This window comes from Eurosta solidaginis, chromosome 2 (assembly GCF_040869045.1).
Source record: "Eurosta solidaginis isolate ZX-2024a chromosome 2, ASM4086904v1, whole genome shotgun sequence".
NCBI lineage: Eukaryota > Metazoa > Arthropoda > Insecta > Diptera > Tephritidae > Eurosta > Eurosta solidaginis.
Genome location: NC_090320.1, coordinates 12,685,497 through 13,173,083, shown reverse-complemented (window position 1 = coordinate 13,173,083; position 487,587 = coordinate 12,685,497). Strand labels below are relative to the sequence as shown.

The following is a 487,587-nucleotide window of genomic DNA, read 5'->3' as shown; positions in this document are numbered from 1 at the left end:
AAAAAAACGTATGCGATTTCCCTTCAACCACCCCCTCCCCCCTATTATTAGTGTTCGACCACGCAATCAAAAAATCAATCAGAAAATATTACAAAGAGTTCAGAGACCATACCATGATATTCCCGAAATTATCCAGAACAGCCATGAGAGAGCACGAAATAGTAATAAGAAAGTACTGAAATGGTCCATAGATAGTCTCAATTCCACGCCGAACAGAAAATAATTCTGAAACGATTCTTTAAATATCCCCAAAATTTCCTACTTTTCTGAAATCGGAATTATGTATATATTAATAATGTGGTTTGGATGCTTGGATGTCGGGTTCCTTTATTTACGAAATATTACCGAAATGGTCTTGAAAAATTTTCAAAACCCATCTCACGTAATCAGTCGTTAGATCGAAAATATTCCAGAAGCAATCCTGAACATATTTTAAAAACAATGCAAAAATTTTTATATTGCTTTTGCACAGCCTGGAAATGGATCCGATAACAATCCCATAGCGATCCGAATTAGTCCAGATATAATCTCGAAAACAATTCCAAAATTTTGAAATGTGCATGAAATAGTCTGGAAGTGATTGAGATATTGTTCTGAAACAGTCGAGAAAAACTCCTAAATGATTACAAAATAGTCGTAAAGAAATCTTCAAATAGCACAAAAAAGATCTTAGAAGCATTCTGAAGTAACCATGAACTGGAGGTGAAAGTCATGAAATAGTACCTAAAAAGTCCTGAAATGAACTGGAATATTCCTGGTCGGTCTCGAAACTGCCCCAAGTATTCTTGAAGTTATCATGAAAATCATCTCGAAATTATCCCGGAACTGCTGATTCTAAAAACAAGCCGCAACGATTCAGAAGTGCGCCCGAAAAAATCCCGAGAAAGGCGTGAAATCATCCGCAGATAATTTCTAAACTATTCCAAAAAAGATTAGAGGAAAGAGGGAGGTTTGTGACACTGCTTTTCCACTATTTATCAAGCCTAAATCTAAGTGACCTGGATAACAAATATTGTTGACCCAACCAAGTCAAAGAGTTATAGCAATTTAAAAAAGATTGAGAAAATAAAATAAAACACAGCCAGAAAAGCTCCTAGATTATGGGCTATGTGGAGCGAAATGTAATCTGAATCCGTGCAGCCGCTATGGGTTGATTGAGTCAAACGTCTGTACATCCTGAAATCCGAACTATCACAATTATAATATTAATAAGATAAGATTGGGAATAATCCAATTTCGTACTTCGGAAGTCAATATCTATATTTTCGACGTTAACTTCAAAAAACTGGGATATTTCTTTTTTAGATTCCCTATGTATGAATCAATCAATACAAATATATTCATTTTGTAGCATAGTGTAATATGTACTCACCAAATTAATGACATCATTAAAAACAAACACAAAAATTATTAAAATTAAAAAAAAAGTAAAATAAAACATTTTTTTAAAAAATATTGCATATTTTATTCATATTTAAAATATAATAAAAATAAAAATTGATTTAACGAAAAAAATACTTCGCTATTTAATATTTTTTTTTTAATTTTTTTTCGCAATACTTTTACACATTAAATGCGTTCTAACACATGCATGCATATGGAAAAACTTGTTTCTTATATAAAAACTTAATGCTAAATAAAAATGAATCTCTTCAAAATTCATTTTGAAAAAAAAATATTTATTTTAAAAATTTATATATAGGTGTTTATTGTAAATAAACGTAGGTAAATGTATAGTAAAAAAATCATTATTATTTTTATTTATTTCTCTCAACGCTCATTCTTCCGCTCTGTTGCTCATACAAACTGCACGCATTTTTTTTTTTAAGTAAATAATACAAATTTTTACATGTTTATAATTTAAAAGAAATCTTTTTTTTTTAATTTTTGAAATATTTGTAAATACAAAAATATTTTAAATAATAAAATATTTTTTTTTTAATATTTTTAATAAATTAAATATTTCTAATAAATAAGATATTAAAAAAAACTAAATCTTATTAAACTTTTTTAGTTTTAAATACTTGACTTAAAACTTATTAGAAATGTATGTAATTAAAAAATATTTTTAATTTTCTATGCAAATGTATTATGCAAAAATACATTTATATACATGTATGTAAAATATATGTACATAAATTATTATTTAAAAATATTTTATTTTTTCAGAAAAAACTTACAAAAACAAGACAACTTTTAAAAAATTGCAAACTTAAGGCAAACGATATTGAAAAACTTGCACATATTTTGCTAATTTGATTTTCTCAGCTTGAACCTTATTTGAGCTTACTTTTCTCTTCAGTTCGAAACTTAATTTAAGTAATATTTTTTATTTTTATACATTTTTTTATTAAAAAATATATTTATATAAAAAAAATTTTTAAAAAGCCATTTATGTTACCTTTTTTTTGTGAAATTCATTAACATGCAACTGAAAATAATTTCTAAATTATTTTTCTTTTTTTTTATTTTTGTTTAAAATAAATTTTTTTTTTTTTTTTGTTAAAACTTCTTTGTAATGAATTTTTTAAAGAATTTTTTCGTTACTTTTTTGTGAAACTTCTTTTGTAGATCTTTTTTCGCATGAATTATTTTAACCAAAATCATTAAATGAACAATTGTTTTTGTTTTTATCGGCCTATATCATTAAATTTTATGAGGAAAATTCACAAAAAAATTACTTAAAAAAATCTTTTGTGTTCAACGTTTTTTAAATTAGAATGTGCAAAAAAATGTTCTATAAAAACTAAGTAGGCCAAAATTAACAAAACAAACATTTTTTATTATAAAAAATAAAAATTTGAAACCATAAAAAAGCTTATAAAAATGTGAAAAATTTACTTTTTTAACTTCATAAATTGCAGCAGATATGCAAATATTCTTTGAGAAAAAGCCGTTAAAAAATTATAAAACACACAAAAACATTGGTATTAAAATTACTTGTAAAAAACCGATTTAATAATTAGTATTACTTTTTGAACGAATAACTTTTTTAAATTGGAAGATAGAAGGAATATTTTTTTGAAAATAAAGTAAAAAACATAAACAATAAGAATAAAAAATTTAAACAACAAACTTTATTTGTGTGGATTTGAGAAAATTTTTAAATTTTTTCAAACACCGACTATAAAAACACTATAAATTACAAAAAAAAATATATTGATTTTTAAATATTTTCAAAAAATAGCTGCATTTGGAATTTGTTTTTGAAGTTATTCTAACTTTTCGAAAAAAAAAGAAATAGAATTTTTGAGTATGAAAATTCCAAATTTTCCAATTTAAGGAATAGGTGGGATAAATTACTGTTAACAATTTATGCAATTTATGTAAGCTTCAACACGTAAAAAAATTATTTTAAATCCTGTTGCAGGATTATTTCCAAATATTTTTTTCTTTAATTTTAGATACAATTTTTCAAATTCAGAAAAATTAAAAAATAACAATAATTATCTTTAGAAAAAAATTATTGTTCTGGCCTTAAGCTCGAATCGAACCTTGAATTAATTTTAGATATTTAACTTAAATTGTAAAAGGCAAATTTTTAACACAATTCCAATTATAATCAAAAATTAATAGTTTTTTATTGTATTTTTACGAAAAGAGATTTGAAAAATATTTAAGGCATCAGCATACAAATTTAAGAGCAAATAAAAAATTCAAATGTAAACTAAATATCTAACTTTGCTAGCATCGAGGGCTCAAAGGTCTATAAAATTTTTTTTTTTTTTTTTGATTAAACTTTTCGCGGTATGATAAATCAGTTTTGACAATTCTTTTTTAAAAAAAAATGTATGTGTATAAAATTTTGTTTTTTTTTCGTAATTTCTTTTTTTAAATATTAGGTTTTTTTGATAATAGTTTAACATACAAAAAATTTAAAAATATAACAGAAAACTGGATTGAATTTTTTTTTCTTTTTTCAATGAAATTAGAAATTATAATTATTATTTTTATTTACAAAAAGGCAAAACTTTAACTTTCTAAACGGCTTGATAAAAATAAAAATGAAATTTAAAAATTTTTTATTTAACATTAGAGTTCAACTAATATCTTAATTGCCCACCAAACCACATAAAGTGGAATTTTTACAACATAACTGCGTTTAGGGTACCCTTACTTGGGAGAAGAGACTTGTTAAAGAGCCGGAAGCTTGAAAACAAAATAGCTTCCATTGACATAAATGCAAAAGCGTCCTTCCAACCAATGACAATACACTGCCTGTATGAAATGAGGTCAAGCTGACAGATTTCTTTGCGTTATTAGTCGAGTGGACTTGGTATTGCAAACGCTATAGAAACAGTTTAATAAAGCACGAAGGACAACTCTGGTTAGAGCTCTTCCTCACACATAATTTAGGCAGATTATTGATGCAACGCTAAACATGCAAGCAGCTGATGGTATAGCTCGAGCTATGATTACCTGCAGACTAATCAGCGTTCTTAATCTATTAAAGCTAAGGAATTTATATTCGTGTCTTCAATCACCTCAAATGGTTATAGGGTAAAAAACGACTGTGTTCCGGTACTAAACTATACATCTGGTAACTGCAAACGTATCGCATGCTCCTTTTATTTTCGGTCTAAAAGCCTTTAAGGACTTATTACCTAGCTGTCTAGTTTTAGCAAGAATACGACAGAAGGACCACTGATTAGGTGGCACCGTCGCTCATCTAACGCAAATCGATATTCGTGTCAGTCAAAGACTCGCTGAGTATGTAATTGGTAGCTGGTGTTAAATAATGTGAAAGAAAGACCCTACCCATATTTTGTACAGATACCTTAACGATTTCGACGGCTGAGTAAAATATCAACAATTATCGCATACAGGTAAGAGAACGTGTTCTTCCACAGTATTTTTCAACAGCGCGCCACCTCAGCGTTAGTTTCAAAAACGCGCAACCACCGATTTTATTCAGTTTATCTTATAACGTACGTTTTATTGTGAACAGATGTATTTTAAAACTTAAATTTGTTGGGAAACGCCAAGCTTTTTTTTTCATACAGCTTGATTACAAAAATGTTATCCAAATATCACAAAATGTGGTCGCCTTTTTCCATTCTATGTACATATGTGAACATGGAGAAGGTAGCATACATTCTTGAAATTTGAAAAATTTTACTTACATCTGTTTGATATAAAACTTGGAGTATGTACAAAGATTGGTAGAAGTGACATTTGTGGATTGAGATACATTTAGGTCCTGTTTCTGCGGTAAACGCTTACAACCACTTTATGACAGAATCTGTTCGATGACCTGTCAAATAAAAGGCCAGCATTATGATTCAATTACTTCAGGTTTGTTCTACAATGATGACAAAGCTTCGAAACTCCCAAATTGTAGTAGAAAAGTACCTTTAGTAGTGATAATAAATTTGTAAATGCCACAGGTATTGGGGGAAATAATTCGTCTTCTACTAACTATTTCGTGAATTGATAAAGAGTTATGTTGGTTTGGTCATTCTTTCAGAATTTGTTTGAAGAATACCGTACGTTAGAATTTTATTCAAAAATACACTATCTTAAAATTTGGTTCATAAACTCCAAGCATAAGTTAATCCATTTTGACATTAGAGGGAGTTAGTGCAAAACATTCTAAGATGAGGCGTTCTTCAATCTAATTCTAATATAGGACGTTCTTGTGACAGATCCTGAAATGGGAAATTTTTGAAAATATTGTGAGATAGGACGATTTTGAACAGGCAGCCGACAGGGGGTGATACTCTACTCAGCAGCCGCCATGAACTGACACAAAAAAAATAAAGAAAAACGGCTTATTGTCTTAGAACTTTATATTGCGACCTTGATTTTGACAGAAGAGATACAGCTTTTGTGCGCTCCTGCTACACAGGGAGTATTCACCTTTTTATTCTGAAATTAGCTTTATCCGTTAAGTATCCGGATAAACCGTTAATTTAGAATATTCGGAACACGTTCGTTTGATACTACTTCACGAGGTCCGAATATATCAAATAAGTATATACACAATATTCCAAATATAAACCGATTCCCCAAATGCTTAAATGGAGACGAATGTTAATGACGGAATGAATAAGTTAACGTGCTCAATGAGTACATTTCGTTATGGCATCTCCATTATTTACTAATTTTGACGTTGAACGATGAATTTTGAATTGGTTTAAGTTTCGTATGTTCATATGTTTACGAAAGAGCACGATTCCTTGGTGTCCGTACTTTTCATAGAATCTATATTCAACCACACTAAGCATGACATAGTTAATCAGCCCTATTCTGCACTTCGAACTGAACTGAAATTTTCTCAGTTTGATAACTTTGCTATCATGCGTTCCGTTTTCATTCAGTCGAACTTCGAAAGTCTCGATTGGACGTATCCTACACTTCGAGCGGAGTTCCGTTTTTCTCAGTTGCAAATTAGTTGATGGAGATTGTTTCGATTTTTATTTTCGCGGGCTTTAAAGCGCAATTTTTTTTTTAAATATGTAAGTAAAATATACATTAATGTTTATAAAAATTATTTTAAAACAAACTTTATTTTTTTGTGGTTTTGGAGAGCAAAAAGTACACCAGAGCAATATGAAAAATTGTTGGAAATGTTGTCAACAAAAAGAGACATTGCACAAGGTTTCTCAAAAAGGCCTAAAGAAGAAGTGCAGGCGTTTTGGAAAGAGGTTGCATCGGCATTGAATGTACTTGGTCCCCCATCGAAAGAAGCGAATTTATGAAGAAAGATAAGGACGCGTCGCTCCAGAAAATAGGATAGTGAATTGGAAACGGTTGACTGACCCATCGCCACATTGTAATCTGTACCAACTTTATGGTGGTAGCTGCCTTCAGCAAAAAACTTCAAAACAGCCATTACGCGTTTAATTGCTGTTGAGGAAGTCAAAGTATTTCTCGTAACTTCTGCATCAAATATATCCAAGACATACTTAAATGCGTCTTTATTTAACCTAAAGTTTTTTTTAATCTAAAAATATTTAACATGTATGAAGGTTTAGCACTTTCGCTCATCCTGAATGGATCACTGATGTCCCTCAATCTCCATCTTTCCACTCTCACGTCTACATTGGGGGACACATTGTCCTCCTTTTCAACTAAAATAGCAACGGCCAATGTTTCCATAATTTATTTATGTTAAATAAATGTTAAATAACGAAATGTTCACTAATTTATAAATTTTTCACAAATATTTCTTTAAATTGTTGTGTTCTAATTTCATCAATTTCTCACAAACAGCTGATTTCGAAAATTCGTTCATTCTTCCTCTTCTTCTTTCAATTCAAGCGGAACTCAGATTACCTGCTATCAGTTCAAGCGGAGCGGAGAACTGAAATGGACTTGTAATGCAGAATAGGGGTGAATAAATTCATCATAAAATTTAAAAAATTGTTCTAAGGAATTATGCAGTTCACTACTTATTAAAGAAACAACATAGTTAGCGGATGTCAATTCGATTTGGGAGCAAAATGGCTGCAAATTTCAAAAAAATTTGTCAGCCAAGCAAACCTCTTGTGATGGAATCATGGGCCAGCATATTATATTGAATACTGTACACAAGTTTTCATAAATTTGGCAAATGGTTTTTACATGTATATCTGTAGATTTTTTATTTAAGGTATAAATATTAAAAAAAACATTTGGCGCTAGTTAATGAGTGTATTTACTTATTGATTCTGAAACTGAGGAGCGCTCGTTTAAAAGATTACCTCGGACGATTGCCTGTCTTAGATTGTCATACCTAAAGTACCAATGGAATTTCAATGCTCTCGTAAGTAAACTAAAATATTTCATATTTTGCTATATTTTTAACATTTGCATAAACAAAAAACAGACTGTTTCAGATAAACTTTCGATTATTCTACTATTTATATTCTATATAAAGAAAAGGGTCTGCATTCCTTAACACTTAAATATTTTGGGCCCCCATGATCTAGAATGAATACTTAAATATACTCTATATCAATTAGCAACGCTGCACACGGAACGTATCGTTTTAGACGACACATACGAAAGTCGTACGCTGTACGACACGAAGGTTTGAGCCTCATGCATAAAAAGTAAAAGCTGGCTTGAATGTTTTTGCTAGAGAAGAATGTCGTATTTAACTTGCTAAATCGAGTATCTGCAATTGCCAGATTTTTATGCGTTAATCCCTCTTTTGTTGCCTAGTGTACAGTATACTAAGATCCTGTTCACCGGCTAAATCAATATTTTGGGCAATTTTAAGCCGTTGAGCAAGCGCTGATTTAGTGTTTTTGATACCTGCCCATACGCTAGGCTTTCTTGCCGACCTAAATAGTTTAGTGGACTGTTGCTCGTGAATGCCATGTCAGTCAGCCTTAAAAAATGCAATTCCTTATGCTTTACTAGGCAATCGTTTCACAATTATAACTTCACTATAGACAATCTTCACTGATTTAAGTGTTACGATGAATCCTAAACTTGACTACAAGTAAGTTACATTTTGACGTTGAAAAGAGATTTAAGCATTCATTAGGCTAAGCAGTAATGATTTATATGACTTCTTCGCGAATAAAACGCCTTTTTCATCGTTAGTAACACCGAAAACAAGTGCTTACGATAGTAGACGCAAAAAGGTGTTTCAATGTTTAATTTCCGAATTAGTTGCTGATGTGGACAAAGACTGAAACTAAGAACTGAAGGGCCGTTGTTTAGTGGTAGATCGGTAGAGCATTAGGCAATACAAGGAAAAAGGACGGAAACAGAGGTGTCCAATTTTTGGAATAGAAAAACTACGCGAAGATTCTAGAAAACACAAGATCGTTGGCTTAGAAGTCGTGCAGCTTGGCAGGACAAAGGTATTTGGTTCTACTGTCAGGATATTCAACCTTCACCAGTTATAACCTCTGTAAATAGCAAAAAAGCTGATGTACTGCGCCACACCCGAGGTATATTCATCTGAAATAGCAGGTTACAGCGTTAAAATTTCTACCAACCGCATCTAGGAAGATGAAAACAATCAATGCCAAACCAGCGTGGATGTAGTCTAACATTAATCTGAAAACAATCTTTGATGTGTTCGGAAATACTACCGAAGTAGGCCTGAAACGAAACGAACTCTACCGAAATGTTTTTAAAGGTAATTTCGTAATGGACTGAAAATTGTCGCGCAATTATCCTCAGTATGCTCCGAAATGATTTTGAAATCAATACCGAAATAGTTCTGCGCTGAAAAATAAATACTGCATAAATTACCTTAAAACCAATCCCGAGAATAAACCGGAAGCGATCCGTAATGAATTCAAAACAGTCAATACGTGACCACACAATTGTCTCGAAAATAGTTTCTGTGTAGTCCAAAATCTACAGCACTAAAATCTCTACAAGCGGCCCGTTATGATGAAAAGAATTAATGCCAAATCCGTCTATAGATAGTAGACTGGGTCGATTTATTAACCGATATGGCGCCATCGATTTTTCGATAGAATTTGGGCTCGGAAAAAAAAGTTCCACGACGCATACCCAAAAAAAATAATTTTCGAGCCTGCGAAAAAAATGGCGAAATGGTAAATTTTCCCACCAAAACACTCCCCAAAACCCAAAAAATATTTTTTTTTTTCAAAAAACTGTTATCGCCAACGCTTTTACAACAGTTTAAAAAAAAAAAAGAATGTTTTGGGTTTTGGGGAGTGTTTTGATCGAAAAATTTACCCTTTCGCCATTTTTTTTTCGCAAGCTCGAATATTATTCTTTTGGGTATGCGTAGTGGAACTTTTTTTCCTGAGCCCAAATCCTATCGAAAAATCGATGGCACGATATCGGTTAACTTTCGTCCATACAAATCGACCTAGGTTATTAGATAGTCTGAAATTAAGCTTAAAGCAATATCTAGTCACGAGGTAGCCAAAGCACGATACGATACTATACCGAACTGATCTTAAAAGCAATTCCGCGGGGTATATATTGGTAACACAAAGAAGTTTTGTCAAAATTATTTACCTCCATATTCAAAAAAAATATAAAAGGTATAAAAAGCATGACATTTTGAATTTTAAGAGCTTTATAAACCTATTTTGTTTGTTTATGGATATTTAACAAATATTTTGCTTTTTTGTAACGTAGGCTCAAAGTCATTACGTATGCAGATCTTAAGGCCTATAGAAATCGTTGCTACATTAAATATCTCATACGCGTCTATAACGTACGCTTCGTGTGCAGTTTGCCTTAGTAATTTTTTGTGGTTAGTTCTCTTTCCCCACTTTTTACAGTTCACTTTGCTCGTTCTACAAGCACTATCTATTTAAATATCTAATACTACAATTTTGCACACCTATAAGTATTTTCGCTTAGTTTTTTTTTTTTTAATTTTTTTCCACATAGTTACAAAGTTAGAAAAAAAGATCGTCTATATTCCATTTTTTTATGTTGCATTTTACTATCAGTTTCTTTAACGTTTACATATTTAGGCACATTTTTTTCATATTCCAGTTTCATTTCTGCTTATGCACTTTTGTACATACTTACATACATAATTTTATAAAAGACTTATTATTTAATGCAGTTTGTTTAGAAATACTGCATACATACTTAAAATCAAATATGTCTTGTATGGGTATAGTAAAAAATACTAAAATTGTAGATACTTCTTTTTTCATGAATGGTATGCTATGCTAATATTACACTACACTTACAAAATTATGCTTCTTAAATTGTAGCTGCCACATGCCAGCATTTCTTTTTTAATTAAAATTTCTAACATTCACTAGTATAATATTTTTTTTTTATTTAATAAAATTTAAAAACAAAATAAAATGAAAATCTGTAAGCTGTCCTTATTCAAAATTTGATTTGTAGTTTTTTTTTTACCAACTATGTAAATATTTTTCCTACATCAATCTTGATTTGGAAGCATTGTAACTTATCATTTTATATTACACCTTTAGCTCTCCTTCTACTCTTTTCCATTGCTAGTGCACAATTTATTGCCTTGCCTATGGCAAACTCCATTGCACATCGCCAATTGTGCAGCTGGCTATAATTTTGTAATGCCTTTGCTGCTTGCTCTTGTTCCATACTGTTCTCACCATATTCGAAAAGCAACATTTGTCAATGTTCTCCACGCAGTAATTCCATAAGTAAATTGAAATCACCACCATCACGTGATTTAATTGTGAGCATCTCCTTGCCGAGCTGTTGTGCAGAGTAAGTTTAAATTAATTTTAGAGCTTTGCGACCATTTTTTTATAATATGTATGTATCTTACTTGACATGTCTTTTGTAAATCTGGTATGCGTAGCAATAGTTCCCCAAATTTGGACGGCGTATCTGGATAGTGCGCAAGCGTATATGCTTGCAGTGCCTGTAATGCCTTCTCTTGACATTCGCGCACCTTCACTGGCTCTTGCAGCTCGCTGGTGTCTAAAGGTAAAAAAAAAATGCATAAATAGTTTCGAAAAATATACTGAATGTAAATAAGAATTATATTTTTAAACATAGTATCGCATAAAATAGCATTACATAAAAATTAACATAACTCAACATAACATATAAATGTGAAATAGCATAGCATACAACATAACATAAAATAAAATAACATAACATAGCATAACACAAATTAGTATAAGATAACATAATGTTAAGTCGCATAGAAAGCAGTTATCTAATATTTTATGTTCGAGAAAAATATGCGAATTTCCCGAGTGGCCAATGTTCAGCCCATACTTTACTGGTCCGATGTCCGTCAGCGAGGGAAAACGCAGCACAAAATAAAGAACAGTAAGGGTACTTATGTAGAACAAAATTTTTTATAGATTATCATCTTTGCTAGTTTCTCGGAAATAATTCCTGTGTCTTGACGTTTGTCGGTTCTTTATTGATTTCAAAATATGAAACTCGAGGGATTCAAGGGATGTATGTAGAGCAACCCTTTCAAGGGGTTGCCAGCGCAATCTGTAGCTTTTCCAATCCAATTTTTTTGTTTAGCAGAAGAATTACGGCGACAACAAGTTCCTTGCAGAAGGAGGATGTTGGATGACCTAGAAAGTTCAGCATGGTCAAAAAGTTTCAAAGATGGTCGGGCTAGCACCTCATTGTTGCTATATACCGGATCAAAATCTGGAAAAAGGAGCATCAACACGATAAAACTTCCCAAAGCCTTTGAGCAAGCTCCATTTCGCTACAAGAAGAGGAAAAAGATTGGAATTTAAAGACAATCAACCAGCCGATTTTCTACGTTAAATACATATAAAGGAGCATAATATGACCCTTAGCCTTATAAACATAGAGTCGTTGTTATGCTTTGCAAAGTCAAATACCTAATTCATGCAGAAGAGGAAAACAGACTTTCTTACGCCCTATGAGAGCAAACCCTACTGCTACTATTCTAACCATTTCACAGGCATAGTAATTTTTATTTAGGAGGCCACATGCATAGTATTAGGAAGCTATATAGGACGAGGAGAAAACTTCCCTTTAAGCAATGGGCCGACGGTATGCTCTACAGACAGACCTTAAAAAATATCCACCCGGAAGCATTGGCAACAACATCTTATATTCTGTCATCTGAAATCGAGGTACCAGGTTCGTCATTTCCCTAGCTATCTAAAAATCTAGGGTAATGATAGCCGAACTTGAAACACTATATTTTTTTTAGAAGAATTTTCGGGCGTTTTTCCTATCCTTCAGTATGTGCTTCTTCGTAAGGACTCCGTTCGTCTAACTCTTTTTCTTTTAAGTAGGCATTTATATTCCCTCTCCGCGCTACGCAAACGCACGTATACACCTCGAGTTGCTGCACCCGTACGCAGCCGACCTTATAAGCAAAGCTTTTTCATAGGAAGACAACACGAAATTACTCATTGTACCAGTGGTCTGCCCGAGCTCGCCGGCAGATCGAAATTGCTCTCAGACAGAGGCATGTGCGCATTTCGGACGATAGCCATGTTCGCTCAGTAGACAGTCAAATAGCTTGGTGTAGCTTTTCGTGCTGAAATTTTGGAACAATTTTTAGAGCCGTGGCGAAGATAATCAGCCCCAATGCCTTTTAAGAAGTTATCTCATGGAGGCTGTACTCTCCGACTGAAGGACTTTTCTTGCACACCAAGGCGCTGTGGGCACCAAGCATGATTTTTATGTCATGGCAGGGGTATTCATTTCATGCCCCATATATTTTCTAATTTTAAAAAGCCCTTATCCAGATCGGCCGCATCAAATAAATACTATATTCAAATTCGACGTGGCTCCGCCTTGCTCCAGAAACCTTGCCCGCTTTTGTAGATGTCGCAAAGCCGTTCGTTCGTAGGACATACTTCGCATTTTCCCTTTGGCGGATATGCCAGTACTTCCCTTCAGGAAGACATTAACCAACCGGACATCGGTACCTCGCTCTGAAACGGTACGGATGATACAGTTAGATGTCCTAAAACTGTAATCCATACAACGTTTTTTGCTGTTCTGATCATATCATCAGAAGGTTATTCCTACGTTTTGTAGATATTTTATGTGATGGTTCCCGAATATGCGCGGAACCGCGGGTATATTCCTTGCACCTTAACTCCCTGGGCTCCCATTTCGCGCAGTATAAAGGCTTTCGGCGGGTAATTGCACCGCCGGTTACACAACACTTGAAGAAAACTACCACATGATTCGGGCATTCGACGCTGAGTGGAAGTTATTAAGGCGTAAGGTCATCCGATCTGTATTACTTTCCTAGCGGCGGTTTAAAAAATCAAAAGCTTGTTACATAATATTTCCCTGATGAAGGTACAATAATGCATCGAAACGCGTCGGGAAAAATGTATGTTTTAATTTTGCTGCTAGGTCGTAATTTTCCCTGGCAAGTTAATAACCAAATGAATAAAGGTCGATAGACATTTTGAATTAGATTGCAAAATAGGTGATAGTCCTTCCTGTTCTCGCAAGGTTCAGTCGGTTCTTGAAAAGCGGTACAAATGGAGATGTTAGGACTTAGGATTTTAGTCTCAAATATACACGCTCCAAAATTGGTGGTTCTTCTGAAAAATCAAGGAAACGAGAGGACAAAAAATGGAAACTGCAAAACCTTCTATATCATTCGAAATATATTTAGATGGTAAAGAGATCGCGGAATTGCAGAAAGCATTCGATTCTCCCTACTTAGATGAGTTATTATAAACCTACTTAATAATAAAAGAATACGAAAAAGTCGGCTCTACTAACAATAATTACCTGACTGCAGCAGCACGATAACTTTCATGGCAACATATTCATAGCGATCAACGCGCAATCGTCTCAAGTTCTCTGTCATATTGAGCATGCGTTCTATGCAAGCCTAAAAAAGATAGCAAAAAGTACACATTAAAGCTAAGCATCATCTGCAATTCTTGATCTATGCAGCTTACCTGCAGACCACTTGATTTCGCCTGCGCCAAACTAATCTTCTTGCCTTGTGACATCTTTATCTCACCGGGCGTATCGATCGAGCGATAACAACAGGAGAAAAGCAAAAGTTCACACCACGAGTTTATCAGCAAGCAAATTTGATCATCAATCTGTTGAGGCGAAATAGTTTTTATTTTAAGTATAAAACTATTTGAGTACAAAATTAAAAACTACCAACCGAAATATGCTTGAAGAGCGGTAAGCTTTTGCACCACTTCACAATCTTGTAAAGACGATGATCGGCCACGTTGCACAGATGCGCTATCAGATCAGGATTAGTATTTTCGCCATTGCCGAAACCAGCACTCGCCAGCAAGGGGTTCGTCATTTGGGGATTGGCTGTCGCGCCACTCGCGGACGATGATGAAGACGCGGAACCATTAGAGGAGGAAGAACACGATGTGGAGATCGGTTGATTGAGACGCGCCAATTCGGCTTCATTATACTGCCACAGATGCTCGACATCCATGATTTCCTAAGCGAGAAAAAGTTTTAGTTTTAGACTTGTGTTAAATTGAGTTTCAATACAATTTAGACTGACTAACCTGCAACAGCAATGGAATGTTTTTAGCTCGCGCTGACGCACCACCCTCATCGCAGTGTTCTGACTTGATTATGGCTTGTCCACTGCCTGGCAGTCCGTTTAAGGCATGCTGCTGTTGCGCTGTTGCTGCATACGTCATTTGGCCGCCGCCGCCGCCACCCAAACGTCCCTGTTGATGTTGTTGCTGGTTGGCGACTGCAGCTGCCATCGCCGCCGCCGCCGCCGCTGCTGCACCCTGTTGCTCTGGACTCATCAACGGACTTAACATTGAGTTAGGCAAGGTATAGGAGCACTGGTATGTTGAACGTCCGCCACGTGTGCGATCCTCACGTATTGCTTCGAGTTTCATTCCCTTCTGTAGGCATTTTTCGAAACGGCAAGCAGGACATTTCTTACGCGTCGAAATGCTCACCGGACACGGGCCACCGCGCACGCAAACATAGTTCTTACGATTCTGGACGGTACGTTTGAAGAAGCCTTTGCACGATTCACATGAGAAAATACCATAATGAAAGCCGGAAATTTTATCACCACAAATGGGGCAGGGTGAGTTGATGAGCTGTTGACGCGAAATCCCCGCCGGCGAGGCAGGCAAACCTTCCAATCCAATATTGAGCGGTGATACTTTTGTATCCATACTAAGGTTTTGCGCCTCTGCTGCGCCATTGTTTGCGCTAGGGTTGCCAGTAGCACCACCGGCGCCACCATTATCCATCGAAATCGGACGATAGAGCACCGAATGATGCAACGAACCATTGAAGCTGCCGTAAAGTGCCGAAGCTGGTGGCGCATGTCTACCTTGTATGGGTGAGTGTGTGGGACTAAACTCCGAGCTGTAGGAATAGCAAGAGCTGTGTGATGCATCGCTATTGTTGCGACTCAGCGATGGCGTATACGGCGCATGACGAGACGTTAATGGCGATTGGGATGGCGAACTGTGTGTATAGACGGAATGTATGGCAGAATCGGGACTGGGATTGGCAGGTAGTGGCAGCGTTGCAGATTTGTTACGCGTCAAAAGCGGCGAATTCACATTAGCACCACTTGAAATGTGCGCGCCAGCGGCAGAAGCATCCGGTTCATATTTCAAATTGATGGGATCGCTTTGTGTGGGTGCAAGTTTTGTATGTGGTGCAGGATAGAGACTGCTAGCGCTGCTGCTGTTACCTAAACCAATGCGCGCTACGCTGCCATAATTCGGCGCTGCAGTGCCGCCACCTTGCACTTCAAGAGAGATTCGTTCCATTTGTTCAGGTTTTATGGCATGTGTTGGTGTGGGCGCCAGCGTATGCAGTCCGGACGTTGTCGTGGTCGCCTCACTCTTGATCACCGCTACGCCTATACTACCTATGCTTGTTTGCATTGGGTGCGTCGCTGCTGGTGTCGGTGGCATGCCACTATTACTCAATGAATTTTCCGTCTCCATAAACTCTGTTTCAGTCGTCTCCGTTTCGGAGAGTTCCCCCTCCCAAGACATGGGCCGCGGTCCATTTTTATTGTGGTTCGCATTGTGCGCGCTTCCTCCAGCAGCGCTGATTACACTAGCTCCAGCCGTTGTGCTGCTATCCCCATTATTGTGCACTCGACGCGTTACCTTTAAATTCTCAATATTTGTTAGTTCTGTCTCAGAATCTGAATCTTCCGCCTTCGTGACTGGTATGCGTATACCCACACCGCCACTCCCACTGCTTGTACCGTTATAGAAGCTTGCAGTGCCTGTCGTCGCTATAACTGGCACTAAATTGCCATTGGGCAGTAGCGTTGCTGCAATATTTTCATCCATTTCACATTTGATATTCGTGACGGATATGTTGTTGCGCGTTGTTGTTGTTGATGTAGTTGTACTTGGGCCATTCGCTGTAATTTGTGCATGACTGTGCATATTAACGGGCAACTGAAATGCGCTTCCCGTTAAAGTTGAGGCAAATGCGACAGCTGTGGGCGTGGGACCCACAGCGCTCTCTGCCTTTGTGGAGGACATTGTGTCTTTATATACAGTTTTTCTAAATTGTGCGTGTTTTTATAAGAACTGCGCCTTTGTGCGCTCCTATAAAGGTATTTCTTTGCTTATGTTAAGTTGGTGCAATTTGTAAAAGTTCGATAGATGCCGCTGGTGTATTCCCATTTTCAGTGATTTTTGATCTGAAAGAGACAAAATTTGTTGCTATTTTTAAATTTTTATTTTAACTTTCTACTAAAATATAATATATGCATATCCAGAACAAAAAACGCCGGGGAGGATATATCCCCGAGTACATTAAAGCAGTGCTACCCTTCAAATTTGTTGCATGCTTCTTTTATTATCCATTAAAAATTGGCCAAATGCTTCGGAAGGCATTAAAACCTTAATACAGTTCGGTCCGATGGATTCTTGTATGGGTATGGTCTGGCTTCTTTGCGATTTCTCAACGGCCTTAGAACTTCCAGTTATCAGCGATTCATTGTAGCCAGAAATAATAAGCATCTCTCAGACTGCCCCCTCGGCCATTTGGGCGATATAATTGGTAGTTGGACAATGAGAAACGAGTTGTTTTCAAAGCTTCGTTGGAGAAACATTTTGCTGATGTCCAGGTTGTCCTAGTTGAAGTGAGAATCAATGGAGCTCTGGTTGAATTCATTAACCAATTTCAATGCAACAGAATTATCGCAGAGGAGAAGTGGGACCACAATCATGAGAAGGGTGAGTGAGTAATAAACGAGCTTCTGGTTTCTGGTAGTGCACGATCTTGTGGAGAAATAAGAAGCCAGTAGATGCGCGAATGGTTGCCTATGAGGATAGCCGGCCAATTCTGGTCACGCGTAAATTTCTGGAAATTCCACGCAATGTTTCTGGAAGCGTTGGCTAGGTGAGGGTAGGGACTCATACCGTACACTAGACCACTTAAATAGTCTGCGGATGCGTCGATCGGATGGTAAGTCGCAAGTTTAAGCTGTCGATCGCTGTAGTATATTTCGATGTTGCGGATGTTGCCAAATAAGGAATTTAATAATAACTCACATAGCTAGGTGTCTAACCTCGCTTGCGCTTGCTTTTAAGGCCATGATCATATGGGCGCCGCGTTATGGCAGAATCATTGGTAAACTTTTAGGCAGCATAAGCACAAGTGAACTGAACGTAGAGGGTTGTAAGGAATTTGGGGTTTCGCTGGCCATCTGCGATCTGCTCCTATACAGATGGATCGCGAATAAGCTACTGAACGTTTAAATATTTCGCAGTCTGCTTCACACTTTGCTAAAAGTAAGCGAAAGTATTTCGATCTCGGCTCACTTGGAACTCCCGAGTATTTAACTAGGTCGAGCTTGGTTATATATGAAACTTTATTGTTGCTACTCAATGATTGTCTGCCTTTGTGGCGCCTACCATATTCTTAGCTTCTTTAGCGGATTTAATGAATGAAAAATTGCGCCTATGAAGTAACTGTAAACTTTTATATTCAGATCCAAGCCCAGATTGCGAATTCGGTGGTACGCTTCAAAGCTTGTGGGAAATACTTTCTTGGCAGAGAGTCTTCATCCATTCGCATAACATGACCTATCGAAGCTTTTGACCTTTTATTAGCTGAACTATCTTCATATCAGTAAAAGTCATACAGCTCATCATAATAGCTCCTTCGATACTTTCAACGGACAGGGTCATAAATCTGTCGGAGAACTTTCTTCTCGTCCACTCCATGAGCGGTATCATCCCCTCTCGACACCGTATGTGATGATGAGTCAGGTCAGGTATGATGAGCGACTTGTAAATCGTGATTTTTGTTCGTCGAGAGAGCAATTTACTTTTATGTTGCCTACCCAGTCCAAAGTAGCACTTCGTGGCCAGAGTTATTAGGGCACGGTTTCCTATCAATAAAAACTGCCAAATTAACCTTTACCGACTCGGTATTCGAAGGTGTAATTTTAATTCAGAACGACAGAAAAGCGGGATATGTTAAGTAAACGAAAATTTCTCCACTTCAATGGACTTTTCACGAAATCTCTCCAAACGCTTAAGCATGTGGCTAACTAAAGAAGCAGAACAACAACAAAAATACCATATGTGACCCGGTCTATGAAAAGGTGGCTTATGACTCAAAAAAGAAATTGCTCGAAACAGCTGTTAACACCTGTTTTTTTTTTTACGAGAAACAGCTGTTTTTTTTTTTTAGTCATAAGCCACCTTTTCATAGACCGGGTCACATATTGTGTTATGAATAAATAATTTATTTGTTGAACCCAATTTTAAAACTTTTTTTTTAGTTTCCCCTTTGCTTTTTTGTTGAACCCGTTGCCATCAGACCAGCGTCATCAGCAGACGTTTGAATGCGAAGCGACGAGACGCATGGCTAAAACATTTTGTGGTATATGAACTGCTCCGACCTTTTGTTGGTCACAATCAGAGCAAATACAAAGGTTGTAAATAGCAACAATGTAACGAATATTATTAACATAATCAAATAAAGAGGTAATGGTACTACAACAACAACAATAAAACAGCAGCAGCAACAATAAAATCTATTGCAATTGGAGCGTTGTTTCTAGACAACAAAAAACAACAATGACAAGAAAAATGTCAATGACCCAAAAGCAATATTTATAACTAGAAATAGAAGAAGAAGATCAACACAAACCGACTGGGTGCTAAGCGCAGATATTTGTGTCTATATAAAACCACGAGCAAACACGCGAGTGACAAAAAATTTAGACGCGTTACAACAAAACGTTAAAAAAAAAACAACCAATAGTAAAGTACAACCAGAAAAATATTTTGCATAAAATAAATTTACGGTACATTAACCTTCACCGAACAAAAGAGGGCCAGCGAACGCATAAAGAAGACAAATAAAAGTTTGACGTAAACTGAACGTAGCGGCAAGGTGAATGAGCAACAGCTGGAAAAACATTTCACTGTTAAAACAATTCCAAGTCGCTGCAGGAGATGCAGGTCTTGATTGTAAAGTGGTATCCAGAAGTTGTGCGGTTTCGTTTCGACGCCAACTCTTAACACTTTCTGCGGAGAGTAGACTACAATGATGCTAAATCGAACATAACAACTAAAGGGTTAGGTTAGTTTGAACTGGCCGGCAGTAAAGATCTCACATAGACTGAATGTGTTCATAGTGTTACCAGAATTTCTTTGACGACCAAACGTAAGAACCCTAACCATGTGTCAGGATTTATGTTATAGAATAACTCCGTTCTCTTGGCAAATACTAGAAGTTTGTAGGATCCAGCTTAAATGCTGCCTCGAGATCTGGCAACTCTACTGCCCCTAAAAGCTGGAGCCTTGACCTTGCGAGCACAGGACACGAACAAAGAACGTGCTCAACTGTTTCTTTCTGTAGCTCGCACTTTCTACACTTCCACTTACGAGGCATAACTTATAAGCATGTGACATCAGAAGGCAGTGTCCAGTAAGTCTGCCCATAGTGTGCCTTAAGTCTTCTCACTTCCAAGATATGAACGATTTTGTGAGTCTGTACAAAGCCTACGATATGACCTTAGAAATTTTGCAGGCCCACGCTTCTGTCCACGCCATTCCTGCTTGATGGATCATATGCAACGCCTGTACCCTTTTGATTTCTCCAAAAAGGGATTGGGACGTCTACCGTCGATTCAGTGAGTGTTGTACCCTCCTTTGCTAAGTCGTCGCGCTTTTCGTTACCTTCTATCCCTTTATGACCGGGAACCCAGTATAGATGTATGGTACGGCCTGTGCGAAGTTTCTCCAATGCTTCTTTGCATTCCACAACAATTCCTGATGATGCACTGTGTGAGATTATTACCTTAATCACCGCTCGACTATCAATATACATATATATTGACGCGACTTCAGCTTAAGCATGCTTCCTCCAGAATTGCTGCTGCTTTCTTTACGGCTATAATTTTCAACTTAAAGACGCTGCAGTAATCTGGCAGCCGATTTGCTGGTCGCTGCAATTGTACTCTTCTGAAGCAATCTAGATGCTCATCTGGTATAGGCCTTTGATTGGAGGACGTTATACATTCTAAAACTTCCAAGTATATGCTTCATAGTCAGCAATCATTCGTCATCACAAAATCACAGCTTTGAAAGATATATTATGGATTTTATTGGCTACGGTAACCGATTAAGCGTTTTCGTAGATAACTAGTTAGCTCTGCTAACTATTATGTGCAAGTCATGGGTCGCCGACGCAAGAGAGCCTATTGCACCAAATTAAATACGAAAGGACGGATTACATGACCTAGAAGGTTTGTGATGGTAATAACAATCGTTTCCCCTAGATAGTCGACCTAGTAAGGAACATCTGTAATCGACAAAGCACCAATACCCAGTATCAAAATTCCAACAACAACAACCGACTATTGTGCTTTTGCTGTTCATGAAGAGTCGACTTTCTCATTATTTATCTACCGACTTAAAAGTAGGAAATGCGTTCTTAATTGAGACGCTACTTACAGGGGAGTACAGTCTTTGTTCCTATGATAGGCTAAAGTACTCTATTTTATGCAGCAAGTTCAATATTTGAGGTCACAATAGAAAAAAGACCGTGTGATTTCAAAGGTCTCCACAAAATTCCGAAATTCCTCATTTTTTATTTAGAAATTTTTCTGTGCTGAAGAAAGTCAGATCTAAAGGAAGTCAAATCGGGAAGACAATTTAACGGGCTGGAGCTGGTGGAAGTTGTATTTTAAAAATACGTCAATAAAGCCACTAAAGACTTACTTACCTCACCGAACAAGCTACGAACGTTACTTAGCAACAATCAAAAACCGGCATAGTTTTCGAAATGATAGGGTACCAAACAACAACAAAAAATTTGCAGAAAAACTAAATCGAAATAAAGCAAATAAATTTAATGACCAAATTGCAAATTGGTGTCAAAAGCACCATTAAACAACAATACTAGACAGCAATAGTTTGCACAGATCATTACGACCACAAAAACCAACATCAGATCTAAAAGTATTATAGCTAATTCCACACGCGAAATTACATAAACACACAAAGACAAAGTGGAATACTAACTCAAGCTTAGTACAGCGCACGCTCGATAACGTGAACTAATTCAAACCAAGGCAGTTCACGTTAACAAAACTGTTCACGTTTTGGAATGCCCAAAAAGGCTAAGTAAATATATTTTTCACATTTAAATTCACATTTTATACTTGTTTTTGTTACATATTAATTGAAAATTAAGTCATGGTTTTACTTAAAAAAATTCAGTCATCTTTTTTTGTATCTTCTGTTTTTCCAGGTCCACAATAAGTGTTGTTTACGCATTTTAAAATCACTTGCTTTTTCGCTTTAATGTTACAAATTGTTGATTTAGCAACATTATATTGCTTTGCTAAAATCACGACAAATGAGCCTTTTTTTAAAAAGCCGAGAATTTCAGCCTTTTGTTTTAATATCAAGCACACGGGTTTTTGAGAACTCATTTTCACCAGAAAACATAAGACGAAACACTCTTTGCAAACCAAAACCTCGACTGAAATATTTTACTCCTTACATGCAATTACGAATAAAATTCCCATTTTATAATTAGGGGATTCCCCAATTTCAGAATTACTTGAGATCAATGTAAACTACATTCAAATAATTGTAACGTTTATTGTTCATGTTATAGAGGTTTTTGGGCTTGTTCACGTTTTAGAGTAGTCAATGCACAAAAATGCCTGTTCACGTTTTGGGGTGTTCACGCTTTGGAGCGTTCACGTTATCGAGCGTGCGCTGTATTTCATATAAAAATCTGTCACTTTAATGGTAACAAATAACTCGTGGTTTATTGGGCGCTCAATGGATAATTTGATAATTTGGCAGGTGCACATTTATTTATTGAAAGAGAAAGAAACGCTCAGGTGGTAGTGGTTTGATGAATAAGAATGTTTTCAAACTAGTCCGAAATACAATAATTTGAGATAATACTAGTTTCAAATTCTATTTAGGGTCTTATTAGCTCCCTTCACTTTTATTTTTAACACGCTTACTTTAGCTTCATTTGTATGTATGCTTGTTTGTAACTCTCTAGGCTAGCCGCGCGCAAATGTCAGTTAGACCCATCTAGCGGCAATTATTGAAGACTCGCGGCAGTGGTTAAATAACTCGCTACAAAACGAGTTGTGCTTAATAGCGGAGACACGAACCTCTGTGCTACGGCGTGCTTTTTAGTTTTTTTAAACTATAGCTATTTTATGTAATACAAAATGTCTTCGGCATTTTAAAATCGATCAAACCTCTGCAGTTGTAGACTGCATTAGTTTTTTTGATGACTGTTCTGCCCGAATGGAGACACCACGCCCAATTAACGTGCGAGGTAACATTTCGAAGCATTTTCATCTGTACAATGGTGCCAATATAGAGAAAAAATGCCACACCAAGTATTTATTTAGTTTCTTTGAACCCAGTTTCGTGTTTCTGTTGTGAATAACTGGGAAATATCGTACGAAACCAGTATAGGCCTTGTCGAAAATATAGCTTTGAAAAATCAACCAAGAAGAGAGAGTGGTTTTCTTTCTCTCTCTCCAAGATAATATGCGAATGTCCACCTCACGGATATGACGGACCTTAGGTGTACCAAACTTCCGCTAGCCAATTGCTAGAATTTTTGTTGGCAAGTGGAATTCAAGTCAGCTGAGCAACCCATTTTCAAGGCAGTGGTAGTTTTTGTTTTAAGCGGTCAATGTCCAACGACCAAGTTCCTTTTGGCTGATTTTATCTGGAAATATATCGACTCGCTAAGTAATTGGAGCTGCTTTTTTTGTTTTTGATATTAACTTATCATATAAAAATTAAAAACGAGCACGACGCAAACCGGAAGAAAAGCTTGCCCTAAATCTCCCCGGAAGTAAATCAAAATTCGAAATATTACTTCGAAGTTTTTCGAGCTAACGCGCTATTTATTTATTTACTAGCAGACCCGGCAGACCTAGCTTTGGTTTATCTGCATAACTTCTAAGCAGTTTTACCTCTTACTCTCCCGCTTTTCCTTATCTTTTCAGTCATTCTTCCCTCTGCCTTTCTCTTTTTCGCCGCCTCTTTCTCCCTCTCAGTCTTTTCCCTCACTTCGTTTCCGCTGCATCTAACAATATCTCTCTATCTTCGGTTATCTCTATATCTTTCTCCTTCCATCTTTTCTCTCTCTCTAGTTCTTCTTGTTCTTAGCCATTCCGTTTTCCCAGTCCCAGTGGCAGTCGCGGTCTCAGCCCTAGTCCAAGTCCAAGTAACAGGGCCAGTCGGTCCCTTTTCTATTTTCCGAAAAACTGTCATAAATACTAATCTAGACAATGGGCTACCTATATACCAAATTTCAGACAAATCGAACCGTGAATAAAATTTGTTCGAATAGATCGATCACTGGTCCACTTTCCGGTAAGAAACTTCACAGGAACATGATCCTATCTTTCAAGTTGGATCAAACTGGACACGATGTGCAAATTTAATTGAAATCGGTTAATTAGCTTAGGAGTTCATCGCGGACAAGCAACGTGACACGAAATTTATATATTAAGTTTTAGATCGATCTAACAATAGTACCCTCTGCTATTCTGTGAGGTACTTCGAAACTAAAGCATTGTGTAATGTGTAACTTATCCTATAATTAAATTAATTGATGTGGCGGTAAGTAGTTATACATGGATAGCGTGGCCTTGATCTAGAGAAGGTGGTTTAATATGTCTACCGGAATCGTGATCAACATATCAACTCAAGACTATAGGCTTTGGACTTTGATTTAACGTTATGGTCCTTTAATGTTTCTAATTATGTTTGGGGCACATGAGCCGGATGCGTGACCTTGAACTTGGTACTAGAAGTCGTTGTACCTCCAACCGACAAAACTGCTAAAAGAAATATTCACACAACTCTTTCAAAACTTACGCCTTTGTCTTGAAGTTACTTAAAACTACAACATGAACGACCTGGAACCACTGTTCCATGTCCCTTACACATTTCTTTCAGAATGACCTTAGAATCTTCGTTTAAATGTTCTTATATATAATAAAATAAAAACTTACGTATGGTGGACAGTTTTCTTCACAAGCGAACGTCTTTGATTATCATCACAAATAAAAAATTAAACGATGAATAAGACCAAAAACGAAACCACACTACCTGCCTAGCTCAGCGCAATGGTGCGGTGCAACAACCTTGGACTACAAAATGCAAAAGAACACACAAACCGAAAAAATAATAAAAATTGCAAAAAGACAATGTAGCAATTACACAGAGAACGCGATGGTTAAAAAACAATGAAAATATTTGATGGGCAAAAGCGCCATTAAAATTGTTGCTATGAGGCCAAGAACAACAGAACAGCTCAGCGAAAAAAAACCCGAATGTAGTAAGAGATGATAGCATGGTTGGTCGACGGTCGATCGGCCGATAAACAACGCACCAAATGCAATTGAACAATGCAAGTGAACAATTGTAAGGAACTGATGTATAATAACAACATAACAACAGCAACAACAACAATGAAAACAAGAGCAATGCGAATAGAGCTTTGATCGCTGTATAATTACACTCAGCTGAGCAGAGCTCACAGAGTATATTAATTTTGTTCGCATAACGGGTCCCCATAACGACATAAACTAATCGAGATAGATATAGACTTCTATATATCAAAATGATCTGGGCGAAAAAAGAAAATCATTTAGCCATGTCCGTCCGTCCATCTGTCTGTCTGTCCGTGAACACGATAACTTGAGTAAATTTTGAGGTATCTTAATGAAATTTGGTATGTAAGTTCATGGGCACTCATCTCAGATTGCTATTTAAAATGAACGAAATCGGACTACAACCTCGGACTACAACCACCATTATGACGCAAAATAGAAAATTAAAAGAAGGTAGTTTAAAAGTTTTGCAAACTGTAATTTGGCAGTCGTTGAAGATTACCCCTATTACTATATATGTGCTAAATAAAAATTAGCAAAATCGGCTGACGAACACACCCACTTTAAAAAAAAAAAAAAATTTAAGTCAAATTTTAACAAAAAATTTAATATCTTTACAGTATATAAATAAATTATATCAACATTCAACTCCAGTAATGATATGGTGCAACAAAATAGAAAAATAAAAGAAAATTTAAAAATGGGCGTGGCTCCGCCCTTTTTCATTTAATTTGTCTAGCATACTTGTAATGCCATAAGCCGAACAAAAATGTACCAATCCTTGGGAAATTTGGTAAGGGCATTGCTTCTATGATGATAACTGTTTTCTGTGAAAATGGGCGAAATCGGTTGAAGCCACGCCCAGTTTTTATACACAGCCGACCGGTTGTCCTTCTGCTCGGCCGTTAACACGATAACTTGAGCAAAAATCGATATATCTTTACTAAACTTAGTTCAAGTACTTATCTGAACTCACTTTATCTTGGTATTAAAAACGGGCGAAATCCGACTATGACCACTCCCACTTTTTCGATATCGAAAATTTCGAAAAATGAAAAAATGCCATAATTCTATACCAAATACGAAAAACGGGATGTAACATGGTGATTGGATTGGTTTTTTGACGCAAAATATAACTTTTGAAAAAATTTGTAAAATGGGTGTGACACCTACCATATTAATTAGAAGAAAATGAAAAAGTTGTGCAGGGCGAAATCAAAATCCCTTGGAATCATGACAGGAATACTGTTCGTGGTATTACATATATAAATAAATTAGCGGTACCCGACAGATAATGATCTGGGTCACCCTACTCCACATTTTGGTCGATATCTCGTAAACGCCTTCACATATACAACTCAGGGCCAATGCCTTTAAAAACCCTCATTAATACCTTTCATTTGATACCCAGATCGTACAAACAAATTCTAGAGTCACCCCTGGTCCACCTTTAAGGCGATATCTCGAAAAGGCGTCCACCTATAGAACTATGGCCCACTCCCTTTTAAAATACTCTTTAATAGCTTCCATTTGATACCCATGTCATACAAACACAGCCCAGGGTTACCCTAGGTTCATTTTCCTACATGGTGATTGTCCCTTATTTTGTCTCTAAAGCGTTCAGCTGAGTATGTAATGTTCGGTTGCACCCGAACTTAACCTTCCTTACTTGTTTTAATTTACTACGAATGGTGCCATTGTACGAAAAATTAAGACCACTTGACAAATGGAAAGATTTACTTTTAGTTTCTCCTACAAACTTGTGAGATACACATGTTTTATGGCGGCCTTAACATCAAAAACATGATTCTATAGGAACCCATGGTATATGGTCCAACATCAACGCAAGGATTATGTTTCATAGCGCCGAGTCTGAAACTCACTCTATAAGCTTTAAATGCGATCCAATTTTCTTACCAAATAGAGAGCTCACTACGCGCAGTCTAATAGCAAGCGATGTTTTGATATAACTTCTTTTTATGGGTTCATGCGTATGCTTGAATTTAATAACCGGTCAGCAGCTGCAGCGGGTTGAGATGTGCCTGTTTCCAAAGAGGTCAGTGGATTTAGGCAAAGCTAGGTGATATCTTACGCAAACGTATGAAATACCTACTATTGTCATGTTTTTTCCGCTCATAGAGGGTAATAAGAGCTTCTATGCATGGCCAACAACATAAATGTCCGAGATATTAAGGCACAATCCCGTGAGGGAGCTGGGGAGGAATTCAAGGGGTTTTTGAGAGCGCACAGATTCTCCAAACCTATCGTCGAACTCGCCTAAAAGAGGCAAATACTGTTAAAACCACGTACACATATTTGGCAGATGGGGGATGAGCTAGAAATACCGACATGAACTCGTGCGCGAGATAGACGTGCTACATTTTAGAGCATTTTCTTCTTCTTCTTCAAGGAATTCTCCGCCTCATTGAATAGGTGCGATCATTCATGAAACTAGCAGTTTCAAGCTGACTAGACTATAAAGATATTGGTTATTACAATTGAGAATGGTAGGGCTCACATAGAGCATATTACATGCAAGACATACATTGCATATGTACGTCGGGGTCGATTCTGGATAAATGAAATTTTAACCTTTTATAATATGCAAATGGAAAATGTGCAGAGTGACCCGTGCTACCGTGGGGAGATTGCTTTGCTCTACTGCAAGTTAATTAAACGGGGTTTACCGAACATAGCTCGGCATAAGAATTTACCGAAAATGTGTGGATGAGGCAGAGGGCCTTCTCATACTCTTCTAGATTACACGACTGTATTCTTGTAAGTCGAACCTCTTCTTAGTGCTCCTCTTATTTATTCGTAGGCAAGAATTTAAAATAATTGTATGATCGAATGCCCAGGTTTCTAGTAATTTAACAGCTGCTGCTTGTTCAGTATTTCAGTACTCTCCTTCATGTAGAGCACTTTCTGATCCATTGCGAGTTGAATCAAAAATTCTCACTGTAACATCACGGGCATGTTATTGACGAATAAAGCCTAATTTTAGTTTTGCGGGCACTAGGTATATAAAGCTGATGTGACTTCAATAAAGCTTCGGAAAAGGAACAGAAATATGTTTCAATCTGACTCCAAAATGATTGCATAACGCTACAAGTGGAGTCTAAAAATACTCCATTAATGGTTCAGGAAGAGACCAAAAAAAGTTTTCAATGTGACTTCAAAAAGGGACCAAGATACTCCTAAAAGTCTTAAAACTTTTCAAAATCAATTTCTGAATAATTTCGGGTTCTTTTTATGACATTTTTCCCCCATCAGGCAACACTGTTACATTTCTGCGACGCCGACTACGGCACGGCCGGTAAAAAAATGCAGCTTTATCTTTATTATCAACAACAACAAATATAATGATGCTGGAGTAGATACAAAAAACCAACAAAGCAAAAACAATAGCAAAGTCAATCGGCATATCAAAAAATTACAGTCAATAGCCGATGCCCCAGCGGCAGTCATGCAAAAGCAAAGCAACAGGAGCCAAAGCAGCGCAGTCGGTAGCAAAGCAGAGCAGCAAAGGGAAATCGACCTTAAAATTAATAGAGAAGATGAGAAACCGAAAAAACATGAAATCTTTGTGAGCGTTGTTGTTGTGTAGATTGTGCCGAATAATAAAACGAAGTAAAACAACAAAAACGTAAAGGATGAGCACTAGCAGCTCTGTAATCGTCGACTTAAGCAGCGCAGCAACTGCGCTGAAAACAACCGAGCAGCAGTCACTTAACCGGGTACACACTCTCATAAAAGAAGCACACACACGCACTCAAACACCAATACAGCGTGCACACAAAAGGACGACCTTCAAGTAATACTGAATTTTGTACGCAAACGACCTTGCACACACGAAAGCAACAGCAATAACAACGTCAATAATGATAATCGGCAAGCGTCATCGTACAGCTGCTACACTCGTACAACACATACATACATGCATACGAGAGAGATGAATAATGAGGAACAACAACAACAACAACCTTATCAAAAATGTACATACAACCCTAAAGAAGAAATGGAAAGAAAAACTACGCGAATGGAGCTGCATTGTAGTAAGGGAAGATGAAGAGGAGAAATAAGAAAATAATGAAAGAATATTACAGCGAAAACGAGAGAGACAACAGATAGTAAATAAATAAAGAACAAAAACGTATACAAATAAAGGGTATGTACCACACAGTGTGAAGCGAACAATACATATGTACAATTGTTATGTATGGGGGAAATTGGGAAGATTAGTTCGAGGAATGAGTGGAGAATTAAACAACGACGCCAATGCCGTTGTGTAAATGCGTTCGTGGAAATAATAAAAAAGGTACATAGGTGCGCTTACAGGTTATAAAGTGGGGTATCTAGTGCACGCTTCATACCTTTCCTTTAGCTGCAACTCCCGTCAATTACAAAGAGTCCTTCTTCACTTGCCAACAAATAGCCCACAGGGTTTTATCAATGATGCCATTGTAGTGAACAAGTATCCCCACGGTTCCATATATGTATTTATCGATTAAGTTGTATCTGAAGTTCTATTTTCTCTGATATTATCATCGTTCAAGATCGTGCGCCGCATACTGAAATTGGTGATAAGAAACTTACACGCCGATTGTAGTTCGCCGTATTATCTTTGATCACCCTGTTCTACTCATCATCAAGATATCTCACTATAAGAAATCACCTTTTTCGGCCATGGACCACGAATAACTCTGAGAAGTGAAAAAAGTTACACATAGTGCAGGTAGCGTTTTTTGTGCTGAAGAGCGCTGCTTTGAAATCGACAAAATTATGGGGGATATCTGATTGAGTATTAAAGGTCTGAAGTTACTATGATGGGTGAGCTTGATTATAGTGCAAAAAGTGAAAAAACTACCCTGGAAGTGTAGGCTGGTATATACAAAAAAACAACGGAAACTTTAACTAGCTTAGATTAGCTTACAGCCACGCCATTTGACTGCGGTACTGCTTCCCGCTCAATATCAAATCAGTTCTTTCGAATTTTCCTTTTCTCGGCGATCTTATTACTTCGCTTCGCGTTCGTAACCAGTTCTACATAGACCAGTTTTAGTACACTATTTTTTTATGTCAGTTCCTAAGCGATTCAAATGGCAGCTGCTGTGTCTATTGCAACCTGTACAGATTTTTTAATTTAAAGCAGGGAGGATACAGAGGGACACACTCAGGGTGTTATACCTTTTCTTCTTATATTGGTTGCTATGATCAGATCTCTTAGTGCTAAAATCATTGAGCTGCGGCGCTCTTCAAGCATATCAACCGGCTGTCAATCCAAGAAAGAAATATTGGGAGAAGATAAAATTTAGAAATAGTTGGCCTATATTGATTATACTATGTTCAAACAGAAAAATAAATTGGGGCAATTTCGATTTAAATTGAGTGGTGTTCATACAACTCAATTTAGCTTACACAATAATAATTTGTTAGCTGGTTGGCTTATAGTTTGCTTATCTCTACAGCAACAACATAACTTTGTTCAGACTGTCAAAATGTGCGTGTTGGTATTAGGCGAATGGAATGAAAACATTAAACTTTGAAATTTTTGTGGTTGTTTAAGAAAATGTGTTCAATGTTTTGTTTTAATTTTGAGTTTTCCATCCTCTTTTGACAATCCCTACTCCAGTGAAATGAAAAAAATAATATCAGCTGATAAGATGAGCCAAGCATATAGTTGAGCCATGCGAAACTGACGTTTAAATCTACTCAATAAACACACTTTACTAGGTTGCATTTGCAGTTTGACACAATTTATTACGCAATTCCTTTTTAATTGACAATTTATTATATGATAAATTGCGTAATAAATTGCCCAAATGGTATAAATTGCAAATTTGGTGTGTGTTTGTACATCTTATTAGGGCGTTCGCCTGCGAATTGTGCTTCACGGCTTGGCTTGATATGTTTCGCGTCATGATCTGATATAAGTAAACTTTTTAGAAATGATGTTGTTGTTGTAGCAGTTGTAACCACATTTAATTTGTTGATGAAATGATCACTCTCTATTGTACTTGCAACGACAAAAACTGAAAAATCTGAACACAATACCCGATTATTGCCGATTAACATCGAAGAAAACATAATTGGAGGCCCGTTAGCAAGACGAGAAGGCAGGGGTCAACTTTAAGTTTAGGTATCGATTGAATCTGCGAGGCCATTTACACCATACTCAAAACCTGGCTCTAGACGCAATGCTCAATGTCGAGCCGACAAGCAAAACTATTAAAGTTTAGGCTTCGATTGAACCAAAGCTCTAATAATACACGACGGCACGACCCTGTATACACAGCATATCCATACGTACATAAGTTTATATAAAAATATATTGAGGGAAATTTGAATGAGTACGAAAAGTAAAGCGTAAAGGTTGCTGCGCCTTTTTGGTAGAATGTTTGAAAGAAAGAGGCAAATAGTGTAAATAAAAATAAATACCAATTTTGTGTATGTACTACTGCCGATCAAATGGGGAGCACAAACCCGAAAAAGTATGCAGACAGCAGCGTGAAAGCAGATAAGAATATAATGGTATACAAAAAAAGTGGTTAGGGATATAATGAAACAGAGCGCCATACTTGGGACTGTATGTAATATGTATGTATGCACGTACATATGTACATGTGTCACGCAAGCTGTACCAGACATTAGAAGTCAAGGTGAATGGGAGAAACAAAACCCGTTACAAAATAAGTTACATAAAAAAAGTGCTTAGCACAAATTTATGTATTAGTGAAAAGTGTGAAGAAAGAAGAAGAATGCAAGTTATAAAAATAAGCAGAAGAAGACATATTCCGTTATTTTTCCTAGTATTTGCTTTTGCATGAACAATTTCCATGTTTTGCTTGAAACGAAGGAAACGAAGTGTTATTTGAAAAATTCAGTGCATAAATTACTTTAGTCACAAGAAAAGGAAAAATTTGGGCGATAAAGGGCATACTAGAAAAAACTATGTACATATTAAGCACAGCTTTTTGGAGCAAGTAATCGATATACATACATATATAGTACTAATTTGATTTGAAAAGAAAGACACGGCCTTCCATTACCAAATTTTCCAAGGATATCCGAATTTTTCAGTGCTTTAATATTTCATTGAAAAAGGTAACATAATCAGCACTTACCAAAAAATAAAATTAAATACAGTTTTACAGTTATTCTACTTTTCTTTACTTCCAGAGTTTAATACATTGAAACATAGCCAATTTTTGGAATGACACTTAACACGAAAATGCCTCTTAAGGTCGAGTTAACGGCGAGCGGAAACACAGTAAACGTGTTTCGCTAAACTCAGAAGTGGAATATGTATTTCGCCATATTAAGACGATTCAATCTAACTTGAGCAAAGTTATGGTTCTAAATTAACAGACCGGGACTGCTGTTTACTTGGTCGATTCAGAAATAAGTAGATTCCGCAGGCTGGAAGATAGCTGTAGTGCCTTTTAGGAAGAAATCGTAGCCGGAAGCAGCATTAATTCTGGAGGTTAGGCTAGGTTAGGTTGAACTGGCCGGTCCATGAGGACCTCACATAGACTGATTGAGTCCGTAGTGTTACCAGAAGTGTGTTTGACGAAACTGAAAAACCCTATCAAAAACCAGGAACTATGTTATAAAATAACTCCGTCCTCTTGGCAAATACTAGAAGCTTCCTAGAACTTAAGCCAATTGCTGCTTCTAGATCTGACAGCTGTATCACTCCTAATAGCTGGAGTCTTAGCCTGGGAAGTGCAGGGCACGAGCACAGAACGTGCTTGATCGTTTCCTCCTCCAACCCGCACTTCCTAAATATGCTATCACTGACAAAGCCTAATTTAAAGGCATGTGACGGCAGAAGGCAGTGTCCAGTCAGAATACCCGTCATAAGTCTACAGTCCTCTCTTTTTAATGATAGAAGCAACATTGTTAATCTAAGGTTGTAAGACCTACACATAATCTTCGAGAATAATAATTCTGGAAGAAGCCTGCTTAAGATGCAGTTGTGTCACTATATACATATGTATACGGATAGTCAGTTGGCTCAAGGCATAATCTCACACAGTTTGAGATGGCACTTAATGCTCACTATGTGTAGACTAATTGGACATACTAACTGACAGTATGACTAAAACATGAGTATAAATTATTCTTCAACAGTAACAGTATATCGTCGCTGCGCTAACGAAAACAGTTATGTGTTTTTTTTTTTTTATTTTTTTATTCCATATTTCATTATCACTATATAGAGCCCACATTTCTGCAGATACCGTTTTTTTATATCTCTTTTGGTTTAGAAGTAATCGAAAACAGCTATATGCTCGCAGTACTAGAAGTACTCTGAAAAACTGTTATGTACTTACTTGCTTATAATTTTTTTTAATCGCTAGCGAAAATTCTTTGATTTCAATGTAAAAATAATTACAAACCATTTTCGCTTGCCAAGGCAGCGGGTTCTATAAACCGGAGCGACTCGAGATTTTTCCCGACCAAGGGCTGTCATTTCAGAGTAACCCCATTTAATTTGTTGCGTCCCTCTCACAAATTTTCATCCTCCCAGCAGATTCTTGCAACAGGACTGCGCCATATTCTCCTGCTCCGGGAGGGTATCGAACTCAATCCGGGACCTGTACCTGACCCCGGTCCAGAGAAATGGTTTTGCTGCGTTTGCCGGAAAATAATCTTTTTAGGACGGTCACACTCTTGTCAGTGTGTCACGTGCAAGGGATGGTTGCGTCGGACAGGATGTTCTGGGCTAGACCCCAAAACCCGACGTCCTCGTATAATTTATAAATCTTTTGTGGCTCCTTGCTGTTCACGCCCAAAGGCGTCCCGTAGTCTTCGCCTTAGCGCCCCCACTACCTTCTCGCAGCCACACTCCTCAGCAAGCCGTAACAAGTGCCCCCGCTTTCTTCTCACCCTCTGCCCGACGCTAGCATTTGAGTAGGTCAGGAAAACAGACTCTTAGTCCCTACCACCATTTGCCAGCACAGAATATATATGTTTACTATATCTGGCCAATGCGGCTCCAGCCTTGGACGGTGCCACTTTCCTAGATGTTCTGGTCTCAGCGACAGCAACCCCCGAAGGGTTTCATTGCGCCATGCTGCCAGGCCGCAAACCCAACTACACCGGGTACCCAAATGCTTACCCAGGGACGTCCAATGCCAGGGCCACAACAGCAATTGCGTCCTGGCCTCCCTCAACTCAGACGTAGTCACCTATCACTTACCCGCAGAGTGACGACGTCTCCCCCGTTGCACTTCAGAATTCTGCAGTTAAACTGTAATGGGTAAACTGGAAAGATCACAGAGATAGTTGATTTTATGAAGCGGCATGAGATCCGCATTGCAGCGATCCAAGAGACCAAACACATAGCAAGATCTGCTCTACAGACCTGCTCTGGACATAACGTCCACGGAATAGATCGCGAGAGCGGAAATGCCGACTGCCTTGCACCCTAAAATCTTGGGTGTGACGTTCGATCAGGATCTACATTTTGGAGAGCATGCAACCGCAGAAGAACCGAAAATCCAGAGCCGTAATAAAATCTTCAAATCTCTTTCCGGCAGCACTTGGGGTAAAACCAAAGAAGAAACGCTCATTACTACTTACAAAGCAATTGGCCGGCCGATTGCATGCTACGCGTCCCCGATATGGTCGCCAAGCCTAAAGATTAATCACTGGAAGAAAATACAGGCCTGCCAAAATACTGCCCTCAGAACCGCTACAGGCGGGCTGTCTTCTTATGTCCCCAGAATACCACGTACACAGTGAGGCGAGAGTACTCAGGGAGTAGGAGAGAAATGAAATGCTAAACAAACAGTTTCTGTTGAATACCCAGAAACCTGGGCATCCCAACAGACATCTGATTGATGAAGCTGCACCTCCCACGGGCTTCAGGGGTAATCTCCGTAAGCATTATGAGAAATATCGGCAAAAATGTCATGCATTTCCCTACCGCCAAAAGCAAATTTGAATCATGTGTGGAAGCAGTTATGTGCTATAAAACGGCGCAAATATTTATCACGTCGTAATGGGTTGGAAAACATGAATTTTTCCTTCACATATCAATAACATACTTTCCATAATATATTCAAAAAATACGACATTTGCAAAATTTTGCAAATGGAGACCAGAAATAAGTTTTTTTGATCTCCTGAAAAGTTACTGAAAAACACATAACTGTTTTTGTGAGCACAGCGACGATATGTCGAAAGTGCGGCCTGCAGGAAGAAACGGCTGACGTTCTGAGCTCGTGTCCTGCGCTCGCCAGGTCGGTACAGGCACCAGCTATCAGAAGCCAGAGATCTAGGCAGCAGTTAATCAGGTCCTGTACGAAGTTATTTTATAACATAATTGGCGCTTTCCTCTCTGGTCGCCAAACAATGATCACATTAAATATATTGACCACCGACCCAACCTAACCGGAAGGTTTTCGGTAGGGCTCGCAACACCATCTGGCTATTTGTACCAAGAAATTAATTTAATCGTGCGAGAACTCGAATGCATTGAGTATATCTGCACTTTACTTTGATAAGTCGGACTTTACTCGATCCAGCAACAAAGGTCTATGAAGGCCAACAGAAATTAATTGTTAAGCGTATCGATGTGTTATTTAATGAAGTTAAATAGAAGGTGATGTGGCATTATAAGAGAGTTAGTTGTATAATGGACATGCACAAACCTCGTCTTGGTTTTATTAAGTTCTGAGGACCATCTGCACCATCTTCTTTCGACTTGGACCCTTAATCTAGCTAAAAAGTTGACGGGAGCGACATTTGAGATTACAGGTTTAACCTTCCGAAAAAATTTCAAAGCCCCTTTTACCTTTAAAAAAATTATACTCAAGATAGCAAAGCGCCAAAACAGGTTTGTGTTCAAGTCAACATATTTTCATATTATTATTTTCCTGTGGGTGTCACCAACATAGATTTTCCCAGAGGCTGAAAATTATTCGACTGAGATAATCACGGTTGCCAATAGCTACCACACGTTGCTTCTGGGTCCAGCATTCTTGTAAGCATGACATATGACTCGGATGCTTTTTAAGTCTATTGTTTCATCCCTGTCGCCTGAAGTTGAGTCTAAAGTCAATTACCATATGTAAATGGGGATATTTGTTAATATATATGTATATAGACATATCCCATTATCCCACCATCATCTTTCAGCATTACCAACTCCTGCTACCCACACGATTTATCTCCGTAACATACAAAAAGCGTGGGCCACAACCATCAGCCCAGATAAATACATATGTACAACCCTAAACTTGGGGTTGTTTCCATGTGTATCATTAGTATTTTGTTGTAGTGTTCTATTTTAAATTTGTTCTTCAAAGGTGTTGTTGTTGTGTCTTTCCATAGTAGTACAATTAAGATGTCAATGTCATGCATGTTTTTGGCATCGATTCCCTATAGACACTCATTCATTCGTTTACACGCTCGCTCCCTGACTTATGTAGTTACATGGAGACGTGTGTTGAAGTATATACAACAAAAAAAAACGCCGTTATCTCTTGTAGTGTAGTTGCAAAATAATAACTTTTCCATAAATACACCTCCAAGTACACAAACTCAGCAAGACTGCTGGGATGAACCGGTTACCTTTAAGGAGACTCGTTAGCTACTACCTTCTATAACTCAAAAGTGGACTAAAAACCACCCCTTTTGGAACCATCGCTCACCCCAGGACCGCTATCGCATTACTTGCATATTTCTCGTTTTTTAAGTCTTCTGTTGTTCCTGCGTTCAGGTAACTTCTAGAGTTATATGCTTTTATATTAGGAGTATCTACTCTGGCAGCCGCCGTGGTGTGGTGGTAGCGTGTCACACCGAAAGCACGACGCAAAGTGGAAGAGAAGCTCGGCCTCTTTCAGAAGTTATCGCGCCTTATATTTATATTTATTTATGAACTCTATTTTTTCTGCTTTCAACTCGAGTCCGTGCGAGTCTAAGCACTTTCTCTTGCGTATCATGATCTGATTGAGCTTTATAGTTGTTTCTTTTGTGTTTCGTCGGCCATTTAAAAACGGAACGTCTCGCACTCTTGGAAGTGTTTCTTACGTGTAAAGTTGCAAGGAGGATAACTCGCTAGGATTTGATAGTACCTTGATGTGATTTTACGCTAGTAAGGACATCTTCGCTTACGCTTAAAATGCATTTTCCAGGCCTAAAGCTATGTTTCCCATGCAATACGCCGAATTTGTCGAGCATGTATAACGGTTGGTATGCGGATGGTAAAATCGGATTCTCTTTGCCCTTCCCAACTAACACTAGCTGCTGCTTATTCCATGCTTCCAGGAACAATCAGTCCCTTAGGCATATGTTATACATTGACCGCTGTACGACTTTTGTTAATTGTTTTTTAAACTACTTGCTGCAAGTTGTACCTCTTCCGTGGTGAATGGCGGTGGCTCTTCAAGCATGTTGTTCTGGCCTTCACTACTTTTCCTCATTTACTATATTTTCCAATACGGCTATATCCAATTCCGGTGCCGGCGTCCTATCCCAAACCTTTTTTAGTACTATTTTGTAAGCCAGGCCCCAAGCGCCCCTGTCGGCATCTACTGGAAGCTCTTGTCATGTCCGCTGCATTTTAGCGGCTTCAAGTCTTTTTTACTCAATTTTGATAACTCTGCCTAGACGATGGTTTGTGCAAAACGTCTGCCCTTGTATATACCCGAAGATATGGTAGATCTCTTCGTGCTTATCAATCACACTTTTGAAGCGAAATAAAATTCCCCGAAAACTCTCTTTCTCCAGAGCCCTTCACAGCTCAAGCATATACATATGTCTCATGCCTGCTGAGTTTCTTCGATATCGAAATGTTTTTAGGACAAACAGTTTTCCAGATGCTGCTTATTTCCTTGGTATACTTAATCAGCGATAGTATTAAAGACGACTTATTTACTCAAGTTGATATTCTGCCTACAATGTATTTTTTGCAACTCGTTTACAAAAGATTCCGACAAATATGTGCGCAGTTGAATTATCAGCCGGCGTCTAAATATTTCTATACACTTGATGACAAGCGTACACAAAAGAGCTCCCCGCTGTTACACGCGTGTGTAAGTGGGCGAATACACCGGTTGCTTATTGCGAGGGTGGTGAGTTGACGCGTACACCCACTTCAATTGAGGCGTGAGATTTTACTACAGCGAGACATCATGAAAGCTACCCACAAGCGTATGCATTGTGTTAAATTCAGCTTGTTGTTGTTGCTTTTTGATTTATTCTATTGTATTTGAAAGTGAAATAATTTGTTAAAGCGCGCAAGCTCGCTCGCACTTTTTTTAAATAGCACCCTCTCTGATATGTATTCACGTTTCTATGAATTAAACGCTGAACGCCCCCCCCCCTATCATCCCCAAAGCTTTTCCATTTGCTTTGTTGAACTACGAACGTCAAAATTTATATGTATAAATAAAATTTTATTTTCTTTGTTTTTTTTTTGCAATTTTTTCTGTTAATTTATTTCTTGCTGCTTTAGTCTTTGCAGTTGACGGAATGCGAAGGTTAACCCCTTTTCTATGCAGTGCTTTGATGTTTGGAGCTAGCATAATTTATTCAATTTTATCGTCAAGTTAGAGGGTGAGTTTCTAAGTAAAATCGATAAATATGTGAATCTTTAATGAAACGTACAAACAAACCAAAATTAATATGTAGTTCGATGAGCTCCAAAGAAATGTAAAAAGTATGCAAAATTTTGAGAGGGTGAATGAAATTGAAACAAAGACTGATAGAAATTTAGAAAAAATTACGAGCAAAAAATTAATAGATATCATAACATGGCATAACATAGCAGATATGACATTTCGTAATATAACACAACTTTACGCATTATAACGTAACACAACATAGCAGAATAGCTTAAAACAGCAAAACTTTATAATCAATGAAAATAACACGACATTACATTAAATATGGTGGCATGACACAGCATAACACAAAGTAGCATGACATGGCACAATACAGCATAGCATTGCATTTCACATCAAATATCATGCATGACAGAACCTAACATAACACAACGTAACGCATTATAACGTAACCCAACATAGCAAGACAGCATAAAAATACCATACTGTAGAACAAATTTGTCCGCTAGAGTTTGTTGATATGGGGACAGATACCTTTTCCGAAAGATAAGAAGAGGGACGAATACATAAGTGTACAAAGACTGGGTTTCAACATCAATTATGCACCCAACCGGGAAATCAAAAAAACAAAACGAATGCAGTGGATCCACAACAGAGCTTCGAGCCTCACACAAGCAGAGGCGAGAGCTTTTACATCTATAATTGCTCTCATGCAGTGAGTATCGACAGAACGAGTGTAAGCTTCGGTTATGTTAAATTAGGTGAGGAAGCAGCTGTATAGTTTCTGTTGGTCCTTTGTGTTTGTACATATCTAACGGTCATTTAGCGAACTGCAGTTAGGGCTGTCTAATATATTAAGGCGTCCTGCATAGATCCACAAGGATTTAGGGGGTGAGAGGGCGGTATGGCTTTGAAGGTTTCATGTAATCATACTAAATCGTTCCCGAGATGGTGGGGCTGGCGCCTTAATGTTGCTTGTTACCGGAATGTACCGGATCTGCATTCGGCAAAGGACCATCAACATCGATAACACTACCCAAGGTCTTCGGGGAGTGTCCTTATCGCTACAACAACAACAACATCAAGCTAATAAATGCTAATAATATCCTTATGCCTTATTATACTATTTGTTCAGTGGTAATGAAAATTGCTTCCACTACCACTAAATATTTTAGTTACAGTGGACAATTTTTAGTACCCGACTTTGGCTCTCCACCAGGTCAGAACGTCATAGAATAGAATCGGCTCCAGCACCATATGTGCAGCCCACTTTCTACCCTTAAAGTGAGCTCCAGCGTTTGACAATTGCCCCTCGACGCAGTACAGGGCAACCGATACCATCCTATATTTGTCCTTCTTATTAATCTTCCATGACATCTTGCTGCCAAGAATAATCCTAAGGTACTTAATCCTGTCAGACAACACCAGCGATGCTCCCGAAATGCCGGGTGGCCTAAATTCAGGAACCTTGTACATACGCGTAAACAGAACGAGCTCCGTAAGGTTGCAAGGTAGTCCGCGACACCCAAGTCACACTGTAAAACGTGTCTTAGTGTATTCAAAATTTGTCCCTGGCCAGAATTGTCAGGTCATCGCCATAACCCACCGGTTGGCAGCCCCTACCAACAATATACTGAGGCAGGTTGTTCATTACCACGACACTACTTAGATAATATATAAGGGCATAGTTATGCTATGCTATGGCATAGCATAATATAGCGTAACATAACATAACACAACGTATTGTAACCCAACACATATCTCTTAACAGAACGTAGCATAAAATAACATAACATAATCTTACTTAGCATAGCATAACCTGAAAAAGCAGGGGCAGAAACTGTTATTCCTTTTATATTATAATTCCTTTCAAAACTATTAATTTTGGACTTTTAATATATTTGGATCAAGATAAAAATTATTTTCGGATTTTTATTACCTGAGTCTAGTTAAACTCGCACTTTTAAAAATAAAAGTCCGGAAATAAAAGTTAAAATTTGTTTAATTCGGATAAGGCGTTTCTTTTTTATCAAGCCGGACATTTATTTTGGCCTTAAAAAATAGAAGTCCGGATTTAACTTTTATTTCCGGACTTTTATTTTTAAAAGTCGGAGTTTAACCAGTTCTATCGGACTCAAAAAATAAAAATAAAGATTTTACTTTTATATGTGGACTTTTATGGAAAAAGTTCGAAAAATAAAAAGGATCATGCATCCTTATCGACATGTTATTGCTATGGGGATACCTGGGAACTGAAAATTTTTCACCTAGGACAATTTTTTGACCAGGACTTTTTCGACTCCGAAAAAAAAAATTATTATTTTCCTTCCCTGTGAAAAAGTTTAATACTTACATATTAACCAGGTTGGATTTGTACGGACGAAAGTTTACCGCTATCGCGCCATCGATTTTTCGATGGGATTTGGGTTCAGGAAAAAAGTTCCACTACGCATACCCAAAAAAATAATTTTCGAGCCTGCGAAAAAAAAGGGCGAAAGGGTAAATTTTTCGACCAAAGCACTTCCCAAAACCTAAAAATATATATGGGGTATCCATCCCATTTCGACCAATTTTGAACCCGACCCCTTTAGAATTGGCTGAAAGTTTTTCTTCTTTTTCTAGCTTACGAAAGACGTTTTTGAGAATTTTTTCAAATTTTTTCATCCAACTCAAAAAAAGTTATGATTTAAAAAAAAAACACCGTTTTTGTTTTCAGAATTCTATAACTTTTTAAAAAATTGACCGTCTGGGATCTTTTTTTTTTAATTTGTTTTTAAATGCACTTTTCGGAAAAAATACAAAAAAATTTTTAAAGTTTTTTTTTAATTTTTCAGTTTTTCGAGATTTTTCGAATTTCGCCATTTTTTTTTTTTTCTCATAAAAAACTTCAATCAATTCTGCAATCATCCCCACTAATCCCGGAGTGGGCCGATTTTTTTTTATATATTTTTTTATTTAATTGAAAAAAAATTTTCAAAAATAAACATTTTTTTTATCAATTTTATTTATATAACAAAAAAATGTAAGAAAATGATTTTTAGGTATTCTTTTCTTTATATATTATGGTAATCTACGATTAAAATAACCAGGATTAATGACTGACACAGTAAACATGTCATTTTAATTAAATAAAAAAAATATAAAAAAAATCGGCCCACTCCGGGATTAGTGGGGATGATTGCAGAATTGATTGAAGTTTTTTATGAAAAAAAAAAAATGGCGAAATTCAAAAAATCTCGAAAAACTGAAAAATTAAAAAAAAAACTTTTAAAATTTTTTTGTATTTTTTCCGAAAAGTACATTTAAAAACAAATTTAAAAAAAAAGATTCAAAACGGTCAATTTATAGCATTTTGAAAACAAAAAATTCATAACTTTTTTTGAGTTGGATGAAAAAATTTTAAACATTCTGAAAAACGTCTTTCGTAACCTAGAAAAAGAAGAAAAACTTTCAGCCAATTTCAAAATTAGTCGAAATGGGATGGAATACCCCATATATATATATTTTTTTTTTCTTTTTTTTTTCAAAAAACTGTTGTAAAAACTTTGGCGATACCAGTTTTTTGAAAAAAAATATATATATATTTTTGGGTTGTGGGAAGTGTTTTGGTCGAAAAATTTACCCTTTCGCCATTTTTTTACGCAGGCTCGAAAATTATTTTTTTGGGTATGCTTAATGGAATTTTTTCCTGAGCCCAAATCCTATCGAAAAATCGATGACGCGATAGCGGTTAATAAATCGACCCAGTCTATTACATATAATTTACTATTGTAAAAATTATAATATTTTTTATAACATTTATTATCGCTGCAATCTACCTAGCACTAACTACCCCGCACAAAAAAAATGTCCTTGCAATATATTTTACTTTTATTATTATTTTTTTTTTTTATATAAAAATTTATATTTTATTATGTCTTCGCCAAAATTGACGGGCAAATGAGTAATGCTTGAAATTCTTTAACCACGAATTACAACATCCAGACATTCTGCTCGACATACATGCTCAGTATGTAAATTATCCCGACGGCTATTAAATTTTATGTGAATTATATGTACCACACCTTTGCAAGTGCATATTTTGTTATGTCAAAAAGGGGCTTGCTTGCATCGCAATGCAACTAGAACAAATCAAAAAATGAGTCGTACATCATAATGTCCTCCAATTTAATCAACCAACAAAATATGTACCAGTTGAAATATGAGGTAAAAGAGCAAAAAGATCATAATAATATTTATGAACTTAAACGCAATGTAATAATAACAACAATAACAATGCAATCAACAAAAACCCAGCAGCCTTCAAATGAAACCCACGCACCACAATAACAAACAGCAAATGGCATCGGTCGTGCCGCATAAATTGAAGGATAGCAACATATGACATATTTATGCACTTACATGCATGCAAACATACATACATGCATACATATAACATTTACATAGTGGAGGTGTATGTAATGAGTGCGAGTAGCAGTTGTGGTGTTGCACCGCAACATGTTGCGCATGCGCAAATGTGCAAGTTGAATAATAATAAACTACTGAATTAGCGTGCTTAAGTTGAAATGTTGGCGGTTACATATTGACAGCTCTGCAATAACTAATTATGTATGTAGAACCACAGATCCGTGGTTGGTTTTGGTTTTGCAAATTTTTTTTTACATAAATTTTTTTTGTTGTATTATTACTTAGCCTCAATTTTTTTAATGTTGCGTTGAAACCTGAAACGGTCTTTACTTCAGCACTTGGTAAACGCAATTAAAATTTTGTATTCAATAACTCTTTAGTGCTTATCGAAATGCTTAAATGGCTTTCTTGTGGCGAGACATTGAAGTGCGCGTTAAATTTGACACAGGCATATTAATTTTCAAGATAATGAATATTTATGAAGTCAACGCATTTTAGCAATGCTAAAAATAAAATAAATAAAATTAATTAAAATATAATTCGTTTAAATGAAGTGATGTAATAAATATGTATGTACTTAAGTATACAATAGGGTGGAACTAACAACACATTCAAGAAAATAGCATAACATTACACAGCATAACACAACATTAGCTAACATAATATAACATAAAATATTATTACAGAACATGACCTAACATAATAAAACATAACATAACTTAACCTAACATAACATTAGATAACATACCATAACCTAACACGACATAACATTACGTAAAATAACAAAATGATACCTAAGATAACATAACATAACATAACATATAACAAAGCCGCAAACTAAACACGACATAACATAACATAAACAAATTTTACTTAAGACGCCATAACATACATATTTTATCATACCATAGCAAAATATAATATAACATAACATGACATAGCATAACATAACATAACAAAGAACAACGTAGCATGATTTATCTTGGGATAGCGTAAAAGGTCTAACATATGCAAGCCCTACATATATCCGATAAAAACAAAACATTATATTACCTAGCACAACATAAAAGAGATGATAACTTAATACAAAAAAACCAACATACAGAATGGTCTTACATTATGTTACATAACATAATGAAAGGTATCATACGGATCAATACTTAGACAAACAGATTAACAAGAATTCGCAATCTACTATCTGGATAAAATGAAGCTTCAAATTGCGCAGATAAGTTTGACGACTCCTGCACCGCCTCTAGCCCGGTAACTTTGTAGGTATTGGTGATGGTATACTTTCCGAGATGAGCCGAATATGAATATGTCAAACAAGTAAGGAAGGCTAAGTTCGGATGTAGCCGAACATTACATACTCAGCTGCCAAATTACAGCATACAAAACTTTTAAATTACCTTCTTTCAAAAGTGGGTGGTGCCACGCCCATTGTCCAAAGTTTTACTAATTTTCTATTCTGCGTCATAAGGCCAACCCACCTATCAAGTTTCATCGCTTTATCCGTCTTTGGTAATGAATTATCGCACTTTTTCGGTTTTTCGAAATTTTCGATATGGAAAAAGTGGGCGTGGTTATAGTCCGATTTCATTCATTTTAAATAGCGATCTGATTTGAGTGCCCAGGAAATTGAAAGGGTTGCGCTTCACAACCCATTGTATCAATTTGATAGTTTAGTTGCCTCTTACGAAAGGCATGCCCACCGCCAGATAAAATACTATGGATGAATTCAAGCCAGTGAAGCTGCAGACAAAAGCATCTCACCCCAACTTCTAATCTTCTATTCGTGATACTAACGGAATGGTTACGTACTCTAAGCACTAAAAAATGGTCGGTTCGCTCCCTCCCAGGTCTGCTATATTACACAGAAGCCAAAGATTGCCGGCCAATAAGACACTCTTCCTTTATCCTAAAAATACTGAAGTGTATTTTGGCCTGCGTATAAGGGAAGAGACAATAATATCCGCCGAATGAACACATCACACCATACATACTAGAAAGGCAAATGGATTGCAAGCATCGAAAAATGTCTTAACTGAAAGAAGGAGCGAATCCGGTTTCTTTAGCAGCCAACGCTCTGGCGACCCCAAATTCCTCATGGAACTAGGTGGTGGGGCCAAGAAGGTTCAATGTGGTCATATTATTGGTGCTTGTTATCGGGACGTACCGGATCTATATCCGGCAAAGTACCATCAACATCGATAACACACCTACCCAAAAAACTTCGGGAAGTATCTTATCGCTACAAAAACAGCAACAAAGAGACTGGGAATGAATCTCAATCAAAATAAGCTTACCGAAGCTGTAATTTACAAGCATAATATTTCACCCGTGGTATGTACAAATCAGTAATTGCAGCCGTTTAATCCAGGCAAGCATAACGACGCCCGAAGCCTAATAAACACAGACTAGATAAACACCTTTGCTAGGTCGCGCCCTGTGAATCCCATTTTCAGTATACACCAACTAAGAAGAAGAAAACAGACTACTTCGTTCTGGATACTGTAACAGGTTATAAACTCTTAGTTGTACATAATCAACCCCGACATCGTCATGTATGTCCTGCATGCAATGTTTCCCCACAACCAACCATCTTTTCAATTGTAATGTGGAACCTACGACTCTAACAGCAACTTCATTATGGTTCACCTCTGTTGAAACTGCTAGTTTCCTTTGACTCCCGTTACAGGACTTTGATGGTAATTTGTAAGTGGGCGCACCTAATGAAGGGGGCGAAGCACTGTTAACATAACACAACAACAACCCGTACAAACCATATCCAACAACGGACTGTTAACATCGGTAAACCCTCAGTGAGTTTTTTTGTTGTTGTTAACATAACAAAAAGTAAGTAAAAGTAAAAAAACTTGACGGTTAAAAATTAAGTCGTACCTAAATTTGACTCATCATCAAAATCATCATGGCACAGCTGCTTAAGTATTTAATGACCTTAAAAGCTAAATTAAGTCAACACGTACTAAGTTAGCGAAAAAAGAAGACGACCTTGAGTGTCCTTGCGCATTTAGCGTTGTTACTTTCAGTGTTGCCAGGTGATGCAAAAAAAGAAGCTAGATTCGCCAAAAAAAAGGTTAGAAAAGGCTAAATTTAGAAAAAAAGAAGCTAAAAAAAGGCCAGCAATTTTTTGGTTAATTGATTAAATTTTTTTTATAAAAAAACTTATAAACATAACTTAAGCATAATTTCCTGTTTCAAAACATATCAGGCACATTTTCTTTGACTAGCACATGGAATTACTTTAAATGATTGCATATGTGTATATACATAAAAAAATATTACAAACTAATTATTTATATAAAATATTCCCCGTCTGAAGAATCAGAAGAGCTTATGTCTGGGTATAAAGTTTGGCTATTTACCATAGATATGAGATCATAGGTAATTTCAAAGTCATTACAACATTTAGATAAGCGTTTTAACGAGCATAAGCAGCGCATTAAGCATTTTAATTTTTAGTTTGTTCCTTAATTTAGTTTTCAGAATTTTCATGCCACTAAAAACTATTTCAACCTCCGCGTTACTGAGTGGTAATACTAAAAAACTAAATATGAATTCGACAAGTTCTAAAAAAGGAGGTTCGTTTAATGCATTTTTATGTTCTCGGACTTCCGACCAAAATTCCATGGTGGAGTGTACATTTTTCCATTGTATAGTTATAAGTTTTCGCCACGGCAGCTCTATCAATGCTATTTGACTTGAAGAAAAACTATAATTCTCTTTTTCAAAGTAAGAAAATACATTTGGCTTTGAAATTTTCAACGAATTTTCAGCAGAAAAAGAATTAATCTTTTGTAGAGAACTCATATTATTAGGCATTAGGTGTTCACAGGAACTATTGAAAATATTATATTTTAGAAATTTTTAAAAATATATTCGGAGTAAAAAAGGCTAGAAAAAAGTCACGAAGCTAAACACAAAAGTTCCAGACTAAAGGCAAAAAAAAAGGCTAAATCTAGCCTCGAAAAGGCTAACCTGGCAACACTGGTTACTTTAGGTAGCACGCGGTGAGAGCGAGTGGAGTAGTGAACGACTTGTCTTAAATTAAATCGATTTAGAGTAGAGACGCAAAAAATTAATATAAACATCACATAAACGGCAATGATACATACAAATAATTTGTATACATATTTAAACTACTCTTTCAAGTTTACTTAATGATATCATTTGTTTATTTGTTTTTTTTTTTTTTTTCGTTTTTCTTATGTTGACACCGTGTTATTTTATTCCCGCATACGGAGGAAAGCTATTAAAGACAACAAAAGTAAATATCAAGTCATAAACAAGTATGACGAAAGAAACGGTTCTCGACGTTAGTACTAAATAAGTACCTCGCAGTGAAGCACGATGTTAATTAGCAAAAATACTAGTTTGCAAGCAGAAGCTTCTGACTCGTATCAAACTAGTTCGAACAGCATTAAGTTTGTATCGGCTTGGATGAGGTGCTGGGGAATGGGCATAAAAGCTAAATAACCATACTGTTCTACCTTAAGTTAAATAGATAATCTTTGGATTTATTTCGACATAGTATGCGACCTTTTCTTTTTCATCTGAAATCTGACAGCAGGCATCTCAGAGTATACCAAAGTTAAAGTTACCAATGGGTTATTACATAAAGAAACATGAGTTGCTGACTATCCGGTTGGTCTTGAAATTCAAACTAGCTGCGTTGTAATCAGCGACTAGTTTATTTGACTGCTGGCCAACATTGCTTAAGCTATAATTAAATATTAAATTGTAGATTGAGTTCAAGAAAAGAATGTCAAAACGAAAACTGTTGTCAAATATATTATACCCGTTTAGCAAGTACTTAATGACTTATTTGCCTTTTGAGTTTTGACTTAAAAAACCACTTATTGCATAATCAAGAATTTGAGTAAAAAAGTAGAATGTAAAATGAATTGAATATAAACAATTTAAAAAAGCAATAAAAAAATCGTTCAATATAAAAGGTGTTTCGATATGGATGCACTCGTTTACATCTGACGCTGTGGAGTAAAGAAACTGGATACTTTACAAGTTTCTGTAAGGTAGCTAAACCCAAATCTGAGGGAATCTGGTTTAACGAAATAATATCTTCCTAGAGATCAAATTGTAACTGTACAAATATTTGTAATGGTTGTTCTAGTTAAGTGCCCTTGGGATCACTTATGGTTTCACTCGGAATGAGGAATAACCGGATAAAAAAAAAAAAAAACAATTAAAAAAGAACTCTTAAAATTTCCGAAGGAATAAATTTCCAAGCTCCCATGAAGCTTGATGTGTAAACAGGTTTTCTTGTTTTGGCCGTAACGTATTTTACTGTAACCATAATTGTAACTGTGGCGGCCGCCGTGGTGTGATGGTAGCGTGCTCCGCCTACCGCACCGAGGATCCTGGGTTCACGCCCCGGGCAAAGCAACATCAAAATTTTAGAAAGAAGATTTTTCAATTAGAAGAAAATTTTTCTAAGCAGGGTCGCCCCTCGGCAGTGTTTGGCAAACACTCCGAGTGTATTTCTGCCATGAAAAGCTCTCAGTGAAAACTCATCTGCCTTCGGTGTCGCCATAAAACAATAGGATAAATTAAAAGGAGCACGACGCAAATTGGAAGAGCAGCTCGGATCAAAATCTCTTCGGAGGTTATCGCGCCTTAAATTTTTTTTATAACTGTAAATGTAACCGTCACCATAACTGTAAGTGCAACCGTAACCGTAACATTAACTGTAACCATAACCAAATTGTAACCGTAACCATAACTGTAACTGCAGTCATTTCCGCCGCTTTAGCTGTAACCGCATCCATAATTCTAACTGTAACCATAACTTTATCTGTAACCGTAACCATAACTGCAACAGTAACGGTAACCATTACCATAACCCTAACCCTAACCCTAACCATTAACGTAACCGTAAACATAACTAGTAGCAAAACTGTGAACGTAACCAAAAACACAACCGTAACGGCAACAGAAAGCATAGCCGTCACCACGATCGTTATAGATGGGATTCAAGGGGTTGATAACCGCAATTCACATCTTCCGCAACCCAATTGTCAACCTCATCTACGCTAGACGTATCCTGTTACAAATATGAATGTATCACATACGGATTTAGCAGGCGAGGCTCTGGCGACCCCATGGAAGGGGAGGGGGCCGGGATGGCCTTGAAGGATTAATGTGGTTACATTAAATCGTTCACGAAATGGTCGAGCTAGTACCTTAATGGTGCTTGTAATCCATCAACATCTATAGCACAGCAACAATAACCGTAATCTAGATCCTAACCATAACCATAACCGTCAACATTACAGCGGTGGACCTGTAGGCATCTCATTATCTCCCTTTTCTGGGTACGTGTGTACAGAAATATTGAAGGGAATGAATATTCAGATGCGATTGCCAGGATATGTTACGAAATGGACATTTGCAAGGTGGACAGCTCCTTTCAATTTAATTTCTCTTTCAATCTCCCTTCCTTTTTACTCTTTATCCAATTTTTATGTTGTGATTTGGTGTATGTCTACTCACTAGTCTTCATATTCAAGAACTTGCTAATGCCGAGTTCGATACCTTCTTATCTGTCTTTCCAATTATCTTTGGATATTTAAAAAGAAAAATTTTTTATAGGCTCTTTTAGCCTTTTGTAATACCCGAAGGTACCACCTCCTTGTCATCTGCAGGAGCATTCGTCGAAAGACCTAGCAAAAAGGAAGACCCGTTAAGGCTGCGTAAGATACACACTTTTACTGGTATTTTCTATACAGCCACTGATATTACTGAATGAATACTTTAATATACAGGTCCTAAAGCTCAATACCAAGCTCGTACTTATACTTCCCAGAAACTCTGTTAATGGTTCAGCTTGGGATTTTACTCGTAAGAGCCAGATATCCTCCTCACTCAAAGGCGCAAGAAGCCTGTTTGTTCGTCTACCTTTTACATTTTTACTGATCTCCTATCTCTTTCTACCACGTTTTTTCACTTGTTCTACATATGCCTCAATCTATCTTTATCTTCAGCAGTGTCTAGTATAAAAAATCAAGCGGAGAACGATTTCAGATCCTCTGCGACAAGAAGAAACTGTTAATGTCTACCGTAAAGCAGTTGGTGTTTGAACTTTAATGTGGACGATAAGGCTGAGAAAGCTAATTGATTGCCTACTTCTGCGCCTGAAGGCTTAATAGATGCTTTATCGATATTACAGACAAAGCTGACTCATTTCGAGCCGCCAGTAATATCGAAGTATCTATTTTATCTGTCCATATTGAAGTACCCTTTGCTTGTTCTTCATTTATTTACTTAATATACATATATGTTTTTGATAAAGTTAATAACAGAACGTTTTAACGACCTTGAGGCTTACTGTCAACAATATACCTACGTACAATCTAAGTGCTCCCCAATGCCATCTTATCACAAATATTTATCGCCATTCGCTACCCCACTTCACTTGCGTACTAAACAAAATGGATGGGTTGCCTTTGTTTCATCGTTTCTTATCAGCACAATATAGTAAACAACCATAACTTAAATGTTTTTCGCTTTCATTTTGTTATTGTTATCGATGCAGAGATAACAAGGAATAATTGAGGCTTTTTAGCTGAGAAAAACCTTGAAAGCGCGTTTCTTTTTTGAAATGCCGAAAGCTGTTTAAATACCAAATCGACGCAGTATAACCTTAAGCCAACAACGTGTTATACTCAGTCCGAAGTTCTAATACTCAACTGGCAATGAGCTGTGTCTCTTTATCGCCTTTCAAGACTGGAGGATGATGTGACGGCTGAAAAAAGCAGATTCCTCAGGGAGATGATACCAAACTGGTTGAAGTATTACACCATTGCAGAGTCTGTTGGTGCCCACACTATGCATAAGGCGCTATAATCCAATATTTCAAGTTGTAGCTCCAATGCTCCGCTTTGGAGGAACGCCTAGTGTGGTGTTTCTCAATATTCAGTCTCCAAAATAGAACGCAATTTCTTTAAAATTCTTTTACGAACTTCCGTCTCTTTGAACTCAAGGACAGTAATAAGAGGTACTTATTAAGATTAGAATTAGGTTAACAGACCTTTGAAGAGAGCGTTATAATTGCTTTAAAAAGAGCCGTCGGAAGCACACAACCATGCTGCATCACCTCTTATGAGAGAGACAAACTGCTTGAGCTAACTACGTTATGTACAAGGGAGTTGGTCAGCGTCGCTGGGCAGTAAGGGGGTCCTCGCGGCAACTGCGGACCATCTAGTCATGAATTTACAAATACATCAGCATTGACGCTAAACGTAGAATATTTTTTGCTTGCAAGCAGAGATTCGAGCTAAATCTAACTGAAGTCAACGCAAGTTTCATAAGGGCAAAGTAAGGTTGACAAAGCAGTTCTGGCATAGCACTTGTACAAACAAGTCAGCCAAAAAAATATGTTGATCTGATAACGTGTCACAATGAGATAGGTTAGGATGCATGAGACAGAGTGTCCAACATGAACGTGAAGCACCTTCGGCGGATCAAAAAATTATAGGTCGGTATTTTGCCGCAAATTATGCGCTAATTAGTTGCAAAGAGATAATAACTGTCGCGATTCTCTAAGTGATTTTTTAGGGTACCTTGTTTGCGGCACGTGAACTTAACTCGTAAAAACTGCACTTAAACTACACTGCTCGAAATGCGACTTAGCTGATATTTTGGCGCTTATTAGTCTCTAATTAGTTGCGGAAAGAAAAATTGTGTCACTCTTTTTGTTTTTTTTTTGGTGCTTTCTCAAGCTCAAGTAGAGTTGGCGAAGCACTCTCGTGAGAATTGACTTACATTTCCCTAACTGAAGAGGGTCAATTTTTACGAGAGTGCTTCGATAAATTCACGAAAACATAGTGAAGCACCCCAAAAAAAGCGCTTAGTTAGCGCGTAATTTGCAACAAAATACCGAACTATTCATTTTTTGATACGAATAAGGTGGCTTCGAAAATTTCACGTTCATTTGCCTAACATTTCATTTATAACTGTCGCTTTTAAGGTAGATAAAGACAGCGCTTTTTAAATGTATGTTGATCCGACTGCTTAGCTTAGCAGACCTTAGTGTGACAGAAATCTTTAACATACAAGGCTATGTCAAATAAAGAGGAAGATACACTTTCATGGACATTTGAGAAAAGATAAAAGGGCAAAACTTTGTTTTCTCATAGACTAGCCAGTATCCGCTATGTAAACAGAAGAACCTCTTTTTTGAACAGGCTACTTCCAGCCTACTTAATACTACTGAAAACTCACAATTATCTGTTCGAAAAAGTACATAAAATTTTTCAAAACTTTACTGTTAGTGTAGGTCATTACGTACAACATTCCAATTATACCACATCCGTACAATCATTTCCACTCCAAGCAGGTGTATAAAAACAACATACCATATAAAGGCAGCGCCCACGTCTGTGACCTCAACTGACCAAATAGCCAACCAGCTAATAGACCACGATTATTGCACTTCTAATTTCAGAACGTTTGAAAACTGCTAATAAGAATTCTAACTGCATAACTAAGTAAATATCTATAATTATATGAAAGTTCAGCTGACCCTACATTGTTGAATAAGTTTTTGTGTGTGTATGTGTGTGCTGTGGAAAAGAACGCCCAAAGAATTCCATTCAAATAATTTAATAACTAAGAACTGCTTAAATATGCAACAAGTGCGACCAACAACAGACTTGAACGAATGAACATAAAAGTAGTACAAAAGTGCAAGAAAGAAAAAAAAATGAACGGTGAGAGTGGGTGCGGCTAATAGCTATAGATACCACAACATACCACCCTATATGTGCTATACACACACATAAGATGTTTGAAAGGAGGTGGTAGGTGGGCGGGCGTGTTTTCAGCCAAGCGACTGTGACAGACAGATACGAGGCCAACCGAGGCCAATCTGCAGCAGCAGAACAGATTGTCAAAACGCGCTAACAAACAAACATTTCCTGTTGAATTAACATAATAAGAACAACAAGAACTAGAGGCACAAGAACAGCAGTGTATGTACATATGTAGAACTAACAAACTATAACCAACCGGAGTTGCAGCGATGCGAAATGGTATTAAAACTTTGTGCTACAATTGTCAATAGAGGGTGATGCATTGAGATGACTTCGATAAAGAATTTTGGATATTTGAAGATTTTTCAAGAGTTCGGGTCCAAGAGTCCCCTAAAACCAGAAGGTGTGCGATCTTTCCTGTTGGTGATGGTGAGTACCGAGGAAGACTTAATGATGAGCTGTTATCCGAATGAACGCGTGTGCTCGGGCGCCACCAGATAAACCTATTCACCCTATTCTGTTGAACGAAAGGCGGATAAAGATTTTGATTTCATTAGTGCTTCCAATTGACGTCAGTTACTGAAACGGAAAAGCGTTAAATAATGCAAAATGTAAAGTGGCCGTGCTGCTTTTAATTTTTCCTACAAATTGGCATTACGGGACATACATGTTTTATGCCGTTTCCCAACGGCATCTGCAAGGCAGATGTATTTAGACTGACAAACTTTTCAACACTCAACCTCGGAGTGTTTACCAAATCACTGCCGGGGGCGACCTTGTTTAGAAAAACCTTTTTCTAATTTAAAAAATGTTTCCTGTTTCGGCCGCTAATACTCTGATTTAATGGTCAAGACAGTGAAAGTACTACCTTGAGAGCGAGAGATAAATGTTCTAGCTCGGCGGAAGTCTGCTTCGTACTTTGTCATGTATTCGATAGATATGTAGATGCCTGGTGAATATTATAGCCAAAGCTGCCTCATTCTGGGTAGTGAATAGACTGCAAACACATTCTACAGACTTACTATGTAGGTTCGATTTATTCATTTGCTACTTTTAGCACTAACAAACATTCGGAAAAGTAGGGTTAAAAGTTGATTTAGAATAGTGAACTCTTTTTTTTTTCTTAAACCTGGGAGTTTGAGGTGAATTTTGTAAAGATGTTACGGTCAGTCAAAATTTCCATGCCTAAAAAATATTTTAAGCCACTGGGAGTTCAGTATAACCTCTTTCGCTGTTGTAAAATGATGCATTACATTCTCGACCCTGCGGCATATTAGGCCTGGAACTCTATATTAGAACTATTCTACCTTAGTAAGCAACGCATGCTATGCAGATCAATCTGCACCACCGCCCAATGGGCTATGGCATTTAAAATATCCTCGAGCGAGGCACGTCTGTCGTAAGACACAAATTTTTTTTAGCAAGTAGAGATATTGCTAGTCCTGGAGGATACCAGCTTCACATTTGGCACATGATTGTCCATATCCGTAACACTTGCTGCACTTTCGGGAATTATTTTTTGTGTTGAAATAACAATCGATATGCGGTCTTGCGTAGCAAAACTGTGACGGTGTGCATAAGAGATACACAATTCCATCTTCTTGGGTTTGTGCGTGTAACCTCGTTGCAATCTTTGGATGTCGTACTTAGCCGCTGAACCAGTTTTTAACTACGATATTGTGGCTTAGCTGCTGTTGGCTTAGAGTTGGCCGACATTTACAGCGTTCGTTTTCCGTTCCTCCACTCTGGTTCAGGTCTACATGCGCAACGTGCTATCCTTGAGGCGAATAAGACATCTGGTCAACACATTTCACTAGACCTTAATATCCCTTGAGGAAACTAAACTGAAGTCCGAGAAATTTCGCAGTATATGTGGTATCTGACTGCGAAGACGAAAGGGCCTAGCTGACTGTTCTACAAGACGCCAGCTCTCTTTGCCAAAGAACGAAAGATATTGTAAGAGGTATTTCAGCATTGAACGACTTTGGTCTCTTGGCTGGTCATTAGTTCGCGATTTTGATTAGTTAAAGAGACGAGATCGAGCGGTTTCTGTTATGTGCGTTAGTTAAGCCTGAAATTCGGTTTCTATTAATATTTAACTTGGAATAAGTCACCCTATACAAAACCCCCTTAGGAAACATCAGCAATTTAAGTTTATACGTAATCGAATAAACGAAGTAAGCCATCCCACCAAGAAAACATGTACAGTTAGCTCCACAGCCTACACGCACTTCGCCAGACAAAACGAGTGAAGCATTAACAAACGCAGCACTGACAAATGCAATAAACGCACACAAAGAGTAGGCGCTCGTATGTGATTCGGCTGTTTAGAGGATCTAACCAACACCTGTTTGACTGCACCACCATTGCACCATACGACGGCACAACAACTGCAACTCCAACTCTGGTGCAATGAAAAATAAGGAAATGTAACTTTTTGAACATTTTAGAATGTAATCGTTAGTTACTTGCGTTACTTTGCTGCTATATGTGTACATACATAATTTTTTTTTATATACTGTGAAGAGCGAAGAGTTGAAGGGAAATATGTTCAGTACTCACACGAGTATTAGCAGTCCGGAAAATCCAGTTGTTTGCCACAAAGTGTCAATAATCTGATGTTGTGATAAAAATGTATTAACTGAATACTGTTGTTGAACATTGGTCGAGTTGTTGTTATTATTTATCTTGTTCGTAAGTGACATGGCCAAGAAAGTGGACATAGAAAAGCACTAAATTGAAGATATTAAATGTCTGCAATTTATAATTGCCACACGCAAATTGCGAAATAAAAACCAGTTAACAATTAGTGTTAATTGAAAAAATGGTAATAAGTTCTTACACGAGTTCATGTTGTTGTTGTGAGCTTTTCTCGTACATTGGTAACTTCTTCGCCGGTATCATCTAAGAGAAGGAAATGACCTGCGTGGTTAGAGTCGGACCAATCCAAGAGTGCAATTAAGTTGATCAGGTGATGTCAGGCGGCAATATACAAGAACGGAATGAGGCGACTTAGAGGGTCCTTGAAGTTACACTGCTTATTTGCAGCCTTTTACTGGAGAGGTGCAACGCGTTTCAAGATAGCAAGCGATACGTTGACATCTCTTCTTTCAAAGTGTCTTGGTCCTACCGGCTAAGTTTAGACCTCAAGCGCTTTGTCAAACACTGTGGCTTCACTGAGGCTCTAAGTGTCTTAACATATCTCTTCTGATATACACTCATAATACACAGTGAATAATAATGCTTACTTACAGCTTTATGAAGATTGACAAAGTGAAATGATCCAGTTACTTTATGTTAATTACAGACTTAGTAGGACAAGGTAACATACCGCAGGCTGGAAAATTTCCTTCAGTGCTGTGATCAATAGATCACTATTCAAAGAAAGCATCGCCCAAGTCATTGTTGTCTTGACGGAGTGGGGAGGCAATGCACTTTCCAGTTGTCGATTTTAAGGTGCTGTCACCTACTCATTGTACCCGAGTGTCGTTACACAATCCGTGGGCGCGATTTGCAGCTTACCTTACGGTTCCCTTGCTTGCTGAGATAACCTAAAAGATTCGAGGTGACCCAATCAAAAAAGTGAGCCCAGAGTCGGTGTCAGATTACTTAAGTGAGCGAGAGTTTGGTTTTTTATTTTACAAAGAAGTGTAGCACTAACAGTTTTCCTCACTCTCAATGTAAAGGACTTACAAATTACTCTCCCATACCTCTTTCACCCTGCTCCTCGTTCACCCAGCTCTTCCTTATTTCGGCCATTCTTAGAGTCTCTCTTTATCTTCCGCTTTCATTTCAATTGGTATCATCTCCTTCCCTTTTCTCTGTCTTTCGTTATCTATCTTATCTACTTGTTTCTTGTTCCTCCCTATCTACCTCTACTACGCCCCATCTCCCTCCTTCCTTCTAATCTCACATGCCTATTCCTTTCTTCTCCCACATTTCTTCTCTTTATATTTTCTCTTCCCTGGCATACATAAAAAATAACGAAAGCCGATCATTTGAGTGAAATTTCTAGGAGCGCCAGTGACCTAAAATGCATGCCACTTCTGAAGTACAAAAAGTCGCTAAGAGGGGTTTTGATCACAGGGTGTTGCTATTTTTGGTAGAACAAGATGCCGTACTTTAAGAAAGTACTTTTATGACAATTTCACAGTTAATATTATATCTGGTCATGACTTTGCCAAAAGCTCTCATTTATTTAGTGGCAGTATGGACAACAGGGTGTTTTTCAATCCCGATTTATATGAATAGTGACTGTGTATTGTTTTTTTTTTTTGCATATAATAAGGCTCATGACTCTGCTAAGCCGAGTAAACTATAATTTTATTTTCTGCTACTCTGCGACTTCACCACTCGAATGTTTTGCCGTCACAGGGTGTTCTGTCTACTCAATTTTACCCTAAAATAGTACCGACTTTGGTAAAAAAAAATTTCAGAATATATAACTGCTCGAGTTTAAAGGTCTTGGCAAAGAAAACTTAAGGGCTATTATAAAATGTTATTGCACAACTAAGTTGCGCTGCCGTAACGGGGTGTTTGGTATTCTCATATGTGTAACTATTAGTCAAGAGAGAATACTAACGTCGTAAAGAGCTATTCTAAGGGCCGATTTCACCAACCAGTTAAGTGATATTTTTTAAGTCGAATTAAATGGCAGTATTGATACTTCTTTCATTTAGCAACCCCGCTATTGTATGTATTCACTGGGTGGCGGTAATTAAAACGTAGCTAAAAATACTAATATGCATAAAACAGCTGATAGGGTTTTTGTATGTCAAATGGGTTTAGTAGCTAAGTTGGTGAAACCGAAAAAAAACTTTGCCTCAAATCTGGGCTAACTTGAGTTGCAACTAAGTTTTAGCCTAAGTCGAGTTGGTGAAATCGGCCCTAAGCCATTTAGTTATGCACTTTGTTTTCCCCTTGTTGTTTTTAGCAATTTAGACGTGAACGCTGTGAATCATGGCGGGACGATACAAGGTGGCAGCATGGGACGGCTGATTATAACCTTTTTTTATTTGATTTGATACATCAACTTCCGGCGCAGTACGATTTTGACATTTGTCCATCGAATTTACAAAAACAAAATACATGGAATTTTTATTTATGTTTGTAGGTATGTCACCATGCTGCCACCTTGTATCGTTCCGTCATGGCTGTGAATAAAAAGATAACAGGGTGGCCAATGTGAAATAAAGTCTACCTAACCAATTAGATACTAGAAATGGATTGTGGATTATAAAACTCTCACTTCAGGTTTTTTCACTAGTAGATCTCTAAATGTGGCTTCTCCTAGTTTACGGCAATTTAATGGATTTTTATATGACAGGGTTCTTCGTACTCAATATTTTTTTAAATATTTTTACTTATAAAAAAGAATGTAAAAATATTTTAATTTTAAAATGGTCTGACTTAAATTGGTGGCTGTTATCACGCGACTTACAAAAATTATTGTTTAGGAATATTTATATTGGCTAAGTCCCTAAATCACTTCAGTTATCACAGGGTGTTTATCTGACAGAATTCGCCGTGTTTTAAGGTCTTAAACTTGTTGATGTTAGCTTTAAGTTTTTTCTAGTTGATATTGGGAGCTCGAAATAATGCTTAAGAAGTTGTAGAAAAACAAAATCAATTTGGGTACATTTACAGGGTGGCACCAAAAAACAAATTTCTTATTTTTTTTAAGACTTCTTAAGTGTCTTCTATGCTATGCTCACAACATTTTCAACGTTTTTTCTCCACCACAACACATTTTGGTTTATGTGCCATTAATTGATATGCTGCGCATGCGTGAACTGCCACCCTCCACCATTGAGAATAAACCGACGTAGGAGCTTTACAAAGTTAAAGGTGTATGTATGTGCATGTGTGTGTGTGTGTGTGTGTGTGTGTGAATGAAGGAAGTGTTGTGCCAATGTTGCCACAAACATGCTAAGCCAATTTCATTTGCGTCATTATTGCTTTTGTTGTTGCTGTCAAAAGCGCTTATTTCACTGCTGGCAACCGACATATGGAGCCAATACAAGTTGGTGGAGTGCTTCTGGCTCACTTGCTTGCTCTGTTATTTGCCCCCTACTGTATATTGCCACCAATATCTTAAGTATGGCTTATGTTGCCAAATCGATATGCAATGCCAAACCAGTTGCAATAGAATTTATAAATTTTGTTTAGGCTATTGCTGTTGCTTTTTGTATTGTGTATGTATTCGTGTGTGTGTAAATGTTACTACTTGACGTTACGTTGTGCGCCTGTCACTGCCATTTCATTTATGGTACTGCATTTTTCTTGCTGCTGGCATTTTATCGTATTTTCACCAATGCACTCACTCCTCTGCAGTAGGGGTAGGATAGTGGCGCAATTTTTTATGCGGAATTGTTTCGTTTTGCCAAAACCTAGCTCAGCGCATCAGTCGTTGATGTATTTGCTTCATTTGCATGCGTGACTTTGTCGGAGCTGGGGATCAGCAAGAAAGCGCACAATTTAAGCTCTTTTTGAGCGCTACAATTACGACAAACGTGGTATTCCCATGTGCTGAAGCTACGCCGTCATCAGGTCATCAGTGCCGCATTAAAACTTGATTAGGAAACGGCGATTAACATTAATTAGGATGGTGCTTCTTTCTTTTTCCAGAACCAATCATTTGGCATTGGCCGTCTACGTGAAGTCAGCATAAACCAGTCCTTGCACGTATCAAGATGAAGCATAATCTTCTTGACGAGATCACCTTGGTCCGATCAGAGGTATTCAGCAGCGCAGTTTTCAGCTATCTAACTGCTTTACAACTTGACTGCAGTTTACCATATCGTTATCTCGGAAGTTGGTTGAGCAGAATTTTCAATTTGTGGATGTAGAGTGCCTCTGCCTCTGCCTATCAAGATTGTCGCTGACCATTGCTCATCATACAAACTTTCTTGGAGTACTTTTCTACCATACTGTAGAGTCATGGAATAAGATGGATCCTACCACCACGGTATATAGCCCCCTGCTTCACCTCAAATGCAGCATTACCCAGTCCTAATCTACAACTCAGTCCTATCAGCTTATTGCCGATTCTAATTTTGTGCTGGCTATATTGCATGCAACACTAAATTTGTGGTGTTGGCTGTTGCTCAACAGGTGCGTGCAGCTGCAATGTAATAAGGGCAACAACAACGACTGCATACGTATTTACAACAATAATAAATGCGCCAACTGGTACTTTTCTTGTTATAATACACACATTCGTAGCCAGTAGTATTTGGACTTCGTTGAATCAGGAGAGAAGCAGTTTACGTTTAGCTGAAACTATATTGTTTTTATACCCAGTATCAGTGAGCTCAGCGGAGGCCACCTTGTTGAGGGTGAAAATGTAAAGTTTTATAAAGTCATATTAGCTCATCTATACAAGAAGGGAATTCGACAAGCTCATATTTTTGATGCAGAAGTATATGAGGCAAGGTCTTAATGTCTTGTAACTTTGGTGCACGATTTTCGAATCCATTTAGGTGTAATATTTATACAATTAAAATAATTAGGACTCACAGTTCACAACAGACTTTTCATTTGCAGGTGAGGTTTAAATCGTTTCTCTTTCAAAAAAAAAAAAAATGTTCCCGAATGTCGCTTTTGGATTGACTGCATGCTAGCCTATTCATTGACAATGGGTACCTCGAAATGGCGCCCGAGCAAGTACACTGATATGCGATTTGAAAATAATCGATATCACGGTTTCGATAAGAAAGCTGCTGAACCACAAAGCGCTATTCGCGCCCACTTTTTAACTTTTTATGTTGATGTTCGGTTACCAACTATCTCTGGTGTGTGAGGCAGCATTCCGACCAGCATTTTTCCTCGTTTCCAACTCCACGCAGCTAGTACGTTGCTACTCGTACCCGTATGACTTACGGGGCAAGATCACCGCATACTTCTAACATTGTCATGGTTTCTCTGTTTTGGATAGCGCTCTATTTAAGTACATCACTTACCACTTCCAGTTATCCCAGAAAGCGCGATACAGTATTCGTGTATTAGTGGTGATATCGATCGGTGTATTACAGGTACGAGGGACTTGAATGAAAGATGTCACATATTTTCAATTACCAAGAACCTTGTCCGACAAAGACCAGCAGCTGTGTATATTATGTTTATTTAGGGCGAATTTTAGAGCCTTGCTTTCCGTTTACCAAGCAACTAACCAACAATGCTTCTGGCGCGCAGGTTACTTCCACTAAAAATCCATTTCACCAATTTTACTTTACCTCTTCGAAAATCTCTCCTCCTTATCTACCCGCACACAAGTCGCGTACGTCTATCCTTATCTTTGCTTGCAATCACATTGCACAGTTGTCACCTTTCTTTTGTAGCCGCCTCTTAACCTCCATTGAATTGTTTGAAAAGGTAATGTTCTTTTCCTCTTTATTCGCGCTTTAGATTTTTCCTTCAACTCATTACCATTGAGGTTGTTGTTATTGTTAATATTGTGCTGTAATTATTATTGCTTCTGGATTGGCATTGCAGCCACCGTGACTTCACTCAGAAGTCAGCTCAAACTCCTCATTTTTTTATGTTTCATTTTTTATTGCCGTTCAATTTCTGATTGCTTCTGGCTTTATATTTCTGGTTTCTGCTCTATATGCATTTGACTTGTTTCCTTGTTGTTAATTTTTAACTCTTTTTGTATGACAATCTTTTACCAAGCAAATGTTTTCTCGGCATTGAATTGTTCAACAATCAGTTTACATATCTTTTTGACGCCAAGACTTTTTCAATTGTCAGAATTGCTTTTACAACTTCTAGCATAGATTATACGCAAATTTTGCGACTGGATTGTCACGCTTTTAATCTGTATTGTCATATACCAATGTATGTACATATGTATATCGAGAATGTGTTAAAGAACAGGGTGCTTTTATAGGAAACCTGCATTACGCAACTTTATGAAACAGCTGGTCTAGAACTATTTTTGAATCCATGCTGTTCACGCATCACGTTAGCGCACCACGTCAAGTCTTTCTCTACCTGCTTTCCTTAGCTCAGTGGAATTCATCCCTTTCATCTCTGCGTGAAGCTCATACACCCCATTATTTTAATTCCCTTTGGCACACACCGTTGGCATCAAAGGAATAACTGTAAGTCTTCCGGAGAGCTTTTCTCTAGTATGCAGCATCGGCCATACCATCTTTTCTCGGCACCGTCAACGATTTCGGAGCATACTGCAGGAAATGTATATTCATAGATTTATAGAGTGTGATCTTTGTTTGTCTATGACGAAAAAAGGTCATAAAACCTTCTTTCGCTGGAGGACTTGGCTTGCGAATTGCCTACCAATATCAAAGTAACAGTTTTTAACAACAGGGATTGTGATAGGTGATAGGATATGTGGGTAGTGCGAGCTTCAGGAAGAAACGGTTGAGCACGTTCTGTGTTCGTATTTTGCGCTCGCCAGGTAAAGGCTCCAGCTATTAAGGGCGGCAGAGTTGCCAGATCTCGAGGTAGCAATTAAGCTAGGTCCTAAAAAGCTTCTGGTATTTTTCATGAGAACTGTGTTATTCTATAACATAAGTCCTGGCACCTGATCTGTGTTCTTCGTTTGATCGTCCAACAAATTCTGGTAACACTATAGACATATTCAGTCTATGTGAGATCTTTATTGGCCGGCCAGTTCAACCTAACCTAACCCCCTGTATTTTCTGCTCTCTCCTTCTATCTATATCTCTCCATCTCTTTATCTTTCCCTCTTTCTATCTATTTCTCTCTCTATCTCTTCCTCTCTCCATCTGCCCCTCTCTCTACCTCTCCCAATTTCTATCTCTTTATCGCTATCCTTATCTTTACATCTCCCTAGCTTCCGCTCTCTGCCTCCCTTCGCCGTTTTTTCTCCCTCATCTTTCTATCCCTCATTTTCCTCTCTATCTTTCTTAAAGGTCTTTTGTTTATTTCTCCTTCTTTTCTATAACCTCCTTCGCCTCGCTTTCTTTATCCCCATATCCTTCCATTACTCCCTCGCTCACTTTTCTTCATCTCCCATTGCATTCTCCTCTTCTTCATACTGTTCTTATTCTTGTCCCATGTTCTTCATCTTGTAACAGTGCTTCGCCCCATACAACGGCTGCGTTCTTAAGCACCGGATTTTTTCATACTGCTTTCGGTTGTAATTGTTGTTGTTGTTGTTGTTGTAGCGATAAGGACACTCCCCGAAGGCCTTGGGGAATGCTACCGAGTTGATGGTCCTTTGCCGGATGCAGATCCGGTACGTTCCGGGCCCGACCATCTCGGGAACGATTTGTTATGACCACATGCGACCTTCTAGACCATACTGCCCTCCCACCCCTAGTCCATGAGGAGTTCGGGGTCGCCAGAGCCTCGGCTGTTAATGAAACAGGATTCGCCACGGATAGGTGAGGTTGACAATTGGGTTTGGAGAAGCTATGTATTGCACTGGCAGCCTGAAAGGGCTGCGTTAAACAAACCCCTTGAATCCGGTATTTTATTCGCCTCTTATGACAGGCATACTGCTGCAGTGATATCTCCTTATGCCACCGGGAGGTGGGACATCTTCGCTTTCTTTTCTCATCCGCCGTTTTCTTCCCGTGCGTTCCCTCGTCTCCTTCTTCCTTTTACAGACTGTACGTGCACTAAGTACCATGCAGACATGGTTTTGCCGGAAAACTGACATGATATTTTAAAACTTTTCAATACCGATTCCCTCGCTTACTCTCTCTTTTCCATCGTCCCCTCAACATCTACATTTTTCTTTCGTTCTTTTTCATTCATCGTGCTTTCTTCCTTTTGTTTTTATTTTTTAAATTTTCACTTGAATATACCTCTTCTGTTCCTCTTCCTGTATATCCACAACAAATTGTTGCAAAAATATAAGGAATTTTAACTTTTATTTAGCCATGATACCATAAGCTATCTTCAATCAAAGCATAATATTCCCGGGCTTTATCTCCTTCTTTCCTTCATTCTTTGAAATTACCCCCATCGTCCCACTAAAGTTTTATGGTTTTAAAGGACACATTGTTATACCATTTTAGAGACCTACCTTCAAAACCCAAGTGCACTGTTAAGATATACATAAATAATTCTCGACTTATATATATGTGCAAAAATTTAAACTACTTATTAACATATTTTTTTCGTTTCTTTCATACGCATTCACACGCGTTTGTAATTCTCAACCAGCCTATGAAATATTCTAAGGAAATACGTAGCTAAGGTTTATTGCTTCTAATAAGTGCTTTTTATAGCAAAATGAGTTGACTCACTAGCAATGAATCGCCAAACGCACTCGGACAACATCTTTATCGTTATTTGAGCTTTCAAGAACTATAGCTTTGCAAAATGATTCATAATTTGGACCCCTTTGAAGATTGTTGTAATTATTTTTCGGTCTCTTTTTTGCATATAGAATTAAATGACTTCGCGCTTACCTCATAAATACTTTTGTTCTTGACAAATTGCAATTACCTGAAAGCAAAAAGAAAATAATTCTATTATAAAAAAAATACCAGAAAAGCTTAAATAAAAAAACATTGCAGTAGAAATATAAACAGAGTATATATATCAATTGCGCTCCACCTTTATATTTTTACTTCTAATAAATATTTATAAATTATACAAAAAAATTTTAAAATCTAAGTTTAGTAAAAATATGTCTTTATATAAGGAGACATTTTTCGGTGATTTTGTCCATTTATATAAAGAAAGTGCTTAAAATCTTTTAATTTTATTTTTATTTTCGCCTTTTTCTACATTTTCTCGGTGTCCTAACCTATTTGTTAAGTTCTACGCTTGTAGCTCAATGAGAACTTACATAAAAATCAATCCCAAAATTCCCTCCGTTCCGTTTGAATTTTCTAAATATCTCAGTCCGTGCGCCCACTTAGCGAAACCCTTTGTATTGTGTCATCGGCTGTCATCGACCTCTGAATTAAGCTCTAAATTTTTAGCCCCTAGCTCATCGAAAAGTTACTTAGAACCCGGTTTCAAATTTCCAAATTATTATCTAATTTTTTCGATCCGTGCGCCACCTAACGGAATATTTTTCTCCTTTTGTTCCCTTGTCACGGTGTCTTAAGCTGTCTCTGAGGTTTCATGTTTGTAGCTCAATGAGAAGTTACTTTAAAATCGATCTCAAAACACCAAATTTCCAAATTATTATCTAAATATTTCGATCCGTGCGCCACCTAACGAAATTTGTTTCTCCTTTTCTCAAACTTTCTCGGCGTCTTATCCTATATGTGAAGTTTAACAGTTGTAGCTCATTGATAACTTACATAAAAATCAATACCAAAATTTACTCCGTTTCGTACAATTTTTCTAAATATCTCATCCCGTGCGCCCCCTAGCGAATCTTTTTGTATCGTGTCATCAGCTGTCATCGACCTCTGAATTAAGTTTGAAATTTCAAGTCTCTGTCTCATCGAAAAGTTACTTAAAAGCTGGTTTAAAAATTCTCAAATTCTTATCTAATTATTTCGATCCGTGCGCCACCTAACGGATTGTTTTTTTCCTTTTGTTGCATTGTCACGGTGTTCGAACCTATGTGTAAAGTTTCACGTTTGTAGCTCAATGGGAAGTTACTTAAAAATCGATCAAAATTTGTATGAAAAGCGGATAAACATTCAACGGACCTAATATAACGGAAGTAAAAACACCTGTTATTTTGAAACAGTGCTAATCAGAATTTTTTATATTGAAGTACAAATCACAATAAAATTATATATACATACATTGAACATTTTTTTTGTATTTAAAAAATAAAAATAAAATTTTTTAAATGTTCAAAAGACTCCAAGGTTTTAATATATCGATTCCTTAAAAAATTTCGTAAATCGCTATATCATCATCAAGAACAATTAAACTTAATTCTCAAAATCCACCACAACTACTTCACTCAGTCATTAATATGGCATTCAGATCATCCCCACAAATCTTATGATGCATGAATTATTACCGGAGTTACAGCTTCGGGATTGTGGTGTAAAACTGACTTAAAAAAGGGTAGAGCCACGCTCATTTCCTAAAAATTTTAATTGAATGTTAGTCCTTATACAATTTTGAACGAGTTCATTTCATTAATATCTAATCTAGGCCGATTCAAAGTTTCAGCAACTGCTCGAGCCTTAACTCAAAAATGGTTGAGACCACGAAAAAGTACTTCAGGCTGGACCTGTAGAGAATTTCACGATGTTCAACTTCGAACTGAGCGCAAAACTTAAGCAAGACATAGGAAGCGAGATATTTGGGAAGTAATAAATTTTGCAATGCCGGGTCTCAAACACCTCAAGACGTGCACATGCGACTTATAATGATTTTTAATACAATTAACATAATGTCGAAATAAAGGCGCGAGTTTCCAAGTCTTATCTCAAATTCCGAAGTCAAACCCTTAAGTGCCTGTGTAATTTTAATTATCTTAAAAAATAAATTTTGAATACAAATTTTTTCCAGTGCCATAATATTTTTATACTCAGTTGAGCAGAGCTCACAGAGTATATTAAGTTTGATTGGATAACGGTTGGTTGTACATATATAAAGGAATCGAGATAGATATAGACTTCCATATATCAAAATAATCAGGATCGAAAAAAAATTCGATTGAGCCATGTCCGTCCGTCCGTCCGTCCGTTAACACGATAACTTGAGTAAATTTTGAGGTATCTTGATGAAATTTGGTATGTAGGTTCCTGAGCACTCATCTCAGATCGCTATTTAAAATGAACGATATCGGACTATAACCACGCCCACTTTTTCGATATCGAAAATTTCGAAAAACCGAAAAAGTGCGATAATTCATTACAAAAGACCGATAAAGCGACGAAACTTGGTAGATGAGTTGAACTTATGACGCAAAATAGAAAATTAGTAAAATTTTGGACAATGGGCGTGGCACCGCCCACTTTTAAAAGAAGGTAATTTAAAACTTTTGCAAGCTGTAAATTGGCAGTCGTTGAAGATATCATGATGAAATTTGGCAGGAACGTTATTCTTATTACTATATGTACGCCTAATAAAAATTAGCAAAATCGGAGAAGGACCACGCCCACTTTAAAAAAAAAAATTTTTTTTAAGTAAAATTTTAACAAAAAATTTAATATCTTTACAGTATATAAGTAAATTATGTCAAGATTCAACTCCAGTAATGATATGGTGCAACAAAATACAAAAATAAAAGAAAATTTAAAAATGGGCGTGGCTCCGCCCTTTTTCATTTAATTTGTCTAGGATACTTTTAACGCCATAAGTCGAACAAAAATTAACCAATCCTTTTGAAATTTGGTAGGGGCATAGATTTTATGGCGTTAACTGTTTTCTGTGAAACTGGTCGAAATCGGTTTATGTCACGCCCAGTTTTTTTACACAGTCGTCCGTCTGTCCTTCCGCATGGCCGTTAACACGATAACTTGAGCAAAAATCGATATATCTTTACTAAACTCAGTTCACGTACTTATCTGAACTCACTTTATCTTGGTATGAAAAATGAACGAAATCCGACTATGACCACGCCTACTTTTTCGATATCGAAAATTACGAAAAATGAAAAAAATGCCATAATTCTATACCAAATACGAAAAAAGGGATGAAATATGGTAAGGTAATTGGATTGTTTTATTGACGCGAAATATAACTGTAGAAAAAACTTTATAAAATGGTTGTGACACCTACCATATTAAGTAGAAGAAAATGAAAAAGTTCTGCAGGGCGAAATAAAAAACCCTTAAAATCTTGGCAGGTATTACATATATAAATAAATTAGCGGTATCCAACAGATGATGTTCTGGGTCACCCTGGTCCACATTTTGGTCGATATCTGGAAAACGCCTTCACATATACAACTACCACCACTCCCTTTTAAAACTCTCATTAATACCTTTAATTTGATACCCATATCGTACAAACTCATTCTAGAGTCACCCCTGGTCCACCTTTATGGCGATATTTCGAAAAGGCGAACACCTATAGAACGAAGGCCCACTCCCTTTTAAAAATACTCATTAACACCTTTCATTTGATACCCATATCGTACAAACAAAGTCAAGAGTCACCCCTGGTCCAGAAAGGCCCACTTCCTCTTAAAATACTCATTAACTCCTTTCGTTTGATACCCATATTGCACAAACGAATTCTAGAGTCACCCCTGGCCCACCTTTATGGCGATATCCCGAAACGGCGTCCACCTATGGAACTAAGGATTACTCCCTTTTAAAATACTCATTAACACCTTTCATTTGATACCCATATCGTACAAACGCATTCTAGAGTCACACCTGGTCCATCTTTATGGCGATATCTCTAAAAGACGTCCACCTATAGAACTAAGGCCCACTCCCTCTTAAAATACTCATTAACTCCTTTCGTTTGATACCCATATTGCACAAACGAATTCTAGAGTCACCCCTGGCCCACCTTTATGGCGATATCTCGAAACGGCGTCCACCTATAGAACTAAGGCCCACTCCCTTTTAAAATACTCATTAACACCTTTCGTTTGATGCCCATATTGTGCAAACAAATTCTAGAGTCACCCCTGGTCCATCTTTACGGCGATATCTCGAAAAGGCGTCCATCTATAGAACTTAGGTCCACGCCCTTTTAAAATACTCATTAATACCTTTCATTTGATACCCATATCGTACAAACGCATTCTAGAGTCAACCCTGATCCACCTTTATGGCTATATCCCTAAATGGCGTCCACCTATAGAACTATGGCCCACTCCCTCATAAAATACTCTTTAATGCCTTTCATTTGATACACATGTCATTCAAACACATTCCAGGGTTTCTCTCGGTTCATTTTCCTACATGGTTATTTTCCCTTATGTTGTCACCATAGCTCTCAACTGAGTATGTAATGTTCGGTTACACCCGAACTTAACCTTCCTTACTTGTTGAATAATTTTTTTGTTGTCAATTTGTTAGTGTAAATTTGTTTTTTATACCGAAGTGATCGTTTATCATATGAAAGTGTTTTTACTTTGCACTGGCATATGAAAATCAAAAATTTCCATATGAATTTTATTTAAATGTGAGGGCATACGGGAGTGCTTTGAATTTTTTTTTGTTATATTCGAAGTGTAAATTTTTATCTGTGCCTATGATTCAGGGCGAAACAAATGCAAAAGTTGAGCAGCTGTGTTTTCAACCTTCGTAAAAAACATTAGAGGCTGACTCCTCGTGAAATAATTTCAATTAAATACTTTAAATGAGTATTCGAAATTCCACCGAAAATGTTTAGCCGTAAAGCCTAATTGTATATTAAAATGCACGTATTTCATTATAAAAATATCTAAAATTGCATAAAAACTTTCAATTGCTGTGCTAAGGTCATTCACTTAAGTACATATGTTCACAAAAATATTATAATTTTATTAGCAAGAAACAATAAAAAGTGCAATGAATTTGCTTAATAATAAAAAACCTTCATAATATTTTCCCTCCCATTGACCTCGTCAGAATGCAAACAAAACGGCGCCTTTTTGCAATTTGATGTGTTGGCACAAAAGTAATTGCATATGAAGATATGCTTGCATGGAGGCATGAATATGTAAGGTATGTATGCATGTATTTGTATGAGAAAGAAAAAAATAACACCGATTTTCTGTTTGTTTTCCTGTATTCAATATTTACATGCGAGCCAGTGCTGGACAATTGTAATTGTAGTTTATGTTTACATGTAGTAATCGTTATTTTTGTTGTTGGTTCAACTATATTAACATAAAAACAAATGCATCAATGTGCAGTCACAGTTGGACGCCCACTAAGCCGTAAAGGCGTTTGTGCTATGGTTAAGTTTTGTAGAAATGATGGATGTATGGAAATATACAGTTGTGTGCCTAAAGTTGCGATGACTATAAAATTCGAAATTATGAAAAGTTTACACACATAAGTTCTCCGCTATCCCTAAGCTTTTCGAAGCAATCGTTACTAATCACCTTACATTTTCGATTTCTACATTGATAGATAGTTCTCAGCAAATCATTCGACAAAGTACGCCACTCATTACTTGTTTATAATCTCGAATTGCTTGGTTTTCAACCTGGCCTAACTCGCTGGATCTCCTCCTATCTTTGCGGTAGAACTCAAAGAGTCATTTTTAAAAACATTTGTTCGAATGTCATCGATGTTTCCTCCGGTGTGCCTCAGGGCAGCCATCTCGGTCATATTCTGTTTTTGATCTTTATAAACGATGTTTCCACAACTATAAAATATTCTAAAATTTTACTGTATGCCGACGACGTAAAACTTTTTAAGTCATACGCGTCGGTTGATGAACGTTCTGTACTCCAGGCGGATTTAAATCGTTTAGTTACTTGGTGTAATGCGAATTTTATGCCTCTCAACATAGAAAAATGTAAATCCATGTGCTTTTCACGTGGGAACATACAGCCAGCTTCCTACACAATTAATGGCCAAACTCTGGAAAGCGTTGATGTTTTTGTCGACTTGGGAGTTACAATGAATTGCAAACTTAGTTTCAACCCTCATATTAATGCCACAGTCAATAAAGCGAGAGGAGTTTTAGCATTTGTGAAAAGATGGGCAAACGATTTTAGTGATCCTTACGTTACAAAAACCCTTTTTACATCATTGGTGAGGCCGATATTAGAATATGGATCGATAATTTGGAATCCGCGTTATCAAGTTCATGTGGATTGACTAGAATCAATTCAAAAACAGTTTTTACTTTTCGCCTTGAGAAATCTTCAATGGGACTCTCCGTATAATCTTCCTTCTTACACTAATCGATTAAAACTAATAAATCTTCCTACCCTTGCAAGTCGTAGAGAAATGCTAGGTGTACTATTTATGGCTATACTTTTAAATGGATCGATTTCAAGCCCATTTCCTTTGAACGAAGTAAACTTGAATGTTCCATGCCGAGTTTCAAGGCATTATAAAACTATAATTCTTAAACAATGCAGAAGCAATTTCCAACTACACGAACCTTTTCTATGTTTGTGTGAAGATTATAACTCTCACTCGAGAATAATTGATGTTTCGGACTCGCCATAAAAAAGACGGTTCTATCTTTTCTTAATAATTAAAAAATTATATTTATACTTTTAATCTATTGTATTTTGTGAATCTATATTTCTCAGCTGATGAGTTTCTCTGTAGCTGAGCGGTTTTAGATCTCGGCACTGCCTCTCAAAGACTCGGTAACAAAAAAAATTATAAATAACACATAAATAAGATTAGGATACAAAAAAAAAGTATGTATTAATTAAAGAAAAAACAAAACAGGATTAGCCTGGTTTCATCGGGCCACTTGAGGGCAGTGCGCTGCCACAACGTCCGAGAAAAAAAAATAAAATAAAAAATAAATAACGGTTGGGAATAGAAAATATAGTATTAAGATAACAGTTTTACAGTATAACAGTTTAATTATAACAGTAATTATATCAGTTTAAGTATAACAGCTTGTGTATACCAGTTTATGGATGCCCGTTTTATTTCAAAAGAAAAGAAATGATGGATGTATGGAAATATACAGTTGTGTGTATAATGTTGTGATGACTATAAAATTCGAAACACACACATAACAGTTTGGAATACAAAATATAATATTAAGATAACAGTTTTACAGTATAACAGTCTAATTATATCAGTTAAATTATATAAATTTAACTATAACATTTTAATTATAACAGTTTACGTATAACAGTTTAAGTATAAATGTTTAAGTATACCCGTTTTATTTCAAAATTTCAACAATTTTACTATAACAGTTTTATGGCCGTACCTTTTTGCAGTAAAACAGCTTAAAAAAATAGGTATGTTTGAATAAGACACAGTTAAGAGATGCAACTGTTTAACAGCTAATTAGTATAACGGAATGCCAGGATTGACATATAACAGTATACTAACTGAACATACGAAGAATTCACGTCTTTATATAACAGTCTAACTGCATATACATATTATATTAAACATGTGTGTAGTATAACAGTATAACGTTATGCAAGCATTAGAGCAAAACAATAAAAAATTGTTATAAATATACTACAGCTTAGCAGTAGAACATCACAGAGTATTACAGTACAAATATATCACATCATATTTGAAGAAAAATACAGCAGGGAACAGCATAACTATATAATAGTTTGGTACAAGAACTGTATAACGATTAAATATAACAGTATAATTATTTAACAGTATAACGCTCTACAAAAGGCAGATTTCACAGCACCAATCTTACAGAAAAGTGTCGGAGCGGATAGTCAACCGAGTCATATATCCGTCTCATTTTAAATACTGGAGAAAGCCTCCAGTTCGTCTATCTTCTCACAGCACCTACCGTTATGTATTGAAGAAGTATTCCGGGAGCTTTGAAGATCACTTTAAAGCAACCATATCGACGCTGTTACTCTACACTTTAAGTTAAGAAAGCAGACAAATTTTAAAATAGACTACATTAGTAATTGTTTTCCAGCCTTTTAGATCTATACGGTGTAAAGTCCTATCCAACTGGCAGTATTTTTTGTCTTTACAGCCCTGAGAGCAATGAGACTACTGAGTCTTTTCTAATTTTTTCGCTAGAATCAGGCTTTAGGCTTTGAGTCAGAAGTGTGAGTAATCGCTTTAGCGCCTTTCCTTAAAGCAGGATAATGAGACGATAAGCCAAAAAGTATGAGGCTTTGAGTCAGAAACTTAATTTCCAGCATTATTTCTCTTCCTGCCTTTGAAGGATGAAATGGTGGAATATATTCAATAGTACTGCCCCCTTCCCTGGAATCAAGATTAGGGTTATGGGTTAGAGGAGAAACTCAGCAACAGTACAACGAAAAGTATTTTGTCTGTCTTATCTTACCAGGCATTGCATCCTGCCCGGCCGACACGCTAATCCAACAATTGTGATCGAGATAAGCAAATGGTGGTCCTCGGAAACGTACAGTTTTGGCTTGGGTGGGTAGAGATATTAGTTGAGTTTGCAGCATGTGAATGTGGCAATGAAAGAGGGTTTTCACATCTTGCGGGTCTTATCACAAACGGAGTATACATTGAGTAAGTCAAAAATCAGTGGGACCTAGACCGTGACCTACATTCTCCATCGTCTATAGCAGTGGTGCACTCGAGAGCTTCGGAAAACTACTCGGCGTTCACTTACATGTCGGGTGAGCGCAGCGACAGAAATTCAGCAAAGCAAGCAGTCAATCAGTTTTTGCTTGTACTTCAAGCAGTAAACATCTCAAAAACCCTCCATGTAAACACACACTACTACAAAAAAATTTACGTTTGTACTCGAAGCTCTGCCGACGTTGTGTACCAGTGATCTATAGGTAAAGTTTGAGCTCCGATGACGTCATTTCCCCTACTGTTCCGTTTTTCGCCAGTGTGCATCACATAGTGTCCTGCTAGACTGTGCCGTAAGATGACTATCCAACTTAACAAAAGTAGCGTTGCAAAACACGTTCTATGAAGAGCGTTAATATCAAGGTGGTAGTGGGCTATATCGCTTACAAGACTACAGGAACTCAAAAAATCGCTCTCGTATTGTTAAATTACTATAATTTTAAGCCCGACAGTGTATTCGCAGTATAGTGGAAAAATCATTTAACAATACTACGACCACCAACTCTTGTTTTGCGTGAACGCAACGCCCAAGCAACAAGTTGCCACTTACTGCATCGTTGTGGTAACCAACAAAAGCCAAGCAGCGGCATAAACACATAACCCATGTACTCAGGTATAAGCGCATGCGCAAATGCAAAGCAGGTTGATCGGTGCAGGCACTAGCGACAAAAGCAAAAAATAAAAAGATACCTTGCCTTGACTACGCCAAATCGCAGTTCGCACTGCACATCGGACGTCAAACACAAAGGAATGCGATTAAAATTGACCGACAGTACAAAATAGAAAAATTTTAAATACAGAAAATTACTTTGTAACAATTTTACATATTTATATTCTGCAGATTTATGTAAATAAAAAAATTTAAAAATATGGAAAAAAACCTTTCAGCTGCAAGAAGTCCAAGAACATTAAACATAACTGCAAAAGTTGACGCATAGATTTCACCAAATACTTTTAAAGGGTGTTTGTTTAGCTAAAGTAGGATTTGGGTACTGGAGGTAGCCTTAAACGGTTATCGTCATCATAACAATCACTGTAGACGTAGGTGGAAACTGCAACCTAACCGAAACCAAAGCCAAAGCTTTAACCGTAGGCGTAAACATACCCGGACTGGCCATCTTAACCATTGGCGTAACCGTAACCGCAGCCATAACCGTATGCATACCGTATTCATAGCCGTAACCGCAAGCGAAACAGTAACTATAAACCTGTTTGTGTAAATTTCATCCCACGCTCCAACCTCCATCTCCCACAAATCCATTAAAATAAGGGTTTCATTCGATTGTTTCTAAAGAACTTCCAAGAACAAAGGCTCAACTCCGTCGCAGAAGGTTATGATGCAAAATAAAAGCCAATAACTCAAATACATCAAGATCAGCTTTCCGATTGTTTTCTCAAAAACTGTACTAGGTGCCTCTAATGCAACCGACGTCGAGCGAGGTCATCAATTCGTTTAGCTGCTAGTCATCGACGAGTCGCATCTGAGTAAGTAGACCACGAAACTGATGAGATCGTGTTCCCTACCTCAGCATAACTCAAGCCTTGCACGAACTAATGCTGGACCAGATCATGCTTTCAAGTGTTTCGCCATGTTGTCTTTTATATATCGCCCGTACTTGAGAGCGCTGAATGAAGTTAGATTATATCAAATAGTATACCAAAACGAATGCCACTGAATACCTACTGCGCTCTGACAGCTTTGGTGTACTACAAAACAGAGCAGCTTACATGAGGCACCACACGCTATTTTACTTAAGCAGCAAGGGGTAAGACGTTTGACACAGCCCTCAATTGCAGTTTAAGTGCGAGAAGTCGAGCACACATGCCAAAAAAGGTCTCGATTGGGGCCTCTAGAACGCACAAGATCCGCTATAGTCGACCCTTATCTCGAACTTTTTCCTCATTAGAGTCAGTGATTAGTCGTATATGAAGGGACTAAACCAGATACTAAATCCATGGCCTTATAGCGCTACATTTAAAAACGTTTCCACACTTTTGTTATCTATGTGACTCAAAGAAATCCAGATCTGATATATCCGCAGGACAGAAAATGCTCAAATGATCCGTAGGTTCGTTCAATTGTGGCCTTATTATGAATCAAACTATCTAGCAACTCCTAGATGCGAAGTAGTGTGTAGTCTTTCGTTAAAGCTAAGCCAGTTTCTTGGTAAAAGGCTGGGGATTGTCTTCCCATACAGTGCCAGTCACTCACTCTCGTAGAACTTATCACAAATTAAGGGTGGTTAGTTTAGAACCTTGATCTTTCCATGTTATTCTTCACATCTGCCTAATTTGTATGTGACGGGAAAACAATACTCTAAAAGAACACCCTTTTCTTAAAAACCTTCATATCTGGCTGGTACTAGATAAATAGAAATAGTGTTCTGAGGTTATACCGGTATGCATGGTTAATTGGACGGTTTGTTGGCTGTTTGATTGGTAAGTTACCTTAGTTGGCCATTAGCAATATTGCATATTACTGCTGCCATATACCAGAAACTGCAAAAACATGCATGTGTGTATGTGTGAGTATGATCTCGTTTTGTTTGACGGTATTTTTGTATATGGGGTATTCCATCCCATTTCGACCAATTTTAAACCCGACCCCTTTAGATTTGGCTGAAAGTTTTTCTTTTTTTTCTAGCTTACGAAAGACGTTTTTCAGAAGTTTTTCAAATTTTTTCATCCAACTCAAAAAAAGTTATGAATTTAAAAAAAAACACTGTTTTTGTTTTCAAAATGCTATAACTTTTTCAAAAATTGACCGTTTGGGATCTTTTTTTTTTTTTTTAAATTGTTTTTAAATGTACTTTTCGGAAAAAATTCAAAAAAATTTTTAAAGTTTTTTTTTTGTAATTTTTCAGTTTTTCGAGATTTTTCGAATTTCGGCCTTTTTTTTTCTCATAAAAAACTTCAATCAATTCTGCAATCATCCCCACTAATCCCAGAGTGGGCCGAGACTTTTTTTTTTTTTTTTTTAGGGGGGCACAATCTAAAATTTACCTTCCTTTTTACTGTGGCATGTAGCTGTTGTGGCTGCGGCTGCTGCGTTGATGATGGTGGTTGGTGTTGGCGGTATGCTTACGGTGACACAAGACCGTCTCTTTGTGGAACTTGGTATCGGTTTGTGGCGTGAGGTTGAGTGGTTCCAGCAATGTGGGGTTGCTGAAGCAACACTTTGCACAAGCTTAAGACGGAGAGCACTGCTCAAGCGCACAAAAACACACTTTTAAATTTATAAAGAACACTTCTTTTCTTTAATTTGTGAGGGTTTCATACAGTTTACAAATGGGGGTTTTATAACTTGAAGGTTACAGAATTTTGTTATAATTTTATAAATTTTGGTGTCACACACGAATGGAGAAAAATGTCGAGTGTATAAAAAATGATGAAATGTCAAAAACAATAATAAATATATGTATGTGTGTACATAGTCACATCTGTCAACCCATTGTTGGGGTTGCCAAAGAGGTGAAATACGCTTGCGTGTTAGCGTACAATACAAACATTTCAAATCTTAAATTTAATAAAGAATATGTACGTAATATAGGATATTACGTATTTGTACGTGCAAATAATTCAGGATGCGTACTTATACGTAAAAGGTACATATGTATATAAATTCAAAATTCAATATTTAAGTTTTCTAAGACTAATTTCTATTAAATAGAGGCTGTTGGCGACTAAGACAGTCGCTCAAACATTTTTATTTAATTGAAAAAAAAAACTTTAAATTTTTTTGTGTATTTTTTCCGAAAAGTAGTTTTAAATATTTTGAAAAAAAACGTTGTTTTTTTTCAAAATGCTATAACTTTTTCAAAAATTGACCGTTTGGGATCATTTTTTTTTTAAATATGTTTTTAAATGTACTTTTCGAAAAAAATACAAAAAAAATTTAAAGTTTTTTTTTTCAATTAACTAAATAAAAAAAAAAAAATTTTCGGCCCACTCCGGGAAAAAAGGGCGAAATTCGAAAAATCTCGAAAAACTGAAAAATTACAAAAAAAAACTTTAAAAATTTTTTTGAATTTTTTCCGAAAAGTACATTTAAAAACAAATTAAAAAAAAAAAGATCCCAAACGGTCAATTTTTGAAAAGGTTATAGCATTTTGAAAACAAAAACAGTGTTTTTTTAAAAATTCATAACTTTTTTTGAGTTGGATGAAAAAATTTGAAAAACTGCTGAAAAACGTCTTTCGTAAGCTAGAAAAAGAAGAAAAACTTTCAGCCAATTTTAAAGGGGTCGGGTTCAAAATTGGTCGAAATGGGATGGAATACCCCATATATTTCTTTATGATCCCACCATTCGCCTCGCGCCAATAATTCGCTATTGTATGGTTGCAGTTATTTTATTACAATCAAACTGGTTACATGACATGTATGTGGCCATTATGGCATATAAACAACAATAACAGTAACACCGAAATTACATATTAAGAATTACGAGCATATGCTATTTTATATAAGCTCATATATGTACAAAGAGATATAAGGGGGATTACTCTGGCCAGCTTTATAGTAAAATCTCAAGAAAATACTTCCTAAATTTTTTGAAGCACGAATTCTCGAAGGATGAACGCGGTGCTTAGACCTCATTGCTCAGGAAATGATTTCAATACCCGTCTTCATACATCATACTTATCTTGTTGTAATAGTACATCAACCCAAGCATAGGCACGGCTTCTCGAGAAATTTATCATCGGTGAAAGTTTGGCTCTAATAATTTATTTTCGATGAGAATGCTGTTCTTTGCATGGTGGCTGGCTACCGGGCTAATAATGACTAGGTTTCAACTGTAGCCACAATATCATTTTGGGAGATAGTACATACAGCCCCCTATGTCTAGATTAATACTGCGATCAAGTATCACAATGGTCAGGAAAGGCAAACATCTGAGTAACTTCTCCATACGCGCCAATGAAAATTTTAGTTTTTATCAACCCCTCGTTGGGTGAGTATGTATATATTTAAACGCGTATACTGATCGGTGGGGATTGCATTAGAGAATCCTTGAGTATGCTTACCTTCAAAATTTAAGATTTTTCCCTTTTTAGCTCCCTATTGTTCTTTGAGTGGGCACGCATAGCTTGTTGCATGACATCGAATATTGTTTGCACATCCCTGCAATGCTGATTACTAAGGCATCTGCATGCCTTTCCATGTCAGGGTCGGTTCTGCGGTCCAAAATGATAAGCGCTTCACTGATAGGTAGAGAGGTCACAGTATATTAATAGAGCGGGACTCCACAGTGCGGTGTTCTGCCACCACTTGTGTTATAGACATTATACTCTCTGAACTCAGCACTGGGATCTACGTCCCGACGTTATCAGCAGAAACATGTAGGGATAACTGAGCGGGCTGGGCAGTTTGGCGGAGATGGCAGAGCATAGCGGTAACTCCACAAAGACAGAATTAGTGGTATTTACCATGGAAAGGTCCTTTTTTAGTGGTCGAGAGCTTACGGTGCTTATGTTTGCAAGCTCACGGCAAGGATGTATAAGGCGGTTAGAGGACCGGTAATAACATAAGGAGCACTAGTCTGCACTGCGTGTTGCGCGATCACAGACCCGAATAAATTATGCCCTTCATAGGCTTTAAACGAGATAAGCCATGCACAACAAATTAATTGTTTTTAATCAAGGAAGTGGCATTACAAGTTGGACTTAGACTTCGTGATTTGGGCCTCTGGAATGAGCGTACAAACGAGCGCGGGCTTATATCCTGCCCTCTGTTAATGATTCCTGTAACACAACAAAAATTAATTTCATGTGCCCTATGGCAGTCTTCGATACGAACTATGGAATCATGTTTCCTTCAACGAAGGTTTGGAAAGATACGGAGCTTACTTGGAAATTTGACATCTAAGTTTTCATGGACAAACTTAAAACGGCTTTTGAACACTGCCCGCCATGTTCACCCTTACGCGTCGTCCGGATTGAGCTAGTGGTTTTCAACCTGAGATTATTTCTATCCAGAAGGCATGCGAAGCATTACTGGATGTAAATAGTAGTGGTAAAAGGATAACTATCCTCTTCGATAGTCAGACTAACCTTCGCACTATCGCTTCAGCGACTATCAAGTCTGGTTTGTTAGTTTACCGAGTGGAACATGAATCTATCGAATAGAAATAAAATTCCCGATTTGGGCCCCGGCACCGTAAAATAAATGGCAACGAGATGGCCGATCAGTAAGTACAAAAGGGAATCCTTAATGTGTCAGGAGGTTTCTTCATATTGTAACGATAAAGACACTCCCCGAAGGTTTCGAGGAGTTTTATCTATGTTGATGGTCTTTTGTTGAGAACGATTCAATATGACCACGTTGAGCCGTCTAGGCCGTTATCCTTTAGTTCCATAAGGAACCTCGCTTGCATAATATGTGTATGATAAATTCGTATTTGTCTTGGCTAGGTGAGGTTGGCAATTGGGTTGGGGAAGTTGTGTAGTTATTAAGCTTTGTATTGAGCTTAACGGCTCCTTGAAGTTATCAAAAAGAGGTGGCAACAATTGCAGTCCTGTAGAGCTTTAAGCCGCATGTGTCAATCAACTAACATTAAAAAGGTCAAGGTATTCTTAAGATGAACAAATTACTTGCGGTGCTTAACAGTTGATATTCGTGCGGCACGGATCTGATTAGATCGCATTACCTCACATCGCAATCCTCCAGGGGCGGGGAAATGGTGAGGCACTCGCTGTACGACTGACTATCATCAGATGGTAACCGTTAACCCTTTCCCAAGGAGCTCTTACATCTTTATCTTCACCATTTTCATCAACTTCACTAGTATTAGCATAACAGGTAGAGACATAGATTGTTGTGAGGTAATGCACTGCGACCTATAGGTATTTTGTGCCTCCATTATCTACACGTCATCTCATCCAAGCCAAGCTCCCTGAGGAAATCGAGGATGGTAATCGGTTTTAGAGAGTGTATATTAAGCTGGGTTGATTTGCATGGACGAAAGTTAACCCATATCGCGCCATCGATATTTCGATAGGTTTTGGGCTCAGGAAAAAAAGTTCCACTAAGCATGCCCAAAAAAATAATTTTCGAACCTGCAAAATTTGAGTTTTTTAACTTTTTTTCCTTTGATTTTTAAGGTTTTTTTCATAACCTCCTTAAAAAATTTTCATTTGATTTTAAAATTGTCATGTATACCCCTGTCCGACTCAAAATTATCCGCTAAAAACTTTGGCGATAACAGTTTTTTGAAAAAAAAAATAAATATTTTTTGGGTTTTGAGGAGTGTTTTGGTGAAAAAAATTTTTTTTTCGCCATTTTTCTTCAGAAACCTGCAAGTGTTGCCGATGAAAACGAATTTGTCTCATAGTTCCTATCCCACTGAAAATTATGCGATAAAAACGTTGGCATTAACATTTAAAAAAAAAAAAATTTGTTTTGGTTTTTGGGACTTTTTTTGGTCGAAATCGATTTTTTTCATTTTCAAGGCTCCAAATATTTTTTATGTATATGTTTCCGTTAGACCCACCAATAAGTATACCGAAATGATCAGGGGACGAGCTGAGTTGATTTAGCCATGTCCGTCTCTCCGTCCGTCTGTCAAGAAATTCGTTTTCATCGGCAACACTTTTGCACGTTTCTGAAGAAACCCTTAAAAAAATGGCGAAAAAATAAATTTGTTCACCAAAACACTCCTCAAAACCCAAAAAATATTTTTTTTTTTTTTCAAAAAACTGTTATCGCCAAAATTTTTAGCGGACAATTTTGAGTCGGACAGGGTATACATGAAAATTTTAAATTCAAATGAAAATTTTTTAAGTAGGTCATGAAAAAACCTTAGAAATCAAAGAAAAAAGTCAAAAAACTCATATTTTGCAGGCTCGAAAATTATTTTTTTTGGAACTTTTTTTCCTGAGCCCAAAACTTATCGAAAAATCAATGGCGCGATATAGGTAAATAAATCGTGTAAATAAATTAGTGTATATGCTTATACGTCGTCACATTCGAGACGTACATGCTTTGCCGTCTCTTTCTCGCTTTCGTAAAACCAACAGAGATTATTAGACCTCAAGCCAAGTTTATACATGTGGCTATTTAGTTTGCAGTGACCTATGAGTATGCCTATCAAAATTCTAAGGCGGCTTTTTGGGAGGTTAATCATGGCATTATATCGTCTTGTCTTATATCTACCTATCAGTGCCTTTACATGCCGGAGTCCTGCAATTTCACGCCCGTATGGTTCTTTGAGGCTTGCTTCCTTCTGTCTGAATTCGTGCCTTATTGGGTGCGACCCTATCGCCATGATGGGCTCAGGCTCTATAGGTTTTTCGGCCGCTGCCTTCCTGGCCAGACCATCCGCTTCCTCGTTTCAGCCAGCCGTCTGTGGCCCGGCACTCAAACTAAACTAATGGCCTTATTAAGTCCTAAAAAATTCATCCTCTACACTGTATAAGTAGGATTTATTACTTGTTGGGCATGTGCGCATGGCTCTCGCATGTCAACACACGCCAGGCGTTGGAGCTTGGTCAGTTATTTTTGTGCAATTTGCATAGCAACTGCACCACTCATTAAGTGTCTATAAAGCCTTTAGGCATTATTGTTAATTAAAACACAATTTGTAAATGCTTAAGTGATAGAGATATATCTTAAAATGGTCAAACGACCAGAGTGACGGGCAATGCACAAAAAAAGCAACAAAGAAAATAAAATAAAACTAATGTCTGAGTGCAATAAACCTCATTACAATAATACAAAGAATCAGTTCGTAAAACAACAAAGATTTGCGCGTCATGGAACTTATCAGTATACTCAGTACACATGCACACGATGTATAAATATGCTTGTGCATTAAAATAGCAATAGCAACAACAACAAAATCACATTAGCAGAATAATGTCAATGCCATTCATTAACCAGCACAGAATTACAGCGCGCCCAATCACATAGACGAACAAAAAACGCAACAACAACAAAAATTAGTAATGTACCGACATGCATTATATATAAAGCGACGAGGTGCATGTATGTATGTATGTATGTGCGCCCGTGTAAGCAGCTGACAACAGCAACTGTTGCCAGTCATTGCTGGCTCGAACGAAACTTACAATCACAAACCTGCAACAAATAAGAGTAGCAGAATATTTTTATGTATATAAAACACATTGGCTAATCTTTAAATTACCAAAATGTAACTCTTCAAAAAAAAAAAGTTTGTATGTTTCTTTAGTACATACGTGCACGAATACTGTAGCTAAGTCTAAATAAAAACTGTGCTCGTGTATGTATTGCCACTAAAGTATACAATTTTACGTTATTTTTCGGGCAAGGTCATCTACAAGGCAGAGTCATTGTCCGCATGTAACCTCTTCTTTGGTTTACACATCACCTAATGATGGTTTATTGTGGTTTTCTTTATGCTTCTTCATTTTCTTTACTTTGTTTTGTCCCATTCGTCATATTCTACTGCCAAGCGCTTTTTTTATACTCAGCGAACGAGTTTTATTAAACTTCCTACTCTTTTATGGATCAGCTCAATTTCTTGTAGCCCTGTTATAAAATGAAGAGGCGAGTATAAAGAAAAGATGATGACTCTTTATCACGATATACATTTTCAGCCTATCTTCTTACATTTCTTCTGTTATATACCCAGTTTTTTGTATCTCTTTTTTCATGAAAGTTATTAAAATAAAATGGTATATTAAATCTGTCACAATTCTTAAAATTGTAAGTCTTTAAGGATGAAGTGCCGCATACCAACTTTAACAAGGGATACGAGATATTAATCCCTGAGAGGAAACAGTGGGTGAATGACCCAGATTGACCCACTGACAGCACTCAGATCTACACAGATGGATCTAACTGGATAACAGGGTCGGAGGGGGTGTCTATTCGGAACAAGTGGACATACAAAGATCGTTTCGCCTTCCGGATCACTGTGGCGTATTTCAGGCCGAGCTTGCGGCCATACTATACGCTGTGGACTGCCTTAGGCAGAAGACAGTCTCTCAGAAGCACATCTCAGACAGTCAAGCAGAACTGAAAGCCCTTGACTCTGTCACAACTAATTCTCAAACTGTAGTAGGCTGTCGCAGATCACTTAACGTGATGGCTGAACAGTTTACTCTGCAGCTGGTATGGGTTTCGGGACATAGGGGCAAACCAGGTAATGAGATGGCGGATGAGCTTGCAAGAAAGGTTACCTCCCTTCCACTTTCGTCATCCTGGAAGAGGTTGGGCATGCCGCTCTCCACCTGTAAGCTTAAGATAAAGGAGGTTTTACTGATGGAAACCGGAGTGGAAGCATCATAATAGAGGCCACACGGCAAAACTCACATGGCCGGAATGGAATGAGAAGAGATCGCTAGAGCTTCTCACCCTCCGTAAGAGGGATCTTTCCTTAGTTGTAGGTCTTCTCACTGGTCACGTTTTTATTGGACCGCATGCGGAAAGGATTGGTGCTCCATTTAATGATTATTTTAGAAGCTGCGGCAACGAAGAAGGGCCTGAAACGATTAGGCATCTACTTTGCGAATGTCCAGCGCTCGGTAGAAAAAGGCAACCTTTCATGGGCAACATGTTTCTTGTAGTTCTGACTGATATAGCTGAGGTCAACACACGACGCTTAGTTAGCTTCACAAACTCAACGAAGTGGTTTGATTAGGAGAGTAGGAACAAATCCGTGTGGTTTCACAATGGGCATATAAAGGCCTAAGTGTGCCGCTCCGCTGTGGACGGCAGCCACTTGAACCTAACCTAACCTAACCTAAAGGTGAAGTGATAGACCGACCAATAAGTATACCGAAATGATCAGAATAACTAGCTGAGTTGATTGAGCTATGTCAGTTTGTCCGTCGGTTTGTTTGAACGCAAATCAGTCCTCCAATTTTTGAGAAAGCTTGATACAAGTTTTTAAGCGGGTGTATTTTGGCCCGCGATTAGACATTTGTAGGACCCGACTGGATCGAATCACTATGGCATTTATCACCCATGCAAACAACTTTTCAGAAAAGAGATTGCTTTTTATCAGATAAAAGCTTTCGTATATGGCGCATATTGGTGTCTGGAAGAATCTAGAGATCGGTCGTATATGGAGCATATATGCCAAACAACTGATTATTTAGACGACAAGCTTTTCATAATTGCTGTCCCATTTTAACAGCAAAAGCTTCACATATATACGGCATATACTGTTGTCTTGATAACTAATAGAGATCGGTCGTACTTGCATATAGTACATATCCCATACAACCTATTACTCAGATAAGAGATCAATTGTCATAGCTACATATGTATCTCATGTTGACAACAAGAAACGTGTAACTTTGTGCCAGGACTACCAATTTATTAGTTATTTGATATTTAGCGAAAAATTCGCTTAAGTATGTATGTACTTCAACTTGCTTGAGACTATCTTCGACCCAACTCAGCTACACATAGCGATAGAGCAGTCAGCCAAGCGAACCCTCCTGAATATCGTCAAGGACACCTCGGGCAAAGGTAAAGTCATCTCCTCCCGGAACATCGAGGAACTAAGAGAGAAGATCCCAATCTCTCAACTCCCGAGATATGATATCCTCACCCAGATAGTTTTTGAGAAAAGATATAAAGTAGAATTGGGAGACAAGAGTACATGGAAGGAAAGTGGACTGGAGAGCATTCAATGGCTACACAAGATAGTATGGCACACTGATGGCTCGAAGACGCCAGAGGGGATTGGAGCCGGAGTCTTCGGACGCAGAGCCAACATATCAATACGTCCGGGAGCATACCCGAGCATTTTCAAGCGGAAGTACTCGCCATAAGCCAGGGTGCTGACCTGAAGCTCTAGCGCGGACACTACAATGAAAGAATCGCTATACTCAGTGATAGTAAGGCCGCACACAAGGCAATCTTAGCATTTGAAATAAAGTCAGCACTGGTCCTTGAGTGCGTAGGAAAGCTGAACCAACTAGGAGCACACAACATAGTAGTGTTGGCCTGGGAGCAGGCGGACAGCCTGGCGAGAGAGGCAGCAACGGCACGACCCATCGGTCCCTAGCCGTTCCTGCCAGTTGGCCCACAGAAAATTAGGGGGCATTTATAAGTAGAAGAGAGGAAAAGAGAGAAGAACACTGGCGAAATATAGCTGGTTTAGACAATCTAAGTTGCTGATAGGAGGTTATAGCACAACTCGATATAAGGCAATAATAGGTCTCCTGAAAGAAAACTAAGAATCGTAACAGCTATTCTTACAGGACATTTTAGACTGAACAGCCACATGCAGAAACTGGGCATACTATCGAATAACACATGCTGATTTTGTGATCGATCAGCGGAGACGGGGGACCATATCCTCCTTGAATTTGACACAATCTCAAGACGCAGGGCTAATTTTATGGGTGCGCCATTACCAGGGAATGCCCACGTTAAATCCCTCAAGCCAAGCGAAATGCTAGGGTTCATCAAGGAAGTCGGCTTGAATGAGGTGCTGTGAAGGTGACATATGTACATCCGTTTTTTTTTTATATAATATGCATGACACAGCCGAAGACAGTTGTCAACTTCTTGCTAATTATTCCTTTCATGAACATGAAATGGTATATTAACTTTGGTCCGATGTTTGTAACGTTGAGAAATATAGAATATAGACTCACCATTAAGTATACCGAATTGATCAGGGCGACGAACTGAGTTGATATAGCCATGTCCGTCTGCCCGTCCGTCTGTCGTCCGAACGCAAACTAGTCCCTGAAATTTTGAGATATCTCAATGAAATTTGGCACAAGGATGTATTTTTGTATTATATTAGACATTTTTCGGATCCGGTAGGATCGGACCACTATAACATATATCTCCCATACAACCGATCGTTCAGATAAGACGATTTTGGTCATTCCTGCCGCAATTTAGAAAGTATAAACGTGAAACTCGGTGATATATATTTTAATATATCATAGAAGATTTTCTGAAAAAATCACTTTGATCGGAGCTATATATAGTATATATCCCATATAACCGATAGTTCAGATAAGGAGGTTTTTTGCCATTTTTCATTTTATATTTATCTTAGAAATAGTTTAGGTATATACATCTGTTCACTATATATTTCTTATCTTATACATCCGATTATTTGGAGATTACGAACGGGATAAGATTATTGTTCAGCCCCATTCATGAAAGGTATGAAGGGTTCGGCACAGCCGAAGACAGTCCCGTCCTTACTTGTTTTTATTTCGTTTTATTTTACTTACTTAACTGGCGCTTAACCGTTTAAACGGTTATGGCCGCCCAACAAGAGAATTTAAATTGTTTTCTACCCAGTCCTTCCAGCGCAGTGGGGGCCGCCCCCTTCCTCTGCTACCATAGGCGGGTTAACATTACTTTCTTAGCCGAAACATCACCCTTCATTCGCATAACATGGCCTAGTCAGCGTAGCCGCTCTGTTTTAATTCACTGGACTAGGTTGATGCCTACGTTAAGCTCGTACAGCTCATCGTCAACTATTGTTCGGTACTCGCCGTCGCCAACGCGTAAAGGTCCATAAAGCTTTCGTAGAACTTTTCTCTCGAACACTCCCAAAGTCGCCTCGTCTGATTTTGTTGTGGTACATGCTTCCGCACTATAAAGCTGGACCAGTATTATAAGTGACTTGTAGAGACTGATTTCTTTCGCCGGGAGAAGACTTTACTTTGCAATTGCCTACTCAGTCCAAAGTAGCATTTATTGACAAAAGGTGTTTCTTCGCTCGTTGTATTTTACCATCTTCTTTTTTCTTTTTATATTCTCTTGTTTCGCCAGCGTTTTTTCTTTCCAATTTCCTTTTTTAAACAACTTTTTCCTTTGTATTTGCTTTTATTTCCCTGTTTTTTTTTTTATATCGCTTTATTTATTATATATTGAGCCGCTTCCATGTTTACCTCGCGACGCCGTGTTGTCCACAACATTCTCTCTATTTCTTTTTTCGCTCATGCACCTGAAATACAAAATAATGCGTTTCTATATGCTGATCGTCAATTCTGCTTGTATGTAGCTAACAACCCATTTTATTCATACTTCAATTACTTATTTTCTTGTTTTAACATTTTCGTTCTACGCTTAATTAGTGCTCGAGTAGCGCTTCACTTCTTTCATACCGGTTTTTTCTTGAACTGCTTTAAACTGTTTACGTTTTCATCTTTCAGCGATGCTTTCTTTCTGGTTTAATTTTCACTATGTGGAGATTCTCTACAACGTTGCCATGTTTCTTACTTTATCTTTCTTATTGTGTAAACGAAGTTTTAAATTCTTACTCACATGGTTTTTTTTCTTTTCGCAATCGCTGCTTATACTTTCTTTTCATACGGTTTCAATGAGTACGCCCCCGATTAGTGGATATACATACCTACCTTCCCTATTCCTATAGAGAAAGAGGCAACACTCGCTGCACTAAGATTTCAATATATTTCTGACCTAAAGATCGAAAACATGACAGGTCATATAAAGGTCATAAAAAAGTCATATAAAATTCAATATTGCAACGACGTGATACAATGGCCCATGCGTTCAGAAACTGACGTAACATTGAGGTGTCCATTGTGGACAGAACTCTTTGGAAAACAGGAAATCTATACACGGGAACCGATCTTTAGAAAATAGATAACAATGGGATGCCATCCACCATTTTTCAGGCAGGAATACATGCAACCGTGGTGTGATGGTAGCGTGCTCCGCCTATCACACCGTATGCCCTGGGTTCAACTCCCGGGCAAAGTAACATCAAAATTTTAGAAATAAGATTTTTCAATTAGAAGAAAATTTTTCTAAGCGGGGTCGCGCCTCGGCAGTGTTTGGCAAGCACTCCGGGTGTATTTCTGCCATGAAAAGCTCTCAGTGAAAACTCATCTGCTTTGCCGATGCCGTTCGGAGTCGGCATAAAACATGTAGGTCCCGTCCGGCCAATTTGTAGGGAAAATCAAGAGGAGCACGACGCAAATTGGAAGAGAAGCTCGGCCTTAGATCTCTTCGGAGGTTATCGCGCCTTACATTTATTTATTTTTAATACATGCAAAGAAGTTTGCGGTAGAAAATGTATATGAAGAAGCTCATCTTTCTCATTATGTTAGACAGCCAGGCAGCTAAGCTGAGGTATGAATGCATTGAAGATCTAAATGGTCTTGTAAGGATGCATTGCTGGGCATCTGTAACGCGAATAATGAGGCAGGCTGACTACCTAGCTAAGCAGGATCCCGTATCAGCATTATATAGCCCAGAGCACTTGTATAAACTAACAAAGGCACACACTAGGCTAACCATAAGTAACTGGCAAACAAAGCAGCTAATACAACACTGAATAGAATACCCAGAGTAAAGACAGGCCAAATTCTTTATACGCTCAGCTATGAGAGTACCAAGCAAAGTCATTAATATAAGCAGAGAGAACCTATGAACTCTCACTGGGTACTAAACGGGACAATGCAGTTTACGATAACACCTAAGTAAGTTAAATCTATCCGATATACATATCTGTCGCTTTTGTGAGCTGGAGGATGAAACACCGGTTCACATTCTCTGCGAATGTGCCACACTGTCAAGGCAGGGACCCTCCCATCTAAGTGGCGTGGCTCTGAGTCCCTTTGTGATATGAAGTACAAAGCCTGAAGAGGTACTCAAATACATTAAAAGCCTCGACATCCGTTAATGCGACGAAAGGTCAAAAGGTTTCCCCAGCGGGTGAGGGGGTCAGAATATACCCGCGGTAGGTATGCCGTTCGTAAGAGGCGACTAAAATACCAGATTCAAGGGGCGGTGTAGCGCAACCCTTCAGGTTGCCAGCGCAATATATAGCTTCTCCAAACCCAATTGTCAACCTCACCTATCCGCGGCGAATCCTGTTTCACTAACTGACGAGGCTCTGGCGACCCCAAGCTCCTCATCGAACTTGGGGTGGGAAGGGGGGATGGCCTGAAGGTTTAATGTGACCACATAAATCGTTCCCGAGATGGTCGGGGGATAGCATCTTAATGGTGCTGTGTTACCGGAGCATGCCGGATCTCCAAAGCTTTCGGGGAGCAACCTTATCGCTACAACAACAACAACAAGAAAGGTCAATCACGATAGATCTAAAACAAGGTCGCAATGCTTTCACGCCTATCAATAATAAAAATAATATCCCTTAATAATATCGATATATTCCAATTACCTTTGAATTATTATTTAATGATAGTCTCTCCCTCAATAATTTCAATAGACTCACTAAAGTCCCAAAAAAAGGATCACTTATCCTAAAAGTTATCAAATATTTACTCCTTGCGTAACAGAACCGTCGATATCGATGTCGACGTTCCAATGACAACTTTTTCAAATAACAGATCTTTCTTCCTACTGTAGGGTTTAAGTATCGGAACGGCCAGCTTTCATATGCATAGCTCCACCTAATAGTCTGCCATCAGTACTTTACTTCATTTAAGATTCATGTCCAAAACGACGGAACTAGAACTATCAAATTTCTACTCTCTGCGTAACAGAGCCTAACTGTCTAAAACCAGAACTTTAGTACAGGGTTTCATTTTAAATGCATGTACAAGAATAAACACTACCCCACGTGGTGGTCTGTCTTTTCTCGCGTGTCATGTTCGGGTGGTAATGAAAAACTTTTTCATTCGGAGTATCTTGATTCATTCGCTTAACATACCCAGTGTATCCCTATGGCCTTCAACCGCTGCACTATGTTCAACTCGTAGAGCTCACTAAATTTATTTAATAAACTCTACTGACATCACTGAAAGCACCTTAAATGTTCCCAAGAACCTTTCTTTTGAAAACTCGCAGCACATCCCATCTTTTTTCGACACCATCCATGATTTCTAGCCATACATAACTACAGTTATGATATTAGACTTTTGGAGCGTATTTTTTTTGTTCTACGAGAGTTCACTGTACTTCCCAATTGCCTACTTAGTGCAAAGTATGACTTGTTGGGTTTCTAGGCTGATATAGTTTACGCTAGTTCTCGAATAGACAGACAAAGACATTCACAGTTTGGAATTAATATCTGTCATCAATATGAGCAGTCAGAACGCGTATGACCTGATTCTCTCTTGACGAATATTCAACTTGTCTTCGTTCACTGCAAGACCTAGATAGGAAGTCCTTCAGAGGAGATCATAGCAAGGTGAAGAACAAAGCTTTCTTAGTGATCTCTAAATTGGTAATGGTACTTATTAATCAATTTTTGCGTATGGTCCTTTCCTGATCCGCAGTTTAATCTGGCGGTTTTAGCTACATATACTGCGCTAAACTTAATCAAGCGCAGGCCTCTTAATGTACAGTTTTCTTCCACAAATGATGGGTATTTTCAATTAGTAAGTCAATGACATGTCATATAAGCCATCGATTTTATCAATTTGAAAAGTTGTTCCGTATTTTCCTAAAAAAAAATCATTCTAATTATGGACGTACGCGAAAGTAAATTATTATATTCCTACATAAATGAAGCCATTAAAATTTCATTCAGAATCACTTGGGAAGCTCGCTTTTTATTAAATTCACAATACAGCATTTGAAGCAAACCACTCACACACACACAACAACAACAAAACCAGCACAAGCTTGGAAACAAAGGAGGCATGTCCTTGAAAGCAAGCAATCGAAATAAAAGAGGTCATATGCAAGGTCAAGCACATATTTAAGTAACTTAGTAAGAATGATGTATATTAAAGTATAACCATACAAATTGAATTAAGCGCGAAAAAGGAGTAACAAAAGTATGTGGACGGTAGCATAGAGATTCATAAAAGTGAATACCTACCAACGTGTCTCTAACTCAACCTTAATTTGAAATGATGAAGAGATAAAAGATATAAGAGACAGACAGTGAAATATAATAACATATATTAAAGATTACCCAGTGGGTAAAGGAGCTGAGAGTATACCCGCGGCAGGTATGCCTATTGTAAGAGGCGACTAAAATGTTTCAAGGGGTTGTCAGCGCAATTTATAGCTTCTCCAACCCAATGCTCGTCAACCTCACCTACACGTGGCGAATCCTGTATCTTTAGCAGGTGGCAACCAGTTCGTCATGGTACTAGGCGATGGGTGGCGGTATGAATTAGAGGGTTTAATGTGTCTCATATTGGATCGTTCCCGAGATGATCGATTGTACCTTAATGGTGCTTGTTACCGGAACGTGCTGGCAAAGGACTTTAGCATTGATAACACTCCCCAAAAACTTTGTATTCGGCGTAGTATCCAAAGGTCTGGGACCATATAACTATTTGGAACCGGTCAAAAAATTTGTGTATTTTATGTGTGAGTTTAACAAAAAGGATCTTAACAACAAACGTTTTAGGCAGACAAGATTCTAGCATAATGGGAGGTTGCTACGCCTTCATAAAAAATGTTTTCAGCTATATTGATAGCTCTTAGCTAAATTGAAATTTGAGGTATGCGTTTGGTTCCAGAATTGAAAAATGGATGCTTGTAACAAAAACTGCTCCTTAAAGGGCTTATATGTGGAGCCTATAACCAGATTATCGGAAAGTTGTCGAAATATCTGTTTTCTTAGACAGGAAGGGTAGGTCTCCCATATTTGGATTATTAGTAGGATACTGAAGGCGTTACACTGAACAGAACCCTCAACAATGCACACCTAGATGCTAAAGCAACAAGAGCATTCTTCACCTGTTTTCGACTTTATGGCAAAACATGGGGGATAACTTCCAAAATGGTATATGCAACCAATAGTCACCGTTGCTTCTTTAGCTTAGTGGCCGAAGACCATTAGGTAAACTGGATCGACTGGTTTGTATTGGCATAACGGATGCAATGAGTTCATTCACTGTTGATGCCCTTAGTACCTTAGTCGGAATACCTTCCTTTCCTATGCTAATAAAGAAAAGAGGCAGCACTTGCTGCACTAAGACAGCAAAATATTGTAACGAATTTACTGCAAATCCTCTTATTTGCAAACTTCTGCTAAGTCCGAATCACTAAACTGTTGAATAAATAACTCCACTCTTCAATAATGCAAAATGGCCTTTATTAAAGTACTTCACAATAACACTTATACTTCGCTTACTGACTTGCTTAGCTAAAACTGATTTTCGCGCCTCTACTGTTGCTGCTTTTATACTGTGTGATTTCCTCGTTGCATCTTCTAGGCGCTTCCAGAATTTACTTAGTTACTGGTATATAATTATAACTACAGATGCACGTGTGCAGCTCTCATATGCGCGTGTATTTGTGAGCGACACTTCCACAGTTACAATTGCATACTTTTGGGAGCATCTCAGATAAGATATATGCATGTGTTTGTGCGTTGCTTCTCCGCTGTGTGTACGTACATATGTGTAGACATAATGATTGATTCGTTTATGTAGATACATAATGATTGATTTATGGATGTGCATATAAGTCACTCTTAGCATCGGCTTAGAGATGACAGTACCCCTTAGTGTTGCTAATATTCGTAACAATATTACTGAGGTAAAGATCGGAAACATAATAATAGAGCATATTAAGATAAAAAGATAATCGCAGAAATATCCATATTGCAACTACGTGATGCAATGGCCCCTACGATCGGAATCTTACGGAGCTTTGAGGCATCCATTGTGGACAGAACTCTTTTGGAAACAGGAAATCCATATACATACTGAGCAAGGTTTTGTTAGGATGGGTTTCCCATGCATCAGGGATATGAAGGTTATGAACAGGCAGACTACCGAGACAGGGTATAAGATCAGTAATTGTTCTAATTCTAGATCAGGCGCTTTTGAAAACGACTGCACGCATTAGACCTGATTACATTTAACGTGGCGACTACAGATCACAACCACAATAAGGCAAAGCTTGGCGGCAACCGTACTTGCATTGTCATTGGCTACTCTGAGCGCGCAAGCTACAAATGTTAACAAAATCAAACAGCCATTGTGGATAAAACAAGTGTGATATTTTATTCGTCAACTGTCTGACGCAGGATTTTCAATATGGCTACTTTTAAGCGGTTTGACAGGGTGTTCAATATGGCGGCGCATAGGGCCGGCTATCCTCAGCGGTTGATAGAAAGAGATACAGAATGAGACAGCGATAGTCAATAACAAATCAGGTGATCCATTCTATTTGTAATTTTGACATCTATGCAGAAATTATCACACTTGTCTTATCCACAATGCAAACAGCGGATAAAAAATTCAGAAAAAAAAATTAATTATGGTATAAAAAACGTTCAAAATAATGATTTTAACTTTAATTTTTTGTTATTTACTGCTATTTTAGTTTTTATTGATGAAATAAAGAGGACGCCATCTTTCATAGCTTCCCAAAAATAGAATTAGGTTTAATCTGGCGACAACCGCATGCGTGATTGATAGTCGTGCTGCTCTGTCGTGCCGAAAATAACACACCTCATAAGCACATGTGGAAAAATAATTAGACAGATGCCGCTTTGAAGCCACCATCGTGAATGTAATCAGGCCTATACTTTGCTTCGATTCAAAAAATAAATGTGCTATTAATATTTGGAAAGTTTACCTTATATGTAACAAAACACAATCTTACAACCAACCCATGGCGGAAACAGCAACAGGTGACTGCTGGGAATCAGCTGATTGGCACTTTTTTAGTATGATTTGACACTTCAATTTTCGGCGCAGTACGATTTTGACATTTGTCCAGCGATTTGCAAAAACAAAGTACATACATGGAATTTGTATTTAAATATGTGTGTATGTCAGCGTGCTGTCACCATATATAGGACCGCCATGAAAGAACCTGAGCTACCAAATGTTTGTCGTAACATTTTAGCAAAAAGAAATTAAAATCAAAACTTTTAAAACTTAATGAAACCAGCTGCTCTGCTTTTGTGTGCGCCAAAACAATGTAAACAAAATGTGACCTCTGACGCTAATTTCGCCGGTGCGCTACACATGTATGCATGTACTTATGTATGTATGTATATGGGTTTCGTATTTTAATTTAACCGAACGAAACGACCTTGATTGTGGGCGTTGCTAGATGGCACTGTTAAGTACAGTCAACAATTAGAGATTATGCCATTTCGACACTTTCGAGGGACAACTGCATAAAGCAGCTAAGCCTGATGATTCATTAGAACAAATTATACTAATATAAATAGAAATACAAAAAAAAAATAGGTTGAACATAGACTAATAAAATATAATAAATAACCTCATTTGTGACTGATAAGTGCCATATTTGAATGCGTCGTAATTCACACGGTATTTGTGAGGACTGACAGAACCTCGATTTTTGATAGATATGTATGAAGATTTTACTGGAATTTACATTTATAGAGATGATGAATATCGTAAAGTTTTTCCTTATATCTGGGATTGCCAATAATATTACTTGAAGTGGCAAAGAACAAAAAAACACAGCCCTCACTCTGCCAACGAAAGTCAAGTATCTGGGCGGGGAGATAGACAAATATTGACGATAGACAAATATAGACGATAGACAAATATCGAACGTAGGATCGAAAATGCTTACATAGCCTTCTATTCTTGTAAAAGAATCGTCGGCAGTGGCTATGTCGTGATGTGGCTGTATACAGCCGTCTTCAGACCCACACTAACATATGGAGCTATAGCATGGTTGCCGGCCATGGACAGGCAATACAGCATTAAAGAGATGAAAGGAGCACAGCGGACAGCCCACGAAGGTGTAACAAATGCGCATTAAATGTGCTCCTGAACCAGCTGCCTGCAATCTGTACGATAGTAAGACTTCGTGAGTCTAGCTAATGTTACTCGAGGCATAATGACTAAAGTAGTACCCTCAGAAGGCTTACCAGTGTGGCTCCGTCATCAGATTATCACACACCCCCTCAATAAGTTTTGGCAGGTGTCAAGAGGGGGCTGGGTGGGCGACGGAGTGCGTTAAAGCCGTCAGCAGCTGCAAGAGGTCTCATTCAGCCGCAGCTTGTATTGCAAAAATAACCCTTATAAGGTAACCTGGCCACAGGAACATCGAGGACAATCAAAAGAAACATAAGTACATATAAGATTCAATGAGTTAGCATAGTCGAACTTGTACTCTTCGGACAACTGCAATATAACCAAGCAAATCTGCCGAATTACTATATTAGTAGAACTGAGAACCTACTAAATAGGCCAAGCAAAGAAATCCTTTAGAATCGCCACAATAACGGGACACTGACCGCTTGGCCTGCATGCTGAGAGAATGGAGATCCTACATTTGCAGAAGCTGCGGCGAGGACGGTAGCAAAGAAGCAGTCACGCACTACTTGTGTGAGTACCCCGCTCGAGCACTCATTAGGTTTCTAATAGGCCCGGAACTTAAGGAAGTAAATAAATACTCTGTTTGAGATATCGGCAGGCTCATTTTCCGCAATAAATTGTTCGAACGGAGTACCAACTAGCCATACTAAAACATCAGAAATTGATTCCAGGGGAAATGTGCATCCAAATGGCGCACCGTGCCCTACTTGGGCTAGGAAGACACCTGTAAGTAGCCTGGCCATAGATTTTTTGGATGTTGCTTTGTCCGGGATTTGGAATTCAGTACCTTTTGTGTGGTAAGTAGAGCACGCTGCCATCACACCCCCGTGGACGTTAACAGCGCCCTGTTCTTACATTACCCAGTTGTATCTCTCGCTTTGGTTACTTTTCTTGCCTTTTTTAGCGTCATGCACTAGATCTAAAGCCCCTTACATTAATATCAATACGCTTCCTGTGTTGCATATACCATAGCTGTTAGCTGATAGGGTCACATGCAAAAGTCCTTCTTTGCTTTTCGCTGTCAGCGCCATTTTATCAGTTTTATACCATCCTTTCCAGCTTATGAATAGAATCATGCGAAGATAATATGGCTTTGGGTGAGCGATTATGAAATTCTGGACCTCTCTTGTGATCCTTCATTTGAGGAATCACGACACGTTTAAAAAACTAAAAAATGTCTAGGGTTGAGCAACCCGCACGGCGTGCACCTCATGGATTCCGATTCCAATATTCTGCCTCAAAACCACTCAATCAAAAACAGTTTAGGTAAAAAGGCAAACTTATGTACAATGACTCATGTGGTTTAATTTATTTCATATTTGGCAGCTGGTTTATTTATCTTTTGCTCAATTCGTCATCGTCTGGTAGATGGTCTATTGAAGGTCAAAAGCTCATGAGCACGTGCTGTATATTGCTTATACAAAAAGGTTTGTATATTTACATAAAGTAAAAAACGAGTAGCTTAACCTATGAAAGCATACGTATATGGTTAGTAACAGGAATCAAATAATAAATGATTGTAAACAGGAGTAGGTAGATAGGCTAAAGAAATTTTTGGCAGCCCCTTGTCAAATTAGGTTTGGAACAAAAAAGCAATGCGTTCAATAAAAAGCAAATGATACATGATTCATATTCCAAAAACTGAAGACTTAACTTCGTTTCCGCAGTACCAAAGCGTAGCGGATTCAATCCGACAAAAGACTGTACATTTTCTTAACACTCTCTTAACCTTGGGGCATTGCTCCTTCAGTTAAACCGACAAAATCAACTTAACTGTCATGTGCTCTAGGGAAAACACCTTAACTAGCTGGCTGGCTTTAAACTCGTATTTCATTTTATGTATTTAAAGTACATTACTGTTCAACCGCTTTATGCGAGCTAGCCCCAGCGGGTTAGGGGGTCAGAATATACCCGTGGTAGGTATGCCTGTCGTAACAGTTGACTAAAATACCAGATTCAAGGGGCTGTGTAGCGCAACCCTTTCAGGTTGCCAGCGCAATATATAGCTTCTCCAAACCCAATTGTCAACCTCACCTATCCGTGGCGAATCCTGTTTCACTAACAGACGAGGCTCTGGCGACCCCAAGCTCCTTATGGAACTTGGGCTGGGGAAGGAGGGATGGCCTAAAGGTTTAATGTGGCCATATAAATCGTTCCCGAGATGGTCGGGCTAGCACCTTAATGGTGCTGTGTTACCGGAGCGTACGGGATCTGTATCCGGCAAAGGACCATCACATCGATAACACTCCCCGAAGCCTTCGGGGAGTAACCTTATCGCTACAACAACAACAACAGCTATCATGTTTGTGACAGGATATGTAAGACAAACGCGGAGATCGGCGTGTCCCCTGTCACAGGTCCTCTTTTTAGCGATCCACAATGCTAAGCTAAACCCAGTTTAACGCATCTTTAAACCGACAAGATCCATATACAAGCCATCAACATACTTAAAGAAGTTGTTACCTGTTTGTAGGTAATGACACTATGAGTCACAATGGCTACCTATCTTCCGCAGGGAATGACGCATTTTCGGATACGTCTTCAACAAAATTTTAGCACAGAGAAAACATAAAACAAACTCATTAAGTTAAGCACAACTACTTTGACCACACTGAGTCATTCGGAATCGCTAAAAACTGTTTATATTTTGAGTTTTTTTCAGAATAGGAAATAAATAAGTTTCAGAAACAATTTAGAATTCGAATATTTCTTCAACACAACTCTAATGCCTTCCAGTGAGTTCCTGTCAAGTACAAATTTCTTACCAAGAATGAATATGCTCTAATAATTCATTGCTAGCAAAGAAAAAACGAGCACAAATATACAACTTGTTGATGGTATGGCCAACTGTGGCAACTAAAATGAGCAACAACGACGAGTGTGGCTTTTTGAATTGCCAACAACAGCAGCTTCTAGCGACAGCAAATCAATGGGACGGATTTCTTACTTTGCAGGACCGTCGTATACATGTGTTACATAGTTGCTTAGGTGTTTGGTGCAGATAGGGAATTACATTATGGTTGGTAAGTAATAAAATACTACCCAGGCGCCAATTATTGTCGATCATCTTATTTGAGAATTTGAGGTACACTAAGCGAGAATGACGCAATAATCATTGAACATATGGGAATCATCTTCGATAGGACGTCTTTGTCAAGCTTGCAGCTGCTTATTTCTTATTGCGCCCGGTATTTCAACATCCTAAGTTTCTTTTTTGAGCATGCCAAAATGTTTTAGAGTCAATATTCGCCAGCCCTCACCTTCTAGGTTGTGTCCTATTGCAGATGTTCCGCTTTAGACCACAGAAGGTAGAAATCACAGCGCGTTTATTATTCCAGTAAAAGCAATACAATCTGCATAGGCCACCAATAGTAGGCTTTTATAATGGATTGTACGATTTCGGTTTAAATCGTCTGCAAGAGAATTATCTACTCCAGCATCAGATTAAAGGAATCGCACGCTAGGAAGTAGCCTTGTCTGGAGAGGCATCCGTGGGCAGCTTGCGTTGCCCAACTTCACTTGTCGAAGCTGTATAATATTTGCATCAAACTCAAATTAAGACGAACATAAGCTTAAAAAAGCATAAAAACAACTTGTTTCTTCGATCTCAACGGCTGTTTTGAAGTCGTCAAAGAAATAGTGTGGTTGCCATTCTTCGCTTACGTGTTTGTACAGCTCGACGGCCCGTCGTTTCCCAGCACTTTGTTTTTTTTTCCTGTCAGCAAGTAGCTTGACGTCTTCGCATTCACGCAATTCGGCCTTACGTTTCTTTTCTCAAAGTAGGCGCCTCTTTCCTCGAGCGTTCGTATGTAGCGTTGCTCTTTATGGCGACAGTTGCTTTTCCAAAGTCGCTGTAAACATATGATTTTCACGGCGGCATTACGTATTGAATGAGAAATGTGCTCCCACTGCCCAGTTACGTCATCAGGTTGAAGATTGCTATCAGGAGGCAGTTGTGATAGCCGAGTGGAGTGATTATCAGTTATCTGCAATACTTTCCAGGTGTCACTTTCTTCACTGCCACAAAATAATGGTCCAAGTCGATGTTTGGACCTCATAGAATATGCACTGGAGCTATGCCTTCCCGTGATCAGCTTGGTTTTGTGGTCTTTGATCAGCATACCGGCAAACAGCTTGCTGCATATTTTAATGCTGAAACCTGATATTACATCATGTAGGATATATTTTGCAACTGTGGGGTCAAAGACGTTTTCATTGTCCACCGAGACGTTGAAGTCGCCAAGCATGATTATGATGTCTAGTTGGGGAAAGCGGGTATCATCAGTCCACCTATCAGAAAACCATACTGGTCTAGACTAAAAGTATGTTCTGCGCAGGTAGACCATTTAAAGGACCAACATGGATATCACAAACTACTTTTTGCTCACTGGGTATTTGAAAGTCTATATATCTGTAGTATGTATATAACTGGGAACTGCTTGTTACGATTGTGTTGCAGCAGCACGTTCCTGACTCTATGCTGCTACATTGTGACGCAGCATGTTTGCAAGTAATTTTTACGACACGACAAACCAGAGCAACGCGAAGCAATAACTTGGAAAATAGTATAAAGAAAAAAATGAATACTGCTTAAATCGTAAAAGTTTGCCAGAGAGCAATGACTAAAATAGAGCGAAATCGATGCTTAGCACAAAAGAAGGATAGGGAAAGAAAAACAAGTTCAACAAAGTAAACACGTTTATGCAAGCCACCAGAAAAAGCAGGCCGCTAAGGTGACTAACAAACAAAGTCCGTAACAAACTAAACAAGCAACCGAAACAAGAAACACGCGGCTCGATCACGCCGACTGATAGACACCAGTATCCACGCATACCGAATGGAGGAGAGAAAAAGGTAAAACAAACCAAGTGTGTTGGAATACAAAGCCTGCTCAGGGTCTTAAATGCAGGCAAACAAAAGTAGGTGCGCAAGCGGGTGTCAGATAGATGTGTGTGCACCGAATTATGGACAAAGAGCGACAATGTGTGACGGCAACAGTCAAGACGGCAACCTAGTCAACGGCAACGACACCAAAAGGTATAGAGCAACAACAACAAAACAGTTAAATCAGAACAGCAATCAAGTATCACAACAAAGAAAAAAGAAATATAAAACTGATGATACGATGTTGGCAGCAACAATTCAAGCGCAATAACTGGAGGCAATTTTCAAGTGATTAGTCATCAACGCCGCGCAACTTTCTACGAGACATATAAAGGAGAATAAAAAAAAAGCAAAAAACCAGTCGCATACAGATACAGATGAACCTTGCCTTAGAGGCAACGCGAATTTATCCAAAGCAGAAAAAAATGCGCGGATGCAACGGCGGCGGCGATCCGTAAATGCCTTAAGAATACTACAGACGAAACCAAGCAAGGCAAAAGCAGAACGCGCCTAAATAAAAAGTTGTAGTTTTGGTTTAAGAAAACCAGCTTGAATAGTCTGGATAGGCAAGCGAGTGAGCCAAAGACATGTGTACATTTCTATCTACAAGTGTTCATGTAGCCATATACACACTTGAAGCTAGATTAGGCCGGACCTGAGATTTGTTCGCGGCTATAATACGGCCTCGAACGACATGTCTTAGCCTCATCAATAACTAAGCACTAAAATATCGAACTAGTAAACAAATATAGAAACGGCATGTGTAGAAAACGCATATGTATATATATATTGTTGTAGGTATAGCGAAGTGAAACTTTTAAATAAATAGAGATACAAGAACTAACGAATATGGTTCCGTGAGAGTACAAATATTGTTTAATACCATCCATAGGTGGTCTAGAAGCTTCAAATTGTTGTTGCGCAGTAGAAACTCTGGTATTATTAGCAGTTTTTACGATGATCAAACTGAAAGACTCCGTCAAGACCCAAGATCCTATATTATAAAAGACCTTAATCTGAAGTTTTTTAGAGACTACCCACGCTTGCTGCTTTTAGATCGGAAAGTTATGATACTCCTACTGACTGAAGAAATAATCTGACATGCGCAGGATATAAAAACAATATATTCTCAACCGCTTCGTCCTGCAGGCAACTGAGTGCTCTGACGACCCCCAATCATGAACCTGCCGACCATTACTTTCAGTGAAAGGTTTAAGCTTATTAGTCGAATATTATAAGAACTGCGCATGATCTTTCGCACTTGGCTGCTCCCCGCTTGGTTCAACGCCTGTGTGGTTGATCATGTGCGATTCTGGCTTCCTTTTTAAACCAACACTCATTGGATTCACACCCCGGGCAAAGCAACATTAAAATGTTAGAAATAAGGTTTTTCAATTAGGAGAAAATTTTTCTAAGCGAGGTCGCCTCTCGGCAGTGTTTGGCAAGTGCTCCGGGTGTATTTCTGCCATGAAAAGCTGTCAGTGAAAACTCATCTGCCTTGCAGATGCCGTTCGGAGTCCGCATGAAACATGTAGGTCCCGTCCGGCCAATTTTAGGGAAAATAAAGAGGAGCACGACGCAAATTGGAAGAGGAGGTCGGCCTTAGATCTCTTCGAGGTTATCGCGTCTTACATTTATTTTTTTTAGTCTCATTGGGTTATCTACCGTATATGCTTCGAAGATGTCGCGATTCTTTGCCAGAACATCCGCCTTTTCGTAACCATATGACCAGAAACCCAATAAGCTTATGCGTATTCCAATTCTTTCTAGTGCTTCGTTGCACTCTAAGCCAATTCAAGATGCTGTTTAATGCGAGATTATCGCCTTAATTACTGCTTGAATCGGCTGCAATTTACGCACTTTTTCTCCAGTATCTCTACCACATTCGCCTTTATTGGTTTGTCAGTTTGTACAACGTGCTTAATATCGCCAGTCAAGATAATAACATAATGTCTGATGTTTGGACAAATACTGAGTCTTTTTAGACCTGCTAATCATGGTGTATACCCAAATCAAGTCCTTGCTCACCTTTTTCTACCAGCTCAGCTAAGGTATCTGTATTCCTCTGCGGCCGAAATTGGGTACTTCTTTTAGGACTGGGGCTTTTATTCATTGCTTTACGGCTTTAGTTTACATTTAAGTTGTAGTACCGCAGCTTCTTCTGCTTTACAATCTATTTCATGTAGATTTCACCTTTCTTTAACCGGTCATCTTCGGCTCAGTCTCGTTTTAAATGTTTTAGTGCCAATTAGAAACGTCTACTCCATTGAAAAACGACAATAATTTTGAGCATTACATCGAATTATCTCTTAATATTATTCTTTTAGCCATACTCTTCCACATTAGTTCCTCAATACCATGTGGTTATAATGGTATCGCCTTGGAAGACTAAGATTGACGTTTACGCATGTACTCTTTTCAATTAAACCATCTGAATTCACTCTGCGTTTTATATTTGTTATTAGTTGGTTTTCAAAGCTTTACTACAAAATGCTTGATTTCTCCTCATAAATTTTCTGCATAGTTTTTCCTATCTTCAGGTAAATGTTTATTGTTACAGCTATAGCTGCAGAAATGGACATTCTGTACGTCATTTTTTTTTCAACAAACTCATTTATTGGTGTTGTGTTATAATTATTCGATTTTACACATTGATTTTAGTTCCCACGCGGTAATTTCCTTCTCTTCTTTTTGTATGGGTGTTACCAACAGCTATGTTTGCAGAAGCGCTTCTTCAAGGGCTCGATTATTCGCTTTTAGTCTAAGTTAATCGAAAAACTTGATTTGCGAAAGTAAGAGCACAAAGAGCGAACTATAATGTTTTTACTTGCCCTCTTACCGCCTTCAAACTGGGTTTTTGAAAAGAGGTAATTAATTTCACCTTCATAGACAATCCCGCTAGTTTAATTTGCAGTCGACGACGTGAATTCTTATCTTCGAAATAGTTTTATGAATAGATGGCTCGATTTAGCTTTATGAAGCTTAACTGCATAGTTAGCTTTTCTGCAACAGCATTTTTTTTTGTTTAATTTTAACGTTAACAAAGGGAAGTAAGCACAATATAACTGTGTCTTAAGCATATACAAGTTTTTTTTTGTTCAGGTTAAAAAAGATGTGCTGCGTTTGCTGATAATAAAATTTTATTTGGATTTGGCATGACTCAACCACAATTATTGTGGTGAACAGTTACCGGAAATCACTGCACAAACAGTACAAAATATAAACAAGAAATGTGCAAAAAGCCAGCTGAATGCACTAAGAGGTCGATGTAGTTTTCAATGTAAAAACAGGTACTGGTCAGTGCTTTCTTTCTGCTCATTTATATGTACATATATTGTTGTTGAAGAAAAAATGGTGACCCAAATTTGCAGAGCAAAGCGTCCAGTGGGTAACACCATAACACTGAAGTGTGACTGTTTAGTTTTTCTCGTTCACTTCACCGCTCTCCATTCCCCTATATTTATATAAATATTTTGTTTAATTTAACTTTGTTTTGTTTTGCTATTAACTTTTACCATGGAAGCTTTGCGAATATGTATGTACATCGGTTTTTTTATTTTTTAAATTTATTTTGCGGTAGCGACTTTTATGCGCTTACCTGTTTTCTTATTTTATCGAATTTTAAATTTTTTCTTTTTATTTCATTTTATTTTCAAGTCTGACACCCTTCGTTTAACGCTGAACCTTTGCGAATTGAGGTTTATGAGCTTTGGCTGTCCGCCTAGTGTTATTGCCTGTTTTCATTATGTTGTTGTATTGGTAACAGTCGTTGAAGGTTAAAGTGCGGCATATAGTTACAAGATAAAACCAATCACCGTTAAATACGACAAAAACCCGCTGGAAAATATTTAGAGTTCGCTAAAAAAAAACACAGTTTACAAAATAGATACATATGTAGGTCGTAGCTTCAAAATGAAGTTGTATTTTGCTGTGCTTAACAATTTCGTCTTCGTGTTTTTTGATAATATGGCTCTATCACTATAATTAACTTGATACCAATAAGGCTAACTCATGGAAGACTTTGAGGCTTAATATAAAAAGGTAGCATATGCGTCATTCCGACAGAAAAGACGCCACGTATAAAAAACTGGAATTAAAAGATTGTCTTTTAATACATGCAGTTGTGCAAATCCACTAGGATCCTTTTTAATAAAGTTTTATAGATTTCACAAACATAAAATTAATATTTAAAGTAGAGCAGTTATCTTAATTGATTCATTTGAAATGTGCTTCCAATGCAACTTGTCCCACCCGTCGCAAGTTTTTTCTTTGTAAAATATAAAACTCAGGTTAAAGTACAAATTGCATATTGGTTTCTCGCTAAAACATATGGAAAAGGCTGTTATGGTTTGTCTGAAATTGAAAAGTGAAACCATCCGTTACATAGGCGGATGATTTCGGAGTCCCACCCGTCGCTCTTAGAAAATTGTAATTTGTTTATGTAAACTACAGTTGAGTAAGTAAGGCTTGAGTGTTTGCGTCTTTATTTCGAAACATACTAAACCCTTAAACGTCCATATGAAGTTGTAAACTTTTTTTAAGCTAAATATCCCAATCAGAGGCCGTAATAGGTACAATTTAGCCTTGACGAAGCCAAGGAAAGCGTTTAATGCCTGTAGTACTAGAGCGCAATTTTTTATTTGAAACACAATAAAATAGCCATAATCCAACCGTATAAAAAATTCTCCATATAACACAACTGTGTCACATTTTTGGCAAATCTTGTTGTTGTTGATGTATCGATAAGGTTTTGGCGAGTGTTATAGATGTTGATGGTGCTTTTCCGGATATAGATCCGGTACGTTCCGGTAACAAACAATATAAAAATAATAGTGCTAGGTAAATCTCGGGAACGATTTAGTATGTTCTCATTTAACCTTCTAGGCTAAACCGCCCCCACCCCCTAGTTCCATGAATAACTTGGAATCGCCAGAGCCTCGCCTGCTAAATCTGTGTATGATATATTTATATTTGTAACAGTATTACAGAAACTATAAAGCTTTGGATTGTGCTTATCAATCCCTTGAATACCTTTGCCACCTCCACATTGCTTTATGAAATAATGGAAAATTGTACGGACAAAAAATGTTAATAGTCTTACAATACTGCAACAAATACTTAATAGCCATATTTTAATATTTCAAAAATCCTCATATTATGATATGATGTTTTTTATTTGAAACACAATAAACTTTCAAACAGCCAAATGGTGATTACGATTGGCCATCCGATTGATCTAAAGCAGCCTTCTAGTGCACGACAATTTATAATGCGTCCTCACTCAACAATGTCTTGATTACAGTTAACCTAAAATGAATAATTTCCAATTTAATTGTAAATAATATAACAACTTCACAAAACCTGGAATAAATATTGGGTGTTTTGAATATTGCCTTGCAACAGGATTTGTGAAGCGCATACACTCTCTTCGCTGCAGTCACCTGTACAGCATAAATATTTATGTACAATGCTATGTTGCGACACTCCGTTGCACATTTAATGCTTTTGTTGTCATATATTTAACGATTATATGTATGTTACGTCTATATGCTGGGATTGCATGTGTAGGTATGTATGATGCACATATCTACATATGTGTATAATTTGGTTGTTTTTGTAGCTGTGTTGCTTACCTTTGTAGAGTTTATTGACATTTGCAATATTTCGCTTTACATGTTTTTTCAACGTTGTTCGTCGCTATTGTTGTTATTGCTACTGCTACTGCTGCTAACCGTTACTCATACATATATATATATATATATATATATATACCTCAGCTACCACGATAGGTTGGATCTCTCTCTCTCTCTGCTCTGTTCTCCTTTATTAATGCTTCATTTAGCTTTTCGTTCGATAGAAATATAGTTTCTCTCACTTGCACTTGCGCACTTCTAAGTTGTTGCAGCTACCGCCGAACATGTCCACTTTTGTTTGTACACACGTCAATGCGTTTTTATTTTTAATTTTGTTTGAATTTTGTACCCTTTGGTGTTTTTCATTATTTCGCACTGCACTTTTAGTGTATATCTTCTTTAATTTGCAAACTATTTCAGAACTTTCATTATGTAAAAAGCTTTTCTACGATTTAAAATGCTTTAAAAATTCACCCACTTTGATTAAATTCTTATTGGAAGCGCTGTAAATTTTAAACACTCACTCTTCACCGCACACTATCACACTGGCTCGCTTCGTGACTTTTCACTTTTTTATGAAAGCCTCACTATATCTGTCTCACTTGAAGTTACGACGTACGAATGAGTATGTGTAGTAATTTGCTTGACGTACTTTACTTTTTGTTTTGCTGTCATACAAAACTCTTGGCGCTTGCCGCAGATGACACTTGATTTTTTGTTTACACTGCACTGAATGAGCACAGTAGAAAAATGGTCAAGATATAGCAACAACAAGTCCAAAGAGTTGCTATATACATGAATATGCGAAGATTTTACGTCGTCTCGTCTGTCGCCAGTGCACAGACCTTTAAAAAGAGAATGTTTGTAGACGAAAAATTAAAATAGTGGTAGAAGTTGTTTGATTTTTTCCCAAGAAAACAATACCTACACTTTATATTTGTACAAAAGAATTCATATTTTAATGTAAAACAAATAAAGCACATTTCACGGAAATAACACTTAAAAAAAACTTATAAACAAAACAAAATAATGCATGTAAATTGCTTTTTTCCTGTATTTTGAGCTTGAAATACTGGACAAACTTTGCCGATACGTCTAATTACAACAACAATTTTCCAATGTACCAGTATTTTTCTGCCATACTGACATATTATCGTTTACTTAAAACCTTTTATTTTCGTTCAAAATAATTCATAAAAAATCTGATGAAAATAGCACAGGAAAATATTTGCCAGTAGATGGTAGTAGTCATTCTTTCATAAACAAATTTATTTCTTGTATTGAATTTGTGCACAAATTTTTCAAAATAAAAACCAAATTTTCAACAACAAAACATTTTCTCAAAAAACAAAAGAAAAATCTAGTGCCACATAGGTGTTATTAATTACAAGGAACAAAACCACCTTCTACAAATTAAAATTTTTTATAAAATCTTATTAATTCAATTGGAGGCTGAAATAAAGTCCGTCCGATACAATACTCTTGTATTAATATTTGATTGGAAATGCTTGAAATTTTTAATCCATTACGCTTGGCGGTTTTTATGTCGTTCATTATAGAGAACGACCTTTCTGCGACTGCACTACTGTGAGGTAATATTGCTAAGGAGCACATTTATTCACTCAAATTTTCAAACAAATTTTCTTCTAGAAGACTCTTTTCAGATCCAAATTTTGTCCATCCTTTAAAATATCGTCGGAAAATATTTTTTCTATTTTTTCCTTATCATATAACATCAACGATCGCCATTCGTTGTTAAGAATTTCCTTGGATGTCTTGTGAAATGGAAAAGCTTTAAGTAAGGGAACAATCGTTGTCATTTGACTAGATTGAATATATTTTGCATCAAAATATTCCAAAAGGTGTAATTTTTCGTCTTCGAAATTGAATCGCTTCTTAATTTCCTTCCAAAGCAAATGTAGGTATATTTTTGGGCTTTGGTGGTAGAAGTGGCAGAAAATGAAAATGGGCTTAAAAATTGGTAGATCTACTAATAAAGTGGTAAAGTCCGTGCACTGGTTGCTATATACCTGAATATACGACGATTTCACGTCGTCTCGTCTGTCTCTCTGATTCAACTCATATTATTATGTATGTTCTTCTGCTTTCTTATGCTGCTTGCTTCGTCTTTGTTTGATTTATTCACGCTTGCACAACCAAGTACATACGGGAAGGGACGAATATAGTAGTATAAGCAAAAAAAAATTTAAATAACCTTCAACTACTTTTTTATTTTCGCCTTTCCGTCGACTGTTGGCGTACTTCTTCATTCCCTTTTTTCACTATATCCGAGCGGCGTAGATTTCACCATCACCACACTACGAGCACCATACACTAATTTCAGTGTGTTATTGTTGTTAATGTTTTTGACTGGTCTTTGTGCTCTTGTTTTTTTTTTTCTTATTGCTATGTAGGCAAATTTTGTTTATAATTCGCATTTTTATATTTCATAAACGTTTAACTTCGCAATAATTTTTTAAGATCTGTGCGTATTTGCAAAATACATGAACGCCTTTTATTATACAGTTTTCGCCAAATCTAATTTTATTAAATTACAGCTCACTCACCTGAAGTTGTTTGCGTAAATCCTTTTGCGTTCGATTTTGAAACTTTCGATTGAAATTTTTCAGTATACCAGCGCTGGAATCAATGCTATAACTACATCACTTCCTTGTTGCCCACGACTCGTCCACTGACTGCGCCAACCGCCAACTTCGCCACAATATCTTTTGTATCGAAATATTTTACTTTATTTGCCTACCTTTTCACTGAGTTTAATATGCATAAAATTTCACAAAATTCGCGCACATTTGTTTAGAATTATTCACTTGCATAATTTCTACTTAAATTTATTATGTATGTATATCATTTAATGCTGCTAATTCATACAAAAATGCATTTCATTTAATATTACTAACAGTATATTCGGTAACATAAAGAAGCATATTTCACTAATATGAGTAGTGTAATTTATTACAGCAGTTAATCCACTATCAATTCTTTAAATATATATGTAAAGAAAATATTCACTTGCAAAATACACCGTCAGCACACGAATAACCGTATAGACGTAACCAACAACTGCTCACAGCTGTCACAAAAACAACACTGAACGCACTAAACGAATATGGATTTCTATGCACAGTGTTGCATGCCGGCAGGTGAGTTTACCAAACAAGCGTGGATTGTATTTAATGGCCACAGGTGGTGGAAATACGAATATCTATTAAATTACGTCTCTGCTTCTATTTGGAATTAGGGGTACATACTTGGGCAATGGAAAATAAAAAATATAACCCTATTCATAGGAAAGTATTATTTAAAATTGAATGAATTATAAAAACTCAAATATCGAACGTTCAGCAAAGCTCTCAACTTTCTATGGCTCTGTGTCAGTGCACGGACTTTACCATTTTATTGATAGATCTACCAACTTTTTAGCCGATTTTCCTTTTCTACCACTTCTACCACCAAAGCCAAAAAATTTACCAACATTTGCATTTGTAAGGAAATTAAGAAACGATCCAATTTCGAAGAAGAAAAATTACACCTTTTGGAATATTTTGAAGCAAAAAATATGCAATTTAGTCTAATGACAACGATTGTTCCCTTACTTAAAGCTTTTCCATTTCACAAGACATCCAAGGAATGTTATATGATAAGGAAAAAATAGAAAAAATATTTTCCGACAAAATTTTAAAAGATGGATAAAATTGGGAACTGAAAAGAGTGTTCTAGAAGAAAATTTGTTTGAAAATTTGAGTGAATAAATGTGCTCCTTAGCAATATGACCTCAAAATTATGCAGCCGCAGAAAGGTCGTTCTCTATATTGAACGACATAAAAACCGCCAAGCGTAATGGATTAAAAATTTCAAGCATTTCCAATCAAATATTAATAAGTAAAAGAGTGCATTGTGAATGATGACAAAGTGTGATCTCTTATCTCTCAACTGCCTGACAGGCTGTTCAATATGGCTACTTTTCAGCGTTTTGACAGGCTGTTCAATATGGCGGCGCCTATCTTCAGCGGGTGATAGAAAGAGATACAGAATGAGACAGCGATAGTTAAATACGAATCAGGTGATCCAATCACTTTGGAATTTTGACGTCTATGCAGAAGAGATCACACTTTGTCATCATTCACAATGGAGTATTGTGTCGGACGGACTTTATTTCAGCCTCCAATTGAATTAATAAGATTTTATAAAAAAATTTAATTTGCAGAAGGTGATTTTGTTCCTTGTATTTAATAACACCCATATGGCACGGATTTTTCTTTTGTTTTTTTCTGACAATTTTTTTTTTTGTCGAAAATTTGGTTTTTATTTTGAAAAATTTGTGCACAAATTCAATACAATAAATAAATTTTATTATGAAAGAAAGTATTAGTCTTCTACTCGCAGATATTTTCCTGCGCTATTTTCATCAGTTATTAATGAATAGTTTTGAACGAAAAGTTTTAAGTAAACGATAACATGCCAGTGTGACAGAAAAATACTGGTACATTGGAATTTGTTGTTGTAATGAGACGTATCGGTAAATTTTCCTCTGTATTTCAAACTCAAAATACAGAAAAAAGCAAGTATCGTATAGGCATAAGCTATATATATACAAATTAACATTAAGTTTTTTGTTTTGTTTACTTGTTTTTTAAAGTGTTATCTCCGTGAAATGTGCTTTATTTGTTTTACAATAAAATATGAATGGTTTTGTACAAATATAAAGTGTAGCTATGGTTTTCTTAAAAAAAAAAACCAAATATACCAACTTCTACCACTATTTTAATTTTTCGTCTACCAACATGCTCTTTTTAAAAGTCCGTGCACTGCTCTGTATAGTGTGTAGCTCTGTGACGAGTTCTGCTCATAATACAGGTCTACAACAGAAACGATATAATATAGAGACATTGCATAGACGAAAAATTGTGTGAGCTTCACAAAATTCTAGTAGGTCACATTCACCACTTACCACAGCAGAATTTGTTAAACTACCACTGTCTGTATTTGTTATTTAACAATTATTTGTACACTTTTTATTCAGCTAATGTGTTCAGAATTTTAACTTTTACTCACTAAAACTCCAATCAGTGTATTTCTGTGCTTAAATTATGTTAAAAATTGTGTTAAAGTTTTTGGTGTGGTGAAAGTGACCTACTAGAATTTTGTTACGCTCCGCTGCTTTCCACTGAAGTTCGCGCATGCAATATCTTTATATTCAAAAATTTTTGCAGCACGCACATACACAGCCACGCTCACCTGATAAAATGCTTCTTCTTGGACGTTTTTTTTTTTTTTGTGGATGCTATTGGGCACTGTTGTACTTCTTAAAGCCGGAGTCATTGGTGCCGTATGTCGTATCGCTGTATCCGTATCCCTAACGTAATCAGCTGTTTATCGTTACGACGGAAACCAAAACCCAATTGGTTGGCTACAATACGGTTACAACCTTAGCGGCACCAATAATTGATTGCATTGATTCTCATAAGGTTGGTCGAAACAGCTGTTAAAAGGTTACCGATACGGTTACCGATAAAGCACCAATGTCTCCAGCTTAAAGCTTATGAGAATCAATGCAATCACTTATTGGTGCCGCTAAGGTTGTAACCGTATCGTAGCCAACCAATTGGGTTTTGGTTTCCGTCGTAACGATAAACAGCTGATTACGTTAGTGATACAACTACAGCGATACTCCCGCTTAAATCGAAGTATCTGCTGTTATCAAGCAAATATTTACCGCATCCACTTCACTTCATTGTGAATGATAACTAAGTGTGATATCTTCTGCATAGATGTCAAAATTCCAAAGTGATTGGATCACCTGATATGTATTTGACTATCGCTGTCTCTGTCTGTATCTCTTTCTGTCACCCGCTGAAGAAAGGCACCGCCATATTGAACACCCTGTCAAAACACTAAAAAGTAGCCATATTGAACATCCTGTCAGGCATTTGACAGATAAGATACCACACTTACCCTGCAAAAATTGTTGGATTACGTGTTCCATTTTCTTCATGTTGGAGTACTCTAACAATACTCCTTTGCAATGCGTTTGCGGACCACCACCAGCCGATCATTGCTCGTTTTTTAACGACAGTGATCACGACACGATGACGATCGAACAGAGTTGCCAAAAGTAAAATATTGCATGCAAATAACTGATAATAAAATTTTACTATGGCAACTCTGATAAAATGCAACAGCGCACTGGTTTTATGTATACATACTAAAGTATGTATAGAGAAATATTAGTTTCTTTATTCACGCAAATGCTAAATAACATAAGAATATTCGTAGTATAAAATATAAAATTTGTATTGCCCCTCGTCATTTACTTTCATTTTAAATTAAATTGACTTCGATAATTCTTTCCGACACAATTCTTCTTTAGTACTTTGGCATATGATCCTCTGTGGGTGCTCCATGGAGTACTACAGTGAAAGTACTTTGGAAAGTGCTCTCACGTATGTACTCTATGGAATACTCACAAACAAAGCGAGAGTGGGATCACCTACTCCTCTCCTAGGACATCGCAATGTTATACGCCAATTACACGGCTCAAGTATCCTTGTGCCAATTACCAATTTGCACGAGTATTTTTCCGGTTTGTGCACTGGTTGCGCTATTTGCGCAGAGAACTGCGCTAAAATCAAAACAATTTTGATATTTACGCATGTCTGCAAATATTGCACATGCTTTTTTCTTCGTGTGTGGTGAATCTTACACAGCTTACCTGTGGTTCCTGATAATATAACATCAGAAATTATTACTTAAAAATGTTAATACATAATAAAAAATTCAATAATACATAATAATTTTTTATGGAATTAGAACACATGTTTCATTTGTTGCGCTAGTTGAAAAATGAACATTGCGCAGTGCTGCAATGAGTTGCGTTGGTCCTGCAATTAAAATACATATATATTTTATAAATACAATGGAAAATAAACGCTTCTAGTGCGAGTTTTTCGACTTATACCGTGAATTACCAGCACTGTGGAAAGTAAATAGTGATTTTTTTTTATACAATTAGTGCCTTTTTTATACAATTAAAACACATGTTTCATTTGTTGTGTTACTTTAAATATGCATATTGCGCAGTGTTTTTGAGCCGTGTATGTCAAAAATTATCATTTACACAAATTCCGTCGTTTTATATTTGCGCATGACTTTTGTGTCATGTATGGGCCGTCTTAATTGGAGCACATTTTTTGTATGAATACAGATTAGATTTGGAGCAGTCATATACTCCCAAAGGAGTATTCCTTCCATTATTTATTGAGTACCGGCGTTTTTTGAAGGGTAGTTTCATTCACAATGCTTCACTTTTGGCAGCCATAATGGGTTGGATTTTATATAAGGTGCCACGATTTTCAAACTTTTGTTGATTTGTGGGGGTAGAGGGGGTCCTAAATATTACCAAAATGGAATCCGCAGCTCTAGGAAACTTTTAGTTTATGAAATATAAGCTTTTAAGTTTCCACATTTAGTAACATTGCAACTTAAGTCCTGCACCTAAAATTCGGGTCGCACATGTCGATAGCGGTATCAAAAGACGCGTATTTTCGTCAAGATTCAGAACCCGAAAGCAGAAACTATATTTTTTTATCTCGTTTAAAAGTTATTCGCGGAAACCCCGTCGGTACTATTGTCGCTTTTTTCGTTGTTGCGGCTCTTGAGGGCCAAAGGGAGTAAAATATTTCCACTTGCCTGTCGTAAGAGATTCGAGAGCTAAAAATTTGTTCCCCAGTCAGTCGGTTTAGTACCAGAAAGTTTTGGGAGTGTTTTTGCGGTTACAAAAACAACAGCATGTGAAGTTTATGTTCTGCAAGGAAAGTGTTTAATGTGGTTTCGGATTTATATACAGCAAAGAACCAGCACCATTGATAACACGAACCAAAGCCTTCGAGGAGTTTCTTTATAGATTTAAACAAGGGGTGCCACAGGATGGTGTCCTATTCCCACTTTTGTTTAACTTCTACATATCAAAACTACCTTCGCCAACAGAAGGAGTTACTATCGTTTCTTACGCCGATGACTGCACAATAATAGCCACAGGCCCGGGCCCACAGATCGATGAGCTTTGTAATAGTATAAACGGCTACCTCCCTGGTATCTCCAGTTTTTTCGCGTCGGCTTTATCACCGACTAATTCTCCGCGACCTTATTTACAACATGGACGTCCCAAATGTCGACCATTTTGAACATCCACGTCGATGGCACTGCGCTATCGACTGTCCTACACCCCAAAATCTTGGGTGTGACGTTTGATCCGGATCTACATTTTGGTGAGCATGCAGCCGCAATTGTACCGAAAATCCATAGCCGCAATAAAATCCTCAAATCCTTTGCTCGCAGTACTTGGGGAAAAGATAAAGGAACGCTCATTACTATTTACAAAGCTATTGGCCAGCCGATTGCATGCTACGCGTCCCCTATATGGTCGCCAAGCCTAAAATCTACTCACTGAAAGAAGCTACAGGCCTGCCAAAATACTGCTCTCATAATTGCCACGGGCTGCCTCCTTATGTCCCCAGAACACCATCTATATAATGAGGAGATAATACTCCACATCAGGGAGAGAAATGAGGTACTAACCGAACAACTGTTGAATACCCAGAAACCTGGGCATCCCATCAGGCATCTGATTGATGAGCCAAACCCGCCCAGGGGCTTAAAGAGTCATCTCCGTAAGCATTATGAGGAAATACGGCACCTGAGAACTCAGCCGTATGAAGCAAAAAAACACAAGCAGGTCCTCAGTGAACTCCACAAACAGGTGTCGGACCTTTGTGACAGGAATTGCCCGGTGAATCCAGTGCTCAAAGAACAGTACCCAAAACTTGCGGAAGAGGAACGCATATTCCCCAGGGAAACGCGAGTCACTCTAGCTCAACTTCGTTCTGCATACTGTAACAGGTTAAACCCTTACCTATCCAGAATCAACCCCGACGTACAACATGTATGCCCCACATGACACCAACCATCTCTTTAATTGTAATGTGGAACCAACGCCTCTAACACCCCTTTTATTATGGTCCACCCCTGTTCAAACAGCAAGTTTCCTTGGACTCCCGTTAGAGGATATTGATGACAATTTGTGATCAGTCGCACCTATTAGGTGGGGCGAAGCACTGCTACAACAACAACAAAAACAGGAGTTTCTTTATCACTACAACAACAAATAACAGGCGATGATCTTCCGACCGCAAGCTCGCTATCGCAGAGGGGCTACTACAACAACAGTACTTTCTAAAATTACCTGAACTAAATACTGACTGAATATAAACTATTTGGCTTTGGGTACTGCTGGGTATAGTATGGCTTAAAAGTTTCTGTTGAGTATTCAGTATTTCGCGATTAATTTCTTCTATTTATCAACAGTGTAACCCTGTGGAAAGTGCACAGCTGTTGAATTCTCCAATTAGACAAAAACTCTACACCAAAATCCGAAATTGACCACAATTTGGAGACTGTCTGCCATTTAGAATTCACCACCTGTGTTGTTTGCTCGTACTTTTTGATGTGGCGGTGGTTATTAGCAAGTAAATTATTTTGGTTAATATAAAACTGTAATATGCTTAAACTAAACAGCTGAAAAGTGTAAATAAAATAAAGAAGCACCATAAAGGCGCATGTGATATACACATTAAAGTAAATGCAATGTTTCGTGCGTGTTAAGATTTTAAAGCGACCAGCTGTAATACCAATACCAACAAATTAGCACTAGTGTTCGAAACAATTTTTTGCGTGTTTTTTTTTTGTGTGAAAAGAATTACAGAATTATTGAAAACATTTAAATTTAAGTAGTAATATCCAGTGCATTCTATTAAATTGTTATAAAATCCTCAACAATAAATAAACCAACAAAATGACGAATATGCGACCACCAAACAAAACTATACTCCTCAAAGTTGTTATTTTGGGAGATGGCGGCGTTGGAAAATCTTGCCTAATGAATCGCTTTGTTCAAAATCGTTATGATGAAAATAATTTTCATACAATTGGCGTTGAATTTATGAATAAAAATATTGATGTGGATGGCGAGAAATATACATTACAGGTAAGTCAAAGAGAAAGCTCAATAATTATTATAATAAGAGGTTTATCTGATTAGCCTCGACGTGAAGGACTTGTTATTCGATAATTTAAAAATAACATATCTATAATCACATATTAGATGGTCACGAAAGCGTTGAACAGGAAACTTCAATGGCATTGAACGCAAACCGATAGTCAAAACCCAAACTATGTATGCCTTCATGCTATTGACTAAAATACCAACGTATGACTGTATTTGCATTTCAATGTACCTCATATTAGCTTGATTTGATCAGGTGTGAGACTGAGGGATGTCTTTACTGTACCTTGTTTTAACGTAGGTGTACAATGCATATCTATGTTAAAGTTTTTATTTGTATGGATGTATGTATATGTATATTTACCTTAACGGTGATACAGTCATAAGTTATTCAGCGAGTCAAAAAATCTAACAACAACAGGGGGTTAACTTTGTTTATTCATCTCACATTTATGATTTGTATAAATACAATCTAGCAAAGTAGGAAGCAGCAGTTTAATAATAAAGATGAATATCTAAATTTCTGCGAAACTAGAGTATGTATTGGAATACTTTCTGAGCCGGAGTGTCTTTACGGGAAACCGATAAAATATTCAGTTTCAACAGGCGACCTCAAGTTCCTCATGACATTAGGCGGTGGGGGGCGGAATGGCCTAGAAGGTTAAATGTGGTCATATTAAATCGGTCCTGAAAGAATTTTTGTTGTTGTAGCACTGCTTCGCCCCATCCAATAGGCGCGACCGATCACAATTGTCATCAATATCCTCTAACGGAAGTCCAAGGAAGCTTGCAGCTTCTACAGGGGTGGACCATTTTAACCCCATTCAAAATCTGCCGAGAGGGTCGGACTAGTACGTATTAACGGAACGTACCGGATCTATATCCACCATCAGGCCATCAACATCGATAACACTGTCCAAAGCAAAACCAAACACTTCCTTAAACCTGGAATCAAACCTGCGTCGCACGCATGGTAGTTTCAGTCGCCAGCCTCCGTGCTGCCCCCAGCGGGTTAGAGGGCTTAGAATATACACGATGCAGGTATGACTTTCGTATGAGGCGACTAAGATACCTAAATGATTCTAGAGGCTGTGTAGCGCAACTCTTTCAAAGAGCTGCCAACACAATTTATAGCTTGTTGATGTTGTTGTTGTAGAAGTGCTTCGCCCTATCCAATAGGTGCGACCGATCATAAATTGACATCAATGTCCTATAACGAGAGTCTAAGGAAACTTGCATTTTCAACGGGTGGACCATAGTGAGGGAATTTATAGCTTCTCCAACCCTATTGTCAATCTCACCTACCCGTGGCGAAAACCTGTTTCTTAACAGCCAAGGCTCTGGCGACCTCAAGTGACTCATGGAACTAGGGAGTGGGGAGATGTTCCGGCTTGTACCTTAATGGTGCTTGTGACCGGATCTATATCCGCAAAGGACCATCAACATCGATAGCACTCCTCAAAACCTTGCAGTATGTTCCTGAAACAACAACTATTAAGGTACTAGCACCAAAATCTCGGGAACGATTTAATATAACCACATTAAACCTTCTAGGCCATAGCATAGCCTACTAAACATGACCTCTCTGAAGTTGGCAAGACAACTTTTACGGGGAAAAAAATTACCTATTGGGAAAATTGCCGTGAATTTGCCGTAATTTATCCGTGAAAGAAAAAAATTTGCCGTGGCCATATTTTAGAAAATACAGGGTGGTACGCCAACTTCACGTGAAGTTAGCGTGCCACCCTCAGAAAACCACCTTAGAGACCAGCTAGGAAAATAATTCTTGCACACGAATTTGCCGTAAATTTGCCGTAGATAAGTGGCATATTTTATAAATTCGAAAAAAAAAAAATTCAAATTTTTTTTATGGTGCACCGCCAACTTCACGTGAAGTTAGCGTGCCACTTTTCGAAAACCACCTTAGACACCAGTTAGGAAAATAATTCTTGCCGTTGAATTTGCCGTAAATTTGCCGTGAATTATACGTGAAACAAAAAAATTTGCCGCGGCCATGTTTTAGAAAATACTGGGTGGCACGCCAACTTCACGTGAAGTTAGCGTGCCACCCTCAGAAAACCACCTTAGAGGCCAGCTAGGAAAACAATTCTTGCACACGAATTTGCCGTAAATTTGCCGTAGATAAGTGGCATATTTTATAAATTCGAAAAAAAAAATTTCAAATTTTTTTTATGGTGCACCGCCAACTTCACGTGAAGTTAGCGTGCCACCCTCAGAAAACCACCTCAGAGGCCAGCTAGGAAAATAATTCTTGCACACGAATTTGCCGTAAATTTGCCGTAGATAAGTGGCATATTTTATAAATTGGAAAAAAAAATTTTCATATTTTTTTATGGTGCACCGCCAACTTCACGTGAAGTTAGCGTGCCACCCTCAGAAAACCACCTTAGAGGCCAGCTAGGAAAATAATTCTTGCACACGAATTTGCCGTAAATTTGCCGTAGGTAAGTGGCATATTTTATAAATTCGAAAAAAAAATGTTCATATTTTTTTTATGGTGCACCGCCAACTTCACGTGAAGTTAGCGTGCCACCCTCAGAAAACCACCTTAGAGGCCAGCTAGGAAAATAATTCTTGCACACGAATTTGCCGTAAATTTGCCGTAGATAAGTGGCATATTTTATAAATTCGAAAAAAAATTTCAAATTTTTTTTATGGTGCACCGCCAACTTCACGTGAAGTTAGCGTGCCACCCTCAGAAAACCACCTTAGAGGCCTGCTAAGAAAATAATTCTTGCACACGAATTTGCCGTAAATTTGCCGTAGATAAGTGGCGTATTTTATAAATTCGAAAAAAAAAAATTGAAATTTTATTTATAAAATATGCCACTTATCTACGGCAAATTCGTGTGCAAGAATTATTTTCTTAGCAGGCCTCTAAGGTGGTTTTCTGAGGGTGGCACGCTAACTTCACGTGAAGTTGGCGGTGCACCATAAAAAAAATTTGAAATTTTTTTTTCGAATTTATAAAATATGCCACTTATCTACGGCAAATTTACGGCAAATTCGTGTGCAAGAATTATTTTCCTAGCTGGCCTCTAAGGTGGTTTTCTGAGGGTGGCACGCTAACTTCACGTGAAGTTGGCGGTGCACCATAAAAAAAATTGAAAATTTATTTTTTCGAATTTATAAAATATGACACTTATCTACGGCAAATTTAAGGCAAATTCGTGTGCAAGAATTATTTTCCTAGCTGGCCTCTAAGGTGGTTTTCTGAGGGTGGCACGCTAACTTCACGTGAAGTTGGCGGTGCACCATAAAAAAAATTTGAAATTTTTTTTTCGAATTTATAAAATATGCCACTTATCTACGGCAAATTCGTGTGCAAGAATTATTTTCTTAGCAGGCCTCTAAGGTGGTTTTCTGAGGGTGGCACGCTAACTTCACGTGAAGTTGGCGGTGCACCATAAAAAAAATTTGAAATTTTTTTTTTCGAATTTATAAAATATGCCACTTATCTACGGCAAATTCGTGTGCAAGAATTATTTTCCTAGCTGGCCTCTAAGGTGGTTTTCTGAAGGTGGCACGCTAACTTAACGTGAAGTTGGCGGTGCACCATAAAAAAAATTGAAAATTTATTTTTTCATAAAATATGACACTTATCTACGGCAAATTTAAGGCAAATTCGTGTGCAAGAATTGTTTTCCTACCTGGTCTCTAAGGTGGTTTTCTGAGGGTGGCTCGCTAACTTCACGTGAAGTTGGCGTGCCACCCTGTATTTTCTAAAACATGGCCGCGGCAAATTTTTTTGTTTCACGTATAATTCACGGCAAATTTACGGCAAATTCAACGGCAAGAATTATTTTCCTAACTGGTGTCTAAGGTGGTTTTCGAAAAGTGGCACGCTAACTTCACGTGAAGTTGGCGGTGCACCATAAAAAAAAAGTTAAATTTTATATTTTCGAAATTATATAATATGCCACTTATCTACGGCAAATTTACGGCAAATTCGTGTGCAAGAATTATTTTCCTAGCTGGTCTCTAAGGTGGTTTTCTGAGGGTGGCACGCTAACTTCACGTGAAGTTGGCGTGCCACCCTGTATTTTCTAAAATATGGCCACGGCAAATTTTTTTCTTTCACGGATAAATTACGGCAAATTCACGGCAATTTTCCCAATAGGTAATTTTTTTCCACGTAAAAGTTGTCTTGCCAACTTCAGAGAGGTCTAAACATGTGTGTGATACATTCATATTTGTAACAGAATTCAGTTCTAGTAGGTGAGGTTGACAACTGCTGTAATTCCGATCATAAACCCCTTGAACTCCCATTCGATGTACATAGCCAGTTGCAAGCCCAGCTCAAGACTGGATAGGCCGTGAGGAGTTCGGGGTTTTGCGCTACACAACCCCTTGGTATTGTAGTCACCTCTTACGACAGGCATACCTACCGCGGGTATATTCTAACCCCCTAACCCGTTGGGGGTTTAATTTCATGCCTCGTGGCTGACCTACAGAACTAGTGGAAACCCTTATATGAGTTTGCCGGGGATTGCCCGTATCGATTTAAATGTATGAAAACATTTATTTCAAGCAATTTTTAATTTTATAATTTATTTAATAATTTGGGAAAAATTTAAACAACGTGACATCAGGACGGACAAGGAGACAGCTGTTTCGATTATACCTTGTAAATCTCTTCAAAGCCTTTTCTCCCGGGAGTGGGAGTCGAACCCGCACTCCTACGATAGTTGAAATGGTTATAAACGCATTCAGCTACATCATGCCTTGGTTGTTGTAAAGTTTTTCCCAATTGCCTTCTTACGCATATATTATCTTTTCACACATCACATAATTCGTATGTAGTTATGTGTTAAAGTTATGCATGTTTGTAAGGCGGTTTTCAGAGAAACTTGGTATTTTTTGTTGTTGTTTTTGTTCTATTTATAGAACTCCAACGAATTAACCAAATGTTGCCTACTGTTATTAGAATTTCATATCGCAGAACCTTGGGTTTAGACGTTGACCCTCCTGGAAGACACGCGTAAGCCCCCAACCATTATGACAGCCTTATTGATTTTAGTTTTTTCAATTGCAATTGAAATAGCACACATATTTTGTAATAAATATATTTCCAACAACAAAAAAGTTGCATTATTTCGTCATCGGTCGGCTACCTTTTATGTTGTCAATTACTTGAACATTTGTGATATCCTATCAGCTCACATTGATCTAGCTCGATATATCGGCTGGACATTACACAATAACATAAAAGCATTTTGGTGTTTCTTTTGAGCCGGTAATAGCATGGTCTATTAGTATATAATTGCTGTTGCACGTCTGTAATTTCAATTACGACTGTAGTTATTGATATATGTACGTTTTGTTTTCTCTCTTAATAGTATATTGACAAAGATATCTTATTTGTTTATTTCAGTATGTAAGTATGTATCTAAACATGTAAGTTGTTGTTGTTGTTGTTGTTGTTGTAGCAATGCTCGCCCCACCTAATAGCCGCGACCGATCACAAATTGTCATCAATATCCTCTAACGGGAGTCCAAGGAAACTTGCCGTTTCAACAGGGGTGGACCATAAGGAAAGGGGTGTTAGAGGCGTTGGTTCCACATTACAATTAAAGAGATGGTTGGTGTCATGTGGGGACACATTGCAAGCAGGGCATACATTTTGTATGTCGGGGTTGATTCTGGATAGGTAAGAGTTTAACCTGTTGCAGTATCCAGAACGAAGTTGAGCAAGAGTGACACGCGTTTCCCTGGGGAGTATGCGTCCCTCTTCTGCGAGTTCTGGATATTTTTCTTCAAGTACTGGATTCACCGGGCAATTCCCGACATAAAGGTCCGACGCCTGTCTATGGAGTTCACCAAGGACCTGCTTGTGTTTTTCCGCTTCATACGGCTGGGTTCTCAGGTGCCGTATTTCCTCAAAATGCTTACGGAGATGACTCCTTAGGCCCCTAGGCGGTGCTGGTTCGTCAATCAGATGTCTGTTGGGATGCCCAGGTTTCTGGGTATTCAACAGAAACTGTTTGGTCAGCATCTCATTTCTCTCCCTGATGGGGAGTATTCTCGCCTCATTATGCAGATGGTGTTCTGGGGACATAAGAAGACAGCCCGTGGCGATTCTGAGAGCAGTATTTTGGCAGGCCTGTAGTTTCTTCCAGTGGGTGGTTTTTAGGCTTGGCGACCATATGGGTGACGCGTAGCACGTAATCGGCTGACTAATTGCTTTGTATGTGGTCAAGAGCGTTTCTTTATCTTTTCCCCAGGTACTGCCAGCAAGGGATTTGAGGATTTTATTACGGCTCTGAATTCTTGGAACAATTGCGGTTGCGTGCGCACCAAAATGTAGATCCTGATCAAACGTCACACCCAAGATTTTGGGGTGTAGGACAGTCGGTAGCGTAGTGCCATCGACGTGGATGTTCAATATGGTCGACATTTGGGGCGTCCATGTTGTAAATAAGGTCGCGGAAGATTTAGTCGGTGACAATGCCAGGTTTCGCGAGGCGAAAAAACTGGAGAGATCAGGGAGATAGCCCTTTATTTTATTGCATAGCTCATCGATCTTTGGGCCTGGGCCTGTGGCCATTATTGTGCAGTCATCGGCGTAGGAAACGATTGTGACTCCTTCCGGTGGTGAAGGTAGCTTAGATATGTAGAAATTAAACAAAAGCGGGGATAGGACACCACCCTGTGGCACCCCTTGTTTAATTCTCCTTTGTTTTGATGTTTCGTTTCTGAATTGCACCGATGCCTGCCGACCACCCAGATTAATTTAAGACATGGGGGAAGGGTGGACCCTTCCAGGTCTTGCAGTAACGAGCCATGGTTGACCGTATCAAAAGCTTTTGATAGGTCTAACGCTACGAGTACTGTTCTATGGTGGGGATATTGATTCAAACCGCAATTTATCTGGGTGCTAATGACATTTAGCGCGGAGGTAGTGCTATGGAGTTTTCTGAAGCCATGCTGATGAGGGGCTAGCTGCAAATGTGCTTGGAAATAAGGGAGCAAAATGGCTTCAAGCGTCTTTGCCACTGGCGATAGGAGAGATATCGGTCGATATGACTCACCTACGTTAGCTGGTTTCCCAGGCTTTAGTAGCGGGACCACCTTGGCCATTTTCCATTTCTCGGGTATGACAAAGGTCTCGGGTAAGTCCTGAGTAAAGGTAGATTTCACCATTTGGGTGATCCCGTAGTACTCCCTTGCTAGTTCGAAACCATTCCATATACCTCTTGATTTGATTTTGGACTCTGCAGGTGCTCGAATTTTTGATGTGTGTGCATTACTGCTGATGGTATGGGAAAACTCAGAATGTAAGCGTAACAAAAAAGGTAGGGAGAGGAAAAGAAGGGAAACGTTCAAAACCCGCAATCAAAACTGGAATCGATACCTCAACCAAATCCACGACTTAGAAAAAAGTTGGACCGAAATCACAACCGAGATTACACCCCGAGTCGAACCCAGTTCAAACCCAAGATCGTGTAAGGATCAAAACAAGAGCTGGAGCCATAATCGAAGCCAGTTAATAAGACACAACCATAACTGAAATCGAAACGAAAGCAGAATCTGAAAATACAATTAATTCAAACGGAACTAATATAAAAATTTAAGCCTAGGCCAACTAACAGAAATCAAAGTGTAAATGAGAATCAACTAGACAGAAACAAGTTATTAATTGAAAGATACATAGACGTTCCGTTCTACGCTTGTAAGAAAGGAAATATTTGCATCCGACCAGATTTCTATTTTATGCTGAAAATTGCTACCCGTTACCTTAGCCTAAGGTATAGGACTGCATTTTACCATCCTTTCGACGTTATCATGCTTAACTGACCTAAAAAAATGATTTAGATGAAACTCTCCACTAAAAAACAGTATTAAGGGCAGTTCCAGAGAAGACGTTATTGAAGCAATCATTATGAAGAAAACAACAATCAGCTGTAGTCATCTCTTCCTCCAAGTTACTTTCTTGGTCTCAACCTACGTTTCTTCTATTTCACTTTGAAAAAAGCGACGGATGCGTCGCTATGTTGAGTGACCTGTCAAAATGCTATCAGAGGCCACTTTAAACATCCTATCAAATAGTAGAGAAGGTTGAGTCCCCTACTGGAGTACCGTGTAGTGCAATTTTTGAAAATTTACAAAGTTTCAAATTTCTTTGAACCCTATATTTTCAAAGACAAGATTATTTATTCCAGAATTGACAAAAAAAAAAAAAACATGTTTGAAAAATCTCTACAAAATTTCGGAAACGAACTATTTTCTAAATTTCTATATAGGAATAGTTGGTACAAATTGTTTTGTAGGTACTTTTTCCAGCTAAGGGGTCCTTCTGAACAAATTGTGAAATTGAAACTATTGGTGAAACATAAATAAGCATCTAAGCATATTCTGAATAATACAACAAATAAAAAAATATCTGTGAATTAATATAACGAGCCTGATCCGTGCGCATCTTGCGCGACCAATATAAAAGGTCTCTTATCAAATATCAACAGAAATCAGCTGTTCTATTACTTACAACTTGCGCTGCCATATAGCGTATAATAGCACTGGCATCCAGCGTACATTAGCAACTGTCGGTAATGCAGTGCAAACAATCACAATATTGTCATAGTACAAATAGATTTCTTTGTGTGCTCAGAATCGTTTATTTTTAACAAATTATTTTAATAAAATATAGCTAAACAAAAGCACTACGACCAAAATTGCCCAAAGCTCGCTAATAGCCCGAATCTCCCTCTTTACAACCAAAACTTTATTTACAGATCTGGATTCCAAATAAGAGCGAAGAAGTAGCCCGTACATAAAAACAGCAATTAGAAATAATATATATGATGATTAATTGCACACGTTCTATTTTCAACTCAGAAAATAAATTCGCAGTTAATTTGATTGTACATTTCTTGTGAATTTTTAACACAGAGTTGTATTGAACATATTCGCATAATTAATGTTAATTCAGAAATATTAGATTGGATAGTACATTAGTGTGATCCTTAAAAAATCTAAAAAAAATGGTCTTCAATCTGTTGTTTTAAAAGCAATTGTCAAATGTTTATGGGAGTAGTGGGGGGTAATGGGGATAGTTAAAGTCCTTCAGCTGATGTGAATCCGGTCGCTCCAGTGCTAGAATATTCTGGTTTGATGGACGTGTCGCGTAGCGGTCTAAGTGCAATAATTTTAACTTTTTAAGTCGCTTTTTTTTTAAGTCGCCATAGAGTTATTTGAGATTTGACTCCAGTGCGACACCAACTTAACTGGCCCCAGTGGGTTAGGGGATCAGAATACACCCGCGGTAGATATGCCTGTCGTAAGAGGCGACTAAAATACCAGATTCAAGGGATTGTGTAACGCAACCCTTTAGGTTGCCAGCGCAATATATAGCTTCTCCGAACCCAATTGTCAACCTCACCTATCCGCGGCGAATCCTGTTTCACTAACAGACGAGGCTCTGGCGACCACAAGCTCCTCATGGAACTTGGGGGTGGAGAGGGGGGAATGGCCTGAAGGTTTAATGTGGCCACATAAATCGTTCCCGAGATGGTCGGGCTAGCACTTTAATGGTGCTGTGGTACCGGAGCGTACCGGATCTTTATCCGGCAAAGGACCATCACATCGATAACACTCCCCAAAGCCTTCGGGGAGCAACCTTATCGCTACAACAACAACAACAACAACCAACTTAACTGTGTAAACTTAGTGTAAGCGGTATCTTCTGAATGATCACCCTAATGTGCATAAGTATTTTTGTACCTACATATGACTATATTCAATATTAATTAATTTAAGCGAATTAGTAATAACTCAATCCACAATATCCGCAAAAAAAATAAAAAAATAATAATTGGTTTAATTTATTTAAAAACCTAACAGAATTTACTAATCTTTAATTGGTATAAATACGCTTTTAGATTTGGGATACAGCTGGCCAGGAGCGTTTTCGCGCTCTACGTACACCTTTCTATAGGGGTTCTGATGTTTGCATGTTATGTTATAGTGTCGATGATCGTGAGAGTTTTCGTGGACTCAAACAATGGCGTAGAGAGTTTCTAAACTATGCAGATGTGAAACCTGAAAAATTTCCATTCATCGTAGTTGGTAACAAGGTGAGTATTTAAGAAACAATTTTAATACATAATTTTTCTCAATTTATATGTTCCAACCTTCCACAAACAGCTTGATATGGCTACCAAATATCGTCAAGTCAACTATGAGGAAGTAGAGCAATGGTGCAAAGATAATGGTATGACTTGTCTCATTGAGACATCATCTAAAGCTGCTAGCAATGTAACAGATGCATTTGTAATGGCTGTGCGCCAATGGAAGCATATGGAACGTATAGCTGAAAATGAGTTACGTCAAAATAGCGATACAATCGATTTAACGCGTAGCATACGTTTAGCACAAAATCGTTTTTGCTGCACAGGAGGAGGTGGTGGTAGTGGTAGCACAACATCAGTCGATGCTGAAGAAGAGGATGAATCTATGCGTAGTAACAATAATGGCAGCCGCCCATCACCATTGAGATTTATGAAAAGGAACAATGCGGCTGGCAGACAAATGCCACCGACAAATTTTCAACTATAAAGAATTCCATTACCAGATAAATGTAGCGTGCTTTTATTAGTTCCAAAACTTCATGAAGCTTAGCACTACGAAGAAATACAAACAAGAAAATGTTATGCCGAATAACAATGGATCTGATAGTTTATACCAAAGGAAAGCTATTTAATAGTATTAAGCGCTAACAGTGAATGCAACAAAGAACATTATATAAATTTAAAAAATGTAAATAAGTATTAAGTCTGTATGTAATGAAGAAAAATGTAATACTTGTACTAAGTAAAAGTTCTCATAAAAAGTTGGAAAGTAAACAATTTTTAATTCATAAATATTTACACTATTTACAACATATAAACCAATACACAAACGTAAACTACAAAGGAATTATTTAGCTGTTTTAAGTACTGTAACGAAATGAAATTCCATACAACTAAATTGTATAATTATAGTTTTAAGTGAATTATTTTGCATTGCAGCAACCGCATTGAGTATTATCATTGAATTTTTTATATTTAATTATAAGTTACAATATTAAGGCAATTAATACAGTGTTTTATGTTAATTTAAAATAAGGACCAAACGAAAGTTAAATCATATACAGATGTAACACAAGATTTAAATTTTGGAGATATGGAATACTTTTTCTTCCTGTAGAGCGATAAAGAGAATCCGCGAAGGTTTTGGGGAGTTTTACGAAGTTGATAGGCCTTTGCTGGATCTTCATCCCGTACGTTCCAAAGAGGTTGTGTAACGCAACTCTCAATGGCTTACCAGCGCAACTCATAGCTTCTCCAACCCAATTGTTAACCTCACCTAGCCGTGTTGAATTATATTTATTTAGCAGGACCCCAGTTCCTCACGGAAGGAGGGGACTGGATGACCTTAAAGTTTCATTGAGGTCATATCAAATCGGTTCCCAGATAGTGGGTTTCGTTACCTTATTTTTATTTATTTATTTATTTGTTAGTCTACAAATTTTACAATTAATCAGACTAAATATGAATGAATGAATGAATATAAATGCGGATTACGGTGTAAAATTAACAAGCATACATAGTGAGCAAAATTATATTATAATATAAGTATATACATATATTATTGAATCAGTTGTCGGGATGGACTGTGATGCCGAGCAACGGAATTGATTATCAGTGCTGTCGGAATGGACGTGATTTCGAGCAGCTGATGTATATTTAACACACAATAGTAGGGCTGTGATGTGTGGGAGGTTGGAAAGGACGTGATTCCAAGCCATTTTTCTGATATGTTAGAAATTAATATATTTCAATCAACACGAAATAAATATTTACATTTAGTTTCTGTTGTTCTGCCCTTTTCCAATAGTACGTAAGAAATATTAATCAATTGTACTTCATAAACCGAATAACTTGATATTGACACCTTTTTATATTCAGCTGAGCAGAGCTCACAGAGTATATTAATTTTGTTCGCATAACGGTACCCCGTAACGGCATAAACTAATCGTGATAGATATAGACTTCTATATATCAAAATGATTCGGGCGAAAAAATAAATTTATTTAGCCATGTCCGTCCGTCCGTCTGTCCGGTATCTTAATGAAATTTGGTATTTAAGTTCCTGGGCACTCATCTCAGATCGCTATTTAAAATAAACGAAATCGGACTATAACCACGCACACTTTCGATATCGACAATATCGGAAAAGAGAAAAAGTGCGATAATTCATTACCAAAGACGGATAAAGCGATGAAACATGGTATATGGGTTGACCTTAGGACGCAAAATAGAAAATTAGTAAAATTTTGGACAATGGGCGTGGCACCATTAGGTAATTAAAAGTTTTGCAAGCTGTAATTTGGTTGCTGAGTATGTAAAGTTCGGTTACACCCGTACTTAGCCTTCCTTACTTGTTTGTTTTAAGTCCAGAAGGTTACTATTGAAGTTCAGAAAATTTGGAAATATAGCTCAGTAACTAAGTAACTTACCATTGAGCTTTTCTGAACCTTAATTGTAATTATCTGAACTTCAGTTGCAATTCTTTTAACTAAAACTAAAAACAGGCTTGTGTTACATCTGTATATCCGCATCTAAGTGGAGATGTAATTATCTCGGCTGCAGATTCCAAAACACCCTATCTCATTCGAGAACACCCTCAACTTCAGTAGATAATATTGAAATCTTATATAGAAGCAGTATTTATTTTCTATAAAAACAGTTGGCCATGGCAATTTTCGAAAGCTCTACAAAGTCTCCAACTCTTTCAAACCCTCTATTTTCGAAGAAAATGCGTTCAATATTTCTAAACTACAACATTTCTGAAAAGTCTCCAAAATTGTGATATAGAAAATTCTGAGATAAAGCCTTCTTAAAAAGTATACTGGGATAGCCTGTTTTCGAGCTGGCGATAGAGATAGATTTATACTTCACTCAGCCGTCAATATGATAAAAGGTGTGACATGCGGAATTTTTTTTGAGATTGGAGACTCAACTCATTTATTATAACTACTATTTTTCTAACTAAGCTTGAGGCTTGACTCAAGTTTGAGGTAAAAAAAAGAGAAGAGAAAGTGGAAAGAGAAAATATGTTTGTAACTCATAATTAAAATTTCGAAAATTCAACCAATATTAACGAGATATTTTCATGATGGTAAAAAGTCATTGTATGCATATGTCCGAAATAGTACGATGAGTATTTCATCTATGCATGCCTTTATACATTTTCTCCCGGTGAAATTATACCAAATATTAGCTTGTAAGATTAGCACAAATTTAACCAATGCCTTATAATATCTTTAAGTAACTAGATCATTTTAATAAATAGCTCTAATTTAACTAGTGCTTTCAAAAACTAAGAAAAACCTTATAAATTAACATTTAAGTCCGGTCTTTCAGTGGTAGTTTAAGTTAACCACAGATTAAACCAGTCACTTTGAGGCGTGAACTGAGAGGACGTATGACGTTTAATGTTAATGGTCAAAAAAGCAAAGTTAATTTAAAAAATTGTATGCATTTAACCTCTCAGTAGAAGCCAACCCTGAGTTAAAAAGATATCTTGCCATTCTGCAAGTGTCCCTAAGCGTAAACAAATTGCATGAATAAAATTAAGACAGGTTTAACCAGAGCTTAAACTCAATTTAAAAAATTGGGACTTAATCCTGTCTAACGAATTTAGGGAAATTCCGCATATTCCAAACCTTCTGTTAACGTTCAAATCGCTAAACTGTTGAATAAATCACTCCAATATTCAGTATTGCAATATGGTATTTATTTAGTCTACTTGGGAGTAGTACAATTATACTTCAGTATCACGTACTTCACAACAGCGTGTTTAAATCAAACTGATTAGTTATTACTCAGCTGCTGCTTTTATACTCTCTGTTGTCTCGGCCGCGTATTTCTCCAAAAGTCTAGACGTTTCACCTTCTAGAACTCTTGTAGCTCATGCTTGGTTATCAGCTAAATACGTGTATATTTGTAGTTTATAGCCATATGCGTGTGTATGTGTGAGTAACTACTTCGGCTGATGACTACATATGTGTGTGTGAGAGATATCTCTTCGTCGCTTCTACATAAGTGTTGCTAGCTCTAATGTGAACACTCTTATATGGCTGCTTCATATTTTTGTTGTTGCGTATTTCGTACCGCACATGAATATATGTACAGCCTAACGAAATAATAATAAGACCAAAAGCTTACATGTCAGTCATCTCACAAAGTAAGTCATTCTCGAAAATTACGAAGACGTATGCAAGCCAAACCTTAATTGAGACAAAGCAAAGTCAACGCGTTTTTGAATGGGCTAGATTCTAGTTAGGATTTCAAACTATAGCGGCATTTTCTAAATTTAACCTAACAAAAACATAAAGCAAGTTCTGTCTATAAGGGTCCTTAAGTTAAGAGCTTTTGCCTTGGAAATAGATGTTCTGTAAAAGTGAAACTCGAATCGAATACATTACTCTAGACAAACGGATGTATGTGCTTTAGTCTTCTCTGAAGTATGACGTATAGTCAGGCCCTGTGGCTACGTTCTGGAAAATGCCGTAAGTGGTCGTAATGACTTAAAAATTTGCGTATAGTATAGTAGAAGGGAATGTAAAAGCCACGATCGACAAAGAGTAAACACCCCAGCGGGTTAGGGGGTCAGAATATTCCCGCGGTAGGTATGCCTGTCGTAAGAGGCGACTAAAATACCAGATTCAAGGGGCTGTGTAGCGCAACCCTTCAGGTTGCCAGCGCAATATATAGCTTCTCCAAACCCAATTGTCAAACTCGCCTATCCGCGGCGAATCCTGTATCACTAACAGACGAGGCTCTGGCGACCCCAAGCTCCTCATGGAACTTGGGGGTGTGGAGGGAGGGGATGGCCTGGAGGTTTAATGTGGCCACATAAATCGTTCCCGAGATGGTCGGGCTAGCACCTTAATGGTGCTGTGGTACCGGAGCGTACCGGATCTGTATCCGGCAAAGGACAATTACATCGATAACACTCCCCAAAGCCTTCGGGGAGCAACCTTATCGCTACAACAAAAACAACAACAAAGAGTAAATTCAGTTGCCGATAGACTTTCGTCCCCTCATTTCATTTCAATGACGGGTAAAGAAGTTGTGGCCAATAGGACAACAATCAAAGAAGCGGTCAGCCACTTCCTCTGCGACTGTCTAGTCATAGGTAACATCAAGTACCAAAGTTGAGGCCGTTTTGTGTAGCCTGATTTGGGGGCGCCACAAAATGTTCCATAAACGACAGCAGCAGGTATTTTGAGTAATTAAACGTAAAGGGTATAACATTCCGCCCAGGCAGCACAGTTACCAATTCTTATTACATATAATGTTTTGATGTCATCATTATTTCGCGGAGTGTATACAAGGCCTCATGCCTTTAGCTACACAGATTTGAAAATTTTGAAAACAAATCTCATACCAATTTTAATATTTGCTTTCTAAAAGCGTTAGCGATATTTCAACGCGTTCCCTATATTATAAGATATCTCAATAAATAAATACTTTTCACTTTGTCAAGTTAGTTTCATAATTCTTAACACTCATTATGAGCACTTATCAGCTATATTCCATCGACAAAATCAAATTCAAATCAAAAATTATATAACCGATTGTGCCTTGCTGCAATTCAAGTTTTAAACTTAATTACTGAATAATGAAAGATAAAGAATTTTTAACGAAAAACACAAAGTTTTTATATTGATTTATAATGTTACTGCTTAAGTTTATACTGGTTAGTAATATTTTGTACTAAACGTAAGATAAACGAATTTAAGCATAACTCGAATAAGGTTGTAAGGGGCGACTAAATTAAAACTCAACTGGTTCTCTGAATTGATTATTATTTGCAACTTTGAACAATGCTGTGCTCGGGGTTCTCTTAAAAATCAAAGTTCCTTTCTTCTCTAACAAAATAATACCTACCAAATAAACGTTATTCGGGCTAATACTTCAGTTCAAAACACTACACTACTGGAATATTTGTATACATAACACTTATTATGATGACTTTCAAAAGCTTGCTAAATATACATAAGTAAATGTCCTATGTGAATTGTAAAAAACAAGAAATACTGCTCAATAAAATTTAAATGCGAGTGTAAAAAACATAACATTGTTTAATTTTTGAAAATATTATTATAAACTGACATAACACGTTAAAGCGCAAAGAAGAGTTTCACGACACTGCGACAAGATAGGTATACAACCGGGACACCACGTAACAGCACACACATCAATTGGCGCTTGAACGATTAGGCTATAAATAAAACACATCAATAATCCTGTCTCTACGATAACTTACGCTAGTGAGGCATAATAAAGGCCAACAATTTCATTTCTTTGGAAAGATGTCATTAAAATTTAGCAAGCTGGTTGAAAGACATTAAAGCACATTCGCAGGCAGTTCTCTTTACAACCCTGTTTTCGTTAAATTCAGAAGTGGAATATTCATGTAAATATCAGCAGAAAAATAATAGCGGATTAATAAGCTTGATGTACATTTTTTAAACTTTTTCTGAGCGGAGTTAAAGTTGTTTGTGTCTACCAATGTAATAAAGGGCCAGTACCTGTAACGAATTCAGTAACAATGCAGTTGGATCGAAATGCCCTGGATTAGCATACCAAGAGACTAATATTCCATTAAAAGCCGCAGTACAAAGTACTTATTTCTGAAAATTTATTGAGCTGGATTAAGGACGAACTATTAGAACTCTTTTTCAAGTCGCCATTAAAGTTTTTCCAATACTTACGAGTTATGTCAAATAGTCTCTGTAAGATTACCCCCAAAAACGTAAAAATATTCCTTAAATTTTCAAGTGTTGAATCAGAATTAGGCAGAGCTTCGTTTCCAACTTGCGTCGTGCGCCTTTTTTATTTTTCCTACAAATTGGCGGAAAGGATCTACATCTTTTATACCGACTCCCAACGGCACCTGCAAGGCAGATGAATTTTCACTGATTATCTTTTCTTTGTAGAAATACACTCGGAGTATTAGTGAAACCACAGCGGACAGACGACCTCACTTGAAAACCTTTTTCTAATTTTTTGATTTCGCTTTGCCCGCGACTTGAACCCACGACCTTCGGTGTGAAAGGCCTAGCTTGCTACCACCACACCAAGCTATTTCAGCAATATTCTATATTTTTAGTGTTAGTCTACAATTTTTTCACTACAGCTAAACCGTGTGTCCGAAGTCTAAAAAACATTCCTCTTTTTGGAATCGCCGCTTTATTATCGAATGACCTCCATACGTTCTGCAGCCGTCTGCTTTTTTTGCTTGCCATAACCTTTTTCTTTCTAGGTTGATGGGGATTGACCCTGTGATCAATTGTACGGCGGTCCAGATAGAATGCGATAAGCGGAGGATATTCTCAGAACTGTATGTAGATTACAGCGATAGTTCTTGCTCGTCCACAATTTGGATGGTTATGACATTTGAATAACAATGTCTTATCACTTAAAAAGAGGGGACTGTAAGCTCATTCTCATAGAGCCTTTTTGCGCAAAAAATGGGCGAAAATGTAGAAGCATCAAGTGGTTCATAGTTCGAAATGAGCTCAAGGCCAGAACAATGATTTTTTGTAATGATTATTGTTTTTTTAATTTTTCTATAATTGAAAAATTGTATTTTGTTTTTGGAATAGTAAGTAGAAAAATTTTCAGACAGCCTGCCATAGCTGCGCAGATAGATCCATTTCGTAAGGTGCTAAGCCTTCATCATCAGTACGCTTTAGGCACGCTGCGCTAACCATTTAGCTACACAGCGGTGTTTGGTTTGACTGATATATTGCTACTTCTGTTCCTCTTTACCAACTATATTTGATCAGCGTTGCGCCATCTGTTGCAAGACACTGATAATGTTGGATTTGTTTATTGTCAATTACTTTGTTTGACATTTCCCAAGTGCTCTTGGTTTATTAACAATTGTTTTTGTTTTATCGCCCTATTGATAAAGGATTCAAGGTTCGAAACAAGCTCAAGGCCAGAACAATATTTTTTTGTAATGATTATTGTTTTTTTAATTTTTCTATAATTGAAAAATTGTATTTTGTTTTAGAATAGTAAGTAGAAAATTTTTCAGACAACCTGCCAGTATTCAAGGTTCCTTTATCAATAGGCCAATAAAACAAAAACAATCATCAAGTGTTTTTTAGATAACATTTGTTGTTCAGTTTGGCCAAACTTCTGAGTAATGTCCAATTCAACCTGCCCTAAAAGCGCAGCGTGAATACAAATCAATGGGAATACATACATTTTGTATATTTAATTTTTTTCTGTTGGTTTATTATTTTTTTATACAATTTTTTCTTTAATTAAATTAAAGTTTCTTATAGGATAAAATTGTAGTTCTTAATCCCTGTTAACCCTAATGTTTATAATTTGTAACATTGTTTTTTAATTATGTATTAAACAAATTTTTCTTCATATAAATATACTCTTCATAAAATTTTTTGCTTAAAATTTATACCCAAAACTAACTTCATAATAAAAATACTAGTAACTAATACAATAATTATATTCAGTAAAACAGCCTAATTATATACAATGCATACATATATATTCATATAGAATTTTTTTTCAGAATTATATCACTTTAGTAACTGTTTTTAATTTTTTAGTTTTCAACTTATACAACAATTATTTTCCTTAACACATAATTGGCAACAAAAGCGCATTTCCCGAAAATTTTTTGCATAAACTATATACTTATTCAAATCTATTACAATTGAATCGGCAAAAGTTCTATTACTATTTTTTAGCGCATTACACTCAGAAAAAAATTTCTCCCGATTGAAGAAAAATGGGATTGAAATGGCACTTAAGAAATTTTTTCCTCATTCGCATGGCCAAATTTCTTCAAAATGCGGAAAAATTCTTCAAATTGAGGAAGTTTTCCTCATTTTAAAGAAATTTTGGCCATGCGAAGAGGAAAAAATGTTTTAAGTGCCATATTATTCAAGTTTTTTCTGAGTGTACACTTTACCGCAATCCAGCTCAAATATTTGCGCTCATACCATCTTACATACCGTGCCTGCTGCACATTCATCCTTACTCGACTTATTTCTTCTTATAGCCATACGAATTTATCGCTACATACTCCTTATCACACAACAACAATAGCTCATACCATTGATTACCATCAACACGTTTCAATTCTAAATCACCACCATATGTGGGTGGCAAGCATTTGGGTGAAATATGTTTATGTAGAGATTCGCGATCTGTTGAATGGAAATATATACGTGAACGTAATTTCTCACGCAAGAATGGTTTGAAAAGCGCAAAAACGACATTGAATATTTTCGGTTGATTGACGATGTGTATAGCCTTAACACGTAGCGGCACTGAATCTTGTAGCCAATCGACAATACGTTTGGCGAAGGGTGGTGTAAATTGCCATGTTTGTTGTAGGCTCAAACCATCCATATCGAAGATGACAATAGCGCCACAAATTTGTGTTTCCGGTTCCAACATAGCTGCCTCAAGGAAGAGTACAGCACCTTTGAATACTTCATCCAGTGTGACTTCCTTGTGCTTCCAGCGTTCTGTGCGGAAGACGAAAGAGAGCAAGCATGAAGGTATTAAGCAAACAAATTATTAATATGAAGTTAGAAAGCACATTGCTAACTTACTGCCAAGCTCAAGTAACAAGATGCGCCGTCCGCATTGATCACGATTTGGAAAGACTGTTAGTATATTGTGCTTGAAAATATTGGCCTCTTTACTGGGTGTAAGTCCATCGTAGACATTGGCATGCTTCTGTTTGAAGGAGTAGTAGCGCTTGATCTGCAAAAAGAAATATTTAAGTAAAATTACTGACATCTTTTAATATAAATTAACCTCGAACTTGGATAAAACCTTCGGAGGTCTTATCAAAACCAAGCCAACGTACTTTTGTCTAGTTCGAGAGAAATGTGGGCAGTTAAGAATGAAGTGACTATGTTTCCACCTTTCGTCCTCCATTCACCTACGACTAGTAGGGTTCTTAAGTGCAGATGCAACATATGGACTGCATAAGATAGTATCCTGTCACAACACCAATCATCAGACGGAAGAACTTCGAAATTCGTACATACAGTTTACAACTGTCCATTCGGACCACGAGATGCAAGTGACAGTTGCCTGGGATATCGCTTTGCCACACGAACTAGATGATACTTTTACTAAAACAGTAACCAGAGTACCTCGAACGTATTATTCAATTCCCTAACCATAGAAGCAATCGATAGCATCGCATCCACAGTATCCCTAATCGGTGAATTCCGCTAGGAAGACACTGCAGTGATCAGATAGCTTAATTTTGCGGCCTGCATCTTCTGAGAGAATACCACCTCACCAACCTTCCCTCCCAACTTGGCTCCATCTACGAATAACAACAGTATATTCCACCATATCTCGCACGGGATATGCTTTTTGGAGCAGGGTCATATTTATATCCGCAAAAATATCAAGTTCATTGTCACTAAGGCTGACAGTCAGTCCGTATAACACTACCAACCTAGTCATCTTGTCCAGATAACCTTACAAAACCAGCGAGTCGTACTCTCTATCTTTTGCATCAATGTCTTTAAGCTTAATGTTTACTTTGAAAAGTTACCTTGCAGAGAGGGAGATGATAGTCGCCGCTGTGTTTCCCGAATGCCTCTGATATCCTCCCGACTCCTTCCTCAATAATCTGCTACTGGGACAGTTTTATTTTTCAATAAGCTTGAGCTTTTTTAATATATATCTAAGAATGCCAGTGTGATTGTAAGTTTTGCAATTCATTGTAAACAGAACAAAGTCACGCTTACTTGGGTTTCTATTAAGCCTATAGTTCTTCCAGCATCCCAGAAAACCTTTAACCAAAGCTTAAGTAATGGAAAAGAACATTTTAGAGTTAAAGGAAGAGGAAACTCCTTAACAATTTCTAGCTCAAACTATATTTAAACTAAGTAAGTCACATAAAGTAGTCATCCAGTTGTTGTTTAGGTTGAGTGGCTGTGTTTGAATATCTCTTATACATAAATATTTCCGAGCCTAGTTGAGGTCTTATACATAATCAAGAAATTAGGAGTTTAAATGGTTTATTACTTACCAAATCACGCGCACTCTCGGGGTAAAATTTGCAGGGCCGTAAGAAGCGTACACACCATTCTTCATTGTCCTTTGGAACGCGTAAGTCAGTCTCGGCTGCAATAGAAGAGAAAAATAATATATGAGGCTTTAGGCGAATTTTTTAAGGCATCTCAGCATTAAAAGAACTATCAACCTAGAACAATCTTGTTTACGACCAGGATTTTCGAAATCATCTTTATGTAATTCACCTATTCTAACGATTTTTTGATCTGGTGTGCATTGGGGAACCCAATAATTTTATGGCGGTTCCTAGAAGTTTTTTATAAGTCGTTTTTTTCCACCTTTAGAGATTGGCGCACTGATAGCGAGGGGTGAGGGCGTGATAGTGAGAGGTAAGCTTCACTAACCTTTTGGGCACTTTCCTTTAGGCAGCGGGCTTATCATCTCCTCCTTCGGTAAACATATCAACGATTCAAAAGAGTTCCCCTTAAATATGACACACAAGCCCCAAAATCCGGTTGCCAGTACAGCATTTTTGTGATTGCAGAAAACATTCTTGAATCACTTGTCCTGCACTAATTTTAAAATTTAAGTAAACTAGTCCTGTGCCATTTAAATAAGTCTTTATCTTAAGTTCATCCACTCTATAACATAGTAATACAAATACATAGTAATACAATACGACTATTCCAAAATTTCTATAGCATAACTAAGAAATTTATGAGTTAAGCAGTAAAAAATTTCACGTATGAAAGCTTGTGAATACATAGTAAAACCAATAACAAAAAGTAAATAAATAATAAAAAACGTAAAAAAATATCATAAAAAATGGAAGGCTAAGTTCGGGTGTAACCGAACATTACATACTCAGCTGAGAGCTTTGAAGACAAAATAAGGGAAAATCACCATTTAGGAAAATGAACCTAGGGTAACCCTGGAATGTGTTTGTATGACATGGGTTTCAAATGGAAGGTATTAAAGAGTATTTTAAAAGAGCGTGGACCATAGTTCTATAGGTGGACGCTATTTCGGGATATCGCCATAAAGGCGGACCAGGGGTGACTCTAGAATGTGTTTGTACGATATGGGTATCCAATGAAAGGTATTAATGAGGGCTTTAAAAGGGAGTGGCCCTTAGTTGTATATGCGAAGGCGTTTTCGAGATATCGACCAAAATGTGGACCAGAGTGGCCCAGAACATCATCTGTCGGGTACCGCTAATTTATTTATATATGTAATACCACGAACAAGATTCCAAGGGCTCTTGATTTCACCCTGCAGAACTTTTTCATTTTCTTCTACTTATTATGGTAGGTGTCACACAAAGTTATTTCTAAAGTTATATTTTGCGTCAATAAACCAATCCAATTACCATGTTTCATCTCTTTATTCATATTTGGTATTGAATTAGGGAATTTTTTTCATTTTTCGTAATTTTCGATATCGAAAAAGTGGGCGTGGTCATAGTCGGATTTCGGCCATTTTTTATACCAAAATAAAGTGAGTTCAGAGAAGTACGTGAACTAAGTTTAGTAAAGATATATCGATTTTTGCTCAAGTTATCATGTTAACGGCCGAGCGGAAGAACAGACGGTCGACTGTGTATAACAACTGGGCGTGGCTTCAACCGATTTCGCCCATTTTCACAGAAAACAGTTATCGTCCTAGAATCTAAGCCCCTACCAAATATCACAAGGATTGGTAAATTTTTGTTCGACTTATGACATTAAAAGTATTCTAGACGAATGAAATGAAAAAGGGCGGAGCCACGCCCATTTTGAAATTTTCTTTTATTTTTGTATTTTGTTGCACCATATAATTACTGGTGTTGAATGTTGACATAATTTACTTATATACTGTAAACATATTAAATTTTTTGTTAAAAAAAAATTTTTTTGAATTTTTTTACTTAGCTCACATATAGTAATAGGAGTAACGTTCCTGCCAAATTTCATCATGATATCTTCAACGACTGCCAAATTACAGCTTGCAAAACTTTTAAATTACCTTCTTTTAAAAGTGGGCGGTGCCACGCCCATTGTCCAAAATTTTACTAATTTTCTATTCTGCGTTATAAGTTCAACTCACCTACCAAGTTTCATCGCTTTATCCGTCTTTGGTAATGAATTATCGCACTTTTCCGGTTTTTCGATATCGAAAAAGTGGGCGTGGTTGTGATTCGATTTCGTTCATTTTAAATATCGATCTAAGATGAGCGCCCAGGAACCTAAATACGGAATTTCATCAAGATACCTCAAAATTTAATCAAGTTATCGTGTTTACGGACGGACATGGTTAAATGAATTTCTTTTTTCGCCCAGATCATTTTGACATATAGAAGTCTATATCTATCTCGATTAGTTTATGCCGTTACGGATTAGCGTTATGCGAACAAAGTTAATATACTCTGTGAGCTCTGCTCAGCTGAGTATAAAAATATGTGTGAATAAACAACGATAAAATAGCTCATGAATCAAATTTTAGTATGAATCAGCAAAACAAATAAATAAATCTTTAAAAATCAATATCTAGTAAACGCCCTTCAATGAGGCATTTGTCAAATCAACTTTGTTGTTGTTGGTATAGCGGTGCTTCGTCTCATCCAATAGGTGTCATCACTCATAAATTGTCATCAATATCCTCTAATGGGAGTCCGAGGAAATTTGCTGTTTTAACAGGGCTGGACCGAAGAGATAAGGGTACTTGAGACGTTGGTTCCACGTTACGAGCAGGAAATGCATTGGGTTTGTCAGTGTTGATTGTGGATAAGTAAGAGTTTAACCTATAACAGTGACCAGATCGAAGTTGAGCTAAAGTGTCGCGCGTTTTCCTAGGAAGGTTGCTTTCCTAAACTGCGAATTCAGGGTACTTGCCTTTGAGAACGGGGATCACCGGACAATTGTTGGTATAGTAGTCCCACGACTTTTTGTGGATGTCTCTGACGGCTTTTTTGTGTTCCTTATCTTCATACGGCTGCTTCTTAAGGACCAAATTTCTTTAAAGTGGCTACGGAGATGACTTCTTAAGTTTTTGGAAGGCCGGTCTTTCCAAGTAGTAGTACTTTGTAGTAGTGTTAGGCATATTTTTGTATTCAAATATATGCGGCTTTGAACAAAAGTAAAATAATCGAACACCCTAATTATTTGCAAAGTTATAAACAGAGCTGCTGAACCCCTATACAATATAACATTTTTATTTTTGTTTTGCCCTGAAGAATAGGCACAGATACAACTTTACACTTTGAATAAAACAAAAACTTTAATAGCATCCCATATGCCCTCACATATAAATTCGATTCATACGAAAGTGCAAAGAAAAAACACTTCCATATGAAGCGAAAGCCTTTCGGTATGATATTCAAATGTACACTAACAAATTTTCAAAAATTGTTAAAAAATATTGTAGCACTGAGAAAAATTTTAATTCAAAATTTATTAATTAAGGGCCTCATCTATGTTAAACGATGTTGACATATCATTTGACAATTGCTTTTGGCCTTCCTGTCTGACATAGAGTTAGAAAGGTAAAGGAGGAACGAAATTTATAGAGAATACCATTGCTAGACGTAATCGTTTGGAGGCGAATCGTTCGTCTGAGTTATCGTTCGCAATACAGAATGATGCCCTAAGTGGACCTATCAAAATTCTTCAAACATTTAAAATAAATGTTATTTATTTTATTTATTTATTTTTATTTTTTTCAATTTAAAAAAGTGTCAGTGTACTTATAATTGTATTGCGATTTGCACTTCAATATACAAATTTTTGAACAGCCCTGGTTATAAAGCATTGAGCTGAGGTTGGGCATGACATTGATATAAAAAAAAAATCCGAAAAAGTTAAAGTGAAATACCCAAAACAATGGTGACCATGATGATTATTATGCTGACATTAATGACATTTTTTTTTAAATGATTCAGCTTTGGGTTATATTCACACTACATTCCAGTATATTTGCTAAGAAGAAATCAGCTTTTCAGAAGAAAATGAATAAAAGAAACAATTTGCCTTGGCGGATGCCGCTTGAAAGAGGCATTGAACTTTATTTCAATGTGAACGTAAAATCTTGACTAAAAGTCGGATGCAAGACTTGTCACAGACAAGCAGCTCTCTCACAGAATTTTTATGTGGTATACATTTCAAAACTCACTCTTACAGAATCCAGAGCCTGTAGAAACCTACTATAGACCTGAATGTTTTGATAAACTAAATGCTAGAGAGGACGCTTTTTATGACAGCGCGAAAGAAACATGACATTGACGACGGAACAACACCAAAACTGGTTTGTATCCAAACAAAATTTGGTAAGGAATGACGGAAAATCGTTCCAATATAATTCAATTATCTACCATCCCCGAAAATCAACACAACAAAATGAAAACGGAAACAATGTCGCACTGGAAATCCAACTGAGAGTCACTTTTGTCCTCCTTCGACGAACAAAAATCACATAGGGGAATAACGGGATGGATTTTGCCGTATTCGTGATAGACGTTCTGTAGATTGATGACACTTACCGCTGTACCAACGGTAGGAACAACAGCCAACGGCATACAGTTATTTTAAAAAATAACATACATATTTTGTGTGTGTTTGTGGAATCGCTCCTCAAGTCTCTGTTGTATGCAAGGTATTATTAAAACCAACAACTGGTTATAGGTATAATCTTCACCTTCACCTGTAATAAGGCTTCTCTGTGCTTGCTTGTTTCAGTAATTGTCAATAATAGCCCTTTCGCTTCGTCTGCCTATGTGACCTTCACCTCGTACAGAATTTCAGCGCTCAGCAGAGCAAATTAAATGACAGGCAAAACTTATACAAATATACATATATACACATACTTTTTTATATAAATACAACTGTTCATCTTTTAGATTTTCGATAAACGTGCTGTAAATGAGCAGCTAAATTTAATAAAATTTTGCGGTGTTGTATTTCAGGTTTATGGGGGTACTTAAGTATGTACATACAATCACAATCACCTTGAATCCCAACATTGAAACGTAATAAAAATAATTTTAGGCAAATATTTCATTTCTTGTTTCTAATAAAATAATATTTATTCAAACACATGTTATTCCAGTTTTTAGTTATTTTAACAATATTTAAAAACAGCAATAATTGCTGTTTTGCTTTTAAATTTAAATTCAAAGCTTAGCTTGAGATTATCTTCAGTTTTTTATTTGGAGCAAGAAGCTAAAATGAAGCAAAAAATCTAAATAGGTTGAGAATTTCAAGGCAAGAATTTCAGTAAGTTGCGTGCATGTCGCTCAAAATAGCTTCTAATTTTGTAATTTTATTGTACACTTTCTCAAAAACAAAAAAAAAACTGTTGACAATATAATAACCAGGGCTGTTCAAATTTTTTTTTATTTGAAGTGCAAATCACAATACATATACAAAATTATATGTACACTGAAACTTTTTTAAATTAAAAAAAAAAAATAATAATTTTAAATGCTTAAAGCATTTTTATGGCCCCCTTAATGAATGAGTTTTGAGTTAAAATTTTTCTGTGTCACAATATTTTTGAAAAATTGTTTGTTGCCAATTTGAATATCATACCGAAGTGCCTTGGCTTCATATGGAAGTGCTTTTTCCTTTGTTATGAAAATATTTTTAATATTCAAAATGTGAATTTGTATCTGTGCCTATTCTTCAGGGCAAAACAAAAACAAAAGTGCGAATAGTATATAGGGGTAGAGCAGCTCTGATAATAACAATGAAAAGTTATTCTAACATTAATTGTTTTATGCAAGTAATTATTGTGTGAAAAAATATATTAAGCGCTAATTTGAGCTTTGGTAAAAGAAAAGAAAACAATATTATCAAGTTATTTAAATGTATAATTATTATTTGCATGATAGTATTACTAGGTTCTGACGTGATCATCATAAGTTGACAAATATTTTCTTGGAAACTTACAATTTTTTAATTGAAAACTAGAATTTATTTATATTAAAACACTGCATAATTGACAACTTGCAAATGCTACATAACTGCTGTAAAATGTTTTTTAATGACTTTCAGTGACATAAGAAAATATTTTACTGAGTATTTTTTTTTTTAAAACACATGGGAATAATAAATCCACGTCACTTAGTGTTAAACCTTGGACTTTAATTTCGAATTCTGTAAACTTCTTGAAATTTCAAATAAATTAAATTGCATTTACTAAGATAACGAAGGACAAGGGTCAAAAATCTCTACAATGTTATGAAACACTCTATATATAAATAAGCAAGTTGAAAAGTTCGTTCCCCTTTTACGGCCAAACTTTAATTCAAAACTATAGACAATGATATGAATCGTTAGGTATTTTCAAGAAGAAATGCAGGCCATTAAGAAAATTTCAAAAAAATTTAATATAGTGCTGAAATATTAATTTAAAAAAAGGACCACAACAAATGCCAAACACGTATTTAAACTATAAGAATGTCTACACTCACACTACGAACGCAACATGTCCATGCAAAAAATGTGATTAGTCTAGGATGAATCCGGGATTATTCGCAAAGAAGTATGCGACCAATGCCAGTTTTGATCTCTTTGTATGTGTTGAACTGTTCCCTTTTGTTTGAGCATGTCCTATGAAGAGACTAATGTATCCATTTATACCCGAAAGGGATCGACATGATAAATCCCCTTTGTACCCATATGGGAACATATGAAGACTGGTTCCTTTTCGGTTCAATAAGGACTCAATTACGGTCCAGTCGCATTTTTCATTGCAGAAAAATAATCAAAGGGTTTGCCAAGCCACCAAATCTATTTTATGTAAGTTGTTCGCCCTCTACACTGTTTTCAAACTGACTGCTCGCAACTGTACCCGAAAGGGACTAAAAAGGATCAATTATGCCCAAAGTGATCAATCGTAGCCCAATCTCTTTATGGATTAATTTCACTATTTTTTGCAGGGGTGTTTGATATTGTTGTGTTGAGAAAACCAGCAGGCCTCATGCAAACGATTTTTTTTGGAAGTAGCGAAGCGACAGTCAGCAAACAAGAGTAAATTTGTAATTTTCTCTGCTGACCTTCACAATGTTTACAAAAATAAACGAGAATATTCAAGTTGAAGTATATCTTGGTTTTTTTGCTTGCAATACAAAGCTTTATAGCTTCAGAGCTATCGCAACCCAATTGTCAACCCCACCTACGGGAAGGGAATCCTGTTGCAAATATGAGGCGAAGGACGAACAGGCGAAGCTCTGGCGACCCCAATGTTTAATAATAATAATAATAAACCCAACGGATAAATATGGTCATATTAATCGTTTCCGAGATGGTACCGGATCTACATCCGTCAAACGACCATTAACATCTATACCGCTTCCCAAAACCTTCGGAAAGTGTCGCTGTCTCTCTCTCTCATTAATACAACAACAACAACAAATGTATAGTGCCGTCTATAGTGGTTGAGTTGCAACCACTGGGCGAACCTTGGTCTCATGAAGTAGATCAAGTATCTATAAAACAATCAAATTTTGAGAGCATTGGGGGAAGTCGAAGTTATAATGGAAATATCGCAAACAAAACAAGTAAGGAAGGCTGAGTTCGGTTGTAACCGAACATTACATACTCAGCTAAGAGCTTTGGAGACAAAATAAGGGAAAATCACCATGTAGGAAAATTAACCTCTAGGGTAACCCTGGAATGTGTTTGTATGACATGGATATCAAATGGAAGGTATTACTGAGTATTTAAAAAGGGAGTGGGCCTTTAGAGATATCACCATAAAGGTGGATCAGGGGTGACTCTAGAATGTGTTTGTACGATATGGGTATCAAATTTAAGGTAATAATGAGGGTTTTAAAAGGGAGTGGCCCTTAGTTGTATATGTGAAGGCGTTTTCGAGATATCGACCAAAATGTGGACCAGGGTGACCCAGAATAATTAATTTATTTATATATGTAATACCGCGAACAGTATTCCTGCGATGATTCCAAGGGCTTTTGATTTCGCCCTGCAGAACTTTTTAATTTTCTTCTACTTAATATGGTACCCATTTTACAAGGTTTTTTCTAAAGTTATATTTTGCGTCAAAAAACCAATTCAATGGCAATGTTTCATCCCTTTTTTCGTATTTGCTATAAAATTATGGCATTTTTTTCATTTTTCGAAATTTTCGATATCGAAAAAGTGGGCGTGGGCATAGTCGGATTTCGCCCATTTTTAATACCAAGATAAAGTGAGTTCAGATAAGTACGTGAACTAAGTTTAGTAAAGATATATCGATCTTTGCTGAAGTTATCGTGTTAACGGCCGAGCGGAAGGACAGACGGTCGACTGCGTATATAAACTGGGCTTGGCTTCAACCGATTTCACCCATTTTCACAGAAAACAGTTATAGTCATTGAAGCTATGCTCTTACCAAATTTCACAAGGATTGGTAAATTTTTGTTCGACTTATGGCCTTAAAAGTATTCTAGACAAATTAAATGAAAAAGGCTGAGCCACGCCCATTTTGATATTTTCTTTTATTTTTGTATTTTGTTGCACCATATCATTACTGGAGTTGAATGTTGACATAATTTACTTATATACTGTAAAGATATTAAATTTTTTGTTAAAATTTTACTTAAAAAATTTTTTTTTTTAAAGTGGGCGTGGTCCTTCTCCGATTTTGCTAATTTTTATTAAGCGCACATATAGTAATAGGAGTAACGTTCCTGCCAAATTTCATCCTGATATCCTCAACGAATGCCAAATTACAGCTTTCAAAAGTTTCAAATTACCTTCTTTTAAAAGTGGGCGGTGCCACGCCCATTGTCAAAAATTTTACCAATTTTCTATTCTGCATCATAAGGTCAACACACCTGCCACGTTTCATTGCTTTATCCGTCTTTGGTAATGAATTATCACATTTTTTCAGTTTTTCGAAATTTTCGTTATCGAAAAAGTGGGCATGGTTATAGTCCGATTTCGTTCATTTTAAATAGCGATCTGAGATAAGTGCCCAGGAACTTACATACCAAATTTCATTAAGATACCTCAAAATTTACTCTACTTATCGTGTTCACGGACAGACAGACGGACGGACGGACGGACATGGCTAAATGAATTTCTTTTTTCGCTCAGATCATTTTGATATATAGAAGTCTATATATATCTCGATTAGTTTATGCCGTTACGGGGTACCGTTATGCGAACAAAATTAATATACTCTGTGAGCTCTGCTCAGCTGAGTATAATTAGAATAGATTTCTCTTTAAAAAAAAACACATAAGCTTACAACTTGTTGGACTAGGACATAAATTAAAAAATGATATGCTACTAAATCGATACTCTTGAAATTGGAGAAAAAACGAGAGCTCCGATAAGGCACTAACTGAAGATAATGCGAAGGGCCGTGAATCTCATCCACTTATTATGCACTTTGTCTCTATCCACTCTCTCTTTCCATCTGCTGTTTTATTCAACTTTATGCATAGGCGACAAGCAGTTAGCAAAGTGGTGGACTTTATAAATAAACCGTTTCTCCAACCCTACCTTTCCTTCTCTACCGGACTACTCAATGACCCGCATGATCCGCAGATTGCTTGAGAAGAGTTATTACATTTCAATCTTACCTTCCAATAACTGTTTTAACTTTTCTACTGCTTCCTTTTTTACGTCGGGTGTTTCACGCAATTCATTTAAAGCCACTTCCTTCGCCCGTTCCGTCGGTTCTCCCAATTCAAACTGAAGCGTGTAATCGCCCAATTGTACCGAGGGCAGCTCGGTCACATCGGAAAGCATTGTGGGGATCTCTGAAATCAAAAAAAGAAGAAGTATTTTAGGAATCTATAGTAGTATATTAAATAAATGCCTAACTAATAGTTGAAGAAGTAAAAATAATTGGTTTGGTAACATAATAAATTGACTGATATAATTGCCAACATAATTAAGAAAAAAATTGCCGGACTTAAAAACTTTCAAACTCTAACTTAGTAGGTATACATGATGATATAAAATCCCTGTAGTTCTGCAGTTCTACCACTAGGTATAATAATTCTTATACACTTTGTACCATATACACATTATATGCCCTTTTAATATTGGCATGTCATTGGAGGTGACATCCTGCCACACTTAGCAAACTAAATGCCTTGAGAAATATTCACGGAAGATCTTGCTAATGGGCGTAGTAATAGGGCCATGAAAAAGTGTTTGTCGAATTGGGTACCTTGTCACTTCTAGAAAAACTAGAACAACAGGGATTTTTCGTCGACAGAAGAAATTATTCTTGATCTCCGCAACTGTGGATGGCTATCTACTTAATGAATATAGTTGAAGCTCTACAATGGGTGTTGAGACTTGCGGCAGCTACACATTCATATCTTCTGCCTACATCTGCCAGACCAGAGGCAATTGAATTGGGAAGGAACGAAATTTTGGTAGAATTCGTCTGATTTTCAGGCGTTCTGACTATAACTTGAATTCCATAATGATTCTTAGAAGCTTATATAGGAGAAGACAATAAAGAGTACCCGAGTTATTCGTAAGGCATTTTCTAGCAAATATTCAAAATATTTTAGTAAGCTTCGCGGCATGAAATTGTCTACCGTGTAGACGGAAAAAGTTCAGTGCTATTAAGATCTTTGGCCCTAGTAACTCAAAGTACTTTGCGGAAGGAAACATTTTCCCTGAAATTCCTAGTACCCCATAATAGCAGATTCATATCCATAAAAGTCCCGTCCGCTTATTTCAATTAATCTCCACAAATATTTCAATTAATCTCCACGACATAGAACATGAGGTTATCCTTCCCTTCAGGCAGTAACTTGGAATTCATGTTAAAGATGTTAACGCGATTGAAGTATTCGGCGACTGTAAACTAGCTCCCAGCTTCTTTGGCTCTTATTGCCTTTGCGTGTTACAAAAAGCAAAATATCTACTTTATATGATCTTAGATCTCACTAAACATCAAAACTTCATTTTAAATTTTATTCGAAGTTAACTTCATTGACCTCTTAATCTTGTACTTGCATCTCACACACTGGACAAGCTTTTTAAAATAGTTGTTAGCCTTTGTGGAACTAATTAATATTACAATACGGCAGCCCTGCACGTATGTAGTAAATGTTTAAACTTTAGCCCATCTAGCGACCTAAATATGTTAATTGAGCGAATATTAATTAGGGTCACCGAAGGGCTTTTATGTTGAGCATAAGTATGGAAGCATGTATGTGATGTAACGAGTACGGCGTATGACGATAAATAAATAAAATTAGTTACGAACAAATTATCCAAACTGGTAACACATGCGCCGACTTGGACGACTCAGATATAACTCCATGTCTAACAAGTTGGCGATTGAAAGAGACATTTACAGGGGTTTAAAACTTAACTTCGTTGGAGGTTTAGCAAGATCCTATTTGCAAACTCTATTATCATTTGTCAATTGCTCTGTTATCCTACGCCTGTAATCTTAAAATAAATAGTATTAAGAAATCAATAATGAATGCTCGCAAAGCTGGTGATAACAATGTGATCTTGCCTTCAAAGGCCGGAGCGCGATAAGTACCAGCTGAAAATGATGTTCTGAAGGTTATCAACTTGCGTTCTTAATTAAGCAGACAACAATATCGAGAAAGTCATTGTCCTCATTTCAAAAGCATAGCGTTGAGGGCGTATTTATAAATACCTCGTTGCACCAGTAGCGAAAACAGCAAAGCAGACTATCCCTTATCACGATCACTGTCTAGAGAGACAGAAGAGCTAGCCAATGAAAATAACCAAATGAGTAAAATCATAATGATAATAATAATTTAGTTTTGACTGGTTTTAGAACGGGATTCCTTTATTTTTGCTGTTGTTTTAACTTGTTCCAGAAATTCCCTACAGCAGGACTCGAGCTCAGGACTTTCACATACGGGGCGTGCAGTACCCGCTTTGCTATATTGCTTTTGGGCCTATATTACTGGAACAGGGAGAAGGTTTGTCTACCCAAGATGAATTATTAACTTTCTGATCTACATTTCGAGAAATATTTTCGTGAATAACGTAACTTACGTAGCAACATACAAACCCTCAAGCCAAGGGAATAACTATACGTCGTTAAAGAAGTCAGATTGTATGGAGATGAGAGCACAATAAAGTGATGGTCGCAGTGCAACCCCCACTCTTATCTATCTATCTACGTAGCAAATAAACAGGGTATCCTTGAACGCTTTTTTTCAAGTTTCTGTATGGTTTGGAATGAGTCCTTCCTGTTTTCCCAAATGTGGCACTAATCACAAAGCACGAAACTTGTATAGTCCAAAAAAAAAAATACTATTGCTAATGGAATGGAAATTGTATCTTTCATTGAAACGGCAAATCTGGGGAAAAACTCATACAATCAAAAGGCTAAAGATTTGGGAATAAGACGGCAACGGCGAGTACTTGATGGCATAATGTAAAAGACAACTAAATCAGCTGGTAGCTATGACCTCAGCGGTACTAAATTGCTGTTAGGTTATGGTGGTGCTACTTTTTTCTCAAGGAAAAATCAAAATGACTGTAATGGAATTCAGCGATATCTTTGAAATTCATTTTATCATGGTGCAAAGCGGGCCAAAGAGAATCGTCATGTCCCACTATTTTGTCGTTTTCCAAAGCAAAAGAGCCCAAAAAGAGTATTCGATGGTTCAAATTTCGATTTACCACCAAACTTTAACGGCCATGCCGAACAAGCGGAACTACTTCGCTCTTTCCATAAGAATTTGGAAGTACGTTTCAGCGCCATTGGGGACCAAATTTTATTGAAACTATGAGTGTTAAGGTATGATTTCTTAAATGTTATGGTAGAAGAGATAATAGTTATCAGCAGTGAAACTTAACTGTACAGAAACCATTTTTCACAGCCTATGAGCACGACTAAGACAAGAACAAAGAAAATTAGATTACCGGTACACATCAACGTCGAGGCACTAAAAATTTCACCAAAACATAGAATTGCAACAAAATTATAAAATCATTAGAATACCCGGCGGACTTTGTTCTGCTCAAAAATTGGTTTGCCTACATTTAAAAAGTGGGCCACACTTCTCTTCATTATCTATCCTATTCACTTCTAATCCGACCCAGTCTCCCACTCCCACTCCCAACCCTTATCCTAATCCCACTTCCTCTCGGACCCCTATTCCTACTCCCATTCATTTTCCCACTTCCACTCCTAGACCCACTACTGCTCTCTCTCACACTCGCAGTTACATTACTGCTCCCTCTTTCACTCTCACTGCCTCTAATTCTCTCACTTCAATTCCTCATATATTGAGTCTCAGTTCCAAATGTTTAATACTTGTTTCACCCGTCCGACCGACTTCAATGTCTTTCATTTTATAAACGTCTACAAAACTTTATGAAATAACGCAAGTACAATTTTTTTGCGAGAGTAGATACTACTCTCCCAGTAAACAGATTATTTGTCATATTGAGGCTTCTGCAAAAATAATTGTTGTTTTCTTGCCTCTCATTCAGATGAACTAGCTAAAAAGACTGCATCCCTTGAAGCTTGCTCCATAGACGTCCCAATTAGATTGGTCGAGATTACGAGAAGGCGAGAGGTGTACATGATCGACCTAGCGGGAAAGGCGTGGGTTCAAACGCGGGGCTGTAAAGTGTCGAAGATTATGTATAGGTCTTACAACCTTAGACTAACAAAGTTGCTTCTATCATTAAAAAGAGAGGACTGTAAACTCATGACTGCTATTCTGACTGGACACTGCCTTCTAGCGTCAGATGCCTATAAATTAGGCTTGTTCAGTGATAGCAGATGTAGGTAGGGCGGGTTGGAAGAGGAAACGATCGAGCACGTTTTGTGCTCGTGTCTTGCGCTTGCCAGGCTAAGACTCCAGCTATTAGGAGTGATACAGCTGTCAGATCTAGAAGCAGCAAGTGGTTTAAGTCCTAGAAAGCTTCTAGTATTTGTCAAGAGGACGGAGTTATTTTATAACAAAGGTCCTGGTTTTTTATAGGGTTTTTCAGTTGGGTCGTTAAAACAAACTTCTGGTAATACTACGGACTCATTCAGTCTATGTGAGGTCCTCATGGACCGGCCTGTTCAACCAAAGCTAACCTAACCTCTTCTAAATGTTTGATTCTTCTTCTCTCCTCCGTATCTTTTCCCGTACGCTTTCTCAATTTTTTTACTTCTATACCCACTTTTTTTCCTCTCCCTAAACCTCTCTTTATTTTTCTTCATCTCCGTCAATTCTCTGACTTCTCCTTCATATCATTCCCTTGCATTTTCTCCATTTCGTACGCCTGATTTCTTTCCTCTCTCACCCTCTGTGTTTCGAAGACAGGAATCGAAAGCGCAGGAATTTATATACGTTATTGTAACTGAACAGATATAAAAGAGCTATATGATCTATATCACTGTTCATAAACATGTTTACCAATAATCGCAATCATCAATAAACCAAATCACAGCTCTTTTTAGGCCAACACAACTAGCTGCGACAATAAGAATTAATTAATAAATGAGTTGCGCTGCTAACTACTGCCAGATGTCGCAGTAATTCTACTAGTCGCAGCACAAGGCTAGGTTGAACTGGCCGTTCAAAATAAAGACCTCACATAGACTGAAAGTGTCCATAGTGTAACCAGAACTTGTTGGAAGACCAAACGGAAGAACCCCAATCAGGTATCAGAACTTATGTTATAGAATAACTCCATCCTATTAGCAAATACTAGAAATTTTGTAGGACCAAGCTGCCATTGCTGCCTCGAGATCTGGCATCTCCACCACCCCTAATAACTGGAGCCTTGCCCTGGCGAGCGTTTCTTCCTGCAGCTCGCACTTCCTACACCTGCTGTTACTGACGAAGCCTAACTTATAACCATGTGACGCCAGAAATCAGTGTCCAGTTAATATGCTTATAGTGAGACTTAAGTCTTCTCTCTTCAGAGTTATGAGTCACTTTTTTCTAATAGCGTAGGCTTTGCACTTCATCTTAGAAATTTTGTAGCCCCGCGCTTTTGCCTACGCCTTTCCTGCTTGCTGGATCGTATGCAACTCCTGTCTCCTTTTAATTTCTCCCAAACGGATTGGGACGTCTATCGTCGTTTCAGCGAGTGTTGCACCCTCCTTTCCAACTCATCGGCCTTTTCGTTACCTTTCATCCCTTTATGACCGGGAACCCAGTATAGATGTATGGTCCAGTCTGATCGAAGTTTTTCTAATATTTCTTTGCATACCAGCACACATCTTGATGAAGTACTGTGTGAGATTATTGCCTTAATCGCCGACTAACTATCAATATATATATTGACGCGACTACAGCTTAATCACGCTTCCTCCAGAATTCCTCCTGCTTTCTTCCGCCTGAAAGATGCTGCAGTAATCTGGCAGCCTGTATGATCGACTCATTCTGGATAGACACAGTAAACAGCAGACTCGACCCCTTCCGTTAATTTGCAACCATCCGTATATATGTGTACAGTATGTTCTGCCATTTCTTGCCCCGTACAGCAACCTTCCGGCTCAATTGTAGCACCAGACACGGGACCATATATTCCGCTTGTCCGAAATTAGATGGCGCTATAGTGCTATGGCCATATGGCCTGCTCTCAAGCTGTGCCAAGGCCTCAAGCCCTGTTGCAGTTGCTAACGCGATGCTAGTCCCAGCACAAAACACCAGCTAATTATTGCCATGACGAGAGTTTTGATTGTCATGGTCTCTCAACCACGGTGAGTTCTTCAAAGCTGTCGCTGTGATTTATGATATTTCAGTCACTGTGACAAATCAAGTTACTATGTGCATTTCTGCAATTTTTTATTTTCTTAGAAACTATTATTACAATTCATTTACATTTAATTGTATTTACGCATGAAAGGTTGACAAATTGTTTAACAATTAAACAGTTAATTGCACAATTACTTACTCATTTTATTGTAGGTTAATTTGAAATATTTTCTGCTTCTGCTACCACCGTTGCCAAGCTTAAATCAGTTCTAAACGTTAAGATATTTCCGTAATTTTTTTTTAAATATTTTATTGATTTTGTATTATGACTGCAATTATTTATGACTATATTTAATTAGTTATATGGGTATTAGGGTGGGTCGATTTGTATGGACGAAAGTTAACCGATATCGCGCCATCGATTATTCGATAGGATTTGGGCTCAGCAAAAAAAAAGTTCCACTACGAATACCAAAAAAAATAATTTTCAAGCCTGCGAAATTTCATTTTTGTTGACTTTTTTTCGGCTTTGATTTTTAAGGTTTTTTCCATGACCTACTAAAAAAAAATTAATATTTTTTTTTTCAAAAAACTGTTATCGCCAACGTTTTTAGCGGACATTTTTAGGTCGGACAGGGTATACATCAAAATTTTACAATCAAATGAAATTTTTTTAGTAGGTCATGAAAAAGACCTTATAAATTAAAGTCGAAAAAAAGTCAAACAAATTAAATTTCGCGGGCTTGAAAATTATTTTTTTGGGTATGCGTAGTCGGCGGCCACTGTGGTGTGATGGTAGCGTGCTCCGCCTACCACACCGTATGCCCTGGGTTCAAACCCCGGCAAGTAACATCAAAATTTTAGAAATAAGGTTTTTCAATTAGAAGAAAATTTTTCTAAGCGGGGTCGCCCCTCGGCAGTGTCTGGCAAGCGCTCCGAGTGTATTTCTGCCATGAAAAGCTCTCAGTGAAAACTCATCTGCCTTGCAGATGCCGTTCGGAGTTGGCATAAAACATGTAGGTCCCGTCCGGCCAATTTGTAGGGAAAATCAGGAGGAGCACGACGCAAATTGGAGGAGAAGTTCGGCCTTAGATCTCTTCGGAAGTTATCGCGCCTTACATTTATTTTTTATTTATGCGTAGTGGAACTTTTTTTCCTGAGCCCAAGTCCTATCGAAAAATCGATGGCGCGATATCGGTTAATAAATCGACCCAGTCTAATGGGTATATACATATACCAAGTGAGCTCTTATTTATTTATGTATTTATGATAATCGCTTTCAAATTATTTGTCTTTTATTTTCGGTTATGTATAAGCAGTACTTCTTTTGAGTATTGAATATTTAAGTGAATAAAACAAAGTAAACGAGTTTTATAGGAGATTGGGTAGTGGTTTTTTGTAGAAATTGCAAGATTGGTAAAATATAATGACAGAGACGTAGCGGGAATTTGATCAGTGATAGGATGGAGTTCATATCAAGAAAAACCTATTTATTTAAATTTTTAGCAGGTTGAGTCGGGATGTGACTCTCTCTACATCCTCCACAACGCTAGCGCAAAAAGAATTGCTTGGTCTGGAGTACTTCTTTCGAGAGATTATAAACTCCTGGTAAACTTGTGGTCGGCAGTGTTCCCCTCTCGTTTCTCGCGCGATATTAAAAATATTGCTAGCTCTGCATCCACAATCGTCCCCTCCATTTTCTGATTAAAAACGTTTTTCGAGAAGTTGTGCTTTTTTCTTGGTGCTGGCCACTATTGTTTGGTTCACTTGTTTGTTTGGCAATAAATCGTGAACTCATATCGCTTCTTTCTTGGATTGACAGGGTTAGGGAGCTTAGAATATACCCGCGGCAGGTATTCCTGTCGTATGAGGCTACTAAAATACCAAACTGATTCAAGGGGTTGTGTAATGCAACCGTTTCAAGGGGTTTCCAGCGCAATTTATAGCTTCACCCAGCTGTCACCTCACCTACCCGTGGCGAATTCTGTTTCTTTAACAGCCGAGGCTCTGGAAACCCCATATTCCTCATGGTCTAGTGGGTGGGAGGGTGGTATGGCCAAGAAGGTTCCCATGTGGCCATACTAAATCGTTCCCGAGAGGGGCGGGCTAGTTCCGTAATTGTGCTTGTGACCGGAACGTACCGAATCTATATCCGGAAAAGGACTATCAACATCGATAACACTCTTAAAACCTTCGGGGAGTGTCCTTATCGCTACAACAACAACAAGATTGCCAAACAATCCGCTTGCTGATGTATTCAGAGTGGTTAATGACTCCACTCATCGCCCCTTCTGCCGACGCCATAGTAATTCCGTCTACATTTGCTTTGATATCCAAATAAAATGAAATGAAAACCAGTTTTTTAAAGGTATTAAAAAAAAAGATCTTGTTCACAGATACAAGCTATTTGATCACTGTGCTACGGTATACAAAGTTTCAATGGTTTGATTTTGGGAACTTTGTTGCGGGTTTTCCCGAACAGAAATAACTGAAAAACTGACAAATAAAAATGTTGAACTATCCTTAGAATGCGCAATTTCCGAAATCGAGCTTTTTTGGCATGAATTCTTAAAACATAGTTCGCGTTGTGATCGGCGCTCTCAAAGCTACGTGACACATAAATCTCTCTTATTTTTCATAGCTTGCACAACCACGAACGCTAGAGCTGAGAAGTTCGTTGCTTCCCTGTGATAAATAAAAGCTTGACCTAGACATTTATTGCCTCGGGGGCTTTCCTCATTATCTGCCTGCACGGGCAAATGTCACTGTTAATAACTTTCTGGCCAGAGCATCCTCCTTAATTAGTATAACATGGCTTAGTCAGCGTAGCTGCTATGTATTAATTTACTGGACTATGTACTGTAGTCCCAGAACCCCAGCACCATGTAGCGGAACGAGAACGAAAAGTGCTTTGTTGAGTCAGATTTGCATTTGCGAAGACAAGACTTTGTTGGCATTTCCTGCCAAGTGTAATTCTCCGCTCTATTCTAATATTCATCTCGTTTAGTTTCAAACGACAATTCGGACTAAGCTAGTGATGCTGTTCAGTGTCATTTTCTGCAGCCGTTTTGCGTGAAAGCCAAGTTAAGACTTAGCGGCTTATTTGCAGCATATATTCTCGCTATAGAGCACGGCTTCAAACGGACGCCCGTGGTGGTGTGTGGTCTTTTCAGGCCAGAATGTTCCGACCGTAATCTAAGCACTCTCTAGATATGAATTACCAGGTCACCGTTTTCTATGGGATTTCACCCTAGGATTGAAACCTTCCTTATTTCGCCGAATTTATTGGCGAAATTAGCCGTTATTTTTCTGGCTAATAGCTCAAGCTCTTCGTACTCACGTCTTTTTCCGCCTACGTTCCTCACCCTCCCAGATGCCCTATTTCCAATTGTTTTCGGGGCGTTGGGTCGAAGTGCTCTCAGAGAGCCTGCTGCGAATCAGAGCTCAGACTCGAGGTAGGGATCTCAAATCGCGCAAACACCTAAAATCTGTAGGCATGGCGTCTACCTATCAAACCATGGACGAACTGGTTGTGTTTTTCGATAGGGTGATAGCCATGTAGTTTGATGGATGTTTTTCTATTTATACCTGGAGCTGGTTATAAACCTCCACAAGGCACCGGCGAAGTCGATCAGATAAATCTATTAGTAAAGGTGTGGAGTTAAAGTTTTTATTTGTTTGAAGAAGAAAAACATTTTTGTTTTGGTATTGATATTATTGTTTTGGTTTGGTTGTTATAAAAATTTTGAGTTTATGCAAAAAAACCGGATTTCGGCCATTGCGCATTGCCTGATTTATAAAACCTAGGCTAATCTCGAGACGTTAAGAATAGTAGAAGTTTCTGAAGTCACAAATGTTAAGCAATAGTGCCTTAATGAGCTTCGGTCAGGTTTGAAGCACCCGCTGGTTGTATGCCAGCTTATATGAGAAAATATACGGTCCAATGGTTTCTTAGCAGTACAAATCTTGCTGACAAGCTTTTATTATTCTTGAAACTCGAAATTCCACAAACCTCCTACTCAACCTGATGGTTTCGCTCGCTGTCACTCTGATTCGAAAATTCCTTGCCACATTGACAAATCGTTAACTATGGACTTTCAATAGCAGAAACAAAAGAAAATTTCTATAGTGAAGTCCCTTTGAATATACATGGATCTCGTAAATTAAAACCGCTTAAGTACCTATAGCCTCATAAAAGCGAGAAATCGCCAAATCGATTACATGTTAAATTATATAACCATTTACATTGGTTCGTGACTAAGTCTTTGACAGTCAGCTGTTCAATAAAAATAAACAAATGTCAGTCAGTTACGACGTAATTTGATTATTATTACTTTGAACTGATCCAAGTGCTTGTGGGTGTTTATTTATTAAAATTTAAAAGTATTTTGTTTAGTGTTTACAAAAAAAAAAAATAATTGTTGTGGGTTACAATTCGTTTTTGTTTTGGAATGATTTGCAAATCTGTTTGATAGTGACCTTGGCATTGACTATGATACATACATACATAGGTGATGACTCCCACAATATTTCGCAGTCTCATTTTGGAAATGAATTAACCGTTAGATGAGATCACACATGTGTAAGCAGTTTCCATATATTATTTTTGGCTGAAACCAAGTTCAGCCTTTTAAGGAGTTCTACTAATTTTTTCTATATCAGCTAACTAAGAAGTTACTTAGCCTTAGAAGAGACCATACATATTCAGATCTACAAAGTTTACAACCGGCTTTGCAGGCATGTTCAGAAATGTACCCTCTACGGTAGGAGTATTTAATAGTTGGCATTTCCCTTCTCCTTTATTCATTTCAGCTGATGAAAGAAAATAATTATGGAAATTAGATCTTTGATACACAACAAAATATCAAAATAATGCCATTGAACTGGAAAAGAATGAAGTTAGGAGAATTCATCATCCAGCAGCTGCGTCTGTTTCTAATGTCAGGCGTTCTTAATTGAAATCAAATCTTCTACAGTCATCGTAGTAACATAAACATCATGTCGGTTGTTCAATATATGTACATATCAGCGATTCCAGCAAGGGTGAACAAGTCATAAGATGAATCTATGAAACATAGTGTTAGTCCCAAGGTGGGCAATTCTGATACAAAAATTTAGCAACTCGAACTGAAGCCACTGAATCAGGAAAATTGCGTGATTAATGGAGCCTTTTTCGTCGCACTGCACAACTATCATTGTCAAGCCTACTTCACTTGACCTGGGATGCTAGGTTAGGTGGTAGTTGCCCTGATAAGGAAAGCGCACTTGGACAACACGAAGGTCCGTTGTGATACCACATACAAGAAAAATAACTGTGACGTAGAGAATCATTGGGTAGCAACGATAAAGTTCCGAATGATACCTTGGATAAATTCTCGGAAGATTCAAGTGAGTCGCGACCGAAGTACTTTCACCTAGTTCCGGCAAAAGCTGGGTAATCAAGCATAAAGTGATTTGGTGATTCCGCCTCATCATCCTCCATACAGTTACAGCAGGTTGGAGTTTCTAGTATATTGAGACGTACCGCATGGATACCAATGGGACAGTGCCCTGTAAAAACCCCAATGGCCATTGATAGGTGAGCCTTAGTGAACCCAATTATTTCGGCAGACCTTCTGCCATCCACTTTCGGCCAGAAAGTTTTTGCTACCCTGCAAGAGGTGGTGTCCGCCCAACGTTTGCTGAGCTGATTCGAGGCCCAGCTATGGTGGAGCAAACCACAGGCGGCCAGCGGAATCCCGAAATCCCCTACAGCCATATTCATCCGGTTCTGTTGTACCGCTGCGGGCGAAGAGATCAGCTTGACAGTTACCCGGAATATCACTATGGCCCGGGACTCAGATAATCTTAATTATAAAATAGTTCGATGCAATCGCAAGCGAGGTCAGGCAATCCCAGCCCTCCCTCGATCGCACTGTAGTTGAACTCAAGGCCTTGATAGACGTTGGCTATCAGAGTAGATGTTAAATTCCCTAACCGTAGTAGCACTGGATGGCATTTCATCCACCGCATCCTTAATCGCAGCAACTTCCGCTTAGAATACACTGCAGTAATCAGCCAACTTAAACTTGCGGCTTACATTTAGCTCTTGTACCGTTAATCAATTCCTAACGGAAGCATTTTAATTAACAATAATCGATTTGAAAACATTCTATGCAACTGCTTTAAGTACTGCTTACCAATTTAATTATAAAGCTTGCCTACCATTGACTTTGTCATTATGGGTGATTAAACTGTCCGTAGAGTGATCATTAGACTTTCTTAACTTGACAGTGAAATCTTTTCCAAATGCGCGTATTGATTGCAATTAAGAGAATGTGCAATGAGACGAAAAATTGTAAAGTAATACGTGCAGTTAAGAGAATAGCTCGACACATGCAATATTTACATATTTGAGTGATTGGTTGAGAAAAAGTCAATAAACTCATTAGCAAATAAATAATGACAATAGAGAGAGCGTAAATAAATTTAAGTTTCATTTGCATTGGATAACGTTTTGCAACTCGTAAATTTTATTATATTTTTTTTTATTGAATACTGTTTGTATTAATCAAGGTATTGACTTACGGTCGATAAAATTTAAGTTTAGATATCGCATTAGAAGAGATAATATCCGCTCTGAGCAATACTTTTAAAAATTTTCATGTTTTTATCAGCTGGGAAATGTCATCAAACCGTTTGCTTGACGGTAATTAAGCCACGACAGAATGAGACGGGGCCTTAAGAGAAGCCACTCCTACTCATTGACTGTAACAGCGTTGATCCTTTGTACTCGGAATGTGCGGAGCCACAATAGGAAAGGTATTGCTCCCCGCCTGCTTAAACGCGATAGCTAAACCCACCGCACTTCCTGAAACAAGGAAATATGCTTTCCTCGGCTGCAACAATGGTGAAAGAGGTCTTTTAGAGTTGTTCGATGCGCAAAACATGGTTATTCCTTATTTAAAAAAAAGTGCAACACCATATTTAGCACGCCGTGATGGAAAGAAGGATGCCTTTAGTCACCTGGGTCACCTTCTCGAAGTCGCTATATCGACTCGAAGTCGCTTCGTCGCTGTGCAACGCACAATGTCGCAAGAAATATGCGCCATAAAGAAGCGGCTGACAAGTGGATGCTACATCTACTGCGGCATAGTTCCCTGTAAAGTCGCAGTATTTATGAACTTATACCACATCAGCATACGCCTGCATTCATTGACTACTCTAGGGAATTTGTCTTACTATTTAAAGCTTTGATAGCAACATTGTGATGGAGCATACGTTTTGTTCGAGCAACCATTCGGCGGCTTATTTTATGGCGATACTCCGGCCTAAAAAGTTTGCATAGGCAAGATTACCTGGTCGCGGTAAAAAGTAGCTCTACGGAGAAGATTGCAGACTGAGAGGTAAAATATTTACCTTGTGGTGGTAGCATTTCGCAAACTTAATGTAGTGCTCTTTTTTTCTAGAAGGAGCTTCACAAATTCCACAAAGTTCTAGCTTGACACTTATAAGCTGGACAGGGGCTGTTTTTCGTTAATTAAGGGCTTCATCTATGTCAGGGAAGATACAATGGATGATTGCCTTGAAGAGAAAGCTCTTTTCAATATTATTTCTGCTGACGTGAAAAGCCGTGTCCACAGACTTTCCTTTGTGGTAAGATTGTTTGTAGTTACTGATAAGTTCCGGATAAATATTGCATTTTATGTTGTCATACATAAGTTATGCTTGTTAGGATGAACTGGGCGGCACGTGAGAGCCTCACATAGACTGAATGGGTCCATAGTTTTACCAGAAGTGTTTTTAATAATCAAACTGTTAAATCCTGTCAAGAACCAGACATAACTCCGTCCTCCTGACAATACTAGAAGCTTTTTAGCTGTATTACTCCTAATAGCCGGAGTCTTATCCTGGCAAGCGCAGAGCATGAGCACAAAACGTTTTTGATCGTTTCCTGCTTCAACCCGCCCTTCATACATCTGCTATCACTGACCAATCCTAATTTAAAAGCACGTGACGCCAGAAAGCAATCATAATACCCGTCAAAGTCTACAGTCCTCTCTTTTTAATGATAAGAGTAACTTTATTAGTCTAAGGTTGTAAAACCTACACACGATCTTTGACACTTTACAGCCCCGCTCTTGGGTACAATCCTTTACTGCTTGATCGATCATGTGCAACTATCGCCTTCTCTTAATCTCGCTCAATCTTATTGAGTCGTCTAAAGTACAAGCTTCTAGGAATGCGCTCTTTTTAGCTGGCTCATATGTCCTCGGACCCGATCGAAATGTATGCTTCGCCCTATCTCGATTCTTTCCAAGGATTGTGTAGTCACCCATTAGCCTTTCTACAATTATTTCCAACCATTGGTTAGAATACCACTTTAGCCTCCGTACAACCTTTGTATAGCAAAATTAGTAGATCATAGTAAGCAGTGAACTCGAGGGTGTCGCATGATTTTTCAGTTCAGTTTAGCAGAACAAATGGTATCTTGTCGCGGATATTTGAAAGGACTTCTTTACGACTACCACTTTTACTTACATTCTCCTTCTTTGTACCTCGTTTTCTTTAGGTAAAGAAGACTAACGCTTTTTCTCAAATCTTCCCCTATTTTTGTCTAATCCACTGGTTTTTGGATCCGGTGGCTAGAGCATGTTGTGCGAATGGTACTTGGGCTTAAAAATTACTCCCACTGACAAAAAATAGTTAGTTTTGAAAGCGATTATAATACATAAACATTTTTAAGTCTCAAAGTTTTGCAAATTTTAATATTTTTATATTTTTTTTAATAATTTCTCCCGCACTCAACATTAATCTGGTTTTCACGAATAAAAAACCGCGTCACTTATGCTCAAATTGTCCAAGCAACTGTAGACGTCGTAGTTCGAAATCAAACTGTTTAAGCCCTAAGTAGGCAAGTGATATTTTATATTAAGACATATTCTCTGTGCAGAATCCAAAATCATTAACATCACAAAGTTTGTACAAAAAAATTTACAACAAATCAACACAACAAACCAGACTTTTTGCTCAGCTTACTCAAGCTTTGCTACAACTTTGCTGACTTTCTGAAACGATCTCAGGGCCTAAATTGAGTCGATGTGTTTTTGTGTGTGTGAGTCGATGAGTTTGCTGTATCGAGTAGCTGTGTGCGTGTTCGACTTCGCAGAGTAATAAAAAAAAAAACACAAAGCCGCTCATGAAGTAAACAATAGCTGCTCTTTATTTACATTACTTACATTGTTATTTTTTTAAGCAGGTATTAGTGATGTATAAAACCCTGTAACCGGATCCAAAGAAACATCCTATAATGAATCGAATATCCCTAATATTTTTTTTATTGGCCGTGGGGTAGCGAACTACCCTCAAGTGACCCAATGAAACCAGGCTAATCCTGTTCATATGTCCACACCCCGTGGGACCGCCGTTAGGCATAACGTCACAGGGGGGAAAGGCGATTTAGTCGCCCCTACTTCGTATGCGCATTCCTCTGCGCTCCCTTTCAGCTTGCATCAGTTTCGTCATAACTATAAAGGCCATCTTGCTCACAGTAGTCCAACAATCTATTTGTCCGTACATTCGTGGAACTAAATTCCTAATGGAAGGCTCCTCTCCAAAAACTCTGTGTACAATGAGTCTTTCGCCGTGAAAAGGAGGGCAGCGAAACATTACATGTTCTGCGCTTTCCAATTCGGAGGGACAGTGTGGACAGAAAGGATCCTCCTCTATCCCTCGCTTATGTAGATAGGAGGTGGTAATTTAGTTCGGCGTGTTTTCGCTCGTACCATTCCGCTATATTCCGAACTAACCTGAAGGTCCAGCGCCCTTTTCTCGATTCTTCCCACCGTTCTTGCCACCTAACTATTCTTCGTGACCTTGCGCTTTTCTTAGCATTTTCAGACCTAGATATTTCAAGGAAGGCTTTGATTTTATTTGATAATCTCTTATGGTTAGGACTAACTCATCCACAGTCCGCTTTGAGCTCACCAAAACCACTTCTGTCTTATTGCTAGCCATCTCCAGCCCCATGTTCTTCAGCCATTCCTTTATTCTTCCCGCGGCGTCATTACATAATGCTTGAAGCAGATCAGGTTTCTTGGCCACTGCTACTACGACAATATCATCTGCATAGCCGACAAATTCCGTTCCTTCGGGAAGGTCGATTTGTAGCACGGCGTCGTACATCGCATTCCACATCCCTAGTCTAAACAGCAACCAAAAGAGGTAGCTGCTTTTAAAGGCTTGCCAAATTTTCGTAGCTTTTATTACCGCTTATGTACAGGTAGATGTTTGTTTTGCGCCCGGCCAATTTATTTATGATGTAGGGTGCGTCACCAGCATGGTCACCGATGACCATGACGTGCAAGTGAGAAATGTGCTTTTATTGCTCGATGACATCGTCATATAGAATATTGCTCTGAGTGAGCATTGTGAGAGCCGATGTTTGGTTTGTGAGCCGGTTTTCTGCGTCAAACTTTCCTTGCGCCACTTCGCACACGTCAGGAGACGCTCAAGTAGCATAGTGTGTTTTTTTATGCTGGGACCTGGTACCACCGATGACCATATTTCAAGCTGGGGGCAGTCAATCAACATCAGTATATCTTTTTCTTGCCACTCTCGTCAGCCGCATCATCTGACAAAATGAACACTGCAATTTTCGAAAGTCTCGCATCTTTTTCCATAGACCCCTTAAAGCAAACGGCCGACCAGCAGAACTCCCCTGATTGGGGATAGCCTCAAAGCAGGAATCTTATATTTTCTCGAAAAGAACGACTTCCGTTTCGATACAATTTACAGCAAGGTTTTTCCCACATAATCATAATTTCACGATAACTCTGCAAAGTAGGGCGCTTAGTGTTAAAAACTTTGCCTATTAGTAGGACTAACAGGTGATCTGTATAGGGAGCCCCTCGGCAGCCATCGGCTTCGGGGTAAATAGGACCCTCCTCAATGACCAAAATCATCAGAGAAGAGGGTTTAAAACTCCTTGTGACGTGCTTATGAAAACCCTTCTCGGGATTGTGGTCATAGCTCACTTAGGTAAGTCAGTTCGATCAGTTATTTGTGTACGAATTAAGCCAGAGCACCCTCGGCCCTAAAATCGACCAGGAATTTTCGATAAGACCTTGTTAGACATTGTTAAACTATCGTGCAATATTTAGAAGGGTCAAAAAAAATGGTTCGCTCTGGAACCGAACGCTACAGATCGGGTTTTCTTCAAATACTCCGAACCGCTTGTCTCTATCTGAACATTTACATTCACAATGGGTATGTAATTGGTTTGTATAAATGAACCTGTTTAGCTCGTATACACAGAGTCACTGTTAGCCAGAGCTTGTATTTTTGCATATCGTGAGTCTGCTGAGTGAATTACTGTCATGACGCGTCATGACGGTCTCTGGAGTTCATTCCGCTCATAAGCTGCTTAGCAATATATTGAACTTGTATAAAGCTGCTCCATTCACGTGCTGTATTTCACATACAAATGTGGTCATACATATTTTCATAAATCGTAGATCCATAGGGGTAATTGGTTTTTATTGCATTGCTACAGTGACTCACAATGGAAATATCCCAACTTGATTAATGTTTGCCTTTTGCTGTTAGATCTTTAGACTTTGTTGATGATACTTTGTAACGTGAGTTCGTACGTGTGTTTTGTGTTTCACAAACGAAAGCAACATCTACATAGAAAGAAATGAAGCTTGTAAGATCAACAAATCTGGTTTGTTGTTCTTGAGTAAACAGAAATTCAGTGAAATTTATGGCATTATGGTTAATTCAACCAAGTTTTTTGTAAAGAAACTGCTGATATAAAGTTTACAATATTCTGTAGAAATGACAGATTCTCAACCAATCTAGCTGATTTATCTGTTAAAAGAATTGATTCCATTGGTCATTTCAACAGCGAACAACTGTCAATATTATGCAAATGCATCAGCTAATTTCAGAGAGCAACTTACGCTCACGGCGCTCACTGCTTTGTTCTTATCACTATCGTGGCACAGAAATCTCTGTCATATCAACAACCACTGTTATTCTAATCTGTTATTTTATAAGTTCATTTGGCACTTTTATAGTGACACTAATAATTGCTAGTTAATAGAGCAGAGCTAAGTGGGCGACGCGTTGTGATGATAGCGTGCTAAAATTTGACAAAAATATCAGTTGAATTAAATCGTTGACCAGCTTGGTTTTTAAGCGGTTTTATTTAGCTTGACTTGACAGGCTGGCACGAATTTTTTAATTGAAATTTAAGTAACTTCCCGATAAGCTACAAGTTTGAAACTTGGAATATAGTTCAGAACCCGATGACAATGCAATAATAAGAAAAAAATCGCCGCTCGGTTGCGCAAGGATCGAGATATTAAAAAAATATCGTATTTGTGGTCCGATTTGGTCCATATTTGGAACACGTAATAGATACATGAATAGAAAGCGACCTATGAAAACGAAAAAAATGTGCCGCTAGGTGGCGCAAGGATCGAGATTTTCAAAAAAATCGTATTTGTGGTTTGATTTGACTCATATTTGGAACAAATAATACATACAAGCATAGAAAGCGACCTATGAAAAAAATCGCCGCTAGGTGGCGCACGCATCGAGATATTGAAATCGTATTTGTGGTCCAATTTGGTCCATATTTGGAACACATAATACATACATGAATAGAAAGCGACCTATGATGTCCGATTTGGCTCATATTTGGAACAAATATTACATACAGTCCGGTAGAAGTGACATCAAAATATTGTAACGAATTTAGTGAAACTCCACTTATTTCACACCTTCTACTAACGTTCGTATCGCTAAATTGCTGAATAAATAACTCCAATATTCAATTATGCAAAATATTCAACTTTCACAATAACACAACAGATAGCGTGCTTAAATCAAACTGATTACTGCTTACTCAGCTTTAACTCCTTTTATACTCTGTAATGTCTCGTTCGCATACTTCTAGGCGTTTCTATTTCTAGAATTTACTACTCGTTACCAGCTATAAATTTCTCAGCTATAACTACAGATGCACGATTATTATAGCTTCTCGCATAGCTAATGCGCGTGTATATGTGAGTGATACTTCCACAGATGATTGCCTACTTTTAGGAGTATCTCAGATATATGCATGTGCTTGTGCCTTGCTCTCCGCTGCTTGTATGGACATATGTATAGACATAATGATTGATTTGTTGATGTGCATACAAGTCGCTGCTTAGTATTGGATTAGAGATGATAGTATCTCTTAGTGTTGCTAATATTCGTACCACCTAAGTCTGATCGTGCCGATCAGACAAATTTCTCGATCTAACCGCTGCTAGCCTCTCCAAATGAACCACCCTTCTATTTCGTGGTTTCCCAATTGTTCGTATGCGGTAGATGACATCACTGATCCTCTTCACAACTCTGCACGGTCCTTCCCAACTGCACCAAAATTTGGATGGAACACCTTTCCGCCGGTGAGGGTTGTATAGCCGTTCCCTCACACTCTGTTGTTTGGCCAATCAACTACTTCGTAGAACTTGCGCTTGACGGATTGGCTTCGCATAATCAGTATCGTTCCCACGTTTCACAACAGTAGTGCGCCCTGGCTTGAAACTACCCCCGCATTCATTCTGGGAAATTCTTTCCTTCGTTTTTGTGCAACCATTTGGTTTTGCCAATGCCAGTGTTTCTCACGCAGGTACTTTTGATTTCGCTTTATTTAGCCCATTCGAACCATCAACCTTTCCCTTTGACTTTCGTGGTCTTTGTCGAGTCTTCTCCACCAGTACTCGAATACTGCTGAACCCTTTCTCCAAACTGAAGTTAAGTGGCACATCCTGGTTTTTATAACGCATAGCGCTTCTATGCATATCGATCTTGATGCCTTGGTCAACTAAGAAGTCCGCTCCCAATATGACTTCATCAACAATCTCCGCCACAACGAATTTGTGTAGAACCATGACCTTCCCATTAAGACTTCACATATCACTTCTCCCTGGATTTGGTTATACTCGCCAGTGACCGTACGCAACCTTGCTCCAGGTAATGGCTTTACTCTCCGGTTGACCAATTCAGATCGAATCAAGGAATGAGATGCGCCCGTATCTACAGTCAGTACACGCTCCTTGCCATCCACATTTCCTTTGACGGTGAGACTGCTCGAGTTTCTTCCAATTTGCGATATAGATATCACAGGATATTCAATAGCTGGGGAAAGTTTTCGATCTTTACATCTGACTCGCTCTTGCTTAGCTCCTCCAGCTTTACGTTTACGACCAGCCAAGTTGGAACTACCAGGACCGGTGCTGCAATGACGTGCAATGTGCCCTGGCTTTCCACACTTAAAACATTTGATTGTACATTATTCTTCTGTTGCGTTCCTTTTAAAGCTTCCGAAATTGCATCTAGCCACTCTGGCCTTTCTACTTCCACACGGCGTGCTTTGAAAACTGGCTTACACAGAAGTGACGCTGTTTCCTGAGTCAGTGCATGGGATACCGTTTCTGCGAATGTCGGTTTTGGATTTGCGTATATCGCTCGCTTCGTTTCTACGTCCCGTATGCCATTTATAAAACTCTGGATTTTTACCCTCTCGGAGTACTCCACGGGTGCGTCCGCATTCGCCAAATGAGCCAACCTTTCAACATCCAAAGCAAACTCTTGAAAAGTCTCATTAGGTTTTTGGTAACGGTTTTGCAATTCTATTTGATATATCTCTTTCCTGTGATCGTTTCGCGGCCATCAATGCTTCATAACTGTTCCGTTCGTACTCTGGAATAGTATGTAAGATTTCCGCTGCAGGCCCTTTCAATGCCACGAACAGTGTAGCAACTTTATCTTCCGCATTCCAGTTGTTCACTGCTGCGGTCTTCTCAAACTGTAGCTTAAAGACCTGGAAAGCAACAGAACCGTCAAAGGATGGTGTCTTTACCTTTGGATTACTCGATGAAATTGCTGGGCGATTTATTTGCAACTCCTGTATACGACCTTTCAAAGCTTCTATCTCGGCACCCATTTTGTCCTCGAGCTGTATCTTGTGCCTCTAGCTTCGATGATACCCTTATCTCCTGCGCCTCCAGCTGCGAGGATATGCGAGCCTCTTGTGCTTTCAACTGTTCACCCAACTGAGATGTCATATATGTCTTCTGTTATTGCAGTTGAATTTCCATCTTGGATGTAGTCTGTATCGACATTTCTGAAATACGCGTTTCTTGTGCTTCAATCTTCGATGTTATTTCTGACGACATTTCTGCAATATGTGTCTCCTGTTATTCCATTTTGGATGTTATTTGCGACGACATTTCTGAAATGCGTGCCTCCTGTATTTCCAATTGTGATGCCATATATGTCTTCTGTTCTGCCAGTTGAGATGACACTGTCGATGTTTGTGCAGATATTGCAGCCAATATCATGTTCAAGTCTGTGTGGTAACTATCTGCGATGTTTCGTTTTTCTCTTCAATTTTTGTTGTTGATTCTTCCACATCAGGATAAAAGACATACTCGTCCACATTAATTCCTTCCAACTCCAATACCTCTCGTAGCCGTGCTTGAAGTTCGATCTTATTGCCGGTTGTATTTAATCCACGGTTCTCCAACTCCTTTTTCAGCTGCCATGTCCAAGTTGTATTCGAAATCTCCAGAATTTATTCAACAATTCCTCTTCTGACACCAATTGTAACGAATTTAGTGAAACTCCGCTTATTTCATACCTTCTACTAACGTTCGTATCGCTAAATTGCTGAATAAATAACTCCAATATTCAATTATGCAAAATGGTCTTTATTAGACTACTTTCACAATAACACTTCTACTTCTCAACAGATAGCGTGCTTAAATAAAACTGATTACTGCTTACTCCGCTTTAAATAAAAAACAAAGTTGGTTTGCTTTAGCTGCTTTTATTTGTTTAGCTAAAAATATCGTCAATCTAAAAAGTGTCATTTTCTGCACCTGTTCTTCCTATATTGCATATTTATATTTACATACAAATCTAAAATGTCAAAAGACAGAAGCGAAAGACAACAACACCGCCAGCTGCTGAAGGCAAATGTTAATTTATCTTCGCCGAATACATTCACCACCACTCGGAATCCAGAGAGAAAGGTACAAGGTGAGCTGGCTACATATGAACAGCTTCTTGATATATGGGAGGAGAAATGAAGATAGCATAATCAAGAAAATCAACGAGTCTTTGAAAAATTTGGAGGAGAGGGTTATGCAGAGAATAGGTGAGATTGTCGGTGAGTTAGCAAACACCAAACAGAGATTAACAAAAATTGAGGAAAGAGTAACTGGTGTAGAAAAAATATACACAGAACTGGAGGCACTCAAATGCAAAGCAAATGATATGCGTGAGCAGATCCAAGAATTTGAGGAAAAATCGGTCTCAACCGTTATTATTATTATGGGAATACCATATGCTAAAGATGAAAATATCAGCGAAATTTTCTTAAAGCTCTGTCGTGCCATAAATATCGAGCCTCCTACCAAACGCCAATTTTTTCGTATGCACACAAACATTAACCACAAATCAACCTCATCGCCTATTTTAATAAAACTAAACCACTGATGACCTGATACGAAACATTCATTCTCTCTCAATTCGTTTCCAGGAATGGGTCTTGAAGTTCATTCGATTGTAAACAATGGTTCATTCCATTGTAAACAGAAGTTAATTCGTTTCCAAAAATGGGTCTTGATCATCAGATGGCTATAGAGTTGCCTAAAATACGCCAAAAAAAAACTCTAAGAAATCCGTTTACTTTCATTATTTTCAAATAAATCAGCAAGTGAGTTGATAAAAACTTATTAAAATATATAAAAAAGGCAAATTTTTATAGAAATATTTTGTGGTAGATGTAAGTGAAACAAGTAAGGAAGGTTAAGTTCGGGTGTAACCGAACATTACATACTCAGTTGAGAGCTATGGTGACAACATAAGGGAAAATAACCATGTAGGAAAATGAACCGAGGGAAACCCTGGAATGTGTTTGTATGACATGTGTATCAAATGAAAGGCATTAAAGAGTATTTTATGAGGGAGTGGGCCATAGTTCTATAGGTGCACGCCATTTAGGGATATAGCCATAAAGGTGGATCAGGGTTGACCCTAGAATGCGTTTGTACGATATGGGTATCAAATGAAAGGTATTAATGAGTATTTTAAAAGGGCGTGGACCTAAGTTCTATAGATGGACGCCTTTTCGAGATATCGCCGTAAAGATGGACCAGGGGTGACTCTAGAATGCGTTTGCACAATATGGGCATCAAACGAAAGGTGTTAATGAGTATTTTAAAAGGGAGTGGGCCTTAGTTCTATAGGTGGACGCCGTTTCGAGATATCGTCATAAAGGTGGACCAGGGGTGACTCTAGAATGCGTTTGTACGATATGGGTATCAAATGAAAGGTGTTAATGAGTATTTTAAAAGGGAGTAATCCTTAGTTCCATAGGTGGACGCCGTTTCGAGATATCGCCATAAAGGTGGACCAGGGGTGACCCTAGATGTTGTTTGTACAATATGGGCATCAAACGAATGGTGTTAATGAGTATTTTAAAAGGGAGTGGGCCTTAGTTCTATAGGTGGTCGCCTTTTCGAAATATCGCCATAAATGTGGAGGGGTGACTCTAGAATGCGTTTGTACGATATGGATATCAAATTAAAGGTATTAATGAGTATTTTAAAAGGGAGTAATCCTTAGTTCCATAGGTGGACGCCGTTTCGAGATATCGCCATAAAGGTGGACCAGGGGTGACCCTAGAATTTGTTTGTACGATATGGGTATCAAAAGAAAGGTGTTAATGAGTATTTTAAAAGGGTGTGGGCTTAGTTCTATAGGTGGACACCTTTTCGGAATATCGCCACAAAGGTGGACCAGGGGTGACTCTAGAATGTGTTTGTACGATATGGGTATCAAATTAAAGGTATTAATGAGGGTTTTAAAAGGGAGTGGTGGTTGTTGTATAGGTGGTCGCATTTTCGAGATATCGCCATAAAGGTGGACCAGGGGTGACCCTAGAATTTGTTTGTCCAATATGGGCATCAAAAGAAAGGTGATAATGAGTATTTTAAAAGGGAGTATTCCTTAGCTCCATAGGTGGACGCCGTTTCGAGATATCGCCATAAAGGTGGAGCAGGGGTGACCCTAGAATTTGTTTGTACAATATGGGTATCAAAAGAAAGGTGTTAATGAGTATTTTAAAAGGGTGTGGGGCTTAGTTCTATAGGTGGACGCCTTTTCGAGATATCGCCATAAAGGTGGACCAGGGGTGACTCTAGAATGAGTTTGTACGATTTGGGTATCAAATTAAAGGTATTAATGAGAGTTTTAAAAGGGAGTGGTGGTAGTTGTATATGTGAAGGCGTTTTCCAAATATCGACCAAAATGTGGACTAGGGTGACCCAGAACATTATCGGTTGGATACCGCTAATTTATTTATATATGTAATACCTGGCAAGATTTTAAGGGTGTTTTATTTCGCCCTGCAGAACTTTTTCATTTTCTTCTACTTAATATGGTAGGTGTCACAACCATTTTATAAAGTTTTTTCTAAAGTTATATTTCGCGTCAATAAAACAATCCAATTACCTTACCATGTTTCATCCCTTTTTTCGTATTTGGTATAGAATTATGGCATTTTTTTCATTTTCCGCAATTTTCGATATCGAAAAAGTGGGCGTGGTCATAGTCGGATTTCGTTCATTTTTCATACCAAGGTAAAGTGGGTTCAGATAAGTACGTGAACTGAGTTTAGTAAAGATATATCGATTTTTGCTCAAGTTATCGTGTTAACGGCCATGCGGAAGGACAGACGGACGACTGTGTATAAAAACTGGGCGTGGCATCAACCGATTTCGCCCATTTACAGAAAACAGTTAGCGCCATAAAATCTATGCCCCTACCAAATTTCAAAAGGATTGGTTAATTTTTGTTCGATTTATGGCATTAAAAGTATCCTAGACAAATTAAATGAAAAAGGGCGGAGCCACGCCCATTTTTAAATTTTCTTTTATTTTTGTATTTTGTTGCACCATATCATTTCTGGAGTTGAATCTTGACATAATTTACTTATATACTGTAAAGATATTACATTTTTTGTTAAAATTTTACTTTAAAAAATTTTTTTTTAAAAGTGGGCGTGGTCCTTCTCCGATTTTGCTAATTTTTATTAAGCGTACATGCAGTAATAAGAGTAACGTTCCTGCCAAATTTCATCATGATATCTTCAACGACTGCCAAATTACAGCTTGCAAAAGTTTTAAATTACCTTCTTTAAAAAGTGGGCGGTGCCACGCCCATTGTCCAAAATTTTACTAATTTTATATTTTGCGTCATAAGTTCAACTCATCTACCAAGTTTCGTCTCTTTATCGGTCTTTTGTAATGAATTATCGCACTTTTTCGGTTTTTCGAAATTTTCGATATCGAAAAAGTGGGCGTGGTTTTAGTCCGATATCGTTCATTTTAAATACCGATCTGAGATGAGTGCTCAGGAACCTACATACCAAATTTCATCAAGATACCTCAAAATTTACTCAAGTTATCGTGTTAACGGACGGACGGACGGACATGGCTCAATCAAATTTTTTTTCGATCCTGATTATTTTGATATATGGAAGTCTATATCTATCTCGATTCCTTTATATATGTACAACCAACCGTTATCCAATCAAACTTAATATACGCTGTGAGCTCTGCTCAACTGAGTATAAAAATATGAAAAAATATATTTCGATTGCGTTGCTTTGCTTTGTTGCTCTGGCACCGCCATAAGATAACAATGAACGGCTGGCCCCTTTTTCACTTTGATGCGACCAAAACGTTTATGTACGTACATACATATGTATATCCACATACAATAAAAAACGCTTCGGCTGTGCCGAAGACTTCATACCTTTCATGAATGGGGCTGAACAATAATCTTATCCCGTTCGTAATCTCCAAATAATCGGATGTATAAGATAAGAAATATATAGTGAACAGATGTACATACCTAAACGATTTTTAAGATAAATACAAAATAAAAAATAGGTAGGTACTTTGTGTGAGGATGCAAAGTTTCACGTTTTTTGTGGTCTGCGTGTAAAAACTATGACTACGAATCACGTATTTCAACAATATATGACGTAAACGTAACTATTTGATGAAATTTGATGAATTTTTAAGCTTCTAGCCGTAAAAAAGGGGCAAAAATGACAGTTTATATGGGGTATATAATATATATACCACCGATCTCTATGATTTTTTCAGACAACAATATATGCTATATACGTAAGCATTTGGTGAAATTTGAAGCTTCTGGCTGTGAAAATGGGCCAGAAATTGCGTAAAGTTTCTTATCTGAACAATCTGTTGTATCAGATATATAATATATATACCACCGATCTCAATGATTTTTTCAGACAACAATATATGCTATACACGTAAGCATTTGGTGAAATTTTAACATATCTAAACGATTTTTAAGATAAATATAAAATAAAAAATAGGTAGGTACTTTGTGTGAGGATGCAAAGCTTCACGTTTTTTGTGGTCTGCATGCAAAAACTATGACTACGAATCAAGTATTTCATCAATATATAACGTAAACGTAACTATTTGATGAAATTTGATGAATTTTGAAGCTTCTAGCCCTAAAAAAGGAGCAAAAATGTAAGTTTATATGGGGTATATAATATATATACCACCGATCTCTATGATTTTTTCAGACAACAATATATGCTATATACGTAAGCATTTGGTGAAATTTGAACATATCTAAACGATTTTTAAGATAAATATAAAATAAAAAATAGGTAGGTACTTTGTGTGAGGATGCAAAGCTTCACGTTTTTTGTGGTCTGCATGTAAAAACTATGACTACGAATCAAGTATTTCAACAATATATGACGTAAACGTAACTATTTGATGAAATTTGATGAATTTTGAAGATCCTAGCCGTAAAAAATGGGCAAAAATGACAGTTTATATGGGGTATATAATATATATACCACCGATCTCTATGATTTTTCAGACAACAATATATGCTATATACGTAAGCATTTGGTGAAATTTGAAGCTTCTAGCTGTTAAAATGGAGCTGAAATTTCGAAAATATATATATATATATATACTATATATATACTATATATACCACCATATATATACCACCGATCTTTATGATTTTTTCAGACAACAATATATGCAATATACGTAAGCATTCGTTGAAATTTGAAGCCTCTAGCTCTTAAAATAGGGCAGTAATTACGAAAAGTTTCTTATCTGAACAATCGGTTGTGGGGGATATATACTATATATACGACCGATCTCATCAATTTTTTCAGACAACAATATGTGCAATATACGAAAGTATATGGTGAAGTTTGAAGCTTCAATCTGTTAAATTGAGGAAGATATGAAAATCGCTTAGGTAATTGTCGACCTGATTGATAGTGTTGTATAGTGTTGCATATTCAAAAATAGGGCACTATTGTGAACGAGCGAATGAACATACGAATGTGCAGATAAACAAAAATAACAAAATAACAGCGTGGCGGCAGGGTGACATACATACAAACAAACACACGCATTTCATGTATTTTGTTTTTGTAATTCTCTGGTTGAGTATCAAAAACATACTGCGCTAGAAGTAGAAATGTCATAGCAGCGAAAAAAAGTAACAATTAGCTGATAAACCTCCACTATCTGTATGTTTTTAGCATAATGAAACTGTTTAGCTAGTTGAAGCGTTTTCTTCAAGCTCGCTTGAAAAAAAATACACCTATTGTTATATTTATTATTACTGATTTACCTAAGCAAGCTATCTTCTTCATTTTCATTTTCTTTTATCTATTCCTTTCATATTGTTACGAATATTAGCAACACTAAGGGGTATTGCCATCTCTAAGCCGATGCTAAACAGTGATTTGTATGCACATCAATAATTCAATCATTATGTCTACACACATGTCCATACGAGCAGTGGAGAAGCAACGCACAAACACATGCATATATCTTATCCAAGGTGCTCACAAGAGAGGGCAATAATTTGTGCAAATATTATGAAAAGCAATAAACATAGTTGTGGCTGGTGATTTTGTAGCTGATAACTAACTAGTAAGTTCTGGAATAGAAAAGCCTAGAAGTATGCAACAAGGAAATCAGACAGTATAAAAAGGCGACAGTACAGGCGCGAGGGTTTAGTTTCATTGAAGCTATCAGTCAGTTTCGATCAAGCACGCTATCTGCCGGGCAACAGTAGAGTTATTTATTGTGAAGTACTTGAATAAAGGCCATTTTTGCATTATTAAATATTTGAGTTATTTATTCAACAGTTTAGTGATTCGAACTTAACAGAGGGTTGCAAATAAGAGGATTTGCAGTAAATTCGTTACAAGTGGTGTCAGAAGTGGAATTGTTGAATAAGTTCCAGAGGACAACAAGGACATGGCAAAGTTCAGTGAATTAAAGATCCAGCAACTGAAAAAGGAGTTAGAGACCCGTGGATTGAATACAACCGGCAATAAGATCGAGCTTCAAGCACGGCTACTAGAGTTAATGGAGTCGCAAGGAATTGATGTGGACGAGTATGTCTTTTATCCTGAGGGGGATGAGACAACAACAAAAATTTAAGAGAAAAACGAAACATCGCAGACAGTTACGAGCACAGACTTGAACATGATTTTGGCTGCAATATCTGCACAAACATCGACAGTAACATCAATGTCGTCGCAAATGTCATCTCAACTGGAAGAACAGAAGACACATATTGCAGAAATGTCGTCAGCAATAACATCAAAGATTGAAGCACAGGAAACACAAATTTCATCACAACTGGAAGAACAGAAGACGTATATGGTATCCCAACTGGAATCGCAAGAAACCCGTATAGAACAGAAGACATATTTGGCATCTCAACTGGAAGCGCAAGAGGCACGTATATCTTAAATGTCGGCAGAAATTTCGGAACAGGTATCATTGCAGCTCTTTGTGAAACTGGAAGAGCAGGATGCAAAAATTTTACAACTCGAGGACAAAATTGATGCCGAGATAGAAGCGGTAAAAGGTCGTATGGAGCAGTTACAACTAAACCACCCAGCTATTTCAGCAAGCAATCCAAAGGTAAAAACACCATCATTTGACGGTTCTGTTCCTTTCCAGGTGTTTAAGATTCAGTTTGAGAAGACCGCAGCAGTGAACAACTGGAGTGCTGAAGATAAAGCTGCTGCACTATTCGTGGCATTGAAATGATCTGCTGCTGAAATCCTACAGACTCTTCCCGAGGGGGTGCGGAACAACTACGAAATATTGATGAGCGCTCTAGAGAGGCGATACGGAAGCGAACACAGGAAGCAGATACACCAAATAGAGTTGCAAAACCGTTACCAAAAAGCTAATGAGACTTTGCAAGAGTTTGCTTCGGATGTTGAAAGGGTGGCTCATTTGGCAAATGCGGACGCACCCGTGGAATACACCGAGAGGGTAAAAATCCAGAGCTTTATAAATGGCATACGGGACGTCGAAACAAAGCGAGCTACATACGCAAACCCAAAGCCAACATTCGCAGAAACGGTATCAACGGAAGAAAATCGAGCAGTCTTGCCGTCGAAGGAAAGCTGGATGGCAAAGAGCGTGTACTGACTGTAGATACGGGCGCATCTCATTCCTTAATTCGATCTGACTTGGTCAACAGGAGAGTAAAAACGTTACCTGGAGAAAGGTTGCGTACGGTCACTGGCGAGTATAATCAAGTCCAGGGAGAAGTGGTATGTGAGGTATTAATTGGAAAGGTCATGGTTCTACACAAATTCATTGTGGCGGAGATTGTTGATGAAGTCATATTGGGAGTGGACTTCTTAGTTGACCATGACATCAGGATCGATATGCGGAGAAAGATTATGCGCTATAAGAACCAGGATATACCACTTAATTTCAGTTTGGAAAAAGGGTTCAGCAGTAATCGAGTACTGGTGGAGAAGAGTCGACAAAGGCCACGAAAGCCAAAGGTGAAGGTTGATGGAACGAATGGACTAAACAAAGAAAAATCAAAGATACCTGCGAGTGAAACACTGCCATTAACAAACCCTAATGGACGCACTAAAACGACTGAAAGAATTTTCCAGAAAGGATGCAAGGGTGGTTTCAAGCCAGCGCGCACTTCTGTTGGGAAACGTGGGAACGATACTGAGTATGTGAAGCCAATCCGTCAAGAGCAAGCTCTACAAAGTAGTTCATTGGCCAAACAACAGAGTGCGAGGGAACGATCAAGAATGATGAGTAGTAAGATGAAACGCAGGTACGATGAGAACAATAATTCGGAAGGTTTCTTGGAGGGAGATTTGGTACTGCTATACAACCCTCACCGGCGCAAAGGTGTTCCGTCCAAATTTCGGTGCAGTGGGGAAGGCCCGTACAAAGTTGTGAAGAAGATCAGTGATACCATCTTCCGCATACAAACCATTGGGAAACCACGAAGTAGAAGAGTGGTACATTTGGAGATACTAGCGGCGTTTAGATCGAGAGATTTGTCTGATCGGGACAATTAGACTTAGGTGGAGGGCAGTGTTACGAATATTAGCAACACTAAGGGGTATTGCCATCTCTAAGCCGATGCAAAACAGTGATTTGTATGCACATCAATAATACAATCATTATGTCTACACACATGTCCATACGAGCAGCGGAGAAGCAACGCACAAACACATGCATATATCTTATCTAAGGTGCTCACAAGAGAGGGCAATAATTTGTGCAAGTATTATGAGAAGCAATAAACATAGCTGTGGCTGGTGATTTTGTAGCTGATAACTAACTAGTAAGTTCTGGAATGGAAAAGCCTAGAAGTATGCAACGAGGAAATCAGACAGTATAAAAAGGCTACAGTAGAGGCGCGAGAGTTTAGCTTCATTGAAGCTATCAGTCAGTTTCGATTAAACACGCTATCTGTCGGGCAATAGTAGAGTTATTTATTGTGAAGTACTTGAATAAAGGCCTTTTTTGCATTATTAAATATTGGAGTTATTTATTCAACAGTTTAGTGATTCGAACTTAGCAGAGGATTGCAAATAAGAGGATTTGCAGTAAATTCGTTACAATATGTATGTATAAGCATTAGGCCGGGTGGATTTGTGGGGAGGCAAAAAAATCGCCCATTGCTCTATGAAAATCATATTCTAGGGATCAAAATAAGAAACTTTGCCGAAGGAACCATACCTCTTAAACGAATTCTGATGTCCCCCCTTTGGGTCGTAGGGGCAAATTTTGAAAAATCCCACTTGGAAATGCCTATGTTTTTTCTTTTTGGAGTTTATTTTTCTCTTTAGAAATTTATTTAGTCAGAACATATGTAAATGAAAAAATTAATTTAACTTAGTAATAGAAAAGAATTTAAAAAAAATTATTAGAAATTAGCGTTTTTACAACCCCATTTTAAAACCAAGGCATCACTGTGATGCATTTGCATGTCGTAAACATAGTTGTGTGGGTTTTTTATTCAACCGTTTTAAAAAATGAAGGCATCACTGTGATATAATTGCACATCGTAAAATTGCTTGTGTTGTTTTTTTTAAGCCACCACAAGACACAGCAGGTAGAATTGAAATTGCCCCTACCCAAAAGTTCGACCCAAAGGGAGGGGCATCAGAATTCTTTTTAGAGGTATGGTTCCTTCGGCAAAGTTTCTTATTTTGATCCCTAGAATACGATTTTTACAGAGCAATGAGCGATTTTTAAATCGACCCGCCCTAATAAGCATGTATGCCCTTTACCTTGTTTTGATTTTAGTAATTCTTGTTATTGAAAGCCAATTACACTAGTTGCGTAAATTGTTATCAATAGGGGGACTCATGTCACCGTATCAATGCCTTATAAAGTGTGTAAACGTATAAATTTATCTTGTGCGTAAACGAGCTGTCAAATTTTGTATGAAAAATTATTTACACAATTTGTATAAATTTACGCGCACATTTCATTGTGTAAACGCGGTAAACTCAAAGGAATGCAACCTTGCCGACATTACATCCGGCATTTTCATCAGAAATCTCCAACATCAGCTAGTAAAGGCGTTTGAGTTTTGATTTTTCACTTAATCTTGGTATTTTTTAATTTGTATAACAATCAAAAAAATTTTTTTGGCAGTAATACAGCTGAAAAACAATCAAGTTTATCAAGAGTATTACTAGGTGCGTTCATATAACCGCGTGTGTAAATGGATATAATTTTACACCTTATAAGTTTATATGCTATCATGAATCCCCCTAATAATTCGAATGAGTTCTTGAGTACCGACAATGATTGTTTGAGGGTTATCTTAAATATTGTAAGCAAAAATCATCCGTGATTGCAGCTGTGTCACATAAACGCTCGTAGCTTTAATACCCCAAAGCTTGATTACATGAACTTCATTCTGCAGTATTCAAAAATAGATATTTTATGTGTGACTGAGACCTGGTTTAGGGAAGATATTAGTGATAACATGTATGCATTAAATGGTTACAAAGTGAATAGGAACGACAGGAAAACGGGTGCCACAGGCGGGGGTGTTGCATATACTGCAAAGCAAATATTCCTCACAAAATAATTTTTAAGTCAAGTGTAGATGATCCTATTGAGTATATTTTCTTGGAAGTTGGGAATGGGTTTAATAAATGCTTAATTATAAGTGTATACAACCCCAATACAACATTTAAGCTAGATAATTTATTTTCGCAATTGGCCCAGTTTTCGCACATGTATGAGCACATATTACTTTGTGGAGATTTCAACACGGATATACTACGGATGACTTGAACTCCATAGGACTTGATGTCATTAATAAATATGCTACGCGATTTTCACCCAATTGCAAACCTAGTTTTTTAGATTTGATGTGCACATCCAACAGTTCTGAAGTGCTCCATTATGACCAATTCTTCCTTGCTGGATTATCTGACCACGACATGTTGTTTATTTCCTATAACATAGCCCTGAGTTGCACAAATAGAACACATTTCTACTACAGAGATTTTAAAGCAGCCAATCTTCCTGAGCTTGCATATGAGGCTAGTGTTTTGCATTGGAACAGCGTCTGGATCCTTCCTGATATTAATCAAAAACTAAATTTTTTTGTTTCGTAAGTACTTTACTTGTTTGACTAATATATTCCACTAAAGGAAGTCAAAACTGAAAGCAGGAAACAGCCATGGTTCACGAATCAAGTGTTGTCGGCTATTAGAGCACGTAATAAGCTATATAATCGTTAGAAGCGAGACCCTACGGAAACAGCCCGGGAGTTTTATCGCCAAGCCAGAAATAGTGCTACATTGCAAATTAAGAATTCTAAAAGAGAATTTTACAAAACCAAGCTTGATACTGATTTGCCGGTTAAAAATCTGTGGCAAAATTTAAGATCCCTAGGTATTGGGGCAAAAAGTAATTCAGAATGCCATTTAAATACTGACGATATAAACAATTTCTTTCTACAGTCATTCAAAACAAACAATTACGGAAATTTTAAGATTGATGAAAGTTTAGTTCATACACTAAAAGATAAATTTCAGTTCAAAGCAGTAACAGAGTTTGATGTCATGAAATGTATAATTGCAATTAAATCGAATGCAGTTGGTGAGGATGGTGTTAGTCTTAGGTTTTTGAACCTGATAATGCAATACATAGTGCCAACTCTGACTCACATAATCAATTTTTCAATTACAGCGTCAACCTTTCCCGATGCTTTGAAAATAGCAAAAGTCATTCCTGTTGCTAAAAAACCATCGGCTGTTGTCTTAACGGATTATGGTCCCATAAGCATATTGCCGGTCTTGTCAAAAGTCTGGGAGAAATTAGCGGCTGCCCAAATTACGGAAGTCTTATAATAAACAGGCTCCTGAGCGAATATCAGTCTGGTTACATAGCCTTCCACAGTTGTAATCATGCTCAAAATTATCGAAGATATCCGCCCTGCCTATGACAGAGGTGAATTAACTGTGCTGGCGCTTTTGGATTTTTCCATAGCTTTCGACACAGAGGATTACTCTATTCTTTTACTAAAGTTAAGTAAATACTACGGATTCTCTGATAGGTCCGTAATATTGCTTGAAAGTTATCTTAGAGGTCGCTTACAGAAAGTAGTGGTTTGTACACTAGCTGCTCGGAGATGAAACGTCTTGATTCAGGGGTGCCACAGGGATCTATTCTCGGTCCAATACTATTTTCTATTTTTATTAATGATATGACATATTTCCAAGAGCGTATCGATACATCTGTATGCTGATGACGCTCAGGTATATCTTTCTCGTCCGATTGGCCTATCTGATGATCTGGTGTGCAGAATGAAAAGACCTTCAGCACATATCTTCATGGGCAAATGACAATAAATTAAATCTAAATGCTTCTAAGACCAAGGCTATGTGTTTGGCGTATTCCCGGCAGCTCCTTACGACATTGCCTAACTTATCCAAGGCCTTGATATTAATTATGAGTCTGTGGTTACAAGTCTTGGATTTAAGTTGAACTCATACTTTGGATGCAAGGACCATGTAAACTATACTTTAAGCAAAATATACTAAGTCCTAAGAAAGTTGTGGCATTCAGCAGATCTAATTCCAATTAATCTGAAATTGAAATTGGTGAGAACTCTTATAGTTCCACACTGATATCCTTTGGGGGGATCGTTTTCGGCAATATTGACAGTGAGTCACTGAAAAAGCTGCAGCTAGCTTTAAACAGCTGTGCTCGATATATATTTTCTAGACGGAAATTTGATCATATATCAGAGTTTTCCTCCAAGATACTTAATTGCAGTCTCGTTAGCTTTCTGAATTATCGCAATTTGGGGTTCCTGCACGATTTAATCCATAAAACGCAACCGGAATACCTCTTTAGAAATTTACGTTTTTCAAAATCCGACAGAACTGGCAACCTTATTGTTCCACGCTATAAGTATCTTACGTCTTCCAGAACATTATTTATCAGTGCTATAAAATTAAGGAACTCACTACCAAACGACATTAAAAATGAACGCAATAACAGGCGCTTTAAATTGGCTTTAACAGAATTTTTGCAAAATATACATGCATAATATCTTTTTTAATTTTTCTGAATCAGATTCATTCTTTTATTTTTGTTTCTTATTTTGTTTTATTTTTGTGCATACATACAAATATACACACATAGAATAGTTGACAGTGTTAAGATTTAATTCTACGATTAGTTTTAATAAACTACTTATTTAACATAATATATATTAAAAATAAATTTTGAAATTCGAAATATTGTATAAGATCCGAATGTTCATGTACGTTAAGAGACAATAGTCTCACTTGTACAAATTTATTAATAAACTTGAACTTGAACTCCTTTTATACTCTGTAATGTCTCGTTCGCATACTTCTAGGCGTTTCTATTTCTAGAATTTACTACTCGTTTACCAGCTATAAATTTCTCAGCTATAACTACGATGCACGATTATTGTAGCTTCTCGCATAGCCAATGTGCGTGTATATGTGAGTGATACTTCCACAGATGAAGTCACTGCTTAGTATTGGCTTAGAGATGAGAGTATCCCTTAGTGTTGATAATATTCGTCACAATATTTTGGAGTTGGAGGAGGGAGGACTTAGATTGTATTTATTAATAAAAAAATTAATAAATGGTACCTTCCCACTCCCACCAATGATCAAGCACAAACCGTTCTTGAATTGAGACCGAAAACTGTTAAATCGACCACAAACCGTTCTCGAAGCGTGAAAACGAAAAATCTTAAATCAAGCGCAAGTAGTGCACATAAGGTTCACACATCAATACCAAAGTGGTCATAAAGTACGAACGGTGTGCTTTGAAAAACTGTTCTTAAAACAAGCCCATCGGTAACGAGTTAAGAAAAACGTACCTTACAGACTTTTGTCAACGAATGTTCTTAATTTTGAACTTGTTTCGTTCGTTTTAGAACGATTTGTTCTCTGAGTGCTGACGTTTAGCCTATTCCACTGATAGAGGTGAGGTCAGACGAGACATTATCGCTTAACAAAGTACAGGACTGAGTGCCGAAGGTTTGTATACTCATCGAAGTCATAAAGTGCTATGCAGTTTTCAGCATTGAGCTATATCATCCGGTGCCGAAGCTTTGTCAAAATTGCTAAGCCTCACTAAATATTAATCAAAAACGTTCTAAATTAATTTATTTAATAATTTGGGAACGTTTTAAGCAACGTGACGTCAGGACGGACATGACGACAGCTGTTTCGATTATACCTTGTAAATCTCTTCAAAGCCTTTTCTCCCGGGAGTGGTAATCTGAGAATAGTCGTTTTTGAAAGAAGTATGCGCTTTGAAAAGAGTTCGAAACCAGCAACTTGAAATTATAGTAATTTTAGGCTTCTTTCTTTAAATTAGATTTTTTTGAATTTAGATTATGTCTACCACCAAAGATCGTAATCATTACGAGTTCCATAGCGATGCAAAAGAAGATATCGTACAGAGATCGAGATATCTCGAAAACTCGAGAAAAATTGCGAAAGCTTGCGATCGTTTTTTAAACGGTTTTATTTAGCTTGACTTGACAGGCTGGCTGGCTGACTTGCTGGGGCGTTGATCAGACAATTAAATAAAAACGTTGGACGCGTATAATTTATATTGATAGTCATATATAAGACCAACTGAACCTTAATCAGGTTATGCTACGCCTCACATTTTTAGAAATTTCACGCGCCCAACTCATCCACAGTCCGCTTTGAGCTCACGAGAACCACTTCTGTCTTATTGCTAGCCATCTCCAGCCCCATATTCGTCAACCATTCCTTTATTCTTCCCACGACGTCATTACATAATGCTTGGAGCAGATCAAGTTTCTTGGCCACTGCTACTACGACAATATCATCTGCATAGCCGACAATTTCCGTGCCTCCGGGAAGGTCGATTTGTAGCACACCGTCATACATCGCATTCCAAAGAGTTGGACCTAGAACAGATCTCCGAAGGACACCGCCCGTGATGTTGTGCTTTTTTGGTCCCTCATCCGTATCAAAAAGGAGTACTGTGTCCCTTAGATAGCTACCAATTGTTCGGAGCAGCTAAGCAGGTGTGCCAAAGTTTCGTAGCGCTGTCATTATCTGCATCCAGTTCGCGGTGTTAAAAGCATTTATAATATTCAAAGTTATCAGTGCACAGAGCTTCCTTTTACTTTGGCCTCCGGTTATGGCTCTGCGGGCTAAATTGACAACTGTTTGTATTGCATCTATCGTGGATCTCGATTTTCGAACTCCAAACTGACTATTTGATAAGCCACCTGGTCTTTTCAGGGTCTGCTGCAGACGCTCACTAATAATACGTTCGAGAATCTTTCCTATTGAATCCAACATACAAAGTGGCCTGTATGAATATGGCTGGTCGGGCATCTTACCAGGTTTCAGCAAAAAAACCAGTGTTTGACGTTTCCATGAGCGGGGGAAGACGCCTTCTTGGAAACGGGCGATGAAGAGATCCGTAAATACGGATGTTCTAGACCTTATCGCTGATTTAAGAGTTATATTTGGCACTCCATCAGGTCCTGGAGACTTACGGTCCGGAAATCTTTGTGTTGCATCTAGTACCTCCTGCTCTGTTATTTCTGGGATTTCCATTCCTTCGAGAACCTCACTTTGATTGGTCCGGTAATCTTGTGTCGGAAAAAGAGTTTCTACGATTCTTCTCATTAGTATCGGGCATGTAGGCTGCTATGATTTCCGCGCCTTAATTTGCGCCATCACCGTTCTGTAAGCCAATCCCCAAGGATCAAGATTAGCACTATCCATCAGCTCCTTGAATCAGGCTCTCTTGCTCTTTTTTATAGTATTTTTAAGCGTCGTTCTTTGGGCTATGTAGGTATTATGTAGCTCATCATATCGTGGCGACGAGCTGCCCCCTGTGCCCTTCGCCGTGCCTTGTGGCATTTTCTACTCTCCTCCGCTATTTCCTCGTTCCACCAATATACCGGAGTCCGATTTACTTTTGCGCGATTTCTGGGCATGGCAGCATCACACGCCATATCTAATGACTTAGATATTTGAACCGAAAGATCGTCCGCATGTGTCCTTCGTTTTACGGTATCGTTCCATACAACATCAAATACTTCTGGTTCAAAAAGGTGTTGTTTCCATCTTCTTCTTTGCAGTTGGTTGGAGGCGTTCCTTGGTGCAGTTTCCTAGCTCTAGGCTAATAGCTTTGTCGTTGCTGTGTGTGTAGACGTTACTGATGGACCATTTTGCTCGTCTCGCTATTTCGCTACTAGCAAATGTGAGATCTATAATGGAGCGTCTATTGCCAGTGTCGAATGTATATTTCCCTGCCTCATTTAGAAGTTCTAGCCTTAGGGGTGTAAGGCTTTCGAGAAGAACTCTACCTCTATCGGTAGTTCTACTACTACCCCATACAGTTGACCATGCATTGAAGTCTTCACATATTATAAGCGGGTGTTTACCCTGTGCTTCTATGGTCATCCCAAGAACTCAAACTCTGTGCTAGTCATGCTCGGAGGTGTATAGCAATTAAAAATGCATATTCCTTTGATTTTTGCCCACGTGAATGCTGCCACTGTCGGTGCCATCTTTTCCTGCGGAAGAAGTCTTCCTGGTATCCAAATTGAGGCTTTCTGTATGGCTCAGAGAGTACCGCTATGTCAAATCCTCCTTCAAACATTGTTTGGGATAAGAGGTCTTGCGCCGCTTCACAGTGGTTTAAATTGAGTTGTAACAATCTTATAGGGCAATCTGGCAGCTTCCTTCCCGTTGTGGGCGTCTAAAACTGCCTGCCGAATGCTGTCCCCCACATAACGCACATTTCGGTACGTTGGAGCAGTTTGAGGCCTTGTGTTCCTCCTGACCGCATTTCCTGCAAAGTTTTGACCTATCTATAGTCTCTTTGCACTTCTGGGCTATATGTCCATAGGCCCAGCACCTATAACAGTATCTCTCCTGTTTCACTTCTCTAATTCGACAAGATACCCATCCTACTCTTATTCTTTGCGCCTTTTAGCATCATCCGCTGTAAGGCTTACAAGTGCCGATTTTGTACCGCTGTACCCTGTACGTATACTTTTTATGGCAGTTGAATCAGGCCGTTCTATCCTACATTTCTGATGGATCGCATCACAAATCTCAGCCGGCGTAGTTATCTTATCAAGGTCTCTGAGCTGTAGCGTGATCATTTCAGACTTTGCTGTGACCTTCGCTGACTCCTTTAGCACTGCTTCAATCTCTGCTTGGTACGTGCTTGCTTTTCCCTCTTGGGCTCTTTTAGCTGCAGCAACAAATCTCCTTTTGCCGTTCTTCTAATAGTTTTGACATCACCCCCTAGGGCTTTTAGTTCATCGTAACTCCTCACTTTTCGGAGTATGTAAGCATACGTAGCATCTCCAGCCTTCGAAATTATGATTGCATCCGGCCTGGCTTTAATAATTTTCTTCCTAATCGCCTTTTTGGGTTTGGCTACCTGCCACTCTCCCGACTTTTGAGTTGTGGCGTCTTCTGTCCTTTCGACCTTTTTCTGGTTCAGCGACGCTTGCGATTTTACTCGCTTGTGACTCTCCTCATGTCTTGGCGTAATATCCTTGGCTGAGATCATGGGATTGGCTACAAAACTCAAAGAGATCATCAATTGATCTCTCTAGCTTGGTCATCTTGTTTTCGATCCCTCCTGAGGCGTGAGAATTTTGAAGATCTTCTGCAGCCTTCTCAGTGAGGTCACGTAATGAAGGAGTGCCTGTTTTAGCGTTCTCCTGTCTTGCCCTTGGAGTAACAGCCGGAGAAGTTTCTTGCCTGCCGTTGGCTTCCGCTCCTTTTGGTTTTGTCCCCGTGTGTGATGAAACCTTTTGACCTACGGCCGACCACGTCCTTCTGGGGAACGAGGTAGCTTTCGTCCCATAAATGGGTTGAACGTACCTTCCCTATCTTGATTTTTATTTTTATTTTGGTTACTCATTTATGTGATTGGGTCCCCACTTGGGGCCGCTATCTTAGTCCGGATGTACAGTCACCTTGAATGATCCCGTGGTTATCTATGCGAAGGCAGGGAGGCCACGTGAAGGTAGACGCAGTTCCTTATGAAAACTGCGTTCAGAGCCAGATCAGCGTTAATCGGGAGAATCTCAACCGAACATGCACCACCAACTTAATGGTGACGGACTTCGAACGTACCCCAAGGCCTGCCAAGGTTTTAACGGGACGGAGACGAATGTCATATTAGCCGGAAAGTCGTTTTGACGGGGTGTCAAGCCGTGTACTAAGATTTCCGAATGTCACACTCGCCAGCCCTTAGCAAACATATCCAAATCGTTATTCCAGTATACCTTAATTAAGACCGTACTGGGCTCAGTCTTAATATGCTATCAAATAAAAGCTTTCGTAATAATTAAGAATTGAGCTTTTTTCCTTCCTGAAAGTGTATCCCTCGTGGCGTAGTTGCCTCCCTATCTTGGGTAGGTATTCCCTCGGTGCAGCCTCGATGTGGGTTGTGGATGCTTAAATTACGGGCGACATCTATTCGCCCCGTCACTGGGGGTTCACAAGGTGCATGAGGCCTTTCAAGCCAAACCCTCCTCGCCAGCCGCTCTTGGTCAGGGGCTGCTTATTTGAGTATTCGCAGCTAACCTAAATTAATAGGCCGTTCACTGTTTGCCGGCAGTGACCCCCTTGGCCTGAGCTCAGCATGTGGCATCAACTCTGCACCATTAGTCCGTTCATAGTTTTTTTTAATTCGAAAAATGACACTGAGTAAGGCTTTACAAACATGCTGTATAAGCACTAAGAGTCATCATATCCGGCGGAAAACTGGTCTCATCCGCAAAACCTCGCTTACCTTTCCGCCCTTACAACCACAGCAACAACAACAATAACAATAATACCGGTAGAATACAAAAAAAAAAAGTGTGGAAGTCACGATTTACCTCCGAAGAATGCTCATGCCAAGCTTCTCTACCAATTTGCATCGTGCTTCTTTTTAATTATTCCTACTAAATTTGAGGCCTCACAATTTACTATTGTCTTTTTTAATTTTACTCGATTTCCTTTTAAAACTTGTTTAAATAATAAGTTTAAAATATTAAAATTGTTTTCACTCTACCAACTCTAAGCTTTGCTTTTTATGCTGGCCTCCTTCACAGTTACCCTCATTCAAGGCAGGTAAAAGCATTACTAGATGACCAGCCGCACTGATAAGGTCCAATCAGTTCGTCAACAATGGGTTTCAACCATTCGCATAATAAGCCAAATATTGGTGCAAACTACAATTAATCTGGAGACCATGTTAGACGTAATAGAGTTTACGCACTACTGATTATAGGCATTTTAAAAAATAGATCGTTTTAAGAGCTTTTTGATAATACCTGCCTTAGAATATGAACCTAAAATCTTTGGTATGCAGATAGATACAAGTTAAAGTACACGGAAGAAGACAGCAGTAGTCCATCAAGGTTTCCTAAGCAATATGTTTCTTATGGTAGTAGTAATCTTAATCAGCTGTCCATATTTTTTGGATACCGGGAAGGGTCGATAGTTTGATAGAGTCGAAAAGGTAATACTAGTGCTTCAGATGATAAAACTACAACTGTTACCGCTGGAACATATTTGCTTTTCTTCGAAGAATATCAATTTTCTGCCAGATATTAATAAGGTAAGCACCCATTCCAGCTCTTTCTGATGCTAGCACTTATATCGCAAGAGCGATTTGTTTGGCCACTCGAACCTGCGGATCAATTCAAAAAAACTATTTGTCCTTCAGCAGATGTTTGGAGCTAGCAGTCTTTATTTTTTATTGTACTTTTGAAGGACAAATAAGCCTGTTAAATTTTGGTTCGCAGGTTCGAGAGATAAAACAAGTCGCTCTTATGAAATAAAGGCTGATAACAGAAAAAGCTAGACGAATTATCGGATTAATATCCGGCGGAAAACTGATCTCATCCGCAAAACCACGCTTACCTTTCCGCCCTTACAACCACAGCAACAACAACAATAACAATACTAGCGGTACAATAAAAAAAAAAGTGTGGAAGTCGCGATTTACCTCCGAAGAATGCTCATGCCAAGCTTCTCTACCAATTTGCATCGTGCTTCTTTTTAATTATTCCTACTAAATTGGAGGCCTCACAATTTACTATTGTCTTTTTTAATTTTATTCGATTTCCTTTTAAAACTTGTTTAAATAATAAGTTTAAAATATTAAAATTGTTTTAAAACAAAACCACAAAAGTTTCGAAAAATCCAAAAATACAAACTTTTAGTCATTTCTGGGTTTGAAACAAAAGCAAAAGATTTTAAAATCTAAAAATAGAAATTGGAATAAAAGCGTATGATGTTAAAACTTATCTTAAGAGTTTAAATTTGGTGCTGAAAATCAAAACTAACAAATTTTATTTTTGAAAAGTGCTGCAAGTTATCGAATCTTTTTCAAAAAATTTCGTTATACATACAAGGTGTTATGAAATGTTTTCTTACACCGTAGGTAGAGCGATGCTTTAGGAAAAATCTTTGGCTCAAAACTGGTGCGTTTCTAGTAAATTCGGAACCTCTACTAGTTCGCCCTCTATATCATTTGCATGCTTCCAACTGCCGAATTTAATATGGCGATATCCTAGTTTGTTTTAGTTGCATTAACTTTTCTATAGTTTCGAACGAGATACATATTTCCACTTTGGCACTAGATGGTTTATTGGAACTATTTCGGTAGTTCTAAACTAGTGTTAAAATGACAGCTTACTAGTCTTGGTATTATTTCGTTGGTTCCGAACCGAAGAGAAATTCGAAATGCTGCTTCTAAAACGATATTAGAGCATTTATCGATACCTTCGAGCCAGTTGGAAAGTTTTGGAAAAGAAATCACACTCATAGTCGAAGTTACTTAAAGCAGGTAGCAGTTTTTTGTAGCTAACATATTTCTCAAATTAAATATAAAAAATAACAGCCCAAGCTGTCGATCTTATAACTGGGTAAAATCTTGTTAGTACCGAACATGTACTTATTTGGCAATTTAGGTCTAGTTCCGAAAAAGAAATGTGTATCACTTGTTACTGATTGAAATAATTTCAGGGAACTATTTTTTTAACTCGTAAGTGTAGACTTCTCCAGTTGCAAATTGAAACCCAGTTCTAGCCACTCATCATCAGGAAGACCGTTATAATCTATTTTTAAATAAAATTTGGTTTGCTCATATGTCCAAAATATTTCAGATTTAGGCTCAAACTTTTTACCGTGTACCAGCCAAAATCTCAAACCATTTTTTATGTTTAATGCGTCAAGCGTAATACAAATTTTAAATCAGCTTTTGATCTACCAAAATAACAAATTCAAGGTTTTTATGTTTATTCTAGCGAAATGAAATTAGCGCGTTTGGTAAAATATTTTGCTATTCAAGGGAAAATTTCATTGTACTTAATTGCTCGTTTCTATATTTGCACAATTGAATTGTGGTATTAAGTTCACATAAGTTAAGTGATATATAAGACTTATTTCATATTGCCGTGGTGTGGTGGGAGTGTGCTTCGCATACCACACCGAAGGTCCTGAGCTCCAAGCCTATTTCTGGTTGGTTGGAGAGGCGAGTCCCAATTGACTCCAATTAGCGCTCATGCGCCGTTTTGATACCACAAACTCGTGAGTTAACCAATAAAAGGGTGTTGTAAAAAGACTAATAAACATTTTCACGCGCCTCAGCGAAAACCCGTCCCCCTATATCTATTCCGTGGAGTTTTTAAATTTGAGAAGCTCTCCCGGCCTAACATCCTTGAGTTCTGGGAGGCTTTCGAAAAAGGATTTTCCAATAATCTTTATTTTGCTTCCACAGTGTGTGGACATTCGCCCAGCAGATGCTCAACCGTTTCCTCCGCCCCAGACGCTTGCAGCTGCGACAGGAGGTATTGTGTTCCAGTCCCATCCGTGCCGCATGTACCCCAATTGTCCAATGCCCCGTGAGCACCGCAACTACTCTGGATATATCCCTTCTGTTCATCTTAAGGACAGCTGCCGATCGTTTTTCGTTATATAATGAACACATGCTCTTGGAAACTCTACAGGTCCGCAGCCGATTCCACCTATTGTTGGCCTCACTCAACCAGTACTGGGAGATGCAACCCTTGATGAGTCCCAAGGGTGCAAGGACCTCATTCGCTCCTGAGACATCAAGAGCCGCTCCACGCCGTGCCAGCTCATCCGCCATCTCGTTACCCTGCATGTTTCGAAACCCGGCATCCATATCAGGGTAACGATCTGCCGGCTCTTCAGAGTCATGGCACTACACTGCCCAACCAGGTTTGATGATATCGTCTGTGACCCGAGGGCCCCAAGTGCTGCCTGTCTATCGGAGAAAATAGCCACCCTGTTACCGTTACCATTGATATCCATTAACGCTTTACACGCCTCTTGGATAGCGAAAATCTCAGCTTGAAACACGCTTGCCGAATCGGGAAGGGGCATATATATGGACGTGGGTGGGACAGTCGCAAATACTCCCGCTTCCACTCCGCAAGCCATTTTAGAACCATCCGTGAAAACCGAGATGTCGAATCTCTGAGTGATCCCCCCATCTTTCCAATGTTTCCTTGTGGGGAAGAGAATTGTGTAGTTTGTGTCGAAGACTTTCCTTGGAAATATGTAGTCCGTTTTTGACAAGGTGCGGGAGTCGTTAATTTTGAGCAGGATACGGCCGTGCCCGTATGTACGCTCCCTCCAAAGGCCCAACTAAGCGTATTTCTACTATGAAAAGCTTTTCAGGGAAAATGCATCTTCCTTGCATCAGTTTCCGTTTGGAATCGGCATAAAACATGTAGGCCCGTCTGCCAATTTGTAGGGAAAATCAAAAGGGAGCAAAACGCAAATTCGAAGAGACGTTCGCCTAAATCATGTCGGAGATTAATCGCGCCAAGCACACATATTTTTTCTTTTTTATTTATTATGGTTAATGCGTCAAGCGTAATACGATTTCTAAAACAGCTTTTGATCTATCAAAATAACAAATTCAAGGTTGTTATGTTTATTCCAACGAAATGAAATTAGCGCGTGTTTGGTAAAATATTTTGCTTTTTTTTTTCAAAGGAAAATTTAGTTGTACTTAATTGCTCGTTTCTATATTTGTTCAGTTGAATTGTGGTATTAAGTTCACATAAGTGATACGTGTACCATATGACCGTACTTAGTTTCAAAAGAATCGGTAGAAAGGTGTTCAAATAAATGTGTTTCAAACTTTGCAGTAAAAAATATTTGGCGGTTATTCGGTTTTATATTTTTTACCGATATCTACAAAACCGGGTCTCGTGTATCAAAAAAATTTTACATAGCTAATATCTGCATATATCTCCATAAGTGTTGAAATAAATGTATGTATATTTAACATTGCGACCTCAATTTATATATATTTTGCTCGATCTTTTGCCCTCAATTTCAGGGAAAATGCATCTTCCTTGCATCAGCTTCGGTTTGGAATCGGCATAAAACATGTAGGTTCCGTCTTCCAATTTCTAGGGAAAACCAAAAGAGCAATACGCAAATTCCAAGATAAGTTCGGCCTAAATCAAGCACTAATTACACTGTGCAACAGCCGGCTGGGTATTGGACCAAACCCCCTTTTTTGTAGAGATTGGGCTTAAGTAGACAAAATACCATCTCCATTTTTCGAAGTTAGCCTCCAAAAAAAGATATCGGCTTTCGAATTTCGAAAATCAACATTTCGAAATTATTATTTTTTTCTTTGTTAACGCGTTCAGCAAATTGAAAAACTAAAAATGTGGTCCTCCTCTTTCTTTTATTTGAATGGCTGAATACTTTTTTTTTTTGAAAAATTTAGTATACAACTGTTGTACGAGGTGAAAAGTCCAAACTTCGAAAATATGAAAAACCTCATATTTCCGAATTTTATTTTGATATGTACATCTTTAAACTATATGAAGAAAAATTTAAGCCAAAAATTCCTCTTTTTACCAAAAATTTATTTTAACCAACACAATTTCCAGCTGGTAAAACTCTTGAATATTAAATAAATCATAAACCTGCATTAAATGTGCTATTTTCATATCAAAGCACTGCGTTTTTATACTTATGAGCTCTTAATAGTACTTATGTCCACTGTGCGTTAAAGGTTGTTATTACTAAGGTTCTTTGAAATCAGCGTGATGACAATTTTCGAGGGTATGTCAGTAACCTAGTGGAAGCGTTTTCAAAAGCAGACGTTGATATGACTATAAAAGTACATTTGATCCATGCTCATCTCGACTGGTTAGAGAGAAAACTTTCTACCGAACCCGATCAACAGGGAAAACCCTTCCACCAGACAGCTAAAGCAATGGAGTCTCGATACAAAGGCAAAAAGCTAAACGCCATGATAACTGATATATGGTGGTGGCTCAAGATTGCTGAGAAAAGCTTGGACGAGAACGAGAACGAAATTGACGGCGACCAATGCCTTAACGGTGTAGATTAAGAAAATAATCTTGTTTCAAACAATAAGTAACATCATTTGTAATATGTATCTATATCTTTTAATAAATTTAGCTTAACAAAACACAAGTTTTACTGCAGTTCTACTGTATAGTCAAGCCTTATTTGATTTAATTGTACACAATTTTTATGTAGGGACTGGTTTAGTTGTCGTTTTTACACATATTTTCGCTTAAACAGGGTTTGCCAAATTTTTCTTTAAAGATATGAATATCAAAATAAAGGCCATTTAACCACCTTCCCAGCAATACTAAGATTTTTGATATGTGTAGCGAAAATTCGGAAATATCAGGTTTTTCATATTTTCGAAGTTCTGACTTTTCACCTCGTATAACAGCTGTTATACTAAATTTCTCAAAAAAGGAATTCAGCCCTTCAAACAAAGGAAAATAACGGACCACGACCACATTTTCACTTATTAAACGGTTTTATTTAGCTTGACTTGACAGGCAGGCCGCACGGCCGTTGTGAACGAATTTTGTAATTGAAATTTAAGTAACTTCCCGATAAGCTACAAGCTTGAAACTTGGAATATAGTTCAGAACCCGATGACAATGCAATAATAAGAAAAAAAATCGCCGCTTGGTGGCGCAAGGAGCGAGATATTCGCAAAAATCGTATTTGTGGTCCGATTTGGCTCATATTTGGAACACATAATACTTACACTCAGAGAAAAAGTCCGTTCTAAAATCGAGCACCACCGGACTCAATTCAATATTTTCATGTTCTTACTTTTTTGTTCTTGAAACACGACCGACCTGGTCTCAAAACAACAACCTTGTTCTTGAACTGACAACCATTTTCTTGAAAAGAGAACGGCTGGTCTTAAAATATGAACAAATGTTCTATTAATGAGAACAATGTTCTTAAATTAAGAACAATATTCTTAAATTAAGAACAATATTCTTAAATTAAGTTCATGCAAAAAGAAACGGTAAAATTCGTGTGTACTAATTGTTAAATTCAACATTTGGCGCAAGCTATTATGCAGTTGTAGTGGCCCAGCGGTTATGATGTCGTGGTTGCGATCGGCTGGCGCGAGTTCGATCACCGTCAAACTATATAGTTTTTTAAAACAATTTTTTTATTTTTATTTTGCGTTCAATTATTTTTCCATTCGCTTATGCACAGATAATTCTGAAACTTGTTATGAAATGTTTTAAGTATATATGCAGATTACATCTTCAAATAATAACAAGTAAGGACGGGACTGTCTTCGGCTGTTTCGAAGACTGCATACCTTTCATGAATGGAGCTGAACAATAATCTTATCCCATTCGTAATCTCCAAATAATGCGCTATATAAGTTAAGAAATATATAGTGAACAGATGTACATACCTAAACGATTTTAAGATAAATATAAAAAAGGCAAAAAATCCCTTATCTGAACGATCGGTTTTATGGAATATATATTATACTAGCAGACCCGGCAGACGTTGTTCTGCCCTGATTTTGGCCTATCTGCATACATTTTAATAAGCTTTTTCCCTCTAACTCTGCCCTACCCCTCTACAGTTTTTCCTAATCTCTTTATTCACTCCTCCCTCCGTCTTTTTCGCTTCATCTCCATCTTCGTCTCATTCTATCTCTTTCTCAGTATCCTTCTCTCTTTGCTCTTCTCTCAAGTTTTTCTCCTTCTTCTTCATCTCTTATTGCCAGTCCCAGAGGGTGGTATGTATTTTGTCCCAGTCCCATTCCGAGTCTAAGTCCCAGTCCCACTCCGAGTCTCAGTCTCAGTCCCAGTCCTAGTCCTAATCCCAGTCCCAGTCCGTCTCTATTATACTTCCCGGAAAAAAGCATCGTAAATACTAATATAGGCAAATTTATATCCGAAATTTCAGGCAAATCGAATAGGACGTATGCAAATAAGTATGTGGGTATTATTAATTCATGTCTTTATTTCGGCTTCGCATGCATATTTATCAGTTTTGCCAGGTTGATGCGACTAAATCGAATATCACAATGACTTCAGAGCTCTCACCAACAGCTTTCATTTGATATCCATAATACACACACATTCTAGGGGTATCCGGGTCCATGTTTTGGCCTATATTTCGAGACCCTAGCAACTCAGCGGTGTAAAACTTACTCTGTATTATAGCACACATCAACAGCTTCAATTTGATACCCATAATGTAAAAACATATTCTAGGTGTATCCGGGTCCGCGATTTGGGCTATATCTCGAGACCCTAGCCTCCCAGTTGTATGAAAATTATCCTGTACTATAGCACTCATCAACAGCTTTCATTTGATATCCATATTGTATAAACACATTCTAGGGGTACCCGGGTCCACGTTTTGGGCTATATCTCGAGACCTTAGCCTCCCAGTTGTATGACAATTACTATATCACTCATCAACAGCTTTCATTCGATATCCATATTGTAGAAACACATTTTAGGGGTACCCGGGTCCACGTTTTGTGCTATATCTCGAGACCCTAGACTCCCAGTTGTATGAAAATTATCCTGTACTACAGCACTCATCAACAGCTTTCATTTGATATCCATATTGTATAAACACATTCTAGGGGTACCCGGGTCCACGTTTTGGGCTATATCTCTAGACCTTAGCCTCCCAGTTGTATGAAAATTATCCTGTACTATAGCACTCATCAACAGCTTTCATTTGATATCCATATTGTATAAACACATTCTAGGGGTACCCTGGTTCTCGTTTTGGGCTATATCTCGAGACCCTATCCTCCCAGTTGTATGAAAATTATCCTGTACTATAGCACTCATCAACAGCCTTCATTTGACATCCATATTGTATAAACACATTCTAGGGGTATCCGGGTCCACGTTTTGGCCTATATCTCGAGACCCTAGTCACCCAGGGGTATGAAAATTATCCTGTACTATAGCACTCATCAACAGCTTTCATTTGATATCTATATTGTATACATACATTCTAGGGGTACCCGGGTCCACGTTTTGATCTCAAGACCCTAGACACGTAGCGAAAAAAAAACGTAGACGTTGGCCGATTCTCAGACCTACCCAATATGCTCACAAAATTTCATGAGAATCGGTTCAGCCGTTTCGGAGGAGTTCAGCCTCTAAAACCGTGACAGAAGAATTTTATATATTAGATATAGCTCCGATCGAAGTGATTTTTTCAGGAAATCTTCTGTGATATATTAGAATAAATATCACCAAGTTTAATGATTTTATATTGGAAATTAAGGGAGAAATTGCCAAAAAATTTTCTATCTGAACGATCGGTTGTATGGGATATATACTATATATAGCTCCGATCAAAGTGATTTTTTCAGAAAATCTTCTATGATATATTAAAATATATATCACCGAGATTCACGTTTATACTTTTTAAATTAAGGGAGAACTGGCCAAAAATCTTTCTATCTGAACGATCGGTTGTATGGGATATAACTATATATAGCTCCGTTCAAAGTGATTTTATCAGGATATGTTCTATGATATATTAGAATATATATCACCGAGTTTCACGTTTATACTTTCTAAATTGCGGCAGGAATGACCAAAATCGTCTTTTCTGAACGATCGGTTGTATGGGAGATATAAGTTATAGTGGTCCGATCCTACCGGATCCGACAAATGTCTAATATAATACAAAAATACATCCTTGTGCAAAATTTTATTGAGATATCTCAAAATTTGAGGGACTAGTTGGCGTTCAAACAGACAGACGGACGGACAGACCGACGGACAGACGGACATGACTATATGAACTCAGTCCGTCGCCCTGATCAATTCTGTATACTTAATGGTGAGTCTATCTTCTATATTTCTCAACGTTACAAACATCGGACCAAAGTTAATATAGCATTTCATGTTCATGAAAGGTATAATAATTTCTCAATAAGAGAAACATATGGAAAATGCATATTATGCATTTTTCTTAAATATTTGGACCATAATAAAAGTTTTTTTGTTATAAATATTTTTTATTTATGACAAAAAAATTATTATTAATATATTTTCCCCTCCCATCAATGATCAAACCCAAACCGTTCTTGAATTGAGAACGAAAACTGTTAAATCGACCACAAGTCGTTCTCCTATTTTAAGCACAAATAGTGCTTGAAATGAGCACAGAAGGTTCACACATCAATACCGAACTGGTCATAAAATACGAACGGTGTGCTTGGAAAAACTGTTCTTGAAATAAGCCCATCGGTCACGAGTTAAGAAAAAACGTACTTAGCAGACTTTTGTCAACGAATGTTCTTAATTTTGAACTTGTTTCGTTCGTTTTAGAACGATTTTTTTTTTGAGTGTACAAAGAATAGAAATGAAAAAAAATTGCCGCTAGGTGTCGCAAGGATCGAGATATTCACAAAAATCGTATTTGTGATCCGATTTGACTCATGTTTGGAACACATAATACATACATGAATAGAAAGCGACATATGATGCCCGATTTGGCTCATATTTGGAACAAATATTGCATACAATCCGGTAGAAGTGACATCAAAATATTTTGGAGTTGGAGGAGGGACAAGCATACGTGGCGCAGAGTCGAGCAAAGTCTTTGGAAGGATTATGTATTGAGGACTTAGGTTGTAACAAATTGTCAGGAAAGAATGAGAAATAATAGGCAATTAAATAAAAGCGTGGGACGCGTCATATTTCCATTCATAGTCATAAGTAAAACCAACTGAACCTAAATCAGGTTATGTTTCGCCTCACATTTTTAGAAATTTCAAGCGCCCAACGCTTTTATTTAATTGTCTGATCAACGCCCTAAATTGATAAGGAGTGTGATGACTAGTACCTAGGACCTAGCTAATTATTTTCTAGCTTTTCGTATTATTATTACTTCATGTTAGTATTGTTTTCAATAAAACTGTTTAACTTAAAATTTTTTTTTTTAATTATTTTTTTAATTTGCTGAATGCGTTAAAAAAAATTTAATTTCGAAATGTAGATTTTCGAACTTAGAAAACCGATATCTATTTTTTGGAGGCTAACTTCGAAAAACGGAGTTAGTACTTTTTATACTTAAGCCTCAGTCTCCTCAAAAAAGTTGGTTTGATCCAATACCCAGAAAAAAGGTTGATTTTGTCGCATAGTGTTATTATTATTCTTTTTTTTAACTTTTTTAGGGTTAATGCGTCAAGCGTAATACAAATTCTAAATCAGCTTTTGATCTACCAAAATAACAAATTCAAGGTTCTTATATTTATTCCAAGTGCCAAAATCAATTTCCTATACTTTTTGGGTTACTGCTAATAATTGCATTGTAATTTGCTTAAAATATTACTGACAGTTATACATCGAGTGTAATTCATTGATGTAATTTATCTTTATTTCCGGGTCACGGCTTATTTTATTCGTCATTATCTCGGTTGGCAATACCTCCCACTCACAATAGGTATATATAGAGTGCTATTTAGCCACTCGGTTACAAAAGATTGAGGCTATCATTATCTTATGAATATTATAATTGTGAATGTTTAGATTTTAAGACGTTTGGATGTTTGGATGTCCAGCAGTTTATCTTAGTCAGTCAGTAACTCTGAAATTGCTGCGTGGAAGGATCTACTACCTATTTTTTCGAAAGGTATCCCTGCGCTCCTTTTGAACAGTTAAAATTTAATTACCTTTGCGACCCAATGACGTAGCAATAGTTGGTCGGATTTGTATAGCCAAAAATCTTGAAGGATCTGCTGACTATGTTTTTGTGAAAAAGGTGTCGTGGTCAAACGCCCCTGGGAGCGTAGATTAAAAAAAAAAATTTGTCATTATAACTCAAATCATATTGATCTTAGAATGTCGTTGAGTATATGGGAGCTCTATGGGTTGCGGTTGTAAAGAGGATTAGAAAAGTGGGCAGTGCAACACCCTGCCATGGAAAGACATTTTTTTATCGCTATGACTCTACGACTGTTTACCTAAGCCCATAATATTTGATAGGTAGGTCACTTAGATTTAGGTTTCACAACCCTTTCTCCGTCTTCTTACCTTCCAAACTCCTCACACCCCTCTCCACCTCTTCAGCATGTTTGTTTTTATAAATTATTATAAATCTGAGCCTGTTTAATGTTGTTCTTTGTTAAATGAGTTGGGGTTTGAAAAAACGTTTGATAAGTACCACCTCTCGCCCTAGGGAGAAGTTAAATGGATTGTGGTAAAGTGAGCAGTCTCAGGATCATTTTCGAACCATTTTGAAATAGTTTTTGAACTACTTTTGGAATTATATCGCGAACATTTCGGGATAGCTTTGCTACTATTTGGAACCATTTCGGTAGCGTTTCGGGGAAAATGTCGTAACCATTTTGTGCCGTTTCGGGACTGTGCTTGGGATAATTTGGGGTTTCATTACTATTTCGGCATTGTGCACTGGATCTCCCATGGCTATTTCATGAGCATTTCAGGACAATTTAGGGATCGTTTTTGGACTGGTTGTGGAATATTTTTAGGTATATATTAAGATTGTGTAAAGATGATTTTGGGTCCGTTTAGTCATTATGTTCTGCATCTTTTCGAGTGATTATTCTCACTTATAGCACGGACAGGACGACATAACAGCATCAGATCTACCACGCGTGTAAGTTGCGTAAGCTATTCACTACATGAAATGTATATCGATCTGTACGATGGTGTTGCCACTGCAGGTTTCTCTATATTGATGCCGCGGGTCCGCAACAGAGAGGGCGGTACAATGCTGGTTGCAGTATTGGGGAAATTTACAATTTTTTTTTTTGGTTTTCAAAACTGCAGCGGTTTACTTTTTTTAAGTTAATGCGATAACAATCCATGTTTGCTAAAGAGAAAATAACAAAGATCCTGCTAAAAGAGCTCGCGGGGTGAAGAAGCCTTTTATGGCTGACCATAGTCTTTACAATGCATTAGAAGGGCTCTTAAAAAATTTTCCACGTCACCTGTACTTAGGGAAAATTTTGGTATCTGATAGCCGCGTAAACTTGTTTAGGATTAGTCATATTTGTATTTTATTAAATTTTCTTAGCACAACAATTTGGCAAAATTATTTTATAGTGCTAGTCAGAACAGTGACAGAGAACAAAAACGTAAATTCAATAATATTAATATTTCAATAACCTAGATAAACAGTAGAAAATTTGTAAACGTAAGACATAATGGTTACAATATAAATTTATAGATCTTAGCCTAGGGACGCAGAAAGAGAAATAAGAATAATGCCCTTAAATAAGCATGTATGCCCTTTACTTTGTTTTGATTTTAGTAATTCTTGTTATTGAAAGCCAATTACACTAGTTGCGTAAATTGTTATCAATAATTCGAATGAGTTCTTGAGTACCGACAATGATTGTTTGAGGGTTATCTTAAATATTGTAAGCAAAAATCATCCGGGATTGCAGCTGTGTCACATAAACGCTCGTAGCTTTAATACCCCAAAGCTTGATTACATGAACTTCATTCTGTAGTATTCAAAAATAGATATTTTATATGTGACTGAGACCTGGTTTAGGGAAGATATTAGTGATAACATGTATGCATTAAATGGTTACAAAGTGAATAGGAACGACAGGAAAACGGGTGCCACAGGCGGGGGTGTTGCATATACTGCCAAGCAAATATTCCTCACAAAATAATTTTTAAGTCAAGTGTAGATGATTCTATTGAGTATATTTTCTTGGAAGTTGGGAATGGGTTTAATAAATGCTTAATTATATGTGTATACAACCCCAATAAAACATTTAAGCTAGATAATTTATTTTCGCAATTGGCCCAGTTTTCGCACATGTATGAGTACATATTGCTTTGTGGAGATTTCAACACGGATATACTACGGATGACTTGAACTCCATAGGACTTGATATCATTAATAAATATGCTACGCGATTTTCACCCAATTGCAAACCTAGTTTGTTAGATTTGATGTGCACATCCAACAGTTCTGAAGTGCTCCATTATGACCAATTCTTCCTTGCTGGAAATAAACAACACGACATGTTGTTTATTTCCTATAACATAGCCCTGAGTTGCACAAATAGAACACATTTCTACTACAGAGATTTTAAAGCAGCCAATCTTTCTGAGCTTGCATATGAGGCTAATGTTTTGCATTGGAACAGCGTCTGGATCCTTCCTGATATTAATCAAAAACTAAATTTTTTTGTTTCGTAAGTACTATACTTGTTTGACTAATATATTCCACTAAAGGAAGTCAAAACTGAAAGCAGGAAACAGCCATGGTTCACGAATCAAGTGTTGTCGGCTATTAGAGCACGTAATAAGCTATATAATCGTTAGAAGCGAGACCCTACGGAAACAGCCCGGGAGTTTTATCGCCAAGCCAGAAATAGTGCTACATTGCAAATTAAGAATTCTAAAAGAGAATTTTACAAAACCAAGCTTGATACTGATTTGCCGGTTAAAAATCTGTGGCAAAATTTAAGATCCCTAGGTATTGGGGCAAAAAGTAATTCAGAATGCCATTTAAATACTGACGATATAAACAATTTCTTTCTACAGTCATTCAAAACAAACAATTACGGAAATTTTAAGATTGATGATAGTTTAGTTCATACACCAGAAGATAAATTTCAGTTCAATGCAGTAACAGAGTTTGATGTCATGAAATGTATGATTGCAATTAAATCGAATGCAGTTGGTGAGGATGGTGTTAGTCTTAGGTTTTTGAACCTGATAATGCAATACATTATGCCAACTCTGACTCACATAATAAATTTTTTAATTACAGGGTCAACCTTTCCCGATGCTTTGAAAATAGCAAAAGTCATTCCTGTTGCTAAAAAACCATCGGCTGTTGTCTTAACGGATTATGGTCCCATAAGCATATTGCGGGTCTTGTCAAAAGTCTGGGAGAAATTAGCGGCTGCCCAAATTACGGAATATCTTAATATAAACAGGCTCCTGAGCGAATGTCAGTCTGGTTACAGAGCCTTCCACAGTTGTAATCATGCTCAAAATTATCGAAGATATCCGCCCTGCCTATGACAGAGGTGAATTAACTGTGCTGGCGCTTTTGGATTTTTCCAAAGCTTTCGACACAGAGGACCACTCTATTCTTTTACTAAAGTTAAGTAAATACTACGGATTCTCTGATAGGTCCGTAATATTGCTTGAAAGTTATCTTAAAGGTCGCTTACAGAAAGTAGTGGTTTGTGCACTAGCTGCTCGGAGATGAAACTTCTTGATTCAGGGGTGCCACAGGGATCTATTCTCGGTTCAATACTATTTTCTATTTTTATTAATGATATGACCTATATTTCCAAGAGCGTATCGATACATCTGTATGCTGATGACGCTCAGGTATATCTTTCTCGTCCGATTGGCCTATCTGATGATCTGGTGTGCAGAATGAATGAAGACCTTCAGCACACATCTTCATGGGCAAATGACAATAAATTAAATCTAAATGCTTCTAAGACCAAGGCTATGTGTTTGGCGTATTCCCGGCAGCTCCTTACGACATTGCCTAACTTATCCTTGCAAGGCCTTGATATTAATTATGAGTCTGTGGTTACGAGTCTTGGATTTAAGTTGAACTCATACTTTGGATGCAAGGACCATGTAAACTATACTTTAAGCAAAATATACTAAGTCCTAAGAAAGTTGTGGCATTCAGCAGATGTAATTCCAATTAATCTGAAATTGAAATTGGTGAGAAGTCTTATAGTTCCACTGATATCCTTTGGGGGGATCGTTTTCGGCAATATTGACAGTGAGTCACTGAAAAAGCTGTAGCTAGCTTTAAACAGCTGTGCTCGATATATATTTTCTAGACGGAAATTTGATCATATATCAGAGTTTTCCTCCAAGATACTTAATTGCAGTCTCGTTAGCTTTCTGAATTATCGCAATTTGGGGTTCCTGCACGATTTAATCCATAAAACGCAACCGGAATACCTCTTTAGAAATTTACGTTTTTCAAAATCCGACAGAACTGGCAACCTTATTGTTCCACGCTATAAGTATTATACGTCTTCCAGAACATTATTTATCAGTGCTATAAAATTAAGGAACTCACTACCAAACGACATTAAAAATGAACGCAATAACAGGCGCTTTAAATTGGCTTTAACAGAATTTTGCAAAATATGCATGCATAATATCTTTTTTAATTTTTCTGAATCAGATTCATTCTTTTTTTTTTGTTTCTTATTTTGTTTTATTTTTGTGTGATTCATACAAATATACACACATAGAATAGTTGACAGTGTTAAGATTTAATTCTACGATTAGTTTTAATAAACTACTTATTTAACATAATATATATTAAAAATAAATTTTGAAATTCGAAATATTGTATAAGATCCGAATGTTCATGTACGTTAAGAGACAATAGTCTCACTTGTACAAATTTATTAATAAACTTGAACTTGAACTCCTTTTATACTCTGTAATGTCTCGTTCGCATACTTCTAGGCGTTTCTATTTCTAGAATTTACTACTCGTTTACCAGCTATAAATTTCTCAGCTATAACTACGATGCACGATTATTATAGCTTCTCGCATAGCCAATGTGCGTGTATATGTGAGTGATACTTCCACAGATGAAGTCACTGCTTAGTATTGGCTTAGAGATGAAAGTATCCCTTAGTGTTGATAATATTCGTCACAATATTTTGGAGTTGGAGGAGGGAGGACTTAGATTGTATTTATTAATAAAAAAATTAATAAATGGTACCTTCCCACTCCCACCAATGATCAAGCACAAACCGTTCTTGAATTGAGACCGAAAACTGTTAAATCGACCACAAATCGTTCTCGAAGCGTGAAAACGAAAAATCTTAAATCAAGCGCAAGTAGTGCACATAAGGTTCACACATCAATACCAAAGTGGTCATAAAATACGAACGGTGTGCTTTGAAAAACTGTTCTTAAAACAAGCCCATCGGTAACGAGTTAAGAAAAACGTACTTTACAGACTTTTGTCAACGAATGTTCTTAATTTTGAACTTGTTTCGTTTGTTTTAGAACGATTTGTTCTCTGAGTGCTGACGTTTAGCCTATTCCACTGATAGAGGTGAGGTCAGACATTATCGCTTAACAAAGTACACGACTGAGTGCCGAAGGTTTGTATAGTCATCGAAGTCATAAAGTGCTATGCAGTTTTCAGCATTGAGCTATATCATCCGGTGCCGAAGCTTTGTCAAAATTGCTAAGCCTCACTAAATATTAATCAAAAACGTTCTAAATTAATTTATTTAATAATTTGGGAACATTTTAAGCAACGTGACGTCAGGACGGACAAGACGACAGCTGTTTCGATTATACCTTGTAAATCTCTTCGAAGCCTTTTCTCCCGGGAGTGGTAATCTGAGAATAGTCGTTTTTGAAAGAAGTATGCGCTTTGAAAAGAGTTCGAAACCAGCAACTTAGACAAGCATTGAAATTATAGTAATTTTACGCTTCTTTCTTTAAATTAGATTTTTTTGAATTTAGATTATGTCTACCACCAAAGATCGTAATCATTACGAGTTCCATAGCGATGCAAAAGAAGATATCGTACAGAGATCGAGATATCTCGAAAACTCGAGAAAAATTGCGAAAGCTTGCGATCGTTTTTTAAACGGTTTTATTTAGCTTGACTTGACAGGCTGGCTGGCTGACTTGCTGGGGCGTTGATCAGACAATTAAATAAAAACGTTGGACGCGTATAATTTATATTGATAGTCATATATAAGACCAACTGAACCTTAATCAGGTTATGCTACGCCTCACATTTTTAAAAATTTCACGCGCCCAACTCATCCACAGTCCGCTTTGAGCTCACCAGAACCACTTCTGTCTTATTGCTAGCCATCTCCAGCCCCATATTCGTCAACCATTCCTTTATTCTTCCCACGACGTCATTACATAATGCTTGGAGCAGATCAAGTTTCTTGGCCACTGCTACTACGACAATATCATCTGCATAGCCCACAATTTCCGTGCCTCCGGGAAGGTCGATTTGTAGCACACCGTCATACATCGCATTCCAAAGAGTTGGACCTAGAACAGATCCCCGAAGGACACCGCCCGTGATGTTGTGCTTTTTTGGTCCCTCATCCGTATCAAAAAGGAGTACAGTGTCGCTTAGATAGCTACCAATTGTTCGGAGCAGCTAAGCAGGTGTGCCAAAGTTTCGTAGCGCTGTCATTATCTGCATCCAGTTCGCGGTGTTAAAAGCATTTATAATATCCAAAGTTATCAGTGCACAGAGCTTCCTTTTACTTTGGCCTCCGGTTATGGCTCTGCGGGCTAAATTGACAACTGTTTGTATTGCATCTATCGTGGATCTCGATTTTCGAACTCCAAACTGACTATTTGATAAGCCACCTGGTCTTTTCAGGGTCTGCTGCAGACGCTCACTAATAATACGTTCGGGAATCTTTCCTATTGAATCCAACATACAAAGTGGCCTGTATGAATATGGCTGGTCGGGCATCTTACCAGGTTTCAGCAAAAAAACCAGTGTTTGACGTTTCCATGAGCGGGGGAAGACGCCTTCTTGGAAACGGGCGTTGAAGAGATACGTAAATACGGATGTTCTAGACCTTATCGCTGATTTAAGAGTTATATTTGGCACTCCATCAGGTCCTGGAGACTTACGGTCCGGAAATCTTGGTGTTGCATCTAGTACCTCCTGCTCTGTTATTTCTGGGATTCCCATTCCTTCGAGGACCTCACTTTGATTGGTCCGGTAATCTTGTGTCGGAAAAAGAGTTTCTACGATTCTTCTCATTAGTATCGGGCATGTAGGCTGCTATGATTTCCGCGCCTTAATTTGCGCCATCACCGTTCTGTAAGCCAATCCCCAAGGATCAAGATCAGCACTATCCATCAGCTCCTTGAATCAGGCTCTCTTGCTCTTTTTTATAGTATTTTTAAGCGTCGTTCTTTGGGCTATGTAGGTATTGTGTAGCTCATCATATCGTGGCGACGAGCTGCCCTCTGTGCCCTTCGCCGTGCCTTGTGGCATTTTCTACTCTCCTCCGCTATTTCCTCGTTCCACCAATATACCGGAGTCCGATTTACTTTTGCGCGATTTCTGGGCATGGCAGCATCACACGCCATATCTAATGACTTAGATATTTGAACAGAAAGATCGTCCGCATGTGTCCTTCGTTTTACGGTATCGTTCCATACAACATCAAATACTTCTGGTTCAAAAAGGTGTTGTTTCCATCTTCTTCTTTGCAGTTGGTTGGAGGCGTTCCTTGGTGCAGTTTCCTAGCTCTAGGCTAATAGCTTTGTCGTCGCTGTGTGTGTAGACGTTACTGATGGACCATTTTGCTCGTCTCGCTATTTCGCTACTAGCAAATGTGAGATCTATAATGGAGCGTCTATTGCCAGTGTCGAGTGTATATTTCCCTGCCTCATTTAGAAGTTCTAGCCTCAGGGGTGTAAGGCTTTCGAGAAGAACTCTACCTCTATCGGTAGTTCTACTACTACCCCATACAGTTGACCATGCATTGAGTCTTCACATATTATAAGCGGGTGTTTACCCTGTGCTTCTATGGTCATCCCAAGAACTCAATCTCTGTGCTAGTCATGCTCGGAGGTGTATAGCAATTAAAAATGCATATTCCTTTGATTTTTGCCCACGTGAATGCTGCCACTGTCGGTGCCATCTTTTCCTGCGGAGGAAGTCTTCCCGGTATCCAAATTGAGGCTTTCTGTATGGCTCAGAGAGTACCGCTATGTCAAATCCTCCTTCAAACATTGTTTGGGATAAGAGGCCTTGCGCCGCTTCACAGTGGTTTAAATTGAGTTGTAACAATCTTATAGGGCAATCTGGCAGCTTCCTTCCCGTTGTGGGCGTCTAAAACTGCCTGCCGAATGCTGTCCCCCACATAACGCACATTTCGGTACGTTGGAGCAGTTTGAGGCCTTGTGTTCCTCCTGACCGCATTTCCTGCAAAGTTTTGACCTATCTATAGTCTCTTTGCACTTCTGGGCTATATGTCCATAGGCCCAGCACCTATAACAGTATCTCTCCTGTTTCACCTCTCTAATTCGACAAGATACCCATCCTACTCTTATTCTTTGCGCCTTTTAGCATCATCCGCTGTAAGGCTTACAAGTGCCGATTTTGTACCGCTGTACCCTGTACGTATACTTTTTATGGTAGTTGAATCAGGCCGTTCTATCCTACATTTCTGATGGATCGCATCACAAATCTCAGCCGGCGTAGTTATCTTATCAAGGTCTCTGAGCTGTAGCGTGATCATTTCAGACTTTGCTGTGACCTTCGCTGACTCCTTTAGCACTGCTTCAATCTCTGCTTGGTACGTGCTTGTTTTTCGTGCCGTTCTTCTCATAGTTTTGACATCACCCCCTAGGGCTTTTAGTTCATCGTAACTCCTCACTTTTCGGAGTATGTAAGCATACGTAGCATCTCCAGCCTTCGAAATTATGATTGCATCCGGCCTGGCTTTAATCATTTTCTTCCTAATCGCCTTTTTGGGTTTGGCTACCTGCCACTCTCCCGACTTTTGAGTTGTGGCGTCTTCTGTCCTTTCGACCTTTTTCTGGTTCAGCGACGCTTGCGATTTTACTCGCTTGTGACTCTCCTCATGTCTTGGCGTAATATCATTGGCTGAGATCATGGGATTGGCTACAAAACTCAAAGAGATCATCAATTGATCTCTCTAGCTTGGTCATCTTGTTTTCGATCCCTCCTGAGGCGTGAGAATTTTGAAGATCTTTTGCAGCCTTCTCAGTGAGGTCACGTAATGAAGGAGTGCCTGTTTTAGCGTTCTCCTGTCTTGCCCTTGGAGTAACAGCCGGAGAAGTTTCTTGCCTGCCGTTGGCTTCCGCTCCTTTTGGTTTTGTCCCCGTGTGTGATGAAACCTTTTGACCTACGGCCGATAGACCAGGTCCTTCTGGGGAACGAGGTAGCTTTCGTTCCATAAATGGGTTGAACGTACCTTCCCTATCTTGATTTTTATTTTTATTTTGGTTACTCATTTATGTGATTGGGTCCCCACTTGGGGCCGCTATCTTAGTCCGGATGTACAGTCACCTTGAACGATCCCGTGGTTATCTATGCGAAGGCAGGGAGGCCACGTGAAGGTTGACGCAGTTCCTTATGAAAACTGCGTTCTGAGCCAGATCAGCGTTAATCGGGAGAATCTCAACCGAACCTGCACCACCAACTTAAAGGTGACGGACTTCGAACGTACCCCAAGGCCTGCCAAGGTTTTAAAGGGACGGAGACGAATGACATATTAGCCGGAAAGTCGTTTTGACGGGGTGTCAAGCCGTGTACTAAAATTTCCGAATGTCACACTCGCCAGCCCTTAGCAAACATATTCAAATCGTTATTCCAGTATACCTTAATTAAGACCGTACTGGGCTCAGTCTTAATATGCTATCAAATAAAAGCTTTCTTAATAATTAAGAATTGAGCTTTTTTCCTTCCTGAAAGTGTATCCCTCGTCGCGTAGTTTCCTCCCTATCTTGGGTAGGTATTCCCTCGGTGCAGCCTCGATGTGGGTTGTGGATGCTTAAATTACGGGCGGCATCTATTCGCCCCGTCACTGTGGGTTCACAAGGTGCATGAGGCCTTTTAAGCCAAACCCTCCTCGCCAGCCGCTCTTGGCCAGGGGCTGCTTATTTGAGTATTCGCAGCTAACCTAAATTAATAGGCCGTTCACTGTTTGCCGGCAGTGACCCCCTTGGCGTGAGCTCAGCATGTGGCATCAACTCTGCACCATTAGTCCGTTCATAGTTTTTTTTTAATTCGAAAAATGAAGCTGAGTAAGGCTTTAGAAACATGCTGTATAAGCACTAAGAGTCATCCCATCTTCCTTGAACACTGTCTATGATTCCGAACCACGTATAAAGACAAGTATAATGGGAGACTTATGAAAAGCTTTATTTTCAGATGGGATCGCGAAGCAAACTACAATTAATCTGGAGACCATGTTAGACGTAATAGAGTTTGCGCACTACTGATTATAGGCATTTTAAAAAATAGATCGTTTTAAGAGCTTTTTGATAATACCTACCTTAGAATATGAACCTAAAATCTTTGGTATGCAGATAGATACAAGTTAAAGTACACGGAAGGCAGCAGTAGTCCATCAAGGTTTCATAAGCAATATGTTTCTTATGGTAGTAGTAATCTTAATCAGCTGTCCATATTTTTTGGATACCGGGAAGGGTCGATAGTTTGATAGAGTCGAAAAGGTGATACTAGTGCTTCAGATGATAAAACTACAACTGCTACCGCTGGAACATATTTGCTTTTCTTCGAAGAATATCAATTTTCTGCCAAATATTAAGAAGGTAAGCACCCATTCCAGCTCTTTCTGATGCTAGCACTGATATCGCAAGAGCCATTTGTTTGGCCACACGAACCTGCGTATCAATTCAAAAAAACTATTTGTCCTTCAGCAGATGTTTGGAGCTAGCAGTCTTTATTTTTTACTGTACTTTTGAAGGACAAATAAGCCTGTTAAATTTTGGTTCGCAGGTTCGAGAGATAAAACAAGTCGCTCTTATGAAATAAAGGCTGATAACAGAAAAAGCTAGACGTATTATCGGATTAATATCCGGCGGAAAACTGATCTCATCCGCAAAACCACGCTTACCTTTCCGCCCTTACAACCACAGAAACAACAACGATAACAATACTACCTGTAGAATCAAAAAAAAGTGTGGAAGTCGCGATTTATCTCCGAAGAATGCTCATGCCAAGCTTCTCTACCAATTTGCATCGTGCTTCTTTTTAATTATTCCTACTAAATTGGAGGCCTCACAATTTACTATTGTCTTTTTTAATTTTATTCGATTTCCTTTCAAAACTTGTTTAAATAATAAGTTTAAAATATTAAAATTGTTTTAAAACAAAACCACAAAAGTTTCGAAAAATCCAAAAATACAAACTTTTAGTCATTTCTGGGTTTGAAACAAAAGCAAAAGATTTTAAAATCTAAAAATAGAAATTGGAATAAAAGCGTATGATGTTAAAACTTATCTTAAGAGTTTAAATTTGGTGCTGAAAATCAAAACTAACAAATTTTATTTTTGAAAAGTGCTGCAAGTTATCGAATCTTTTTCAAAAAATTTCGTTATACATACAAGGTGTTATGAAATGTTTTCTTACACCGTAGGTAGAGCGATGCTTTAGGAAAAATCTTTGGCTCAAAACTGGTGCGTTTCTAGTAAATTCGGAACCTCTACTAGTTCGCCCTCTATATCATTTGCATGCTTCCAACTGCCGAATTTAATATGGCGATATCCTAGTTTGTTTTAGTTGCATTAACTTTTCTATAGTTTCGAACGAGATACATATTTCCACTTTGGCACTAGATGGTTTATTGGAACTATTTCGGTAGTTCTAAACTACAGCTAGTCTTGGTATTATTTCGTTGGTTCCGAACCGAAGAGAAATTCGAAATGCTGCTTCTAAAACGATATTAGAGCATTTATCGATACCTTCGAGCCAGTTGGAAAGTTTTGGAAAAGAAATCACACTCATAGTCGAAGTTACTTAAAGCAGGTAGCAGTTTTTTTGTAGCTAACATATTTCTCAAATTAAATATAAAAAATAACAGCCCAAGCTGTCGATCTTATAACTGGGTAAAATCTTGTTAGTACCGAACATGTACTTATTTGGCAATTTAGGTCTAGTTCCGAAACAGAAATGTGTATCACTTGTTACTGATTTAAATAATTTCAGGGAACTATTTTTTTAACTCGTAAGTGTAGACTTCTCGAGTTGCAAATTGAAACCCAGTTCTAGCCACTCATCATCAGGAAGACCGTTATAATCTATTTTTAAATAAAATTTGGTTTGCTCATATGTCCAAAATATTTCAGATTTAGGCTCAAACTTTTTACCGTGTACCAGCCAAAATCTCAAACCATTTTTTATGTTTAATGCGTCAAGCGTAATACAAATTTTAAATCAGCTTTTGATCTACCAAAATAACAAATTCAAGGTTTTTATGTTTATTCTAGCGAAATGAAATTAGCGCGTTTGGTAAAATATTTTGCTATTCAAGGGAAAATTTCATTGTACTTAATTGCTCGTTTCTATATTTGCACAATTGAATTGTGGTATTAAGTTCACATAAGTTAAGTGATATATAAGACTTATTTCATATTGCCGTGGTGTGGTGGGAGTGTGCTTCGCATACCACACCGAAGGTCCTGAGCTCCAAGCCTATTTCTGGTTGGTTGGAGAGGCGAGTCCCAATTCACTCCAATGAGCGCTAAGCTCATGCGCCGTTTTGATACCACAAACTCGTGAGTTAACCAATAAAAGGGTGTTGTAAAAAGACTAATAAACATTTTCACGCGCCTCAGGGAAAACCCGTCCCCCTATATCTATACCGTGGAGTTTTTAAATTTGAGAAGCTCTCTCGGCCTAACATCCTTGAGTTCTGGGAGGCTTTCGAAAAAGGATTTTCCAATAATCTTTATTTTGCTTCCACAGTGTGCTGGACATTCGCCCAGCAGATGCTCAACCGTTTCCTCCGCCCCAGACGCTTGCAGCTGCGACAGGAGGTATTGTGTTCCAGTCCCATCCGTGCCGCATGTACCCCAATTGTCCAATGCCCCGCGAGCACCGCAACTACTCTGGATATATCCCTTCTGTTCATCTTAAGGACCGCTGCCGATCGTTTTTCGTTATATAATGAACACATGCTCTTGGAAACTCCACAGGTCCGCAGCCGATTCCACCTATTGTTGGCCTCACTCAACCAGTACTGGGAGATGCAACCCTTGATGAGTCCCAAGGGTGCAAGGACCTCATTCGCTCCTGAGACATCAAGAGCCCCTCCACGCCGTGCCAGCTCATCCGCCATCTCGTTACCCTGTATGTTTCGATGCCCCGGCATCCATATCAGGGTAACGATCTGCCGGCTCTTCAGAGTCATGGCACTACACTGCCCAACCAGGTTTGATGATATCGTCTGTGACCCGAGGGCCCCAAGTGCTGCCTGTCTATCGGAGAAAATAGCCACCCTGTTACCGTTACCATTGATATCCATTAACGCTTTACACGCCTCTTGGATAGCGAAAATCTCAGCTTGAAACACGCTTGCCGAATCGGGAAGGGGCATATATATGAACGTGGGTGGGACAGTCGCAAATACTCCCGCTTCCACTCCGCAAGCCATTTTAGAACCATCCGTGAAAACCGAGATGTCGAATCTCTGAGTGATCCCCCCATCTTTCCAATGTTTCCTTGTGGGGAAGAGAATTGTGTAGTTTGTGTCGAAGACTTTCCTTGGACATATGTAGTCCGTTTTTGACAAGGTGCGGGAGTCGTTAATATTGAGCAGGATACGGCCGTGCCCGTATGTACGCTCCCTCCAAAGGCCCAACTAAGCGTATTTCTACTATGAAAAGCTTTTCAGGGAAAATGCATTTCCTTGCATCAGTTTCCGTTTGGAATCGGCATAAAACATGTAGGCCCGTCTGCCAATTTGTAGGGAAAATCAAAAGGGAGCAAAACGCAAATTCGAAGAGAAGTTCGCCTAAATCATGTCGGAGATTAATCGCGCCAAGCACACATATTTTTTCTTTTTTATTTATTATGGTTAATGCGTCAAGCGTAATACGATTTCTAAAACAGCTTTTGATCTATCAAAATAACAAATTCAAGGTTGTTATGTTTATTCCAACGAAATGAAATTAGCGCGTGTTTGGTAAAATATTTTGCTTTTTTTTTTTTTCAAAGGAAAATTTAGTTGTACTTAATTGCTCGTTTCTATATTTGTTCTGTTGAATTGTGGTATTAAGTTCACATAAGTGATACGTGTACCATATGACCGTACTTAGTTTCAAAAGAATCGGTAGAAAGGTGTTCAAATAAATGTGTTGCAAACTTTGCAGTAAAAAATATTTGGCGGTTATTCGGTTTTATATTTTTTACCGATATCTACAAAACCGGGTCTCGTGTATCAAAAAAATTTTACATAGCTAATATCTGCATATATCTCCATAAGTGTTGAAATAAATGTATGTATATTTAACATTGCGACCTCAATTTATATATATTTTGCTCGATCTTTTGCCCTCAATTTCAGGGAAAATGCATCTTCCTTGCATCAGCTTCGGTTTGGAATCGGCATAAAACATGTAGGTTCCGTCTTCCAATTTCTAGGGAAAACCAAAAGAGCAATACCGAAATTCCAAGATAAGTTCGGCCTAAATCAAGCACTAATTACACTGTGCAACAGCCGGCTGGGTATTGGACCAAACCCCCTTTTTTGTAGAGATTGGGCTTAAGTAGACAAAATACCATCTCCATTTTTCGAAGTTAGCCTCCAAAAAAAGATATCGGCTTTCGAATTTCGAAAATCAACATTTCGAAATTTTTATTTTTTTCTTTGTTAACGCGTTCAGCAAATTGAAAAACTAAAAATGTGGTCGTGGTCCTCCTCTTTCTTTTATTTGAATGGCTGAATACTTTTTTTTTTTGAAAAGTTTAGTATACAACTGTTGTACGAGGTGAAAAGTCCAAACTTCGAAAATATGAAAAACCTCATATTTCCGAATTTTATTTTGATATGTACATCTTTAAACTATATGAAGAAAAATTTAAGCCAAAAATTCCTCTTTTTACCAAAAATTTATTTTAACCAACACAATTTCCAGCTGGTAAAACTATTGAATATTAAATAAATCATAAACCTGCATTAAATGTGCTATTTTCATATTAAAGCACTGCGTTTTTATACTTATGAGCTCTTAACAGTACTTATGTCCACTGTGCGTTAAAGGTTGTTATTACTAAGGTTCTTTGAAATCATCGTGATGACAATTTTCGAGGGTATGTCAGTAACCTAGTGGAAGCGTTTTCAAAAGCAGACGTTGATATGACTATAAAAGTACATTTGATCCATGCTCATCTCGACTGGTTAGAGAGAAAACTTTCTACCGAACCCGATGAACAGGGAAAACCCTTCCACCAGACAGCTAAAGCAATGGAGTCTCGATACAAAGACAAAAAGCTAAACGCCATGATAACTGATATATGGTGGTGGCTCAAGATTGCTGAGAAAAGCTTGGACGAGAACGAGAACGAAATTGACGGCGACCAATGCCTTAACGGTGTAGATTAAGAAAATAATCGTTTCAAACAATAAGTAACATCATTTGTAATATGTATCTATATCTTTTAATAAATTTAGCTTAACAAAACACAAGTTTTACTGCAGTTCTACTGTATAGTCAAGCCTTATTTGATTTAATTGTACACAATTTTTATGTAGGGACTGGTTTAGTTGTCGTTTTTACACATATTTTCGCTTAAACAGGGTTTGCCAAATTTTTCTTTAAAGATATGAATATCAAAATAAAGGCCATTTAACCACCTTCCCAGCAATACTAAGATTTTTGATATGTGTAGCGAAAATTCGGAAATATCAGGTTTTTCATATTTTCGAAGTTCTGACTTTTCACCTCGTATAACAGCTGTTATACTAAATTTCTCAAAAAAGGAATTCAGCCCTTCAAACAAAGGAAAATAACGGACCACGACCACATTTTCACTTATTAAACGGTTTTATTTAGCTTGACTTGACAGGCAGGCCGCACGGCCGTTGTGAACGAATTTTGTAATTGAAATTTAAGTAACTTCCCGATAAGCTACAAGCTTGAAACTTGGAATATAGTTCAGAACCCGATGACAATGCAATAATAAGAAAAAAAAATCGCCGCTTGGTGGCGCAAGGAGCGAGATATTCGCAAAAATCGTATTTGTGGGCCGATTTGGCTCATATTTGGAACACATAATACTTACACTCAGAGAAAAAGTCCGTTCTAAAATCGAGCACCACCGGACTCAATTCAATATTTTCATGTTCTTACTTTTTTGTTCTTGAAACACGACCGACCTGGTCTCAAAACAACAACCTTGTTCTTGAACTGACAACCATTTTCTTGAAAAGAGAACGGCTGGTCTTAAAATATGAACAAATGTTCTATTAATGAGAACAATGTTCTTAAATTAAGAACAATGTTCTTAAATTAAGAACAATGTTCTTAAATTAAGTTCATGCAAAAAGAAACGGTAAAATTCGTGTGTACTACATTGTTAAATTCAACATTTGGCGCAAGCTATTATGCAGTTATGATGTCGTGGTTGCGATCGGCTGGCGCGAGTACGATCACCGTCAAACTATATAGTTTTTTAAAACAATTTTTTTATTTTTATTTTGCGTTCAATTATTTTTCCATTCGCTTATGCACAGATAATTCTGAAACTTGTTATGAAATGTTTTAAGTATATATGCAGATTACATCTTCAAATAATAACAAGTAAGGACGGGACTGTCTTCGGCTGTTTCGAAGACTGCATACCTTTCATGAATGGAGCTGAACAATAATCTTATCCCATTCGTAATCTCCAAATAATGCGCTATATAAGTTAAGAAATATATAGTGAACAGATGTACATACCTAAACGATTTTAAGATAAATATAAAAAAGGCAAAAAATCCCTTATCTGAACGATCGGTTTTATGGAATATATATTATACTAGCAGACCCGGCAGACGTTGTTCTGCCCTGATTTTGGCCTATCTGCATACATTTTAATAAGCTTTTTCCCTCTAACTCTGCCCTACCCCTCTACAGTTTTTCCTAATCTCTTTATTCACTCCTCCCTCCGTCTTTTTCGCTTCATCTCCATCTTCGTCTCATTCTATCTCTTTCTCAGTATCCTTCTCTCTTTGCTCTTCTCTCAAGTTTTTCTCCTTCTTCTTCATCTCTTATTGCCAGTCCCAGAGGGTGGTATGTATTTTGTCCCAGTCCCATTCCGAGTCTAAGTCCCAGTCCCACTCCGAGTCTCAGTCTCAGTCCCAGTCCTAGTCCTAATCCCAGTCCCAGTCCGTCTCTATTATACTTCCCGGAAAAAAGCATCGTAAATACTACTATAGGCAAATTTATATCCGAAATTTCAGGCAAATCGAATAGGACGTATGCAAATAAGTATGTGGGTATTATTAATTCATGTCTTTATTTCGGCTTCGCATGCATATTTATCAGTTTTGCCAGGTTGATGCGACTAAATCGAATATCACAATGACTTCAGAGCTCTCACCAACAGCTTTCATTTGATATCCAAAATACACACACATTCTAGGGGTATCCGGGTCCATGTTTTGGCCTATATTTCGAGACCCTAGCAACTCAGCGGTGTAAAACTTACTCTGTATTATAGCACACATCAACAGCTTCAATTTGATACCCATAATGTAAAAACATATTCTAGGTGTATCCGGGTCCGCGATTTGGGCTATATCTCGAGACCATAACCTCCCAGTTGTATAAAAATTATCCTGTACTATAGCACTCATCAAAAGCTTTCATTTGATATCCATATTGTATAAATACATTCTAGGGGTACCCGGGTCCACGTTTTGGGCTATATCTCGAGACCCTAGCCTCCCAGTTGTATGAAAATTATCCTGTACTACAGCACTCATCAACAGCTTTCATTTGATATCCATATTGTATAAACACATTCTAGGGGTACCCGGGTCCACGTTTTGGGCTATATCTCGAGACCTTAGCCTCCCAGTTGTATGACAATTACTATATCACTCATCAACAGCTTTCATTCGATATCCATATTGTATAAACACATTTTAGGGGTACCCGGGTCCACGTTTTGGGCTATATCTCGAGACCCTAGCCTCCCAGTTGTATGAAAATTATCCTGTACTACAGCACTCATCAACAGCTTTCATTTGATATCCATATTGTAGAAACACATTCTAGGGGTACCCGGGTCCACGTTTTGGGCTATATCTCGAGACCTTAGCCTCCCAGTTGTATGAAAATTATCCTGTACTATAGCACTCATCAACAGCTTTCATTTGATATCCATATTGTATAAACACATTCTAGGGGTACCCGGGTTCACGTTTTGGGCTATATCTCGAGACCCTATCCTCCCAGTTGTATGAAAATTATCCTGTACTATAGCACTCATCAACAGCTTTCATTTGACATCCATATTGTATAAACACATTCTAGGGGTATCCGGGTCCACGTTTTGGCCTATATCTCGAGACCCTAGTCACCCAGGGGTATGAAAATTATCCTGTACTATAGCACTCATCAACAGCTTTCATTTGATATCTATATTGTATACATACATTCTAGGGGTACCCGGGTCCACGTTTTGTTCCCAAGACCCTAGACACGTAGCGAAAAAAAACGTAGACGTTGGCCGATTCTCAGACCTACCCAATATGCTCACAAAATTTCATGAGAATCGGTTCAGCCGTTTCGGAGGAGTTCAGCCTCTAAAACCGTGACAGAAGAATTTTATATATTAGATATAGCTCCGATCGAAGTGATTTTTTCAGGAAATCTTCTGTGATATATTAGAATAAATATCACCAAGTTTAATGATTTTATATTGGAAATTAAGGGAGAAATTGCCAAACGATGGGTTGTATGGGATATATACTATATATAGCTCCGATCAAAGTGATTTTTTCAGAAAATCTTCTATGATATATTAAAATATATATCACCGAGATTCACGTTTATACTTTTTAAATTAAGGGAGAACTGGCCAAAAATCTTTCTATCTGAACGATCGGTTGTATGGGATATAACTATATATAGCTCCGTTCAAAGTGATTTTATCAGGATATGTTCTATGATATATTAGAATATATATCACCGAGTTTCACGTTTATACTTTCTAAATTGCGGCAGGAATGACCAAAATCGTCTTTTCTGAACGATCGGTTGTATGGGAGATATAAGTTATAGTGGTCCGATCCTACCGGATCCGACAAATGTCTAATATAATACAAAAATACATCCTTGTGCAAAATTTTATTGAGATATCTCAAAATTTGAGGGACTAGTTGGCGTTCAAACAGACAGACGGACGGACAGACCGACGGACAGACGGACATGACTATATGAACTCAGTCCGTCGCCCTGATCAATTCTGTATACTTAATGGTGAGTCTATCTTCTATATTTCTCAACGTTACAAACATCGGACCAAAGTTAATATAGCATTTCATGTTCATGAAAGGTATAATAATTTCTCAATAAGAGAAACATATGGAAAATGCATATTATGCATTTTTCTTAAATATTTGGACCATAATAAAAGTTTTTTTGTTATAAATATTTTTTATTTATGACAAAAAAATTATTATTAATATACTTTCCCCTCCCATCAATGATCAAACCCAAACCGTTCTTGAATTGAGAACGAAAACTGTTAAATCGACCACAAGTCGTTCTCCTATTTTAAGCACAAATAGTGCTTGAAATGAGCACAGAAGGTTCACACATCAATACCGAACTGGTCATAAAATACGAACGGTGTGCTTGGAAAAACTGTTCTTGAAATAAGCCCATCGGTCACGAGTTAAGAAAAAACGTACTTAGCAGACTTTTGTCAACGAATGTTCTTAATTTTGAACTTATTTCGTTCGTTTTAGAACGATTTTTTTTCTGAGTGTACAAAGAATAGAAATGAAAAAAAATTGCCGCTAGGTGTCGCAAGGATCGAGATATTCACAAAAATCGTATTTGTGATCCGATTTGACTCATGTTTGGAACACATAATACATACATGATTAGAAAGCGACATATGATGCCCGATTTGGCTCATATTTGGAACAAATATTGCATACAATCCGGTAGAAGTGACATCAAAATATTTTGGAGTTGGAGGAGGGACAAGCATACGTGGCGCAGAGTCGAGCAAAGTCTTTGGAAGGATTATGTATTGAGGACTTAGGTTGTAACAAATTGTCAGGAAAGAATGAGAAATAATAGGCAATTAAATAAAAGCGTGGGACGCGTCATATTTCCATTCATAGTCATAAGTAAAACCAACTGAACCTAAATCAGGTTATGTTTCGCCTCACATTTTTAGAAATTTCAAGCGCCCAACGCTTTTATTTAATTGTCTGATCAACGCCCTAAATTGATAAGGAGTGTGATGACTAGTACCTAGGACCTAGCTAATTATTTTCTAGCTTTTCGTATTATTATTACTTCATGTTAGTATTGTTTTCAATAAAACCGTTTAACTTAAAATTTTTTTTTTTAATTATTTTTTTAATTTGCTGAATGCGTTAAAAAAAATTTAATTTCGAAATGTAGATTTTCGAACTTAGAAAACCGATATCTATTTTTTGGAGGCTAACTTCGAAAAACGGAGTTAGTACTTTTTATACTTAAGCCTCAGTCTCCTCAAAAAAGTTGGTTTGATCCAATACCCAGAAAAAAGGTTGATTTTGTCGCATAGTGTTATTATTATTCTTTTTTTTTAACTTTTTTAGGGTTAATGCGTCAAGCGTAATACAAATTCTAAATCAGCTTTTGATCTACCAAAATAACAAATTCAAGGTTCTTATATTTATTCCAAGTGCCAAAATCAATTTCCTATACTTTTTGGGTTACTGCCAATAATTGCATTGTAATTTGCTTAAAATATTACTGACAGTTATACATCGAGTGTAATTCATTGATGTAATTTATCTTTATTTCCGGGTCACGGCTTATTTTATTCGTCATTATCTCGGTTGGCAATACCTCCCACTCACAATAGGTATATATAGAGTGCTATTTAGCCACTCGGTTACAAAAGATTGAGGCTATCATTATCTTATGAATATTATAATTGTGAATGTTTAGATTTTAAGACGTTTGGATGTTTGGATGTCCAGCAGTTTATCTTAGTCAGTCAGTAACTCTGAAATTGCTGCGTGGAAGGATCTACTACCTATTTTTTCGAAAGGTATCCCTGCGCTCCTTTTGAACAGTTAAAATTTAATTACCTTTGCGACCCAATGACGTAGGAATAGTTGGTCGGATTTGTATAGCCAAAAATCTTGAAGGATCTGCTGACTATGTTTTTGTGAAAAAGGTGTCGTGGTCAAACGCCCCTGGGAGCGTAGATTAAAAAAAAAAATTTGTCATTATAACTCAAATCATATTGATCTTAGAATGTCGTTGAGTATATGGGAGCTCTATGGGTTGCGGTTGTAAAGAGGATTAGAAAAGTGGGCAGTGCAACACCCTGCCATGGAAAGACATTTTTTTATCGCTATGACTCTACGACTGTTTACCTAAGCCCATAATATTTGATAGGTAGGTCACTTAGATTTAGGTTTCACAACCCTTTCTCCGTCTTCTTACCTTCCAAACTCCTCACACCCCTCTCCACCTCTTCAGCATGTTTGTTTTTATAAATTGTTATATATCTGAGCCTGTTTAATGTTGTTCTTTGTTAAATGAGTTGGGGTTTGAAAAAACGTTTGATAAGTACCACCTCTCGCCCTAGGGAGAAGTTAAATGGATTGTGGTAAAGTGAGCAGTCTCAGGATCATTTTCGAACCATTTTGAAATAGTTTTTGAACTACTTTTGGAATTATATCGCGAACATTTCGGGATAGCTTTGCTACTATTTGGAACCATTTCGGTAGCGTTTCGGGGAAAATGTCGTAACCATTTTGTGCCGTTTCGGGACTGTGCTTGGGATAATTTGGGGTTTCATTACTATTTCGGGATTGTGCTCTGGATCTCCCATGGCTATTTCATGAGCATTTCAGGACAATTTAGGGATCGTTTTTGGACTGGTTGTGGAATATTTTTAGGTATATATTAAGATTGTGTAAAGATGATTTTGGGTCCGTTTAGTCATTATGTTCTGCATCTTTTCGAGTGATTATTCTCACTTATAGCACGGACAGGACGACATAACAGCATCAGATCTACCACGCGTGTAAGTTGCGTAAGCTATTCACTACATGAAATGTATATCGATCTGTACGATGGTGTTGCCACTGCAGGTTTCTCTATATTGATGCCGCGGGTCCGCAACAGAGAGGGCGGTACAATGCTGGTTGCAGTATTGGGGAAATTTACAATTTTTTTTTTGGTTTTCAAAACTGCAGCGGTTTACTTTTTTTAAGTTAATGCGATAACAATCCATGTTTGCTAAAGAGAAAATAACAAAGATCCTGCTAAAAGAGCTCGCGGGGTGAAGAAGCCTTTTATGGCTGACCATAGTCTTTACAATGCATTAGAAGGGCTCTTAAAAAATTTTCCACGTCACCTGTACTTAGGGAAAATTTTGGTATCTGATAGCCGCGTAAACTTGTTTAGGATTAGTCATATTTGTATTTTATTAAATTTTCTTAGCACAACAATTTGGCAAAATTATTTTATAGTGCTAGTCAGAACAGTGACAGAGAACAAAAACGTAAATTCAATAATATTAATATTTCAATAACGTAGAGAAACAGTAGAAAATTTGTAAACTAAGACATAATGGTTACAATATAAATTTATAGATCTTAGCCTAGGGACGCAGAAAGAGAAATAAGAATACATGAGGCTTTGTAATGGTAGTACGGTAACGAAGAATTGTCGTTCTGCAATTAGCATATGGTATTTAACATGTGCAAGAACCATTGTCCTCGTAGAATGAAGAAATTGAAGCCTTCGATATAGGTAATGAGGCTCCTTCATGTAGATTATCTTATGTAAGGTTATAAGTGTCCTAACCTTTAAAAGGTTGTCAAAAGAAAAGTCTAAATGGTGGAATAAATAACATTTTATTTGCACTTGACCCTAATAGATCAGTAAAGCGGAAAAACTACATAGAAAAGTCTAGCAACTTTTCAGAATAACAAGAAACGTGATCAAGTCTATTCAGCCCGTAAACATATCTTTTTACTCACTGCGTCCCAGTTAGAAAAAATCTCACAGCCGTAGAGGAGCGTAGGTATTAAGTACGATTTGGATAAAAGCAGTCGTATTTGTAGCGGAGTGAAATACTGTGTCAACCACAGTGTACGGAGCATACCGTACATTTTTCCCACATCCCTGTATGTTTCGATGCCTCGGCATCCATATCAGGGTAACGATCTGCCGGCTCTTAAGAATCATGGCGCTCTCCCTACACTGCCCAATCATCGATATCGTCTCTGACCCGAGGGCCCCAAGAGCTGCCTGGCTATCGGAGAAAATGCCCCCCCTGTTACCGTTACCATTGATATCCATTAACGCTTTACACGCCTCTTGGTTAGCGAAAATCTCAGCTTGAAACACGCTTGCCGAATCGGGAAGGGGCATATATATGGACGTGGGTGGGACAGTCGCAAATACTCCCGCTTCCACTCCGCAAGCCATTTTAGAACCATCCGTGAAAACCGAGATGTCGAATCTCTGAGTGATCCCCCCATCTTTCCAATGTTTCCTTGTGGGGAAGAGAATTGTGTAGTTTGTGTCGAAGACTTTCCTTGGACATATGTAGTCCGTTTTTGACAAGGTGCGGGAGTCGTTAATATTGAGCAGGATACGGCCGTGCCCGTATGTACGCTCCCTCCAAAGGCCCAACTAAGCGTATTTCTACTATGAAAAGCTTTTCAGGGAAAATGCATTTCCTTGCATCAGTTTCCGTTTGGAATCGGCATAAAACATGTAGGCCCGTCTGCCAATTTGTAGGGAAAATCAAAAGGGAGCAAAACGCAAATTCGAAGAGAAGTTCGCCTAAATCATGTCGGAGATTAATCGCGCCAAGCACACATATTTTTTCTTTTTTATTTATTATGGTTAATGCGTCAAGCGTAATACGATTTCTAAAACAGCTTTTGATCTATCAAAATAACAAATTCAAGGTTGTTATGTTTATTCCAACGAAATGAAATTAGCGCGTGTTTGGTAAAATATTTTGCTTTTTTTTTTTTCAAAGGAAAATTTAGTTGTACTTAATTGCTCGTTTCTATATTTGTTCAGTTGAATTGTGGTATTAAGTTCACATAAGTGATACGTGTACCATATGACCGTACTTAGTTTCAAAAGAATCGGTAGAAAGGTGTTCAAATAAATGTGTTGCAAACTTTGCAGTAAAAATATTTGGCGGTTATTCGGTTTTATATTTTTACCGATATCTACAAAACCGGGTCTCGTGTATCAAACAAATTTTACATAGCTAATATCTGCATATATCTCCATAAGTGTTGAAATAAATGCATGTATATTTAACATTGCGACCTCAATTTATATATATTTTGCTCGATCTTTTGCCCTCAATTTCAGAGAAAATGCATCTTCCTTGCATCAGCTTCCGTTTGGAATCGGCATAAAACATGTAGGTTCCGTCTTCCAATTTCTAGGGAAAACCAAAAGAGCAATACGCAAATTCCAAGATAAGTTCGGCCTAAATCAAGCACTAATTACACTGTGCAACAGCCGGCTGGGTATTGGACCAAACCCCCTTTTTTGTAGAGATTGGGCTTAAGTAGACAAAATACCATCTCCATTTTTCGAAGTTAGCCTCCAAAAAAAGATATCGGCTTTCGAATTTCGAAAATCTACATTTCGAAATTTTTATTTTTTCTTTTTTAACGCGTTCAGCAAATTGAAAAACTAAAAATGTGGTCGTGGTCCTCCTCTTTCTTTTATTTGAATGGCTGAATACTTTTTTTTTTTTTGAAAAATTTAGTATACAACTGTTGTACGAGGTGAAAAGTCCAAACTTCGAAAATATGAAAAACCTCATATTGATGAAAAGTCCAAACTTCGAAAATATGAAAAACCTCATATTTCCGAATTTTATTTTGATATGCACATCTTTAAACTATATGAAGAAAAATTTAAGCCAAAAATTCCTCTTTTTACCAAAAATTTATTTTAACCAACACAATTTCCAGCTGGTAAAACTATTGAATATTAAATAAATCATAAACCTGCATTAAATGTGCTATTTTCATATCAAATCACTGCGTTTTTATACTTATGAGCTCTTAACAGTACTTATGTCCACTGTGCGTTAAAGGTTGTTATTGTTGTTGTTGTTGTAGCATGCTTCGCCCCACCTAACAGCCGCGACCGATCACAAATTGTCATCAATATCCCCTAACGGGAGTCCAAAGAAACTTGCAGTTTCAACAGGGGTGGACCATAATGAAAGGGGTGTTAGAGGCATTGGTTCCACATTACAATTAAAGAGATGGTTGGTGTCATGTTGGGACACATTGCAAGCGGGGCATACATTTTGTATGTCGGGGTTGATTCTGGATAGGTAAGAGTTTAACCTGTTACAGTATCCAGAACGAAGTTGAGCAAGAGTGACACGCGTTTCCCTGGGGAGTATGCGCTCCTCTTCCACAAGTTTTGGGTACTTTTCTTTGAGTACTGGATTCACCAGGTAATTCCTGACATAAAGGTCCGACGCCTGTTTGTGGAGTTCACCAAGAACCTGCTTGTGTTTTTTTGCTTCATACGGCTGGGTTCTCAGGTGCCGTATTTCCTCAAAATGCTTACGGAGATGACTCCTTAAGCCCCGAGGCGGTGTTGTCTCATCAATCAGATGTCTGTTTGGATGCCCAGGTTTCTGGGTATTCAACAGGAACTGTTTGTTTAGCATCCCATTTCTCTCCCTGATGGGGAGTATTCTCGCCTCATTATGTAGATGGTGTTCTGGGGACATAAGAAGGCAGCCCATGTTTATTCTGAGAGCAGTATTTTGGCAGGCCTGTAGCTTCCTCCAGTGGGTAGTTTTTAGGCTTGGCGACCATATGGGTGACGCGTACACTCAGAGAAAAACGCCGTTCTAAAATCCAGCACCACCGGACTCATTTCAAGCTTTTCATGTTCTTACTTTTTTGTTCTTGAAAAACGAACGACCTGTTCTCAAAACAACAACCTTGTTCTTGAACTGACAACCATTTTCTTGAAAAGAGAACGGCTGGTCTTAAAATATGAACAAATGTTCTATTAATGAGGACAATGTTCTTAAATTAAGAACAATGTTCTTAAATTAAGTTCAAGTAAAAAGAAACGGTAAAATTCGTGTGTACTACAATGTTAAATACAACATTTGGCGCAAGCTATCGAGCAGTTGTAGTGGCTCAGCGGCTACGATGTTGCGGTTGTAATCGTGTGGCTCGAGTTCGATCACCGCCAAACTCTGAAGTTTTTTAAAACAATTTTTTTATATTCTATTTTTTTAACTCTTATTTTTCGTTCAGTTCCACTCATATATGTACAGCTAATTCTCAAACTTGTTATGAAATGTTTTTAGTATATATTCAGATTGCATCAATAAAATGAAGAATTTCTCAATAAGAGAAAGACATAAAAAAATGCATATTATGCGTTTTTTCATCTTTTGGTCTTTAATAATAACTTTTTTGTTATTATTAATTTGCAGATTTGGTTTACTCTATCAGACCTAAAACTTGATGTCTCGCAACCTTACTTAAGCGTTTTAAAAAGATATTTCAGATTTCGAAAATATACGGGCATTGGGTCTTTAATTTACTTTCTGTCTCTCTCTCCCCTTAACTTCTACAACTTTTGCATACTTTCACAAGCATTAAAAAATGTCTTCTATTTCTTGTCGCGTCCGAACCTCATCTTATATGGTCATATATATGTACTTACATTTTTGAGGTAACCACAATTGTTGCTTCAAATATTGTAATATCCGCTCAGGCCGCTGCCCATGTTCTCTTTTGTGCAGGTTAAAATGTGTGCGAATTTCGAGTCCGTTACCAAGGACTTGCCCATATCTATTTGCAAAGTGTGTTATTAAGTTGACATGTGTACAATGAGTGTACTTTTAATGAAAAGAACAAACGGTACACTTAATTAGCTTTATCTGTTTTGACACGTGTAAATAAAAAATAAGATCTCAGGAATAACAAAAATACATCTTAACTTAAGTTAAAGCTACACAAAGTCTATATTGTTATACTCAGCGTGCTTTGCAGTTAGATTGTATTAACTCTGGTAACATAACGGGCATAAACGAATCGAGATAAATATTGACTTCCATATATAAAAAATTCTGAGGATGAAAAAAGGAATTGATTTAGCCAAGTCCGTCCATCTGTCGGTGCACACGATAAATTGAGTAAATATTGAGAATAAAATATTGAAATTTGGTATATGGGTTCCCTGGTGCTCATCTCCCATCGTTATTAAAAACATATATAACATTTTGGAAAACACATAAAACCTGATTATTGCACTGATATTAAGACTCTTGATTTTTTTTGAAAATGGGCGTGGCGTACGCTCAGTTGTGATAAAATCAATTTTACAAATAGTATTAATCAAAATCAAAAACAGTTAAACCTATCATACACAATTCAACAGAGAGGTTGCCTTTACTGTGCAGAATGCTTTGAAGAAAAATTAACGACGTCGATGGAGGACCACCCCTACTTTTATATAAAAGTTGTTTAAAAGAGTCGTGGACGAATGAATGCAAAAAAGGGCTTTATATCAATGATGTTTAATTTTCCAAGTGAAATTATAACAAGAAAAGGGGAAAAAATTTAATTTTTGAAAATGGGCGTGGCACCGCCGCTTTTATTACCAAACAATTTTCTATTCTAACTCGAAGAAAAATTAAGGGAAGGTAATAAGATTGGGTACACATAACACATCTTTTCCTTATAGCAGGAAATATTTCTAGAGAAAATGGGCGGGATCGGTTAAAAACCACACCCACTTTTATATAAAAAGTGTTTAAAAGGGTCGCAGACTAGAATAATAAGCTATATATTAGGGAAAAATAGTTTTGTATCAATGATATTTCACTTATCAAGTTTTATTGTAAGAGGAAATTAGGAGGCATTTTTTCTAAATAGGCGGCGCTACTCCCCTATTCCGATCAAGCATTACAAAACATTTCTACAGCCTCAAAAAAAAAAAAAATAAATTTCTCGTAATAAAATTCGAAAACCTAATTTATCTGAAATGAACTGTACAATTCAAACTCACGCTGAGTATATAATATTCGGTTACATCCAAACTTAGACACCCTTACTTGTTTTTTGTTTGTTTTAATTAGCTGAACAAACAGAGTTTGCTCTATCAAAAAAACAAAGCAAATGTGTTTATTTATTTTATTAATTTATTCTAGCGAAATGAAATGACGCATTTTGCTATACTTTTTCAAAACAAAATTTCTTTGGAATTGTTTGTTTATTTATATGTGGGCGAATCCCAAATAAGGTCCATCGCGAACCGAAAATCAAAAGTGGTCAGACTTTATTTCTATCACTTAGGATTAAAGGTCAAATATGTGTATGGTGTGGAAATGACGATGTCCCTCATCCTGGACGGAGAACCATAATTTCAAAGAAAGGCTTCATCGGTTTTGCAAATTTGAATGTTTTACTAACAAAATATAACGTCCTTTATTTATGTTGTGGCACTGTTAAACCCAGGTTTATATTTTCGCTTTGAATAAAATGTTGTCTAGACTTTTATTTAGAATTAAAAAAAAACTTTGGAAAACGGAGGTTTAATAAACTGACTCTGCCCTTATCCATATTATATTCCTACTAAGCAAACGTCGACTTGAAATTAAAAAAGCTTTCAGATGTTAAATAGGTCTGTTTACTAAAATTTTTCCGGTAAGTTCGGGTAATATTGTTTATTGGAGTCTAAAATTTGTCAAGTCCATTACCTCCCTTCCATTAGTTCATCTATATATTGGCCTATAACTTTATGTTTAGCCAACGAACAAAACTTTAAGGAATGTAAAATCTCCCCTTAGCTTCTTCAAGTTTTAAAAAATTGATTATATTTCCTGTCGCGTCCAAACCTCATAATATACGGTCATATATATGTACATATTTACATTTTTGTGGTACGCACAATTGTTGCTTCAAATATTGTAATATCCGCTCAGTCCGCTGCTCGTGTTCTCTTTTATGCAGGTTAAAATGAGTGCGAACTTCGAGTCCGTTACCAAGGACTTGCCCGTATGTATTTGCAAAGTGTGTTATTAAGTTGACATGTGTACAATGAATGTATTTTTAATGACGAGAACAAACGGTACACTTAATTAGTTTTATCTGTTTTCAAGTTGGTAATATTCCATCGTACACTACTACAAAACCAGAGTTGGGAGTAGTGCACTAAATGTTGAGCAACAAAATTTACAACCTAAGTGGGCTGGCATAGCGATATTGAGTGCAATGGAAATGGAAAAATATTTGTGCATGAGTGCCTTACAAAGCGTAACCGTGAAGTATTGCAGCATGCTCTGCAATTAAAAAAACAGAAACGGTTCACTTCTGTTTTCTCACTGCGTGGAGATGTGTATGTACGTACTAGTCAACACAGTGATGCTGTAAAAATTAGTGATAAAGAGAGCGCTGAACGAATTGCAGGAAACAACGTACCGACAAATGAAGCGAACAATACACAAACACCCTAGCATAATGCTTTGCTTAGTTTTAATGCTTAATATATTATTTTATACTGGCACTATTGTTTCTCTTCCCATTTCACACTCTATACTCTTTTTCACTTCCACGTTTAAAACTTTCATCTGCTGCTCTGTTGATATCGTCTTGCTTGTTTATTTTGATTATGTATGAAGTGAATAACGATTGTACTGACAGTGGGCAGGTAAGGTGTATCTTGAGTCAAATATGTAAAAGACATCCAACATTCAATGTGTGTCATTTAAATACTCGCAGTCTTACGGTTCATAAATTAGACTACCTTTCATATGTATTTGCTGATCTAAACATTGACTTAATTTGTATTACCGAAACGTGGTTCAAATCTGGCGTTGAAGACCATTCTTATTCATTAGATAAATATGTATTGCTGAGAAATGACAGGAAAAATAACATCCGTGGTGGTGGAGTTGCTATATACTGCAAACAATTTTTGAATCCAAAAGTAATTTATCGCTCAGACCATACCAGTGAGGTAGAAAGTATATTTATTGAAATAGGCGATGCTCGGACTAAGTGTTTTGTGGCTTGTGTATACAACCCCAATAGGTCAAATGACTTAACATGCTTATTTACTAAACTCTCTGAATATGCAATAAATTATGAACATGTCATCATCTGCGGTGACTTTAATATTGATATCCTTAATAATGATTCCCGCAGTAAAAACCTTTTAAGTAACTTTCAGGCAAATGATCTGTGCATTGTGAACACATTCGCGACCCGTTTTTCTCCAAATAGCAAGGCAAGTTTACTCGATTTAATATGTGTTAACGATGCCAATAACATAAATCATATTGACCAATTCCCCATGGATGTTATTTCTGACCACGAAATGTTATTCTTATCGTATGATCTGAAATTCAACGTAAAAGAGCCCGACTTTGAATTGACCTATAGGAACTATAATGCTGTAAACCTAGATAAGCTAAGTAATGAGGCTGCTTTTCTTGACTGGAATGGATGCTTTTCCTTCTCTAAGTTAGACGAAAAGTTGGAATATTTTAATAGCCTTGTCAATCACCTTTTTAATAGATATGTTCCTCTAAAAACCGTTAAAATCCAAGGTCATAAAAAACCATGGTTCTCAAATGAAATTCTGAAGCTTTTAAGAAAACGTGAGAAAGCTTACAGAGAATGGAAGCAATTTCCATATGAAAACAAATGGGAAGCCTATCGTCTTTTGCGCAATCAAGCTACCTTATGTATCCGGAATGCTAAGGTGGCATATTTGAATAATAAATTTAATGCAAATTTGCCTCCAAAAATGCTATGGAAGAATCTTCGTACTGTTGGAGTAGCCAAAAAAGATAATATTCAATGCAAATTTGACCCTAATGTCATGAACTCACACTTCCTGAATGGTAATATAAGCGATAACAGTGTAAATTATAATGATGATCATAACACCAGTTATGAACACAGTAAGATGGGTAGTATAGGCAGAAGAACAAATATTGATATTGATGTCTTTGACTTCTCAGTTGTAACCGAAAGTGATGTCTTGGTTGCTATATTTGACGTTAAGTCTAACGCCGTTGGAGTTGATGGCATCAGTATACGATTTATTAAACTTATACTTCCATTTGTTATAGCTTCACTAACACATATTTTTAACTTTTCAATAATGTCCGGTGGGTTTCCAAGTCAATGGAAAATAGCTAATGTTATCCCTATTCCTAAAGTTAAGTCTCCAAGTTCTTCCAAAGAATTTAGACCAATTAGCCTGTTGCCAGCCTTGTCTAAGGTTTATGAGAAGCTATTAGCTAAGCAAATAATTGATCATATATATAAGAATGACTTACTATCTGAGGACCAGTCGGGATTCAGGAGAGGACATGGTTGCGCTACTGCCATGCTTAAGATTCTTGAAGACATACGCCCTGCTTATGACCGTAATGAGCTTACAGTACTTGTACTTTTAGATTTCTCACGAGCTTTTGACACAGTCGACTTCAGAATACTTCTTCATAAGCTGGAAATAAACTATAACTTCAGCTCTTATGCTATAAAGCTAATCCAAAACTACCTCACAGCTCGATTTCAGCAAGTTCAATGCGGTGATAAGGTCTCAAACTTAAAGCTTATAACATCTGGTGTTCCACAAGGATCTATTTTGGGTCCAATACTGTTTACACTTTTTATTAACGACATAGTTCCTTGTTGCCAAAATGCCAAAATACATCTCTACGCGGACGACACACAAATATACTTGTCACGCCCTATTGGGCTTACCGAAGACTTGTTCGTCAGGCTAAATGAAGACTTATCACGCATAGGAAATTGGGCTCACAGAAATAAGTTATATATGAATACAACGAAATCTAAGGCGTTAGCAATATCAAGCGCAACATGTGACTTGAACAACCTTCCTGAAGTTATACTTAATGAAGACAAAATATTATTCCATGACGTGGTCACCAATTTAGGCTTCAGAATTAATTCTAAATTAACTTGTGTGGACCATGTTAACCTTATGGTCGGTAAAATATATTATACCCTTCGAAATTTGTACAGAACCGCCTATTTACTACCACGTGAAACAAAAATGAAGCTGGTCAAATCTCTTATAATTCCTCAAATTTCTTATGGGGAACTTATATACGGTAATCTTGATTCGTCTTCAAATAATAAATTGCAGCTTGCTTTAAACAATGCTGCCCGTTTCGTTTTTTCTAAAAAGAAATTTGATCATATCTCTTTATATGCCGTACAAATTCTCGGAAGTAATGTTAATAACTTCTTAAAACTTAGAAATCTATGCTTCTTGCATAAGCTACTTCATTCCAAAAATCCCTCTTACTTATTTGAAAAACTAAATTTGTGTCAGTCCACTCGGACCCTAAATCTATTGGTCCCTAAGTTTAAATACACAACATCCTCAAAACTGTTCTTTGTCAGTACAATCTGTCTATGGAACTCACTTCCCTCCAAAACAAAAACTATTAAAAAAGCAGGATGTTTCAAACTAGCAGCATTTTCTTTTCTTAACTCTTAAGTTACTCTAAATCTTTAATGCTTTAAGTGAATGTTTGATAATATATACTAGTGAAAATTTGTATGTATTTAACTTTTCTGTTTTTATATATGCTTTGTTATATCTTTAGATGAACAAGTAAATTTCTTTTTGTAACATTTAGGTATGTATAATTACTTAATCGGATTGATGTACTGCCTAAAAGACGTAAGTCTTCCTGGTACAAACACTTAATAAATAAATAAATAAATAAATAAATAAATAATCAAGATCTTGCCTTTAGTATTAATGAGACGTTAATTTGTTATGGATTTAAACGTCTGTTCATCTTTCACATATTCGTAAAACTAGCCAATATGTAGTAGGTCGCATTGCTAGCATGACAATGATATCATCGGCCTGTGCACCCGCGCCGTTAGTTCTGCTTACTCCAAACTGGAAAAAGAAGCGGTAAATATGGGTTTGATGATGAATGAGGACAAAACGAAATACCTGTTGTCATCGAGCAAAGAGTCATGCGCCTTGGCAACCACGCTACTGGTGGCAGCCATAATTTCGAAATAGTAAAAGACTTCGTTTATTTGGGAACCAGCATCAACACTAGCAACAACATCAGCACTGAAATCTAGCGAAGAATCAATCTTGCCAATAAATGCTACTTTGGACTAGGTAGGCAATTGAAAAGTAAAGTCCTCTCTCGGCGAACGAAAATCATACTCTACAAGTCACTTATCGTACCCGTCCTGCTATATGGGGCAGAAGCATGGACCATGACAACAGCAGATGAAGCGGCTTTGGGAGCGTTCGAGAGAAAAGTTCTTCGAACGATTTATGGACCTCTACGCGTTGGTGATGGCGAGTACCGAAGAAGATTTAATGATGAGCTGTACGACCTATACGCAGACATCAACATAGTCCAGCGAATTAAAACGCAGCGGCTGCGCTGGCTAGGCCATGTTATGCGAATGAAAGATGATGCTCCGGCCAAGAAAGTGTTTCTATCGGAATCCGCCTATGGAAGCAGATGTGAGGGTGGCCCCCACTCCGTTGGAAGGACCAGGTGGAAAACGATTTAAACTCCCTTGGTATGACCAATTCGCGCCGGTTGGCGGAGCGAAGGAGCGACTGGCGCGCCTTGTTGGACGGCTATAACCGTTTAGACGGTTAAGCGCCAATTAAGTAAGTAAGTAAGATCTTGATTATGCCAGCCCACTTAGGTTGTAAATTTTGTTGCTCAAAATATAGTGAACTGCTCCCAACTCTGGTTTTGTAGTAGTGTACGATGGAATATTATCAACTTGGAAACAGATAAAACTAATTAAGTATACCGTTTGTTTTCTTCATTAAAAGTACATTCATTGTACACATGTCAACTTAATAACACACTTTGCAAATACATAAGGGCAAGTCCTTGGTAACGGACTCGAAATTCGCACTCATTTCAACTTGCATAAAATTGAACTGGAGCAGCGGCCTGAGCGGATATTACAATATTTGAAGCAACAATTGTGGGTACCTTAAAAATGTAAGTACATATATATGACCGTATATGATGAGATTGTGACGCGACAATAGAAGCAATTTTTTAATGCTTGTGAAAGTATGCAAAAATTAAAGAAGCTAAGGGGAGATTTGACATTCCTTAAATGAGAGACAGAAGGTGAAATAAAGACCCAATGCCCGTAATCATTCGAAATCTGATATAACTTGCCCTCTGTTTATTTGTCCATCAATTTTTAGGTCACTAAATGTTAGTTTTATAGAAAAAATAGAACAAAAGTATAAAATAAATCAAGACTTTAAAGTAACCATATATAATTTTGCATTCAATGACTCATGAACATAATAAATCCATTGAAATTTGGATAAAATATTCCATTTAACAACTTCTAGTCGACAAATATATAAATATTTTTTTCAAGCAGATAAGATTCACAAGAAAAATTCAAGCTAGTTTGTACTGCTGTGTTTTGTGTCTTCATATGAAATTGTTGAACACACCAATAAAACATACATTAATCTTTAAAACATACAACATATCTTGTTGAAATCAGAATTGATTTTAGATTTTCCTCAGATAATCCTTTGTATAATATGTAAATTAAAAAAGATATACAACAATTTAAATTTTCGTCATCTTTTGTAAGATTTCTCTAACACCTCCAAGAATCAATTAACAGTTTATACACTGCTGAAAGCCCAAAATGCCCCCTTTCTGACAATATATAAGTTTTATTCGTTGGCTAAACAAACTAAAGTTATAGGCTAATATATAGATGAACTAATCGGAGAGAGGTAAAGGACTTGACAAGTTTTAGACACCAATAAAAAATATTACCCGAACTCACCGGAAAAATTTTAGTAAACAGACCTATTTAACATCTGAAAGCTTTTTCAATTTCAAGTCGACATTTGCTTACTAGAAAAATAACATGGATAAGGGCAGGATGAATTTATAAAACCTCCGTTTTCCACAGTTTTTTTAATTCTAAATAAAAGCAAAAATATAAATCTAGGTTTAGCAGCGTCGCAACATAAAGAAAGGACGTTATATTTTGTTAGTAAAACATTCAAATTTGCAAAACCGATGAAGCCTTTCTTTGAAATTATGTTTCTCTGTCCAGAATGGGGGACATCATCGTTTCCACATCATACACATATTTGACCTTTAATCCTAAGTGATAGAAATAAAGTCTGACCACTTTTCATTTTCGCTTCGTGATGGACATTATTTGGGATTGGCCCACATATAAATAAACAAACAATTCCAAAAAAATTTTGTTTTGAAAAAGTATAGCAAAATGCGTCATTTCATTTCGCTAGAATAAATTAATAAAATAAATAAACACATTTGATTTGTTTTTTTGATAGAGCAAACTCTGTTTGTTCGGCTAATTAAAACAAACAAAAAACAAGTAAGGGTGTCTAAGTTTGGATGTAACCGAATATTATATACTCAGCGTGAGTTTGAATTGTACAGTTCATTTCAGATAAATTACGTTTTCGAATTTTATTACGAGAGATTTATTTTTTTTTTTTGAGGCTGTAGAAATACTTTGTAATGCTTGATCGGAATAGGGGCGTCGCACCGCCCATTTAAAAAAAAATATCTCCTAATTTCCTATTACAATAAAACTTGATAAGTGAAATATCATTGATACAAAACTATTTTTCGCTAAGATATAGCTTATTATTCTAGTCTACGACCCTTTTAAACACCTTTTATATAAAAGTGGGCTTGGTTTCTAACCGATCCCGCCCATTTTTTCTAGAAATATTTCCTGCTATAAGGAAAATATGTGTATCCGATCTTATTACCTTCCCTTAATTTTTCTTCGAGTTATTGCTCCCGAAACATAGAAAATTGGTTATAAAAGCGGCGGTGCCACGCCCATTTTCAAAAATTAAATTTTTCCCCTTCTCTTGTTATAGTTTCACTTGGAAAATGAAACATCATTGATATAAAGCCTTTTTTGCAAAGATATAGCTTATTTTATTCGTCCACGACTCTTTTAAAAATTTTGTATATACAAGTAGGCGTGGTCCTCCACCGATTACGTTAAAATTTCTTCGAAGCATTCTTTATAGTGAAGGCAACCTCTCTGTCGAATTTTGTTATGATAGGTTTAACGGTTTCTGATTTATGAATAATAATATTTGTAAAATTGATTCTGCCACAAGTGGGCAGTGCCACGCCCATTCTCAAAAAAAAAAAAATCAAGAGTCTTAATCTCAGTCCACACATCAAATTTTAACATTCTAGATGAATTATTTACTAAATAATCAAGATTTATGTATTTTCCAAAATGATATACATATATGTAAAAAGTAGGCGTGGCTACCATCCGATTTCCCTAATTTTTAATAGCGATGGGAGATGAGCGCCAGGGAACCCATATACCAAAATTTACTCAAGTTATCGTGTGCACCGACAGATGGACGGACGGGTGGGCGGACAAGGCTAAATCAATTCCCTTTTTCATCCTCAGCATTTTGATATATGGAAGTCTATATTTACCTATCTCGATTCGTTTATGCCCGTTATGTTACCAAAGTTAATACACTCTGTGTGCAAAGCACGCTGAGTATAAAAAGATTGACGTTGAGTAGCTTTAACTTAAATTTATATGTATATTTGTTTTTTAAAATCCGGAAATCTTATTTTTTATTTACACAACCCAATTAAGTAGGTATAAATAGCGCCCACAAAATTAATCTTGGTGTAGTTTATACTTAGAAAGTGGTAGAAGAAGTTTTGAACTAAAATGTATCTAAGAAATAATATCGCGGTGCTCTTTATCCTGCTTACTCGTATCTGCCTTTTAATGTATACGAATGCGATTATAGGTGGCGAAACTAGAGAAATACAGTGGAGCCCACATTCAGTGGCGATATATTATTGTAACGAATATAAATGTGTCGGGTCCTTAGTCAGAGCTGACTTGGTGGTTACAGTAGCTTCCTGCGTATATGATGAATATTCAATTATTAATAATAATCTCCACGTTATAGCCGGTGTAACCAATATCGATGTAGAAACAACGCTACGAAGACGTGTGGGGAGAGTACTTGTTCATAATGCATATATGAGACAAACAGATTTGTCTATGGATATTGCTCTGGTTAAATTGCTTGATCCCTTTGACGAGAATGCTGTAATAAAAATTTGCACTCAAACATTAATACCGGGCGATTGGTTGGAAGTCAGAGGATGGGGTGCATCAAATTTAGATGGTGGTCATCATCCTGTTCTCCAAACTAAGCGGGTACAAATAACAACCTGTCCGGCAGAAATAGAACAACCCATAATAGATGCAGGTGGTGATAATGATATTGGTAAGGGAGATGAAGGAGCAGGAGGCGTTCTGCGGGGCGAACTTTGTGCGATGGCACTCGGTTATAGTCGTTCTACTACTAATAAATATATAAATTTATCAAATCCAAAAATTCGAACATTTTTAGATAAGCGGATGAGAAAGGTGTAATTATAAATGGGCTGTTGATTGGAATATCACCCCAACTCGACTGATCGCCGAATTTCGAAACATTTTGAGATAGGGCGTTTTCGAAATATGGTGATATTCCGCTCAGCTGTCGAAATGATTATAAATTTTTCTTGTATGATGTATAAATAAACTGTAATTGTAAGTAAATAAATAATTTTTATTGTATGCAATGAAAGGGTGAGGCATGTAAATGAATTAAGTTGTGAGACCAAACCTTCATCACAGCTTTAAAGTTCCCTCGTGTATGAATAGATCATGAGATGAAAACAAAATTGCGGAATGACTACTTTAGGGTCCTGGCAAACTCTGTGTAAAACAGCTGATCTAACGAATTCTATGGCAGTCAATCTAATCGGTTATTGAAGCCATTGAATAACGCTTTAGTCATAACGATACCATAGCCAACCAATTAGTTTTTGATTTTCCGTCATATCCATAATATATAATTGTATTTTTCGTTGCCAATATACATTTATCTATGATTAAGTGAAAATATGGTTACGAATATTGCAAGTTTTCAGGGCCTCTAAAGAGGCGATATTTTACCAAAATAGGATTTTACTTCTTTGGCAATAGGTGTCGCTGGATGTCGTACTGATCGAGCTTTTTAGAAAACCCTCGCAAAGCGGTGCCACTATTTAAAAAAAAAATACTTTGCACGTTTTACCTCAAAGGAAATTTAAACTTAAACTTTGCTTCCAATTTGCATAATTGTATAATGCCGACAGAAATATACTCGCGGTGTTTGCAAAACCACTGCTCAGGGGCAATCCCGCTTCAGCCAAGCAGCACTATACACTAGCTCAAAACTAGGATTGGCATGCAAGCAACTTATAGCTGCGTCAACCGACACTATGTATTACCCATTCTCTGGGCCCTGGAACATAGGGGAATCGAAGAAAATGAGATGGCTGATGAGCTGCCGCGTTGAAGCTCAGCGGAAAGAGGTGAGGAAATATCCAGCGTCGAAGTAGGAACTTTTAGGTGAACAAAGCTTAGCAAAAGTGGAAGAGCACCACAGGCCGTGAGATTTGAAGAGCTACCTAGCAAGACTAAAATAAAAGGAGGGTGAGGAGTCAACAACGCATGCGAAAAAGGTGGATGTTGCTCATAGCGACCACTGTAGAAGTTGTAAAGACGTAACTGCAAAAGAGAGTGATGAGCATTTTCCTGTAAATGCCCGGATCTAGCTAGAACATGTTTAAGATTCTGGGGAAGCTCGTTTTTGGAAAATATGGGTAGGTTTTCGAAAATATCGGTTCCAAATATTTTGGATTTTATAAACAACTCGTGCTAGTTTTAGTACATATCAGCACTCAGTAGGGTCAACCGAGTTTTATTGCATCAAAACGGCTTTTCATTAGCTACTTGGTCGGGCGACCTGGGTCGCAACCATTTTACCTACTAACCTAACGAGCAGAAACAAACAGAGCAGTCGAAATTTTTATAAAATTTCTTGCATTAAATTCTTTTATTTTTTGGAGTTCTCTACATTTTTTTTGGGAAGGCAGTCTCAAAGCTCAAACAGTTTTAGTCTAACAAAGTACAAGTTCCAGGTGTTTCAAAATTCTATTGATTTTTGAAAACTTTTTTTTCCAAATAGGGTGTCAGATTTTCTTCTTTATCAGCCCCTGCGTTTGCTTCTGCTTCTCCCTTTCACTCCCACTCTCCATCTCCCATTACCCTTCCCTCTCCTTCCCCTTTTACTCTTCCTCCTCGTCCCCGTTTCCCTCTTACTCTCCCTTTCCCTATCCCTGTCCCTCCACTTTTATCTTTGTCTCTCCTTCACTTTCTCATTTATTTTCTCCCTCTTCTTCCCCGTATCTTTGCCCCTATATTTCCCCTTCTTTCTCAACCTCTCTCACATTCTGTCCACACTCTTCTTCTGTCATTTGCTTTTACCAAATTTTCAAACGCAATCAAGTCTACTTCATTTAAAATACGAGCAAAATCACTTTAATATGGCATCTTGAGATGCGCCTGTATTTTCTTTAACAAATGCACACCCACGCACACACCCACATTAAGTACCAACATGCATATGCCAAAGTGGTGCATAGCAGTGAGCTGCAATTATTCATATTTTAAGGTTATTAGTGGACTAACCAAAAAATGAGTATTAGTCCGTATGCAAACAAAGATTATGAAGCACTTACATCCACTAGCACACATTTACATAGTCATGCTTCGTAAAATGAATAACCGCTCATAAGCGCCGAAGCAGTTCAGTACTCAATTGACTTATTGAGCAAAAAAGTTAACTGTGTTATACGAAAACACTATTTGGAATAAGCAAGACTACCCTGCTAGACATGACTGACCATACCGGTCAGCTTTTGAATATTGCCATTAAGAACATGATGGTAAATCATGATGTAAATAGCAGCCATGCCAGTCAGTTGATCAGTCAGTTGACTGTCAGGTGTCTAGCAGGGTACAGTGCAATAAAATAAATAAAGTCATATCAGTCTTCTGACGCTAGCAACACAACGATGTACACGAAACTAAACTGAATACAGCGCCAAAGTAAAACCGATGATAAACGAAGTATACAGTGTATCACACACGAAATCAAAGTGCTACTGAGTTAAGCTGGAGTCATTGGTGCCGTATGTCGTATCGCTGTATCCGTATCCCTAACGTAATCAGCTGTTTATCGTTACGACGGTAAACCAAACCCCAATTGGTTGGCTACGATACGGTTACGACCTTAGTGGCACCAATAATCGATTGCATTGATTCTCATAAGATTGGTCGAATCAGCTGTTATAAGGTTACCGATACGGTTACCGATAAAGCACCAATGTCTCCAGCTTTAAAGCGACTATGATTTCAGTTTATACTCAACAATGTCATATATGTATGGGACATATGTGTTACGGGGCACCCGTATGTATTTTCTATTTTACATATGTGCTAATCACTCATAGTATTTGTCTGTACTTGAATAAGTACACATTTAGACACAATTTTTTGGCTAATGACTAAGTGCACTAATTTTATTAGTACTCAAAGCAGATCACTGCATAGAATGGTATTTAAGTCGTTTCTTAAGCAAGTAGATATATACATATATACACAGCGCCGTAGAGAGAAAACCGGGCCCGGGACTAAGCAATTTACCGGCCCCCTATAAAAAATCCACTAATACATTTGATTAATTTGAATTAATGACGTCTCATTCATGAAACATTATTGATGGATTACATCAAAAAAAAATGTTTGCCACATCAACTAACTGATTTTTGGACTAAGAGCTGAAAATAAAATTAACACAGAATATTTACTATTTATACTATTTTATTGTAACGTAGAAATAAAATTCTCTTTTAACGGCCACATATTGTTTGAAATAATCTTTTCTAGTTATTAAGCTATTGCATAGATTTTATCGCGGGCTTGGCGACTAAATAAAAAAAACCGTAACGGATATTTGTCAAAAAAGGTTTGAAAAGGTTCGAAAAAGGTTCGGTGTTAGCAACCGGCCAAATACATAAAATTGGATCTCTATCATAAAGTTAAAGTGAAAGTTAAAGTTAAAAATAAAGTTAAAGTTAAAGGAAAAGTTAAAGTTAGAGTTAAAGTTAAAGTTAAAGTCAAAGCTAAAGTTAAAGTTATAGTGAAAGTTAAAGTTAAAGTGAAAGTTTTTTTTTTTTTTTTTTTTTTTTGTGTTTCGTGGAAGGAGGAAATGCTTTATGCACTGACCGGGATATTTAAGCCTCACTGCGAGACTCTCCGAGTGTAGGACTCCCTTCTGCCATGAAGGCCTACCCACTAAAACCTAACCTCCCACGGCCCGCGCAAATCCCCGTACCTGGGACCGCGTTTAGCATTACTTCGGGTACGGGTGCGCGCTACGTGAGCTCTATGGCTACTCTCACGCTAATGGGCTAGGCATCCGTCTTCTCGTTTACTGGTAAGTATATGCCTCACATATGTGCTGACCGTATCCCATCTGTCTCTTCGACAGGTCATGTTATTAATGACACTGCCCGGGGATAGGTCGCCAAGTGAAAGTTAAAGTTAAAAATAAAGTTAAAGTTAAAGTTAAAGTTAAAGTGAATGTTAAAGTTAAAGTGAAAGTTAAAGTTAAAGTGAAAGTTAAAGTTAAAGTTAAAGTGAAAGTTAAAGTTAAAAATAAAGTTAAAGTTAAAGTTAAAGTGAATGTTAAAGTTAAAGTGAAAGTTACAGTTTAAAGTTAAAAATAAAGTTAAAGTTAAAGTTAAAGTGAATGTTAAAGTTAAAGTGAAAGTTAAAGTTAAAGTGAAAGTGAATGTTAAAGTTACCTGCAGAGGATCAAACGTATGTTTCCTATTTCAGTTACCATAAACCTATAATTTCAATTATAAATATTCCTGAATAACCTATGTATCTACATATCTTGTAAGATAATAATAAAGTTTGTTTAACCAATATTAACTTCTCATTTATTCAATAAATGTATCGGCCACCACGCTTAAAAAGTGCTTGAATTAATATCAAAGACAAAACTGGAATTAGTATAAAGGAAAACAAAATGTTGCATAAATATTATAATTGCATAAGTTGATAATATGCAATAGCTTTACCGCGGCAGTCCCCCCCCCCCCCCCCTCCCGTCCTTTTTTGGTAACATTTTAATACATTTCTGATGAATTTATGATGATTAGAAATTTTAATTATTCAATATAGAAGGTTCGGATATCAAAAAGTGGATATTCTTGCTTTTTTCGCTGCAAAATTTTTTATAATAATATCAAAATTTAACTGTCTTGCCAAACGGATTCAACAAAAAGCGTGGCAAGTCCTGAAACTCGCTCTTGAGATGAACACGATCTATGAAAGTTTTTTATTCTTTAAAGGGCGCTGAAGGAACGTTCTGCACTAGCTACAGTGACAGGTATAGTGCAAAAGATACGTAAAGCAACACAAATGTTGGGAAAAATTGTATATAGATTTTGAACATATGTAGATGGCCTTTATCAAAATTTGCTTCGTAAATGTGTTTCAAGTGAATTATGTCGCATTCTAAGCTTTGAGAAATGCCCGACTTGTATTTTTCGACAAATTTTGCTGCGTTCGCCCGAACCGTAGTTTCATCCATGTCTTCAAATTGCCACAAAAAGAAAAACGTCTCGCTCAAATTTCTCATAGCTGCAAATCGTTCAGTAATGCCAGTGATTACCGAATCAAGGATTACCAGGAATGTATTGTTTTTAAAATCAGACTCTGAATCATCCGTAATCATCTCATTTAAATTATCTTCAGAATGTCTTTTGGGTTTTCTCTTTCAAATGTCCGGAAGCTTTGGCAATCACCCCTATTACGGTATCCGACGGATGCCATCCGCGGGGAATGCGAATCGAATTGAGAAGATCTGGTATTCTCATAACCGATCGGCAATGCAGCTCGCGAATAAAATTTTGTAGATAAATCAGTTTGGTGATTCCCTGCATTCCGATAACCACAATAGAAACGCAATAGCTGTCATTTGCTCTAAGTGTCATTCGCTAAAAAACTGTTGCGGATTGAAAAGAAAAATTTTACATAACGCGCAATAAAGTTAAAATAGAATGGAATTAAATAAAAGGTTAGTTATTTTTTATATTTTTTGGTAAAATTTATGTAATAGTGACATTTTTAAACAGAAGTCGCACCAAAAATCGCGAACAGTTTTCTTTAATGGTTGAACGGATGAAGCTCAACGAGGGCATCGCCAAAAACATATCCAAGCAGCCGCCAGACGTACTTTCAGTGTTTTGGACATCCCTAGGCACCGAATTAAATGCGTTGGGACCTCCAACAAAGTCCATTGCTGAGTGGAAAAAAGTAAGAAAATTGTTTACATATAAAAAATTTTGTTAATCACATGTCAATTTCAGGTATTTCTTCCATTAAGAAGAAAATGTCCCACAACCGCACCCAAATGCTAGCAATAGGTGATGGACCAAACACCACAATAAATTTCACTGCCTTGGAAGAGGAAATTTCGCAGCTGGTATGTCTTGGTGACGCCATAGCAGGAGTTTCTGGCAGACACTTTGGCACACAACAGAACCTGCCCCGCTATATTGAAAGCGGTGCTAGCGAAACATTCTTAAGTGTCGCATGTGAACAATGCAGAAACTGGCATTGCTTGGAGCGAAGAAAACGGCAACCAAAGTACTCCTGCAGCGTCCTCTTCGCAGCCATAACAGAGAACACCACAAAGAAGAAGCCAGATGACGTTGTTAAAAACGCAAATTGATTTACAGAAAAAGTTTCACGATAAGGTTTCATCTGCAATGAGATCACAAAAAAGAAAAATGGAAGATTTGACAAAAAGCATCAAAAACATCGAAAAAGTATAAGCAGCCTGAACAGGAGCACTGAACAAATTTGCTCGGTATTAACGGACTTATAGCTGAATTCAGTAAGCCGTCTCTAGTCACTATTAGAGACTATTTGGGGTGAAAATCACTTTTGAGACAATTTGCCATTCTGTAAGCTGTCTCGCGTCTCCAGCCTCACAAAAGCAATCACTAATTTGTGAGCTGGGCCGGGGCAGATCACAAACGTGAAAATTTCAGAAAAAGTATGAAAATTATTTGCGAAAAACGCCTTAAATATATTTTTTTTATTCCCAAAATTAAAATTAGCATAGAAAAAATTAAAAAATTGAAAATTCTTAAAAAAACATCGAACTCTATGTGGCGCCGCTGAGATTCGAACCTACACACTTTGGGATTTTCTATAAAAATTGTGAACGGAGTCTTATCAAGCTCAGCCACAATACCACCTAACGTTATGTTGACAAAATGCAATGCTATATTATTCGTTCAATGTATGAGTAAATTGTCATTTTGGTGAATTTCGTTGATATGGTGAATTGTGTTTGTGACTTTAGTTTACTGAATACCGAAATCATCTCAAGTCACAAAAATTGTCTCTAAAGGAACATCTCAAATTTAGAGACTTGAGATGAGACTGAATTACAGAATTCAGCCGTTAGTTGCAGAAACTAAAAGGCATAACTTGGCAACTGAAAAGTTATTGCGGGACAAGACTCTAGTAAAGGGGCAACTCTTGCAACTGGAGCTTGAAAGAGTGAATAGTGCGCTACTAAAACCTTCCCTTCCACATCCTAGCATGCATCCACCACCCCCTTCCCTCCAATCTCCATCCCCACCTCTCTGACAAAAAAATAATTAAAAAAATGATAAAAAAAGATATATATAATAAAGAATATGAAACGATTTAAATATTAATTGCAATAAAATTAAAAAAAAAATAGTATTAAAAAAAAGTATGTATATAGTATAAAATGTTTGGCGTGGCCATGAAGGCAGTATTTTTATTTATAATGAAATGAATCTTTTTAATTAATGAAAATAAACATAAAACGGGCACAATTTATAAAATTTGCAATGTACTATAGTTAAGTATAGTAAATATTTTACATCGCCATGAAGGCATTATTTTTATTTATAATAAAATAAAATTGTTTATTATATATTGTGACGAATATAAGTGACACTAAGTGATACTCACATCCCTAGTCTGATGCTAAGTAAATGAAGTCATAACAACAATAAAGCAGACAGTCACTTGTATCTACATAAACGAATCATGTCTACACATATGTACGTACACGCAGCTGAGCAGCAACGCACAACCACATGCATATATCTGAGATACTCCCGAAAGTATGCAATGAGAGAAGCTATAAAATCGTGCAATTGTAGTTAGAGCTGAGAAATTTGATAGCTGATGGCCAACTAGTAGATTCTGGAAATGGAAGCGCCTAGAAGATGCGAACGAGGAAATCAAAAAGTATAAAAGGCCGCGACAGTAGAGGCACGAGAATTCAGTTTCATTTAAACTATCAATCAGATTTGAATTAAGTACGCTATCTGTCGGGCAATAGTAGTGTTATTTATTGTGAAATACTTTAATAAAGGCCGTTTTGCATTATTAAGTATTGGAGTTATTTATTCAACAGTTTAGTGATTCGAACCTTAGTAAAAGATTGCAAATAAGGGGAATTGCAAGTAAATTCGTTCCAATTGGTGTCAGAAGAGGAATTGTTGAATAAATTCCAGAGTACAACAAGGACATGGCAAAGTTCAGTGTATTGAAGATCCAGCAACTGAAGTTGGAGAGCTGTGACTCAGAAATTGAAGAGTCATTCAACAATGCTATAAATACTATAAACACCTGGTCACATCATTCAGGGGCCCTTATTTCTTTAGATAAAAGTAAACACTTGCATATCTGCAATAAACATAATTGCACCGATATAAACGTAAAAAATAATAATTATACTATATCTAATGTAAATAACATGAAAATTTTAGGTCTAACATTCGATTGTAAACATAGTTTTAAGTACCATTGTTCTAACTTAAGAAATGACCTAGCTACCAGGCTGAATATCATCAAATATTTATCCTCAAAAAAAAGCTTTGTACATACTAGCACCTTAATTGATATTACTAAACTAACAATTCAGAGCAAAATTGATTACGGGCTTCAAATATATGGAAACTGTGCAAAAAATCACCTCAAGATGATTCAGGGCCCTTATCACGCCTCCCTTAGAAGGAGCCTAAGAGCATTTAGGACTACCCCTATTAAGAATCTGCTAGTCGAAGGAGGCTTTCTGGCGATCGAGCCTAGAATAAAATATCTTAGAAGTCTTATAATTTACAAGCTTTATTCCTGCTCACCCAACATTCTAAACCATGAAATTCAGCTTCTAAATAAAAGGAAAACTGCCATAAAAAGGAAATCGGCTCTGTGCAAGGTAAAAGAACTTGCAGAATATCTCAACTTAAGTTTCTCCCCACCAAAACTTGCCAAAACTAAAATACCGCCATGGAAACTTCACAGCAAGATATTTATCAACGAGCTGACACTCCGACGTAAGAATAATACATCGCAATCGGCCTTTCAAAAACTATATACAAGTATCGTTTCTCCACTGAAACAGGAAGGTTGGAAATTTCTGTTTACTGACGGATTCAAACAAAATGTGGGCGTCTCATTTGCTTTGACAGACGATAACGGTCTAACGCAGGCCCACGGCTTACTACCTCAGTATGCAAACATATTTGACGCTGAACTACAGGGATTACTTTCGGCACTACAACTAGCCAAAGAAACAAACAAAAAACATGTCATATGCACAGACAGTAAATCAGTATTTACAACTACAAAAAAGTTTCAATTAAGGGAGGGCCCCCTTAATTCAATCCAACAGCTACTTATGAGTATGCCACCGAAAATAAAATTGATGTGGATCCCATCTCACTCAGGTATCCCGGGTAATGAACAAGCGGACCAAGCTGCAAAATCCGCTTTTAAAGACTGTCTTCATTTCCACATGCCATTTAGTGTGAAATCAATAAAAAACTACTTTTCTAACGCTCTACATAAAAGTCTTAAAGAGGAATGGTCAACCTACAGACACCCATACAAAGATATAAACCCCCTCGGTGTTCCGATCAAACTGCCAACTAACACATCTACTTGGGCCAACAAATGTTTTGTACGCCTTAGACTAGGCCATACACTTATAACTCATGAACACAGGCATTAACATATTTCACTTAATTTAAATATTTACACATAGCTACGTACACATAAACATAAGTATTCTAGATTATGACTAAGCCGATAGCCTTGGTAGCTTGTGCTTATAAGTTATTTTATAATTTTAATCATGGATAACAAATAAATAATAATAATAATATTGTGAAATACTTTAATAAATGCCGTTTTGCATTATTAAATATTGGAGTTATTTATTCAACAGTTTAGTGATTCGAGCCTTAGTAGAAGATTGCAAATAAGGGGAATTTCAAGTAAATTCGTTACAATATTAAATTCAAATTATGTATGAATGTAGGTATAGATCGAGTTGCGTCCTAAACGGATCGACCGATCATAACCAAATTTGCATAACCCACTACAAACCTTCCAAGGATGGTAAAAATAATGTCTATATATAAAAGGGGCGTGGCACCTCCCATGCAAAATTAATATTTGGTACTACATAACTCTGAAGGTATTCATGCTAGAACATTGAAATTTAGTAAGGAGTTATATGAGGACAATTCCTAACACCCCCAAGAAACTTTTGGGTGGGGAAGAAGGGGGCGTGGCACCTCCCATATAAATGGAATTTATAATACTGCATATCTCTGGATGTAGTAATGGTAGGATAATGAAAATTGGTAAGGAGCTATATGAGGTTAAGTCCTAACACCTCCAGTAAAATGTGGAATTGGGGAAAAGGGGGCGTGGCACCTACCCTACAATTGGATTTTTCAGAACTATGGCTGCCGTACAAACTTAGATTATTATAACAGCTAAAGTTTGACTACAGAGTTGTTTGGTTGTTATTCCTTTTGGATGTTTATTAATCTTCCGCCGTTAAATTTTTTTGTTAACTTCAGTCTATCCGCATATTCTATCTATATATGTATATATAAAGTTATTATGAATGCTTTTATGTAGGTATAAATCGGGTTGCGTCCTAAACAGATCGGCCGATCACAACTAAATTTGAATCACCCACTAGAAACCTTCCAAAGATGGTCATAGGCTAAACATAACTTCAATATAAAACAAGTAAGGACGGGACTGTCTTCGGCTGTGCCGAAGACTTCGTACCTTTCATAAATGGGGCTGAACAATAATCTTATCCCGTTCGTAATCTTCAAATAATCGGATGTATAAGATAAGAAATATATAGTGAACAGATCTACATACCTAACCGAATTTTAAGATAAATGTAAAATAAAAAATGGCAAAAAAACTCTTATCTGAACGATCGGTTGTATGGGATATATATTATATATAGCTCCGATCGAAATGATTTTTACAGTAAATCTTCTATGATATATTAGAATAAATATCACTAATTTTCACGTTTATACTTTCTAAATTAAGGTAGAAATGGCCAAAAATCTTTCTATCTGAACGATCGGTTGTATGGGATATATACTATATATAGCTCCGATCAAGGATATTTCAAGGATATCTTCTATGATATATTGGAATATATATCACCGAGTTTCACGTTTATACTTTCTAAATTGCGGCAGGAATGACCAAAATCGTCTTATCTGAACGATCGGTTGTATGGGAGATATATGTTATAGTGGTCCGATCCTACCGGATCCGACAAATGTCTAATATAATACAAAAATACATCCTTGTGCCAAATTTTATTGAGACTTTTGGTTGAGGGACTAGTTTGCGTTCAAGCAGACAGACGGACGGACGGACAGACGGACATGGCTATATCAACTCAGTTCGTCACCCTGATCAATTCGGTATACTTAATGGTGAGTCTATCTTCTATATTTCTCAACGTTTCAAACATCGGACCAAAGTTAATATACCATTTCATGTTCATGAAAGTTATGAAAAGGGGGTGGCACCTACCATACAAACGAAATGTTTGATGCAGCATAACTCTGGAAGTATTCATGCAAGAACATTGAAATCCAGTATGGAGTTAAATTGGATCAATCCCTAACACCACTATGAAAATAAGGGGTGAGTAAGAAGGAGCGTGGCAACTCCCGTACAAATGGAATAATGAAAATTGGTATGGAGCTATATGACGTTAAGTCCCAACAGCAGTAATATATGGAATTGAAAAAAAAAACAAGACAAATGGGACTTTCAGAACTATGGCTGCCTTAAAAACTTAGGTTATTTCAACACGTAAAGTTTGATTGGAAAGTTGGGTTTAGCTGTTATTCCTTTAGTATTCTTTTATGTTATCTTTAGGGTTGGTATTTTTGGATACACATGGAGGAACCGGAAAAAAACATTTTTGTTTAATTTGATATTAATTGATGTAATTTTAAGGTGTAATGATCATCCCAAAGGTGGTGCTTTCCTGTTACTTGCTGGAACAGCCGCAGTTGAAGTAAATGCGTGCTTTTTCGTCTATAGACGGCTTTACGTACAAAAATGTACTCTCTTTAGAAGCAGAGGGCATTTTGGCGGAAACACTTCAGCAGCAGCTTTTGCTAAACAACTTCTTGAAATTAATTATGGCAAAATTCCTATTTCTTTACTAGCAGATTTGATTTCTTTTCCTGCACGCTTTTGAGAAATTAGGACATCACTTGAAGCTCTAATATCTAATGTTGTTCCAAATATTGAATCTGTCTTTACAAACTAAAAATTGCTTTGAGACAAGGCATTTTAGGCACCTTAAAATGAGGATGTTAATATCACTAGAACCAAGACAACTTATCACTATATTAACACAGTCGTGGAAGAGCCCCATGCTGTGTATATCCGATTGAGTTTATTAGCTCTTTTGAGCCATCAGAAATTTCTTCTCATCGATTTATCCTTAAAAAAGGGTCCATAATATCATAATATTTATGCTTCGTTATTTCGATTATCCATGCTTATGTAGTGGGACAAGGCTTTTCATCACAAAACTTTTACGGATGTCATGAATCAATTCATTTTATCGGAAAATTTCGAAAAAAAAGTTTAAAATCAAGGATTCCATTGATACCGATAGATTTGTCTTTTCAATTTTAAATGCCTCAAATTTCCTATCCCTATCAATGAAGCCCAAGGACGATCATTAGATGCAAATCAAGGGATTGATGAGCGCAATACAAACCTTTATAGCTTCAGAGCTTCTGCAACTAAATTGTCAACCTACGCGAGGGGAATCCTGTTACAAATATGATTATATATACAACAACAGTCAATAGCTGTAGCAGAAGTCTATCTTACCAACTTTTACCCATAGCCAGTTACGCGTAGCTTGCATATTTTTATAGAAACGTGGGGTAAAACCCACGGGCATAAGCTAGTCTTATATAATAGCAAGACGTTTTTCATCATCTATTCTAAGAAATATAAAACTTACATTAGGGTAGGTCGGTTTTATTGACTAGGAAAATATAAGTAGGTATATATTACAGTTACTTCAACAGAGACCTCGATTCCCCTCCATTCAATCGACGTCCGCCTTGGTTTCCCGTATCCTTTCTGCAACAGTCCATCGTCTTAATGTTACGGCGACCACAATCCCAACAAAAATAAGTTTTTGCGTAATGTCCTTGATCGCCACAACGATGGCACATGTTCCGTAAATACATTGGTTGTTGTTGTAAAGTATTTTCAACATGTTTCAGTTACTTTGACTAATTTTAACAGCGCGTCTAATTATTTCTTCAAAGTATTCAGCCAAAGATGTAAGTTGCGTATGGGAAATGAAATCAGCTCTCTTGATATAAATCTGAAAATCAGGCTTACAATTATTGCTGTAAGCGGGCGTCTGTCTTGGAGCAAGCGGCTCGCTATATAAACGTGCAAGTAATATTTTCACCCCCGCTGAGCGGGTTGTTCGCTGGGCTAGGGACCCGCCACTACAAACCATACTCCAATGAAAAGCCTCGGATAAAAAGAACACTCTCTATTGATGACGACCATGGCAAACGTTTGAAGGACAATGAATTGAGGGCATGCACATGGAACGTCCGCTCCCTGAATGGGATTGGTGCAGATGCCCGGCTTGTTGATGTCCTCGTCAAAACAAAATCTGACATCACCGCCATCCAAGAAATGCGCTGGGCGAAGCAAGTAAGAAAGAAGATTAAAAATTGTGACATCTATTGGAGTGGCCATACAAATAAGCGCAGTTTCGGCGTCGGATTCGTGGTGGCAGAGAGACTTTGTCACCAAGTATTGGCGTTCACGCCTGTGGACGAGCGTCTCGCCGCTATTCGAATAAAAGCACAATTTTTTAATATATCATTCATCTGCGCCCATGCGCCGACAGGGGAAAGACGATGAGGTGAAAGACGCTTTGTATGAACAATTAGAAAGCACATACGAGCGCTGCCCCCGCTATGATATAAAAGTCGTGGTCAACAAGAGGAGTGTGTGAACGCTACCGCGAGTTAAAAAGGGAAGCGAGACGCCTTTTCAGGAAGAAAAAAGCAGAGGCAGAAAGGCGTGAGTGCGAGGAGCTTGAGCTGCTAGCCACCAGGAATAACGCCCGAAAATTTCACCAAAAAATTCGGCGACAGACGGAAGGTTACTGATGTCCAGAGAGTACTTAGATTATGGAGGGAACACTTCTCTGCTCTCCTAAATGGAGACAACGATCTACCGCACAGAGATGACGAACCCGATCCCGCAATCGATGATGATGGAATAAATGTCCCTCCACCTGATTATGACGAAGTCAGAATGGCATTAACCAGATTGGAAAACAACAAGGTAGCGGGCGCTGATGGATTGCCTGCGGAGCTATTCAAATACGGCGGCGAGGAGTTGGTAAGGCGCATGCATCAGCTTCTTCGTAAAATATGTGCAGACGAGTGCATGCCCGACGATTGGAATCTAATAGCGTCTTCTTTTCTGGCTAAAGTGTTACGCTTTTTGTTCTATTCTATAAAACAGGCAACGCCTTTACGGGGTATTTCGTTCTTTTTTGAAAATTGTTGCCTGCTCGCAACGTAAAAGCGTTACACTTTTACCCTGTATAAAATGGCGGTGTGGCAGTGCAACCCTGTGAATCTCTCAATTCGCTCTTCAGTTCCACATATACTCTGTTAATATGAGTGAATATGGTGAGTTGAAATGTTCTTTGTATGAACTATAAATGTTGAAAATTTTCTGGGGTAGGAGTAACTCTATTAAGGCTTTACCATTTACATTTACATTTACATTTTACTTAGGCAACAATTTATTTCAGAAAAGAAAACGCTATAAGTGTTCTTTTCCCAGTCCACAAGAAGGGGGATACTGCAAACTGCACCAACTATCGCGGAATCAGCCTTCTTAATATCGCATATAAGGTCCTGTCAAGTGTATTGTGTGAAAGATTGAAGCCCACCGTGAATCAACTGATTGGACCTTATCAGTGCGGCTTCAGACCTGGTAAATCTACCATCGACCAGATTTTCACAATGCGCCAAATCTTGGAAAAAACCCGCGAAAAAAGAATCGACACACATCACCTCTTCGTCGATTTTAAAGTCGCCTTCGGCAGCACGAAAAGGAGCTGCCTATATGCCGCTATGTCTGAATTTGGTTTCCCCGCAAAACTTATACGGCTGTGCAAAATTGCGTTGAGCAACACGATCAGCTCAGTCTGAATTGGAAGGACCTCTCCGAGCCGTTCGAAACTAAACGAGGTTTCAGACAGTGTGACCCCCTATCTTTAATTTGATGCCAGAAAAAAAATATACTAGCTGCAGAACTTAACCGCTCTGGAATAATATTCTATAAAAGCGTGCAATTACTGGCGTATGCTGATGACATTGATATCATCGGCCTAAACACCCGCGCCGTTAGTTCTGCTTACTCCAAACTGGAAAAAGAAGCGGTAAAGATGGGTTTGATGGTGAATGAGGACAAAACGAAGTACCTGCTGTCATCGAGCAAAGAGTCAGCGCATACGCGCCTTGGGAACCACGCTACTGTTGGCAGCCATAATTTCGAAATAGTAAAAGACCAGCATCAACACTAGCAACAACATCAGCTCTGAAATACAGAAAGTGTTTCTATCGGAACCCGCCTATGGAAGGTAGAGGGGGCCCCCACTCCGTTGGAAGGACAGGTGGAAAACGATTTAAACTCCCTTGGTGTGACCAATTGGCGCCGGTTGGCGGAGCGAAGGAGCGACTGGTGCGCCTTGTTGTTAAGTAAAATTTGTCGATTAGGGTTTGTTAGATGGGAATATCTTATCCAAATTTTAATAGATTTATTATATCCAGGAACTCTTAAACGCAAAGTTATATATGGTCGCTTTAAAGTTTTGATTTATTTTGTACTTTTGTTCTATTTCTTCTATAAAACTAACATTTAATGACCTAAAAATTGATGGAAGAACAAACAGAGGGCAAGTCATATCAGATTTTGAAAAATTACGGGCATTGGGTCTTTATTTTACTTTCTGTCTCTCATTTAAGGAATGTAAAATCTCCCCTTTGCTTCTTTAAGTTTTGCATACTTTCACAAGCATTAACAAATTTATTCTATTTTTGTATACTTACTTACATTTGTAAGTAATTTGTATACGTACTTACATTTTTGAGGTACCCACAATTGCTGCTTCAAATATTGTAATATCCGCTCAGGCCGCTGCCCATGTTCTCTTTTGTGCAGGTTAAAATGTGTGAAAATTTCGAGTCCGTTACCCAAGGACTTGCCCATATGTATTTGCAAAGTGTGTTATTAAGTTGACATGTGTACAACGCATGTACTTTTAATGAAAATAACAAACGATACACTTATTTAGCATTATCTGTTTTGACACGTGTAAATAAAAAATAAGATTTCAGGAATAACAACTTAATTTAAAGCTACACAAAGTCAATCTTGTTATACTCAGCGTGCTTTGCACTTAGATTGTATTAGAGGTTTACGCCGATCACTTTATCGGCGGCGACGTGGACGTCGCGCCGTCATACGCCGGCATTCTTACTTCAAAAAGCTTAATTTTTCAGTTTAAAAAAGGTTTTGTTTGTATGTATTTAAGGAAATCAACGTTTTGGCCAATGCGGAAAGATCCGGAGTTCTTGCCTCAAAATCTCGTGGATCGTTCCAAAATTTCAGGAGTGGCTCCTTGCGGAGAGACTGATCTTCGTTCATTTACTCCAGGAAGCCTTCGAACCTAACCCCGGTCTAAGGGCCTGGCACTGCTGCGTCTGCCGAAAAAATTCAAGTACTTAAAATGGTCACACTTTTTCCTGTATGTCTCGTGCAAAGCGCAGTTTCACCGAAGGAGATGTTCTGGGCTAACTCCTAATACTCGTTGTCGACACGATTTCTTTACACCATTTGTGGCTCCTTACTGGTCACGCACAAAGGTCACTTACGGTTGCTATTAATGGTCTTTCAATACGCATGACTCTCGCGGCACAGTTTTAACGATTATCACCGACGCTGTCCTATTGATTAACGCACCAAACTGTTTTTTCGGCTGTTTTAAGAACTATAAATCCCGATGTGTGAACAGAAGCAATCCTGTCTACCACCAGTCGCTACCACGCCTTCCGCCCTCACACCACATGCTATCACAGAAGCTATAGGAATACGACTTCGAACTCATACCTTCGCCGACGTCACTTTTTTAGAAGCTCTAGGTGTAGCTCCGAAGACTCTAAAGAATTTTTTTTCGCGCTATGCTGCCGAGACTACCAGAGAAACACCTTGAAACGTTGGGGAGTAACTATTCGGCCAATGATGCTGCCCTCGAAATCATAAGCAGGCCAAGTGGATATCATTGCGTAACTCATGGGTGAAAATATTATAATCCTAATTAATTTAAATTTTACACCCTGGATACATTTTTTTAAATGCAGACCAAAATTTCCAGATGTTTGCGTTCGAAACATTGATTTCAATAGCCTTCGTTAAACCAAAGCCTCATTTTAGAATGAAAGTCGACCGATTTAAAGTTGAAAGATGTTAAGATTATATGCCCAGGACAAACTGTTCTTTTCCGGCCTTTGGAAACAAGAATTCATTATGAATAACCGCGTAGCTTCAGTTTTTAGACCAGTTCGACTATCCCCTACGTTAGGGTAGTAGAACACCACTTTTGCTTCACCACTTTGAGTGTTCTTGCGAGGGACAAAGCCTCATCTGGTAAATATATTGTGGCGAATGTTCACATAACATGGCTGTTGAATGATGAAGTTTTAAAATCAAAATTAACATTTCAGACGCTATTTTAAAGTTTCGCAAATAAACAACGGATTTTTGAATATAAGGCCAAGTGATTTTTCTAACCCTTCTCATACGTACATATATCTTCAACTTAAGTTTGAGGTGGGAATCATTGCAAAGGAGCGTTTAAGCCCCTGGAACCTACTAAAGGATTTTGCATCACTGATTTCGCTTATTATTTTAGCCAATCGGAATATAGAATTTTTTGTGAAAATCAGTACTTTTTTCGGGAAACTTGCTTTTTTAAACACTTAAGGACAATTTGAAAACATGCTCGACTTGTGTCATTTTATTTGAATGCATTGCTCCTTATTATTTTTTTTAAAGAATTATGCAAAGTGAGCATTTACATTTTTTATATAACTTTTCTTTTAGTGTTTTGTTTTAATAACTTGGTGAATTTGGTGATACGAAATCCGTGATCAGCCGGCATGGAAAGCGCCTGTTTTTTTAAATAACTTTTAAACTGCCAGTGATGCGCATCCGTTGATACCCATTTCGACAATATCGGACCAATTTTCGACATGAACAATAAATGACTTAGACAGTCTTAAATGAGTAGAAAATATAGTACCGCGCCGGACGCCGCCGCTGCGCCGATTATTTCGACATTCGGCTCAAAAAAAATCTCTCGTAATAAAATTCGAAAACGTAATTTATCTGAAATGAACTGTACAAGTCAAACTCACGCTGAGTATATAATATTCGGTTATATCCAAACTTAGACACACTTACTTATTTTTTGTTTGTTTTAATTAGCTGAACAAACAGATTTTGCTCTATCAAAAAAACAAACCAAATGTGTTTATTTATTATATTAATTTATTCTAGCGAAATGAAATGACGCATTTTGCTATACTTTTTTAAAACAAAATTTCTTTGGAATTGTTTGTTTATTTATATGTGGGCGAATCCCAAATAAGGTCCACGAACCGAAAATCAAAAGTGGTCAGACTTAGGATTAAAGGTCAAATATGTGTATGATGTGGAAATGATGATGTCCCTCATCCTGGATAGAGAAACATAATTTCCAAGAAAGGCTTCATCAGTTTTGCAAATTTGAATGTTTTACTAACAAAATATAACGTCCTTTCTTTATATTGTGGCGCTGTTAATCCTAGATATATATTTTGGATTTTAATAAAATGTTGTCTATATTTTTATGTAGTATTTAAAAAACTTTGGAAAACGGAGGTTTTATAAATTGATCCTGCCCTTATCCAAATTATTTTTCTAGTACCCAAACGTCGACTTGAAATTAAAAAAGCTTTCAGATGTTAAATAGGTCTGTTTACTGATATTTTTCCGGTAAGTTCGGGTAATATCTTTTATTGGTGTCTAAAATGTGTCAAGTCCACTACCTCTCTTCCATTAGTTCATCCATATATTGGCCTATAACTTTATTTTGTTTAGCCAACGAACAAAACTTATATATTGTCAGAAAGAGGGCATTTTGGGATTTCAGCAGTGTATAAACTGTTAATTTATTCTTGGAGGTGTTAGAGTAATCTTACAAAATACGAAAATTTAAATTGTTTTATATATTTTTAATTTAAAAAAGGATTATCTGAGGAAAATCTAAAATCAGTTCTGATTTCAACAAGATATGTTGTATGTTTTAAAGATTAATGTATGTTTTATTGGTGTGTTCAACAATTTCATATGAAGACACAAAAGAAAGCAGTACAAATTAGCTTGCTTTTTTCTTGTGAATCTTATCTGCCTGAAAAAAAATATATATATATAAATATTTGTCGAATAGGATTTGCTATATGGGAATACCTTATTCAAATTTCAATGGATTTATTATATTCGGGAGCTTTGAAGTTTTGATTTATTTTGTACTTTTGTTCTATTTCTTCTATAAAACTAACATTTAATGACCTAAAAACTGATCGAAAACTAAACAGAGGGAAAGTTATATACCAGTATACTTCTTCGCTTATGAAAAGAGGGTTTTGGGCCCTTAGCCCGGACTTTGAGCGCGTATTCGAAATTCCAGGGATGCAGATTTTGTTTACGCTATTAGACCTAAAACTTGATGTCTCGCAAAGAATATATTTTCAGTGTCATTTAGTGTAGTTCATTGAGAAAAAATTGTCGCATCCATAACCTTACTTAAGCGTTTTAAAAAGATATTTCAGATTTCGAAAATATACGGGCAATTGGGTCTTTATTTTACCTTCTGTCTCTCTCTCCCCTTAACTTATTCAAGTTTTGTATACTTTCACAAGCATTAAAAAATTGCCTCTATTTCTTGTCGCGTCCGAACTTCATCATATATGGTCATATATATGTACTTACAGTTTTGAGGTAACCACAATTGTTGCTTCAACTATTGTAATATCCGCTCAGGCCGCTGCCCGTGTTCTCTTTTGTGCAGGTTAAAATGTGTGCGAATTTCGAGTCCGTTACCAAGGACTTGCCCGTATCTATTTGCAAAGTGTGTTATTAAGTTGACATGTGTACACGAATGTACTTTTAATGAGAAGAACAAACGGTACACTTAATTAGCTTTATCTGTTTTGGCACGTGTAAATAAAAAATAAGATTTCAGGAATAACAAAAATACATCTCAACTTATGTTAAAGCTACACAAAGTCTATCTTGTTATAGTCAGCGTGCTTTGCACTTAGATTGTATTAACTCTGGTAGCATAACGGGTATAAACGAATATATAGACTTCCATATATCAAAATGCTGAGGATGAAAAAGGGAATTGATTTAGCCATGCCCGTCTATTCGTCCGTCCATCTGTCGGTGCACACGATAACTTGAGTAAATATTGAGAATAAAATATTGAAATTTGGTATATGGGTTCCCTGGCGCTAATCTCCCATCGCCACTAAAAATTAGGGAAATCGGATGGTAACCACGCCCACTTTTTACATACATAACATTTTGAAAAACACATAAAACCTGATTATTGAACTGATATTAAGACTCTTGATTATTTTTGAAAATGGGCGCGGCACTGCCCACTTGTGATAAAATCAATTTTACAAATGTTAATCATAAATCAAAAACCGTTAAACCTATCATAACAAAATTCAACAGAGAGGTTACAAAATTCAACAGAGAGGTTGCCTTTACTATGAAAAATGCTTCAAAGAAATCGGTGGAGGACTACGCCTACTTTTATATAAAAGATTTTTAAAAGAGTCGTGGACGAATAAAATAAGCTATATCTTTGCAAAAAAGAGCTTTATATCACTGGTGTTTCATTTTCTAACTGAAATTATAACAAGAAAAATATTAATTTTTGAAAATGGACGTGGCACCGCCCCTTTTATGACAAAATAACTGTGCTATGTTTCGGGAGCCATAACTCGAAGAAATATTAAGGGAAGGTAATAAGATTGGGTACATATATTTTCCTTATAGCTGGAACTATTTGTAGAAAAAATGGACGGGATCGGTTAAAAACCACGCCAACTTTTATATAAAAATGAACTGTACAATTCAAACTCACGCTGAGTATATAATATTCGGTTATATCCAAACTTAGACACACCGGTGGTGTGATGGTAGCGTGCTTCGCCTATCGCGCCGTATGCCCTGGGTTCAACTCCCGGGCAAAGCAAGATCAAAAATTTTAGAAATAAGATTTTTCAATTAGAAGAAAATTTTTCTAAGCGGGGTCGCCCCTCGGCAGTGTCTGGCAAGCGCTCCGATTGTATTTCTGCCATGAAAAGCTCTCAGTGAAAACTCATCTGCCTTGCAGATGCCGATCGGAGGCGGCATAAAACATGTAGGTCCCGTCCGGCCAATTTGTAGGGAAAAATCAAGAGGAGCACGACGCAAATTGGAAGAGAAGCTCGGCCTTAGATCTCTTCGGAGGTTATCGCGCCTTACATTTATTTATTTTTTTAATTAGCTGAACAAACAGATTTTGCTCTATCAAAAAACAAACCAAATGTGTTTATTTATTTTATTAATTTATTCTAGCGAAATGAAATGACGCATTTTGACATACTTTTTCAAAACAAAATTTCTTTGGAATTGTTGGTTTATTTATATGTGGGCGAATCCCAAATATTGGGATTGGTACAGATTCCCGGCTGGTTGATGTCCTCGTCAAAGCAAAATCTGACATCACCGCCATCCAAGAAATGCGTTGGACGAAGCAAGGAAGAAAGAAGATCAAAAATTGTGACATATATTGGAGTGGCCATACGAATAAGCGCAGTTTCGGCGTCGGATTCGTGGTGGGAGAGAGACTTTGTCGCCAAGTTCTGGCGTTCACACCTGTGGACGAATGTCTTGCCCGTCCCCGAATAAAAGCAAAATTGTTTAATATATCATTCATCTGCGCTCATGGGCCGACAGAGGAGAAAGACGATGAGGTGAAAGACACTTTTTATGAACAATTAGACGCACATACGAGCGCTGCCCCCGTCACGATATAAAAGTCGTGCTTGGTGACTTTAACGCCAGGGTGGGCAAAGAAGGTGTTTTTGGCCCTACAGTCGGAAAGTTCAGCCTACACAATGAAACTTCTCCTAACGGACTGAGGCTGATTGACTTTGCTGGTGCTCGAAACATGGTCATATCCAGCACGAGGTTCATGCATAAAAAGATACATCAAGCTACATGGCTGTCTCCTGATCGAAATACTCGCAATCAGATCGATCACGTTGTGATAGACGGACGGCATGCCTCCAGTGTTTTAGATGTGCGCACGATCCGAGGACCTAACATCGACTCGGACCATTATCTCCTTGCAGCCAAAATACGCACCCGCCTCAACGCGGCTAAAACCAAGGAACAAAAAACACAAGGGAAGCTAGACGTCGAAAAGCTTCAATCACAACAGACTGCCAATGATTTCGCAACTCGACTCTCACACCTGTTCTCTGAGAGCACAACTCATCCTGAAGGAATACAGGAGTAGTGGGAGCATATTTCCAAAGCACTTCGTACTGCCGCCGAGGAAAAAATTGGTTACCGGCGACCACGAAAAAACAACTGGTACGATGGAGAATGCCGCGTTGCAACTGAAAGAAAAGACGCTGCCTACAGGGCTACGTTAAAAGCGAGCGCGACAAGAGGAGTGTGTGAACGCTATCGTGAGTTAAAAAAGGAAGCGAGACGCCTTTTCAGGAAGAAAAAAGCAGAAGCAAAAAGGCGTGAGTGCCAGGAGCTTGAGCTGCTAGCCACCAGGAATAACGCCCGAAAATTTTACCAAAAAATACGGCGACAGACGGAAGGTTTTAAGACCGGGGCAAACTCCTGTAGGAACGAAAACGGCGACCTTGTAACTGATGTCCAGAGAGTGCTTAGATTATGGAGGGAACACTTCTCTGTTCTCCTTAATGGAGGCAGCAATTCAGCGCGCAGAGATGAAGAACCCGATCCCGCAATCGATGATGATGGAATATATGTCCCCCCGCCCGATTACGACGAAGTTAAAATAGCAATAACCAGATTGAAAAACAACAAGGCCGTGGGTGCTGATGGATTGCCTGCGGAGCTATTCAAGTACGGCGGCGAGGAGTTGGTAAGGCGCATGCAGCAGCTTCTTAGCAAAATATGGGCGGAAGAGTATATGCCCGACGGTTGGAATCTAAGTATTCTTTGCCCAGTCCACAAGAAGGGGGATACTGCAAAATGCACCAACTATCGTGGAATCAGCCTTCTTAATATCGCATATAAGGTCCTTTCAAGTGTATTGTGCGAAAGATTGAAGCCCACCGTGAACCGGCTGATTGGACCTTATCAGTGCGGCTTCAGACCTGGTAAATCTACCATCGACCAGATTTTCACAATGCGCCAAATCTTGGAAAAAACACGTGAAAAAAGAATCGACACACATCACCTCTTCGTCGACTTTAAAGCCGCCTTCGACAGCATGAAAAGAAGCTGCCTATATGCCGCTATGTCTGAATTTGGTTTCCCCGCAAAACTTATACGGCTGTGCAAAATGACGTTGAGCAACACCATCAGCTCAGTCAGAATTGGGAAGGACCTCTCCGAGCCGTTCGAAACTAAATGAGGTTTCAGACAGGGTGACCCCCTATCGTGCGATTTCTTTAATTTGATGCTGGAGAAAATTATACTAGCTGCAGAACTTAACCGCGCTGGAACAATATACTATAAAAGCGTGCAATTACTGGCATATGCTGATAACATTGATATCATCGGCCTAAACACCCGCGCTGTTAGCTCTGCTTACTCCAAACTGGAAAAAGAAGCGGTAAAGATGGGTTTAGGACAAAACGAAGCACCTGCTGTCATCGAGCAAAGAGTCAGCGCATATGCGCCTTGGCAACCACGCTACTGTTGGCAGCCATAATTTCGAAATAGTAAAAGACTTCGTATATTTGGGAACCAGCATCAGCACTAGCAACAACATCAGCATTGAAATCCAGCGAAGAATCAATCTTGCCAATAAATGCTACTTTGGACTAGGTAGGCAATTGAAAAGTAAAGTCCTCTCTCGGCGAACGAAAATCATACTCTACAAGTCACTTATCGTACCCGTCCTGCTATATGGGGCAGAAGCATGGACCATGATAACAGCAGATGAAGCGGCTTTGGGAGTGTTCGAGAGGAACGTCCTTCGAAAGATTTATGGACCTCTACGCGTTGGCGATGGCGAGTACCGAAGAAGATTTAATGATGAGCTGTACGAGCTATACGCAGACATCAACATAGTCCAGCGAATTAAAACGCAGCGGCTGCGCTGGCTAGGCCATGTTATGCGAATGAAAGATGATGCTCCGGCCAAGAAAGTGTTTCTATCGGAACCCGCCTATGGAAGCAGAGGTAGAGGGCGGCCCCCACTCCGTTGGAAGGACCAGGTGGCGACTGGCGCGCCTTGTTGGACGGTCATAACCGTTTAGACAGTTAAGCGCCAATTAAGTAAGTAAGTAAGTAAGAATCCCAAATAATGTCCATCACGAAGCGAAAACCAAAAGGGGTCAGACTTTATTTCTATCACCTAGGATTAAAGGTCAAATATGTGTATGATGTGGAAATGATGATGTCCCTCATCCTGGATAGCGAAACATAATTTCAAAGAAAGGCTTCATGGGTTTTGCAAATTTGATTGTTTTACTAACAAAATATAACGTCCTTTCTTTATATTGTGGCGCTGTTAAACCCATATTTATATTTTGGCTTTTAATAAAATGTTGTCTAGACTTTTATTTAGAATTAAAAAAACGTTGGAAAACGGAGGTTTTATAAATTGATCCTGCCCTTATTCTTATTTTTTTCCTAGTAGGCAAATGTCGAATTGAAATTAAAAAACCTTTCGGATGTTAAATAGGTCTGTTTACTAAAATTTTTCCGGTAAGTTCGGGTAATATTTTTTATTGGTGTCTAAAAATTGTCAAGTCCAATACGTCTCTTCCATTAGTTCATCCATATATTGGCCTATAACTTTATTTTGTTTAGCCAACGAACAAAACTTATATATTGTCAGAAAGAGGGCATTTTGGGATTTCAGCAGTGTATAAACTGCTAAGTAATTGATTCTTGGAGATGTTAGAGAAATCTTACAAAATATGACGAAAATTTAAATTGTATCTCTTTTTTAATTTATATTTCATACGAAGGATTATATGAGCAAATTCTAAAATCAGTTCTGATTTCAACAAGATATGTTGTATGTTTTAGAGATTAATGGATGTTTTATTGGTGTATTCAACAATTTCAGATGAAGACACAAAAGAAAGCAGTACAAACTAGCTTGCTTTTTTCTTGTGAATCTTATCTGCTTGAAAAAAAAAATATATATGGGGTATTCCATCCCATTTCGACCAATTTTGAACCCGACCCCTTTAGAATTGCTTGAAAGTTTTTCTTCTTTTTCTAGCTTACGAAAGACGTTTTTCAGAATTTTTTCATCCAACTCAAAAAAAGTTATGAATTTTTAAAAAAACACCGTTTTTGTTTTCAAAATGCTATAACTTTTTCAAAAATTTACCGTTTGGGACTCGCTTTCGCTGTCAGTCATTAATCCTGGTTATTTTAATCGTAGATTACCATAATATATAAAGAAAAGAATACTTAAAATCATTTTCTTACATTTTTTTGTTATAGAAATAAAATTGTTAAAAAAAAATTTTATTTTTGAAAATATTTTTTTCAATTAAATAAAAAAAAATATAAAAAAAAATCGGCCCACACCGGGATTAGTGGGGATGTTTGCAGAATTGATTGAGGTTTTTTATGAGAAAAAAAAAATGGCGAAATTCGAAAAATTTCGAAAAACTGAAAAATTAAAAAAAAACTTTAAAATTTTTTTTGTATTTTTTCCGAAAAGTACATTTAAAAACAAATTAAAAAAAAAAAAAGATCCCAAACGGTCAATTTTTGAAAAAGTTATAGCATTTTGAAAACAAAAACGGTGTTTTTTTAAAAATTCATAACTTTTTTTGAGTTGGATGAAAAAATTCTGAAAAACGTCTTTCGTAAGCTAGAAAAAGAAGAAAAACTTTCAGCCAATTCTAGAGGGGTCGGGTTCAAAATTGGTCGAAATGGGATGGAATACCCCATATATATATAAATATTTTGTCGACTAGGATTTGTTAGATGGGAATAACTTACCCAAATTTCAATGGATTTATTATGTTCGGGAGCTGTAAAGTTTTGATTTATTTTGTACTTTTGTTCTATTTCTTCTATAAAACTAACATTTAATGACCTAAAAACTGATCGAAAACTAAACAGAGGGAAAGTTATATACCAGTATACTTCTTCGCTTATGAAAAGAGGTTTTTGGGCCCTTATCCCGGACTTTGAGGGCGTATTCGAAATTCCAGGGATGCAGATTTTGTTTACTCTATTAGACCTAAAACTTGATTTCTCGCAAAGAATATATTTTCAGTATCATTTAGTGTAATTCATTGAGAAAAAATTGTCGCATCCATAACCTTACTTAAGCGTTTTAAAAAGATATTTCAGATTTCGAAAATATACGGGCATTGGGTCTTTATTTTACCTTCTGTCTCTCTCTCCCCTTAACTTCTTCAAGTTGTTTATACTTTCACAAGCATTAAAAAATTTCTTATATTTCTTGTCGCGTCCGAACCTCATCATATATGGTCATATATATGTACTTACATTTTTGAGGTAACCACAATTGTTGCTTCAAATATTGTAATATCCGCTCAGGCCGCTGCCCATGTTCTCTTTTGTGCAGGTTAAAATATGTGCGAATTTCGAGTCCGTTACCAAGGACTTGCCCATATCTATTTGCAAAGTGTGTTATTAACCGTTTAGACGGTTAAGCGCCAATTAAGTAAGTAAGTAAGTTATTAAGTTGACATGTGTACAATGAAAGTACTTTTAATGAAAAGAACAAACGGCACACTTAATTAGCTTTATCTGTTTTGACACGTGTAAAAAAAAAAATAAGATTTCAGGAATAACAAAAATACATCTCAACTTAAGTTAAAGCTACACAAAGTCTATCTTGTTATACTCAGCGTGCTTTTCACTTCGATTGTATTAACTCAGGTAACATAACGGGCATAAACGAATCGAGATAAATATAGACTTCCATACATCAAAATGCTGAGGATGAAAAAGGGAATTGATTTAGCCATGCCCGTCGATCCGTCCGTCCATCTGTCGGTGGACACGATAACTTGAGTAAATATTGAGAATAAAATATTGCAATTTGGTATATGGGTTCCCTGGCGCTAATCTCCCATCGCTATTAAAAATTAGGGAAATCGGATGGTAACCACGCCACTTTTTACATATATAACATTTTGTAAAACATATAAAACCTGATTATTGAACTGATATTAAGACTCTTGATTATTTTTGAAAATGGGTGCGGCACTGCCCACTTGTGATAAAATCAATTTTACAAATATGTATTATTAATCATAAATCAAAAACCCCCAAACATATCACAACAAAAAAATCGGTAGAGGACCACGCTTACTTTTATATAAAAGATTTTTAAAAGAGTCGTGGACGAATAAAGTAAGCTACTTCTTTGCAAAAAAGGGCTTTATATCACTGGTGTTTCATTTTCCAACTGAAATTATAACAAGAAAAAATATTAATTTTTGGAAATGGACGTCTCACCGCCCCTTTTATGACAAAATAATTGTACTAAGTTTCGGGAGCCATAACTCGAAGAAAAATTAAGGGAACGTAATAAGATTGGGTGCACATATTTTCCTTATAGCAGGAAATATTTGTAGAAAAAATGGACGGGATCGGTTAAAAACCACGCCTACTTTTATATAAAAGGTGTTTAAAAGGGTCATAGACTAGAATAATAAGCTATATCTTAGCGAAAAATAGTTTTGTATCAATGAGTTTTATTCTTAGAGGAAATTAGGACACATTTTTTTTAAAAAATTCTGATCAAGCATTACAAAACATTTCTACAGCCTCAAAAAAAAAAAAAAAAATAAATCTCTCCTAATAAAATTCGAAAAAGTAATTTATATGAAATGAACTGTGTTCACGCACATGAACCTTTTTCTCAACACAAAGGGTGGCAACCTCTCAAGCATAAAGTGTTGGCTGCGATTGAGAATTGTCAAATAACACGATCAACACGTGTTCTTCTTCTGCATTTCGCTATGCCACAAAAATTCGCTTAATGTTCTCCTGGCAAAGGATTCTTTAACGTCGACTGAAGTGTCAGAGTTAACTCTTAGGCTACGTAGATTTGAGTCGTTAACCAACAGATTCGAGGACTTGCAAAATCAGATAGAGGTGCTAAATGCGAGCAATTTGCATGCCGAGATTGATAAGCATGATTATATTGAACAACAATTCATAATAAACATTTCTCTTGCTTAAACATTAGTTCAAAAGTTTGATTTAAGTCATTCTGATGCAAATGAACGCCCGGTTGTGAATAACTCCTCTGTTACACCTTATGAACATCAGGGAGCAAATTTTAAACTACCTCAAATACAGATTGTAAAATTTGACGGATCTTATTTCCGCTGGCTTGAGTTTCGAGACACCTTTGTATCATTGATTCATAACAACAATCGCATAGCAGCTATTTACAAATTTCATTACCTCCTTTCATACCTAGCCGGCGATGCCTCTAATGTTGTTGTTCCGATGCCAATTATGGCACTTATCGAAGTTACTATGCGAACGTCAAGCAATGCGAACAAAGGCGTCAGGCCGCTTGGAGCCACCAGCAAATCAGAGTACCCAAAAACAAATTCGTTTGCGTGCATGAACTCCTATGATGGCAAAGGCGGGGATTCATCCTATTCGTGTTTTCTTTGCAGAGGTGATCATCGAATTTATGATTGTGCAAAATTTAAAGCTCTAAGTGTGCAATATCGAATAGCTACGGCAAACAAATTTCTATTATGTCTCAACTGTTTGCGGTATGGCCATAAGGTGCACAGTTGCCGACTTGGCCCCTGTCGCGATTGTAAAGGCAGACATAATACCATTTTGCATGCACCGTCTCAGGGTGCGTTTAGTTCAAACAAAGGTACCAACAAATTTGCTACGCTTGAAACGGTCTAATCAGGATTCTTCACAAGTTTTGTTATCCGCTGCTCTAGTTAATATATCGAACCCTCTTAAAAATCAATCCTTAAATGTGAGAGCTCTGTTGGACTGTGGTAGTCAATCCTCCTTTAAAGGAAAAACTTGACCTGCAAACAAACAGCTCAAATATTATAAACATTGTGGGTATCGGGGACAATGAAACCAATGGCTTAATTGAAACATGCAGTGCCCACCTTACTTCGTTAACCGAGCTCTTCAAGATCACACAATCGTTTTTGGTGTTGCCTAAGCTAACGGGTGATCTTCCAAGATATACCATAGATCCAAAACGATTTCAAGTGCCCAAGACCATGCAACTTGCAGACCCTTCTTTCAATGACCATTCTTATCGGAGCCGAAATATTTTGGGACATTATTGGCGATAAGCAATCTTCACTCGGCCGTGAAGGTCCTATACTAAGGAGTTCCAAATTCGGTTGGCTAATCTCAGGTCCGACACAAAATAAGGTCCTGCCCAAGTCCAGGTATATTCAGTGCCACCAGGCCAATGCTTCAATAAGCTTTCAATCGATCAATAAACAATTAGCCACGTTTTGGGAGTTGGAAGAGATCCAGCCTAGCCATTGTACTTTGAGCCCGAGTGAACGAGAATGCGAGGAACATTTTCTATACAACACCCATCGTTTAGAGTCTGGTAGGTTTTCAGTCGGGTTGCCGCTAAAATACACTCCAGACTGTCTAAGCGATTATTACCATCTAGCCATGAAACGCCTGCTGCAACTAGAACAACGCTTTCGTAAAAGGCCGGGCATTAAAGGCCGGGCATAATGTAAACCAACACAAGTAAATACTGGCAGGTGACGTGGAAAATATGTACCGTCAATTTTTGTTTAATGACGCAAACAGGCAATTGGAGATGATCCTTTGGAGGGAGCATGAATCTACGCCTATTAAAACGCTCATGCTGAATACCGTGACATACGGGATGGTCAGCTCTAGCTTTCTTAGTACACGCTGTCTATAGCAATTAGGAGAAGAGTGTGAAGGCGATACCATCAAAACCATTATCCAACATGATTTTATGGTTGACGATCTAATCACTGGAAGTGACAGTGAAGACACGCTAATTTACATTCAACAAGCCGTCACACAAGCTTTAAAGCGAGGATGCCTCAATTTAAGAAAATTTAAAAGCAACTTACCCAGCTCCACTTATGCATTTGCCTCAGCTGAAAGCAACCTCTTGTTTAGCCTTTTAATCTACAAGTACACTAGGAATAGGATGGGAACCAAATACAAACGAATTATTTTTCCCCATTCAGAGGGTACTTCCTACATACAACGATCATTTAACTAAACGCTCCTTTAGGCCTACTAAGCCCATGTATTGTACAAAGCAAATTACTGCTACAGAGACTATGGAGCGAAAAAATCGATTGGGATAATTCAGTTCCAAATGAAGTACAAAGCGCATGGAAAAAGTTTGTTCTATCGCTACCGGCCCTTCTCGAAATCAGGATTCCTCGACGCACAATGTGTGATAATCCCATCTCAGTAGAACTGCATTCTTTCAGTGACGCTTCGCAGCATGCTTATGGGGCACGCACTTATCTCAAATCGACAAATTGCCGTAATGAAGAGACAGTCGATCTACTATGTTCAAAATCAAAAGTAGCCCCTATTAAGCCGACAACCATACCTAGCCTAGAGCTTTGTGCAAGCTTGCTCGCAGCGAAATTGTGCGAAGCCGTATTAAAGCCTGTGCGTTGTGAAATAAGTCATAAAGTACATTGGTGTGACTACCGTAGTACTAGGATGGCTTAACACCAGCCCCCAAACACTAAAGGCATTCGTTGCAAATAGGGTTGTCGAAATTATTGACTTAACCGATGTATCCTCTTGGCGGTGTGTTCCTACTCATCTTAACCCTGCCGATCTCATTTCAAGGGGAATCAGTCCAGACCTTATTTCTAGTAAACCTATTTCAAGTCGACGTTTCCTTACTAGAAAAATAATAATGATAAGGGCCGGATCAATTTATAAAACCTCCGTTTTCCAAAGTTTTTTTTAATTCTAAATAAAAGTCTAGACAAAATTATATTAAAAGCAAAAATATAAATCTGGGTTTAACAGCGTCACAATATAAAGAAAGGACGTTAATTTTGTTAGTAAAACAATCAAATTTGCAAAACCGATCGAGATCAAGCCTTTCTTTGAAATTGTGTTTCTCTGTCTAGAATGGGGGACATCATCATTTCCACATCATACACATATTTGACCTTTAATCCTAAGTGATAGAAATAAAGTCTGACCACTGAGCTACACGACGGAACAGTTCTGCGAAACATGCTTCGCCTTTCCCGTACTGCTGTACGAGCTTTAGGCAGTAATGAACACGGTGCAGCAATAAAACCTGCTAGGGCTGCGTGTTTGGGTACTAATCATATATATTATTTCTAATTGCTATTTTTATGTACGAGTCCCTTTTTTGCTCTTATTTGGAATCCAAATCTATAAATAAAATTTTGGTTTTAAAGATGGAGATTCGGGCTATTAGCGAGCTTTGGACAATTTTGGTTATAGTACTTTTGTTTAGCTCTGTTTTATTAAAATTATTTATTAAAAATAAACGATTGTGAGCACACAAAGAAATCTATTTGTACTATGGCGCTATTGTGAATATTTGCACTGCATTACCGGCAGTTGCTACCATACGTCAGATGGCAGCGCAAGCTGTTCGCTGTTCGTTTTAACCCAGATAACCCTAATGTCCTATATGTAAGACACCAATTTCATGTCGACTCACGCATGCGCCAGATGACCAGGAAATAACGGCATGCAGTAGAAATTGCGCAACAGCGTTAGTAAGTGTTTACAGTCCCTCAGTGAGAGAAGTGCTCATTGTCCTATTCAGAAAATTAGTAATTTTGAAAAATGCAAAATTATAACATACGATTTCAAAAGTGAGTTAAAATTTATATGACAAAATTTAACAAGTATATTTTTTTTATTAAAAAATTATAGAGAAATAAATTAGTTTTCAAATGTGTAAAATTATAGTTCAATACATTGAAAATTAGATAGCAGTAAAAATGAGCAAATGCTAGTGTCCTACATATAGGACATTAGGAAGGTAGGGGTTGCAGGGGTCTCTCGCTTCATGAGGTTCTTGTTTTGTTGGAAGATGGTGAAGAAAACACTGGCGACATCGATGTAGTGATTTTGTTTCCTCCAGTTAATGCAAACGACGAAGATTCTCGTCCTGAGGAAGCTTTTGGCTTAAATAATTTTCCATCTGCCCAACTGCAAGCGCCAGCAGAAATAAAATTTAGTGCAGCCGGGTCTGAAAGCTCATCCGATGAGTCGGACGATAATATACCGTTATATATGTAGAACAACCGCATTTGATTTACATGTATAACTCTAACATGGGAGGAGTGGACCGTTCTGACCAAAACATAAGCTTGTATAGGACTTCAATCAGGGGCAAAAAATGGTACCTGCCTTTCCTAGCCCACTGCATTGATATGGCGCTCCAAAACGCTTAGATCATACATCGCGAACGGGGCGGAAGTTTTTACCAACTGAGCTTTAGGCATGCAGTGGCTACCATGCTGGTGACTACCCATCGAAAGCAGTCAACCTACCCAAAAGGCCATGCAAGTTGCTCCAAAGAAGCCGAGATTCGCTATGACCGTATGGATCATCTTGTAGAGCCACAGGAAAAACAAAGCCGATGTGGTTATTGCCATCAAAAAACCATTACAAGATGTGTAAAATGAAATATTAGAGTACACACCAAGTGTTTTGTAAACTTCCTTTCCAATAAATAAAAATATGTTTTTATCCCTTATATTCCTAATGTCATATATATGTATAGGGCACCTCTAAAATAATAAACAAAATTTTTTTTTTTAAGTATCAGAGTCTCTTTCAATAGCGGTTTTAAACAGACATTTCCAAAAAAAATCAAAAGTTTTCGCCTGAGTAACTTTTAGGGTTATCTGGGTTAATTGATTGATGGAACAGCTAATTTCTGTTGATATTTGATAAGAGGATATTATATTGGTTGCGCAAGATGCGCACGGGTCCGGCTCGTTCTAATTTATTACACATCACTTACAAGGTAACTTTTTTGTGATTTTTTTAGCTTACCTTTTGTGACGCCGCCATGAAGATGATTTACCGGAATTTCTGCACTTATCATTGCCATCTTTGTGTTGTATATTTAATATTTTATTTTTTGTTGTAGCTGTGCTTTTAATGTTTGCAATGAAACTGGTTATTCTTGTAAATATTTAAGCAGCAAGCAATTACATGCATACAATTTAACGGAGCCGCATATGAGAAAAATCGTTATTGACGAAGTCACAGTTGAAGGCAATGCGCGAATTGAATACAACCATACACACATTAAAGCTGTAGTCATTGGTGCCGTTTGTCGTATCGCTGTAATCGTATCCCTAACGTAATCAGCTGTTTATCGTTACGACGGTAAACCAAAAACCAATTGGTTGGCTACGATACGGTTACGACCTTATACTACGTTTACACCAAACCCAAACTCCGTGTTTGCCAGTTTCGTAAGACTGTTAAAACATGTCTAAAAATATCGCGAAAGCTATCGAAAAACGTATTTCAACTTCGGTATCAATAATGCGAAAGCAAAAATCAAAAGTTGCATTTCCGCCAAGAGATATTTTGCATAAAAGAGTTGGCAAACACAGAGTTTGGGTTTGGTGGAAACGTAGCATTAGCGGCACCAATAATCGATTGCATTGGTCGAATCAGCTGTTATAAGGTTACCGATACGGTTACCGATAAAGCACCAATGTCTGCAGCTTAAAGGGGGAGTCATTGGTACCGTATGTCGTATAGCTGTAGTCGTATCCCTAACGTAATCAGCTGTTCATCGTTACGACGGTAAACCAAAAACCAATTGGTTGGCTATGATACGGTTACGACCTTAGCGGCACCAATAATCGATAGCATTGATTCCCATAAGGTTGGTCGAATCAGCTGTTATAAGGTTACAGATACGGTTACCGATAAAGCACCAATGTCTGCAGCTTAAACCTAGCTACGGTTAATGAGATTCAATCTTGATAATTTTACTATCGTTTGCTTTTATTTGTGAATCTTGATGCATGCAATTGAGATTACATATGTTAAAATTGCGCGTAAAATGTAGAAAAACAAACGCGTGGACGTTGTTAGAATAAAACTTTATGTTAGTTTTTGCTAATGCCGTTATCAACTATTTATTACACTGTCAGTGGCTTTCAGCGATTTCATTTTATGCGCTTATTTAACATGCTGTAAATTTGTCCTTTCACACCGGCATTTTTGTTTCAAAATTATTAGCAAGTTAAAGCTTCTTTCTTGTTATACTTCCACAAATATGCTTAAATAGGAATTTCACTTAATTATGCGCCAACGCTCTTCCTTCTTTAATTTCACTAAATTAATAAATTTTTCTTTTGATATTTCAGTCTGCCATAAAAAACACACACCACAAACGACCTTCGCTCTCCAACTGTGTGACTCACTTAAGCGCGACAAAAGGTTTTGTTAGCATTTCTGTTGGTTGTGCATGATAAGGTGGCAACATAACAACAATAATAACATGGCAATGTTTAAATGAGCCAAACATAACATAGAACTGTTGGTTGCTCTTTATCACCAAGCACATATCGTTAGCTTAATGTGAAAATGTGCTAAGTCACTTTTTTTAAAAAATTTATTTTAATGCAGTCTTAAAACTGAATTCAAATTACATCGATCACAAAAAAAAATATTTTCATTTTTCATTTTTACGTGCTGTGGGCAATGGTGTGTAAATGTGCCAATGTGTCCCCCAGCGGGTTAGGGGGTCAGAATATACCCGCGGTAGGTATGCCTGTCGTAAGAGGCGACTAAAATACCAGATTCAAGGGGCTGTGTAGCGCAACCCTTCAGGTTGCCAGCGCAATATACAGCTTCTCCAAACCCAATTGTCAACCTCACCTATCCGCGGCGAATCCTGTTTCACTAACAGACGAGGCTCTGGCGACCCGAAGCTCCTAATGGAACTTGGGGGTGGGGAGGGAGGGATGGGCCAAAGGTTTAATGTGGCCATATAAATCGTTCCCGAGATTGTCGGGCTAACACCTTAATGGTGCTGTGTTACCGGAGCGTACCGCATCTGTATCCGGCAAAGGACCATCACATCGATAACACTCCCAAAACCTTCGGGGAGCAACCTTTTCTTTACAACAACATGTGTAAATGTTCTAAGTCGTCAGCTGTTAAAAAGAATATGCCAATTCAACCTGTCAATAATATCAATCTAAATTACTAGTCATTTCTTTGTGCGCGCATTTTATTTATTTATTTAATTCATTCAGTCTAAAAGTACATGCTATGTTGTTGTTGTTGTTGTTGTTGTATTAACGATAAACACACTCCCCGCAGGCTTTGGCGAGTGTTACCGATGTTGATGGTCCTTTGCTGGATATAGAACCGGTACGTTCCGGTAACAAAGCACTATAAAGGTACTAGCCTGACCATCTCGGGAACAATTTATATGACCACATTAAACCTTCTAGGCCATTCTGCCCTCCCCACCCCCTAGTTCCATGAGGAACTTAGAGTCGCCAGAGCCTTGGCTGTTAATGAAACAGGATTCGCCACGGTTAGGTGAGGTTGACAATTGGGTTGGAGATAGAGCTTACAGATCCTTCTCGCGAGATTCTCGAATGACTCGTAAGGCTCGTAAGGCTCGTGAGCTTTGCGGCATTCAATTTAATCGACTCATCAGCTGTTTTATATAGAGCTTATGATTTCTTGTGGAACACAAGCGAAAATTTCCACAAAACCACAACTAAAAACACCGAAGTGTATAGAATACTGCCAATGCAGCGACTGAATTGAAAGTCGAGAAGCTCGCCAGTATTTCGAGACACGAGAATCTCGCCAGAAATCGAGTTCTAGATTTCATAAAAAATTAGAATTTTTATGAGCATACTTTTCAACCTAAATTCAAATGTCAATTTTCAAAAACAAAAATATTGATTTTTCAATATTGTATATGCAAATAAATGGCTCTTGTCTAATTTAAGTAAATCATAGATCATAGAGCGATGATCCCTGCTGCGGTTAAGGTCCGATCGATTGTACGTGATGGTGAGCTCAATTTTGTTCATGCTGATGTTGGCGACACAAGAATTGGATCCTTCTCAAATATGGACCGCAATCTGAACATATTTGGCAGCCAAGTGCACTAATTGGCCTAAAGAAGTTATTGGAGGCGTACCAAATCACAGTATTGAATTCAAGATTGTGGAAAAGGTCATTGTGCACGTGCTCCACTATTTCCGAAAAAAAAGACTTATAAAACGGAGCCACTGCATTTTCTTGAACTGCTATCTTGGGATAGGTACTTACCGCGGACCCTAATTGACATCTGTTCTTTTGCCCGTATTGTTATTATTTTCTTAGCAGAAATAAACAATTTAGGTTTTCAAATCAACTCGCACAGTTTTCACAGCTTTTTTCTAAATTATTGTAGCGCTGGAAAGTTCCAGTGGAATATTAGTTTAGGTACCTAAAATTTAGGCGAACTCGCACTCAGCCTAAATTTGTGGTTTGTTGGCAGGTTCGTGATCAATAGACAAAAAGAAAGTTGCAATAGTTCAATGCTTCTAATGAAGAAAGTTTGCCTGAGACGTAAATGTTTGTGCATTCTTGTATCTGAAATTTCTTATGTAATGTCAAATATTTTTCAGTGCAGATTATAAAAACAAAACTTAGAAATAATTTAGGAGTTAAGACCATCCATAATATTATGGTTTGTAAGGAGTTAGTTAGAAATGAAATGCAGTATGTATGGTCTGCTGAAAGAGACCATAAACTTATCAAATCGTTAGTTCATGCTACAAGAAAAAACATGAAAATATCTGATATATTTAAGAAAATGTTCATTTTTGAATTCAGTATTGAAATTATAGTTTCTTCGAAAATAATAAATAACAAAAACCATTTGTCTCTTATTACTGCGAAAAAATTTTTTTGGTACCCTCAAAAGCGTTTTGGTACGTTTTTTGGTACGAAAAAGAATATGTGAGCGACAGTGAAGCAATTTTTGTAAACAAATTTTTAACTCTCTCAATTTTATAGGAGTTAGATTCATAGAAAGGATTTCATATTATTGAGCAATATTCAAGACCACTTCTGACCAAGGATATATAAAGTGCCGTCAACGTCATAGGGTGCTTAAAGTCATTGATGTTATGTCTACTGTACCCAACAATTGCAACAAATTTCGAAACAATGAAGTCAATGTGACTAGAAAAAGAAATTTTGGAGTCAAAAATTACACCCAAGTTGCAGTTGCCTTTATGGAATAAGACACAACACAGCATTTGTTTGAATTTAAAATAATTATTGTCTGCGCACCATCCGGCAAAAGAGTCCAGATCAGAACCGTTAGAAATAGTTTGACAAATAAATATTTTTTTTTGTGAAATTTATAGTTTTAGTGTTATATTTCAATCATTAAATGGGGAGAGTGATGGGGAAACATATTGAGTAAAAAGTGCTAAGTCAGGAGAAAAAATTTGTCTTGAGTGCGGAAATTGTGCTAAGTCATAAAAAAACTGCTGGGTTAGCATACATGATTTTTATTTATCTTTTTCAAAGTTTCTACACTCAAAAGTATTGCAACTAAGGTATCCTCATTCACAGTTTTGAAAAAAAAGATTATTTCAAAAATTATTCATCTTTTTTAGTCTACTGTAAAATTCTTAAAAATTGACACATTTTCACATTAAGCTAACGATATGTAAATTTTTTAATATGTATGCTTTTTTTTTAAGCTGCTCTGCAAATAACATTGCATTTAACATATTGGGGACACATAACGAGCGCACTCCTCACAGAAAGGAAATCAAGCAAGCACCAGCCCACATAGCTTACTTCGATTTCTCCTTTCGGTACGGGTGAGTATGCAAATCAGGCCTGCTTGTGTTCATGGTGTATCGTGCATGTTGGACGTGGTTGCGCTTTATGGCCTCGTCAGAATGGATTGTCTATGAGTTTTGTTGCAGAACCGAACATTGTCATTCGTTTGTAAATAAGCAAATCAAATGCCCGTCACGTAAACAGATTTTCATATAGATGCGTTTAACACAATCTTATGCCATTATCAGTAGCTTGCACGTCTTTTTATGCAGAGCCACAAAAGTAGCAATCTTCCAACTTTTGTTGCAAGCAAAGCGTATAATAAACTTCAATTGCAAGTCTGAAGTTCCTTCATATTTACAAACGCAACATCTTGGTTGATTGTGGCGATGTTATTGGAATGCATAAGATTGCAATAAAAAACTTCATTGTGGCTCGGCCATCAGACGTAGCACGCCAAACTTTTTCCGACTTGCCCATTTATTTATAAAATTTCGCGAACCACTGTAATAAAAATTCTCACTATACAAGAAAAATAGTTGCTGACATATTTTGTCTATTATTTATTTGTTAAAAAATAATTTAGTTATTTGCAAAGTCTGAAAGCACTCAAAGCCAAAAAAATGTCTAATTCTTTTTCTTATGCGTTGCTTGCAACAAAAGTCGAAAGTTTGCTACTTTTGTATGTCAGATGGCGCTGATGATGCGTTATTTGCCACTCCCCATGCAATCTACAAATCATCTATCAGCGCACGATGGTGCATCAAAAATGTTATGGGTCGGGCATATTTTGTTACAAAATGGATTAAAGCCGCATACTTGTTTAGAAACATACTCTTCTGTTAAAACTTTTTATTATTGGTAAAGACAATTGTTACATTCCAATGAAGCGTGACAACAACAAATTCGACCATATGGGTTACATTGTTGTTGCATTTGCATGTTAAATCTCTATCCGTATCTGGATCACGTTTCATTGGACATCTTAAAATGTCTAAAGCGGGAGTCATTGGTGCCGTATGTCGTATCGCTGTAGTCGTATCCCTAACGTAATCAGCTGTTTATCGTTACGACGGTAAACCAAAAACCAAATGGTTGGCAACGATACGGTTACGACCTTAGCGGCACCAATAATCGATTGCATTGATTCCCATAAGATTGGTCGAATCAGCTGTTATAAGGTTACCGATAAAGCACCAATGTCTGCAGCTTAAGGTAGCTGCACAGATGCGTAGAGAGTGTTCCTGCCAAGTTTTTTTTCCCACAAAAGACCGCGCAATTCTAAAAAATCTATTTAGGATGCGAGTGCATACATTGATGGCTTCTTACCTCGCTTATGAGCCGGGGTTGGCGTGAGCTTAGCACCTGGTAATCGACCATATATGTATACGATAAGCGAGAGCACAATGGCTACTTCGTCAAAATCAACGACAGCTCTTTTAGTTTGATTTCGATGGTCGTACAGTGAGTGAGTGTCGCACGCGCGCTTAAACAGAGTACCAAAGAGTGCGTGTGACACGTGTTCACCGTTCAAGCATTGAAATCAAACTAAATAAATAATTGATTTTGCTTTCGTGCTCGCTACGCGTTCGTGTTTACTAACACATTCTCAATTTGGTAACCGTGTATGCTTATGAGATACTTAGGTTCGCATTTTTCTGGGCAGTTCGTTCTATGCGAAAACATTTAATTTACGATGGGATTTTTTGTTATTCACCTGCATAACTTTCTCTTATTCCCATACTTTTTTTAGCAAGCGGATTGTTGCAAATTTATAGAGCGAACGAGAGAAAGGAAAATCAAGCGAAGGAGAATGAGATTGAGTTAGACGAAAAGAGAGCGATAGAGAAAGAGGAAGCGTGGGAAGGAGAGAAAAGACGGAAAGGGAGAGAGAGAGAGATGCAGGGTGGGAGAGAGTGAGCAGGAGGAGTGCACAAAAGGGAGATGGGGAGTTGGTACGACACAAAATCGTTTTAAGAGTGATGCAGATAGATCAAGATTAGTAGAGAACAACAGTTACGTTCCAATGACGCGTGAACCAGATACGGATAGAAATTTAACATGCAACTGCAACAACAACGTTGTGATCTTGATATTTATCTGGTTAAATTTCTGATCCGTATAGCAGTTCTGTTCGTTTCGTTTTCTGTAGTAGATTTTTTTTATTTATAATCACTTTTGAGTTGGCAGCACTCATGGTTCAACTATATGGTTGGCTCATATCTACAGTAACAACATACCGTTGTTCAGATTTTCAAAATCAGCGTGTTGGTGTTAGACGAATGGAATGGAATGAAAACATAAAACTTGGCAGCTTTTGTGTATGGTTAGAAAATGTTGTCAATAGCTGTGTTTTTTATACTCAGTTGAGCAGAGCTCACAGAGTATATTAAGTTTGATTGGATAACGGTTGGTTGTACATATATAAAGGAATCGAGATAGATATAGACTTCCATATATCAAAATAATCAGGATCGAAAAAAAATTTGATTGAGCCATGTCCGTCCGTCCGTCCGTCGGTTAACACGATAACTTGAGTAAATTTTGAGGTATCTTGATGAAATTTGGTACGTAGGTTCCTGAGCACTAATCTCAGATCGCTATTTAAAATGAACGATATCGGACCATAACCACGCCCACTTTTTCGATATCGAAAATTTCGAAAAACCGAAAAAGTGCGATAATTCATTACAAAAGACAGATAAAGCGACGAAACTTGGTAGATGAGTTGAACTTATGACGCAGAATAGAAAATTAGTTAAATTTTGGACAATGGACGTGGCACCGTCCACTTTTAAAAGAAGGTAGTTTAAAACTTTTGCAAGCTGTAATTTGGCAGTCGTTGAAGATATCATGATGAAATTTGGTAGGAACGTTATTCCTATTACTATATGTACGCTTAATAAAAATTAGCAAAATCGGAGAAGGACCACGCCCACTTTAAAAAAAAAATTTTTTTAAGTAAAATTTTAACAAAAAATTTAATATCTTTACAGTATATAAGTAAATTATGTCAACATTCAACTCCAGTAATGATATGGTGCAAGAAAATGCAAAAATAAAAGAAAATTTCAAAATGGGCGTGGCTCCGCCCTTTTTCATTTAATTTGTCTAGGACACTTTTAACGCCATAAGTCGAACAAAAATTAACCAATCCTTTTGAAATTTGGTAGGGGCATAGATTTTGTGACGTTAACTGTTTTCTGTGAAAATGGGCGAAATCGGTTGATGCCACGCCCAGTTTTTATACACAGTCGTCCGTCTGTCCTTCCGTATGGCCGTTAACACGATAACTTGAGAAAAAATCGGCATATTTTTAATGAACTTAGTTCACGTGCTTACTTGAACTCACTTTATCTTGGTATGAAAAATGAACGAAATCCGACTATGACCACGCCCACTTTTTCGATATCGAAAATTACGAAAAATGAAAAAAATGCCATAATTCTATACCAAATACGAAAAAAGGGATGAAACATGGTAAGGTAATTGGATTGTTTTATTGACGCGAAATATAACTTTAGAAAAAACTTTATAAAATGGTTTTGACACCTACCATATTAAGTAGAAGAAAATGAAAAAGTTCTGCAGGGCGAAATAAAAAACCCCTAAAATCTTGGCAGGTATTACATATATAAATAAGTTAGCGGTATCCAACAGATGATGTTCTGGGTCACCCCTGGTCCACCTTTAGGGCGATATCTCGAAAAGGCGTCCACCTATAGAACTAAGCCCCACGCCCTTTTAAAATACTAATTAACAACTTTCATTTGATACCCATATCGTACAAACATATTCTAGGGTCACCCCTACTCCTCCTTTATGGCGATATCTCGAAGAACTAAGGAACTAAGGATTACTCCCTTTTAAAATACTCATTAACACATTTCTTTTGATACCCATATTGTAGAAAGAAATTCTAGGGTCACCCCTGGTCCAGCTTTATGGCGATATCTCGAAAATGCGACCACCTATACAACAACCACAACTCCCTTTTAAACCCCTCATTAATACCTTTAATTTGATACCCATATCGTGCAAACTCATTCTAGAGTCACCCCTGGTCCACCTTTATGGCGATATCTCGAAAAGGCGAACACCTATAGAACGAAGGCCCACTCCCTTTTAAAAATACTCATTAACACCTTTCATTTGATACCCATATCGTACAAACAAAGTCTAGAGTCACCCCTGGTCCACCTTTATTGCGATACCTCGAAAAGGCGTCCACCTATAGAACTAAGGCCCACTGCCTTTTAAAATACTCATTAACTCCTTTCGTTTGATACCCATATTGCACAAACGAATTCTAGAGTCACCCCTGGCCCACCTTTATGGCGATATCTCGAAACGGCGTCCACCTATGGAACTAAGGATTACTCCCTTTTAAAATACTCATTAACACCTTTCTTTTGATACCCATATCGTTCAAACAAATTCTATGGTCACCCCTGCTCCTCCTTTATGGCGATATCTCGAAACGGCGTCCACCTATGGAACTAAGGATTACTCCCTTTTAAAATACTCATTAACACCTTTCTGTTGATACCCATATTGTACAAACAAATTCTAGGGTCACCTCTGGTCCACCTTTATGGCGATATCTCGAAAATGCGACCACCTATACAACAACCACCACTCCCTTTTAAAACCCTCATTAATACCTTTAATGTGATACCCATATCGTACAAACACATTCTAGAGTCACCCCTGGTCCACCTTTATGACGATATTTTGAAACGGCGTCCACCTATAGAACTAAGGCCCACTCCCTTTTAAAATACTCTTTAACACCTTTCGTTTGATGCCCATATTGTACAAACAAATTCTAGGGTCACCCCTGGTCCACCTTTATGGCGATATCTCCAAACGGCATCCACCTATAGAACTAAGGCCCACTCCCTTTTAAAAAACTCATTAACACCATTCGTTTGATGCCCATAGTGTACAAACAAATTCTAGGGTCACCCCTGGTCCACCTTTGTGGCGATATCTCGAAACGGCGTCCACCTATGGAACTAAGGATTACTCCCTTTTAAAATACTCACTAACACCTTTCTTTTGATACCCATATTGTAGAAACCTCCCACTCCCTTTTAAAACCCTCATTAACACCTTTCATTTGATACCCATATTGTACAAACGCATTCTAGAGTCAACCCTGATCCACCTTTATCTATATCCCTAAATGGCGTCCACCTATAGAACTATGGCCCACTCCCTCATAAAATACTCTCTAATGCCTTTCGTTTGATACACATGTCATACAAACACATTCCAGGTTTTCCCTCGGTTCATTTTCCTACATGGTTATTTTTCCTTATGTTGTCACCATAGCTCTCAACTGAGTATGTAATGTTCGGTTACACCCGAACTTAACCTTCCTTACTTGTTTTTTTTTTACATCTATAGACGTTTACGCTTAAACTTTATATGGACTGCTAAGCGTCAACTTTAAATGCACCTCTGAAATTGCTGCGCATAAACTTTGTACTACTACGCATTATACTCATATGTAACTGAAATATGTGTCTATGTTTCACCCTCTACACTAATTCTATGTATTCTATACGTGTCCACTATTCATCGCAACTGATTCAGCTATATGTTATACATTATGTCCACCAGAGGTTTGTGTCTCCGATTTTAGGTACACCCTGTTCTGTAGCTACTTATTTTACCACTGCCGCTAGATGGGTCTCCTAAGCATTATCTAAGAGAGGATAAGCGTTTTTTTTATGCGCAAACGTAAACGTATACGCGTGTACAAAAAAAAACACGGCTAATGTGTTGGTTTCATTTTGATTTTGGCATCTCCTTCTGAAAATCCCTACTCCAGTGAAATGAAAAAAATAAAATCAGCTGATGAGATGAGCCAACCATATAGTTGATCCATGGTAGCACTGAAATAAATATGTTTACATATGTGTATACATAAAAGATTTCGCCATATTTCAAAGCAAAAACGCGGAAAGAGCAAACAACTTGAAGAAAATGTAAGGAAAATAAATTGTTTGTTTACGTGGAAACTATTTAAATGTTTATAATTCTATCAGTTACTTCAATTTTTGTGTACGTTTCTTCTTCTTATTTTCAACAAAACAGATGTTTTATATTAGGGCTGTCAGCTCTCATAAAGTGTATCCATATCGTTCTAATGAGATTTGATCGTGATCCAGACCTCGATAACTCAATGGAACTCTCCTAACGTTGCGTAAGTTAAAGTTTAAGATTGATTGTAAAAAAATTGTATGGCGCCATGTTAGGACGGAAGAAAATCTTTAATGGGATGAAAATCGTTTTCGAAGTTCCATACAAAAAATTGGAGGTTTTTTAAATAGCACAGCGTTTTCTTGTTTTTTGAAAGTCGATAACTTCGCGAAATTGTAGACGCAATACACTTTAAAGATTTTTGAAAATTAATGTATTTCGGTCAACAAGGTTTTACATATAATGCATGTATACATGGTATTACCAAAATTTGGTTGACCACCAAACGGAGAAACCCAACTCAGTACCAGATCTTGTTATAAAATAACTCGGTTCACTTTACAACAGTCATGTTCATAATAGACTTTTATAAAGAAATCATTTTTTTTTTAAAGAATTTACACTTCTAACACTTCTAAGGGTTAAGAAGGTGAAAAATATATAAATTGACATATATGTACTAAAACTAAAGGATTAAAAAAATGTTTACTTACCAAAATTTACAAAAAGATCAATCGATAAAGATTATAAACCGCAGCTTATCTTTAACAGGTAGCAATTACTCAACACGAAACTAAGAAATTAAAAGTCATTGAATAAGAACAAAAACGAAATTATATGTAAATAAACATTTAATTGTATGCAATTGTATTAAAATGTTTTTTTTTATAATTTTTTTTTTAATTGCTTGTGGCAAATTCAGTATCTGTATATGATAGACGCCACACGTGCTTGAGCGTGTGTCTGAATGTTGTATGTATGTCAAGAACACTTCTTTGGCAAAAAAAAAATAAAAAACACAGATTAGAAAATTTTCGGAGTTTTTTCGGCGCTATTACTTCACAGCTAATATATTTATTTTTCTGTTTTTTTGTCTAAACACTGTGTTAGAGAAAAAAAATTACAGAAATGAGATGTGGATATTAGGAAAATGAAAAAATTCTTACAGTTTTGTATTAGGGTTCACATCTATTTTTTACAGTGTACTAAAAATGTTGGTTATTAGTTGCTGAGTTGATCTCTTTTATTTAAAATCCTACAACAATTACTCTCAATATTGTCCCCAAGAGATCAAGCTTTAGTGATGTTTAATCAGCAGAACATTTTAACCTCTTTTGTGCCGCCTGCAACTTTTTATGAAAAAAAAAAAATCATTTGGTTTCTAAAGAGCTCACATATGGCCGTATATGATGGTCTTCCATTAAGGTAATCATGGACTAATTTAGTTTTCAACAACATTGTAAATGTGGCTGTGTTGAGAGTCTACCATCTAGGTGGCGTGACGCTTAAACCCTTTCCTGATATGGAGTAAAAAAAGCCTGAATAGCTGCTTAAATACATTGAAAGTCTCCACATACAGTAGTGGATTGAAAGGCCAACCACAAAAGATTTAAATAAAGGTCGCAATGCATCACGGTGTAATAATAATCATAATAACAATCCTTAGAGGATACATTCTTTCCAATTTTTGAAAAGAGGGCTCGAAATTACACCAAAGAGTAATAACCAATGAAGATAATGTGTTTTTTTCCAAATAAATTAAGGAAAACATTAATAAAACTTTCAATACACTGTTAAAAATAAATGTATAATTCAGACAAATCTCATAATTTTTATGTCGTTCTATTGCCTTTTTTGAAGTTCTTTTTTATCATATTTTGTTATTTAATTTTTTATTTTTTAGTTATATAAATACTAGCTTATGCCCGTGGGCTTCATCCCACGGTTCTATAAAAATATGCAAAATAAATAACACAAATTTTAAACCTATTTTAAGGTTGTGTATTTGCCAATTTAGGTATTGCTGAAAACCACAGGATATACAAAATTTTTTGTAATATTATTTGGAGTATAAATAACAAGTAAGGAAGGTTAAGTTCGGGTGTAACCGAACATTACATACTCAGTTGAGAGCTATGGTGACAGCATAAGGGAAAATAACCATGTAGGAAAATGAAACGAGGGAAACCCTGGAATGTGCTTGTATAACATGTGTATCAAATGAAAGGCATTAAAGAGTATTTTATGAGGGAGTGGGCCATAGTTATATAGGTGGACGCCATTTAGGGATATAGCCATAAAGGTGGATCAGGGTTGACTCGAGAATGCGTTTGTACGATATGGGTATCAAATGAAAGGTGTTAATGAGTATTTTAAAAGGGAGTAATCCTTAGTTCCACAGGTGGACGCCGTTTCAACATATCGTCACAAAGGTGGACCAGGGGCGACCCTAGAATTTGTTTGTACAATATGGGCATCAAACGAATGGTGTTAATGAGTATTTTAAAAGGGAGTGGGCCTTAGTTCTATAGGTGGATGCCGTTTCGAAATATCGCCATAAAGGTGGACCAGGGTGACTCTAGAATGTGTTTTTACGATATGGGTATCAAATTAAAGGTATTAATGAGGGTTTTAAAAGGGAGTGGTGGTTGTTGTATAGGTGGTCGCCTTTTCGAGATATCACCATAAAGGTGGACCAGGGGTGACTCTAGAATGCGTTTGTACGATATGGGTATCAAATTAAAGGTATTAATGAGCATTTTAAAAGGGAGTAATCCTTAGTTCCATAGGTGGACGCCGTTTCGAGATATCGCCATAAAGGTGGACCAGGGGTGACCCTAGAATTTGTTTGCACAATATGGGCATCAAACGAAAGGTGTTAATGAGTATTTTAAAAGGGAGTGGGCCTTAGTTCTATAAGTGGACGCCGTTTCGAAATATCGCCATAAAGGTGGACCAGGGGTGACTCTAGAATGTGTTTGTACGATATGGGTATCAAATGAAAGGTGTTAATGAGTATTTTAAAAGGCAGTAAACCTTAGTTCCATAGGTGGAGGCCGTTTCGAGATATCGCCATAAAGGTGGGCTAGGGGTGACTCTAGAATGTGTTTGTGCAATATGGGTATCAAACGAAAGGAGTTAATGAGTATTTTAAAAGGGAGTGGGCCTTAGTTCTATAGGTGGACGCCTTTTCGAGGTATCGCAATAAAGGTGGGCCAGGGGTGACTCTAGACTTTGTTTGCACGATATGGGTATCAAATGAAAGGTGTTAGTTCGTATTTTTAAAAGGGAGTGGGCCTTAGTTCTAAAGGTGGACGCCTTTTCGAGATATCGCCATAAAGGTGGACCAGGGGTGACTCTAGAATGAGTTTGTACGATATGGGTATCAAATTAAAGGTATTAATGAGAGTTTTAAAAGGGAGTGGTGGTAGTCGTATATGTGAAGGCGTTTTCCAGATATCGACCAAAATATGGACCAGGGTGACCCAGAACATCATCTGCTGGATACCGCTAATTTATTTATATATGTAATACCTGCCAAGATTTTAAGTGTTTTTTATTTCGCCCTGCAGAACTTTTTCATTTTCTTCTACTTAATATGGTAGGTGTCACAACCATTTTATAAAGTTTTTTCTAAAGTTATATTTCGCGTCAATAAAACAATCCAATTACCTTACCATGTTTCATCCCTTTTTTCGTATTTGGTATAAAATTATGGCATTTTTTTCATTTTTCGTAATTTTCGATATCGAAAAAGTGGGCGTGGTCGTAGTCGGATTTCGTTCATTTTTCATACCAAGATAAAGTGAGTTCAAGTAAGCACGTGAACTAAGTTCATTAAAGATATGTCGATTTTTGCTCAAGTTATCGTGTTAACGGCCATGCGGAAGGACAGACGGACGACTGTGTATAAAAACTGGGCGTGGCATCAACCGATTTCGCCCATTTTCACAGAAAACAGTTAACGTCATAAAATCTATGCCCCTACCAAATTTCAAAAGGATTGGTTAATTTTTGTTCGACTTATGGCGTTAAAAGTATCCTAGAAAAATTAAATGAAAAAGGGCGGAGCCACGCCCATTTTGAAATTTTCTTTTATTTTTGTATTTTGTTGCACCATATCATTACTGGAGTTGAATGTTGACATAATTTACTTATATACTGTAAAGATATTACATTTCTTGTTAAAATTTTACTTTAAAAAAATTTTTTTTTTAAAAGTGGGCGTTGTCCTTCTCCGATTTTGCTAATTTTTATTAAGCGTACATATAGTAGTAGGAGTAACGTTCCTGCCAAATTTCATAATTATATCTTCAACGACTGCCAAATTACAGCTTGCAAAAGTTTTAAAATACCTTCTTTTAAAAGTGGGCGGTGCCACGCCCATTGTCCAAAATTTTACTAATTTTCTATTCTGCGTCATAAGTTCAACTCATCTACCAAGTTTCGTCGCTGTATCGGTCTTTTGTAATGAATTATCGCACTTTTTCGGTTTTTCGAAATTTTCGATATCGAAAAAGTGGGCGTGGTTATAGTCCGATATCGTTCATTTTAAATAGCGATCTGAGATGGGTGCTCAGGAACCTACATACCAAATTTCATCAAGATACCTCAAAATTTACTCAAGTTATCGTGTTAACGGACGGACGGACGGACATGGCTCAATCAAATTTTTTTTCGATCCTGATTATTTTGATATATGGAAGTCTATATCTATCTCGATTCCTTTATATATGTACAACCAACCGTTATCCAATCAAACTTAATATACTCTGTGAGCTCTGCTCAACTGAGTATAAAAAGATTTTTTCGATGAGCCAACTCTGGAGCAGGCGACGTATAATTGGCCATGGGTGAAACATGATTTGGTAAGATTGACTCCTACTACAGCTAATGACTGTCCTTGAGCTTTATTGATAGACATTGCGAAAGCCAACCTTCCTCCTAGTAAATTGGAGACGATTAAAATTGAAAGGTATATCTGTCGGTAATAATGGAATCCTTGGTATGAAAACTTTTTTTTCGAAATTTTGAATTTTATATAGATATAGAAGATGTAGATAGACTGAAGTTGAAGTTGACAAAAAATTTTAACGCCGTCAGATTACTAAACGCCCAATAGGAATAACAGCCAATCTCATTTCTGTAGTCAATCTTTAGCTGTTAAAATAACCTAAGCTTGTACGGCAGCCATAGTTCTGAAAAATCCAATTTCTAGGGAAGGTGCCACGCTCCATTTTCCCCAATTACACATTTTACTGGAGGTGTTAGGACTTACCGTCATATAGCTCCTTACCAATTTTCACTATCCCACCATTACTACATCCAGAGATATGCAGTATGATACATTCCATTTGTATGGGAGGTGCCACGCCCCCTTCTCCCCCACCCCACATTTTCTTGGGGGTGTTAGGGATTGACCTCATATAACTCCTTACTGAATTTCAATATTCTAGCATGAATACTTTCAGAGTTATGTAGTACCAAATATTCATTTTGCATGGGAGGTGCCAGGCCCTTTTATATATCGATATTATTTTTAGCCTATGACCATCCTTGGAAGGTTTCTAGTGGGTTGTGCAAATTTGCTTGTGAGCGGTCGATCCGATTAGGACGCAACTCGATCTATACCTACATACACACATACATACATAATTTGAATTTTATATATGTATATAGATTTTACTTTTAACATTAAAAGCAATTTTTTTTTTTTCTGAAAAAGTCTCTTCACTTCCTTTGCTCTATCCCATTTCCACTTTCCACATCCAGCATTTAATTTATAATTTTTTTTATTACACGAATTTCGACCTTGAAAACATTAAAAACATTTTTTTTCTTACAATTTTCCTCACTTCTTGCCTTTAATATCTTTTCTAATTTCAAATATTTAATTTTTTTGTTTTTTTTTTATAAAAAAAATCGTCCTTTCACAAACTAAATGTAAACGGCAATTTTTTTTCTTTTTAATTTTTCTCACTTTATTTATTTCTTTTCCACTTTCAAGCAAATATTTAATTTATAAATATTTTTTTTTCATAAAAACAGTTTGTCCTTTCATAAACGAAGCTACACAAAAAAAAAAAAACTATTCAATACCTTTCACGCACTAAATCTTTCCGGCTTTTCACTTACACGCGCGTTATTATTTATTTATTCCTTGGTTAGCTCTGGTTTGTGCCGTTAACTTGTTAAACTATTGAATATATTTTTTATGCAGTTCAATTTTATACTGAATTCCATAGGTAAGGTGAAGTAGAAATAGAAAATCAATGCTTTCACAAAAAAAATGTGTAAGTACGTGTGTGTGTCGTTGCACTATATGTTATATTTATATATCTATAACAACAACTAAATGGAAATAAAATGTAATTTTCTTACTTTGCATATAAGTTCTAATAAATGTATGCGCATGTGTGTGTGTTTGTTTATTTGTATTGCAAACGTATTGCAAACGTGTTGTTAAAAAGTAAATTATAATCTGACGATACTGACGATAGAAATTAAAAAGGTCTCATAATAAAGTCTTCGCTGATAAGCCTTTATTGTATTTGTTTATAAACAAGTACTTTGTAATAAAATTATTCATATGGGTTAAAGAGCAGTGCACTGAGAAAAAACCACAGTTTCTTTGCAACACAAACTGCATTATCATCACTATGAATAACAGTTACAACACAAGAAAGCATCAACAATAACAACAGCATTAAAAACAACCACGCCGTGATAAACAGAAAGCAAAACAAGTAAGGACGGGACTGTCTTCGGCTGTGCCGAAGACTTCATACCTTTCATGAATGGGGCTGAACAATAATCTTATCCCGTTCGTAATCTCCAAATAATCGGATGTATAAGATAAGAAATATATAGTGAACAGATGTACATACCTAAACGATTTTTAAGATAAATATAAAATAAAAAATGGCAAAAAACCCCTTATCTGAACGATCGGTTGTATGGGATAAATATTATATATAGCTCCGATCAAAGTGATTTTTTCAGGAAATCTTTTATGATATATTAGAATTAATATCATCAAGTTTAACGTTTCATATTGGAAATTAAGGGAGAAATTACCAAAAATCCTTCTATCTGAACGATCGGTTGTATGGGATATATACTATATATAGCTCCGATCAATGTGATTTTTTCAGAAGATCTTCTATGATATATTAAACTATATATCACCGAGTTTCACGTTTATACTTCCTAAATTAAGGGAGAAATGGCCAAAAATCTTTCTATTTGAACGATCGGTTGTATGGGATATAACTATATATAGCTCCGATCAAAGTGATTTTTTTACGATATCTTCTATGATATATTAGAATATATATCACCGAGTTTCACGTTTATATTTTAAAAATTGCGGCAGGAATGACCAAAATCGTCTTATCTGAACCATTGGTTGTATGGGAGATATATGTTATAGTGGTCCGATCCTACCGGATCCGACAAATGTCTAATATAATACAAAAATACATCCTTGTGCCAAATTTCATTGAGATATCTCAAAATTTGAGGGACTAGGTTGCTTTCAGATATACAGACGGACGGACGGACAGACGGACATGACTATATCAACTCAGTTCGTCGCCCTGATCAATTCGGTGAGTCTATCTTCTATATTTCTCAACGTTACAAATATCGGACCATCACTAAAGGTATAAAAACATGAAAAACAACAACATTCTAACAACAAAAACATAAAAAACAACAAAACTAAAAGCAATGAAGATATTAAAACAACAACAACATCATAAAAACGAAGTAAAAAACATTGTAAACTATAAAAAAGACAACATCATAACAACAACATTGAAAACAATAATATTAAAATAACAATGTTGAAATAAAAGGAAGAACAACAGCTACAAAATAAAAACAACACCAACATCATAGAAACAACAAAACGCATCTAAAACCTTACAAAATAACAACAGCTGTGACCAAAGTTGCGAAAGAAAAACCACAATAACAATAGCAAAAACAACTGCAACAATTATTACCATAAAAACCACTACAAAAATGATAGAACAACATCGTGTTAAAAACAACAACAATAACAATATCGCGGCAAAGCAAAAAACAGCAACGATAATAACAATCGCAGCAAACCCTCAAACTTTATTCGCTTGCTTCTCTCCTCATTGATTGCATCAATGCAACCATCCACCTCCTCTCTAGCTCACCTCATAATAGTCCCTCCAACTCTTCATATGCAGTACAAATTCTGACAAGCTCTAGACCTGTTTACAAATTTTGGAGTATGAGTACTGACAATTGTCGTATCCCAGTTTTCCAACGTAGTTCTCTAGGAACTCGTTCGCTAAAGATGGACACTTATATATGACCAATTTTGAACCCGACTCTTTTAGAATTGGCTGAAAGTTTTTCTTCTTTTTCTAGCTTACGAAAGACGTTTTTCAGAATTTTTTCAAATTTTTTCATCCAACTCAAAATAAGTTATGAATTTTAAAAAAACACCGTTTTTGCTTTCAAAATGCTATAACTTTTTCAAAAATTGACCGTTTGGGATCTTTTTTTTTTTTACATTTGTTTTTAAATGTACTTTTCGGAAGAAATACAAAAAAAATTTTTAAGTTTTTTTTTATCTTCTGATTATTTTCGGCCTTAGATTTATAAATTTTAAATATTTAACGAGCTCAAGGCCATATACATACATATTCCGTTTTTTTTTTAGTTTTTCGAGATTTTTCGAATTTCGCCATTTTTTTTTCTCATAAAAAACTTCTTTCAATTCTGCAATCATCCCCACTAATCCCGAAGTGGGCCGATTTTTTTTTATTTAATTGAAAAAAAAATTTTCAAAAATAAAATTTTTTTTTAACAATTTTATTTATAAAACAAAAAAATGTAAAGAAATGATTTTAAGGATTCTTTTCTTTATATATTATATATTATTTTTAGAAAACTTACATGTTTACTGTGTCAGTCATTAATCCTGGTTATTTTAATCGTAGATTACCAGATTAGCAAATTTTCGGAGTTTTTTCGGCGCTATTAGTTCACAGTTAATATATTTATTTTTCTGTTTTTTTGTCTAAACACTGTGTTAGAGAAAAAAAAAATTACAGAAATGAGATCTGGATATTAGGAAAATGAAAGAATTCTTACAGTTTTGTATTAGGGTTCACATATATTTTTACAGTATACTAAAAATGTTGGTTATTAGTTGCCGAATACTTAAAAATCATTTTCTTACATTTTTTTGTTATATAAATAAAATTGATATAAAAAAAAAAATTTATTTTTGAAAAAAATTTTTTTTTTCAATTAAATAAAAAAAAATATAAAAAAAATCGGCCCACTCCGGGATTAGTGGGGATGATTGCAGAATTGATTGAAGTTTTTTATGAGAAAAAAAATGACGAAATTCGAAAAATCTAGAAAAACTGAAGATCCCAAACGGTCAATTTTTGAAAAAGTTATAGCATTTTGAAAACAAAAACGGTGTTTTTTTAAATTCATAACTTTTTTTGAGTTGGATGAAAAAATTTGAAAAAATTCTGAAAAACGTCTTTCGTAAGCTAGAAAAAGAAGAAAAACTTTCATCCAATTCTAAAGGGGTGGGGTTCAAAATTGGTCGAAATGGGATGAAATACCCCATATACATACTCTGATGTTAGTCGCGACTGCAGTTCACTATTACAACATCACAGAGACGTAAAAATCTTGAGGTTTTATTTTATTGGCGTGCTACCTTTTTGCTCACCCACTAAATTGTATTTGCATTGTACAAGCGATGTTCTTGTTTCCATAAACGAAATAAGTTCTTGTTTCCAAAAATAATAAAGAGAAAACTCATTCGATTCGCATTTATTCTCTAAGCAATTCATTGTGGCTTAGGTTAATTATATTTTTGTTGTATAGCCACCCGTAAACGGAAAATAGAATATTAATTAGTTGTATAATTTGTTCAGTGAATCGTATTTGAAGTGAGAATATTCAATAGATTTTGGTACTATATGCTCTGAGTTATCCTTAGAAAGAGAATGTGGTTAACACTGTAATTTGAGTTAATTTTTTCATGTATTCATATTGTAACGAATTTATGAAAACTCCGCTTATTTTACACCTTCTGCTAACGTTCGTATCGCTAAACTGTTGAATAAATAACTCTAATATTCAATAATGCAAAATGGCCTTTATTAAAGTACTTCACAATAACACTGATACTTCACAACCAATAGCTGGCTTAAATCAAACTGATTGATTCTTACCCAGCTTTTTCTCCTTTTACACTCTCTGCTGTCTCGTTCGCATACTTCTAGGCGTTTCTTCTTCTAGAATTTACTACTTAGTTACCAGCTTTAAACTTACTAGCTATAAACCACAGATGCACGTTTATAGCTTCTCGCATAGAAATATGCGCGTATATATGTGAGTAATACTTCCACCGATGATTGCATACTTTTGTGAGTATCTCTCCGCTGCTGTGTGTACATATGTGTAAGCATAATGATTGATTTGTTTATGTAGATACAAGTGACTGCTTAGTAGCGGCTTAGAGATGATAGTATCCCTTAGTGTTGCTAATATTCGTCACAATATTTTACATCACGAAGTACAAAGTATTGGAAACCTATACCTGTGGTGTCAGTTTCTACTACTTCCCTTGTAGCGATGTTAGGACCTGAAGTTCAGCATAGGACATACATGCATTTCAGAAGCTTTTCAGTGCAAGAAACGCTGGTGGTATGCCTACCACTGCCAAAGAGCAACCACCTTTTCCGAACCATTTTAACTTTTAAATTTTCACTAATCAGGGTTCGAAACCAGTTACCTTGTTATGAAAATTCAAGGTTATGTAATGCAAGCTTATGATAGCTGCGTCTCATTGTGATGCTATTGAAGCGCATAAATCACGGGTTTATTTGGCATGTCGTAGTATGTAATTCACGCGGAAGTCTTCGTCGTTTCTCATCCTCATCCATATTATAGTTGCAGTTTCATTCGTGGTGCATCATTAACAGTCCAACCACCAGGATGGAAACAGACGAGATTTCATTTGTTTTCTTGCTGGGCCAGAATAGGAATTCTTTTTCCGTGAAAGATTGAAGTTAGAACAAATTTTCATATATTTGAATAAATTTCTGTGTAGCCACCCTGTAGGTGGGTTCCTATGACCATCTCGCATTAGGTGCCTTTAGACAAAGTTTTGCAGTATATTATTTACAATTTTTGAGTGTAAAAATCTTGTGTGAATCCAAAGTAGAGTTTGATACTGCTTAGCGGCGCTGCTGATGGCTTGGAGTTTGCCAAATAAGTTAATCGCGAAGAAATTTCATATGAAAATTGGTAGGAGTTTAAGGAGTACTGCTGTTTTAGCTTGTACGAGCTCTATTCAGCGTTGTCTACCAGCCCGAGATCCCATAGAAGAGGATGGGTTCCACTACCATAGGGTACATCAAGTACACTATGTGTAGCTTAATGCCTAATCTCTATTCTATCGGTATCGTGTGTTAATTTGTAAAAAGTACAAAGTCGCACAGGTAATACGAGGTGCGTTCCACAACTAAATTTGAAAAATTCTTTAAACCACATTAAACAATTGCGGTATTCAGGTGACCCTGGCTTTAAGCTTACGTGCTGATGTGATTATATTTTTTACACAGTTTACAAAAACAAAATACACTGGAGGTAAATAATTTTTAAGCCGATAAATTGATAATGAGGTGATGTGCATACCCCCATTATTTTTAAATAAAATTTAACCGAGCGCTTAAACTTTAACTACACACTTAAAACAAATTTGTAATTTTTATAATTCTTTGTTTGATTTATTCATTAATAGTTGTTATGAAGAACATGATGGTGTTCTTCCACATCTAATTAACTGTGTTGCACTTTGAACTTTCCATAAACTTTATATATATAATCTAACTCTATGAGTTAATTCATTGAAGTACTTACTTTCCATTCTAAATTTCGTTTACTTTAGCTAGCAATTAGAGCTTACAGAAGAAGATTTCTCGCGAGTCTCGCCTGCTCGCGTGATTCTCGAATCTAGAATTACTCGTAAGGCTCGTAAGGCTCGCGACATTCAATTTAATTGAGCGATTTCGAGATTCGAGAATCTCGCGAGAAGCCGTGTTCTCGATGTCTCGTTAAAAATATAAAATATTATTGTGGATAAAGCAAGTGTGATAACTTCTGCATAGACGCCAAAATTACAAATAGAATGGATCACCTGATTTGTAATTGACTATCGCTGTCTCATTCTGTATCTCCTTCTATCACCCGCTGAAGATAGCCGGCCCTATGCGCCGCCATATTGAACACCCTGTCAAAACGCTGCCAAAATGCCTGTCAGACAGTTGACGGATAAGATATCACACTTGTTTTATCCATAATGGCCGTGTTCCCGATGTCTCAAATATAATCAAAAAAAATTCACAAGTAAAAAAACCAAGTGTATAAATACTGTCCATACAGCAATTAAGTTTATGTCGAGAAGCTTGCGAGATTTACGAGTACTTCGAGACACGCGAATCTCGCGAGAAGTCGAGTTCTCGATTTCTCGGGTCTCGGAAATCGCGCTTGTGTTCGAGAATAAATCGTAAGCTCTACTAGCAATGGAAGTGCAGGCGATACGTCGATTCTGTAAAATTTAATGCCGTAAGTTGTGAATAACCCCTTTTATGTTTCGTATAAAGGCATTTAGAATTTTATTATACAATTTTTTTTAGTTATAATAAGAACAGAAGCTTTTTATCTTATTTAAAATTCATTCTTTGTTCTACGAGTAATGCATATGAATTATTTGTTTATATTAAGTCTTAACGTATTTATTTCAAAAACACTTTATATATACATTTTGTTAACTTTCACAACCGCTAAATTCGGAATGTGCTCTATTTGGTGATTTGGAACCCGTTTGGCACTACGTTCTACCTGCGTTTAAATCGTATTTAACTAAATTTTGCAATGAAGACCTATAGAGGTAGTTGTTTCTAATAAGTACTTATGTATCTGCTAATTATATACACATTCAAGTATATATATAAATATGTATGTATCTGTATATTTCATAGAGTGATTTGTATACTATAAAATTTCATTTGCTGTTTAAAGAATAAAATTATCATACGTTTTTAACATTAAAATACTATACTTTCATATGAAATAGGGCATTCCATACCAACTCGTCTAATCGATGCTTTTTGCGTCAACGATTTCGCTTAAGTATGGACATGTATTTTGTATATACTTATGTTCCATCCATAGGATTTGGTTATAAAACAGAACTCTTCAAAAATGAACCGGTGACTGTGTCGTTGAGGGTACTATGATCGTTGTGGTGTGTTTTAGTCGTTGATTAACGAGCGACAAAGCTAGATGAATGAATATTCTATGAAAGTAGTTAAAGAGAAATTAAAAGAGAAATTCAAGAAAAAATCACTACAGTTATTCCAAACGAATGTTGAGGGGACATCAAAAAAGTTCTGACAGCGTATTAAACCTGCAAAACGCCCTTCGGGGCTGTCGTCGCATATCTACCATAGCATGTACAGCACAGTCACTCAACTAATACTAACGTATGGTGGTTCAGTCTGCTGCAAGGCGCTAGGCAAAAAATTTAGAAAGGTGCAAACGCTGGCACCAACCCAATGAAGCGAGCAAAGCACCTCAGAGACGGTTAAATACCATCCTTCATTTGTATCCTCTGTTTGTGTTCGTGCAAGGTATGGTCGCAAAATCGGCTTTGAGATGCAAAGAAATCAAACGTGCAAATTGGCCAACCATGGGCATGCTACGATATAAGATAACATTGTAGGAGGACGATTTGACGTTGTTCAAACTAACGTGACGTCTGACACGTACTACATTACGACAATTGTTGACGTACGAACTATAAGTCATCATTGGAGGGAGTAATGGTAGAAGGGCTAAGATGGTATTGACATTAGAATCTACACATACAACTCAAAAATAGAAAATGAAACTGGATCTGGTCTGTACTCAAAGCCACTAAGAGTCATTCTTACCAACTTTCCGACTCTTGCTTTGTCTTGCAAATGGAGGTATGTATGTACATAGCAAAAAGATAGCAACTTAAATGCTTCAGGGAGTACAGTCTCATAAACCAATGTAATGATCTTTTCTGACAGACAGGTTGCCTTAGAGGCATAAGAATCCAGTTTGATAAAATCGTATGTAAATCGTACGAAGGTGTCGAGCTTCATTGAAGTATGTACATAGAACATCTTAATGACAACGGCATAGGTCCCCGGGCTTTGCAATGTTCAAGTTAATGCTTAGGAAGGGTTTCAAAATGGATATAACCGAGGCAGACAGCTCTGTAGGACCACTACGCGGACAACGAGCTTGCAGTGTACCAACTGGGATAATGTGAGGTGTCAAGCTCCTTATGGCCATTTTTGGCTAACAAAGGAACAAGCTTCACGGTTGAAAAGTTTCTCTAAGTGGAAGTGTGGGAATATACCATGGCAGCCTTCTCAACCTAATCTACCTATAAAAAAAATTACTGGAAGATAAAATTTGTAGTGGTACAAAAAGTTGTTCAAATATCAACGAAATCGGTGCTTTAAAATCCATCTGTAGGTTATTTTGGCATGGAAATCCCCACGCATATACCCTGTCTACGAGCACCCAAAGGTTCAATACTTTGACGCATATTTTGATTTGTATGTTTAATGTGAAAGCCCCATCAAATACGTGTTTAGCTAATTGTCCTTGAGCTAGTAGCCGATTTAAAATTTTTGCCTGCTGTCATTTGAAGTGTAAAATAAACGAGGGCTAGTGTTAAACTTTAAGCCGAACTAATATTTCGTAACCAGCTGATTACGGCAGAGCTTTGATAAATATATAAAGCAGACTTAAGGCATTTTTGCATTGATCGTTCGAATTTTTGTATTTTTGAGTTTTCTTATTTTTACTTACAGACTTAATTGGCTCGTTGACCGTTTCAACGGTTATGACCTTCCTTCCTTAAGAATACCTTTTTATCCGGAGCATAATTTTTTATTTAATTTGGAAATTTTGGCTTCGAGTTTTGAGTAACTTCCTGCTCAAACTGTTTAGCTTTGTTTCTGCAATTTCAAAAATAAAATTGACCAGCAATAGTATGTATGTGTTTAAGGACAAATTATCCGCAGCGTTTTCATTCTTTTGTATACGAATTTAATAAATTTTTGTATCTTCTTCTTATTTGGTTGAACGTAAAAAAGGTCAGAAAATCGATTAATTTTAAGAAAACTTAACAGTTCTAGTGTCGCCATTTATTTCAATAATCTTTTCAGTTAATTTTGAAGCGTGTGCCTGCTCGGGCGCCACTTTCTATTTCTCTCATTCGTTCGCCATTATTGAAATCCCTTTTACTATAAATGTGATGTGTACTTGAAAAATAGAGTCTTGAGCACATGTCAATTAAATATTTGTTATATTTATTTTATTACTTTCAAGCGGCGACTTTTATTAGTCTATTAAAATAACTAAGTATGGCCCAGAGCACAGCTAAGTAATAATTAATTGACTATTACGAATAAATAATAATTTTAAACAATTGTTGAAATATTAAACTTGTTTTCCTCTTATTTAATTTTTATTTAATCACAGCTGTAGTGGCTAGATAGATAAATATAAGTTGTTGTTGTAAATATTAAATATGATATTGAGAAAACTGCAGTTATACAATGCGACACAAAAAGGTCATATCAAATTAACAATTTAGTAAATTCATATGTACATATAAGCTAATTGAATCTGGGCATTTGAGAAAACAGCGAGCTAGCAGAAATTGAGAGCTAAGTCGAGTTTTTATACGCATTTATAAACAAAAGTTGAATAATTACATAGTTTACCATCATTGGAAGGTAAACTATAAAGCTAGAATGAACTTTGGCACTTGACAATTATAAAGAAAATGCATCATCTGGATTATACTATTCATAATGCGGAAATTCCAAATTAAAATGTAAATTCTTCGTAAAATTTTTTCTACTTAAACTAACTACATCATTTTGAAATAAGAAGTAGGGACGACATAAAAAAAGCACTTACGTCAGCTCAACTGAGAGAGTCTTAATATCGTAACGAGCTTTGGGGGGATCCTGATAATTATACTCCTTCTGCTAACGTTCGAATGGCTGAAATGTCAGTATTGAAAAATGGTCTTTATTTATACTACTTTGGGAGTAGTATTTCACAATTTTAATTCACTAATAGCGTGTTTAAATCAAAACTGATTGATTTTGGCTTGCACCGCGCTGCTTTTATACTCTCAGTTAGCCTCGTTCACATATTTCTCCTAAGGTCTAGACGTTTCACAAACATGCCATCTACAACAGTTGTATCTCGTGCTTGGTTATTTAGCTATATACATGTACATATACATATCTGGAGTTTATGTTTTTCTTCTAGCCATATGCGTGTGTATGTGTGAGTAACAACTTCTGCTGTTAGCTGCCGGCTACATTATGTATGTGAAATAATCTCTCTGCTTCAAGCTGTTATTTATGTGTATAGAATAATCTTCTCGGTGCCTTGTACATAAGTATGGCTGCTTGCTTTAATGGGTACATGTACATAAGTGTGGCTGCTTGCTGTTTTTGTTGTTGTGATTATTTACTAACAGCATAGTGATGCTAATATTCGCCACAATATAAATATAAACATACCAAATGTGAAGAGCACCAAAAAAATAGAAGTTGCGTTATACCTCCATGAAGATTCAGGTCGAGTGTCTCTTCCGATTTTCGTCGTGCTCATTTTAAATTTTTTCTACAAATTGGCGAGACGGGACTTACATGTTTTATGGCGACTCCGAACGGCAGCTGGATGAATTTCACTGCCGTGGGGCGACACCACTTAGAAACATTTTTTTCAAATTGAGAAATTTTTTTTCTAAAGATCTGCATGCTGCTTTTCCCAGACCTTGAACACAAGACTTCGGTGTGGTAAGCGAGCACGCTAGCCGAAGAGCACCAACGGCTGTTCAAATTCTGTGCTCCTTTTGGAAAGGTATACTTGTTTACAAAATCTGTCTCTGTCTCTGTCGAGACATCATTATAATGTCAGAAACGAAAAGAAACCCGAGATTTTTCTGCCTTCAGTTTATGCTGCATTTCTCAGCGCCAGACATCGGGAGCTAGCTATATAAAGAAGACTTACAACCTACAACCTTATCATTTGTGAAGTACACAGAATAGATTAGTCCCTCTAATGGAGCAGGAGAGTTATATCGTTTGAATTACCTCCCTTCATCAGTAACGAAGGCATTAAATAAATGGCACTGATCCTGTCGAAAATCTTCCACAGCGTCAATTATTCCATGCACTGGCAACGAGTATTCCATCTGGCAGGAAATATTTCATCTGTATCCGGCAATACGGATTCGGAATGTATGCAATATCCATAGGCTCTCACCCATCATCTTCAGAACTTGTGCGTCGATAAGCGCTTTAAGGAATTTTTCACCACTACGTCGTCATTCTACATTCTTATTTTTTATCATTCTCTATACTATTTCGTCCCTAGATTATTAGGCGACCTTTTTTTTAGATCTATTGTGGTACTAGATAGGACATTCGATATTTGTACAAAAGTTTATCTTTGCTCTGCCCCACTTCCAGTTGCAGATTCTTAACTGATCTCAATATTTGTCATATCACTCCTCGCGTACATAGACTCTTGCTTAATAAAGTGTTGAAACGTGTGCTAAGCAATATTGCTTAGTTTGCTCATTTACCGTATCCAAAGTTCAGATAATAAAAGATTAAAAACCCCAGCAACCTCAGTTCGTACTTTGCCCTTTACGGTATAATGATGAACATACAAATTTGATGTTGGACATGATATTTCAACACGTATTTAAATGCAATTATAAATTTATTGGAGCCGATGTAAATGTGACGAGACATGCATACCTGATGGGAACTCGTCGCTTCATATGAAAACGGGTTCTATAATTAATTTTGTGGCTAGAAACGTGATTCAAGGAAATTTACTTTTTTAATCTCAAGTTGAGCTATTTATTTCAATAAGCGAGGAAATAGCTACAGAAGTAATACAGTTGAGTGTCATAGCGTAAGAGTTGCTCAATCGTAAGTCTTGCATCCACGTCTTCGCACTATAGGGTACCTTAAGTTAATAACGTGCGTTAGCCAACCTTTGTAGAGGCTTCGTTCACGGAATAAATAATCGGAACTTCAATTGGGTTCATCCTATTTATTCGGCCTAGAGGCCGTTTCAAGTCAGCTACTTCAAAAGGTGTTAATACCGAATTCATATCCGACAAAGGACTGCTGTTATCGGGAACACCTCCCTAAACAACGACAAAGATCTGCAGTCCGATGCGATGGCCTGTAAAAGACAAAGTATCCATCCAGTTTATAAACGTCAATGGCCATTTAAAGGAACGGATCTATGTCGTAGGGTCTGTTATCGGATAGAGGCCTCTGCAACATATCGGACATCTGCTCCCACTTCCGGACCAAATAGGATGTAGACATACAACGGTGAAAAGATGAGGAGTGTTACACTGCTTCTTAGAAGGAACTGCGTATATGCATTGTGGCGGATGAGGTGGAAAGGAATATGTGACAGGAATTTGATATAGTTGATATTGTGACGAATATTAGTATCACTAAGCCGATACTAAGCAGTATGTACATAAACTAATCAATCATCATCTACACACATACATACAAAGCAACAGAGAGATACTCATGTCATCATCAGCCGCAGTAGTACTCACATATACACACGCATATGGATACAAATTACAAATATACGTGTATATAGCTTGTAAACAAGCATCAGGTTCACGATATTACTAGACCTTAGGAGAAATGGGGTGAACGAGGAAACCGAAGAGTATAAAAGCAGCACAAGCTGAGGCATAAGGGATCAGTTTGATTTAAACACGCAATTAGTTGTGAAGTACGAGTTATTGTGAAGTACTTTCAAAGTAGTCTAATAAAGATCATTTTGCATAATTGAATACTGGAGTTATTTATTCAACAGTTTAGCGATTTGAACGTTTGCAGAAGGTGTAAAATAAGCGGAGTTTCACTAAATTCGTTACAATATGATTATTTTAGTTGTTTAAAAGCCAAGAAGGGGTTGATGTCAGTTCCTCCGGATGAAAATGATGAGCTGCAGGGACTACCGAAGGCCATGAAAAGAAGTAATGAAACAATTTTTCTTTCAATAACTAAAATATTATACTAAAGACATTCCGTAAACAGCCCATAATGATCGCCGTAATAATCCTCCATGTAATGTCAATGTAACTGGGTTGTACGGCGGGTTTGGAATACACCACATAACATAATTAAGAAACTGCGAACAAGATGACGCCTGCGCAGGCGTTGGTTTCACGGTATCTAAGCTTCGGTGATTCGACGGGCGAATAGTTTTTTTGTTATTATATTATTTGTTATTTAAGTGGGCTGTATATTATTTTATTTAGACAGAGGTCGCTATGCGCCTGTTACACCTTGTATGTATTCATTGGGGACGAGCACTGGGGGCTCCAAGGTATTGGCTGCGGGTTGAGCCACCTTGTTTTGCTTTGAAAACCCCCGCTTGGGGATAAAATAGTTAAACTATGTCTTTAGAATATTTCACTAGCCAGTTGAGAATTACAAGCACACTCAATGGCTAATGAAACAAACATACGAAAAATGTTCATAGTTTAAGTCACTTAAACACACGGCATGTACAAGGAATGTCCTGACCCTCTCAATAAATGGCACAGTAGGCTAAGATCAACGCTGTACCGGAAATGCGATGGACAAGGTATGTGCTAGGATGAGGGGAGCGCAAGTCGTACTCGTGGTATTGGTTATGAAGTATATACTGTTTTACGCGGTCCGCATCCAGGCTGGGTGGGAAAAGAGCTCCTTTTGTGAAAAAAAAACTAGAGCACATACGACCACAGCTGCGCCTATATCATTATAATCTTGCTTGAAAATTTTAACGTTACGATGTAATATCTCTCAACGGGCTGATGTTTATTGATTGTACTGCTTCGAGACATGGTCATCTTAAGTACCAGGTTTAAGCATTAAAAATACACCAATCAGTACAGAGGACACAAAACCACCTCGTGATCGATGGCAGGAATAGTACCAATATTCTGGATGCGCGCATTCTGAGGTCCAAATAGCGACTCAGACCATCATTACCTTGTGGAAACCAAAATTCGCACACGCCTCTATGCAGCCAAGGAAGTGCGCGCAAAGTTATAAAACAAGATCTCCGTCGACAAGGTGCTTGCGAAACACATTGCTGATAATGATGATTAAACTGGACTCGCATATTTGATCATTGATGACGTAACCTCAGTTCGGGATCCGTCAAGCTCGAAAAAATAACTAACACTTTGATGAATGTCGCGGCGCATCGGGAATGAAGGGCGCTGCCGTGAAGACGAACTGTATGAGTACGAAAATACATTGTACTATAAAATTTAAGATGGCGACCTAGTAAACGACGTGCAGCGTGTTCTTAAGAAGTTAACACTTCTTATCATTGCTACAAAATAGAACGAGGGACTACATTCAGTGAAGTGCACAGATTGGGCACAAGCGTTGATCTGGTAAATCTAACACTCAGCAGATTTGTATGATGCTCCAAGTTCTAAAGAAAACCCGCACGCACCATCACTTTGTCGACTTCTGACAAACGTTAGCAGTTCGAAAAGGTGTTTCCTGCATGCTGCTGAGTCTGAATTTAAGTGGCTTGCAAAGCTCATACAGATTTTCCAAATGCAAAGTTAGTAAAGAAGAAATTAAGTGCAGTGTTAAAACTGTTCAGAGTAATATCAAAACTAATTTTGGAGTCAACGCTGTTGCTCGTTGTATTGAGTAATGGCAGATGTGAGCAGCAAGTCGCTGTGATGTGGTCCGCCTTTCATACCGAACGTCCCGGGTTCAAGTCTCGGCCGAAGCAAATAAAATTCCATTTTTTGGATTAGTTTTTTTAGCACTTCTTGGGATGAAATTCACACTATTTTTAAATAGAAATGATTCCTTTCGGCACCCAAATACAGCAGCATAAGATGGAGGAAAACTGATCATACTTGGCGTCGACAACAGTAATCGTACTTTGCCGGATACAGACCTGGTACGCTCCGGTAACACAGCACCATTAAGGTGCTAGCCCGACCATCTCGGGAACGATTTATATGACCACGTTAAACCTTCAGGCAATCCCTCCCTCCCCACCCCCAAGTTCCATGAGGAGCTTGGGGTCGCCCGAGCCTTGTCTGTTAGTGAAACAGGATTCGCCGCGGATAGGTGAGGTTGACAATTAGGTTTGAAGAAGCTATATATTGCGCTGGCAACCTGAAGGGTTGCGCTACACAGCCCCTTGAATCTGGTATTTTAGTCGCCTCTTACGACAGGCATGCCTACCACGGATATTCTGACCCCAATAACACTCCCCAAAGCCTTCGGGGAGCAACCTTATCGCTACAACAACAACAACAACAACAAAAAACATCAGTAATCGAAAAGCAGGGATGGCTGACGTGTCTTGCTGCTCAACGGCCAAAATCACCTAGGCGGTTAAGCGATAATAAATGATGATGATAACATTATATGACTTTGAACAGTAGCGGATGGGATATACAGCTACAACAACAATATAAATAAAACATTAAATTCTAGAGCTACAAAAAGATCGATGGCACTATCGATAGTTTTATTTTTAGTTTTTTTTCGGGCCGATAGTTTCGATAGCAAGTTTTTCATGAAGTGCTAATAGTTTACACTGGACATGTATTTGCTGAATTTTTTTTTTATTATTTTTGCATACCAAATTTTGACGGCACTCAACTTATGTACTGATTTAATTTAGAATCAAGAATTTTTTTTTTTTTAGATTTCAAAGTTACTTCAATGCGCGTATATAATAATACCCATATATGTAATACTCCTATATTGCTACAAAAGGCTAGGTACATTCCCAAACATCAGAGTGCCGATATATTGCTGGTTAAACATTTTTGTTTTTGTATTCAATAATCGAATGTACCTAAATTTTAATTTTTTCTTGTCACACTTATACTGCTACAATCACAAAAATTTTATAGGCTGCCTTGTTTTGATTTCGAATTAAAAACACATTGCGAGCATTTTCTATTAGCAATATAGGAGTATTACATATATGATAATACCGGATGAAGGTTGAATAAGATTGGAATTATTTGGCCAGCTCGAAAGCTACAACGCCAACAACAATTCTTTAATGTACTTTTATAATTGTAGTTTCAATTTTCTTTGTTAAAGGAAAATTCGAGAATTTCCTTCTATATAAATTTGTATTGGTCTCCTTATGTGGCTAGACGTCATGTTTTTCAACGAGTTTTTGATTCCTGTTCGGAATGCAAGAATCCACCCTAACTCCGGTCCGGGAGGTATCGCATCTCCTAACTCCGTTAAAACGCCCGAGGGGAGCACCGAAGCCAACGTTGAGCCGAGGATGACTCCGCACGTCCGCTCACGTGAAAAGACAAGACCGGAATTAACCAAATATTATATATAAATTTTTTTAAGTTGAAGGCAGACGGCATTTCCTATATAATAGTATACGATAGTCTTAAAACTATCAAGAGTGTTTTTTAAATTATCGAAAATAAGTTAGAAAGCTACTATCGATAGTTTTGCAGGTCTTTTTATTTTCAAATATAAATATCAAGTTTATTATTGTTTTTTTTTTAAGACTATATCAATATAATATATGAAAAGGCTGCATATGACTCAAAAAAAAAAAAAAAAACACACCTGTTAACAGCTGTGTCTCGCAGTTTCTTTTTTGAGTCATAAGCCACCTTTTCATAGACCGGGTCACATATATACATCGAACTGCATACATAAACTTAGGCATAATTATACTAAGCTCTAAATATACTTACAACATAGTTATTGTATAATTAATTTAAATAAAAAATATCAATACTTTGAGTACAAATACAAGAAAACTAGATTAAAAGCATTATCTGAAGATTTTGGGGTGTTGTTGATGCAGACACTCTTCTATGGATATAGATTCTGTACTAGGTCCCTAAGAAACTAGGTCGCATGCGCTCGTAAACGAGGAAATTGAAAGTACTTGATATCTTAAGTGATATTAAACATTATTGAATTGAAAGTAAGAAGTGAGAAGTCTTAATACATCCTAGGACTTCTTTCGTAATCTAATATCTTATACAAAATTATTAGACAAAATAGAGTGACTTTCCGTAATTCGATGTTGAACAAGAATGAGTGCCAACTGATCTTTTTCGCTCTGCATTACATACAAATTCGACGCGTCATACCGAACCATGGTGTATACCCAACGATTGAAAATTGAAGAATTGCATATTCGTAAGTTGAACATTTATGCTTTTGAGATTATAAGATAAGAATTTCGTTTGTTTGTTGACAATTTTCAACCTCACCTAACCGTGGCGAATACTGTTTCTTTATCCTCCTACGCTCTGGTGACCACAAGTTCCTCATAGATCTAGCAAGAGAGGGCGGGATGACATGGAAGGTTCCATTTGATGATATTTAATCGTTCCCAAGATGTTGAGGCTAGTACTTTAATGGTGCATGTTACCGGAACGTACCGGATCTAAATCCGACAAGAGACCAACCAACATCGATAACGCACCACACAACCTACGCGGAGTGTCATTTTCGTCGGAGTGTCATTTTCGCGCTTCCCAAGGCAGTCGGTTCTATGTACCGGAGCGACTCGGGATTTTTCCCGACCAAGGACTGTCATTTCAGTGTGACCCCATTTAATTTGTTTCGTCCCTCCCACAAATTGTCATCCTCCCAGCAGCTCCTTGCAGCAGGACTGCTACATATTCTCTTACTCCGGGAAGGTATCGAACCCAATCCGGGTCCGTCTCCTGACCCCGGTCCTGAGAAATGGTTTTGCTGCATTTGCCAGAAAAGAATCTTTTTAGGACGGTCATACTCTGTTCAGTGTGTCTCGTGCAAGGGATGGTTGCATCGGACAGGTTGTTCTGGGCTTGATCCCAAAACCCGACGTCCACGTAACTTTTATAAATCTTTTGTGGCTCCTTGCTGCTCACGCCCAAGGGCGTCCCGTAGTCTACGCCTAAGCGTATCCCCACTACCTTCCAGCAGCTTCGCTGCTCAGCAAGCCACAACAAGTACCCGCTGCTGCTCGCGCCCCACGGCGCCAACAACTCAAACAGCTGATACCACTCATAACTACTACCTTCGTAGTAGAGCTGGTAGCAATGCTGAGCATCAGCCCCTGCCCCCGTCTTCCTCTCCCCCCCTCTTTTCTGGCAGCAATCGTGCAGGTCAGGGAAACAGACTCTTAGTCCCTGCCTCCGTTTGCACCGTCTGCCAGCACAGAATATATAGGTTTGCGACATCCGCTCAATGCAGCTCCTGCCTTGGGTGGTGCCACTTTCCTAGATGTTCTGGTCTCTGCGACGGCAACCCCTCGACGGGTTTCATCGCGCCATGTTGCCAGGTCGCAAACCCAAATCATCCGGGTACCCCAATGCTTGCCCAAGGGCGCCCAGTCCCAAGGCCACAACAGCAATTGCGTTACTGGCCTTCCACAACCTAGGCGTAGTCACCCCTCACTTACCCCTAGAGTGGCGGCGTCACCCCTCATGCACTTCAGAATTCTGCAGTTCAACTGTAATGGACTAACTGGGAAGATTACGGAGATAGTCGATTTCATGAAGCGGCACAACATCCGCATTGCTGCGATTCAAGAGACTAAACTCACAGCAAGATCTGCATTGCAGACCTGCTCTGGTTATAATGTCCACAGGAAAGACCGCGATAGCGGAATTGGAGGCGGCCTCGCGTTTATTATACACCACTCTGTGCAATATCATATATTTGATCCTGGCATCGACCGCAGTGACAATGTCTTAGAACGTCAAGGCCTATCTGTCCGGTCAGGCGATGCAAATCTAGAAATCATCAACATCTACATCCCTCCTGTCACCTGCTGCCCCAGTGGATACCGCCCTAATATCGAGGCCTTACTCACTGGCAACAATAGCATTATCTTAGGCGATTTCAATGCCCATCACGACCTATGGCATTCAAACTTGCGGGCGGACAGTAGGGGTGAGATGTTGGCGGATCAAATAGACGAAACGACGTTCTGCACAATAAACGGAGACGCCCCCACACGTATGGTAGGAAGCTGTCATAGCTCGCCAGATATCTCAATCGTGAGCGCAGAACTCGTAAACTGCGTCAACTGGCAGCCGATGGTAACATTGGCATCCGACCACCTGCCCATACTTATTTCGTTCGAGCGTACCGCCGACTTCATCGTCACCGAAAAACGCACTTTCATAAATTTCAAAAAAGGAAAGTGGGAAGAATATAAATCTGCAACAGACAGCAGCTTTGCTGCCCTCCCTATCCCGACTGATGCCCGCCAAGGGGAGCGTGCCTTCCGTAAGGTCATTGAATCCGCCTCGGCACATTTCATTCCCGCCGGGAGAATTCCCGAAATCCGGCCCCACTTCCCGGCGGAGGCCGCGAGCTTAGCGAGGGAACGCGACCTTATAAAACAGCTTGATCCAGGCGACCCCCAAATAAGGGATATAAACCAACGCATCAGATTGCTTGTGGACGAACACAAGCGGGCGAAATGGGAAGAGCACCTAAGAGGTTGTAACCTCTCTACCGGTGTAGGTAAACTTTGGTCCACCGTAAAGTCCCTATCGAATCCGACTAAGCACAAAGACAAAGTTTCCATCGCCTTTGGCGATAAGGTGCTGTCGGATGCGAAAAAATGCGCGAGCGCTTTCTGCCGAAAATATATAATGCATCCTACGGTCGACAAAGATAGACGGAGAGCCAATAGACACGCACATAAACACAAACTCAGCGCGTCACCAATTACCATCACCGCTAGAGAGGTTGAGGACGCCATTGGTCGCGCTAAACCATCCAAAGCAGTGGGCCCAGACGGCATAGCCATGCCGATGCTTAAAAACCTAGGGAAAGAGGGTTTCAAATATTTAGCGCATGTCTTCAACCTGTCTCTTTCCACCTTTGTCATACCCGAGAAATGGAAAATGGCCAAGGTGGTCCCGCTACTAAAGCCTGGGAAACCAGCTAACGTAGGTGAGTCATATCGTCCGATATCTCTCCTATCGCCAGTGGCAAAGACGCTTGAAGCCATTTTGCTCCCTTATTTCCAAGCACATTTGCAGCTAGCCCCTCATCAGCATGGCTTCAGAAAACTCCATAGCACTACCTCCGCGCTAAATGTCATTAGCACCCAGATAAATTGCGGTTTGAATCAATATCCCCACCATAGAACAGTACTCGTAGCGTTACACCTATCAAAAGCTTTTGATACGGTCAACCATGGCTCGTTACTGCAAGACCTGGAAGGGTCTACCCTTCCCCCATGTCTTAAAAGGTGGACCGAAAATTATCTGGGTGGTCGGCAGGCATCGGTGCAATTCAGAAACGAAACATCAAAACAAAGGAGAATTAAACAAGGGGTGCCACAGGGTGGTGTCCTATCCCCGCTTTTGTTTAATTTCTACATATCTAAGCTACCTTCACCACCGGAAGGAGTCACAAACAATTGTTTCCTACGCCGATGACTGCACAATAATGGCCACAGGCCCAGGTCCAAAGATCGATGAGCTATGCAATAAAATAAACGGCTATCTCCCTGATCTCTCCAGTTTTTTCGCCTCGCGAAACCTGGCATTGTCACCGACTAAATCTTCCGCGACCTTATTTACAACATGGACGCCCCAAATGTCGACCATATTGAACATCCACGTCGATGGCACTACGCTACCGACTGTCCTACACCCCAAAATCTTGGGTGTGACGTTTGATCAGGATCTACATTTTGGTGCGCACGCAACCGCAACTGTTCCAAGAATTCAGAGCCGTAATAAAATCCTCACCACTTGACGGCCACCGTGGTGTGATGGTAGCGTGCTCCGCCTATCACACCGTATGCCCTGGGTTCAACTCCCGGGCAAAGCAACATCAAAATTTTAGAAATAAGGTTTTTCAATTAGAAGAAAATTTTTCTAAGCGGGGTCGCCCCTCGGCAGTGTTTGGCAAGCGCTCCGGGTGTATTTCTGCCATGAAAAGCTCTCAGTGAAAACTCATCTGCCTTGCAGATGCCGTTCGGAGTCTGCATAAAACATGTAGGTCCCCTCCGGCCAATTTGTAGGGAAAATCAAGAGGAGCACGACGCAAATCGGAAGAGAAGCTCGGCCTTAGATCTCTTCGGAGGTTATCGCGCCTTACATTTATTTTTTTGTATTTAATAAAATCCTCAAATCCCTTGCTGGCAGTACCTGGGGAAAAGATAAAGAAACGCTCTTGACCACATACAAAGCAATTAGCCAGCCGATTACGTGCTACGCGTCACCCATATGGTCGCCAAGCCTAAAAACCACCCACCGGAAGAAACTACAGGCCTGCCAAAATACGGCTCTCAGAATCGCCACGGGCTGTCTCTTATGTCCCCAGAACACCATCTGCATAATGAGGCGAGAATACTCCCCATCAGGGAGAGAAATGAGATGCTGACCAAACAGTTTCTGTTGAATACCCAGAAACCTGGGCATCCCAACAGACATCTGATTGACGAACCAGCACCGCCTAGGGGCCTAAGGAGTCATCCCCGTAAGCATTTTGAGGAAATACGGCAACTGAGAATCCAGCCGTATGAAGCGGAAAAACACAAGCAGGTCCTTGGTGAACTCCATAGACAGGCGTCGGACCTTTATGTCGGGAATTGCCCGGTGAATCCAGTACTTGAAGAAAAATATCCAGAACTCGCAGAAGAGGAACGCATACTCCCCAGGGAAACGCGTGTCACTCTTGCTCAACTTCGTTCTGGATACTGTAACAGGTTAAACTCTTACCTATCCAGAATCAACCCCGACATACCAAATGTATGCCCTGCTTGCAATGTGTCCCCACATGACACCAACCATCTCTTTAATTGTAATGTGGAACCTACGCCTCTAACACCCCTTTCCTTATGGTCCACCCCTGTTGAAACGGCAAGTTTCCTTGGACTCCCGTTAGAGGATATTGATGACAATTTGTGATCGGTCGCGGCTATTAGGTGGGGCGAGCATTGCTACAACAACAACAACAACAGTGTCATTTTCGCTACAACAACAACAAAATAGCTTCAAAACCATTTCTGAAATTGATACAGAAACCAAAACTGTTTCGGCGAGCGTTCGATATCGAATTGAAGTATGGAATCAACGAGTGTCGACTATCGAATAACGCGATGTAAATTAAGTCTGCATGCATACATGTTTTGTTTTTTGTTACATTTCTTTGTTATGAATTAGCTTTTTATTTTAAATTAAATTCCATTTGTACGTGCAAATACTCTATGAACTAATAATTATTATATTTTATTTATACATGTACATTAGGGCGGGTAAAATTACACAGGCACATCCAGTTTCTGAATCTATGGGTCATGCTGAGTAATATTGTCCATGAGACCATAGGTCTGAAATGAATTTCGAGCCTCCCTAATTTTGTTAGAAAATTTTATATCCCATTCCGAATCCGAATTTGACATTTATTTTCATGTATTTTATTTGTAAGAGCCGCTATTGGGATTGGGATATAAAATTTTCTAACAAAATTAGGGAGGCTCGAAATTAATTTCAGACCTATGGTCCCATGGACAATATTACTCAGTATGACCCATAGATTCAGAAACTGGATGTGCACCTGAAGTTTTTTCCCTCATTTTTCCCCATACAATTTGATCCGCCCTAATGTACATATACTAAATTTTAATTTTTTTATATAAGTTATTATGTTTAATTCTTTATCTACACATTTTATATAACATACATATATAAACTATATAATTAATATAAATTTTCTTTTCTTACTTTATTGAATGTATTGTCAGTATAAAAACGTTTGAATGTCCTTCTTTGCATTCTTAATTTGGTTACACTTAATTTTTTGTTTGTTTTATTTTTCTACATAAAAAAATAAATATTTATAAGTACAGTATGTAATACAAAAGGTGTAAATATAAAAGAAAATAAGGGCGGCAGAAATGTAGTAAAGTAGTATACAATTAAACTAGCTTCTTTTAGTTTACAAATACAAATTCATTATTGTTTAGAACATTGTATACAGAAAATGTATATCTTAGTAAAAAATTATGATATGCTATGAAAAATTTTGCTATAATTTCTAGATGTAGTATATAGTATACATGTATGAGTGTATGTATGTATTACATATATTTGTTTGCATTTACATATTTGCTAATTATTATTTAGAGTAAGGAGATATTTTTTCGTTGCGCAAAAAATAAACAAAAATAGTTTTTGAGTTACAAAAATTTTATTTTTGTACAAGCTGCAATTAAACGTTTTGCGCGTAGTATGTTACTACAAAGTAAATTTTCGAAGTATTTTATAACAATTATCAATAAGCCTTATTAACTATTAAGTACATTTTGGTTATAAATGAAACAAGTAGGTATATAATTTTTTAAAAATAAGCAAATTATAATTTTAAAGTTTCTCTATTTACACAAAGTTTCACGTAGGGGTAATTCCACAACAATATCGATTTTAATGAATTTTGCTCTTTCATATATCAAAGTTTTGCCAAAAAAAAAAAGATTTCACGGCATTATTTTAAAGATGTATGTAAAGTTCAAACCTGTTATTTAACAACTTTTGTGCTTCAAACTTTTTGAATATACCAGTAAATGTATATTCATTTTGAGGTTTGAAAGGTTACCTGGAGACGTTAATAAAATTTAAAGAACGGATTTTTCAATCCTCAGTAATTAAAAGAACCAAAAGTAATGCCTCTATAAGTTCGCCATGAAAAAAATGTTTTTAAAATATATACATAAATTCTGAAACCATTTTAAAAATTTTATGAAATAAAAAAATAATAATAACAAAAATTGGGGTTTTAAATTTTTAAACGTTTTCAAAATTTTAGCATAATAAGAATGGTCAAAGTTTACAAAAAAAAAATTGCACTTATATGATTTCGAAACTGGCAAACTTTGGCTTATTTTGTTTTGAAGCCCTAACTTGACAAACTAAATGATTATTCAAAATGTTTACAAATACAATTCAAAAGTTGATATATTATAAAAAATCTATATAGGATTTTTATAAAAGCTGATTTGAAGAATAAAACCAGTTTTTATTATCTGTCTATGCAAGTGGAAGATCGCACGGCAGGGCACATTATAGCTAAGAAAACACTTTCGTCAGTTTTGAAAGTGTCGTCTTGACCGGAAAGGATATAGAGCATTTTCGGTACTTATACCTAAGTATCGTTGAAACGTCATATCTACGCTTTACAATTTTTTATTTACGATTTATATCAGTATTCGCTGCCAAAAATCCGATTCAAGAGGAGTTTGTTTTTTATTACTTTCAGCAGAAATAGCATAGCATACGAAAAAAATTTGAAGATATGCATTTTTTGAAATAAAATACCAAACTTAAAGGTTTGTTCGAAGAAGATCATTCTTCAACAACGGTCTTCCAATGGCCTCCTCGATACCTCTATTAAAAAAAAATCGCTTAAAAGACGTGTTTATAAAATATGTAAAAAATAATAACAAAATTGCATATATATAGACTAAATACGAATAACATATTAATCCTGCACACGTTCACCATCGCTGTCTTCCAACTCATGCTTGTGTGTTGCATTTTTTCGCATCTTATTTGCTGACTTTGCAAAAGTAGCATAACGGCGCTTTATTTGCTATCATTTTGGCCTGATCTTTTCATACATAAACTTTTGCAAATGTTTATTATCTGGCACAGTCAATTTACGTTTGTTATATTCAAATTGTGTCAGTGCAAATTCATACAATTCATTTTCCATTTGCCAAATTTTAGATTTATGTATCGCCTGTATTGTATCATCATTTGGTGCTATCTTCCATGAGGTTTGGCGCAAATGTGATTTATTGGAATGTTGATAGTGTTCGCGAAAACCGTGGAATATACTGAAAATTCAAATTATGTTATTGTATGTTTGTTGTTGATAATATAAAAAAAAATGTATTTACCGTGGCAGCGAACGTTCAAGCAAATCAACAAAATCTTCCATTTGCTCGGTGACACCAACCAAAAAGTATTCATTAACCAAATTATGCTTCGCTTGATTCAATGCCCACGTGCTACCGGGTTCCCTGCGTAAATTTGAGAAGAAACAAATTAAGTTATTGCATAGGAGTAAATTAAAAAATGCATTCGTTTCTTATACACATTTTTTTTTGCATACCAGCACTCAGCAGCATGCCCGCAAAAGAATGGTATTTGCAACCACATATTCTTTGGATCACAGTCTGGCTGTTTGGATAACACGCATTCATCGAAAGTCTGGAAATCAAAACAAATAAAAAAAAGTCAGTTACACTTCCAGGATAACACGACCTGATCTCTATCATTATTTTGGACACAGTGTTTAACTTTGGGTTATTGGCAAAAATTCGTTTCAAGTTTTTTTTTTAAATTGGGGGTTGCAGTGTTCTTGTGGCCGTGCAGACCAGTTCATGCAAACGTAACAACGCTTACACCGCAGTCAACTATAAAGAGCTTAAATCAATATCCAACATCCCAAACAACCTGTTCCTGATTTTCTTAATTTTTTGACTAAGTCACAGCAATTCTTGTTTAGTTCTACTTTGAACCAGTTAAATTATCTGAACATTTCTTTTTCACTATATAGGTTAGGTTAGGTTCAAGTGGCTGCCGTCCACATCGGAGCGGCACACTTAGGCCTTTATATGCCCATTGTGAAACCACACGGATTTGTTCCCACTCTGCTAATCAAACCACTTCTTTGAGTTTGTGAAGCTAACTAAGCGTCGTATATTGACCTCAGCTATATCAGTCAGATCTCCCAGAAACATCTTGCCCATAAAACGTTGCCTTCTTCTACCGAGCGCTGGACATTCACAGAGTAGATGCCTAACAGTTTCTGGCTCCTCTTCGTTGCCGCAGCTTCTACAATAATCATTAAATGGAGCGCCAATCCTTTCCGTATGCTGTACAATACAAACATGACCAGTGAGAACACCTACAACTAAGGAAAGATCCCTCTTACGGAGGGTGAGAAGCTCTCGCGATCCCTTCTCATTCCATTCCGGCCATGTGAGTTTTGCCTTGTGGCATCTATCATGATACTTTTGCCTGGCTCCCGCTTCCATCAGTAGAGTCTCCTTTATCTTGAGCTTGCAGGTGGAGAGCGGTCACTACAAGATAATTATTATTTATTTATTTATTAAAAAGTAGTCTACGGCTAATTCAATTAATTTCTATACAATTATTATTTCTTATTAAGTTTAACAGCCAGCTGTATATAAAATTTAAGGTTAATTATAACTAAAATAAATAGATAGAATAGAATGCGTTTATAACCATTTCAACTATCGTAAGAGTGCGGGTTCGACTCCCACTCCCGGGAGAAAAGGCTTTGAAGAGATTTACAAGGTATAATCGAAACAGCTGTCGTCTTGTCCGTCCTGATGTCACGTTGTTTGAATTTTTCCCAAATTATTAAATAAATTATAAAATTAAAAAATTGCTTCAAATAAATGTTTTCATACATTTAAAAAAAGCAATACGGGCAATCCCCGATTATTAAATCATAAATTAAATAGATTTATTAAATATTATTTTATATCATATTAATCATCAGCCATTGCATTAGCATCTAACCAATCCAACTGTTCTTACATTTTTTATTTCATCTGGGACGGCATTATACATTGCTAATCCACTATTAAATACTGATTTTAAGCCCTTAGTTGTACGTACAGGCTCCAAGCTCCAAGTGAAATTTTCGGCACTTTTATAAGAGGATTTTTCAAGCGAGCGATATTTGTAAATCTGCTTTGAGCAACCGATTTTAATCGAGATGGAACTTTAACAACTTCTGGACTAAGACTGTCTTTGGAATTTCCTCGATATTATAGTGATTAGTATCCTAGCCTATCATTTTTTCGTTCGATATAAGCGTGAGTTATGTCGAAAATATAAAGCTGCTCATACTTACCATTTTATTGCCAGCCTTTTTGCGTACTAAATTCGGACGATAATTATCACCATAACGTAGAAAATAGTAGTAAGAAACTAGCCTATCCAATGGCCTACGAACTATATTGATATAGATTGGTTTGTGGGCAATTTGGTACCTGAAATAAAAGCACATTAGTTAAAGAAATCTTGCGATGCATAGTTCATAATAATTACTTGGAAAAGTCCAAAAACGCCATGTGGCCATGATAAAGCGCTGTTAAAAAGTGAATATTTATTTGTTTATTTATTTGTTAGTCTACAAATTTTACAATTAATCAGACTAAATATGAATGAATGAATGAATGTAAATGCGGATTACAGTATAAAATTAACAAGCATGCATAGTGAGCAAAATTATATTATAAAATATGTATATACATATATTATTGAATCAGTTGTCGGGATGGACTGTGATACTGAGCAACGGAATTGATTATCAGACTATGTTATTAAATCATATACCTGGCTTCATTTCATGCCATCTCGTCACATTACGTACGAACGTGATCTGGAAGGGAAGATAAATTGAATACATGGTGCGCTTTTCACACTTTAGCAAAAAAAAAATGTCTCGTCCCTATTTTGCATAATTGTGTACGTCCCGCACATTACTCACCTGATTTGGCAACGATAATACATGCATATTTGCAGTTACATTTATATGCAAAACATGAAATTTGTTTCGTTTGCACAAGTCATAAGCAATGTTAACAAAGCTGGTGGAGCCTGTTTTAGGCACACGATTGTACAGTACCACTAATTGTTCTTCGTAGTCAAAGTTATCCATAGTAAACGTTCTACTATTTGTAGTTGCTGCTGCTATTCTGCCCAAAGGTTTTATGGCTGAAAAAAGTATAATTTGATTGCCTTTTACTTATGCTTTACTCTACACTCCCACTCACCGTTACTCCAAGTCTCTTCGATGCGCATTTCCGATGACCAAATCAACCAATAAGCGCCCAGCGCTACAAAGCATAGTGCAATGAATGCACACCAATGCAATGACTTCCAACCCAATAGCATTTTTTTCAAAATCTTATGCCAACACAATAGCCACTTCATTTTTCCTTTGTATCAACAGCTACAAACACTATGGGCTTGAATTAAAATAGTGCGCTGTGTTGCACTCATTTTTAAGGACTATCGCGACCACATGTCAAATTTGCACATATTTAAGTGTTTTCAGTTTGGTTGTATTATCCTTGCTCAATTTACACAATTTCTAATCAGGAAAAGCAGCTGGTATGCATTGAAAATTCGCAAGCACCCTTTACCTGTCAATGGAACGCTTTTAGCTGAACAGCTGTTCAAAGAAATGACAGCTGAAGCAAGTGCTGCCGGACTTAAGGGTTGTTACTCGTAAAAACAAAAAAATTAGTTGATGTGGTTAATAGTGTGATGAATATGGTGAATGCCGAAATGGATGTGGTGAAGGGCGAGGTGGATATGGTGAATGAGAATATGGACATGGTGAAAATATTATTGTTAGTTCCGATCCCGATACTTGATACTATTCAGTTCAGTGATGATAATCATGGGACATTTGTACTTTTTTTGGTACATTTCGCTTCCCGAAAGTACATTGGTACTACATTGACATATTTGGTACATTTTTGTAAAATACAGCACTACACTCAAGTCATTTGCAAAGCAGGGGGTCAATTCCCTAACTGTGAAAAGCTGAAAAATGTACACATTGAAAACTCATTTGCACACACAATTTACACTTTAAATTTTCATGCGATTCTGTAAATTATTATGCACATTGTTTTGCTGAATGAGAGCTGAATTTAAAAGTCTTATGTCAGTGAGAAAATATTCATCAAACGCCATGAAAACAAAAAAGTCATTCTGCAACAGTGCGAATGAGTTTAAAATGTCACAAAAGTGTACGCCGGCTGTCAAGAAAACTCACGAAGTTTTTATCAGTGAGTTTTTTTGTTCACAATTTTGCTTTACAGAATCAGAATTTCAAAGTTTACACAATTTCTTGTGTACACTTTAAAACTCACAGTTAACCAATAGGGCCCCAGTTCTGAATGTACAAAAAAATTTAAATTTTTCGAAGAAGTTGTTTTGTTGCCGAACCCAATTTGCCATTTGCAATTATGGATCATTTAAATATGCTTATGAAAAATAACATAACCGATTCTAAAATTGTGAACAAATTTTGCATCAATAGAATTAAAGCACAGAAAATAATAACTCAAATAACAGGGTCAGAAAATGATAAATCCATAATTGCATTTTGTCAGAAGAATTATTAGCTATCATCCGGTGGCAAAATCCTGAGCCAGATAAATAATTTGCATGTAAATGCAACAACAACGATTTGAGCCAGATAAATCCAGATAGAAGTCTGGTTCAATTTGTGAGCCAGATAATTTGTTAATTACTTCTTTTTAGGTTGGCAACGCGGCCTTTAATATACCTACTTTTTCAAAAATAGATGTCGCTGCTTAGCCTTTCGCCGTATGAGTTAAATGAAAAACAGCGGCGACATCTGCCTATAACATTTCACGTGCGCGAAAATTTCACGACATCTGCTTCTCAAGTCTCAATGATCCCGTGAGAATTGAGCGTGAGCCGGAGTTGTAAAACTCACTGAAAGACGGCAATTATTTATTCAATTATTTACTATATTAAAGTCAACACAGACACAAAGCGGTCGACTACTGGATACAAGATACATTACAAATAATAAGAAAAAACATAAGTGTAAAATCAAAATTAATATTGAAATAAAAATTGACATCTTATTAAAAAATCTTTAAAAAATATCATGCCAGACGTGAGAGTATTTCCTTACGGATATCAGGTACCGAATATTCAAAACTAATACAGTTATACAGTTCATTATAGCGCGAGCACCAATTGCAAGAGGGCTAAATTTGGCAAAATTACGCCGGAAAATTGGTAAATGAAGGAGAGCAGAGTGTTTCGAAGTTCTCGCGGGAACTGAAAAATTTAGTCTGCTCACAAGGTCAGTGGAGTCTCTCTCTCCGATAATCAGTTTTTAAAGCTCAGTTTCGCATTAAAAAGAACACCTAGGTCACATACTACAGATATACGCTCCAAGGGAGCACCATCTAGCGCATAGGACTTTAAAACTGGGTGGACTCTATGAAATGTCATTAGTTTACATTTGCAACAGTTCAAAACTAGTAGATTTACACCATAATTGAAATGAGTCTAAATCGGCCTGAAGTAGATCCAAACGATAAGAGTCGGAAGGCAAGTATGTATAGCATAGTTTTACATAAGTAATGGACCCAAATGGCTACCCTGAGTCACACCAAAGTTACTTCTATCAACTCAGAGAGACTGTTTTTGAACATAACTCGCTGAGTTCTATTTGCAAGATAGCTGCGAAGCCAAAGTAATAAATTCTTCGAAAAACCCAGTAAGTCAAGCTTATGAGTTAAAAGCTCTCTAATAATAGATGAAACGACTGATATGTATATAAAAAAATTTGGCAGTTTAGATTCGAATTTTTGATAAAAAGTGCATTGATAGATTTTCAGATTTGATACCTTTGACCGATAGTAGCACGTAAGGTATTTTTAATGCCATTATTAAATCTTTGAAAAACCATTCAATACCACTTGCAAAAATTTTTGGTTTCACTGCCGACAATTCCTCGGTTATGATGGGAGGCAAAAGCGGAGTACAAGCAAGGCTGAAGCAAGTTGTTCCAAATCTGCATGTAAATGGATGTGTTTGTCACATTTTAAATTTAGTTTCAATGGCCGCTGAGATTTATTTCCCAAAAAAATTGATAACTTTTTAAAAGACGTAAACTATTACTTTTGTAACAGCCCCCTTAGGAGGGCAGACTTTCAGAGTTTCCAAAAACATTTCGGTACAGAAATGCATGTTATACAAAAGTACGGCCCCACAAGGTAGCTTTCTAGACAAGCAGTCATAGATAGAATTCTTGAGCAATGGGATGCCCTCAAGTATTATTTTAATCTTTGCGTATTTGAAAATGAAAGCAGTAATCAAAATATTAATCTTATATCTGAATATTTTCAAAGTCCCATTTATAAAGTATATTTTACATTTCTTTCTTATATTTTAAATGAAATAAATAATGTGTATATAGAAATGCAGTCTGAAGATATTCGCATACACTTACTTATTGCCAAATTAAAAATTTTATAAAAAAATCTTATTTAGACTCCAGTCCTATTTGGATGTTAAATATTGATTGAGACGAAAATCACTTAACCCCATATGAAGTTTACTGCGATGTTAATGTGGATATTATTCTATCAAACCACCGTTTCGAAAAAGATGACGTACACATATTTAAGAGCTGTGCTAAATGATTTTATATACAATTTTGTAGTACTTTATTAAAGAAAGTAAATTTGAACGATAAAACTTTGTTATGGGTTGCAAAGCTTTCACCAGAAAGTATTTTAAGCGATGAAACAAACAGTATTGTGCCTTTATTCATGGACTTGTTTCCGAAATCTGCATTTGATAAAATAGAGAAAATTAATTATGAATTTAGAGCTTTAGCAGATCAAAACCAAATTTGACAAGGGATGATGGAAAATCGTTCCAATATATATCAAAAATTAAAGGCGCATAATCATATTCAAAATAAAATAGGTTTTAAATTTAGTTGCAGCTTTTTGACATAATTTTCTATGAGCTATCTGTCATAAAACTTACTTCATTGGCGCTTAACCGTCTAAACGGTTATGGCCGTCCAACAAGGTGCGCCAGTCGCTCCTTCGCTCCGCCAACCGGCGCCAATTGGTCACACCAAGGGAGTTTAAATCGTTTTCCACCTGGTCCTTCCAACGGAGTGGGGTCCGCCCTCTACCTCTGCTTCCATAGGCGGGTTCCCATAGAAACACTTTCTTGGCCGGAATAGCTCGTACAGCTCATCATTAAATCTTCTTCGGTACTCGCCATCGCCAATGCGTAGAGGTCCATAAATTTTCGAAGAACTTTTCTCTCGAACACTCCCAAAGCCACTTCATCTGCTGTTGTCATGGTCCATGATTCTGCCCCATATAGCAGGACGGGTACGATAAGTGACTTGTACAGTATGATTTTCGTTCGCCGAGAGAGGACTTTACTTTTCAATTGCCTACCTAGTCCAAAGTAGCATTTATTGGCAAGATTGATTCTTCGCTGTATTTCAGTGCTGATGTTGTTGCTAGTGTTGATGCTGGTTCCCAAATTAACAAAGTCTTTTACTATTTCGAAATTATGGCTGCCTACAGTAGCGTGGTGGGTAGGTTTAAACCCCTTTTTTATTTCGACTATGAATATGCGCCAAAGACTTTATGACATCAACTAACAATAGTTGTCATAATATAGATACCAAAAAAAAACATTTTTGTCAACTGAGGAATGTTTTTATATATGTACATAATTGTACGCTTCAATCGATAAACTTCTTTTATTATTTTTACTGGAAAAGTATTTCTTCATAAATTATATATCCCTGTTATACTACCTTTAATTTGTATTAGAAAGTTTCCTGACTAAAAACAGTTTTTGGATAAAGAAGCATAGTATAGGTCTAGTTTGGTTCAAATTCACCTCCGAAGACTTTTGGTACATTTCTGAATGATTTGGTACGTTTATTTTTCCTCGTTCGGTACAAAATGTAAAAATCCATTTATCATCCCTGATTCAGTTATTACGTTAGTACAAAATTTGCAACGCTAAGAAGAGCTGTCAAGTTTTCACATTAAAAATTGTAAAATAAATAAATGGGAGTTGAATTAAACACTGGTAATCTGCGTTATTTATGCCGTATATGTTTGGGCGAAGGAGACTACAATCTATGGGAGCACAAGGTGTCGTGGAACAACAGTGCATTTGTAAGTGGAGCTGGAGATGAAGATTCGCAAGAGCTTACTGTACACGAAGTGCTTCAAATGTACAATGATTGTGAGGTAAGTTTCTATTAGTCCTTACTACCATACTTTATTAATAAATAATTTCTCAACTGATTTGTGAAGCACTCAATACTAGAATTGGAGAACGAGCTACAGCTAATATGTAAAGTTTGCTTGGACGAGTTGCAGCCACACTTTCAGTACTATAAGCGCTTGCAAGCTGCCAACAAACAAATGAAGCAACTTTATGAGCAAGCACTAGAGAAGGAACAGGATAAAGCAACAACAATGAAAGAACAACCAACGATTATTGAGCATATTGTATATGGAAATAACTGCACAGAATATTTAGATTTTGTAGCGGAAAATCCCAAACCTGAACAACAAATCACGGCTCTGCTACAAGAAGAAAAACATCAAATTACGGCTGAACCTATAGAGCAAGTTTTATATGCCGATAATGTTAACAAAGATCAATTGAGCACGCAAATAGGAACTAAATTTGCACAAAAGCGTAAATATGCAAAAAATCCGAAATTCATACTCACAGGTGGTGTAACACAATTACTCGCACATGCTAATAAAAGCATTGCAAATTATTCAACTATATTGAATGATGAAAGAGAATTGTCGGAAACGAATTTTCCTTGCAGCCCACAAAAACGTAAGCGCACGGATGATGTGGAAGGGGATGTGCAGCTGCTGCTAGTAAATGAACAAATTATGGAAGACTTTTACCGCGAAGATGATGCGGCAAGTGATGATGTAGTCGCTGAAGAAAGTGCAACAACACTGTGTGCAAGTAGATATGAGCAGCAAGAAGATTGCGAAATTGTACAAGAATTCTTACAAGACTGTCCTCCAAATGAAATATTAACTATTGGGGATGAATACGCTGTCACAGCTGAATCAGACTTTACAGATGAACTTCCGAAAGTTAAAAATATTGAAGAAAGTCAACAATACAATAAAGGAACACGAAAACGGCATGAAACAATTCGAGGGCAAACAGGAAATACAATGGAGCGCCAAGTCGTTAATGGCGAAGAAAATGCTGTACTGCCATACTCAACTCTTAAAACAGATAGTTCTGGTCGGTCTTTGTATATATGTAAATATTGTCCACAAGCTTTTACAGCATCATGTTTCCTTATAACGCATGCACGTAGTGCGCATGTATGTAAGTATTGTAGCAAAGGATTTGTAAAAACACCAGATTTATTTGCTCACATCAAAGAGGCGCATAATGAGCACAAATGCGGTATTTGTGACAAAGAGTTTAGTTCGAATAGTAATTTGCGTGCGCATATGAAACGATTGCATATATTCAAATCCTCTGCTGAATCGACATATTCAACAACAACAAAATCGGAAAGACGTGGAGCAGTAAGAGACCGAGATGTTTATATTGATGAAAGCAACGAAATGATGCCGGCGGAATATCTCGACTAAAAAATGACTTTGTAACAAAAGGATTTTAGAAACGCAACAAGTTAATTTCAACACACAGGAGCTCAATACAGCTGTCATAAATTTTTTTGAATACGTTGGTCATAATTCGGCCAGATTTAACAGTTTTGTAACTGGCATTTTCATCTGAAATTTAATAGATAATACTGTTTTACGACATTAAAATAAAAATCTTTACATTTGTGAACATATAAATTTTATTTTTGTACTTATTTTAATACCAAATAATTTTTAAATCGCTTTAATCGCTATAACTTTACTATCTTCCCAAAATTTATGTGCATTTTGAGTTACCTCCTTGCCTTTCAAAATTTCCTCGCCATCTATGTACATAGGCGTGAATTCACGATATGCTATACAAACACGGCGTGTTTTAATATCCTCACGCAGAACAGCATGCTCGAATTGGTAACGCGCAGGTCCATACATTACCATTAAGGAAAGACTGAAAAGTTGCAAAAAAGGAAAGAATTTAGTAGAAGAAATATGATTTCCATATACTAAAGTTTCTTTATTTACTTCGGCATTGCTACCCGTATAACTTTCCCTTTAAAAGTATCAATTTCCTTTTCATCGGCCAATGGTAACATTAATCGTTGCTCATAGTGCGCTACCAAATCCAAATTGTACTTGCTGTGCATTGCTCTCGCATCGAAAGCTGTCAATGTAAGTACTGCATCGCCAAGACAATTTACAGTCACTACGCGTTCACCCCATATCCAACAATCATCTACATGCGGATCAATCGATGCACCCTTTGCTGGCTCATACTCCAGTGAGCATTGTTCAATAGTTTGAAACTCGCTCAGCAATGGCTCCTTCCGCAAGCGTTCCTGCACAAATCGCGTACTTGCTGGAAATCCATTAAAGATTCCATTTTTCAATTTTCGCTGACGAAAATTTGTTTTTGGTCCAAAATTTTGTTTACGTCGCCCACTTTGTGATGCTGCCCATGGCATTGCGTCCAATTTCTGCATCAACAATTCACCTTCATTTGCACTCAGAAAATTCTCTTTCACATACATACCAGGCAGTAGTAGACCATCGTTTTTTTTGTGCGCTGGATGTTGAGCGCGTACCTGCCAAGGATCCCAACCTTTAAAAATGCGTTCGCACAGGGGACAAAACGAAAACGCTTCAAGCTGTTTCATTTGTTGCAGGAGTGAAGGCTTCTCAATATTAAAGTCTTGCTCACATTGAAGGCATGTGCGTACGCCTTTGCAGCCACACGGACGTATGGTGTTCATTGGGGTTTTCTTTGTAATTAACTGCAAATAATAAAGGGGAAACAATCGTGAAATAGTCTGATAACAAATGTTAATAAGAACAGCTGATTGTTGAACCCCATTAGGCTCGTTCGACTACACACCGTTCTATCAGTCCGGCTCGAACCGGTATAATAAAGGTTAGCTCGTATCGTCAGCTGATTTTTTTCATTGCGCTGGCGGAGGGATTGTCAAAAGGAGATGGCAAACGCAAACTCCCGTGGTGATAAATTTTTTATTAAAAAATCTTTATTTGGATTTATTAGTAAATCCATCTAATTTAGCGCATTATTCTCCTCCAACACATAAGATTTGTGTTAGCGTTAAAATGCGGGTTGCGGGTTGTAAGTTTTACTTACGCGAGGATTATAGCCGATTATAAAAAACACTTTCACTTCCCTGCAAAAACCCTCCACGTCATTTTACTAGTCATTTTACGGTCATTGTGACTTTCTGCAGCGGTTATATTCATAGTCACGTTTGCATGGGCGTGATGAACTTTTGTGACCAAATTTTCCGTTTCGTTCCTATTAATGTGATCGTGCATTCCGCTCCCACTTATAGGATGTGAGCATAGCACTGTGCTGCTCACACACGTCACAATGCTCGTCAATTGGCGGTAATTTTTCCGTCATTTCACTCTACATTTTCGAGCCATTTGACAATCAATTTTACTGCGGTTTTACCATTTATATAACCGCCATATAACGTGAATTTTACCTGCAGATTTACTTTACCTGGAGCAGCCATATGAATAAAATATGAACCAAAAAAATTTAATTTTCAATATTTATTATTTTCAATATTATTATATATGTACATGAAATTGGAACTTATATTAATCCAGTTCATATAAAACAGAAGAACTTTAATAATAAATAAACTCGCTTAATTGGTTTTTGTTTTCCAATCTCTTCTAAGCGAGCAAAAAAATAATATTAAGCTTTAGACAAAACTCCAATTATTTGAATAATCTACAACTTAAAGCTTAGTAGAAATTCAGATCAAGAATATTCAAAGGTGTCGTGGATCCGATTGCTGTCGTAATTGATGAACTTAAAAATGTACGATTAGTAATTGAGTCAGACTTATTATTGTTCTAAATCTAATCATTCAAGCAATAATTCTGCAACCCATAGCAGGAGTATTGATTGGTTTCAAATCTAATTCCAACAACAATCGTACCACGACATACCTTATTATATATGCACATGAAATTGTAACTTAAATTAATACAGTTCATATAAAGAAAAGTAAGTACTTTAATAATAACATAAACTCTCTTAATTGGTTTTTGTTTTCCAATTGAAATCTTTTCTAAGCGAGCAGAAAATAATTTTAAGCTTTAGAAAAAACTCCAATTATTTGAATAATCTACAACTGAAAGCTTAGTAGAAATTCAGATTAGGTTTACTCTTTTTTCAGATCAAGAATATTCAAAGGTGTCGTAGAATCCGATTGCTGTCGTAATTGATGAATTTAAAAATGTACGACTTGTAATTAAGTTAGACTTATTATTGTTCTAAATCTAATTATTCAAGCAATAATTCTACAACCCTTAGCAGGAGTATTGATTGGTTTCAAATCTAATTACGACAGCAATCGTATCACATCCCTTATTATATATGTACGTGATATTGCAACTTAAATTAATACTGTTGATATAAAGAAAAGTAATTACTTTAATAATAAAAAAACTCTCTTAATTGGTTTTTGTTTTCCAATTGAAATCTTTTCCTGTGCAAGCACATCGCTAACCTGTGTTGGCAAAAGATATGATTATACTGTCTTCGATAGATAGTCGGACGAGCCGTTACTCGGCGAAGTAGAGATGACCGTTGTGTCGGTGGCAGCTGTTACAACAGCAGTTTCTAACTTTACACCATCCGTACAGTGTGATGAATGCTTCACTGCCTTTTCCAATTGCTTGGCGCCAGCAATTTTTGCTGTTTGTAAAGCTTTAGCTGTAATGCAAATATATAGATGGGTTAAAGTGGTTTTCGTATTTTATTCAACAACTCACCCTATACCATCATCACAGCCTCCTCATCGATTTTGAATATGTGTACTGTTTCAGTATTCAGACCCAGTTCGTTTGATGCAATATTTTCGATTTGATGAATATGTATACTATCCGTTAGGCAGACAATTAGGTGCGTTCGATTCATTCATATACTGTGGGTATTTGAGCCGTAGACGCAATTGATATATTGTAACATTTGTAAACAGTTGGGTTTCTCTGCTGTCACCATCACCACTAGAGAGCTATTGAAGAAACGCTCGACCAAGATATGTTGCGATTTACACGCATAGATTTTTTCCACCTTGTCAGTTATTGATGGGGAAAATGCGAAAGCCATATTTACCATCCAATACGGAAATGGAACTGTGGAGGAAGAAACATTTTATAAAATTTAATAAAATCAATAAATGATAGTTGTGTTAAAATGGGGTAAAGTATCGTATGTTAAAGTATAGCGAAGTTTGAATAGGTCTCATTCTTCATTCTTAGAAACATATACGAAGGTACCTCGTAAGATATTAAAAATCCTCAACGCTTTTTTGCAATAACTTAAAAAAACTCATATTCATCAAATTTCTGTTTTACTTCTACATATCAATAGCTACCTTTACCACCAGAAGGAGTCACTATTGCTTCTACACCTATGCTATTGTTTCCTACACCGATGAGCTTTGTAATAAAATAAACAGCTATCTCCCCAATCTCTCCAGTTTTGTCGCCTCGCGAAACCTGATATTGTAACCAACCAAATCATCGGTGATCTTATTTAAAACATGGCCGCGCCAAATGTCGACCATATGACATTACCCTACCGACTGTCTTACACCTTAAAATTTTGGGTGTGACTTTCATCAGGATCAGCAAGTTTCCTTGGACTCCCGTTAGAGGATATTGATGATAATTTCTGATCGGTCGCACCTATTGGATGGGGCGAAGCACTGCTACAATAACAACGTGTGAAAGATGGTTGCATCATTCGTTTGTTGCTCCCTGTTGCTTTGCGTATATATTTTTTTCTCAATTTTAAACAAATTCGCAACAATAACTAAACTTTTAATTTGTTAACAAAAATAGAAATGCGCAACAAAATTTCAATTAGCAAATCAGCTGACTTCGAAGATTCGAAATTCCTATTCCCCAATTATTGTTCTCTCTAGGAGAAAAGAATTGGAGGAATTTTTCTGCGGTGCTATTAAGGCAATGACCTTTGACCTCGAGTAATTTTTTTTTAGCTCGAATAGGATAGATGGGGACTTTTAATTTTAATATTTTTATGGTAAACTAGAGGTCCTCACTAAAATTTGGCTTTGTAGTAATTTTTGTTATTTTAATTGTCTAAATTAGCCGTTCTAATATTAAAATCGCCACTCTCAATACAAATCAAAAAACAAGTATGAAAAAGTTGTTAACGTTACAGTGCTTATGGATTCATTTTAAGAGTGCATTAAAAGAAAAAAGTTTTGTTAAGCACATTTTTAAAATAAAAATAATATTCCAATCAGCAGGCGATATGGATATAAGTTTAGTCATTTAGTTGTCCCATTTTTACTGAGCTTTTGTTTTTGTGCCTTTCGTTTTACGGATATGTTTAGATATAAGTTTTTTTATTAACTTTTAAAATAAATCCATTTTTAACTGCCGGTCGTTCAAACTCTGAACCCTATTGTATATTCTTACGATTTCAAGGAGAATGATTTCCCACACTCTGAGCACGAGTATGGTCGCTCGCCGGTATGCATACGTATATGGCGCTTTGCTTGGATGAAGTTGTAAAATCTGTGAATTAACGATCAGTAAAATGAATATCATTTACAATCACAGTCTTATAAACCTTTACCCTTGTTGCAGAAATTGCACGTATATTTTCGTTTGGGTTTTGGCGGCTGCTGAATTTTAGTGGCAAAATTTTGCTTTAATTTAGCCTCCTCCTCCTTTAAGGCTGTCATATTTCGCACCCGCGTTTCTGTATCTTCGTTTTTGTGCGTAGTTAAATGCGTACGTAACTCCGTAAAGTGAGGAAAAGTTGATGGGCAAAACTCAAATCTATGAATATTTTTGCCCAGATGTGTACGTAAATGCGACAGCACTGGATCGCTTACAGCAAAGGTGCATTCGCAGTATTCGCATTTGTATGGTTTTCCACCGGTATGAGTACGTATATGACGGCGTAGATTTAGAGCGTAGGTAAGCTTTTTTTTTTAAAGCTTGTTGTCGCTGAAGTTTCACTGCCTTTTTGAGCGCTTTGAAAGCTTATGTGTGATGATGCATCATCACCACCCAAAGAACTATTAGACTGATCTTCGTAATTTTCCTCTAGTATAGTAGATGGTCTGAGAAGTCTCACCATTTTCAAAGGTGAAGTTTGTAAAGTGGTATCGCCCACTATTGTGGAGTCCCACATTTTAGATGGCGCTTCAATATCTTCTAGTAGTGTTACATCAATACTTTTTAAAGGAGTTTCATTATCCAATTGATGCTGCTCCTGTACGCATAAGTCATGCAATAGACGTTGCAGTGATTGTGCTTCTTCATCTATTTCTTGTAGTTCTAAGATTATATTATTAAATTTATACCACGCAATCTTATCAACTTTCAATATGTTGTATATTCACTTACCTTGTTTACAAGGGATTTTAAAATAGTTTCCATCGGCGCTGCGCTTTTTAGCATCTTCTTTAACCATATCCTTGTTCTCGCTAAGTATGTACTTAAATAGTGTGCTGTCAGGATCGGATGCTGTTTTATCACACATTTTTTCCAAAGCCATAAAACTTTCATCAGACGTACGTTGCTGTTGGCATTCAAATACAGTTTCGTCACAAGATGCCTTAGTTGAAAAATTATAAGGAATCCTCTTTATAGTATTTGCATTGTTGGATTTATTTTCATCCTCCATTTCAAATAGTTTGTTCATTGCATTTCCGCTAATAGCAACGTTACTTTCGTGTTGATCCACATTCGCTACATGAGGAGCTTCGCGTGCTTCTAGCAAAGTTTGTAGATCCTCCTCTAAATCCAAGCTAAAGCGTTGGCAAGATACCGGCTCTTTAGCAGGCGTTGTAGCCTTTCTAAATGTGTTCGTGAATCGAGAAAAAAATGTTGAAGATATTGTTTGTATTAATTTTTAATAATAGGTATATATTACCATGCTAAAGTGATTTATCTTTTTAAAAGTAAAGTAATAAAGTTCTACAAGCTAGTAGCTACTTTTTAGTCAAAGATTTGGAAAAATTTCAAATTCTTATATAGTAAGCCAATTTACTCTACAGTATTTAAAACATCCAACTCCATGCTCACTCGAATGGCTCATCATAAACAAGCATACAATTTTAATGATATATTTATAAGCATTTACCGTTGCATGACAAGTAATTTCTTGACTTTTGCACGCCAAGCTTTATTTGCTTGAAATTTTTCCAATCCAGAGATTTGTATTCAGGAAAATTGAAAAAGAGCAACAAACATCCAAGTTATATTTTGTTGAACCACAGCAGACAAGGCGCGGTAATCTTCCAGTGTTTTCGTTACGAAATATCTTTTCCAGATAAGCTTATACCACTTGAGCACGCTACGTTGTGTTATTATTTTATCCAATGTTTCTTAATGGTTGCCCCATCATTTGAAATTGTGGCCTTACCACTGGAATCAGCAATATGCTTGTCCATATTACGTGAACCCAATGTAGTGCGTACAGCGTCCACAATTGAATGCGAGGTATTGATGTTGGATATGATGAATATTTTTTACATAAAAACTCATGTACCCAATACAAGTTCAGGCATACCGCCGATAACACACCTTTTAAATATAAATATATTTGGGAATATAAGAAACAATTTGGTGTGGACAATTGGTGCCAGTTAACCCTCTGAAAAAGCGACTGACGCGCCTTTTTGAACGGACATAACCGTTTAAACGGTTAAGCACCAATTAAGTAAGAAGGAAATAATTTGATTTATTCGAGTTTAAATACTTAAGTGGGATAGTTGAAACTTACATGATGTTTATCACCGCAATGCGCACAATTTGTATTAACATTTGGTCCAGTTGGTATACCGAATTTTACTTCCGCATTGCCTTTATTGAGATCTTGCTTTTTACAATACCCATAGGCTGTAGTGTATAGGTATCACAACCAGTGCATTGCAATATCATTCATTGTTTGCTGTGTTCATAATATAAAGATATGGTAAGTAATTGGATTGTGGTAAAAGGCCAAAATGCTGTATACCAACCTCATGCTATATTTACACTTCGCTTGACTACTATACATACGCACAAATACGCGTATATAAAAATTGGCAGAAATGCTCAAAAGTGGCTCAATATATTTTCCATAACGATTAGAGTGCGTTTCAATGCAATGCAATAGTATACGCAATCCCATCTCATGGCAGCATTTCATACGCAAAGGCACAGAACTATATTTGGCATTGCAGGCTTCAGGCGTATTGCCTGCCAGCACAGCCATATCATTCGCAGTTACAAGTAATGAAACCCCACTTGTCAGTGATTGTATAGCGCCATCCAGAAAGCGATTCGGACAACCATAAGGATCTAGGTTTATAACATCGAAACGCTTCTCATATGAAGTTGAAAGGTACATGAGAGTCCTATTGCGAATTTTATTATTGATTATTACAGTTAAATCACTAGCTATTGATTCGTATATCAAACCTACATTGCATCCCCTTCGCTTGGCACAATTAAATGTTCCACTCCATTGTGTCGCATATTTACGCTAATGGAATCTACTGCCACCTTAGATAGATCATTTGCAACAATTTCACGCACGCCTGCTACTTCTTTTGCATAACTTATGCTACGTAAACCTGTTGCAGCAAGCACTTCCAATATTCGCAGTCCATCGTCGTATTTTACACCACCAGCCGTGTATGGTTTCTTGTCATTAGCATTGATTGCTTTCCTTTGTATTTTGTGGATTTTTATGCGCCGCCGCTTCCCGGTCTCTTATCAACCGCTTTGAGTATACATTAAGTACTGAAATACTTAAATCACGATTAAATTCTTGTACTGGATTGAGGAATACGGCCCCGCCGCCAATAATTTCTGTAGTGCTTTCTTTGATCACACGTTCGGGTGCTTTGTCGTTCGTAGCGATCTGTTAATTCATAAAATTTAGGGCGATTTTGTTAATAACACGAAACATATATTTACCTTATTTTCAGATATTTCCTCAACTTCCATTTTGGCTTTAAACTGCTGTGCATCCAAGTTTTTGTTATCAGCTGTTCGGTGGTGGCATACGCTGGCTGCTGCTTTCGTTGAACAGTGAATCGTGGAAACTGTTTCAACAGAGGAAATATTTAAGCATTACAGATGCACAACACTGTTTTTTTATAAATCAACGATGATAGCCAGCCTTGGGAGGTTGTTGCTGCTGCTATCGTGGCCTTGCATTGCTGTTGTGGTATATACCTTGGTATAACTGGATGTGGCGTCATAGCCCCACCTGGTACAGTTGATGCGGACCACGAACAACAACCACCACGGCCTACACTGTTTGTGTTCACTTTGCTGCTGCAAACACACCTCCGTCACAATAATTAATGGAGACCATGGAGGGGTATCTCAACAAGAGAGGCTATTTTATTGCACACATAGCCGTTTTTTTACACCGAATTTTCTAATCTTTTTTTTTTCAATTTTGGATAATAGATCTTAATGGTAATAAGAATTTTTTTCTTGTATGTACATATGTGGAAATCAAAATTTACTATTCTGCATTAGAATTGCTCACGATTATTTATACTATGCAATTACATATTTCACTTTCTTTCTTTATAAACATGTACACATTGATATGAGTTTTTTTTGCTAAAACACACTTTAGTAGACCAAAAAATATTAAAGAATGCGTATATTAATTTCTGCAGAATGTAAATCACACAAATTGAAAAAATTTTCCACTTTTCTGCAGAATTAGAAATGGCGGATTTTTTGCACGCAAAAATGACGTATTTTGCTATCCCTATGAAAATAATAGGTGCGAGAGAGCACGATACATTGTGGGAAAGCAAAATTTGTCAGCATGCTATTTCATTTGCACAATTTTTCATTCCAAATCGTCACCCCTGTCAAAAATTCGTGTGGCTGTGTGCGTTTTTGGTCACACAATTTTTGCAGGGTTGTTTTTCTTTGTTTAATTACTTTTAAGATAAACGGAAGTAGCCATTGACAGCTGACAGTCAGTGCTGCCAATGCCAGTAATTGACGTTTGATATGATTGCATATAGAGATGCAAATTAGGCGCAAACATGCCGGCCGCCTTGAACGACCGTTCAAAATTAGAAAAAGGTACAAAGTATTTAAAGTTTACATCAATAAAATTCAAAGTGAAAAAATGTCTGTTTTTGTTGGTAATAATGATAGCTTCGCAATAGGTCTTAGCAGCTCTCCTTCGGATGTTCGTAGGTTGACAATTCGTACGCGATCATCTGAGCCGGTATAGCTGTCGAGAACTCGACCAAGTTTCCATTTAGTGGGTGGAGCGTTGTTGTCGTGTATAACCACGACATCATCTCGTTGTAGGTTTTGCGTTGGACGAACCCACTTCGATCGTCGCTGAAGATTCGCGAGATATTCGTCTCGCCATCGCTTTCAGAAGTGCTGCCTTATTGCAGTGATTGCTTGCCACCGCTGATGAAGGTTTCCCTTGAAAGGTTCTGTGTCAAGCTCAGGTAACCCCTTTATTGGTTCGCCGATCATAACGTGCCCAGGTGTTAGCACTTCGAAGTCTTGTATGTCAGAAGGTATCTAGCAGAGTGGTCGAGAATTGACGCATGCTTCCACCTCGGTTAGGACTGTTGAAAACTCTTCGTAAGACAGTAACGCGGAGTCTAGTACGCGTTTTAAATTATGCTTTATGCGCTTAATTCCAGCCTCCCAATATCCGCCCATGTTTGGAGCGCTTGAAGGGTTAAAATGCCAGGTGACTTGGGTGTTGGCGAAGTAAGATGCCAACTTGTCGTCGTTAACGCACCTTTCAAACGCGGCACGTAGCTCCCTTTCAGCACCGACAAAGTTCGTGCCATTGTCGGAGAACATATGCTGACAATGTCCTCTTCGGTTGGTGAAACGTTTGAAAGCTTGCAGACGTGAGGTCTCCGGCCAATTCTAGGTGCATGGCACCTGTGCTCATACATATAACTGAGCAAATGTACGCCTTTGTTGATTTCGCGCCTCTACCATGAGTAAATTTTACGTTATATGGGCCGGCAAAATCGACCGCATTTTGAAGGAAGCATCGCGTACTCGTAACGCGACTAGGTGGTAGGTCGGACATCTGCTGCTGAAGCGGTTTGCGGTTCAAGCGTTTGCATCGTACGCAATGGCGGTATGTACCCCGAACTAAATTGCGAATGCCAGGGATCCAAAATTTACGTTGTATAGCAGCTTGCATCATTTGCGGGCCAGCGTGTAACATACCGATGTGAGTTTCAGAGGCTATTACTTTAGCGAGCGGTGAATTTTTAGGCAAAATAATCGGATGTTTTATATCGTTCGTGCACGATGCGTTCTTAATTCGACATCCTACTCGTAAAATGCCTGTGTCGTCTAAAAACGGCTGATGACGAACGAGGCTACTACGTATCGGTATTAGCTTCCCTGACCTGCAAATAGACATTTCTTGTTGGAAAACGTTAGCTTGGGAATACCTTACCAAAGATAATTCGGCTTTGCGGATTTCAGAGGATGTTAACGGTCCGGACAGCCGTTCGTGTGCACTCGACTTCTGAGCAGATATGCGAGCGTTGTTTATGAAGCGAAGTATATGTGCGGTCACTCGTTTGAGTTTGTTGTAAGAGTGAAATTTCGTTAGTAAATCCCAATCTTCGTGCGTTTGCGTTACATGAGAACTAGCTTTGATTGATTTCAGTTCCAAATTCGTAGTATGTTTCGTTATGTGCTGCGTCCAAAAACGATCGGTTTCGGATAACCAGTGTGGCCCCTGCCACCATAAGCGGTAATCGAGGAGCTGTGCAGATGTGAGACCCCGAGAAGCGCAATCTGCAGGGTTATGCTCTGAGATGACGTGTTTCCAATGCGATGACGGCAAGACTTCTTGTAAATCGGCTACACGATTTGCAATGAACGTTGCCCAACGATTTGGATTTGATTGCAGCCATGCCAACGTTATCGTTGAGTCCGACCACGCGTACAGCTTTTCAAGTTTGTGACCAAAACTTTGTTCAATTAGGCGGACGAGTTTAGCGCGTAGATGAGCTGCGCAGAGTTCCAGACGAGGTAACGAAGTTGTTTTTAGCGGAGCTACTTTAGTTTTCGCAGCAATGAGCACGACGTTTATCTCGTCGTCCGATGACTGAGTACGGCAGTAGATAGCGGCTGCATAGGCAGCCTCTGATGCGTCAGTGAAAACATGGAACTCTGTGTCGGCGTTTGGACTAGTACCAAGCCAGCGATTTAGCTTCAGCGATGAAAGCATGGCCAGCTCTTTTCTATGCGTTAACCAATCTGTAGCTATCTCAGGCGGAACTAACTCATCCCAATCGACATTACAACGCCAAATTCTTTGCAACCAAATTTTTGGACGAATGGTGCATGGAGATATAAGGCCGAGAGGGTCGAAAATCTTGCTGGTATCGGAGAGAAATTCGCACTGGAGTGGCTCTATATTGAAGGCTTTCGCAAGAGAGTCGGTATCCGTGTGCCAAATACATCCCAGAGTTCGGATATCGCTTCCATCAGCCCAGAGATGGGACACCTGTGTAGACGCATGCGGCATCTGTTGTCTCAATGGCTTGCAATTTGTTGCCCAGTTCCGGAGCTCGAATCCACACTGAGATAAGACGTGTGAGATGTTACGTTGAAGCGCTGTCAGTTCATGGAAAGAGTCGGAGCCGGAGAGCAAGTCATCCATGTAAAAATCTGACGTAACGAGATTTGACAGCGAGATGAGAAGTGGATGCTACCCCATAGGTAACCCTTAATAGATGATAGTCGCGTGTTGGCTGCGATGAATGCTCACGCCACACAATGCGTTGATAGTCGACGTCCCGTTTATCGACGTAGACCTGTCGATACATTTTCTCGATGTCCGCAATTATACCATAGCGATGGGTGCGGAAGCGGACTAAAATCGTGAAGGGATCTTGTTGGAGCTGAGTGCCAACCATTATCGCGTCGTTTAACGAATGCCCTGACGACGTCTTCATTGACGCGTTGAATACGACCCTAAGCTTAGTAGTGGAACTTGTTTCTTTTACCACGGCGTGATGTGGCATATATATGCGGTTTGCGTTGTTGGAGTAGCTAGCTCCATATGACCCAAGTCAAGAAGCTCCTTCATAAATTTGCAGTACTCTTCGTGAAGGTCTTTGTTGGTGGCGAACCTGCTTTCCATTCGCAACAATGCCCGAACGGCTGCGTTACGCGACTCACCAATCAACGCCTCGGGTTTTAGCGGTAAACGTACAATAAATCGGCCGTCAATTGCGCGCTGTGTTGTATCGTCGAATAACTTCTCACAATATAACTCTTCGGGCGTGTAAAACTTTCTAGGTGGTAGCTCTTCCAGCTCCCAAAACTTAGCGAGGAAGTCAGTTAGTTGCGTATTACAATAATGCGTTGAGATTACCCGGGGTTTTATTTGTGAGGGAGTCACGTTCCCAAACAGCACCCACCCAAACACGGTGTTCTGTGCCATCGGAGTGCCATTTCCACCCTTTTTTAGGCCGTCGAGTAAAAACTTGTCCATTTCGTCCATGCCAATCAAGACATCTATCGGACCAGGTTTGAAATAGTTAGGATCAGCAAGCGGTAAGCCACTGACATGCGGCCACCGTGATTCGGACAAGGCGTTTGTTGGTAGGTCGTTAGTAATTTTAGATAAAATAAGCGTACTCACGTGAAATTTAGAGTTTAGTGACTTTGGCGCTATGGATAACTTGACCTCACCCTTTGTGCGACCTCCTTGTACGGATCCAATACCCGTGACGCAAGCTGATGACGTATTTCGTGGTAAACGAAGTCGTTGAACGCAGGGCTCCGTGATAAACGAAGCATGTGAGCCGTTGTCGAACAGTGCCCTGGCTGGCTGCCAGCGGCCGGAGTTATCTTGCAATTAAATGTCAGCAGTAGCTAGTAATACTACGCGTTCAGCATCGGCGTAGTGTGACGTTACGTTGTTTTGGACGGCATTTTGCATAGCAGGAGCTGCCTCGTTTGTATTGAGACCAGCATGAAGAAGCGTGTGGTGGCGGCGTTGGCATATGCGGCACGATTACGAGCTGCGGCAGTTAGCGAAAACATGTCCTTTACTAAGGCAGTTTAGACATGCACCATCTGATTTGATTGTGGATAGCTTTGCTGTCGCGTCGAGTTGGTTGAATTTTTCGCAAGTGTAGATTCGATACTCACCTCTGCAGTATGTACACGATGTGGTTTTAGCGGTTTTTGATGATGGATGATTTTTTGGTACTAATTGGTTGCATGTTGTATGAAAAATGTTCTTTGCAGTTGTACGTGCGTTTGCGGCAGCGGGCACCATCTCCAAAGAGCGGGCTCGCGTTTCCAAAAAATCTCGAAGCGAGGAACCGATGGCACATCGTCGGCTACAAGCGATAATTCCCACTGTTTTCGCGTTTCATAGGCTAATTTCGAAACAGTCAAATGGACAAGCCAGTCGTCCCAAAATTCAACCGGGCGTTTGAGGGCACGTAGCGCACCAACGTGCTGCAATGTTAAATTTAAAACGTGTTTAATTGCTTTTGCGGAGTCTTTCGATGCCTTTTTGATCGATGATAATGCTTTTATATGGCTGTCCACTATGACACGCATAACTTTATAGCGTGCTGTCAGCATATCCCAAGCTTCGCTGTAGTTGCTGTCGCTTACAGCAAAACTACTAACTAATTCCAATGCTTCACCATTTAAACAATTGCGCAAGTATTGCAACTTCTGTCCGTCCAACAAACTTGCATTGGAATTCACTAGTGAACAGAATGCGTCATGAAAAGTGATCCATTTTGTTGGATCGTCACTAAAGGATGGTAACTGCAGCTTCGGTAGCGGCATGAGTGCAGGTGCAGTCGGTTGGTTGCTTTTGTGGCGCAAGAATGGGCTTAAAATTTGATTTAGCGATCAAATACCACTCCTCACCTTGAATTCGTGCCTGCTCTTCTACTGCTGTGTTTTCGTCGCCACACGACACCTCCACTTCTTCTTGTGCTTTGCAGAAACGTTCCCACTGCTCCTCTAGCAATTGCAAATATGTGGTTGCAGCCTCTGCATCGACCGCAAGCGAATCGGCTTTGCCCGATTGCAAATGCCGCTTTAATGCATTTAAAGCAGAATCGCGAACTTTCAACGAAGACATTTTTTATTTGGGGGTTTTTATGAAATGTTTTAATTAAAGCGATGTGGACTGTATTTTGCGGAAATATTGCGCATCCGGGTCGAAGGACCAAAATGTTAGCGTTAAAATGCGGGTGGCGGGTTGTAAGTTTTACTTACGCGAGGATTAAAGCCGATTATAAAAAACACTTCCACTTGTTTTTCTTTGTTTAATTACTTTTAAGATAAACGGAAGTAGCCATTGACAGCTGACAGTCAGTGCTGCCAATGCCACTAATTGACGTTTGATATGATTACATATAAGGGCCGTTCCATTGGTTTATCGAGCTCTGGCTCTGGCTCAAATCTCATTGGAACGATCTGGATCAACTTTATGAGAACTGGCAGCACTAATATAAAACATCTGTTTTGTTGAAAATAAGAAGAAACGTACACAAAATTTTAAGATGCTGATAGAATTATTAACATTTAAATAGTTTCGCACGTAAGCAAACTATTTATTTTCCTTACATCATCTTCAAGTTGTTTACTCTTTCAGTGTTTTTGCTTTTAAATATGGGGAATTCTTTTATGTATACACAAATGTACACATATTTAGTTCAGTGCTACAATGGCTCAACTATATGGTTGGCTCATCTCACCAGCTGATTTTATTTTTTTCATTTCACTGTAGTAGAGATTGTCAGAAGGAGATGGCAAACTTAAAATGAAACCAACGAATTTACAACATTTTCTTACTACATACAAATGCTGCTAAGTTTTATGATTTCATTCCATTCCATTCGTCTAACAGCAACACTGATTTTGGCAATGTGAGCAAATGTATGTTGTTGCTGTAGAGATGAACCAACCATACAGTTGAGCCATGAGTGCTACCAACTCAAAAGTGGTTAGCTGTCAAAAAATCTACTACAGAAAACGAAACGAACAGAACTGCTATACGGATCAGAAATTGAACCAGATAAATATCAGGATCACAACGTTGTTGTTGCATTTGCATGTTAAATTTCTATCCGTATCTCGCTCAAGTCTCAATGGAACGTAACTATAGAGATGCCAATTAGGCGCAAACAATTTGCAAATTTGTATGTCTTCTCCTTTCTATTCCATACCTTACACCATCGCGCAGATTTTGACAATCTGTACAGAATGGTACACAATGCACAGTAGACTGAGTCGATTTATTAACCGATATCGCGCCATCGATTTTTCGATAGGATTTGGGCAACGGAAAAAAAGTTCCACTACGCATACCCAAAAAAATAATTTCGAGCTTGCCGAATTTAATTTTTTTGATTTTTTCGATTTTGATTTTTAAGGTTTTTTTCATGACCTACTAAAAAAATTTTCATTTGCTTGTAAAATTTTCATACCCTGTATACCCTGTCCGACCCAAAAATGTCCGCTGAAAATGTGGTCGATAGCAGTTTTTTGAAACTATTATTATAATTTTTTTTTTTTTTCAAAAAACTTATCGACAACGTTTTTAGCGAACATTTTTGGGTCGGACAGGGTATACATATGAAAATTTTGGGAAAATTTTAGAATAGCACCCCCCGAGTTCGGGGTTAAACTTGGTATCAAATGAAAGAGGGAGTTCTCCCGATCACAAATATATATAACTTAAAGTGCGCAGACTTATAGTTTACGAGTTATTTGATGTTAAAGTTTGCAAATTTAGCAAATTTCTATAGCACTTTCACTTACAATTTACACATCTTTCAAAACCTTTATGCACATAAATATCTATATAAATTGGCAACGATACACTAAAATTTCATTTTAGTATATTTCACATATAATTCTTGCATTGTTTTTACTTAATATAAAAGTTTTTATTAAATCAATCGCGCTTTTGTAGCAACATTCACATTTATGTATATATATGTATATTTTATTGATGACATTACAAAGCTGTGCTGCCACATGAACAAAGAAAAAACAAATATAAATATTACCTTGCCACCTTTCAGTTAATAAAGAAAAAGGAAAATATATATTTTTACGGACTGTACGTATATTTAATAGCCTCAATTAATTTCACGAATGGATCTTCGTGATTATTGCTAATTTTTTTTCTCCACAAATACTCACAAATTAAATCTGAAAAATTATAACAGTTATTCGTGTTATCCTCCAGCAAAAAGTGTTTAAATGCATGCCACTCCGACTCAATCCGCTGAGTATGCGTGCCATCTTCCGCCACAAAGGGGTGGTCCGGATCGCTGTGGTTCACTTTCCGATGCTCATACCCATATTCAGCCAAACAGTCGTACGCTTTCCAAAAATCGGTGTGTATCGTACTTCCTTCGACAACGTGCTTCTTTATGAGGGGTATGAGAACCTCCGCGGACCGAATATTTCCTGGACACACCTCCATCCGTATATGGTTGGTACCTTCTTGCACCATCCCCAACACCCAATGTCCTTCGACCCTTCGACCTGAAAAAAAAAATGTTTAACTATTTACGTGTAATATATATACTTTTATTACCTTTGTTATATTTCCGTTTTCCGAATTTGCTCTCGTCGATCTGGACAACTGTTCCGGGACCACCAATCCTTCCTTGAGCTTCCTGATGCGATATTTGATATAATACAACTACTTCACGACAGTAGTTGTACCAATCGCATATAGTTGCACTAGACAGGACTGTGCCCTTGAAAAAATATTCCTTCCGGACTTGCGACTGCTGCCAATGACACGCGTACGCGTACATTAAATAAAAAATTTGTGCGAGATCAATTTTCGCGTTTTCAAAAAAAGTGCCCGTTGCCCTCGAAATATTAGCCTTTGACCGGCATACCCCTTTCCGACATCGGAAACTTCCAACCGTGTTGTTTCCTTTGCATGATACCTGCATTTTAGTTTTATGCAGTCTACACTTTTTCGATGTCAAAACTAAACCGAGCTTTTCTGCGAAAAGAATGCACGACTCGCGTGTTTTACATTCTTCGTAAATTGCGATTAAATTCCACATCTCATTTACTTGTGATACCTTCAGAATATTTGATTTTCTTCCACTACTGAAATCGTCGTGTGTCACACCACTGCTGGTGGAAGGGACATCATCACAATCTAATAAGAAATCATATTTAACACACTGGCACAAAAAAAGTAATACAAAAACCTACCAACTGAAACAGTATTCATTTTGAAAAGTTGAAAAGAAATTTATAATTTAAAAGTTGTTTGTCGTTAAAGTTTGCAAATTTCTATACAACAGTTATTGCAAATTTCTATACAACAGTTATATGTGTATACGTATATATATTTTATGACTTTACAAATCAGTGCTGCCACATCTAAAAAACGGACCAAGTGCAGAATCGAAAAATAACTTATAAAAAAATCTTTCATCTGATGTATATATATCTTTAACTTTTCTAGTCTTTATTTACCAAAAATTTGAAAAAGCTCTTTTTTGCGTTCGTGAACGAGCTGATATTACCTTATAACTCTTATGTTTATTGTTATGTTAGCCGATCCAACACCGGCTGCGCCATGCACAGTAATTCTGCGTAGAACACCTTTCCGCGTAGGAGGTCCTTCGGCCGCGCTTATTTAAAATAACCCTGGGCTACGCCATGCCAAGTCCGGGTGTGTGGTATAACCGTGGCTACCGCCACGGTGATGTCCTTCCGCATATTACCTTATAACTCTTATGTTTATTGTTATATTAGCCGATCCAACACCGGCTGCGCCATGTACAGTAATTCTGCGTAGAACACCTTTCCGCGTAGGCGGCCTTCGGCCGCGCTTATTTAAAATAACCCTGGGCTTCGCCATGCCAAGTCCGGGTGTGTGGTATAACCGTGGCTACCGCCACGGTGATGTCCTTCCGCATATTACCTTATAACTCTTATGTTTATTGTTATGTTAGCCGATCCAACACCGGCTGCGCCATGCGCAGTAATTCTGCGTAGAACACCTTTCCGCGTAGGCGGCCTTCGGCCGCGCTTATTTAAAATAACCCTGGGCTACGCCATGCCAAGTCCGGGTGTGTGGTATAACCGTGGCTACCGCCACGGTGATGTCCTTCCGCATATTACCTTATAACTCTTATGTTTATTGTTATATTAGCCGATCCAACACCGGCTACGCCATGTACAGTAATTCTGCGTAGAACACCTTTCCGCGTAGGCGGCCTTCGGCCGCGCTTATTTAAAATAACCCTGGGCTACGCCATGCCAAGTCCGGGTGTGTGGTATAACCGTGGCTACCGCCACGGTGATGTCCTTCCGCATATTACCTAATAACTCTTATGTTTATTGTTATGTTAGCCGATCCAACACCGGCTGCGCCATGCACAGTAATTCTGCGTAGAACACCTTTCCGCGTAGGCGGCCTTCGGCCGCGCTTATTTAAAATAACCCTGGGCTACGCCATGCCAAGTCCGGGTGTGTGGTATAACCGTGGCTGCCGCCACGGTGATGTCCTTCCGCATATTACCTTATAACTCTTATGTTTATTGTTATATTAGCCGATCCAACACCGGCTACGCCATGTACAGTAATTCTGCGTAGAACACCTTTCCGCGTAGGCGGCCTTCGGCCGCGCTTATTTAAAATAACCCTGGGCTACGCCATGCCAAGTCCGGGTGTGTGGTATAACCGTGGCTACCGCCACGGTGATGTCCTTCCGCATATTACCTTATAACTCTTATGTTTATTTTTATGTTAGCCGATCCAACACCGGCTGCGCCATGCACAGTAATTCTGCGAAGAACACCTTTCCGCGTAGGCGGCCTTCGGCCGCGCTTATTTAAAATAACCCTGGGCTACGCCATGCCAAGTCCGGGTGCGTGGTATAACCGTGGCTACCGCCACAGTGATGTCCTTCCGCATAGTAGTAAAAATATATATTTTCCTTTTTCTTTATTAACTGAAAGGTGGCACGTTAATATTTATATTTGTTTTTTGTTTGTTGATGTGGCAGCACAGCTTTGTAATGTCATCGATAAAATACATACATACATAAATGTGAATGTTGCTACAAAAGCGCGATTTATTTAATAAAAACATTTAAATTAAGTAAAAACAATGCAAGAATTATATGTGAAATATACTAAAATGAAATTTAAGTGTATCGTTGCCAATTTATATAGGTATTTATGAGCATAAAAGTTTTGAAAGATGTGTAAATTGTAAGTGAGAGTGCTATAGAAATTTGCTAAATTTGCAAACTTTAACATCAAATAACTCGTAAACTATAAGTCTGCGCACTTTAAGTTATATATATTTGTGATCGGGAGAACTCCCTCTTTCATTTGATACCAAGTTTAACCCCGAACTCGGGGGGTGCTAAACTAAATCGCTGCCAAAATTTTTTTAGTAGGTCATGAAAAAAACCTTAAAAATTAAAGTCGAAAAAAAGTCAAAAAAATGAAATTTCCCAGCCTCGAAAATTATCTGAGCCCAAATACTATTGAGAAATCGATGGCGCGATATCGGTTAACTTTCGTCCATACAAATGGACCCACCCTAATGTACAGGTATGCTGTTACTGTAGAGATGAGCCAACCACATAGTTCAACCATGTTCAACAATCAGAAACAGCTGATTATTTACTATAAGCTGATCGATATTTGGTTTTCTTACAAACAATTATTTTCTTTTCACGAAGTTGGCTAATAGTAAATTGAGTAGCTTTACGGGGACAAATATAATTACCTGAAAACTAACCAACAAAAGATTTAACTGAGTAAATTCAAAGGCAAAATGAACAACGACAATGCAAATATATTTTTTAACCCACTTATAAGTGCGATACAAAAAGTTGTGCTCTACGAGACACGCACGGTAAGTAAGCTACGCCCCTTTTTTCTCACTACGTTCTTATTTGTTTGATTATATTATTCTTTAATATATATCAGCGTCTCTACCTTGTGGGCAGCAACAATCGAGAGACGCGGTTTCGTTTGCTCACCATTGATCGTACGCAGCACGATCGCGTAGTCATCGATGAGAATCCAAATGAACTGAACGCGTTGGAAATTCGCCGTTTCCTTATATCACTTGGCAGCTCACCGCGTGTGACCTCTGCCTATGGTGTACTTGGCTTTGTACGCTTTCTGGAAGGTTATTACTTGCTGCTCGTTACTAAACGCAAATGTTGTGCACACATTGGCATGCATTTAATTTACACCATTAAGGATACGGTAATGGTGCGTGTTAATGAATCGAGTACACTGCGTACACCACATCCATATGAAGAACGTTATAAGAAAATGTTTCAAAGTATCGATTGGCGTAGTAATTTTTATTTCTCCTATTCATATGATTTAACACGCACTCTACAATATAATGAATCAGCGCCACGTTATGTAGGACCCAATGTCGATTTGGAACATGATGAACCCTTGCCAGATTGGAATAAATTAACAAATAATGTTGTAGCGCCAGATGAACGTGTGAACTATGCTTTTCGCAGCACCCCACGTACGCGCTTTGTCTGGAATGCTTTCCTCTTACAGTCGATGCGTGGCATAATGCTTAAGGATTGGCTGTTAGAGGTCACACATGGCTATATTAGCCAATCGTGTATAAGTGTATTTGGCCGACATGTTAATGTATGTTTGATTGCACGTCGAAGTACACGTTTTGCTGGTACACGTTTTCTCAAACGTGGCGCCAATTGTCAAGGTGATGTAGCAAATGAAGTGGAAACAGAGCAAATCGTAACAGATGGTCAACGTATGTGCTCCTTTACACAAATGCGTGGTTCAGTGCCATCGCATTGGTCGCAGGATGTTGTAAAAATGGTACCTAAACCACAAATACAACTGGATATTTGTGATCCGTATGCACAAACACCAGCTCGTCATTTTGAGCGTTTACTCTTTCATTATGGTGCACCAGTAATTATGTTGAATTTGGTAAAAAAGCGTGAAAAGCGCAAACATGAATCAATCATCTCCAAAGAGTTGGTGGACAGCATCCGCTATTTAAATCAATTCCTGCCACCACAACATCGTATGAAGCATATACATTTCGATATGGCACGTAAGAGTCGCGCTGGTGGCAATGTCATGGAAATGTTGGCCGACATATCAGAAAGTATTGTTCAACAGACTGACATGTTTTTTAAAGCGCGTGGTAGTGAATGCACTTTTCAAACAGGGATAGTGCGTACGAATTGCGTAGATTGCTTAGATCGCACAAATACAGCACAGTTTGCTATTGGCAAGTGTGCTTTGGGTCATCAGTTGGAACGTTTGGGTTTTGTCAAATCTGCCAAATTGGAATTTGATTCGGATTGTGTGACGATGTTAGAGAATTTATATGAGGAGCATGGTGATACGTTGGCGCTACAATATGGTGGCTCCCAGCTGGTGCATCGTATAAAAACGTACCGAAAGACAGCAGCATGGGCTTCACAAGGCAATGACATTATGCAAACTTTGAGTCGTTATTACAGTAATACCTTCAGTGATACCGAAAAGCAGCACAGTATTAATATATTTCTTGGCTATTATATACCCAGCAAAAATCATACCAAGCGTAAGTTTTTCATGTTAATATTCAAAATACTTCAATAGAATTAGTATGCATAGACATTTCTCCGGGCAGAATGCTGTACACCAGCTACGTAAACGATCACATACACACGCACTTTTTGGTGGCTTGCAACTCGTTGGTTAGTTGAATGGTATGACGTCTTTCACCTCTTGCCACTAATCTCATGCTTTCATGACCCTGTTAACTCCAAACATGTTAAAGAAGGTGAATTAAACCAAAGGTTCGAGTAATCAAACAAATCGTTTCCGTGGCAGTTGAATTAGTATCAGCTGGTGCTAGTACCTAACCTTCAGGAAGTGTTTCCGAGGAATTGAAGCTTGCCCGTACTCGGAGCATGTGCAAGTCAGGCAATCTTATTGTATTTTGAACTCATATTGTAAAATGTCTGGTTCGTGTACTTAATTTCCGATCACGTTGAAGTTGAAAATGAGATAACCAAGATAGCTCTGAATTGTTATAAACAAGGCAATCAATTGTTTAGGTATTATTCTTAAGAACATATGAGCTATACCAATATATCCGCATAGAATTAGTGTGATAGAGATGATGAAGGGCTCCCAAGGGTTAAATATCAAGCAAATCAGGATTCCGACGGACAAAGCTCATGGAGCCGGGGTCGAGTTTTCTCTTCATATTTTGACAACTGTAAAACGTTTTGATTTCTAAAAACTCATGATCATATTAAAAAGCAATATGTTGCCAAGGAGTCCCCCAGCGGGTTAGAGGGTCAGAATATACCCGCGGTAGGTATGCCTGTCGTAAGAAGCGACTAAAATACTAGATTCAAGGGGCTGTGTAGCGCAACCCTTCAACCCTGCCAGCGCAATTTATAGCTTCTCCAAACCCAATTGTCAACCTCACCTATCTGCGGCGAATCCTGTTTCACAACAGACTCCTCATGGAACTTGGGAGTGGGGAGGGAGGGATAGCCTGAAGGTTTAATGTGGCCATATAAATCGTTCCCGAGATAGTCGGGCTAGCACCTTAATGGTGCTGGTTTACTGGAGCGTACTGGATCTGTCTCCGGCAAAGGACCATCACATCGATAACACTCCCCAAAGCTTTCGGGGAGCAACCTTATCGCTACAGCAACAACAACCACATTGCCAAGGAGTTACTAGGAAACTCAGACCACATTTAAAGCATATTTAAATACCCGCCTTGGAAAAAGCACAAGTACATACATATTAGAGATATACGCCGCCGCCGCTGATTATCAAAAATGTCGGCACGGCGGCGTCCCGTGCGTTACTATATTTTCTAATTGTTTAAGACTGTTTAGGCCATTTATTGTTCATGTCGAAAATTGGTCAGATATGGTCGAGAGTGGTATCAGAAACTAAGAAGCTAATTGCGAAATTTATCTCTTTCTAATTGTTCGAAAGTTATTTAAAAAAAACAGGCGTGTTCGATATCAGCTTAACACGGACTTTGCATCACCCAATTCACCAAGTTATTAAAACAAAACACCAAACAAAACACTAAAAACGCTCATTACCACATACAAAGCAATTGACCAGCCGATTGCATGCTATGCGTCCCCTATATGGTCGGCAAGCCTAAAAACTACTCACTGGAAGAAGCTATAGGCCTGCCAAAATACTGATCTCAGAACCGCCACGGGCTGCCTTCTTATGTCCCCAGAACACCATCTACATAATGAGGCGAGAATACTCCCCATCAGGGAGAGAAATGAGATGCTAACCAAACAGTTCCTGTTGAATATCCAGAAACCTGGGCATCCCAACAAATATCTGATTGATGAGCCAACACCGCCTAGGGGCTTAAGGCGTCATCTCCGTAAGCATTTTGAGGAAATACGGCACCTGAGAGCTCAGCCGTATGAAGCAAAACAACACAAGCAGGCCCTCAGTGTACTCCACAAATAGGCGTTGGACCTTTATGCCAGGAATTGCCCGGTGAATCCAGTACTCAAAGAACAGTACCCAAAACTTGCGGAAGAGGAACGCATACTCCCCAGGGAAACGCGAGTCACTCTAGCTAAACTTCGTTCTGGATACTGTAACAGGCTAAACTCTTACCTATCCAGAATCAACCCGACATACAAAATGTATGCCCCGCTTGCAATGTGTCCCCACATGACACCAACCATCTCTTTAATTGTAATGTGGAACCAACGCCTCTAACACCCCTTTCATAGTTCACCCCTGTTGAAACAGCAAGTTTCCTTGGACTCCCGTTAGAAGATATTGATGAAAATTTGTGATCGGTCGCACCTATTAGGTGGGGCGAAGCACCGGCAAAGGACCATCACATCAATAACACTCCCCAACGCCTTCGGGGAGCAACCTTATCGCTACAACAAAAACAACGAGACTTTTAAGAATTTTATTTTTACGAAAATTGACTTTGTTATTTAATTTAATCTCCACAGTTCTACATATTATTTCGGTGTTTTATATCATATTTATACTCAGCTGAGCAGAGCTCACAGAGTATATTAACTTTGTTCGCATAACGGTAATCCGTAACGGCATAAACTAATAGAGATAGATATAGACTTCTATATATCAAAATGATCTGGGCGAAAAAAGAAATTCATTTAGCCATGTCCGTCTGTCCGTCCGTCTGTCCGTAAACACGATAACTTGAGTAAATTTTGAGGTATTTTAATGAAATTTCGTATGTGGGTTCCTGGGCGCTCATCTCAGATCGCTATTTAAAATGAACGAAATCGGACTACAACCACGCCCACTTTTTCGATATCGAAATTTTCAAAAAACCGAAAAAGTGCGATAATTCATTACCAAAGACGGCTATAGCGATGAAACTTGGAAGGTCGGTTGACCTTGTGACGCAAAATAGAGAACTAGTAAAATTTTGGACAATGGACGTGGCACCGCCCACTTTTAAAATAAGGTAATTTAAAAGTTTTGCAAGCTGTAATTTGGCAGTCGTTGAGAATATCATGATGAAATTTGGCGCGCACGTTACTCCTACTACTATATTTGTGCTAAATAAAAATTAGCAAAATCGGATGACGAACAGGGCCACTTTAAAAAAAAAATTTTTTTTTAAGTCAAATTTTAACCCTTCTGTTACATTCCGGTCATTTCATGACCTTTTTTTGTTGAATTTTATCATATCTGCTAATATTAACAACATTTCACAATTTCCTTTCATGACTTTGTGTACTGACATAAATCCAATATAAAAGCATAAAAAAATGATTTTGATTTAATAAACAGGTGCGCGCACCTTCGGGTCATTCGGTGACCCATCAGCTGATTTACATATAAATTGTATATTTCGCGCCTTTTTTGTGGTCAAGTTTTTGCGGCAAAAGCTTGTATTGGTTAAATTCTTATAAAAATGGAAAGATTTCAAGCTTCTGTAAGTATTTTTATTATAATATGTAATTATTATTGGTGTGTTTATTTATGAAAATTTGGTTTAGAGGCCAAATCGTCTGACTCAAAGCCAAATAGAATGCCTATGTATTATGGACAGAAATTAATCCTTCGTGGAATGCTGCAAAAACATATAAACGTAGACCTTTCCTCGAAAATCTTGGCTTAGACCTTGTTCATGGGGAAATTGAACGCAGAACTCAACCGTCAGCAGATATTGTACGCAATATGAGAGCGGACGCAGAGCAACCAAGCACTTCGGCAGGAACTGTTCGGAAAAAAAGAAAACCTAGTCAGCGAGCCACCTGTGCAGTTTGCCCTAGCTCAATTCATCGCAAAATGTACGAAAGGTGCACGGTTTGCAAAAACCCTGCGTGTCCACAACATCGTTCAACGGTTACGGTTTCAAAAACCTATTGTTTGGAGCATTCAAATTAAAAAAATGTATGTAATGTATTTAAATATGTATATATACAGCTTAATAATCAATAAAACTAATGAATTTTAAAAACTTATATTAATATTATAAACTTTTATACTGATATCTAAGCAAAACACAGGTAAGGTCATTTCGTGACCGGAATAACACATGTGTAAGTTTTTTTTGAATGTAATAGAAGGGTTAACAAAAAATTTAATATCTTTACAGTATATAAGTAAATTATGTCAACATTCAACTCCAGTAATGATATGGTGCAACAAAATACAAAAATAAAAGAAAATTTCAAAATGGGCGTGGCTCCGCCCTTTTTTATTTAATTCGTCTAGAATACTTTTAATGCCATAAGTCGAACAAAAATCTACCAATCCTTGTGAAATTTGGTAGGGGCATATATTCTATGACGATAACTGTTTTCTGTGAAAATGGGCGAAATCGGTTGAAGCCGCGCCCAGTTTTTATGCACAGTCGACCGTCTGTCCTTCCGCTCGGCCGTTAACACGATAACTTGAGCAAAAATCGATATATCTTAACTAAACTTAGTTCACGTACTTATCTGAACTCACTTATCTTGGTATAAAAAATGGCCGAAATCCGACATGACCACGCCCACTTTTTCGATATGGAAAATTACGAAAAATTAAAAAAATGCCATAATTCTATACCAAATATGAAAAAAGGGATAAAACATGGTAATTGGATTGGTTTATTGACGCAAAATATAAATTTAGAAAAAACTTCGTAAAATGGGTGTGACACCTACCATATTAAGTAGAAGAAAATGAAAAAGTTCTGCAGGGCGAAATCAAAAGCTCTTGGAATCTTGCCAGGAATACTATTCGTGGTATTATATATATAAATAAATTAGCGGTACCCGACAGATGATGTTCTGGGTCACCCTGGTCCACATTTTGGACGATGTCTCGAAAACGCCTTAACATATACAACTAAGGGCCACTCCCATTTAAAACCCTCATTAGTACCTTTAATTTGATGCCCATATCGTACAAACACATTCCAGGGTTACCACTGGTCCACCCTTATGGCGATATCTCGAAAAGGCGTCCACCTATATAACTAAGACCCACTACGTTTTAAATAATCATTAAAACCTTTCATTTGATACCCATATCGTACAAACGCATTCTAGTCACCCCTGGTCCATCTTTATGGCAATATCTGGAAAAGGCGTCCACATATATAACTAAGGCCCACTCCCTTTTAAAATACTCATTAACACCTTTCATTTGATACCCATATCGTACAACACACATTCTAGAGTCACCCCTGGTCCACCTTTATGGTGATATCCCGAAATGGCGTCCACCTATAGAACTATGGCCCACTCTCTTTTAAAATACTCTTTAATACCTTCCATTTGAAACTTATGTCATACAAACACATTCCAGGGTTACCCTAGGTTCTTTTTGCTAAATGGTGATTTTCCTTTATTTTGTCTTCAAAGCTCTCAGCTGAGTATGTAATGTTCGGTTACACCCGAACTTAGCCTTCCTTACTTGTTTGTATTTTATATTTATATAGTTTTATATTTGTTGATACTCTGACTGAAAACACGATGGCGCGTCGGAAGTTAGACGAAGACCGTATCCTGGCCGCTCTTTTAGAAACCGATGATGAGATGTCCTGTGAGGAAACGGATAGCGAGGTAGAAAGCCATGATAGCGAAGATGACGTGCAAAGTGACGCAGAGGAAACTTTCGAAGACGAAGAGAGAGAACTTTCTACACCTACTGGCAATGGAGACAGTATTGTACAACCAGCTACCGACAACGGAGAAAGTGTCGAACAACCAGCTTCTCAGCGAATAATTACTTTGCAGCAGCAACTAGGCGTGGCCGAATGCCAGCAATGAATATTGTTAGATCCCGAAGAGACCCCCAACGAGTTTTTCGTAATCTATATGATCCTCTTTTATGCTTCAGAAATAATAACCGTTATGGTGAAGTGGACTAATGCCGAGATAAATTTGAAACGAAACATATCTATGACTGGTACTGCATTTCGCGATACAAACGAAGCTGAAATTCGTGTCTTGATTGGGATTCTAGTGATGACAGCAGTAAGAAAGGATAACCACACGTCTACAGATGAGTTATTTGACCGGTCTTCGTCAATGGTGTATGTCTGTGATGAGTCGTGAAAGGTTTGATTTTTTGATAAGATGTCTCCGAATGGATGATAAAAGTTTACGTCCCACATTACGAGAAAGTGATGTATTTACTCCTGTATCGCTAATTATACTCCGAGAGCTCACTTAACTATAGATGATCAATTAATTGGCTTTCGCGGCCGCTGTCCATTTAGGATGTATAAGGTTTTAAGCCGCAAGAGCTTCATGAAAAAACCTTAGCACGGAACTTACATCGCCATATATGCGTAAGAGATTAGAACAACCTACTTTGAAGAGCTACTTGCGGGAAAGTATAACTAATATGTTACCAAAAGAAACTGTTCATTCATCCGAAGATGACGTTGCTGAATAGCCTGAACCAAAAAAGCGAACTTACCGCACATACTGTCCCTCAAAAATAAGGCGCAAAGCAAATGCAATGTGCATTAAATGCAAAAGAGTTATTGGCCATGAGCATAATATTGATGTGTTCCAAAGCTGTGTCTGATTGATTTTATAAACTTATGAATTTTTATCTTACAAAATATTTCTTTTATATTTAGTTTATAAGTCAAAATGGCTAATAATAGACTGAAAATAAATTATTTTTCACCCTAAGAAATATGTTACCTAAGCTTTGTTGAAAATTGAAGAAGTTGAATTTTTTTTGTTTTTTTCGCATTAAATAAATAAACAAAAATTCTAAATGATATTTGTATTTCATTTGTATGTAAGAGTGTAATCCATATCAGTTTATTCGATTTAAGTAAGTAAAATATGATAATATATCTGACTAGAATTCATGCGTAAATTTTACGCAGGATTTTCCTTTACGTATGTCAGAATATGATTATCTTTCTAGGGTTAAATGTATGTATTTAAAACAAAACCTTTCCTAAATATTATTTTTTTAAATAGAAAAATCAAGCTTTTTAAAGTAAGAACACCGGTGTACGCCGCGCGCCGCCCACGCCGCAGCCGCCGGTATATAATAGAGCCTACGCCACCGCCGCCGATAAAATGATCGGCGTAAACCTCTAATACATATCACCTGACCGAAGACTAAACATGATTTTAGGAAGAAAGCACACAATAGTTTCAAACTCTTAGTGGAATCCTCCACCTTGTCTCCTAATTCATTCTAAACGCAATCTTCTTAATTAATTACAGAAAATCAACCCATCTGGGAAATGCAAACGGATTACTATATGCACTATAAGCCACTCTCACCACAAAATGAAACACGTCTAATTACCGATTGGGTGCGTCGTAAGGTCCGCACATGCTTGCCCTATTCCACCTCTGATTCCAACAAAATTGTCAAGGAACTATTTCGCGTTCATTCCAAAGGTCTTGAAATGATCGATGCATATGCAAACTATCATCAATCATTCAAGTGGACCGATCTCAGTGAACACATAGCATTTGAAATAAGTCAACTGGCCCTGCGTTACATGCCTACATTCCGCACCAACTATTCACCATTTCACCGACAAGTGAAAGAACGTAAAGCTCAAAAGAATCCCAATCTTACCGGCCAAAGCTCAACAAGTTCCACAAATAGTAATTCATCAAGTTCAACATCGGAAGCAGACGATAGCTCAACAGATGAAGATTTAAGTGCTGGTTATTCCATTAAAGATACCAATCAAACTGAGTCCATAGAGCAGGAATCATTTACGCTCGAGTCTCTATTTCCACCCATGGAGGAAGTGTATGGTTGTAAAATTACAAATCCATCTAAAGCTAATATGGCCATATACAAGAAGTATGTGCAAATGGGCAAAATGTGTAGTACGCTGCCATCGTCAATGGCACCACGTGAACGTGATAATGAAATGTCTAAGCTAATGCGTGGTATGAATTTGCGTCCGCTCAATGATTATGGAAATGATACTTATTTAAGTGTTAAGTCTCCAACGGTTAGCGCAGAAAGTCGAAAGATCTATGCTGAATATTGTAAGGTGCCGCGTAATTTCAATGCAGTGCCGAAATTTGAAGAAATCGATGTGCTCTATCGTTATGTTCAAATGCTTTAGGATCGCGAGCAGATACTGAAGGATTTATAATTAGAAATAAGTATTATTTTTTCACCTAACTCATATTTTACTATTTTAATAAATAATTAAGTAAACACTCTTAGCCTTACGTTGTTGTTGTTTTTGTTGTATTAATGACACTCCCCGAAGGCTTTGGGGAGTGTTTACTGATGTTGATGGTCCTTTGCCGGATATATATCCGGTATGTTCCGGCAACAAAGCACCATTAAGGAACTAGCCCGACAATTTCGGGAACGATTTACATGACTATATTAAATCATCTAGGCCATCCCGCCCTCCCCATCCCCTAGTTACATGTAGAAGTTGGGATGGCCAAAGCCTCGGCTGTTAATGAAACAGGATTCGCCGCGGGTAGGTGCGGTTGACAATTGGTTGGAGAAGCTATATATTGCGCACAACCCTTTGAATCAATTTGGTATTTTAGTCGTCTCTTACGACAGGCATACCTACCGCGGGTATATTCTAATCCACCTAACCCGCTGAGGCACTCTTATCCTTACTTTGCAATGTGGCATCAAGATTAAGGTGGTTGTTTGTTTGCTTTTGGAAGCCATAACATGGTTTAATAAACTTTGCTGTATTTTGTCTGTGACCTAACCAAGATATGGAAAGTGTTCGCATTCATTTATCGTTTACCGTTCCCCGTTAACAACGTCAAGTCATAATCACAACCACAAAACCAATGGCTCCTACGGCAGTCGATAACTAACCCGTTATAGGCTAGATATTTTCAAACTTACGATGAGGTGTTTAGAACGAGGTGAGGCAAAACACTCATGTATGTCGGGTATTTGTGGTTGAGAATGGGTTGGAGATGCTTTAAGTTGCCTTGAAGGGTTGCGCTACACAACAACAACAACCGCGGATCTAGAAGTGGCAAGTAGAATAGGTCCTAGAAAGATAATATTGACAGGAGGTCTGAAGTTCCTTTATATTTACAAACGCAATATCTTGCGTGATTGTGGCGAAGTTACTGTGGCGCAAATGGTCGTGCATACGATTGTTTTTAACGCATCTAGCATCTACCCATTACCGTTTTGCCCAATCAGAGAATTTTTTCAAAATGAGGAGTTTTTTCTAGATTCCTACTTTTTTGCATGTGAACACGTCTTGCGATTCACCACACACCTTCCAATTTCTATGTTAACCTGTTAACAGTTGCAACTGATGTTAACATTCTCTAATTTTCTCTTAACATGATTTCTTTGTGGGAACCATGGTTCAACTAATTGAGCCATGGTATTGCCTTTTTCTTAACAGCAGCTTTTGTGTGGTTACATCGATGTTACCACCTATTTTAGTGGGTAAATAATTATCCCGCTACTTTCGTGGGCAGAATACCAAAAAGGTGCAAAAGTTGCCACATTAAAAAAGTTGCAGTGGAGAAGAAAGTTGTTACCACTTTAGAATCAGGCTGTAAATGGAATTACCTCCATTTTTTGTATCATGGAGAAATTTATGTAGGTAGCAGACGAACAGAGAAAATGATTCATAAAAAGAGAATTTTCTGTTACGTCTTGCGGGATGTTTAAGCCGGAGTCATTGGTGCCGTATGTCGTATCGCTGTATCCGTATCCCTAACGTAATCAGCTGTTTATCGTTACGACGGTAAACCAAAACCCAATTGGTTGGCTACGATACGGTTACGATCTTAGCGGCACCAATAATCGATTGCATTGATTATCATAAGGTTGGTCGAATCAGCTGTTAAAAGGTTACCGATAAAGCAACAATGTCTCCAGCTTTAAGCTGGAGAATCAATGCAATCGATTATTGGTGCCGCTAAGATCGTAACCGTATCGTAGCCAACCAATTGGGTTTTGGTTTACCGTCGTAACGATTAACAGCTGATTACGTTAGGGATACGGATACAGCGATACGACATACGGCACCAATGACTCCGGCAACATAAATTTGGGGAAACATGGTGAGTGGCAAGACGTTTTCAACAAAAAATCGCTTGTGCTCATCGCTAGTCATATCGCTTTCGATAACATGTGCTGCGTAAAGTTCCATCTGCAGTTAAGCAAAATCAGTTTCTTTTTCAAACAACGCATAATTTTCGTATTACCGTGTTGCTCGTGTTCTTAATATTAGTTTTAGTTGATAACCGAAGTACCTAATTGTGTTGTTAATTTGTTTAACTTATTGCGGTTGTGTTTCTAAGTGAAAAAGTATCTTAAAAGCATTTTACCGGTATTTGAAGTAAAACTTTTGCAAAGTGATAGTGAAAAAAAAGTGGCGACGAAATCAAGAGGTGTTTCAAAAAGCTGTTGGACCGCGAAATAAAAAGTAAATAAACCAAGGTATGTATAACCGAAATATGGTAATAGTCTAGTTGAGGGGTCGACTGCTAATACGCTACCAAAAATATCGAGAGAGGTGTCAAAACACGCGTCTTGACATCAGTATTAATAATCCGAAGGCGGAAAATAAAAATAGGTAATAGTCTAGTTGAGGGGTCGACTGCTAATACGCTACCAAAAATATCGAGAGAGGTGTCAAACGACGCGTCTTGACATCAGTATTAATAATCCGATGGCGGAAAATAAAAATTTTAACGCGTTCAAAAGATATTAACGAAAAACCGAAAAAAGACCCACGGGTACCTCCGAAACCGGGGGTCGGATCCATAGTATTTTTGCGCAGAACACCTTTCTGCATGGCGGCCTTCGGCCGCGCTTATAAAAGATAACCCTGGGCTACGCCATGCCAAGTCCGGGTGTGTGGTATAACCGTGGCTACCGCCACGGTGATGCACAATTTTTTTTGTGGGTATGAATACAACAACAACCACAGGGAAATCGCCAACTTCAACTGCAAATATCTCCGGACAGGGATAAAATTTTTCTTCTCCGCCTTCGGATTCTTGTTCTCGAGATTAATACGCGTCTTTTGACACCACACTCGATATTTTTGGTAGCGTATTAGCAGTCGACCCCTCAACTAGACTATTACCTAAAAATATTAACTCGTTCAAAAGATATTAACGAAAAACCGAAAAAAGACCCACGGATACCTCCGAAACCGGGGGTGGGATCCATAGTATTTTTGCGCAGAACCACTTTCTGAGTTGGCGGCCTTCGGCCGCGCTTATAAAAGATAACCCTGGGCTACGCCATGCCAAGTCCGGGTGTGTGGTATAACCGTGGCTACCGCCACGGTGATGCACAAATTTTTTTGTGGGTACAAACACAACAACAACTACATGCAAATCTCCAACTTCAACTGCAAATATCTCCGGACATGGATAAAATTTTTCTTTTCCGCCATCGGAAAAGTATCCAGATCGAAGTTGAGCTATAGTGACTCGCGTTTCCCTGGGAAATATGCGTTCATTTTCCGCAGGTCCGACGCCTGTTTGTGGCGTTTGCTTAGGAAATGTTTGTGTTTTTTGGCTTCATGCGGGTGAGTTCTGAGGTACCGTATTTCCTCATAATGCTTACGGAGATGACTCCTTAAGCCCCTGAGCGGTGTTGGCTCATCAATCAGATGTCTGTTTGGATGCCCAGGTTTCTGGGTATTCAACAGGAACTGTTTGGTTAGCATCTCATTTCTCTCCCTGATGGGGATTATTCTCGCATCATTATGTAGATGGTGTTCTGGGGACATAAGAAGACAACCCGTGGCGGTTCTGAGGCAGTATTTTGGCAGGCCTGTAGCTTCACCCAGTGAGTGGTCTTTAGGCTTGGCGACCATATCGGGGACGCGTAGCATGTAATCGGCTTGCCAATTGCTTTGCAAGTGGTTGTTGTTGTTGTTATAGCGATAAGGTTGCTGCCCGAAGGCTTTGGGGAGTGTTATCGATGTGATGGTCCTTTGCCGGATACAGATCCGGTACGCTCCGGTACCACAGCACCATTAAGGTGCTAGCCCGACCATCTCGGGAACGATTTATGTGGCCACATTAAACCTTCAGGCCATCCCCTCCCTCCCTACCCCAAGTTCCATGAGGAGCAAGTGGTAATGAGGGTTTTGTTATCTTTTCCCCAAGTACTGCCAGCAAGAGGTTTGAGGAGTAAGGTTATTGTTGTGAGAAAGGTGTTCTGGTTCTATGGATCCCACCCATGGTTTTGCGTGTCCGAGGGTAATTTTTCGGTTTTTTTGTAATATCCTTTGAACGACTCAAAGTGTTCCGCCTTCGGACTCTTAATACTGAGGTTAAGATGCGTCGTTTGAGAAATCTCCAGATATTTATGACGTGGATTAGCAGTCGCAATAACTAAACTTATTTTTGGCAAAAGATACATATAAGCAAGTAAGCAGTTCAAACTTGCATGTTGTTCTAGTTTCATGCTAATTCTTACTTTAGCTCACAATTGCTCAAACTCGTCCATAAAATATCGGGAGAGGCGTCAAAAAACGAGCTATGGACCCAGGACCACGAATCCCAAAGCGGAAACCGAACATTTTATTTCCGTCAAGAGATTGCAAAAGAAATTGAAATGTGGCATGTAGTTGTTGGTATTTAGATGATTTCCTAGTACCCACAAAATAAAACTGTGAAGAAATGTTTTGCGCGGATATAGTATTATTCTCCACTCACCCAGCGTAATATTTTATAGGGCCTGTCGAAGCCCACCAATGCAGAAGATATTCTGCGAAAAAATGCTATTGATCCCATCCTCCGTTTCGGAGCGGTCCGGGATAAATTTTTGGTTTTGTGGAAATATATTTTGACAAGAATAAAATTTTTCATTTCCGCTTTCGGACACGTTGTACTTTGACAAAAGCTTGTCGACACTTCTTCCAAACGTTTTAAATGACTTTTGGCAGTTGTAAGCCTTGGGGACGTTGATGGTCCTTTGCCGGATTCAGATCCGGTACGTTCCGTAAACAAGCACCATAAAGGTACTAGCCCGACCATCTCGGGAACGATTTGGTATGACCACCCCCTAGATCCATCAGGAGTTCGAGGTCGCCAGACTCTCGGTTGTTAATGCAACAGGATTCGCCACGGGTAGGTGAGGTTGGAGAAGGTATATATTACGCGGGCAACCCCTTGAGAGGGTTGCGCTACACAACCCCTTGAATCAATTTGGTATTTTTGTCGCCTCTTACGACAGGCATACCAACCGCGCTATATTCTCAGCCCCCTAACCCGCTGGGGACGGTTCTTAGGGTGGCTTCCACCATCTTCAGTTAAATTAGATTTTACCTGAAGTATAGCAAACTCAATCAGTTAGCTTAATTTAATTTTTTCGTTTTCACACAGGGCAATCAACTCCCGGTGGAATCGATACACGAAAACTAGCCAAACAGGTGAATTTTATTTACACTTTTTCTTTGGACCTAACTGAGACGCGAATCTTCAGTTAGTACGGAGAAAACGAAAATTGCGACAACTTATTGATAAGTGACTAACTGCAAACGGTGAAAGCAGCCCTTATGTTTACCGGTGTCGGCCAAATCAAAAGCATATTTAAATTTTATATATGATACGATTTGATATATATTTAATTTCCAAGCAATAAAAAAGCGTTATAGGCGAAAGTTTTGGTGAAAATCACCGCCAAACGCATTAATGCCAATGACGTTAACTCCCATATGATGCTGACATTCAAACTCCTTTTGGTTGCAAAACAAAGTTACTGATTTTTATTATTAATGTCAACCACTGTGGATAAAACAAGTGTGATATCTTATCCGTCAACTGCCTGACTGGATGTTCAAGATGGCTACTTTTTAGCGTTTTGACGGGATGTTCAATATGGCGCGCATACGGTCGCCTATCTTCAGCGGGTGATAGAAAGAGAAAGAGGATGAGAGTACGATAGTCACTTTGAAAATCGGTGATCCATCCTACTGTAATTTTGACGTCTGTTCAGAAGTTATCACACTTGTCTAATCCACAATGATCTTAAATCCGTTTAAAATATTACACTACGCCAAATTTTCAGAGAACAATGATTGTGATTCAAAGGGATAGACTTTGTCTGCCCAACAGAACACCTACATGTATAATGGGTGCATGTGATAGCTCATCCCGTAGGCTAATTTTCAGATAATTAAAGTCAATCGTCGCAAAAATTAGCTTTACTCTCCCGACTGGGATGGTAAAGACGCGCCTTAATAAGCAAGTTAATGCCACACAATCAATTAAATCACTTGGTCTACATATTTTATCCTACGAACCCCCAGAGCAAAGAGAGCGCACCCCTAAAGTAGAATGAATTTCGTTTAGATAACCTTTCTCTGGAAGTCTCAGAGTTGAAGAATTTCAGCCCATCATCATTTTGGTTGCAATAGTAATTATTGATTAGCTTCTTAAACGCTGTGTGGTAACTGTAACAATATCTTATTCGTCATCTTAGGCAAAAATAAGATGTACATATATTTAATTTATCTTTTATTTCCCGAAGGCGATCCCATTTTTCGATCATCTACGTAAATAATTTGCTAAACGATGCCATAGTCTTTCATATTAAATAGTCTTTATTACCATAAATGAGGTGAAATATACAGATATCTCGCTGATCTCTCCAGGTTCTTCGCCTCGCGAAACCTGACATTGTTAACAACCAAATCACCTTATTTATAACATGGACGCGCCAAATGCCGACCATATTTATCACCCACGCATCACGCTACCGACTGTTTTACAGCCTAAAATATTGGGTGTGACGTTCGATCAGGATCTACATTTTGGGGTGAAGACAAAAAAAACGCTTATTACTACTTACAAAGCAATTAGATGGCCGATTGCATGCTACGCGTCCCCGATATGGTCGCCAAGCCTAAAGGTTACTCACTGTAAGAAAGTACAGGCCTGCTAAAATACTGCCCTCAGAACACCACCTACACAATTAGGCGAGAGTACTCCCCATTAAGGAGAGAAATGGAATGCTAAGCAAATAGTTTCTGTGGAATACCCAGAAACCTGGTCATCCCAATAGACATGTGATTGATGAGGCTACACCTCCCAGGTGCTTAAGGGGTAATCTCCGCAAGCATTATGAGGAAATACGGCACCTGAGAACATAGCCGCATAAACCAAAAAGCATAAGCAGGTCCTCAGTGATATCCACAAATAGGCGTCGGACCTCTATGCCAGGAATTTCCCGGCGAATCCAGTACTTGAAGGAAAATAAAAGGAAACGGGAAGGAAAAAGAACGCACTCTCTCTAGGAAAACGCGCGTCACTCTAGCTCAACTTCGATCTGGGTACTGTAAAAGGTTAAACTCTTACCTATCCAGAATCAACTCCGACAAAAAAAATGTATGTCCTGCTTGAAATGTGTCCCCACATGACACCAACCATCTCTTCAATTGTAATGTGGAACCAACGCCTCTAACACCCCTCTCATTATGGTCCTCCACCCCTGTTGAAACAGCAAGTTTTCTTTGACTCCCGTTAGAGGACATTGATAACAATTTGTGATTGGTCGAACCTATGGATGGGACGAAGTACTGCTACAACAACAACAACAGGTGAATTATAGCAGCTAGTATTAACTTATCGGTACAACCATGAGTATGTTCCTTGAAGGAAATGTCAATATTAGGCTTATAACATATTTCCATGACTCGTTAGCTCAATCCAGAGAAAGCAGAGAGTTACGAATAATTTTTTTCAATACCATCTTGGAAAGGCACGAAAGCTCATATTTTCAGGTATTCCAAGGTATCATCTCTAGTGTTAGGCGAATGGAAATGAGAGAAACCATAAGACTTTGCAATTCTTGTGTGTTGTGGGAGAATTATGCGCTAAATTATTTACTAAAAAAATAACTTTAAGTGATGTGAAACTATTTTTTAATAAAGCATTTACCACCACGGTCGTAAATAATTGTTGGCTACATTTTTCCTTTTGACAACTCCTATGTCAGTGCATTGAAAATAATAAAATCATATATAAATTGAGCCCATGGTGGAATAACCAGGTGAAGTAAGCCGTCAATTGTAACGCTCTAAATTATTCTTTGTGCTGTCATTCGGCTATCTGAAAACTTTTCACCAATGTTGTCCCCGAAAAAGTGTTGCTTTTTGCATTTTTCAGGAGTAAAATATGCCACTTTTAGTACTTTTTTCACATAAACTATTAGGTGAATATCGATGGACCTTTACTGGATTAAACCCTCTATAACTCATCACCTCGAAATAATTTTATTTCAATTAAATCGGATAGATTCGTGAATAAAAAGTCGTTTTTTTTTATTTTTTTTATTTCTAAATCATTTATTTTGTATGGATACTATTATAAAAAGGGGTGTAGCCGACAGGCAACAATGAGCAACAGTGGAAAGAAAATTATCACAAAAGTTATTAGCGATTAGGGAAGGTGGAAATTTCTTTCTATTGGAACTTTCGCGTATGCTTCGTTCAAGGAGTCCGCAACGGGACGCATTTTAAAGATTCTGTCAACGTCAGGGTGGCTCCTTGGAAGATATTTGATTTTGTTATTGAAATGAAGATTTTGCAGTATCTTTTCAAATTTGTTACAAGACATAACCTGTGGAATTATAGTTGTGTCTAGGATGGAACTCCAATGGTTGGTTACCCTGGGTAGCTGGACAAGTGACATACGATATACGACACCAATAAACTGTCGGATTTCTATCTCAAATAATCTAAAATTATTGTTTAGATCTTTCTGTGAAAAATAGAGGGTTGTCTCATCCAAAATTTTTTTTATAAGTTCTGGTCGAAATAAGTAAAGAAAGAACTGAATGGGAGTTTAAAGCTCCTAGATATCAGATATCAATGAATCGTTTCCAGTAAACGACAGCTGCTCTGAGCTCAGCTCTAAACTCATCTTCTTCTAAAGTAACGGTAGCTTTTCAGTTTTTTATCGCTTTGATGGAGGAGCTGAAGTACTTGTGATCTCTGACGGAAATGGGCGACCTCTACCGCTTCTTCATGAATGAAGTTACGGCCGTCATCGTTCACGTACTCTACTAATTCATCCACATCAAATTCGCCTTCAAAAGAGTGTTCATTCAGCTCTCCGAAATCCGAGATCAAATCTGGGTCGAAATCAGGGTCGGCCAAACTATCATCATCAAAGTCGAGGCCATCTTCACTTGCGTAATGTAGCCTAGAAGACACAAACACTAAACACCACCCACTGACAAAATACTGAGGATATATCTAAAACAAATAGTGTCACAATAAACTCCCAACTATTTTTTTTGATATTATTTATATTTAGCACTTGCACAGTGTACGTAATTTTCCACTTCACTGACAATATCACTTACTCTGAAAAGGATAACGGTACTTTATGAGCAAACACATGTTTCGTAGAAATAATGAAGCGTAGACTACAGTCTACAATGCTTAACAAAACGAAAAAATAATTGCTGCGTGAATTTACGAAGGTTAAATGGTATGTTGCCTGTGGTCTACAGTATGTTACAGAGGGTTAATTACAGAAATTCATCATTTAGTGTCTCTTTGGTGTTGGTTCCATAAGTAAGGCCGTGCTGAACTAATACTTCCATATTTTTGATAAAAAAAAGTTGAAACAGGTCTTTGTTAAAACAAACTGTTTGCATTCACATCATATTCAACCAAGGATCTTCCCCTGTACAGTACTACTGAAGGCTTTCGAAGAAGGTTTTTCTCATTCCTACAAGAACCCCAAAATTGTCATATTACACCTTATTTTGCAAAAAAAAACTTCGCCTAAACAGTGGTATTCTAAATATACAAATAATTGTAACTCTTGCTGTTTGGCCCTAAAAATCAGAACACTAAGATGAGAGGAATTTTACACTTAAGGATTGCAATTCAGAATATATGGATCCAGCTCCCTTCGGATCAGCATCTTATGGTTCTAGGCCGAATGCCGCTGGGCTAGTCTATCCCCTGTTGTTGTTGTTGTTGTTGTAGCAATGCTTCGCCCCACCTAATAGCTGCGACCGATCACAAATTACCATCAATATCCTCTAACGGGAGTTCGAGGAAACTTGCTGTTTCCACAGGGGTGGACCATAATGAAAGGGGTGTTAAAGGCGTTGGTTCCACATTACAATTAAAGAGATGGTTGGTGTCATGTGGGGACACATTGGAAGCGGGGCATACATTTTGTATGTCGGAGTTGATTCTGGATAGATAAGAGTTTAACCTGTTACAGTTTCCAGAACGAAGTTGAGCTAGAGTGACTCGTGTTTCCCGGGGGTGTATGCGTTCCTCTTCCGCTAGTTTTGGGTACTGTTCTTTGAGTACTGGATTCACCGGGCAATTCCTGGCATAAAGGTCCGACGCCTGTTTGTGGAGTTCGCTGAGGACCTGGTTGTGTTTTTTTGCTTCATACGGCTGAGTTCTCAGGTGCCGTATTTCCTCAAAATGCTTACGGAGATGACTCCTTAAGTCCCTAGGCGGTGTTGGCTCATCAATCAGATGTCTGTTGGGATGCCCAGGTTTCTGGGTATTCAACAGGAGCTGTTTGGTTAGCATCTCATTTCTCTCCCTGATGGGGAGTATTCTCGCGTCATTATGTAGATGGTGTTCTGGGAACATAAGAAGACAGCCCGCGGCGGTTCCAAGAGCAGTATTTTGGCAGGCCTGTAGATTATTCCAGTGGGTAATTTTTAGGCTTGTCTATCTCCTGATATATTTTGGTAAATAATAACTTGGTAACATTAGTAATACATCATGAATTCAACTGTCAAAAAATTTTTGGGGGATCTTCTAATTAATTTGTTATTATATATTAGAAGAGCATATGTTTTAATCCCGACTCTCAACGACAAATCAATAAAGCAGATGAACATGTCAATGAATTTTAAGGGACGGAAACACATTTAAGACTATCACGATCACTTCCAAGTATGACTGTAAAACACTTTTCATCGAACCCGAAACCCATTTAAGTTCCGCCAAAGGCAGAAAAGTTCAAATAAATAACTGACGTGCATATGTACTTTATATGAATAACACTTTTTTTCTTTTATGTCCGGTTTTTCAGTGAAAGTTTGCAGTTGAAATTGAGGTCAGTTAAAGTGGCTAAATTGATTTTTTTATTTTGATTCGATCCTAAGAGTAATGTTAATTCGCACTGGTCCTTTGTACTTAATTTTGCATTGGCGTTAGGTGGCACTGATATGCTGAAAAAAAAAACAATTTCTGTAAGGGCTCTCGTAGCAACCCTGCAAAAATTGTGTGACGAAAAACGCACACAGCCACAGGGCACGATCACATTAATAGGAACGAAACAGAAAATTTGGTCAAAAATCTACTCTCGCCCATGCAAATGTGACTATGAATATGATTACTACAATGACCAGGCACAATGACCGTAAATTGCTAGTCAGATTACGTAGAGCGTTTTTGCAGGGAAGGTATTTATTTTTCTACTCCTATTTTTTCAAATCGGGTACAAATTTTACCCTCTTCCGACAGTCGAAAATACATCAATACCGTTTCAAATAGCGTACATCTACTGTCTTTTTTTATTTACTTCACCTGGTGATTCCACCATGATTGAGCCATGGGTACGACATAAAAATATATTAGGGTAATGGGTATACCCATTAAACATAAAATACAACTTTTTCATTAAAAATTCAAACATATTTTTTTATTTCAAATTAAATGACATCCTTTTTTTATATAAAAAATCGTAAGACTAAAAATTAACGATATATCATATATGTAAATATTAACTCGTAATCAACTACCAATTAAGACAACATGCTTTAAATGTGTTAAGTAACTTTCAGCTAAGAAAATAAAGCTGTCGTGAGCTTAATTTTCAGCTTAGAGATAATGAACAGATGATTTTTATTTACACTATTTTATTAAGAACACGATAAATATGACCGTTAAGTAACTAACTAAGAATACTTTTAAATGGCTTATAGTAACAAAAAATCTTTGTCTTCGGAGTCTTATTCATAAATATACATATTACTTAATAATGTAGGTATGTATTAATGATTTGAGAACGTGATTCTGTAATATGTTTTGTTTAAAGACTGTTTCCAATATGGAAAATACAAATATAGACGAAGTTCATACACAAATTCCTAGAGTTCTTGGTCCCTAATTAATATTCGCATATATACTACAAGAACAGGCTTTTTGGGGTGAAATAAAATTGTCTTTCTTTAAATGCAATCAATGCATATCAGTCTTTTGGCAGAATAAAAACGTGTGTGTTTTGCATGTGCAAAAACTTACACAATTTGTTTGTTTCATCTTGTTTTTTTTTTTTTTCATATTACTCAGCTAATATGAAGTGAAAAACTTCAACTTTTTGCAACCAACCATTGGAAGTACCGCTCTTTACTCTTCTGTTATACAAAGTATTTATGTAGGTACTTTATATTTGTAAACACTTCCGACTGCTATGACTCGCATAAACATTTTCAAATGAATTAATCAACTCATCCATCCCTTTGAGCAAACCCTCCTCGCAGTTTCCAGGTATCCAAGTTGCACGATGATTTACACTTACGCCCGTGGGTAATGGACGTGATTTAGCAAAGTCAATTAACCAAACGCCAACTTTATCATCATCGTAAACAATAAATATGCTGGATCCAACCACCTCATGACGTTGAAAAAATGCTGATTTCTCCATTACCATACGCATATGCTTTAAACGTTTGATGAGCTCTTTGGTCACAGAACGTTTAGCGCCTAGGAACTGTTCAATAGTTTGTGTAATTTGATCGCTATTACGTACTGTCTTCAAATCTTTAACAGGTGCTCTTCCACGCAGACGCAAAGCTTCAATGCGAAAGCCCTTAGATTGTGATGAAGACATTGATTCGCGGAAAAGCATATAGCGCAGTTTAGTGATGGCTTGCGCCTCATCCTCCTCGGGTGTTGGAGCCAATGGATCAACTGCTACCATTTTCTTGTATAGGTCCGGACGTAGTGTTTTATTTGTGACTTCCGTTTCTAGGAATGTGCGGCAACCCATTTTGATATCCATGACACAGGGATCTTTAAAACCTGTCAATAGATCCTGTAGTTCGATAAAGTTTTCACCATTTAATTCCTGTGCGCCATAAAATTGTGGCACAATTTTTGCAGTTTGAGTTTCTTGCGTAAGCATCTTATAGGCAAGCACTTCACTATCTGTTAGATTTGCAACGCGTTTACGCACAATGCCGGCTGTTGTGGGAACAATGCTGTAAAGCAAAGAAAAAACAAAAGTTAGTTAAGGGAGTTATAGAACATGAGATGATTGTGATAGAATTGTGAAGATGTTAGAGAATCATTTTAATAGTTTTTTTTGTTGTTACTCGAAAAAGTCCGGGTCAAAAATTGTCCTAGGTGCAAGTTTATGGGATCCCCACAGCATTTTCATGACGAATCATGCATTCTTTTTTTAAAAAAGTCCACAAAAAACCGTAAAAACCGGACTTTTTTTTATTTTATAAGCCCGAAAATAAAAGTTAAATCCGTACTTTTATTTTGTAAGGACGAATAAAAGACCGGGCGAATAACTATGGAACGGCGTAATCAAATAAAATGAATTTTTTGCCAATAGATTTTTCGAAATGTCTAGATTTGAAACCTATATGGTAATTTGAAAGTTTTTGTTACTCATAGAAAAACTAAAACCATAAAGATTGATCCAATTGAGGTATTGCCCCGAAATTTGATACAACGCTTTTTGTTGAAACAACAAGGAAACTATAATACTAAAGTAATTAAACAAAATTGGAAGTAGATTTTTTAGGCTAGGGAACTCAAACAAATTAGTAAAGTGTGATAATTTCTATGTTATTTATGTTTAAAGTTCAGAGGTGATATATATGTGATAGAAAAATAGTAAATAAGGTTTGTAGGCGTAATTAAGAAATTAAATATTTGTGGTAAGGGAATTGAAAATTGCCTAAAAAGATGCGCTTCGAAGCTTAGAATCGGACCATTTTTTGCCAAGTAAGCAAACTTCGAATTTAAAAAAATGTAACATCCATGGCTACGAAAGTGAATTGATTCAGAACTTCAGAATTTTAAAGCTTATTTCCGACAAGCTGCGAAAGATTAAATAACCGACTGAAATGATTTTTCGCATGATTCAAAAATGGAATTAATTCTTATGCTTACCTTTCCGGATGCCCGGATAATTGCATCCAACCTTCTGGTTTAAAGTTTGTTTTAAAATTATTATTTTGATTGTGTTCTAACAGAGCGGGAGTCGCTGGGGCGCTCAATTCCAAAGCGTTCTACAATAAAATAAAATAAGAGAAATGAATTAGTTGTTTTATCTAAACTGTAAATGCATACATATATGAAAAGTAAGTTAGTGTACTTCGGCGGTTTTGATAGTCCGTTTAGAAAAGGAAGTATATTGAAAATAAAGCAGTGCGTGTGCATAGATATACTGTGAGCGTCAAAATAAAGTAAACATCATAAATTATTTAAAAAAAATATTTATTATCTATATATATAAAAGAAGTGTACATTTTGATTGTCACTCCATAACTCGAGAACGGATAGAAAGATTGCCATGAAATTTTTAGGAAAGATACAGGAAGGAGAGATGATGGTTAGTTGATTTTGAAATCCCAAATCGGTTTAGCCATTCTTGAGTTATGATTTTTTTTAGAAAAAATTCAAAATTTGAAAATTTGGTATATAAATTTGCCTATATTAGTATTTACGATCCTTTTTTCCGGGAAGTTAACCAGAGACGGACTGGGACTGGGATTAGAACTAGGACCTGGACTGAGGCTCGGAGTGGGACTGGGACTGGGACTGGAACAAAATACATACCACCCTCTGGGACAGGCAATAAGGGATGAAGAAGAATGAGAATAAGGTGAGAGAAAAGAAAAGAGAGAAGTAGAAGGATACTGAGAAAGAAATAGAATGTGACGAATATGGAGATAGATGAAGCGAAAAAGACGGAAGGAGAAGTGAATAAAAGGATCAGGAAAAAGTGAAGAGGGGTAGGGGAGGGCAGAGTTAGACGGAAAAAGCTTATTAAAAAATGCAGATAGGCCAAATTTAGGGCAGAACAACGTCTGCCAGGTCTGCTAGTATTTATATAAATAATGATATATAAAAAAAAATATTGTATAATTACAGAGTAATTAAAGTAGTATTGAATTATTTAAAACAATGAAACCACACAAAAAGCACGTTAAAATTTAATTCACTTTTTATTCAAATATACCCATTTTTACGCGTCAAAAAAAAGTGGCATCGTTCTAATAGGAAGAATCCTTGAATTGCGAAAGTGGTGGCATCGCCATAATATATAGTTTGTTTATAGTACTTATAACGGGAAAGTACCGTTCCAAATAACTATCAAAAAATAAATATTTGCGACGTTAAATAGTCTAAAATTTACAATGAGAGGACAAATTTCAATTGAGACGCGTGAAATCATAATAGATTTACACAAGAAAGGCAAATCTTTGCGAGAAATAAGTAAAATTGTTGGAAGGAATCATTGCACAATAAAAAAAAAAAAATCATCGACAAGGCCGGCGCAGGGCGGCCAAAACGTCTTACAGACACAGAGGTAAGAGCTATAGTTAGAGAAGTAAAAGCGAATCTGACTTCCAGTGCTGTTAAAATAGCTGAAGATATCAAAAAAACTTCTGGTAAATCGGTAAGCGCTAGCACCGTTAGAAGATCACAACACCAAAATGGCTTACATGGTAGAGTACCACGTAAAAAGCCTTATATATCGAAGGTCAACCAAGATAAGCGTATGATTTCGCCTTTTGAAGAAACATTCTTTTTACCGATGAACGTAAATTTGAAATATCAAAAAAAAAAAACTAAAGATATGGCGGAGCAAGAATAAAGCCTTTAGTGATAAATGCGCTATCAAAACAGTAAAGCATGGTGGAGGCTCTGTAATAGTCTGGGGATGTATGGCGGCATCGGGGGTCGGTAATCTTGTGTTTATCGAATCTACAATGAAAAAGGAAGATTTTCTTGACATTTTGAACAACACCGTCGTCCCTAGTGTGGAGAAATTGGGCTTAGCGCAGAGCTGGGCAATGATCCTAAGCACTCTTCCAAAATTGTGAACTCCGAAAACTCTTGATCATCCACCTCAATCCCCAGACCTTAATCCAATTGAGCATTTGATGCGAAAAAACTGGTGCACTTCTATAAAAAGCGAGTTATTTTCTTATGTGTTATTTTTTGTTAATTCTTTTAATCAATTCAATTTTGCTTTAATGACCAATGAATTATGTAATATTTTTTTTAATAAAACTTTTTTAATATAAATATAATAAAAAATTTAAAACAATATGAGGTGTTTACTTTATTTTGACGCTCACAGTATACCACTATTTTTTATATATTTTTTAAGAGCTATCAGCAAACTTATTTCACGAAAGTGTATGAATGTCAACATTTGCGCCAATAAGGCGCCTAGACAGCCGCTAGACATATGTTTGTTATTTAAAAAGGCTATTGTATGTATTAAGGTGGGTCGATTTGTATGGACGAAAGTTAAACGATATTGCGCTATCGATTTTTCGATAGGATTTTGACTCAGGAAAAAAAGTTCCACTACGCTAACCAAAACAAATAATTTTCGAGCCTGCGTAATTTAATTTTTTTGACTTTTTTCGACCTTGATTTTAAGGTTTTTTTCATGACCTACTAAAAAACTTTTCATATGTAACGTTTTTAGCGAACATTTTTGGGTCGGTGTATACCCTATACATGAAAATTTTGCAATGAAATGCAAATTTTTTTAGTAGGTCATGACAAAAACCTTAAAAATCAAAGTCGAAAAAAAGTAAAAACAATGAAATTTCGCAGGCTCGAAAATTATTGTTTTGGGTATGGGTCTTGGAACTTTTTTCCTGAGCCCAAATCCTATCGAAAAATCGATGGCTCGATATCGGTTAATAAATCGACCCAGTTTAGTATGTATATTAAAATCAGTGCATACAGCATGTTAATGAAGAACATTTTAATATACGCGTTACAAAACAAAAAAAGTTGGGTGTTTTTATTTTGGAAGTTATCAGTGTGTAGAAGGTTGCATATAGCTTTGTCACACTTACATATGGGTGATTCTCCGCGAGATTACAGTTTTGTGTCGAAATTTGAAATATATTAAAGCATTTTCTATGAATTAAATTATGTAATTGAGTTAAAATTATGTTTATTTTAAAGCTTCATGTTGAATGTTATTGACCGTTCTTCAGTTTTGTGAAGTTATATTTCATAATATCTTACAAAAGTCACAACCGTGGCATTTGCACAACCACATTTTTCATAACATTTTAGGTGGTAACTTTTTTAGTCTTTAATTACACGAGTAATAAACTGTCATTATATTAAATACTTGACTTAATCTGCAATATTAAATGTTGTTTTAATGATAACATTTCTGTTTTCGCTTTGTAATTTGATTTTGAACAGTGTCCATAGGTTTTTGAGTAAAAAATGTTATTCAAATCGTTAGGTTGGTACTGCTTTATTGCACACTGGTTTGTGACATGTGAGTGTGAATTTTGATCAGCAAGTATCCCCGCATATTTCCATGTTAATGTTTGCAGTCTTAAAATAACTAATATCCATTTTTAAACACTGAAAAACTGGAAAAACGGTACTTATCAAAAAATCATGTCACAACCGTGGCACTTGTATCTTTGTAGTTTTAAGTTAAGTACCGTCTATTGTACCATTTTTCTTTGTAGTTTGCTGACATAACCTTAAAACTTTACGGAAAATCTTGCGAGTCATGCTAGCTTTTTTTAATGAGCAATTTATTGTCAAAATGTCACAACCGTGGCAGGTTTCAGTATCAAGAACAGAAATTAATATCTGTAGCGCGTCCACTTTGGGAATGTTTTTTAGCTATAAAAACTCAGAAAAACGATTGAAAATATTTAAAAATCGAATATTTTTTTTCCAAAATTTTGGGTTAGTAAAACTGAGAGCTCGCGGAGAATCGCCCATATGCCTGATTGAATTTTATTAATATTAGCGGCATTTTTTTTTTAATGAAAAACATACATATGTAAATAATTATGCCAAATCATTTAATTAATTGGAAAACCATAGCATCCGTAAACATGTGCTTAATCTAAATGCAAACAACAAATACTAGACATGTAATTGCCCAACAGCTGATTGTCAAAGTTCGTATAAGAAATGCTGATTATTGGAAATATTTCAACAAAACGAAATTTTTTTTAATCATACATGTGTACATATGTATTGTATATACATACACTTTGTACAATAACAAGACAAAAGTTCCAAGTGACGCACTTAAGGGGTGAGCTGAGTATAAAGTCCATGAATTACAATGGTTGTGTCCTAAACGTCCTAGCAACTAGGAAGTCTAATCAAATAATACATTAGCAGCTTACATAACTTTTTTTATTTAAGATCAACGTTTTTTTTTGCTAAAATATCCTTTCAAATGTGAGTACTTTTTAAAAATTCAAACATTTAGTTTGTTCACGTGCTGAGTGACTGATACAAGTTTTTCCAGCTACATGGTTTTAAATTGATAAAATATTGACCGCATCGAATCATCACGTAGCGATTGTCTTGTCAATAAAAATGTCAACAAACCACAATTAGTGCTCTTAATTAAGTCTTCGTAGCCGAAGCTTAATTTAAATCAGTCGTTACCACAATGTGGTGAGTACGTTGGGTTCCAAACTCACTGCGTATGTGAAGTTTTGGCTTAATAAAAGCCAATGCTGTCTGTGCCTCAAAACTCATTGCAGTCGAATAGGCACAGTTAAGTGAAAGTTTTAAAAAAAAAAAAAATAAATGTAAGGCGCGATAACCTCCGAAGAGATCTAAGGCCGAGCTTCTCTTCCAATTTGCGTCGTGCTCCTCTTGATTTTTCCCTACAAATTGGCCGGACGGGACCTACATGTTTTATGCCGACTCCGAACGGCATCTGCAAGGCAGATGAGTTTTCACTGAGAGCTTTTCATGGCAGAAATACAATCGGAGCGCTTGCCAGACACTGCCGAGGGGCGACCCCGCTTAGAAAAATTTTCTTCTAATTGAAAAATCTTATTTCTAAAATTTTGATGTTGCTTTGTCCGGGAGTTGAACCCAGGGCATACGGTGTGATAGGCGGAGCACGCTACCATCACACCACGGTGGCCGCCAGTGAAAGTGAAAGTGAAAGTTTAAGCTCATTAAATTTGTCGAATGACGGCTAAATATGCATTCAAGCTGAAGCATGATGAAATTGCAGAATAAAATGCTATAATGCTTAAGGTATATCCTCTTATTATACAAAGTTTTACATAATTTTTGCTGTAGATATTGAAATCATGGCAACCCTACACCGCCCACGTCTTGTAAATGCTGTTGTGTAATGCATTATTTCGACTGCTGGTTACTACAGCGCTTTTTATACTCAGCTGAGCAGAGCTCACAGAGTATATTAATTTTGTTCGCATAACGGTACCCCGTAACGGCATAAAATAATCGAGATAGATATAGACTTCTATGTATATATCAAAAGGATCTGGGCGAAAAAATAAATTCATTTAGCCATGTCCGTTCGTCCGTCCGTCCGTCTGTCCCTAAACACGATAACTTGAGTAAATTTTGAGGTATCTTAATGAAATTTTGTATGTAAGTTCCTGGGCACTCATCTCAGATCTGTTTAAAATGAACGAAATCGGATTTTAACCACGCCCACTTTTTCGATATCGAAAATTTCGAAAAACCGAAAAAGTGCGATCATTCATTACCAAAGACGGATAAAGCGATGAAACTTGGTGGGTGGGTTGACCTTATAACGCAGAATAGAAAATTATTAACATTTTGGACAATGGGCCTGGCACCGCCCACTTTTAAAAGAAGGTAATTTAAAAGTTTTGCAAGCTGTAATTTAGCAGTCGTTGAAGATATCATGATGAAATTTGGCAGGAACGTTACTCCTATTACTATATGTGTTGTAAATAAAAATTAGCAAAATCGGAAGACGAACACGCCCACTTAAAAAAAAATTTGAAAGAAAAATTTTAACAAAAAATTTAATATCTTTACAGTATATAAGTAAATTATGTCAACATTCAACTCCAGTACGAAATACAAGAATAAAGGAAAATTTCAAAATGGGCGTGGGTCCGCCCTTTTTCATTTAATTTGTCTAGAATACGTTTGATGCCATAAGCCGAACAAAAATTTACAAAATCCTTGTGAAATTTGGTAGGTGCATAGATTTTATGACGATAACTGTTTTCAGTGAAAATGGGTGAAATGGATTGAAACCACGCCCAGTTTTTATACACAGTCGCCAGTCTGTCCTTCCGCTCGGCCGTTAACACGATAACTTGAGCAAAAATCGATATATCTTACTAAACTCAGTTCTCGTACTTATCTGAACTCACTTTATCTTGGTATTCAAAATGGGCGAAATCCGACTATGACCACGCCCACTTTTTCGATATCGAAAATTTCGAAAAATTAAAAAAAATGCCATAATTCAATACCAAAAACGAAAAAAGGAATGAAACGTTGTGATTGGATTGTTTTTTTGGACGCAAAATATAACTTTAGAAAAGACTTTGTAAAATGGGTGTGACACCTACCATATTAAGTAGAAGAAAATGAAAAAGTTCTGCAGGGCGAAATCAAAAGCCCTTGGCATCGTGGCAGGAATACTGTTCGTGGTATTACATATATAAATAAATTAGCGGTACCCGACAGATGATGTTCTGGGTCACACTGGTCCACATTTAGGTCGATATCTCAAAAACGCCTTAACATATACAACTAAGGGCCACTCCCTTTTAAAACTCTCATTAATACCTTTCATTGGATACCCATATCGTACAAACACATTCTAGAGTCACCCATATAGAACTAAAGCCCACTCCCTTTTTAAATACTCATTAACACCTTTCATTTGATACCCATGTCATACAAACACATTCCAGGGTTACCCTAGGTTCATTTTCCTACATGGTGATTTTCCCTTATTTGACTAAGGATGAAGGAAAATCGTTCCAAAAAACGTCACCCTTGGTCTACAATTTGGTGGTCGATATTTCCCAAACGTATGTGATATGGAATTAAAACCCACTTATAAACCATCTACGAAACCAACGCAGCTAAGCTCTCAGCTGAGTATGTAATGTGCGGTTACACCCGAACTTAGCCTTCCTTACTTATTTGTACTATCTTGAAGGCCTTAACCCAGGAAGTAAGCGCTTTTTTGTTCACAGTATATTAATGTTTTCCCTACATTTATTAGCGGCAATTTTCTGTCCTGTTTTCAACTACGCATTGTTTTCAAGAGCATTTCTCATTAATTTTATTACATTGCTGGTTTTTTCATAACAAAAACTACCTATGCAGGTAGCTCCAATTGTTTATTACAGTTTACTCTTCTATCTTGCATATTGTTTGTGCAGTCAAGCGAAAAAAAAATTAATGCCATAAGCAATGAAATTACAATTTTAATCGCACGTCTCACTCGTGCGCTGTGTATTTAGGTATTTATTTTATGATTTGCACGCAATACATTTCGTGGGCCCGTGAGAGGGCGACTGATGCTCTGAATATCACATGGAACAAGTATGGAAAATTTTTGCATTTAATATGTTAATATTGATTGTTGTTAAACAAAAATATTGATTCAAGAAATATATACATTTAGATACTTACAATAGCCAGAAATTTCAGCAATGACATACGATGTGGAGGTAAAATTTCACGTTGACTCAAATAATCGGCCATATAATTTTCAAATTCTTTTTTCTGCAATTATAGAGAAGTGTAGAGGTTTGCATTAATTGAATGTAAAAAAAGATAGATCTACTTATGCAATTGAAAAATATAATTTTTAATACAATATGATGAAATGACTAACGACTAAAAGTATCTTCGCACAAACTCTCTAACGCAACAACCGTTTCACAATGATCCTCTTGTACAACTGCACAAGAAACATGCCATTTTAGTCAACTTATTTTATCAGTTTTCTAACAATTTGCGTAAGAACGTATGTATGTATGTACATATATGTATATGACATTCATCTGATATCAGACAGATTTTCTGCATGATAAGCGAAGATAAAAGCGTAAACATTTCAAAACAATCCTCTCAAATAATTAAAAAAAAAGCACTTCAACACGACCACTGTTAATGTGTGTAAAAAAACTAACAGCAAAATTATTGGAAGATGAAGTACTTATCAGTTCATGTCCAACAAGAGAGAGTCTGCTGCATATGCGTGTAAGACGATAACATGATGAAATAATAAAGGTGATGTCAACAACATAACCTCACTTTTTCGGCTGCTCTATTTGCCAGTATTTACTTGGACTACAAAAGTACTAAATTTTTATACTCAGCTGAGCAGAGCTCACAGAGTATGTTAACTTTGTTCGCATAACGGCAATCCGTAACGGCATAAACTAATCGAGATAGATAAAGACTTCTATATATCAAAATGATCGGGGCGAAAAAAGAAATTCATTTAGCCATGTCCGTCCGTCCGTCCGTAAACACAATAACTTGAGTAAATTTTGGGATATCTTGATGAAATTTGGTATGTGGGTTCCTGGGCGCTCATCTCAGATCGCTATTTAAAATGAACGAAATCGGACTGCAACCACAGAAGAAGTGCGATAATTCATTACCAAAGACGAATAAAGCGATGAAACTTGTTGACCTTATGACGCAGAATAGAAAATTACTAAAATTTTGGACAATGGGCGTGGCACCGCCCACTTTTAAAATAAGGTAATTTAAAAGTTTTGCAAGCTGTAATTTGGCAGTCGTTGAAGATATCATGATGAAATTTGGCAGAAGCGTTACTCCTATTACTATTTGTGTGTTAAATAAAAATTAGCAAAATCGGATGACGAACACGCCCACTTTTAAAAAAAATTTTTTTTAAGTAAAATTTTAACAAAAAATTTGATATCTTTACAGTATATAAGTAAATTATGTCAACATTCAACTCCAGTAATGATATGGTGCAACAAAATACAAAAATAAAAGAAATTTTCAAAATGGGCGTGGTTCCGCCCTTTTTCATTTAATTCGTCTAAAATACTTTTAATGCCATAAGTCGAACAAAAAATTACCAATCCTTGTGAAAGGGGCATAGATTCTATGACGATAACTGTTTCCTGTGAAAATGGGCAAAATCGGTTGAAGCCACGCCCAGTTATACACAGTCGACCGCCTGGCCTTCGGCTTGGCCGTTAACATGATAACTTGAGCAAAAACTTAGTTCACGTACTTATCTGAACTCACTTTATCTTGGTATAAAAAAAGGCCGAAATCGGACTAAATTTTCGAAAAATTAAAAAAATTCCACAATTCTATATCAAATATGAAAAAAAGGGATGAAACATGGTAATTGGATAGATTTATTGACGCAAAATATAACTTTTTGGAAAAAACTTTGTAAAATGGGTGTGAGACCTACCATATTAAGTAGAAGAAAATGAAAAAGTTATGCAGGGCGAAATCAAAAGCCCTTAGAATCTTGGCAGGAATACATATATTACATACATATATAAATAAATTAGCGGTGCCCAACAGATTATGTTCTGGGTCACCCTGGTCCAGATTTTGGTCGATATCTCGAAAACGCCTTCACATCTAAAACTAAGGGCCACTCCCATTTAAAACCCTCATTAATACCTTTAATTTGATACCCATAACGTACAAGCACATTCTAGAGGCACCCCTCGCCCACCCTTATGGCGATATCTCAAAAAGGCGTCCACCTATAGAACTAAGGCCCACCACATTTTAAATAATCATTAACACCTTTCATTTGATACCCATATCGTACAAACGCATTCTAGTCATCCCTGGTCCACCTTTATGGCGATATCTCGAAAATGCGTCCACCTATAGAACTAAGGCCCACTCCCTTTTAAAATACTCATTAACACCTTTCATTTGATACCCATATCGTACACACACATTCTAGAGTCACCTCTGGTCCACCTTTATGGTGATATCTCGAAAAGGCGTCCACCTATAGAACTAAGGCCCACTCCCTTTTAAAATACTCATTAACACCTTTCATTTGATACCCATATCGTACAAACACATTCTGGAGTCACCCCTTGTCCACTTTTATGGCGATATCCCGAAATGGCGTCCACCTATAGAACTATGGCCCACTCCCTTTTAAAATACTCATTAACACCTTTCACTTGATACCCATATCGTACAAACTCATTCTAGAGTCACCCCTAGTCCACCTTTATGGCGATATTCCGAAATGGCGTCCACCTATACAACTATGACCCACTCCCTTTTAAAATACTCTTTAATAACTTCCATTTAATACCCCTGTCATACAAACACATTCCAGGGTTACCCAGGTTCATTTTCCTAATTTGTGATTTTCCCTTATTTTGTCTCCAAAGCTCTCAGCTGAGTATGTAATTTTCGGTTACACCCGAACTTAGCCTTCCTTACTTGCTATTGCTAAATTTTTCTCACATATGTATTTCCTCAAAAAATTTAGTTTTCTGCAAAATTATGTCTATAATCTTTTGGGGAATACTAAGTTGTGTTTATGTTTATGTCTAAAAAATTCTGATAGCGGCTTACATAGTTATTATATTTCTAAACGTATAGTAAAATCTACTCCGATCGTAGTAGAATTCAAAGGCAGTTATGTTGGATAGACAACCCTATAAAATTATGCATGCCGAACTTGTCAGAATAAGAGAAAACGTCAACGGGATGAGAACACCTGAATATTAATTTCATCATGTATGATAAAATTAGAAAAAATATTTTATAAAAGCCAAAACTTTAAAATGTTTGGAATTTGACATTCACATCCCGCTTTATTAGTTATTAGTACGTTCCAACTGGCAGTGATTCAGACCCCAACAAAAAATTGAACGTGCAAATGTCACAAGAACGTACTGATCTTAATATTTATCGTGATCGATTTGTTGTTGCGTTTGCATGTAAAATTCGTGTTCGTCTTATTCGTCCGTCCAGAAACTCACTACAAATATTTCCGAAATTTTTTTTCACGGACGAATAGTGCCTTTCTAAATTTTTATTAAGGTCTAGATCACTGTACATTGGAACGCACTAACAGATGATTCTTTGCAGAGTTGCCTTTGCCCTTCATTAAAGTACAGAAAAAATTATGCATATTTTATTTCTATAATCCATTCTACTTAAAATTATATTTCCTGCAGATGTAGAGTAAATATTTTTTGTTGCTTATATGAATTTCATTCATCAATCTCTTTGATTCGTCTGCATCCATAAACAACTCAGATTAGCATCACAGTGACCCCAAAAAAGCGTGAAACATTTTTAGGATGAATTATTCAACTTCAAGCGTGAGTATAAAAAAATTACGGCTATAATTTCCGGTTTGTAAACGGCGCCGTTTATGAATGAAACACCAATCGCTATATATATGTAAATATGATTTATATAGTACGAGGTTACTGAACGAAAGCAAGAAAAAAGTTATAATTCATTAAAAATTTATAAGAACTTTTCATTCATTGTAAAAACGAAAACTCAAATGGTTGAGTCATGTTTTGCGGTCGTAGTCAAACTTAGGACAAAGACAAACTAGTAATTTAATATGAAAACTCGAATCACAGCTAAACCATTGATTCGAGCAACAATTGAGCTTCCAAACCTTTTTTTTTTAATTTCAAGAAATTTGCATACGTACGTTTAACTTTTCTCTATATCTTTTTTATTGCATATAAACTAAGGGCTCTTGTTTACAATCGATTATTCGGCTAATCGACTAGTCGAGTTGATTTGATTGAAAATCGACCAGCTGTTATTCGATTTCAACATAATCGACTAGCTGTCATTATTCGAATACTGACGGTTACGTAAATTATATTTTTTGTCATTATAAATAATAAAATTTCAGATATTAAATTTGTTGCCATAAAAGTTAAAGAAATTTGTTGAGAGTTTCCGGAAACGTGTGTACCCAATTTTATTACGATCCGTTAATTTTTCTTGAGTTATGGCTCCCGAAACATTGAAAATTGCTTAGACAAAAGAGAGGCGGTGCCACACCCATTTTTAAACATTCTAGTGTTTTCCAATTTAATGTTATAATTCAATTTAGTAAGTAAAATTCTATTGATACAAAGGTCTCTTTCGCTAAGATATAACTTATTATTTTCGTCTACGACCCTTTTAAAAACCTTTATATAAAATTGGGTGTGGTCTTTAACCGATCTCGTCCATTTTTTCTAGAAATATTTCCTGTTGTAGGGAAAATTTGTGTACTCAATTTTATTACGATCCGTTAATTTTTCTTCGAGTTATGGCTCCCGATACATAGAAAATTGCTTAGTCATAAAAGAGGCGGTGCCACGCCCATTTTTTTAAAATTTGCAGTTTTTCTATTTATTGTTATAAATCCACTTGGGAAATGAAACACCATTGATATAAAGCTCTATTTTTGCAAAGATATAGCTTATTATATTCGTCCGCGGCCCTTTTAAAAATCTTTTATTAAAAGTGGGCGTGGTCCTTAGCCGATTTCGTTAATTTTTCTTCAAATCATTCCTAATAGTAAAGGCAACCTCTCTGCCGAATTTTGTTACAATAGGTTTAACGATTTTTGATTTATGATTAATAATATTTGTAAAATTGATTTTATCACAAGTGGGCGGTGCCACGCCCATTTTAGACTTTTTTCAAATTTTTATCAAGAGTCTCAATATAAGTCCACATGTCAAATTTCAACATTATAGGTGTATTATTTACTAACTAGGTTTTTTGTGTTTTCCAAAATAGTATATATATAAAAAGTGGGCGTGGTTATCATCCGATTTCGCTAATTTTCAATACCAATCTATTCTGAGTCCAGGTATGCTCGTGTACCAAATTTGGTGAAGATAGCTCAACATTTACTGAAGTTATCGTGCTAACGCGCAGACGGACATGACTCAATCAAATTTTTTTTCGATACTGATGATTTTGAATAAATGGAAGTCTATATCTATCTCGATTCCTTTATACCTGTTCAACCAACCGTTATCCAATCAAAGTTATAATACCCTTTGTACAAGTACAGCTGGGTATAAAAACTATTCGAATAGTCGAATCTGTCACTAATCGAAAGCAAACAATTAGTCGATAATCAAATATTTTACTAAACAACTTTTGCCAATTGACTAATCGATTATTCACTCAGCAAGAGCTCTACTAAAAACAGACACATAATTTTGGGATTGACTGTTAATGGTATACAGTGTGAGTAAAATTTGCATTTAACTTAGGCCTTAAATAGAAAAAATTTAATAGCTTTAGATGTGTGCGCTGTCTGATTGTGAAGCGAGTGAAGCACAATCTGACAGTTAATACTTTGAAAAATGATTTATATAAATGACAGTTAAAAGTGTACCCTTGATGTAGCGCCATATGCACTTAATTAAAAATTCAAATGCGCAAAGCTTCTGGAAAACAACAACACCTCGAAAACGTGATCTAAAAAAGCATTTAAGTAGAAAAGTGTAAATATAGAAATAAATGGAACAATAAGATGACAGCTTTATGATTCAAAATATAAAAAAAAAACTAATTTTAATGAAGAATTAATTCCTTAATTAATAGCGAATTGTAACACAATACTAAATCTCAGCGCTTTTCTCTCTTGTTACATTAGCATGCCGCAAGGCGAATTCAGTACCAGGTGTTGTTATTCCATCAGCTGATTGCTTCTTCTTGATAATTTTCCATACAAAGACTTGTACAAAAAAATGCCAGTTAATCGAAATCTATGAAAATTTTCTTTTGACTCGACATTCTTCTGCAAGGCGAATTGATTGAATTCGCTTTGCCACCACCTGGTATAGATTCGCCTTGCATGCCCTTTCCTGTGACCAAACATTGAAATAAAGGTTAAAATATCAGCAGATGATAACCCCATTTAGCTCGTAATTTTTAAGCTTCTAAGCTGGAGTTATTAACACATTCGCCACAAAAAAAAGTTCTTTATTTTCTTCGCAAAGAGTTTGTTGTGTGTAAACAAAGTATTTAACAAAAATAAATAAAGCACATTTTTGCATTTCAATTAAGAAAAGTTTAACACAAAATTGTATTGCCTAGCTCACAGAAAACAATTTGAAAACGTTATCTTTGTTATCTTTTCTATTTGTTACCAGCAATGCAGTATTTATCAAAGTTTATAGTACTGCATAATCCTCGTTCAAAGGTGATTTTAATGAAAACAAGATTTTGTTTTTATATTTTGTTATCTTAAAAATTGTGTACGTGCCTTTTTCTGATAAAAATAGGTAAGTATAGCATGCTGGCAAAATTAAAAAGTTTGCTTAGTGTCATTAGAACGCTGCGAATTGAAATCAGCTGTTAGCGAAAGAAGTATGCAGCGAACCATAGTTTTTAACAATAAAAAACTTTTACAACTAAGTAAAGATTTCTTAAGTAGTTGATTAAATAAAAGTTGTGAAGCTTGAGTAAAATTTCTTTTTCCTATAATTGTAATCAGCCAAGTCTACGTGACTTTTTTCACGTTCTCAACAATTTTTTCTTTCAATTTGCTGGCTAAACCAGTTTTACTAACCACGCAAATGCTAAGAATACCTACAAAATAGCTTATAAGAGAAACTGTTTCATCAATAGCTGAATCTTGTTGTATAAATCACCTAATTTAAGTGATTTGTGAACGTTTAGTCAACACAACTAACTGCTTTGCTGCTTTCATATACAATTATTTAATTTATACAATATATTAACAAAAATCATAACTTGTTGTCGCACAAACGAAATAAAATTTCGATAAAGATCAAAAGATGTTATTTTTAATTAAATTTACTTGAGTGTGACGTATGAGACAATGTTTTTTGTCACCATTGTGGATAAGACAAGTGTGATAACTTCTGCATAGACGTCAAATCTACAAATAGAATAGATCAGCTGATTTTCAAAGTGACTATCGTGCTCTCGTCCTGTATCGCTTTCTTCCACCTGCTGAAGATAGGCGACCGTATGCGATGCCATATTGAACATCATGTCAAAACGCCAAAAACTAGCCATCTTGAACACCCTGTCATCAGGTACATTTGATATGTAAAACAAAAACTCACTAATTAGGTGCTTTTCTTAAATTGGTTGTTAAAAAAAAAAACGTTTTGTTATTATTTTTTTTTTTTAATTGCAAAAATAACACAGGTAGCATCGATTGACGTATTAAAATATTTTTTTTTTTTACGTTTAGGTGTGACTGACTCAATGGTAAAGACGTCAAGAAGCAACAACTTTCATCTAATTTCTTGGGAAACCCCACTTTACAACGATTTCAACTGTAGTAAAATTAAAAAAATGGCGCAAATGCTGAAATGGTTTGCTATGAATTATTAATAACAAATATAAATAATAACTGACGTATTATAAAAGCTTTGACGCATGAAAAGGTGTTTTCAAAGCGGCTATTTACTCAACCATGCTTTGAGTGTTACTTTTAGTATAAGTTTCATCTAAAAAAAAGTATAAGCCATTCACCAAGTATTTCTATGCTATTCAAATAAGTTAGTTTATTTAAAAAATGGTAATGCCGCTGAGCAAACCATATTATGTAGATACTCGTATTATATATAGTTAGAAGCGGTGAACAGTTGAAAACTTGCTTGCGAAGGTGTGATTTATATTACGAATTTATACGTAAACGTGACTTCTAGAGTTTATAAACTTGTTTCGCTAGTAAGTAATTAAAAAATTGATTATTATGTATTTACAAATTAAGAACAGGTTATTAAAATTCATTCATTGTAAATATAGTTGCTAAGGTAATAGTTATTAGTAACTAAATGCAGCTATCTTTAAACGCTTTATAATTTATTAGGTATGCTCGTTTAACACTGAAATATTTTCGATAAATAGCGAATAAAATCGATTAAAGTAGTTATAAATCAATTAATGTAAATAAATCAAAGAAAACCTATTCGGCGTGTAAATTTCATTACACAAAACTATAGTCTGCGATGAGTTAGAAACTGAGTTAAAAAAATTAGCACCACAGTATTGCAGTTCCAAAGCGTAAAAACTGACATTTATTGCAGCAGGCACACGAATAAAGAAGACGAATGAGAAATTATAATGATACTTAAAATTTCAGAAGTGCAATAAGTAACAATTATTCAGAAGTGGAATAGTAAAAAAACAGTTAAACATGTTTACATACATAATATTCTTGCGCTCAGCGGAGCTCTTTAAGAAGATGAAATTTATATTTAATTCACACTAAAAACAAACAACACTACGAAGCGACAAGTTTAACACCTCTTCAAAATTCTTTACCGATGTTTTGTTACTCTTATCTGTCATTTCAAAGTTGATTCCATAGTACGTTTGTACAAAAACAAATATAAATTTTTATTAATGACCACTGCAACGTGATTGGAATAAATTTCCGTAGGAGCGACAAACAATAATATAATATTTTATTTAACTTGTGTGGTCGATAACAGAAAAGATATGGAAAGAAATGCCTGTTGTTTGCAAAATAATTTAGATATATAAACATGTAAAGGTGTCTAAGTAAGGGTGTAACCGAACATTATATACTCAGCGTGAGCTTCAATTGCACATTTCATTTCAGATAAATTACTTTTCTACATAACACGTGGCACCGCCCGTTTAAAAAAATGTCTCCCCATTTCCTCTTACAATAAAACTTGATAAGTGAAATATCATTGATTCAAAACTATTTTTTGCTAAGTTATAGCTTATATTCTAGTCTACGAACCTTTTAAACTTGTTTTATATCTAAGTTGCTGTGGTCTTTAACCGATCCCGTCCATTTTTACCAGAAATATTTTGTACTATAGCCAAATTTGTGTATCCACTTTTATTACGATCGGTCAATTTTTCTTCGTGTTATGGCTCCCGAAACATAGAAAATTGCTTAGTTATAAAAGGGGCGGTGTAACGCCCATTTTTTAATTTATTGAAATGAATTTTGTTACGATAGGTTTAACGATTTTTGATTTATGATTAATAATATTTGTAAAATTGATTTTATCACAAGTGGGCGGTGCCATGCCCATTTAAATTTTTTTTTCAAATTTTTATCGAAAATTCCAATATCAGTCCACATGTCAAATTTCAACATTCTAGGTGTATTATTTACTAAATAATCACTTTTTTTGTGTTTTCCAAAATGTTATATATATAAAAAGTGGGCGTGGTTATCATCCGATTTCGCTCATTTTCAATACCAATTTATTCTGGATCCAGAAAAGTTCGTGTACCAAATTTGGTGAAGATATCTGAATATTTACTCAAGTTATCGTGTTAACAGACAGACGGACGGACGGACATGGCTCAATGAAATTTTTTTTTTGACGCTGGTGATTTTGATATATGGAAGTCTATATCTATCTCGATTCCTTTACACCTGTACAACCACCCGTTATCCAATCAAAGTTAGTATACTCTGTGTGCAAAGCACGCTGAGTATAAAAAAGTGAAAGACAGCGCCATAAAATGAGAGACTGCAGGAAGAATAAAAGATAAGAGAATTGTAAAGAAAAAAAAATCTAACCAGCTTATATTGTTAAACGCAAACGCAGTAACTTCAATGTAAACAATTGTTTAAAGGAAAGAAGCGGTTAAAATAAAGGGAAATAAAAAAAAATTCAATGAAGCCGGCTAAAGAGGATGTTATTGTCACAACAGCGACAAAAGGTGTATAATGAATGTACAAAAGAATGGCCTGCACGTGTTTAACATGTTTTAAGCACACTCATTGCATATACGAGTGCGAAATAAATAAATGTCTACGTCAAAAATTAAAATTTGTGGATTTATAAGAACACATAATGATATTGAGCTTATACTTTGAGTGATAAGTTTTTTGAAGCAGCCGTTTCCCAAGCAAAACAGTTGAACTTTGGAATGAATAACAATCGCTAACAACTTTTTCGACAAAACAAACTTCAACGCATATGTAAAAGAAATGAGCTCTACAACATGTGACTTTAGTACTTATTATGAATTTTAAATTACTTTGAAATATTTGTCAGTATATCTCCCTCGAGCGATTATCGATCATAGAAGAAAGGGTAGCATTATTATTTTACACAGTTTTTACGTTACTCAATTTTCTATATTGCAAACGTCAGTTGCATGTCAATTTTGTATGACACGTGCCCAGCGTGTGTGTATGAGCTCATATTTTCTAACTGTCATTTTTATAAAAATTACGGCATGTAAATAACAAAATTTCTATGTAGTAATTTACTACATACACATAAACATTCTAAACACGTAATTATAATATGTTGACTAACAAAATTAAATTAAGGCTGTGTGCGAGTTGACCTAAATTTCTACCTAAATAGAGAAAAACCCTAAATCACTGGAAACTGTCGGCAAGGCAGTGCAAAATAAAAATTTAGAGTTTGTATGAGCATACTTTTCAACCTAAAATCAAATGTCAAATTTCAAAAACAAAAATATTGATTTTTCAATATTGCATACGCAAATAAATGGTTCTTGTCCATTCAATTTAAGTAAACCATAGATCATAGAGCGATGATCCCTGCTGCGATTAAGGTCCGATCGATTGTACGTGATGGTGAGCTCAATTTTGTTCAATCTGATGTTGGCGTCACAAGAATTGGATCCTTCTTAAATATGGACCGCATATATTTGGCAGCCAAGTGCACTCATTGGCCTAAATAAGTTATTGGAGGCGTACCAACATCACAGTGTAGAATTCGAGATTGTGGAAAAGGTCATTGTGCACGTGCTCCGAAAAAAAGTCTTATAAAACGGAGCCACTGCATTTTCTTGAACTGCTATATTGGAATAGGTACTTACCGCGTGAAAACGCATCAAAAATACCAAATTTCCCGTATTGTTATTATTTTCTTAGCAGAAATAAACAATTAAGGTTTTCAAATCAAATCGCACAGTTTTGACACATTTTTCCTAAATTAGTGCTGGAGAGTTCCAGTGGAATATTAGTTTAGGTACCTAAAATTTAGGCGAACTCGCACCCAGCCTAAGTATGAAAAAATTCATATACATATATGCCAAAGAAAAATATTATCTAGCTTATTTTTATCAAAATTATTAGGCAATGTTTATTATTTTGAACAAAAGCCGAGTTCTCGTATAACAGCTGACAAATAGGCAAGCGTTGTCAGCTGTGCGTACGCAGCATGCAAATCAAGCTCATACGTCATTTTCACGTTTTGTCCTCGTTAAAATGCAAGCGTCTGAACGTAGAAGCAGTTTTGCTATTCAAATATGCGTGCGTAAACTTAATTTAGAAAAGCTTACATTTAGCGCTATTAGGTATGTATATGAAAATAATGAAATTAATTCAATTTGTACTATATTTTTCTAGGTATTAAATTTAATCGGTTGCTTATTATAATAAACGTAAATTTTTTTTTTTTTAAATTCAATTTTTTTTGAAGGGTATCTTCAGTAGGATGGAAAATTTTGATTATTTTTTGGAGCACGTTCTTTTTACGCTCACCTACCAAGCGCCATTTATCGCCATCTAGAGTGTGATGGATTGTTTATTTACACATCGATGTGCAGTTCAGGAATAAAAATCCACTGGAATTTTTAAATGAATTCAGTGACGGGTCAGCGCTCATTTTCTTCGATTGCATTGTAGGCAGCATAAAGAATTTGGTAAATAATTGTAAAATTTACTTTTTTTTGTTTGCACACTGTTGTAAGTTGTGAAGTATAATACAAAAATATCTATTTGTCTAAAAAATTAGTAAGTTCTAAATTTAGGTGCCTTTAGAATTTTTAATGCTTGCGCTAACGTTTGGAGCGAAATAACGAGTTTATTAAACTTGTCAATCCCTTTTCTCTTTTTTAGTATAATAACAATTCTTGTCGTGAAGTTGGCCTTCGTTCTTATGCGTCAGCTATAAAATGACGAAAACTCGATTATGCTGCTCCCTTGAGAAACATTTTTTACCATGTGTAAATGAACAAAAGGCTTATCTTTTTTATATGTATATATTAGGCTGGGTCAAATTTATTGTTGAAAAGGCACATCTAGTTTCTGAATCCATGGGTCATACTGAGTAATATTGTCCATGGGACCATAGGTCTGAAATGAATTTCGAGCCTCCCTAATTTTGTTAGAAAATTGTATATCCCAATCTGAATAGCAGCTCTCACAAATAAAATACATGAAATTTTCTAACAAAATTAGGGAGGCTCGAAATCCATTTCAGACCTATGGTCCCATGGACAATATTACTCAGTATGACCCATAGATTCAGAAACTGTATGTGCACCTGAAGGTTTTTTCCCCAAACAATTTGACCCGCCCTAGTATATATATATATTTTGTTGAAATATATGTTTTCTTGCTTGTGTGCCCATAAAAAGGGTTAAGCATGCGTCATTGCTTGCCTAGACCGAGCGGTTCAATGCACCTCAACTTATAGTAAAGTTGTTGCAGTAAACAATAAAACTTAGGTGCTTTTGTTCTTAGCGTAGAAAAAAATTTATAGAACTGATTTTTTAATTGATTAAAACCAGTTTTAATATTAAAAAAACAAGCGCTAAACCAAACAAAGTAAAATAAAAAGAGATGCTCGAAGCTTCACAAGAATTTGCACATATTTATAGCAAATATATTAAAAGTGTTCAATGTTGTTTGAAATAAGCGCAGGTCAGGGGTATTAGCTTAAACAAAAAAATATAAGCGCCCACAAACTTAACGGCATTGGAAACTATTAAAGTGTACTCTAGAGTTCATGCTTTTTTAAATTAAATATTTAATTAATGACAAAATATATAACATGACAGTTCACAAACGTAAACTTAAAATCACTGAAAATCAGAGATCTTACTTTAACGTAATATATTATGCTCTTGTGGACCTTTAAGTTTTAATGCATGAGTTAAGTAATATGGTATGGCAAGGCCTTGTTTCGAAATTATAATTTTTCCTACAGCCTATTTTATAATAACTGTCAATGTACTGCAAAAAAATTAAGCTCAAGTCAAAAGGTAGGTGACTTGTCAATCAAACTGGCATAAAAACTTGAAATATGTTAAATGCTTCGACACAGACACTTCGTATGATTTTGACAGTACGCGCTAAACTTTGAATACTAAACCAAATTTTGACAGCTGATTTAGAAAGTAAAACGAATGAGGCAAGATAACAACACCTGGTACTGAATTCGCCTTGGAATGAGGTTTACAAAGAAAAGACAATGAGTAAGTCATTCGAAGAAAAACTTCAACGAAATGATGACTGTAAATTTATGTCAGAAATTGGCGCGTACTTTTTACAAGTTTACCCAAAAACGTATATATATATAAAATTAATGGATACTTTCTCAAATTGCTTGAATATGTTTAAAGTACATAATAATTTGAATGCAACTTTGGAAAAAAAAATCTTAAACGGGCGTAAAATGCTAAAAAACTGCTAACGGGTTTGACAACTGACTTACAAAACGCCACAATGCACTGACTATTAAAATGGCTTTCCAAATTCGCTCGCAAATTGACGAAATAGAATTCTGTATACATTTTCGTAAAGCGCGACTTGTCAAGCATGTGATAAATGACCGTTTCTTATAATCAATTAAACATACATTTTTGAGGGCACATGCTGCTTGACGTATGTCAGCAGTCGATTTACATGCATATAGCTTAATTAGATATTTATAAATAAAAAAATTATATATAAATTTTACGTTTTGATTCTTCGTTAATGTACCTTTACTTTGCATGCATTTCAATACATCCCTTCTGTTGCACAATTTTTGAGAAGAAGCTGTCAATTATTGGTGACATTTTTAAATAGTAAGCAAATAATACATAACTACTCTAATGATACAATTTAATTGTGCAATATTTTCTAAATAAGAAAACCAGTGCTGAGTGCTTAAAGTTTTATGTAAAATACCTTTTATTTAAATAATGTGTACAGTTTGCAGCAACATATTTCAATGACATTACATAAATGACGCGACAATGTAGAATCAATATGCATGTACAATGGTGGCCATATCATATGCAACAAACAAGGTATTTACGAAAAGTTGTATGGTCTTTATCATCAAACTTTGCAGAATGTTGATTGAATGTTAATTTATTTAAGCTTGGTATGTACACTTTTAATTTATATTTTTAAATTAAACAAAATCAATTCTGACATAAGGGAAAAATTTTACCATTATAACAACTTAAAAAGTAGGTGGACAAAACAAATGCAACTTTTAGAAAGTTATTGTGAAAAATAGTAAAACTAGTATTTTATTGCAAACCCATTGCATTTTATGACTTCGGCATTGACGCAATTAAAATATCGATTGTTTTAATCGGGATCGATTTCCAGGCTTCTTGGAGTTTATTAAAAAGTTCATCGCCATTTCTAATGCTGGTCCTATCTATTCGCCTGTTAACCAGCTCCCACAAGTTCTCAATCGGGTTGAGATCCGGGGACTGTGATGGCCATTCTATAACATTAACTTTATTTGCTGTAAACCAAGACTTAACATATTTTGACGTGTACTTCGGATCATTATCCTGTTTGAGACCCAACGCACCGACATTTCCCACTCAGCATATGGCAGCACTACTTCTTCCAAAATATTTTTGTAGACGTATTATATTGCCTCCACCATGCTTAACTGTTTTCTTGCAATAACGAGGATCATACCGTTTATTCACTGGTCTTCTTAAATAAGACATACCATCACTGCCTATCAAGTTAAATTTTGATTCATCGCTGAAGAGGACTGTTTTCCATTTGCTGATCGGCCAATTTAGATGCTCGTTGGCAAATTACAAACGCTTTGCCTTGTTCTTCATTGAAATCATAGGTTTGTGTGCAGGACGCAACCTCGAAGTTCGTATACGCACACTTCTTGTGGATATTTGCAAATTTAAGTCTTTTATTATTTGTCTTGTGACAATTTCATGATTCTTTTTTGCCAGTTGTACTATCAAGTTGTCTGTCCTTTGGCTGGTTTTGCGTATGCGCCCTCATCGGTGAATAATAGCAATCTCTTTTCTTGTAACAAACCTTTTTATTATTCGCGAAATGGTACTTTTGTGTATGCTGTATTTTGCAGCAATGTCTTTCTGTGCCATTCCGATCTGAAAATCTGCAATAATTCTCTTACAAAGTTCCATTCCAAATTTGTCTTTTGGCATTATCAAATCAGCGAAACTTTATTTAAGTATCCAAGCTATTTTGACTGACAGTTATACCAAAGGCCACGAATAAAATACCGTTAGAGTAGTGTTAAACTATTTTGGCGAGTTGCATTTGTTTTGTCCTTGCTCCTCTAGGGTTGATATAAAAATGGGAGTCTATCTTCTTTAAGGGAACAAATACTTTTCGTTTGAAAACGTAAACTAAAAATGTACATTCCAAACTGGTACAATTTTCCATTAAATCAATATTCTGTAAATTTTAATGATAAAATATGTACACATTTTTGTAAATGGCATGTTAAAAAATAAATAAATAAATGTAAGGCGCGATAACCTCCGAAGAGGTCTAAGGCCGAGCTTCTCTTCCAATTTGCGTCGTGCTCCTCTTGAACACCCGAACCATATTTCTAAAATTTTTGATGTTGCTTTGCCCGGGGTTTGAACCCAGGGCAACCGGTGTGGTAGGCGGAGCACGCTACCATCACACCACGATGGCCGCCGATTACATATGATTTGGCCACTACTGTACATATGTATGTACATAATACGCAACTTTAATGAATGATTGTTAGTACCTATGTGAGTTTCCGTCTATTGTTAATTGATTTGTGATACTTAAAAATAAATGTTATAGTAGTTACATTTTTTTTTTGTATACGCTATATAAACTTATAATGACTGGCCTTTCTATAAATAAATGGCACGCATTGAGAGTTGAACTATCGAACTCTATTAATTTCTTCAACATCTAAGGAAATAATGCCAAACTAGATAATATTGTTGGGCTCTCGGGCCTATGATATATCTAATTTCTGTTATGTATTCGATAAAAAACTTATAATTTTTTTTTGGCTTTAATTTTAAGTGTTTATGGTTGTGCAGAATTTCTTAACTTATATCAATATCCACCGCAGTGTAAACTGGGCATAATTACCGAAAACCGTGCCAACCACTCATCACTAGTTTGCTGATAACGATAAACAACTGCTTTTTTCCAACGCAAAAGTTGGTTGCGTTAGTTTTTAAGAGTGCAGCGTACCAAAAACCAGGAGTGGAATAATTAAGAATATTTTATAAATAAACACCTTTCAACATTTACAGCTAAGCTTTTATGTATTATGTGCTATGCTTTTAAGTGCATGCAATGAATTAACGTGAAGTGAAGTTCCAATAAGCTCAGTGGTCTACAGTGTGTGCTAATATATTGAGTCCAGCTTATCAGTTAACAACACTTAATAAGAAGGCACCTTAAACTAGTATGGAAAGGTGAGGTGTTATCAATTGTCTGAAATTCTTTTTTGCGATGATTTCTACTGCAAGCACAATGGCTGTCGTCAAGAATTTTTGCTCAGTCAAAGTTTGTAGATATACATATGTATGTGCATAATTTGGTCATGGGCATATACCTATTATAGGGTAAGTGTGCATATATATTTATAAAAGTAAAGTGCGCGAAGAATGTTTTAAAAATAGACAATAATCTTTTTTATAACTTTAATAATGATTGTTACATCAGCTTGGCGATAAACTTCGCCTCCATGCGACTTAATAATTCGCTGCGTGATCAGACACAGGGGATATTTGCTATCAGTCATGTACATAGATGGACTGTGCACCCATGATTTAAGAGAGTGGCTGAAAAACTGGATTTTTATGAGTTTTGTATGTATATTAACCTGGGTCGATTTGTATGGACGAAAGTTAGCCGATATCGCGCCATCGATTTTTCGATAGGATTTGGACTGAGGAAAAAAGTTCCACTACGCACACTCAAAAAAATAATTTTCGAGCCTGCTGAAGGGTCAATTTTTCGACCAAAACACTCCCCAAAACCCAAAAAATATTTTTTTTCTCAAAAAACTCTTATCGCCGACGTTTTTACAACAGTTTTTTGAAAAAAAAATTTTTTTTTGGGTTTTGGGTAGTGTTTTGTTCGAAAAATTGGCCCTTTCGCCATTTTTTTCGCAGGCTCAAAAATTATTTTTTTGGGTATGCGTAGTGGAACTTTTTTTCCTGAGCCCAAATCCTATCGAAAAATCGATGGCGCGATATCGGTTAATAAATCGACCCAGTCTAATGTATATACTTATGTTTTACGTTTTAACGGCGTAGGCTTATAAATTGGGGCATGATAATCTACAATATGCACTCAAGCTTCAAATATTTAACTAGCATATGCCGTTGATATTTGATCTTATTTTACCTTGAAACTTCTGATAGAAATGAATTGTTGAAATAATCTTGTTTTATTTTTGATAGATATTATTATAACAATCTAAAAACAGTTGGTCCAAGACCTGTGTCTGGTAAATGGCTACTGTTCCCATTAGTTATTTGAATAAGAAAAGTTTTGAACGGATTTTATAATTAAAAACGCAATGCTAAAAATTGTAATAGTAATAAAAGTGATCAAAATATTTAGTAGTATAGGTAGCTAGAAAATAATTATTTTCGTTATAAACTACTAATCGTAACCGTCCACTCAGCAGAATACCATATAGCTTTTACATTTTAATTAAAACTTCCTCTCTTTACTTTCTATTTAATTTCAGGTATTTCCTACAATCCTCTCTAACATCAAATATGTCGTTTATAGTAGCGCTAAATGCAAGTAAAAACCGGATATTGACATATTTCATTGTTAAACAAAGCTTTGAAGACAATGGTATGTAAATTAACTTTTCTTGGTAGACCAATTGGCGTCAATTAATTCAACTTCGTAACGAACATGCTATGTGAGCAAAGCTAAAACTTAGGTTATGCGGCAGCTATTCATACTTTCTTTCAAGTTGTAAATAACAAACTGACAAAAGAAAGTATACAATGGGAATAAAAAAAAACATGTAGAGAAAAGATTCAGAAAGAAATACTTGAAAACAGTGCGAAAAAATAGTGAATATTGGCGGGGGTAGGTACGATAAAGGTTATACTACTACTCTGCAAAAATCATTGGATCGTGTGGTCCACTTGTGTCATACTGGAGTACTCCATGGATTACTCTGATGTAATGCTGAGCTGGAGTACATGGTCCGGTCCTAGGACATCGCAATGTTAATTGTGTCATACTGGGTACTTCATGGATTACTCTGATGTAATGCTCAGCTGGAGTATATGGTCCAGACCCAGGACATCGCAATGTTAATTGGACCATATTTTTTGTATGAATAGTGGTTAATTTTGGAGCACTCGCTTGGTCCATAGCGAGTACTCCATACATGCATGCATGGAGTACTCACAATTTTTGCAGGGTACTATTAATTATGAGGGATGTGAAAGTATATAGAAAGAAAAAAGTTAAATCGTTACAAATAAAACATCAAGCGCACCAAAATTAAATCAAAATCGTGATCTGCTAAAACCACAAATATCTTTGAAATTAAAAATGCAATATGGACACATTCAGTCTATGTGAGGTCTTTATTGACCGGCCAGTTCAAACTAACCTAACCTACAAAACGCAAATAAATAAAATGTAATAAACAAATATTCCCTAAAAAGCATGACAAACAAAAAAATAAAAATAAATTGTAAACATTCTGCTACAGCGTAAAAAACATACAAAAAAACAGGAAAGATTTGTTAACACCTTGAAAGAAAAAAACAACAGTTTGAAGCTAAACTCAAAACAAATGGGTTGTTGTTCAAACAGTACAAAAATAAACACTGTGAAACTAACATAAAATTCAAATAAACAAATTTGAATAGTTACATTGCAAAAACCATTTGAAAAATTGCTGATATCTTTTCGAAAACAAATATTTATAGCTATTTCGAACTGACAAAAGCGAAAGTAAATGACGAAAGAACACAGAAAACAGGGGCGTTGATTAAAGCACATTTTCGCGTTTTATTTATGTCTGATATATTTGAAATAAACTTATTATGTGAGTCAAGATGGCACGCACATGTACATTTAGGCGTATACTTTGTTAAGACCCGTAAAAGTTAATGACCGAACAAATTTTCTTCATTCCGAAATGTATTTTTGAGAAATTAAATTATCTACTGTCAAACCTCAAAATTTATATTTAACATTTTATAGTCATTGTGAACGAAGCAGAGGTAAAACCATTTGCAGGTTATACTATAAATATAAGTACTGGTGCAGAAAGTACTCCCTACACGTTTTTTTAGTACTGACAAAGTACGCTTTGAAATGAGAAAAATGAATACAAACGAAGAGCTACGTAAAAAAATTTGCGTACATTTTGACGACTAATCCCAAGTTAAAAAAATTTGGCGAAAGTCAAAGGATCATCCTATGACAGTACCCGAAGAACGGTTTTACACTTCAACAAATGTCACTTAGTGAGGGCAAGCCAAGAGGTGGCCTCTCAAAGCGAACAACAGATGCCCAGTTTGAGAATAATATTGTAGCCCTAATTAGGAAAAAACGATCCATGACAACCAGCGGTGTTGCTAAAATATGTAACCAAAACACATAATCGCAAGTGGTATTAAAACGTACAAAAAGAAAAAACTTCCAAGCCGAAGTGAAAAACAGACGTCGAAAAGCTCTACGAGACAATATTTCTTGTGTTTTTATGGACGGCGAAAAGTATTTGAAAATGAATGTTGCTAGGCGCCCAGTTCTACTGTTTGCAATCTGGAGAGGACATCAATAATTCGGAAAAAGCATCTCTAGAGAAAAGTTTGGCAGAAAGGTTCTGATTAGAGAAGTAATTTTTGAATACGGGCCACGCCGTTGTTTACGTTGCAAACCATCAACACGGAAAATTACATAAACGAATGTCTTCAAAATCGTCTTCTGCTATTCATACGTTAATGGTCCAACTTGGCTCCAGCACATTATGCTTGTGTCTGAGTTGCGACACATTGAGCGATAATGGGCTCTAATGAGAACAGAACTTTTGAAAATAAGGAAACCAACAAAAACCATTGCAGAAGTAAAAAGATAGTGGCGAACGTTATCGCTAAAAGCGGACAAAACTGTTGTACAAAACTTGATGTCGGATATCTCCAGAAAAGTTCGGCCAAACAGATACCTGTCATTGCTATAAATATGTTTCTTCATACTCATTAAAACAAAAGTAGAAACAAAGCACTGTATGAGAATTTGTTGTACCAGTCCTTAACGATGGAACTTGCTGTGCGACAGGTATCAGATTTGTATGATAGACTGTGCCCCTAGAAAGTTTATATTTACTCAACGTGTCTGTAGAATTCATAGATATTTCAAAAGAAAAAAACGTGATATTAAGATATCTGTGCATCGGTAACTTTTGTCTGTTTCTGTTTCTGTAGCTGAATATCTCTCAATTTATTTAGGGAGAATTGTTTACATTCAAGCATAATGTAACATAGCAACAACGTTTTAGCTGGGAGCTACTGATAGGTTTTATGCCCTGGTTTAGGTTCTTTTGTTATGTGTTTTTTTAAATGTCGAAAGAACCATAGGCAAAACCACCAGCCTGTGCGCCAAACAGTCTAGCACCAATTATAATTACCGCGAAATATTTTGGATTCTACATATATGGAAGATCTTTGTATTTTTGTAGAATAAATATAACGAAAGCTGTTTAAACATCAATATTAAATTCATTAATTGCTTGCATTGCTTAATATAGAATACGATTGCGATTAGCGTTGCCAAATGTCCCGTATTGGCCGGGACATCCCGTATTTTTCACAAATTTTAAAGTGTCACACAGGCAAATGCTATGTCCCGACATTTTCACAATATCAAAATTAATAAATTATAATCTGCTACGAAACATGGCCATATTTGTGGCTTCGATTGTATTCAGGTCATTAGCATATTGCATGCAACTCTGTAAAGAAAAAAGGCCCCTATTATGAGCATTTTGCGATCTTCGATCTTCGCTGGCTATCGAACATCGAATTAAAAATTGGTATTATGACATCTAAACTCTGTCGAAATTTTCGTTGTGTTTGTAATGTAAGTTTTTTGTGTTTATCTTCTACTTTTTTGCTACCTAATAGTAATTTCAAACTATTTGTATTAATCGCATATAGTGTAGGATGCTTTATTTTTATTAAAATTAATATCCACACAAAAATTATTTAAAAGAGTGATGCAAAATTGAATAATAATGAAAATTTTTGAAAATTTTAAAAATATTTTTATTTGCCTTCAAATATTATAATTTATTAAATTTTAATGAGCTCGATTTTTTAAACTGCCTCGAGCTCATTAAAATTTAATAAATTATAATTTTTGAAAATAGTAAAATCAATACTGAAAATTAAAATATTTTAAAACATACTAAAATTACAAAGTTCAAAGTAACATAATAACAAAGTGGAATAAAAATAATTAAGTCAATATAATTTAAGAACACTACGTATAGATGCAAGGTTCGTGAATACAAAACAACTGCTTGGAAGACTGATTTCATAAATTGGACAAAATCCGTTTATAACAAAACGAACTTGTAGCAAGGATCAGGTGGAAAAAATTCCGAGTGCATTCTCGCACCCGATGCTAAGTTGAGACAATCCCTAGCGCAAAATCTGAGAATTGTTGCCAAAATGGTTGGAATAGACTTGGCTCTTGTGCATTGTTGCAGCCATTCATCTTTACTGGATAGCAAGTCTATGAACGCTTCTATGGTCATTATGAAGTTTAGTTTTTAACACATGTAACAACATGTTCAGAAAGTTACAATGTTTAGAAAGCTACAATTACGCGTTGAAATTCATTTCAGCGTTTTATACTTCTGGCTAGTTCCAGTATTTGAGCTTTTTTCTTCATAATAAATAATTTTGCTTTTATTTTATTTGACGGAAGAAAGGAATGCGCTTTTCTGAGCGGTCGAATTTATCGAATTATCGAACAATGACACTAGTCTTGATCGAATGAGTGTCATAATACCGAATGAAAATTCGTTCGATCAGCTCTTTCGACCACAGTCGAAGATCGAATTTGTCATATAATAGGGGCCAAAAATTCATCCCTACTGTGGTTCTAAATATTGTCAATGTTTGACATATCGCACGCCTAAATATTCATTTTGCATGGGGAGGTGTTGTGTTTTAAAATAACCTTAGCAAAATGAATCCATAGAATATTGAATTCACATTAAACACAGTAAACGTATTAATTATTAGACTGTTTCATAAAAATATTTGTTATTAATAAATGAGTTTAAAAAGTTTAATTCTATCTAAAAATTATATCGCCGAAATGAGCAACCCATACAAATATATAGGTGTTTCTTATTATTCAAATGTCCCGGGAAATTTTTAAAAAATAATTTGGCTCAAATTTGAGGTTTGTCCCGGGAACCCGAAATAAAAATCTGGCAACCCTAATTGCGATTTTAAATATTATTTGCCATTTTAAGTTAAGAATTTCTTAAAGTAATTTCTACTTCCATCTAATGGTTACTGCTGCTTTTTCTATAATCATTAAGTCTTGTTACGAAGTATTACGAAATAGATCATTGAAACTTATTATTTATAACTATTCAGCCGTTGTCATTTAAATGTTACTGTTCAGTTCAATTCCCCAAACCTTTTTTTTTATTTTCTTACCGTTTCTTATTCAATTTAATCCACCCTAGCATAACAGTACAATAAAAAAACAACTTAAATTTTAAAATTAAGTTTGTAGTTAGAAAAACTCACCTCATTTATGTTATTATTTTCGCTTAGGCAATTTTGTTGCGGTTTATTCACATTGTTGGTATTGCAGTTACTCTGGTGCATTGTGGCACTCTCGTTAACTTTAGCGCCATTTGTTCTTATACCATTATTATTGTTGTTATTGCTATTGCCATCCAATGCAATTAGTTTCCATAATTGTCGCAAACCAATATTATCTACGCAGGAGAACCGCAATTTCTCAGTTGACCAAGCCATTGCAGCGGCGGCTACAGTAGCTACAGCAGCGGCGGCTACAGTAGCTACAGCAGCGGCCTGTGTGGTTGTTGTTGTCGCCTTTTTATGATGACGTGAGTTGTGGTGCCGAGGAGAATGATGATGATGGTGATTTCGGTGCTGATAATAGTCTGCGTGGGGTTGTGCGGCGTGTTGTTGCACCAGTGTTGAAGTCATAATTTCCATATACAGTTAGAAACAAAATTAAATTCGCTAGTTTTTGCGAATAAAAGTTTTTTTACGTTGAACCAAAATTCACTGTTTTTTTTTCAATTTTCGAAATGTTGCTTTTTTTGCAATATTCAATTGCTTTTTTTTTTTATTCAGCAAACTATTTTTTTTGTAGTTTCATTAAATGCATACTTTTTTATATTTTCTGTACCTACATATATGTTTTCAGCAATAAATACAGTTTATTGCTATTTTGTCTACGTTCACTTTAACGAGTAACCGGTTTTGCCAGTTTTTATGTTACAATTGTTTTTGTAGTTATTTGCATGTTAAATCACTTGAAGTATTTTTTCTTAATTATTTTTTTTACTCACTCAAATATTGATTTTATTTGTAACAAATTTGATATCAACGCGCGTCATTCATTTATGTATATACTAAATGCATGTAGTTTTTTGTTGCTCTTGGCAAAACAAAACTTCGCTTTTAGTTTATTTGCAGCGCTTTAATTTGTTCGAGATCTCACGGTGAACTGGTTTTCAGCGACGTATGCGTATGCCTTTTTATTAGTACGAGTCCAATGTTGTAGCGTTAACAGTGGTGAGTGGCTTTCGTGGAGCTTAACAGCCGATACGATCTTTTGGCAAGGAATACGTTAACAGCGTGTGAGCGCCAATTGTTCATCGACGGCAATGTTGAGTATTCACGAACTCACCAAGTGGAGCGTGGTGTACAGTTGCCACACCCGATCTTTTTTATGAGCTAACTTTTTATAAAAAATAGCCAAAGCCATAAAAAATGGATCAAGTCGAATTTGACGCGAGGAACGATCTCAATTTGTTTCCGTTATTTTGATAGGGTTGTAGAACTGGAACGTTTATCACTAGTTAAATTCAATACGTTTAAACGAGGCGATTTGGAGTAGCATTAACGAGCGATCTTTCGCTTCCAATATGGACTGTGCTTGATGAAGCGCATTTTGGGTAGTTTTGGTGACGCTAACGAGTTGACATATAGACTTAGATAGTTTATGTGGAAGAAAGCTGGAGGCAAATTCTGGTAATAGATAAGAAGGAAATGTTTACAGAATGAATTAGTAAGCTGATGAATCAAACTCCTTATTAACAAACCTTCATAAAACGTAGTTTAAGAAGATTTGTGTATGAATTTAAGATATATTTTTGTTTGCGATTCAACGAAAAGCCATGAACAACGCTTTTACTTAACTTGATCTACTCCTTAGGCCTGGCCTTTACAGTGTAGGTTCCAGATAACTGGAGTTTAACCTTGCCCTTGGGCCGTCTGAAGGCATTGGGGTAGCTTGAGTGCAAGTCGTATGGCCATAGCAGTCATCTAATATATGACGCACAGACTACATTATCCCGTGCTCGGGCTACGAAAGAGTTTTTGTAGCTACAATAGAGTCGAAGGGTTGGTGCAAGCATGCGGAAACAGCAGAACACACTATACACGATGGTTCCAAATTAACGGAAGATGCCGGGTCTACCGTTTAATGTATCGATCCAAAAACAAGTATGTTGGTCCCATATGCTGCTAGATCTTGCAGACAGCTGAAATTCTGAAGGAAGCGTGCTTAAGCCGTAATCGCGTTAATGTATAAATTGATAGTCAGGCGGCCATTAAGGCAACAAGCTCACAAAGTAGTTCATCAAGAAGTGTCCTGGAAGACAAACAAGCAGGCCGTGCTCAACTTGATTAATCAGTGGTAGACATACCAATCCTCTTAGGAGAAATCAAAAGAAGATTGGGGGTACACTATAACTACATTCAGTCTATGTGCGGTCTTTATTGATCAGCCAGTTCATTCTTGGCTGCATAAACTGAGATGGTGAAATTCAATTTGGATGGAGTAAGTAGCAAGACCGATTTGAGTTACCTTTAACTTACAGGATTTATTAAAGAAGCAGCTTAGAGGGTGATACACTGAGGATGAGACACATTCAAAGAAGGTATAACGTCCTTTTAGCTTTTGAAAACATTTTGGTCAGGCTCCGATTCAGTTATGTTTGGACTGCTTTCCGATAACTTCGTTTTAGTTGCCATATGTAAATTCATATTTGTTAGTACACTATTCGATTTGCATGGGTTATATAGCATGCCAGTAAGTTCTTCATCTGGCAGAACCCGATATATAGTGTTTTGTCTTTCAAGTGTATTTATCATAAAGCCCTTCTTCATAAGCTGTGATGGTGTGTGGAAACTAATTGGTGCGAAGGCCGTTTCTGTAGCAATGCAGGACACATTTCTGTATGAAGATAATACTATTTTTTTGGTGCAAAAATTATAAGCAGAGGCCAAAGTTATACGGAGTGATACAGCTACCAGATATAGAAGCAGCTAGTAGCATAAGACCTAAAAAGTTTCTAGTATTTGCCTTGCGGACGGAGTTATCTTAAAACATAGTTTTTTCAGTTTGGTCGTCAAACAAGTTCTGGTAACACTATGGACTCATTCAGTCTATGTGAAGCTTTCACCGACCGATCAGTTCAACTTAATCTAATCTAACCCTTCGATAAGACGTCACTTCGGATTTTTCTTGTTAGTTAAAGAAACTTGGTCGTTGCTTTGTGAGTTTGTGTGGCCAATGGTTCTTTGGTATTAACATAATTTTTATATACCAACTGTACGCATTGTAATAAAAATCAGAATATTTTTCGGTCCAATCACAAAAATAGTTCGTTTTTAAAACTGAAGTGGCCACATTGTATAGAGAGTGTGGAGCATTGAGGATATGAGAAAGTAATGTTAGCTGGAAAATGTGTTGTATGTATGTTTATATATATAATGTTTATACGGTAGTTGCTTAAAAAAGTTAATATTTGTCAAGAAATAGGGGCGTGCGTTGATGAAAAAAAATAACAAACACTTAAATTAATTATTTTTATATAATCATATAATCCATATCAATAACAGCGTTCAATCCTGCAGTGATAAATATCATGTCCCTCTCAACTGAATGTTAACATTTAGAAAGAAAAATGCAATAAGCCCTATATTTTGTACAGTTAAGCACTAATAAGTTCTGCTGAGAGATGACACTGAACAATAAGACCAATTGGGGTGACCTGCACGTTGTACCTCATCTGTTAAGGAAAATTACTTATTGTTTAAAAAAAAAATTTTGCAAAGCGGAATTTTATTCCAAAAGTTTGCCAAACCACTGCCAAGGGGGCGATGTCGTTAAGACAAACGTTTTGTGAAGAATTTTAAGATGTTACTTGTACTGTGACATGTAGCTGAGATAGTTGCATTATAAGGATACATACATTTTAATTATTCAACTCATATATCATCAGTGTTCCATAATTAGCATTAGAGTGCCTTGATTATTAGGAAACCGCAAGACAATTCATAATTTTCTCGATAAATGTTAAGCTTGGCAAAATTATTTCTTTTCGCATCGTTTGGATATTTTAAAAGTTGTTTTTGTCAAATATGTCCTTCAACTTTAATGGACATTTTTTAATGTTTTTTCCGACGAAATTAGCTGAGGTATTTTATATCCTCAATGCATTACATCAAATCATAGTTATCCATATAAATACGTTCTTAGTAAATGAACGTCGTCATCTTTTTCGAAAGCCAATGTTTTCTCATGTATCGTAAATCTCACTTCTTGCATTGTTGAAGTTGTAATAGCCGCACTTAAAGCTGCCCAGGCGACATTACATTTAGGAATTGTTAGTGAGCAAAAGGTAGATGAAAAAGAGTGTCTGTCGAAATACGTAGAGCAAGAGTCCCACAAGCCCATCGGTACGAAATGGTTGTATGATTTATTGCCAGATCCAACGTTTTGCTTATAAAGTCCTCATTTCCCTGAACCGAGACCCAGCTTTCAGCAGTTAACTGCCAGTATATCCCCGTTTTTAAAACTGATTATAAATCATGAGATTTTCGAGAGCTATGAGAGTACATTGCATGAGATGTCAGAGAGCAATAACTTATTTTGGAAGGTTTGCAGCATCATATCGTCTGCCTTTTTCACAATGTGTAGCTCAAAAATGGCCAACTGAATAACGTGAGGATTCCATCACATATGCATGGCTAGCTTTACGGCCAGGATAGATGAACAACTTGGGGCACAAAAATTGTATTCATCAGATCACGTACACATTCAGAGTTCTATTGATGCACAAGCGGAATTTGTAACTGAAATCAGAAGTACATACATACTTTTTTCAAACTTTTACAAAGCGGACTAGGGAAGGTATCTGCTTGAAGAAGGAAGATATCCGCTTCCCTGGGACATAAGGAGTCGTCTCCGCTAGCAATATCAAGATATCCGGCACAAAAATTCAGCCGTTTGAACCAAAAGGGCACAAAAAAAGCTTTTGAAGAAAACAGACTACACAGGAAGAAGCGCATCACGCTAGCACGACATCGATCTTTATACTGTAAAAGGTTAACCCATTACTTGTGCAAAATTAACACGGCCATACGCAATTTATTTCTTGCATGTAATATGTCTCCACATGCCACCAATCACCTTTTCAATTGCAATGTGGAAGCAACGCCTCTAACAGCCATGTCGATTTGGTTCAACACCGTTCAAACTGCCACTTTCCTTGGACTTGCGTTATAGAATATCGATAATCGTAACCGTTGTATAATTATAGATAGATAGATAGATAGATATAAGGCGCGATAACCTCCGAAGAGATCTAAGGCCGAGCTTCTCTTCCAATTTGCGTCGTGCTCCTCTTGATTTTCCCTACAAGTTGGCCGGACGGGACCTACATGTTTTATGCCGACTCCGAACGGCATCTGCAAGGCAGATGAGTTTTCACTGAGAGCTTTTCATGGCAGAAATACACCTGGAGCGCTTGCCAAACACTGCCGAGGGGCGACCCCGCTTAGAAAAATGTTCTTCTAATTGAAAAACCTTATTTCTAAAATTTTGATGTTGCTTTGCCCGGGGTGCGAACCCAGGGCATACGGTGTGCTAGGCGGAGCACGCTACCATCACACCACGGTGGCCGCCACATTGCACATGCATTAGTTGAAACATACATAATAAGCAACGGAATGGGAGCAATGCTCCAGTCGGTTCGTATTGATTAAAATGCATTCTCAGTAGTAAATTGTACTAGGTTTAAAGTCATGTTGAACTGAAGAATGTTTAGGTTAAATTGAAGTGGGCATAAATAAATAATAAGTACAAGGGGCGATAACCTCCGAAGAGATCTTATTTTAGGCCGAGCTTCTCTTCCGATTTGCGTTGTGCTCCTTTAAATTTTTCTTACAAATGGGCGGGACGTGATCTACATGTTTTACGCCGACTCCGAACTGCATCTGCAAGATAGATGAAATTTCACTAAGAACATTTTCAAACCAGAAATACAAGCGGTGTGTTTGCCAAATCCAGAGCTGCTCAGCCCCCATACACTTATACCACTTTTGTTTTGCCCTGAAAAATAGGCACAGATACAAATTCACACTTAATATACAAAAAAAAAAAAAAAAAAAAAAAAGAAGAAATTTCATAGCACTCCCATATGCCCTCACATATAAATTCGATTCATATGAAAGTGCAAGGAAAAAGCAATTCCGTATGAAGCAAAGGCACTTCGGTATGATATTCAAATTTACACTAACAAATTGACAACAAACATTTTTTTTAAATATTGTAGCACTCACAAAAATTTTAATTCAAAATTTATTCATTAATCATTTAAAACATTTAAAATAATTTTTTTTTTGCTTTCAAATTAAAAAGGTTTTAGTCTACCCAGAGTGTACTCCTTTAGTAACCTCCCCGCGAAGGAACGGAACTAGGGAGGCCTTTGTTGAAAATACCATGTGGCGAACGACTTGAGAGTACTTTTAGTCCCTTAAGTGACGCCAATTGGCAAAAAGACCTTTGCTTCTTATTCCATCATTATTTGTTGGACAACCAACATCTTAATGTTTGGGGCGAATTAAGGGAATAAGTAACGGAACTTTCTATTAGAATTTAAAATTTAAAAGACGACATAACCCCCAATTACACTGACGACGGCGGCTGTAAAGCGCCACTGTTAAACTATTTTTACACATAGTCCAACGAGGGGCATTTTTTCAACGCTACCACACAGCATGACAATCAATTACGAATGGTCAGGTAAAATCTAATTCTATTTGCGGCAAGCAACAAAGAGTGCCTACGGTCGTCGTCAAGCTTTGTTCTATTGGCGTTGTGTTCGGAAGCCGCCGTATCCAATGTAATCAGGTATTTTGTTTTGTGCATAAAGCCCTCCACAAACAAATTTCTAGCTGGGATAATAAATATGCAGTACGCATCGCAATAGACTAGGTTTTAATCAGTCTTTTTATTTCTATTTATAACTTAAAACAACATAAATTCCCTTTTGTAATAAAAATCAGTGATAGTGTGACTGATCCACGATTGACGTCATTGTGAAATATACTAACAAGGAATAAACCGAATTAAGTTATATATGTTTACATTAATTCAATGAATCGATGTGAACAGATACGTTATTTCGCACTTACATTTCGTTATAAAGATATTTGGCACACCATACTGCAAGTCCGTGGTTGAAGACCAAGTTTAGTCAGTGATTGGGCACCCGGTGTTTATTAACCGCGCAATATGCTGGTTTTCTTCATACCAGCTAGCATTTATTGCATATACGATTTTGGTCTCTCTTTTCTTCGACCAGAGACGATGTGTGTACTATGCGTGCGTTGGGTTTCCGGCTGATTTCACTTTGCTATTATGGCTTTTATCGGCAGTCTTTAAACCATCATAATCGTAGTTGTGTTATGTTCTAAATACCCAACTATAGCGCGTATGAGTAGACTTCCATTTACGTCAGAACTGAGCGCTGATGTGTATGTGTACCTCCCCGCGAAGGAACGGAACTAGGGAGGCCTTTGTTGAAAATACCATGTGGCGAACGACTTGAGAGTACTTTTAGTCCCTTAAGTGACGCCAATTGGCAAAAAGACCTTTGCTTCTTATTCCATCATTATTTGTTGGACAACCAACATCTTAATGTTTGGGGCGAATTAAGGGAATAAGTAACGGAACTTTCTATTAGAATTTAAAATTTAAAAGACGACATAACCCCCAATTACACTGACGACGGCGGCTGTAAAGCGCCACTGTTAAACTATTTTTACACATAGTCCAACGAGGGACATTTTTTCAACGCTACCACACAGCATGACAATCAATTACGAATGGTCAGGTAAAATCTAATTCTATTTGCGGCAAGCAACAAAGAGTGCCTACGGTCGTCGTCAAGCTTTGTTCTATTGGCGTTGTGTTCGGAAGCCGCCGTATCCAATGTAATCAGGTATTTTGTTTTGTGCATAAAGCCCTCCACAAACAAATTTCTAGCTGGGATAATAAATATGCAGTACGCATCGCAATAGACTAGGTTTTAATCAGTCTTTTTATTTCTATTTATAACTTAAAACAACATAAATTCCCTTTTGTAATAAAAATCAGTGATAGTGTGACTGATCCACGATTGACGTCATTGTGAAATATACTAACAAGGAATAAACCGAATTAAGTTATATATGTTTACATTAATTCAATGAATCGATGTGAACAGATACGTTATTTCGCACTTACATTTCGTTATAAAGATATTTGGCACACCATACTGCAAGTCCGTGGTTGAAGACCAAGTTTAGTCAGTGATTGGGCACCCGGTGTTTATTAACCGCGCAATATGCTGGTTTTCTTCATACCAGCTAGCATTTACTGCATATACGATTTTGGTCTCTCTTTTCTTCGACCAGAGACGATGTGTGTACTATGCGTGCGTTGGGTTTCCGGCTGATTTCACTTTGCTATTATGGCTTTTATCGGCAGTCTTTAAACCATCATAATCGTAGTTGTGTTATGTTCTAAATACCCAACTATAGCGCGTATGAGTAGACTTCCATTTACGTCAGAACTGATCGCTGATGTGTATGTGTACCTCCCCGCGAAGGAACGGAACTAGGGAGGCCTTTGTTGAAAATACCATGTGGCGAACGACTTGAGAGTACTTTTAGTCCCTTAAGTGACGCCAATTGGCAAAAAGACCTTTGCTTCTTATTCCATCATTATTTGTTGGACAACCAACATCTTAATGTTTGGGGCGAATTAAGGGAATAAGTAACGGAACTTTCTATTAGAATTTAAAATTTAAAAGACGACATAACCCCCAATTACACTGACGACGGCGGCTGTAAAGCGCCACTGTTAAACTATTTTTACACATAGTCCAACGAGGGGCATTTTTTCAACGCTACCACACAGCATGACAATCAATTACGAATGGTCAGGTAAAATCTAATTCTATTTGCGGCAAGCAACAAAGAGTGCCTACGGTCGTCGTCAAGCTTTGTTCTATTGGCGTTGTGTTCGGAAGCCGCCGTATCCAATGTAATCAGGTATTTTGTTTTGTGCATAAAGCCCTCCACAAACAAATTTCTAGCTGGGATAATAAATATGCAGTACGCATCGCAATAGACTAGGTTTTAATCAGTCTTTTTATTTCTATTTATAACTTAAAACAACATAAATTCCCTTTTGTAATAAAAATCAGTGATAGTGTGACTGATCCACGATTGACGTCATTGTGAAATATACTAACAAGGAATAAACCGAATTAAGTTATATATGTTTACATTAATTCAATGAATCGATGTGAACAGATACGTTATTTCGCACTTACATTTCGTTATAAAGATATTTGGCACACCATACTGCAAGTCCGTGGTTGAAGACCAAGTTTAGTCAGTGATTGGGCACCCGGTGTTTATTAACCGCGCAATAGCTGGTTTTCTTCATACCAGCTAGCATTTACTGCATATACGATTTTGGTCTCTCTTTTCTTCGACCAGAGACGATGTGTGTACTATGCGTGCGTTGGGTTTCCGGCTGATTTCACTTTGCTATTATGGCTTTTATCGGCAGTCTTTAAACCATCATAATCGTAGTTGTGTTATGTTCTAAATACCCAACTATAGCGCGTATGAGTAGACTTCCATTTACGTCAGAACTGAGCGCTGATGTGTATGATCATTTTTATACTCAGCGTGATTTGCACACAGATCATATTAACTTTGATTGGGTGACGGTTGGTTGTACAGGTATAAAGGAATCGAGATAGATCTAGACTTCCATATAACAAAATCATCAGTATCGAAAAAAATTTGAATCAGCTATGATTATTTGATATGTAGACTGATATTGAGACTCTTGATAAAAATTAAAAAAAAAATGTTTAAATGGGCGGGGCACCGTCCACTTGTGATAAAATAAATTTTAGAGATATTATTAATCATAAATCAAAAATCGTTAAACATATCGTAACAAAATTTGGTTGCCTTAACTATAAGGAATGCTTTGAAGAAAGATTAACGAAATCGGTTCAGGATCACGCCCACTTTTATATAAAAGATTTTTAAAAGGGTCGTGGACGAATAAAATAAGCTGCTATATCTTTGCAAAAAAGAGCTTTATATCAATGGTATTTCATTTCCCAAGTGGATTTATAACAATAAATAGGAAACACTTCAAATTTAAAAAAATGGGCGTGGCACCGCCCCTTTTCGGGAGCCATAACTCAAAGAAAAATTAACGGATCGTAATAAAATTGGGTACACAAATTTTCCCTGTAGTAGAAAATATTTATAGTAAAAATGGACGGGATCGATTAAAGACCACGGCAACTTAGATATAAAACAAGTTTAAAAGGGTCGTAGACTAGACTTATAAGCTATAACTTAGCAAAAAATAGTTTTGAATCAATGATATTTCACTTATCAGGTTTTATTGTAAGAGGAAACGGGGAGACATTTTTTTAAACAGGCGGTGCCACGTGTTATATAGAAAGTAATTTATCTGAAATGTACAATTGAAGCTCACGCTGAGTATATAATGTTCGGTTACACCCGAACTTAGAAACCTTTACTTGTTAAGTTTTCTTTTTATATTTTTGTGTATTATCTTCAAATGTTGCCAAGCAAAGAAGAATTTTTTTTTAGAAAGAATATTGGCTTCTTGACAGTAATGTACGGAGCTGATAGCCTTGAACCTTGAATTGCAGATGTGGACATGTACGGATCTTCTGATTTCAAAATTTTATCGCATTCACAATTTATTCATGCAAATTCCTAATGCATTCATTTGATTTTTAGTATAACATGAATAAGCGATATTAAGCCTTATTAATTCTGCGAATGTCTGAGTGGCATGATTTTAAAAAAGTGATCCCGAGAATTTTAAAGATACTGTACTCACATTTTTTTAAACTTTCAAATGTCCGAAGTCATTGTAATCAAATGTTGGCAAATGCAAATGATTCTACTGACGGCGGTTGCATTTTAAGTGCCTTTGACATCAATATTATTTGATATTAGTTGTTTATATATATGAATTCCAATGTATATGGGATAAAGATACAAATTTTATTGCGCGTCTCCATCCAATAGCGGCGCCATGGCGACGTTAGAAGTTAATTCGACGCCAGTGAACTTTCGATATACCTAAAGTTCCTGTGAAATTAAATAGCAAAATAATTACAAACAAAATTCAACGCACGCTTTCAATTATATCACATACTGCAAAATATATCACATGATACAATACATTTACTGATCAAGTGCTATGACAGCTTTTGCTCTATTATACGATAACTATTTACCTGTTTTGCTCGAAAGCTATATCGAAGGCAAAGGAGACGACGAATTCGATACCCTAATTCCTGACGAATCGATACCCCATCTGATTATGATGTAGTGTCAATATCTGCAAAGCATGGTCGGATGAGCTCTGGCCCATCTATAAGAAAGGCCGTGCTAATTTCGCCAAGACAGCCTGAGGAATCCAATTATAGGAATCTATGTTGCGTCGAAAAACTGTGTGAGCCTTATCAGTGCTGATTTCGCGCTCATAAATCTGACGAGATATTCGGGATACGTCAAATTCTGAAGAAGAGAGAATTTCTTTTTTGCAAAAAGTGCCACAGTTGAGCTTTGGCTGAGTAATCTATCGAATAGTTAATTCATCTCTTTGCGTCCTACAAGTCACCCGTCCCGTGATGTATGGCACGAAAGCAAAGACGGTGTCAAGAGAAGATGGGAGTATTCGAGAGAAAATATCTACGTTCCTATTCGTGATGCCACTGTGTGTACCGAAGGGAATTTAAGGTTTCTTACCATCATACGGTGCGACCGTATCTAATGTATCATGCAATGTGATATAGGTATTAATATTAATACTAAAAATTATATGATATTTTGATGTGATATTTTGTTAAATATACCTCTTTTGAAGCTATCAGTGCAAAAGCGCCGTAAATCAACCATTTTCTTTTGCTTATGGTTCTGATCAAAGTTTGCTATCATTATGCAAGAAGATTTTGTTGTTGCGATAAGGACCTTGGGGAGTGTTATCGATGTTGATGGTCCTTTTCCGGATGCAGATCCGGTACGTTGCGGTAACAAGCACCATGAAGGCACCAGTCCGCCAATCTCGGGAACGATTTAGTATGACCACGTGAAATCTACAAGGCCATCCCGCCCTCCCATCCCCTAGATCCATGAGGAACTTGGGGTCGCAAGAGCCTCGGCTGTTAAAGAAACAGGATTCGCCACAGCTAGGTGAGGTTGACAATTAGGTTGGATAAGCTATGTTTTGCGCTGGCAACATTTTTAAAGGGTTGCGCTACATAATCCCTTGAATCAATTTGGTAAGTAGATCCTGTACAATTATAGAGTAAGCCACCTTTTCACATCCACAAATATATCGCGCTAAAAACGTCATACTTGCTTGTGGCATAAAATAAAACAGTCAAAGTAAAAAAGCATTATAATCAAAGGATTCGCAAGCTACGATATGTAAATCATTTCGACATCATGTGACCCGAAAACTGTCGTTTTTTAAGAAGTGATGTCATTGAGCAATAGAAAAATCTAAGCATTCGTAAATCACATAGGATTATTTTACACAAAAAGTATTCGATATTATATGCTGTGATTTGATAGTCACTTAAAAGTCATGCGACTTGAAAACTCTCATTCTCTAGTTTCTTTAGAGTCATATGATATGTTATGAATACTAGACACTTCAACATCATGTGAGCTGAAAATTGTAAATCTTTTGTTACTTTAAAATGAAGTGCTGTCAAGATTCGGCGAGGTATGGTAACCAAATACCAAAGTCATATTTTATATGGAGTTCGCATTATCTATATGCTGCAAGTTGTCGGTCTGTAATTTCCATCACCTATGAGAAATTCATAAGATTTGATGCGTTCACATACTAATTAATATTTTATTTTATATGAATCTGATATGAACATCCTGCAACTTTAAAACTAGAGAGACAGAACTTGAAGAAACGATGTCACCCAGCAATGGGAAAATCATGCAATTCGATGTAATATGTTAATCACATAGTACAAATTTACCTTACATGCATATGATATGATACGATGATTACTTCGACATGATGTAATTCATTTAATTGCTCAAAAAAATGTGATGTCATGCAGCAATGAGAAATTGATGACATTGAACAATTTTATTAAACAAAAAGAACACACTATCTTGTGATATGTTATTTTCTACTTTGATCGAGCTAATGTTGCTCTACATCACGTAAATTGAAAATGAAATGATATTCACTTCGTAAGAGTTTTCAGAAGAGTAATCAAAGATAATTTTTCCACATCCTGTGTCTAACAACTTCATTCATTTTTTTACGCGCTCAAAGCACAATTGGTGCCATTCAATATAAGGGAAACCACGTGAAGCGTTGGTTGCTAATATGATATGATATTCACATGTGATAACACTGCTCTACAAAATTAAACTTTTTGCATTACCCTGGATCACCACTCTTTTTTTTTATTTGCTATAGTCCCCTAATTATAAAAATGGTCGAAATTTAAAATTCTATGGATATGTTTTTGTTTTTTTTTTTTTTTTTTTTTTCTAAAATTTGCCTTTTTTGATTCCATTCCATTGATTTTATCATATCTCTGGAACGGGTTGTGCGATTTTGTTGGAGAAAACAGCATATAATGAAATTACCTTAAAATTGTTTAAATACCATTTTTTAAATACTTATTGGTTTCAGAGTTATTTGCATCGCATTATAAAAAAATCGATTTTTTGTATTAAAAATTTCCTTTATTTTTCTTCTTTAATTCGTAAAAAATCGAAAGAGACAAAAACTTACAACTTTTATTAGATGATCGTAAAACTGTGAACATTCCAAATAAGGCAAGTTGTATTTCATGAAAATCCATGGATAAACGGTAATATTATTAACAATTAAGTGAATGAAGGGAAAATACGTATTTTTAATATTTTTCTTTATTTAGCTATTTAAGATACCTTTATTAAAGAAATCCTACAAAATTTAGTACTTGAAATATTTGAAATATATAAACAGCTATCACAAATTGAATTTGGCGTCCAATATTGGCTCAAATTCTCAACATCTATTTTAAAATAATCCTTATATGAATTTTGTAGTGAACTAGTGAAATTTCTCCGCCCTTTTGCTGTAGTGTAAAGACCACATACATAACAAAATATATTCGGGTCATTTTTGCAGACAAATTTTCTACTGTTATTTTCATTTTTTTAAAATTCACTAACCAATTAATAGTTTTTTGCTGTTGTTGACAACTTGACTTTTCGCGTTTAGGAATGCTAGTTAAATAACATTGAAGGAACTAACTGAATTACTTTAAATAGTCGCAGGCCACTTCGATTTTCGAAAGTATTCTCAAAAAAACTTCATATGCTATGGGAAATGGCCTGTGCAGGCTGGGATGTTCAGTATGTAGGTATAACAGTTTCTATGACGAAGTGATAATTTGATTTTTTTGTTTTTATGATTAAAGTATTCTAAGAACATCGTAAGAAATGCCTCAAGGAAAAAGTTGTATATATTTGATAACAAATATATATGACCATACTTCTTTCTTACGAAAACCCGCGTTGGCAACTTAAATTTTCCATACAGTATGAGGCATTTTTTCTTATGATCTGCGTTTTGCCTTAAGAAAAATTGACGGCGAAAATTTTCTTGAGTGTCATTATGGAGTTTTCTCATTTCTGGCGATGCCCGTAGTAAGCTTTAAAAAGACAAAGCTGCGCAAAATGTCATACCTAAATAATTTGTTTGTCAAAAACAATAATAGGCTTGATATGCAAAATTTTCGCTTAATTGGGTATTTTCACTTTATTGTCAATAAAACCAACATTTATTCATGTATTTTCACGAAATAAGCTTTCAATTATTTGGTAAGTTTTTAAAACCTTTTTATTTTATGAATTTTTGAAAAATAAAAAAAATGTTCGATTTTGCAAAACAAAAAATTTTTTTACATTTTTATGTGAATAACTCGACACCCGTCGATCATATAAAAAATGTTTCTTATCAAGACTTGAAGAAAATTTTGCGGTGAATCCACGGGTGTTTTTCTCAGCGAATTTAGATAAGTAATTTCCAAGATATGATAAAATAAATAGAAAGACCTCTGTGAAAATTCGTGATTTTAGAAAAAGAAAAAAAAAATCGTATCCATAGAATTTTAAATTTTGGGTGTTTTGTACTTCGGGTCCATAATATATCGAAATTAAATAGTTAGACGTCAAAGTAATTTCTCTTGTTGACTAGTGTAATTTATGCCTAGCAGGTAAAAACGATGATGTGATGTGGTAAGAAGAAGGGTTTGTTATTGAGTTCACATGGCCTCCTATGCGGCGTATGACTTTTGAGTTAATAACATATAAACGTACCCAATAACATGATCTATGTTGTATACAAAAGTCTTTGTGATCCGTTAAAAATTTACCACGTGCTATATAAATGAAAATATGCCCTTATATGCGCAACATATGGCAGTTAAAATCTTTGAATGGCTCTCCTGGAAAATTGTGTTTTTTGAGTTATGACACTATCGAAGTAAATGAGCGATACTCTACTGAACAGCCTATGCATGCTTCGAATGAATTTTCAGCAGTAAACATGTATTGGATCACGTCATCCGATCTTGTGATATGTTGACGCGATATTGTATGATGTCGTATGCACCAATTACCATGTTAATGGACTGAGGTTATAGTTGCTTAAGTAATTTAAATTTTGTTTATCAAAGTGTTGTTACATATGTAGACGCAAAATAACAAAAACACGGCCAAATTATTACAAGCTCTTAAGCGCAACAGCTCTTAAAATATTCAAGGCTGATGTGATTTGTAAACATCACCATAAAGGTTAACAATTTTTTTTGAAATAGTACATATTTACAATTTGCATTTTCCATGAATACTATTGGGCTAATCTTGTTTTGTGTCGACTTCTTCTTTTGCTATCTTAACCAATGTATTGCTGTGTTATGACGTGAACGCTGCTGTGTTCAAGCGAATGATGTCAATGTCATTGCCAGTTGTCATAAACAAAATACACAATTTTCTAGGAAGATATGCAAACATATGAATAAAAAATGAAATGAAGCCAAGAATAACAAAGAAATTCGAAGATGTCCATCTTTGCCTTCTTAGGCTTTATCATTTCAGAGATATATAAAAAAATTTCAGAATCATTGACCATCCATTTTATGAGCATATCATTACTTGGCATCGTATGCCCCCGTCAAGACCACTATTATATTCTATAACTATTTAGCATACACGTTTATTGATCTCAGACTATAACAAAACAAATAACTTACTCCTCTATCCCAACCATCGCTCTACCTCACATCACAACAATTATTAAAACTTATACATAGAAGTTGCACGGCGTTAAGACTGGTTCTTTTGAAATACTTTTAAAATTTGCATTGTAAAAATATGTAAAAAAGAGTTGCAATGGATTTAAAACGTGATAGCTGCGCCGAAATCGTTAGCCTATGTACGAATGCCACTAGTGTCGTAAAACTATGTTTGGGACGCGTGTATCGCAACGTGGTTGAATTGAGTTGACTATTGATCGTGTTGTTTTGATTTGGATGTAAAATAGACGTCTATTGGAAATGTGGCTTGATAAAAAGATATAAAAACGAATCATATAATTTTGAAGTTATCATCGTATCTTCCTTATAGGTTAGGTTAGGATCTACCTCAAATAATATGCGGCGACCGGAAATGAGTTCAGGCATTCGCAGAGCACTCTCAATCGCATCACATTCCCACTCAGAGCCCTATTTGTCGCTTGGATAATAGAAAAGATGTTTAGTTCTTGTATGCCCATCCACCGCATCTTTAATCGCGGCTGCATCCTACACTACAGTGCAAGAAGACCTTCAGCTTATGTCATACATTAAGCTCGTGACAGAAACCACCAATATCTTGTTTCCAACTTCGATATATCTTTTTTTACCAGTCATTCGCCGGCTTGGAAACAGTGTGTTCTGCCTGTATTCAAGGTTAATTTGGTAAGAAGTCTGGAGTTCTCAAAGTCAGTGAGCTCATTTCCTGATTAGCGTCCGCTCACCAGCCTCCTTGCGTAAATTATTCCCCAAATATATATTGGACATTACATTCTAAATTTCATTCTTCTCAGTGCGCCAATAATATCAAATAGCGCTCTGCGCTCTACGGACACGAATATTTTGGTACTGCTTGCCGTGTACAGTACGGCTTGCCTATCATGTCACTAAGCCAGTTCACAGCCTATGCCCTCCTACGTCAATTCTGTGTTTCCAAGACACTAAGTTGCGAGCCCGTATATGTAACACTTTTACTTGGCGAAATTTGTATAAGTTGTGAACTCCCTCAATGATCGACGGGTGAAACACATTCGCCCATCTTCATACATCCAAATTAATAGTTATTGAATTATATACCCACTCATTAAACTTTATTAGGAGTGTAAGATTAACTTCCTTAAGAAACAAGTGCCAGAAATCTGAGTTACTTTATCTACAGATCTGGACATAAGAAAAGGGAAAATGCATCGACTGCTGGATGTAGAGATTTATATGTCCTTATTAAGCTCTGGCACATATGAGTGTATTCTGCGGGATATCTTCATGTGTGCACTGCAAGAAATGGTGCTAGTAAAATCAACAAATCGGTTCTGTTGTTCTTGACTTAACGGAGACTCGGTGAAGCGAACAAATTAATTTAGTCATTTCAACAGAAGAGAAATTGTCGCACTCAAGTTAACAAAATTCTGTAAAATTAACAGATTCCTAATCAATCTAACTGATTTTTTTGTTCATTTCAGCGATCAACAGTCAATACATGAGCAAATTTCAAAGAGAATTTTACGCTCACTACGCTCTCTACTTTGTACTTATGTATGCTGTGTACTATATGTACGCACATATTTACGTATTTATATAGCGGCCGTCGTGGTATGATGGTAGCGTGCTCCGCCTACCACAACGAAGACCCTGGGTTCACACCCTAGTCAAAGCAACATAAAAATTTTAGAAGTAAATTTTTTTAATTAGAAGAAAATTTTCCTAAGCGGGGTCGCCCCTCGGCACTGTTCGGCAAGCACTCCGAGTGTATTTCTGTCATGAAAAGATCTCAGTGAAAGCTCATCTGCCTTGCAAATGCCGCAACATAGGCACTATCGTACAACTTTTTTTGTTCATTTGACTACTAAATGGTCAATTACGAATCAACGATTTGTGCGCAGTTGATTCAACATCTTGTTGCGATGGATAAAAATTGACAGGAATTTCGGTTGAATTGACCCGTATTTCGGCTGAATTTACCAGTCTTTTTCTTTTAGTGTGTACTAAAATACCAAATAGATTTAAGGGGTTGTGTAGCGCAACCCATTCAAGGGGTTGCCAGCGCAATATATAGCTTCTCCAACCCAATTGTCAACCTCACCTATCCATGGCGAATCCTGTTTCATTAACAGCTGAGGCTCTAGCGACCCCAAACTCCTCACGGATGTACGGCGTGGGAGGGCGCGATGGCCAAGAAGGTCGGATGTGGGAAGTGTCCTTATCGCTACAACAACAACAACATGTCTGATAAGCTACTTGTAGAGCGTTGTTTTTTGTTCTTCGAAAGAGGACTTCATTTTTCAATCGTCTACTCAGTTCAAAGTAGCACTTGTTCGCAAGAAGTATTCTCCGTTTGATTTCTAAGCTGACCTTGCTTTCGCTCTTAATGCTGATTCCCAGATAGACGGTCTAGAATTGTATTGGTCAACAGTGATTCGGGTGCTAAGGCGCGAATGCTCCGATTATTTCTTCTTCTTGTCCTCATTTACTGCAAGGCACACGTTTTTTTTTGCCTCTTTATCTAATCGTGAAACGGTAGAACTCACGGCGCATACGCTCCTATAATAGATAGTTCCACCGCGGTTTAGTTCTGCTGCCAGCATTATCTTTTTGATCATTAAGTTTAGGAATTTCACAACACAAAGTCGCTGTATTTGGTTTCTAATGGAAAGGTCCTTCTCAATTTTCAATGAGCTGGTGGTGTTGCTCAACGTTATTTGGCTGGCAGAGACTAATTAACTTTGTAGGGAACTTAAATTCAGACATAGCAGCTGCTTTGAAGTCGACAAAGAGATGGTTAGTGTTGATTCTCTTCAGGATCTGGCGCATCGTGAAGATCTGATCAATAGTAGATTTCTGAAGCCAACCAGTTCGTTGACTTTGAGCTTCACTCTCTTGCGCAGTACGCTAGATGGTAGCTATACGCGATATTAAGCGGTGACTGGCGCGGTTTGCGGGATCGCCTTTCTTCCGATCTGGAGGCATGAGCTCGTATTATTATTATGCTATTAAAACTAAATTAGCTCCACTAATGAAACCAATCAAATTTACTTATGCGCTTTTGTCTTTTTTAATTGAAATCTTACTTTTTGCCATCTCGTTCTCCCGCCAATCCCATTGGATGTACAATAAGTTTATAAGAGTTCATGGTCGCAACTAAGTTCATGCGAAGTTAGCAGAGTTCAACAAAATACATGCTTCAGCGAGAGTCTATGGCGCCATTTGGGGGAAGGGGTACCGACTTTCTAATTCTTGTTTTCGACTTTCTTCGCTTTTTTCAGTATTTGTTATTTATCAATCAAACAATTCACGTCATTTCCTATTGCCTTTTTATCTTAACAAAAAAGAAAAAAAAAAAAGAAAAAATAATAAAAAACAGGTAAAGGTGTCTAAGTTCGGGTGTGACCGAACATTATATACTCAGCGTGAGCTTCAATTGTACATTTCATTTCAGATAAATTACTTTTCTACATAACACGTGGCACCGCCCGTTTAAAAAAAATGTCTCCCCTTTCCTCTTACAATAAACCTTGATAAGTGAAATATCACTGATTCAAAACTATTTTTTGCTAAGTTATAGCTTATTATTCTAGTCTACGACCCTTTTAAACTTGTTTTATATCTAAGTTGCCGTGGTCTTTAACCCATCCCGTCCATTTCTACTAGAAATATTTTCTGCTATAAGGAAAATACGTGTACACAATTTCATTACGATATGTTAATTTTTCTTCGAGTTATGGCTCCCGAAACATAGAAAATTGCTTAATCATAAAAGGGGCAGTGTCACGCCCATTTTTTTTAATTTCAAGTTTTCCTATTTATTGTTATAAATCCACTTGGGAAATGAAATACCATTGATATAAAGCCCTTTTTTGCAAAGATATAGCTTATTTTATTCATCCACGACCCTTTTAAACATCTTTTATATAAAAGTGGGCGTGGTCCTTGACCGATTTCGTTAATTTTTCTACAAAGCATTCCTTAAAGTAAAGGCAACCTCTATGCCGAATTTTGTTACGATAGGTTTAACGATTTTTAATTTATGATTAATAATATTTGTAAAATTGATTTTATCACAAGAGATGGGCGGTGCCAGCCCATTTAAAATTTTTTTTCCAAATTTATATCAAGAGTCTTAATATCGGTCCACACGTCGAATTTCAACATTATAGGTGTATTATTTACTAAATAATCAGGTTTTTTTTGTTTTCCAAAATGTTATATATATAAAAAGTGGGCGAGGTTATCATCCGATTTCGCTAATTTTCAATACCAATCTATTCTGGGTTCAGATAAGCTCGCGTAAGCTCAATATTCACTCAAGTTATCGTGTTAACGGGCAGACGGATGGACGGACATGGCTCAATCAAATTTTTTTTCGACACTGGTGATTTTGATATATGGAAGTCTATATCTATCTCGATTCCTTTATACCTGTACAATCAACCGTTATCCAATCAAAGTTAATATACTCTGTGTGCAAAGCACGCTGAGTATAATAAAAATTGTAACGGATTGTTGATAATGAAAAGCCATTGAACGCAACTGTAATAACTTTGGGATTTCCCCAGCATTTCGCTTATTTTTTTTATTGCATACCGTTGTTGTGTCGTCAATCCATACTATTTGCAAAACTGTTTTACATTGGTAATTATATTTTGTTTTTTACTTACAATCCATTTGCATTCCATGCACGCTTATTCAGTACAATGGGGCGCGATTTTCCTGTTTTTTTTTTGCTTCCATTTTCCATAAATGTTTTCCCGTTTACTCGCATTATATGCTTATTAACCTTTTCGTTAAAATTTGCTAAAGAAGATATTGCAGATATATCCAAATTTCAAGGTAAATCCTTCATTTGCCATTTTAGCAAATGGTCGTTGACTTCAGTCTTAAGAATATTTTGTATGTAGGTAGGGGTCGAAGAACCCCAGTGATGCTGGGAATCCATGCACACCACATATATGCAATCAAATGCTTAAAAAGTACAGTGTTGAGTTGATATTATTGCAGTCTCGTCTATACCTGCAAAGAATTTCAAAATGCCAAAAAAAATAAAAATTTCACACTGCGAAATTGGGTGCTAAGCAGAATAGAAATAGAAACTTAACAGACAAATGCACCACCGTTTTGATGGTAAAATAGTTCACACAGTGGATAAAAAGTGCGCTGAAGAGTAGTGTATAGCAACCTACGATATGGATCTATAGGCATAGCTATGCCTGGAATTTCAAAATGCCAAAAAAAATAAAAATTTCACACTGCGAAATTGGGTGCTAAGCAGAATAGAAATATAAACTTAACAGACAATTGCACCACCGTTTTGATGGTAAAATAGTTCACACAGTGGATAAAAAGTGCGCTGAAGAGTAGTGTATAGCAACCTACGATATGGATCTATAGGCATAGCTATGGCGCTCGCCTGTAATTTTTAAATAATGTAACGATTTTTGGAGGATTTCGATTTTTTTGCACCTTCTAATAACGTTGGAATCGCTGAACTGTCGAATAAATAACTCCAATATTCAGTATTACAAAATGGTCTTTATTTAGACTACTTTGGGAGTAGTACTTCACAATTATACTGCACAACTAATAGCGTGTTTAAATCAAACTGATTACTGATTCCTCTGCTTGCGCTGTTTTTACCTCGTTCGCCCATTTCTCCTAAGGTATGGACGTTCCATACACACATGCCTTCTAAAACAGTTGTATCTCATACTTGGTTATTTAGCTATATGCGTGTGTATGTGTGAGTAACAACTTCTACTCTTAGATGATGACTACATATGTGTATGTGAGATAATCACTTTACTTAAAGCTGCTAGTTATGTGTGTGAAATCTTCTTCGTCGCTTTCAATGTACATAAGTGTGGCTGCTTGCTTAATGTGTACATATACATAAACGTGGCTGCTTTCTGTTTACAGCATAGTGACGCTAATATTCGCCACAATAATAAAAAAGCAAAATTAAAATTAAAATAAGAATAATATTACATAAATTGACGTTCAGGACAAACAAAAAATTGCTCACGGAAATGTCAAAATTGACAAATGTCTAAAAATCCAACATTCACAATGATCCTGCCAAAAGATTGTTGCCGCCTTGTGCAAATGTTTGCAGCTAAGCAGAATAGAATTATGAATCTAACCGACGAATGAAATACATCTTGGATCATTGTAACATTGCTACTTAGTACCCGCAGTGATTCTAGCGATCCCAAAATGGAAACAATTTCGTCAGTTTGCTTTGTCCAAAATACACCTTTGTTTCTGAAAATATTGAATCGGTGGCCTACTTAAGGATGAGTAAACATAATTTTTCGGCCTTTGGATATGTTCCGGTGCAGATTTGAGCAAATTGAAAACTCCCAACTTACTCTAATGCAATTTAAGTGTGTAGTTCTACAACTCATATTTTACCCTTTACTGTACAAAGCATGCAAATTTGCAGAGGGCAACGACAAATCATCGCATTTATTATATGTAAATGTAGCGATAAAAAGTTACATCTTTCCACTTAAAATACGGAAATCTTATCAATGCTGCGCTTTTGTAATCCAATTATTAAATTTTTGGTTATTCAGGGTTACCAAGTATGCACATTTGTACCTTAAATTGGTATTAATTGGTGAGTTCTTAAACCAAATAATTCGCCTATTCATTTGTTATGATATACATACATACATACATACATACATATAAGATATGTAAGTAAAGATTTGGCTATTAAAGAAAGAGGGTCAATGTCTATTGATACCCTTGCTGAAGCCTTCCATTAGACGTTCGGGTTGTAATGGTATTACGATATTCTTGCTACACTCCACTCAGCATTTAGGTGATTCAATTTTGAATTTCCCCACATATCAATACAATTTGATTACTCTTTCTGACTAAATAAGGAGTTATCATACAATTGAACAAAAGAAATAATCAAATATGAATACTTTTGATGATGAAAAACTAAAAAGCATTTTTCGATCACTTTTTGGAATCATTTTTGTGGTCCTTTAATGACTAAATTTTAATATTTCATAAAAACCAACAAAAAGAATAATCAAATGTGCTTACCTTTTTTGATGATCAAAAACTGAATATAGTTTTTCAATCACATTTTGGAATCATATTTGAATCAAATGTGTTTACTTTAGGTGATCAAAAATTTATAAGCATTTTTCATTCAGCTTTTTGAATCTTTTAAGAATATATTTGTTGACCGAATAATGAATTTTATACTTGTTGAAATTTTACTTTTCATTAAAAATTTTATTTTTTTCACAATGCACATATTTTTTTCAATCATGAAGCTAAGAAAAAATATATAAAAATTTTATTATTTATGCAAAAGATATTCCTCATGACAAAAATAATGTAATGCTGCGCGTGAACGATGATTTCCCCAACCATTTCTCCCCTTTCAGCTTCCCAGAAAATACATAATGAATGGACAATACATAGGTTGTGAGCTACCCCAGGTAAGTGAAACTATCTTGACATACATACCTGGATACGGCTTCAACATCCTGCATCGTATCCGTATTTTAAGATGCAGACGATAATGCTAATGTTGGATGTTGTAGTCGCAGGTGTATATCGGTCAAGTTTGTTTGCGAGTTAGCTGTGGTTCGAATAGCTCACTTTCGCATGCTTTTTTCCCCTGATTAAATAAGATTATTATGTAGTATCCTATTTTGAATGAGATATGAAGAATAAATGCATTATAATGGCATTCAAAAATGATTCAAAAATCTCAACCAAAACGATTGAAATATATTCACGAATATGATCAGAAAATGACTGAAAAGCAGTCAAATATTACTCTAAAACTATTAAAGCTCAATTTTGCAATGATATGAAATATGAATAAAAAGCGTTTCGAAATAGGAATCATAAATGATTATTCAAGAATAATCACATTTATGGTACATTTTTCTCCCGACGATACGTTAATTTTCGAACAGAAAATGCTTTTAAATTTGAACTTTTTAATCATCTTGGGGTATGATATTTAAATATTTTTTGACCAAAATTAAAAAAAAAAAATGCTGGCTGGGACGTATGTGCGGCTTTTGTCTGGTAGTATTTTTACGAAACTAAAATTATTCAGACCAATTCTAAATATTCTCGCGGATTTTATTATTTTTTATTATTAAGAAATAAGGTATAAACAATGCACATTATTGCATTTCATGTGGTATTCACTGAAATGAGTAATGAATTGGTGCCACAGCAACATCAACAGAGGAGCATAAGAAGAAGACGGCGGGATAACACAAATCCGCCGGAGTTGCCTGCTTTCATTCTGCAAAGCAATTTTCTGGCGGCCAAGTCGAGTTGAGTTCGCCTTTCGCCATATGCCAAAATCTAATTAAGCCTTCTTAAAAAATCCTTGCGCAATTTCTGGATGGCTGCATCAAATATACGAAGAGGTCTTCCGTTGATATACTTTTCGACTTAAAATAAAGAATAGTGGTTGTTGTTGTTGTTGTATTAACAGTGAGAATATTGTGGTAGATTGCAAATACATATTTTAGCACAAATTTGTACAAATAAGTGTTCTTTCTTAAAATAACAGATTTTCTTTAACTATTTTGATGCATTCCCTTTAATTTAACTAGTGAAAAAACTCCTAAGAAATGGCAGAGAAATCTCCCTCTCACTCACATTCATAATACCTACTTTTCTCCCGTAACCGGTTTCCGCTTTTTCGAACATTGTTCAGAATAGAAGGAAAAGGAGAAGTGAAAAAACTCACAAGGAATTTTTATTTAGAATACGAGGAATGGGAGAAGGGAAAAAACTCGCACGGAATTTTCGTTTAGAATTGGGCTGATTATAAAAACATACTCATGCCAAGTTGAGCTAGCTACTTCGTGATTATTTCCACAGAGCTCTTGCTGTTGTAACTAATGTAATCGCAAGTGATGCATACGTCGTATAGGAGTAAAGTATGGGGAGACAGGTGGAGTCTTAATTGTACACTTTATCACATTTTTCTAATGTTTTTATTTTAAGAATAAAATAAAATTGTGTTAAGTAAAAACAAGCATACACAGCAGCTGTTTTAATAACAAAAGTGTATCTAAAATAATTTCAGTTTCTTTTCAACAATGTAAAGAGTGAATTAAACGGCGAATTGTAATCATTATATTATTCTATTAACAATTGCTCAATTAATGTACTTGCTGTTTTTTAAAGAAGGTTTTGTTTCTAAATTGAATAACCTTTTGTTTTATACACCACCGCAGTCATACCCATAACAAAACATACCTATTCCTGAAAATATATACACTCCATTTTCTTCTAGCAGTGTTAATACTGTAACGAATTTTGGGTAGTTCCTGATAATTATACACCTTCTGCTAACGTTCGAATCGCTGAACTGTCGAATAAATAACTCCAATATTCAGTATTGAAAAATGATCTTTATTGAGACTACTTTGGGAGTAGTACTTCACAATTATACTTCACTAATAGCGTGTTTAAATCCAACTGATTCCTCAGCTTGCGTTGTTTTTATACTCCCGGCTACCTCGTTCGCCTATTTCTCCTAAGGTCTAGACGTTTCATGAACATGCGTTCTAGAACCGTTGTATCTCATGCTTGGTTATTTAGCTATATCTGTAGTTTATGTTTTTCTTCTAGCCATATGCGTGTATATGTGTGAGTAACAACTTCTGCTCTTAGCTGCCGGCTACATATATGTATGTGAAATAATCTCTCTGCTTCAAACTGCTGATTATCTGTATGGAATATTCTTCGTTCTGGTCGACAGTAAATTTATCAGGTCTGAAGTCCCACTGATGAGGTCAAATCAGTTCGTTGACCTTAGGCTGCAGTGTTTCCGCGCATGTATGCGCTCATACGGCCGTATTTTGCATAGGAGTTGACGCATGCTTTTTTTACCAACTTTTCGCCTCCAAGTTTAAACAGCTCGGCGGATGGACCGTCATTACCTCGCGCCTTGTGAATTTTTGGCCAGGATATTGCCATTCTTACATCGTGTAGCATTATACGTCATACCCACTGTAATGTAGCATTATGCTTCATACCCACTGTAACACACTTGCAATAATACGTATCATGAACTCCAAATATATTTTAGTAATAATCGTATTACAATATTTTCTAACGTAAATTATTGAACTAACCCAGACGGTTAACTAATATCAATGGAATGCCGAATATGAAACCCTTATCCGTTCACAGCTAATAAATTACTTATTACATACAACCCATTACGGGAACTAACTAAAATACTCACATCGATATTCCAAATTTGCGAACAGGCATACAAACTAACAAACTTACGTGTATGCATAGCATTAACCAAAGTACTCACATTGATCTGCTAACGTAGCTAAATAACATATACCAAACTACATGTATAGAGTCATGCATACAAAACTACATGTATACAAAGACTGTATACAAACTTACATGTACTCATACCCCATTTTCAATGTACATATTTTTAGTTATTAGTATTAAGATATTTATGAATGTATAGGTTAAGTAAATTACTATATAAGACAAAGAATTTATTGAATAAAGAGAGATTTAATGTTTGCACATCGAAGTCGTAACTTCTTTTCATTTTCTCCAAACATTTCATGGCGATCCTGCCAGTCTAGGTCAATAACTACCACAACTGCTGAAAGATCTAGCTGGCCAGAAGAGCCTGTCAGTTCGGAAAAAATAAATAAAACAGGATTCGCCTGTAAGTCAAACACTTTAACTGACTGGAAAAAATCCTGCCAGTCCGATCCTAAATAAGCATAAAAATTTGCTGAACAAGCAAATATTGCTAAAACGATCGACTGGAGAAAATTCCGCCAGTTTATAAACCAGGACAACAAGTAAATCCTGCAAAATTGCAAAAAAATTTTATATGATGAAAGAAAGAATCGACAACGCATCTGCAGTTTAAAGACTTGCTAATTCTTCAGTTGGTAAAAATCTCGGATGGTATTCAAACCAAGGAATTATTTTCATACACCACAAGCAATGCTGAAATATTTACACATACATACATGGCTAATCGCATAAAAGGTGGAATAAATTAGGACAGGAAGATACATGGCTACATATATATTCGCATAAAAGGTGGAATAAATTAAGGACAGGAAGATACATGGCTACATATATAATCGCATAAAAGGTGGAATAAATTGAAACCGGAAATACATTAGCAATCGACGGAGTACCGGTTAAGACGACAACAAAACTGGCAGCTATATAAATATAAGTAGGTATAAAATTTAGAAAAAAATTGGGCGGCCTTTATGGACGCTAAACAATGAGCAAAAACGAAAGTTTTTGCTTAGGATTTTTTTTTTGTCCTCTTTAAGTAGGAATTGAGATATGAAAGAAAATTAGTTAAAAAAAAAAAAAATTAAAAAAAAATATATATAATTTACCTTGCTAAAATTTAAAGTAAAATTTCTTTATGGCAAATAAGAAGTAGCAGGAAAATTAAAATTTCTTAAATTCGAAAAAAAAACTTTACTTAAATTTTTTAAATGTTAAAGTAAATTGGAATGTTTGGGACACTTCTTTAAAATAGTCAGTTAACTTCAGACATTTTCACCTTTCCTTTGTAGAAAGCATATAGGACATTTTTATAGATTTAAAAATAAAATTATCTGTTAATAATAAATAAAAATGCAAAGAGACTCCTCGGACATTCCTCTCTATTGGTGGGACGAAAATAACAATTTTACTTTAATACCACATATAGAGGAGTCTAGTAATAAGAACAATAGGGATAAGGAATTAATAATCCATAAAAATAGACTTAAACCCATTTAAAATATCTTTTGGTAATTTAACAAATAATCATTCCAATTTATTCAATTGTTTAATAATAATTTATATCTAAACAATTGAAAACAATTTTTTTTTCTTCTGCTTCATATTTCCATACAAATATTAAAAATAAATTCTAAAAACAAGCGGATTTTAGATGGGTCGATACATTTAAAATCCGGCAATAAAATAATAAAATAAATAAAATAAACAAGATAAATAATATAAGTAAAATTTAAAAATTCTATATCTAAAAATTTAAAATTTTAAAAAAAGGACGTATAAAAACAAAAAAACAAAAAAACAAAAAAAAAATATATGTAAAATGTAAACATTTTTGAAAAAAAGGGATATGCATTAAAATATAAACAATAAAAACATCAAGGTCAGCAGATCAAAAGCAAAGCAAACAACCTCTTTCACTACAATATCAAGTAACAATAAAATATCAAAATCATTGAAAATACGACAAAGAGTCTTATACAATTGTCCACAAAACAATTATATAACACTCTTTTTTCTAAGGCGGATGGTGTAGCATTGTACGTCATACCCACTGTAATGTAGCATTATGCTTCATACCCAATGTAACACACTTGCAATAATACGTATCATGAACTCCAAATATATTTTAAGAATAATCGTATTACAATATTTTCCAACATAAATTATTGAACTAACCCAGACGGTTAACTAACATCAATGGAATGCCGAATATGAAACCCTTATCCGTTCACAGCTAATAAATTACTTATTACATACAACCCATTATGGGAACTAACTAAAATACTCACATCGATATTCCAACGTTGCGAACAGGCATACAAACTTACAAACTTACGTGTATGCATAGCATTAACCAAAGTACTCACATTGATCTGCTGACGTAGCTAAATAACATATACAAAACTACATGTATAGAGTCATGCATACAAAACTACATGTATACAAAGACTGTATACAAACTTACATGTACTCATGTACCCATTTTCAATGTACATATTTTTAGTTATTAGTATTAAGATATTTATGAATGTATAGGTTAAGTAAATTACTATATAAGACAAAGAATTTATTGAATAAAGAGAGATTTAATGTTTGCACATCGAAGTCGTAACTTCTTTTCATTTTCTCCAAACATTTCAATCGTCATAGTTGGGTGCCGGAACGTGTTTTCTTTCGTGATCGGTGATGAGGGTATCGGGTTCGTCTTCTCCCTCGTAGCTAGCAATGTGGAGAACTGTTCCCTCCACAACTTAAGCACTCTCCGTACGTCAGTTACCAGGCCGATATTATCATTCCTGCAGGAATCTGCCACGGTCTTGAAACCTTCCGTCATCCGCTGAATTTTTTGGAAGCTCATTTCGTTTATTTTTTTCTGTTTTCTGAAAGGTAGGCTAGAGACCTTTAAATTTACCAAATTATACGTACCCGAAATTCAATCCAAATCGAATAAGCCGTTTTAAGATAGTACAGGATGTACAAAAAAGAAGTGTTAGGAATTGTATATTTAAGGTTAAATAGCAATATTTTCCCTGTTGTTGTTTTTATTCTGACCGCAAAACTTCGCACCGAAGTCTTAGGGAGTATTACGAGTATGGTCAGTGTTTTGCGTGATTGAATTCAGTAGTCTGCGGTACTAGAACCATGTGGTACTAGCCCTAATGCCTCGGGAGCGCCTGTTACTTACTTACTACATACATGTCTACCGCGGGGATATTCTGTCACCACTTTCCTTTTTTTGAACTGTTTTTCGAAATTCTTCACTGTTACTTTGGTTTAGGTTTAGGTCCTTTGATCTTTGAGTCTTGGTAAGCGCTCTTATCACTCAATGAGACTTCTTATGTAGTTACGTAGTATTTCTTCATTATGAATATTCATTGCAATTGTCATAATGAAAGAATTGCTTTTATTATTTAATACATTTAAAATTACTATTACCCAGCGTGTTAGGCAGCTTAGAATATACCCACGATGAGTATGCCTGTCGTAAGAGGCGACTAAAATACCAAATTAATTCAAGGGGTTGTGTAGCACAACCCTCTCAAGGGGTTGCCAGCGCAATATATAGCTTATCCAACCCGATTGTCAACCTCACCTACCCGTGGCGCATCCTGTTTCGTTAACAGCCGAGGCTTTGGCGACCCCGAACTCCTGATGAATCTAGGGGGTTGGAGGGCGGTATGGCCTAGGCCTTCGGGAAGTGTCCTTATCGCTACAACAACAACAAGAACAACAACATTATTACCCTTTTTATACTCAGTTGAGCAGAGCTCACAGAGTATATTAAGTTTGATTGGATAACGGTTGGTTGTACATATATAAAGGAATCGAGATAGATATAGACTTCCATATATCAAAATAATCAGGATCGAAAAAAAATTTGATTGAGCCATGTCCGTCCGTCCGTCCGTTAACACGATAACTTGAGTAAATTTTGAGGTATCTCGATGAAATTTGGTATGTAGGTTCCTGAGTACTCATCTCAGATCGCTATTTAAAATGAACGATATCGGACTATAACCACGCCCACTTTTTCGATATCGAAAATTTCGAAAAACCGAAAAAGTGCGATAATTCATTACCAAAGACAGATAAAACGACAAAACTTAGTAGATGAGTTGAATTTATAACGCAGAATAGAAAATTAGTAAAATTTTGGACAATGGGCGTGGCACCGCCCACTTTTAAAAGAGGGTAATTTAAAAGTTTTGCAAGCTGTAATTTGTCAGTCGTTGAAGATATCAAGATGAAATTTGGCAGAGACGTTACTCCTATTACTGTATGTACGCCTTATAAAAATTAGCAAAATCGGAAAAGGACCACGCCCACTTTTAAAAAAAAAATTTTTTAAAGTAAAATTTTAACAAAAAATTTAATATCTACAGTATATAACTAAATTATGTCAACATTCAACTCCAGTAATGATATGGTGCAACAAAATACAAAAATAGAAGAAAATTTCAAAATGGGCGTGGCTCCGCCCTTTTTCATTTAATTTGTCTAGGATACTTTTAACGCCATAAGTCGAACAAAAATTAACCAATCCTTTTGAAATTTGGTAGGGGCATAGACTTTATGATGTTAACTGTTTTCTGTGAAAACGGGCGAAATCGGTTGATGCCACTCCCAGTTTCTATACACAGTCGCCGTTAACACGATAACTTGAGCAAAAATCGACATATCTTTAATGAACTTAGTTCACGTACTTACTTGAACTCACTTTATCTTGGTATGAAAAATGAACGAAATCCGACAATGACCACGCCCACTTTTTCGATATCGAAAATTACGAAAAATTAAAAAAATACCATAATTCTATACCAAATACGAAAAAAGGGATGAAACATGGTGAGGTAATTGGATTGGTTTATTGATGCGAAATATAACTTTAGAAAAAACTTTAAAAAATGGTTGTGACGACCGCCATATTAAGTAGAAGAAAATGAAAAAGTTCTGCAGGGCGAAATAAAAAACCCTTAAAATCTTGGCAGGTATTACATATATAAATAAATTAGCGATATCCAACAGACAATGTTCTGGGTCACCCTGGTCCACATTTTGGTCGATATCTGGAAAATGCCTTAACATATACAACTACCACCACTCTCTTTTAAAACTCTCATTAATACCTTTCATTTGATACCCATATCGTACAAACATATTCTAAAGTCACCCCTGGTCCACCTTTATTGCGATACCTCGAAAAGGCGTCCACCTATAGAACTAAGGCCAACTCCCTTTTAAAATACTCATTAACAACTTTCGTTTGATACCCGTATTGCACAAACGAATTCTAGAGTCACCCCTGGTCCACCTTTATGGCGATATCTCGAAACGGCGTCCACCTATGGAACTAAGGATTACTCCCTTTTAAAATACTCATTAACGCCTTTCTTTTGATACCCATATTGTAAACAAATTCTAGGGTCACCCCTGGTTCACCTTTATGGCAATATTTCGAAACGGCGTCCACCTATAGAACTAAGGCCCACTCCCTTTTAAAATACTCATTAACACCTTTCGTTTGATGCCCATATTGTACAAACAAATTCTAGGGTCACCCCCGCTTTTAAAATACTCATTAAAACCTTTCATTTGATACCCATATCGTACAAACGCATTCTAGAGTCACCCCTGGTCCACCTTTATGGCGATATCTCGAAAAGGCGACCACCTATACAACAACCACCACTCCCTTTTAAAACCCTCATTAATACCTTTAATTTGATACCCATATCGTACAAACAAATTCTAGGGTGACCCCTGGCCCACCTTTGTGACGATATCTCGAAACTGCGTCCACCTATGGAACTAAGGAGTACTCCCTTTTAAAATACTCATTAACACCTTTCATTTGATACCCATATCGTACAAACGCATTCTGGAGTCACCCCTGGTCCACCCTTATGGCGATATCTCGAAAAGGCGACCACCTATACAACTACCACCACTCCCTTTTAAAACCCTCATTAATACCTTTAATTTGATACCCATATCGTACAAACGCATTCTAGGGTCACACCTGGTCCACCTTTATGGCGATATCTCGAAATGGCGTCCACCTGTGGAACTAAGCATCACTCCCTTTTAAAATACTCATTAATACCTTTCTTTTGATACCCATATTGTACAAACAAATTCTAGGGTCACCCCTGGTCCACCTTTGTGGCGATATCTCGAAACGGCGTCCACCTATGGAACTAAGGATTACTCCCTTTTAAAATACTCATTAATACATTTCTTTTGATACCCATATTGTACAAACGCATTCTAGAGTCACCCCTGGTCCACCTTTATGGCGATATCTCGAAACGGCGTCCACCTATGGAACTAAGGATTACTCCCTTTTAAAATACTCATTAATACATTTCTTTTGATACCCATATTGTACAAACGCATTCTAGAGTCACCCCTGGTCCACCTTTATGGCGATATCTCGAAAAGGCGTCCACCTGTGGAACTAAGGATTACTCCCTTTTAAAATACTCATTAACATCTTTCTTTTGATACCCATATTGTACAAACAAATTCTAGGGTCACTCCTGGTCTACCTTTATGGCGATATCTCGAAACGGCGTCCACCTATGGAACTAAGGATTACTCCCTTTTAAAATACTCATTAACACCTTTTTTTGATACCCATATTGTACAAACAAATTCTAGGGTCACCCCTGGTCCACTTTTATGGCGATATCTCGAAACGGCGTCCACCTATGGAACTAAGGATTACTCCCTTTTAAAATACTCATTAACACCTTTCATTTGATACCCATATCGTACAAACGCATTCTAGAGTCAACCCTGATCCACCTTTATGGCGATATCCCTAAATGGCGTCCACCTATAGAACTATGGCCCACTCCTTCATAAAATACTCTTTAATGCCTTTCATTTGATGCACATGTCATACAAACACATTCCAGGGTTTCCCTCGGTTCATTTTCCTACATGGTTATTTTCCCTTATGTTGTCACCATAGCTCTCAACTGAGTATGTAATGTTCGGTTACACCCGAACTTAACCTTCCTTACTTGTTAAAAATGTTCTCTTCCAACTCTCACGTTGACAGAACATTTCCTAATTTTTGTTTTTATTGCATTCATTACATCTCGAATAATTCATCCTTGCAGGCAGGCGTATCTTAAACTTAATAAAAGTATTACACACATACATATATACATACATAGTTGCAACCATATAATCTGTGTGTTCGCTTAAGTAATGAAATACCAAATCTGTTTCTAGAATGCATCCAAATTAGAATAGCCGAGCGAAGCCATTCACGCCCACTGGACATGTGCCATCGACAATAACAAACAACAACAATTGTTACTGTGATATATTTGTTGTTTTAATTTTGTGTTGTTGCATACTATGCAAATCGATGATTTGCAACAACACATTTTCGTAGAAGATATTCAAATGGGAAATTTTCGCAATTTAAGTTAGACTGCGGTTGTTTCCATGAATTTGGTGTTTGATTCGTTTTCGAAAATTGAATTTGCAATGTGCAATTTGTTGATACAAGCACCCAATCTAAAGATGGAACCTCGATATCGGGACCCACCGGACTTAAGACTCTGCTATTGAAGGTTGAGCATTTTGAGGTAATATTAGATTGAAAGCTGCTCTGATGACTGATTGTAGGGTGCAGTACTCGTTGAATCGGCTGCCTTGTCTGCTGCTGAAACCATTAATTTGTTATTATTTCCACAAAAGAACTCCCTAAAGCTTTTGGGAGGGTTTTATGGTGTTTGATGGTCCTTTGTCGGATATTGATCCGGTGCGTTACGGGAAATAGAACCAATAAGGTACTTGCGGGACCGTCTTTGGAACGAATTGATATGATCACTTTGATCCTCCTAGTTCGTCCAACATCCTCCATCCGGGACAAGCTTGGCTTTGCCAGAGCCTGCCAAATAAAAAGGACTCGCCAAGGATAGTAGAGGTTGACAATAAGGTTAGAGAAGCTATGAACTGAGCTGGCAACCCTTTGAATACCCAACAAAGTTCTAACCCATTTAAAAAGATTTAGGACCATTTTGTTAGTATCTGGCTGCTGGAATACGGTATGGTTCTGAAAAAGAAAAAAACGAATCTATAAAAGCGCGGAATGGGTTGATTTCAGACCTAAAACTTCGAAGTCAAAGAGCGCGGTTTCGGGATAGAATATTTGCCCTGCACCCACCTCTAACTCATGTATACTTATTTAAACTCACGTTGCGCAAATGGATAAGCGTTCAGTTCTAGGTATGTAGGTACATCAGGGAGGCATTCGTATGGCACAATGCAATGAGCTCTAGATAGAAAACAATGATTTTTTCTAAAGTCTCTATGCGTTATAGATTACCGAAAATTATATCAATTAGAAGAAATTTTTATAACGTATGTGTAAAGTTTTTGTCATTGTTATTGTTATCCGCAGTTTAGGCAAGTACTACGGATATAAGAAGTCCTTTGCCGAATATGAATCCGTCATGCCCCGGTACCTTTACATTTGTTTGACCATTTAACTTAGGGCTCACTCACCTCTATTGCCTGTCTTCTTCGCCCCTCAGCAGTGAATTGGCTAACGCGCCGAGTATATATCTGCCATGAAAACCTTCTCAAAGAAAATTCATCTGCCTTGCAGATGCCGTTCGGAGTCGGCATAAAATAGGAACAATTACTCAAAGAGCGAATTGGAAGAGAAGCTCGACCTAAGATCTGTTCGGAGGCAAATCGCGCCAATAATTTTTATACTCAACGTGCTTTGCACACAGAGTATATTAACTTTGATTGGATAACGGTTTGTTGTACAGGTATAAAGGAATCGAGATAGATATAGACTTTCATATATCAAAATCATCAGCGTCCAAAAAAATTTAATTGAGCCCATGTCCGTCCGTCTGTCCGTTAACACGATAACTTGATTAATATTGAGATATTTTCACCAAATTTGGTACACTAGCTTATCTGGGCCCAGAATAGATTGGTATTGAAAATGAGCGAAATCGGATGATAACCACGCCCACTTTTTATATATATAACATTTTGGAAAACACAAAAAACCTGATTATTTAGTTAACAATACACCTAGAATGTTGAAATTTGACATGTAGACTGATATTGAGACTTGATAAAAATAAATTTTTTTTTTTTAAATGGGCGTGGCACCGCCCACTTATGATAAAATCAATTTTACAAATATTATTAATCATAAATAAAAAATCGTTAAACCTATCGTAACAAAATTCGGCAGAGAGGTTGCCTTTACTATAAGGAATGCTTTGAAGAAAAATTAACGAAATCGGTTAAGGACCACGCCCACTTTTATATAAAAGATGTTTAAAGGGTCGTGGACGAATAAAATAAGCTATATCTGCAAAAAAGGGCTTTATATCAATGATATTTCATTTTCCAAGTGGATTTATAACAATAAATAGGAAAAACTTCAAATTTAAAAAAATGGGCGTGGCACCGCCCCTTTTATGACTAAGCAATTTTCTATGTTTCGGGAGCCATAAATCGAAGAAAAACAAGTAAGGAAAGTTAAGTTCGGGTGTAACCGAACACTACATACTCAGTTGAGAGCTATGGAGACAAAATAAGGGAAAATCACCATGTAGGAAAATGAACCTCGGGTAACCCTGGAATATGTTTGTATGACATGCGTATCAAATGAAAGGTGTTAAGGAGTATTTTAAAAGGGAGTGGGGCTTAGTTCTATAGGTGGACGCCTTTTCGAGATATCGCCATAGAGATGGACCAGGGGTGACTCTAGAATTCGTTTGTGCAATATGGGTATCAAACGAAAGGAGTTAATGAGCATTTTAAAAGGGAGTAATCCTTAGTTCCATAGGTGGACGCCGTTTCGAGATATCGCCATAAAGGTGGACCAGGGGTGACCCTAGAATTTGTTTGCACAATATGGGCATCAAACGAGAGGTGTTAATGAGTATTTTAAAAGGGAGTGGGCCTTAGTTCTATAGGTGGAAGCCGTTTCGAGATATCGCCATAAAGGTGGGCCAGGGGTGACTCTAGAATTCGTTTGTGCAATATGGGTATCAAACGAAAGGAGTTAATGAGTATTTTAAGAGGGAGTGGGCCTTAGTTCTATAGGTGGACGCATTTTCGAGGTATCGCAATAAAGGTGGACCTGGGGTGACTCTAGACTTTATTTGTACGATATGGGTATCAAATGAAAGGTGTTAATGAGTATTTTTAAAAGGGAGTGGGCCTTCGTTTTATAGCTGTTCGCCTTTTCGAGATATCGCCATAAAGGTGGACCAGGGGTGACTTTAGAATTTGTTTGTATGATATGGGTATCAAATGAAAGGTGTTAATGATTATTTTAAAAGGGCGTGGGGCTTAGTTCTATAGGTGGACCCTTTTTCGAGATATCGCCATAAAGGTGGACCAGGGGTGACTCTAGAATTCGTGTGTGCAATATGGGTATCAAACGAAAGGAGCTAATTAGTATTTTAAGAGGGAGTGGGCCTTAGTTCTATAGGTGGACGCCTTTTCGAGATATCGCCATAAAGATGGACCAGGTGTGACTCTAGAATGCGTTTGGACGATATGGGTATCAAATGAAAGGTGTTAATGAGTCTTTTAAAAGGGAGTAATCCTTAGTTCCATAGGTGGACGCCGTTTCGAGATATCGCCATAAAGGTGGGCCAGGGGTGACTCTAGAATTCGTTTGTGCAATATGGGTATCAAACGAAAGGAGTTAATGAGTATTTTAAGAGGGAGTGGACCTTTCTGGACCAGGGGTGACTCTAGACTTTGTTTGTACGATATGGGTATCAAATGAAAGGTGTTAATGAGTATTTTTAAAAGGGAGTGGGCCTTCTTTCTATAGGTGTTCGCCTTTTCGAAATATCGCGATAAAGGTGAACCAGGGGTGACTCTAGAATGAGTTTGTACGATATGGGTATCAAATTAAAGGTATTAATGAGAGTTTTAAAAGGGAGTGGTGGTAGTTGTATATGTGAAGGTGTTTTCCAGATATCGACCAAAATGTGGACCAGGGTGACCCAGAACATCATCTGTTGGATACCGCTAATTTATTTATATATGTAATACCTGCCAAGATTTTAAGGGTTTTTTATTTCGCCCTGCAGAACTTTTTCATTTTCTTGTACTTAATATGGTAGGTGTCACAACCATTTTATAAAGTTTTTCTAAAGTTATATTTCGCGTTAATAAAACAATCCAATTACCTTACCATATTTCATCCCTTTTTTCGTATTTGGTATAGAATTATGGCATTTTTTTCATTTTTCGTAATTTTCGATATCGAAAAAGTGGGCGTGGTCATAGTCGGATTTCGTTCATTTTTCATACCAAGATAAAGTGAGTTCAGGTAAGTACGTGAACTGAGTTTAGTAAAGATATATCGATTTTTGCTCAAGTTATCGTGTTAACGGCCATGCGGAAGGACAGACGGACGACTGTGTATAAAAACTGGGCGTGACATCAACCGATTTCGCCCATTTTCACAGAAAACAGTTAACGCCATAAAATCTATGCCCCTACCAAATTTCAAAAGGATTGGTTAATTTTTGTTCGACTTATGGCGTTAAAAGTATCCTAGACAAATTAAATGAAAAAGGGCGGAGCCACGCCCATTTTTAAATTTTCTTTTATTTTTGTATTTTGTTGCACCATATCATTACTGGAGTTGAATCTTGACATAATTTACTTATATACTGTAAAGATATAAAATTTTTTGTTAAAATTTTACTTTAAAAAAATTTTTTTTTAAAGTGGGCGTGGTCCTTCTCCGATTTTGCTAATTTTTTTTAAGCGTATATATAGTAATAAGAGTAACGTTCCTGCCAAATTTCATCATGATATCTTCAACGACTGCCAAATTACAGCTTGCAAAAGTTTTAAATTACCTTCTTTTAAAAGTGGGCGGTGCCACGCCCATTGTCCAAAATTTTACTAATTTTCTATTTTGCGTCATAAGTTCAACTCATCTACCAAGTTTCGTCGCTTTATCGGTCTTTTGAAATGAATTATCGCACTTTTTCGGTTTTTCGAAATTTTCGATATCGAAAAAGTGGGCGTGGTTATAGTCCGATATCGTTCATTTTAAATAGCGATCTGAGATGAGTGCTCAGGAACCTACATACCAAATTTCATCAAGATACCTCAAAATTTACTCAAGTTATCGTGTTAACGGACGGACGGACGGGCGGACGGACGGACATGGCTCAATCAAATTTTTTTTCGATCCTGATTATTTTGATATATGGAAGTCTATATCTATCTCGATTCCTTTATATATGTACAACCAACCGTTATCCAATCAAACTTAATATACTCTGTGAGCTCTGCTCAACTGAGTATAATTAACGGATCGTAATAAAATTGGGTACATAAATTTTTCCTATAGTAGAGAATATTTCTAGTAAAAATGGACGGGATCGGTTAAAGACCACGGCAACTTAGATATAAAACAAGTTTAAAAGGGTCGTAGACTAGAATAATAACCTATAACTTAGCAAAAAATAGTTTTCAATCAATGATATTTCACTTATCAAGGTTTATTGTAAGAGGAAATGGGGAGAATTTTTTTTAAACGGGCGGTGCCACGTCTTATGTAGAAAAGTAATTTATCTGAAATGAAATGTGCAATTGAAGCTCACGCTGAGTATATAATGTTCGGTTACACCCGAACTTACACCCCTTTACTTGTTTTTTTTTTTATTTCAAAGTGAGGCAGCTTAAAACCTTTGAAATCTTTATCAACGTTGTAAATTTTTTTGATATGCCACTGATAAATGACTTCTTCAAGTATTATTTAGCACGATCGATACGATTTTTAAGTGTTTTTGCTAGCTTTGTATTAGAGTAAAATATAGCACTGTACATATACCCTACTGTGGGTATTTAAGGTAGTTATGGATAATATTTCACATTTCCATTTCAAACAAATTGATTTTTTTAGAACTCGAATAAAAAATTAAAAATATTATTTTCGATAGTTCCAGTTTGTTAAAAAATCATTACGTGGACCAAATGAGATCAAAATAACACAGCAAATAAACTAGAAATAGAGAATGATCGCCGTTCATTTGTGCGGATTTGCACTATAATTCTTTGAGTTTAGAAAAAGTATTAATTTTCAATTTGATTTCTTTTACCATTGTTTATCAAAGGAAGTGAACGAAGGGTTTGCGCTACACAACTCTTTGAGTCCCAAGGTTAAGTTCTGAACTGCAGCTCAAGCTGAGATTGAGCAGAAATGTTTATTAGGCTGTGTTAAATAGTTGTCGAGCCAAAGTAATGCAGTCAAATACCTTTGAAGTATTGGTGCGCCGCTGCCGAAATTATCTACTTAATCGATTTCGGGGCATTATTTGATAAACATCCCTATCCAAATGTGTTGAAAGGGTATCATATGGAAGGTTAGGCATTACCTTGAAACTTCAGAAAATAAAATAAAATTTAAATAAGGCTTCTTTACGACTTCAAAAAGCCTTCGATAATAATTTAAAAAGAGCTCTAAAACACTAAGCTCCTCAAATTCGGTGTCATTTCGAATAAATTTTTAGGACTTCAAAGCCAGACTGTGATATCCTTGATGCATCAAAGTTTGTATATAACTGCCACGACACAGTTTATAACTTTAGATTAACAAAGTTATAATATCCTGTATACTAAGCAGTACATCAGGGTATAATATGCGAAACTTATTAAGAAAAAGTATATACAGGGTGTATGTTAGATGGAAAGGGCCGCTCAGTAACCTTTGTGACCTTTGTTTGATGACCAAATGAAATCACCCACCTCTGACTTATACACACAATTGCCCCTTTTTTAAACAGTTTTATTTTTTTTTTAGCTTGACTGGACAGGCAGGCCGCACGGCCGCATGCAGGGCGCTGTGAACGAATTTTGTAATTGAAATTTAAGTAACTTCCCGATAAGATACAAGCTTGTAACTTGGAATATAGTTCCGATGTCAATGCAATAATAGGAAAAAAATCGCCGCTAGGTGGCGCAAAGATCGAGATATTCACAAAAATCGTATTTGTGGTCCGATTTGGTCTATAATTGGAACACATAATACATACATGAATAGAAACCGACCTATGATGTCCGATTTGGCTCATATTTGGAACAAATATTACACACAGTCCGGTAGAAGTGACATCAAAATATTTTGGAGATGGAGGAGGGACAAGCAGCATACGTGGCGCAGAGTCGAGTAAAGTCTTTGGAAAGATTATGTATTGAGGACTTAGATTGTAACAAATTGTCAGGAAAGAGTCCTTGTAATAATGAGTAACTAAATGAACTAAATAGAACGAGAAATAATAGGCAATTAAATAAAGACTAAAAACTTGAAAAAAAAAAATAATAATAAAAAAAATTTTTTTAAGTTAAACGGTTTTATTGAAAACAATACTTACATGAAGTAATAATAATACTAAAAGCTAGAAAATAATTAGGTAGGTCCTAGGTACTAGTCATCACACTCCTCATCAATCTAGGGCGTTGATCAGAAAATTAAATAAAAGCGTTGGATGATTAAAATTTCTATTGATAGTCATATATAAGACCAACTGAACCTTAATAAGTTTATGCTACGCCTCAAATTTTTAGAAATTTCACGCGGCCAACGGTTTTATTTAATTGTCTGATCAACGCCCTAGATTGATGAGGAGTGTGATGACTCGTATCTAGGACCTACCTAATTATTTTCTAGCTTTTAGTATTATTATTACTTCATGTAAGTATTGTTTTCAATAAAACCGTTTAACTAAAAAAATTTTTTTTTTTAATTTTTTTTGCTGTTCTCATCGGGTTAGAATGTCTACTTTGTACGCTTTGCGATTAATTTCCATTTGTATAACCAACTATGACCTTCTAAAACATTCACCCCATTGAGTGTAATGCAAAATTCCGACTGAACGACACCACAACTTGTACACTGACAGCTTGCGGGATCTGCTTACTTCTAGTAGAGAGCTAAGTATACAGCAGATCTCATCTCTGCCGTACCGTATGTAGGTATACAAATGTGTCTAACATCTATAATTTAAAAAAACCGGCGACAACGCTCCTTTTGGGTGGGTTTAAGATAGCTTTCGAATCGCAGCCACAGGATCAACATGTCTCCGTTGTCTCTATACTACGGTAGTCTTAAGGTCTGCACTTAAGCTGGCTTGAGGCATTGTGTCTTGTTACAGCTTCCCTGTAGCCATACATCGTAACGAAAGAAAACAAAATCTGTCACAGATTTGTTCTGATTACTATTATAGACTTAAGTGTAGCATGAAAGGAGATCTCCTTACATAATAAAATAAACGTTTCCCTTTACGGCGATGTAAACTCATCTAGCAACATTTTTTCTTTGAGCAAAATCCGGCAGAGGTGGTTATTCCAGGTAATGCAAGACACCCTATATATATTTTTTATTAGAGTTGCATTTTATAGCTGATAGTTCTGCTATCAAACTTCGAAACAAGTCGAGTCACATATTCAGTGGAATTCGCTGAAAGCGCACAATGTGTTCTATCGAACAAGGCCTATAAATATGACCACTTAAGATTGCATAAAGTTATTTGCTAACGGGATTTATACAAATGTCGTTAAAATACAATTTGATTTTGGCACTCTGCCTAATGGCAGTAGCCGTGAGTATCGCTGAACGGGCGCGTTATGACAATTATCGTGTTTATAAAGTGACTGCATCCGATGAGAAGGAATTGGAATTTGTCAAAAAAATGGAATCATCGAGTGATTCATTGATTTTCTTAGATGGCGTACAAATAGTGAAGAAATCAATGGAAGTTGTTGTAGCACCACATAAGCTACCCGATTTCCTGAAAGCTTTGAAAAGCCAAGACATCGATTTCGAACTGTTGACTGATAATTTGCAAGCGCATTTAGATCAGGACGAGAAGAGTAATAAGCGAATGCAAGGACGTGCAACTGGCTATAACTGGGAAGCTTATCAAACATTAGATGATACTTATACTTGGCTGATAAGATGGGCAAATTCATATCCAAATAATGTTACACTTATTGAGGGTGGCAAAACATATGAGAAACGTTCAATATTGGGTTTGAAAATTTCATACAATAATGGTCAGGCCAAAAAACCCGGTATCTTTGTCGAAGGTGGCATACACGCACGTGAATGGATTTCACCAGCAGTTGTTACATATTTGATAAATGAATTAATGACCTCAGGAGATCCCGCTATAAAGGATTTGCAACAAAACTACGATTGGTATATCTTTCCACATACGAATCCCGATGGTTATGTACACACTCATACAACAAATCGTTTATGGCGTAAGACACGTCAGCCACATGGTGTTTGTTATGGTGCGGATCCGAATCGTAATTGGGGCTTCCAATGGAATACGGTTGGGGCCAGCAACGATCCATGCAGTGATACTTATGCTGGCCCTAAACCATGGTCTGAAATTGAAACAAAGTCACTGTCTAATTATATTACATCGTTGCAGGGCAAAATCCAGTTTTATCTCTCGTTCCATTCCTATTCACAATATGTGCTCTATCCATTTGGTCATACCAACGAATTGCCGAAGAATGTGGCTGATTACAAACGCGTTTTTGATGCTGCCGTAGATGGTTTTGGTCAACGTTACGGTACTAAATATACGGGTGGTAACATTTACGATGCAATTTATCCCGCATCGGGCTCCAGTACCGACTGGGCGTATGGCCACTTGGACATTCCTATGTCTTACTGCGTCGAATTACGTCCAGGTCCAAATGCTTTTCTTACAGGCTTTAGATTGCCAGCCGATAAAATTATTCCTACATCTGAGGAAACTGTGGATGCGATTATTGCGATGGTTAATGAAATTAAAGCTATGGGTTATTTTAATGTATAAGTTAACTGAATTCATTAAATTTATCGTGATTATAAATAAAATATTTTTGTGTAAGGACTACTTAATTTGTTTCCTTTTTTGCTACGAAAATAACCGGCAAAAAGGAACTGTCGTAAGCTGGGCTGACCAGATAATATACTACTGTATTCTTAATGTGAAAATAAGGAACGAATTGAACTTCGTACCACTTGAGTAGTATTGAATATTACGTTAATATGTACACCGGTCCCTTCATTCAAAGCTGTCCACAGCAGGGTTGTTATGAAGAGAGAATGAGGATTGCTAAAATTTCTGATTCTTCTCAACTAGTTCATAATTCTCAGTGTTTTCCCACGTCTGACATTCCCTAATTCGTATGAGCCATCAAGGGAGAGTTCGTCTACTGGCAGTTGGAGTAACAGCACGATCTTTTCTTTCGAAGTTGAAATACAGCAGGCCATAGACGAATAGAGGATGAGGAATGTTAAAACCTCTGATTCGTCTCCACATGTTCCTGAGTCTGATTGTTTACTCACGTCTGACATATTTCAAATCGTATAAGGCAGAGTCCGTCCTTCGTGTTGAGTACGTCCACTCAATGGCTGCCTTGCGATAATTGGAAATTTGTTGCTTTAACCTGATTGAACCATAGTGAAGTTAGTGTTAGCAGAGCCGGTATCATTGATTACGTGAAATGATGGTTCATTTCGTGCGAGGACACTCAATTGTGAAATATGCTTTGGGGATATCTGGGCTAAATCTGAAGAGGTAAGCGATCAACCCGACACAATATGCAGTCTGTATTTGAGCTTTAATGAGTTGCGTCTTTCTGGGCGGACTTCATTTGCTTTGACAGACGATTGATAATTTTTAAGATCTTTGTGAATTTAGTCGATGGGCAATGTTCTACCCATACCTCTTTTCTTATCCTACTATCACTTCATATTCTAACGTACATTCCATAATATTTGTTATTCTATCATAAAAAAACTAGTAGATTCTGGTCTAAGATAAGAAAACTTGCTGTTATTGATTGACTATCTGAGTGTATGCCAAGATTCATTGAGATCAATCATATCCTAATCATCAAACATAAAAATGTGTTTGATACCGATTTGGGCTCATTCATCTGAGGCAGAAAAAATAAATCCGAGAACGGAACTACTTTTATTTAAATTCCACATAAAGATTTGCAGACTGGATTATCAGGAAATGTTCCGAAATGGTCACAAGCGAAGCTACAAGCTACGTACGACCACTAATGGTTTATCTTCTGAGGAAAATCGAGGAATATCGGACTTGCTGCGGACCAAGCGGATTGATTGCGATGTTTCAAGGTCTTAATAGCAATGTTTGCATCGGAACGGAGCTAGCTCCCTTCTCAAGCTAAATAAACCTGCAAACATTGTCTAAAGAGCTTAGCGACTAAACCAATAAACAGTTTGTGATGTAGTACTTGCATGCTTCTCTTTCGGAATGCAATGACCTAGCTTGAGTACGTATATTTCTCAAACGTTTTGTCATGACTTATATTTACATATGTATACTGTTGTGTGATTGACAAAGAATCCAGGGTGCTTAACCCACATAAACTTTCTCTCGATATTTATTTTTGTCGTTGACTTCGGTAAGCAACTGTTTTGGAGCATCAAGAAATTCCCTTATTCATCTGTTATTTTGACATCGTCTCGCCATTCGTACATCCATCGGTTATTTTATCATCGTTGGTCAGTTACATAATGCTTAAATAACACGCGGGCGGCCTGAGTGCCTGCTCGGGCGCTACCTGTTTTCACATATCCACCGATTATTTTAAAATTGTCTCGCCATTCATCGTTACACTAGTTTTTTATTATCGCTCGTTAATGTTAAAACGCTTACCTGTCACGATGACGACCCCGGTCCTGCGCGGGCGCCATTTGTGAAGTGAGAGTTGTAATTAGGCAACAGGAATAACAGAGAGATAAGATGTAGATAACTAAAGGACGTAGGCAAACACCCAGTAAAAAGAGTGAAAGGCGAATCGGTTGAAGCATGTTCTAGAATTACCAGTGGAATCGGTGAGTGCTGAATCGATGACTCGAGGACATTCAACAAGACTATGCAGCATCCTGCACAACAGTAACCTCTTCTTCAAGTACAGCAATAGGAGCATGGGATTTTTTTCCTCTTATAATTGTTTTACCCGCATCACCTGGAATGTGGATTGGAAAATGTCGTTTCATACAAATGGACGCAGAGTAGCCCTTCATCATTATTATCATTAATTGGCGCTTGATCGGCTTAGCGATTTTGGCCGTTTTGCGATAAACGACTAGCCCGTAGATATGTATGTAATTACATATTGTTTTGCGTAAAATCGTCTATGACACCCAAGGTCATATATTTATTTTAGGAAATAGCATTTAGTAATAAGTGCATATATAAATGACGTATTCGCAATTTGACGAACGAATTCTATGAATATTTAAAATCTAAGTGGCATCGCTTAATTTATGTAAATATAAATTTAATTCCTGTTAAAGGCGACGATATTATGACACCCAAGGTCATATATTTATTTTAGGAAATAGCATTTAGTAATAAGTGCATATATAAATGACGTATTCGCAATTTGACGAACGAATTCTATGAATATTTAAAATCTAAGTGACTTATCGCTTAATTTATGTAAATATAAATTTAATTCCTGTTAAAGGCGACGATATTATGACGTGCCACACTGATCAAACACCGAATGGATTTTTTTGATTGAATGTGGTAGGGCCTGTACTCCGAAGATTAAATAATTATACATACTTAATAATGACGACAATTACCTTCCGTATCCTTTTGTTTATGAATGCATTTCTTATAGATACACATCCATGACTCAGTGGATTATCGTCCTGTCTACCTATCTCGGCTATCTATTCGCATCAGTCCAAAATAATAACTTTTCTCCATTATTAAAAAATGGAGTCGCATTTGACAAAACTCTCCCTCATAATTCTAAGTGTTGCTTTTTGACTTGTCTACAACATTGATTTTTCACGATAATAAAAAAAAGACTACATTAATGCCTTACTGAAATACGAAGTAGCGTGCATGAAAACAACGCCTGAGGTCTGTGTATCCATTTGTGATGTCAATGAGATGATGATGACGACCTGGAACAATGGCATGAGATCGCGGAAAAGTATCTGGGCGGCTTTTAATACGAAAACTAGGCATCGGCGGTATACTCAACATTTATCTATGTAAATGAAGCGTTAACATATCTCCATTGATCATAAAATGGTGGCTGGTGTAAAAAAAAAGCGGCAAAGGTTTTACAGCAACTATGCTTCAAAAAAGCAGAGCTTATAGAAATTGCTTGATGGCAAAAAAGAAATATGTGGCCATCAAAACTTTATTTTTAACAGCTCTGGCTTACCCTCGACCTTGACAAACATGAAATAGCAGTATGATTAAACCCGACAGACATGGTTCCGACTTCCTCAATCTATCTACCTACCTCTCCTCTGGCTAACCCCTTTCATCCTCTCTTATTTCCTCCCCACTCTGCATTTTGTAGTTTACCTTAATCGGTCCATTCAACTTCCCAATCCCTATAATTTTTTGTAAATCTTCCCGTTTTTCCTCTTACTCTTCCTGCTCTTGGTTTATCCAAGACTAGCTATCACTTTTATTCTTAATCTTATCCCTATATTATTCTTACTCTCGATGTAAACTTCTTTTTACTAATTTCTCTCACACCATTACCCTTATTCATACTTTTACTCGCACTCTTCCTCTTCATTTTGTCCTCTTTTTCTTTTCCCAATTCCCTCCAACTTCCTCTAATTTTTCTTCCTATTGCCTCTGTTTTCTCATCACTTTTCTGTCATGCTCCCGTTTCCAATGTGTTAGATATATCGAGTTTAACTTTTTTCCGCATATTACATAGCAACAGAACAAAAAAAGTAGCAAAATAGTACCAGAATAGTACCAGGAGGGCCTCAAATTTTTGTTGTTGTACTACTAAGATCACCTGCCTGGTTTTATTGTGTCATGGTTTTAGCGAGTAATTCGTTCCAGTTGTTAGAGCGCTTAAATCTTAAGGTTATTAGTTCTTCATATAAAGTCTGGGATTGAGCATCATTAAAAATTTTGTAGAGATAGGGCGTCAGCCGAGTTACGGTGACCTTGCACTCAGTGAATTTACATATCATTATTTATATTTTACAACAAAATCGTTTACATACATACATCGTACAAATGCATGTACCTACATTTATGTAAATATTATTGTAAAAACAAATTTATTTTACATTCAATTACAAACCATAAAAAAATTAACCTAAATTGGTTTGCGTCACAATTTGACAGTTAAACTGTCATGTCAGTGTGTTCAAATAGGCGCCACACACAATTCAATTCAATCGTTTCGTATTCGTTACCTTTTCATTGACGGCGAGTGGTTGCAGTGTTAGGTTGAGTCGGTTGATTATAAACAGAGCTGAGTGCTGGGAAAAATAAGAAAGTCTGCCCTTAAAAACCTCGCCCACCCTTTACCCGTACTCTGATTTCGTGGGGTAACAAAGAGCTATAGGAGTTGAGAGTAGCTGAAAGAATGTTCGCGATAATTAAGGCCTCCAGCCAAGCTGTGTGGCTAGTTAAAATACCCTGAAAAAGAACAAAACAGTAAAGCTAGGCTTACTTATGGCACTTTCACTGATACGAGAAGTAACAGTTTTTAAATTCTTTTTAAGAGTCTCATTTTCCTACTCTGATAGAACCTTCCAAGCGAAATTACTAAAGATTGCAAGTGCCTCTGAGTGGCTGTTTGAAAACTCAATATAAGACGGGAAGTATACAGATTCACAGAAACTCAAGCTGTCCTCATGGCATTGTATTCTCTATTAAAAAGATTTGCTACCCGGCAGCCAATTCCCCAGCTGTTATTCTCAGGAATATTGAGAGCAATCAGCCAGCGGATGAATTGACAAACGCTGATCAGGCTGCGTTAGATTAGATATTAGTGCGTAAGAGAACAGAAAGTCCGCTTACAATGCCAAATAAAACAAGTAAGAAAGGCTAAGTTCGGGTGTAACCGAACATTTCATACTCAGCTGAGAGCTTTGGAGATAAAATAAGGGAAAATCACCATGTAAGAAAATTAACGTAGGGTAACCCTGGAAAGTGTTTGTATGACATGGGTATCAAATGGAAGGTATTAAAGAGTATTTTAAAAGGGAGTGGGCCATAGTTCTATAGGTGGACGCCTTTTCGAAAAATCGCCGTAAAGGTGGACCAGGGTGACTCTATACTGTGTTTGTACGATATGGGTATCAAATTAAAGCTTTAGTGAGGGTTTTAAAAGGGTGTGGCCCTAAGTTGTATTTGTGAAGGCCTTTTCGAGATATCGACCAAAATGTGAACCAAGGTTACCCAGAACATCATCTGTCGGGTACCGCTGATTTATTTATATATGTAATACCACGAACACTATTCCTGCCATGATTCCAAGGGCTTTTGATTTCGCCCTGCAGACCTTTTTCATTTTCTTCTACTTAAATGGTAGGTGTCACACCCATTTTACAAAGTTTTTTCTAAAGTTATATTTTGCGTCAAAAAAACCGATCCAATCACCGTGTTTCATCCATTTTTTCGTATTTGGTATAGAATTATGGCATTTTTAAATTTTTCGAAATTTTTGATATCGAAAAAGTGGGCGTGGTCAGAGCCGGATTTCGCCCATTTTTAATACCAAGATTAAGTGAGTTCAGATAAGTACGTGAACTAAGTTTAGTAAATATATAGATTTTTGCGCAAGTTATCGTGTTAACGGCCGAGCGGAAGGACAGACGGTCGACTGTGTATAAAAACTGGGCGTGGCTTCAACCGATTTCGGCCATTTTCAAAGAAAACAGTTATCGTCATAGAAGCTATGCCCTTACCAAATTTCACAAGGATTGGTCCATTTTTGTTGGACTTATGGGTATGAAGTAACGAACAGAACATCTAACCGGCATTTGCGTTCACTATTCTATCTGCTTATTCCTGCCTTTTGGAAGAAGACGAGGTTGAGCATTGCCTGTGCGTCCGCCCAGCCTGCGCTGGGATTAGATGCCCCAAATCTTATGTTTCGTAAAATTGCCCAGATATAAGATATTAAGAAGTTAGGCTCTATGAGAGATTAATTTTTGAAAACAGCACCCAACTAAAGTACTTATGACTTGACTTGCCTAACTCGATGCTTACTTATACAAGAACAAACAAATGCATCACCTGCAAGAAAATGCAGTCATCGAAGAGCTTGAGCATAAAGTCGACCTATTATTGATAGTTCCTGGATAAGCTCTAATGTATATACAAACAAGTTTGGTTATACCAGATTCAGGTATTAAAGGAGTTGTCGCTCTATTTATTCGTCGCGTTGAAATTGGAGTACTACCAGAAGCCTGAGCCTTGGGTAAGCAAGCTGGTGGTTATATCAAAGAACTTTCAAAGAAAATGTCCGTGCCTCTAACACCTTGAGAATAGAAAATATTTGTACGATGACTTACGTCTGGTTGTTCCTATTTTCTAAGATATAAAATATGAATATGTAGATTGTCATGCATGCATGACTAAGAGGCGTGCAGGATTTTATTGTCAAAATTAGAATCACTTTACAAAGAGGGATCGACCATGGCAGCACTGACACATGTCTGAGTGTGTCACTAAACTTTCCATAGTACGGGCCTCCTGAGCTCTGGATGTATTACGAATTCGGTACCTAAAAAAATGAAACAAAATTTTCATACGCGTCCAGAAAGAAACGTTTCAGTCCTGCTGCACCCAGTCTGCATTTGATTGCTGTTATTGTCGTTACTATGGTTAATTGTTAACCAGCAGCGACTTCGTTGACAAGTTGGCGGTACATATTATTTCAGATATTCAAATATATGGATGTGCTTACATTAGACTGTTGCGGGAAAAGAGGTAGAGGTAGAGATAGAGGTGGAATGTAGAGGCAGAGGTAGAGGTAGTAGGAGGGGTCCAGGTTGAGATAGAGGTAATTATTTAGGTAGAGGTATAGATTGAGGATGAGGTAAATGTAAAAGAAGAGTTAGAGGTAAACGTGGTGTCAAAGGTAGAGAAAAATATAGAGCCAATCTCTCGAGATAAAGACGAAAGTGGAGTTAGAGGAACAGGCAGGGGTAGAGGAAAATGAAGAGGTAGTAGTTGAAGTAGGCGTAGAAGATGCCCAGAGGCAGAGTTAGAGATAGGAGCACAGGCTAGATGGAATAGCATACCAATAACGAAATGAAAATGGAGAAACATAAAAGGTGGAGTATCAGGTACTCGAAAAGTTCGGTGTGTAAGCATACAGGTGTACGTCTAGGAAACTAATTTACAAGAACTCTCCCAGGCGTCGAAGTTAAACTAAAACAGAGATTAATTTACCAGAAACAAATATTTTTGGGCCTTTAGAGAAGAGCTTCGTCGACTTCTTATCGTTAACAACCGATACCGACAAATTATTGTCTTTTATCGATAGCGAACTCTTATCGTAGAGTTATAGGTTTGTTATCAGCTTATTATGGCCGAGTAACCGGATTTTTTATTCGCTTCTAATCGGCTTGTTATCGACAGTTGTTTAATCGATTGTATATAGAAGTTTTATTTACGACTATTTCATAACAAAGCGACAAGTCATCGTTACCAAGTCTATAACACGCCGATAGCAAATTGGTTACACTTCGATAAAAAACGATAACTTTTCTAAAGCAAATACATAACTTTGGATAGCAAATCGATAACTTTTCAACAACATGCCAATAACCTCAACAACAGTTCGATAACTTTTTGATACATCCGATGATTTTTCGATTCATAATCGAAAACGTTTCGGTAACAAATCGATAACATTTGTTATCGAAAGCAAATATGTAACACATCGATAACAAACTAGTAACTCGTCTGTACTTTCTCCTCCTTCCCTCTCCTTCCCCACTCACTACACCAACACTTACCTTACGCTTACATTCTGTATTCCCCCATATGGTGAGCATAAATGCCAACAAATCAAAAAAAATGTGAAACGGTCTAATGCACATTGCACCTTATTGTTATTTCATTTTATTGACAATTTTTTTCCTTGCAAGATGTTGTCGCAACAGAAAATTGCTTATTTTTTATTTGTTATAATCACTTTTGATTGCATTTATGCATACGAAAGTGTTTTGATTTTATTCTTTTGTTTTACACATTTTTAAAAGCCGGTTTTCGTAGCACGCGATTTCAATTGCAAACATTTAAATTTATTTTGTTTTTGTTTACCTACTAAAATGTAATTTGTAATGAATAAGTCTAATGAAAACAAGTGAATGAGGGCGTTCTTGTGCCAAATTTTGAGGTGGGGCAATTTTGAAATAATGCATAAAGCGTGGCCGTTTATTTTAGCTAATTTCGTTCGTGAGAGTGCAGAACCGTAAATCAAAAAAATTGAGGAACGTATTAGGAATTGATCACAAACTCATGCACCTTATTCAGAAAAATGTCATGCCTTTAAGGAAGATATTGCTATGATTATACGACTACGCAACTCGACTCTCACATCTGCTCTCTGAGAGCACAAGTGAATCCGACGGAATGCAGAAGTTGTAGGACCTTCAACCTGTCGTTCCCGACTATTCCCGAACAATGAAAAATGGCAAAGATAACCACTACTAAAGTCTGGAAAACCAGCTAGCGAATACTCCGTATTTTCGCCTAGCCACCCATCAACATGGCTTCCGCAAAATGCATAGCACTACAACCGGGATAAACGCCCTCAGATGAATTACAGACTAAATTTAGAAAAACCCCACCACAGAACGGTGCTGGTGGCACTCGACCTGTCAAAAGCTTTTGGTGGCCTGGTCTGGAAACATACATACTGTAAAAGACTGCAGGTCTGTCAAAATTCTGCACTCAGAACTGCGACGGGATGTCTCCTTATGATCCCTGAACATCACCTACATTGTGAGGCCAAGAGGGCTCAGAGAACATCTCAATAAACACTATGATGAGATCCGGTGCCTGCCAACACAACCGTTTGATGCAGACGATCATAGCGAGGCCTAGACAAAGTCCACACAGAATAGGTAAACGCCTTTGCCAGGACGAGACCGGTGAACCCCGCTATCAATATACATTACCCTACTCTTGCAGAAGAAGAAAGCAACTTTTATTTACTATAACCTACGCCTCCAACACCAACTTCCCCATTGTCCACCCCTGTTGCAACTATCAGTTTCCTTGGACTTCCGTTGGAGGGCTTTGATGTTGTTGTTGTTGTAGCAATGCTCGCCCCACCCAATAGGCGCGACCGATCACAAATTGTCATCAATATCCTCTAACGGGAGTCCAAGGAAACTTGCCGTTTCAACAGGGGTGGACCATAAAGAAAGGGGTGTTAGAGGCGTTGGTTCCACATTACAATTAAAGAGATGGTTGGTGTCATGTGGGGACACATTGCAAGCAGGGCATACATTTTGTATGTCGGGGTTGATTCTGGATAGGTAAGAGTTTAACCTGTTACAGTATCCAGAACGAAGTTGAGCAAGAGTGACACGCGTTTCCCTGGGGAGTATGCGTTCCTCTTCTGCGAGTTCTGGATATTTTTCTTCAAGTACTGGATTCACCGGGCAATTCCCGACATAAAGGTCCGACGCCTGTCTATGGAGTTCACCAAGGACCTGCTTGTGTTTTTCCGCTTCATACGGCTGGGTTCTCAGGTGCCGTATTTCCTCAAAATGCTTACGGAGATGACTCCTTAGGCCCCTAGGCGGTGCTGGTTCGTCAATCAGATGTCTGTTGGGATGCCCAGGTTTCTGGGTATTCAACAGAAACTGTTTAGTCAGCATCTCATTTCTCTCCCTGATGGGGAGTATTCTCGCCTCATTATGCAGATGGTGTTCTGGGGACATAAGAAGACAGCCCGTGGCGATTCTGAGAGCAGTATTTTGGCAGGCCTGTAGTTTCTTCCAGTGGGTGGTTTTTAGGCTTGGCGACCATATGGGTGACGTGTAGCACGTAATCGGCTGGCTAATTGCTTTGTATGTGGTCAAGAGCGTTTCTTTATCTTTTCCCCAGGTACTGCCAGCAAGGGATTTGAGGATTTTATTACGGCTCTGAATTCTTGGAACAATTGCGGTTGCGTGCGCACCAAAATGTAGATCCTGATCAAACGTCACACCCAAGATTTTGGGGTGTAGGACAGTCGGTAGCGTAGTGCCATCGACGTGGATGTTCAATATGGTCGACATTTGGGGCGTCCATGTTGTAAATAAGGTCGCGGAAGATTTAGTCGGTGACAGTGCCAGGTTTCGCGAGGCGAAAAAACTGGAGAGATCAGGGAGATAGCCGTTTATTTTATTGCATAGCTCATCGATCTTTGGGCCTGGGCCTGTGGCCATTATTGTGCAGTCATCGGCGTAGGAAACGATTGTGACTCCTTCCGGTGGTGAAGGTAGCTTAGATATGTAGAAATTAAACAAAAGCGGGGATAGGACACCACCCTGTGGCACCCCTTGTTTAATTCTCCTTTGTTTTGATGTTTCGTTTCTGAATTGCACCGATGCCTGCCGACCACCCAGATAATTTGCGGTCCACCTTTTAAGACATGGGGGAAGGGTGGACCCTTCCAGGTCTTGCAGTAACGAGCCATGGTTGACCGTATCAAAAGCTTTTGATAGGTCTAACGCTACGAGTACTGTTCTATGGTGGGGATATTGATTCAAACCGCAATTTATCTGGGTGCTAATGACATTTAGCGCGGAGGTAGTGCTATGGAGTTTTCTGAAGCCATGCTGATGAGGGGCTAGCTGCAAATGTGCTTGGAAATAAGGGAGCAAAATGGCTTCAAGCGTCTTTGCCACTGGCGATAGGAGAGATATCGGACGATATGACTCACCTACGTTAGCTGGTTTCCCAGGCTTTAGTAGCGGGACCACCTTGGCCATTTTCCATTTCTCGGGTATGACAAAGGTGGAAAGAGACAGGTTGAAGACATGCGCTAAGTATTTGAAACCCTCTTTCCCTAGGTTTTTAAGCATCGGCATGGCTATGCCGTCTGGATGGTTTAGCGCGACCAATGGCGTCCTCAACCTCTCTAGCGGTGATGGTAATTGGTGACGCGCTGAGTTTGTGTTTATGTGCGTGTCTATTGGCTCTCCGTCTATCTTTGTCGACCGTAGGATGCATTATATATTGTCGGCAGAAAGCGCTCGCACATTTTTTCGCATCCGACAGCACCTTATCGCCAAAGGCGATGGAAACTTTGTCTTTGTGCTTAGTCGGATTCGATAGGGACTTTACGGTGGACCAAAGTTTACCTACACCGGTAGAGAGGTTACAACCTCTTAGGTGCTCTTCCCATTTCGCCCGCTTGTGTTCGTCCACAAGCAATCTGATGCGTTGGTTTATATCCCTTATTTGGGGGTCGCCTGGATCAAGCTGTCTTATAAGGTCGCGTTCCCTCGCTAAGCTCGCGGCCTCCGCCGGGAAGTGGGGCCGGATTTCGGGAATTCTCCCGGCGGGAATGAAATGTGCCGAGGCGGATTCAATGACCTTACGGAAGGCACGCTCCCCTTGGCGGGCATCAGTCGGGATAGGGAGGGCAGCAAAGCTGCTGTCTGTTGCAGATTTATATTCTTCCCACTTTCCTTTTTTGAAGTTTATGAAAGTGCGTTTTTCGGTGACGATGAAGTCGGCAGTACGCTCGAACGAAATAAGTATGGGCAGGTGGTCGGATGCCAATGTTACCATCGGCTGCCAGTTGACGCAGTTTACGAGTTCTGCGCTCACGATTGAGATATCTGGCGAGCTATGACAGCTTCCTACCATACGTGTGGGGGCGTCTCCGTTTATTGTGCAGAACGTCGTTTCGTCTATTTGATCCGCCAACATCTCACCCCTACTGTCCGCCCGCAAGTTTGAATGCCATAGGTCGTGATGGGCATTTAAATCGCCTAAGATAATGCGATTGTTGCCAGTGAGTAAGGCCTCGATATTAGGGCGGTATCCACTGGGGCAACAGGTGACAGGAGGGATGTAGATGTTGATGATTTCTAGATTTGCATCGCCTGACCGGACAGATAGGCCTTGACGTGCTAAGACATTGTCACTGCGGTCGATGCCAGGATCAAATATATGATATTGCACAGAGTGGTGTATAATAAACGCGAGGCCGCCTCCATTTCCGCTCTCGCGGTCTTTCCTGTGGACATTATAACCAGAGCAGGTCTGCAATGCAGATCTTGCTGTGAGTTTAGTCTCTTGAAGCGCAGCAATGCGGATGTTGTGCCGCTTCATGAAATCGACTATCTCCGTAATCTTCCCAGTTAGTCCATTACAGTTGAACTGCAGAATTCTGAAGTGCATGAGGGGTGACGCCGCCACTCTAGGGGTAAGTGAGGGGTGACTACGCCTAGGTTGTGGAAGGCCAGGACGCAATTGCTGTTGTGGCCTTGGGACTGGGCGCCCTTGGGCAAGCATTGGGGTACCCGGATGATTTGGGTTTGCGACCTGGCAACATGGCGCGATGAAACCCGTCGGGGGGTTGCCGTCGCGGAGACCAGAACATCTAGGAAAGTGGCACCACCCAAGGCAGGAGCTGCATTGAGCGGATGTCGCAAACCTATATATTCTGTGCTGGCAGACGGTGCAAACGGAGGCAGGGACTAAGAGTCTGTTTCCCTGACCTGCACGATTGCTGCCAGAAAAGAGGGGAGGAGAAGAAGACGGGGCCAGGGGCTGATGCTCAGCATTGCTACCAGCTCTACTACGAAGGTAGTAGTCATGAGTGGTATCAGCTGTTTGAGTTGTTGGCGCCGTGGGGCGCGAGCAGCAGCGGGTACTTGTTGTGGCTTGCTGAGCAGCGAAGCTGCTGGAAGGTAGTGGGGATACGCTTAGGCGTAGACTACGGGACGCCCTTGGGCGTGAGCAGCAAGGAGCCACAAAAGATTTATAAAAGTTACGTGGACGTCGGGTTTTGGGATCAAGCCCAGAACAACCTGTCCGATGCAACCATCCCTTGCACGAGACACACTGAACAGAGTATGACCGTCCTAAAAAGATTCTTTTCTGGCAAATGCAGCAAAACCATTTCTCATGACCGGGGTCAGGAGACGGACCCGGATTGGGTTCGATACCTTCCCGGAGTAAGAGAATATGTAGCAGTCCTGCTGCAAGGAGCTGCTGGGAGGATGACAATTTGTGGGACGGACGAAACAAATTAAATGGGGTCACACTGAAATGACAGTCCTTGGTCGGAAAAAATCCCGAGTCGCTCCGGTACATAGAACCGACTGCCTTGGGCTTTGATGACAACTTGTGATAAACTACTGATCAGATAAGGAATCCCACATTAAAACCGAAAGAAATGATGCTGCGTACAGGGCAACGTTGAAAACGAACGCAACAAGGTTGTGCGATGGGAATGAATTTGGCGATTGAACCAAGTGCCAAGTGGATAACGAAATGGGCAAGCACGGTGAATCAGGTCCTTACACCCCTGGGACATATCAAGGAATGCGAATCTCAACACATAATGAGGTCGGCAATTGCAGCCGGGTAGAGTTTCTAAGGTCACGGAGTCATTGTACAAAAAAAACCAACTTCAGCTAATTTTTCAAATAAATATAAAGGTTATGTTCAGATTAATTGCGGTACTTACAGTGCAGCGCCACAAACATGAACTAGCAAAGACTCTCCTCGAAGCTTGTACCGCAGACGTCTCACTCAGATTCAGCGAGTTTAAAAGAACACGGGAGTTGCAAATGATCGACCAGTCAGGTTGCAAAGTACTCACGGTAAACACCTCATACCTTCTATTCATTGCCAATACTTATTAGTTCTGAGCTGCATATTGCCACCCGCACTCGTTAGAGCTGGTTAATAGCAGAATCGAAGTTGGGATCACTTAAACTATTTCTATGAAAATTATGCTACATCTTTTTTCGGATTAGCTTTCTAATAAAATCTGCGCCCAGTACTAAATTTTGACCTTACACATGAGCTATCCCATCGCATTGCTTTAATGAGCTAATATATCAAGAGGAATTTGTTATTTTGACAGAAAAAACTCCTCGTCGTTCACTTGAGTTCACTTACATTGTCCGCATTCGTCCTTAGCCGCAATCGACACCGCACGTAATACTAGTGATACTATACCAAGTTGCACTATATTCAATGTAAGATTAGCAAACGTGAGTTTTCTGGATAAAAAAAATGTAAATAGAATTTTCATGAAAATTGCACTCCAGTGCTTCAAGATACAGCGGCAATCGCGTTCATAAGAGACCCAAGAGAAACAATAACCAGTTTGACGGCATTAAAAGACGCGTATGAATGAAGCCAATAAATAGTAATTGAAGCTTGAGTCAAATTAAAGCTCATATTAAGAGCTAGCACACTGTAATGAATTTTAGGGATCCTTGATTATTCTGCACCTTCTGTTATAGCACGAATTATTAAACTGTTGCATAAATAACTAAATTTTTCAGTATACAAAATGTTCGTTATTGACAACGCTACTTTGGTAGTTGTACTTCACAATCAAATTACTCTCGGACTTTACTTATAGCGTGTTAAAATCAAGCTGCTTGCTCAGCTTGCGCTGTTTTTATACTCTCAGTTGTCTCATTCGCCTATTTATCTTAGGGTCTAGACTTCACGAACAGCCTTCTCGAACAGTTGTATCTCATAGTTGCCTATTAAGCTATATACATGTATGTGTGTGAGTAATCTCATCTGATTACATGATGTTCTTCGCTCTTAGCTGCTGATATGTATGTGTGTGAAATATTCTCTTCGCTTTTAGCTTTGATGTTTACCTGTATGTGTAGCTGCTTGCTTTGATGATTTTGTACATTTATTTACTAGCAGCAGTGATGTATCGAAATGCTTATATTCTCCACAATACTTTACCAAAAAGGGCATTTCTTTTTTGTATGGTATAAAATGCTGTTTCTCAAGTTGAAAAACACATAGTTATTAGGAAAGACCGCAATTTTACTCATAACAAACACATACATATATATATATATATATATTCGTAGATAGATTAGTCAGTGCGTGAGCCAATTTCTCCAGTATTTTACCTATACGTCAGTTGAAAAACCCAGACATATTTTGTTTTGTCAACTGCAAAATATACAAACACATGATTAATTAGTAATTACGTTTGTTTAAATGCTCAACAGACGAATATTTCAAATATTTTACTCATGACTTCATGACATCAAGTGAAAACAAACTAAGGTTAATCAATATTAAATTTGCTAAACAAAATAGCTTTAAGAGTTAAAATATTGAGAGAATACTTATTCAATGCCATTCATATCTGAAAGTAATACAAAGCAATGCTAAACATCCCCAGTTATGTATGCCCTTGGCGCAACTAAATATTAGTCAGCTGAGTTGTATCATCTTCCAAACAATAGGCCAATAGATACCTGAGAACTGCATCCGGCAAAGGACCATCAACTCGATAACACTCCCAAGGCCTTCGGGTGTTTCCTCGCATTGATGTGGCTAAAGGCTACCAAACTCAGCACAACAAATAGGTTTCGGAATCGCTGAATACGTCTGCCAAATTTATCAAACGAGCTGCTGGCCTCCAAATTGACCAGAGCTTGCAGTTGTACCGCTTACATCAGTGAGAATTCAAAGCGGGTCACTCTGAAATACGCATACATACTGCGGCTCCGTCTCCTTACGACTTACGAGTAAAGATTACTTCCGGTCACACAACACGCCAGATTGTGATACTTACCGTCAGTAAATAACTCAAATCTCTAGATGGCTCACACCGCCCAAACTAGAAAAGTCCATTATATGAAGATTGATGACTCGGATAAGATTTAGACCGATTCACATTGATCCACACTTGAGTTTTTATGCCAACTCCGAACGGCATGTTCCGAAGCTTTTCTTTGCCGAAATGTACTCAAAGTGCATGTAGAATGAAGTTTTCAGACTGGGTTACACGCCTGTACACTAATCTTGAAGGGATCAGGAACTCGATGCTCAACCAACGATTTCTACTTATCCGAATTTTGAATGCAAGAAGACTTATAGGGTTCCACGTCGTCAAAGCAGATCTTATGCTCGATGGTAAGGCTTAGCCCACCACTGGTGACGCCACAATTTTAATTGAAAGATCCGGTATATAGCGGAAAGGAGGCAGCAGAGTTATTTGGAAGGGTATTGTGGAATTGATAAAGCGAGTTTGCATCTTCTGCATTAAAAAGAAAAATGAATGGGACACTTTTAACAAAGAATGGCATAACCATTTTTGACCGTCTGATATTTTCAAATCGTTTATTGTGCAATATCCACCTAAAAATGGAACCTAGAATCTCCACTCCACCAACAAGCACTCAAGAACATAGATCAAAAACCCACAGATCAAAAAATGCAGTCGTCGCCGCGGACAATTTTTTCCATTGGCGTTTTTCGTTTTTCTACATTGATCACATTGATGAATTACCAGGCTCGCAGAACTACAAAAGCAGACAATTTGCACTAATAAATGTGGGTGTGTGTGTCAAATTTTGTTACTTCCTCTAACTCAAAACGACCATTGCGTACTTTTAGGCCGATGTTATATGTTCCAACTGCAATTACTCAGATGACTACTGTATATTTGTGTATATCTCTTGAACCAAGCAAATTAAAAAAAAAAAAAAGTGTTGAATTATGTAGCTACCTACTTGTAGATTGAGACACAACTTCATTCCAGGTTCTATCGTGAATGGTTAAGGCGCTAAGTGCACTAATTGGTTTTTCGATGACTACTGTTCCTTTGTGTATATCTCTTGACCCAAGCCAAATGGAACCCCAAATCAAATTGTGTCTTCATCTGCAAATAGGTACCAATATAATGATCCAAAAAAAAGTTTAAAAAATCTAGCTGGATTCAAAAGATATAGGTCGTTTTAGGTGCTGGGTCAATGTATAGGGATGAAGGGTTAGTGATAGAAGATTATATCGAATTGTGGATTGATCTACAAGAAAAAAACTAAAAAAACCTTCCTTGATTCAAGAGATATAGGACAATTTAGGCGCTGGGTCATTTGTGTACCGATAAGTTAACATATTGCCACGAATGGTTAATGTTAGAAGTGTATGTCATTTTGTGGATTAAACTGCAAGTTGGTGCTTTTTGGAACTGTTACCACTTCAAAGTCGATACCTGCTACTCACCAAGACAAAACATTTGCAGAGGAAATGGTTGACCGTTTCCTTGCAACTCTCTTGGCTACAACTCCAACATTAGTCGTTGAAGGAGATTTCCACTCCTTCCGCATATAGGCCGAAAAGCCTGTGCCCGAAATTGTGGCTCTGATCCTAAACTTTTTTTTTTAGAAATTTTTAGTAAATTCTCTGTTCTTTTCTGGTCGTAATTCGTTCATATTTGTTTGGTCATCCTATATGCGCCAGTAGAGTACATATTTCGGAAAGCGCGTTCCTCACGATAGGTAAAAATTTCTCTCTTTAATAATGTAAGAGGTCGCCGCTTTCGCCAACAAATGCTACTTTGGGCTGAATAGGTAATTGAAAATTTATATACCTTACTTATAGTTAGGTGGTTGACTAAAGATGGTACAAATAAATAAAACCAGCAAATAGCGAATAAACTCAACAACAACAAAAATTTATAGGTAAAGTATAAGGGGGAAAACCATTCGTTGCCACCACGTTAATCTGGATTCCGGAAATAGCTTACCCATCGCCTGCTGAGCGGATTATCACCATATATCCGCTGACGTTTCGAAATCAGCCTGTCTCAGACAGCTTTTGAAAATATCCTATTTCAGAAATTGTTTGAAGAAGACCCTACCTCCGAAGAGTATTCAAAAACTTTCTAAATCAGTTTTTTCTTTCAAAGACGCACTATATCAGAATTTATTTCAAAAACGCACTATCATATATATTATTTCTAATTGCTGTTTTTATATACGGGTCCCTTTTTCGCTCTTATTAGGAATCCAAATCTATAAATAAAGTTTTGGTTGTAAAGATAGAGATTCGAGCTATTAGGAGCTTTTTGGTCGTAGTGCTTTTGTTTAGCTATATTTTATTAAAATAATTTGTTAAAAATAAACGATTGTGAGCACACAAAGAAATCTATTTGTACTATGGAACTATTGTGAATATTTGCACTGCACTACCGGCAGTTGCTACCATAGGCCAGATGGCAGCACAAGCTTTAAGTTTTAATTGATTGATATAACAGCTAATTTCTGTTGATATTTGATAAGAGACGTTTATATTGATTGCGCAAGATGCGCACGGGTCCGGCTGGTCTGAACATAAATGTGATACATTTTGAAGTGAGATAGGGCATTCTTGAAAAAAATCTGAGATAGGACGTTCTCTAGCCGACTTCTGGTGTAGGGTAGTTTGAAATAAATCCTGAGATAGCGAGGTTTTGAAAACAATTCTGAGATAAGGCTTTCTCGAATATGAAGCCGATATAGAGAGATGATATTTCACTAAACGGTGTTCGATATTCAAATGTAACTACCGGCTCTCGTTTGCGTGCTTTCAGGAGAATGAAAGTTCAATTTTTAGGAAACCGCAAACATTTTTTCAGATTTTTTAATTAAGTAATTCAGTTGTTTCTCGTTTATTATGATTCTGCTTATGTTCGGATCGAACTAAGTGCTTTCGGAAGCTCAAATACACCGCCTTTTATTCATACCGCACTCTAAATGTATCAATTAAATATTATACTACTACTTTTTGAAATAGTTACGTGTGTCAATTTTGCATAACCTTAAAAAAGGTGTGTCACAACACGATTTCACGATGTACGTAATCTAAATCCATATTACGTTATTAATATGACGTAGAAGTTTAGATATTACATCGTGGAAGTATGTGTTAGCATGCAAACTATTTTCACTTAATTATGTGTTAGAGATGTCAATAGTAACTATTCAATCCCGTAATTGCGTCTTTCGCCTACATTTAATTTCTTGGTATTTGTTTGTCTGATTGTGTATTCTTTATCTTTCTGTCATATTTCGGTAAACTCTCGATAAAACTAGGAGAAGTAGTTGATCCTTCGAATTTAATATGGACCTTAATACGTAATAACCGAATAACGAAAGGGAAAGGTGTGAACTACGAATGAAACTGGCTTGGACATAAACTAACTACTTTTACGCAGCATAACATGTAAAAGGTTCAACAAATATGTGTGTCTATCTAATGTAGCACAAAATGTATTCAATTTCGGCTGAGTCAAAATCTGTTAAACAGTGGATGAAGTGATTGTTCAAGTAATCCATACGTGCCCTGGTCAGAACAGTTCAATACTATACCACCCCCACGTGCATACAGCTCTGATAGAAATCTTGCGTTAGCGCTCGCATGCGTTGAACGTGTACTATCAAAAGGAGAGACTATTTAGATTTATTAGGAACGTAGTTCGATTCTCGTGGGTTTAGTTTGTGAAAACACCTTCAGGTGTTCACCTGCCATTAGCTTTCTTTGTTAGAAGATTCTCAAGCCAGTAATTGCACGCAGCAAGTGGAGGTACTGAACTGGTTTAACTCGACCTATGCCATGTCCTTCCTTGCTATCTCAGAGACAGCACTGGGTACTATCACCTGGGATTAAGATCACCGCTGTGATTAACCGAAATGATAGTTATGTGATATGTTCTTTACTTTGATGAACTATTCCTGCTCTTAAGAGCTTGTTGGGTCGTTGGTTTGCTAAAAACTACCGATCGTCCTCCTTTATGACTGTTAGTTTTACCTGAAAGATACTGCCATGGCTCGAAAGCCTCATACCAAAAACCGGAGGTGCACGGATGTAAGTATGATGATGATTGTGACATCCGCCCCGCATCAAGGTGGACAAGGGTTAAGGGCCCCGACCTCTCGCCCTGAGCTAGCTGGGGGACACTCCACCTTGATTCCGCAAAGGGACGAATTCACCTTCTAACAGGTGTACGTGACAATTATTATTATGGATCGGAAAACTTATGATCTACCCAGCATATTCCACTGCCTTTATTGTAATTCAGTTTGGGATCCACCGTGAAAACGTTCGTGTACTCTGAGTCTGGAGTTATGATATCGGCCCATACTTACCTCTCTGTGATCCTAGTGGAGAACTTGATGTCTCTAGACACCAGTAGTACAACTAGGGCTTGCTAGAAATATACCTTGAATGAAGTCCTTGAAGGCAATACCTTTATCTATCTTTGTGGTTATAGCGTAGAGACCTGCATCTTCTCTTCTGTATTGACAACCAGAAAGGTTATGCCATCGGCATATGTTAATGTCTATATCCAAAAGCCTTTCGATTGCTTAAGGGAGAAATAACGTAAAGTTTGTAGGCCTGTAAACGTTTGGTTCTGTGTCCGAAACCCGTTCTGGTTAGGGCATGGAGATCATTTTTGAGTAGGTACATCTATTTAGAGTATGCCAAAGGCTTATACAAGCTTTTTAAATTCCCGACAGTGTAGGACAAAGAATATCACTAGCTATTTGTAGCTCTGAGGGTAATATACTACAAGGCCCCGCAGATTTGAAGGGATCGTAAGATTTGATGGCCTATTTGACCTTGTGAGGGGCGATTAAATGTTACTTGGCGTGGTAGTTAACACTGTTGTTAGTAGCTGTTGTTGGTGCGCAATCACAAAATGTGCATCGTTTAATTAATAGAAATCTACATGTCGAGCTTTTTGTGATCTTCTATATTCTTTATTCTCACCATAGCTTTGGGATTGTCATCACTAATGCTTCTATTACGTCATCCAATTATAGAGGTTGGATATTTAAATGCCATGTATGTAATACGTAATACTAAACCGGCGAATGCAACTTATGAAAGAATTTTAAAAATTCAGAATAAAATAATTGACAGCTTGTATCTATTTATAAGTTTAGAAACAAATGCTAGTATGTAATTAACTCAAGCAGCGTCATCAAGAGTAGTGCAAAAGTGTAAAAGTAAATGCAAAGCGTGTCAAATGGAAATAAACTTTTATGGGAAAATTTTTGAAGTAGATATCCGATGATTCGCAGCACTGGAGTGCGATGGAGACGAAATAGAAAAAGAGTGATTTGAGTAGGTAAAGACAAACCATTTAATAAAAGATAACACTGAAGGGAGGTGTGAGTGCGAGGAGCTTGAGCTGCTAGCCACCAGGAATGACGCCCTAAAATTTTACCAAAAAATTCGGCGACAGGCGAAAGGTTTTAAGACGGGGGAAAACTTCTGTAAGAACGAAAACGGCGACCTTGTAACTGATGTCCAGAGAGTACTTAGATTATTAATTAGATTAGATTAACACTTTTCTGCTCTCCTAAATGGAGACAACAATTTACCGCACAGAGATGACGAACCCGATCCTGCAATCGATGATGATGGAATAAATGTCCCCCCACCTGATTATAACGAAGTCAGAATAGCAATAACCAGATTGAAAAGCAACAAGGCCGCAGGCTCTGATGGATTGCATGCGGAGATATTCAAATACGGCGGCGAGGAGTTGGTAAGGCGCATGCATCAGCTTCTTCGCAAAATACGGGCAGACGAGTGCATATCCGACGATTGGAATCTAAGTGTTCTTTGCTCAGTCCACAAGAAGGGGGATACTGTCAGTCAGAATTGGGAAGGACCACCAAACTGGAAAAAGAAGCGGTAAAGATGGGTTTGATGGTGAATGAGGACAAAACGAAGTACCTGCTGTCATCGAGCAAAGAGTCAGCGCATACGCGCCTTGGAAACCACGCTACTGTTGGGAGCCATAATTTCGAAATAGTAAAAGACTTCGTTTATTTGGGAACCAGCATCAGCACTAGCAAGAACATCAGCTCTGAAATCCAGCGAAGAATCACTCTTGCCAATAAATGATATTTTGGACTAGGTAGGCAATTGAAAAGTTAAGTCCTCTCTCGTCAAACGAAAATCATACTCTACAAGTCACTTATCGTACCCGTCCTGCTATATGGTGCAGAAGCATTGACCATGATAAAAACAGATGAAGCGGCTCTGGGAGTGTTCGAGAGAAAAGTTCTTCGAAAGATTTATGGATCTCTACGCGTTGGCAATGGCGAGTACCGAAGAAGATTTAACGATGAGCTGTACGAGCTATACGCACACATCAGCCTAGTCCAGCGAATTAAAACGCAGCGGCTCCGGCCAAGAAAGTGTTTCTATCGGAACCCGCCTAAGGATGCAGAGGTAGAGTGCGGCCCCCACTCCGTTGGAAGGACCAGGTGGAAAACGATTTAAACTCTCTTGGCGCCGGTTGGCAGAGAGAAGGAGCGACTGGCGCGCCTTGTTGGACGGCCATAACCGTTTAGGCGGTTAAGCGCCAATTAGGTCAGTAAGCAAGTAAGAAGGGAGATATCGGCACATTTTTGCCTCTTTGGGATTCTAATGGAGACTCAGGTCTATTGAGAGGGTCGAAGTAGTATAATCTAGCTGATCTACATATACATAAGAAGTATATGTAGATCCGGGAATGATGAAGAAACTGAAAGTTGTATTTATAAATGGCGACTTCGTAATTCGTGTAAACACTTTCGACTTTGTTGTACAATTTTAAAATTTGTTTTGCAACGTCATCATTAAATACGTGCACTTGAATATTGTGTTTAAAGCTGCAGCGTATGCAACAATAGTGTAGTCAATATGACGCCGATACGCTTTGTAATTATGAGTGTAAAATTGATCTGCAGTCCAATAATGAAGAAATAAGTAAACATACTGGTCGCGTAACGAGTCAGCGTGAATGGTATGCCAGTGTAGGGATGTGCACAGATTATGCGGGTGAGAGAAAATGTATATTATAGTGATGTGCGGTCCGCCTTATTTAATAAAATCGGGTCTGGCTACAGAGCAATGCCTCTTCTAGCGGGTAACTGAATATATACTGCCGAAACGTTAATTTTACGATGACTATGAGTTTCAATGTAAACATCTTTGCTCATGGTGTGGAGGAATCCACCTAGTTACATACGTATAACTCATAACTCTTAGCTCAATTTCGAGTACCTACATGCTTGAGTTGATAGAAGTGGAATACGATTCTAAAACAAAGATTCAGAGAGTGAACATAAACCAAATTAGACAAATATCAGAGAATTAGGAGAATAAGACAAATGTAAGTGGAGAAGTGAGCTAGAGAGGGCGGTAGAAAAAAATGGGTAGGTGGCAATCAAATCAGAACGAATTCGGTAAATTGTGATAATAAGAAGAAAGCTAAAGAAGAATAATAATGATCATAAGGATGCCGGTAGTGATAACGATGGGAATAAAAAATGGGAAATAGTCACGCATAGCAACAGTTTCATACTACAGGGGTTAATGACTAACTCCAAACCAATGACTAACTTGGAATAAGTGATACATAGTGGTATGCGGGATAGTTGCTAGCGACATTTACCAGCAGTGCTTACATCTCAGCTACATACACATACATATGTATGTAACCTGCAGCGAATGGGGGAAACACATAGGATTGGTGCGGATGGTCAGGTTTATGGAACGATGACGCTTTCGTTATGAGTGTGGAAGAGAAGTTTTACTGATATTGATCTAAATACGTAAGGTAGCAGAACGCAGTGAGAACCTTAATGAGAAGGATGGTCTTTTCTACGAGAACTAGCATGAAATCATGCACAAGCATCGTTGTGCAGGTATGGTTTTTCAGTTCTTTCTATCCGGCTCTTATGAAACCGTTTTGACTCTTAACAAGCCATTTTTTGGCCTGCTTCTTTGCAAGATCCGTTCGTTCATAACACAGTTCTGTACATCTCTAGTACATAGTATTTGTTTTTGACTTTTGTTATTTTTCGCAGAAAGTGTGTTAGGACAAGAATTCCATACCAAGTAAGAAAGCAATTGAAGAAACGTAAAAACTGCAACATTTTTACTTTCCTTTCAAGTAGAGGAAACCGCATGTAATAGCTATTTTGCGAGATGATTAAGACGTGCGCTGTTAATATGTATGTTTATTTATGCGAAAATATATTTAGCAAAAATATACACGTAAATTTACGTAGATATATATGTATGTGCGTTTAACATTAAAAAATTCGCAGTACTGCACTTCGCAGTATGAATCATTCTTCATTAAGGAATTGGTAATGGTTGTCATTGCTCCTCATTATTGGTTTCAGCTCGGAAGGGATATTTTATTTCTTATAAAAAATCGATAAATAAAAGAATATAAAGAATCGACAAGTTTTCGATAACAAATCGATAAATATTTGATATTTGATCGTACCTCAAATTCATAACACCTCGATAACTCGTCAATGACACACCTACAACACGCCTCTCCTCTCCTCTCCTCTCCTCTCGACGCTATCCATAATAAATCGATATATTTTCGGTAACAAACCGATAACTCGTCGATGCAAAATCGTATCTCAAATTCATAACACCTCGATAACTCGTCAATGACACACCTACAACAAGCCTCTCCTCTCTCCTCTCCTCTCCTCTACTCTCCTCTCCATTCCTCCTCTCCTCTCCTCTCCCCTCCTTTCCTCTCCTCTCCTCTCCTCTCCTCTCCTCTCCTCTCCTCTCCTCTCCTCTCCTCTCCTCTCCTCTCCTCTCCTCTCCTCTCCTCTCCTCTCCTCTCCTCTCCTCTCCTCTCCCTCTCTCCTCTCCTCTCCTCTCCTCTCCTCTCCTCTCCTCTCCTCTCCTCTCCTCTCCTCTCCTCTCCTCTCCTCTCCTCTCCTCTCCTCTCCTCTCCTCTCCTCTCCTCTCCTCTCCTCTCCTCTCCTCTCCTCTCCTCTCCTCTCCTCTCCTCTCTTCTCTTCTCCTCTCCTCCCCTCTCCTCTCTCTCCTCTCCTCTCTTCTCCTCTCCTCCCCTCTCCTCTCCTCTCCTTCTCCTCTCCTCTCCTCTCCTCTCCTCTCCTCTCCCTCTCCTCTCCTCTCCTCTCTCCTCTCCTCTCCTTCTCCTCTCCTCTCCTCTCCTCTCCTCTCCTCTCCTCCCCCTCCCCTCTCCTCTCCTCTCCTCTCCTCTTCCTCTCCTCTCCTCTCCTCTCCTCTCCCCTCCTCTCCTCTCCTCTCCTCACCCCTCCTCTTCTATCCTTTCCTTCCATGCCTTAATTTGCGGTATAATTTCGTTTATATCAACTATATCTCGTGCAATGTTCCTACATTATGCTACAGTGTAGAGACCACACTTACGCCACAAAAACAGACCTACGCTTACTACAAAGCAAAGATGTTTACACATCAAACACCTAGTCCTGTAAGAATTTCAGTGGGTAGACTTCACCAAAAACCTTTTACTCGTACAGCTCATTATAAAATATCCTGTGCGGGTCATCTCATCAGCTATGATTTTGTGCCATTAAACTTCGTCTAAGAATTACATCTTCTCAAATACCTACTCAGTTAAAGGTATGATTTAGGTAACGTTAAGTGGTATCTCACTGGGACTGTCCCACAGTCAGTTAGCTTATTATATAAAATTTACGCTGATCTCAGCTATATTTATCTAGAGAATCCATAGGCAGCGACGATCAAGTTTCGTAGAGTACTAATTTCGACTTGGAATAAATACTGTGAAGATCTGAATAAGACAGGATTGAAATACTTTCGTTTACTTCTGCCAAAGGTGGACTGTTCAACTTAAGGTACAGATGCAGAAAGAAGCGATTTCCGGTATATAGAGACCCTTTAGAGTCGCAATTAGCTAGGATAAATATCGGCAGGATATCGCTACCATGCAAGAGGTAATCTCTGCCAAACGTTTGCTTGGCTTTATCAAGGACCATCTGTTCTTAAGCAGACTACCGGTAGACAGTGCAATAGGCATATCGTCGCTTTATATTCTTGACGACTTAACAAATCTCTTTATGACTCGAGTACGCTTTGTGCATCGTCTGATTTTTGACTTACTTAACTTTAAGTATGTCTGGGAGCAAAGATAGTCTATTAATAAATGGTCATTTACGTCTACTTATTTCTACTAATGCAATCATATCAACGAAACGGTGATGGTCAAAATTAATCATCTTTGGATTGCATAGTGAAAAAATTGTACGTACATGCATCAGAATCGTGATAAATCTGCTGGTATGGGTTTTCTCTATTTATGTCTCACCATTTTGTATCTGTTGTTACATATGTGGAACATTTTGCAAATCTCTGTCTGAGAGATCTTATCTGGTGTAGCAGATATCAGCTGAATGTGAACGCTTAACATGATAAAGTTATACGAATGGACGTACCAACGACGTATTTGAGGGGGGTTATTGGGTTTTGTACTCACAAAATAATTCTTAATAAATTCAACGTATGGGTTGTGATCATTCGACAAAAATCTCATGCTAGTTATCCCGAGGAAGACAACCCCGAAATAACACCAGAGCAATTCAGATTGGCGGCCGCCGTGGTGTGATGGTAGCGTGCTCCACCTACCACACCGTATGCCCTGGGTTCACACCGCGGGCAAAGCAACATAAACATTTTAGAAACAAGCTTTTTCAATTAGAAGAAAATTTTCCTAAGCGGGATCGCCCCGCGGCAGTGTTTGGCAAGCGCTCCGAGTGATTTCTGCCATGAAAAGCTCTCAGTGAAAACTCATCTGCCTTGCAGATACCGTTCGGAGTCGGCATAAAACATGTAGGCCCCGTCCGGCCAATTTGTAAGAAAAATTAAAAAGGAGCACGACGCAAATTGGAAGAGAAGCTCGGTCTAAAATCTCTTCGGAGGTTATCGCGCCTTACATTTATTTTATTTACCTAGATCGAAGAGTATTTGCCTTGCCAGAGCAACGCAGTCCCAGTAATGTAAACCGGCGGTCCGGCGGTTTATCGTTTTATCTTCATGCTCACAGAAGCGACAGATTTGTGCATAGAATAGATTTAACTCATTTAGAGGATATCGTAGACTACAGTGGAACCTTATAGTATATAATAAAATGGTGATATAATACCGTACTTCTCTAGGTAGTTTGGGGAACACATCCTAACAAAATGTTGTTTTTGGCTTCCAGATCATTTAGGACTCCAATCCATTAATCCACTAACTTAGAAGTAATTCAAGGCTGCCTGGATGTGTTTGACATAATGAGGTTACTCCACGTTGATAAACCTCTTCATAGACATTGTCTAACGCTAACGTCGATTGAATAAATGGAAATGGTGTATCATCTTATTGTTATCGATTTCCTGAAGTTCGGCCCGTAGATACCAGCACCCGTTTTTTCCGTCATCGAACTTCGATCCATCTGTGAATCAGATTTCTGAATCAAGGTCAGTGTATGGGTTTTCTGTTTTTCAAAGGGTTTTGTCCACAATGAACACCTCAAAGTTAAGTAGGATCTTGAGCGTAGAAGCCGTTGCATCACGTACAAATATGCAATAGTGGCTTTCCTAAGAATAACCTGTATATAACCCTGTCGTGTTTCCGATTTTTAGCTCAGAGAAGTCTTAGTGAAGCAAGTGTTGCCTCTTTCTCTAGTAGTATTGGGAAGGGAGGTACTCCCATTAAGGCACTAAGTTCATCAGCAAGGGACGTTCTTATTGCAGCCATTGTGCCAATGCAAACTAGTACATACAATTTGTTTAGTTTTGCTTTTTCTGTCCTTTGCGTGTTCTCCTTTCATCAAACTAAGGAAGCGTAAGGGACTATTGGCTTTACAACAGAATTAAATGGTCAGTATACCATTTTGGGAGAAAGGACAAATTTGTAAGTATTGATAGGCAGCCCTTTGGTATAATCACCTTGTATGATTGCTGCATTCTATTGGATGTCAAATCCATTGCATTTCAATAACTGAAGGTGATTATCTATGACTAGTGTCTGCAAGAGAGGACAGAATAAACTTCGTTGAGTGTAACCAATAGTGATCACAATTGGCTCAGTTGTACCTCCAAGCTGAATATGGAACATTAATAAGATACCAAGATTTGCTCACGTATTTTTTTTTTTTTTTTTGTTTCGCACAAATTGGCAATGAGTGGTTGATTTAAACAAGATTTTTCCAACTTAAATTTCCCCATAAACTTTTATTGACCGACGAGTTCTACTTAGTCCCTTTTTTTGTAAATTTTGGATACGCCACTGGTACATTTGTATGTATGTACATTAGGGTGGGTCGATTTGTATGGACGAAAGTTAACCGATATTGCGCCATCGATTTTTCGATAGGATTTGGGCTCAGGAAAAAAAGTTCCACTACGCTTGCGAAATTTGACTTTTTTTCGACTTTAATTTTTATGGGTTTTTTCAATACCTACGTAAAAATTTTTCATATATATATATATATATATACATTTTTTTTTTTTTTTTCAAAAAACTGTTATCGCCAATGTTTTTAGCGGACATTTTTTGGTCGGACAGGGTATACATGAAAATTATACAATGAAATGAAATTTTTTTTAGTAAGTCATGAAAAAAGCCTTAAAAATCAAAGTCTAAAAAAAGTAAAAAAATAAAATTAAATTTCGAATGCTCGAAAATTATTTTTTTGGGTATGCGTAGTCGAACTTTTTTCCGAGCGCAAATCCAATCGAAAAATCGATGGCGCAATATCGGTTAATAAATCGACCCAGTCTAATGTACATGTAACACTTATTAAATCTGTTCTCAGCTGTCATCAATAATTCATCTATGTATGGTTTTAGATTAAATTTTATAATTTCAGTTATCAGTTGACTTATGACTATTTTGTTGTTGCATTCCCTATCTATCAGTTCAAATAAAATATTTGCAAAATGCATGGAACTCATTTCTGTATGCATTTGAAGGCGCCAATAAACATGCGATTTATTTTAAATAAAATGCATAATATTGAAATGGACATTATTATCAAAACAGCAAATCTTAAGTATTTTAAAAATCCATGCACATATTCATTAATTAGATTTAAATTCACTCTCCTTCTTTTGACAACTTATCAGGCTTAGTTTCCGGTGCACGTTTAATTAAATCAACCGATAAGCATTGCTAGCAAGTAATGTACTTTCATACTACCGTGCGGAAGCTCTCGGCTACCGCCTCGAAAATGTCCTTCATTATTTTCTTGAAAACCTTTCGATCTCATTACCAATATGGCAAGTGTCGTTATTTGTTTTCCGGAACTCTGCTAAAGGAACTAAAAAACTATACCCAGAATGCCCTACCTCAGACAGATGAAAGGTGGCAATATTCTCGACGTAAACATTCTGTAATTGATTGAAAAGTTGTCGCCACTAGCTAGTCGGGTCTACTACCAGAAGTCTCTGATACCGCAGAGAACAGTATTCTAACGAATTTAGGGAAATTCCGCTTATTTGAAACCTTCTGCTAACGTTCGAATCACTTAAACTGTTGAATAATTCACTCCAATATTCTGTATTGCAAAAAGGTCTTTATTAGACTACTTTGGGAGTAGTACAACTACACTTCACAATTATACTTCACTTCGCAACTGATAGCGTTTTTAAATCAAACTGATGTGCTTTTACTCAGCTTGTGCTGCTTTTATACTCTCGATGCCTCGTCCGCATATTTCTCCAAAGGTCTAGACGTTTCCCCTTCTAGAACTATTGTAGGTCATGTTTGGTTACGAGCTATATACATGTATATATGTAGTTTATAGCCATATGCGTGTGTATGTGTGAGTAACTACTTCGGCTGATGACTACATGTGTTTGTGTGAGAGATATCTCTTCGTCGTCTTCTACATAAGTGTTGCTAGCTTTAATGTGGACATGTATGTATATAAGAGCGGCTGCTTCATGTTTTTGTTGTTGCGTGATTATTTACTAACAGCCTAGTGATGTCAACATTCGCCACAGTATCTACAACTGGTAAAGGACAGCCCACCTTGGTAATGGTCCCCTTAACCTTCGGAGAGTACTTTTACCCTAACAACATTTATAACTCGATGGCGCATATGATGCCCTTAGTCCCTCATTAACAATCCTCTGCTTCCCTTACCGTTAGATAGCTCATTTAAAATTAAACGTCGTTTAATGATCATATATGAACGTCAGATGAGGCAAGCCTTAAGTTCAATACGTCTAATGTTTCAACTAGTCCGGTCCGATCTATTTCTCACGGTTGTCAACAATTGATTCAAACCTGACTCATCTACATAAGTCTTCTTTGCGCGCATTTTCTAGCGTGTTAGACCATAGATGTTATTGGACTAGTTGAACTGGCTTGAGTGGAGCTGTGGAAAGGTCTAACCTTGATAAACAAGTTGCAACTGCGAATGTAAACGGTTCTCAAAGTTTAGCAGTGTGAAAACATGTTGTTGGACAGCTCATTCTTCCTTTCGTCATTTGGCGCTAGTTATCATAGAATCTCATCATATTTGAAGTGTTTATAACGTCTATTGACTTTTTGGCCGTTGGCCTTATGTCACTCCACCGGAACAGGCTATGGGTATTCGCGCCAAAATAAAATTTTGCGTTATCAACATAAACCCTTCCGATCGTTTGCCTTCTCATCGTTTTTATTTAGCTTTTTAAGATATGCCATTTGCGATGTTTAAATGCCGAGTATCATTAAAAACTCACATCCATCTCCGCAAAAGCGATCGTCAACGAACTAGCATCGTCTTTCATAACGGTAACTGATTTTTCGACTGATTAAATTTCATTTTTGTTGTGTTGACTTGTTGATGATTGACGTGGTATTGCGAAATTAGAGCAAGGTTGTTACTGAATTTCCATATCCCAAGTAAAAGATTGACTTTTTAAAATTGCAATTTTCGCACGGTTTCCTAAAATGGCATTAAAATACTACATACATATGTATGTATTCACGTTTTTGTATATAATGCAGGCAGTTGGCACAGTGCACATTTTTTAGGTCACGTCTGACCCAGATGACACTAAGCCTTTTAAAAAGTTTTAAAGAAGATGAAATGCACAACTTCTTCAAGTGGCATTGAGCTGAATTTATTTTAGATGATACTTTGCATGCAAGAATTGAGGTCTGATGACGTCAGTTGATTACTGCCATCATAGTAGGTTCTGTGGAATGAAATATCATACAAGTGTCTGGTGGACTACGGTTTTGCGCGTTCGCTGTCCGAGTAATATTTGGCTTTGAATCCTGGGTATCGTCCAGATATTTGGTAGATGTATTATGCAGGACAACAGCTGAACGATTTCATCCTCGCTGTGAAAACCTTTAGTACGTTCAATATGAGACATACTGCGGCTGCCGAAATATCTCCTCGACTCATAAAAGCTGTAATAGCTACTATCCTTTGCTTTAGCCCGTAGCAGTTTCATTACATTAATTGGCTAACGCTAAACGCTACTTTCTGCTAATAAAACTGATAAGCACTTGATCAGGGTTTGCTCTAAACTGGCATTTCTATGCCTGTAGTCACTTCTCACACTTTCTCCTCGCTGAAATTTTTGGCCTGGCGATATTGGCAAGCATCGAGGGTCTGTTGATCGATCAATTCCAGAGAGGATGTAGATAGTTGGTGATAATGCTGGCGAATTATTTGCTACGTGGGAATTCAGCCTGCCCACCTTCAGGAGCATAATACGTGTATGCATTTTCACGTGTCTGGAACAGGTACGAGGCTTTGCCCTACTTTGTTAGGTCTTCAGGCACAACATTATTGAATGTGACGAATTCGCTAATGAGATGGCTAGGGAATCTTATAAACGAAGCGGACAACTCCCTACGTGTACTAGTTATTTGAGGAATACACTGTAAGAGCATTGGCCTTGTAGACCAACTGGGAGGGCTGAGAGGTCTCAACGTCCTTATGACCATAGTTCAATATGAAAGGAACAAGCTTTCCTTTCAAGCTAAATCAATCTGCATACGGCTCAGATATCTGGGCGCACGTTTTATTCGCCAGTTTGACGAATGATCTTTGACAAAGTTCATATGGAATGCAAGTGGTCTATTAACGGTTAAAAAGGGAGCATCAGGATGAACGAACGTGTCTCCATCCCGAACCCTCAGACGGCATGCAAAATGGACAAAATCGTTTGCGAGTGGAAGTGTGGGAAGTAACGCTTGCATAACTTATGCCTGTGTTATGGCTAGCCCGATTTTCCAGCATTTGTAGCTCGATTTGGAAAAGATGTGGCGAACACCGACTTTGTCTGCATTTTTATATGAACTTTTGGTCTTATACCTAAACCATTTTGTATAAGTAGTTTAGTAAGTAACGGTATTCGACGAGCATTTTGGCAGCCTTGTAGTGAACGTTATCAAAATGTGTAGTTTTTCATGCCTTCAACCACCATCACGTCTCTGGTGTTTTAGCTAACTTTCATGCACACTTGCTCCATTTGAATTTTGTCTTCCGAAATAATATTTGTTTCCAGTGCCAACACGTCGATCGAGTGGGTCTGGAGATAGTGCTAAAAGCGGACTCCATTTTCTAAGCTTTTTCTCACTACACAGCTTCAATGGCTTTGCAGTGATAAGACATTTTCAAGTTCCTTTATAACTCGGAGTCATACAGAAGAGTAGAGGGGCGAGGCGTGGAATACTCAGAAAATTAAATTTCATATTCAGAATGTCCATTTCCTGTTGGGAAAATAGCAATTTATGTTCACAATTTCCATTTCATATTCGGAAAGTTTGAACAGATAGTCGGAAAGTTTCAAAATTCAAAAGTTTCCAATTTAATATTCAATTAAGAAATATTCAGAAAATTACAGTTCATACTCAGAATGTCCATTTCCTATTGAGAATATAACAGTTTATGTTCAGAATTTCCATTTCATATTCAGAAGCCTACAATTCATATTCAGAAAATTACAATTCATATTCAGAACTTCCATTTCATATTCAAAAAGTTGCAATTTATATTCAGAAAGTTACAATTCACATTTAGAACTTCTGTTTCATATTCAGAAAGATGTAAGAAAATTAAATTTGGTATCCAGATATGTAATATTCAGAATTTCCATTTCATATTCAAAAGTCGACAATTCATTTTTTTTCTTTTTTCTTTAGTTTAATACATACATATGTACGTTGTTTTGTAATTGCTATAATATTGCTAATATTTTCTATTTTGTTTATATTCTTGACTCCTTTGTTTTAGTAGCGCGTCGCTGATGATGGACAGCAGGTCTGTCCGAAATGCATTTGTTGTGCCAAATAAAAAATATATGTTGTTAGTGTATCAGTGTGTTTTTTATTTGACAAACTTATTTTGTAGTCAATAAAGGAAATTGGAGAAAAATCATTTTACGTGTTGTCAGACTACAAACCTTAGGTTCGGCTGTTTTAATAAATAAATAGTTCTCACACAGTTTATCGACAATTCATATTCAGAAGTTGCAATTCATATTCAGCATTTCCATTTCGTGTTCAGAAAGTTTGAACTGATAGTCAAAAATTTTCAATATTCAAATGTTTGCAATTCATATTCAGAAAATTTGATTTAATATTAAATTAAGAAATATTCAGAAAATTACGTGCATGCTCAGAATGTCCATTTCCTATTGAGAATATAACAGTTTCCATTTCATATTCAGAAGCCTACAATTCATATTCAGAACTTCTATTTCATATTCAGAAAGTTGCAATTCATATTCAGAAAATAAGTACTGATATTCAGAAGGTTACAATTCAGAATTTCGATTTCAAATCCAGAAAATTTCCATTCCTTATTCAGAAAGTTGCAAATCGTATTCAGGATGTTAGAATTGATATGCGGAAAGTGTCTATTAATATTCAGAAAGTTACAATTTATGTTTAGAATACTGATATTCAAAAAGTTAAAAATCATATTCAGAAAGTTTGAACTGATATGCGGAAAGTTTCAATTAATATTCAGAAAGCTACAATTCATTTTCAGAAGATCCATTTCATATTCAGGATGCCACAATTCATACTCAGAATTTCCATTCCTTTTTCAGAGAGTCGCAATTCGTATTCAGAAAGTTGGATGTGATGCTCAAAAAGTATTAATTTATATTCAGAAAGTTACAATTTATGTTCAGAAGACCCCTTTTATATTCAGAAAGTTGCAATTCATATTCAGAAAGTTGCAGCTCATATTTGGAAAATTTATAATAATTTTTTATCCTTATAACTTTCAGAATATGAATGAAAATTATATGATTCGGGACTTTACTCCCCAATTTCACTATAAAAATATATCGTGTTCGGAAAAAAGCAATTATTATCTCCATCCCACACACCCTGTTTTTACGGTGCATGATGAAATACTCAAATTTAGCGAATATGTTTTTGATTATTTTGAAAATACTCTCAGCCAAATGTTATGATCGGTATTGATTTTGAACGCTTGCTTGTTTACTGACACGAATTTTGTTGCAAATGTTGTTGTTTGATTGTTTACGTAGACAAACTATTTTTTTGTGCGGATTTTTGACTCTTTTTTGTGACGTCAATCCATTTATTTTGTTTTTTTTTTTTACGAAATTAAGAATTTGATGCGTTTATTATGGATAAATTTTGTAAATTCATGATGCGTTCGCTTGTTTTGGGCGCATAATGAACGTCAATGTTGACGAAAGCAATCAGTTATAAAATATTTGAATAAGACGCTGTCGTGGGGCATATTTTACGCATTTTTTTTTGTTCTTAAAATGATAAACGATCATGTTTTGTAACAGAAGACACCCCTGACTTGTGGTATGCAAAAGCCTCATGTGGTTTTCTCTGCAAAAAAAGCTTCTCAGGAAGAATGTATCTGACTCGGCTAATGTTGTACGGCGCCTCCCATTGCATGATAAACCAAAGTTTTGCTGTATACTTTCAAAACTTTATCACATTGGCCAAGGTGTCTACACCGCAAAAGACAAAACCATTCTAACATTCACCTCGGATATGTGAGCATGGTTTTTGGCCCGAATAAGCTTAATTTTGAATTCTAAAGTTAGCGATAGTACGTGTTGGGTTATGCAGGGATAGTATATCTAAGGACTTGCAAACTCACTACAGGCGTGGAAAACGTTTGACTAAGAGTGAAACCCCAGTCTAATATGCCCAAAGGTTAAGGAAGTCATTAAATGCGGCAACCATGCCGATGCTAAATTTCTTTGTTGTACGTTTATTAGCTATGTAGCTAACCAAGATCTTCAGTCTATCTTTGTCTACCTTTACAACTGTTGCAAAGATGTACACAGGCAAGATAGTTATCCCTAGGATGGCAATATTCCCCTGCAATCACCACCGAAGTTAATAGTGACCATTCTGCTTCTTAACTACGCCACGAGCCAACCCCAGCATCCGCAAGGTTTCCGCAAAATACACAGCACCAGCAATATCCTTAAGTGCGTGCTTTCCACCGCAACCGAATTAGTTACCACAGTTTCTTATGTTTGTAGATGTAATAGCATAGTTCTAATATTGCTGATTCAAAATGAACGGCTCGTTAACTTTTATCACTTTCCCGTAATTTAAAACTTTCGACGTACGCGTGAGCCCCGTGCGTTTGAAGGGGCTCAGAATATTACTGCGTTGGGCAAGACGGCGACTAAAATCCACAGACTGGAAGGTTTGAGCGGTAAAAAAATCATCGCCGAGGCATTCGGGCTACTACCAGTGCCAGTACCGGAGCATACCGAATTCTCATCCGGCAAAGAACTGTCCATATCTGTAACACTCCATAAACCTTCGGCGAACAGCTACGAAAACATCAGATTTGGTAGGCATTACATCTCCGTCAACGCTATCCCCTTTTGATGATCATTATGGATCACCTGTTCCTTTGCAGTTTTGTTTTCTACGTTGTCTCAGACAATCAATTGAATATCTACCACATTTATTGGCGCCTTTGGGATAGCGTTTAGAAGAACTGCATATCTTGCTTTTTTATTAGCGTTTTTCTGCTCTGACATGACTTTCATTGTCAGTGTCGATTTTCGTTCTCAGAACTATCATCCCCTCGAGAGATGAACGGGGAAAGTAAATTGGACTGGTAACTGGTTCACGGATGGGTCAAACATGCACGTGAAGGTTGGGGAAGAGGTTTTCTGTCAGAAGCACGTTGTAAGCCGCAAGTTTTTGCTGCCTGATCGCTGTAGAGTCTTCTCAGCAAAGGTTGCCGCATTTTAGGATGCGGTGAATGGGATACTTACCACTGCTACTACGGTCGGAGAATTCAATATCATATATTATTTGTAATTGCTGTTTTTATATACCGGTCCCTTTTTCGCTCTTATTTGGAATCCAAATCTATAAATAAAATTTTGGTTGTAAAGATGGAGATTCGGGCTATTAGCGAGCTTTGGGCAATTTTGGTGGTAGAGCTTTTGTTTAGCTATATTTTATTAAAATAATTTGTTAAAAATAAACGATTGTGAGCACACAAAGAAATCTATTTGTAATATGGCACTATTGTGAATATTTGCACTGCATTACTGGCAGTTGCTATCATACGCCAGATGGCAGCGCAAGCTGTAAGTTTTAATTGATTGATAGAACAGCTGATTTTTGTTGATACTTGATAAGAGACTTTTATATTGGTTGCGCAAGATGCGCACGGATCCGGCTCGTTTACTATTAAAGCCCTAAGCTCAACTGTGGTGCGCTCGAGGGTGGTATGGGAATGCCTGTTCTCTTTTGGGGTTGCGGCGAACTATTTTGATACTAATATCATCTGATTCCCGGAACATAGCAATATAACTAGCAACTATTACGTGGAGCATGGGTCCAACTGGCTGAAACGAATAGAAAAGCTCATCTTTTAATGATGGTTGGGGTTTTCAAGGTCATTTATTATGTGGTGGAATTATCCATGAAGGGTTCATGCTCGACTGTACAGCGTTTACTAGAACTAGGCGGTCTCGGCTAACTACGATCACCAAAAGATGTAGACGGGATCAAGATCGGTCTTATTCGAAACATGGTATTAAAATGGACTCTCATGTTGTACAAGTGAGCTTCCCCTGCCTGCTTCCCCATTCAACCTAATCTAACCTGCTTTAAAAAAATATATTTCTCAAAAATAAAAATAAAATTTAACTCACTTGATCCCCCAAATCCCACCATCAATTGCTCAATGAATGAATGATTCACCCACTTAATTCACGATTAACGAATGTTTTTACACTATTATGTGGAACGTGATTTATGATTGCTTGGCGCGTGTAGGCGTGTGAAGCTGTAGAGAGATAGACAACAACTCAATGGTTCAATTAAAAAATCAAATTGTTTTATATACATGTACGTACTTTTGTAGATATGTACAGCAGCGAACAGCAAAATAGCAGTATCAATTTTTAACAAATTTCGTCAGTTGAGTTCTTCTTTTTGTTATTATCGATATTTTAAGGAAACCCTTTTACGGATTTCAAGAAAATCTTTTGAAAATATCGAACTTTTTCGATTCGTAGCCCAATCAATTTTAGTCTAACAAAGTAAAATTCATGGGTGTCTCAAAATTCGCATTGATTTTTGTAAATTTTTGTTCCGAAGATTTTCTTACACATTACAAAAAATATCACACTTCGTATGGAGGGAAATCTAAAATACCCTTCGGAAAAAGAATTGTCAAAAATCAATGCGAATTTCGTGAGAACTATAACTTGTACTTTATTAGACTAACATTGTTTGGGCTACAAAACTGCATACCCAAAAACACGTAGCGCTCCTCAAAACAAAAATTCGAAATTCTCGTAAAATTCTCTAGAATAAATGAATTTTTTCGAAAACATCTTTGTGATTGGTTTGCATTGTTTGAGTTACAAAATTCATAAAATATCGAAAATAAAAAAGGAGAACTTAATGGACGAAATTTGAGCAAAATTGCTGTTTTTCTTGAGGCCTGCCTTTCGTCGAATTTCATGCTTTAAATAGTGTTTTTTTGCAAAATTAGTTGAACATAAAGGTTGCAAACAGCTACAAACTAGATCTTGTACACACCTTAATCCAACTAAAATGTGTTACTAAATTTGAAATAGGAGGCGACGTTTGCCGAGTAATAGTTAGTTGATGGATTTTTTAAGTTCTTATAAAATTATCGAATATCAATTGTAATGTGGATCAAATGCACCTAAAATCAATATGTCTATAGTCCAATCTTTCTTTTAACTTCAAAGCGTTCTGTGATTACTTTGCATTATTAGACGGGAGCCAGTCGGATCCAAAGTGCCGCTCGTTTGATTTGTGACATGTCGGCACTAAGGCAAATCGAAATAAGAATTTCATTTAAATTTCAATGCATGCTGTGATTATTTTCGTGTTATTCTACCGAAATCGATTTGGTTGTTGTTGGGAGCTATACGGAGCCAAAAGTGCCATTGCGTGGGAACACTTGATTTAGCGGCTGAAAAGGCCTTCTTTACAACATGTGCCTATAATTTAAGGTTCGTTTATTTTTTGACTTATTTTGCGATAGAAAGGCCAGGTTTTCAATTCGCATTGGATGATAAAGCGACCTACTAACGAGCCAGCTGTGAATAACCAAAAAAGATATTTTTTCGTCCAAGCAAATTTAATATTAATTTTCTAGCTAAAAAATAGTCTGTAAAAGCCTATTCATAATCTGAGCCCTCTCAAGTTATGCTCTATGATAAATAACACTATATGAGACCTATACTGGGGTGTGGTCAACGCATGTTTGCCTACTTACGGCAATTTCTTGTTTATGCTGCGGTTGGTCTATCCAGTGAGTTCGGTATACGCGTTTTCGAGTACTCGATAAAATTTTGCGAAAATTTCGAAACTTTTATCTGGAGTTCTCTAAATTTTTTTTTGTGAGTGCAGTTTTGTAGACCTTCCATTTTAGCCTGACAGAGTACGCGTTATAGGCCGCCCAAAATTTCCATTGATTTTTGACAATTTTTGTCCGAAGGGTGTTTCAGATATAAAAACTTTTGTCGATACAAAAAAGCTAACATATCCAGTTATTTCGAGAAGTGGCCGGTCTTAGTCGCAGGGTGTTCATGCTACATATTCAGTCGCTCATCTGAATTCGATCACCAGCACGTATCCTTTCAGTCAATCCGTATGTAAAGTAGTAGGTAGGTTATTATGTATATAATGGAGCCGTTTCAATTGCCTGCCACCTTCACTTGCTTATGGCGACGACGAAATATATAATTAAATTTTTTCTCAATCCGATCGTATGATTTATGCGTCAATTGTGATGTGCTATTAGATTAAGTCATTATATTGACGTTAAAATGAACATCTGGTAACCTTGCCGTGCGCGGACGTGTTTTTGATCGCTCCTCGAATTGTTATTCTTTTTACTTTTTCACTAGGGTAGGCACCTTGTCGTTGGTGTGAGGGCTTAGCCGAACTCCATAGCGCCCGACTATGAGGCGGAGCTGTTTAGGACTGACATCTACGCCGTTTCGCCTCATATGAGGGCGGCGGGATGTCGGTGACCAAGAACTGCCAACCCCCTAATCCAGGGTGTTATGCGGACCGTGCCTATTGGACGATTTGCAGCCAGGGGATAAATTCGGCTGTATTCGAACGGAGCCTTCCCGATACCGGGCCATCTCGGGAAGTATTTATGGCCTTACCGCAGTAAGGGGCGCTGCTGTGGCGGACGGTTCTTTCCCCGTATATAATACTGGACCGCTGAGCCCGCCTTGTCGGGCAGGTGGTCGTACGACCAAGATGAACAACTCATTACCTGAATGTAATAAGGAGGATGTAAAGAGGAGGACTGAGTCGCAATCCAAGGACGACAAATACGAATTAAGCGATGCGTCGGACTCGGGGAGCGAGAGTAGTGCTGATTCAATGAACTCCGTGTTGGAGAAGCACACAAATGAAAACGGAGTAGAAGAGTGGAGAAGGGTACGGAGCAGAGGAAGTAAAAGAGCTCTCTCGCAGTACCGTGCAGCACTAAGAATTGTACAACGCTTGGGAGCAGTGGTCGACCCAACAGAAGTGGAGATCGAGCGCTTGGAATGGGCCCATGAAGCGGTAGAAGTAGGTCGAAGGCAGTTCAAAAGGTTTGCTGCGAGAAGAAGAAGAAGCGTCGAACGGCAGAATGAAGAGGCAACGTTCGGCAGAAGGCGACAAGCCTGCTTTCAAGAGGCAGAAAGGACCCAGTCCTAGAGCCGCGAGGCAGGGCAGTCGCATAGACAAGACAAGTAGGCCCAAAGCTGTAAGACAGATGGGTTCCAATAGCGAGGTAGCAACTACCTCGAAAGCTGCCAGTCAGAGGGAAGTTCCAACTACGGAAGTAGGAGATAAGCCAAAGGGAGATAACGCTAAGACTCCGGCTTTCTCGGAGGCGCTAAAGGGAGTTAACGCGAAGACTCCGGTGTTCTCGGAGGTTCTAAAGGGAGATAACACTAAGACTCCTGCTTTTCCCGAGAAGATGAGTGATGTGGCAAAGCAGTCACTGACTGTGGCGCTGGTTGATCGTAGCAGTCCGTTCGGACAAATGACTACTGAAAGGTGGAGATCTGTGGAAAGGGAGCTTATTAGCTTAATGCTTAAGATGATGCGGGAACAACCAAGTAAGCCCCTTCCAACCTTTGATTCGGGGGGATGGTATAATGGTGTGAAGATGATAGCGTGCGACAACATCGCGAGCTTGCGGTGGCTGGAGGAAGTCGTTCCAAACCTCCAAAGGCAAGGCACGAACGCGCGGTTTGAGGTGGTGGATAAAGCGCAAATCCCCACGGTACCAAAAGTTAAGGTATGGATACCATGCGTGATGAAGTCGGAGGATACACTGCGACTTCTGCAGAATCAGAATCCGAACATACCGACACAGGATTGGAAGGTACTTACTGTATCTCGGCCTACCGAGGATGGTCAGTTCTACATCTTCCAAATAAACAAGCAGGCGGAGGATATTTTGTACACGCAGCTTGGCAAAATGTCCTTTGGCACTGGCAAAATTTACATGCGACTCAGGAAAAGAAGTCCCGAGGATAAAAATCCTAACACGCTGGAAGTGGGCGAAGTCGAAAAGGACCTCAGAAGCCTAAGGGAAAAAAGACAGGTGGAGGTCCCCGACGTCACCACGAACGTGCTAGAAGAGGACCAACCGCTAAATGGTGCTGTGACTCGCACAGAGGAACACACGGCACAACATTCACGAGGGGCTGAAGGGGGCCTCGAATACTCTAAACCAAAAGGGCAAGAGGAGGACGACGACGTCAAGACGAAGGTGCTGGAGGGGGACAAACAGCCCAATGGTGCTGCGAGTCCTACAGATAAACCTCCAACACAGTAAAGTGGCGTCGAGCGAACTCCTCCTAACCCTTGAGGAGGGTTCGTTTGACGTGGCGCTGATCCAGGAGCCGTGGCTCTCATCGGGAGGAAAGGTTTCTGGACTTAGCGCGCGCGGGTTTGGCGTTTACTACGCACAAACGGAAGGACGGGTGCGAGCTGTAGTAATGGTAAGGAAACAGCTGCATTCATATATGCTGCCTAATTACACCACCGAGGATCTCGTAGCGGTGGCCGTTGAGCAAAAGAATAAGCAGGCATTTATCCTGGCGTCCTGCTACATGGCCCATGCTGCGGAGGTTCCACCGATGGAGTGCAAAAGGCTAGTACAGGAGGAAGGGCGCAAAGGGCGGTTGGTCATAGGCGCAGATGCAAATGCGCACCACAATGCGTGGGGAGGAGCAGATACGAACGAGAGAGGCGAATCTCTATTTTGTTACATCCTGCAAACCAATTTGCAGATAGCCAACAGGGGAAATGTTCCTACATACATTGGTCCAACATCCAGCAATGTTCTGGATATTACATTGAGCTCCGAGCGTGATATATCAAGGTATGATTGGATGGTTCTCGATAGACCATCCTTCTCCGACCATGCGTATATAAGCTTCAGCATCCCACTAAAGAGGGTAGAGAAGGGAGGAACCTTTAGAAACCCTAGGGCAACGAATTGGACTAAATTCCAGAAACATGTAGAAACGAAACTGGGACAACCCAAAGAGGTTGCTAATGTAGAGGAACTGGAGGAGTCGAATGAATTCCTAACAAGGACGCTTATGACTGCGTATAACAAAGCTTGCCCTCTAAGAAGATTCAGAGGAAAAGCAAAGCCGCCATGGTGGAGCAATGAGCTGAGTCTTCTAAGAAGACAGGTAAAAGAAATGTTTAAACTCGCAAAGACCGCGGAAAGCGAAGCGTGTCGGGACGAGTACAGGGATCTACTGAGGATCTACAAGCGTGAAATTACCAGGGCGAAGAGAAACTCATGGAAAAGTTTCTGTACGGACATAGAGTGCTCCAGTGAAACAGCACGGTTGAAAAAAGTCCTAGCAAAGGGAAACATAGTCCAGGGACTAATAAAGAAAGAGAACGGGGAATGGTCACGTGATAGTGAGGAATCCCTTGAGGTGCTTCTCGATACACATTTCCCATCGGGAGACGGTTTAGAAGAACCAGCAGACATCACTCACACTTCGATCACGGAGCTAGTGGTGCCGGGCTTGGTGACCGATACCAAGATCGAGTGGGCAGTGAAGACGTTTTCTAAGTTTAAATCGCCGGGCCCAGATGGTATATTCCCGGCCATGCTACAATTCTCAAGCAGGGCGGTCGTGGAATGGCTTAAAATAATATTCGATGGGTGCATAAGACTGAATCATGTTCCGCACTCTTGGAGAACTGCTCGTGTAGCTTTTCTACCAAAGGCGGGGAAGATCGGTCACGTGTATCCCAAAGACTATAGACCCATTAGCTTAACATCATTTCTGCTCAAAACTTTTGAGAGGCTGATAGATGTGTACATAAAGTCCAACGTGGATGGAAAGCTGCTCTCCACAACACAGCATGCGTACACCAAAGGCAAGTCGGTAGACACCGCATTGCATAGGGTGGTAATAAGCATAGAGAAATCCCTGGAATATAAGGAGTATGCTCTAGGAGTATTCTTGGACATTGCCGGGGCTTTCAATAATGTTGCAAAATGGGCGATTATGGATGGTCTTAATTACATTAAAGTACATCCTGCCTTAATCAGATGGATCGGCTGCATGTTAAATTGCAGAAAGATTACATCACAATGGGGATTGTACGAGGCCACGAAATCAGTGGACAGGGGCACGCCGCAGGGAGGGGTGTTATCACCTCTGCTGTGGACACTGGTCATCAACCAACTGCTCAGGCAATTCGATGAGGGACCCGTAAAACTTACGGCTTACGCAGATGACGTTGCAATTGTCATAAGTGGAAAATGCCTTCCAACGATTAGTTCTTTGATGGATCGGGCGCTTCGGGATATTCATACCTGGGCATCTAATGTCGGGCTGAAAGTCAATGCGGAGAAGACGGATATGGTCTTGTTTACAAAGAGGTACAAGGTCCCAAATTGGACCAGGCCTAAGTTAGGAGCGGTGACCTTACAGGAGAAACCTTGCACAAAATATCTAGGAATCATCCTAGACAGTAAGCTGTCATGGAAGCTCAACGTGGAGGAGAGGGTCAAGAAGGCCTCAACGGCACTCTATGCATGTAAAAGAATGCTGGGGTGTACGTGGGGCCTATCGCCCTCTCTTTCTCATTGGGTTTTTACAGCGATTGTAAGCCCTATTCTATACTATGGAGTTCTTGTTTGGTGGAAAGCCACACAAAAAACAACATACCTCAAAAAATTAGAGGGGGTATGCAGACTATCGATGCTTTGCATTACGGGAGCCCTGAAAACAACCCCGACGGCTGCACTGTATGCCATTCTGCACATTCCACCTGTAGACCTGGTAGCAAAGAACAAAGCATTAACGACCGCAACCAGGCTCGGTGCTTCGGGGCAGCTTGAGCGCCGACCATATGGCCATAGTAGTATAGCGTCCTCAGTCACAAGACGAACAGACTACATGATTCCCTACCTGCACTTTGAGGGAGATCTTAAGGCCACAATAGAGGTGGACGGTTGGCGCAAGGGTGCGCAAATGGCGGACGAGGCGATACATGTGTACACCGATGGTTCCAAAATAGTGGAAGGAGTAGGGTCTGCGGTATACTGCGCTGATCCGGAATTAAGCAGATCCTACAGGCTGCCGGATTACTGTAGCGTTTTCCAAGCGGAAATATTAGCCGTAACCAAAGCAGTAGAAACCCTGGAAGAGAATAGCTTAAGCTGCAACCGTGTTAACTTTTATATTGACAGTCAAGCAGCAATTAAGGCAATAATCTCGCATAGCACAGCATCTAAATGCGTGTTAGAGTGTAAGCAGTCTCTGGAGAGAATCGGGACAGGGAGAAGCATACATCTATATTGGGTCCCAGGGCATATGGAAATAGATGGGAATGAAAAAGCGGACGAATTAGCTAAAAAGGGCGCATCCCTTGAAGCTTGCTCCGTAGACGTCCCAATTAGATTGGGCGAGATTAAGCGAAGGCGAGAGGTGCACATGATCGACCAAGCAGAGAAGGCGTGGGTTCAAGCGCGGGGCTGTAAAGTGTCGAAGATTATGTGTAGGTCTTACAACCTTAGACTAACACAGTTGCTTCTATCATTAAAAAGAGAGGACTGTAGACTCATGACGGGTATTCTGACTGGACACTGCCTTCTGGCGTCACATGCCTTTAAATTAGGCTTGGTCAGTGATAGCAGATGTAGGAAGTGCGGGTTGGAGGAGGAAACGATCGAGCACGTTCTGTGCTCGTGCCCTGCACTTGCCAGGCTAAGACTCCAGCTATTAGGAGTGATACAGCTGTCAGATCTAGAATCAGCAAGTGGCTTAAGTCCTAGGAAGCTTCTAGTATTTGCCAAGAGGACGGAGTTATTTTATAACATAGGTCCTGGTTTTTGATAGGGTTTTTCAGTTTGGTCGTTAAAACAAACTTCTGGTAACACTACGGACTCAATCAGTCTATGTGAGGTCCTCATGGACCGGCCAGTTCAACCTACCTACCTACCTACTTTGTAAACAAGTTTTGTCTTTTATAAATATTTATTCATATAATAGAAAACAGTTTATAAGTTTAATTTCGTATTAAATCTTTACACAGTGCAATATACATAGTGGCTTTTTGTGCAATTTAAACATTCAGTCTGTGTGTTCATATATCATAGATTTTCACGAAAATTTGTGATAACTGCATACCTTTTTGTTGGTAGCTGCTATTAGCAAGTCATTGTGTGCCCTTTTTGCTTTGTGTTGTGTTCGCTGCTAGCTATACGCTGTCTTGCGATTTGCATCCAGTGCTCCAAAATAACTCTTGCCCATAATTTTTGAACAGCTGTTCAATTTATCTTATACTTATAGTTTCTTTTGCCTATTTTTCTTTTGGGTTTGTTTAACTTTGCAATTATGTTGGATTGCTGTGTCAAGAAGTGCACCAATCAAAAGAAAATTTCCCGTGGTGATACTTATGTTTGTTGTTGGCTCTGTGATAATATGGCTCATGTTATCTGTGCCGGTTTCTCTCACATAGGTGGTCGGGTGGTTGACCTAATATCCAGCAAAATTGGACTGAACTGGACATGTCATGATTGTCGTTCCGTAGAAAATGACATGCGAGCTTTTATGAGGCAAACTCAGAAAGAGTTCAACAACATTTTTATTGGGTTTCGTGACCTTAACGAAAGATTCAAAACGATGGAGGCTCACTTTAAAAAATTGAAAGTGATATCTGAATCCCCAAAACGAAAGAAATGTATGCCCAACAATGACTCCAACTTGTCTTCGAGTCAGGGGCAAAGCTGTCCTCCTACGAATGTCCCTTCAACCACGTTGACTAATACGAACAGGCTAACCAAAGACGTTATGAACAATGCAGCTCAGGAATCTCCACAAGAATCTACACAAGGTTGTGTCGAGACTTCCAGTGAGACGATCTATGGCAAATTAAACGATGCACGAACTAATAGTGGTACTTTTGCGGCTGTTTGTTCTACGTCACCAATGTTGATTTCGCTGGACTCTCCAATTCATCCTACACCTCCACCGGTATCTTTAGCTCCAACAATAACAGTTACCGATACTGGGGTTGTTGCTAGCGATACAAGTGTACCTGAAAAAAATAGTACGGGCTCGATAACCAACGCTATAACGGCCGCACCTTCCCAGCTCTCTGGTGCGCTATCCGCTACTCCTTTGCAGGTGACTGCCGTGCCACCTCGTAGGGCTGTATTTGTGTCCCGATTACACGCCTCGCTTACCGAAAATGACATTGCTCATTACGTTTGCTCTAAACTTGGTGTTGCACCCACTAGTAACATCAATGTGTATAAATTTAACTTTAAATATGAGAGAGACATCTCCTCATTTAAAATATCCCTTTCAGATGAATATTTCGATAAGGTACTTGATTCCTCTTTTTGGCCCAAGCATACTGTGGTTCACTTGTTCACGAGAAAGGCGAGGGCCGAACCTGTTTTATTACAGCCAAAAAACGGTATGACGAACACAGTAATAACAACACAAAGGTAATTGCTGATCTGTCCCGTCTTCTCATTAATTATCAAAATGTTCGTGGTTTACGATCAAAACTTGTTCCATTCTTCCTTAATTCTTTCAACTTTTCTGCACAAGTTGTAGCTTTTACGGAGACCTGGCTAAAGCCTGATAATTACAATTCTGAGGTTTTTTCAAATAAATATGCTGTTTATCGGCGTGATCGCATCTCTAGAGCGGGAGGTGTCCTTATTGCTGTTGAATCTAACCTATCGTCTGAGTTGATTTCGCTGGACAATATCTCTCATATCGAATTCATAGCAGTTAGGCTTTCATTCGGTAGCTATAGCGTAATTGTTTGCTGTTCGTATATACCACCTCGTTCGGATATGGATGTTTATGCTAGTCATAGCTCGGCCATCTGTGATTTGCATTCGCAGTTGGGAGATAACGATCGACTTGTTGTTGTTGGTGACTTTAACTTGCCAACAGTTAGTTGGGTTAATATAAGTGATTCAAACTTTTTAACTCCCACTGCTCAACATGAGTTTCTCAATTGCTTGTTAGACTCATCTCTTTTACAGATTAACAATGTTCCAAATAGTGGAAATAAAATGCTGGATTTAGTATTTGTGGATGGCTCGGTGGGTATTGCCCTTACGCAAATACCACCTTTATCCCTTCCAGAAGACCCTCTTCACCCTACGCTAGAGATATCACTTGATATCAGCCTACCCCGTAGGATTCAAGTACAGTCTCGTCCCCGATCTAGATGCTTCTACAAAGCGAATTTCATTATGCTCAATGATCTGTTGGCTTCCCATGATTGGTCGGATCTCTATGCTTGCACTGATGTCGATTCGGCTATCTCTATATTTTACAGTACGCTTGATAGCTTCTTTGATACCTGCATTCCTACTCGCTATACCCTATGTTCGAATAAGCCCCCTTGGTTTTCAAGGCAACTTATCAGACTTAATAACATCAAATCTAGGCTTTATAAGAGGTACAAGAAATCTGGAGCATCTGCAGACCTTTCTAAATATCTAATAGCTCGTTCTAAATTTCACCGTCTTAATCAGCTTTGTTATAAAAATTACTTGAGTTGTTGTAAAGCCCAATTTTTTAGAAATCCAAAAAAGTTTTACAGTTTCGTAAATTCAAAGCGGAAAACTTCTGGGTATCCTTCCTCATTAACCTTTGGAGGTAAAAAAGCTTGCACTGATGACGACGTTGCTGAACTATTTTCTGAGTTCTTTAAGTCCACGTATTCATCCAGTGGTTTTCATTCTGGTCAATATCCCTATCGCTTAGATAGCTCGAATTCCATTAGGGATCCTGCTATTGATGGTAATATTGTTCTTCAGAGTCTTCAATCTTTGAAGCCCACCTTTTCTCCGGGACCGGACGGTGTTCCTAGTTGCGTGCTTAGGTACTGCGCCGAAAACATGTATGAGCCTATTTTAAAATTATTTGAGCTATCTCTGGGATCTGCGTCATTCCCGGCACTTTGGAAACAGTCTTTTATTATACCCCTGCATAAAAAAGGTAGTAGGTCAAAAGTTGAAAACTACAGGGGTATTGCTAAACTTTCAGTCATTCCTAAAGTCTTTGAACAGATTGTCACCAATCAACTGCAATATCAGTGTTCTAGTCTTTTATCTCCGTGTCAACACGGTTTTATTCGTCAAAGGTCTACCACTACAAATTTGCTTGTATTCACCTCTATAGTTATGGAAGGATTTTTAGCGAACAAGCAAACGGATGTCATCTACACGGACTTCAGCAAAGCATTTGATACCGTCAACCACGAGTTGCTTATTCATAAGCTTGATTTACTGGGCTTTCCGTTTCACCTATTAAAGTGGCTGAAAAGCTATCTTTCTAACCGGACCCAAAAAGTCCTGTTCAAGTGCAATCTGTCGGAATCGTTCGGAGTTTCCTCCGGCGTGCCCCAGGGAAGTCATCTAGGCCCTTTGCTCTTTGCCCTTTTCATTAATGACTTGCCACAGACAATATTATATTCCCATACTATAATGTATGCGGATGATGTAAAACTTTGCTACACTTACTGTCCTACCGATTTGAGTTCCTTGGATCTTCTTCAGGCCGACTTGGACTCGTTCCAATGTTGGTGCACAACAAATTTACTAGCTTTAAATTGCTCTAAATGTAAGCATATGACCTTTCACCGAGTGAAGCCAGCATTGAAATCTTATGTAATAGATGGTACGCCTTTGGAGCGTATATCTATTGCAAATGATCTAGGTGTCCTTTTTGATCCGAAATTGAATTTTAACATGCATATTTCATCTATAGCCAACAAAGCGTTGGGTTTACTTGGATTTGTTAAAAGATGGGCTAAAGAGTTCGATGATCCGTACCTCACTAAGGTTCTTTACACATCGCTGGTTCGTCCAATACTCGAGTATTGCTCATGCGTTTGGTCCCCTGTTTCTCAAAAGCATATAAAGCGTCTTGAGTCAGTTCAAAAGCAATTTTTGATATTTGCATTGCGCGGCCTTAATTGGGACTCAAGTCTCCACCTTCCTCCATACAGAAGTAGACTTCTTCTTATTAACTTACCCACTCTGGAAAATCGGAGAATATTACTGGGGGTATTGTTCATCCATAAGCTCATTATTGGAGAAATTGATTCCGCGGACCTCCTCAGCCGCTTGTTTTTTGCGGTTCCCCCTAGAGTATCCAGACACTACGTTCCTTTCTATTTACCCCTTTGTCGACGAAACTTTGCTAAAAATAATCCTCTTCTTATCTGGTGCGCGCACTACAATGACTTGTATAGCTGCATCAGTCTTGAATGTAATTTTGCCACTATACGTAATGCAATACTTGCCTATTTAATTTAAGAGATACAAGCTAATTTAATTTGCCGGCATTTTATTCCTTCGATAAAAAACAGGAACTATCTCGCTTAAGGATGGAGGAACATTTATCAACATGTATCATTAAGAAGGAACAAGACAGTACTGTGTTGATTGGAATCTGGTGCATTCCAACAACGTACAAAACATGCTTTTTCATGAGTCACTGACCGGAATCGTATGCATTCCGGCAGTATAATCTTATGGGTCAGGCATCGAGCT

The 487,587-nt window shown here is 37.5% G+C and overlaps 11 protein-coding genes across 30 annotated transcripts; 4 read left to right on the top strand and 7 right to left on the bottom strand.

Annotated features, from left to right (window-relative positions):
• Positions 1 to 1,842: 1,842 nt before the first annotated feature.
• On the bottom strand, positions 1,843 to 108,398 carry Hr39 (Nuclear hormone receptor FTZ-F1 beta). 9 transcript variants are annotated; one of them, XM_067764465.1, is made up of 9 exons: positions 107,851 to 108,398; positions 86,280 to 87,001; positions 64,441 to 64,477; positions 14,904 to 17,044; positions 14,537 to 14,833; positions 14,319 to 14,468; positions 14,137 to 14,248; positions 11,204 to 11,358; positions 1,843 to 11,130 (listed from the first exon to the last, which is right to left on the bottom strand). In XM_067764465.1, the coding sequence occupies exons 4-9, from the start codon at positions 16,881 to 16,883 to the stop codon at positions 11,047 to 11,049; spliced, it is 2,778 nt and encodes a 925-aa protein (XP_067620566.1). In that variant the 5' UTR covers positions 16,884 to 17,044; positions 64,441 to 64,477; positions 86,280 to 87,001; positions 107,851 to 108,398; the 3' UTR covers positions 1,843 to 11,046. The 9 variants fall into 9 exon arrangements, with proteins under 9 accessions (XP_067620566.1, XP_067620569.1, XP_067620567.1 ...); XM_067764468.1 differs by lacking the exons at positions 86,280 to 87,001; positions 107,851 to 108,398 and adding an exon at positions 105,284 to 105,365; XM_067764466.1 differs by lacking the exons at positions 64,441 to 64,477; positions 86,280 to 87,001 and having other exon boundaries at positions 14,904 to 17,066.
• Positions 108,399 to 114,769: 6,371 nt separating this feature from the next.
• Rab9 (RAS oncogene family member Rab9) lies at positions 114,770 to 128,397 on the top strand. The gene is made up of 3 exons (XM_067764460.1): positions 114,770 to 115,343; positions 125,261 to 125,455; positions 125,526 to 128,397. The coding sequence occupies exons 1-3, from the start codon at positions 115,152 to 115,154 to the stop codon at positions 125,934 to 125,936; spliced, it is 798 nt and encodes a 265-aa protein (XP_067620561.1). The 5' UTR covers positions 114,770 to 115,151; the 3' UTR covers positions 125,937 to 128,397.
• A 5,250-nt stretch (positions 128,398 to 133,647) lies between these two features.
• On the bottom strand, positions 133,648 to 285,945 carry LOC137239311 (alpha-tocopherol transfer protein-like). 8 transcript variants are annotated; one of them, XM_067764458.1, is made up of 7 exons: positions 285,803 to 285,945; positions 280,417 to 280,496; positions 224,817 to 224,991; positions 146,022 to 146,201; positions 136,473 to 136,567; positions 135,028 to 135,181; positions 133,648 to 134,940 (listed from the first exon to the last, which is right to left on the bottom strand). In XM_067764458.1, the coding sequence occupies exons 4-7, from the start codon at positions 146,188 to 146,190 to the stop codon at positions 134,453 to 134,455; spliced, it is 906 nt and encodes a 301-aa protein (XP_067620559.1). In that variant the 5' UTR covers positions 146,191 to 146,201; positions 224,817 to 224,991; positions 280,417 to 280,496; positions 285,803 to 285,945; the 3' UTR covers positions 133,648 to 134,452. The 8 variants fall into 8 exon arrangements, with proteins under 8 accessions (XP_067620559.1, XP_067620552.1, XP_067620558.1 ...); XM_067764451.1 differs by lacking the exons at positions 224,817 to 224,991; positions 280,417 to 280,496 and adding an exon at positions 268,928 to 269,059 and having other exon boundaries at positions 285,803 to 285,910; XM_067764457.1 differs by lacking the exons at positions 280,417 to 280,496; positions 285,803 to 285,945 and adding an exon at positions 268,928 to 268,948.
• A 19,953-nt stretch (positions 285,946 to 305,898) lies between these two features.
• Hs2st (Heparan sulfate 2-O-sulfotransferase) lies at positions 305,899 to 314,101 on the bottom strand. The gene is made up of 8 exons (XM_067764450.1): positions 313,703 to 314,101; positions 313,417 to 313,643; positions 313,263 to 313,308; positions 312,975 to 313,014; positions 312,778 to 312,916; positions 311,002 to 311,099; positions 310,787 to 310,909; positions 305,899 to 310,723 (listed from the first exon to the last, which is right to left on the bottom strand). Exons 1-8 carry the CDS (start codon positions 313,860 to 313,862, stop codon positions 310,480 to 310,482), a joined length of 1,077 nt encoding a protein of 358 aa, XP_067620551.1. The 5' UTR covers positions 313,863 to 314,101; the 3' UTR covers positions 305,899 to 310,479.
• Positions 314,102 to 318,471: 4,370 nt separating this feature from the next.
• LOC137241985 (uncharacterized) lies at positions 318,472 to 320,332 on the top strand. The gene is made up of 2 exons (XM_067769355.1): positions 318,472 to 318,724; positions 318,791 to 320,332. Exons 1-2 carry the CDS (start codon positions 318,539 to 318,541, stop codon positions 320,117 to 320,119), a joined length of 1,515 nt encoding a protein of 504 aa, XP_067625456.1. The 5' UTR covers positions 318,472 to 318,538; the 3' UTR covers positions 320,120 to 320,332.
• Positions 320,313 to 321,466, bottom strand: LOC137241986 (alpha-ketoglutarate-dependent dioxygenase alkB homolog 4). The gene is made up of 2 exons (XM_067769357.1): positions 320,657 to 321,466; positions 320,313 to 320,582 (listed from the first exon to the last, which is right to left on the bottom strand). The coding sequence occupies exons 1-2, from the start codon at positions 321,382 to 321,384 to the stop codon at positions 320,369 to 320,371; spliced, it is 942 nt and encodes a 313-aa protein (XP_067625458.1). The 5' UTR covers positions 321,385 to 321,466; the 3' UTR covers positions 320,313 to 320,368.
• A 711-nt stretch (positions 321,467 to 322,177) lies between these two features.
• LOC137239308 (uncharacterized) lies at positions 322,178 to 329,430 on the bottom strand. Of its 4 annotated transcripts, XM_067764448.1 has the most exons (10): positions 328,604 to 329,427; positions 328,107 to 328,547; positions 327,661 to 328,038; positions 327,423 to 327,590; positions 326,781 to 327,223; positions 326,042 to 326,493; positions 325,263 to 325,972; positions 325,103 to 325,201; positions 323,426 to 323,788; positions 322,178 to 323,366 (listed from the first exon to the last, which is right to left on the bottom strand). In XM_067764448.1, exons 5-7 carry the CDS (start codon positions 326,786 to 326,788, stop codon positions 325,599 to 325,601), a joined length of 834 nt encoding a protein of 277 aa, XP_067620549.1. In that variant the 5' UTR covers positions 326,789 to 327,223; positions 327,423 to 327,590; positions 327,661 to 328,038; positions 328,107 to 328,547; positions 328,604 to 329,427; the 3' UTR covers positions 322,178 to 323,366; positions 323,426 to 323,788; positions 325,103 to 325,201; positions 325,263 to 325,598. The 4 variants fall into 4 exon arrangements, with proteins under 4 accessions (XP_067620549.1, XP_067620547.1, XP_067620548.1 ...); XM_067764446.1 differs by lacking the exon at positions 326,781 to 327,223 and having other exon boundaries at positions 328,604 to 329,430; XM_067764447.1 differs by lacking the exon at positions 326,781 to 327,223 and having other exon boundaries at positions 323,433 to 323,788; positions 328,604 to 329,430.
• A 7,334-nt stretch (positions 329,431 to 336,764) lies between these two features.
• Positions 336,765 to 337,880, bottom strand: LOC137241467 (uncharacterized). Its single transcript, XM_067769081.1, has 2 exons — positions 337,257 to 337,880; positions 336,765 to 337,204 (listed from the first exon to the last, which is right to left on the bottom strand). Exons 1-2 carry the CDS (start codon positions 337,741 to 337,743, stop codon positions 336,765 to 336,767), a joined length of 927 nt encoding a protein of 308 aa, XP_067625182.1. The 5' UTR covers positions 337,744 to 337,880.
• A 2,453-nt stretch (positions 337,881 to 340,333) lies between these two features.
• Positions 340,334 to 350,366, top strand: FIG4 (polyphosphoinositide phosphatase FIG4). The gene is made up of 3 exons (XM_067764437.1): positions 340,334 to 340,564; positions 340,639 to 342,265; positions 349,395 to 350,366. Exons 1-3 carry the CDS (start codon positions 340,484 to 340,486, stop codon positions 350,261 to 350,263), a joined length of 2,577 nt encoding a protein of 858 aa, XP_067620538.1. The 5' UTR covers positions 340,334 to 340,483; the 3' UTR covers positions 350,264 to 350,366.
• An 11,291-nt stretch (positions 350,367 to 361,657) lies between these two features.
• IP3K1 (inositol-trisphosphate 3-kinase-like protein) lies at positions 361,658 to 395,886 on the bottom strand. Of its 2 annotated transcripts, none has more exons than XM_067764443.1 (4): positions 394,937 to 395,886; positions 371,825 to 371,917; positions 364,295 to 364,413; positions 361,658 to 363,369 (listed from the first exon to the last, which is right to left on the bottom strand). In XM_067764443.1, exons 1-4 carry the CDS (start codon positions 395,372 to 395,374, stop codon positions 362,553 to 362,555), a joined length of 1,467 nt encoding a protein of 488 aa, XP_067620544.1. In that variant the 5' UTR covers positions 395,375 to 395,886; the 3' UTR covers positions 361,658 to 362,552. The 2 variants fall into 2 exon arrangements, with proteins under 2 accessions (XP_067620544.1, XP_067620545.1); XM_067764444.1 differs by lacking the exon at positions 394,937 to 395,886 and adding an exon at positions 372,030 to 372,048.
• Positions 395,887 to 436,911: 41,025 nt separating this feature from the next.
• Positions 436,912 to 438,338, top strand: LOC137241984 (zinc carboxypeptidase A 1-like). Its single transcript, XM_067769354.1, has one exon. It carries the CDS (start codon positions 436,995 to 436,997, stop codon positions 438,276 to 438,278), a length of 1,284 nt encoding a protein of 427 aa, XP_067625455.1. The 5' UTR covers positions 436,912 to 436,994; the 3' UTR covers positions 438,279 to 438,338.
• Positions 438,339 to 487,587: the final 49,249 nt, after the last annotated feature.

Bases quoted from the DNA above. Each gene is read 5' to 3' on its own strand.
- Hr39 (XM_067764465.1), bottom strand. From the start codon at position 16,883: ATGTCCTCCACAAAGGCAGAGAGCGCTGTGGGTCCCACGCCCACAGCT. The intron at 14,469-14,536 runs GTTGGTAGTTTT...TCGCCTCAACAG, and splicing joins CGCTCTTCAAGCATATTTCG to ATTGATGATCAAATTTGCTT. The intron at 14,249-14,318 runs GTAAGCTGCATA...TATCTTTTTTAG, and splicing joins CGAAATCAAGTGGTCTGCAG to GCTTGCATAGAACGCATGCT.
- Rab9 (XM_067764460.1), top strand. From the start codon at position 115,152: ATGACGAATATGCGACCACCAAACAAAACTATACTCCTCAAAGTTGTT. The intron at 115,344-125,260 runs GTAAGTCAAAGA...ATACGCTTTTAG, and splicing joins GCGAGAAATATACATTACAG to ATTTGGGATACAGCTGGCCA. The intron at 125,456-125,525 runs GTGAGTATTTAA...TTCCACAAACAG, and splicing joins TCATCGTAGTTGGTAACAAG to CTTGATATGGCTACCAAATA.
- LOC137239311 (XM_067764451.1), bottom strand. From the start codon at position 268,985: ATGGCAATGATAAGTGCAGAAATTCCGGTAAATCATCTTCATGGCGGC. The intron at 136,568-146,021 runs GTAAGATTGAAA...CTTCTATTGCAG, and splicing joins GTTAAAACAGTTATTGGAAG to CCGAGACTGACTTACGCGTT. The intron at 135,182-136,472 runs GTAAGTAATAAA...TTCTTTTTGCAG, and splicing joins CCGAGAGTGCGCGTGATTTG to ATCAAGCGCTACTACTCCTT.
- Hs2st (XM_067764450.1), bottom strand. From the start codon at position 313,862: ATGAAGTGGCTATTGTGTTGGCATAAGATTTTGAAAAAAATGCTATTG. The intron at 313,309-313,416 runs GTGAGTAATGTG...CTTCCCTTCCAG, and splicing joins TATTATCGTTGCCAAATCAG to ATCACGTTCGTACGTAATGT. The intron at 311,100-312,777 runs GTAAGTATGAGC...TTTGATTTCCAG, and splicing joins AAAAGGCTGGCAATAAAATG to ACTTTCGATGAATGCGTGTT.
- LOC137241985 (XM_067769355.1), top strand. From the start codon at position 318,539: ATGGGAGTTGAATTAAACACTGGTAATCTGCGTTATTTATGCCGTATA. The intron at 318,725-318,790 runs GTAAGTTTCTAT...TGATTTGTGAAG, and splicing joins AAATGTACAATGATTGTGAG to CACTCAATACTAGAATTGGA.
- LOC137241986 (XM_067769357.1), bottom strand. From the start codon at position 321,384: ATGAACACCATACGTCCGTGTGGCTGCAAAGGCGTACGCACATGCCTT. The intron at 320,583-320,656 runs GTAAATAAAGAA...GCAACTTTTCAG, and splicing joins ATACGGGTAGCAATGCCGAA to TCTTTCCTTAATGGTAATGT.
- LOC137239308 (XM_067764446.1), bottom strand. From the start codon at position 327,463: ATGTTAATACAAATTGTGCGCATTGCGGTGATAAACATCAT. The intron at 326,494-327,422 runs GTAAGTTTCAAC...GAACACATTTAG, and splicing joins ATTGCGGTGATAAACATCAT to AAAGGCTACAACGCCTGCTA. The intron at 325,973-326,041 runs GTAAGTGAATAT...ATATAATCTTAG, and splicing joins TAAAATCCCTTGTAAACAAG to AACTACAAGAAATAGATGAA.
- LOC137241467 (XM_067769081.1), bottom strand. From the start codon at position 337,743: ATGTGGAATTTAATCGCAATTTACGAAGAATGTAAAACACGCGAGTCG. The intron at 337,205-337,256 runs GTAATAAAAGTA...TTTTTTTTTCAG, and splicing joins AAAACGGAAATATAACAAAG to GTCGAAGGGTCGAAGGACAT.
- FIG4 (XM_067764437.1), top strand. From the start codon at position 340,484: ATGAACAACGACAATGCAAATATATTTTTTAACCCACTTATAAGTGCG. The intron at 340,565-340,638 runs GTAAGTAAGCTA...AATATATATCAG, and splicing joins TGCTCTACGAGACACGCACG to CGTCTCTACCTTGTGGGCAG. The intron at 342,266-349,394 runs GTAAGTTTTTCA...AATTAATTACAG, and splicing joins CAGCAAAAATCATACCAAGC to AAAATCAACCCATCTGGGAA.
- IP3K1 (XM_067764443.1), bottom strand. From the start codon at position 395,374: ATGGAAATTATGACTTCAACACTGGTGCAACAACACGCCGCACAACCC. The intron at 364,414-371,824 runs GTAAGTATCTAA...ATTTTATTGTAG, and splicing joins TGCTGAAATTTCTGGCTATT to AACGCTTTGGAATTGAGCGC. The intron at 363,370-364,294 runs GTAAGCATAAGA...TTTGCTTTACAG, and splicing joins TTATCCGGGCATCCGGAAAG to CATTGTTCCCACAACAGCCG.
- LOC137241984 (XM_067769354.1), top strand. From the start codon at position 436,995: ATGTCGTTAAAATACAATTTGATTTTGGCACTCTGCCTAATGGCAGTA.